Here is a 576,716-nt window from a genome sequence, read left to right as displayed (position 1 = left end):
GCAGAATTTCTACTTCCTTCAAAATTTCACCAACAGCTGCATCACTCACAGGTTATGTTTGTTAATCTGATCTGTAACGTAATCTGGATATAGGTGAAGTAACTGAGTCAGAGCACCCTACAGTTCTACTGTTCAGTTGCAAGAAATAATATTTCAAAGGGGAAAGGAATTTTCCCAACATTATCATTTGCATCTGTGGCTACACTATGCCTATAACATGTTAGTCAATAGGTAGATTAAAACCATGGTGAAGTTCTTTAGCATAGAAACTGTGACCATAATGATTTTAGATTATTTGAGTAATACTGTCAGTAGCACAAGTAAAATTTGTTTTCAAAACACTTGCATAAAAAAAAAAACAGAAGGCCATACTGTTACTTAGGTCTACATGTATAAGGCAACTTAAAAATATTTATGTCTTCTTCATTTAACGTTAGTTTTATTCCACAAGAATATTTCACGAAAGAGAAATAATGGAGAAAATTCTGTCAAGTATGGCAAGGTAGATAGCTGTTACTACTGGCAATATTGACTGCAAGTAAGTCAGATTTATTTGCCCAGACAAAAGCTAAATTTCAGACCATAGAAGCTACAGTATCCTGCAACTGAACTGAGGGAAAATATGTACTCAAACAAAATGTAATTGACATGGATCATTTAGCAACAGAGAGTTACAGCACTTCAATTTGCAGAAAGGAAAAGGACCTTGATTCTCAACACAGCAAGGCACCAAAAGAGCTTTACTTACTTATGGGTCAGGAGGCACAGAGTTCCTTGACCGTTCCAGTGGGGTTTTTTATCCCCACTTCTGCTAGCCAATTCATCTAGAAGATGCTTTTCTTCCCCATCTTCCATAATGGAAAGAAAGCACATTGCTCTCAGAAAAAAAACTACAGCCATGAATATATGAGAGTGACCAGGAGAAGAGGCTTAGTAATTAACTTGAGTATGCTGGTGGTTCATGGAATGAGAATCTACTAGTAAACACAAAATGACAGAAGTTAATAGCACAAGTCAGGTTTTGACAGTATAAAAGAAAATCTGGAACCTCCAGTGTCTTGTATCACTGATAGGACAAGAAAATGGACTAATTACCTGTTCTTTAGAAAGAAAAGAATAACAGCAAAAGTTTGTGGAGCTCATTAAATGCTAGTTGATCCCCAGGAAACCTTGAATGGTTTATAAAACTTTTGAATTCCTGGAATGTGCCTACAGGGAGGAGGAGAAAGCAAACTGAGACTGGAGAGATAAATTCAAGTCTATTTATTTCTCTCTTGGTGATTATTATGGGGGGTAGGGAAGTGGTTTTGGGTAGTGGTTTTTTGGGTTTTTTTCTGTTTATTTGTGTTTTTCCCTATGCCTGCATTTGTGAGGGCAGCCAATGTTTAAGACCACTGCCAATGATCAGTGCTACCTGTTAATAATACTGTAACAGCCTGTTACAAATACAGTATTAGAGAGTTTTCCTTACTTTTGAAGGCATTTGATAGCTCTCTTGTATGTTGTCATCAACCCTGAATGTCTAGAGCCATTTGTGCCTCAGAACATATATCTAGACTTTGTTAAAGTGCTTTCTGGGCCTTAGAGGTTTCTTCTCCCCTTTGAAGCTTCTGCTTTGCTAAAGACAAATGTAAGTTTGAGAAAAGGGTAGCAATCAGAGCCTAAGCCTAAGCCCACAGCCTCGTTTAAATTTGGTCACAGACCTGGTCCCTGACCAGGTCTAACCTTGGGTCTTTCAAGGTTCTGGTGCTCTCTTACATATCAGCTAGTGCACTTTAAGGTATGCTGGTGAGGCACCACTACACAGAGAGCAATGTCACACAGAAGAGAGCTAGGAATAGAGTTGAAGACATAGGACAGACTACAGTGATCATGAACAGAGCTCAGACAAACATACATGGCAACCAGCAAGCAAGTTAAAATGGGACTGTCTAATTTTGTCCTCCTTATTTCCATTTTCCCATGCTTGTTCCTCCTCCAACCCACCTTGGTCTCTCCCTTTCCCTGCCTTTGGCTCTACCCCTAACATCATAGAATAATTTTGTACATTCCCACATTGCCCCTATAACCTCCCACTATAAATTTCACATAATCCCGCAAGCCTTCTCAAATATCTCAGATATAAACTTCCCCCACTTATCATTTGCAAAATATTCATCTCCAAGACTTTGAGTTGCTCCCTCAGTTGTGTTTCCTCAATCCCTCATCTGAGATATGCTCTTTGGTTTCCCTTATGCCTTAATGTTTGTGTCTTTAGGTGAGGTCTATTACTCCTTCTGTCTCTTTTTTTTTTTTATCTTGACTATCTATTAATCATATGTGCCCATAAACCAGATACCCTTATATTCCAAGTATCTACATACCCCTTGTATTCTACATATCCATAGCTTCCTAGTGTCACCTGAAAACTGAACAACACTAAGCAACCTTTGGTAACATCTCTCACTCTGGTGACATCTCAAGTTTGACACATAATCTTTAAATGCCCATTCTAGGTTTGTTGTCAGATGCCATGAAGTTTTCCTAGGCCTTTGTGAACTCAAAGTCTGTGGTTTGGTATGGCACACTGACTTAAAATGCTACAGCATTCTTTTCTACAGGCATCTTCTGCACTAAAACAGTGTTTTATACAAGGATATGAAACAAGACATGGAGATAGTACAAAGCAATAGCATTTGCCTTAGGCAAGGGTGAGTAACTAGTATACATGCCAAAACAGAGAGAAGTAGGTATATCAAGATGTCTCCAGGCTGAATTCTAGAAAAAGCCACGAATTAGGTCTAATTAAAACAGGCCCAGAACAATGCAGTGGGTTACAGGGCTGTACTGTCATCACTGCCATCAAAGACTCTCTGCAGGCCTGTAACCAATCTTGTGTTTTACTGTCTCTGTACCACTTAGTAGAGATTGTTGCTGTAGCGTTTCATTAATCAGAAATAACCTGACTCAGAACACTCTATCTTTCTTAAAAGAAATGTGACTAACTCAATCTCATGTCTAATTTGCAAACAGGTAAAGGAGAGCTTTTGGCAACTAAACATGAAATCACTGATTCTAATCCCATACCCAGAAAACTCTGATTTCTAGAGTATAACCTTACCCATTTTCTACTTCTCAGCTGAGCCCACTAACCAAAACAACTGTGTGCTCCTTTGCTGTCTACAGTTTCCCGGGTATTGATTTCAGTCTCATGCTACTCAGTGCAATACTTCAGCCTCAGCATGAGAAAAGTTGCTTCAGCACTTTAATGTCTTTCATTCCCAATACATTCCTAGCACAATAAAAATACCCTGTGACTGTCAGTATTTCAATCCTGAGGATCCTGCAGCACTCCAAAATGTTATTGTTACAGATCATACCTCGCTGCATTACACAAAAGACAGTGTGCATCTAAACAAAGCCAGAAGCCGCATATATCCATCAACACCAAAGGCAATATTGGCACTCAAACAGAGGACTCATTTTCAGGTAATACTGAGTCCAAATTTTGTCTGACCATTAACTAAAGAGGCATTGGTTCTGGATTTGCCAACGCCTTATTTGAGAGGGCAGTACTGAATAAAGGGTTGAAAAAATGGGCTAATCTGCAGGTGCCTTTAACCCTCTGTGGTCCAGCTACAATTAGGGATCTATTCCTAATCTATTTCACAAAGGCCAGTGTGTAAATTGAATGCTGGTTATCTCCAGGTTATGCCAATTTATTCTTAATCACATGCATGTTTTTCTATGTCTGTTTCAAGGGCACAGTCATCAGCATGCATGATTACCTTAATGATTCTGTGGAGCACTGTAGTCCATCAGGATAATTGGAAGAATATTCATATTCTAGAGTGCATTCCTGCACTATAGAAATATTCTTCAGAACATTTAAGAAAAAAAGAACAGTGCTGTATCCATCTAACACCCTGATTCAAAAACTGGAAGAGGATCAAACACCATACACTTTGACCTTGAATATCAGGGATGGAAGGGATTTATTTTATCATAAAAATTCTTTCATGGAACTGTAAAATACTGAAAAAAAGCCATGCTATAAAAAAATCCTTTATTTTGCAAGACACCCAAATGTGATCACTAACTGGGAATCTTTATGCTAAAAAATATGTTGGCAGCCATCAGAAGCGAGTAGCAGGAGTGGGCTGCTCAGTAAAGGGAGGCAACCTGGCATCTGAGAGTGCCAGCAAGCCTGAAAGGACAGTACCCTCACTGGTATAGGCACAGAAAAATGGTACCACATGATACCCAGAAAAGCTGAGCAGAGTGAGAGGATGGTGACAAAGTTCAGCTGAAGACTAGTGATCTCTAGAGAAGCCCATGGTGATGAGGCAAGTCCAAGGCCAGCCACGAAGCCAAGGTGCAGCAAGACACAAGGCCAGGCAAAGGCACAGCTGCAGCATTGCTCAGACAGATCCCAGTGGGGACAGCTTGAGTTTAAAAGCATCACCCAAGTGGACACATGCCTATCAAAGCTTTGGAAACCTCTTGCTCAGACTTGTAGCTAACTCAAGGCCAGACAGATGACACATCAATTTTTTCCATCGATCTGGCAGTCAGAACAGAAGGATATGGAAGAAGGGTGTTCACTGTCCTGACAGGAACAGTTAAGAGTAACATGGTGCCATTATTTTCTCAGTTGTCTCTCTTTTAAGCGAAACAGCCTACGACAATAGTCTAAAAACTATAGTACATTATCCATTTAAAATATTTTTGTCTCTTATAAACTGTTTTTGCTATAGGGCAGAAGTGACAACAAAGCATTTCCATCACTCTGGTCTTTCTTAAAAAATCCTAGACTAACTGCTGAGAAACACATGCTGGATCTGGCTCAGATTTGGTAGGACACAGTATTTCCTTGTCATTGTAGTGACTGTTTACCTAACAGAAACAAGAAACGTAACAGCTCTGCAGGCTTCACTTGATTAAAATCTTCTGTTCAGCACTTCAAGACACTAGAAAACAAGACCAGCAGCTGTGGTTTCTCAATTGTTCCTCAGACCAGCACTACTAATAGTCAATATTAGCATGCAATTAACATAAGAACAAATAAATTTTAATACAGTAGAAATCACTACCTTAAGCTCATATATACCACAAATTAGCTAGATGACAGAACATTTACTTTGATTCTTCTTCTTCTGCCACTGGAATCAATATGAATGTTGTCCCTTGAGTAGGGATTCTGTCAGCCTAAGTTCCTCACAAGCAGTAGCTTCCACTGTTTTTTATCACCTACACAGTATAAGTTGTCCAGAGTGGTCCAGGTAATCTGTTCACTCATACTGTTTGCAGCTCTTTGACCTTTTCATAGCAACGACTCAGGCTGTTATGCTTAAAAATTTTGGCATCATTGTACTGCAGCCGTAGATTTCCTCCAGCATTCACATGGCACTTAGTGATTTTCATGAATTCAGATTTATACAGCTGAAACCAACTATCAATAATTTGATTTAATTCAGTCTTTAAAGTCTGAATAGACACGATTTTTTCCCCTGAGTTTAAATTTGTGCCACAGTAGAAACCTCGATGCCATGTAAGCTTTATAAGCACTCTCAATGATGAACTGAAATAGGGTGAAAATATTGGCTCTAAATGCACCTAGAAATTAAGCTACTCCATCAAACAATAAATAAGCAAACAAGTAAAACCAGCCAAGAATTAATTTAACATAGAACATGTCATACTGCTAAGTATCAGAATGCTCAGGTACCAGAACAAATTCGCAGGGGAAGAGGCAATACAAAAATACTCCAAAGCTTTTCAGAAGATCATCAATTAATTTATTTAAGCAAACATATAAAACATGATGACTGCATAATAAATACTGGAGTTAACTGTCAGGTAAAGTTTTTGAGTTCTACCTGACTAAAATATCACAAAACACTCTTACAAATTTCTGACAACTGCACTGGAAGATTGAGTCTAAGAAGATCCCAGGTAAGGAGTGAGGGGGCTTGTCCTATAAATATTTCATCTAAGTGGCTAATGCTGACCCTTCCTCTTTCGTGCATTAGATTTCTAATTCTCCCATTTAAAAAATTCTGTAGTTTTAAACAAATGGCTGAAAGTTGTAACTCAATGTGAAAGCAACTGTGAATTACCCTTGACTTTAATATTATCAAAACACACATTATCACAGCACTATTGGCTTTAATGTATGACATGAACTCTGAAAAAATGAAAATTTCAGGCCAGTTTCTAACCCAGATTGTACATAATAACCTCCCTCCAAATCACTCATTGCTCAAATAGGATAACCAATGTGCATGTTCCAGTCTATTTCCATAAGGATGTACATTTTTACAAAACCTATATGAACATTTCCACTTAGATATATCTCCTTTCCTCTATTGAAATTTCTGTTCCTTTTGGCAATAATAGATGATGAAATTTAAAAATTATGCACCTAAACAATGCAGTATTTTCCCCTGTATCTATGCAGGTTGCATGATATTTTATTAAACCTTCAAAGTATTTAGTGTTTGCCTACATCTGTCAACAATTTTAAACATTATCAATTTGTCAAATATTTAGACTATAAATATTGGAAGTTGAAAGCAGAAGAGAAAAAAGTAAGAACAGTTCAAAATTTCACACAAAAGCTATAAAAAATTGTAATAACATAGGGCTAAACCTAAATAAAAAGGTAATTAATTATTATTAAGTCATTGGACCACAAATTCAAAATTTTCATTTGTGATCCTATTCCTCACCAACTGAGATAATAGAAACCAAATCCATGGGTATGTCATGAAGGGACAGCAAAACAATCAAAGCCTACATTTCTAAAAATAATAGTAATATAAAAACAAAGGAAGCCAGAACCTAAGTAGAGTTAAGAGTTAAAACATAATATTTTGCAATTTTAATTAGGGATGGAAAGGTGGAGAGGGTCCTTGTTCACTTTCCAGACATTCCTGTCAAGCTCTTCTGAAGCAGCACTACATCTGCCAGACAGGTTCACCACCACTTAGCTGGCATGAGGCTTAGGGGAGCATTAGACTGTTGGAACTTCATTATGTTGTCCACAGTGAAATGCTAACATCAGACAGCCATATGCTGCCATAAAAAGTTTGAGAGCCAACAAGTGCTGAACAAAGCAGTAGGGACATGAAGTTATATTGCAGCATGCGTGTCACAGGATTCTGAGACATCGTGCGCCTGCAATATTGGCAAACAGTACAGGACGGAATAATTGCATCACTGAGCAAACCATGCAATGCCAGACGGCCATAAAGGAGCATCTCCTCTCCTTCCCCATACCTCTTCTTCCTTCTCTTCCCTTGGGAAAATTTACCATTACCTTTTGCATAAAACTCCAACTGTTTTATGCAATATACAGCAACAAACAAGCTCCTTCTCTCATCAGAATATATGGGCTTCAGCTGGTATCTAAAGAGAAGATGAAAACTCCATTTCTAACTGAAGTATCTGCATTTACTGGAGCAGAACCAGCCACAGGGCAAAGTTTATAACCAATCCACAAGAAGAAAGCCACATTTATAGTAAGCTCAGCTGCCCTCTGTTGCCTCTATCTAGCCCTACTTTAATCACAGGGGTTCACAAAAGTTGCTATTAAAAACAAATCGTTAACATTTGACACAAACTATGTGGCTTATTTTTTCAGAACATTTCCCAGAAGACACCAGGCAAAGCCACATTTATAATCTTTCTTTTAAATTGCAATGTCATATCAGCAAGCAATTAAGCCCAACACTTGATCAAAGTAAAAGAAAATGCAGACTTGCTTTCATTACCTTCGTTATTGAGACAAGATTTAAAGTAAACATTTAAGTAAGGACACACATGTTTTAATTATTTTAAAAACAAAGAGCAAGAGACAAAAATCTCAGTGATTTGTAGTTCATTAGAAGCTGATATTTGAGGGGGATTTTTAAGGTTATTTTTTTCCTTTGGAGTAGCACATAGCATTTTTGCTTGGGTAATTATTGTTCACCAAGAAGTTAGATATCTGGTAAAATAGGGAAGCTGGAATAAGTGCTGAGATTTTTCAATAAAACAAAAATCTACTTTCTTATGTCAAGCTTTAGCAAGTCTTTTTGTATCTAATAAAAAAAATCTTTATGTCTCTCTACTGAGGTTCCGGAAAGTTCTTTTTCTGAGCTGATGTAGAAGCCATTAGATAAAACCAGCATGTGTTCACATATGAAATCTGTGCAGATTCAAGGTCTGGACAACTGCCTATAGTTTTTGTTGTTATGATGTTCCCAGAATCATCATGTTCAACAATAGGACTCTGTGAGATCCAAACATCCAATTCCATACCAAAACCCCTTAAACACTGATTGTTTCCTAGATGTATAAGAATCTCTGCCTTTTAGGTCAAAAGTTATACAAATATAGAAGATAATCACTGCTCTGAGAGCAGAGACAACAAAGTTGACACAGATCATAGAATTATTTACGTTGGAAAGAACCTCTAAGATCAAGCCCAACCACAGACCTAATGCTGCCAAGTATAACACTAAACTATGACTTTAATTTACCTACATATCTTTTAAATACCTCCAGGGATGGTGACTCAAGCACTTCCCTGGGCGGTCACTTCCAAATATACTATAAAAGGAACCTTTGTAGAGCAGCAAACAGAATAATGCACTGTGCTCTAATGTCAGCAGCATAGTACATGGGAATTTAGGTCTATGAACATGGCAGAGAATTTCATTACAATCTCTAAGCCTGTGCATCCTGTTTTTTCCATGTCATCTATTGAGATACTCATTCAAATTCCCCTCTACGATAGACTTCAATGTGAGATCATCAGGTAATTACATTCTCTCTCTAGTGCTATCTTTGTATCTATTATTCTTTTCTGGCAATAAGTAGGAAATGGTTTCTTTTTTAATTTTTAGTCTCCAAATATGGTTTATTAAAATTCACAGTTTTCCATAGTATTATTCTGTAGTTTCATGTGTTTATTGTTTTATTCTGCCAGGATATTAGCTGCATCAGTTTGAATTCCTACAAATGATGCAGATAAGATACATTACCAGTGCTTAAAGGATATTTTTTTTTCATTTCTAAAACAAAACTCAAGTTACATTGATATAGCTAGAGAACAAAATGAAATAGAAATGCTTCTTCTTTTCTTAGTAGTCTGATTATCTTCAGGAGATGTAAATTCTTAAATTTCACTGTTAAAGAAACATCTTCATGTACCAACCCAGATAACTGTGATGATTGATCCATATTAAATTAACAACTTATGAGTACAGAAATAGCAAAACATTGAGAAAAAACCCAAGCATAATTAGTGGATTATTCAAAGGAAATTTATGCTGAAAGTTATTGTCATCAAAAAAGGTCCGGAGAAAGGCTCTACATGGAGGTGTTGTCTCACAGGACAATTAAACCAATCTAGCAGGCAGGTGCTGTGTGAAGTGGTGGTCCTGCCCCTTCACTGTCCTATACTCCCACTAGCAGATCACCCCATTTTCTTCATACTTGCAAAGACATCAAGTTGATTGTGTGGCAAGACTATCCCGGGAGCTAAATGATGCTAGTTAGCTAAAACTAACCTTAAGAGAAAAAAAAATAAAAAAAAAAAAACTAAAACAAAAAGAAACTCTGAGAAGCAATTCTTCAGAAAATAATGTTTAGATTCCACATATTGCCCTTCTAACTACTGGAAAGATTGTTCCAGGTGATCACATGATTTTTCAATGTGCTTAGGAGTATGGACAGGTCTCAGTTGACTGGAAGCTGGCAAATGCCCCATTTTTCAAGAAAAGCAAAAAAGATGACCCTGGAAAATACAAGCCTGGGTCAGACTCAATTCAGTGCCTGATAAGATTGTGGAGAAGATTATTCTGGTGACTCACTGAAAAACACCTGAAGGTAAACACAATAATTGGCCACATTCAGTTTGCCAAAAATACTAATTGGAAGGAGCTCTCAACTCCCTTGTAGGCAGAGAAGCCCTGCAGAGAGACCTCAGCAAATCCGAGTGATGGGCAATCACCAACTGCAAGAAGTTTAACGAGGTGTCGGATTCTGCACCTGGCATGGGCAGCCCTGGATATAAGGACAGATTGGAGAATAAGAAGCTGGAGAGCAATGCTGTGGAAAGGGCCCTGGGGGTCCTGGTCCGTGGCAAGTTGACCATGAGCCAGCAGTGCCCTGGCAGCCAGGAGAGCCAACCCTGTCCTGGGGGTATCAGGCACAGCATCACCAGCCAGGCTAGGGAGGGGATTGTCCTGCTCTGCTCTGAGCTGGGGCAGCCTCACCTCCAGTGCTGGGGACAGCTTTGGGTGCCACAACATAAAAATTGCATTGAGCTCTTAGAGAGCAACTGAAGGAGGACAACAAAGATGATGAAGGACCTTTAGGGGAAGCTCCATGAGGAGTGTCTAAGGACACTCGGTCTGTTGAGACTGAGGGGAGACCTCACTGCAGTCACAGTTTCCTCATGAGGGGAAGAGGAGGGGCAGGCACTGATCTCTGCTCTGTGCTGACCAGGGACAGGACCTGAGGCAATGGCCTGAAGCTGTGTTAGGGGAAATGATTATGAGCATTAGGAAAACAGTCTTCTCCCAGAGGGTGGTTTGGCACTAGAACAGGCTTGCCAGGGAAGTGGTCACAGCACCAAGCCTGACAGAGTTCAAGAAAAATTTGGACAATGCTCTTAGGGACATGATGTGACTCTTGGGGATGTCTTGTGCAGGGCCCCAAGTTGAATTCAACAGTGCTTGTGAGTCCCTTCCAATCCAAGGTACTCTATGAATCTAGTAGAGATTTTCAGCTTGGTGACAGAAACTGAAGCTGACACCCATCGCTCTGACTGATGCTGACGTTCAAGATCTAGGGAAAAATGCTATTAATTTTTCTAAAAAAATTAATAGCAGGCTCCAGATAAACCAAGAATAAATACTTTCATTGTTTTCAGGAAAGAACTGGCACAAAGATTTTCAGAGACTAAGTTTCATGCAGTAGGCTGTTTTTATTAGAGTATGGTGGAGGAGTTCAGTGAAAAGATTTGGAATTACAATGAGGAACATTTTAACTCATAACCTTTTCTTGACATTCTGTTTGCTCTTAATCATCTGTACTTCATTTAATATCAGAACTATGCTTTCTTAAATATCATCCTGCACATTCTGTTGGGGGAAGGGAGAAAGAGAATGTACATTCTGAAGTGAACTCAAACAGACACACTGGCATTTGCACAGAATGTCAGCTGTTGGGAGAAATCAAACACTACATTTCATCTTTAGCTGTCAGCCTGGTACTGGTACTGTTTCTGCTGCAAAGATATTTCTAGGAAGTCTACAATTCAAAAAGAAGAGAAAGGGAAAAATCATCTTAAAATACGGAAAGATTGTGATAATCAGATGTTGGTTAGTCTAAATGGTCTTGCCTCTGATTTTAGCATGGCATTAGAAGTCATACGGCACACATTAACTGCCACAAGCACGATTGTGCTGGTGCAGAGTGCTGGGCAATAGACAAATCAGCTGCTGCTTAAGTCCACATATCCCTGCACAATATCTGCTGCTGGAGATTCACTGGGCAGAAGATGTTTATCTTCATGTTTGTTGTACCTGAGCATTAGTCAGATCACCAAAGTGACCAGCTACATTTAAGCTGCAGTGCTAGAGGAGGTTTCTGTTCAGCCACTGAGACAGAATAGTACATGAGCAAAAGAAGAGGAACAAGGAACTGGCTTGCAGAGATTACCACAGCACACATAGCCTGTCAGACATGGGATGATTTGCCTTATAAAGTATTGATTAAACTATGTGGGGGGACTTGGTGGAAGGAAACTCAGTTGAACAGACAATCTGTACACAAAACCTGAAAAGTAATGCCACCTTAACCCTCCATAGAATAGAGAACTTGGAATAAAAAATTGTTGCTTATATGTAATTTCTTACATTAGTGATCCCAATGCCTGACAGTCCACATTCATTTATACATTTACAGAATGCAAGGTGATATAGCACTTTTTTATGTTATAAATATTTGCATACAAATTAAATCAGTGGAAGATAATGGGGCAATTCAAAGGACATCACTATTTAATTATTTTTGTATTTAATTGCAAGAGTATATACAGAATGTATCTCATGGGTTTGAAGCTGCCAATTAAATTGCTCTAAACTCAAGTAGCTAAAGGATTTCTTTTATTCTTCTTTCAATAATTTGGATGTTAAAAAATGGCTGTTAAGGAAAGCTTTTAAGCCAGTATTTATGGATATATTAATACAAGTTAGTATAATATCTTAACTGCTACTGACACAGATGACCAGAGGCAAGGAAGCCAACTTCTTTCTATTCATCCAATATTGAAATTTGAATATTCAATATTGATACTTGACTACCTTTCACAAGGAACAACTGTTCTTCCCTGAGGCCTCCAGCAGCTTTGCCTCAGTTCTATACTAGACATCTCTGCTCTAGTTCCCAACTCCTTAAGGAATTACAGCTTAAATGATCTAAAAAGCTTAAAAGAAAACTTCAGATATGTTACACCATTTCTCTTGCAGGCCCCTACAGCTATTATTCCATATGCTTGCTTGTTCCCTAATCAGACATGCATGCACTAAAATTACTGTTAAAACTGTTTTCAGTGCCTCAGCAAATTTTTGCAATAAAGTTTGCTGTTCAGTTCTATAAATTGCTAGTTGACCAGATACAAAGGACTAGCATTTCCTAAAGGAATAACTAAGCTAGCAATAACTTAAAGGATTGATTCTAATAAACAAACACTCACACACACCCCAAAATCTTTATCTATCTACACAAACTTAATCTTCAATAATTTAACTGTAAGACTTAGAAGAGTTGCAGAAAGTGATATCCTGCCATAAGAATGTTTAATTGTGTCTTCAAAACAGTTAAGATGCCATCTGTCTCCTACAGAAATGGTTTCTTTATTGTTTCCTCTATTTTTCTCAATATTTAAGTTGGTGAAGAGAGGGAGTAGGAGCTGGAATGGCTTTTTTGATTAATTTTATACCAGCATGTCTTAGGGCATGCCCTGATCTATTGAGTTCCTTTCTTTTATGATTTCAGCTTTGCTCTTGCAAATCATTCCCACACTTTCCACCAGTAGAACACTAACCTTTAGCTTTTATAGAGTAATGCTGTACAGAATCAAAGTACAGGCAGCAGTCAAACACTGCACTGACATTTAGGAAGCAGATGACACCACTGGGGAGCAAAGGGCCTCACAGCAAGAGTAATGCTGCTGAAGTATATCTGGAAAGCTACCTTCCAGCCACTTTAAACTAAATGGATAATCCTGCCCAAGGGCACAGTTGCCTGGACTGTGGTTACAGCAAATCTGTGTTAAACTATTATCACCCTGGCTATCTCTCCACAACACTGGTGGTGGCTGCTCCATCATATCAGTTTCACCATTCTCTTGACAGAGGGCTCTGTTATGGTTTGTTTTTTCATTTCTTAAAATTAGTTTATTTCAGAGAAATGAAACTGACAACAGGTAGACAAAGGTTAAAGACAGAAAAGCCAAAAATATTGAAAGAATATTGTCTCCAGTGCAGTGCAGAGAAAAACAGGAGCACATGGGTAAGGAAAGAACAGAAATTACCTACGTCTGTCTTAGATAGAATAATCCATGTAACCAAAGAATGAAATTTTGTCCATGAAATTCTACTTAATATTCCTCACAATTCAGGGAAACTACTGTGCAATACATAGTCCCTTATATTTTCCTAAAAGAAATTACTTTTAAATGTCAGTGTTTTTGCAATATACTGAGATATAAACATTATAATGTTATTGACTATGGTTCATGTCAGACTCATTAAAGAACTACAGCACTATTACTGAAAAGCAGTTTCCTGTGAAAATACATCCTTCTTCTGCCAATGGAAGGAACATGCCTGTCTCCATATCATAGTCTGTATCTTTACATGCCAAGGGCTTTTACAACAGTAAGAAAAGAAGTCCTTAGTGAGAAGACCAAGATTAAACATTTAGTTATCTCCTAAACTGTCACTAAAAATTTTAAAATAGTATGACACAAGAGCTCAAGTAAAAAAAAAAAAAAATAAAACCCCAGGCCTCTACTCATGTCAAAATATATGCAAAGGGCATCTATGCAATCCCCTGGTATTAGAGTGCCACCTCTGGTATTCACCACTTTGGAATATCAGGACACTTTGCCCAGTTTTGTACTCACTCTAAGCAGAGAGACAAATGTTTTCACACACAAATTTCCTTGGGAACCACTAGAAAAAGATCTGAGTAAGGATTACCAGTCTACCATTTAGTCCTGGGTAATTAAAAAGCTCTTGTTAAAATCTCTTAGTTCAAAAGCTTGGTAGTTATGAAGCCATCTTACAATATTTATATTACTGCAAGGCTGTTAGTCAAGTGGAAAAAAAAAGAGTTAAAAACAGGTCTGGGAGAATAATAAATCATTGCTTGTCAGTAGAGGAACAAAAATTGAGAATTACTATGAGTCTTTAAGAAACACCTTTCCATTATATGCAAGTTTCTGCATGTATGTACATGTGAAAGAAACAGGTTGATTTGCAAATACATTTACAAACCAATTGTCTATCCTTTTCTTTTCTTTTCTTTTCTTTTCGAGACTTTGGTAGAAGGTGACAAAAGAGCAAACACTGAATAAGGAGATTCATCTAACAAGCAGATGTGCGTGAATTTACCTCAAAGATGGAAGAATTTAACAGAAACTTCTCCTGGCAAAACCTTTTTTGACATCAAATATACCAAACGAAGCAATTTCCAGCCAGATACATGCAGAAAGATTTTGAGTTCTGCAGATCGTTAGAATTGTTAGAAACTAGGTATATTTTTGAGAAAAAGATTTTTTCAAGTGAGCCATTCTGGATGCACAGTGATATATGATGGTCCATATGCACTGTATTTTTCTAGTGTTTCTATAAAATTCTCGGGAAATTAAAATCTCAAATGGGACAAGTATCCTTTTACTATTTAAATAATAGACAGTCCTCTCAAATAACATTTGCAGGCTTACCTTAAAGCTTTCACTCACAAAAACAACAGACTCCTACCTGCACATGCAAAATCAGTTTCCTAAAAGTCAAATAGAGAAAGTCACTGACTGCATCCAACTCAAAAGACAGAGTCTTCACCTATCCTCTAAAAACACCTATTGTAAAATTTCTAGTGTTAGTTTCAGATAACTAAATCCGATTAGAATTCATCTGAAAAGTTTTGTTTTAGCATCCTAAAAGGAGCATCCACAGACACAAGCATTGAGTTTTCTGGAGTCAGCAAATGCCTCTTGCTGTAACTTCCAGGTGCAGTTAGTGCATGGAAATAGTGCAGCTCTTTTTTTGCAAAGTTCTTCAAAAGCTGTCTACTTTATCATCTAGCTCTCCTCACTGCCATCCACTGCCTCATCAACCCTTCATAAAGTGCAGGTTTATCCCTCTGAATTAAGAGGATCAGAGTATTGTCTCTAGTTTTTTTGCCTGCCATCTTGCCTTGACTCCTTCCTGCCTTGTGAAAGAAGGCTCCCATATTTCAAGTGGATGAATCATTCATGTAACAGCAAGTTGAAGTTTTTATTCACTGTTTCCCATCCAGAGTCACCAAAGTCAAAGCAATACACATGCATGGCCTACGTCAGGCATGATTTTTCAAGGACAATGATTCCTAAACCTCTGCATGAAAGATATTCAACTGTATTTCAAATTATATCATATTAAAAAGATTTAAGAAAAAAAAAAAAAAGCAAAATGAAAACCACTAAGTTCCTTCCAAGATATTCTGCTCATTTTTCTAAAAAGTAAGGACAGGAGTGTTACTGCTTAAGACATGGCAGCTATGTTGTGCCTTGTGAAATACAAAAAGTGGCATTCAGCCTTCCCTAGATGTTGATAGATTAAAAAGCAGCATTTCACATGAAAATGGTTAATTTCAGTGACCTTTCCACATCTAGAAAGAAAGATGAAAAAGTCTACATGAATTACACTTGTGGGCAACTGACAAAACCAAGGTGCTCATTTTATGAAACTTCAGTAGCTTTCTTAAAATGCAATCCCCTCAGAAGGACATGAAATTCAGGACATTTGCTGCCATTTCAGGAATGAAATGACAGCAGCTGTAGAGAGAATATCTGTTTCTGTACCTTATTAAGGTCCGAATCTAAAGCTGACACAGTGCAGTAAGCTCTTGACAAGAGATGAAATTGCAGGGTTGTACCAGCCAAGGAGTCATGTCTGCTTGCTCCATTTTTCCAGGGATGATGGCTGTCATGAGTAGATCACTTTTTTCTCCTATCAAACTGAGTGGCAGTGGGATGCCTGGTTCCATTTGTGGAAGGTGTTCACATTGGGAGCACCAGCAAGCCAAGGCGAGAAAATATTAGCTGGTACAAAGATTACAAAGAAGTCAAAGGGGGGGAAAAATGTTTTTTTATCATTTTTATACTTTTAATAGCTACCTCATATCAGTCATAGGGAAAAATGCAGATTATTGCTGTATTGCACTATGTAACAAGACAAGTTTGTTACTTAAATACACCATTGGAAAAAAAATGAAATAGAATCCAAACCGATTATGTGTCCCTCTCCTTTACTTAAAAAAAAAAGCACATTTGTGCATCTCAGTCCTGAAACCATCTTAACAATTACCAAGAGTAGTGTAAATGCAGAGCTATCAACAAAGCAAGGAAAAGACTAAGAGTCTTTTGGAGTTTAAATGAGTTTGTCAGACACACACACTCTCACATACAAATGTATGTAAATAAGTTCAGTGTTAATTTTTCCTTGACCAATATAAAAAGTCCCTGTATCATTAATGAAGGACACAGTGTACAACAACTACTATGAATGAGAGATTTGGCACCATTAGTAAATCAACAGGTCATAGACTCTGCATCAGAAAGGCCTTGTCCTGTACAAATTTCAGCAGTAACTGTAGCTAAACTGTACAAGTCCATAGATTCCCCCAGTTCAGGTTCAAATACTATGACTAAGCTCCCTAGGAAAGACAACTATGTCTGTAAAAGCCATGTGCAACCAATATACATAGTAAAAACTCAGAAGTCATTCAGGAAAGAAAAAGAGATATCTCCAATTGCTCAAGAGAAAAATATCAATAGTGAGAGAACAAAAAGAAGTGCATAACTGTTTCTCTTTCCCTGGCACAAAATGATGACTTTTATGAACATGCCCTTAGTGAACCTGTTTTCTAAACTTTTGTTTGAAACTGTAATAAAAAAATCTATCTTCTCCACTCTGCTATACAATGCTTTAGAAAATCAAGCATCTTCCCAATTTTATTTTTTTTAATTTGCCATTTCCAGCAAAACAAGCATTAGCACCACTGCAAAAGCCTGTTTTAAAATAAGAGCAAGCTTGTCCTTCCTTTCTTTCTTCCTTCCTTCCTTCCTTCCTTCCTTCCTTCCTTCCTTCCTTCCTTCCTTCCTTCCTTCCTTCCTTCCTTCCTTCCTTCCTTCCTTCCTTCCTTCCTTCCTTCCTTCCTTCCTTCCTTCCTTCCTTCCTTCCTTCTTCTTTCATCTCAAAAAGGAAGATTTTAGTCATTGCTGCTGCTCTCCTCTCAAGTTAGCATGAACAAGCTGCTATCCGCCTGCTTATTGTGATAGAGCCAAAGATGTTTTTAAAAATGCAGTGTACTTTGACTGTGGAAATATATGGGAAAAGTAGAACTCTTGACATTTACTTTCCCTCCATGGGTCCATTCTACTGATCAGACAAATAATTATTCCAGCTAAATTACTGAAAGCAAGCATAAACTGTTTTACTAGCCATTCAAACCCCCTGTGATTGCTAACATGTTTAATTAGGACATTTTAAACACAGATGTAAAATCTGGTCATTTTGTTGAGACTGCATATAGCTCAGAAAAGTGCTTGTATCCTGCATGTTCTGTGTGTTATGTCTCTGGAAGGAAAGTAACCAGCCTCACCATTAGACTTCTGAATTGAGGAATTCTCAGAAACATTTCAACACAAGGAGGGGGAAAAAAGGTCAAAATGGTTAATATACATAATTTTTAAAAGAAAGGAATGAGGTATATTAAATATTCAAAGATATAATGTGCAGAGTATTTACAATGTAAAACCTTATTAAAGCTGTAACCACTAACTAAACTCATTTTTAAAATATTCTGATAATTTCTATCATGTGTGCCGAGTGTATCAATTCCTCTGGAATTTCCCTTCAAATTATGTGACCTGTAGTTAATGGAATCTACAGATGTTTTAGATTTCCTAGCTATTTTTTTTGCCTCCCCCCCCCCCCCCCAAATAGTCATCCATACAACTGGAACATTGCAGTCCTACAATAGCTCCCTGCCTAACTACACAAATAGTCAATATGTTACTTTTCTCCTATCACTCAAGTCATTTAATAGTCACTCCCATAGCACTCCTCTGCATTTTGCAAAGTCATAGCTTTCCTTTTTTTTGTGGACAATAGTAGCAGTTTCAAAAGAGGAAACAAAAGAGGAACAGGTGGTATATCATTGAAATAAAAGAAAAAAGGTTCTACCTTTGAGACAATCCATCTTTTATCATAGGCTGTATTTAATGGAGTTATATATCGTTTTTAGAGAAGTACTTAGTATGAACAAGATGTAATATATGAGCATATGCGGGAAATGCATTTCTAATTCCCTCACTAAATAAGCATATTCCAAACCAGACAAAGTTGCTATGGAAGAAAATTAATGTAATACAATGCATACTGATTTCAGCAACATGCAAGAAACCCCTACAGCAACAGTATTTCTGGGGTTAGGGTGAGGAAGGAAGACTAGGAAACATCTTCACCATTCAGCAAGGTCTGTTTGTGATGCAAGGAATTGAAAAGCTCCTCTAACAAAGTCATCTAACACAGATACATGTTTATGTGAGTCCCATGTTTTATGAGGGTGCAGATAACAGCACGGTTCTCAGTCTGTTTCAGTCTGTGTGCCTGGTCATAGCACAGTTTAGGCAGGGGAGGGGGTGTTTGCACCTGCTGGGAGCAGGTGCTCAGCCTCACTACAGCCTAGAGAGATAAAACTGCACCAGCCTTGTTGATAGAGGAGGAATTCCCCCAGCCCAGACTCCTGTGGGCATAGTTACCTCTAACAGAATATAAGACACATGAGAAAAAAGGCAGAATATAGAGATGAATGGAGTCATGATTAAATATATTCTGTAGAACAGCCAGAGCCGTTCTACAACAACATTGCTAAAATTTGGAAATGCATATTGCAGCCAAGCAGCTTCATCTTGCACACTACTGGCAGGGAAAAAAACCTTCATTTACCCAAAATTGCTTCATGACAATGTCATTCGCTTCTTCCTTACAGGATATTAGCGACTTGCAGCTTGAAAAAGCTTCTGAAATGTGGTTAGGAGCAGAAGTCAGAGAGAGATTGGGCTGGGTGTGTACACCAGGAGTCATTCTGAGGTACATATTAACATGTAGAAAATCAATGCTGAAATACTTGGGTAAATATGTAGAAAAACACCCTCTGTTTCTAAATATATGTTTTTTTTACAGTCACTTTAAAATGTGTGTATATTTCATTTCATCAAATCCTTTCTATTGTATTCAGAAATATGAATAATTAATACTTTTCCAAAACTTCCAAATATTGATGAGGAATATATTATAAACTGGAATTAAATATTAAGTATGGAGCGCAGACTTGCCGCAGTAAAGCATTTTAACAGTGTGAGAAGTAAATTAACTGCCTGAGTATAGTGTTCTAGAGTGAAAATTTTAGGTCTTTAAAATCTGTTTTGAAAAAACAGATCATTCATAATGACTTAAAGCTTCTTGCCATATAGAAAAGTTGATATTAGCAGAAAAAAGAAGTAAGAGCAGATGGAAACATTTTATGTCTTTTCTTAGGCATGAGTAATATATGAGACAGCTGAAGTAAACATTTTGATGGATTTTCCTTTTGTACTGTTACTGTGTCTGTCACTTTTGATATTAATATAAGTCTGCTACACAAAAAGTGAAGGCAGCCACATGGACTTTTGTGTATCTCTAAAACTTGTGACCACTCTCTGCCTTCAAGCTGAGTTGAAGAGACATTATTTGGTATTAATGCATCTTTTTTGGACTACATTTATAAAGTAAACCAAATGGAACTTAAAAAAACAAAGCAGCTGAAGCTGAGGACTGGAACTTAGACTTATATGCATTAAGGGGACTTACTCTAGACTAACCCTAGTCTGGTCTGCAGTACAAATTTGACTGCATCTTCTGGTTCAGCCCCATGAGGAAGAAATGCTGCTCCACAGTAAAGCACAGAAAGTGCTCCAAGGCACAGAAAGTGAAGACAATCAAAAGATTGTTTCAACTGCACAATTGTGAACTGATATGAAATTATAAAGTAAGCATGATCTGCCTTTGAAATTTTTTGTCTAATGTCAATGTTCTATTATGATTTTTTTCTCTATGCTGTGGACAGCCAGCCTGTTTTCCATTGAAATGATAACATTTCATGTCCCATCCTAAATTCTAATAGCTTCAAGCTGTCATTTAGATGGGATTAATTTTATCTACTTTTAGTTGAGTGAGATTAATTTCCTAATATCAGTCACCCAGACTCCACTGTCTGCCAGAGAGAAAGACACCTCGAGATGGAGATTAATTTTAGGATGGAATGGATCGCTCTGAAAGTGTGAAAGTATCTCCACAGGATAGAGTGAGAGCCTAAACCTGAAGAGTTCTAAATTTAGAAGGGTAGATCATGATGAAAAGTTTTCACAGTAAGTCACCAGAGCCAGTTTCGATATCTTTCCTTATTATAATGGTTTAACATTAACTCGCAAGGTAGTCTTTATTCTTTTCTTAAATTAATTTGAATTAGTTATTAATTAGACTCATAAATTTATGGAATAGCACAAGTTGGAAGGGACACATACAAATCTTTGGGTACAAGTCCCTGCTCCTTGCAGGGCCACTTGACAATAAACCATATGACAAAGAACATCGTCCAAACACTCCTTGAATTCTGGCAACTTTGGTGCCGTGACCACTTCCCTGGCAAGCCTGTTCCAGTGACCAGCCACCCTTTCAGTGAAGAACCTTTTCTTAATGTCCAGTCTGAACTTTCCCTGACACAACTTTGTTTCATTTCTTTGTGTCGTGATGCTTATCACTAGAAAGCAGAGATCATCTCTTCCCCCTTCACTGCTCCCCTTGAGAAAGTCACAGAACACGGAATTAGGATTTAATGAGAATATAGGGCAAACAGCAGTTCAAGCACAAGAGCTGTCACACAAGTTTACCAAGCAGGAATCTGTTCAAATATGACCAGACCTATTTAGCTCTTGCCCCACTCTTTTCCAATGCCAGTTCATCCCAACCCACATGGATCCTTCCTTTTCCAACCCTTTGCTCTTTCTTTTAAGCCTCCCATCATACACTACACACATCAAAATCCCCTTCTATAAATTCCCCGAATTTATGATTGACCCATTGCAAATTTTTCTTTCCCTTGCATCCTGTAGCAGATCCTATTTGTCTCTAAGCTGTCAGTTTAAATGGTTCTTTAGGGAGAGCACTTCTGTCCTTATGCCACCCTGGGGGCTTTCACACCTTTTGCTCTCTTTAGCTGGTTGTAGGAGGAGCCAACTGAGCATTTTTTATTCCCTCTAGTAAGGTGATACTGTGCCCCTGATACTTCCTTTGTGTTTCTGTTTAATTTGCTTAGTAAATGATCAAATAACTTTAAATATCCTACTGCCTCTAAATTGCATAGTTTTTCCACACAATCACCAGCTTTACATACAGTTATGTCAACCTTGCATCTGGTGAACCCTCTTGCTGTGAACTGAGATGCAGCTCTTTGTTCTCACATGCCGGTATTACAGTGGGTGCAAATTACTCAATAGATTTTTTTTTTCTTTTCTAGGCTCCTTAATTCTAATGATCAGATATTGAGCAGCAAAAATCACCACACCAATCCATTGGAAGCCCGTCCAATCTAGCACAGGCTTCTCACCTCTGACATACCTGATAAACCACAGCACTTTATCTTCAAGTTTGGGAGAATCTTACAAAGGCTGTCAGTGCTGGCTGCAGCATTTCAGAATCAGAACATTAAGTCCCATTAAACTTCAGGAGGTCTTCTGAGTGCAACCTTTCTGGTTCAACTGACCATGACTATTTATTTAAGATTAGAAATAAAAGTTGTTCAACAGAAGATAATCTTGGCATTTTTACTTTTAGTATTTTGAGGTTTTTTATAAAAACAAGATCAAACAAGTGAAATACCAACAGCAAATTCACTGTCCTACCCAGCATCTTCCTCTTACATTCTGTCTTTTATTCCTAATTGACTTTATTGATCAGGATAATTATTTCATTGCTGAGGACTCTGACTCATTGACAGAACATATATCACCAAAGCTACACAAGCTTATGGTTTATGATCAGCTAAGGGATTTCATTTAACTTATTCCAAGGTTGAAAAAGACATTGTGAGAAGGTCTTTTACATTTCTTTTCATTAACACATCCTGGAATAAATTACTGCTATATCTATCTAGTGCAGACAGGGATTCTGGCTTGAAAATAGTTTATCAAAATGAATCTGCAAAAGCAAGTTAACTACTTATTTTACATAGTTTTATTTCATGGTGGATTTTTAAAAATTAGTGTTATAAAAAGGAGATTAAGTGCTATAAATTAGGGTTTCAGTATTTATTATCTCAACAAAGAAAATTAAATAACCGTGGTTAAAATTAAATATGAAACTTACGAATCATTCAAATAAAATTCCGTGTGATCACTTGATATAGCATTGTACAGACATTCAGAAAATAATTAAAAAATACAATGGTAGCTTAATAATAATTTTAAGATCATAAAAGTTCTCAATTTGGCCAGGGTGGGGGGAAGGGAAGAAAGAAAAAGAAAAAGGTAATGCCCTAAAAGACACTAATGTCAGGGTCTAGTTTTGTATTGAGATCTGTGTTATAAGCACAGGTAACTCAAAACCTCTTTTTCCAAAAAAACCAGCCACCACATTTTGTTCACAGTTATTTTGCCTATAAAATAGCAACAGTACAAATGGTCATTCTGCATGGGAATAATACTTGAGTTGGCATATATAGTTACACTTTTCAAAAACAGTTGTTTGAATTTGCATGTAATTAAGAATTAAAACTTAATCTTTGTACTTACTCTTTTCAAAATTTTTTGACAGTTTTTTTCCTTCTACATCTGTAGCAGTTGTCCTCACCAAAAATAAAATGCATGTGTATAAAAAGAGAGAGACCTTGCTTTCCAGTATAGATTTCACTAATGCTGTTGAAGACATGCTTGCAAAACAGTAGAGAATTTTATTACTCCCCATAAAAAACAGAAGCAGTACCACAGTTTAAAAATGAACATTCAAAATAAATATTATATTCAACATTTAAGTAATCAGTCAACCAAAAGTTTTTATTATACTTTTTTCAATGTTTTAACTACTACAATTTTTTTAATGTAAAAAGAAAAAAACTTCTGAGATATGATTTGGGGAAATGTCAATCAAATTATTCTGATGGAAGAGACTTCAACAAATTCACCTGTACTCAGATTCATTCTCATGGTATTCAATCTCCCACCAAGGTAATTTGCCTCTCTTCCAAAAACAATGTAAAAATTACTGATAACATTAAAATGTGCATGCAGCCAGAGTGTTTAGCACAGCATTATGCTTCAAGCACCAACAGCCGTACATAGTTCCATCTAGGTTCTGCCAATTATTTTATGATAATCACAATGAAAATGCACTAAGATTTCGAGACCTCCACTAGGAAATTGGTGATACAGCAGGAAGCTGCAAAAATGCTCACACAGGGCAGTTCAGATGCCATATTTGACCAACCTCAAAGATTCCCAAGAATGAGAGAAGCATAGAAGGCAGCTCTGTGTTGGAAGGAAGGCTACAGTCAAGAGGGAATTTTGGAACAAGCAGTCTGTGCTGTCATTATTGCACAGCACACTGTTGGCAACTGCAGTCATGAATTTGCACATGTTAAGATTCCAATGCAGCAAGATACATTTGAGCTTTTACAGCCAGCTAACAGCTGGTGCAGCTGAGAGGTGTGAGTCATTTTTCTGCTATACAAATACGGGGTATAACATGCAAAAATTCACCCGGTTTAGCCTTCTGCAAAAAGCTCCCAGATAAACTGGGTAGTAGAACAAAAACAGAATAAATTACACGTGTGGGCTTCCAGCAGGCCAGTTTAAAATGAAGTGGGTGATACCACCTGAGGATGGTCAGGCCAAGAAGCTGAGTAGAGGTTGTTCCTACAAATCCTCTGAAAAACCATTATAACTTCCCCAGAGGCACAATTTCAAAGTGCTGTTGTTCCTGCAACCAGCCATGGGCAAGAGGTCATTTTACACACCATGTTGCCACTTTGGTGAGTGAAGCAGCCTTAAGGCAAATCCTCCCATAGAAAACATTAAAAATTCATGAAAGCATTAAATATGGGTTAAGACCAGCAGTAACATAATCCAGAAAAGCTTTCATTCATTCATTCATTTCAATCTACTTAATTCCCTAGTAACTGTCCTACATGTTGTATAATATATATGGTTTTGAGATTTTTCTAATTTCCTTATAAGTATGTTTGTTTTTAATGCTTCAGCTCTGTTTTGCTTCTTTCAACATCATAACTTAATTTGTAAAGACTAATAAATAAAAGGAACATAAATATTTCCAGCTTTGATTATAGTTTTTCCTACAAATATGCAGTGGGAAAGAAATCTCCTAGTAACTCTGTGTCTTCCTTTTCATGTTAGTATATTATTGTTTTCAATTTTACTCAGAAATCACTAATAATAACTCACATCTATTATGTCTCATCATTTGAGCCACATATTCATTCAAACAGTCCCTCCTTCTCATGCTCCTACACAATCAACAGTCCATCACAACTTGTACATTTTTTTAATTTTGCACAAATTGTGCAGCTAAAAATCACAGAAGTAACCTACATCTAATTATGGATTTTTCATGGCTAGGATTTGAATAAAACAAACACAAACAACCCTAAACTCAGTGATCTCTGTAAGATATATCTCAAAAGAGCTATTAGTATATGAGAATATGTGTGAGAATAGGCCTTGCTCTGGAGCCATGAATACTGTATATTTCTAGGGCAGTGAACAGCCTCATCTCAGGCTGAGACACACAGGGATAACAATTATGTAACTATACTAATTACAGTCATTTCAACTGCACTGCCACCACTGCCAAGAGTAATAGACAAAATAGCAGCTGCAAAACATCTTCCCTCTAGTAAAGGCACCTTTGTTTTAGCAAGCCTTCTTGTAGACTGATTTCTTAATGTTAGATTATTTTAGCTGGTATTTGGATGGTATTTCACATTTTTGGCAGATACAAGACTTAAATTCATTTATTAGAACACATTTCTGACTTGAATTTTCTCCAGTAATACTGTTATTCGTCTAAGATTCTTGGATGTAACAGTCATCTATAATTCATGAAGTCTTCACTACTTCACTGACTATAACTGCTGCAACAGTAGAAAGTACACATTGAATATTGCACACATAATGCAAAAATAAAATGGAAAAAAAATGTCCAAGACATATAAAGAAGAAAAGGCTCTTAGAAAGAGAAAGGAAGAATGTATTCTTCATTTATTATGGATCTGCCAAATCTATACCAAAGATAAAATAAACAAGCTAACAAACTTTTTTTTAGCTAATAAAAACTAACAAACTTTTTTTTTCTTTCTTTTTTTCTTCTGTGGGTGGGACTGGGTAGAAGTTAAACACATGCAAAACACTTAAATACTTACACTGCTACCCAGCAGTAATTTTGCTGAATGATAGATTCAAAATCTTTTTTATGAGTAAAAGTAAGAATGTCAAGAATGAAGACCAATTATAAAGTAGGGTGAGCTTGTCTCAAAATAAGAGGGAACTGGAGGGTGACCTCTGTTTTTGGATATTTGGCTGCTCCAGTGAGTCCTCAGTTTCTATAAACAGCCTCCCCTGAGATAATGAGTAGAGAGCAAGGTCTTTCTGGTGTGTGACCAAGCTGCTGTGTGCAGGGGAAAGCCCAGCTTAAAATATAAAACTGGACAACTAATAAAACAATCTGAAAAAAACAAAACTGTGCTGATTTCAACCAGATAATCCTTCCTGTGACTGGAGATATCCAGCATCAGGATGCAGAGATTAATAATAGGAATCACATTCCTATCATCACTAAATTATTTATTGCAATTGCTATATTATGCTGTGCATTGCAGTATGCCTCTGCTAAATAAAAACTCCACGTCATGCAAAATACATCACATTAGTAAATTTGACAGTAAACATTAAAAGCTCCTTGTAGAACATGTAAAAGACCTGATTAGAGACAATTGCTGCTGTTTGTCAACAGCTCACCCCTCACCTGGAAAAAACTGTATGAAGAAGAGGCAGGGAGTCCCAGCAAATGAAGAACAAAAGAGTCAATGGAAGAGACACCAGGCCAGCAGCTCCTGCTGGACAGGGCAAAATCCTCCATATGGAGCTGCAGGAATAAGTGAGCAGGATGTGGAGCAGGATGTGGAGGGCTCAGGACCAGCACAGCAGCCCTGTGGAGATGGATGAACACCTCAATCCCCATGAGAAGAGCACAGACAGCCGAGTCTTTGGCCCAGTCCCTGCCGGGCTTCCCCATGGCAGCAAGGGCATCACCAAGCTGCCATGAGAGCCCGGCTGGGTGGGCAGGTGGAGCACAGACCCCATGGGGAGACACTCACAGAGCTGGTGTAGATCTATCTGGAGAAGAAAGACCAAGGAGGCTTTCTCAGCTACCTGCACTCTTCTGCTGCCCTGGGAAGTGCACGGGAGGACACAGTCAGGATCTCCTTGCAGCTACACATCGAAAGCATGGGAGCTCTTCACTGCACTAAGGGCAGGCCTGTGCTTCTCATCATTTCCTCAGGAGAAGAATTGTGTGTTATTTTACAATTTTCTAGAAATTGCTATTAGAGAAGAGGCAGAATAAAATCACGAAGGTGTTTTATTCTCTAAAACATAAAATTTTTAAAAATTTCCTTAATTTGAAAAACTGGACATTAAATAGTCAACAAAAAACATAGATCATTAGCCACTTTGAGGCTCATTTCTAAATTTTTTTCTGTGCTTCATTTAGCTGTGAACTAAGGAAAGGGATTCTGTGTTTCTTAGATCTGAAGTCTCATTCATCAGAAAGCATACATCCCTCTGGAACTGCTTCCCAGATTGCAACATCTAACTTGAAGAATCTTTGCTGGAATTCTACTAAATGTGCATATATCCTTCCACATTTCCTATAAACCAGAACACTCTTGATCAATGTGATCAGGATATCGACTCACGAGTCCCCTGCTAGTGTAATGCCACCTGACAAAATACTGGTGACATGCAGAAACATTTTTGAAGTGCTAACTGCCTCAGTGACTGCCTGGATTCTATTATGAGTTAGCTTGTCGGGGCACTTATGGGGCAGACATATTCCTTCTGGACAATCTGGTGAGAAAAGGAGATATTAATCATCTCTGAGTTTATGAGTCTCAGTACATACATTTTTCATGCCATAAAACTCTAGAAATACTTATACAAGCACATCAGTGATATGAAACTCAGCTAACTGCTAGTTTCATAGTGAGACTAGATATAATGGGGCGCAAGTGATTTATGGGGTGACTGAATGATGGACATAGGACTCTCCAACTCATTAAATAGACATTTCTTTGGGAAACTGAGCAGGCTGAAGAGAAAGCTGTCTAGAAGTCAGGAACTGGATCGCTGTGTAGTTAGGTTCAAACAGAAACAAAGAGCATTGGCAGGACCCTTCTGCTCCCCTGACAGCACAAGGGAGCAGCATGGCATGAAAACTGACAAACAAGCAGGCTGGCCAATATCTCCCGAGAGCAGAGAAAAAATCAATATGCTCCCATCAAAACACTTCCTCCGAATCAGAAAGTGTTTTTCTTATGGAAGGTTTTCAGTGGTTCTTCCTACAGTGTCAGGCCATTAAATTTGTCATATGTCCCCTCACTGTTTTCACCAAAAAAAAAATTCCAAAAAGCCTTTATTGTAGTTATTCCCTTCTCTCCTGTTTTCCCCTCACTTCCTGAGTCTTGAACACCACTCTGTATAAAATTATTCATAAATATTAATCAGAGGAAATACATGGAAAAGGAGAGCACAGTTAATGACTGCTTAGAGAAGGATCTATTCTACGGGAAATTAAATTATTTCATTGCATCATTATTATTATAACTTATTAAAAATAAAATTAATTTTATAAGCATTGTAGCAATAATAAAAGAATGTCAAAATGTGTTGTCTTTGCAGTTTTTAATACAGCATGAAAATTTATACCAGGAAAAATGGTCTCTTAATACCAAGATGTGTTTTTTTGCTAAGAGAACCAAAATTTTTAAATAGATGCTCATGAAAATGCAATGATGTCCAACAGTTAGGAAAATACCGAAAGGGTATTTGGCAGAGACTACCACACATTCAGGTTAAAAAACCTATTAAACAGTGGATTTATACCCCTTTCTATATAGTCAATCAGAAGAAAATCTTTACCAATATTCCGGAAAAGAAAAACAGTATCAGAAAGCCTATAAAACAAAGCAGGGGAAGAAATAAAATATTCTACTTTCATTTACTTTATTAATAGTGCTATTTCATAAATCTTCAGTAGTAAAGGAGAAGAGCTAAACCACAAGAGCTCATTAAACACTATTCTCACTCAAATTCTGATCCATTAAGCCAAGTCACAGCTACAGTTAGCAAATACTCACTCTCCTCATCCTTGGAAAAATACTTCAGTCCTATAGAGGATTCATCTTTTTTGTTACTGTACAGAGAAGATTATGCTCATTTACATTGCCTCTCGCAAAAACCTGTTTGCATTGGGAAATTAATTTGCAGAGAATACATGCTATGAGGCACAGCTAAAGAAAGAAGATTGGCATATCAGAGTCATCCTGAAAGAGGTCTGTTTCTATAGTTTGTCTCAGCAGTGAACAAAGATCAACTTAAGAAATTCTTCTATTTGTACATGGCATGATATTAATTTCTAGACCAGAAAGTAAGAAGTATTTCTGGTAGAAATATCCACCCAAGATTTACAATGCCATTGTTTGCTGACAGAAAATACTGTAAGACAGGTAAGGGTGAAGAAGGTACAATACTAGGATACATGGCAGAAAGGAAAAAAAAAAAATCCAACAAAAAAACCACAGAGGCAAAGAAGAAGAAAGAAATGCATGGATGACTTTAAGGAAAAAAATAACAGAAGGTCAACTGGCAGCTTTTTGTGCTACTGTAAACAGACTACTCTCAAGCATTCAGGCTTAAAAACCAGTTGCTCTGCAGCAGTACTGCTATCTATACTCACAGTTTGCATTTCCACTGAGATCAGACCCTATTTTTTCTTTCCTAAACTGAATTTTCAAAGCTTAAATGTGATTCCTATGGCTTACATCATTTTCCAAAGAGAAGAGGAGATACTAAAGGAAGGGTTCACACTTACATGGTTGGTTTGTTTGCTTGTTAGTTTTCCAAATTTAATAACTAAAAATTATCTTGCAGCAATTTCAACATTGCAAAGTCATCTTATGAAATCCTTTTTCATCTGTTAAAATCCAATACACAGTGAGACTACAAATGCAGTCAGTTCAAACTAGGTTATCTCAACTCAAATCAGTTAATTCAAGTTCACAAGCTGCTAATCTGACCTTAGAATAGGATGATGGAATAAGGATGACCTAAGGATAGAACATTTTTTAATGGTTTCTTCTGACTACAGAAGTTGTATGTATTTGAAAATATAACACCTTGGACATAGCATGCAAGGACTATTTGCATTTTGCATACAGTACTTTTTATTATTCAGAGAATAAATTGGAATTAAGCAGATAAATTTTGGAATAATCAGTCCTCAATGCAAATGTGCTTATGTCAGCAGTTTTAAAGACATTTGCTCTTAGCACTTACCTTCCATGACTTTTATGACCCAAACATATCAAGGATTTTTAATATTTAGCTGAATTCAAGCTGACTCTCAAAACTACCCACTCCAGGACTATGTCAAAATCCCACTGTTCCCAGACAATGCTGATGTTGGGCTTTAAAATGTACATTGGAAAACACCCTGAGATAGAAGTGTAATTTTTCCATCTTATTCCCACAAGATATAATAGAAAACAAATGCACCAACATAATTTTATGATGGCAGTTCTAGTTCCACCACTTCTGGGATACTTAATACCTATCCACCTAATTAATCCAGCAGGTTAAGGGAATAAACAAACACATGGAGAAAAAAAGCCTATTTGCACTGAACATCTTTCTTTATTTAAGCTGACCTATACAAAAGGTAAGCAGGCAAACATTTTTCAGTATTCAGAACATAGAACTGTTAATTTAATTTTCTTAGAATTTGGGATTTGAGAAAATAGAGTTCTATCATATAAAAACAATGATAGTAATTTTGATGCATTTTTTCCTATATTGAATGCAGTGTGAAGATTGAAACTGTCAGGTTACTTAGGCCATCTTAACCTACAAGAATTTCAGGGAGTGAGCTCTTGGTTCCAATTTCATTCTGTCAAGTCTCACTAGAGCTGAATTCTTTTTCCATAAGCTGACCAGTAGAATTGTTAGCTAAGCTCGAAGTATTCTCTTTATTCTTGACAATATGCCAGAAGAATTAGAAATTAATGTTAAAAAAAAAAAAGAAAACTTTACAGAATAAACCACCTCAAGCAGAAAAACTCCCACCATAATTTTAGGTTTAGCTTTAGAATCAGTCTGAACCAATAAAATTTTGGAGGTCTCCATGCATCTTTGAGTTTCACTACTACAAAAACTTTCTATTTCAGTATCTCCATAGTTACCTTTCACTCAAATGTAGCAATGCAAGACAGAAAAAAATCACTATAAAGTGCACATTTACTCTATGATCACAGTACAACTGCAACAAGGCAATATCTTACTCTATTTTCCTTTTTCAATCTATGACCTTACAATGCAATTTCCATAAGGAATGAAGCATTAATAAAAAGAGTCTTTGCATTGCAAAGGGCATTTTCATTATGTCAACATTTTTCGGTCTGACTCAACAGTAAAGCATCGTTCTATATCCCACTGAAATCGGTCTTATAATACCCACTATATCTGTAGCCTTTCCACAGAAGAATATTCTGCAGTGCTAAGAACAACTAATAACTTCTCGTGCTTTTAAATAAGTTTAAAACCTTTATAATCAGAGAGCAAATAGAGCCATATTTTTGCTTCTTATTTACTTCAAGCAATATTTTGATATAAAGCCCTATTTGAAAAGCTTTTTATTTGTATAATCAAATCGAAACCAACATATCTAAGACTGAGTCTGCTAATAATGGCAAACATTGCAACATCTGCTATTGAAACAGCAGAAAATAACAGACCAGAAGTTGGAGTTCTCAGAAACATGACCAGTTTCTCAATAATTTTACACTTAACTGCAGTTATACACAACTGAAGGGAAAGATTGGTGTGATAGTTAATGGTTTTAACCTTTAAGTGGTGATTTAGCACTGGAGCCTACTTGTCCTGCTGAAAGCATGCAGTAGCTTATCTGTCATTAGTTGGAAAGGCAAATAGCCTTGCAGTTACTGAATGATTTAAAAAAATCCACAAGGGCAGTGCTACACTATAGCTAAGGGATAGAACACAATGTTGATACTTCACCTTGTTTCTACTATTCCATTAAAGTAAAGTTTATGACAAACTTGCTCATTGTCCTTTGCACTCTCATTTTCTCTGAAAAAAATATTTTCCTTTCCAAAGTTCATACCCAGGAATTCATTTAAGAATGAATAAGACTCAAAATCCTGTTGAATTCCAGGTGGGAGAATATTGAATTAATGGGGGAACATCTCACTCTGGTAACCAACTCAGATTTCTTCTAATAAAACATGACTTGAGAAGATGACTAAATAGTTGAATAAGCTGAAATAAGTAAGACTTGTTTGCCAAATAATAGAAGTCATAGGAAGTTCTGTCTCAAGAGGCCTCAATGACATAGACCAGTGTACAGTAATTTTCTTACTGCAAGGAGGTAGCTCACTCTAAAATAGTGATGATTTACTTTTAAAAAGTCTCAAACAACAAAAATATCCCTCTAGCCTGAGTCAAAGACACTAAAGAAGCCTGAGGAGATTCACTATTGAATATGGTAGAGTCACTGATATCTATGTTGCCAGCAGCAGGGTGCATATAGGGAATATATTTCATTAAAGCAGAAGAGGTGCTGGACAAACCAAGGGCTGGTCTGTGCAATTCCTCTGCAAGTAAAAAAAGTGTATTTGGGCTAGGAACTAGGTGCACTCACTCAAATTTACAGTGCTGTAAATTTGAAATCTTCAATTTTTTTCTTTTTTTTTAAACTAAATCAGTATTCCCAAAGGCATTTCTCCTTCTTTCTTCTTTCAAGCTCTCATCACTCATCTCTTGTGTAGAATACATGAAGCAGTTCAAGAAAACTTACATGGTGATTGAAAACTATGGCAAATACGTACCTACAAATTGAAGAAAGCTATGACAGATTTTAAGCTGTAAATGCATCATATTCTTTACAGGATGGGACTTGAAATAAATGTTCCCTTGAGTAAAGAGCTTTACTTATCTCAAATAAATTGCATCATGACCACTTTGAAAGTGAGAAAGGGGATGGGGGAAAAGCAGTACAACAATTGATTTGAAAAGATTACTTTCAACAAAGAGCAGCAAATTTATTGGTGCACTACACCTTTTTAAATTGAGGTGTGTTGTAGGGGGACACTATTGAGAAGTGAAAATGAAATTCTGAAAATGAGTCTATAAAAGATGGATAAATATAATGTAAAATTGGAATTTAGGTTTTTTACTTCAAACAGGCCAGATATTCAGGGAGTTAGTCAAGTTGAAATTAAGAAAATTAAGTCTCTTATCTGGACACACAGGCTGCAGCACAGGGCACAAGAGTAGAGAGTGACATGGACTCAACTACTCAACAGTCAAAGTACTGAATATTGCTCAGTATCAACCATTTGTTGCATGAAGATTTTCTTTCCCACTGTTAACTTAGATTATAGAAATATAAATATCCTGGCCTTTCATCAGCACAAGCCACAAGAGCAGGTTTATAATACTGATATATCAGATAGATCAACAGACCTATGTTTGTCTTCTATCAAATCACCTTGTTTATTCCCTTAAAATACGAGCTAAAATATACAATAATGTTTCATTCATCTGTGACACTGCAGAATTTTTCATATGCAGCACAGAGCCAGTATAATGGCACAGATCTGACTCTGTTTGTCAGCAGCTCCTGCACAGAATCTCAGCTGCTGTTCTCAGCTCTTGTGTCAGCCTCTTCACCCATTCAAGTCAATATTCACATAACATAAAGCCTTAAATATGTATTAACACACTTCCCACACTACAGAACTCCTCCATAAACTGTTTCAGTTTCTCAAATGTCTCAAAAGACATTAACACAACATTATAGTAAAATGTACTTGTTTAACTCCTCCAGGGTCACTAACTTGGGCACATGTTGCAAATTCTGAGAACACTATACCAACTAATTCTTTGAACTAATTATTTATATGTTCTGTCAGGTAAAAAAAATAGGAAAGAATCAGATTTATTATGATCTAGCTGTTCATCTCATAATTATTATTCATATAAGTACACATTTTTTTTCAAATAAATAAGTTTACTGGATACTGAGTTCCAAATTCAAATGAACAAATGGCAGGTCCAGATCACTTGGTAAGTGTATAATTCATTCATTTCCTGATGCACAGGTCTACTGATTCACCCATCCAAGGTCTTCCTCTGTGCTAACAGAGCAGTACCACAGTTATATCAGCTCATGCAATACACCTCAACAAGCTCTTGAAAAATAATTAAATTTTGCTTTTTTTTCTCTCTCCATCAAATACCAGGAAACATAAAACATGACTAACGCCACATACATCTCCACATCTCGTTTTCATCCAGACTCAGAACTCCTGCTTTGAATCTCTCATTTGATAATATTTTATTGAAACATTTTGGATTTACTTTACTAATGGAAGAACCAGCTATTAGCAATTTCATCTATTTTGTCACTGATTAATTATAGTCTTTTCAATGTCCTCAGAATTTTATACAAGAGGCTAAAATAACTTGAACTCCAGTTGGCACCCAGGCTGTTAAAACCCTTCAGTTTTCAGTCTTTTATATATACAGGACATAATTTTTAAATTAAATTTACAAACATGGAATACATGTTACATTTTTGCAATACCCATAACAATTACATTCAGTTCAGTAATAGTTTCTCTTGCTGAGCTACATGAACATTATTCAAACTGAGGTGCTCCAAATCTTAGATGTTGCCACTAATTCACATGATGACTATTTTCCTTCCTGCTGGCACCTACGTCAGTTTTGATTCACATTTAAAGAGAATTAATATTCCTGTGGTACTTCTAAAAATGATATTATTTTGCCTAAGCTATTTACTTCATCTGTGTTATTATTGATAGTACATTCTGTTGAGAAATAATTCAGGGCCAAGAAATCTGATGGATCTTCTATACTGTCTGGATTTGACTGGTCATTGTGAGCGTCTGCACAACAGAATCTTCCAGATAGCTTCCTACAAGCTGGCTTTATAGATTAATGCCCAATTATTATGGTTTTCTTAAATTATCAGACCTGAAAAATAATAAACACTAGTGATGATAGGCCTTCACAGAAGATCAAAAAACAAATGTTTCTGTATTTCATTGCCCAGGAGGAAATAATGTGAGATTGCTGATGCTGTGAAGAAAATTAGTTAGAAATAGGTTGCATGCACACCATGTACCAGCACAGGACAGGTGCTTTTGCTGTATTGAACCTGGGGAGCTGCACTGATTCACAAAAGGTGCAGAAGAAAGGCAATGGCAATGCCTCCATGAACAAGCACAAATTTAATACTATGTCACTGTCCATGTACATTTTAGAGATAAGATTTTTAAAATTAATTCAATGATTAAAACAAAAAAATATGTTTGATACTTTTGTCTGGAAAATGGACTTTCTCGCTGTCTGAAATCTAACTTTATGATACTGAGGGGAAAAAAATAGGACATTAGGATGAGTACATTAAAGAAAACTCTAAATGCTAGTCAGAGTAGGTGAATTTAGGAATGCCACCACGATTTTGATTATTATAAAGAAATTGCCAAATTTTCTCACATAAAAGACAGTTCCCTAGATCTAAAAAGTCCCTATCGATGTAGCATGATTAAATAGCCCCCATCCTGCTTTTGTGTCACAAAGTAATCAGAAAAAACATACTATGTTTGAAGTAAAAAAAATATATTTTCTGCTGAAAGAACTTTGTGTTGAGAAGTACCTCTTTAGACATGCAGGCCATAACTAATTGCACTCTAGTAGAGATTGATTTATAAGGGGAGCACAGAAAAGTAGCCAGAAGGATCAAAATATATATTAAGTACTTCCTAGATTTGTCACATATCTCCTAAAATCATACATACTTGGAGACAGAATGTATGACTTATTTTTGTAAATATTATTTAAAAAATCAATGATAACATTTAGTAGACATATATTACTATTTCTCTATCATAGTCTGGTCCCAAGTGCCACAACATGAAATTTAGACAGCTTTGGAAAGGAAGCTATTGTAAACATACACAGACTGAGAATGTAGTTTCCCTGGCAACCAAAAGATCTGAGAACTCATTTCTTCAGGTTGCAATTCTGATTATGAGCTTCCACATCTGCTTGCATAGGAATGAGACACCTGGGATTATGTTCCTAGAGTGATGAGTGAGAAATTAGAGAACAATAGACATTACATAGCTAATTTTGTGAAGTGATGAAAATGAGTCTTCTGTTGTTCATTGTCATGGACCACCCAGAATATCTGAGGACACCAGTATTCATACCCTGATTAAGCATCCAGACTTTTCCCTACTTACCTTGACAGGAGCAACACCTGCAAGAAAACCAGTGCAGATGCTCTCCAGCTTTGTACTAACATGGGTTAATGGACTATTTTGTTAAGAATATTGCAAGCATTCCTTTCTGTTAAAACAGTGTATAAGCCAGGGATAGGAGGAAATATTGCACATTAGATAGTGATCAGGAAAGAGCGGGCACTTCTGCTGGCTATTTCCAAGAACAGGTGCAAAAAAAATTCATTTCTTGTAAAATTTTATTTAACTCTCAACATCTACAAAGCTACAATTCAGCTGGCATGGGTGGAGGGAATTACTGCAGCAGGATGCTTTTATTCCCTCATGTCTTCTCTGCAAATGCTCAGTGTTTGCTCTATGCAAATTACTTTTTATGGATGCTGTCACACCAGCAGGGTTATTTTGTTCAGCCCAACATCTACAGGCAAACTACCTCAGCTAGGCTGTGACTAGTATGCCTGAGGAGCAAGTGAATTTTCAACACTTGTATTCAACATAATTGACTCATTCAGACAGTCTTATATTAGATCAGCTGAAGTTATTGGATTTTTTATCATAATTAATTTTATTATAATTAATTACTTTTCTGAAGAAAACAATTTTTGAAGAAGTTGTGGGTTGGTTGCTTGCTTCCAAGATCATTTAATATTCTTTCATGAGGCAAAATAAATGGAAAAATTATTTCAGTATTACTCCTTTCGCTACTAAATGTGTTCTGCTTCTGTCTGAACACCTTTTTGTTGTAGATTTCTAATGCTGAGAAATGTGCAGTAAGTTTTTGTATATATGACCGGAATTATCCAAAGAAACTGTCTTGTGAAGACTACTACACCTAAAAAGCATCAGGGCTTGCTTTTTAATTTTACTCCTTTTAGTCCAATTTTACTGCATTTTTGAAAACTGAAGCTAAAAAATATTTGTGATAGCACCTGTGCAATTTCAGCAGCAAGTTTTCTAACATACACAGTCTTCAATGCATTCTACCAAAACCAAAAGATGTACACCACTCACCCTACCTCCAAAAATCTCTTAGATTTACAACCTGATTTAACATTACTTTGAATTTGACTCAAATAATAGCATACCCTCAAGTTTTCACCTACTTTCATGCTCAGACTGACTAAAAGTTTCAGACTTTTCAGAGTAAGAAATGCATTCAAACTTTAACCATCAGTACCAGGTAAATTACCACTTACCACTCTACTTGATGGAACACACTGAAACTCAATACTAAGCCTCTTTTCATGCAGCAAATACAAGTGGAGCCTTGCACACAAAGCCTAAAGTTTATCCATCTGAAGGTGAATATGAAGTAGTTTTTCTTTCTGTGGCCATAAATATAAATTAAAGACTTACAACGAGAAATATAGCTTTCCATTATACAGACTACACATCAGTGCAAATAGAACCAAATAAAAATGTCTTTTTTTACAACAGAACAAATATTTTGAAAATTCGAGGGCTTCACATTATGCACCAAAATTTGCTGTACAATCTCAAGACTTGAATCTCCAGAAATTGTTTCATAGAGTGGTGTAACTCATATGAATGTGTGAAGAAAAACATCTAAATCCAAACTTTCTAGGCAAGCCTGACCCAAAAATTTGTAGTCACTCACACTGAGCCCTCTTATCTGCATGTCATTTACATAAAACTTCATAAGCTATGAAAACACAAATTCAATCAACAGCAAAAGTTTAACATCTCTGTTCTTTCTTCTCATCTTTGCAAACCCCAGTTCTCAACTATACTGCCCAAAAGTGTAGGCAAACTTGAAAGGAGGAAAAAAAAGATTCTTAATAGGAATCCCCTTAAGGAATAGGAAGACTGTTATGTTGTCTTAACATATTAAGTAATTTAAAAGGAAGAAAATAGTTCACTGTCCTCATTTCATCTGGGATAAAGTTAATTTTCTTCCTAGAAACTGGTACAGTGCTGTGTTTTGGATGTAGTATGATCATGATGCTGATAACAAACTGATGTTTTAGCTGTTGCTGAGCAGTGCTCACCTTAAAGACTTTTCTGTTTCCCACAGAAACAGCTCTGCCAATCTGCTCTGCCAACCAGGAGGTGCACAAGAAGCAGGGAGGGAGGATGGCCAGGACAGCTGAGCTGAACTGGTCAAAGGAATATTCCACACCATAGAACATCATAACCTGTATATAAACTGGGAAGGCTCAGTCACTGCTCAAGACAGGCTGGGTTTTGGTCAGTAAGTGGTGAACAGTGATTTCATGCATCATGCATCTTTCTAGGGTTTTATTACTCTCTATTTTTGTTATATCGTTTTTCATTACATTGTTATTGTTGTGGTGGTTATTGTTGATTATTATTATTATTATTATTAAATATAATTTTATATTTATAATGTTGGTGGCAGTAATTGTGACCATGCAACTGCACCGCACATGCTTTCTGGCTGGGTTTAAACTACAGAAAGTTCAATCAGCTTGGACTGAGTACATGAATAATTCAAATATTATGTCTAAATCAGGATATGTGTCTCAAGACACGTGTAAAGAAATACTCTTGCAAGACCAAAAAAAATTTTTAAAGATTACTCTTCAATGCACAAGCACTTTAGAAAGTCTCAAATAAAACCAGGGACATCTAACGTTGAATATATTAATAAATATGTTGAATATTATATTTATATATCATTAGATATTTATACTATAAGAAATAAAATTATGTTATTACAACATTTCTATATTAATGTAATGTAATATTTTTATCATATATATAAAAGTATATATCAATATATACATTGCAAATACCTGCTCAGAGCTTAATTTGATTATATTAATTAAGCTGAGAGAAAATATTATTTGTACCAACAGAAAAGAGCAAGAGGATTACTAGTAAGGGAACATATAAGATTCTTGGCTCATTAGACAGATGGGCACACATTTGCCTGGGGAACACTGAAGTTGAAGCTGAAGTTTGGGAAAACAAGGTATTATAAAAAGAATAAGTGTTAAGTGAATAAGGATGGCAAGAAGTACCCTCTAGGTGTTTCCTTGCCAGCACTGGGGAAAGCATCCCAGGCCCCTCCAACCTTGGAAGTAGGTCATAAACGAGTGTGGTTGGACAAAAAATAAAAACAGATGCATTGTTCCAGAATACATTTATCAGATATAGGACTTTCAACAAGGGACCCTTAAACCACCTTAATCAAAAGGTTTGTTTAACTCTATGGTAATTTTCTTCTTAGCTGCCAAATAATTTCACTGTATCACCTCCATCCCTTCCCAAATACAGAATATGCCCATTTCTCCTTTTTCCTAGTTTGGTTGATTTTCTAGCATGATCTGCTATTTATGACACAGATAGCCTATGAATTTCTGTGCTGGATATTAATTCTGCTTAGATAACTGCCCCCCTCCACACACACACACACACACACACACAAACACACACACACACACACACACACACACACACACACACACTCCTTTTGGTTTCTACAGTATCCTGACATTTTTGTGTCACCATCTTGTTAGTGATGCCATAGGCCAAGGTGGGTCATCTGCACAAACATGAATCTGCCTTTATATTCTGTCTGCAGCAACCTGAAACTCCTCATGTTGTTACCTTGTTAGTGGTGCCACAGGTCAGGGTTAACCATCTGCATGCAAACCCTAATCCATAACTCAAACAATTGTCAAAGCAAATAAATTCAAGCTTTATATGTGTCTCCTGAAATTTGGGACTTTAGGGTTAGCAAGGCGTGAAGTGTTAGTGGCAAATGCTTACTTTTTGATGACTTTTCTGATAATTAGTAGCCTTATGCGGGCAATATCAAAAGATTCAACACCCCAGTGTAATCATTCCTACAATTGTTTGTCTTCCAGCAGATTTGTCGTACTTGGTTTTGCAAAAAACTGCTTTCCAGTTTCCTGCTTAAACACAAATTCTTTTAGTTATACCAAGATCCATCTAATGCAAACATCTGTTCATATCATGCTGAGTATGGAACATGCCAAACAAGCAGTGCTGTTTTGCAGCCTTTGGATTTAAATTTAAGGGTGGTTTCTAATGTTTTGGTGACTGCAATCTGCCCACTTTAGAATTTCTTCAACCCATTTCATTGAACTGCTAATAACATTTTTTATTACAAGCTGAGAAAGTCTTCTCATTATTTAGAGAGCAGAGTTTAACTACAGTTTTGATTTTCATAGCTACCTTTTAATCACCATTTTAATCATCTATCTTCACTCTCTGCCAACACGTGGACAAAAACCTCAACCTGGAGTTAGAATTAGCACATCATGCACACATTTCTGCTACCTATGCTCACCTTGATAGACATCTTAAAGTTTGCTAATGTGATAATATGAATTATACAAACATTTGCTTTGTTTTAGTGTACTGTAACACTGTTTATCTGATGTTAGAAGGTTTAGCTTGGCAGCAGGAGGGAAACTGCCTGTTATCTTTGCTCTAACTGCTGTGCTCTGAATAGGGTTTAAACTTCGGTAAAAGGAGAAGATGGTAACTTGCTTGAGATGTCTGAGCACAGGTAATTACAAGGTGTTTTGAGAGAACAGATTGAGATAGCAGGGAGAGAAGAACAGACAGATGGTGTTAGCCCAAGTAAGGAAGGCTACATAGCACTAGCAGAGGTTTAAATACTTTATATAGGCTTATTTGTTCAGTTGCTGTAACTTTCTTTTCAAATCACTTTAGTGTACAAGAACGTAACCATCTCCTTCCAGTTTCCACAGAAAGTGATTCCAAAGATGCTAGAGTGACTGAGTAGGGGACTTCTTTGTTTTTCCAATCTAATGATGTAAAGATGTAACAATGTAATGATCTTTGACTTAGCAATATGCCTAGTCCTTGAGAAAGGCCTAGGTTAATTCTAAATCCTAATTCTAATTCTAATCCTAAAAGGAAGCCTACACTATCATTCCGGGCACTCAGACAATCACCCATAGTGTCTGTAGAGTTTTCTCCTGTGCCTACCTTTTAAAATTTTTATCTTTGAGCTCCAAGTGGAAAGCTTCTCAAGGCTTTTCATTCTGGAAAATTCATCATATTGGGGGAGTTTTGCTTTTTAGCTTCTGAAAGAGGCATGGAGTCATGTCTGGTAACTACCAACTTCTATAAAATCTTGGGGTCTTCTAGTTCAAAATTACATTGCTTATGGTTCAGTGAAGATCCATATCCAGGGTAAGCACTTCTGAGCTAGTACCTCACCACATCATTCACAAAAATACGGCCTATGACATTGCATTCAGCTTTGCATTTCATACTTTGTATGAAATCTTTGCATTGTTTCTTATTCTTATTCTGCCACCACAGAAGTGAATCTGTTAATTCACCTGCTCCGTTGATCAGCATTTCCCAAGTTTTATAGAGACAAATCTTGGAGTATGCATTTTAGATATTGAATATAATTAATAGAATTCCATCCTATAAAGCCTGAAATGTCTTTTTTTTTTTTTAGGAATGCAGATGGTAAATTTAAAAATTATTCCATAATGACTAGATTTTACTATCTGGCCAAATTGTTGCTGTCAAGGCTATTAATCAAGGTAGAAAGAACTGCACTGTACAATTACACAAGGGTCGATAAAGGTGAATTCTTTTTCTCTGCCATTATTTTTGCTTCAAATACTGCAAATGACAAAGCACAATGTGTATCACTGTCTAATTAAGTGATTTTAGGGGCTCAGTAGCATCCCATCCCTAGGGAAGGGAATTAGATGACCAACTGATTTATTTTGTGGTTCATCACTGTGCATGCTGATTTCAGTGCATCCTTATAAAAAAAAAAAGAATGCAAAATCCAAAGATAATGAAACAGTGTGTTTTTTCATTGAAATAAACAGGAGACATTTTTCATAGAACAATGGGCTGTAAGTGCCATCTGATGAGGGAGGAAAGGGACTACAAGCTTCAATCCAGCTGCACACAACTCTGAAAAAAAGGCAGGAACGATATTAGAAAGGCAAGAGTATGCCTTTCTCTTATCATTTTAATGAAGTTCCATCTGTACAATAGCTTCCATAATTGCAGAGATCATTTCTAAAGGGACAAGAATACCACTCACACTGGCAGAAGCAAAACATAAAATAACATCTGGAACCTTAAATCCCTCTCAGGTACCTCGTTTGAAGTAGTCCAAGAGTCATCCTCCCCAAAAAGGAAATAAAACCAGAAGGAAAAAATTAAAATATGCATAGAAACAAAAACAGAAAAGAAGTTTAAAAAATGCAGCTATATTTTATTATTTTCATGATCAAAACTGTGAATTCCTGCATGCTTATGTTCTAAAACATACTTCAGTAATGAAGAATAACTTGGAAGAACCAACACAAAGATCATGGTAAACCAAAAGCAAGAAGTTAATGGAGTAATTAAAAGAATCTTGTTTGTAAAATTCTTTGAAGTTTACTTAAGAAAGTGGTATCTGGTCCCCTATTGACACCCAACTGATCTTTCTTCTCAAAATTAAAAGTCACAAAAAGAGCCTTTTCCTTCTTTTCCTTTCTGAAATGCTAAACCTGCCTATTTACTGATTCTAATATAAATATGGTATTTCCACCTTCTAGACTTGATAAAAAGCAGTCTAAAAAAAGTTTCAGAAATAAAATACAGACCATTTTCCAGATAAACTAGGGGATTTATTTGCATAGATATCCAAAAGTCTATATCAGCTGGACAAAATATTTTTTTGCTGTTAAAGATATTAATGCCTGTATTGTACTCTAGTACACCAAAATGTTTTACTTATTAAACTCTATTTCACTCAGAATTATTTCAATGATAACATAGTACAAAAGTCTGGTACAGAAATAAAATCATTTCTTCCATAAATATTTTATAAATATGTATATATTACATATATACATATACCCCAGAGCTAAATAATTTACCATGTTAACAAACCTCTCTAGGAAGAAAGGGGTTTCATTTAGCAAAAAGATGAGTGGGACCATAAACTCCGACACTTCGACCACTTAAAATAAACTAGACCTTCTCTCCCATGTCGCTTTTACAAGGATTTGCCTATTAATTCTTTCTGACAAAAGAATTTCAACGAGATTTTTTTGTACTAATTTGATTTTTTAGTGTCACTGATATAGTAAGCAAACCTGAAATCTGAATATTCAACTGAATTGGAGTAATGAGTAAATGAATACATGAGTAGTATATACAGCAAAGGTGTTCAAACATTTATTAGTCTTATTCATGGTTTCTCTGTCTTAAACTATGAACCAAAGTTTTTGTCATCCCAGATATTAAAGACTTATTTTTACATCTGTATGAATACCAGTAATTTTTATTCTAATTTAATTTTTTCCTGACAGCATTTTCATAGCATTAAGAACTATTTTATGATTCTATAAATATTTTATATTATTTACAACAGTATTTCCTAATGGCTGATTTCTTATATGCTCTCCATTTTTTCACAAATCTTTTAAGTACATCATGTGTAGCTTACAGTTTATTTGTTTCCTCAGATTGGTAACTAGTTTAGTGGCAGTATTACACTAAATGACAGAGTGGGACATATTGATGTCAAATTATTAGACTGGAAACAAGCCTGAAGATGCCTAGAGAGAATCTGCTGCACTACATCTGGATAATTGCTCTTTTGAGAAGAGTTGTTTGACAACCCTTTGATAGAATGGTTTCTGAAAACAGCTCGAAGATATTAAGCAGAACAAACACTAGCCAACTCTCCACGGGACAAGGATCTTGGTTTGTTGTTTTCCTCTGCTCTGCAGGCATGGCAAAAGAAGCTACAACTACTCAGGTGGGAATACATGGCATGCAGAAAAGATCTACTTGATACAGATTTCGTATATCTGCACAAGTCAGGAGTCTATCTTGGCATGAGCATGGTTAATTTTTACACACAATAAGAATTTGTAGGAAAGAGGGAGAATGGACTCAGACCAGTTTTACACATACCAACAGATATCAGTTTTACAGAAAGTTAGATTTAGATTCAAAAAGCATGCCAATCAGGATTAAGCAGGACTCTCCCTATAGCATACACATCCTTAACTTTCTTGATGGATCTGGATTCATTTTCATTTCACTTCAGTTCTCTAGAAGATAGGTTGGAACTAAAGAAAAAGTCTACTGATTATTTTTTAAATTTTTTTTGAGTTTTCAGCATTAATAAAACAAAAAGGTTTGATTTACATAAAAGCATAGTAGCACAAGGTCATTTTCTCCCTATCAGGAAACTGTTCATCTCATCTTTCTTTTTGGTATGGTTCTATTTTCTATGAGTGTCTAATCAATAAGTAACTGATATCCAAATCTCACACTTCCCTACATGATCCCCTTGACATGAAACTAGATCATACTCATTTTTACTGTTCAGACAGAAGCACTTTGAGAGAGAGGCAGAAATCTAATGGCACAGGCTTAGAGAATTCCACTGCATAACCAACAGATCCAAAGTAAAGAAAAACAGGGATACTCTTTTAGTGTGAGGTACACTACCTAAAGAAAGAGAATGACATTGAAATAAAAACTCCCATATCCTGGAAGTAATGCTAAAAAATCTGAGAATTTAAGTGAGAAGCAGCACAATGTCTCTAAAAACTCAAATTCTTTGGAAAATTCAGTCTTAGCTTACATATAGTTTCAGGCTGACAGAAAACTTTTGTCCTAGTAGCACTATATTTACTTTGTATCACATTACACTATGGTCAGTGTAGTTGGTCATGTCCAATCATGTCACCACTTGAAATAGTGATGACCATATAACAGAGCACTGGGACAGTTGTCATTCAAGCTCTTTAACAGGACATGTTTTAAGCAACATTTCAAACTCACATGACTGTTTCCAGCCACTACCAAGCTGGCTGCCTAAATGGCAGTCAAAGTACTTGAAGGAAAAGCCACTCACTTTCTCTGCTTTATAGCACAAAAACATGCAAAGTTCATAGCTAAAGTCAATCAGAACACAGAAGTAATATACCAAATTCAAAAATTCTTTTTATAGGTTTCATTTCATCTTATGTTGAAGGAAGCTCAACCCATAATTTTTTCAGAGGTTTCAACAGATTTAAGTCAATCAGAAAAATAAGCAAAATAAACCACATTATTCATGAAACACCTACTCCTATTGCAAATTTGTATTTTCACCTCTTTTTCTCATATGAATAACCACCCTGGACACTGCATAACTGAATGGAATTAACATCATGAAGAACAGAAAAAAAAAAAATCAAGACAAGTTATTCTGAAGAAAAAAAAGTATTTGCATTACTGAGATTTTGAAGAAATATATCATCCTTATTCCATACCTCTCACCACGTCCATCTCTGAACAGCAGCGTACAAAACATGACTAGAACAAAGAGAATATTTTATTTCCATCAAAATAGCTAATTCTAGTTTTCTCTCTTTAGTGATGAGAATGGATTTAAAGTGGAAATAATGGTTCTGAAGAAAACTGGATTTTTCGTTTTCGGAAGTGACTGTTAAATAGGGATATTTGGCCATCACTATTTAATGCATTTTTTTCTGCATTCTGCCCATACTCATTCTGAAATGAGATTAAGATATGAACGAACTGTCTCTGTGAATGGAAAAATAAGGATTCCGAAGCTAAAAATTATGTAATAAGAATCATTACTTGAATTGTAGAAGATACTGGGTCTTGAAGAAAACCAAAAAATACAAGTAAATATGATATTTATGGGAAAATTATAACACATTTTACAACTGTTTTGTAATGGAAATTAATTAGCAATCACTGTTTAGACAGCAACATACAATAGTTGTAACGTGTATCTTATATTACTTGACAATTTCCACATGCAAAAAGATACCTTAAGGCCCTCTGAAAATCTCTTCTATATTCTCCAGTGTCTGCCCACACAAAAGCAGTGATAATAGCTCAGAAAGACTTTCAAATGCATTCTGAAACCTGTTTATGATTGATTGTCATTAATATTACATTGAGTGCTTGCCATACATTTTAACATTGTATTGATGGAAATAGTCTGAACTGTTCGATACTGCAGCTCTCTCATACTCATAGGTGTTATGATTGATACAAATAGTAAAGCAGTTGTTTTTTCAGCACATAGTCTTTCCAAGCTATCCAGGAACAAATAGCACTTACTTCCACATGCTCTGCATTTTAGAGTAAGAAAGTAAATATCAGATTCAAAAGGTGTTATTCCATTCTTCTACTGACTGACCGGAAGGAAGTTCATTGGAAAACTTTGATACAGAGAAAATAGAATAGCGGCAATTAAATTTAGCAGCTGTTTATTTGGACAAGCAGAGGCCTCATTCTACTCTCAAGAAATGTCCTAAGAAACAATTGCAGACCAGCTCTAGTCTTATCTCAGTAAACTCTACTGTTGGGGAGCCGGGCAAAGCCTGTGCTATACCCTGACCAGCAGCAGTAGACCTCAATGCAAAAATTTCTACATTGCCCTAGGATCTAACACTGTCACCTAGCTTTCTCCCTCATGCATTGAAACTTCCCTAAAGCAGTCTGCAGGATTTCTTTCTTCTCTTTCTTTTCTGTTAAAAATAAGCATATATAACCTTTTAAACATTTACTTTTAACTTTTTTTTTCATGATATGTTGAGGAGCTTCTGCCAAAATTATGGCATTAGTAAGTGTTTCAGATTTAGTGTGACCTAAAACTGACAGAGGTAGAAGGAGGGAGGGAAAAAAGGTAAAATGGAAGGGATTGCACTGATTTCAGCTGCAGAACTATGTTCTACTAATAGCAACTCTGGTTTTGAAAAGTCTTTAAAAATATAACTGATATAGGAGATCGCAAACCATAACTATGACTGATGTTTCCAGACTTCTTCATTTGTTGAATCAACAGTACATTAATAGACACAGCTTTGCCTAGCAATACTATGGGTAGAATTATTGCTGATCAAAACAATTTAAAACATTTTTTGTCATTGGGTGAATTAGTAGTAATGAGAATAAAATTCCTGTAATCATAAAAGTATAATTTCAAAGGCACCTTTAGTCAGTCCATTCTGCTCAGTTAGTCTGTCAACAATGCAACTGGTGCTTTATCTATCAAAGACTTGAAAAGTCCTAGAATCAAGATACTACTGCCTGTGTCACTGCAGCACTAGTCTGCTATGAAAATATTTTCTCCTGATGTCCAATATGAACCCCCCAAGATGCAACCTAAGAGTATTTTCTCTTATCATTTGCCACTGAAGAGGAGAGTTTATGTCCCCCATCTTTGTCACACTTCTAAGAAGCTACAGGCCACACTTGTAGGTTCCTCTTCAGTAGCATAAACAAGTCCACTTTCCTCAACCTCTTCTTATGGGACATTTGTACCCCAAATTACAGTAGTAGCCCTCCAATGGACCCTCTCCAGCTACTCAACATTGTGCTTCAAGTAGGGAGCAGCATCTAGGCACAGCAGTCCCTGTGTGTCTTCTTCATCAGAGAGTCTGCCAAGCAGAGAGTAACTGCAAAGGCACTAGCCACGCTCACCCTAAGGAGCTGAAGTGCATGACTTGCCTTCTTTAGGATGAGAATACCTTGCTGATATTCAGCTGGACACCTACAAGAATATCCAGTTCCTTTCCAACAGCCCTATTTCTCCAACAGTCACTCATCAGCCTTTAATGCATGGATTATTCTACTGCATGTACAGACCTTTACCTTTCTTTCGCGCTGAAATTAATATCCATCTGTTCTTCCAAGCCTCAAGTTTCCCAAGTTCTTTCTTGATTGAAGTTTTAGAGTTTAATATTTAGTATGTCAGTCATTTCACCCCATTTGCTGTCATCAACAGATCTGATAAAAATGCAGTCTGTGTCATGACACAGGCCAGTGATAAAGATATTCAATTACCTGGGCTTCAGTACTGACCCCAAGAGCACTCTGCTTCTTACCAGGAACCAAATAGATGTTCAACCAATGATTGTTGCATTTCATATATAAAAATCCAGCCAATGTTCAGTCCACTTAATTATCCTTATTTCCAGCACATACTTCATGAGCTTCCAAGTGAGAATACTGTGGCAGATGGTGTAAGAAATTTAACTAAAATTAAGGTATATTGTATGCACCACTCTTTCTGCTTCCTCTTCCTCATTTCAATGTAGAAAGTAATTACGTCAAGCATGATTTAGCCTTCATAAGTCCATGCTGGCTATTCCTTACTATCTGTTTGCCCAGACAGCCAAAATTTGGACAGATATTAGCAGGATGCAAAACTACTTCATGCAGAAACTTACTAAAACTTGGACCAATTTGCCACTCATTACCAAAGAATGGACAAATCCAGACAGGTTCTAAACACTGAGAAGAGATAATTAAACCATGAAATGTGTAATGGACTTGTGGGATGTGACTATTAATACAGGATTGTTAAAATGCATATCACCTGAGAGAATACTTTAATGCTAATTAAGTTTTATGGCACACCATAATTCTAATGACTCATAGCTCAGTTACAAGAAAGAAGAGCATTTGCTAACACAGACACTTACTCATGCTAACTCCATCAGTCAGCTTAGAATCAGAACCATTTACTGCTAGCATTAATTATAAGCTCAAATGATTCCTTTCAACCTAAAACTCTCTTTTAAAATCTAGTTTCACACATATAGATGTATGGAAGGAAATTTTTTCAAATGCCTTAGCTGCCAGTCCCAGATCAAGTTTTGTGATATGATTGCATTCATATTCTTCTTCCATGAAAATATTTTTTCATCTTAAACTAGGTGGTCTACCTGATAAGGCTACCATTTCTCCTACAGCAGTGAAACTTATGAGCAGCAATTAGAAAGCAGGTATTTAAGTACAGCTTTACTAAGCTTCCTGACTATGAAGACAAAACTTGCTCGCTTATGCAGCTTCATAGACCATTCCAGAAATTTTACTCTGATTTCACAGTGAAACATTTCACCTGATTGCACCTGAAGCATCTTCATTTCTGTGCAGTGCTCCACAAGTGAGACTGCATATTGCCAGGTTTATATCCGAGAACAAGGCAATCTCCCTTATAACTGCAGTTATGGGTAATTTTGCCAATAACTTAGCTATTTTTCTGGTTATGCACACACTTCTCTACACACCATTGGTAAAACTCTATGGCACCTCAAAGAGGAGTTAATGTCCTAAGTCATAGGATTGGGCAAAAATTTGCGGTGATCACTTTGAAATAAGAGTGACAGCTTTCAGAACAGAGACATGAAGTGAAAAATAACAGACCAAAGACTGCAGTGCAGGAAAACTACATTAATACAAAACTGATACTCGCCTTTTCTACCGGAAATAAAATATATATTTTTCTCATTACAAAGTAACAAGAGATTCACCACGCTGTGAGTAGATATGGAAGAGAACATTCATACATTAAACCTTTAGCAGAGTTAAAATCTCTAAATCTTCAGGGATAAGCAATATGAATTCAAGTGACTATATGGCAAGGCCAACCAGGTCAAAGCACATATAGCAGTGGAAACAGCAGCGGAACAGCAGCATGCTTAGTATCAGAAGGAGATTTTGTAACACTTAGACAGTGAAGGCCTTATGCAAGATCCTTGGAAATTTTTTGCTGGTATTGTTCCTGAATAATTCTAAGAATTACAGCTTTTTTTCCTTGGTTAGCAAAGGAGAGAAATTCTGAGAATATTTTTGACCGAAGAAATTCCTAGTACTAAAAGAAAACTTTGCAAAATAGATTCTGGGAGTTTAGGGAAGCAGGAAAATATAGTATTTCAGAAGATTTTGTACATTTTACCTTCTAAAATATATGAAAATGTGTCATTGCATAACTTTTCCCTTCCAAGTTTATACTCATTTGAGAGTACGTCAAAATATGATAATTTGGGGTGGAGTTTCTTTAAGAAATCAAGAAGTTAGTTCATATTTCTAATCACTATCTCTAAGTATTTAAACATATAGTTTCACTGAACAAATCTTTGGCATTCCAGTCACAGTGATGCTACAAGATGTTCCTGTGAACAAACTGGAAAGAGAAATAAAAAAAGAGGTGTAAGAGGAGCAGAGGGATGAAGAATGACAATTAAAACAAGCATGGTATGATAAAAAGGCTTGAGGGGAAAAAAAAATTGTCCAGAATAGGAAAACACCTTTCAAATATTTGCTCTTTCTAAAGACAAGGAAGTAAATAAAAGTCTAAGTGAAAGAGTAGAGAGGGAATAGGAAAGTTTTATTGTTTGGTGGTAAAAAGAAGTCTCTGGTAAAGAGCTGTATGCTGCAGCTCCTTCTGGAGAACAGAAATGAAATTATGTACATTCTACCACGTAGATCACTGAAGTAGTGATCACTGATCACTAAAGTAGTGATCAGTCAAGAATAAACCACCTTTTATCAATTGCTAGTCTGACAAGTGTTAGATATTTAAATTTACATTTTTTACCTTTAGCAGAGTCTACAAATTACACTGGGAAATCAGAAATATAACAGAAATTACCATTAAAAATTCAATTGTGAGGAAAAAAATGTTTACAAATTTAAACAATAATAATACAATCAGTGGCTTTACTGATTTTAGCACATATATTTAACGTAATTGCCACCATTTACAGAACTCATCAGCAATAGTCTGCAAAATTTTCTAGCAATCAAATATAAAAATGACACTTCAAATAAGTTCATCTAATTCAACTTTTCAAATGCAGAAGGAAATAGATAGCTAGTCTGAATCAGACTCAAATTTAAAGTGTACTTTTGGGCATTTTTTTCCACCAAATGACTGCAGCAAGATCCCCCTCCACATCTCAATCTCTTCTCTCCTCAAAACCCTCTCAAAAAAAAAAAAAAGAAAAAAAAGAAAAACCCCCAAAAAAGAGGAAAAATACCTACATTTCTTAAAGATATTCCTCTACACTTTTTAATGGGATAAGTACATTGCATTTTAAGAAACTTTGGAAAAAGGGACTTGCTATGAGTTCTCTAGAAAAGAAATGAGCGTTGTTTCCTAGATGCCTGTTCCTTCCACCACCTTTGTTCTACCCACAATTTACACATGACCAGGACACATAAGAAGGTACATCTTTGTATCACCACCCTCTAAATTACATTTTAACAAATTTCTACATTATTCATAGAAGGATTCAAAGAATGTCTTGAGTTGGAAAGAACCTTAAATATTGTCTAGTTCCAAATCCCCTGCTGTGGGGTTGGAACTCAAGTACACTTGTCGGGAGAAATTAATTTACCTGATAGTTCAGAAGAACTATTTCCATACCATAAACACTTTGAACCAACTGAAAGGTGCACCTGCATAGGCCTGTGGCTTCCATCTCAGAAATGTGTTATCTAATCATACTAACCCTTTTTGTACTTCATTGCCTTACAAAGGTCTTGGGCATTCATTCAGAAAAATTACTTTCCAACCACAGGTTAAGGATTTCCTAGGCTTTCAATTTCATGACAAGTATGAATGACATAAGAATCTGGATGGTTTAATCTTCTATTCTTATACTAGGCCATCATGAAAAAACATTACTGTTTAAGCTACCAAAATCTGCATGACTACTCTTATTTAGAGACTACAGTCATCAGATAGACCAGCAAAAGACATTTTTACTACTCAATAATTGGGACTCTTTTAATTGTACATGTAGGTTCCTTATTTTAATTTTTACTTTTTTTCATTTCAACAAGATATTTTTCCCAGTAACTAAAAAAAAACAATTCTTAAAGCACATAGAACAGGAACTTTTGAAAATGGTTTTATTTTTAACACTGAAGTGTCTAATTTTTAAACATAACATTTTCATTAATAACACTTTAAAGATGGCTTTCCCTTAAACCAACATTTGACACTGACATAGAGTACTATACTTACCCTTGAAAGAGAAAAATCTACAGATAAGAGTATGAATGCTTCGATTCTTGCATAATCTTCCATACTGCTTACTACTGATAAGTTTCCAGCTGAAGTACTGTATTCAGCTCTGTGCATTATATGAAAAAAATGGGCATGTAAGAAAAAATTCAGTATTTTTTAACTATCGGAAAAAGCTAAAAATTACTTCAGTATCTTCTTTACTCAAGAAGACAAAGGACAGTCATGATTATATGTTAGTTCTTCAGGATTTTGCATAAAATTATAGATATATATATACTAAAAGCTCTGAAGTATATGATACACTGAAAGATATTCCTAAGTATCAGATAGTAATCTCTCAAAATGCTACGGCTTTTGAACATAATAGATAATTCTGCCGTGAGTGTTGATGTAGCTGACATGTCTTTAATATCCTACTGGGTAGAGGTATTAACCTGCTTGAAATAACAAGTCTTTTATGTGGTTTTCACTTTCATAGAGTCAATTGATCTCTCAGTTCCTCTCAGAGGTTACTTTGTGACTCCAAAACCATCTAAATATAAAACTAAATAAGTTTTAAAAGAAAATAAAATTAAAACCCTATACAATCATTTTATCTGGATTAAAAAAGCTCAGTTCTCCTAAGGTGACCAATTTAAAGTGTTAAGACATAGTAGAAAGACTATCATCAAAATCATCAAATGATCCCTCATTTTTGAAAAAACGGAAAAGTAACACTCTAAGCACTTCTATCTCAGTCTCCTGTGATTCCAGGTGAGCAAATCAAAGAATCACCATCACAAACTAATCAAACACCACCATAGGATTTAATATTACACCTACAGTTCAATTCATTTATCTTATTAAAAATTGATGACCTTTCACACTTGGTAATATGCACCATAAGAGCTCAAACTTTATTTTTTATACTGTTCAGTTCCATTCCTTCTATTATTCCAGTACGTCATAAAATCTACTTCCTTTTCTATGAAATCCTAGTTTGTTAATATAGCCTCCTTTTCTTCCCAGAGAGTAAATCATTCCAAAAGTTTCAGAGCTACCTGTGGGATCCTTTGATTTTATAACACTCATGCCTGAATGTTGAAATGTACATGGATTACCATATTTTACTGCAATGTTGATTTCATGTATGCCACATGGTTTTTCTGTGTTCTATACTAAAAAAATAAATAAAAAGAAACATTATTGGATGGATACATCTCCTTTAAAGAGCTTCACAATGTACTTATGATCAGTTGAGGGAACTGTATTTGTTGTGCTGATGACAGTGGATAAATCCTTTTGAGGGAGCAACAAGTAACACAGAACCTGCCAGCAGCCAGGAAGATAACAAAAGGACAAATCTAAATCTGAAAAATTAGTTTTCAAATATATTTACTACATTCTACATACAATGCACAAAAAAAAAATTAATATATAATTTAAAAATTTTTGAAAATACTTTTGGCAGCTCAAGTTCATAGTAAGCAAAAATCTGTAACACCTTAACATTAGTTGCAAAATGGCATAGAAGTAGCTTATTGATTGCAAAAAAAAATAAAAAGTGGTTTCATTGCTGGAGCAGATGATTCCATTTATTCTCATTCTAAATTTTTGATCCATTCTACAGTCATCTTAATAAGACAATGTACACCTATTCATTTTTTAATACTTGATTATTTCAAATGACCTATCACCATTTTGAAAGAAATAATACTCAAAGTAATTTTAATTTGCAAATATTATTATAAAACATTTCTAAATAAAAAGCCTTACGATTCACCACAGAAAATGCAGGAATTGATAATTGCTTGCTTTTCTATATTTCTATCAGACACACAAAAAACAGGAAATCCAGTATTTTGATAATATTAAAAGAGTGACTCTTTATTCTCTGTTTTTGCTGTTTTCCACACACAATGAAGGAGGAAAATTTATTGTATTCACTTCCTGTCCACTTTGTTCTGATACAAGCAGAAATTTTGAGGCAGGAGAACTGACTATCATAATAAATATTTCAGTATGATGAAACATTTCTATATTTATACAACATTCAACATTTATTTGCCAAATATTTTTTAATTTTAATTCTATGGCTGGATCACTAGATTGATTAGAATAATATTTTTTCATGTCTTTCTGTACAATTTCCTTGTTAAAGTTCAGATAAGTCTTAGTCTGAAGAGACCAATATTATCTCTTATTTTGCTATTCATCCATTTACAATTTTAGTGATTTTACTTTACTTTAAAGAAGCCATACATTGGAAAACAGAGTAAATAAAGCAACTGTCTTACAACCCCCACATTCCACCAAAATAGCTACAAAACTTGATTTCAAAGCATCTCTGTCTCCATCCCTTCCTTTATCGGGAAAGTACTAAAGCTGCCATCCATTCACTTATTTCCATTAAATCTATTAATTCATGCTTCTACTAGATGGTATTTATGACTCTGTATAGTGGTATTTACATCATTTCATTGATTTCCATTAGCTTTAGGAAAGTAAAATTATGTCAATCTTTATATGTTCAATATTTTTAAAATGAAACCTGCCATTTCAGCCAAGGCTTCTTACCTCCACCAAAAGAAGAAAAAAAAAAAAAGTGAAGAAAGAAACTGAAGGAAATTGCACTAACAGAAACAACAGACTAATAATAAAACTGAAAAGGATATTTCAAAGCTTTCTTCAAAGTAACAAGTAGTGGCCTGGCCTGCAGAGAGAGGGAAGAGCAGTTTCTATGGTTTATCCTGACTTCAGTAAGGCATGCAGCAGTCTCTCTTATAACGTGCTCACTGAAAAAATTATGAAATTAGATTAGTGAAGGGTGAGATGGCTTGGAAACTGGCTGAACTGCCAGGCTCAGAAGGTGATGGTCAGTGGCACAAGTTCCAGGTGGAGGCCAGTCATTACTGTGTGCTCCAGGAGTCCTTAACAGGGCCAGCATGGTTTGGTCTCCTCACCAGTGACCCACGCGACGCAGAGCTCACCCGCAGCACCTTTGCAGGGGACACAGAACTGGGAGAAGTTGCCAACACATCAACACATCAGTAGCCATTCACGGGACCTCAAAATGTTAAAGAACCCCTTGAAGTTCAAAAGAAGGAAACAATGCACTGCTCCTGCAGGCTCCCAGTGCTACCGAAACCTTGGCACCTGTCCCTACTACAATGGCAAATGAGCTCCTTGACAGCTGCTACTTCTTTCTCAAAGACCTTGGAAAACAACTCTCCAAGGAGTAACTTGCCACTCAAGACCCAGCATTCCTATGGACTCATTATAACATGGGATAGAGTAAGTTTACAACAAAATATTGTCAAAACCGATCTGCTTTATTGTAAAATAAGTGATTACCTGTCATCTCAGAATACGTGTCATAGAGTCATGTAATCAGCTTTTCTAATTCATGGCACTGAATTGTGAGTGCTTAACTTCTAAGTAGTGCATTACATTTCATAATGGTAGATTAGACTTCCAAGACATTTTGATCTTGGAATAAAGCTTACTCCTTTTCATTCATAAACCTCTGTTAGCTGAACACATACACTTTCACAGATATTCCTATTTAAAGTCCGCATAGAGAGTATTCCTCTTCAAACACCTAAAGTAAATTTATGTTATTTTGATTTCTGCCGTCTTCTCTCAGCAGGTAGTAAAATTTAAATTACCAGAAATATAAAAATAAATGTTATCTAAATGCTATATGGTTTTCACCTAATAGATAAAATTAAATATGTTTCAAATATTTAAGGTGTTAAGAAAAGGATCTAGGCCTGTAATATTTTAAAGGAAAAGCATCAACTGTTATTTATTGTCTAATTTTAAATTCAATAGAAATGTGTAGTCAAATATTTACACATAATTGAAGAGGGATTGCTTCGATGTAATAGTAAAAAGCACTCAAGAAGATGCTATATTTTTCCTAAAGAAGATTAGAAACATGAATAGAGAAATATTTGAAAGTACTAACAATGCTTAATAATATTCACATTGCAGTGCAGCTGTCTTTTATCACCTTTCACTTGGATGCCCTCTCACTTGAGGGCATCATACTTATTTCATTAGCATCAAAACACAGAAAAGCTGTCATGGAAACTCAAACCTACAAATGAGTGACTAGTAAGTGATCTTCAGTGTATTTTATTCGGGTGTTCAAATTTATTATTATCTGAGTCTGACACATGAAGTATGGTTTATTATTACTACTTTATGTTAAACACAAAGAGTAGTATTTATTAACATATTATCTTATATGTACTAGTATGTTCATATCCATATATGCACAAAGAATCTTAAGCAATAAATTTTCTCTGGTTTTCTAGAAAACCAACAGGACTGTACAATCGTATTTCAGAAAAATATGCTATTCAGTACCCTAGTACTGAGGGGATAAGATTCTACATTTTGTTACTCCCAGATAGTTTCAAAACCATATAAAATAATAATATAAAACTGTTTGCAGAGGAAACTTATAAATCAATATATGTCATTGCAAAAAATATTGGCTAGAATTAAATGAGGCTCAAAAGTTGTACTCCTTTTTCTGGCACTTCAATATGCAAATTAAGGGTTGAAATCCATTTCAATTTTTTTGACTCGGTGTTTTGGTAAATGAGGAAATTTTCTTCCACCACTTTCACTTAATCCAATTTCATTTAAAGAGAAAAGTTCTAGGTACATTTTTACTGTTGTCTATATCAAAAAAAAACAAAACAAAAAGCGAAACAAAACTAAAAAATACCCTACATTGGCTTCCTGGACTTCATATTGTGAAACAAGAAATGCAGCAATCAAATTTAATGTAAAGAGAATTACTGAAGTCACAAATATAATGTGCAAAATCGCATAACTTTTAATGGGTATCATAAAGCCTTGTATGTACTCACCTTCTGCCTCACCACATATGCTTAGAAATAGTTAAGTCTATCATGGTGTCCTAACTGTAAAACAGTGACATAAAAGTAATCCACTATTACACTAGTCCCAAATAAGTCAATTTATAACTGCCATTACTTCCAGTAATTGTCCTGGACTTGCTTATTTTATGAGTCTATAAAGCACGTCAACTCCAGCTCTAAATGAAAATAAAAATTTTAAGTATTATAAATCAACTTTTGTTGCTTGAATAAGGTGAAAGAAGCCCAGAAAAGTAAACCTTTGAGAAAAGTCTCTTCAGAAGAATATAGATCAGATTGTTCAGCAGGCTTCTTCACTTCCTCTCTAATAACATATCCCATCTGATAAATAGACTTGCTTTTTATCCCACTGTCCTAGTTATGATTTGCCAATTTAAATATACTCATTTTCTGTTGTGAGACAGAACCAGGAGCAAAAGCAAGGCATTAAAAGGGTATTAAAAGAAATTTATTAACTACACAAAGAAAGAAAAAAAACAAATTCAGAATAAGATCTTTAGACCACTCCCTCCTCCCCTCTCCCAACCTTCATAACAACAAAACAAACATACAAAAAATTACTTCAGTCAGTTCCCAACTTATATAGTCCTTTTCAGTTCACTTTGGAGAGAGAAGTTTCCTCTTGTCAGGCCATAGGGACTTCTCCACAAGGAGGGAAAAAAACAGTTCTCTCGTGGCTTCACGTTCACGATTCACATCCACCCGGGAAAAAACTTGCAAGTCATGAAGCTCCTCCTATCTTCACAGCTTTCCCAAAGCTGTGCTTATGGGCCATGCTAAACTCATGGGGTATTTACTTCTAAGAATGAACGGTTCCAAATCAAAAATTTTCTTCATCTCTCTTTCTCTGTATTCATGCCTCATCTCCAAAAATAGAGATCCTCTTTTCTCCTCGGGGTGAAGGATCCTTAACACAGTTGCTTTTGATCAACAATCTATCAAATGCAACGCTCCAACCCCCCATGTCTTCCTCCACGGTTTATAGGAAAATTTTCAGTTCATCCCTACAGCTTACAAAAGGATTTTCAGCCAACCTTCATAGCACCTTCTCATTCTCCTTCCATCTAAAGAAACTTAGCTCTTCTATTTTTCCCTTCTCACTCAGGGGAGAATTGAAAGTCTGCAAGTCTTATCTGAGCATTGAAGGAGTTAAGATTTCACACAGGGAATGCAAGGCTGCAATGCTGGAGCTGTGCAGGATCTCAGAACACTTTGGCCATGCTGGAAGGGGCTGGCCCAAGCTAGAAACGGCAGCAGCCATGCTGGAAAGGGGGAGGAGGGGGAACATCTGGGACCTCACTCAGCCTCCCTGGCTCTCAGCTACAGCACCCACGGCCAATGGCAGTGTCTGCCAGGCCATGCCAGATTCCCAGACAGGGGCTCGGCCCTGCCCATGGCCACCCCTCGTCCCTGCCGGGCCATGCCAGATTCCCAGACAGGGGCTCGGCCCTGCCCATGGTCACCCCTTGTCCCTTCCAGGCCATGCCAGCTCCCCAGACAGGCCCTGGCCCTGGCCCTGCCCCCTGCCAGGCCCGCAGGCCTGCAGTGCAGCCAGGCAGGCACAGTTACCTGCACTGCTGCCAGAAAAGAGAGAGAGCTTTTTTCCAGGTTACCTCCTTCAAAATATGTTTTCACGGAGCAAACTAAGTTTCTCCAATTGGTTTCTCAGGCTGTCAACAACCAACCCAGCCTCCAATTGGTCCCACCAACTCACAGAGGAAATTCTCATAGAGAAAAACCTCTCTGACTCTGCCCTCCCCCAGGGGTAACGAGCACACCCACCATTAATATTCCAGAATAAAGTCTCAGAAGCAGATGTGGCTTTTCAAGGTAGATGAGGAAGACACAGAGGAAAACTTGTTGTCTTAAAGGTAGAAATCAGGATATCAAGTTCTACATTGATTGGTACCAGTAATCGAGGTAGAAATTTACCATATAGTATTAAAATTAAAATAAACCCTCAACTAAGCAAAAAACAGACAGAAACAATCTAGTAGTGGGTGGTGTTGCTTTTCTTGAAACTCTGATTCCAACTGGCTCTCCAGTAAAAGAATGCTATACATTCCAGAGACAGTGCATATGTGCATGTTACATGGAAAAAAACCCAACAAAATAAAATAATAATAATTTAAAATATCTAATAGCCATTAAGTGCTACTGTCCTTCATTGATTTCAGGATCAAAGAGATGAGTTCATGAATGGAAGAACAAAACTGGAAAACTGAACATTCATTTGAGTCAATCACCTAGGCCCATGACAAAAAAAAGAACTTTGTGAGTCCTAGGTCCAGAATAGAGGTCATTACTACTTATTGAAAGATATTTATTGGGAAACTGAAGGTTCTATCTTGTGAAGACAGCAGAGCACCACAAGATTTTAAGTGCTAGCAGATCCAGAAGACCAAAAAAAGCCAGAGACAAATCCAGCAGTGTCAGATTCAACAGTGAGAACTTGCAATCTGTGGAAAATGTGAAAAACCTTTTCAATTACCACCCAGGAGTCAAAGAAAGATTGCATAGTGAATCAAACCACAGATTCATACATTTTCATTGTTCTTGAACATCAAATTCTCACAGATAGTATGGGTTTTGAGAATGACATCTCATTACCTGAATAAAGAAAAAATAATTCACATTACCTACTCTCAATTTTGAAAAAGATGCTTTTCTGTTAAGTAAAAGTACTTTTGCTTTTCTCACAAGATACGGATTCAATAAGAACATAATATTAATATTCAAAGTCACAATCAGACAGTCATAAAGTAGTGAATTTCTTTTTTAAAAAAAAAGTATTGGAATGATAATATGGTATTAACCAGGAGTAAGCAATAGTACTTCATTTACAGTCTTATTTCTATCACAGTTTAACTGAGCCTGGAACATGTCATCTAATCCAAGGACAACTGATGTATGCCCCCTGAGAAGAGAATTTTCCTGGCCAGGAAGTGATTGTCTAGTCTTAACTAGTTCCAAGCAAAGAGAAAGTGCTGAATATTTGAAATAATTGGTAGAAGCAAATAAAGCAAACAGTTATTATCAGGTACAACTAATAAACAGTGAAAAACATATGTGAACTCAGCCAAAAATAATGCCAAGATTCTTATGTGCTAAATTTTTCTTTTTTTTTTTTTTTTTTTAATAAACATTTTGGTTGAAAAGTACCTTACAAGCAAGAGTTTTGCAAATACACCAGTTCACATAATAATATTTTAAAACCAAAATAAATATTAATGCTTGAAAAAGTAAAAATTTTTAACACAATCACTTAGCAGGTCATGAAAATCAATTGGTAAATGAAGAGGCAAGAACATATACCACATAATAAAATCAATTTTTGTTTCAAATATATTTCCAATATGGTTCTGACATAACATGTAGATCCTGACCAATACTCTCCCAAATAAGTCAAGATTTTATTGCCATAGTGCCAACCAAGGTACAAAGGTATTTGTCTTCTTTTCTCCCCAAAATTAAATGATGTTGTGGATAATGAATTCAAAGGACATTTAATGTATCTAAAGCCTTGATTTCTATTAGACATTCTAAAGATCTCTAATAAAAGTTCAATTTTAAACATGATGGCTAGGACTCAAGAGGAGGAAGCCAGAATCAAATCTAATCTGTTCAAGGCTTTTCTTCTTTCATAAGTGTTGGATAAATTTTAAAAGACAGAAATTAAGTAGTCAACAAATGCCATATATATATAATGACAAAGCATAATTTGTTCTAATATACATTATTCATAGGAGAGAGCCCCTTTTAAATATCTGTTTTCAGTTATTAAAGAAAGAAAACAATTAAGTTAAGGTGAATTGCTATATACATTTTAAGTGTACAGTAAGAACAATTTAGGCTAACTATCCATGCTGAAAACCCTGCATTTTACAGCCACTGTGAAAAAATTCCAGAAAAAATACATCTTTCTGATTGCCATCGTATTAGCTAAGCTAATTCAAAAATAATTCAAAAAGAATTTAGAAATGAAAATGTGTTCTATTCTTTACTACACTTGACTATGCACTACTACTTTCTCTCCCTTCACTCACATTTAAGCACCCCAGCCCCAAAACATGTGGGATGCATTTTAATTTAAAGTTTGCACAGAATCTGTTTTACTGTTCAAAAAAAAGCGGGATCCATTCCCATTCCCTCTCACTGAGCCTATAATTTCATTATCTTTTCTAGGCCAGAAAACTCAAAAATTCTCTGACAATATGACCACAATTATTGACCGATCTGAATTTTTCTCTTGTTATAGCGCATCTAATTTACTTTCAGAAGATTGTGTGTTTTAGTTTTGGCACAAAATTACTCAGTAGGAAAATTTTGAAGCATCATATATTCCATTTCCTTTCTTATGAAGATGCCAAAATAATATGTATGATTAGTTAGCTGGAAAGAAAAGTTAAACTTATGGAAAGTGAACTGCTAATGTGATTTTGTAGCGTAAATATTATATTTAATTGCGCTCACAGAGTTAATCAACACTGTCAAGCTCCCTGTTTCTTAATATAGCAGCTTTCTACAATGACTGCAAGAGTGAGTAGTAATCAAGGGTTTGGTTTTTGTTATGTCTATTTATTTATTTTGTTATTTATTTATACCTTCCTCCTACCATTCTTCATGACAGAGTAAGGAAAAAAAAATTTAAAAAGACATTATTTCACACTGGGTTGCTTGAGTAGAATAAATCAGGTTACTTCATTGCAATCTATATAATTTGTAGGAGTGGTAGAAATTTATCCCAAAAAAAATAATGTCTTTGGTATGCTCTGTTAACTGATAAATACCTAGTTTCTTAAAATAAAAAAATAGGATTTGAAAGTTCAAAACTTAGAAGACAACAGTTACATTCATTGTCAAAACTTATTACTGATGGGCCTAAATAACAATGCTAGTCTAAAGCAGTAAAAGCAAGATAAGACTTACTTCCTGAAAAATGCACTTAAATGCATACATTTTAAGAAAAGACAATATAGGCTTTTGTTTTATTATTGTCATTTTCAAACTGAACAGAATATCCTGGAGACATAGAAAATTATTTTTCCTTGCCTACTCTTACATTCTAATTCAAGAAAAATACACCAGTGCCATTAAGCTTGTTTCAATTAGATTACTAAAGCTATTGACATGAGAACTGAGGAGCATTCTGACTTTTGTATTCTTTCACTAAGAATCTACCTTCCCATTTATCAATATTACTCACCTTGAACATGAGTTGTACACCGAATGTGACTTGCAGACAAACATTCTTCTCAAAAACTAGAAGCACATTTCAGAAATTTTGGAATGGATTTTTATTTTTGCTTTCATAGCTGAAAAAAATGAAGTGCACTCTAGCCTATTGAACTTACATCATATATTATATTTACACAGTAAATCATTTTTACAATCACTTTTCATTTCTTGAAAATGTCAAATTTTAGAAAGAACATTGGTGTCATTTCAAACTAGATATAAGGAAGAAATCTTTTATGTCGAGGGTGGTGAGGTACTGGAAAAATGTTGCCCAGGGAACTGATGAATGTCCAATCCCTGGAAAGATTTAAGGTCAGGTTGGACAGGGCTCTGAACTACCTGATCCAGTTGAAGATGTCCCGGCTCCTTGCAGGGGTGGTTGGTCTAGAGGATCTTTGCAGGTACCTTCCAAAGCAAAATATTCTATGATTCTGTGATTTCTTCTGAGAAATGCTTGCACAGAGATCTCATGTATGTGTAGACTTCTCACTCATTCAAAATTACTTCTGTATTCATAAAAAAAAATTAATCAACATTCTCAATACATAGCTGCTTGATCTTTGACTTGAAGATGAGCAAGGCAGGTCATGTCTATCCCATAATCTTCAATTTATTATACATTATTGTTTGCTGATATATGCTTCTACTGTCTCTGGGAATATAATGCAACAGTCAATTGAAACAGTACTACTGCAACAGTATAAATATCATTTGGAAGTAGGAATGTAATTTTGTGTCCATTTGCAACATGTGAAACTTATGACACAGCCGTACATCTGTGTCTCATCTCTTGGAGAACATGTTTAACAAATATGTATTTACCCTCACAGTATTTTATTGGACCCGATTAGCTTCAGAATTTCCTCACTTGACACATGCTACAATATTCCTTGGAACATAGGTGAAATTTAAATTTTAAAAAATCCATTGTAGATAAAGCTGTCATATGGAAAATAAGAAATTTCATTCCAAGATTTCCCCAGATAGGAGGAGAGCAGACTGGAACAATCCATTGCCTTCCAATCCTGCCTTAATTCACTTACCCCATTGTACCAGGCAGAAACCTTCCCATCCTAAGCTAGTGTAAAAGGAAACTAACAGAATTCTCAAGAAACATGAGATTCAGTGGCATGCTTCCAAGCCCAAGCCTCATGTGCCTCTTTCTGCTGTTTCATTTCATTTTTTGTCATGGTACTGACTAGTTGTCATTTTTACCTTTTCAGATCTATCTCCTCTTCAGTGCTTCTTCTTTCTTTTGCTGCTTTCTCTTATTTTCATACATCTTTTGTCTTCTTAACATTTTCTTTCCTCATTCTCCCTTCTCCTCTGGAGCACCAAGTGTGTCTGGCCCTGTTCCTGAGCACTGCAATCAGCCCTTGTACAGTCAGAGGCCCCTGTTTTGCACCTGGGTAAATTATGTAGTAGACAACACCATGAAGTAACTACTCACATCTTGCTCTGCAAGCCTTGAAAGACTTTTCACATTAAGGAAAATGAAATCTAGCACAGGGTCAAACTCCAAAGCAAGGTTTTTCCAGATATGTTCAGGCCTTTTCTTATTCCTTAGCTTCCCTATTCTTCTTGAGTAGCTGTCCAACCATCACCACCAAAGAACTGTGTCTACAACTACCTGGGGGAAAGGTCTCTTTTCCAATTTTTGTCCTGGACAAGGCCCTGGCCCCCTACTATAAGATTTTACTGCAAAAACCTCTCTACTTCAACACATGGTTGGTGATTAACGTGTGGATGCGGCAGAGCACATGCCTGAAATTCACAAATCTTGAACAAGCCTCTCTATACACACATTTTTGCACTTTCTTCTCTGGGTCTGCCCCTGAAGGCAGATCTTTGCCACAGATAAAGCGAAGGACAAGCAGTACTGGGAAATCTTCCCCTTTTCCACCTGTGAGCCCTCATCCAGATTTGCTTGAAGAAGCTTTTTTTTTTTTACAGTAAGCATTGTAAGAATGGTAAGAATATTTCTAAGTCAGCAGCTGATACATTCCAGGAGTTCACATGCCACCTCCTGAAAAACATAAATGACTCCCTGCATGGGGTATTGTGGTACTGTGATTCACAGAACAGAAGCAGAGAGAGACAAAAGTAACACCAGCACGATTTCCTAAAACTGCCATAAGTAGTAACTGATGGCAGAATGGAACACTCCAGTATCACTCTTCTGGCCCAGCCACTGGTATGATGACCTCATCTTTGTAAGACAGGTAGAGAGAAAACACAGCTTTTGCCCACATCATGCAGCAGCTCATGAGTTCCTTTTCAAACCACTGATATAAAACCACTGATATATGGACAGCCTGCAGACAGCACTGTGAACTAACACCAACCCACTGTAACACTCAGTGGGATATGAGCAGTTAGGCAGTAATTGTTCCCTGCTCAGTGATTCACCTCATAATGATAAAGAAATGTATACAGTAGGTATATCAAAGAGCATTATAGTTGCCACCAAAGTAGTGAGCAGCCTTGAAAAACATCTGCATTTAAGTCCTGAAAGAGTTATTAATTTGTCAGCAGGCAGCACATGTGACAGAGTGAGATATGTCTGTGCTGAGTTACAATTTCTATTTGCATTCTGCTGAATACCAGTCTGACCTTGTCTAAAGAATCTGCTCTACTGCATTGCGGTCACTGCGCCTGGAAATTCATTGAAGGAGTATTGCTAAGAGGCTTCTGGGACTGTCAGCTTCACTACTGGCCTACCTCCAAGAAACATTTTTTTTTTATGATGAGGACAAGTCAGTAGGGGAAAAGGAGAAATTACAATTAGTGGAGCTGCTGTTTCTTAGACTCAGCATGAAACATCAAGAGGGCATCATATCTAAAAATACAGCTCGTCTGCAACAGGAGAAACCATATCAACAAGTAAAAAAATACATGAAGGAAAGAGGACAGGGGTCCAGCTCAAAGCCCCAGTCAGCAGGGAGTCATGCTAGATGACAGTCTCCCCCCAGATTTTAATAGTTTTCAAGTGCACACATTGAAGTTCATACAAAACTTCAGTAGTTCAATGGTAGGAGACAATTTCTAAGCTTTAAATTACATCAATCCTATCACACATTCCCAAAATAGATTGCAGTAGAAATTCAAACTACCAACAGCCTGAGTAAAACAGAATGCAAAGCAGAGTAGTTTGAGGTTGGTTTCAACATCCAGAGGCAGATATCAGCCCAAAAAAGTGCAAAATTTGGGTGTGTGCTGGAGGGTCCCAAAGCTATCAACAGTGACTGCACTTTACTGAAATAGTGAAAAAAGCTGACAGGCTGTACAAATAGAAAAATGGAAGGTGGAAAACATGTATGACATCAAGAGCCTGAAGCATCCAGCTATGCACTTTCTGATGTATCAAGGGAGGAGAAGGAAAAACTATGGGGATATGATAGGCTTGACAGCCTGAGCTTTTGAAACAGTGGATTGGATGGAGTTGTAGGGCTCGCTCTCTCAGTAGGTGGGACTGAGCTATGAAATTTAAATGATTAGTGGTGGAAATGCAGGTCTGGGAGGCCTTGTCACAGAAAATCAGGAACTCAGAGGCACGAATGTGCATGTCTTAGAAACTGCATTTCATCTTATCACACAATCTCTGAGATTCTAAAATTTTTTGGACCAGCTTTAATCTCCATGCTTAACTTCATTTCACCCTAATCAACACTCTCTTCCATAATTCCTCAGTTACTGCACTCTGTGATGTCTGATTACAGGCTCACTTAGGTCAGTAGTTCTGCATCTCACTAATACATTTTTGTTAGTTAAGCCTATGGGATTTATTTAGTCCTCCAATATAGCACTGAATCTGGAATCATCCAAAATACACATCTGGCTGACAGCTCAACCCCTTCACTGAGTGGATAATGTTCATGCACAACAAGGTTTTTTGACCTAGGTAAATAACATTTAAATTTATCATTCATGCAGAATAAGGTTCATGAAAACTATCCATAACCAAAATCAAATATTCGTTATATAAAACTTTAAACGTTGTTTTTTTTTTTCACTTCATATACAGAACAGAATAAAGACAAAAGGAAAGTCACATTAATGTCTATGTTAATTGGTCAAAGAAACCATAACTGGCTAATAATAACTTCATCAGCTGTAGCAATCTCTGATATATTTCCTGAAACAAGATTCTGAACAAGTTCTAAAGAAGGGCTGAAGTACTATGGTGGGAAATATCACACAAATATGCATCCTTTTTTTTTTTTTCATAAAGCACACTGTTCTAATGATTCATACATTACATTGTACAATACCACGGTAGATACCCAGTCCAAAAAAAAAGTAAGAGTAGATATCAAGGAGACTCTATTCCACATTTATGCTAGAGTTTATCTGCTTTATCTAATACGTGGCTTTAGCATATAATCAGATGAGAGCACATGAAAAATTTAAGTGTTTTGAAAAATTATTGTTACTACCTTGCCATAGTTTGAGTGCTTATAACAGCAATGTAAAGCAAAATAAGTATTCTTTTAAAAGCACTGGTTACATATAGAAATTGCTATATTTTAGTTCAAGGACTAAAGACATTTTATTCTCTACTGCACTAGTTACCATTTGTACAAGCAGAGGGCTACAGAGATGTTAATCAGAACTTTAAGGATTAATATAATGCTACTTCTGAATGCTTCTGGCATTTCAGTGGGCGTCTTCTCTTTTGAATAACAAGATTGCTTTTGCCACATTTCAAAGAGCTGCAAATTCCTGTACCTAAATCAATTCCTATACCTAAAACACAACTTTTTCATGTAACAACTTGGAAAAACAATTTGTTAGAAAGTAGACTTTACATCCTGAGCCTAAGAGGCTGTATTCTGAGGCTTTTTCTGCCTCTACTTTCTACACTCATAGGCATAAATAGGAACCTGTGTTAATTTTTTTCCACCCTTATCTTACAATTGCAATAAGAAAGCATTTTTGGGCATTGCACTCTGAACTCCTTACAACTCTGTTAATTTAGTGAGTCCCAGAATCAGGAACAGAGTTAGCTCCAGTACCTGGCATCCATCTGTCCTAGAAGAGAAATTAATTGTGAGTTGATAATACTCTTTCCTGTTTGTGTTGTCAGTTAACTCAGATATCAATACAGTCTGTTCAAGCACATTTTAAATACAAAAGTTAACTTCCTATCTTCTGTGGAAGCCAAATACAGCCTCACTCTCATTTTTTTATGGCCATGAGCCATAAACGTTTATTTTTCCAGTTTTGGGGAAAAAAAATCCAAACAAAAACCACAAGATCCTGTCAGTGTCATTTGACAGAAGTTTATTTCTCCTTGTATATGTGTGATTCCAGGTATGTTAAATAATTTGCTTTTACACCATCACGTTTTACCTACATGTGCTAAATTTCACTGTGGTAAAAAACACACAAACAAACAAACAAAATTTCAAAGGGAACCAGTTCTCCCGAGGAATATGGGAGTGTGGAGAGAAAATAAAAATATAAGTGTTTCATACAGCATCTGAAATACTTGCGACATTTAATGCCTCTGCCATATCACAGCTGTTCTTATATAGGGTAATGTACAATTTTTCTGGAGGTGGATTGTCAAGGCTGACTGAATTAACCTTGAAGTATTGTTCCCTTAGGTTATAAATTTCTGCAAGTCTAAAGCATGAAGCTGTTTGAAAGAAAGGGAAGAATCCCAGAACTGTAAGCTGTGTTGGTAGCCAGGGAGACTGCTGTTTGATACTATCCTTGAACAAACCAGACAGATAGAAATAGGATGGAGACAGACAGAATAGTCTGGAGAACTGGACATAGAGAAACCTAATGAAGTTCAACAGGAGAGTGCAGGGTCCTGCACCTGGGGAGAAATAACCCCAAGCACCAGCACAGGTTGGAGTCTGACCTACTGGAGAGCAGCTCTGTGAAAGACCTGGGGGTCCTGGAGGATGACAAGCTGACTATGAGCTGGCAGTGCCCTTGTGGCCAGTGGTATCCTGGGGTGCATAGGGAAGAGTGTGGCCAGCAGGTGGAGGGAGGTGATCCTGTTCCTCTACACAGCCCTAGTGAGTCCACATCTGGAATACTGTGTCCAGTTCTGGGCTCCTCAGCACAAGAAAGACAAGGAGTTTCTGGAGAGGGTCCAGCAGAGGCCACAAAGATGAGTTGGGGTCTGGAGCATCCCTCCAGGGAAAAAGACAGAGGGAGCTGGGCCAGTTTAGTTAGCTGGGCAGAAGAGAAGACTGAGAGAGGATCCCATTAATGTATATGAATATCCCAAAAGCCGGTGCCAAGAGAATGTTTCCAGACTCTTTTTGGTGATGCCCAGGTACAGAATAAGGAGCAATGGTCGTAAATTAAAACAAGAAGTTCCATCTCAAAATGAGGAAGAACTTCTTTGCATTGAGGGTGACAAAACACTGAAAGTGGCTGCCCAGGGAGGTCACAGAGTCTCCCTCTCTGGAGATAATCAAAACCCACCTGGATACATTCCTGTGTTACCAGCTCTAGGTGGCCTTGCCTTGGCAGGGGGGTTGGGCAAGATGATTCCCAGAAGTCCCTCCCAACCATAGCAATTCTCTGATTCTGTGAAATACAGCCTAGCATTGCACAGCTCCATTAGAGTCTTGACAGTTAAGTCATACACTTTGCATTAATAATCTCCAGGTATCAAAGTCAATGTTGATTAATGCTTCTCTTATGATTCGCAGTCTTAAATGGGAAACAAACCAAGGTAAAAATGAAAGGGCTCTCCAAAAATCAGAAATCAGAGAAGTGCTTTAAAAAAAATCTTTACACAAAAATGAGTTTATAATCACCCAGGATAAGAGGACTCTGAAACAAGAATAGTTCTTATCTGACACCTTCCCAGTTTTTCTGTAACTTCATGAGACATACAGGAGCAGCCCTGGAGAGTATGACATCTCCAGAGTAATTTTGCTCTTTTCAAGCTAAATACAAATGTATCTACTCAATTTCTCTTAAGCTACATAGAGATTCTTTAACCTGCTCATTAGTAGGTTTACTGAGTAAATTGCATGAGAAGTAACCTCTGGGGAACTACAGTAATCCTATAGAGATTTTAGCTGGTCATTTGGTTGGGGTTTGGGGGTGTGAGGGGGGCTGTGGAGTGTGAGAAAATGCTACTGTACAAAAGTTTTTGTCCATCAGAGACTAAAGGAAATCTGCTGTCTGATAAGCCAGATAACTTCTGGAAAATCTTATAAACTGCTCCTTTCTCATTTATTCACCATTACATAGTGTTATTCTTTGCCACCTATCTTTTCTGATCAAAAGAACAAGTCAAAATTACAAACAACAAGCTCATGCTCAGAGTATTCACTCACCTCCTCTCTTTATATCACCACAGGATTTTCCAGTTTGTGTTTCAGAACAGCTAAATCGACCTCTCTGGGAAGAATTCCATATTGAATTGTTTGTGGAGGTTTATTTTCATGTTTCTTCTTCCCTATGTACCAACTGGAAGCACCTATTAACAAAAATTTTAGTCCAGAGCATATTGCAGTTCACCCTAATGCTACTTATAAGCATGCCAGAAGTGAAGCTGGCATTAAATACGTAAAGACGTAAAAATCTGAAAATTGGTATTTGGCTAAGGACTTTAATAAGGATTGTCCTTCAGAGGCAGTTAATTTTGCCTTTAATCAGCTCCCTATGCATAAACTCAATTACAAATGCGTTCATTACACTTCAAGAAATTGATTAACTTAATTCACAAAAAAAAGGAAATGACAAAGAAAGTAACAAGGTAGCAAGTAACAAGGTAGACAGACAATAATCTTGAAAAATGAAGAGAAAGAAAAAGGGAACAGAATTGAGTGTGACCCAAAAGCAAGTTAAAAATAGATCAGAGAAGTTTTTCCACAGAAATGGCAAGAGACGGGTGGAAAAAAATACATGTAAATTGAATAAGGAATATTATTGCTTCAGCAAAGAGTATAAACTCAGTGATTTCCTGGAAAAGTGACTTGATTTGGATAAAGGATTCAGTGCAAAGGAGAGAAACAAGTCACAAGATAGTGACATGAGGGTCATAATGACAGAACTTGCTTCTTGCCAAAAGCCCTGTTTCCTCAGCTGTGGGGGGTTGTGCAGTCACTCTGACAGAGAGGTACATTTAAGGAATAAACAAACTTTTTACAGTAAACAGCAGTCAGGATTTGGCAGTTCTGACTTTTGCCATCAAGACCTTAATCTGGTTTTCCACAGATGACTGGCAGCTGATCTGGGTGCTTGTTAGAGCTGTAGTCTGCACAAGGGCATTTGGGATGTACTTTCAATGTGAAGTGCCACAGAACACTAAATATTTTCCCAAATCAGGTTCCAGACGCTTCTTCTGAGTCTTCCAAGAAACTGCAATAATTTTAACTTCATGTCCAAGTAAATTGGGAAGCATAAAAATTAGATGTCACCTCACGAAGTGAGGTACTTCAAATATAAGTTTGTTGATATTTCTGAATCATTGATTACTAATAGAATTAGTGCAAGAGAAAAGCCAATTAAAATTTCAGTCTTTAAAGCAAAATTTGCAAATATTACACTGCAAACAAACTTAAAAATGAGCAGGAAAATCCTCTATATAACTTACCCAATACAGTGTAACTGTCCACAAAGTCAAGGACGAGTAACTAAAAGTAAAGATTTAAACTTCAATGATGTTTTTCAGCACATTTGGGCTTCACGAGTGGATTCCAGATGCATAGATCATCAATTAAAAGAGATTTCTAATCTCAGTCTGATTTATATAAACTTGTTTAAAAGATGCATTCAGTTATATAATTTTCTCTAATTCCTTGCAAGAAAAAAAGTAATTTTTCATTTCTACCATCCCCTTGACTAATATATAATTTCTTATTCTTTGCTTTTCTTCACCAGAAATTGCATTTAATTTCCTTTCTCTTTTCAACAGTCACAATTGAATATTAAGAGTACAATTATCCCAAAAGCTCATAGGCGGTGGTGCTTGGGGGGAAAAAACAATAATAAAAATATCAAAAAACAAAACAAACAAAAACAAACAAACAAAAATAAAACCCTGAAATTATTTGTAATTTGAAAGACTGAAATAGCTGCAAAACATAAAGGATAAAATCCAGTTGTCATTCTCGTTCCAAGCACATAAAAGATCAATGGCTTGTAGCTGTAGGACAACCCATTAAAGTCACTGAGATAATTTTTTTCTACCAGTAATGATCATTACAATATCATTTCTCAGAGGCAACAAGAATTAAGCCACATCACCAGCAGAGTTCACTTCAGCTGACTTTGCATGGTCACTAGTAATTAAAGAATAATGCCATAACTCCTAGGTATCACTCAGCCACCACATTTCTGCTCCACAGTAAAATTCTGTTTTAGCCACTCGATTATTTAGCAACCTTAGGAAATAAGAGTGCAAAAGGCAGCAATTCAATGAAAAGTATCTCTGTTATTAAGGAAGCATGCTGACTCTTGCCCAATATTAATTGTTAGAGTTCTGCATGTACAGTTCAGTCATGCATTGGTTACATCCTTAAAAATTTTATCTCATCAAGGACTAGATGTAAAAATTCACTCTAAACCAGTAACTTCTTTCCTTGTGCCCTGGTTTCAGCTGGGATAGAGTTAATTTTCTTCCAAGTAGCTGGTAAAGTGTTGTTTTTTGGATTTGATATGAGAATAATGTTGATAGCAAACTGATGTTTCAGTTGTTGCTGAGCAGTGTTCACTGTAAGTCAAAGGTTTTCAGTTTTCCATGCTCTGCCAGTGAACAGGTGCACAAGATGCCAAGAGGGAGCATGGCCAGGACAGCTGACCCAAAGTGGCCAAAGGGATATTCCATACCACAGAACATCATTCTCAGTTTATAAACTGCAATGTTGGCCAAGAGGGATAAATCGCTCCTTAGGGATAAGCTGGGCATCAGTGGGTGATGAGCAATGGTTTTGTGCATCACTCGTCTTTTTGGGGTTTTATTATCCCTCTTTTTGTTATCTCCCTTTTCATTGTAATTACATTGCTGCTGTTGCTCTTGTTAGTAGTAGTATTTATTTTATTGCAATTATTAAACTGTTTTTATCTCAACCCATGGGTGTTACCTGGTTCTGATTTGATTCTACTCCACATGCCACTCTCCAGGAGGCAGAGGAGTGAGCAAATATCTGTATGGTATTTAGTTGCTGACTAAGGTTAAAACATGACATGCTGGCTGTTTATTTGAACCTTAAAAGAAGAAAGTAATTCCTTTATCTTTCTCACTTAAGAGGAGAACCGATTTCCTCATCAACTAGTGATTTGATGGTTTAAACATTTGGCAGATATTGCACAGACACTTAAAATTGGTTTAATGCATTTCTAAATTCATGAAATGAAAATGCCAGAAGTTTAATATTTAATGTTTGAAGAAGAAATCTGATCATGGCAGAGATGAGTAAATGCCCATGGAAAAGTTTAACAAGTATTGTGAAAGGACGGTCCATGTATTAAATTTCCCTTTTAAAAAGAAATAAGCATCTCAGGAAAGCATGAGTATCTTAGAAGATATATCTGTGAGATAAACTTTGGTTTTAAAAAAATTTCACCTCTAAATATTAAGTGTTCAAACCATGTAGAATCTGTTACAAATATATCTTCCTTACTGTAACCTGAACATGCTGAAAACACTGGCTGAGACCCTATTACCCACGTTACATGGAGGATCCACAAACCAGTTCAAAAAGAGTCATAAAAACATCCATAAATTGTTAGGACTGCCAAACCAACACTAGGTTGCCTACATCCCAGCTAGTCTAGTCTGATGTTCACTGGTGACCACCACGGTCACACACCCACACCCACACAATGTCTATGCCCACTTCTCTCTCTTCTGCTGCACAGACCCCTGGGCTCTGCAACCTGTGGAGAATTCACACCAGCACACAGGAGAAAGGTGTCAGAGAAGGAGCAGTAGAGCAAAACCTCTATGCACTGCATGGGACCCCCATCACTGCCTCAGTGAAGAGGCAGAGTGTGACCTGTGGCAAAAACAAGCAATATTTATCCTTAAAAACGCTCTATTATTATTTCAGATTAAATTTATGGAACTTGATAGCTACAGCTATTCAATTTTTGTCATAAAACCCTGAGTCAGCACTACAGGAACAAAGTCCACCTTTCAGGTCTTGGAGGTCACATCACTGAAGTACCCACATCATTGCAAAGGAAGTTTTTAAAATAAATTCTTAGTTAAAAATAGTATATTAAATTGATAATTTCCCTTTTCTAATTATAAACTGACTATTCATTAACTCTTTGCTATCACACAGAAACAAAGAATTAAATAAGCAAATTAAAACAGTGGGTTATACAAAAACATCTTATTGTTCTTCACTGCAACTAAGTACCTACCCACAGGATTTTTTTCCACCAGAGGCCTAAAAACCAGTTGCATCATAAGTAGAAGATGGCTTTTGTGCATTGTATTATACAGACATATTTACAGATTAGATCCATTTTTAATTTTTCTGAATTTATATGATCAATGTTTTTTACCCTGTAAAAAATACTTTTTTTGCATACACTAGGACTGGACTGTGCCTTTATTGAACTTCAAAATATTAAAACTTACAAGGTAGTAATCTATTCCATTCAATAGCAACCCAAAGTTAGACTCATTTTTCAGAAAAGCCTTCTCCTATCTTCAAACAATCATAAAATGCTGTTATTAAGTAAATGTGGAGAATCATAAAGCTCTTCATTCAGGGAGTCTTGTCTTCTTTTTGACCAGGCAAATTAGTTTCTTTTTTACTTTCTGTCCTATTTCTGTATATTGAAGAGAGTTTTAATAAAGCCCTGTTGCTCCTTTGGAAGTTGAAGAGCTGTGTTGATGTACACAGTGCCTGGACATCTTGAAAATGAATGCCTAGAATTTGATCTTATGCAATGCAAAAGCAAAACGACATTTCTACAATGTAAAACCAAGTGAGGCAATTAGCAGATAATAAAGGTTTTCCACACTTTTTATCTCAGCAGGCCCAGTCAGTAATGATCACTAATAAATCCCTTTCACTGTCAATGCTTGTAAAAAGTCTTATTCATCGTTTCTTTTTGTGTAACAGTTACCTATTTCTCCCTACACCCCACTGTTTGAAATGCAGTTGAGGACACCATCCCTAGGAATCTCATTTACAGAGTGCTTAAAGAATCATCTGAGATCAAATACTCCTGGGAATACAATTGAGGTAGCAGCAATTCAGCTTTCTTCCATGCTGGACAAAGCCATTTCAGAGCCAGAAAAATATGTTTCCCATATAGCTTCTCTTTTCTAAATGAGGTTAATATATGAGGGGAAAAAATTAAAAAGAAGAAAAGAGAATTAGTTTTTCAAAGAATGGTTCCAAAAAGGAATGACCACAATTTTTTTTAAAAAATGGTCTTGAAGTTTTAAAATCAGACTAGTTTCAGGAGCCGTAATGTCTTTAATCTTTTTCTATGAAATTACATTAACTTATAATACTGGATGCTTAAGAAAAAGACAAGAAATTCATACCAGATGCTCAAGAAAAATATAATAAATTCACCTAGAATGCACTTCAGCACTCATAACAGAGGCATCATCCATAAATGTATCAATTATAAGAAGAAATTTCTATAAGCATTTGTCACAATTTCTCATATTTTTAAATTTCAAACTACTGCTAGCTATTGCAATTCATTTTATCAGTTCATCTTTTAACTTTTATTAAAATATATCACACATCAGACACAAAGTCAGCTATCATTATAGAATTGTTTAAAACACAAATAACTACAATAATAAAAAGGAAAAGGCTTATGAGATGTTACATTTAGGAAATAGGGAAGCAATATTTTTTTTTCCAGTCAGCAGTAGTGTAACAATAAAGAAAACCCAGATAAAATTGACCAGAGAAACATATGTAGGGCCAGAACCAAAAGTATTTTGCATGAAAATGTGAACGTTTCCTTCAATCTTAACAGAACCTGTGTCTCTAGGTTGCCAGAGCACTGTGGAAAACACTTCCACCTCTGATTTTCAGATAATTGGGTAAAGAATTAAGGCATTCAGGAAGCAACTATTTCAAAGGAACCCGGTAGCTCTGTGCCTCACAGACTTTTCCAGAAAAAAGTTCTAAGTGATGTGTTAATGGTGGACACAGTATTACAAAGCAGTCTTAAGGCTGACGTGATAATAATTCTTAGAAAAGGACAGTAGCTTCTCCCCTAGGAAGCCTCAGGCTACTCTTTCACCTCTCTAAATCCTGCACTGTTAGAATGAAATCAGCTGTAGAAAATTATTAGTATTGTATTTTCTAAAAATATTGGCTTCATCATAAGACGGATTAGCACCTGATTTTTTTTGTCTAAAATTTTATTTGTTTGCAACTATAGTTATGGAGAGAAAAATTGAAAGGTCAAAATGGCTATAACTAAGGAAGGTATTATTTCCAGTCAGCTCCTCACAACAGACTGGGTAACCTTTCCTAGCAAACATGCTGCTAGGTTTATTTCATCGTAGGTTATTGGTTTAATAATTTATAAGTAGCTACTTGGTCATTTACTGTGTCACGGATGAAGAGAAAATGTGCTGCAGACAGTGAAACTAAAGCCAGTAGCAATACCCAGCATCTTCAGTATGACAGAAATGCCCTAACCATGTGTTTGCTCTTTGATCTCTGATGTATGATCACTGATCTCTTTGGCGATAAAGACTGATTTATCTGAGGAAAGTCTCCCTCCCACATCCACAAAAATAGAAGTCTACTTATCAGGTACAATAGTGCATTTAAGGAAGCATTTGGGAATAACTTAGAAGTGCCAGTTGGTGAGCTTGAGCTATATAGTTATCTATATTTTTACATAGACTACAGATGAAACACAGTGCAGAAACTCATAATGTTTTGGTCACAACTGAAATATTATATTATTAAGACAGGTGTCAGTCTTCAGTTGCTTGCAGTTTTGACAAATTTGCACATCCTGATAAACTTTAAAAACACACAGTCCAAAATTTTCGTCTGTATCAGATAAATTCTAGGTTACCTGGCCCTCTCAACAATGCACTGCTGAAGCCAAAATAACACATAAAAGCTTCCATAAGCAAAAGAAAGCACTAAACCTCTGTGAAAAGTTCAGGGGAGCTGGTGAGGATGAACACAGAAGGAACATCCATGAATCTGAAGGTGATGGGGATGAGGGAAAATGGTGTTTCCATTGTGACTTAAGCCAGCTGCAAATTAGTGGGACAAGAAAATAAATAAGACGGGAGACATAACTTACCAGGGCCTCCTGAGCCTCTGCACTTCAATCTCAGCACTTTGCTCGTGCCAACAAACTTCAGTTGTCCTGCTCTGTGGGAACTTAAATACTACTTACATTTATTAAAATGTTTCTGAAGACATTTTAGCTGTATTGGGGGGGGGGGGGGGGGGGGGGGGAAACAGAGAAGAAAAACACTTTTTGATTCTTCTGATTCTTTATACGATATAAGATCCTTGTGTGATGACATCATCAGACTTAAGAATTTGAGTAGTTCTTATACAAAGATTTTGTGTATTTGTAAAAAAATATATTCTGCCACTATATTCTGTATGTTGTGAAGAAGTGATAGATAAGTACTCAAACACTCACTGTGATTTTTTTAAATTACACTGTCATTCCTACAAATCTTTGCAAAGTTCAAACAAAAATACCTTTTTTTTTTTAAATTAACACTTTAGAATTATAGAATTATAATTCCATGATTCAAGGTATCAAGACTAATAAAAATGTCAAGGAGTTGCTACTATACCACTGCCTTCAGCTTAATTGCTCAAATTTTCTTTTATCCTATGTCTTGTTCTTCTTCCAGCATTATATTCTCAAAAGCTGCATTTTGCTGTTACCATGGAAAATAAAACTATTTTCAGCACTTTATTTACCTACCCACTCCTTTTATTAGTCTAAGTCTAACTAAATGTGCCCTCAACCTCACGTATCTTTAATAGTGTAGAATCACTTTGTGAATGTGGCTACTTTAGTTCATTTTGTTGACCGTCTCCTTTCCATCAAAGGAAGGTGAACATGAGAATTTGTTGCTGGTGTTCAAAGTTTTGAAGTTGGCTTACTGAAGATAAAGCTAGCATAAATCACTGCCTAAGTGATAGAGTCTGTATAGATCTTTTTCAGCTGTGACAGGACTGACTGAGAATGAAAACTTTAAAGCTGATAATTACACAGAGTTTTACAACAGTAGCACCTGAAGATGTTCATGATATCTCAAAATAGAGTGCACTCTTCAGCGCATTGCATAACAGCCTTTCTGCCAAATGTAGCCTTATCCTTCTTGCTTTATGCAACAGTATATTCTGTATTTCAGAAGCAGTGGAATAGTATTTGGAGTTTGTTTCTGTTTTAGTAACCTTAGAACGATTATTTTGTAATTCATCATCATTTTTGGTTAAATATTGCAATGATTACAAAATTACTATGAAAAGTATCCTGTTGGAGATTAAATAAGATATTCCATTGCAAGATTTTTAAACTTTGAAATTTCCTTACCAGGTAAAACTGCATTTCTAAAGTGTAGCTGACAAGATTAGCATACTATCTCTGCATTTTGTTTATAGCACAAAAGTTGACTACCCACAGAGATAAATAATACCTTTCATCTCTATCTCTACAAAAATTTGAATGTCTGGCAAAGGCATTTTTAAAATTATTTACTTTCAGAAATTGGCATTTCAATCCTTGAAACTAAAGGTGGGAGGTTTGACCAAAAATCAAAGGAATTAATTTAACTTGTCAAGATTTTTGAGGTAGGAGGCTGTCATTTGTTTTTCCAAGCTAATAAAAATAAATTATCATGAATAAACACTACACCATGCTGCAAATAGCATATGCTAAAAATATTTTAAATGGCTTCATAATTAATGCATATTCTTATTTTTCACATAGGGAATATGAGAAACTACTTCATATGTATTTACCCTGAAGATCAAAATTTGTTTCATGCACTTCATGGCACAATATGCTACTTCGGTACCTTATGCAAAAACCAAGAACAGAAATTTCTAAATCTGCATCACTGAGTACTACATACACTCAGATCATGCAAATAAGTTACTTCATTTCATATTCATATTCATATCATACATTCTATCTTCAGTGATAATAAGGCCTAAAGACAAGCAATAATAAAAAGTTCAGGACTGATGCTTCATGAGGCACATAAGCAAGGCAGGTTAAAAGCATAACAAACTTAACCGTGGTGTAATGGTGTAACTCCTTAGTAATATGCCTCATACTCACTAATCTGAAGATTTCAGTTGCACTTGTGATGAGTTGCTTGCAATTAATCCATGAAGTAATGATGTGGTTAAGAACATGACAAGGCTCCATATTTGAAATGTCTGAGAAATTCATATATAAGAAAGATGTAGGACTCTTCCCATCTTCCCAAGATTTCTGGTAAGTGAAAGCTCTTTGTGAAAGTTCTGTGCCATAGCAGTCCAGACAGCAGTATCATATAAAACCTTGATGTGTTCTGGAAATTGTATGTATGTAGTCATGTAAATTAATTTAAACATGCAATATTTGAGACACACAAACTGGACGACAGCTTGAAGCAAACAAATGTCAGTGTTACTGAACGTGTAATTTTGACTATCAATTGTGAAGATTGATTTATATGCCTCCCCTTTTTTCTCTTCCTTTGTGCCCATTCCTCACTTTAAATGTGAGAAAAAGGCATCAAGCCCTTTTTTTTCACCAAAGCAAAGATACCCCTCTTTGGACACTGGGAAGGAAAACAAATGCTATGAGTCAGTCTGACTCTTTGACACATGGGAAAAAAAAAAAAAAATAAAGGTTTAGAAGCAGTTCACACGACTCCAGGGCTTGTTTCAAGCTTTTCTAACTTTACTCTAACACCAAGGTCAGCATTGTATTTTTCATTCCAGAAATCCCATTCCTAGCCTGAATGAGCACTGAACAGTTTTATATGCTGCAGCATCACCATGATTTATCCACCACAGACTTGTCACTTATCTGGACTCAAGCTGGCAACATGACGAAGCACTGTCTTTATGAATTTGCATAGATATGCAAGGCTTTTTGTCTCTAGGGTTTGTGGTGAGTGTCCATGAAGGCACTGAGGCTCTTGACAGCTGAGGTCTGATGATTTAGTCAGGTTTGAAGTAACCACCCCATCACAGAGACTGAGGACGTACAGCAGAGCTCCAGCTGATGCTATCTTGCCCGCTGCTATTCTGGCTTTCCTGATCAATTTGGGGTCTGTATTGTAAATTAGAGATTGCTTTAGCACAGTATCAATGACTAGTATATTCTGAAAGGCAAAGGTTTGTAGAAATTATACCTGTTGAAATTATGGCATGACCAGAGGCAAAGGTAATTTTATATTGTGTTTATTTTTCACAGGGATTAGAGTCTGAAACCTGCAGATTTTTAATTTACCCTAAAGTGACTAAAACTAGCTTGGTGTACTGTATGAGATTCATGAGCAACTTTTCATTTAGGGTTAACAGAAAATACAAAGAAAGGAGATAATGTTAAGTTTATATATAGGATATAAGAAGAGGAGTTTTGAAAATTGAGTAAAATTATCCAGCTATCAAATTTTGGTTTGATAGTTTGGCTAGAATATTCCCTCTCCTTTGAAAAGGCAGACTGGGATATGAAACAAACGGTGAACCTCTTTGTGGGATGATATAAGTACAAATAAGGTCCTAATGCTGCTGTTGAAAGGAAACACCAAAGCCATGTAAATAGTGATTTGAAACTCCCAAGACTTGAGTCAAAATTGAAACAAAGTTAGATAAAATATTATGCTGGATTCATTTTCCAGAAATCAGCTTGTGGCAAGTATGACATAATTCAACTAAAAATAAAATAAAATAAAATAAAATAAAATAAAATAAAATAAAATAAAATAAAATAAAATAAAATAAAATAAAATAAAATCCCCAAACATCAATTTGACAGGAAGAGAACTACTAGTAGATTAATTTTGCATTATTATCAAAAGACCCACTCTCCCTTTTATAATTATATTTCTAAATTAAAAAGACATTGCTGTCATAGTCACAGAATCACAGAATGGGTCAGGTTGGAAGGGACCACCGTGGGTCATCTGGTCCAGCCTCCCTGCTTGAGCAGGGTCATCTTAGAGCACATAGCACAGGATTGCATCCAGATGGTTCTTTAGTATCTCCAGTGAGGGAGACTCCACAACCTCTCTGGGCAATCTGGTCCAGTGCTCAGTGACTCTCACAGTAAAGGAGTTCTTTCTCAGGGAGTTCAGGTGGAACTTCATGTGAATCGCTTTCTTCCCATTATCTCTTTTCTTATTGTTCGGCACCACTGAGAAGAGCCCAGCTGCATCCTCTTGACATCGTCCCTTCAAATTCTTACATGACTCTCACTCATCTTTTCTTAAGTTTGAACATGCAACAGCTTCCCAGTTTGTCTTCTTAAAAGAGATGCTGCAGTTCCTCAACCATTTTTGTCACCCTCTGCTGAATATTCAACCTTTGCATAGCTAGGAACCAGGAACTAGCAAGGGAGAGCAGAGTGAATCTGCCTCAAAGAGAAACCTGACAGAGTGAATTCTGCCCCAAAACTTCTTAGCCTTGAGAGTGGATGATCAATAATAACCTAATCACACCAGCTGATACCAAATTACTCTTCATTCATTAGAATAATTTACTCACTTTGGTGACCATCAAGAAAATACAACATACAGGGATTTTCACTGGGTGTTCATTAGAGAGAAAAGTGATAGTACAAAAAAATGAGTTTCACAATTTCCAGATGTCTTTTTTTTTTAGGTTGTTTATATACTAATTTCTTATTTCCTGTTCTGGACAGCCTACCTGTCCCAAGAAGTTTCATTAGTGATTTCTTTTAAGTACTATCACTAATGTTGGGCACACATCTTTCATTCCCTGAAGAATTTTATGCCCCACTTCAAATTTATACTTCCAGCCCAGCAGCACTCTTTAGTTATACAGAAATGTATTAACTTATTTTCCGTTAAATGAAAGTCCTGTATAGACAGGTAAAACAAGATGGAGGATCAGGTGAGAGAAATAGAGGAAAAACACTCGAATTGCCAGCAGCTGCTAATTATTAAGAACAGTACCATCCATATTAATTGAATGTGCATACATTTCTTTTCTAAATAACATGGATGCCAGGAAAGACAAAGTTGCTGGAACCTTCATAGCCAGCAGGATACAGGCCAAGCACTTTTTTATGTATCAGCCAGCACATCCATTCCTAGCAAGTTTGACAGTGCACTGTTTGAATAGGCTCTTATGTCACAGATAAATATTCCATGTTTGTAATATGAGGTACCCTATAAAGAGAGACTTATTTCCTCTTTCAGTGAAAAATGGCTAAGTAAAGCCTATTATTCACCACCTAAATGGCCACCAGCCAGTGACTAACAGCTAGCCTATTTGATCATGAAGTTGTAGCTTACTGATATGAAGTCATATTTCATGGCTGCTCTTAACTGAGAAAGAGAAAGAAAATGCAGGGCTCACAGGAGGGCTTTTGACAGTTGCTGCCATGAAATGTTTTCATTTGTCACTATGAAGTGAACAACAAGATACTGACTGAAAGAGAGGGCATGAGGACAAAGCTGTCTTCAGCCAACTTTCACTGAGCCTTGACACACAGACACATAAACACACTTGGGGTTACTTAAATTTTCCTGATTTTTCTCAATAATCTTATTAACCATTTTCATTGGAGGCAAAATTCACAATTGCATGTTACTGATGATGCAGTCATGAATAACAATTGATGCAGTCCAAATGTCCTTAAAATCTGTCTAAGTCAAGCATTGAGTCTTTAATGACAACTTTTATTATGACTTCTGGCTTGTTTCCCATGATCAACAAAGTTTTCCACAATCTTTTCCTTACTATTCTTAGACATCTCAAAAACTGCTGGGTTTTTTGTTTTGTTTTGTTTTTTAACTAAAAAGAAACAATTAATTTTGCATTTCTACAGAAACATCTTTGCCATTCAAGTTTAACAATGCTTGTTTTACTACACCTGTAATAATTCCTAACACAATTTATTGTACAGATAATGCTTAAATCAATGGAATAATCAGGAAAACAGTAACCTTAACCAGATATAAAAATTCCATGAACTTCAACATGACAAAAACAGACCTATTATATCTTGAATATCATTAGCATTGTGCCAACAGCACCACAATATTTAAAAGTTGCCTTACATGTTCCTTCCCCTACATTTTGCATTAGGCAAAATATAAATCTAATGTAACCCTTACATTTCACTAATATTTCCCACTCGAAAAATCAATTAAGGTAACAATACTCAAGTTTTAATTTAGGAAAAAAAATAAAGCACTTGATAAACAATTCTTGTGCTATAAAATTGCGAAGAATTTATTTTATTTCCAAAAGGACAAATGCCAGTGTCTGATGTCATTTTTTTCAACCTTACTTCTAAAATATCTTTTATGTTCATTAACCTACTTCCAAAAGCAATGTCTTGCCTATTTCCTTATTTTTCTTTTTAAACATTTTCCACCTATAGGATATGATCCTGTTCTAAAAATGGTCATCACTAGTCTTCTTGAAAGTCAGAAAAAACCTTATTTGTTTTCCTGAAAAACATTCAAAAATGTTACTTACAAGCCTGTTAACAGAAACCTAGGAGAGAAAAAGAAGTCCTATACAGAGTCACGGGGAAGAAAATCAATTGAGGTGGTCATAATCTCATGAAAGGGAAAGGAATAAGACTAATGAGCAGATCTGAAACATGCAATTAGAGCTTTGTTTACAGAGTTTGGGGGAATTTCAGTTCTAACAACTTAAATTAAAAGGAAATTGTCACTAATTTTTATACTTGTAAAGCTACATGAACATCTGAGCCAATTAAGAATGCCCAAATATGCCAAGGATTAATATTTTCCCTAATCTACAAAGAATGTTGCAGACATGGAAGACAAAAGCTGCCTGTTTAAGAGATATAATTTGGAGGAACTGGGGCTTCTTTCAGGTAGGATTTTCTTTGGTACGGGCATGCCATTTTGATCTTGTGCGTTACAGGAGGTGTCATTAAAACAGGATAACTGAACAGCAGGGCTGTGAAGGCTGTCCAAACAGGTAGCTGGGTTTGGCCACAGCCAGATGGTGACAAACAGAGCTTAAACAGCAAGAAGTAAGATGAGCACGAATGACCAGCTCTCTTTTGGTGCAAGTGATACCGTGGATAAAACGTAGGGCTAGTCAGAGGACATGGGGCATGGCAGACACAAAGGTTGAGTGGGTGCTTGCCTTGCAGATGAGCCATAGAAAAGAAATTTAGATATACTTTGGAAACAGAATATTCACTAGATTCTTTATTTTCCTGCTAAGTGTATTGGGAAGAAAAATAAAAAGGGAAAAAATAGACATCAATCAAGTTATTTGATTTTCCTTTTGGAGGCAGAGGTGAGGGGAGATTATCTCGCTGGTGTCTCAAAATATTTCAGCTTTCCCAGAATGCTGAGTAGTAGTGCAAAATGGTTTTTATTAATAGAGACCTCCAAAATCTGTACCTATCTTTCGTTGCTCCCAGTTAAGGTTTGAAGAAAGGTAATACAAAGAAATCCCCAAGGATTATCATGCTCCTGACCCTACAGTACTAGTACTCCATAAGCAGGAAATTATCCTTTAATTAAGAGGACAAATACTGTGGATAGAAAAAATACTGAGTAGAGCATGGTCTTATGGTACAACCTCCACTGTTATCCTGCACAACAGCAGTTCCAGGAGACCTTCCTCACCTAGTCATAGTCCCAGCTTCAAAGCCAGAAAACTGTAAGCTAATGGAATCTCACATCTGACTATTTTCCTTAATAAAGAAGATATCTGAAAATGTCAGAGATCTTAAAATATACCATTAATATTTTGTTGTTTATAAATTCTCCTGAACTCCCCCAGTAGAATTTAAGTCTTACTCACACCTTTACACTTCTCAAGAAGTGGAGGAACCTGATACTCTTTCCAATAAGTTGACCTACAAAAAGGTCAGCATAAAATCCTAAAGTGTGGCATGGTGCTTGCCCAAATAAGTTTCAAATTGTTGTCATTACTCTGCCAATGAAAAATGTGGTCATCATCATTTCTTCACACACTTGCACTTCATGTTCCCATTTCTTCAAATGATTTTACTGTCTGCTTCCTGAGCCTGTCTCTCCCACACTTTCATCAAAAACTCTTTTGCTCTGCACTCTTCATTTCCTTGGATCATTCACTGTATTAGAGTAGCTTTCCATTCCAAATGGAGAGAATATGGGGGATAATTTCTCCATTTCAATAAACACTTCAGAGAAAGCCATTTTAGAATAGTGAATTGCTCCCAGGAGCACAGACCACTTTTCCTTCAAATAAAATCTGGTTTAGTAAAGGGGCTGGAATTATCTTTAATAACTTTATTTAGAAGCTGATATAGAAGGGGGGAAAGGGAAAGAAAACCTATATGATCAAATAAATATATCTCTACCTTGATTTTCATTTATCTTACCTCCATAAAGAAACTGGGCTTGGTGCCAGCATTACTATGTGAAATGACTTTTCTTCACATTCAGCAAAATCTCTCTTGATACAGAGTCTCAGAGGAATATAATACGGATTCAGTCTTCCTCAGCCTTGTTACTCATAACTTGCAGGCATTTTCTTTTGAATACTGTTATAATTCAACAATGCTAATAAAAGGTGTAAATTCCTGGCACAAGATAATGTGAAATTTAAAACACACATACACAAAACCAGCCCACAACACCTCGAGTCTGTGATTAGCCAATATCTGCATGTGATTATGGTGGTGTCCTCAGTTATGGGTATGCAATCAAAACCACATTTTGAGATTTCTCATGCTTGGATTAAGTGCAGGTCAGTCTCAACAAAGGATTGGGACCTGCCTTACTGAATTATCCATGTTGGGGAAAAAAGTCAAAATTCAAAGTCAAAGGTTTTGATGCTGCTAAAGCTACTGAACAACCCCTTAAATCTACTGAACAGATGATGTCCTGAGGCAGAAGCTGCACTCCTAGTGAGCAGCTTGAATTCAACACCATTGCCTTCCTAGTCAAGGGTTCACCTATGCTAGCAAAGACTTACCCTATGCTTCCCTGTTCCAAGGCACTGCAGAGCCTGTGGTTTCCTGCGACTAGGAATGCCAGGGACTTGCCAAAGTGGCTAATGTCAGGGCCTGGCAGCCAGGACTATAAACCTACTGGGATGCTTTAAATGTTCAAAATTAATTAATGCTACTCCAGTTTCCCAGAAAGAGAAACTTTGTCAAAGTTGAATGAAAAAAATTGTAAGGAAGGCTGCACAGAGCCACCAAAAATACCCTAAATGTTCCACTGATATGCATGATTTCAAAACAGATTTATGGTCTTCTGTCATGCAAAAGCTGGATATCTTAATCACAGTGCCAGTTCATGCTATCTCGGCACAGAACCCTATACGTGGACACTGTGAATGGCAGCTTCTGTTTGAGGCCAGGCAAGAGTCAAGTTACTTGCTGTTAAGACACTATAAGTCAAACTTCTTGAACTTTGCCCTCAGAAAATTAAGCAACAGCCATTGTCCATCTATACCTGCCTGGTTTCAGTTTATACTATTACTTTGCTCGCCATTTTAAATGTTTGCCTCATTATTGGTATCATTATCAGTGGTGTAAAAAAATTCAAGCAAGTTCTTCATCCTCAGAAACTGCCTACATTGGAGTAAGCAATGGTCATTCAGATAACAGCAAATTGGAATTGTTTCACTGGATTTACCTCTCGAACATAACATTTATCCATTCAACATACTCTTTGTGTTGGACTCATGTTCTAGGACACCCATATCTGCATATGAATAAAAGCAACATTTTGGCAAAAGACAGTAAGACTTAAGAGCTAATACAACTGCAAGAAATTATGCAAAGCACAGACCTTTTTCCTCACCTATTTATTGCTAGCTACATAATTTTAAAATATTTATTACTGGCCATTTCTTTTCTGTTTAATTCCAGTGTTTGGGTTTCATTTTAAAATACATATGCCTCATTTTTAGTGTTACATGAGAAGTGAAAAGAGTCAGTATGTCAAATTTTAAAAGGTCTAGATGAACATATACTCTGAGGGAATGAAAGTATTTTGCTTAAGCCTCAGCTAAAGCTGCTTTTCTTCTGCAACAGTGTGTAGAAGCAATACAAGAGCATAATCTCCAACACATTCAAAAGTGTGACACCCTTAATACTGACAGAAGTACTTTTCTTTAGTTTCTACAATACAACCAAATGACAGAGGCAGATTTTCGTTACTTCTGATTGAAAGATAGGCTATTTAAACCAGCCTGGGTATTCTGGATGTGTGAACATGCACCTGTGCTATGAGCATAAATGTTAAATCAGGAACTTAATGCTTATAGAGGGATTTCACCCACTTAGATTAGCTTGTTGAACTAGATATATGTAAGCTCTGAGGTTAATGAATCTTGAAATGGAGCTCCACATGACTCAGCTGACAATACTGTGCCTGTTAAAGCCGCGTAGCAATTCCTTCTATACACAGCATGCTTTTCCTTTTTAGTATGTTCTATTACTACTGAATGAAGATGCTCATTCTTCATTGTTGGTTCCTCTTCCCAAACTTAGAAGACTGTATCACTGTCCATCTGAAGAAATGGTGCAGTTCTCAGAACCACGTGAGCCTCTATACTTTTTCTCTAAATCTAGTAGCCATCAGAACCATCAGAAATTCAGTTCCCTACCCTTTTACTGGGATAACAAAAGGAGCCACTTTTGACACTCAAGCATATATATACACCCTCCATATATAAATGCTCCTTCTTGATGCAGTAAGCTTGCAAAATACACTTGCTTCTCTTCTTCAGAATCTCTATCATGCAACTATGTCTATCTTAGAAAAAAGTATAAACCATCTGTTTTTACCCCAGTCCTGCTGCTTTCTTCATAATCTACTGATGTCAAAGAGCAAAAAGATGCAATCTTGCGAAATACAAATAAATAGAGGCTACCTCTGATGAAATCAAAGCATCAATATTTGAGGAAGAGCATTAGGCTACTGAAGAGTAAAGTCAACTTGCAAGGACTATTTCCTCACATTCTGCCTTTATTTAAAGTGCACACAATTTTTCAGTCTTTCTCCGGCCCTTCACTTGCTTTCTTCTGAAATGTAAGAAATATTAAGCCTTTTTCTTCTTGCTGTGGTTCCAGTAAAGGTTTTTCTGTGATTAGTCTATGAGAAAGATTGCTTGTTTTACCACCTTGTACTTATTTGTTGTAACTATTTCCATTTTTTTTAAATATAACCACTGGCTTAGCCTAACATAAATGGCACTTAGTCAACCACTGCATTTGATACTCAATCACAGCAATAATTTTTTAAAGCCCTCTCTCACTCCTGATTTAATAATTAGTGGTGTTCATGATAACTTAATGCACATGTTATAAAAAGTGTGTAATACCCTTGTTATAAAGAGCAATGTAACTATACCAAACCTTCCCTTCCTCCTCGTGGCAATTGAGGCCTTCATTACAAATAAGCACTCAGCATCAGTGTCAATGTTCAGTGCCACAAACAGAAAGAGTCATTGTCAGCAGCATCTGATTTTTGTTACTGCATGCACCATTACTCACTTAGTTTGTTGCTCTTGCATCTAAGCCCTTAAATTTGCAAACTTGCCTTTTCCACTGTGCATGCATTGCCTTTTGCTGTCACTTCAGCCTTGTTTGTTAACCCCCAGCACTAGATAATTGATTACACTCTTCACTATCTCTTTGTGCAAAGAGTTATACTAAATCGAAACTGCCACCTTTAAATTATTGTGCAGCCTTCACACTTAGGTATTAGTATGTTAAAGTGCTATCTCCAATCTATACTACAAAGTTTATTGTTTTAATTAAAATGCTCCCCATGCTCTCCAAAGGAAATGATCCTTGCTTTCCCCTTGCTGCTCTTTTATGAGTCATAAAATTTTCTAATTATCCCATATGATTTTTTGGAATTAATTCACCTAATTTGACTTTTGTTACAGTGACTTCATGTATGTACAAGTGTACAGATGGTTCTATTTCATCAGTGAAACATTGTCATGGTTTAACCCCAGCCAGCAACCAAGCCCCAGGCAGCTGCCACTGGCCCACTCCCCCACCAGCAGGATCAGGAAGAGAATTGAAAGGGTAAAAGATGGGAAAGCCAGGAGTTGAGATAATGACAAATTTATGGGAAAAGCAAACCCCATGCACACAAGTAATGCAAAACAAGGAATTAATTCACTGCTTCCCATGACCAGACTGGTACTCAGCCATCTCCAGGAGAGCAGAGGTCCATCAGATTTAATGGTGACTTGGGAAAACAAATGCCATCACTCCAAAATGATATCGTATGGTCTGGAATATCCCTTTGGTCACTTGTAATCATCTCTCCCAGCTGTGTCTCCTCCCATGCACCTCCAGTCCCCTCACCTGCAGAGCAGTACAGAAATCATAAAAGGCCCTGCTCAGCAATAAAAAAAAATCTCTATTACCATCAACGCATTCAGCACAAATCCCAAACACAGCCTGACATTAGCCACTCTGCAGAAAATTGACTGTACCCCAGCCAAAATCAGTACAAATTTTATTTAGTGGAATACGCCATAATTTACTTTACCAGATGGGACATTAACAGAATTTGTCACCAGTATGTGCTAGCATTACAGTGACTATGATTTTTCACCTTGCCTTTTGTTTGGTGCTGAGATTTGACTCTTCCTGGAACTCACTGGCTGAACAAGTTAAGTGAAGAAAATAAAATTTTGACTGTAATCTGATACAGACAAGCATTTTTAAAAATAAAATTTAAAAAATTATTATTCCAATCTTCCTTGTGTTTAATAACAACACTAATGTAAACCCTTGAAATTTATGAAGCCTCACAAAAAGTAAGGCTGCTGTTACTGTGCAGATATCAAACTGTTTCCACGGTGTTGAAGTAAGGAGCAGTTAGAAACTGCTGCCTTTTACAAGAGCTTCAAGATATTTTTTCTCCCTTAAGAGCACTTAACAGTGCTGAAAAAGGATTCCAGCCCTCAAGAACAATGAAAGTGAATTTTAGCAGTGATCTTCACAGAGACATTCAAAGGTGGAAGAGCAGTCAGCTACAGCACTGAAAAATTTACAGTAGAAAAGATAGTAGCTCCAAAATTTAGAGCAAAAGGAATTTTTACTCCTATACATAGAAGCCTGCTCAAGCCAAAGCCTTCTTGAGGAATAGACTTGCTTGTTTCTTTCATGCTGGTTTTTCCTCCCAGCAGTTTGCCATACCAAATCAGACTTGTCTGTAATCAGTGTTCCATGCAATGAAATGTAATAGCACACTCTCATAACTTCAGAAATCATTTATTCGAGACAGTTACACACACATACACCTTACAGTTTCCACTCTTCCTAGTGTTATGCTCACACTTCCACTGCTTCTCTGGGTTCTAAATTTGGACAGTTCAGTCTGGTGGAGGTTGGGGACTGTATGGCAAGATGTCAACATCTGGTACACTTCACAGGTAGTAATATCATTTTGATCTCTTAACCAAATATGATTACTTCTTCCTTACCTAGAATCCATTTAGAGTCACTTCTTTGTGTTTATTAAGACTTTTTTTACATCTTTTCCTTTACCGATTTGCAATTCTATATTACAGTCATAATAAATACATTTTACATTTTTTAGGTTCTGTTTCTTTGTTCTCTCTGTCACCCCTCAGAGATGATTTGTCCCACCGTAGGTCTGCATTGTTTCAGCTGAACACTGGTGATTTGGTTGTAGCCAAAAGCAGTTCTAGCCTATGCCTCATGTCTTATCATCACTGAACGTTGTTGCCTCCCTTCTCAAGGTCTCTGCTGTCATGGCAGGTCTGTATATCTCTAAACCATACCATTATTTCAGACATAAATGTCTCATTCTACAGTTATTGCTATTATCGCTATAATATTTTTAAGCGTAACTTGTATTTTTTGTGTTTCTGGTTTGCAATAAATGTCCAAAAGATATGGCCAAAAGATTATTGTCAAGATGGGGAACCCTGTGAAGTGTGTGGATCATGCATATGGTTGATAACAGCGAGATATGGAGACAAGAATAAGGGCCTATACTGGAGAAGCTTTGAAATCCAGCCTTATTAGAGTAACAAGTTAATGCTCAACCTCCTACTTTCTTTCCCCAAGCTTACAGCTGTGAAACCTTTGACTGGGTGAGCTAAAACATCCTGCTTATTATGACTATAAGGAATGGCTCTTGTTGTGCAACATGCAATCATCACAACATACTCCAATTAAACCCTTTCTAGATGTTATCAGCATCACAGTTCTGATTAATACCTTGTGCTTTGAAAGACTGTACTGTTTCAGACAGTATTTATTTACTAAACCAGAAGGAGAAGTTCTCAAGTGAGATGAATTACTTATTTACAGATAGTCTAAACAATGCACCAGTAGGATCCAAAGTTGTTATTACCTAATCAATCTGAAAATACTAGGTGATGAATTAGCACAGCAACTTCATGTTTTTCAAGGACAAGTGGAAATGAAAAAGAATCAGCATCAGCCTGAAATTTATCAGTTTAGAGAACTTTTTGTCAAATTGCTTTCATATTCATCACATTTTAATCTTCTCTACTATTGTTGAAATATATCTCTTTCAAGCACAGTTATGTTTAGCATTTTTTTGATAATGGAAATATTTTCTAAAGAAAAGGATAATAATTAATTCCCTTCCATAGAAAACATTGCTTGAACGGATTTATGAAGCATTGTATCTGTGTTAACTAAATGATAGGACATTTTTCTCCAGATAAGTAAGCACTTTGTTTGAATAAATGAAAAAAGCTATGTTAAGGAAGTAGTACACAAACTTTTCTAACTTTAAGCTTGACATTCTGGTGTATTCTTCTTGAGGATAATTGCTTCTGAATGACTACTTCTGTATCATTGAATTTAGTTAAAAAGAATTCAAAGATTCTTAAACTTCGATTAATATTTCTTAAAAGAAGTCTTTGCTTTATTTGCTCCTTTCCTCGCACTCTCAACAGTCCCTCACTGCAAGAGGAATAGTTTGGGTGAGAAACAGCCCTAAACACTGAAATCTTCTACTTCACAGTCTGTGGATTCTTTATTTGCCTAGCACTCCAAGTTGAATCAAAATTCCTATGTCTCCCACAATGTTCTTTCATAATACAAAATACTTATGCTAGGCCATTTGATAAAACAGAGTTGTTACTAACATCCCAATCATTGGGATAAATCCTGTAATTTCTCACTACTTTCCCTTCCAGAGCCTCAAATATGTCTGATTTCAAATCTGTCAGACTGCCTGTTTCCCCTTGACCACCCACAGTGGGCATTTTGTTGGTTAGATCATTCTACTTGATTAGAATTGGGAATGATTTTTCCTGCAGTACAACTATCTCCAGATATGCAGCAAACATTTAGGGTTTGTATCCAAATCTCTTCCCCTTTACTCCCATTGCTATAATTAATGTGTCTATGCATATTAATAGGGTGCCTCTTCTCTAACTTTCATCCTGGTTTGAAAGAGCTCAAACAATGGAAAAAAAATTGTATATTTGTAATATAAACATGCAGATATATATATATATATATATATATATATATATATATATATATATATAAGACAGACAAGTACAAACATAATTTTTTTAAAATAAGCAGTAGTATAACACTTTACCTTGTAAAACTGTAGCCACCATGACTTTGCTCAGTAATCTAAGTATACTGCATGGCAACTCAGATCTTGGGTCATACACCATCCTAATCATGCTTTCACTGCAGAGACAAAGGTGTGTCACATTTAGAGTTCTTTTGTCTTCCCATATTTTATATTACTGCCTTATTACTTCATATAGGCTTTGGAAGGATAAAGACAGTGAGCAAGAAGACATTTGTGGTGCAGAAAGGAGCAGCTTTTAATATGTAACATGCTTCTTATATATTCTGGCACAGACCTATGGAAGTAACATCTGCTTCCTAAAATATTGACTCTTTTCCTGTTGTCAAACTATTTATGCATGCACGTGACATAACATTACCAAAAACTTACAGGAGAGAGGAACTGTAGCAGCTAAGAAGGCTGAAGGAGTGCTATTTCCAGGCTCTTGTCCTCACACATTATGCCACAACCTGATTATGTCATTTTATATTCTTTTGGCACAGGTTCTGTGCATCTGTCAGCAGAGGATTAAGGCTTGGAAGTCAACAGCACACTGTTGAGGAAGCTGAGAAAATGGGGTGACAGAGCGTTGCATTCTCCTCCTGCTGGGTAGGTTGAACACAAAAGTTGTACAATACCCTTTTTCCAGAAAGCTCCTCAGAAAATGGAGGGCACGTTTAATGTCTGGTTATGAAAAAAGGAATTTCTTGAAGTTGTTAAATACACAGTCCACTGAAGGAGGAATAGAAGCCCTAGAAATTTAAATACATTGAATGACACAATAATTTTCTTTCACTCCAGTGTTAGACTTGGCTGCAGGCCATAAGCAAAGCTTTTTAGTCTGATAACTAACCAGCATATCCCAATTAAAACTGAATTTAGACATCAGTTAACTTTTTAAGAGCACAGATTTACAAATACTACCAGATAACACACTGCCTGCAGCCCTCACACAGAAGGACAACTTCACCAGACACTGGGACCTGATCCTCAATCCCCTTTCCCCGGACAATGCTCAGTGCTGGTTCACTGTTCATGTCAGACTGGACATTGACATTTTGGACACTGCATTTTCCCAGACTAAGCACAAAATATCCACGTACAAGTTTCTGACAGCCCAGCACCTAGAAAGTGAAGGTACTCATCACTATATACACATTGCTAAGACTTCTGCACTTCCCACATAATCCTGGAAAGCCCAACCCAGCAGCTAATATTAAAATGTCATAATCTAAGAAATGTTTCCCTCACTAAGCCACGAACTACCAAAGTCTTACCATAAAGGAGTGTATCTTCTAGCAGACTATAGTGTGTAGAGAGATTAAATATTGCAGTTCACCACAAAATCCCTGTGTACAGATTTTGTCAAAGCAAGCTGGATTTTAAACTTCCATTCATATCTATATTTTGCTCTATACAGTCAGATGCTACCTGAAGAATAACAAAAATTTACCTCAGATATACTGATTGCACTGCATGACTTCCCATGGCCAGATTGTTTATCTTTTAGAACAAAACAAAACAAAAAGTAATCTGGCAAAAGAAATCTCAATCCTACAACTCATATTTTAAGGTACTTATGAAAACTGTATTGGTAAGCATTATTTTCATTATTTTCATTTTATTATAAAGTCTGTATTATTTTTTAATTGATCAGTAAGTTTACATAAATTTTTAATCTATAGCTTCATTAAAAACTTGTCTCTCTTGGATTTTTTAGATAAAACATTCAAGTAGAATAGAAGCTGGCCTTATTGTTTTTCCTTCCTCACCCTGCTTCATCCTATATGTTGTCCAGAAATATTCATTGCTCTATTTTCCATCAGTACTGAAATATCTAAAGAATGAGTGAATCTCTAAACTGTTGAAAACAAACCTACAGCCTGATGAAAAATATGGTTGCTATGGCTTTACAGGATGTAAGCACAGTTCAGGACAATTCCATACTTTCACCTGCCCCTTCAGAAAATAAGGAAAAGTTGTCTACTGTCAAAGCTGTTATGTTACGTCATGATAATGAAATTCACATTTGTGCCTACTGGTGATTCATTAGGGTAACCCGAGGCAGTTCCATTTTCCTATGATAAAATCTGGCTTGGATTCCAAGTAACAGACCAAAGTAATAGATCCAGACATACTTGTTCTCTGTTGATGTTGCATACAGTTTCCTAGTGTTTCAATTCCTGCCACTGTATTCAAGACAGTGGGACATCTTCTAAGAGAGGAACGTATTTGTCTCCAGAGGTTTCAAATGGCTCCACAAATTGTTAGCAAAATAAAACAGAAAAGAACATTGCTCCCTCTCTCTAAGGAAATACACAACAGTGAGATGCTGAAAGCCTTTGCACGGAACATCAACGCTATAAACCTGTAGCCCCTCTGGCTATCAGTGCAACCATCACGCTTTCTCAATCTTCCAGATGGCCAGGGATGAGAAGAATGCTGGGGAGGGATGTATTTCTTAGCTGCAAAGTAATATTACAGATAGGATAAGTGGATAGGGGACCAATAGATATTTTCTTTCATGTTCATTGCTGAAGTTTCAGAAAGTTAAAAATTCCTATATTATCCCTAGTCCTTGCTAAACAACTCTATATTGTCTGCAATGGAAAAGACATGCTAATATTCCTTAAGTACTCTGAATGGGAAAAAAATTATACTAAAAATCATCTGGTGTGCTTTAAGAAAGAATTCATGCTTTTTTCACACTGTTACATTTCCAAAAAATAGTCATGTCCATGGGGAAAAATCTACCAGCTGTACTTTTTGAATATCCTAAAAGAATTGAAGAGAGGTAGGGAGGAATGTTATACACTAATAGTTTCACTATATAAAGTTATGGTGCAGCATCACAACATTAGCTTTCCCCACACACTTCATTCCTTGTGACATTTTAAGGCATAAAGAATAAAATGTACTCACAATGTCTTTATTGTCTTTAAGACTAACTGCATACCTCTTGCCTTCAAATTGCACAAGGGCTTCATAAAGAAAAGTTTTCAGGAACATCAGACAGTGTGCTTCTGATTCCTCAGGCACAGCTTCTGTCTGGTTAGCCTTCCTAATGTAAATAAACGAAAATTTTATGTTACATGAGACTGTAATTTTAGAAGCAGACTCATGTTATGTACCTTTTGCCCTGTCTCTCTTGCTTTCAATTTCAGTGAGACAGGTTAAAAAAGGGAACATCCATAAACTTGCAGGATCAGTTGAGATTAAAACTTCATTTGCTTACAGTCTTGGCTGTCAGGTCTCTTTCTAGTCATTAGGAATACGTGCATCTTAGTTCAGATAAGAGAATGTACTAGTCACACGTCTACCCAAAAACTGAATTCACTGCACAGCTTCCCTCCTTGCTGTCATTTCTTAGTCATAACCCTACTTCTGCCATAGCAGTCTTGTCAAAATATGCCTTCAACTTGTTTCCATTACAAAGAGCTTCACAAGACAATTTATTTGTCTTGTTCTGACCCTGAACAGAGAGTAAAACAATAAGATCATTTAAGTATTTTTAGATTTAAATTTGTACTGTCTTAATCTTCAGCTACTATAATTTCAGTTCTGTAAAACCTAGCTGGATAAGGGAAGACTCAGGTGGTACTTATTTTAACAAACATTTGCTACCAAACATTGTCCCTACCAACAGTTTAGGAATCCTTTGTGTTTCTTAAGGTTAAAGATGGAATTGTTGAACTGATGGTCTGACAGCTCTGAATCTCCAACTCACAGCAGGTCCTTTTCTGTCTCTCCACTCACAGGTCAAAATTGCATTGCTCCAAATAAACCAACTCAATACCTAATTTTAACCTTTCTTTGTCCAGCAGCTTTCTATCATTCATCATCTTACCATGAAACATCATCAGTGATGTCTTTGATCATATTCATAATGTAAGGATACATCACAAAGAAAACTAAATATCTGTGAAAGAGAATTTTGATGCTAATTTTCTTTCCCTTAAAAGCTGCTTCTAATGATCACTCCATGCCAGGTTCTTTCCCTAATTTCTCCTTCTATTTTCCATTCAAAAGATAAATTTTAATGGAGACAAGATTTTCTACCAGTGTTCAGGTGATCTCAGAAATCTGTTTGCATTAGGTGGACGTGAATTATCCATACTTCACAGAGGGGAAGTACGAGTAGTATCCCATCAACGGGCCAGGACACAGTAAGTATGAAATAACATGTAGGAAGTGAAGTCAAGCATTATGATTCCTAGTGACATTTTGGGGGTAAAATAGAGCGAAAAACCCATGTTCAGTACAAAATCAGTGATGGTGATACTGCCAGAAAAATGTATTACAGAAGTAAATTCTGCTAAAGATAATATCATGAACCAGGCTTATGAAGGCTGGCTATCTCCAGCATGAGCAGAGACAGTGTGTAAAGCAAATAATGTTTTTGTCATCAAGAATGGCATGTCAGTGTCCATTTTAATTACCATCACTCAGAATAAAAATACATCAATCTGCCACTTTCACTCTTACCAGGACACTGCTGTTTCCAAAAGGTAACATTACAAGTAACAGTAGGAGGCTTTTGCTGGCCTAACTGTAGCTTTTGTATTGTCAGTTCAGGATTCGTTTTATGGCTTGTGCATTTCTATTCTTTTCAAGTATTTTCTGAAGCCCACTTCATCAAAGAATGATTGAGCCTTGACAATGGTTTCAGTTTTTCTGATTAATGCTGAGATGCCTTCATGGTGAGTGTATATACTTCTTTTCCCAGTGTGCCCAATTATTCCTGTTATAATATATGGTGAGGGTCTCACTTCAAAAAGAATTTCGGTTAAGCTGTATCTTCACAGATTTTTCTAACTTTCTAAACAATTATCTGCTGTCTCTTGGTTAATGGAAGCTAGGAACACTGTGTGTTAACTGGGTCTGTAAAACTATAGCACATTCTTAAACCAGCTTTTGGCAATGCATTTTTTAATATGCATCATAACAAGCTTGTCCATATCACGGTTTCTTCCAAGCATAGAACTCATTTGAGAAAAACTATCAAAATATTGAAGTTATGTAGCAAATTATACCTCTCAAAATTCTAAAGGTCACATTGTAGCTTTTTAATGAGCTTCTAAGCCTAAAGCAAATGGCATATAATAAACAGTGGATATGGGGTATTCACAATTTAATAAGGAACCTCAGATACCCATGATCTTGGTACTATGTGGCCACTGTACTGCCAGAAGTTCATTATACATTTGGCATGGGATGGCACACTGGCAAGGATGGAAGAGAGCATTTGTTTCAACTCCTTTGCTGATACCCCTCAACCCTGCTATTCCTAGTTGATCATGCACAGTCAACTCTATTGTAAAAATCTGACTTCGTGCAAGCAGCTGAGTTTTGGTTCTGCTGTATAGCTAAAACAATCTGGGCTACAAACACTCTTCTCAGACATTATTCCAAAGCTCTATTTCCTGCACTGAGGTACTACATTTTTATTTTATGTCTTCTCTTCAGAGATGGAGATCTCTAGGAATTCAGAGGCAAATCAGTACATGCAGAAGCCTTCATTAAAATGAACATTGGAAGTGTGAATTTTTTATGCTGGCAGGGAATTTTTGTCATCCGAGAGGTTTCATTGGGCTGAAACTGTGCCTATGAAGGGGCCAGAATCCAGCCCCAATGGCACTTGGTGGTGCAAACCAACTCCTCTCACCTCTGAGCTGCTTCATCTCTATACTACATCCTGTCTTGGTTGCATTAAGAATTTTCTGGAAGCATTTTCTCTATCAACATGATATTTGAGATGGCAAAATTCAGTTTCATGTTGAAGCACATTCTAAATTGCAAGGCTGCAGGATCTGACTGACTTGGAAATTCTGCAGCCTGCGAATAAAAACAAAAACAAGCAAAATTTTGTTGTTTGCTAGTTTATAAATTACATTCAGCCCTCCTCAGAAAAATAAAAGGTAACACATGTGGCCAAAATTTATTAGTCAAATATAACACAGAAAGTGGGAAAGAAGGTATAAAATGTCAGGTTTTGCTGGTGGTGCATTCTTAATTTCAATTTCTCTCACATCTTTGAAAAACAGCCCATTAACTGTTAAAATTTTCATTACTCAAAACACTTTCCAAAAGCTTGTTGTCAGGCATGTGCATGCCTTTTAGGTGAAAGTGCATCCATCTGAGTGCACCCATGAGAACACAGACTGAAAGGGGGTTCTTTTCATCAAGTTTAGTGAGCTATGGCAGGTAGCTACTTAACCTGTCTGACTGTATAATATTGATTAAAATAATTAAAGGATCACTGCTCCATGGCGCTAGAGACTTTAAATTGATATGCATAAGTGCACACTTAGCAGCAAAGTTCAGGATACCACTATATCAAATATTGTTTAGATTTGCTTCCATCCATTTTTTCATTGGCCTTTTTTTGCCAGTATAAAGGTTGTTACCTGATCACAATTAACCATGGCTTGTTTAGCTAATTACTCATGATTATGCCATTGCTAGGGAAGTTTAAATATTATGGGGATTTTTCTGTTTCAGAAATCTGTTTCTAAAATACCTCCTCTAATCAAGCAGAAATTATGTTACTCCCCACTAAAACCATGACCATGTTGACCCAGCTAGTCATATTCTGGCAAACACAAAGAGAAAAAATACATAGCAACAGCTACTACTCCATAGAAACAACAGGAACAAAAGGAAATCCACAGAAACATTTTAAATGCCAGCATTTGGTCATTTCACTGCCATGGGCTTTATCACTTCAGCAAAAGAGATTCTAGAAAAAATAAAAAAACAGTTCAGTTCTTACTGAAAGCATAAATACATTATTTGTATAAAAATGTTTAAAACTATTTCTTTTTTTAGAAAGCTTAACACTGATAACTGATTGGGAAACTGGCCAGGGATAGGTTGTCTGAAAGAAACAAAGAGGCACAGAGCTCATTACTGGCTCCCAATTGAGACTACAGAACAGCAGCAAACACTTCAGGGTAATTAACTGCCCAGAAATTTTCCTCAGGGAATTCCGCAGTAATGCCAACATATGGGGGAATACACTTAACTGCTAAGTTTCACTTCCACTCTTCTTCCAATAAATTCATATCAAGATACAGGACTCATTGGAGCAAAGTCATGCCTTGCAAAAGCATCCTGCAGTTGAAAAAGGCTATTCTTGTTTCTAGGCTCCTATGCTGATTTTTTTAGCTCATTTCTCCCCCTGCTTCATCTGTTAGTTTTCTTCCCTGTTTGCAAGTCTTAAACCTCTGTGTTCCCCAATCAGCTTATATTGCTTCCTTCTTCCTCTACTCTCACTTGCTTTTAAACATATCCTGGATTTTCCTTATGTTGTCCCCAACCTCTTCCATATGCCAATCTTAGCTTTATTCCCCAATCTCCAAGGAGTCACAAAAAACTCCTTATACCTTGGATAAACAATCTCCAGTCAGCATAGTGGAAAAGTCAGAGGAAACCTGAAGACTAAATTATCTGCAAATGCTAATAGCCCTGACAACCCTGCATTACATATGTAAACCACAGTTGCATGCCAACAGTAAAAATTTGGCCAAGATAACCCCAATTGCAAAAGTAGTAATCTGCATAAAACATCAAATAAATTTCACTATCAACTATGACTTTTGCTCCTCTTATGAGTGAAACCAGCTGGAAAGAAAAGTGTTTAATTGCTATATTGCTTTCTTGGTCATGGTCGTTGCAAGATCTTCTATCAAGCTTAATGCATTCTGTGTAGTTTGCATACACTCAACACTTTCTCCTCAAACATTCCTCCTGTCTTGTGTGGTCCACTGCATTCAATTTCTGTACTCCCTTACAATGTGCTATCATCTTATGCAGTGCTTGTTAAGGAACCCATACAACTTCCTTAACAAAATACAAATTTCCCGCTGTTAATTGTCATTTTCAGCAGATAATATTCAGCGCACTATGGCTTAAACCATAAAACTTTTAGCTCGTGTCCATTCTGGATATGATCATTTTAAGTACTGCACTAACTGCATTACATTTCTTAACTCTGCTTTTAATTTTCATAAAAAGTAGTAAAATAATTCTGTCTTGAAGGTTTTCTGTAGATAAATTGCAAGTGTCTATAAAATTTCCTATCAGTCAGTACAGTAGCATTAAATGCCTCTCAAAGATAAACTGAACCTAAGCTGTAACAGGCGGATTTGAAAAACATATGTTTTTCATTTATTCAAGTACAAATCGCTTGATTAGAGACTACCCAAGACAGAGGTTGAACTTGTTTTTATGTATCCCCAGAAAATACAAGATGCATGCTTCCATACAGTCTCACTTTAAAAATTATCTTTTTTCAAGCATGTCAAAATTAAGTACTTTCATTTTTATAAACACTTCAGCATGTGCCTTTAAGCACACATTCAAGGGAGGTTATATCAAGGGGGTTGTCCTTTCTCTATTTTTTTTTTACATAGCAGCCATAAAACCATTCAGAATTTTTCTGTTTCTGTTACTATTATTTCTTGTAACACTCTTGCATACACTTGTTACTAAAGAAAGGAAATTTACAGAAACATGGAGCTCTGACACTGTGGTTTAAAACTTAGATTTCATTCTCAAAGGAATATTAACTGTCTGCCAATGATACTAAGCTCGGGGCAGTTATTGACTTCCTCAGAGGCAGAGAGGCCCCACAGAGAAACCTCGACAGCAGAGATGGACAATCATCAGCTGTATGAAGTTCAATAAGGAAAAGTGCCAGATTCTGCACCTGAAAGAGGGAAACCCTGGATGTGTGTATAGACAGGGAATGAGATGCTGGAGAGCAATGCTGTGGAAAGGGACCTGGGGGTCCTGGTCCATGGCAAGTTGACCATGAGCCAGCAGTGCCCTGGCAGCCAGGAGAGCCAACCCTGTCCTGGGGGCATCAGGCACAGCATCACCAGCCAGGCAAGGGAGGGGATTGTCCTGCTCTGCTCTGAGCTGGGGCAGCCTCACCTCCAGTGCTGGGGGCAGCTTTGGGTGCCACAATATTAAAAAAAGACATTAAGTTTTTAAAGACCATCCAAAGGAGGGCTACAAAGATGGTGAAGGGCATTGAGGAGCAGCTGAGGTCACTTGATCAGTTCAGCCTGGAGGAGGCTGAGGGGAGACCTCAGTGAGGGGAAGAAGAGGGACAGGCACTGATCTCTACTCTGTGGTAGCCAGTGACAGGACCTGAGGAATGGCCTGAAGTTGTGTCAGGGGAGGTTTAGGATGGATATCAGGAAAAGCTTCTTCACCCAGAGGGTGGTTGGGCGCTGGAACAGGCTCCCCAGGGAAGTGTTCACCAAGGCTGACAGAGTTCAAGGAATGTTTGGATAACACACTCGGGCACGTGGTGTGACTCTTGGGGTGTTCTGTGTAGGGCCAGGGGTTGGACTTCGATGACCCTCGTGGATCCCTTCCAGCTCAGGATACTAAACAAACTACATGCAAAATAACAGTGTACCCAAAGGTTTCAAAACCCAATAGTTTCAAATTGAAACCTTTCAAGCCAGTATCTTCAGTGCAAAGGAGTTTCGATTTTCTTTTTTCTCCAGAAAGTTCTGCTGTGTTCAAATATATGCATGAGCATGATTTTTCTGGCTTCTTTTCTTTTGTTTTCATTTTCGTCTCAGGGGAGTGTCTATAAAAATTATGTCAATAACTTTTTTTATGCCAAGGAAGCAATCTGCAGTGTTAAGACACTTCTGCCCTTATTATCTAGCTTATTTTAAAAAACTTTTTTCACTCTTTTTTCTTCAGAATTCTTACAAAAAATTTGCAAACATAGCAGCAGAGGCATGAACCATGCTCTTAAAACACCTCAATAAATGCTGTTTTGAGCAGAGGTATCCTTGGATCACAAACCCCAAGATTTTATTCCACTATTGAATTTCTCCATTATTATTAACTATAGCAGCAAAATCAATTTGAAGAGCTCGGGAAGCCAGAATATGCAGCATTTAAGACATATTTTGAATACAAAATTACAGTTGAATCAGTTAAAGAATCAAGGTTATTTAAAACAAGTCAAAGCTTTATGATTATTGCAGTCAGTTTGTCTGCTGTGAGATTTTTCCATCTTTTTTCCAAGCCTACCTGCTACAAAGTTACACTCATGAAACCAAAACAGGGTACCTATGGAAGCACAAAATCCCTGAAAGACGAGGGAAATCTTGTCGCCTCAAAAAACCCACAGAGCACATTTTCTATGGGATGTCCATCTGTTCATCATATTCCTGAAACTAAAGACAGACTGCTTCACAGAATACATGCAGCAATGAATTGAACCTGTGGGTCCCCAGAAGCTTCCCTAGCTTGGAATGCCCGATCTCAGTGACAGCTGCTCCCTTGCTCGGGAACTCCTGCACCTTCTCTATAATTTATGGCATTAACTCTGACACCACAGTGTTTCTATGCATCAGCAGCCAAATAGACATCACGTAGCAATCATGATACACCTGCAATCTGTTGGGTTTTTTTCCATTTGCCAGCAAAATAGATTTCAGACTTCTACAATAAGCCCTAGAACATTTCTTACTATATTAGAAAGTATTTCATACGGCGTTCCGTGTGAACATTTGGTGTTCCAAAGCTAACTATGGAAAGATAAAGCAATTGCACTGTCACTGCTATTATTCAGGGTGCTTGCATCAATGCTAGATTTAAAATAACCCCTTTGTTATAAAATAACCAGTGTTAACATGATTTGAAATCTAATTCATGCAGCCAAATCCTACTGTAGGCCACAAGATACACTGTGCTATATACAGCACTTGAGACATTTACAAACAAAACTGGAAATGTTCTTGATCCCTAGCACAACTTATTAAAATCTCACAGAGAATAATTTGAGGGATTCTGATCGTATTTATTGTACTGATTTATATACTGCACAGGATCCACGCAGAATGCAACATTTTACATGGAGCTACTTGATCTTAGTCATTAGGTTTAAAGCAGGGAGCAGCCATACACTGATGACCAATCTGAGAAAAGAATTAACTTTATCAAAAGATAACATAACATGAAAATATACCTCTTCTTAAAACAAGCCTCTGAACAAAGAAGTAAGCATGCAGTCAGTTATGGTGGCTTTCAGGATATTTAAATATGATTGTTGAAAAATATACAGGTGGAAGATTATTGTTATTGTTGCTATTATTGTTATTATTATTACTGCTATTATTTCTGTACTGTTATGCATATCTAAAGCTATGATTTTATAAGAATTGTGACAGTTCTTTCACATGTACTTATTCAGTCACAGTTTAAGATTCATTCACAGAAGATTCCCTCCCTTGAAATATTGACAGTGATGCTCACACCATTTTTCACATTCTGAAAAATTAGCATCACTAATTTATCATAATGTGTTGGTTATTTTTAGCATGGATTCTTTTTATCATATTAAAAAAATGAAAAAAGTTTAAACCATTATAAACTTATATAAACAGAAAACTCATACTGCTTCTTTACTCAATTACCATTAAAATAATTTTGGGGTCTTGGATTTCTTTTGGTTTTGGACAAATGTTCCAGATATTGCAAAGGCAAAAGACACTTGTTCTCTGTCCTGTGTACCTTAGTCCATTAGCAGAACAGTCTGTGTGATCCATGGCTTTTAAATAGGGCTGGTCCCCCAACACAGATGTTAAATGCTGCAATGGTCTTGTTGAGCACCGTCTTTAAAGTCATAAATTCCAGGAAATATATAAAGGCAAAAAAAAATTATGTTCAGGGCTTTGCTTCTTTAGAGGATGCATCCTTATGCTAAATATTAACTAGCAGTTTCACACATTTAATACTGAATTGACTTAGATTTGGCCAACTCATTTTTATTGATACTCTTCCTCGAGCCTCAGAGGTCATTATTTCTTGCCTTGTAGCATCGCTCATCTCTAACACAACAAATTTCATCAAAAACAGAGCATGAACTTCTCAGCCTCTTCAATAAGCCAATACCAGTGCTTTCCTGCTTAGAGGCTGAATCCGTTCCATAGATTAATACAGAAATAAGCTTCACTTTCTACAGACAGTTCCCTAATTTACTTAGCAATTGCTTCCACTTGGGTGCCAAGATCCAGTGTGAAAAATAAAGAAATAAAAGCTATTCAAGGGTATTTTAAAAACTTATAATGCCATACTTTTCATATCCACATAAATTTATATATATTGAAATGTATGAAATTAGGCACCCTATGTCTGGATCGTATCAGTTACATTTTATTGCATATAATGTAGTAGAAGCTGATTGTTCTCCAGAAGCAAGCTATGGATAGTGTTACAGAAGTTCCAGGTAGAGCTAATTTTTTATTATAAAAAAGCTTTTCTGAGCTGCTTGGTTCCACACTGTTTGAGAGGCAAGGCAAGCCTTTGCAAACCACTGTAAGAGTAAGCCAAAATGTTTAAAAGGCAGTGGGAAAGGAAGGCAAGGTTCTGAGGGAAGCTGATCTATCAGCTAGTGTTTGTCAAAGAATAAAATAAACACCCACTGCTGAGCCCAGCATCAGCCAGAATGGAGTGTGCCAGTGGAAGATGACATCTGAATGGCTGGCAAGCATAACTCCCTTGAGTGTGAAGGCAGATGCTATCTTCTGTGTCAGACCTAGCTGAAAGCCAGAGAAAATACATTAATTTTTATCAATTAGTGGAATAAATAATAAAAAATAATAATTAAAAAAGACAGAATTTCTGCATGTCTTCAGAATAAACAACAGAACAAGGTAACACACAGGAAATGGAAGAGAAAGTTATTCATGAGAGTCTGCAGACCTCATGTCTGAGCAGATTGGGTCTTTTGAAAAGTTCACTGAGCGATAATTTTTCAAGCTTACAGTCTTTCTCATCTACTGCCTGAAATGCAGCACGTAGTCACTATTCCCTAGACACACAACGAGACTTTGTACATATGAAAAGCAGCTTGACAATGAAATAAAAACAGACCTGATGGCATGGGAAGCACACCAACACTGGTTTTCTAAGTTAGATTAACATGAACTAAAACAACCACCTAATATGCTTAAAGATATCTGCTACATATGTGAACTTTTAACTGTTACCTGCAACTTTCTTTATTAATTCTCAGGGTGAAAAAAGCTTCTTTTTCTGGACTACTCTGCTGACACCTAGCGAGCCTCGGCTCCAACAGCTTCTGAAAAAGAGAGGTGGTATCACAGCAGCTGTTTTTTTCATTCCACTCGCAGTAAAACATTTTATATGGCCATGTCTGTGATTCAGAAGAGTGCTGAATCATACATCAACTCAGAGAACACTGTAATACTGATGAGAGGAAAATGTAGAAAGATGGTAAAGAGGAGAAGAGGAAAAGAAGCATAAAGAAAAGAAGTGATAGTCAAAGTCTTTTCCTCACAGAATAAACATCTTTAACGAGGATGAATAAAATTTGCCACTAGTTGTGACTTCCATCTTTTGCTTTTTGTGCTTCACATATTTAACTAAGATATCTCACTGTCTGTAACTTCAAGTTAATGACTACTTTGTTGTTTGGTTTTAATGTAAAACATAAACTACAAGGAATTCCTTATTAGTGTCTTAAAACTAGTTGCAGTATAATCCTACCATTACAATAGTACAAACGTCATTTTATCCTTGGATTTGTTTGGGAGAGTGGCAATTTCACATGAGATTGTCAGCTTCACTAAAGTGAAGCTGACACTTCATTCAAGTGGCTTAATATTGCCTGGGAAACAGGCATCAGTTAGGTGAGATAGCATTTTCTGATGTCAAAAAATTCTGCAACTTACAATGGACACAAAAGCAATTTTAAAAAAAAGTCAAACTTCCTCTTTTCAAAAGAAATTGAAAAAATGAATGTAAATGCTAGCCTCTGATAACAAAGATGAAAAAGATCACATTTTACTTCCCTGAAAAATGGCTCCAAGAGGTCACAGTCATTACTCCTGCATAAAAAATGACAGAACACATACTGCCACCAGCTGTCGTTAAGCTAGTCTCTTGAGAGCTACTGATCAGGAATTTTTAGGTTTCCGTAAGAGAATTTCCTATCTGTCTTTCTCAAATGGTTTACCTAACTAAAATCTTTCAAAATGCAGGTGTTTGGATGCTTAAATAAACCTACACAGAGAGAGTTAGGCTTTTCCAAGCTTGCAGTGTAACAAATTCAGGGTAACTTGACATCACTTCAGCAATATAGAAGACGTCACTGAAACAAATACTGTGTAGTTCTTTGCATCATAAACACAACCAAGATAGTAAAAATTGCATAAGCTGAAAATGACCACAGAACAAGAGAGAATATGGAATTCTGTTAGTGAAAGAAATGAGTTAGTGCCTGCTTGGGTATGCTTTTCTTGCAATGCTGCTCATGACAGTCACTGGGCTTCTCTCAGACTCCTCTCAAGCTCTTCCCTGTGGTACCAAAAGTCACTGCAACTTTCCTTCCTCTTCAACCTGTTTTCTTGGCTTAGACAACTTCAGTCAGTCAGAACTTAATCCTGAATTTAAATGCGAAGTACAGTCACTTTTTTCTTTCTCCACAGCATAAGAATCAAAATTAATATTTCCAGCTAGACCAGAGGATATCTCACTTCAGAATGCTCTGGGATTATCATCTTAAGTCTCACATTCTAGGCACTGAATCTCTTGAGACTAAAAAACTGATTATATCCAAAATACTTAAATGTCTACAATTTTTATTTTATGCATGTAAGATTACCAATTATCAGGGGAAGATAAAATTGTTCAGATGAAACATCAGGGGTTTATATATTTCTGCCTTGCAACTTTATTGAGAGTAATGTAATTAAGCATTCAGACAAAGACCTTAATCAAAGCCTCAGTCTTTAAGAAGCTTTCTGATAACTGCAATTAACTGTCTATAAGTGTAAGAGACATTTTACTATATAACTACATGTGTGATTAACTGAACATTTTGATATATAATTCAGAGACTGCCACTTGATATATTTTAACTCTATGATAAATTTCAGACTCAAAGTATACACAACTTAAAAATTTCACTTTAAAGTTCTTAGGTGTTTTTTTCTGTTGCTAAAGTTCAAATAAATTCTCTGTCATCAAAAAGTAAATTAAAATTTTCGTCTTGTAAAAAGAAAATTCTTATTACTTAAAAGCATATTTTTACCCTATACTCATTTAGTATTTTTCATAACTTTTTTGATTTGGCTGGAGATGCTTACTTAATTTTTTAAAAAGCTAATAATTTACTATGTCTTTTACTAGATCGGTATTCATTGTAATTGATATATCCAAAATTATCACTTCTACATTTATAATATGCAACAATAATTGTAGAGTTTAAATAATAAAGGAAATAAGATATTCCCACTGGAAAAAAAAGAAAGTGAGAAAAAAATAAATCAGACAAGATCATTTTATCCAAAAATCTCACGAGCAGAGCTGCTTTTATTTCTAAAGCTTTCACTCCTTAGTCTTAACCTTGTTTAGATGAATGGCAGAAACTTCTTTGTTCTCATTTCAATTGTCTTGATCCCTCCTCAGATCTCTCTTATCTCCACTTAAGGCAGGGAACAATTTCTTCTTGAGAAAAAGCAGGAAAATGGTTTTATTGTCTGTCTCATTGCCATAGCTTGGCTTGTGAACCCATCAGGTACAAGACATAGTAGCTGCAACAAAGCCCTGAGCTGCTAAAAATAAAGACATTTGTAGTGTTTTGATGCTTTTAACTGTCAGAGCCTTTTACAAATACCAACAATATAATCCTTGGAACACATCTGATTTTAGGATATCCAATGCACTGATACAAGAAAAAGGAAAAACCTAATGTGATTTCATTCGCTGACAACATCCAAACTCAAGACAGGTTCAATCCTGAACACAAACTGCCAAATACTGCTGCTTTCAGTACACATCATGGGCAATGAGAAACTACCACACAATCAAGCTGTTAAGACAATTCGGAATGGTAACAGAATTGTCAAAGGTTTGGCACAATAATTGGAACCACAGTGCAATCCTGAAATTTTCTTATCTAGTGTGTGAAAAACACAAGTACATCATTATACATGTTTAACTTCTCATACCTGCATAACATTGTAAATCTCAGTAATTGTCTTGTAGTTCAATATTCATGTGGCATTACAAACAAATTTTATATCACATTTAATTTTACATCAAAGGAAAGCCTTCAAAAAATTATCAGTTTTCATTATAATGCAGCCAACCAACAGCACATCAACCAGATTAAAGAGGCAGGCACACCACCTCTTTATAGACACTTTATATAGACAAAAAATATATCTTTTTAATTCATTTTAATAAATGCTTCTGGTAAAAGCACAACAGTATGAAACTGAGAATAGGAAAACTAGTTGTCCTGTTGTACTTAAAATACTTGCTCCTGTAATATATGCATTGTTAAGAACCAGACATATGCCATCTCTTGTAAAAAAAAAATCTGCCATAGTATCTACAGTGATACTGGATAGACTCCAGTTAAAGGTCACTGGTATAATAAAGAAGCTGGAGTGTCTCTCCCACAAGGTAAGCCAGAGAGAGTAGGACCATTCAGTCTGGAACAGAGAAGACTCAAGGGGAATCTTATTAATATGTGTAAATAAATGAAGGGATGATGTAAAGAGCACAGAGCCAAGCTCTTTTCAGTGGCACCCAGTGATAGGACAAGAAGCAAAGAGCACAAACTCAAACATAGGAGGTACTGCATGAAGATCAGGAAACACTTATTTTCACTATGAGGGTGACTGAGCACTGACAGAAGTCATCCAGAGCAGCTGTGGAGTTTCCACCCCTTTGAGAAATTAAAAATTTACCTGGACACAATCCTAGGCACCTAGATCTAGGAGACCCTACTTGAGCAGGGGACTGGACAAGATGACCTCTAGAGCTCCCTGCTAACCTCAACAATTCTGTGATACCACAACATCTCTTACAAGTAATAAACCAACAGAGCATTTTCCTTAAAACTATTTCAGTAAGTAGACTGTTTAGTAAAATATTGAAGTGATTCTGATCCATCTCAACTTTTACACATGGTCCTCCCCCTTCTCTTTGGCCCCAGGTTTTTCCTTCTTTTCAAAGTCAAGGACTCATTCAACACATTGCAAAGTGTCCCCTATTCATGAAGTAGTATTCTGAGATCTCTGGCTGTATAAAACTTCATTCACCAAATGGATGGGTTGGATATTTAAAGAGCCTGGTTTTCCATCTGACCAACTTAATAAAATGAAGACCAGAAACTATTGTTCATCCAGTGAATACAGCTAGCTCCTGTAGCATTATTATTGTCTTTTTAATTTTTAAAAGGATAAAACAAGAAAAGATTCACTGAAATCTGCCTAAAAACAAAACCCAACTCAGTATTACATTTCTCAGTTACTATGTTGGGCTCAAGCAGAACTTATATTGTGCTGACATGACACAGATGCCAATTCATCAAATTTTGAGATCTAAAGACCACCAATCAGCATGTCTCTTCACACAGATTTCACTCCCATTATGTTCTGACATACCTCCTCCCATTGTGAAATTTCTTCTGTTTTGCACAGATCATGCATTTCTTAATTGATTTCTCCTTTTATCCAAGTAACAAATTCGTTGTTTATCAACCATAACTCACCTGAAACAACTTACTTTGAAAGAATACAGAAGAGCTTTATTTCAGAAGTAAGGATTACTATTCAGAAGTTAGAGACCAAAATGCAGAAAGGAAATCATCCTACAAGCTTTTTGGAGCTTTACTACACAACAATGCAGTGTCAAGAAGAAACGCAAAGCAACTTATTTCATGTATAAACTGAAGGAAACATTTTTTCTTGGAAGGTACAATCCTTTGAGCTTTGGCTGCAATGATTATTATCTCCTCTCATCTGCACATTTTACACAAAGTATTTTAAATGAAACAATACTGATTTATGCAAGTAATAAAATCATAGAATAACTTGGATTGGAAGGGACCTTTAAAGGTCATTTAGTCCAACCTCCCTGAAATGTTAAACTAGATGAGGTTCCCCAGAGCCCCATCCAACCTGGCCTTGAATGTTTACAGAGATGAAGCATCTACCACCTACCTGAGCAACCTGCTTTAATGTTTCACCACTTTTATTACAAAAAATTCTTTTTCTTGAGCCTAGTCTAAGTCTGCTCTCTCCTAGGTTAAAACTGTTGTTCCTTGTTTTACAACAACAAGCCCTACTAATGTTTTTCCCCATCTTTCTTATAAGCCGATTTTAAGCAAAAGGAATTGATTTGTGAGAATGATGTCCTGCAGAAGTGACTTCTGCTGAGCACATCTTACTTCACAAAGCATTTCTAGGAATTCTTTGTGCACACGCTCTTGTCACAGTCTTCTACAGTGCTTATGAGCTTCATCATCAGTTAACATTTCCTTTCTAAGCATATATTAATCAGATTGGAAAAGACAATGAAAGATAAGATGAGCCACTTACAGGGCTCTTCCCAAACTAAGCTACTACTATTTTGCTGGAATTGCAGTTCACTCAGAGCAAGACAGAGAACTAATTCAGCTTAAAAAGAGAAAAGCATAATGTGATGTTTAATATAGTAACTTAAATAGGTCAGTTAACAAGAGATTCCAGGTTACACTTTTCTGCAAAAATTACACCTTTTATATTCAAAAAATGGAGGGTGGTGGGGGAGACACTTTGCAGGAGGAGCTATATATATTGGCTGCCATTCTTGTGGCAGTGTAACAGGGAAACTGAAAACTTTGTTATTTGCAGGCAACTCATGTAAAAACAGTGTCTTAACAAGTTACTCTGCCTTCTGTTCAATCATGTTAACCTCTTTTCACAGACGGTTCACAGAGTTTCCTAACTCTTCTTTTCCTGTGTGTAGATTTTCTTGTTCTAAGATAACACCTTTGGAAAAAAAAATCGTGTTTTTACATCAGCAAACATCTGTTGTTTTTCTTACCAAAATAGGATAGCTCTTACCCTCTGACAGCAAAAACTAAAATAACTCCTTCGGTTCTCCAAGTGATTGCAATGCAAATAACTCTACTAAAATGTTAAAGGCCAGCATCCATTTTAAAGAACAGCTCTAACTAAAAAGTATTTTAACTATGCCTTTCTCTTCTCTCTTTTTCTTCAGCCAACTTTTCCAGTGTTGGTTCAATAGCTTTCTGTTTTGGGTATTTGTTTAAAAGACTGAATATGCAAGTAAATACCAAGAAATGTCTAATTTTATGTATAGACTTCAAGGGAAAAGTGAGATTGGTAACATATATTTGCTTTTAAGTTTTAAAAGCTCCGATTTTAATTACATTTTCCTATATTAATATATCATATAATATATGATCACTTATAATAAAATTAAAGCATCCAGTGTAAGAACAAAAGCTATAGAGTAATACAGTCCTTGGAAAAGCTGTATAGTGCAAATTAAATGTGAGAAGCTCCAGTAGATGGTACATCTTGGGATCCACAAACATGTCAAGAAATCCTCTTTTATTTAATCTGTTCAATAGACCTTTAGTTTTACACAACTGATAAGCAACTTGTCTCACATGCAACCACCTCTGCAGCATTGATTTTTCAAGTGTTCTACGTGTTCCAAAAGCCTTCAGATATTTGTATACACCTATAACGTCTGTGCAATGTGAATGTGAAAGATAAAAATTAAAATGTGGTAATATGAACACTAGTCAACCTTTATTTCAAGATTCATTAGGAAGCCACTTAGTACATCTAGCTCTGGGTAATTAAAATAGGATAACTGTTCAAGCAAGGAATGAAAAAAAGAACCCCATATAATAAAGAAAAACTGATTTTTTCAATATTGATTTAATTATGAAAATAATTTAATTAAGGATATTTCAGAATAAGAAGCAGTTTCTTATTAATCCAATTTTTGTACATATACCACAGCAATGTACTCTGATTTAAAAAAAAATCCTTTTCAGTTATGACAACCACACTTACTGGTAGTTTAGAATTGCACTGCCTACTGAGCTTGAAACTTGAATTTTTCTTTTTCCTTATAATTTCAAAAGTGTAACAAATCACAACTCTGAGAAAAGTGACCTAGGAGCTAAGAGGTATAAGTGTAGGCACAGAGCTTGAAGAAAAAGCTTTTCTGAAGAGAAGCTCATATAGTAATATACCCTACACAGCACAGTATATATTTGAAGGATGAGGTTGCTTATTTTAAGTACTCTAAAATTTATAGGGACTTCAAAGCACTATGATGAAACTCTAATATCTGAACCTAAGTCAGAACATTATTTTACTATTAATTCCAAGATTAAATTGTATAATATTTATTTTTAAGTATTCTCCAAAATACATGTATTTATCATGCCCAATATGTGAAATTCATATAGAGAAGACCTTCTGTAACCCTGAACTCCTCCAGACCCTCGAATTTATAGTGCTTAATAGCAGCATGATTGAAGTCTGTGAATTTCCATTCAGTACCAATAGCAGAGCCAAAGAGTTCTACACATCCAATTCTACAATACATGAGGTTTGGTTATTTTATTGACATTCCTTTCCATTGAAGGATTTCATTATTCATTTCTGATATGAAGATGAACAAGAAACAGTTAATTTTTCCCCCTGTTTTAAGGCACATGTCAGGGAACAGGCTGCTTGGCAGGGGCGGTGGAGCTGGAAGCCAAGAGCCACATCAGGGTGGGCAGGGCAAAGCTCTCTCTGACAAGGACACTGTCCCATGTCACCTGAACAAAAAAGAGAGCAGCCAGGGCCAGCAAACACATCAATGACTGCCAGATGAGGCTGTAATAACAGGGCAGATCTGAGGTCAAGCCAGAAAGATGTGTCAGCAAGGCAGGGCCTGAAGAGATGAGGATAACCAGGCACTGCCCCTCAGATCAAGGCAAGGCTTTAGCAAATGAGGCAGGTGCAGTTCGAGCTGCACCATGTGTTCTCCCAGCCCAGGCAACAAAATCTCTGGGAGAGCAGTGTATGCACTCTGGCCCCGGACATAATATTACATTTCAAGGGCTCATTGAACTTTCCCCTGCCTCATTTTTCCATCCTTGGTGGTGGTTTTGCAGACACCTAAAGAGTTGATGCCAAACCTTTTGCAAAAAGAAAGCTAAAACAGAAATAACAGTGATGGCCAATATCAATTGATTTACTGACCTAACAGACTTTGGAATAGCTAGAATCACCAATGTGGGAAACTATTCTTTTCCCTACTATTCCCATAGAAAATCACACTCTGAAAAAAATATGCACAGTCCCCTCACTGAGAATTACTCTTGGGTTTGAATATGTCCACTGTATCTATAACAATGATAGTAGAAAAAAATGCCCAATTTGAAGCTTATGTGGTTTTTAAATTCTCAGTATGAGTGACTTGCACAAGGATGAAATATGTTCATCTCCTTCAGAGAGGAAGGTCTTGGTGTAAGACAACAGTCCATGGCAATTTAGAACTCCAGTGAGTATCCAGACAGCTCCTGGAAGTTTGAACATGGTGCTTCAAGGTTCAATAAAGAACACTTCAACCCTTCTAACTTTATTTATTTATTGCCATACCTAAATTAAAATATTTTCTATTAAAGATTTTCACATATTTAATTTGTATCGCTGAGAGTTATTTGGCAGCTGTCAAATGCTTGCTTTCCTCTGTAACATAATGAATTTGTTCCCCAAGTAGTGAAAATAGTGTGATATTTTTCCAGCCTTACCTTCTTTATTTAGACAGCAAGCAAATTATCAGCTAGGAAATAAATCTTGGAATATAATCTTGAGGGATTTTAATTAATATGAATGAGCAACAGAGCTTAGTTTTCCATAGGTGACACACACACAAAAAACCCCCAAAAAAACAGCTTTGCATTAGCCTCTTGAAGGTAAGTTCTGATACAACAATATCTACTACCAAAAAGTAACAATGTTCAAATCAATGAATCTTTATTCAAGGTAAAATTAAGCACACAGAAGGAGTACTTATGCACACATAAGTGATAGGAGCCCTAAATATTTGTCATGATTTTTCAAAGATACCAAAGTTAATGTCACTATAAGATGTAGCATTTATAGGCCTATTGTAGAGGTTTATTGAGGACAAATTTATAAAAATACCATAATGGAGTCTATGATTTAGAAATAATATTTTTAGAAGTGTTCCACTGTGTATCTAACTACATGTTAATGTTTGCAATGTTTGCATTTAAAATCAGAAAATAACTCCTGGAAACCTTTTTTTTTTTTTTAACATTACTTGACATCACACAGAAGTGCTACTCCACGGAGCACCCAGTGCTCTGGAGGCTGACGGGTTTTAAGATCCATAGCAGCAATGTAATTGAGATCTGTTCGACTGCTCTTCTTGTAGACCGGACATGAATACAGACGTGGATCTTTTGCAGCTGAAAAGACAGAAGAGACATAAAGAGTATTTCAACTAAGTTGAAAAAATGGGGCCCTAAGGGACTGATCATAAGGCAAATGGAAAATTGAATTCAAGTTCAATAGCACACTGCTCTCTATTTGCTACTGCAGCTGAAGGACATACATGCTTTGGAAATGCTTGTAGGTTTAAGATTTAACAGGAGCACCTAGGAACTGATGTAAAGCAAGATATAGAAATGGATACTCTAGAGTAATTAGTGTTCTTATTAGTTCAATCTGCCCACTGAACATTACTTCTTATCAATGTATTATGTCAAAATAAAATTTTCCTACTTTGGACAACCTGGTTTTAAATGCATTTAGTATTTTAGAGTATACAAGTCATCAACTACTTCACTGCAGAATTAGAACAGTAGTCTAGTTATTCTCAGTACTTCAGTATTTAGTATCTTAGCTGCTGATCATGCCTTTTATAAAATATTAGCTATTCAAAATAACATGTTAGCAAGCTTTGCTTTTAGAGGTGGAATGCTTTTGAACAGACTTTTCCAATTTTATGTTCTGCAGTGGATTATTCTGTTTTACATCCCTATTCAACAGCATGTCCTATTCTATATGCAAGAACCCACCACAATAAGACAAATTACAAATATACACAGCATTGTCCTTAGCCCCATAAATTTCCTTTCCATTCCTACATTTCTCTTCTGCCTCAAAGAGAAAACATCTCCCATCACCTCACTCCACCTCTTGCTTGCTTCCATGAGCTCAAAATCAGACTTGTCCAGAAAAAAAAAATACATTTTTATAAATATATACATTATATATATATAAATAAAACATGTTATCTATAAACACAATATATATATGTATATATATGTGTATGTGTGTATATATAATCCATGTATATCTCATACATTGTGTACACATATACATATATATATATAAAAATAAAACTTATAAGTAAGTTACATACATTTTTGGCATGAGTGAAAGAGATTATTTAGATTTATGGAGGCTATAGAGATCAGAGAGTTTATGTATAAGAAAGATGGTGTTTTCTGGGATATACATTGTCAATATGTACAGTTTACCTGTAAATGGGTTTCAAAGTTCTTAACACCATTAAGATCATGTGTAGAGACTTAAAAATATTAGGAAAGTGCCTACCATCAATTATGAAGCAAGCCTGAAAATACATTTTCAATGGAAGACTGGGAAGTCTCCCCTATTGAAAGATATTTGCTATGTATACAATGATTAGCAACAGCCTCATGAAATCCCTACAGCCCAAAACATTTCAATGTAGTTAAACAAAAAGTTATATGGAATTCAATGGAAATAACATCCTTTGCAATACTGTTACTTACTGTTATTCTCTGCATATATCCTTATAACTGGCATCAGCTCAAACAGCACCTTGGGTTTAGATTCTGTCAGTCTCATGTTTCTTCTGTCCCAACCAGCTCCTTCCAAATACAGCCCATACACGTAGACACCTTCTGAAGGAGGGCTTGTGATATCATCCTTCATCCATTTAGTGACTTCATTGCACAGCACTACACTGTCAAGGGCCCATCCTTTGTTAGCTCTTGTTATTTCCTGCCCAAGCCAAGACAAAAGTTAAGTGGTTATATTTTCAGATGAGCACAGAACCCTTTTTCCCAGCAGTTATTGGAAATAAATTTGTATGGCCATAACATATCCTCCTCAGTACAAAATAAAAACCCAATTCCTTAAGATGTCCATGTTCACAGAAGGGAACATGGTGTTTTCTCTAAGGGAGTAATGACATGGCACTACAAGAAAGCTTTCAGTACCTTTTCCACTATAATTGGTTTTAATTTCTTTCTATTATATAAAATATCTAAAGACCATACCAAGTAACAAAACCACTGAATGCCAATGGCAGCCAGCTGTTGTGCACACAAAAATTTCACATATTTGATGAGATGAGAAAACCTTACCTGCATGTGGTATGTGAAACATATTTTCTGGGTTTACCTTCCTTTACCTGTACCCCTCCGCTTCAGTAACCATATTCTAACGAGTAAGAACTCACTCAGCTCTAAAGCTATGTAAAGAGACTGCAAAAAACCTGGTAGTTAATGCATTGGACAACACTCAGTTCTCAGTTGCCCAGTTCTTTACCATCCCATGCAAATAAGTTATGGCAAACCAAAGTTTTATCCTGGTCTTCCAATGGCTTCAAAAATCTTTGTTTGAAGTAATTGTAATGAATGCTTGTCTGACGCTGCAGTTACTTTGATGATCTAAAAAAACACAAGGCTTATAGCTCAGTGATCATTCTGGTTCTTCCTCTTTCTCATTTCTATTTGTTTTACCACACAGCAAAGCCCAGAAACTCACTTTGGTATTTAGCTGGGATATTAGGTTGTTACATATCCACAGTTCCTTTTTACAGAATCAGAAAATTCTGTAGTTTCCAACTGCTTTGGATGCGGCTAGTAAACCTTTTCTATGAGCTTGGATGCAAAAGATAGTCCCAGTTTAGGACTGTTCACTCAAAATAAATACTTTGTTACATAATTCCAAGGCTATATGCCTGAAATTTTAAATTACACTACCCAGACCTCAGAGTAAGAGGGGATATTTTTCCAACACTACAAATCATTCTCGTCTTCAAAAGTTTGGGGTTTTTTTCCTGCGGTCCCATTGTATTTTCATGTTAGTATTATTTTTTAATTTTACACATTCCAGACACTTACTGTCTCCAGTATGTCCCTTTTTGCTGACCAACACAGGCATTTATTGCTTCCTTCTAAAGTAAAAAAGTTACTGAGCAGCCAACACAATCACCAAATCTACGTACATACATTAGCAAGCTCATCAAATATCATACTTATATGCACTAATAAAAGAAAGTCTTTCCCACATCCTGAAGAAAGACCTAATCAGCTACTGAACAGCAGAACTGAAATGTAAGACTAATTCTGAACAGTTTTTCTGCCCACTCTCCAGTCAGGTAAGTACTGAACACAGAACAAAAGAGAGGGGGAAAATGGGAAATTCATGGGATCAATGACCATTCTCAGAGTTATCTCAATGGATACGAAACCAAATATTTTTCTAGGCTACTTTAATAATGTTGTGAGGTAGCCTCTACTTATCTGGGCCTTGATTAACACAGAAAACATATTTTAACATATTTTAACGTATTTTAGTGGTTGATATACTGAAAAAGTATGTGTGAAGAAAAAGCAGTTCACTCAGGAAATGTTAGACATTTCCTGACATCTTCCCATGTGTATAAATGTTGGAACCCTGAAGCCTGGGAGTTTTGAACTTTCTTTGCTTTCTGGCACTGACCCTCAAAAGAACACTGCTTTTGACTTGAGGCCTTGGAGAAGGCTTCCAGATTTGAGTGATGGAGTTGGGATCACTGGTGTGTAGTTTGAATAGAGGTGTGTAATATCACGTGGTGAAGGGTTTGGGATTTGGGGTTTTAGAATACAGTAATAGGTACGGGACAAGATGGAGGTTCTTGGGCATTGTCTCTTTCCTTCTGGTTGTTCCTTCTTCTTCATGATTTCATGTAGTAGTTTTTGGCTGGATAGATAATCCTGCAGTGCAGGTCATGGGTGTTTGGTCATGGGGTCAAAAGTATAAAAAAATATAGATGTTAGTGTTTAATTGGAGAGTTAGGCTTTAAAAGACCTTGTAACTAGCTAGATTCACTGAAATTTTCTCACTTTTAGCTTGTTAGCTAGAAGTGCTGCAGAACTCTCTGTACTATAGATAAGAATTAATAAACAACTGAGTCCAAAAACAAAAATCCATCTCTCGTGCTTCAATCCTGACTCCGAGTGAAGGCAGAAGAAAAAAGAAAATAACCACTAATATGTGGAACGGCTAATATATAAACTCATCCTTCATCAGACAATACATTTTATTTTTAAAAGCATGTTAAAAAAATAAGCAGAATAAGACTTCAAACACAATTTACCTGTCTCACTGCAGTTAAAAATCCTTGAGGATTAAAAAATCCTGTCATCCAGAAACAGTTTGGTCGACTTTCAAAAATCCACTTGTAAAACTGGTGATTTCTTTCTAGAAGCTCAGTAAACCAGAAACCAAGTGTACTGGAAGGCCAAGACGCCTAAAAACAGTAAACGTTTAAAAATAGCATGCTGTCAAGAAAATCTGAGTCTTCCCATGGTATTAAATAATATAATATTAGCAAAGCATATTTGAAGATCATCTATCATATCTTGACTTTAATCTGATGCTTAAACTTTGCATCCCACTGAAACCTGAAGCAAATTCTTTCTCTATTCAAATTCCATTTCAAGTTCCATTTAAACTTTTAATGCTCTCTGTGGTAATTGTCCATTTTATCACATTTTTGCAAGGTTAGACAGCTGTATAACCTAAGAAAAATTGCATATACATCTTTATAATTCCAAGATCAATATATCAAGACAACATGATTTCTGTAAAACTGTTCTGCATTTTTATTCTTAATAAAACCTAAGGAAAACTGAACTTGAACTATGTGGAGATATAGCTGTGTTTTGAAGCATCTGTTTAGATCTAGGTTTTGTACACTTTGTCAGTAGAAACAAAAGCAAACAACAAAAAACCTCCCCATTTTTCTTTCCATCAGTTGCTGTTAACAGCTCTAATTATCCCTGAAAACAATTTTTATGGGGAGAGGCTGAGAGCTGGGATTGTTTAGCGTGGAGGAGGCTCAAAGGAGACAATATGTTTATATCTAGTGGAGAATGGAAGAAGTTGGAGCCTGATCCTTGTCAGCAACAGGAGAGAAGGTAATGGGAACAAGATGAAATGTCAGAAAATCTGTTTCAGCTTGAGAGGTTTTTTGTGGTTTTGGCTGTTGGTTGGTTGATTGATTGGTTTTTACTGTGAAGGTGATCAAACAGTGGAATGGGCTGCACCTCTCTGATTCTGGAGACTCCTGGGAAACCTGCTTTAGCTGACCCTTTCAGAAGTGTGATTAAACTAGATTGTCTCCATAGGTCCTTTCCAGCATCTACTATTCTGTAATTATAATGTGACTATTACTCAAACTCAAACTACACTGATTTTGACCAAGATGGATGGGCCACCTCTACTTAACCCTGAAAAGGAATATATATATATGGGTGCTAAAAATCCATCATCACATTTTAAATTTCTCTCCTCTCTCTGGCTTTTTTATCCTGCTTAAAATGACAAATATCTGCATACCTCAATTTCATTTCAATTTTTATAAATGAAAGAAGGCTTGTTTGACTATGTTTATTTCAGCATAAAATCTATTCCAGCAGTAACTCTTCCGAAACATAGTTTAAAAAATGTTTGCTATAATTCTAGCAGTTTAATCTAGTTTCTTCAGAAATTGATTTTTTTTATTTCTTCCCAGAACAAGTGATGTGCACCTACCTTTTTCCAGCTTGCAGGAATCCTTCCATCATACATGCAGTCTAAAGCATCCCTCAGATTTTCACTCATAACTATTGTCCCATCAATGGCAAGTTTGAGATCAGTCAGAGTGTTTCTCACTAAAGAAATAACTCTTTGCATTTGTTCAATCTCCTGTCGTAAAAATATGTGCATAGGTTGAAAAGGTCCCATGTTCATTAGTTTTTCTTTTACCTGTTGGTAGAAAACCAAAGATCCCTCAATAGAGGTGGTAAAACAAAGTTGGCTTTATGTTAATGTTAGGCCCCAATATGATCTTTGAGACATAAGATAATTTATTTATGAGCTTAAATGGTCAGTTTGGCACCTCCCTTGAATTACCTGCAAGAGAGAAATACAGAATTTGTTCCTAGAGAAGTCTATGATGCTGAGACTATGTTTTTAGTCTAAGTCATTATTTAGTCTGTATATCATTCTTTGAACTAATGCCACTTAAAGAGCTTGTAGGCTGTTTACCTTAGTTCAAAGAACTCAGCTTTAGTTCCACAAGCAGTTCCAAGGCTCTCTTTGCATAAACTAATCAAGCATAATTGCCCCAGCTACTTTGCTTCAACAGAGCAGCAATGCCTGGGAACTCTCACAATACCAGGCAGTCTTGTATTCTAACCAAACTCACTGATAGATTTTTAATCAAAAGTGTAAAATTAACAAATAAACAGCTGCAAGAATGTAACTGGAAATTTTATTTTATTTCAACAGCCTCAGTTAACAGATGATGGTCCTACCTCCCCCATAGTGCAAATGACAAGTTAACGGGTTTAATATTTCTGAAAAAGTTCTTACAAAAGCACTTCAGCACACATTTAATGACTTCATTATAAACGTTAATAGTTTGGCCACACTTCTTTAAAATACAAAGTATCGCCTATATGAATTAATTCAAATATGTTTTTAGAAAGTTGTTGGTTGTTTCTGGGGGGTTTTTTTAATCCAAAAGAGGCAAGATGGAGCAAATGTTTTTGCCAGAATTTCATTAACTCACTTCAAATGGTACATAATCAGCAGGAAGTTTTTCCAGCATATCATCAGCCAGTCTGGCTACAACTGCTTCTCGAGTTTCACCTCCTCCACTAGAGCTATCTTTAGGCTGAATACTGAGAATGGTATCCAATACATCTTTGGAAACTTTACTTTGGTAGGTGATATCCGCATTGGGATGCAAACCAAACACCTCTGGTGTATCATAAGCAGGAAGGCTCTACATAGTAAAACATAAAAAGAGTACAACTGGAGATTTAGAAGCAAATCAATTTAAAAGCACACAAAAAAATCCCCAAACAAAAAACCATACAACTGAACACACACAAAAAAACCAAATAAAAACCAGAAAATAACCCTAGATTACTGTTAAGTAAGAAGCCACATTTCTGAAAAGTCTTAAGGCAAATAACTTGCTATGGTCTATTTGTCATGCCACAGCCCAAATCACACCAAACAAATTGTGTTTTAACAATTATGCACTATTTTAATAATAAACGTTTACTCTCATATATCTAGACCTTTTATTTCAAAGAGGCTGTACCCAATGTCTGGACCCCATTCTTTTCCCTCTTTAATAATGTTGCGCCTTTAGGTATGTCCCACAAGCAAACCTCATGAAAAAGAAAATATATATTGCTGTCATGAAGATGATAACATTGTTAGCAATAATTAGTTGTCACTAATAGATGCGTCAGTTGCTAGAAATCAGTTTTAAAATATTTGAATGAAAACAAAATACAAGTACACAGAAAAAAAAAAAAAAGAAAAATTATAGGGAATCAGGAGCTTATGAGAAACAAGTGAATAGCTTTCATTTACCAACCTGTATGTACTGAAGGTATTGATCCACCATAGTACATTTGGGTATGCTGTATCCTTTATAGAAGCTGAATTCCTGACTGAATGTATTTTCACTGAACCAAACCTTCACAAAGGTGTTAATGAGTCTTTTGTCAAAGTCGTCTGTCACACGACCACCATACTGGATCTCACCTATCATGTAAGAAACAGTACTCCAGGAGATCCCCTAAAACCAAGCAGAAAGCACTGATTTTACCTAATCCTCGTCTTATTTACTTAGATCTGCTTTAGGAAAAACAGCTGATGCACCATGTCTGTCCCATTTGGAAGAAAGTTACTTTCTATTAGTCTTTTTTCATTATAGTCTTGTGTTTCCAGAACACCTACAAGGATTTCTCAAAGTATAATTTATTGACAAATTCAAGAGCATCTTGAAGACAGCAAGAAGGTTACAGATATATTTGAATCCTCCTTTCACTTAAAATGCCGAATGCAAATTGCCCTGCCTCTCTGCATGACAACTGACTATATGAAAGTGAGAAACATAGGAGGCACTCTTGTATAATCATTTAAAACCACTTTCAATTTCTTCATGCTGCAAAGATAGGTTGGGGGGGCAAATTCTTATAATTTTTACTTGAAATAGATTTTTTAAAAGAGTATTTTTAATATCCCTTTTTAATTAATTGACTTAATTAGAATTGAAAAGAAGGTCTATGCTTCTAAGGTTTATATTTCTGAGATAGCTGGGAAGCCTTTTTTCTCAATGTAGAAGTTAATATAGAAATTAAACATGCACTGGATTAGAAGCCTAAGTCTGCTGCTGTAGACAGGTATACTTGAAATATTGAATGTTTGTGGAAAAACAATAAGTTAAAATCACTCTTGTAGTTCAGTTATTAGGAAGCATTTACATACGTTCCACTACTAGAAATATCCATCATCTTAATCCATCTGTCCCCCAAAATCATTAATTACCTTCTTGGTATCCATGCGATTCAGGTGGTTTTGAACAAACTGCACAGTAGCATTGAAATCAGCCTGATTAAACTCGTAGGGTATATTCCAACCCAGAGACCCAAACTTGCGTCTTTCCTGAACGGTGGAGTGCAGAAAGGCTACAGCATACAACAGTGGTTTCCATTGCACCATTTTACTGGCATCTAATAAATCCTGGCTGACACCTATTGATTGCAAATGGGACAATCAAAGTAATCGTCTTTTTCAAAACTACTTCAAGTCAGTGATAAAACATCATTCAAGAGATAGTCACTTGGCTCTCTGCCTCTCTCAAGGGTAAATTATTGTCCCACCAAGTGTTCTGTGCTGGAGACAGTTTATAGCATGTTAAGTTGCTCAAATTAAAAGAGTAAACTTCAGGGGGAAAAAAACCCACAATTTACTAATAGCTAAATTCTCATCAAGTTGTTTTCTGCACAGAATCATTTTCTTTTATTTTATGTAAAGAGCAATCAATAGCCAACCATGTAATTTTTCTGCCAAAAGACAGAATATTAAAAATTCAAACACTTTGAATGGAGATAGTAGAAGCCAACACTTGAGAAAAGGCTTTTCCTGTTTTGCTATCCAATTAGTTCTGGCAACAGAATGTCAGCAAATCTTCTCTTTAATTTTCAAAACAAAAACTAAGATGTGTCCTGGTATCATTGTGATCAGTTCCCCATACTAGCTTACACCTAGTAGCAGTTTAGCATGACCACATAAGAGCATCACAGTCCAAAGTTTAATTTTAAATCATTACCATTCTAGCACTCACCACTGTATGTTCTCTTTAGTCCAGCTCTGAGCCCTTGTGGTGGTTCATTGGTAAACTTAATTGACATTTGAAGAAGAGTGATGGGGAACTGTTTGTGAATATCAGTTGTCATCCACAGTCGAAAGCTTTCATGAACAGTCTCTGTCTCTAAGACAGTGTCCATTAACTCATCCAGAAAGTCAAGTCCAAGGTGGCAGTTTTGCAGAAGTGCCCAACCTCCCTAATTTAAAACAATAGAATATCAAAAGTTATCAACATTGTTCACAAACTGAAATCACTCCTTGAGGGGAGCTAAGCTGTGGGCTGTTTCTTCTAAAGATGGTGTTAGCTTATTTGGGTTTTTTTCACCTGAACAAGTGGTCCCTACTTGTCTCATCTGGTCTTTTCAAGTAGTCTCTACCTTTTCCATTTCAATACATTTAAAACATATCTTGTCATGACAACAGTGGTGATAGAAACCGAAAATTTTTGACTAACATAAGGGAGCTCGGGAGCTCCATAGAGCAACCTGCTAAACTTTGTTCCTCACAAGGGTCCCAGGCTTGGAAAACAACCAAATAAACATACATAATTAATCTATCCCCATCAAATCAATAGATGTCAAACTTTCTTATAAGAATTAACCTATTTCATTATAGGCATTTCATGTACTTCTTCATAAAGAGGGCTTGTGAGACAGTGAGGGAAACGGCATTTCTTGTAACTAAACAAAAAAATATTCCTCTCCCCTATTTTTGAATGGGTTTCTTCTCATTTGATCTGCTAATTAGTTCCTTGTGAGAAGTTATCAAACAAGAATCTGGAGCAAAAGTCAGAGTAAAACAGGTTATAAAAAGAAACTCATAATACAGGAGAGTAAGATCAGTATTTTCACATCAGCAGGCATAGCAGTAGTATCACCTGATACATAAAGCATGCCAAATTGGAACACCTCAGTTTTCTCATACAGATAGTTTTGTTCTTTAATTCCTCTTCCTGTAAAATGCCAGTGCTACCAGATTGTCCCTCTCAAGCCCAAATTCAGACTACAGCAATAACTTGCTATACTACCTTCTTTTACTCAAGTTTATGTAACTATCAATAGCATATTTGGAATTCTTTTTCTTCATTTAACGAAATACATCCATAATAATAAAAATAAAAACCTAAAAATATAATCTGAAATGCCTATAGAAGAATATTTACTGGTGATATAACCAGAAACACCAAAAATCAATTCAGCTATGTTCATCAGTCTGCAATCAACTATAAAAACTCCATTTTATATGAAAAGAACTCCATTTTCAATGAAAAGCATCTGCACAATAGCAAGACGCTTGTTATGGTAAATTGAAGGACTTTGAAAAGACAGTTCTCTTGCTTAGGACATTTATATAAATAAATGTTGGGGTTTGCATCAGCATTAACTAGCCACCAAACAATATTTTCTCAAGGCAGGATTTTTATTTCTGAGTGTTTAATACAGAGAGAAAAATGTTCCAATTTTTGTTGCTTACATGAGTCATTGTCTGCTGTAGAAGTTTACGAGCATGGATTCCTTGCCCCTGGCCCATGGAAACACAAAACGTTTCTGTCTTCAGTCTTTTTCCCAAAGCAATAATTGAGTCTGTAGGATCAGAGCCCATGGAAAGAAGGCATATGAGGGGAGTACGTGGATCTGACTCTTCCCATGTTTTCTCCAAGTCCAAGATGACTCCCTCTGCGTATTTCTCTCCCATAGTGTCAGTGATATATTTTCTTGCCTATATTGAAAAGGGTAAATTTAACTTGCAACCCAACCATTTAATACTGTTTTCTTTCCAGTGTAAATACTACCAATAAGTCAACTGAAGACCAAAGGCTGCTAAAAATTTGTATCAAAAATATAAATACACAAGTTTATTTTTACATGTCAACACATCATACTGTCTTTGAAAGTGTTATTTCTTATAGCTTTATATGATCATTTAAAATTTTTAAAATAACTATATATTACTATATATCTGTATGCATCATTGTATATAAGAACTATAACTAGAGTATAATAAAAATAATAACTTCTCTAAAGGTTTAGAAAATTTTTAATTATTTAAAGATATATCCATTAAATAATGTAACTCTAAGCCTCAAAATCTAGAAAAATAGGAGAGAAGGATTAAAGATGGGCTTCAAAGCTCTAAAGTCTTTCTCACCTTCACAGTTAAACAAGCAATGACTTAACAGTAGCAATGAATTAACAGTAGCAATGATTAAAATAACTAAGTAGATGATCCAGAGGAAAAAGTGAAAATAATCTCTTATCCCTTTTTTATTTATCTTTAAAAATACTAGATTATTGTTCTTTTTTGCAAAAAAATAGAAAAAGCTCCTTCAAACAATCTGAGATGATCTTGCTTGTGTTCTTTCCCCCCCCCACAGCTTTTGTCTTAGATAAATCTTCCCCTTAATACCTGTGGGTTACTTCTCAGAGACAGAAAGACATTCAGTGTTAAACATTTGATAAACTATCAGTTTTTATAAAACCATCATAAGATGAAAGTTTTCCTTGCCCCATTAACAGTAAGGAGGAACTAATTTTGCATGGTCTTTCAGACACATAGCAGACATCATAGAGATATTCTTTATACAGTACTGCTTAACCTATTGATTGCAGTTACACCAATAATTGCTGAGATTTTCTCTGAATCCAATCACGATGTCTAAAGATATGCATCAATACAATTAATACCACACTTCAAGTGATTCCAAGATTCCAATTTCAGTAAACTATCATTAATTGCTCTGAATTGTCAGTAATTTTATAATTTTTTGTTCTTGTGTACTGGAGAAGAACGTAAAGGTAAAAAATAGGCTCCTAGAAGATGATTTTTCTTTAAAAAAGATCTATTTAATAAACTTTAATTTTATACTTTTTTAATAAATGGCTTTAAATTGAGAGCTTTGAGCAGATTTTAATAAAGATTTTTTCTAAAGTGGGTCCAATTCTTCCATATAGGAAATAGTTTCTCAATTAAATAATTTAGAACTTTCTCTCAGCCAGTCGAGTTCATTAGAATATTTTACTTCAGGCTAACACGGGAACACTTCTAAAATTCCAGTGGGCAAGCAAAGATAGCCAAAAGTATCCTCTGAACTAATAAAGGAGATCTAGATAAACACATATGATTCCAGCAGAAATCACCACATTGATATCCACCACAGTGGATAATATTTGTTCAATATATTGGAATAATTTTGTTATCACGACCTTTGTAACAAATACATAATTGATCTGAAAAGAATTTCAGAAAATACAACATAAAGGTCCATTACAAAAAGGTGTTCAGCATTATATAAGATACTACAGACCTGCATTCTGGAAACTCGTTCTAGCAATACCTAAATAGGCCAGGTAGGCTGTATGAAGATACCTGAGCTATGGTCCTGTCAGGACACCAGGATCGGATAAGAAGAAGATGTCTGAAGCAGTCCAGAGATTGACCATAGCCACTAGGAACCAATTCTTCTTCGGGATTCTTACTATCAAACCAGATTTTCCACTGTTTCTCTTCTCTGGAAATCTGCAATTATACCAACAAAGAAGCAAATATCACTAAACAGACAAGTCATATTTGCACTGCCGCTAGGTCACCAACTTGTAATGAGTGTCAGAGACACGTAATCCACAACCAGGCATTTGTTTAGAGGTATTCTTCCACAGATTTGATAAGGCTTGAAAATAAGGATAAAGATTAAAAATTATAGGATAAATCTTCAGAAAGTTCAGTATGCTATTGTAGAATGCAACACCCTGGAGCATTCACATTCTGAAAACAGGAGCTACAGTATTTTCACTATAATCAGTATTTTCTATTATGATATAATAGCATAGCTATGTCAGAACATGGATACCTAGGCACAGACACAGGTTTGAGAACATCAAGTACAAAATTGCTCCCCACATGAAAGCACAGAAAAGTTTTCTTCACCCATACCAAAAGCTCTTTACAATTAGCTACAATACATTTAGTGTCCAATAACACTATTCATACAAGTACTGAATTTACTGAATACCTTCTCACTAACTTTTACTCCATGTAACCAGAGAAATATTGGAACAAACATAAAACAGTGTAAGAAAGCACAACAGGGATGTAAGATAATCTAACAACCTGAAAAGAATAAAGTTGCAATGTATGAATTGTATAATGACAAGTTGAATCCCAATCTGAAATTATTATAATTATATAAAGCATGAACACTCTATACTCTTCTTATTTTCCTGTGGGTGGCTGAGTTTTATACCAACATAGGTTGCTAAGCAGTCAGGGCCATAATTTGGCTATCTGCTGTCAGTTTTGTTTCTCTTCTATAAAATAAACCAGTTTCCACCACAGGGCTTGAATACCAGACAATTACTCGTTAAACAAGAGATCAACTTTTAAAAGCTCTTACATACCTGATCAAGAATATCTGAAAACTGTTCAAGCTTACTGAGTTCCACCAAGTTCAACCAAGTCATATCCAGAATCCATTTAGCCGGCTTAGGAGGACAAGCTTTAAGGTCTAGGGAAGCACCACCTGCAAAAAATTGAAATTAGTTATTAGTACTTTTGGAGAGGCAAAGAAAAATAAAGAAAATAAAAGGGAAAAAACAAATACAGTACTCCATTTTAAATCATGGTGTTACAGGAGTTTTCTACCTTGCAAAAACATGCCATATTTGATCAAGATGAGTTTGCAATTTGGTTAGTTTTTTATTTTTTTTATGTACCTTAAACAGAAGTCTTAACCAATTTATATTTGGAGGCTTTACTGTTTTTTTGCAATGTGCCTGGATATAAAAGCTTTTTGGGAAAAGATATTCTGAAGATTCAACATGGAAAAATTAATATATATAATCCTTAAATAAATGCTGCCTGGAAAATTAAGTCCCTTGAAAAGGTAATACAAAATGGATCCAAACTTTCAGGTGAACTCAGTGCTTGTATGCAGTCAAGACCAAAGCCATGACCTTGTCACATGCAGCTGAGACTCCAATGCTCTTTTAAACTGTGAGCATCATTTTCTATTCCTATTTGCTCCCATTACTATGTTTAGTGCAATAATAATTTTTCTAAGATAAACACATAACTGATGGTATTTGAGCAGCAAATATAAAGGATACTTAACAATATTCCTTTTAAAGTCTCATGATTACAAAGATATATTCATCAATATTAAGTGTGCTGCTATAAATTAGAACTACCATAAAATGTTGTCTGTCACCAGATCAGAATGATAAACATGTATTCTTACAATTGACTGGTTTCTCATGGGCAAAAGGAAGGAGCATACTGGCTAGGAGATACAAATGCATAAATTTTCTATAGTAATAATGTGCTCTCCTTAAAATTTATTCATAGTTCCAACCTTTAATAAGTGTCAGAAATTCTTCGTGCTTCACTCTGTTTCTTTGTATATCAATCTTCAAAGTAAGCAGCAATGTGAAAAGAAATTTGTGCTCCTCATAGAGCCCTCGGGCAGTATATTTGAATACTTCATACGTCATATGGTCAATAATATTGGTAACCCTCTTGCTGGTTATAGGGCTCTTGATAGACCTGTTAGAAGAAAGGTCTGAAGTTGAAAGTTGATTTGTTTACGCTTTATAAAAGGGAATACTATGCAAAAACAAAAAAGTTCTATGTTTTCAAAACATGAAAAATAGATCACAAACAGAATATCAGAGAGCAAGCTGGCAACAACTTTCAGATTGAAGCAACAACCAAAAAAAAAATACTTTCTAATTAAACCTTTTTGCCCAGCTGAAAATCAATGCAGTATAATGGGTTTTAATTATCTAATGACAAATTTCGAAGGATTCTACATTAGAAGGTTCTTGTCCTTGCTAACTGACAAAGTTGTATGGGTATTTAAGCTGAAAATTCATGTCAAGATTGTAAGAAGCAACAGTCTTCTTTCTGATATTAGTTTACAATAAACCTTTACTGTACTACAAGCACCTCTAGAACTGGGTAAATACAAATTATACTTATTTTTAGCTAAATTACCTGGATAGGGAGCGGTCAAAAAGCCCCAAAAACTGCCAAAGCGATGTCTGATACATGACATTGACCATGCTCATCTCAGTGATAAGGAAGTACAAGATGCTTCCTCGAGTTGCAACTGAAGAATGAGAAAGAAAAATTTGTTAAAAGTAGAAATGCAGAGCAGAAAACTTTAACACTCCAAAACAAGTACAGGGACTTTAATTATAACTCAAGATCCTTGAGTTCCTCTATCCTTTACTGCCAGAAAAATAATAAAATCATTCATTTAATCCTCATTTATACATCATGGGGAAAAAATCTTTTCTGTAATTAATGCAAACTATGTAAAGCCTCGTTTTCAAATACGAGCGTATGTGGAGAGCAGTTTGATAGTACATTGCGATACTGAGGTCATCAGCAGAACATATAAAAATTATAGCTGTATGAAATACTTTTTAGTGTCCAAATTTATTTTTACAGACTTTTACAGAGTCATAAAAGTCAAACGAACTATATTGATTTAACTTGCCCAGAACTGATTTAACTTCTTTTTAGTAGTCAATTTTAAACGCAGAGGTTTTACAATAACTGCAATGCTTCTGGTACACTAACTGTACCATCTTACACATTTCCTAGAATGCAGGCAATTACAGAGAGCTATTTTTTCCCCGCTTTTCTCACATTATTATCTGTCAGTTAAAAGTCAAAAGACTTTTGTCTTTTGTGTTGATTATATATGTTGACTAAATGTGTTGGCTATAATAACCTAAGGATAAATGATGAAGCACTCATCAGAAAGAGTACTTAATGTTATATAAGCTCTGTAAAAGAATGTCAACATATGGAACCCAAACATATAATTACCTAAACACCCTAATGACTGATACACTTGTTTATAGAGCAATAGAAAGTTTACAAAGAGAACAATTCACTCAATTTTATAAATTCCACATGAAACATAACATTGACTGTTTTCTCCATTACAATTCAATATGACATCTCCTGGATACATTTCACTTTCAGGGAAACACAGATCTCTCCCATCAGTTTTGGTCTTCCTGATCTCATCCTACAATTTCTCCTACACTAAGTATTGATGTTTTAAGTAAATGGTCTAGCTGCTTGTCTTCCATCACTACCTTCACTCACCAGGTCTGTACTCTTCACGGGCTGAATTGATCTGTACTTCAGTTTCAGCAGAAGTTTGCAGTTTCTGTGTTACTTCTTCAGCAGTCTTCTTAGTGGTACTCAATACAATTAGTAGAGTCTCATCATCTGCCAGAGAACTCTTAGTGCTTGTAAGTCGAAATAAAAGGTTATCTTCTAGGTCTTTAATTCTCCTTTTATTCATAGTCACATCTTCAATAAGATCAGTTCTTTCTTTCTCTAATTCCTATCAGATTACATGGTAATATTAGGGAAAAAATATTATTTATGACTTGCTTTACAATAACTGTATTGAAAATTTAGTCTCAATACCATTCTTAGTCATCAAATCAAGCATTAGATATTTCAAGAAGTGCCAATACTCCTCCATCAAATAGGGATAATTTCAGCCTCTCACTAAAATGCTTCATTGATTAAGAAAGTATGTAGAACTTCAGTTACTTTACTACAAGTATTTATTTTATATGTTTAGCAATATAATCTGGGTGGTTTATGTATCTAGTTTATTTTCCGGTGCCCAAATATAGAAGATGGATTACTATTAATCAAGAGTTTTACATAAAAAAAACAGCTATTTGAAATCTCTAGAAAAATACTTTTCAGCTATAATAGTCCTTTCAGTTCATTCTTAATATTAATCTTTAAAAACTTAATATAAATTAGTCCCTCAGAGATAAAAATCCTCAACTGAAATATCGCTAAATGTTTCAATACAGTGAAGTAAAAAGAAGAGAGAGGATGAGCTAAGAGTTTTTCATAAGATAAGGTTCAAATGAATCTTATGAATGAACAGTAAGTGAGCCAGTTGGCAGAAATATTTGCTGTCTAGAAAAATACTTCACAAAGTTTACAAAGGTCTGGCGAATAATTTTAACAATGTCTCTCCAAACTTGGAAGTTCCGTGTTCACTCCATCATTGCCAAGTCCATTTCCACGTTGCTTAGGGGCTGCCAATATTCCAAAGAAACAGAGACAACACTAAGAAATACATGATCTCTCCTGTAGCACTAGAGACACAATTGACCTGAGCCCTTAGCGAGGCTTAAGGAAAGGTTTTACTCCCTCATTTGAGTAGTCTTCAGTTATACAGCTTTGAAAAATTATTACAACTCTTGAAATTATTTTTTTTTAATTTTTCCACGTTCTAAACTTCTGGTCTTCTCAACTTACATTCTCCTCGTACATTCCTAATTCAAGCACTTATTTGTTTTAAAGAATGCCCTTGTATCTTAAAAAGGAATTGAGAAAAATCATCTTATTATTATCAGATTTAGAGTTTTTTCTTGGTATATTGAAACGTCATAACCATCATCAGGTAGAAAATATGTAGTGGGACAAACATTTTAGAATAATGCAAACACAACATAATTTACAAGCTGTGCTTACTTATTCAAAAGATTCTGCCAATAACTGATGACAAGAGACAAGAAAACTACAGTTACCTGCATTTCAATCAACTGTTGCTTCATGGAACTGAAGAAAAACAGGTAAGAGTTTCATGGAGCATTTTTTTCATGCAAGTTTGATGAAGTAGCAACTATTTTTTTAAGAATAGCATTAAAAGAAAGTTATCATCCAATTTAAATAATAATTAACATACTGAGCCAAATTAAACTTGATGTTTTTCTGAGTTCAGTTTAAAAAGTTTAACACACTTTAGAATTCAAAAATAAATACAGAATAATACAAATATTAGAATACAAAAATAAATGCAAAATAAAAACAGAAAGCTATTCTCCTCATAAGAAGAGCTTGACAAACAAGGTGGAAACAGAGTTACCAAGCTAAAGTGAAGTAAGCCTAGATGAAAACCTTAGAGAAAAAAAAAAGATGCATTTATTAAACTCTTAAAATGCTTTTTGTGGATCAGAAAGTGTAAACAGTCTAAAGCTTTCTTCATATCATCAAAATTTTCCATTCATAAGACCAAGGATGCAGAAAAAGTAAGCCAAGTTACCATGTACATAAATTCAAGGAACTTGCACCAAAGAGATTATATTCAGTTTTATGGAATTCCTTTCACAAGGAGATGACATTTTACTGACTGCACCAAAGAATGCTATTTCTTGTTAATATTCATAAAATATGAAAGCTGCTACATAGCTTATATCATCCTCTCACAAAATGATTCACAACTACAAGGATTTGCATCAACTGTTCCTTACAAAACTTAAGCCTTTTCCCAGCAAAAATCTTGATATATGAATGTGAAAATTCAAAAAGCCATAAAGAGTTATTGTGTATTATAACTCCACTGCTAATCTGGCTTACCTATGACACAAAATAAACAAGTTTTTGTCAAATTACATAACAGCCAATGTATCAAAATAATGATATCATTAAAATATCATGTTATACTACCTTCAGACATATTTCTAATCTCTCAAATCCTATTATTCCAAGAAATATAGTAGAATCAAATTTATACAGATATACCATCTGCCCGTTGACCTTATGCTTCACTTGTATCTTACAATTGGTTTAACATTCTGGTAGAAAGTAAGAAATCAGTACCAGTGTTCCTATCAGTAAACAATTTTGTGAGATGTATGTGACAAAGATTCTTCTAATGGGCATACCAGACAACAGAGAGTCAGACTTCGCAGAAACTTTAAATAACATACTGTAAACACTCATTTCCCTTGCTGGAGGTCTAAACCTCATTCACTCTAAGACCAGAACCATATAAGAGATGATAGAATGAGAAGAAGGACAGAAATGTACATAAAAATCTTGATCTCTGCTTTCAAATAAATCATCTCTTTTGTTTCTGAGACAGAGGTTCCACATGTACATTGTAACACTGGATATCACCAAGCAGTCATACTGCTCAAATCATTTGGAAAACTGTCTCACAGTAAAATAATTCCACCACTCTCCTAGCAAAGGCTACAAAAAGTGGTAAGAATCCAGACACTTAAGAGAGAAATCCCCAAATTCCCAAAGATGCATCATTAGACATAATAGAAAAGTATTTGAACGGTGTGATGTGATGTGATCAAACTGACTCAGCAAACCTTGAACCATAAGGTGTATAAACAGAGGCCAAGAAAACCACAGCATGGTAAGTATACTCTGTAGAAGTTCCCCTGCCTGTCAAGTGGTCCACTTGTCATTTATCTAGAGGAAATATTCCCAGGTGGCTTCAAACAAAGCAGTAGTGAGTACAACACTCTGAGAAACAGGTAGAGAGAGCACTGTATGTCCACTTATTACACATTCCCACTTAGTGACAAAGAGGCCACTGAATAGTAGAAAAATTTTAATTTGGAAGGCACCTACAAAAAATAACTAGTTCAACCCCTGCTCAGATCTAAACAGCTCAGTTGCTCAGGGCAATATCCGGGTTAATCTTGAATCCTTCCAAGTATAGAAATTCCACAAAATCCTTGGTCAATCTGCTCCTAGGTTTGACCACTGTTAGTGTAAATATTTTTTCCCTAATATCTAACCAGAACTCCCCAGGTTCCAACTAGAGACTGTTATTTCTCCATCTATTTCTTAGCTCCTCTGAGAAAATTCAAGCTCTTCCCTTTTCTGTGTCCTCCAAGCAAGCACACAGCAACAGCAATGTCTGGAGGAATTTGATAAACTGACTGTCTCCTGGAGGAATGTACTGTATTTCAAGGCCCAAGAAGTGAAGTTTGGCACAAGCCTCTGTGAATATACTCATCACTATGTGTTTTAGATAGACAGTGATAATTTCATTACATAGTGGGATGACAAGCTGTCAGTGGTAGAAGAGAAGCTGATGCTGCAATGAAGCTGTCTGACAAAAAACAGACCTTAACAGATAAGAGTGTGATTTGTTTCACAAGATCCATGCACTGTTTGGGAATGAAATGCAACTACTCAATGTGAACAAGATGACTGAGACTATTAACAAAAAAATCTTACATTGGCGGGGCAGAAGGAGGTGTTGGAAGGACAGGAGAACCTCAACCGATATCACAATAAGGAAACAAAGATATTCCTGTCATTCTTCTCTAGTGAAGGTAAACTGGAACTATTGTCAAAATCTCAGTAAATACACCAGTGAATACACAATCATAGCTGCATAGTGTTTCTTATGACATCAGCATTGCCTGATCTTATAGTTACAGGGATTAGCTGTTCCATAGTTAAAAAGACACCAATCAGCCTCCCTCCAGAACTGCAGGTGGCATGTTGTTGGGGCTGGCATCATGAACCTGGACTTCCTCAACTAATTTATCTGCAATGTCAAAATAAGTAGGTAGCCCATTTTCTGTTGGAGCAAGGAAGTAACTAAGTCTGAATTCTTTGCACTAGGTTATGCTGCCATGAGGTCAGGGTGTGTAGATAGAAGAATATCAGTTTTGACTTCAGGCCCTTTTGCTTTTCACAGGCCATTCTCATGAGGATATAACTCATTAAGGCAGGGAAAATAAGGTCAATACAGTACAGTTGCAACAATAAAGAGACAGAGAAAATTCCACATGAATGAGTCAATTGCTTCTGTGCCACTTTTTAAACCATTACAGATAGATTATACTAAGAATAATCACAATAGAGAGCCAGAAAGCTACCTTGCAATATGGGAGTAGAGAGTAATAGATTAAAATTAAACATTCTACAGGTAAATGTAAGAAGTAAAGTCAGAAAAATAGATACAATCAATTCTTTTACCTGTTTCTCTGTGAGAATGACTCTGCCTAAGAGTTGATTTTCAAGACCTTTCATAGTAACTGTAAAGTCAATGATGGAGGTTTGAGCACTAATTTCAGGAGAGTAACACGGATTTGACAGTTTTGTAGTAATGTAAAGTCTGAAGCCATTCATAACATCTACTTCCTTATCACCAACTTTCACCTTAAGAAAAACGTTAAAAAGAAGTCTTGAAATATCAAGAGGCAATACACACTTTTTCAGATACTGCATATAGGAAAAAAAGTAACATTTTTCTGTGTAAAGGCATAAAAATCCAGTTTTAAATGACACATCTGATGAAAACAATTTGTTGAGAACAGTCAAGGACCACTTTAAATGCCTCATTCAAAAATTATTTCAACTTCTAAAAATTGTCATAAGCAAAGGAATAAGGAACACCATACACTAAATATATTAACAATTTGTGAATTAACCCTACCTTATTTTTTCCTGTATTAGCATTTATCAAGTTTAAATTAGCTCAATTTTTTATACTCCTATATTTATTAGGATTTATTTTGCTAAGGAGAAGGTGTGGGAAGAGGAAGGGAGAAAAGAGGAATTTCCATATGTTTGCTCATTTGTTTTATTTTTACCTTGTTGGCTGAACCTGTTTTGATGATATTTCTTTCCAAAACATTATCAAGTGCTGGGTCAAGCTCTTCTCCAACATCTTCTACTAAAAGAGGTCTTCCCAAAGAAAGGCTGTCTTCTAAGTGGTTTCTAAAATACTTGTGATTCAAAGAAGTTATCTAAAAACATAGATGCAGTATATTATGCCCGTTTACCAAGCTTTTTTGTTACTTTTAAATTTATAAACTATTTCATTTTCTTTAAAGTTTTGCCAAAAAAACGACCCTGTGAGTAGACTAGTATTAAGGCAAAGATTGTGAGCTCAAGGAAAGGTAATATCAGCATACCCTATTGCCAGATCTCATGGATCACAAAGTTCTATTTTTCAGCTGCAAACGTAGAAGCAAATCAGTGCTGAGCACTTGCAGTTTTGATATCCTATGAGTGCAGCTACTCAAAAATTTCACAAGAAAAGTTCACAGGAACCTTTTAGCACCTTCATTTTTATCTTGGAAAACATCTCCAAGTCGAACTGCAGCAGGGTCAATTCCAAGATCAGTATTCTTCTGGGGGTTTTGTCACCCTTGAAAATTAGTGGTTTACATGAAACAAGACCTTAAACAGTCTTTGCTTTAAATAGTCCCCAGTATAACTTGGATTTTCAACATGTTCAAAAAGCACATTCATAATAATCATTTTTATCATAACTAAGTGACCATTAAAGGTTTCCACACCTAGATAACAATCAGCATGAAAGGGGTAGTAATATTCTCAGAGTCACTCTATTACCACACCTCAAATTACTTTTATGGCTTTCAGGGATTTTTTTTAAAGCTGGTTTATCAGTGTAATCATAATTGGAGCCAGTAAGGACATTCTTCCTCATATTTTCTTGTTTGAATTGAATTTGTGTATTCTCAGACTGAACATTGTAGTACTATGTCTTCCCTCTATATTCACAGAGCCCTTAGCAGCTGACATCCATACTAAGACAACAGAAATTAAAAATAATTTCTGATTAAAAGATGAAAAAATATCTTTCTGTGAATCTTCATTTAAAAACACTTACATGTAATCGTATTAATCAACTAGTTGTTGGTTTTTCCTAACACTTATGCTATTCTGAAAACGTGTTTATTACCAGACATTTCCCATCCAGCCTATTTTCTGAAGTTTATATTTCATTAAAATAAATTCATTAAACGAATGGGAGTCACTAGTGTTAAAGGATACACTTCCACTTCTAGCCAAATCTCAAATCCACTAAAATATACCTGAGAATATCTGCCGTATTCTTTATATTAAAACCATATTTTTTAATATAAATGGCATTTCCTAAGCATTAGGTGAATCACTGAATTGCAGTGCTTTGTAAACTAAGTTTTTAGGGATTATGAAAGCACAAGCATTTCTATTACCTGAAGGTCATTTCTGCCTTCCTTATTTTTAATCCAAATTTTACCCTGTGCTTGGGGATCAATTAACAAAGGATAACGAGAAGCTTTAGTGACAATGATTCCGTTCTGTATGGATAAGTCATCATTTGGCAATCCTTGCAGGTTCCATTCACTGATAGTTGGAGCATCAGTCAACATCTCTATGAGGTTCAAGTTGCTACGGAAAGGAATTCTTCGGCTTTTCATTTCCTTTTGCCAGTCATTTAACAGCAGACTGCGAAACTCTTGGTTAAAAGGACCAGAATAGGACAGAAAAGCTGTGGCCAAGAGTACATCACCTCAAAGAGAAAAAGGAGGGAAAAAAAAAAAGAAACAAACCAAAGCATTACAACTTCGCCAATTCTATTAATGAACAAGCTGTTTCCTTCACTAGTTGCTACATGTTTTGGCTGGTAACTGAAAAACACATTTGGACCCATAAAGAAGTCAAATCAATCTTTCTTCCAAGGCTCATTGCATGGCACAATAATGGTATATTTCAGCAGAGGCCACATTTACTTTATTCTTGCTATACAACTGTAGGAATCAAGAGATCAGCATCTGGCAGCTTGTTAAGGTCAACTCAACACACACATAACGCAATTCTAAACACCAGATCCTGCACAAGGAACACATGGCACAAACTTTTAGTTCCAACTTTTCCTTGTGCATTTATAAGAACAGGCAATAAAAACTGTCACAGATATCATTATGGAGGTATTAAGTGTGACAACTTTTAATCTTCTGTTCAATTTCAAAATTTTTCCCCCTAAATTTCATGACACCATAGTTTGAGGGGGCTTTGTACCTCTGAAATAAGAATGCAAGATTTAAACTGAAGAATAAATCATAGTTTCATACTGAGAGCCAATACTTTTCAGACATTTTCAAGTTATCTATAAAATAAATAGGATGAGTCTGTGGGGAATGTATCCCACATTTTATTAAGTTAATGCACATGTATATATTATATCAGCAAATAAAATACAAGCTAGTTACTATAATACAGCCTTTATTACAAGGCTGCTTTTTGCAGCCTTTCAAGGTAAAAGACAGAGAAGAACTTCAGCCCACAGTAAATGATGAGATGAATTTCATTTATTGATCTAACTAATAAACCGATTATTTATTACAAAGTACTTTAGTTTACAAGTGCAAATTTAAAAAATAATAATGACTTTCTAAGAAGCAAATTTTTATGAACATTAGTAACTGCAGTTAAAAATATTGATTTCTACACATAAATGTCAGTGCCTGAGTACCAGTCTCCCTCACCTCTATATAGATTCTCAGTTATACACATTTTATTGGCGCTTGCTAACATATCACTCTCTTTGGAGTGTTACCTACAAACATCAGTCAAGTTAAAACTGTAGTGTCCCAAATATGTGCCACCACATTCACAGCTTCCATTATCTTTTTAAATATGAACTTTAGACTTATATTTATTTTTCACCTAACAGGGCTTTAGCAAGGGGATAAAAACAATTACCCTCATTTTTTGAGACAGGGATCTAAGATACAAAGGAAAAGTTTGACATTTCAAAAGTTTTCAGTTTCACTACCCATTACAACTCAAACAACTTGCTTCCAGGTTCAAAGGTTTGGATAAAAACTTACCAACTAACCTCTTGGTTTGCATGGCAAATTCTTTACTCTGTTCTGTCCACCTCTCTTTTTCACCTGCTAAACCACTTATAAGACTTGAGGCAGTTTGCATTTTATGTCGGCAACGCTCAGCATCTTCCAGCAAAATCTAGAGAAAACCATGCACCAAGAAAAATTGTTTACAGTCATATATCTGATAGGCCAGAAAAAATCTCTACATCTTATTAAACCAGTAGACAAACAACAGGTTAGAAATATAGTTTCAAACATCTCTATCACCATGCAGGGGAGGGAAAGTGAGATGGAAAAAATATACCAGGACAAACTATCAACATCTCCCAGAAACACGATTCAATATTTCTTTTTTATATTTCTGTTCTTAACTTTTACTTTGGTGCAGTTGTTGAATGGTATGTAAAATTATTGATACTTATTCATTCTGGGGAATTCTACTGAGAATTTCAAATACCTTATACATAGAAAGCATACAAGAAACTTGAAGTTACAGTAGTGGGCACTGAATAAAGAATACAAATAAAATAGTTTTTGAGGGGGTGGGAGGAAAAGGGGAAAGGATCAGAGGCAAAGGAGAGAGGCAGAAAGCAAAGAGGCAGTATTGAAACACTATCTATCTCTTATCTGCAGTCCATCAACATCCTTTTCAAGGAATAATAGTGAAATTGAAAGAACACATTAAGTGTTCCTTAAAGCAAGGGTAGAATCTTCTTTTTTGTAAAGGGCAGTTCACCTGTTTTTCTCTCATTGCATTTTCATACTCTGCCTGCACAATATCTAGTTCTTCTTGCTTGGCTCCCAGTTCTTCTTGAGCTTTCTGCAGATCCAGCATGGCACTGGTTAGGCGTTTCTCCTGAATTGCTAAATTAGCCTGCAGAGCATAAAAACACTGAGAATTCCAAAATATTTGCTATATTTCAGAAAATTTTCTTGTACTACATCTCCAAATCAAACTCTTCAGTAGAAATTTCATCACTCAAAAAAAACCTTTCATTTGAATTTTACAAAAAATTAAATTGTTATTTCAGATGGCTGCACTTGAGCAGTTGGTCTAATGTCAATTAGAAAAAAAAAATTACAAATATTTCTGGGAATGTCAGCCATTCTTCATGTGACACAAAATTTAGTCTGCCATGGCTTGCAGAATAGAATGATGCCTCTAGAAGTCTACTTGATTTGTCCAAATCAAATCGACCAATATGCTAGGTCAAAACACAAATCTTGCTCCTCTCTCAATCATTCCTATTATATTACTAGCTATTCTTTGTTAAACGTGTTTGACTATGTTCTTCCTGACTTTCATTCTAGCTACTTAGGCCTGTTTTTTTCCTCCACATAACAATGATGAAAAGTCTCTGTACAATCTTATGAGCTGACACCTGAAATATTAAAAGAACCAAATCTCAAGGCTTTTTTCTACTGAATTCAAAATTAATGTAGAGCAATCCAGTAGTGTATTTAACTATATGACATGTGCTTTAATCCCATTGAGTAGGGGTCCAGAAGCATAAAACCACACCATCTCTTTCATAATTTTGACAGCTTATGAGTGGAAGTACCTTTGAAATATATTTTATTGCAGAACTAAAGTGTTCAAGATAATAAATTTCTGGAGAGGGAAGCACTAGTTCAAGTAAGGCAGACGAAATTTCCCACAGATTAAATCCTCAAGTGCAAACAGTTGAGGATGAGAAGGAGAAAAGGGTGTATTTGACTGATTATCAGATGTACCTTTAAAGGTAATACTTCTTTGTTGATGGAAAAAAATACTGCCATAGCTTTGGTCCATGAGCAAAGGCCAGCAACATTCCCACATACTCTCTTAGCTGTCTCAATGTTGTAGTCCACCATTTCAAAATAAGGGCTCAAAAGCTCTACCACTTCTTCATTAATTGTGTCTTTCTGAAATTGCTGAAAAAAAGTTTTTTAAAAGTTCAAGATGTAAAACATATATAACAACTAAAATATATATACATGTATTTCAGAACACATAGAATACTACAAAGATCATTAGTGTTACATACAAGCAACTAACATGAAGTTATTTGTCACATGCATCTTTGAGACCTTTACAAAGTCATTCCACTGTTACATATACTTACAAAATGGAAAAAAGTTTGTCTTCATTCTTAATCTTTGTTGTCTCACACTCACTATTCCTGTTACACAGCTAATCATTGTTTCAAAATATCACAGGTCCTGATTGAAATCTCCTTTTGCTTAAGACAGAATAAGTTTTAATAATCTTGAAAAAGAAAATGAAGGGCTAAACTTTGGTTCAAATACATTCTATAAGACAGTCCTTTCAAAGGGCAAGCCAGCCATCTTATCCTTAAATTATCTTGTCTAATTAGTGGAATGTATTTAATTTTTAAAGAATTTTTTTTACTCTTTTCTCAAAAAAACCCATATTTTTCCCTTTTCCTCCTGAAAAGCTCTCCATTTTCTCCCTCAAATTTATTTACAAAGTATAATGAAACCCTATCCCAGACAAACTTGAAAAATAGCTGTTCCCTGAAGCCCAAATAGGTTTAATGAAGCACAGGCATAATGAAATGTTGATGTCCTTTAGAAAATTAAAAACCTTTACAAGTAGATGCAATGTGAATACTACATAAATAACATCCATGCCACTACCAACCATACAAAGCTGGTCAAGCCTCCAACTAGACCAGTGACAAATTAAGTAAACTCATAATGCAGATATCAGGAGGGATGATAACACTCAGTGGAGCAGGAAAACACACCATTTATTCCAACTAGATAAATCATCATATTATTAGTTTTAGTTATGAAAAGAGATTTGTTTACCAGTTACATAATCTTTCCATTTCCCTAGACAAATGCTGTGAACCAAAAAATCTCATATGGACTTTTTAAAGGACTTTTTAAAAAGTCCTGGTTGTATTCATCCTAATAACCATCTATGCTTTCCCAAGCTGGTGCACAAGCTGCAGTGTTGAAAAGTAATGAAAAGTTAAATACCATAAAAAAGATGGTTTTTATCAGCTTTAATGAAATAGATAAGTAATGGCTATCCAAACCAAACGCTTAAAGCTTTGAGTCATTTGTCATCTAAAACAATTTCATTGCCATGCTTGGGAAAAATTATAATTGATTTATAACACGACTTTACAAGAAGGATTAAAGCTTATTTCATTCTGGCATATTTATTCTTAAGCCCTTAATATTTCAGATCTACCGTCTGATTTCCCTTGCACATTTGTTCTCCTATGAACACCAGAGAAAACATTGTCCCTTATTTTCTTACATTATTAAAATAGACAAATAAAGGTGGCACAGGCACCTGTAGGCTCTGTAAGAAGTTCCCTGCTGTCATCAGCTTCAGAGATTCTTGCCAGGAGGGGACGGCGCAGCGTTTTTCCTGGTCAATTCTCACGTGGTTGACTTTACGCTGGAAGAGCAGCAGCACGCAGTCCATGATGCGCATGATGAGGTGCGGGGGCCGGCCCAGCGTGCGGACCGTGGCGATGTCTGCAGGTTTTATTGTCTGGGAATTCAAAACAAAGGGCAAGGCAATCACTGCCACTGTTTAGGTAATCTAACATGGAGCATTAGCTCACCAGCTGTATTATTAATCAGTGGGAGAAAAAAATATGTTATCTAAAAAGCATGAAGCTAGAAACACCTCAAATCAGATTTTTACTACTAACTCATAACAACTACTAGGAAATCTCAGTGCAGCAGCACCTTAAAACTCAAAACTACCATGAACTGCTTTGACAATAAAAAAGAGCAAACCAGAAATATATTGAAATTTTACTTGGTTTTTTAAATGCTAACATACTGACCAGAAATTGAGTCTAGAAAGGAAATACTTTTTGTTGACATCCATCAAATGAAGTAAATTAAGGAAACCAGTGAGAAGGCCTGGTGTATATACATATATATACATATATATATATATATTTGCACCTTCTAATACTTCTTACCAGGAATATTCCTGGCATAGGAGCAGGCCTGTGAGAAAAATAAATTATAATAAGGTATGAAAACTTAGGCCCTATTAAGTAAGGCTAAATAAGCCTAGTGTGCAAGTCTAACACTGTAACTCCTAATTCTACATCATGAATCAGAAAAGACTTATCAGAAAAGTCTGCTGAAGATGTCTTCTTAGAGAAGAATTGATTTGAGCAGTAGTGCATACTGCACCACACACCCAGAGCAACAAAACCCTGAACAATGGGAACTGCTGATGGACAGACCTGCTCTTACAGCACACACAACTCTGAGCAGAAGCTTTGCTCATTCACAGGCTGTTTAATCAGTCCAAGTATAAGACAGCCCAAACAGCGAGCAACAGATGACTGTGAGTGTTATGACACCTTGCTTCTAGCCTAGCACACGCCTCACTGGGAATTCGTGAAGGCAGATTTTAATTACTTGTGTCTATAATTCAATAAAGGGACTACAAAGTACTGCAGATTATCCAGATCGCCTTCCCTCTGCCAGCCCTTTGTTTCCGTTCAATATTTTACTGCTTATTTGGTTCAGTGTGCACCAAATGATTCACCAGAGTTTTTCCAGATATCTGTGTGAAAACTTTACCCCAGTGTTTCTTAGTGACTGTTAGGAAATTCAGCTTAGCTTTCTTAAAATGTTAGCTTTTTTTACTAACATACCAATTGTGGCAAAACTGTTACATTTAAACATTATTTATTTATTTACTTAACTATAGTTGTGTATTTAATATGCTATTTTTATTACAGGTCAAAGTGCAACAAAGTTTTACTGAACTTGGACAATTCTTACTCAAACTTTAAAAAGCTATTCTCATTATATGTTTAGAAATGCTTATATTTTGTACATACTTTTCTCTTAATGTAGCACTCATCATTCTTAAAATATGTTAAAAATTGAGTGAAATAGCTAATCACTTTTTTTAATTTGGGTAATGACCTTTCTATTTATCAAATATTTTAATAGGCATTTCTCGACTCTGCAAGCAGAATTCTACTATAGGAATACCTAGATCAAATTTGAAAATCTGTAATGGTTATGAGATTCATTTTTTGAAAGATGCAGACCCAGGAAGGAAGGGAGGGAGGGAAGGGAGGGAAGGAAGGGAAGGAAAGGAAGGAAAGGAAGGAAAGGAAGGAAAGGAAGGAAGGAAAGGAAGGAAAGGAAGGAAAGGAAGGAAAGGAAGGAAAGAATAATATATTTTCCCATTGAGAAGTTTTACAATAATGCCAGCATTGCTTTTTCTTGAAATCACGTTTTCATTTATTAGGACCCTACATTTCAAGAAAAGCAGTATTGTTTTGGTTCAGCTATTTTAGTCAAAAGTAGCAAGTAAGCTTTAATAAGGTACAGGGCCAGACACAGGATACTGATGTCCTCTTTATACTGCAGATGCTAAGTAATTAACATTGCTTATTTTTTCACATGTCAGAATGCTTGCCCACCACAGGGTTTGTTGTTTTGCTGTTGCTAGTTCTTCAACCTTATTCCTGTGACTATATATCAGGATCTTAGAATACATTCTCCCTTATTTCACTATTCCAGCTGTCAGGCCATCAACCTTCATTTAGACTTTTGCACTCTGTCCTTTAAGCATCATGGTAGTCTGATTAACAGAGACTGTTAAACATCTCTCTCAAACTTCTCACTCAAACTTAAGTCTTACATTCAGAAAATCCATAAAAATTTTTCTACACTAGATTTCAAAGCTAATCATGCATTACTTCAAATCAGCCTTAAACCATCACAACTGCTGGCAGCCTCTCAAATGGAAAGGTACAATTTCCAGTAAATCTACATAAAACTCTTTGAGATTTGTCTATCCTTCAGGTTTTTCCTTCCCATTTTTCTGTTTCTTGAGATGTGAGCTCCCTGCTAGCATCTAACAGGTGTATTTCAGATTCCACTACTACTGCTCACAGCAAAATGTCTTGAAGAACATTATTCCTATAAAGTCAAGTGAGAAGATATAAAGATAAATATTATGCAAGATTAACTAATATTAATATTTTTTAATCTTAAATATATGGGCATTCTATTAAAAAAGTTTTACAAGAAAAGTACAGTGAAGGAAATGAAGTCCTGGTAATGCCACAGCTCCTAATCATTGTTGGGTTTTTTTTTTTAAGAAGACAGAAAATAGTGGACCAGAAAACTTATTGAAAATGCAATTTCTTTGTGAAAACTTAAAATAAAAGGTTTGGATTTGGATGGAATTACGATTGATTTTACATGGACAGCACTTCAAGATGTTTAATGATAGTATCAATAATCAGTAACTAGTCTAACATCAACCTGCAGCACATGCTATATCAATTATAGTTTCAAAGAAAGTTAAAACTCACCCTTTTCTGAAAACTGACTATTTGGGGATTGGTACTTATGTGAAAAAAACCAAGTAAACCTGAACCTAAAAAGCCTCAAAATACATATATTTCTTTTTTGTCAAGTGAAGAGTTATGCAATGCACCTGTAATTTTGTATTTCAAAGACAAACAAGTGCTAAAGTTATAGATGGTCCAAGTACTAACCTGTAAGGCTGCTTCTGCCTCTTCCAAAGCAGGCTTGGCAGCTTCCAACTTCTCTTCAGCAATGGCTTTGTCAACTGTGATACTGTCTACGATAGCTTGGGCTTTGTCTTTCACTTTCTGAACATCACCCTTCACATTCTCAGCAGCCTGTGCTTTTACAGTAACTTCTTTCAATACCTAGAATGTGAGAAAACCCACTTGTCATAGTTAAAAGAGCTTTATTGTAAAATCATATCTGTCCAATCCCAGTAAACTCAAATAAGATCATTTACTCCAAGGTCCTTTCTTTCCATCACTTAACTTCATTTTAAATTATTAACCTTTTCAAAATAGAAAGAATGAAAGGAGAAAAAAATAATCAAACAGCAATACACTTTGAAGGCTGTACATACCATGTCAGCTTTCTCATTGGCAATTTGAAGTTCCTTTTCTTTTACCTCCAGTTCTCTGCTTAGAGCAGCCACTGATTCAGAGGCCTCTTTCAATTTTTCCAGACCAGTATTTATTCTGAAGTTAAAAAGAAAAATAAAAATCATCTCATTCACTATGTAATTTACACTCTACTTTCCACCTATAGAACGAAACACATAAATTAAAATTAACAATTGCAAAAGATGCTTTACGCCAAAAAAATAAAACTTGGACAAGAACTTTCACCTTTCTGATATCTTCAGAACCAATAAAGTGGATAATAAAGTACATTAATAAAGTTTGCAGCTTGAAATTTTACCCACTTCTAATCAAACAATATGTCTTTATCACTGAATAAAAATCCTACATGGTTGGTTCTATAAATGTCACTGTCCCTCTTGGGTCAATACTCAAAGAACTGAGTTCTGTACAATAGAGAGCATTTTTCTGATTTCTAAAATTCTAAAAATTATAACCTATCAGTATTTCTTATTTGAAGTGGATGCTGAAAACAAACTAAGACCAAACAAAAGAGAGTAAAAGAAAAATAGCATTGAGACAAAAACTTCTGATTCTACATTAAAATGCCCCTTCAAAAGCACTTTTTTTCTATCAAAACTTCTTCATTCGTGACTTTTCAGACAAGTTTAAAGGGCCTCGACAGAGGCTGCTATTGCAAAAGCTGTGCAGTACTTGGACAGCTGAACAAATATAGGAGAACAGAAATTGTAACTCCCAACAAAGCAATATACTATGAAATTACAAGTAGATGTCTTCTTTTACTCTTTAAAAACACATGGATATCATTTAGATTCCCCTCATTTGCCCTCTACCTCTATTTTTCATGCACCACTACTCTTTCCCCTGCCCCCCTCCAAATGTATATAGTCTTTAGCTTATATTTTTTTTTGCTGTGTGAGGAGACAAGCCATGCATTGAAATGAAGCATATCAGAATATACCTTACCTGGGGGAAAAAACTACAAAAAAACAGAAGTAACCTGAGTAGTTTACCTGTTTGATAATGTCTGCACTTCAGCATGCTTTTCTTTGTATGTTGTTTTATAACCCTGAATAAAGGTCAGGTAGGATTTGGGAGTCACATGTGTAGAACGTCTGTATCTTTGAAAGTAATCGGAACACTTTTCTGCCACTCCATCCTGGAATGAGCCCATACACTGCACAATTTCCCTCTTTGTATCAGCAGTGCAGTCCATATCAAATGAGGACAGGAAGTGTTCAGATACTTAGGAAAGAAAGAAAGCCTAAACGTAAGTAAATATTTAAGAAAACATATTAGCTTATCAAACAAGTCAGCATGTATTATCTTGGCTTTCACTCAGCTTCTGAAAACCCAGTCTTTACTCTTCACCATCAGATTCTGAATATTATTCCACACTTTTCAGTAAAAAGTATAGCCGAGGATCTGGAGTTCTTTCACCTACAAAGTGTGCAACTGTTTTTTCACTCTGAACCCAGCTGCTACCTACCAGGGACTGGGTTATCACAGCCTTCCTCTGTATGCCCTATCACAGACACTTTCACAAATAATCTCTTTAGTAGCATCTTTGCCTTCTTTACAAATGCTTTTAAGACATCTTCACGGGGAATTTTTCTTCAAACTGTGTTCAAAACCATTCCTCTGTTAGAAATATTTCAACAACTTAATATTACAGACTTTAAAGGAGAAAATATCTACATCAAATTTTAGACTCGATTAAGTTTCTTCTGGCAAAACTCAACACAATAAAAACAGCTACATGACCACTGATCAGAAAATGATGTGTCTACAAAGATAAAACCTACACACACCTGCCACCAGAGCATCCTTAGGCCATCGGCTGAACCAATCTATAGTGCATCCAGAAATGAGAGCAGGGAACTTCAGGGCTCTATTTCGGAATTTTTCACCTACTGGTGAAAAGCAAAGAACTACGTGAAGGTTCTGACGGACTCTGGTCATGAAATAGTCATACAGAGCTTCACTGGTTGGAGGTCTTCGTGGATGCTCCTTTTTGAAGGAGGGAATGAGGTCACTAATGATCTCATCTACTTCATCACGTGCAAATAAGTTTGACACCTTTGGGAAGAAGGAAGATTTTTCATGATTTTGAGATGATCAAAAATAGAAGCTATAGCACAAGGTTCTTTTAATACACAGCATTGTAGGAAGAGACATACATCTTGGACACTGAAGTTATTAGTGCCCATCAAGTCCTTTAAACAAGAAGTTTTAATTAAGTGATTCCATTAAATAGAATGAAATATAACTTGCTGGAAAAATTTATACCCCACCCTCCAATGGCTTTGATTCTTTCTCTTTATATTCCAATAACTAGTAGCAATTACTCTACATAAGATAACCCTGAAATAATAAATAAGTAAAACCAATTAAATCCATCCCATCCATTCTGGACACAAATTTACCATGCAAAAACTAACGGTACACTAATAGTTAATTCAACTGACAACTTTTTAACACCTCAGTAATATTTCCCAAGTCTCAATTTTATTTTTTTAAAAGCTGTTCTCATGTCCCTTGAGATAGCTTCTCTTACTCTAACCTAGGATTTTGTAGATTTTTTAGACTGCATTCATTTCTAATAATACTCTAACGACAAAAAGCACTTGAGTCCTAGTTTTTGAAAGTGTACCCTGTGACTTATAGCAAAATATTCAAATAAAATTCTGTTATTTTACTTCAGAATTATACATTTTAAAAAGCATAAAATTGATCATGAGGTGGTATCTTACTTCTCCTGATGACAAAACATTGTTCAAGTATTCCAAGAAAGACTCATCTTTGATATCATTGTCTGTAAAAAGGAAACAAGTGCCTTTGCCTTGCAGTCCTGCTATTCTGTATAAGAGTTTCAGATCTTCCATCAAGTTTAAAGCATTGTATGATCTACAAAAATAAATAAATGAATAAATAAATTTTTAAAATAAATAAAACTTTTTTTAAAAGTTAGTTGAACAAATACTCTTCTCTTTAAAAAAAAAAAAAAAACAAGCAAATTTAATTTAGAAACAATGTCTTGGAACTTAAGGCAGAAAGGTGTTTATTTCAGATAGATTCTCTGACGAGAGCTACACCAAGGGACATTCCCACATGTGAATTGCAATTTCTTCTGCAACCAACACACCTGTAAAAGATTTTAAATCATTTCACTTCTCTAAATTGACATCTTATTTAAGTGCCAAAATTGACCCGTCTTACAGACAGCTGGGGAGCTTTCTGAGGCATTCAGAGAAGAATTTATAATTTTTTTTTTAATCTTTTGTGACTTATTTCAAAAGAAGTCACATTGGGTTTAACAATACAAAATCAGGCAAAAATGTACTTGGAAAAAGTTGTCAAAATACTAATATATACATAATATCTACAAAATTAGAGGGCAGGGATAAAGATTCAACCTCCTCAGATGACAGCATTTCAAATATTACAAGATGAATTCATAAAGGCCTCTTGGATAGATAACCACCTAAAAATATTTTCATTACCATATAAGGTACTGTGCAAAGACTCAAAGATAACTTGACACTGTCAGTATTTTTTCCTCATTCTGTGAAAGACAAAAAATAATTTTCTACTCCAAAGATAGTAAAAATTCACAATTATTGTAGAAAATCAAGCAAATCTAGTAAGTTTCAAAGGGTTTTCATGCCCTTCCACTCTATGTGATGGTGATCAGAGTACCTTAAGCAGAGAACGTGAGCCTGTTTTATTTATAAGAAGAGTTAAAACACAAAGTACTTATTTAGTTTAATTTCAGGTAATGCTCACCTTGTCAGCATTATCTGGAATGTGTCATAGCCAGCTATAAAGGATGCCAGTCTTGTCAAGCTCTGCTTTCCTGAGCCACCAACTCCGACTAAGAGAGCATTTCCACGAGGAGTGCGAATCACACGAGAGATCTGTGTAATACACCAGTCATTTATTGCTACAGTGTGTAAAAATCACACATCCAAAAATTCTAGGCTACCTCATTAATAAAGTTATATTAGAAATTAAGAACAAATGAAAAATTTAAGGTATAATTAAGGGATTCTATATTACAATTCATATATTCTGTGGATATTTGTACTTTTCAATATTTACTGTTGACCTGTCAAATAGTATAGCAAACATTTGATTCCATCACTATGTACGTTCAGTTATCAGTAGAATTACATCTCCCACAAAGTACAAGTAAATCTCAGCTGTGATTTCTTAGTGATGTGCTATCACAGCGTGAGGGATTATCAAAACTGGGAAGGAAATAATAATTTCCCCAGGATCACGACCTCTGGATAACTTTGGCAAGACTCATCTCACCAGACCCTTTCACTGTGACCCAAAAGTCAGGATGTCCCAGGCATGTTAAGTTCAGGACAAAGAGTCTGCAGTATTCTCTGCAGCAGGTATTAATGCTGCCTGTATAATGAAACTTGTTACACTTCTGTTTACTTAACTCTAGAAATACACAGCATCAAGTATGAATATTTGATCACAGTGAAACATCTCCCAATTAGATCTACATTTCTTTCCCACTTCATTATTTATCTTTTAAATCAAAAGGCAGCAGCTTCCTACTGCTCCACATTTCCCTTCAATTCAGGGCCGTGCAATGTAAACAAACAGACCCTTTAGAATTCAGAGAAAAAAAAAAAATCAGCAGTAACTGAATTGCATACAGCACTTTTCCCACTGCCCACAGCCAAAAAACAATGCCATGAAACATGGGTGCAGGTAGATGTCACCTGATGCTGAGAAAACATGTCTTCAAGTACAGAAGACAAACTTTCTTCACAGCCCATCAGCTGCAAGTGACAGACTCTCACTGTACCCAGAAGAGCCTGCATTCATGTCCAGAGCAGCACAGAGCCAATTCCCTCTCAAAGACACAATAATATGAGCCAGCTGGTTAGCAGCTGGTTTCCTCTGGACAAGCAGTGATGCATGGGATTGGCTTCTGTTCTCTTTTTTATCTCGAACAGTTCTTTGATGACTCCAGAATTCCATTGTGTCAGTAAGCAACCTGGGATACTTATTTACTTGCCTTTCCTCTGAGTTAAAATTAGGCATGCCAATTTCCTCTAATTTTAAACCTATTTATTATACATATTGAATGTAATGTATTTGTTATTTTCAATAGGTTAATATTTCATAAAAAAGATAAAATCAAGTATGAAGGCTAAGCTTCTTTACTATTTAACCAGAGAAAGAAAATTTAATTTGCACAACACCCTTGCAATATCACTTATCATTTCAATAATGGCTATTAGAACTTTTCCAAGCAGAGGAACACAAGCTGTTAGTTGGAAATCTTGGTCTCTATTTAAGATTTCCCTCAGCTTTAACTCATTCAAGTCATATTATATCAGATTAGGCATTACCTCAACTGTGCCTATCTCACTTTCTCTTAGAAGCCGTCTCAGGTCTATACAGTTGTTCCTGTCTTCAAGAATTTAGTATCATAGAAAAACTACTTATTCATTTTATCCAAGCAAAGACTAATCAAATATTACAGATATTTACCATCTAGCTACCCAAAGAAGATATTGCTGATGACAGGGGGCTGTTCAGTGAAAAAATAAAAAAAAATTACTATGTCCTGAACTTCTACAGCTTTTTCCTAGGAATAAATGAGAAAACTATTGGTGTGATGATTATTTACAATTGTCCTAAAGAAATCAATAGCAGAACATCACTGATTTTGCAGTGAACCTTAGCAAGAAAGAGACTATTTTGTGAAATAACAAGAATTCACCCAAAAATTTTGAAAACTGCAGATGCAATATGTTTGTCAACTATAATTAAATTTAAATTGTTTTGATATTTAATATTATATTTGGGGGAAAATATGCAATTAAATATTCAGTTCTTAATAATTTATTATAAGAAATACTAAAACCTCAGTATTTCAAACTGAGACAATAGGGGTTCTAGTGTCAAAAAAAATTTTTAAAAGGCTCTCCTTGGTATGAGGCCAATTCTGTGTGAAAAATCATATCAAGCTGTGCAGTGCTAAAAGTTATGGTCAGTTCTAATACATATTCAAAAGAACTTTAAAAGTAGTGAGCATACTGCGGGTCTACAAAAGAATTTTGCACTACATTAATTCCTGCTCTGCTGTGCATACTCCTTCAGAAGCAACCAATTATGTTTTAACCTGAATTTCATTTGACTCATTCCAAAGACAGGAAGGGCTCCCAGAAGAATTAAGAAGAAGGAAGGTTGAAATAGAATTAGAATAGCTAGCGCCATGATCCCATCAAACATAAAATATAGGTATAAAAGAATAGTTCCGTGTGGCGCATTTTCTGGAAAGTTTTTAATAGATTTCAATACCTAGTCACAGAGTGACAAATTAAATATTTGCTAGCAATAAATTAGTTGCTGCAGTTTCAGAAGAAATTTATTTTGCATCATGCATATCTCTACTCAAAGGAGATGTGGGCAAGTGAACAATTACAAATGGCAATCCAGCAAGACCCTACCTTGACTAAATGAATCATAGCATCCTCAAAGAAAACCATGTCCATTCCAGTACCACGAACATTCTCATTGTATGTTTGTAAAAACTTATTTAAACGATTCCGTAGCTGATGAAATGAGGAGATTGGTTCATAGATTTTAGGAATATCTAAATTAGCTTCCTCTGGTTTTTCATCTAGAACAAAAAGCAAGTAATAAAACCTTAGCAGTTTAAATAATTGACAAAGGTGCAATGAGGGGATAAGTAAGTGAAGTTTCACCACCCAGAAACAGGTTTATTATACATAATATTATATATTAAATGTACATATGAGAGTGCTGAGTACACTCTGCTGCAAGAAATGGTAATTTGGCTACTTAATTTTTAAAGACAAAATAAGAAAAAAACTGAATAGCCTTCTTTCTCTATATCTGAAACTTGAACGATAAAAAATAATACTTGTTTAGGTGCTAGAAAAAAAAGGAGCACCAGAGAATGAAGGTAAATAAACACTGCAAATAAAAATTTCAAATAATCCTTTCCTGTAAAAGAAAAACAGTCTAAATTGATTAAATAATCGCACTAGAAAAAAATACTCTTGAAATGAATAACTACTACAACAAAAAAAATATATTCACTGTGAATTAGCATACATTTGTTTGCTTAGGTCATATGAAAGGCACAAGTCAATTCTTAAAGAAATGAGGTAACAGTGCTGCTGCCTCATCTTGCCATTGATAACCTTAACCATGCCGAAAGGTGACATGCCTTCATTCATAAAAATTCTTACAGTAAATAAAATTACAGAAAAGTTGAGATCAGCAGGGAGAGTCATCTGATCCAGTCCCTTGCTCAAGATGAGCCACCTAGAGCTGGCTCCCCAAGACCATGCTCAGGTGGCTTATGAATACCTCCAAAGATTCAGACTCCACAACATCCATGGACAACATGTACCAGACTGTCAAAATTGAAGAAAAAAAAAAAAAAGGGAAAGGACCATCTCCTTTGACCTGCTGGCTACATTTATTCTAATGCAGCTCAGGATGTCACTAGTTTTTTTCTTCCTGCGAGGGTACACTGTTGGTTCATGTTCAGGCTGGTGTCAATCAGAACCTCCAGATCCATTTCTGCAAATTTGACTTGCAAGTGGGTGACCACCAGTATATACTGGTGTGTGGGACCTTTCCTCCCCAGGTCCAGGACTTTTCACTTCCTTTTGTTGAACCTTATGGTCCATCTGGGAGGCAGCCAACAACCTCTGGCCTACCAACCACTCCTCCTAGTTTTGTGTCATCTTGGACCTGGCTTGAGGGTGCACTCTGCCCCATCACCCAGACCACTAATGACAGTGTTGAGGATAACTGGACTCTGTATTGACCCCTGGGATACACCATTAGTCACTGGTCACCAATTAGACTTTGAGCCACTGATCACCTCCGTCTGAGCTTGACAATTCAGCCAATTTTCAATCAGTCTCACTTCTCATCCAGACCATATTTCATCAATAAATAACTGACAGTGGAACAATGCCAGCAGGCAGACATCAGGGGATTTTTGGTTGGTGGTCTGGATTTCCTCAAAAATAATACTGGTGCAATACTAGTACAATTTTTCACTTATTTACATGCATTTAGCTCAATTGGTTTCAGGATTTCATAATCTATATATGCTACAGAATGTATTTTTTCTAGTTATCCTAGATCAATCAATTTTGCTAAGCCTCTTCTAACTTGCCGAAGATATATATAATGCAGAACATTTTCTCTAATTAGTAGAATTAAAATCAATTAAATAAGTCATTCCAGTAAAACACATATTTCCCTAAGACTTAGTAAAACACTAAAAGCCAATATGAAGGTAAGTGACAGAAAGGTGGGGTAAAAAATTCCAACCCCCAACCAAACTCTGTTGTATTTAGAATAGCATCTGTAACTTTTTTCTTGTTTCAAATTTTTAAATCTTTTTCTCCATTTTCTTTCCATTGCACCATTCTAATACTCATGCAGTTTTAAAGGAAAAAAAAAAGGGAAAAAAACCCTAAAACCCAAAAATACATATATAAAAGCATAGTTTAAGAAAATCTCATTTTACCACAGAACCTACTCTCTCAAAAAAACGATTATTAATTCTCTTTCAGCTGTCCTTTATATTGCAGTTTTTGTTTGTTTGAAGTCACCTTAATTTCAGAATTTTTAGCTCAATATTGCTTTTGCATGTGAACATTCTTTTACATTAAAACCTAATTAAATCAATTGACTCCTTATTTTAATCTGTAAAAGCACTGGTTAAACAAAAGGAGAGTTCCAGGTGGAAATAAATTTCTTATGAGTTGAATAAGACATTTGAACAAACTAGCAGGTGATAAGAAACTAGTAAGAAATACATCAAGGAGTTAAATTGTAGTGATATTTTTACAGTTTTGAAACACTTAAAAGAATTATATCACCTTAATTCTATTCTTACAGTTTTATTATTACTGTTCAAGGACAGTATAATCAAATACAAAACCTAAGAATGGGCAGACTTTTCCATTACTTAGAGACGCAGCTAGGAAAATGTATTGTTTTAAAGTCTTGTTCAGTCTCAAGATTCATAATCACGAGTACTAAATAACAATGTCAAAAACAACTGATAAAAACACCTTTGAATAGGTGGGGGGGTCTTGAGATCACTAGCACCACTAACAATTCCTTTGAAGCTTAGATCTTAAGTCATCATGCATTTCTCTCAGGGACAAACGTAATGTGCTTTTACAACTCAGAAACAAAAAGATTATGTAGGACTAGTAAACATATTACTAATCTGGGCATAGGGCTCTTTTAAGTCAATGTCACATCATTTTTTTATATATTTAAGAGCTCAGAAATCAAGGTCCTGCTCTTGCACTTCCACCATAATGGGAAATACTAAATGCCATTATAGAGACAAATAAAACAAAATTACGCTTATTTTTATTTTCATTTAAAGCCAAAAGCAGAAAGAAGGTTGTCAAGGCTCAGGATTTAGGCTAGGTCTTCAAATCTATGGACGACAAAATACAGCATTTCTATATGAGAGAGAGTCTGCTGCTAGGAATTTAGGTGAAGTTCCATGCTAAAAGGCACATTACAGGACAGATACATTTAATCTGTCACCAGGAAGGCAAATAATTTTGAGAAATACATTTATAATGTTACATTTATTTTTCAGTTCAACATAATGGTTTCTAGTGTGGACTTAAATTTTTGCATTAAAGATCACTCTTCATCCTCTCAGTATCCATTCTGACTTACATTTCAGTCTTCTCTACACTGATGGAGTTTAGCGAGTTATTTAGGGATGTAATTATTTCCTTTCTTACATCAGTTTACTTTTAGTTCTATTTGATTCCTTCCAATGAAATTCATCCTATCCTTTATTCTCCTTTTGTCACTGCCTTCTGTCTACTTCAATTATTCAAGGAAAGGTTCAAATAGCATTGGTCATTCATGCCAGTCTCTTATTGCTTCCACTCTCCATCACTGTGTTGGCAGCGATACCAACACAGATAATTGAATCATCCAGTGACCTTCCCCTAAACACAAACAAATGTTTTCTGTTCTTTTGCAACAACTGACAAATATTGCCAGGTCATTTAGTGAGGTCAGTGACACCACATTTTATTTGAAAGATATAAAGGTATTGCTATATGTCATATGGGGTTTTTAAGAGGTTTAACTAGCATTCAGGAAAATTTAAATTAATAGTCAATTGTTACAAAATCATGTAACAGTTATTTCCTAAACAGTATTGGATTAGCCAAGAGACTAATTTTTTTTTTTTTATCAGATTTCCAGGCCACGTTACCTACATAGCTATCCTTTATCTAATACTGCAACCTCACCATTTCAAGTTATTCATAACACACTTCCTTCACCATTTTGAAATAATAAAGACTCATGCTCACTCTGTGGCAGTTCTTTCTGCAACACCAATACAAATGAAAGCAATACAGACAACCTGGATATAAATACAGACTTAGAAATCCCATTAAGATAAAAATATGTCACAGCTGGTAACAACCTTCAAAGCCACTGGACAAAAGTCACTTTTGATGCATAAACTTAGTATGAATTTTGATGACATATTTTTCTTACTATCTATGATTATGATATCCCCTTGCCTAGTCTTATCATTTCCATGATTATTAGAGTCAATCTTTACCAGTTCTTGCAGGTGCATCCCTTAAGAAGTCAACAAAGAATGCGTCTATTTCATGATTCAGCAAAGCTTTTGGACCTTCAAATTCCTCCTCAATGAGTTTTGCCACAGCTGTGTGAAACCAATTAACATCTTCTGAGGTTGTGAAACGATCAGCAATAACACACTTACATTCATGCTTCCACAGTTTTATCAGCACCTACATTAAAAAAAAAAAAAATAAAAAGCGTTTCACAAAATCACAGGAGAATGGGTTAGGTTGGAAGGGACGGCAGTGGGTCATCTGGTCCAAACTCCCTGCTTGAGCACAGGGCACAGAACTGCATCCATCCAGATGGCTCTTGAATATCCCCAGTGAGGTAGACTCCTCAGCCTCTCTGGGCAACCTGCTCCAGGGCTCCATCACCCTCCCAAGTAAAGAAGTCCTTCCTTATGTTCAGGGGGAACTTCCTGTGAATCAGTTTCTACCTCTTGTCCTACTGCTTGGCTTCACCGAGCAGAGCCTGGCTCTGTCCTCCTGATGCTCTCCCTTCAAATACTGGCAGGCATTGATGAGGTCTCCCCTCAGTCTTCTCATTTTGAGGCTGAACAGGCCCAGCTCCCTCAGCCTCTCCCCTTAAAAGAGGTGCTCCAGTCCCTCAACTGTGTTTGTAGCTCTCTGCCAGGCACACCGCAGGAGCTCTGTGTCTCTAGGACTGAGGAGCTCATTTGGCTTGCAAAGAAACTATGCCAACTTAAAAGCTTTGCCTTCATTTCTTTATTTAAAAATAACATTAACATTAGAAAATAAGTAGTATTTGGGGGTTTCTTCAGAAGAGATACCTTGAGTTTCTTATTCTGCCCAATAGCAATTTAAGATTATATTCAGTGAATGTATATGTAAGAAGTCTTAATCTAGCATTCCAAAGTGAAGTGTATTTTATTTCCACAGCCCTAAAACCGTATCCATACCAGTTACCATGTTTATGTATTGATAAACCACTTCTCTAACTGGTCATTAAGATGGGTGAAAACATAAGCATCATGGCACAAATAATTTCATACCAAACACAGATATCACTCCCAATGCTACAGCCAAAGTAGTTAGAGAATAACAACAAAGAAAAATGTGTAAGTGTTTATATTATCCCTTCTCCAAATCCAATATACCTTTAAAGTCCCTCAGTTTGGTCACAGGATGAAGAAGGAGAATCTGTCAGGCTGTTAAAACCAGCAGCACTGGTTTTAATCCTATACTATTACTGTACAGTAGTAGGGAAAAATTCCAGATACTCCTCGAAGACCTTTTGTTCAGCCTACAGCACTTTGTACAAATGACACATACTAAGTCTCATAACTAACACATAAATTTATATAGTAGTATTTTAACTAATTGTTTATTTTATACTTTAAAAGACATTAATTGTGTGTGTATATATATATATATATTATATATGTGTAATAATCTAAGTGCTCCATATTTTTACTGCAGAAATTAAAATCCATTCTGAACTCTAAATTTTAGATGTAATAGAAATCAGGAGCTTATTCAACAAACAGAGATGCACATTGTACATGAAGCAATTATATAACCCAAATATTTAATAAATTTTCTATGTTTACCATAAACATTGCTTTTCCAGCTCTACATGTTTCAGAGTTTAAAGCTATAAATTACTTTTCCTTAAAGTAATAAGAAGATAAATTATGTTTTACTGGAAAAAAGACAATTATGGAAAAAAACATTACTAATATTTGTTACCACTTCTTCCTTTTAAACCATAAGCCAGAAACCATTTGTTAGACAGAAATTAGGTAGCGACTGGAAGTCTCAAGATAGTAATGGAGAGGAGGAACTATTCAATTTATTAATCAATATATGAGAATTTTCATTGATTTAAAGCAAGTTCATTGCTTCTCACTTATTTTCTCACTTCTTTCAAATAAACTAGCATTTGTCAGTAACAGGAAGAGCAGAGAGAAGCAAACTTGCTACAAAAGTAGGTTTTGTTATTGTTTTTAAACAAAGCTGTCATTTCGGTTGGTACTATAAAAGCTGGATTAAAACACCATTGCCTCAAAAAAAACCACTAAAATTGCATTTTTTTTAAATAAATTTATATGCTGATGTAGACTTTTCATCCTTTTTCCTACACTAATGATAACAAGGTCACTGATGTGCTGCACTTACCTGTGGTTCATTGATCACTTCCGATGTAGTGTTCAGCATTCCTTGCCAAATCCTTGAGAGGTCTCGAAGGTTAAAGACATAATGAAACTTGGCTGGCGTGGGCAACATTTTCAGCTTGGTTATCTGCCACAGTCTGCGTGTCAATGGAACCAATTTGGCTACTGTTTTCTTCACATCATCTGAAAATCCCCGCTCACTGCAGTAGTGCCCTTCTCCAATTACACCTGTGGAAAATAAGATTGCCAAATCAAAGACTCATTAGCAAAACACCAAGAGCAATAATTATCTGAAGTTTCTGTTTGTGTTTTTTTTTCCATTCCCCAAAACCTTTTCAAATTTGTTGAAATGGCTTTCCAGTATTTATTCAAATCTTGATTCATCCATTCTTAACACCATTCTGCCACCAGCTCAGTGGTGACTTAGTTTTTAATTAACTGCACATTAAAATGTTCTTTTACAAATAGTTTCCATTGGTCTTGAATAGCTAATCTGCTGCTGAAATCAGTATGAAGCCACCCTTTGTGAAAGTCTAGTCTTTAGTCGCTCGTTCTTAGCAGCAATGGCACCTGAGCAACTGTCCAGCAGAACGATACCTTCATGTCAATCTTATTAAATCTGAGCATACCAAGAGATTCAGAGATGTGACTGGACATGAAAAACTTACAGATTGATGACATTGCAGGTGGGGAGTGACTACTGAAGGAAAATGGGCTGGTAAACAAATCCTAGGGGAATTAAGCCTCAATTTTAACAATAATGTGTATAAATAGAAGGATAAGAAAAAATTCACTACTATTTTTAAAAATGGAATGGTTAAAAAGCTAATTTCCCTTTACCAAAAATTTTGTCAATGGAAGAATTAGAAGGCAGAGTACAGTTGAACACTGAAAATTGTCTCTTCAGCCTCTGTGGAATATCATTGCGACCCCCCCCAGGGTGGATCATGGCAGCTAAAAACTGAATGTCCACGATGTTGGTAAATTCACCAGGTTTTTCCAGGTTATACAGTCCTTTCTGTTCCATCACTTGCCTAACGATTTCATTAGTGACCTGTAAAATAACCAGGTTTTATATAAGACCATATTATACAAACGACTAAATGAAATACAAAACATATGTTTGCAAGACCTAACAAAGAGTATAACACTATTTTGTCACATAACTCACTGTTTATTTGCTTCAGGATAAAAGTGTACTGCAAGGAATAAGCACATTTGGTAAAATCTATGGATAAAAATTGTGGGAGTACCCCTCTGGGTACCCTCTTTTTAAAATAATAATTCATATGACAATTTATTCTCACTTGAATGCTGCATGATTTCCATTGCTCTTGGAAATACTTCTCCCTTTTAACACAAAATTTCCAGTTTGCTCTAATCAAGACCAAATGAATGCATCTTCACATGTTGCAAATGATAAAAAATATTTGTATTAAGTTTCCTATGTAACAATCACAAGCATGAAATAACATTCATACAAAAGAATGAAAGATCCTTTTCTTTAGCCATAAAGGGATACTCTACATTTCTGTTTGATAAGCTAAAAAAACCCCATGGAGATTACATCCTGTAACTATGCTTCTATAGAAATTCTAACATTAGTTCCCAAATAAATATACTTCAGAACAACTTTGGCAATATCCATAAAGATTACTTCCATTTTTTCTGAAGCACAGAAGACACTTCTTACCTCTCATATCTCATGGTATTTTAATTATTGCCCACAATGTCAGTTTGCTATCACAATTTGTGTGCCAAGGACTTCTTATTTTTAATTATAAAATGAGTGTTGTTTAAAAAATATTACTAAAATTATACAGGCACGTTCTTAAGGAGCACTCAAACTACTTCTTGCAGTCAGCATATTTATTTTCAATCAATTCCTGGTAAATTAATGTAGATAGGTTCTTAAGAGAGTGTTTAAAATTAAAGTACTGTATATCAAATTCACCCTATTCTGAAGGGTGTGCATACAGTGTATGTATTACAGTGCAGCATAAAAACAAAGAAAACCTTTTGTCTTCTTCTTTCACAAACTAACCTGATCTCCCCATTCATTGATTATGGGCATGTTCACATCATCAATGAAGACTGTCATCTTTTTGCCTGCAGGTGGACCATAAGTTGTGCCCATGCGTTTATCCACATAACTTTCTATTGTGCGCTGTTAAAAAGCAATTAGCAGCATAGTTACAAAGAGCACTTCATTTCATTCATGATTGAATCACTTAAACATATTGATGGTTCTGTTACATAGAATTTTACTAAGTGATTTTTAGACAAGGTAATTTCACTCGTTCAATTAGAAAGTCTGAAATCTCAAGCTATGCAGAACTAGGCTGTTGTCTACAGTAGACAACCATGCCTAACAGTTTCATAAATCTGAATAGGTTTCAAACTTTTCTTTCATTTTATTCATTTATTAGCAAAATTGATCATTGCTTGCAATAACAATTAAATTGAAGATGTAATTTTGGAACACCTCTCCAGCAGTCAATGTACTTCATAAAAGCATACATTGTTAATTAAACTCACATATATAAATACACTCAATGACATCATTTTGCCTACTGGTAGACCTACCACTACTGTTCTGCTCATAATCTTTCAATTTCTCTGTTCTTCTTAAGGTCCAGTTTTTATTAACTATCCTAAGTGAAAGCTCATTTAACCATATATCATTATTCTTCAGTATAAACCTAAATATCTGCATTTTTATGCTATGCCTAGGCTCCTGCTGCCTTACAGAAACGGCATCAGTTAGACCAAGATTTTAAGAAGCTAGAGCAACTTTAAAGCATGTGTCATAACAATGTTTTGACCTAGATTATTAACAGAGAATTGACTCAGTCTTGTACATCTATTTCAGATGTCCTGATCATCAGACTCTCAGCTATCATCAATTAAATCTACATTTATCTTATAAAAATGTTACTTTTTTGTTTATAACCCAATAAATAGAAGAAAAAATCCTAAGGAAATTTAGACCAAAATTACATGTTTGTATATTCTATAACATGTTAGTAGTTTCTACTATGCTGTATAGGCAAAAGATAGGTGATCCATCAGGCTTATAGACAACACTTATAGCCCAGACAGTACTTTGGCCTGGGATACCAGACTTAAAAATATTATACCATAGCAGCATTAAAAATATTCCCCAGATATATTGCCAGGAGGTTAAAGACACTTGAAATAATTCAAATTAGCTTGGTAGAAATTTGGGCAGGCAGTACAGTTCGGGATTTAAGCATTCATAATTGTATACAGAGCAGCTGTACTGCATGAGTTACTTTTTTAATGAGCAATTGAAATGACTGGAACTTAAATTGCAGACAGCACACTTTTAATGACAGATTGTTGTGGGTAGCACTTATTTTACCCATGGTGTTTAGTGAAATCTAACAGCTCTGCCCAGCTAGTGACAACTGATATATTTGACACAAAAACATAATATGATGAAGAAAATAATAGGCATGGTATTGTAGAAGTCCAAGAACAGCGCAATAGCAACTGAAAAAGTTGAAAGAAACAATTTTTTGCAGAAGTCTTAAATCATGCATTAGAACACTTGGATCATTTGAACAGGTGCTTTTTTTATTGTTCAAAATCACTATCAGAAACATCCTCCTGGCAAATTATCAGAACATTCTCTGAATCCAACCATCTTGTATGAGAAGATTAATCACTACTATACCTGAAACATTAATGGGGTCGTTGCAGATGAAAAATTCAAGCTCTTCGTCGTGTGCCTTTCAGAGTTATATTTTGACATATAACCTTTGATTATAACAGTCTTTGCAGTTCCTTGCTCACCAATTAGTAGGACAGCCTAGACAAAGACAACATCGAAATAAGATGAAACACAAGAGCTGTGTGTCTTGGCAAAGGCTCAACAGTCCCATTTATCCTTTAAACAAAAAAGAAACTAGAGAAGTTATGTTAAGTGAACTCTTTACAAGAGACACGTAGAAATAAAATAATGTCTCATGGATTTTTGCAGGCCTGACAAGTTAAAAATATTTGCAGTTAATGGTCATGTCAGCCAGCACAATCAAGCCAACAAGGAAAGGGAGTTAAGTATTTGAAAAGGGGATTAATCAGCTAGTGACTCAGTATCTGTAAAATTTCAATTGCTTATGTGACACAGTTTTGGTGAAGAATAGAGTTTCATAACCTAAAGCTACCTAAATTCTGTAATTACCCCATGCTGGCAGAGTTCAATCAGAAGGGTCAGAGCCTCCTGACCTATGTGCTTCTCCCTCTCCCATCAGTATGAAAATATTGGTTTAATTTTAACCTGATCTCAGCAATGATTACAGTTATTTCCACTACAGAATGAAGGAGAAGGGGAAGACAACAAAGTCTGGAAGCAGTGACTATTCAAGAGTTCAGGCATATTTGCATGACAGTAGTTTCTGGAAACACCATCTTATATCTAAAAAAACCTATTAAGTTCTTCCTTTTCAATAACGTAATATTTCACTGCTAATCCAAAACTTTTATTATGTATACTATTGGCAGTGCTTTGATATGAAATACAGAATAAGTACCTTGCCCTGTTTTGCTATGGTTTCAATAAGGAAATCCATTCTCACATTGTCAACATTAGGCACAAGGATTGAGCCATACTCTGGTGTACCCCTACAGGGATATACATATTCTTCAACAAGTGTATTCCAGTGCATCCATGTCCCTAATAAGAAAGAAATTATGTTAATGTTTTAGAAATACTAGGTATCATCATTTCCTTTATTTTCCATTCAGTTCACTCATCTGTCTGTGCTTCTGTCTCACATACAGCAATCCCTCACTGTGTATTCAGATACAATTTATAGAATCATAGAATCCCTCAAGTTGTATCTAAGAGGCTTTCTCCTCTTTCCTACATAAATTATGGCAAAGACAAGGATTATCTTTTCATGTTCACTTGACAATTCATCACCACAAAGTCCATGCAGCTTTTGTAGCAATAGATCCACAATCTGACTTCTCACTAAAACAGGAAAAGCTAAACACAACACCATCAGTAAAGTACAGCCATAAAACAAAACTTGCTAAGGCACACAAAAGAAGGTAAACTACAAAATACTTCCAAATTAATTCTCTAAAAAAAGCACAATTTAAAAATAAATTTTACCCCATATCACCCTGCTGAATTACTAACCATCAGATGCCACATAATAATCAAACATTGTATCTTCACTGCCTTCTGGGATACAGGGAAGATCAAGCTTTACTGCTGCATGGTTTCGAAGCCAGTGTTCCATTTTGCATCTGTCCTCCAGTTCTAGCAATGCTCCTACACTCCACATGAGAGAGAAGATGTACAGCCTTTCCAAGAATTTTGGAGTCAGTTCTCCACCTTGCTCCTGAAAGATTGAGTTCGGTTTTAATTTTCAACAGCTTGAAAACTCTACTTGATAATCATTAGTAACATGAGGTTAGAAGTCTTCAGTTGTACATAAATTTAGAGATGTCTTCAATGACCAGACAGAATCAATACAAACCAATAACAAATCACCCAAAAATTAAAAAAGAAAAACTGTCAATGCATGTTCCACATGTTTAACGTAAAACAGGGCTTAACATGAAATCCAAATGTGAGATTGTGAGAGAGGTTACATCCCAGCTATTACTTTCTAAACAAATATAAGATATTCCTTACTAACTTGCATCTCCACTTTGATGACATTCCAAGTTATCAAGAGTCCCTCTCTACAAAACTTCGTTACTTAAAATTATTTCCGTTGTGTTAAGTATATGCAAAAATATTCATACTACCTACCTTAGGTGGGATAAGGCCCTGCAGCATATTAATGCTCTGCATAATCACAAAGGCTTCCAGCATCTCAGTCTTGTAGTGCAGAGACTGAGTGCTGAATTGGTACAAGTCTGGGAATGATGAAGAATACAGCTGACGTAGAATTTCAGCCTCTTGGAAGGAACATTTTTTCAAAAACCCCTGTTGCAAAGCATGTCAATAAAACAAATTTAGTTCCCAATGTGCAAGTCTCAGTAAATTCAAGTACAATAATTCAAGAGGTTCAGGAAGCATGGAATGTTGATTTCTTGAGGGCAAATGGGAGAAAGGGGTGGAGGGGGGAAAGAGTACAGTTAAGTGTCTGCATAATTCCTTCTAGATGTTAAAGATGAAGAGACCTGAAAAGAAAAAACTGTGTTCAACAGCACAAAAATCATACTTTTCAAATATTTTTTAATCACAACAGCTGTGAAAGGTATCCAAACATCTGCAAAGAAACCATACAATACGTACTGAACACAAATTTGATTTATTCTTCACGTTATTTCTAACAGGGATAGAGGATAAACTGAAAGATCTGGCATATGTACAGCAAAAAGAAATCAGGCTATTGGGGGGGGGGGGTCTGCTGGTGCGTGTAGTGCTCTTATTGTGTATCTTGGTATCTGTAATGACATATAAACAAAACCTAAGTAAAACTACCCATTTCTTAAGATGATAGAATAGGATTCATTCTTTGATGCCTTTAATTCAAAGTAATAACATGATTCTTGGAGTTACCTTGAATTTTTCTCTCATCTGCAGGGCAGAATACTTCTCATTTACATCCCATAAATTTATTTCCTACATAAAATACAATTACTAGAACAACCACTTGAAGATTCTTTCCCAAAACTCAAAACAAAATTTGGAACAAATTGAAATCAAATGAATTTGCTTTAAACATTGGATACTTTTTCTCTTGTGAAAATACTTAAAGCTGGAACAGGGTTCTCAGTGAGCTCCTGAAATCTCCATCTCAGAACTCAACAGCATTTTCAGCAGCCTCCTCTAGGTTGACTTGACTAATGTTGTATTCTATATTATCTCTGGAGGTCCTTTTCAAACTCAAAGGACCTTCTATGTCCTTTGAACATAGGACATAGAAGCTTCTATGATTCTTTCTACTGCCTTTGTAATATTTTGAAATTCTACTTTTACTTCCCATAGTAGATAAACTTTGAGACTGATTACAAATGAGGATATATATGAAAAACCTTCTAGAAATGGGTAGGTGGAAAACAAAGTGATAATAATGAAAAGGCAGAAGTACTTAAAATAGATATCCAAAAATTCACTGATAGTTCAAAAAGTATTAGGGGTGAGCAGAAAAGCATATACATATGCAAATATACACATATAGACAACTTCTTGAGTTATCCATATTTATCTTTCATAATGTTTTAAAGTTCTTCTGAAATATCAACGAGTACTTAATTCATACTCAGGTGCTTCATTCAGCACCTGAGAATTAGCAAGGTTAACATCTAACCTAACACCTGTTGGAATATGAAGTATATTGCATTACAAAGTAGATTTAAAGGGCGGTATACTGAAAAAGACATCAAGATATTTCATTTATGATGTAAGACCAAACAAAAAAAAATAAATGCTATTGTATCAAATTATAAATAACAATAGACTGCAATTTTATAGCCACTTCTATAAGGGGGAAAGGAAGAGAAGTTGGAAAGGTTACTTCATGGTGAAATGAATGTAATTTTGTTAATGTAATCCACAATTAAAAAAAAAAAAAAGTTTCTTTTCTTTAATCTGTTTCTATCACCAAAACATACTAAACCCAAAAGGTTATAGATTAAGGAAAACTGGTTTTATACAACACTTCAACACAACTAAATTTAGCCTGCATCTCACTTTAAAGTGAGGAGGTAAATCATGAGTGACAATGCAAAATAAAACAGTTACCTTTCTGTTCTCTTTGCAGCTGAATCTTTAGCACAATTTTAACATCCAAAAAGTGATCGTCTGCAAACTAAGCAACGCAAGGAGGCAGAGCTGTGAGAACCTAACATCAGTAGGTGCTATACAGTGTTGTAAGCACAGAAAGGAACAACACAAGTGGAATCTCAGAGGAGCCACTGTCCTAGATGCATAATTTACACTTACACTTTCCTCAGTGTCCATATCAGTTTAAAAAATAAAAATAAAAGCAAAGTAAAACTTGGCAGTAACATACATAATGCGTTTGTGTTGGCTGCCTGTATTTGCACTGGCAATATTGAAATTTTACCAGCCAATTTTTTAGGAAATTTGTTAAACACCTTTTTCATAATAAAACTACAAATATCTTGGACTTGGCAAAGAAACTCATCAAATGAATTAGCGACGATTCTCAAGTGTTGCAGAGACCTGTGACTGAACAGAAAATTCCATGTAATTTAATATCATTCTAAATGGAAAAAGCTTCAGACACTATTAGAAAAATATAGTATCAGCCCTCTGCAGCAGCCCTTAGCTCTTCACAAGCAGCAAACCTCCGAGTTTGCAACAAGTCAACAGGACACGGGTGTTTCTGACACAGAAAGGATTATCTGATGACACCCCCCCACTCCTTTTCCTCCTACTCCTCAGCTATTTTCACGGCATTATACCTGACCTGCCATTTCAGATCTGCAGGTGGAAAAGAAACCTTTGTGTCTGTGGCCAGAAATCAGAAGTTTACAGCCTTCCTCACCTTGGCAATTTCTGTTCACCAAAACATATCCCCTGGCTTCACTTTTCCCAGAGGGGCTGCACTGTCTCCAGTCCCAAAGAGAGGCACCAGGCACTGCCTGGCACTCAGGGCTTGGAATACAGCATATTGTCTCTTGATTTCTGTCTGGGCTGAAGCCTCCAATCTGCCAAGGTCAGTGGTTCTAGGCAGTGCCACAAGCCAACTTTTATTCCAATGCCAGACAAATCAGGGATTTATGGGAAAGGAATCTGGTTATAAACAGCAAGCTATATAAAACTTACAAGCATGAGAACCTTTATGGGTTAAAGAAATAAGAAATCTAAGAATAACACAGAGTGATTACTACAAAAGGCTGACATCTGAAAGTTTATGTGAGACCAGCTGTATTTGCATAGGACTAGTTAATGAATACTAGTTGAGGATTAGTTGCATTTTCTACTGGTATCCTATTTGATTTGGAAAATGAAATAACTGAATGACACTGTGAAACATCAATCTTAAAAATATTTTTATAAACTTGTTCGTGTGATACATTCCAGAAAGGAGGACAGTAAAATTTAGTCTGTTAGCACATAGTAACCTATAAATTTATGTTCTTTTGAGTCAGAAAAATCAGACAATAAATACACTACAAACTCCTGGATGACATTCCAATTTCATAAACAGGAAATAATTCCTATCTTAAAATTAAAGTTTAAAACCCATACAAAGGAATTTAATTTGGGATTATACTGAAATATACCAAATATAACTTCGGTATCAGGGGAAAGTAATTATCTGTATGATCACAGCAATCAATATCTTAGCCACAAGAGAAAGTTTTCAGTTTTCATATTCAGGACAGAGTCCATGTTTTATGAAAGCAAAAAAATGTCAATCAAACCCTCTCAACAAGATGGTCTAGACAAGAAATGGAGAGATAACAAATTATTATTTATTTTATTTTAAAATTGTTAAAGTGAGTAGTCCACTGATAAATTTTTGAGGTGATATAGGGCTTAAGAAAAAAAATCAGAAACCAATTTTTTTAACGGCTATCGTCTCTATTGTTTTCATAGAAGAGAAGAAAACTGGAATTAAATGCTATAAGTTTTTTTGAAATCTATGACTATGGAACATTAGGTAGATTTTTGGGAACTCTCAATATTTCATCTTTACCAAGATTTTTGCTACATGAAAAAAAATAGGATGTTCAAGTCTCAGAATTTGTCATTCACTATTTTGTTACGGGCATTCTGTCAAGATTAGGATTTATTTTTACTGGGTTTTGGAAGATGAAAGATGACAGATAAAAGAAAAAAATGCTTTAAAGATCACTTTGATATTTCAATATGTTATATGCTGGTTATTCACTCTAAAACACACCTGAAACATGTTTTTCTGAATCATTCATTCCATGCCAGAGAGACAGAAACTATTGCCTATCTTTAGATACTTTGCTTCTAGGAATGTTAACAGACAACCAAGTAACAACAAAATTTTAAAGATTACATGCTTTGATGCTCCACTGACTTTATTTCTGCTTCTAAATCCCAATTGCAATAACTTTTAAGAAATATCAAGAGAATTGATACTTTCTTGAGGATTTCAAGTTCTCTGAATCACCTTTACTCTTTTTTCCTCCTTGATTTGATGCTGTACTACGGGCTGCCAGGTAGTTAGTGTTTGAAAAACTGAGTTGTCCTTCAATTGTATAAAATACTTTTAATTACAAATTTGTCTCAAAGTAAAATAGCCATATATTTAAAAGTGTAATATGTTAACTATTGCCCTGGAAATTTTCACCTTCTGATGTTGAGACATTCATGTTACTTCTCACATACTCTGTCTGATAAACAGTGGATTGTTTGCATTCCTCTTTGGAGGAAGAGAAATTGACTGACATTGCAACAAGCCAATTGGAGTCAGAGGTTCTTTCAGTATTGTCCAATCCACGATCATTGTTAGATTTTTATAAATAGTCTTATCATGTAAATAAAGGTCTCTTTTCCTGTTCACCCAACTTGGAGTCAGGTGCATGATTGCTCTCTCTCTCTGTTGTGTGTGTCACAACAGCCCACCGATAACTATGCTCCTTAAAAAAATTATTCACTCTTGTATAAACTACCAGAACCATTGCTATTTTAAATATTGACCTCGAAGTTTATACAGAGCAAAAGGGATTTCATTGCAAAAGACACAAAAATATGTCCTAAAGTAAGAAGAGTGAAGTGCTGAAGGAGTAACCAGTAAAACTTCCCATACATATACAGACATTTAGCTGTTTTACCTCAAGGATAGGACTCCAGGTGAGAACTGATGAACTCATGAACACCATCCCATTTCTTGAAACTGTTGCTGGAGAAGCATTATCGATATTGTGAGGCTCAAAGACTATTTTGCAATTTGGTGCCATAGGTATCCGATCACCGTTTGCTAGTGTTAGAGTTCTGTTGTCATCCAGGACAGAATTAAGGTTCTCAATCCAAATGGCATCAACTGGACCATCAAGAACTATCCAGATGTGGTCACCTATAATCCAACACAACAGATAAAAAGGCCTGTGGATGAAGTGCTATTTTTTTTTCAAGGACCAGTTTCTTACTGTTTCTCGGGACCTTGTTCCTCTGCAAACAAATTTTTAACCAGTTCTGAATTCATGCACACAACTACAATCTCAGCTTTTAATACAATTACCATTTCCATCACTCAGTTTCAGTTGGGTACTTCATTTTGTCACCTATTGATAATAATTTTCCATTCTTCAGTACATAAAGTGCTATCAGCAAAAGTCAGCAGTTTTTAATACTCCGAGTTTTATGTATCTAGTCTTCAAGACAGTAATAAATTAGGTTTATTTCAAGTTACATGAAACAATATAAAGAAGATAACAACTATAGATATATTTAAATTTAAACACCATTCATTTGTTTCCAAGGGTTTTATAAATGTAGAGAAATTAAATGAAAGGAACAATTGAAAAATCACTCTTTCAAAGAGCATGCACATTATCATGAGCAAAAGAGGTCCATTAGGGGAAGATTCTTGTCATTTTTTCTGTCCCTAAACTTGACCCAGTTTCCTTTTAAGCTTGTTCATTGTTTTCCATTTACTAATGTTTCCTAGGAGTGTCTGGGTCTGTTCTGCTTGCCTCATTTTCCTGCATGGAAAGAGATCCCACCTTGGGAGCTCCCTCAGGGAGCAGACAGCCCCACTGTGCATTGCTAGATGGTCCAGAGATGGTCCAGCTGCCTTCAGAGCCCGTGCTCATTATGGAGGCCAAGGTGGCTTGGAGCTTTGCTAGCATTGAACCAAGGAGATATGAAACAGATGATAAACTTTTGATATGTGGAGGGCTTATAGCTACAGTTCAGGCATCTCAAGCATGAGATGGTCTGGAGTCTGACTCATAAAGAGGTATTACAGAACTCCTACAGAGTAAATCTGAGGAAGTCATATGAGTGTGCTAACATAGATTTTCATCTTGAAGGAAAAGATTTTAAAAAATAGTTAATGCTATGTTAATTCTCAAGGGTGTTACATTTCTAGATTTGAAACAAGCCTACCAAAATTAAATTGAAAAGCATTTTCTATTTTAAAAGTATTTGTATTTCTGAAGACTAAGAATTTTTGTATGAAAATAGTGCAAAAAGTGCTAGGATTTTCTATTTTTTCTTTCAAGGTGTAAGGATAAGATTGCATACTAATTTTCAGACAAAAAAAGGAAGGAACCATCTAGCATCAAACTATCAAGGCCACTCTTTTAAGTAATATAGCATTCTAAGAATTTAGGTAGAAATTGGCTGCCTAAATAGAATTATCTAGTGCCATTTGAGATGGATTATGATATGTGCAGGGCTGGCTGGTATGACACAACGGATGAGATTTATTTCCTTTTAATATGGCAGCTGGAGAACAGACAGCACCCAATTATTTTAATAGGATACCACTTTTGGGGCAACTGACTTTTACTTTCCACTTTCCTTCCATATGATGACCTAACACACAAAACAGAGAACTCAGTAAATGCAGTGAAGTAGTATTTGTTACACTACACTACAGTGTTTGAAGACAAAGCATTTAGAATAGAGACTGTAAAAGGGACAGTCTTCCAGCAATTTCCCAATGCTTCCACATAAGAAAAAAAAACACTTGCTAATGTGCTTTATAAAGATGTCCTGAAGCTTGGGGTTTTATCTTGTTTTATTTTGTATGGAAGTCTTTCTCATTATACCTGTATTGGGTCTGGCTGAGCTGAAGTTCATTTCCCCACAGCTGCCCTCACAGTGCTGTGCTCTGCATTGGTGCCTGGAAAGGTGTTGCTAACACACCAGAGTTTTGGGTACTGCTGAGCAGCACTGGCACAGCATCCATCATCTCAGCATTCCCCACTTCAAGGGGCTTGGGTAAGCAAGATCCTGAGAGTGGACACAACCAGGCCAGTGGACCCAAAAGAACCAAAATGATATTCCATACCATATGACATCAGCTCAGATATAAAAGCTAAGGAAAGGAGGTGGAGGGTGGAGCTTCTGTTATTTTCTTTTACTTAAGTAAACACTTGAAGTGTTTACTTTCCAGAGCAACCTCTATGTGTGCTGAAGCCCTGTTTCCTTGGAAGAGGCTGAGCATCACTTGCTGATGGGAAGTAGAGAACAAACCTTTTTTTTCCTTTTGCTTGTGCTCACGCAAACTTTTCCTTTCACTTTAGTAAACTGCCTTATCTAAACCTATGAGTTGTTTTCCATTTATTTCCTCTCCCCTGTCCAGCTGGGAAAGGGAGTGGTAGAGCAGCTTGGTGGGCACCTGGAGTCCAGACACCCAACCCACCACAATACCTTTCTTTGCTCTTAAAGTTTTTCTCCAAAGAGTTGAAAATATTCCATCTGTCCAATCATTTGTTGCCACATCAAGGCGTCCAAACATTTGTGGAGCAGTTATAGCTTTAGGATTCATTCTCATTTCTCGATGTGGCTGTCCACAGTCTATGAAGGCAAATCAGCAGTTAGTTTTTACATTTCTTTTCAGCAGTAAGAGAACTTTGACAAATTCAAGCTAATTACACCCAAAATGTATGCTTTAATAATTTTTAATTCATGGTTATAAGAATGCGTGCAATTAAATAACTTTTATTGCTATACGAAATTCATTGATTAGAGAAATAAAAAGTAGACTAAAGTTCTGAAACTTTTGAATAGTCAATTCACATTTCATAGCTTCATTGGGAACAGAAAAGCAGCAAGATGAAAGTTACTCTAGGATTAGTTTAATATTTTGAAGGCTTGTCAAACAATAGAGTTTTAAAACATTTGGTTTGGATGCACATTTTTAAAACCCAATGAATAAATACCAGACGGATGACTGATTATTTTGCCCTTCTGTGCCCTTGCATACATCTTAGATCGAAGTATACAATATTGGAATATTCCTGTGAATTCTCTTAGACAGATAAATTCTACCTAGCCATACCGTAATCATATAACCTTTATTTTTATGTCATTAGCAACAGCCTAAAAACTACTATGCCAGACATTTTTTAGAAACCCAAGATTAAAACTTAACCAGGAGCCAGTAGTAAGATGTTGAAAGAAAGAGCTGAAAAAATTACTTATTTTAAAAATATCTTCATTAGAATCAGATTTCACTAACATAGAAGACAGAAGCCTGACAGATCATGTAGTTTAGCATTTCATGAGGGTGTGTGAGAAGATCAGTTTTCTAAAAATGGTGAGGTGGTTTTATCTTTTTAGTAGTTCACATCTCATTGCTGGAAAAAAAGATAGGAAAACAAAGTGCAATGCAACTTTGTTCTTTCTGCTTTTTTTTCCATAATGGAACAGTCATTTCCACTGCAACATAGAGCTTACAGTGTTTCTTAAACATAGCACAGTACTGCATGTATAAGAGACTTGCTGAAATATTTTTTACAGAAATTATTCACTTCTGGAAAATCATATAAGCAACTTATAAGTAACACAACCTTATCTCAAAAGAGATGTTTTTCTCCCCAGGCTATGACCTTTTATTTTAATAAGATCAGACATTCTTCAACTAATATATTTGTTTAGAAATACAGATGACAAAAAACCACACACAGTCTTCAAGCCCCCAGCCAGGACACAAAATTAATACACTTAAAGACTTTGCACTGACTATATAAGGAATTTATTATTATAAAACAGTTATTTTCTATTGCAAAGACCCTGTCTTGTGCACTGTGTTCAAAAACACTTAAATACTTAAGATTAGCAAAAGGTTTCAGCGTTACCTCAGCAAAACCCAGGAGATGTTTTAATCATTTGTCTGAGCTGCCTACCTAGACTGTATTCTTCTTTCTTAATCTATCTGGAATAAGAACTTCTGATAAAAGTATGATAATATGGAAAAAAGGACATGAAGCATCTGCCTTTGAATGACAGACATTTTTAAGCTTTTAGAAGATACTACTAGAATAATTAGTATCTCAACACACAAGCTAATTCTTCCAGAAATATATTCTCACAGTGAAGCAACTGAGGTTTTCTGAGAAGAAAGAATGGGGTTTTAAGTTTACAGTGTAAACTGTTCAGTAACAGTTTATAATATAATTACTAACATACCTGTCATTGCTTTCATTAAGGTGTGGATGCAGGTAGTTTTTCCTGCACCACTAGGTCCAAGTGTCATCAATCCATGCCTTACTCTCTGGGTTTCAAAAAGCTGGATTACTTTCAGTTTCCAAGGAAGATGACAAACAAGGCCAGATTCCTCCACCTAAGAGACAGTGACAAAAAAAACAAATTACTATTATTTTAGAGCACATCTTTAGAGATAGATAGATATATCATCAGCAAATTACTACACTCTTTGGAAAGGCTTTGTGTATATTTTTTAAAAAAGCTGTAGGAAAAAGAAGATATATTTGGTATTCAAATATGTATTTAGAAAAATAAGGTAAACCAGCCTCTATGTACATTATAATCTATCTACTGGATACATCTATAATACATCTACTATATATATATATTATATTCTTAAGTTGGCCCTACTGAAATGTTACAAACATCTAATGGGAAATTAAATAGAAGAAATGTCATTGTAGGTAAATATTTTCTCAAGTTCATATTCCAATTGTTAAGACTTTAGACAAATATTAAATCCTGGCTCGCATTAGACAAGCTCACATACACGTATTTTTTAAATTGGACCCCAGTAACCGTGACTCAATAAAATCACAGAACACTATAATCCCAATTCAGTGACCTCCTGAATAAGCTTAATAATAATATGACAGTGGTAAAGATTTATGGAAAAGCTTACATTTCCTCGAAATAGTTATATATAATATCACCAGCTGGATAGACTCCACAACAAGAATTTTCTTAGATGTCACCTCATGACACTTATGTCAGAGCACCACAGATCACGAGAAACATCACCTGTTTGTCAATGGCTGCTTCAAGTTCAGGATAGCCTGCTTTATCAAGCTGTATATCTGGAAACAGATCTTCAATTAAACTCAGAAATAAGGGTTCATCTTCATCAATCTAGTGAAAATCAGGGAAAACAAAAATCAACACAGATTAAAACCTATTATATGTATTTTATCAAGTTTAAAAAGAACAATGCCTAAGTCCTGAAGACCTAAAGAAATGCTTGAGAACATAAGGAACCATCTATAATAATGCTCTAGGTGTTAAACATTAGAAGGTCACAGGAGAAAGAGATCATGTGATGCTTCTATTAGTCAAAATAAACGACTATCATGCAGACTGAATTTCTTATAGTAGATTTTAGCAATTACATTTAGAAAATTGTCTATTTCATTTGGTGTAAAAGAAAAAGATGTAACACAGCAACCGAAGAGGGTTATCTATTAGACAGGTGAAATGGTACTCATGACTATGAATAAAATATTATTTCAAAAGAGTGACTAAATACTTAAGCACAAAGTTTCTAAAGAAGTTACTGCAAAGACATCGATTTTGTTACTTACACTAAAGGTAGCAGGGAAAACATGTAAAAAAAATTCTGAACAATTGAAGATTAAACCCACGTAGAAAGCCAAGCAAGAGACAGATTACTCCCTCCTCAGCCCCACACAGGATACTACAAGAAATTTTTCTCTATCCCTGCCAAAATGTTCCACTCAGAGAATGAAACATTGCCAAGCTAGCTTCAGTGTAAAGGTCACATACAATCTTCTAGTGGTCATGTAGCTCCAAAGTGCAGTTTAAATTATTTATCAGGCCCTCAGAACTTACTAGTTTAGACAGGTTCATATCTCTCAGAACACGCATGACAATGGTAGATTCAGTATCTGTGGGATTTGCTCTTTTTGCTGCTCCCAGCGTGCGCAGCACAGACAATATATTCCGCAAGCCAAAATCATAATGCACCTAGAAGATATGTGAAAGTTCGTCCCTAAGTTAGTAGGGATGAAATAGTTCTTATTTAGTATTTAAGACATAGATGGATATGTAGGAGAAGTGGTACATATGTTTCAAATGCCTCCAAACATCCATCAACTATTCTTTGACTGTACGATTATGGGCAACATCACTTTCCAAATCTGCTACCACCTAGTAAAATCTAAGGTGTGACAGAAAAAAAATGTAATCATAAAGTCATTGAATCAAGGCAGATATTGAGAAATCCTTTATCAGCATTATTTTGAATTCTCTGTAGCCCTTGGAAACTGAGAAACAGCTGTACAAGCACAAGAAGCACAAACCTAATGCATCTCAACCCACTCTGTAAGACCAACAAAGGCTATAATAAAGCCTTTATTTGTCTCAGCCATCACCATTCATTAAAGCTAAATCTTAATGATAAGCAGTGTTCTAAATGAAATCCTTGCAGTGACAACTGGCAGCAGGAGTTAATCTTCCAGGACAGCAGAGGGCTGCACTACTAAACTGCAAGTGTCTCTTAGCTTACTTAGTGAACATGAACATTTTCTTATTCCTCACATTAATATTTTGTGACTTCATAGATAGTTTTCCCCTAAAACAATCAGGTTGAATCATATGAATATAATCACCTGCTTTGACAGTTGTTCTTCACACAGCTTGTACAGTGTAAAGAATTTTCTTGCCAACACAACATTATCAATGAAACCACAACTAGCCAATTTAACACGGATTATGATCTGACGATCAGGAACCATCATAGCCACTGAACGGAAATTGATCTTCAAGTTTTCAGGAAGTTCTTGCCGTCCAGCATATCCTGGATTCTGAAGAGTAAAAACAGGTATTGAATTTGAGTACACCTTGCACAACCAGAAGAATCAGCAAAGGAGTATGCCATGTTGGCAGGTAAAAATAATTTGTTGGCTTTAAGTTACATGTCAAAATGAATTGCCATGCAGACTTATCCCCATGGCAATCACCATATCTCTATCTATCGTATCACCATATCTCTGAAGAATTTTTGCCTCTTTGATATCCCTGAGATATGAAAAATATTCCGCCTAAGCATTTCAAACCTGAGTTTGTCTTATAGGTCCTATTTTTGCTGGCTACTTCTACCTATAGCTCTATGGCAGTATTTCTGTAATTGCATCAAACAAGCGTACTTTGGAAGCCAGAATTTGGCACGTAGAAGAAATCTGAAATGGAGCTAACTTGTATTTATGGTGCTGCCTGCATTTTTTAGTTGCACGTGCTTGATGTTATTGAAACAAGACCCTGTAAACTGTCTTTGCAGCAATGCTCAATGTTCTCAGACTATTAGTGAGTTAGCTCTAACAACTGAATGACATAAGAGTTAGCAAGTGCACTTAATAGAATTAGACTCATTTATTGTACAATCATCACTGGTATATTAGAAACTTACTGAATACTTACCATAGTAAGAAAGATGCCAAATTCTGGGTTCATTTCTACATTGTCTCCATCAGTAAAAATAAACCTTTTCTTACGTATTTTCTTACATGTCAACACAATTGCTATTTGCTGTGCAGCTACTGATAGTACTGGTAAATCAATGCGATTGAATTCATCAAAGCAACCCCAGGAGCCAGACTGAGCAAGACCTTCAAAGAGAAAAGCAACTAAGCATATGACCATTATATTTTTAACACATTTTTGGTGGAATTCACAAGCCAAAAATTAGGTTAATCTACCTCAAGGGGGAATTTTTTTTGGTTTTTTGTTTGTTTGTTTTGTTTTGTTTTTTAGGGTTGGGAAAGAAACAATTCCTTTTCAAGTTAGAATATATAACTTCCTAAAGTCCTTAAAACTTTCTAGGATACTATGTTTTTTATTTCTTCTCCTTTTTTGTATCTTGAATGTTTTTCTGTTCCTCTTTACCCCCCAAGAAATATTTCTGCAGTAATTCTATGAAAATGTGACAGGTTGCCAATAGCTTGTTGCACATATTAAAATGAACAATACAGTTGGGTTCACTGGTAAAGGAGATAGAGGTGAGTCTACGCCAGAACTGCATTTTCTCTTGGATTTCTTGAGGAAAACAAAACAAAATCATAGCTATAGTTACTTGCAACAATACAGTATTCAAGAACCTCCATTTGATCTCTAATTTGACATCTACTATGACTGACAGGTATCAATTGCAGATGCCTAAAACAATGTCATTGGCACCTAACTTTAGTGAGCTCTGCCAATTGTTTTTAACATGTATAGCACTATCCATTCATTTCCTTCTACTGATAGAATCTTCAATATTTGATTGAGACAAAATACTGAAGTCAAAATTCAGCATGTCCCACCAGTTCAGCAATAAATTTCATAGCATTTTCTCTTCATAGTGGCAGATCTTCTTGTGACTGTAAGTAATTTTAAGTGACTTTATCTATCCTTCCATAAATTGTGTCGTGTTTTCAGACATTTCTATATTCTGAAGACAGTGTTGCAACTGTACTTTATACCCACAACAAGCTATTAATTACTTGCATTTATTAAAAGGCTAAAACCATCGCTGGTTATGTGTCAACCTTGTTTAATAGAGATGTCCTCTTATTATTTGAAACTTTCATGCATTTCATAAAATCATATAATCTCAAAATATAAAGAACTGACTTATAAAGCACTCATGACAATTATCAAGTAGAACTTCTGACTCCACAAAGGTATATCTAAAAGTTATATTAGATATATATAAGATAGTTTTCTAAGCACTATTTGGACACTAACAGTCTCGAGTCCCCAGTGATTTGATGAGTTTGTTCCAGTGCTTAACCACACTCTCAGTGACTACCTACCTTGAATTTCACTTGCAGCTTCAAGCCATTCCCCCATGTCCTATTATCAGACACCAGAGAGATCAGCACATCCATCACCACTCCCCGTCATGGGGAAGTTATAAACAGCAATGAGAATACCCCTTAGCCTCTCTTTCTCAAAGCAAAACAAAGATGGTATATTCAGCTGTTCCCCTTAAGTCATGTCCTTTAGTTCTTTCACCATCTTTTTTTGCTGTCATTTGGATACATTCCAGTATATTTATATGCCATTGTATTGTTGACTCCAAAACTGCAAAGACTACTTGAGATGAGGCCACTCCAAAGCTGAGTACAGTGAAGCAATCACTTTTTCTGCCCAGTTACTTATACTGTGCTTTGTGCACACCAGAAAAAAATTGACTGTTTGGCCAACAGCTTAGCTTTGGTCCACATCTTACCTTTGAAGATCCTCCCAAGTCCTCGGAAATCCATCTGGTCTGAACAGTTGAAGACCACTACGTATTTTCCAAGGCACCGTCCCATATCTTTCACGGTTTCAGTTTTTCCAGTTCCTGCAGGTCCCACGGGTGCTCCACCCATGTTCATGCCCAAAGCTTGAGCCAAAGTGATGTAACATCTAAAAGACAACAATGAATCAGGCTGCAGGAGACGGATTTCTGTAGAGTGCCAGAGGAATTTACACAGAGTCTGATTTAAGGAGAATAGGGAAGTGCTGAAATGATATTCCACTAATTACAATTAGAGCAGTAAGGACAAAACCCCTTCACTCAGTCTCTGATGTAGGGAATATTGAGGTTCATTTCATCATACATAAAGTGAAAGAACAGATAATCCTCAATTATCAGCAACCTGAAAGATCACAAGAAGGGAAGAAAGCAGATACAGAGATGCTGCCTAATCTTAGTCTGGATAGTGAGTTACTTTATCTGGAGTAGTTTTGAAATACATTATACTGTGAAGTACAATAATGAAAGACATCTAACCTTTTCTTTCTCATCCATCTTTAAAATCTGACCACACAGTCCATCCCGTTTTCATAAATTAAATATTTATGCATAGTGCAGCAGAACACCAGCTAATAATTATATATCAAGACTAGCTCTAGAATTTTTTGTATGGAACAGTTAAAAATAAAACAAACAAACAATCCACAATCCCTTGTTTTGCCAATTATATGTTATAAAGCATTCATTGTGCTATTTGAGTTAGACAGGTAAATCTCTCTGTTAATAGGATTGCAATTCTTTCAACATCCTTTTAGATCAAAGATCTTCAAAGTACTGCAGCTGAATTATTTTTTTCCTCTCTGTTCTTCCTTAGCTCTTTTCATTAGCTTGTCTGTAAACACCTACTTTTGTCCCGCACCTCTATATTTTTATCTGTTGATATATCAGATCTTCAGATATGTTGGCTTCACATACACAAGAATGAGAGTCACATATATCATATGCATGTGGGGACTAATGCAAGTCAGTATGTGGCAGAAAATAACTTAGAAACTATTCACATTATAGGGTACAGAAACAAAAATACTGAAGCATTCCACATGAAATTACTGATTTTGACAAGACTGTGAAGGATAAACTCTGCAGAAATCAATGTTGCATCCAACAGGAATGACAAAATTGCTGTTGTAAAAGCTGAGGTTTGGCAGCAAAGAATAAAGAAATAAAATTAGTTTTTCTCACCTGTCTGTAAGAGGTGTTATGACAAGCCTGTCAGTACAGCCCAAGAATTCATTCTGGTATGTGAAGCTCACATCAGTGATCTTAATCACCATTTTATCAGAGTCTTCATAAAAATAAAATCGACATTGTTTCAGCCACTCAAAGTCCGTAGGGCTCTTGATATGCATGCAGCACTAAGAAGAGAGGGAAGACAAGGCTGTGACATTCATGGTTAACATTTACTTTCACATTTATATTATGTCATCTAAGTAGTAGATTCAAAGGAAGCACTGCAAACATAGTGAAAAGCAAAAAAGACAGCTAGTAACAAAAGAATAGTGGAGAATCTATTTGGATTTTTACTGCAAAAACTGCTAATGTATTATTGCTCAATCACATACTTAGGCAAAGGAACTTCAGGCTTTAGATGAGTATGTCAAAATCTAAATACAAATACAGTCCATAAGCCTCAAACAAGAGTCATTTCAGTTTAACCTTAAAATGCCATTCCTTTTAGTCCTCTTTACACTTTAGTTTTACATGAGTCAGAAGTACATAATGTGATATTTGATTTTATAAACTGCTACGAGTATTGTATGAAACCATAGGCATAATGTGAAAAAAGATATTCATGGCAGTGTCGTGGTGCTAAGGAATATCCATATCTAAGGAATTCAACAGAACTGATAAAAAGCCACAGTTTCTGTACTGAATATTAAAACAGGATTTAAAAAAAAAAAATTCCGTTTATATCTAAAAATTACACTCTACATAAAATGATTATAACTAGAAATAAATGATTCTACAATGAAAAGATAAATGCCTGCCTATCAATAATGCACAAAATTCAATAATTCTTTTCTTGGGCTGCTCAATTTCAGAATGAGGTCCAGGACTTCCTATAGGTTAAAAGGTATGCTAGCTTTAAGTTTGATTAAGCTAAATGCTTTTATTTTCCTTATTTTAGCATCCTGTGTCAGCATGAGAAGGTGTAAAGTGAATAAAAAAATAGCTAAGTAATAATTAGGTATGCTACTGAAACTAGAACAGAGAGGATATCAGCTTCAATCAACTTCAAACTTTTTCCTGTACTATAACTCTACATTCATTTTATTTACTTGTAGAAATTCATAATGCAGTCCAGAAAAAGGACAATTATTTGCAACAAAATGTATGAGGACAAAAGAGGTCCCTAACTGATCATGCAACAGGGGCACTATTAAATTTAGTGTACCAACATGAAACATTACAAAATTCGGCTACTGCTTGGGGAGAGGAAAACCTACTCAATTATTTCTGAAATATTCTTATTTGACATTGTTGTATGTGGAAAACCCCTCATAATTTATTGTTAATTTTTTAATACTTACAAGACCATCAAAAATGTCCCTCTGATGCACATGAATAGTGATTAATGTCTCATATTTAACTCGCTCAAATGGACTAAGGTCTTTCGTTGTCATATCTATCAACATGTTCAGAAGATCCAGGAAAAACTGGTTTGTCTTACGCATAACTTTTTTATCCTGCTTGGCAAGAGTCAGAGCTTCTTCTGAGTCTCTTGTCCAAATCATTTGGATCCCCAACAACCCAACCTTAGGAAACACAGAAGTATATGCTTCATAATTTTTTCTCTTTCACCTAAAATGTACATTTACAGACACAGAAAAACTAAAGGAAGGGTTCTCCTGCTCTATGTATAAAATTACTTTCCATGCATTCATACAGAGGTCCTATTTTGTGAGTCCTAAATGCATTCATAAATGCGTAATTAAGCCTGTACTTGTCTTGTAGATACTTCCTATAGTGCATTGCTTGTACAACTGCTGAATATAATTCACAGTATATATAAATATACTTTACATAACAAATGTACATTTTATACATAGTAACTAAACAGTTATTAGTGCTTCAATTTGAAATATTTTTCTAGTAGTAAACAGAGTCTTTATTCCATCTTCAACAACATTCCTGATCACAAATGAAGCTTCTACTAAAAAAATAATTTTCCTTCAACATTACCATCAGTTTCAAACTTTTAGCAATACATAGCATTATCCTGAATATATGAAAAAACAATTTTACTACTTTTCCTCCAGTAGTCAATTATTAAGCTTATAAAGAAATCGCATTAACTTCATTATATTAATTTATTACATTCAGTATAGTTTTTAAACAAGATGCTTAGGGCAAGTTAACTTCTTTTGGTTTCTGCTATGTGAAGTTGAAACTTAGAAGACTGAGATGATTCAAATAAAATTAAATGCAATTTTTGTATTTAACACTGGCTGCAACTTTGAATGAAAAACAAGAAAAAGATCTGGAACATATCTGTGAATAATTCTTCATTCATTTAACAATGATATTACCTGGGCCGGATAAGCAGAAAGAAATTCAGTAATCTGGAAACTCGTTTCTTGGATGTCCATAGCTGCCTGGCGAATAACTTGATGCAGTGATAGCTGGGATTCCTTCAACAAAGAGCTGAGCCAAACTTCCACATTACCTTCAGCCATTACAGGTCTAGTCAGCTCTACAGTCTCACCCTCTCGTGAACTAATTGACAATATACGATCATATATCTAATGAAAGCAAAAATATATTGTGCTTATAGATACATTATTTATCTTTAAAATAATTTGTATTTTCCTGCAATCACTCCATTACACTGATTTAAGTAACTAATAAATTATATCAACTTGTTCAATGAAATTTAAAGACTATTAAATCATTACTTTGCTATGTAGAAAGGCTTTAAACAAAACACTGTCATGAACAAGGAGACAAACCCTAATATATTGACAATTCCTGAATCTCACTAAAGTTTCAATGGCTATCCTGTGCCATGTGCTCTAGGATGACCCTTCTTGAGCAGGGATGTTGGACCAGACGACCCACTGTGGTCCCTTCCAACCTTACCTATTCTGTGATTCTGTGATAACATCCGCTTAATAAAGGAAACCTTCCCCCATTACTGGTGGGATAACAGCCTAACAAAATTTACAGCCTTGGAATAAAAAATAATGGAAACAGAAAAGTTAAGGAACATGTGTACACACTGTTAGAGGTCTAGGAAAATTCCAGCCAGGAAAATCATTCCCAGGCTGAAGCCTGTCCTGGTTCCCTGAGATCCTTTCCCAAGCTGAGAACATGTCCAGCTCCAGTAGGGAGTTTTTCCGAGGATGATAGTTTTGTCAAAATAGAATGGAATTAATAACAAAGATTAACAGCTGGTGGTGACCATGGGACCCATTCTGAAGTGCTGTCCCAGAGGCATTTCTCCAACTATCCAAGGAGCTACTGTCTTGTCTGAGTTCAGCAGAACACCATATAAATATGAATTGCATCCTCAATAAAATACCTTCTTTCCCCAAGAAGGTCCGTGTTGCTATCATTGCTTTCTCTAGCTCAGCAGCAACAAACATGGACAAACAAAGGAATTTCAAAAGCATGGGGAGGTAATTAATTTCTAGGAAAATGCATACATAAGCAAAAAATGTTGCTATCTCTTTTTGTAAAAGGGATAAGAAAAGTGTTCTTCAAACACCGTGTCTGAAGGCATAGTAAGGACAACTCAGAAGCAGGAGAGACAGTAGATACCCTTTTTCTTGCAATCAAAAAATGAATGTAAAAATACAAATATAGACAATGCAAAAATACAAATAAGCTCATAAAGACTTAAAAGCTTATTTGAGAGGAAGCCACAGAAAAAAGTTCCGTACATGGGTGGGTTTTTCTGAAATTTAAGCACTGGTGCAAATTTTTATTTTGCTATTCCACATGAAGTTTTACTACGACATAAATGAGGATATGAAAAAAATCTTAAATGAAGAAAGCTACTCAGCATCAAATAGTTGTGAGTAAACAGTAGAATGCCTTATGCAACCAAGTAGCTCTGTAATCTAGCAAGTATCACACATTTTTAAGGTGAAGGAATGTAACACAGAGGTGTGGGTAGTACATACCCTTTCATGGAATCTGACGGTTTTAATGTTGTCAAACACATTCAGCAGATGTGCCTGTATATTGTGAGAGTTGGATGCCTGGCCAAGAATTTCTAAGAGAGCAGGATCTGACACAAAGAAGAATCGTGGAAATAGCAGGCGTTTTTTCTCCAGATACCTGCATTTTTAAAAAAATTGGTAGAGAAGCCGGGAAGGAGGAGATGGTAAGAGATTTAGGACATCCTTTCCTCTTTAAGAAGTGGTATTTCTCACAATTTATTTTACAATTTTTAGCTGTACCAATGACAATTTTTATCCCTCATACATTCACTTTAAGCATCTGCTTTAAAGCTACTCTCTTAGTATCAGAAATCATTTCACGGAAAACTCTTATTATCTGTTATAATCTAAAGACCATAAAAATGAAATAAAATATTTTTATATTCTCTTTTACTTGCTATTTACATCTCTCAAGCTAAATGTCTCCCACATGTGTGAAAAGTGTGAATAGGACACACAAATCTAGACTTCCTTCTGGATTTAAACTAGACTGAAACCAGCTTTGGTTTCAACAGAGACAGACAGTGAGTGACACCTTAGCCACAAATCAAATATTTATCTATTTCTTAGTTGATAGAAATTTTTTTGGACATGGTTATATTATCCTGCTAACTTGTTTGCTCAGTTTGACTGAATTCATACTAGAGTAAGAACATGATCTTTCCAAATTTCCTGGGACAGTACTTGAGCACTTGCTCTTTCCCTAGTTACACAATGCACAACCATCTGGCCACGAATGTGGTCTCGTAATAATCTTACCCTGTGAGAGATTTCTGACAGATTTCAAGCTGTTCCAGTAAATGTGGCAATAACTGTCCCATTATTTCGTCTCCAACACAGCACTGAATGACATTGGGTGTCTCATGAGCTCGGGTCATGATCCTCACCCAGGATTTATCAATGTTAGAGAAACGCTTTGCTTCCTGTTGAAACAAAACAGTGACTCTGGAAAGGAAGAAATGAAGGAAGGAAGAGAGAAAAAGGAAAAGGCTCCTGCTTCCAGAACCAGCACTCAGTAATCTTAGCAGCAATCTTCTCACTAGTAATCACATGTCTTCTAGAAATTTTTCAGCTTAGACACAATTCTTTCTGCTTACACAATATAGCTTATTTTATACTTGGCTGTCAAGCCTGATATGTACTTTCTCTTGCATTTTTAGAGAAAAAGACAGAAAACTCCTTATACTTGAATTGAAGCTTCAAATCTGAAGATTTTTTCCTAAAACTAGTTCATTTTTAATTTGAAATATCATGCAGGAAAGTTTAAGGATTCCTAGGTACTATTATGCTAGTGGTAGGCACTACTAGGCACAATATTTAAATACATATTAGTTAGCAGCTTTACAATCTAGAAATCAAAAGATCAAAAAGATCACACAATTTTATTATTATTTCTCACACCATGCCTTCCATTGGCACTGCTTACCTAATTTCCTAGCAAAACCAGTTTTGTTAAATACTAAAAGTAATTTAGTTTATATTACTGCATCAATTATGACATCACAGTTAAGTTTTATTCCTAAAATATTGATAAGCAAACTGAAAAAAGGCAAATCTAGAAACCTTTGGAAGCTGCCTTGCTATATCACCACCAATAAACACAGCTTCTAAATAAATCCACAAATTCTGCACAGTCAGCCAGTTCTCAATTATATCCATTGTGTTGGAAAGATAATGCACCCATTTCTGAATCTGTGTCTTGAATGGAGTATTGAATCTACAACAGAAAAAGAAAAAACAAAGAAAAAAGAGGCATTTCTTTATTTCAAGAAGAAAAGAAGACTCTTGAAAAGCAGCATATAAGTCACAGGATGAAGACTAGTTTTTATGCTTAAAATTTTTCAAGTGAAAGTATAAAAACTTAATTCAGCTAGTTGGCAGCTCTAAATCCAATCAGCTCCAACTTGTTGCTGTGTACACAAGGCGTACACAGCACAGCTCTGATCCAACAGAAGTGGGATGGGAGCAATTTCACTCTGAGGTAAAGGGTCTACTCAACATTTTGAAAGCTGTAAATTCACATAGTTCCTGAACTCTCCTAAACTCCTGCTTTTTGAGCACCTGCCTGATGATCAGGTTCTGTGTTCCTTATTTCACCTGTCCTTTGGTATATGAAACCAGACAAACTGGAGCTCACTTTAACTGGGATTTTCATCACCTTTGGCATTAGGAAATCACCTATCAGGGGCAGAGTACAAGTGCCTGTAAGTAGGCCTGACATTGCCCGGCAGTGTTCTCTATTATGCCCCCACTTTTTTTCTTCAATGAAAACTTTTCAGCAGTTTAGTCAGGAAATCCAAGCTGCATCTACATGTTTTCAAAAGAACTTATTGGGGGGATACACTAGATACAATAAGAACCACCCCATGAACAGTTCAAGGACAAGCAAGCCCTCAGATTTTATCTAGATGTTTATTTACCTTCTTTTCTATGATAGATTTGTTCACTAAAACAAAGCCTTTTTGCTAATATTTTTATCTCTCCCCAGATTACCTCCCTCCCTTTCCTGTTACCTGTTACTCATGAGAGAACCAAGAATCATCAAGCTGTCCTCCAGGGTAGCAATTGTTTCTGACACGCTGTCACCTCTTAAAAGAAGTTCCCCACGAGTTTTAAAGTTTGCAAAGACAAATATCTTGTCATCCCATTCAGCTATCACTTGTTTTAACTTCTGCTCAATGTCTCTCTCCTTCACAGCACTTATGCAGATATCCTTTTAAATAAACAGGATGTCAAAACAAGCTATTAATCCTTCAAGTCCCTGTTACATGAATCTAGCTCTTATTTCCTTTAACACTAGGTAACATTAGACTCATGAGCAACTATTTAGTGGAAAGGTCTACAGATATACAAGCACCATACCACATCACAATTCAATCAACTCTGGGGGGAATAAAATAATAAGAGAGTGCTTACTTTTCATATGTTTAATGTCACAAAGCAAGGTACAAATTAGCTCCTGTGCCAAATGGAATTATTTTTTAAAAAAAGAATTTGATACCACAATATATTTGTGTCATTATTTTATACAAAAACCTTTAATGATAGTCCATTTCTCTGTTCTTTCTACAGAAATGTTTTGATTTCCTTCTTGCTCCTGTTACTCATATACTATACAAGTGGATTGTTGGTTTCATGTATCCCTATTTCTTCCTTCACAATACCTCTATTTCCTCTTTATATCTTAGTAGTGGAACTTCCATTATATTCCTCAGTTTGAATGTTTCACACTCCACATCAAATCTGTGTTCAGTGAGATCCATAATCTGCTTCCAGTGCCGAGGCATCATTGCTTTACTTGACATGTGCTCAAGCAATGGGCAGCATTCACTGAAGTCCTCTATGGTCCTCGTCAGGTCAAGAAAAGGCTGCCATTCCTTTACAGCACGAGGCAGCTTATGGCACCTACAGTGAGACAAAACAAGCTTTTTCAAAAAGTTTCAAATATTCTTTCTTTAAAACCACTCTATACGGTTTTGACAGCAGAAGATGCACCTTCCAAATGCAGATTACCTATAATTTGGAGCTTGTGCATATGCTTCTCCATGTGGGAAAATCTGTTTCCAGTTTATTTCAATGACTGATAGCTGGGTAGGCACCTACAGCCTCCCCTTTGGGAGCGTAGCTTCATAATTTTAATAGCTCTGTGCAAGTAATCTTCAAAACCAGTTGAAATGTTCTACATCTTGATTTCATCTTTTGGTGAGACTGATGGTATGCACTGCTCTGAGCTCGACAAAAACCCTGTTCCTCAGGGTTTAATGTTTTAATTTTTTTTATTCCTGGTTTGATGAAAAGTTCAGCTTCTATGCATGCAGTATAATCCATTTTGTAGAAAAACTATTCTGCAATTCACTAACTTGCCTTGACACCTAGCATAAATCTGTCTCTCATGAACAACAATACTACAGCAAAAAACTTTGAATTTTCCTTCATGGACAAAATAAGTAACAATTTTAACATATATTCCAAGCTTCTTAAAAATATATAGCCAAGAATCTGTCTAAGGAACAATAGTGCTCAACATTTAGAATCTAAACTTTTTTTATTTTATGACATTGGTGATGGATATATTTTTCAATTTAAATTCACATTTTTCATGCCTCAATAAATAAACACACGCTCATATATGATTACTGGTGCTAACCAATTATAATCATATACAAGAAGTACTTTAGGCAGCTTTAACACAGCAGTAGTTTCTCACCTGTTCTGAAACTCCATAAGTTCACTGTTAATTTTTTCAATATCTAATTCCGACCAAAGAATATCAGAGTAGCCACTGATTGTGTCAATGACACTGTTATATAGATTATAGAGTTTCTGCAACAGATTCAGTTGCTTCTTTATTCCAAGCAGCTGAGGACACTGAGTAACTGGCAAACCAAAAAGATCTTCTCCTCCTGTACAAGTAATATATTTCCGAAAGAGATTATCACATCGATTCTAAGAAAGAAAAAGAAAAAAAGTTAAATAAAATAAATAAATTTAAAAGTTAATAAAAAGAACTAAATATTTAAGAGCCAAAATTATGATTAAAGCTGAATTAGACTAAGATCTAGGAAACAATAGAAAGATATAGAGAGATAGTAACAGCTTACACTGTCAACAGTTTTGTCAACAATTTTCTTAAGAAAAGTAACTTTTAGCTAGCTTGGAGGCACATTTTTAGAAGTTGACAGGAAAGCCATTTAGTTCATATGGCACAGTGACAGAACAATAAATGCTAAGATTGTACTTGAAAGAGATGAAGCATGACACACAAAGCAAAAAAAGGTAGATACAGCAAATTCTACCTCTCCAAGTATGCTGTGCAAATCCTTTTTTGACTGCTGAAGAAAGAATTACTACCATTAAAGTAGCAAAGAAAAACACAATTAAATTGTCAATTGCAATATAACTTAGGGAACATAGTAGGAAGTCAAATGAATAGCAGTATGGGAAAAGGAAAAGCATTGGAAGTTGTTATTGCAGGAATAGATATTAATAATGATACAAAGACAGATTACAACCAAAAAAACAAACACAATAATGAACTCAAGAATAGCCTATAGCCAAATACACTAAACTTGTGGGAAAGCTCTCATCAGGATATTGTATCTAGCAATCATTACTCATTATCTATGCAGCCTTTCTGTTAACTCCTAAAAATTTTAGATTTAAACAATATTCCTTGCAAATGCATAGAAAAATTCCAACTTAGTTTTCACTAAGACAAATCAGACTTTGCCAAATCAGTAACCCTATCCATTAATGAAAATTCATTCAACTACTGAGATTCCTTCTCAGAACCTTTGTAGTAAGTATTAAGTTGTGTCTTAGAATTAACAGTACCTGGAATATAGTAAGCCTGTCACTGGCTTCCTGAGGTGTTAAACCAACCACCATTGGCCCATTCTAGAAGGAAACAAACAAACGAAACAAAACAAATGAAAAACAAACAAGACCAAACCAACAAAAAATACATTAATTTAGAGGGTGAGAATAACCACAACTCGTTTCTAATCAGCATTTTCTAAATGCTAACCTCAAACACTTTTGCAGCCTCCAGTTCCTTCATCCAGATCAGATAACAACTGAACCAAGAGATGACAGTCAACCTACTAGAACAAACACTTTTTTAAAAGTATTTTTAAAAATTCAAAGGAGGCAACTAATTGCATTTTTAATGCAGAAATTTTTCATTACACTGTAAAATCTAGGAAATCATAGCTCATTTTTTTTGAGCTGACTTTTGAGTAAAAGTCAGCATTACTTAAAAGATGATACAAGATTAGTTCAGCTTCATTCATTTATATTCTAATGAAAAGGAATGTGAGAGCTTAAGTCACTTGTACATATACCCAGCATCAGAAAACTTTTCTTTCTAACATAATTTATCATTAATCCTAGTCTTCACATTTGCTCATGGTAGCTAGATGATTTTCAAAAACCTTAAATATCTCAATCCTTAATTTTTAAGAACTAATTACCAGTATTACTTACTTTAGTCATATACAAAACATTAACCAGCCCAGCCCTGCACTGAAATTCAAACACCATCTTAACAAGAATAAACCTATTTAACAGTAGAGGCCCAACCCATTAATTAGTCAAATCCAAAAACCTTTCCATATTCCCACTGCTGCTTAATTTTTTTTAATACAACAAAATAGAAAAACTTGCCTGATCATAATCCAAATAGAACTGTGCACAGTCTTCACTAAAAGTCTTCACAGCAGTAATAAGATCTCCTCTGAAGTTTGGCTGCAAAGCAACGAGCTCATTCTGCACTTCATTTGCACGGATTAGCAGCTTTTCCCAAGTGTAGTGCAACGTGTCCACCTTCTCTGTCTCTTCCTTGGCAACAAGTAGATGATATTTGTTCAACATAGCATAGGATTCCTGCCAGAAATTTGGATCAAGATACAGAAAATTGTAACTTCAGTTAACTTTGTAAACATATATGTATGCTATCATTTTAAGAAATTCTGTTCTTCTTGCATAGCCATTATTAAAAGCTGGCAAACCAATATAAAACTGGAAGAAATGTCTGATTTTTTTGTTTGTTTGTTTCTCAGAGCATTGATTTCCGCTTGCACCACCAACATATAACAGTCCGCATACTGAAAACTCTCAGTGAATTTCACGAAATTCACTTTCTGTAAATTAACACAGAGTGGGGTAGCAATGAACCTGTGGCATAAACCATTCCATTTGAAAATTTTTGTATAAAGTGGAATTATTTCCATTCATGCTTTCTAGTTTGATCAAATTGTAGCCAAATTGCAAAAATGGAAATGTAACTATCTGCCTCCTACAAGACTATGTGGAAATTATGCCAACTTCCCTTTCAAAAACCTGAAGCTTCACTTCTTGTGCCTAGGGACTTGAGGCTCCTTCTACCAGAATTAGTTTATAAGGAAATTATGGGCAATCAGGAATCATGAACATGTATAGCTGATAAAAGCAATCAATCTCATATAGTCTGCTTAATATTAGCTTTTTACTCCTCTTTAGGCTTAGCTAAAAAAAGAAATAATTAGGAATCTCATTTCTTTTCATATACAGACTTCTTCTATAAAGTATGGAAATATTTCTTGCATTAAATACATGTATTGTCATCTTCCTCTTACCTACATCACTCAGTTTCTGCACTGTTCACTAAACCACCTCTCACCTCAGCAAGTTTACATTTGCCCAAATCAGAATTTCACAGAAAAAGGTTTACAGGAACATAACAGGCCTGTCACTCAGCATTCAACACATATTAAATTATACATTTTCAAAGTTCACTGTTAAGCTTTAACCCAGAAAATAACTGCTCTCTTAAAACAGTACCCATACATGCAACATTCCCACTAGCTACCTCAATGGGGCCAATTTGAGAGTCAATAGAGCTCTGTAGTTCTCTGATCTCTTTTAAAGCTGACATGGCTATTCTGATATCATCCAGGTCCGTGATGGTGCGATTTAACTTCTTGCCTGTTTCCTCTACAAAAGCCAAAATTTCTTCCATCTGTGTTCTGTACTTCTTATTGCAATGACACCCCAGCAAAGTCATCCAGGCTTTGGTTTCTGATCTCAGTGCTAGCTTCAGATCAGCTAAAAATATTGAACAATTAATAGATAGTATACATTGCAGATATTTTTTAAGATAAGCTTTTAATCTTTTTTATTACATGTGTTCTCTTCAGTGCCAGTTCTGATTTTTCAGTCTGACCCTTCACATACAGAGATGATGAAATCACATGGGCACCTTGAACTGGTTCATAAAATTACTTTCAATTCACAATTGCTTTCCTCCTATTCTTCTAAGAATTTATCATCTTTTCTACTGGAAAGATCATCTAAGAACATTGAACAATTAATAGATATTAGATATCATAGATATTTTTAGGATATACCTACTGGAAAGATGAGGCTGGACTCCATACTTTTCATCTTCTTCATTTATAATTCAAATACAAACTTCTGTTTTATACAACGCTAATGAATTGGTTAATATTCTCATCTAAGTGTAAAATCTTTTCAAAAATTAATCATCTTGAAAAAAAATAATGTGGGGAGGAAATTAGGAAGCTAATTACGAAAGCTGAAGAAACAAAGTTTGATCATAGCATCGGTGGAAGTGTTAAATTGAAGGGGGTCCAGCTGTCTCACTGCATGCTGCCAGGCAAGGAGAAAAGTAATATAAACTTATCACCTTACTCCTGTGAAATATGTACCTCTGGGAATCAGTGACAGAAGGATGGGCAAACATCTACCATCCACCCCATAAGTGAGCAGAAGTATCCAGGTGAGTTAATAAACTCCAGCTGAGACTCACAGATATTTTTGTGTTATTGTTTCATTTGCATGCATTTACTGCCAAAACAGCAACCTTTCCATTCTCCTTTCCATTTTAATCTAATTCACCCATCCAAAACTGTCACATCTTCCTACTGGAGTCAGAAAGTACATGTCTCTGGAGAGAAGCTGAACTCTACCAGTGTACAGTGCAATAGCTCCCACGCAGATATATTCAGGCTCAGAATTGATTTTCAGGTCCAGGTCTTGGAAATGCAGAATTTCAGATTCAAATTCAGAGAGTAATGGGTTTCCCACCATTAATTTATGAGTGGTTTCCTCCTTGTCCCTCTGCCATATATGGTGGTAACAACTAAAACTCTCCAAAGCTGTAAGAACTTCCTGAAAGACATTTACAAGTTCAAAGATTCTCAGTGTCATGTATATAGCCTGCACATAATTTCTTAGCAGCTGCTATTAGAGTACACTACAAACTCCATAGTGGAGCAGGTTGAATCACCTCACTAAACAAAAGGTTGCTGGTAAATTTATGCTACAGCAAGTTCCATTACTGATCACACATCGTGCCAGAAACTCTATGTTAATCACAACCAATTTGTCAGATTAGTTTAAACATTTGCCAATTAAGTGAATCTTCAGTCAATATAATCACTGGAATCAGTGGGAAGTAAAGTTTAAAACTAGGATACAGTACAGTTGTCCTTCCCTGCCATTTCTTGGGCTAGAAACTAAAACCCGAGCTCCAGGGCCCAATATAACAAGAAAAATTCATTCTGAAATTATAAAGCTATGAAACAATTTTTTTTAACATTAATTTCTACACTCAATTCAAGTCTCTTTGATTTGAATATCATTAATTGAGTGTGCAAGATAATTTTTTTTTTTGGTTCTCAGGAGTTCAGAAAAATGTGAGAAAGCTAAAGTTAAATCATCACTGCATCTAATTAAACAAGTGAATGAGAGATGACTGCTACAAGAGATAATCCACATCATGACTTATGATAAATATAGCACATGCAGGCATTTAAAGCTGGCTAAATTATAAAAGTTTACAGTATTACAAAATACCAAATATCAAAATACCATGATAACTATCCACCATTATCAACTACTCAGCACCAGCCTGGTAGTTATGCTTTAGTACCACTGAAGTTACAAGGCCTTGAGTCAAAGATTTTCACATGGCAAGACTCTTAAAAGTTTGGACCAAGCCCAGAAGAAACTGATGCAGAGTTCCCTAAAGAAATAGTTTATTAAAGAGTGCATAGAATAAGAACAAGGCATATCCTTTAAGACACATCCTAACCTACACTAGCAAATCCTATGCAGCATTTTAAAAAAGCCAATCTGACAGACAGTTTTTTTCTAAAAACCTTCATAACCTCTCCATAACGTGGCAGAAATCATGCTGGCTGCATTAGCTACAAACAACACAGCTATGCTTAGAGTTTTTTATGATGTTTTAATTTATGCAGATATTCAAAACCTCAGATCTTAGAACAGAGTACACTTAATCCGTGTTACACTTTTAAGGCATATTTGTAAATGTTCAGCCACATGTTTTCCATCCACCATCCAAAATTTTTATTATTACATTTAATCACAGCATTAAATACCTGCCCTAATTACCCAAAGATATTTAATACATTAATATCCCTCGGAAAGTGATATTAAATTAACATCTCAATTGTCTTACCCCTTTTGTGGAATTGATGGCACTGCTGAGTAAAGATGCTAATTTGATAATTTCTTTGTTCTCTGAAACAGTCTTGAAGTAGTTCTGGCTTTGCTCTGGGTCAGATGAACTGAATGATGCTGCATCTGATACACTATCTATAAAAGAAGATTCAAATATAAAAGCAGGCTTAGGACAGACAAACTGGATAGGAGAAGTAAATTCCTGTACACAAAACCGAATGACATTTTTTTTCAATAAGCATGCATTTTAAAGTTAGATGTTCTTAAAGGTGGCCAGAAGTCAAGGGAGCCAACATAAATTCATAAGCATCTCCATTTTCGTAAAATTGCTCCATCTAGGTACTCTGTCAAATTTGGAACGAGTTCCACTCCAATCTTTCAAACAGAAGCTTTCCTCTTCTCTCCCCCCTCCACAAGGTTTATTCTGTATGCTTCACCTAAGTGATTTAAGTGAGCATTTGCTTACTTATATATCAGCACTAAGCATTCTTATTTTCTGAAATAGCCCACAATTGACAATTTGAAATACAACTTAACATTAGCAAATTCTTAAAGACTAACTTAACTTCTTAACCAGTTCAAATTTTACTTTCCTACTTTTTAGGTGCATAAGAAGAGCTAACCTAAAAAGACCCAAATGTATTTTTAAGTATCTCAGGTAAAATGTAGAACAATTAACTTGGTTTAATTTTAAATTATTTAAGAGAAGAAAAACCCCATCAAATATAGCATCTTAAATTTCCTTGAACTAATGACTTCAATAAGTTGATGTCTGGTGACAAAACAGAATAATGAAAATCCGTTTAGAAATTCTTGTCTATTCAATCTCTTACACAATCCTCTCTACACCATTACTGCAATTTACATGGACATTTTTATTCAATACCAGGTATTGTGAAAGTTAAACTTACCCTTCTTAAAGGGTAAACACAAGCTCTAAGATGCTATTTGAACATGCCAAATTATGAACCACACTGACAAATCATGAAAGATTATTCTGTAACAAAAGTGACTATAATTGTAACCAATATATATGCTGTAACCCAAAGCAATAAAATGCTTCAAGGAGCACCGAAAAAAAAAAAAATCCTCTTACTCAAATCCACAGAAGTACAAGTGGCAAACCTGGTTTCTAATGAGAAAGAGATTTCTTCTCTGAGGCAATTTAAAATCTGTGAGGTTGTTTAAAATCTATCAAGTCTACTGTTTTTGATGTATTTTGTAATTAATATCTTCCAATATGTTCTGTATAAATCACATTTACCTAACATTCAAATTTAGCAATGTCAGAATTTATCGTTACCATGGCTGTTTTCCTTTCCAGTCTCTTTTATTCCATCATCAGAGTCGCTGTCTCTGCTCCCACACCACAAAGGAACAACTTTTCTCTCTAACGCTTTCTTCTGAAGAGAGAATAATGTTTATTTTTTATTTGCAGCAGTTTTGCACCATTAGTTCTAAGTAAGACTTTTAAAAACACCAACCTTGGATATTCTCTCCTTACTCCACTGCCGAACTCCCTTCATTACTTTCACAATACTATCTACAGCTTTATTAAGTGTCTGCTGTACCTCATCCAAAGAGGGTATCATGATGATATTAGGGATAGATAGGTTAATATTAGTCCTAATTATAGGATGAGCACCTTTTTTCTGCTTAGACATACTGTGATTTTCTAAATAAAAGACAAAAAACAGAAGAAAAAAACAAAACAAAAAAGCTGTTCATATTTTTTTCAAGACATCAAACTAGGCATTGTTTTGATATAAACCAATAAATATAACTCCTAATGTAGAGTATTGAGTGTAATTTCTGAAGGGAAAAAGAATTCCTGAGTAATTTATAAGATGTACTGCTAAACTCTACAGCAGCAGAAGTGAAAAGTAAGTGCAAAACTATGTTTCTCCATGAAACTTCTCTTCAACTTATTCTGTGCAGCTAAACTCTGTTTAGGAGACAATTTTGTTATCTGGTACTCCTAGTCATCATATTTAATTGGGCACAGAATTGCCTTATAAACTATAGAGATCAAAGACAACTGCCATTATTTTAATTTCTTAAAGGCATGCGACAATAAAACACTTCAAAACAGTGTTCAATCACCAGGTATGGAAACATCTGAAGGCAATTAGTAAGAGAAAAAAGACATCCTTATTTTTTTTTGTACAGTTTCCTGTAAAAGGCAAGGTCAAACAGATCTTGTCAAGTTATCAAGTTCTAAGTTAATAATTGATAACTTTTAACTTCAGTGATAACTTATCCAGTTATCAAGGTCTTATCAGAAACTCATCTACCAAGTCTAGCTCCAATTATAATATTGGCTTCAGAACAGTACAGTGAGTCCTAAGAGAAACAGCATTGTAATGACACTTTCCTACTGTCACAAGAAAAAAATACCTTTGAAAATACACAACTGTAACTTAACAAAATAGCTTAATCATAATCCCTTTGTTTTCCCCTCTTTTACACTTGCAACTCTTGTTTATAGAGTTATGGGGTATTACATTTTTATTTATATGGCCTAAAAGAGCAATGTCTACAATGCAGCCACCTAAGAAGTTGATGGTGGAAGATGCATGAATGCGCTTGCGGATGGTCTCCAGAGCGCTTCGCGTGACTTTCAAAAGGGCATCAATGTTACGATTGTTGAAGTAAGAAAGCAGTTCATTGGCTTCTTCCTCTAACTTTTCCAAATCCATTCTCTTCCTCTTTGCTGTAGGAGACAAGCCAGCCCACATCCCACTGGAATTTTGCGAGGAAGTCAAGATTTTCAATCTTCTTTCCTCTTCTATCGCTAAAACATCATAAATCCAGTTAGTTAAATTTACTTAAGGGACTTGAAAATACCATAAAGTAACACCTCCACAGGTGCCTGAAATAATTTTAAGGAAGTACAGAATTACTCATTTGTAATCTGCTCCTCAATGTAACAGGCCTTTTATTCCTATCTGCCTTCTTATTCAGTACAAACTGTCATAATTATCATCAAAATTTAGATATTATTTCTTATTCTCTTTCTCTAGGAAGTCCAACAATAAACTAAGGTTACTAAGTAACCTAAGTAAGTTCTATGGCACAAACCTTCCAAAGTCCAAGTTAGATAAATAATATTGACCTATTTTGTAGATGATAAACGATTGTTAGATTATTCATTACTGAGGCAAATTCAAAGAAAAGTCTTTAGACATTAGATACTATTCAGTACTTCAGTCACCTAAACTACAATGTCACCCAACACAAATTATCAGCATGAAAAAGAAGCAAACACCAAGCAATACAATATTCTTACCTGTATTTTTGTCCCTTTCTTCACCACTGGGTGCAATTGACTTCTCATCTTTACCGACCTGTTCCTCAGTGTCAAGTAACATGTTAATCAGATCATTAGCAGCAGCTTCCACCAGTGAGCTTTTTAAGTCTAAAGTCCGAGAACCTTTTATACAGAGCTCCTGTTATCAAACCAAAACAATATTCTCTTATTGTCCCAATTCTCCTGTCAATTTCTCAGTCATAGCAGCCTTTATTTACACAAGTGTCAAGGCCTAAGATTTGCAAAAAACCAGATCTATATACAATCTGGGTTTTAAATTGGTTTGTTCCAAAATATTAGGTATCAACAAGACAGCATAAATGTCTTTCAACATTATTTTGGCTTATTTCTCAAATCACATGATTCATTAGTTAATATTATTAATCAATGTTTATAATGCCTAGTTTCTCGAAAAGGGTCCCAAAACCAAGGCCTCTTAATTTTCTTAGTTTTCCAATGTAGACATAGGAGATTCCACACTTCTTGGAATAGGTATTAGCCAATCATATTTCCCATTTGCAGTTAAATAGAAGATAAAATCTATACAAACTGTATTTATTATTAAAATAAACACACAAATTATTAACTAGGGAGTGAAGAAATCAAAGGATGAGATTATATAAAATTCAGAAATTAATTACATATTGTGCATCTTTTTTTCTCCAATATTTATAATAAAATCAATCAAATATGCTTCAACTAACTCATTTTTATCTACAATGGCCTTTTAATATTTTACTTCATTGTTGTCTTATATTGCATTCAGCTTAAACAAACATGACTAGCTTTGTTTAATTAAAAATCAATAATTGGAAATATTCAGCCATTTTCAAATTTCAAGACATAATCTTTGGCCTTCCTAATGGTTCTGTTGAGTTCAGAGAAGGCAGATGTGATTTGTAATATCACAGCAACCATTAAAGTATCCTGGGATTTTTCCACTGGATAATCATTTTTGTTATAGCAATTTCTTTAGAAATTTAAAGACACTTGTTAGGTGACAGAAGTTATTTCTAGTCCCCTCTAATTAAAAGTTACAATAAGCTTACAAACTGTTACTATTTTCATTGCACCCATAACTGGGGTCCTTATACCCTCTTACTCTCCTAACTCAATTCAACTGGCCCTTTGAAATTGCTGTGTGTGTAATTGCTATGTAGCAGTTCAAGGTTTCAAGTTACCATATTGTGCAGAGAAGTTTTTGTGCTCACTCACTCTCACATATTTTTCCCTTAGTGAATATATATTTTAGTACCTGCCCAATCGGGAAGGAGCAGGATCAACAAAAATAACTATGGATTATGAGGTTTACGATACTCATTCCATATAATATTATTTTAAATTTTACTCTATATTTAACAAGGTAAGTTGTTACAATGGCCAAAGGAGAAAAGGTCAAAGAGTTAAATACACTAAGACAATCAAAACTATCATTCGTAATATTTATTGCTACAAGAGAAAAGGAATGGGGATTATCTACTTGATTTTCTAATCTTTATCAGAACAAAGTTTATTTCAGAAGAAAACACATTATAACCTAAAATGCAATATCTTACTATTGCTTCACAAAATTATTCTGATATTCAATTTAATTGTAACCTTAATCAGCTTTCTAACCAACAATTTACATGCTTATAGTTAATTACCGTCAACATAAAAGTATTTTGATGGCACAAAGGAAGGGTGTTTTCCTAGAACACCTTCACCCAGGTACTTCTGCATATATTTTCCACATACCATTACCAACTATAGAGAGTTTCCATAGAATTTACTGTCCTCAGACAACTGCTGGAGAATTCCCTTATTTAAACAGGAATAATGACCAAAAGAAAAGATACTATCATAGAAGAAAAAAATTTGAGCGGTATGAAAGCATAAAAGAAATATCATACATGATCCAGCTTGACATTAATACTGAATAGAAAAGAACATCTCAGCTCAGATCTCTTTTCATTTGGTACTTTTGTTCCTTTTTGAGGTCCCAGACAAGCAAGTGGGGATTTCCATGCGTATCCCCACACAGGCTTCATTAGTTCTGCATTCAGAATTTTTTACCTCATAAAAAAGAAAAATATCTAAACTCAAAGTCATCAATCTCTTCTTCATGAAACTTTTATCTACTAACCTTAGTCTTTTGGAGAAATTCCTCACAGCTCTGTGGTTCATCTTCTGGCAACATACAGAGCGGCACTGTATTCATTTCTTGAAGGACAGCATCAATACGAAATTCAACCAAGTCATTCACTCGATCAAGCAATAACTCCAGCCCAGCTTTTTGAAGAAAATAGAAGATTCAAGACAAGCTGAAAAGTTTGAATCAATAGCCTTTACAGAGTCCCATTTAAATTTTTACCTCAACAAAATATCATATTCTATTGTATATGAATTCTGCACCTTAACCAATTTACTTCAAAAATCTAAACTTTGATGGCAAGCTTCACCACAAGAATCATAATTTTTTCATAACAGATACTTACCTAGCATATGCTATCTACATGCTAAAAGATAACTATAATATTATATAAGCTATTGTACAAATATCATAGAGCTTTCTATATAAAATATAGTATCTATCATAAATATATATAAGATTAACTTAAAGGATACATATTTCAAACATTAAGACATTAACATTTAATTGAGGGCTAACAGTATTTCATCTTCTCCTACAGCTTGAGCTAGTTACAACTTGGAGAACCTACTAGCAACAGAAACTTTCAGCAAATAAAATCTCTATGCTTCAAACAAATGTTAAAGGCCAAACAATATTTAACAGAAAACAATCACTAGAATTTTCAGTTTAATAGCAATCTGCTTTCATTGCTGAAGCTGAAATAGCAGCAAGGTGCCTGATCCACACATTGATTTTTGTATTATTCAAAATTAAATTAAGCATTATATCAGGCTAGCATCCAAAATGTACTTTAATCTGCCATTTCAACTGCAGAAAACTTCCATTATAACTACTTAAGCATTTTCAAGAAACAAAATACGTTTGCTGTATTAATTAAGCTAATGAAAAGGAATTTGGTATCTTCCAGAAAAAAAACGCATCTCAGTGCAACCTTGTGATAATCTTTCGAAAACACTACAGGTTCATCTATTTTCTAAAGCTGTTGTCCAATATGTGTGTGCATTAGTTTTAAAGAGATTGATGTTAAAAAAAAACTAATATGAAATGCTATTGAGCAACGACAATGCCAACTGAGTCAGTGTTTTATTCCCTGAGAAATTGTTTTGCACATTATAGAAACAAAAAAGCAAGACTAGGAAAAGTCTGGAACTTCGGAGCTCTTTTGAAAAGTAGTCATCATTCTTTAAATTCAGAATACATTGGGCTTTTTTCACTGTACTTTATGTTTGGTGTAACCTCAACTGCCTAACACACACATTAGTAAAAATTTGATGAACATACAAGACAAAAAGAAGGTGGTGTTATAAAAAAATATTTCATGAAATACAGGACAGTTGAAAATTCTGATACCTTTTATATATAAATCGATTAAGTGCAAATCATGTAAAGAACTGTAATCTCATAATATAACTTGCATTTGAATAGAACAAACAACCAAAAGTTAATGGAAGGAGGCAAGTAACCTACCTAGCTTAGAAAAAACTGTATTAATATATTTCTCAATATTCAAAGACGTCCAGCTCAGTAAAATTAGACCTGGCTGGATAGCATCATTTACATTTACTAATCGAGGAGCCATCAGTTGTTCAAAAGGGTGTTGTATTTTCAGTTTAATTCTTTTGTATTCTGCCAACATCACCTGAAATAGAAAATGAAAACATTAGTTAATATATACTGATTGAACCTCTTCATAATCATATATTTATGATTACTTAAACTAAGAAAATTCATCTTATTTACATTGCTGAAATTCTTAAGTTATGATTAATTGCTTGGGAAAGGTTTTCATTATTTTTGGCAGAAGTTCACTATTTGTTGCTCTTTATATATTTGTTGCTCTGTGTGAAGTACTCCTTCACAGAGAAATCAATCTTTGATTGCACTGGTGCTGTAATGGAGTTAATTTCATTCTCAATGGCTCACATTATGCCATGTTTTGGATTTGTGACCACAACTGTGTTACTAATACACTGATATTTAAGGTATTGCTAAGCAGTGCTCATACAGCACTGAGTCCTTTTCTGCTTGTCACACTACCTGTGGGTGACTGGGGACACACAAGACACTGGGAAGGAACACAGCCAGGACCCCAAATGATTAATGGGATCTCATACCTAAGACATCATGCTTTAAAATGAAAGCTAGGAGAAGAAGGAAGGAGGGGGACACTCAGAGCTACGGTGTTTGTCTTCCCAAGCAGCTGTGATACTGCCTAGTTTTACCAGAATAATTCCTTCCTTTTTTTCCTTGTGCATGCAGTTTCTGCCTTCCCTATTAAATTGCCTTTATCTCAACTCACAGGTTTCCTATTTTAACCTTCAGATTCTCTCCCCCATTCCAAGGAGGTGAGTAAGGGAGCAACTGTGTGATGCTTGGTTATCTACTGGGCTTAAACCAGAAAATACCAAAAAAATCTTGCAGATTTCAGTCTGTAAGTGAGAGTTACAGATGACAAAAAGCCCAAGGACAAAAATACATCTAAGTGAACTTTCCAGCAATTCTAATAAGATCAGCCTTACCAGAAATTTATTATACTATTTTCTTTCTAATGCCTCTTTAATCCACTGATCTAGTTTCACATGTTTGGCAATAACATTATGATTTAAAGTCGTAAAGAATTTATGACTTATGTTTGTTTGGTTTTTCTCATTTCAGTATCAAGTAGGCCTTTAAAGCTATAGGTTTCTGGACACCTATTTTCAAATCCCCATCTTGAGTCATTGAGAATCTTGTCTGTTCATAAGCAGATTAAAATATCTAAAGGACTTGAAAGACAATAGAAAGAGGAGTTGCAGCTTCTGTTTTTAAACTGTTCTATAGGCATCTGTGTAAAACACCAGTGCCAGAAAAATAAAAGCTGCTATTTGCTGCTTGCTTTACACTTTTTAAAAACAGACCACCTGTTCCTCCCTCCCAGATATCCTCTCAAAACAAATGCTGCCCAACGTTGACTTCATTACTGGATGAGAGATAAATTGCTTACCATTTAGAAAGCAAGCAACTACACAAGGCATTTTGTAAGCCTCCTTTCCTCCCCATTCTCATATCTGTCCCCGACTCTGCAGAGCTTCCCCAAACCCATGCATCTGCAAAGTAACTTCACAGAAAACATAAAGCCAAGAAAAAAATTTAAGTGCCTCAATACAGTCATACAAATAAGAAAATAGATTTGCAAATGTTTTCTTTGTGCATAATTGTTGATCTTCATTTATCTTCTTCCATATGCATAGAACCCAGGCATCTTAATGTACAGTACACATACATAAAATAACTAAAGTAAACCCACGTGCAAATTGTTGACAATCTTCTTGTACCAGTTTCTCTGCTGTTGAATAACACTTGCAAATGGTGGAATTTCAAGGCACATGTGAGCCATGCAATCTGTTTCTCTGATTAAAGTTAATATTTGAGGGTCAAAATTCACAAATAATTCTCCTGTTTCTGGAGCTTTTACCAGGAGAGTTGTTTGAAGTCCTCTTTTAGTTAATTCAACCTGCAGGAAATAAAGCCATCATTCCTTATTAGACAAGCCACTACAACAAAATACTTCGGTTTGCATATAAATATCACTTTGGCAGACACTAAAATCAGGTACTGCTGACAAATATTGATATGGTATATGAATCCAAAACAAAAATTTATTAGCACAATGTGTATGGATCCAAATGCTTAATAATCAGCTGCTATTTATCTAACAGATATTTTTTCTGTTGGGTCTTGAATGTTATAAGCTGCATTTAACAGTCCAAAATCAAATCAGAGCCATAGATTTTCTTGCCTCAACCATCTTAAATCTTAACCCTCATCTCCCTTAGAGCTTACTGAATATTATGCAATAAGGCTGCACACAACCTCCTTAATGAATTAAAGTATTCTTGGATAACCTCTTCACATATCTTTTGAATAAACTTATCCCTATTTCTTCTTTCTCTTCTTTTCCAATAGCTTACAGATACAGCAATCTTAATGGTACTGACAATTATATCCAACATCTGGGCAAACCTTTAAAAGTACTAAAATTAATGTCTATTATAGATTTTTTTTATTATTCTTAAAAGGAAAGCCTAATCACACAATTGGTTTAACTGCCTTATTTAAATATTTGAAGACCATTTGTTCTCTATCTGATTAGAAAGGAAAGCATTCCTTAGATCACCACACACCACTGAAAATTTGGCTGACACCAAAAAGCAATCCCCTTAGGCAGGCAAATTTTTCCGTCATTAAAAACTTTGCCACTATTCCTGTTTTCTGGTGTTCTTTTGTTGACATGAGTTTATTGTTCTTTATTCACTCCTCAGATTTCATGCATCACATTACATTGAGATGGAGTGTATTTCTAGGCTATAGTTTCAGAACCCATTGATACCTTTCAGTGCACTTTTTTCTTTTTTTATGGAACACGGAAAATTTGCATTACCTTTCGAAGCCTAGAATATAGTGGAGTATACTGCTTGCTTCAGCAATATCATGTACTATCAAGACATTTTACACAGCCTTTTTCAAGAAATAATCTAATCAATTTTTGTCTATGAAGATGTCATGCTCTATCCACTATCATTAGTCTTCAAAAAAAAAAGCTCGACTGCCTAAAATTTAAGCTGATTTTTTTTTCCGCAAAGTTCAACAGCAAATCTTACTGTACTCATTTCTGAGCTTCATACTCATTATTCGTGCTCTCAAGTCTTCCTCTCCTGTTTATATTTTCTTCTCATGTAGTTTTCATTGTTATGGTAACAGAAAACAGCAATGGAAATGAGGGGCACATCAAAGGGGCAAATCTTACACTGCCAAATAATTACAGTAACTTTTACGCTTCCAGGTAATTTATTATTTTAACATGTCCAAGTAGAACATTATTTACTATAGCAAAAAAAAAATAGAATTAAATCTTTTGCTTTAAAAAAAAATCTGGATTTATAATATGTTAACCACCTAGTAACAAGTGGGAAAAAGAGGGGCAAAAATGTTCAGAAATCTCAGAAAGTGGCAATAAGCTTAACATTTACATGGTCCAGAAGAAGAAAAAGTAGCAGGAGGTACAGCCCTATCTGTGTTCCGTTTGTATGCCCCACAGGACCCTTGCCCCTCTTGCTTTTCTCTTTTGTTCAGGAGTGGAGCAGGAGCTCCATCTTGTGTTCCGTGACACTCACGCCCACACCCGTGCGCGCTCTTCTCGCCTCGAGAGAAGAGACTCCAGAGCAGTGGTCACATTTTTTTGCCATACCTGGTAGACAAGTGTATGTATGTTAAAGAGAATATACTTTTCATGTATTTACAAGGCATGTGTGTATGTTTCAAACTTGAAATTTTATTCAAATCCACCTCCCTTTGTTCCTGCCTAAGGAGTATGAAGCTGGAGCGGGCTCAGGAAGTTTATATAGCTACCAAGTGTGATTTGACTGCTGTAGGAGAAAACAGACAGGTTGTTTTAATACAGATTAGAAACAGAACACAGATGATTCAGACCTCATAAAGGAAGGCACCACTTCAGGGGAGATGCCTGGGATGTTATAGTTATTTTACAAAAGATGAAAGGAAAACATACTTGACTGCTCCCTCAAGGTATGGTACATGTCAGAATATCTGATCACTAGATCATCTAGCCAAAGGGGCAGATGTAGCCCCACAGGAATCATACATTCTCCTTAGTCTTTATAGATGAGACAAGGCAGTGAAAACTACCATCAGTGTACTTTTAACGATGCAGGTATCCAGCTCAACACTGGAATCAAAAAAGAAACTGTCCAAGATAGAAACACTAAACAAATGCAGAAGGTTTCCTGAAGCATTACAATTCATTCCATAAAATATGAGGCATATGCACCAGCTTCTCTGTGAAGAGAACATGAAAACAAATATGAAATTCCTATGTTAGCAGAATAAGCATTGAAGTTAAAGGCCTTTTAAGTACAATAGTAGTTTTCATTACTGCCTAGAAGCAGGACGAACTAGATTCAGGTTAATGGTGCCAAATTTGGATGTGAGGTACCTGAAACGTAATGAATAATGAAGCAACAATTGAGGGGCACTACTGTTCAGGTTCCTTGATTCCCAACTTGAACTCAACTCCAGATTAATCATCAAATATATATAATCAGCACTAAGTCTCTGTACAGCATATTCTATGTACCCTAATATTGCAACCATTTCTCCTGGCTTCCTGTACCAAATTGGCACAAAAAATTCCCACTTACAGTATCAGACAATCAAATTTGGTGACTATTTAAATTGTATTTCACACCACATATCAAATGCAATTGTGAAAAAGGAAGGATCAGGAAAACCTAATAGACTGGAGAAAAGGCAGCTGGTACCTCTGGTTCCAAATCTGATCTAATACTATATTTGAGAAGACTAATGTTTATCAGTACCAGATATTTCCACAGGGTACAAAAGCTGGGCCTGAGTTCCAAAAACAACAGGCGAATGCATTGACAGGTGTCACATTACCTTCAAAACCACAGTCTGGAGATTCTAATCCTTCTTTTTCAGCTTTGCAAGGCAGAGGCCAATTTCTCTATAAGATGCTCTTTGATAAGGCAACAAAGAAACTGGAAGTGAAAGATATGCCATACCAATGGTAGAAACTTGCAGAGATTTCGAGGCTTTAAACTAACCCCTGCAGAACCCATCTGATAATATAAAGGGAGTCAGAAATTCTATGTACAAAACCCAAGAGGGCAAAACGAGTCAAATGAGATTTAGAATTTAAGGTAAACCATATTCTCCGAAGAATGTTCAGGCTCCAAAGTGTTCTGCCTGTAAGGTCTCGTTCAGCAACACACATAAAAAGGGCTAACTCAGAGTTGGAGGCACGGGAGAAATACCAACCAGATATTCTCAAGAGATCAAAACAAGAAAAAAGACTTTACTGGCAACTTTAGAAAATCACAGAACTTTGGCAAAAGGTTTAGCACAATATTAAGACAACATAAAACACTTCCTGAAGTATTAACTCGGCCCATCTGACTCTGGAAATTCTAAGCCCACTTGATTTTAAGTTACTCAAAAAATTCCAAGAATTAGAAGAAGAAAGATAAAGAGAGAAAGACAGAAAATATATAAAATAGCACACATATAGCTATTAGCTCCTGGGTTCTAGCAGGGTTCAGATAGAAATTGCAAGAGGAGATAGAGTCAAGACAAGACAAGAGGGACAGTGCACTGCCTCGCCAGGGCAAGCCCCAGCCTGCCCCTTCCCGCACTCATGGGCACCCCAAAACTGTCAATAGGAAATGAAATTACTTTGTACTGGTTCTGACTGGGTTAATTTTCTCTGTTGGCATTTAATTTTCTTCACAGCAGCTTATATGGTGTCATCAGATTTGTTATCAAAGCAAACTGGTAACACACTAATGCTTCAGGTGAGCAGTGCTTGCAGACCCATCAAGGTATTCTCTTGTTCTCACTCTATCCACACAGTGAATGGACTGGGGGTTGGGAGTGGGGATGGAGGGCACAAAAAAGGCTGTGAGGGGACAAAACCAGGCAGACGTCATGAAATACCGAAAGAGTGTTACAAAAGAAGCAAAGGGATATTCCTTGCCATATAACATCATGCTCAGCAATGAAAAGGGAAAGGCAGGGGTTGAAGGGGTTAGCCACCATCTGCTCTGGAACTGGTTAGATATTGTTTGACCCATGGGAGATGGTGAGAAATTGCCTCTGTAGCACTTTCTTTTCCCTTTCTTTCTCTTTCTTTCTCCACTTCACTAACTAAACAACTTATCTCAACCCACAAGTTTTCTCGCTTTTCCTTTCCTCTTCCCTGTCTCACTGGCGATGCATGGGGGGAAGTGAATGAGCATTTTTGTGGTGCTTAGCTGCCTATTAGGATTAACCCACAACTGGCTCAAAGCCCACTTGTGAACTGAGTATGCTGTTCTCTGTTCAGACTGGACGCTTTTTACATGTACATTCACAGAGTGTACTCATGGATTATCACTCAAAATAAAATTTGTATTGTCTAGAGCAGAGGAAACCTCTGTGTCTGCTTTCACTTTAAGCCAACCAGTTGAGTAAACTCCTCTCCCCACGTATGATGACCTTGCACCACTCATAAGAATATGGCAGAGACAGAGGGGCAGTTAAGCCTACCACTGGATATTCATTATATGTTTTCTTTCTAACTTCTTAGTTATAGTGAAGGTCTTTCAGCTGTTCCTAAATTCAGCTACAGGAGCTACAGGCCTTATTTTTTTAACAGGAACACTTTCTTATAAAAAATAATTTTTCTTATTCTGTCCCTCACTTGAGAGTCAGCATAAGTCCACAGCTAAACATACTTGACTACTAACCAGGGATTCCATCATTTTTTAATTTTTTTCTTTGAGGAGTATATTCATCAAAATCAGCTGTTTTACCTGCTGAAGCCATTCCCTGTGGTAGATCACCTCAAATTTCATAAGAACTTTTGCTACTTTGTTGTAATTGCGGATTATGCTCTTTCCATCTGGTGTTTGCAGAACTGCTGGGTGTCTCTGGAAAGTCTCCATGGGTTCCTTGATCCTATGGAATAAGTGGCGTGCCCACAAGATCTTGCCAGCTATTGGAGGCAGATTACGAGCCAGTGGAGCGTTCTTCTTGTGCCTAGTGTAGATCTTACAGACAGTTTCTACATCATGGCCATAGTTTTGAAATGTTTTCTGATACTTTTCATCAATGCCAAGATTTGGGATTTGCAATCTGCTTAGAAAAATAATAATCATGAAAAAAATTCCTTCAACATTTCTGAAATCCTTCTAATGCATTCTTGGAAAACACAGTTGTTCCAGATTCCCTTGCATACTTTAGAAAATAACTACTTTAGCCACAGAGTTTTCAGCTTGAACAAATGCTGTCACAACCTGATTCCAAGCAAGAAATATTTAGACCAGATGATAAAAGTTTCCAAGTAAACCTACACATTTTCTGTTTTGTCACTGTTTCCAAACACCGGGCTGAAATTATGTGCAGCAAACTGTAACCAATTCACCACTAACTGTCTATTCTGTTAAACAGATTATAATACAAAACCTGACAGAATAAAGAGTGAGGCTGTTTTGCAATAATGTTAATTTATAAAGACAAATTTCACTGTTTCTTAATAAAAGCATTTTACTCTCTTCTAACTGCATTGTGGTAACAAATTAATGTCATTGTTCAAGTACAAAGCTAAGGCAAATAGGCTAAAAGACGAATTTTTCCTGTACTTAAGCTGATTTTTAGAGATGAAGTTCAAAGTCCGCCTATATTTTGCATTTTCTTATACAAAAAATAAGGCTTTTATTCATTCAAGCTACTAAGACAACTCTTAAGAAGGCTGAACAGCTGAGAGTAAAGAGGTTGAGTCGGTTTTCTTTGTATTTAAGAAAACGCCTCCTACTCTGCTCTCCTCTCTCTCCCCCCTGCCCTTTCCACCATCCTCAATGTTTTATTTCCATTGCCTGGCAGAGTTTTTGCCATCTAAATAGGACATATTACCTTTCAAATTTCTGCAACATACTCAGTGCCCTTTCAGTGTTCTGAATACTTTCAAAGGTGATGTCCATGAAACTCCTTAATTGATCCTGAGGAAGAGTAAATAATTCTACATCAAACAGGCCCATAAGGAACACACATCAAATATACCAGGTGTTATTTGACAGGATTTAACATGCAATATATTAGAAGATAACTTTTTAACGTGAAACTAATCTCAGTGAGTATTATTTTTTCCTTTTCTTCCTTCCCACAATAATTAAACAAAACACAGCCAACTTTCAAGGCATTTTCCTTCCAAGTTCCCTCTGTTGCTGTGCAACCAACAAAAGCTTCTGTACCCTCCAATGTTTCACCATGCTGAGAGATCTCAAAGAATGATTGCTTACCTCTTTAGCAGCCAAAGCAAGACAAGCATTTATTTTAATTTTTTTTTCTTCTGCAGATACCCTTTCCTTTCACTAACTTGTGATTTCAGAACTACTGGAAAGTTAATTATCTGACTTATTTGTACTAAGTTCCTATTCACTCAATGAAATCACCCATTTTTGTTATTCTTGCCAGCATACAGTAATGAAAAATCCTTTTGTTGGAGGCCCTCAATGGTCCATTCCAATAAACTAGTCTGAAAGATAATAAATGGGTGCTTTAAAGTGGAAATAGAATAATTTTTCAATTTAAGTATAAACTTTGAGATTTGCATAATATTTTGGTGGTAACTCAGAGAATAATAAGGATTCATCAGTAAATTAAATTCTTAATTGTATCATAAAACCTACATGAAGATCATTTATGTCTCTACAAAACTCTTCATAGTCTTGGTCAAAATCAGTCTTCCGCTGATCCAAGAAATCATAATGCTTATTCTTCATGTTGTCAACAATGCCCTAAACAGTTTCACAGAAAAAGAGAGCTATTACCAAAAAATGTCTTATGACAAAGACTTACCACACCAAACATCTAGCACAACAGGTTGTGCATGTTCACATTTTACCTTTGCTAAGAGTTCCCAGTTCTTACTGAGCAATATAAGCAAACCCCTTAGAAGAAATATTTGCAGGAATCAAGTTGGTGTAATGTCCATTCAAATTTAATTTATATTATTTATTTCTGTTTTAAGTCAATTAGAACTGACAGAAGATTCAGACTTGCTTTTCGTCAAAGGCATTTGTTACTCATTAAACATTCTGTCATACAGATGTTCATTTCTATGCAGAACTTAAAGTTCAAGTCAAAGAGAAAAATATTTTCACATTATTATTTTCCATGTCCTTTAAACAACTGATTCCATACATAAATAGACAATTGAAAAAGCACAGTAAGATGCAGCACATCACCAGCCCACAGCTCAGTATTCCTGGCTGCACTTACACAGCTGTTTGTCTACACACATGAAAGTATATCTTAAACAACATCTTTCTGGACTCTACACACCGATAAAGGATTTTTAGTGATAAACTACTATTCAACATCCTAGTAGTTTACCACAGAATAACTATGAAACACAGCATATTTTCAGCTCAGCTGACTTCCACCATTTTATAGTAAGTCAACTGAAATTCAATTGCATTGCATTACTGTAAATAAAAATTCCATCTTTTCCTCTAACAAGAAGAAATCCTAGGTAGGGATTAAGTGCTAAAGCATAAAGAACAGCAAAATAGTCAACTCCTATTGTAAAATATTTTTAGGACATATAATCAGTCACATACCAACTATAGCTACAGTCCATGTCAAATACTTCAGTATCTCTGTTTTGTCACTTTAAAAAAAAGTGCAATCACTTTTCTGCCCTTTATACAACCTATCCAGAACCTTCCATGTAGCATTTTTACCTAAGCATTCTTCATCCCAAAACACGGTTGACTTTACAGCAGATGGGTCTCCCACAAAGCTTTTGTTTAAGGATTTACTTTCTGCAATGTATAATGAGGTGTATCTGTATAGAGTTTGCCTCACAGCCTGGGCCAATGGCCACAGGCAGGTTTTTCAAACACAAATGCCCCAAACAAATTAGATCCCTGTGTTCCAGCCTAGCAAAATAATACCTTCATTGCATGATCTGGGTTGCTGAGAAGCCTGGTGACACAGCTTTGGAGAGCAGCTCTTGGAAACAAAATTTAGAGAAGTCCACACCTGTCCTGCCCACATGGAAGAGTCTTGAGCTAAGTTATCATTACAGCTGTGCCCTGGCTAACTTTCAGAAGGCTACAGAACAGAAAAAAGAGGAAAACTACCTACTGGTAGGATGTATTCAAGGAATCAAAACCCCAGACTGCAGAGGGAATAAATCAAACCAGGAAGGACCATGGAATGGTCACATTTTACACTACAGTTATTTCACTAAAGTGACCTGATTGACTCCTAACCATAACAAAAAAGCAAAGGGCAAAGTAAAGCAAACTAGAATTTCATATTTGCCTGTACAGCCGCTGTATCATACGTGATCTCAAAAAGGTTGTCTACAAAGTCCACACATTGAATACTTCTGATTTATTTTAATATTTACAGGTGCCATAATTATGAAACTGCACTAATAAACTTACACTAAAATATAAGCTAACTCAGGCTCAGTAAAAGCAAGAAAGAGTCTATTTGGTAGAAATTTATCTAAGAAAGAAGGAAGGAAAAGAACATAACATTTATATTCTTAGATCTCCTTGTTGCTCAAGTCACACTTCACTTTAAAAAAATCAGGAAAGAAAAATGCATAGTAATACTAATGAGCAAAGGATCACTCACAGCTAGCCCAATATTTGTAGATACAGAAATGTAGCACTTCTCATGCTTTCTCCTGATCACAGTCACCCCACTTCGTTGCTTTTTTCACGTGTCCACTTGCACCTTTTCTTTCATGTTATCTGCTCATTTCTCCAGTAATCACATATTTATATTGCTATTACCAAGTAATTTTTGCACAATTAAAGAGTTAATTTTTCCCTCAATAAAAACTTCCCTAATTTTCATAATTTTCTTTTAAAGATTCAAGTTAGACTGACACAATATACAAAAATCTAACGTATACCTGATATTTTGTGATCATTCCTTCCAATCCCTCTATCTTAGATTCCTGTAGAGCTGAGTATGTTCTCATAGTATCGAAAACATCTATTATCTTTACCAGACGACGATGAAAGGCTTCAAATTTTCCAAATATATACATCTCACTAAAATCAAATTGTCTTTCAGCTGGATTTTGTTCCAAATTCTCTTTTATCTTGTGGAAGCAATTTTGATATTCCTTAAAACAAAGAATTTAAAAGAGTGTCAAGTGTGTAACAAAAGACAGTCTTTAACCAGAGCAAAATTTATGCAGACAGGTATTATCCTAACTTGACAGCAAGCAGAAGTTTCATCAATAAACAATCATGAACACTATAAAGAGTAACATAATTTGCCTCTGAAAACTAACCCATCAATGCCATTACACACTTCATCAAATGACTGTACTGCAAATATATGTATTTGTACATATCCTTAGCTAGTGTGAAATTCTGTTCCCTCCATTTCATAGCAGGGTCTGATGTGTTTACTGAATAACCAAGATGACAAGCCAGTTTCCAGACACTGAAAATATTTGCATGCTGAGTAGTTTTACTGAGTAATCAAGGTTCAAAAATCACGTTCAAGACAAATCACTTCCGAAGTTTTAATGCTGCTTCATAGCAGCTTCCGCTTTTCAGTCTGCATTTGTAAAAAGGCCCAAACCTTACTCCAAACTTGCTAAATTTTTCCCAAAATCAAAGTACACAGTCAATAGATTTGATTGAAGCTTTTTCTTTCAGCAGTGGTTTTCTTTATAATAAAATGTTCATTCTTTTTATCACATTTATGTATGAATAACCCCACTCGGAGATATCAATACAAAGGGTCCAGATATTGCTATGTTGTTACTGATTCAAATAGTAAGTTTTAATCTATTGAATTTCTGAAAGTTTCTGGAACTAATAAGACTCAAATGAATACCTAATTTTTTGACATATTTTGATCCAGCAACTGGACAATTTGATATATCTTTACAGAAAAAGACAAGTTTAGTGCTCATTGCTGATGGTAAGGTGTCATACAAATTCACACTAATTTATGCTAGAACTAGGCAAGATTTGTTGCTTCAGGAGGTATTATTAGGATAAAGTCTTGCAAGACTTTAGTAGGAATGGAAAAAAAAATGCAGAAAGCCTGTATGAAGCTCCCAATATGTACAGGGAGGTTGCCAAAGAGAGAGTCAGGCTCCTCTTCATGGTAACACGTAGACAGAAGCCAAGAAGCAAAGGGCATAAGTTGAAATGGATGAGGTTCTGATTAAAGAGAGAATCTTTCATCCCAAGGATAGTCGAACAGAGAGGAAGCTAGGACAGGTCAAAGTTTTGAGTCTTCATGGCTACCAGTCATATTTCTTTGACTAGCAAGACACATAGAGTCAGTTGCAAAACCAGTTTTAATAAAAGCAATTATTTGCCACCTATTTTAGTGGATAATGGCAGAGGGAAACTCGTCCAATCCTGTACTTTAGGGTGGCTAGTTTTGTTTATTAGAGGTTATGCTTGCATCATCCTATGTATTCTCATACCATAGTAGAAGAAGGTGATTTATAATTATGTCTAAATATTTACATAGTCTTATTTATCTTTTCCCAATCTGAGAAGCTGAAAATTGCCCTATAAGTGTTAGTCTAACCATGACCTGACCACCAACACAAAGACAAAAGATCAAACTTGATCTTTAGCACAGCATTAGGTTTACTTTTCTTTTTTTTTCATCTTAAGGAATTCACTTTCTCCCATAGCACAGAATCCAGTCTCTTCATCAGAACAAAAGCTTTACAGATACTATGGTATGAAAATAAAATGTACTTTATTTTGTAGCCAGAACAGGACTGGATAAAGGATTGGGAAACCATGTTTGATGTCGTACTGTCCCTGTTTGGCTTTGAGCAGAAGGTTGAACTAGATACCTGCTGAGGACCCTTCTAAGCTGAATTATCCAATCATACTATTGCTTTAAGGGGAAAAAGAGAACAAAGAAAAATAAAATTTAAAAACTATCACAGAAGTGTATTCAAAAAAACCAAGGCTATCTTCTGGACGATTCTAGGCCAACTGAACAGCTGAATTTTTCTCAGTTCACTAAATCTTCCTTTCTAAATGTATAGCTTGTTCACACATCTTGGGAATATATTCAGTTCAGTAAATCTCCTTGTTTTAATTTCTATTTCATAACTCTCCATATCAAGTGAGAAGATACTACCTAGAGAAACACATGCATGAAAATCCAAGCAATTCTCTTATAAGCATAGTTAAGGTAAACTAAGCATCAAAATTTTGTTTCCGGAAGATCAACAGACTAAATTCTTTGTTATGTCTAGCATAAACATTCCAGTTCCAGTGGATATTTTTCAGTTAACTCATTTTTCTTCACCATAACAGTGCTTTCTCACATAAACTTTTCCTATTCCCTTCTAAATATATTTTATAACTTGTTTTCTCTATGTTCTTCCCACCTACCTGCTTAAGTCTAATAGCTGCTTGTAGCTTTTCCACAACTCTCTCCTGAGGTTGATTCCAGATGGTGGCTGTGTCGTTTGCAATGTAAGATTTACACGCTGTGATCATCTGATTGGTCACCTAAAAGGAGTTTTGACTTCATTAAATAAACAGCATTTCAAGACAAAGCAGGTCTTGCCATTGTCTCAGTCTCATCCCTTTCCTCTGACTCCACTGACCTAAAGCCTGACAAAGAGCAATACCAAATACCAGCCACATTGATAGAGTGTCCTACTTGCAACTCCCAGCCTCCAGAATGTGACATAACCAAAATGTTGTTGATTAACTGTGCTCGTCCTAAACCTACACACCTTGTACCAACCTTGAAACAGCATTGAGGGCTACAAAGTCGTAAGACTTTGTCTCTTCTGAAGGCAAAGGTGAAACCAAGAGCCCACAAGAATACAAATGGTGAAGAACAGATTGTCCTTCCAATCCATTTCCTTATTTATGAAAACTCGTGGAAGTTTAAGGGCAATGTGAATTTAACATATTTGGTTCTACCAAAAAAACCCCATTCATAACAGGCAAAACTTGTAACCTAAAGTTACTCTGTGTACATCAGAGGGTGAGATTTAAGTCTGAAAATATTCCTACACCTCCAAATAAGTAAAATAAGGCAGTAAAATAATCCTAAATTTGAAGTAGTTTATCATTATTTCTAATTCTTTATATGTTCAAAAAGAAGCATTGAAGAGACTGAAGTGCTGCCTCTCCAATTGCTTGGTTCCTTTGTGTTTTCTCTTGCACTCCAGCAACAACACAGAAAACAATCTGGGAGTATTTCTTTTCCCACTGAGCACCAACCTTCACAAACAGTGAGGAGATCTTTTCAGAAGTGTTGTAATACTGAGAGATACTCTGAATCATTTTAATTGTATTTATGAGTCCTGGAATAGCACCCAGCATGGATACCTGGAAAGAAACACACAGTCCAAACTCTGCTCAGTACCTCTGTTACCACACATTAGCGCAACACCTAATTAATGAATGCAGAATTATGAACATGGTCTGCTGAATGGTTCTGTCATTGTCTACCTGGGCCTCTCCTTCACCGTTTTCCAAGCTCTACGATTTAATTTTGGGGGAAAAATTTCATTAGAGTCATTAGAGGCTAAAAGAATTCAGATCAGTGAGTGAAATTTGGTAGAAGTAAAGGCCTCTTAAAAATAACCCCTTTTTTCACAAAAAAAGTATGTTATGCTCAGTTGCTAAACTGATTTAAGCTTGCATGTCAAGAGAATCCCTTCACCAGCTGGAGAGAGGAGGAAGAGAAAGGGGTTTGAAGGGGTGAAGCTGAGCCTGGTGGTGCAGAGATGTGGTTTTAATTTCTGATTTTGTTTGTCATTACCCAAATGCATTTTCACTCTCAATAAAGACATTTTTCCCCAAGTTGAGTCTGGTCTGCCCATGATTATAAAAATTAAGTGATGTCATGAAACAATACATGGTCCTTTTCATATTATAGTCTCATCCCATCTTGTTGAGGATGGGGATTGAGAGAATGCTTGATACATAGAAAAGGTCACACAGTCACACCCATTTTAATTCTCCCTATCCTCTGTAGTCTTCAGCGAGTTTTGTGTATAAGAGAAATGCCATTTATTAAATACTTTTAAGAAAAGTATCATTTCAAAACTGTAGCAGTCCTGTCTTCAATCCATAAGTGGACCAAAGACTTTGCAGAGACTGCTCTTTGTCACATCTGGATTTCCAAAGCAAGAACAGTTTTACTCTGTTGGCAAACTCATTCTCAAAATTGTACAGGTAAGTTTGAGTAAGGGAAAGGCTTCATGCTCCATGCCCCTCTGGCTTTCATCCCAAGTGCTACACCATCACAAAACTAAACATCTCCAAAGCAGGCACCCCATCTCCTTGGTGAAAATCTGCATTGGAAACACAAAGCGTGCAAGTTCAACTGACCTGCACACTGCCAGTGGCAAGTATAGTCACTTGTACTCTGTTTTCATGGGTATCAAAACACAATAACCTTTCAATAGTGAAACTCAAATAGCAGATTGAAAACACTGAAAGAACACACTGTTCTAATATCATTCAGTAAACACAAAATAACATGGTTGCCCAGAGCACTCTTTGGAAGCAACATGGTTTTGGGAAAAGTTTCAGAGGAGAGAGAGGAAGCTAGGACAAGTCAAAGCTTCATGGCTACCAGTCATATTTCTTTGACTAGCAAGACACATAGAGTCAGTTGCAAAACCAGTTTTAATAAAAGCAATTATTTGCCACCTATTTTAGTGGATAATGGCAGAGGGAGACTCTTCCAATCCTGTACTTTAGGGTGGCTAGTTTTGTTTATTAGAGGTTATGCTTGCATCATCCTATGTATTCTCATACCATAGTAGAAGAAGGTGATTTATAATTATGTCTAAATATTTACATAGTCCTATTTATCTTTTCCCAATCTGAGAAGCTGAAAATTGCCCTATAAGTGTTAGTCTAACCATGACCTGACCACCAACACAAAGACAAAAGATCAAACTTGATCTTTAGCACAGCATTAGGTTTACTTTTCTTTTTTTTTTCATCTTAAGGAATTCACTTTTTCCCATAGCACAGAATCCAGTCTCTTCATCAGAACAAAAGCTTTACAGATACTATGGTATGAAAATAACAAGTACTTTATTTTGTAGCCAGAAATTCCCATTAAGCCTCTTTTACCACAACTGCACAAAACCTCAAACTGGAGTTGCATATGTAAAGTTTTCTGTTTCATTTCCAAACCTATTCTACAGAATATATTCATGTTGCTTGTCTCAAGACATTTATGTTGAGAAGTTAAAAGTTCTGCTTACAGGATCACTATTGTATAATGGATCATAATATTTTTCCAGAGAATACAGATACTTCACATTATCTTTAGCTTCATTTGCTGCGTCTGTAATGCGAATATCCAATGCTCTCCACTTCTAAGAACAGAAAGTTAGAAAAAACAAGTAAAATTATGCATTCCAGAAAAAACAAGGTTTTGAGACCATTTTGGTTTGTCATTAGCTTCTAAACACATTTAAAAGCACAGATCTTTTATTTCAGAATTATACTTGTTTACTCAAGATGAGGTCCTTGTCTTGTTACAGTAACTTGACTGTGAACATACAGTTGGTTTAGACCACTCAGCGGTAGTGTGCAGTCAAGCTAACGTAAAATATATGAATTATGGATCTATGACTGTGTATTTTTTCCACATCTCATTTTGATGAGACAAGATTTGTTTTATTTACTTATTCTCTGTTGGCAATGGGACTTTAAATTTGTTATGTCAATGTAAGAAGTTATGATGCCACAAACAATTTTGACAGGCACTGTAACAACATAAAAACAAGGCTCAAAAAATAGGGGTATTCATTTTTTTGTCATTAAATATCCAGCTCATTAATTCAATATTCTGATTTAATATTCAACTTCTCAAATATTTTTAATCATTTATTTCTGTTGAAACATGTGGATGAAGTACATTATCAAGCATTAGACTGAGGGGATTCCCAGTCTTTTTCAATAAACTGAACTAGATTTAAGCTTTATGTACTCAGGTTAAGGAATAGAGAAGGAAAAAGAAAACAAAAGCCAAAGATGTTTCAGTGTTTTCCCCATCACCATTGTTAAATATATTATCAAAATGAGCTAGGGTATAAAGAGAATTTCTAGTCTTTATTTATCTATCATAATTTGAAATAAAAACCTTCAGCAGTTTGGATTTAGCAGCAGTGAGTACTCCAAGCACTGTCTTCACATCTGGGCTCTTCAGCTGCTCCATAAGGTAGTTGAATTTTGACAATTTCTTTTTCCAATAATCAAGCTCTGCTCGTGGTCCAAGGTCATCTGCTTCTTTTCTCAACTGGTCATTTTCTGCAAGAACCTTTTATCATACAATTATGTGAGTGATGCTCATATTATTTATCTGCAGAGATAGCATGGATTAATTCTACATTTAACACATAGTAATAACCTCGCCTGATAAATTACCTAACCTAGCCTCCACCTCATATAAGAAACTTGATTTGCTTGGTCCTTTTATTTCCAAGTTAAAGAAGAAATTCTGTTCCTTCTGTTCCATGTGCATCATTACACAGAGTTAGATTTTCTGCAAATAACCTGCAAAGCATATTTCGAAGTATAAATATGACCTCTGAGAATAGTGTTCACTCAATTACTGTGTTCTTTTTGTTTTCATTAAATCCACTGTGAATCACTGTTTTGTACTTTAATAATAGATAATTATCAAAGACAGGGGACTAAGCTTCCCAAACTGTTTATCCTATATTAACTAGCAGATAGAAAAAGCTCTCAGTAATATTCCCATTGAGAAGTAAAAGCACAAAAACCAGTATTTGAAAATAAAGAGATTGAACTCATCTAAATTTATAGAAAGGTAGCTGTAACACCAACAGGATGAAACTCATCTGCCAAGATACAGATATATTTCACATTTGTCTCATGCATCACCTGTTCAATTTGTTTGGTCCATTCTTTCATGCAGACTTCTATTTTTTCAAGAGCCTCTATGCTATTAGCAACCATCAAGTAATCTGAAGGTCCTCTTAGAGTTTTCAGGTCATACGTTTCACATTTCTTCAGGCTGACCTAAAACATAAGGTTAAAAAAAAATGAAAGGCTGCATGTTCGTGACAACTAATCTAGGAACTTTAAAACTTGTTGCCCTACTTGGAGTATCTTACTCCCTATTCCCAGCTCAGCCTAGGTTGGTTTGAGCCAGAAGTGGCTCCAGAATCTCGAGAATTCACCAGCCAGCTGTGCTCTCATGTCCTTTCCTTCACAAAAGCTGAGTAGAAACCAACCAGTTAGAGCAATAGTTTGTTATACGTTAATCACTCAACATTTAAGAGTAACCACAGCCATTAGAGTGTCAAGAAGTTAACAGCTTTAAAGCACTGGCCCTAGAATAAACCAGAACAGAAGCACCTACAGAACTATTAAAACCACAGATCAAAGTATAAGGAGTTACTGATAACAATAAACAGAAGTGTTGGGTCATTCTGCAGTTTAACAAAATCATTTTTTATGAGTAATCTACAACAGCAGTTAATTCAAAAGGTCCAGAACAGAAAACATTCCTACAACTAGCTCACTTTCTATTTATCACTTGAACAGACTTACCTTTTCCAACAGACTTTGCTGAGCTCCTGATAGGACACTAACAAATGCTTCAAGGGAACGAAGGAAGTCCTGCTTAATATTGGGAGCTTGTTGAGGCTCAACCCAGCCCCTGTCCATAGTCTGTAAGGCTGGAATGAATATTTCTAATATCAACTGCTCAACACTTTTTAATAAGCCATCTCGACCTATATCCATCATATTAAAATTTACTTCCTGCAAAAGAGACACAATACAAGGAATCTTTCCCCAGTAAAAATTTAGTTATATACAGTTTACATATACACTCTTAAACATTAAATAATTTTTGTTTTTGTAATTTAACACCTTAGTATTTAGGAATTGACTAATTAACTCTGTCATTATGAATTGTCTTAAATTTTCTTCCTTAGCATCCTTTTTTCATATCAATGATTGATATACATCAAGTTGCTGCCACAAGATAATATCTGCGTTTCCATTCCCTTCCCTTTTTGTTCTGTTTCATTTAATCCATCTGTGTCCTTTTACTCATTCATCCATGTCAAGAGCTGTCAAATTACATGCTGAGAGCAAACACCCCATGGTAAAAACAAATTTTAGACAGGATTATGTACAGAGATGAGCAGTCACTGACTTACTTGGTAGATATTCTCAGTTGTGATGGGTTTAGAGAAACTAGATCTAATGAAGAAAATGCATACACCAGTTAAAGCAACTTCTTTTCCGTCTGTCACAAATACTTTAAGTTTCTTCTTCTTGGTCAAATGAGAGTTCGTTCCTATTCCTGGAAGGCCAAAGTACTCTATAGATTCAAATAAAGAAACAATTAAGACCCATTGCTTATTTATTCAAAGAAAAGTTTTCTACACAAACAGTTCAGTCATTATTTGTCCATCTCTGAGTCCCAGTCTCTCCTGGAGGCACCTCACAGATTTATTCACACAAAGTATGCAGCATTCAGAGTCTTCATGGCATAGTAAGAAATATTTCACCTAGTTTTGCCATTCTTGCATCAAAAGCTTTACATTTCTATTCATTTACTTGTTTTTCTATTCCTTCTAAATAATGGTTCAGGCTCAAGGTCCTTTCATAAGCTCTATCATGTGGTTGCAGATAATTCCCACTTGCTTGAAAAAGAAAAATTAAAGAAAAATCAGAAAATGTACTGATGTATTTTACCTTAGAGGAACTATTATCAACTGTTCTTCCCTAAAAAACTGTAAACATTAAAAAAAAAAAAAAAAGAAAAAAAAAGAGTGTTTCTGAAAACAAGCAGAAAGCGGCTCCAGTAGATTCTCTGGGGGAAAAGCAAGCAAACAAGCAAAACCCAAAAAGGGAGCTACAAGGGACTTCCTTGTCTTTTCTTCTTCCCCCAACATGAATATCCTGCTCCCATGTTCAGGCTGCTGGCAGCACTTGTAAAGGGTCACTAAGAAGAAGCAGTGTCTTTAGGGGTAAAAGACATTCATATGTTTTTGGTCACAATACCTCTCTGCTATTAGCTTTTCAGCATTACCTCAGAGTAAAATTGCACACATGCACATCTCAGTGAGACACTACAACAATAAGAAGATGAAAAAGTAAATTGTTGATACCAGTTGTTAAAGGACAACATCCAAAAATTGATAGACCCCTCTGCACATTTTTTTCTTTCAGGGATCTACCTCAGGGATCCTTATTTTGGATCAAGTGGCCACCCTAAGTTCCCTCTCCCCTTTTTCACCACAGCTCTGAAGAAGTGTCCTTTTCATATACCTCAAAATTAAAAGGGCTCTGTCAGCAGCAAGACCTGACTCTGTAAATGTTATTAATTTGATTTATTGCATGCTAATAAACTTGTACTATCTTTATACTGCAGCAACATTTCTCTTTTGCATGGTTCTTGGTAGTGAGGAGGCCACAGAGGTGGCTTCATTGAGAAGATGCTGGAAGCTTCCACCATGTCCAGCAGAGCCAATCCCTGATGGCTCTGAAGATGGACATGCTGCTGGCCAGGGCTGGGCCAATTAGAGATGGTGGTAATGCCTATGTGATAGCATATTTGAGAAGAAAATCAAAACAAAGTTAATGTTTTCAAGGGCTTATTTGACTTCTCATTATCCTGCTTTGATTTAGTTGGTAATAAATTCACTTACTACCTTTAAGTCAATCTTGTTTTGCCCTTGGAATGTTTTCTCCCAGTCCTCATCTCAATTCATGAAACCATGAATAAATTTTCTCTCATATGTGCAGCTGTAGCAGGGGAGGGTGAGTGAGCAGCTTTTGTGGGTACCTGGCATCTGCCCAGGGTCAAAGTGCCACAAGAAATTACAGAGGCAAGACTAGCAAAAGGCATCAGAGTTGTCCCACAATCTGTGAAGGTGAAGTCAGTAGTATAACTTGAAGTCTCTTTAGAAAATATGTACTCTTACTGAAAAGGATGCTAGAAGTTTTTAAAATGCACACGAATAGTGATCTTCAAAACACTGCAAGAAATCAAACTTTTAAATGATGCCTCTGAAGTAGATATTCTGGAACTCAGATACAGTCTCCTCTTCTTGTCTGCTTCTTCATTGGATCATCTTCTACCCTAACAGAAGTATTGGTTGATCCACATCAGGGTCAGAAAACCAGCTTGTTTATGAGGTGGTCATAGTAAGTACCCTTGCCAAGAAGGACATGCAATGCCACAAAAATTCATTTAGCTTTACCAATTAGCAGCCACCACCACAACTGAGATTTTTGCTTTGACAGCCTGTGAACCAGAGACCTAAACAATCAACACAGATAATTCTTTTACATACTCTGCTCCACCTACAAAGGTAAAAGATGGAGCAGTTTTACTGTCTGATAGTGTTACAAATGATGACACTTAGAGCTGTGGGCAAAGTCAGTCTCCAGACCACTCAATACCCATCGTCTTCTGCATCACTACCTTTTTTTTTTACATCTCTTTTTCCTCCTATGTATGATGTGCTAGGGACTTTTGCTTATTCACCCAGTGCACACCTTGCTGTGAATTCATTTATGTGGGATTTTTCCTACTGCTTTCCATCTTGCCTACAGTTAGGCACCATACTCCAAAAGGTCACCAAAATCATCCTATACTGTAATGTGACCTGATTGGTTTGGGGGTGGGCATGAGCAAGTCTCATTAGATTTCTAGGCTTTGACCCTTGCCTCACACTCTATTTGTCATACTTTTTTTGTCGTATTTGCCACCCCTTTATTTCAGGCGTGTTAAAACTTGCTAACCAGATTCCTAAATTAGTGGCTGGATTTGTGTTTTCATTTGACTGTATTTCTATGTGCATTGAAACTTTTATTAAAGTTGCTTAATCATATTAGTCTTTTCATCCCTTTTAGATATATACAGATATACTGAAGAAAATACATATAGTGCAATTGCATGAAATACAAACCTATATTTTTACATTCATCTAAGTATATGTTTACCTAAATATAAACACATTTATACAGCTATATATAGATGTGTTTACAGGGCTGTTCATGTACATCCAGGGTAACCAAGTGGGGTGAACTCACACCAACCAGTCACAGGCTCTCAGAAGTCACAGAGCACCTGGCTAGTCCCAACAGCAGTGTAGCAATGTATTTGAATAGTTTAGGCCATAGTTTATATCAGGTGCACCAGCCTAGTCATTTTAGCTGTTTTATCAATGCTCTGGAATTCATCAAGGCTACTGAAATATAAATTGTGCAAAACAGAGAGAGAAGAAGCTAAAAAACAGAATACCAAGATTAGAAGAACCAAGGTGAAGGCAGGCAGTGAAGGGCTGGACTGTAACCAATCATATTTCCTTCAAGGTGCATGCAGAGCACATGGTCAAGATAGAGGCACCAATCAAAAAAAAATGGGTGATCACATGGACAGCAGTTTTAAAATGTATAAGTAGGATATAAAGTAAACAATAAATCTGCTTCTGCATAATCACATTGATTTGTCGTTCAGAAGGCCTTTGTCCCTGCACATTGGTGATCCTGATGCAATTAGCAGATGAAGACATTGAAGGAGGCTGTTGGAGACAGACAGCCAGGACAGAGCCCAGTGGAACTATCTGCCAGACCCGAGTCTGACACCTGGAGGGTCGGTTATCCAGGTGAGCCACTGGGAACATAAGGGGAGATAAGTTATCAAATTAAGAACAGACTGTTTTATCTACATGGAAAACTCTGTTGAAAAGCAAAGATATTAAGACTGCAGATTATGCCCTTCATAGTATGTTGTTTTGGGCAAAGTCACAATATTTTGAAACTAACGCAAGTACTGATTTTAGTGTTAAAGTGTGGAAAGAGATTGGGGAAAGACTGTGGGACATAGGATCAAAAGGGGACAGAACAGCCACAGACTTGGCTACTACTTGGAGGTTGCTTTATGAGGCTTTAAAAGAATGGAAAACAGAGCAGAACAAGAGAGCAGGTGATAGGAGAACCAGAACAAAAAACTGAAGATAACAGGGAACAACAGACAGCTGAGGTCCCACTTGGTGATAAGCCCCTCCCTGAAGTAGAGCTGACTGGAGCTGTGTTAAGCCTGTGTGCCCTTCACCTGTGCAGCAGTTAGCTGAATTAGGTGCCAAGTCAAAATATATCACTCCAGTGCAGCAGTTAGCTGAAACGACTTTTAAAAAGAAACAAGAGGAGCCATCTGCGCCCCTGTTCCCCTCTGAAATGCATGAGCAAACGAAACTGTCAAAGGCGTATCCCTCCCTTGCCTGATAGCAATAGTGAGGATGATGAAATGTCAGTGATAAGAACGCTTGAACCAGAGCATGAATCTGCTTGTCACAAACCCCACAATAGATCTAAGCCTACTGCCCCATGGACTTTACCTCCCTGCCAAGCAACTGTAACCACTCGACAACCTCTACAGTTTTGGCAGCATGTAAAAAAGAAAGCAGCTGAGGTGGAGGATTGGGATTTGTTAGAAAAAACAGGTCCACCATAAACAACTGATATGCAGAGTGCTGCCATGAATGTTACTTGTGATGATCCTATGGCTTTTCCTGTTTTTAAAGCCATCTCTAATTCAGGGCAAAATGATAGTCATCAGGTTATTGCATGAATGGTTGTGCAAGACTTCCAAGCAAAGGTAGTTAAATTTGGTATTAATTCTTCAGAAGTAATGCAATATTTATTAAAAAAATATATTTTTAGGTAAAGCACCTCAGTTGAATGTACAATGACAAAGCCTAATTGATTCACTAGCTTAGAAGATATGTGTGTGATTTTATCATCAGCAGGTTCAAAGAAGTCAATTGAATTGACCAGACATCAATTGCTTCCAAGAAAACGAGGCCCAGTCGGAAAAGAAATTACCTAACCACCATGCAGCTTTCATGGCCCAAACGGGAACAGAACTGCCAAAACACAGCCTTGTCTGGAAACTTGAAAAAGCAAATTATCAACAAAAAGCCTCATGTCATCATCATGGTATTGTGCTCCTACTAAGTTTCTTCAACTATTCCCTGTTTCAGGCTCTCAAAATGGACATTCAGGGATGTCAAAGATCAACACTTTCAGCTAACTGGCTTCCTTCTACTTCTCTACTAATTGGACTTTAAAACAATGGTAATTTATTTTCATTTCCCTAAAAAAACACTGGATGTAATCTTTTGCTTTCCCATGCAGCGAGACCCTGTGAACAGATGCTCACTGATGTAGATATTAGACACAGCACACTGCAGAATAGAGCTGCTATCGATTTTTTTTATTGTTGATACACGGGCACAGGTGTGAGGATTTCAAAGGGATGTGTTGCATTAACCTCTCTGATCATTCTGCATCCATTCACAAGAAGCTCAGACAACTACAAGATAACATGAAGTTGACTGTGAATGACTGGGGTCTGGATGAATGATTTGAAGGATGGGGAATAACTGGATAGTTGAGAGATAAATATGAAGGGGTCTTTGGTATTACTATTAGTTATTATTGTATTGCCTTGTGTTGTTCCATGCATAGTAAAACTGAATATTTTAGGCCATAGTTTATATCAGGTGCACCAGCCTAGTCATTTTTAGCTGTTTTTCTGCTGTTTTACCAAAACACTCTGGAATTCATCAAGGCTACTGAAAAAAAAGTGCAAAACAGGGAGAGAAGAAGCTAAAAAACAGAATACCAAGATTAGAAGAACCAAAGTGAAGGCAGGCAGTGAAGGGCTGGACTGTAACCAAATCATATTTCCTATTTCCTTCAAGGTACATGCAGAGCATGTGGACAAGATAGAGGCACTAATCAAAAAAATGCATGGTCACATGGACAGTAGTTTTAGAACGTATAAGTAGGGTATAAGGTAAACAATACATGGGCTTGTGCGAAAACACATTGATTTGGAAGTCCTTTGTTCCTGCACAGCAGCACTAGAGGCTCTGGGAGAAAAGCCAAAGGTAAAAGGAGGAGGTCCTGGTCACACAGGTCCAGAGTAAGGGAGAAGGAGGCTTACCCCAGAAGTGTGGGACATGGGGGCACTTGGTAAAGGAGTATGTGCAAAAGGGACTTCTGAGGTAACACCCCTTCTACTCAAAATGTGAGCCTCTTGAAGGCATTTGCCATGTAACAGGACCACCTAAATGGATGGTCATGTGCCAAGAAGTGTGGATGGCTTCTAGGGCCAACAGGTGGTGTGATTGAAGGGGAGGAGGAAGGTCATCTGTCACTGCTCCCTTTGTGTGAAAGTTACTTTTTAGTTATCAAAAACAAATTCCCGCGGGCAAGAGCTGCTGAGCTCACAAGGAAGTTTGCTGCTTCATAGTAGCAATATGTAGAAATGTACTAAAAACCTTCAGTAACTCCATCAATCCTTTGTTCATGAGCAGGGATCAATGTCTTGGTATGACCCAAACTGACTTGCTTTAAGTCCCAGTTTATAAGAATTTGACTATTTTCTTTTCCTTTGCACATTTGCTCAGCACAACTACAACACATTGCAGGAGAGTACAATTTGCTTTACCTGTATCCATTACCTCCACGTCTTGATAGTAGAACATCAGATGACGCAGACCTCCAGGGGCCAGGAATCTGTTAATGCGCTCTATCTGCTCAAAATCATGTTGAGATCATAATATGTCATTGATTTGGTTCATATCACAGTAACAGAGAAAGCTTTTGCTTATTTATAAGCATCAGGACAATTTCATAGTTCATCAATTCAAGGCAGCCATCAAGCATCACTGAAACATGTATTGACAGTGTAGTCCACAAATTTCATATATAGGTCATACAGGCTGAGGAAGAAACCGAGTTCCTTTATGCTAATATGCTGATCCATGTCTCAGCACTTGAGAGTCTGGCCTCGGCCATTATTTTTCTTGATCCGAGTCACTCTCATATGTAGTCCCTAACTACATAGCTATCTTGAGCAGAAAAGACTCATTCAAGTTCATCTTCAGAAACATTAGGTGGTACCATTTGTCCAGAAAAAAAAAGGCTGAAAGATCACCAGAAGCAAGCCACATTATCCTTCTTCCATTATTAACAAGTCTCAGTTACACCAGCATAGCAAACTGCTATTCCAGAAAGCTTTGGCTGAGCCCTCCAAGATGAGGTCAAAACAGCTATTACACTTTTCTCATTCTAAGTATAGAAACTGCCAATATTTTCCTCATCTGACAGCTATTCTCAGGCAGCATAGTATGCCAGGAAATCCATTTAGAGCTCGAATGCGCAAAGACTGAAACATGCTTTGCTTTTTAATGTGCATGATTGTTCTGCACCGCTCATTTTCTATCTCATGAAGTCCCAGAAATGTTGGAAGGGACCTCTGAGAGGTCTTGAGGTCTTCCTGTGTCACCAACAGCTCAGATCATCTAGAGCTTTTCCAAGGCTGAGTTTCAAAAAACCCAATGACAAATTCCACAACTGACCTATTCCCATGCTGCATTACCATTCTGGTGAGGAAGAGTCTCTTGGTGGCCACTTTACAAGATGTGGCTTCATCTTGGGAGTTATCATCTGCACCCACTGAGAATAGTTCAGCTCTGTCATCTTTACAACCACTCTTCAAGCAGCTGCAGGCTACTGTTTGACTGCCACTCAACCTGTTCTTCTCCCTCATCTCATACTTCATGTGCCCTGTGTCCCTCTCTCTCTCTTACTGGTCTTCCACTGCACTTTCTTCAGTTTCTCAACAATATTAGCACTGAAATGGGAATGCATAAATTGAAGGCATGCAGACAAAAAGAACACAAGAGGAAAACCATAAAAACTCAAACAGAACCATGTTTGCTTTAGTGTCAGGAAGTAAAACATCTACTTCTGTCCGCCTAGGTTTTTTAAAAGTGAATTTTTAAATGTCTCAAAGTATGAATTTGTACTAGCCCTCATGCAGTCACAGTCACATCACATAAGTTGTTCCATTTTGTCAAGAAGTTTCTACCTATTTTAACTTTCTAATTTGCTAAATTAGACTGCAGTGTAGTCTCACAAATGTTGCTGGCAGCCTTGCAGGAACAACAACATGCAACCTGCTGTGGACAGGACTCTTGAACTTGTATTCTGTGCACTCAAGGACTGGAAGACTTTACACTGTGGTTTCACTATGAAATGCAATCACGGGTTTTAGCACATTACATAGAATTTATCCTTTCCAACGTCTATAATCAATTGAAAAATCAGTATCATTACAATAGGTCCTGGAGTTAAAGACGCTTTCGTTCAAAATAATTAAAAATGCTGAAAAATATTTTTTTCAAAGAGAAGACTTAGTAATCTCAGGTGGGAAGTCTGAAAATTATCTCACCAAGTGTTTAATGGTAAAATTAGTTCCAAAGTATACTATGAGCTTCACTTTCAAATTCATCAGATTACCTGGTTACCATCAAGAATAGCATCTTCTACTTCTGCTTTGTCCAGATTGACACAAGAGGCAACGATATCCAGTAAGTAATCATGCCTGCCATCCAGATGAGCACGTTTAGCCTCCCTCTCTTCCTTGAGCTTTTGCTGTTATAAAACACAAAGTGGACAATGAAAAATTCACTGTCTAATTTGAAGACAAAAATAAAAAAGCTTTAAAATTTATTTTTACAAGTAAAGGCTATTACATTCTTTCACAGTTGTGATTTATGTTTTTATGGTGCTCAAATGAAAATTTTAGAAGCAGCCTTTGTTATAATTTTACAGTTTTTTTCTGGTGCTCTATTTTCAGATTTATCACAACATTTCTATCATAAATAATGTTGTACAGAAAGCTAATTTGGTGAAAGGCTTCATAGAAAAGTATTTTATATGTAGAGCTCCATTATTCTGCAAGTTACCTTCAATGTCCTAAGTCCTTCATCTCAGCTTTTCAGTCTAGTCACGTATGACCATCAAGTCAAGACAGAATTCTGACTGATCTTTGTTATTTGTGGAAGATATTGTAAGCACTCTCTAATAAAGACAGATGCTGCTGGAGGAAGCTAGGGTTTTATACATTCTCTTTAATATAATGAGAAGTAAAACAAACCACAAGCCTCAAGGTACACAAGTGTTTACAAATGTGCTTAACTATAGCTATTATACCATTCTTCAAGCAGTAAGCCTACTCTACTAATTAAATTGAAATCCCATATGTAACACACCTCATTACATTATAGACAAAATAGCCTTCTGGAATAGTTACTGGTATTATTGTACTTGTGAGTTATAAGATTCAATATAATTTCATTTTCAAAAGAAATTTAGAATTGTTTCATTGGTGGCAAATTCAATCCTTATTTCCCCAGTGATTAGGAGAAAACTAATAATTTTTAAAAGTATGCATAAATGATTTATCCACAAGCTTTTGCAGAGCCAAATGGACCTGCATAATATACTTTATACCCTTCTGTAAATATCTTTCCTACTTTCTGGAGGAATTTTCAAATACCTAGTAAACTTGTAACTACTACCCTGCCTTCATAAACGCTGAATGCATTTGAAATGTTTTTCCATATAAAAGACAAAGTCCTATTCTTTACATGGATATGTCTGAAGAACACAATAGTAGATTAATTTGTACATGTACTTTATGCTATTTTACCTCTTTCATACCCTAACATGGTCTCCATTTTCCTGAAAATGAAGCGTCATCACAGGATTGGCTTTTCCTACATGTTTGTAAACATGAATAGAAGTTTTCCTCCTCATTATACATGCAAAAAAGCAATCATTTTGTCTGAAAGAATTTGATTCACACTGGATGATAACAATAGAATCATCAAAACTATAGTTCCAGTAATTTGAACACAACTGATGGGGTATCTTAAACAAAAAAAAAAAAATGCAACCAATACTCCATCAATTAGTTTCTATTTAATACAGAAAGAAGCCTTTTGTTTACCTAAACTACAGAGAGACTACTTTTGTATACTCTGCTTGTATTTCCAACATAGAGCTCCAGATATATTGCTATACAAGACTACATCTCACACTGGTTTTTAAGTCACCAGCTCCACCTATGCAGATGCTCTTGACATTTTCATAGCCTCCATTTCTTCTACAAGTTGCTGTTGGTATAGACTGAAATCATGAGCACCTTCTTCAAAAACTGAGCAATCATGCCCCAGTGTTTGTTTCTGGTTTTTAAAACTCTGTTAATTGCTGTGTTTCAAGACCTGTAAGAAATACACAAGCTATTGTGCATAGCTGTTCATACAGCACTGGGCAATATTTGATGTTTAAGTCCAGTAATAAGAATATTCATTAAGATGCCACAAAACTTTAAATGTATAATTAAATTATTTAATGAACCATGCCAAGAGGAACAGGAAGCTATTAACTAAATGGTAAAGCTATAGTTTTATGAAGATTAAGACTTTGACTTGTATTTATCCCATGTCACCACTGGAAGGTATTTGCATTGATATGTTGGATATTTCTATTACTAATGCAAATTCCACACATTTTTTCCTGATAGTTGCTGCAATGCAATGCAAGAACACTCAATACAATTCAAGCTATCATGCTTCTGTATTTTAATGAGTTATTTCTACAAACTTCTTGCCCAAAAGAACTGCTACTTCATCATAATCTCACAAATTAATTGTTGCAGTCATTAGAAGAGACTTCTGCCTCATTTTTAGGTTGTATGCAGAAAGTCGAGGAAACCTAACTTCAGTTCTTTCAATAGCAAGTCACTAATTTATGTTTTTAAAAACACCAAGAGGCTACACTGGAAACTGTCTTGCAGTCTAGATTCTGAGCTTCCATTTGCATACTACTAAAAGAATTCATTTTTAAGAAATTCTTTACTTAGGATTAGGACTCTCAGAGAACTAATTACAAGAAAATGCTGAGCTTTCTACCTCTCATTCTTCCCTTTCCCCTTCAGCTACCCTCACATCTCACTTCAAATCAACATTGTGGTAATGGGCTGAGTTTTTGTGATTTTATATCCTGCAGTATTCACTACAGAAGTACATAGGCCTAAACAGAATCTCTACCCAAGAATAGGCAGCTCTATGTAATTCAGAATTTCATAGAACACTGAAAGACTGATTTGAAGCTAGAAGGATGCTGAAACACAAATGCTAACATTGATGTAGGTAAGAGAGAAATTGCTGTTACACACAGTAACACCAACATGCAAATCCTGAGACGCATCAGCAGCAACTCTGAAAAGGTCATACATCAAATCCTCTTCCTAATGTCCCATGATGTAGGAGCATGCAGTACTTAGAAGAGATAAACACTGTCTCGTTTAAATATCTGGAAGGATTGTCCAAGTTTATGGTACAGCTTCAGCTCAGTTTTTAACGTAAGGAACAACACAGGTAATCCAGCCAACTTTAGTTACGGGTTTCTTTTACCACTCTTGTTTGTGAAGGTAAGAAAAGTCAGATGACACAGTCCCACAACAGATGAAGGCCCAAAGCTAAGCTTATTAATTGAAAAGTCCTTTTCTGATGATTAGTCCAGTCATAATGTGTAGCTTTTTTTATGTTACATACAACTTTAAAATTCCTGATACCTAAATACTAACAATTTGGCACAGGAAACTAATTTCAATAGACATCTTCTCCTGAAACAAGAAAAAGGAAAGATTCCTAAATCTGTCTTTCATATACCTAAACCCATAAACATCTCTCACATTATTTCTTCAGACTAATGATGGTGAGTAAATTAATTTTTTTACAAGTTTACTAGCTACCATAAAAGTATATATATATTTAAGCAGCAGTACTAAAAGAGCACAACTCAGATTCCAGAGGTTCTTTTTCTGAAAAAAAATAGGCTCAGAAACCAGCTATTGACCATTGCCAGCTTCTCCAGTTCAGACTGTAGCTGCTGATACAGACATCTGAATAGAGTTAGCAAGAATGTTGTTTAGTATGCAAGTCATATGTACACAAGATAAAACTTGTTCTGAACACCCTTTATTCAGCAAATGACGCATTTTGTTGTCAGGATACTGTGCATCACTGAATTTAAACATACTGAAATCAAAGTCTTATGAATGAGCAAGATTTTACAGGGAGGTTCAATAGTGAAAGAGTCAAAAAGTAAAAATGTTCTCTTGCTAATTTACTGTCATATCCAAAATTTATTTCATCAGCATGGAATTCCTTTCTCTCTCCTTTAACATGCTAAGATGTTTTTTATTAGTAAGTCTTGCTCATGAATTTCCCTTCAAAAGTAAACTGCAAACCATTTTACACATTCTAAAACACCCTGAGTTTTTGGTTTTCAAGTTTCAATGTTTTTATTTCCCCTTTCCAAAAAAATACAAACCCTAGAATTAGGGCGGTTTCCTCAGCTATCTCTTTAACGTCAAAAATGAGAGCTCTGCACATGTGTTATCACATTGCATTAATTCAGGAATAGTTTGCTTAAATAACTGGCTTTTTAAATGAGTCTAAGTATCTTAATGATGTCTATATTCTATTGTGGTTTCTCAATGCTAAGTAATGCCTTCAAAATTCTATCCCCATCTTAGAAGTATGGGGAAAGAGAAGCTACATTTCTATTTTTCTTCATGACAGAGTTAACCCCTGTCTTATTGCCACATCTAACATCAAACTCTTTAGTGTTCTAATATAGCATTTGTGAAATTATACCATTACCAGACTATTGCAACAATCTGGGCAAGATACAAGTACCACTAGCCAAGTGCATAAACACTTCCCAGTGCAAATTTGCCTTTCAAAACAAATTGTGCAACTAACATCATCCACTTACACCTATTTTAAAACACACATTATTCTATGCATCCCCCCAAACACACCTTTATTCAAAGTATATATTTATTAGTCTAAACCTAGTTCAAAATTCAGTTTTCCTTACCTTTATCACTCTGCCAATGCTCCGTTTCCAAAGTTGCTTTCTTCCAGCTCTAAACATTGTCCTATTCAATATAAGCATCAAGCAATGCTTTTCAGGAACAAGCCCTAATCTAATCCATGGGGAAAGTTTCTACATTCATCATTTTGTTTTCCCCCCAACTTTTAGTTTGATCTTGTTTCTTTCCTTTCCGTAGTAATGCCAAAATAACTCTGGAAAATAGAGTAAGGACCTAAAAAAAACCAGCAGTTATTAACCTTATCTCTGTATTTAAAATTCAGTTCTAGTGTGCATACAAATTGTTGGAAAATTAAATTGCACTACCACAGAAACAAGAGGTCTCTAACCATCAGAATTTACTGCCTGTAGATGAGGCCTTGGAAGTTACAGCTCCCAACCACAGCGTTGTTAAGGTGATGCTGTTTACATACAAACACGGCTGGATACAATTCATCATACTCAAGGGCACCATAACTATTTGCAGAAGTCAATTTTGTAACTGCTTCTCAGATTTGTGGTTCTCCTTCTGAAGCAATCCTTGTGTCAACAGGCATCTTTGTTTCCTTGTCACAGGTGGCTGTTTAAATATACAGCAACAGTCAAGCAACTTGCAAATACCTTTTACCTACAGACTTGTAAATTACTGAGTTTTCTATTCATGTTTTTTTACACAAGTACCTTCAGTCACACTTATTTTTCAGTTGTAAAGTGGTTGCTTAATACAGAAGGTTTTCTTCAGCAAGAAATGTTAGGTTTTTTCCTTCCTAAAAGAGCCTTAATTTTTTTCCACTTCAGTGACTGAACATAATCCAATGTCCTCTTGAAAATGCCAAGAAAAACAATCTAATTATCCAGTATTAGTAGCAAGAAAACAGACATTTTGCAGCTATTTCTGGCTTTAAATATCCCTAAATATTTCTGCTTCCACTCATATCAACGTGAGTAATGTCTAAAAGCACTTGACAACCTTAGCATTGACAAAAATCATGAGTAAAAAACACTTTCCCTGCATTATTTACATTTTCCCCACCTACTGTAGCCAAATCCAGTTGTGCACCATGTTTGAAAGCAAAAGACTAAAAAACTGCATTTAGGGTAAAAGTAAGCACCCATAGATTTCTCTGAACCCTTTACAGAATTATGATTTGAAATTAAACATGCTATTAAATATTACATATGAAGTTAATGCCTATGGATATATTCGATCCACTGAGGAATTAATTATTTACATTCTGTTGGAAGGAGTCCAGAGGAGAGCCACTAAGTTGATCACAGGACTGGAACAGCTCTCTTGTGAAGACAGAGGGTCAGAGCTGTTCTGCCTTGACAAGAGCAGACACCAGGAAGATCTTCCAGCATCTACCATTTCCTAAAGGGGGAGTAAAAGAAGGCTGGAGGGACTTTTCACAAGGTAATAGCAGTGATAGGACAAAGGGGAATGGCCTTAAGCTGCAGGACAGCAGGCTCGTCACTGTGAGGGTGGTGAGGCACTGGCACAGGGTGCCCAGGGAAGCTGTGGATGCCCCAATCCTGGATGTGTTCAAGGCTGGCTGGATAGGGCTCTGAACAATCTGGTCTAGTGGAAGGTGTCCCTGCCCATGGCAGAGGGGTTGGAACAAGTTATCTTTGAGGTTCCTTCCAACCAAAACCATTTTATGATTCTATGCTTCTTGGTATGATGTATGTGACAAAGCTCAACCTAACAGGCTAAACCTTGCCATGCAGCAATAGAAGTTCTTTAAAAAAAAAAATGAGGAAAAAACCCTTCTTTAAATCTCTTGGAAAACTAGCTAGAAATCATAGATCTTTTTCCTAAAATGCTATAAATCATAGCAAATAACTTACAGAATCGCAAATTCATGAGAATTTTTTAAAAATCTCCAAAAGTCATCTAGGCCAATCTTTTGCTCTGGGCAAGTTGAATTAGAGTGGGCTGTTCAGAGAGCTTTTCAGATTGAATATCTCTAAGGGTGGAAATTCTACAACCTCTGGGGCTAATATAACTGTGCCCAGCATAACTTGACCATCCAGTACAAAGACTGCTCCCATCTATCTGAAATCTACCACACTCCAATTTGTGCCTGTTGGCTCTTACTATCACACACCTTAATGAAGCATTAATGAAGGGTTCAGCTCTGTTCTCTCTCTACCCTCTCATTAGACAATTATAGGCTGCAATAATATCTCCCCTTAGCCATTTTTTCCTGTGGTTAAACGAGCAGAGTTCTCTCAGTACTCACCACAGCTTCTTCCCACTAGTCTACACAGCCATCCATCTCACCACAGAGGGCAATCAGGCTGATCATGAAGAATGTGATGAATCTATGACAGCTGCTCACAATCAGCTTCCAGTGCTTTCACACACCCTGAAATGCTTCCAGAACAGTTTGCCCCACAGCCTTAACAGGAGCAGCTGATTGGTGTCATTCCCAGGATCCTCGCTTTCCTCCTCTTCAAAGACAAGGCAGTCTTAAGCTGCACCAGGGGAGGATTAGGAATAATTTCTTCACAGAAAGGGTGACTAGATATTGGAAGGGGCTGCCCAGGGAGGTGATGGAGTCACTGTCCCTGGAGGTGTTTAAGAAAGACTAGGCAGGGCACTTAGCTCCATGATGTAGTTGACACAGTGGTGTTCAGTCACAGGTTGGAGTTGACCTCAAAAGTCTTTTCCAACCCAACTAATCCTGTGACAGGTGTAACATTTGTCTTTTTCCATTTATTAGAAACCCCCCCAGATCATAATGGCCTTTCAAAGAGAGAGGGGCCTCAAAATTACATTGGTTTCCTCTCTCAGGACCATCTTATCTGCTCTCATGGACTTCTATAGAACCGCTTGGCTTAAGTGCTCCCTAACACCATCTTTGGCTACCACAGATAATCCCTCATTTCTGTTCCCTATGCAAGGAGGCTTGAAGGTCAAAAAGAGCCAGAGGGCAAAGTCAGCTCATGAAAACTGATTAAAACATCACTGAAAACATCAGCCCTTCAATGTTCTTTGCTCCTTAGTCCCCTGTTCCCTTGAGCAGTGGGCTTAAATTTTCTTGCCCTGTCAGTGTACTTAAAAACAATATCATCATTTCCCTTTGCCCGCCTCACAATTCTGAACTCCAGCTGAGCTTCTTAACTCTATCTCTGAACTCGGGCATTGTGTCCATATGCTTCCTGGGTGGTTCACCTCTGATTCTACTTCATCCCAAACTTCTTTAGAAGTTTACATGTTCGAATTCATAGCCTGTGTGTTCATCCATGCTGGCTTCCTACAAGGTCTCCTCTTCCTTCTGCACGTTGAATGGCCTGTCTGTGTGTTCCAACATCCTCGTCCTTGCAGGTCACAAAGTCTTCTTCAGCCCTGTTTCCCACTAAGGAAATTCTTCATGAGTTCCCACCAAGAACATTCCCTGAAGAAGTCAAAAATCTGATGTTCTAAAGTCTAAGGTTCTTTCAGGGTTTTAAGCTCCACAATCTCATGATCCCTGCCATTAAATCTTCTCTCAATTTCCCCATCTTCAATTAGTTTTCTTGTTTGTAAATGGCAAGTCTAACAGAGCATCTCTGTCAGCTTACTTATCATTTGCCAAAAGAAACGGTCTTCAAATTTCAGAAATCTCAAAGTCTTTAAGTAACTTGGAATGTGACATTTTTAGAATTAAAATGACTGTCAATCATGACAAGGATTAATCTAATCCATGAAGGGAACCCATATATATGTTGATATCAAATAATCACAAATCATTACCTTACACAGGAACTCTGTGCCACTGTAATATATCCTCAGAACTCAGAGGCAGAGTGCATTTACAGTATAGATTATACACTGATACTGGTTAGAGTCATTCAAAGATTGTTAATGTTTACAGAATCCAACTTCCTGTGATCTTCCATTTCATTAAGTTATAAAAAAGAAAATGGAAAACAATGGAGTGGTTGAGACAGTGCTTAACTCCCATAATTCTCAGCCTTAAATACAGTTGAGCTGATTTTGGCTTAAACTGCTATAAAAATACTGCTTTAGGAATTTGCTTTACATCCAACTAGAGCATTAGACTGCATAGTGTATAATGGCTATGTAAATGGGTCAAATCATCCAGATGGATTTTTTCAGATTTTTGACCAGAACAGTTGTTGCTGAGGCAGAGCTTAACAAGGACCCCTTGTTCTATCCCAGTAGCAGATTTTACTCATATAAGCATTTTTATAATTTGGAGGGGAAAAAATTCTTGCAGATTTTAACCAACTTTTAAAAAAAACCTTTTTACCTTTATTTTATTGGTGATCCATCATCAGACCTGTGATTTGCAGAATACATTTCCTCCCCAGATGCTTCAGGAGTGCAAAATCAATAGTGAATAATAATTTATACATTAATGAAGATATGTCATCTTGTATTATAACTGAGACTTCTTAGAAGAATTTTAGTCTGTCATATGTCTCTGGCTAGCCTTGGCTCTGCTCAGCACCCAGCAAAACTGTCAGATTTAAGGTAAATGACCACTGTGCAGATGAGTAAAAGCACACGAACTATGTCAGAGAAACACTTTTCAAACTAAAATATTGAGCTGTCATAGTATTTTGAAAGTTCATTTCACAATGTCAAAAGACTTTGTTCATTTTCCAGTATCAAAATTAGTAAAGGGGGTAACATCAGGCTGGAGAACACTCACTAGTGGGGTTCTGCAGAGCTCCATCCCCACAGCGTGATGGGAAGAGGAGCAGCAGACACTGCTCTCTGCTCTATGGTGACAAGTGACAGGACCCAAGGGAATGGCCTGAAGCTGAGTAAGAGGAAGATTAGGTTGGATACCAGGAAAAGGTTTTTCACCCAGTGGGAGACTAAACACCACAAGAGGCTCCCCAGGGCAGTGGTCACAGCCTGACATGGTTCAAGAAGCATTTGGACAACGCTCTCAGGCACATGGTGTGACGGCTCCTGAGGTGTTCTGAGTAAGGCCAGGAGCTAATTCGATTGTCCTGATGGGTCCCTTCCAACTCAGTATACTCCATGATTTCTTTTTGTTAGTGTTACATTGCAGTTTTGGCAACAATGGTTCTTTCACTGTGGGCAATTAGGACAAGTAGATAGTAGTTAGCTACCATCTAGTGGTTAAAAGCTGAAAGCATACATGATTCTCATGTTTTCTCACAAAATAGTCTAGATAAAATTTGGCAATTGAAATATTCTTTACAGACATGATCACTTACAGATCACAGATGAAAATTTACACTGAGTATAACTTGTTCTCTATGCTTGCCTATTTGATCCATTGCTAATAAAATAAAATTAAGATAAAACAATTATATAGTTGACAGATAAATAATTAGCATTCTGTTTACCAGGACAAACAGGATGTGTGGGTCTTACCAAATGAAGAGACATTATTGTGAGGACAGAAAATTGCCATTCAGATAACCATAGAAGTGCTACATTTTCTATTTTAAGGAACTACAAAACCTCACACTTTCTCTACCCTTTCCTATATCAAATAATGTGGACATTGTGCCCATCAACTTAGCCAGAGTAACGATCAAAGGCAAAAATACCCTACCTCAGGATCTTCAAGCATCCCTAGCACTGCTCAAATATTCCAATAGCCCTCAAAATGCAGACTAAAGAGAATGATAAAGTCTCAGCATGTAACTGGAGACCAGGAAAAAAACAAGGTCCAGATTCACTGGATGATGAGAGCACTCCTGAAATTAAAGGAAGGGTTTTGGAAGAAACAACTTAAGTAAACTTTGTGGCTTTTAGTCTTCAATATTAGAGAGGAAGTTTTAAACATAGCCTGAGGAAAATCAGGCCCTAAAGATCATTTGTTCTCAAAATACATATCCACTTATGTGAAGCATAGTGAGCTAATGACATGATAAAGCAGAGGGTTCCACCTGTCACACTGCAAGCCACAGCAAAAGGCTGGACAGTAAAATGTCCTTTTGAACAGGGTGGGAGAAAACAGAAAACTAAAACAAGTGCATAACTGCTTTTACCTAAGCAGGAAGAGTCCTAGAAACAAAGCTGGGGGATCTGGAATACGATCTTCAAACTTAGAAAGAACTGTAACAATAGTACTAGAAACAACCAGAACAGCACAAAGAGGGTATCCATTGGTACCTTGTGCCATGCATCAAGGTATTTCCTACATAGGAAATGAGGAAAAGTGTCCACTGGTTTAAAAGAGCTCAGCTTTCAAACAAGTTAGCAAGTCAACCAGAGTCAAACAGCATAAATCTTCAGTCACAAACAAGATGGACACAACATATGATATTACTGTCTGCCTAACTAGCCTGGAAGAATCGACTGTGATGTGTTGATAGTGACAAGAGAGGATCCCATGGCAGGGAACAGAATCAGCAAGTAACTTGAGCTGTATTCATATACACCTGGGAAATGCCATTTCAGATTGTGATGTTGATACCGATTTTTTTTAGAAAGTTCATAATTCAAAAATACACGAGGCCTCAGTGCCTAAAAAGGCACAATATCAGGCTCAAAATACTAGTTTTCAAATGAAATACAAAATTTAACAACCTCACAGCTATGGAGGCCCAGAAAACCTGACAGGCAATGGGATGGATTTTGGTGATGCATGTCCACACTCCACCCAGGCCACACAAGAACCTGAGTGGTGCTCATTTACAGTATTAACACATCATGAGAAAGAACAAGACTCTGCTGGAGAAGGAAAGCCAGGATGGAGATAGAGCAGCATTTTTCCCTGAGAAGGAACCACAGTACAGCACAAGTGCAGGAATGAGTGCCAGGAAGCTGGCATGAGCTATAACATGGGATTGAGACCACAATGACCCCCAAAGTCCTCCAATGCCTTTCCAGAAAGGCCTGCACATGATAAATAACTTACATAGATAGAGAGAAACCAGTCTATAGAAAGATACTTTTCCAAGACTGGGCAGTGCCCGCCAGGACCCTGCATGTCTCACTAGCCGGACTGACACAGCTAGATCAATGCTTATCTAGTAGACTGATGCTGGAACCAGAAGTGATGATCACTTTCTCTCTTTTTCTCTGTTCCTTTCTTTAATTCATCTCTTATTCTTTAATTTCTCATGCTTTTCCTCTACTTGCTCATTTTTTTATTTAATCTCTCCCTCTTTAAATTCTTCCTTCCCTTTCACCCCTCTTTTATCCAAACCCCTGTTGGATGTTCATATAGTAGGTCAGACACTTACACACCAACTTCCATGCCAAGTGTGTAATTTACTAATAAAACTTTCTAATTGTTTGCAGACAGTCACACTTCACTTTGTTCCTGTTAACCAAAGAGCATTTACAACTCTTAGGTGCTTCTTTCTCTTTAAGGGGGGGGTCATCACAACAGCACTAACAAAAGCTTTGTAAGAGCCAATGTATCTTCAAACTGGGGAACCACTGAAAGTCAGAAGATAGAAATAACCAGCCAAAAGAATTAAATCTTTGCAGACAACACACAAACTATTTAAGAATGCCATAATGAAAACAGAGTGCAATTGCACAGCTTCTACCATGGAAAAACTTGAGAAAAAGCATAAGCCAGTCAGCATAGCTAAAAAGTAGAGCAAAAGCCAGCAGGAATCCTCCAAGATGCTGGAACAACAATTACATGGAAAAAATCCAGATAAATTAAAACCTGACAGCTTAGACAAAGGTGCAATAAGGCAAGGTGAAGCAGACTGAATAATAGCTAATAAGAAATACACAGTGCTGATAATGAGGTCCCTTCCATGGTGCACCACAATAATAGGAAACTTCCCACTTGTTCAAAAAAAAAACCATCACATTACAAGACTTGTGAGTGCTGGTGGATGAGAGGCTGGACATGACCCAGCAATGTGCACTCAGCTCAGAAAGGCAAACATGTCCTGGGCTGCACCCAAAGCAATGCAGGCAGCAGGGGAGGGAGGGGATTCTGCCCCACTGCTCTGGTGAGACCCCACCCACAGTGCTGCATCCAGCCCAGGAAAGACATGGACCTGTTGGAGTGAGTCCAGAAGAGGGCCAACAAGATTATTAGAGGAATTGAGCACACATCTTAAGGCAAAATGCTGAGAAAACTGTGTTTATTCAGCCTGGAAAAGAAAAGGCTTTGGGGTGACTTTATTGTGGCCTTCCAGTACCCGAAGGGAGCTCACAAAAAAGACAAAGAGGGACTTTTTATAAGAGCTCATAGTGACAGGACAAGGGGAAATAGAGTCAAATTCAAAAAGGGTAGATTTATATGAGATATTAGGAAGAAAAAAAATCTTTATTATTTTCACACATTCCTCAGGTAGACTCAAAGTTACTGCAACCAGCAGACAGTTATCCTATAGCAAAAAACTTCATACCTTTTCTCTGTGAGTTTCCTACAGACAACTTCACACAACACAGACTCCTTTCTTCCTTCTACCTACCATAATGACCAACTAACTCATTCCCGTCCACCCCTCACAGGGCACCTTACCTTTTTTGTCCTTTACACAGTTTCCTAACCCTTCCTCCTCCCAGCACAGCCAAAAAGCTCCAACTCCCCCTTGAGCAGCTAACCCACTCTTTTATGATGCCCATCCTCACTGGACATAGCTGTGACCTATTAAAGGCAAGGCTGTTCCCACTCTTTGCTAATTAGTACATCTGTAATTTATTGGAGGAGATTGCCCTCACTACTGTCTCTGTTCTCTTACAATCCATCTTCCCACACTTTGCTGTGAAGATGGCGAGACAACAGAACAGGTTGCCTAGAAAGGCTGTGCATGCCCCATTCCTGGAGGTGTTCAGTGCCAGGTTGGATGGGATTTTCAGCAACCTAGTCTACTGGATGGTGTCTCTGCCCATGGCAGGGAGGTTGGAACTAGATGTTCTTTAAGATCCCTTCCAATACAAACAATTCTATGTTTTTATAAGAAAGCAATAGAAGAGTACTAAATTTGTCTACAATTTTGCTGCAGAATTCAATATTTTCTGTACAGAAGCCTCCCATTAAGGAGCCATTATATTAGGGCCAGATTATGAGTTTATAAACTAAAAAAGAAAAAAAAAAAATTTACAATGAATGGAAAGTAAAGTCTCAGATGGCTAGATGCCCAAAAATTGCAAAGGAATTCAAAGACAAAAGAATAAAACTTCTTAATGTGACATGTACTCTGCATCAGTATCAGAGGACTGGGCACTGGCTAATAAAACAAATGTACACTTTCAGAGCTGGTTGAATGAGAAACACCTGATGAGGAAGCCTTGGTAGGTAAAGTAGCAGGCATTATAATAAAGCATATAATTAAGAGACAGCTCAAATTATTTAATTTCCAAAGGAGAACTCACAAAGATTTTTGTGAAAGAGAGAAACATTCATCATGAACTGCTGAGGTTCACTAAAGAGGTTAATAAGCCTTAGTGTAAAGAAGATTGAGCTACATTATATAGATTTGCAAATAAAGCTTTCAAAAAGATCAATTGTCAAGTGCTTTTAGGAAAAGCATAAGGGAAATTACCTTCAAAGATAGAGACTTGATTAAATGTTGGAATAGAGAGGATAGAAAAAAATGAATAGTTAGATCTTACAGCAACAGCTTTAAGGTTTAAATGGAACATTCCAGGCATCTGCACAGTCAGGTGAGAAAGGAAAAGCTGCAAGAGTGACATCTGCAGACAAAACTATGTTGTTCAAGGCAATAAGGAGGAGCACAAAGAATTGCAGAAACTTCCAAAATTGAGAAACTGATGCGTTAGAACGGCAAATGAAAATCCAGTGTAAGCAAATGGGAAAATAACAAACCTAAACCTAAATTCACATCAAAATTATGGTCTCTGAACTGATCATTACTACCATGAAGCCTATTTCTACCTTTGTGAGTAACTGCTAACATACAGAAATTAATAGGAAATTAGTAATCATCCAAATTTTAAGGGGTCATAACCACTACTAGTTAAAATTACCCTCTTTCATTAAGCCTAAGACAAATGCACAGTCTAAAATATGTAAAAGATTGCTGGAGACAAGTTTTTAACAACATTTCCATTTTATGCATATTAGATGATGAAATAGAAATTTGTGAAAAATGCAACTTTTTTGAAATTATCCCTATAAAGGTGAAAAAAATTATTTGTAATTTTTCTAGCTAGCATGGAAAGCTGGGCAAACTGATTATTTATGTCATTTATCACTTTTTAAGATAGCAAATAGTTTTGCAGGTATTAACTGCTTTCTACCAGCAGTTTTCTTATCCATTCAAGTGAAGACAGTGATGTTTGTAGTTGTTTGTATTTTCTATTCTACCACCCTTAATTTACTTTAACCAGAAGGGGATTCAGCAGCACAAGCCTTAGAGACACATGCCTGATATTTTTCCGATATGCAAACCACATAAGTAAATCAGTAACTAAAAGCTTGGTTGCACCTGGAATGTTTCTGGGTAGCTTAGCACTAATAGCAACATGTCCATTTGGATAATTTGTTTCCCATGAAATAATCACAAAAAAAAATCAATTAAAAGCTCACATTTTTGTCTGGCTATCAATGTATATGAGACAAGGCCTTTGATTTAGGTCCTGCAAGTTGTTCCGTGTCCCAAAACTATCTTAAGCTGAATTGCCGGCACCAAAAGAACGCCTGGATCCACACAGAAGCAGACAACAGACATGGAATCTTTTTTTCCCTTTTAGTTATATTAACATTTGAGGGGGTTGACTGCTGTGCTGAATTTAGGCTTTTTCAACACTTTTCACTTGTTTACAGTTTTTTAGAGTTGTTCAGACACAACTGAACTGCTCTACAGCTTTTTAACCCTTCATTCACAGGTGCACTGAGCACACGGGAGTAACTCCTCTGACCCACAGGTCACAGGAACAGCACTTCTTATGCTCCAGAGACAGAAGCCAGCTCTGCAGCTGAGACATGATGTTTGACCATATAGCAAACAGGATGTAAATAACTTGTACACTACATACTATAGATTTTGATTAAAAGGTATTTCCATTGTACTGTATCGCTCTGTTATGCACAACATACTCATTAAAACAGTTCAGTAGCTATGCTGAGCTTCTTGGGTTTTTTCCAGTCACTTGGAAGTTATTTAAACCTCCAGCTGCCCTTTGGATCTTTCCTACCAATCTTAGTTTAAGGTGTGCCTACCAGACCATCTTTGAAAAGAGCTAGATGCATTAGATAAAAATAGAAGTTGCATAGCACTTCTTCCACAGTAACTCAGGAAGAGATTTGTTCAGCTGTATTAGTAGCTCGTACAAGAGGTCTTCAGTTTGAAAACACTGAAAGTAAAATGTCTTCCTTGTTTTCTCTCCCTCCTCTGATTTGCTAATACATGCACAACCAAAAGAAATTAAATCCTTCCACACGTGGATTTCAAAATGTAGAAAGTGAGGGGGGAAGTGTTTTTATTTTGTAAGATTATGACTATGACAGTTTAAATTAATATTTACTTTCAAATAGTCTTTAAGAATGCCTTACTCATTTTTCAGTCTATTGAACTTATTTACCACCAAACAAAATTCCATTTAATGCAATTTTTACCCACTCATTTCCTTAAAATTTTAGTTTGATAAAAATTTAATTAAACAGAGATGCAGCAACTAAGTATATTTAATTCATGCTACCCCATTCTTTGACTAATAACAAAAAACACATACTTAGCAATTTTTAATAGTAGCAGCTATGGCATGAAAAACATAGTGCTTGCCAACCAGCAAATGTAGTAGTGTTGGCTTTCATACTGGTTCTTTTTCTCTGGAGAAATAAAAAGGCTATAAGCACACGCCATAGATTTCTATTTCTTTTCCCCACTGTAATTCTTTTTTCTCCTTAGTAAAATTTTAGTCTTCCATTCCTTCTGAAACCAGTCATCCTCTAACAAGGCACTTCTCTATGCTCTAAGCATTTAGAGACTTTTTTTATTTACTCATTAACCTAAGATTTAGATTACTACCTTTACTGGACCTCTTGATGCTCTCCCCTAACAGACCATTGTATTGAGGCGTCTCTTAGTACTTCCACTGCCTTTTTCCCCAACCATGATCCCATCATTGCAATATAGCTGGCTGAGATGGGGGAAGTTAATATCCAAACCCCTTTATTCACATTTCTCTTAAGATTCAAAATTACTTGTAATTGAATACTGTTGTAATAGTGCTCATGAGAAAACAAAATAAGGTTAAAAAAGCTTTTCCCCAAAGTTACTGCATTGCCTGCATGTGGCTAAACCAATGCTCTTGAAAACTCTGCTTCTCAGCTTTTAGCAGGAATTGCCTCTTCACTACAGTTAAATCATTGTCCGGAGCCCTGTTCATGTCATCTGGGAGGGATGTAAAATAACCGAACTAGAGATTAAGGTTAAGCTCACCATTTTGTTGAGACTTTTACCTTCTCTTGATGTATTTCAGTAGATTTGAACTTCAGCTTTTAAATTCCAACAGATCTGAAAACATCTTATGGCATGGAACTTTGAGATGCTTTCACCTTAATAATGCCAAAGGCTTACAGTTCTGTAGTCTTGCACTCAACCTCTTTTCCAGAGCCTCTGTGGGCAGCTTTTTTTTCCTTTTCTGTTCTGATACTAATATTCCTGTGCTGTTATTCCTTATGGCTTGCACCTGCAAACCCCTAAAGTGCTGTTGCCATGCTCATAGGAAGCCATTCCCACTGGCAAAAGGATCACCCTTCCTCGCTTCCTCCTTTCTTTGCCTTTTGTCTTTGAAAATTTTACTTTATGTTAGAAAAAACCAAACATAACCCATAACAAAGTAGGAAATAGTCGTAGAGATGCTTGATAACTATTATTTGATAACTATAACATATGTGCAAAGAGATTGAAAAACCAGCAAGCAACAATTAACATTTGATTGGCATACTCCAATAAGTAATAATAGGGAGTTTGGACAAGTCCCAAGGAAAAGACAGAGCCTAGTATCATTCCTGATCCCTATCACTGCCACATGCTGCACTGGAGGCACAGACAGGCCAGTGTAAGAGGGCACTCAGCAGGCACCCATCGCCTGGCCACGCTGGTGAAGAACACCCTCACTCTCTCCCCCACCATTTTGCTGGTTTTTACTTTTCCCTCAGAAAATAAATCTTCTGTCTTTACAGCCAATGAATGCCATCAGCTAGAAATCCTGCTAATGAATCCTAGCAGAAAGATCTTCTTACTTATACATCCTTTGTGCACACACAAAATTTCATAGAAAATCGAGAATAAAAGAAATTATGCATATAAAGGAGTTCTGTGCTTCTTGGCCTAATTTATATTCATAAACAGCTCCCCACATATAATAAGCATTCTTCTTGAAGAGGTCAAAATCTTTGAAAAGGGAAAATAATTCAGGAAAAAAGGAAGTTTTATTTCTTTATTAAACTAAAGATCATTAGCAATAAATTTGAGAAATCCCAGTTTCCATATCTTAAAACATGCCAAATGAAGTTCATGTGAGGCAGAATGCATGTTATTTCTTCATGCTAGACATTTAAAATTTTTGGTATATAAATTTTTAGGAATAAAATGGTAAAGAAAGAGAAACTACTGACACAAACTTCTGGCACCTGGTCGCACATCCAAGTTACAATCTCATAATTCCTTAGCAGTTGGAGCTTGAATATTCCACCCTCTATTATCTGCTAAACAAAACACTTTTTTTCTATAGTAAAAACTGGATTGTTCTTTAAATTTTTAGTGTTCATGGAACACTATGTGTACCATGCTGTGGAAAAACCTGGCATATTTTCTTTTGTAAACTATTATCTAAAACACAAAGGCTTGAGTCGTACATGCCAGCTTCTTCTGCATTCTGATAATAGCCATGAAGTCATTTAAGTTAGTCTAAAATTTGCAATTTAGACCATTCTTCAATCTGCTGTAACAACAATTGCATTCATAGGTTCTAGTCACAACGACAATATGGGAATCACAGATGGCATAGGAAGATATGATTTGGTACACAGATTAGAAGACACAACTCCGAGTTCACCAACATCAAGGATTTATTGCTCTAAGAATAGCAAGTTTCTAATGCTTTTCATACAATATACTAATTTTTTTTTTTGTCATGATACTTTAGCAGTGTCTTCAGCTTTTCTAGGAGTACTGAAAGCTTCCAACATCCTCACAGAGAGCACCTCCTTTCTGTTTCCTCAGCCAAGCAGGAAAGACATCTGATTTGAGTACAAATAGAATAGATACTCGAGGGCAAACTGAACTCGAAATACTAAGTGAAGAAGGTTGAGCTTTTTGTCTTGCAATAGCCTTCTGTAACTCAGCCTGCCCCTCCTTAATCTAGAAAATACAAGGAATGTCAAGTGCCACTCTCTGCACTTTGCCTTTTTGTTTACTTTTAATCCAGTTCCCCTAATACCCTATGTGCTGGGTTTGGATGAGGTAAATTTCTCCCTAGTAACTGGTACGGGGCCATGTCTTGGATTTGTGCAGGAAACAGTGCTGATAATTGAGGGATGTTTCAGTCATTGCTGAGCAGTGCTTACCCAGCACCAAGGCTTTCTTACCCCACCAACAAAAGGCTGGGAGAGCACAAGAAGCTGGGAGGGAGCACAGCCACAACAGCTGACCTAAGGGGTATTCCAGATTACATGGCATCATCTTCAGTATATAAAGCAGAGGGAGAAGGAGAAAGGGGACACATTCAGAGAAATGGTGTTTTCCTTCCCATGTCACATTACATATATATATACATATAGGAGCCTATAGAAGTGGTGAATGCATTCCTTAACATGCTTTGTTTGCATGCAAGACTTTATTTTCCTTATTAAACTGTTTTCATCTCAACCCACGAGTTTCTTCACTTTTAGTCTAATTCTCTCCCCCACCCCAGTGCAAGGAGAGAAGTAGGTGAACTGTTGTATGGGCCTTATTTGCCAGCTGGGTTAAACCACAACACCCTGCAGTCTACTGGGTATCACAGGAACACAACTACACGTGGGGCACACTCTTATTTCCCAGATCTATTGGTGTTATGTCCCTTTATGTTGTGCAGTTAAACTGGACCAGCTGCAGCCTTTCATCATTAGCAGTTGCACTGCACAGAGACAGAAGGTGTTTAATGTTATCTCTTTCTCTGTGGTTCAACCCCAGGCCCCCACCCCAATATCCCCTTCAGGTACTTTAAATGTTTACTCAGATAAAACTCAAACAAAACCAGTTATTTGCCAATAACCAAACACTTCCCTTTACATAACTGTAGCAATAGAGAAAGTATAGATTACAAATTTCAACATTACATAAACAGATGCCAAAATCTATTCAATTCCACAAAAGTGGAAATAATGCAACGTTATATAGTCATCCTGGGCTTTCTGGGCTATACATGAGCAGCCTATGTCTTCCAACCATGTCAGAGAAGAACTTGTTCCTTGGTGCTAAATCAAACCTTTCTGGAAAAAGCAAAACTGCTGCCGCCTGCTTAACACACACTCACAGTAAAGAGCTGCAACTGTTGCTGAGCAACCAGAGCTGTGCTATTGCTGTGTCCCCAGCTTACCATCTCTCCCTGCACATTCACACTGGAGGGGGTTGGACACCATGCCCTGTAGCTGCTGGCTATTAAGCCTCTTTCTGCTTCTGTGGAACATGATTGTTATTTGTCACGAAGCGTTATCATTGTTGATGTGTTTGGAGTATGACACATTCTCTGATCTAGGCTTCCTTATCTGTAAATCTTCTGAATATTAATTGTACTCATGAAATACTCCTTGATTACCAGTCACAGCTCCTTGGAAATGTTCCTTGTGTCTGTTAAGCAATTTAAAGTACTATTTGACTACTGAAAACTGAACTAGTAAGGATCTGTGGCATTCTTTTAACCAGTCACAGCCTGATTGTGCCTAAGAAAAATCCTTCTTTCCCATTTAAACATATGATGTCATGTTTTATCTAAATATATTTGGCAAATGGAATCCATATCCATTTAGTGCTCATTCATCCCTGTATGCCAAACAAAGCAGCATCATTTGGGCTTCTGTTTTCTTTTGATTAGAAAGGCCTACTAGAAAATTCATTAACTCTACACATAGTTCTCATGCTACTGCATCAATTCCTCTCTCCATTGCATAATCTTTAATTTCTAGTAGTATCCTACTGGTGATGAAAACAAAAGGCATCTTTTTCTGTCTTCCAGCAGGTTAGCCATCAGTCTTTGCTAAGCTTACTTCAGCCACCTTACACTACAGTAACAGCCTGTCTCATGCAATTTGCTGCACGCTGTGACATTCAGATCAGTGTTCAGTGATTCCTGCCACCAGCAAGCAAGTGGATACTTTTAAATCTGATTAAATATGGCCAATCATTGCTTAAGAAATTACAGGCTCAAAAGCCAGAAAATTTATCTTTTCGTGGAACATTGAAGAAGCAGTTCCGTCTTTTCATCCACTTCTTTCCAGTTCCCACACCTTAACCATCTCTCCTCTCAACTTTGCGTGCATCCTCAGAAAAATACACATCATGTATCTTCCTGCCCCTGTTCATTTTTATGTATGTTGCTGAGTGCAGGATTTTTCTTAGCAATGACTTGCTGGGTTATAACTGCTGCAGCACGTGTACATGAATTCAGCAACTTATAACAACCTGCCTTCGGCAGAAACTGAACAAATGGCCTCTTCTGCACATTGCTTCAGAAAAGAAACACTAATAAAATTGAAGAATTGTTTTCCATCAAGACAATACCAAAATCATGGCATAGAGAATTAGGCTGAAATTTTACCTTTTATTGGCAAGGAAAGCATTTTATTTCTTTCAATGAAGTTATTGCCAAACAGCTGTCACAGTCTTAAATCTTTTCACATATTTTCACTGAGAAATCAAATGTTTTTCCCTGTTTCCACTTCTGGCATTGAGCAATTATTAGTGTCCAAATTTTGTTTCCCTGCAAAACTGCCAATACCCGAGAGATGTTTGTTATATACTTCCCATTATTATTTTAAAAATCCACTATATATCCACTGGGGAGGCAGCGGAAAGGGAATCTTCCTTTCCACGTGGGCTACTGCACCTGAACATCCCAAGACTTAAGGTAGAATTTAAAAGGTTAATTATATTGGTCTGTTTGTTAAAAACTTTTAAGGCAAGTTATACTACACAGGAGTAGGGTACTCTCAGCTACTTTTTTGTCCTTAGTGGTTGAACTGTGAATTGCTCAAGCGTGGAACAAATTCTCTTTCATCTCTATCTTCCTCCATTCCCTGCAAAACATAGGCTGCTAAAATGTAGGAGGACACTTGGATATTTTTTGTTATTGAAAAGGTACATCATCAAGCCTCATTCTAGAAAAGAGAAAAAACAAGACACACATTGCTTACTAACATAGATTTCATTCCCAGGTTGCACAAAAGAAAAAGTTTCTGGCACACGAAAGTGTAAAACGATAAACGCAATCAAACTATACAGTTAAAAAAATAGTTCTGCATACATAATCTCATATCCACGAAAGCTAAAGGAAAAAGCAGGAGTCAAATTTTCAACTGAATAATACTATGACTAAAATTCAAATAAATGTTAATAAAAAAGCGTGGCTTCATTTTTATCCCTAGCTTCACATATCAAATGTCTAATTAATTGCATTTTTAATTAACCTTTAATTAATAAACCAAATAATATCTTTTTATGGAAGTTTAGTGTATTCTAAATTATATTACCACAGCATTGAACTGACTCTCTTTGCTTGAAAATTTTAAGTTTTGGTAGGACAGCCCTCATGGTAAACAAGTTACTCTTGTAAGAGATAAGCACAAGTACTTTTTAGGTATGCAGTTGTACAGGAATAGCAGCTCAAATGCATCTGGAACATGTCCTGGTAGTTACTACAAAATTTAAGAATGAGTATTGCTTTAAAATTATGAGAATCTATATGGAATTCAACCATCCCTAGCATCTATGAACTACACACCCCATCCGGGAAAAGGCAATCCAGTTAGCTCCCGTCAATAGTGAAAGACCATACTGGAAACTTGTCTGCTTGTAGATGCATCAAGGACTCAGCCAAAACAAAGAGAAAATAAATAGTTTACAAGAAACAGTTTTATTAACTGTGTTAATCCTTGAAATAATGTTGATGTGTGTTTCGACTCAACAAAGCTAGTAATAAAGTAACTATTAGAGTGGAGCTGAAAGCAGCAGACTTCCAGTGTGATACAAGAAACGGGAATTTGCATGGTTCGTCTTTTTTACTGGAGGACTCAGGAGCACCCTATGAAGCTGGTACTCGTGAAAACACTCCTTTAGTGCTTTCATACGCGAAGTCTAGTCAAAAGGCGAGTAAATGCCATTAGAAACAGCTGCCCTCTTCCCGATACAGCAACGCTTAGTTTGTATATAAGCAGTAAAAGTTTGAATTTCACCACAGATAGAAATGCCTTCTCCGAGGAGACAAACTACTCCTGGCTATGTCCAGTTCTGAGCGCACCCCTCCCCAGAGCAGAGGGAGAAGCGGTGACCGCGGGTCCGCTCCCTCGCTGGCCGCCTTCCCCTGGCACACCTCCGGAGCACAAGTTACGGGCGCAGCCGCTCCATAGCTCCCTGTCCTCGCAGCCTGCGAGCGCGGCACTTTCCGCACACCGGGATCGCCTGTCCCGGGGCTCCCTCCCTGTGCGCTGGCTCCTTCCCTGTCTCCCTGCCTGCGGTGTCCCTCGCTCCCTCCCCGCGCCTTGTTCCCGCAGCCGGGCCGCTCCCCGCTCCGCACCTGCAGCGTGTCCGCGCCGCGCTCCGGCTCGGGGGGCTCTGCCCGGGCCCCCTGCGGCTGCCCCGCCGACGCTTCCATCGCCCGGCGTGGTTGCCACGGCGAGGGGCTGCTGCCACGGCCCCCGGCCCTCCGGTGGGCGCTTTTTGAACTTCGCCTTCCAGCCCCAGGTCCGTCCCGGCTTCCCATGGAAACGGGCTGCGGCTGGCTGGGAGATTCCGCGCACGGCGGGACCGACGCCAAAGCCTGCAGCCGTGCAGAATTCCCCGCTCCCGGCGGCCGCCATCAGGGATCCCCCGGCGACAGCACCCTCCGACTGCCCAGGGCGGCACACCTTGTACCGCCCTAAAAGCTGAAAACTTGCCCCAGGTACAGCATTACTACTTCAGACACAGCGACACGATCTCACCTTTAACATCGCGTTCTCAGGAGCTCCCAGACATTTGCGTTTGTGCAGCCCTCGCACCTGGCGTGTCTAGGGGAGGCAGGAGAGTTACGAGCTTCAAACGCCGCCGTTTTAACTGCATCACAAAAGAGCAATGAAATTTAATGCAACCGGATGCTACAGATGCACATCTTTCTACTTATTGGATAACGCAGTGAGGTTTGCCCTCTTAAATGACAAGAGAAACTCCGCGTTATCAGGTTTCCTGTACTCCTCACTCCCAGCAGGTAGCAGTGCAAATAAAGAGCTTGCTGACACTCTGTTAGACATGCTGATAATTCATGCATAAATCAGATTCCAAAGGTGTTCATAAACGAATCTGTCCCCAAGAAATTATCTTCCTCCTTAACTTCTGACAGAAGATAGATACAAGTCAGAGTGGTAGTTGCACTATAGGCAATGGTCACTATGCATCATGAAAGTACTGAAAGCTGTCTAAGATTAAATATACATGAAGGACAGACTAAATATGTACAACCTGACACTGAAGCATCAGCAGCTTTTGTTCACCCACAATCTATGGCAACACATCCTCAGGAATGTGAAAGCCAAACACTAGGAATAAAACACAGACAATTCAAGAGCAGAAAACCTGAAATTCTTTACAGAATAATGTAAGAAACCCAAAGCCTAGGCTTAAGATAGGTATTTCACCTTGGAATGTGTTTCTCTTCTGGTCCTTTTGATGTAACTTGAACTCTGGATGAAGGAGTCTCCCACTCATCTTTTATGGAAATATACATATATAGACCTGCAAAAAACCTGCAGAAACCCCACGTCTCAGCCCAAGAATTCCTCATCATCCCCTAACAGGATTTTCCACCTATTCTTTAAACTCTCTTGAAGGCAAAGCATATGTTGGGAAGGATGAATTAGGGAAACCTTATAAATACGAGTGTCTAGCAAAAGACTTTGAGAATATGGAAAATATAAGCGAAATAGAAATGGTAGCAATTTTCGACTGCGTGGCTGAAAGCAACTGAATGCCTGAAGGCCCCTTTGTTTAGATAATGTTAGATGCTGCAAATACCAAGAAGCAAACAGACATCCTCCCTAGGCATGGCAGGAAGGGTCCCAGATAAAATTTAGAGATAAGAAAAGCAGTAAAATGTGGTAATACAGTGATTCCTATAAGTTGCATGCAAATGTTAGACAATTTGTATCTTGTGATAGATTGGTTAGTGGAAATTAGAATATTCAACATAGAAGAAGATTTAATGTATTGTAAAGGGGAAAATTTTTCTTTTATGCTTTTACTTTCTTCGTTCTTACTTTCTTAAGCTCTCTTACTCTCTTACGCTCTCTTCTTTTACTCTCGGTCTATCCCTCTCTCTCTGTCCTGCCCTGAGCTGGGCCTTATATACACCCACGCCCTACGAAATAAACTGCAAACTTTAAGACCAGAATATAGGCAGCAATTCCTACAAGCATACACAAACCTCCCAAGGGGCATGGTCCAGTTCTCATTTGCTCATTTCATTATATTTTTACTAATATCATTACTTCATTTTTTCCTCATCTATCGTTCAGAGACTAGACAGAAAAAGTGACCTTTATAATAATAGTTTTTAATGTGTTTATTGTGGATTAACTCTGGTAGACAGCTAAGCCCACACAGCCTCTTGCTCACTGCCCCACAGTGGGAAATGTTTTCTTGGTCAATTTTTTCACTCCTAGAAATAAGCTAATTGTTTCAGATAAAAGTTATTTTTTTTGTCATTCCCTTGGAATTCATAGGTTCTGTTCTTTGTGATTTTCCAGTTTGTCAGTACTGTTGCCAAAATTTGATATGAAAAACTGAACATGAAACTCTTCCAGCAGCCTTAGAAGCCACAGAGCAGAAAAGGAAGTTTTCTACTAATGGTTTCAACAGAATTTTTAAAAATTTTCCACTGCTTAAACACCCTCAAGATAATTCGTTTTTCTGTATGCTTTAGTGGAATTTCCTGTGTTTCAGTTTATGTCCAACCTGTCAAGCTGCTTAAGCACAACTTCCCCTTCTTAAATCCATGCTAAAACATGACAAAGAAACAAAATTTTCAGATTTTCAGAACTGATAGTCACGCCATTAGGTAACCCTCTCTCAGCAATGTAATCAGTGCTTACATTTGGTGTATAGAGGGTTATATAGGTATGTCCCAACATGTCTCAGAAAGCCTCACTCTGCATCACACCTGAGTCACTGTAGTCACCTTGGTCCCTCAATTCTCTTGTGTCACTTTTGACTTCAATCACATCAGTTATTTATTTGGCATTAATTTGACATTACTCACCTCAGTCACTTACCCAGGCCTGCCTGTCACTCCATCAGCTCCTCTCAGCTCATTTTATCAGTCTCTTCACTCCTGGCAACTCCCAAGTTAGTCAGCTCCTTCAGGTGGACCTGCTGGGCAGTCACCTACTGCCCCCAGCATCTCCCTCAGCTCCCCTAATGGCAAATGTATGACAGAACTGTTGTCCAATGTGATTTGTACAAAAAACGTCTTTTGAATTTCAAATTGTTAGAAAATATTGACACTTATAAAAAATAGAAACAATCACAAATACAAGTTTCTGTAACTGAAGATTAATATACATTTTTACAGCTAATAGTTTAATCATAGAAGTGTTTTCTGTTTGCAACTTAAGTTACAGCAAAAACAACATTCCAGCTGTTGCTTGACTAATTCAGCGTGGAATGAAGGGATTATTCACATATCATGCTCTTATTTGTGTGTCTAAATAAATTCAGGAGAATGCTTTTGGGAATATATCCAGAGTTTGATATTCTGGTTCCAAAAGCAGTCATGAGACACCTTGGGAGAGAAGAGAGCAAGCTTACATGATGTTTTTGCATAATATTTTCCCAGACTCTGACCATTTTTAGTTTAGGCAATTTTTAGAGCTTCTTATCATGGTGCCACCATGACACACAGCCAGGGCACCAGGGGCCCTGTGGGTGGGTGGGTGACAGCAGTTCCTGACAGCCAGACCCCATCCTGCTGCTTCAGCCAGGAGCTTGGCAGCCAAGGAGCACTGAGGCAGCCCCAGTCCTGCACTGGGCACCACTCTGGGGACAGGGATAGGCCAAGACCAGGTTTTGTCTGCTGAGGAAATCTCAGTGGAAGCTCTTCCAGATCCTTCTCCAGCCTCCCACTAACCCCATGCAAAGTTGTTGAATCCACACCGTTGTTCAGCAAAGGGATCCACAGGTTTTCTGCCTGTTGCATGAAGAGTATCTTTCAACTATTTGTTTTGAACCTGGATCCCACTATCATCCTCTATTTGCATTTGAAAAACACTGTGAACATTCTATCTCTATCCGTTTTCTCCATGCCACTCACATTTTCGTGGTCTTCTGACTTTTCTTGCCCTGCAGAAACACCTTTTCTCCAGCCAATACAACCATCCTCCTTATGGAAGCCATTCTAGTCCTTTGGTCACCCTGCTGCCCTTCTTTTCCTTTTTCTAGTTCTTACATACCCTTCTTGAGATGGAAGAACTGTAACTGCACAGGATATTCAAGGTGTGGGCAAACAATTTATATAGTGGTGTAATTACATTTTCCATTTTGCTATTTCCTTCCTGAAAATTTGTAGTGTGTTCTTTGTTTTGCCTACTGCTACTGACTACTAAGTGGAGGTTTTTGTGTAGCTCTTTATTATAATTGCAGGGTCAGCGATAATGTTTTAGAACCAGTTTAGTTTAAAATATTTTTAGGAACTGATCTTGGGGAGCAGATAAGATTTCTGACATAACAAATAGCACAGTAACAATACTGCCTCACTTGGCAATATTGAAATCCTTTCAGCTTCTCCCTAGAAATACCACCAGCAGTAATAATTGTTCACCCAGTATGGATAAAGCCCACAACACCTACCATGAAATTGTAAAGCATTGAAGATAAATTTTGAGCAGCCTAAATAAAAACGTGTTAAGATCACAGTGAGACAAAAGACATACACTATTATACACATCCAAACCCAATATTTCATAGTTTTATGGGTTAACCTGTGACATATTTAAAGATTGGACTCAGTGATCTCAGAGGTATTTTTCAACCTAATTGATCCTGTGATTCCGTGATATCCAAATCACTGTCAAGGTTTTAAGAAAATCAAGAATTTCAAATCTTATTCTTGTTTATACTAACACCCTTTCACTCAAATCCAGCACAGTAAAAATAAACAGTCCACTTTGGTCATTTCTATCAGACTTAAAAGTTTCTATGAACCCTCCAGTATATCTTGATAATCCTGGTTTCCGTATTTGTTCATAAAACAGCCACTAGAGGGAGAGATAATCCCAAACACTCGAGTACGTCTAATCCTAGCCGACAGAATTTATACATTTCAATCTACTTGCTATCACCATGACTGCAAAATCTATTTTTTTTTTCAGTACAATCATATTGAATTATTTGTTGTTAGGTTATTATTTTTTATTAGGCCAGCAGATGAAGCAGGAGTACCTTGCCAGAGCAAAGGCCTTTCCTTAGAAGGCTCTATCTATTTATTTAGTAGTTAACAGATCATTTTTTAATTACAGTTTCTCTGTGAGGGTGATTTAATTGTGGGACTCTAGGGTTCAGTAATCTTCCTTTAAGGGACATTAAGTTCATAGTAATTTCAGCAATCTTTGACTCACTAATTCTAACAGATCACAAAACTCTGGCATGTTGTGCCAAATACCCTTATGGAGACAATAGGAATATATGTTACATATTCAAGCAGTTAGGTTATGACACTTAAAGCACCTAATTGACAAACGTCAATTTATTAACTAAATAGAAAATCTATCTGTACTATCTATTGTGAGCAGAAAAACATTCCCAGTGATTTGTTAAGGTCATAGTGACAGTCCTGACTGTTTTACCTCCACTCAGATCAGTGCCTCTATAGCTGTTAGGAGCCCACATAAACTGTGTTTTATGACAAAGTAATCAAGACCTCTGGTTCTCCATAGGAAAGTAACATGGTAATTATCCACATCTATGTGAGTAATTGTCAAACACAATACAACTATGATAAAATCTTCATCTGTGGCAGCCACAGTGACACTTGATTATGGGAGGGATTGCTTTGTATTTTATTGTGACTTTTTTATTGTTAGGCAAATTTATGAGGCTAATGTGAGACAATGTGTTATTATGGTTCTGAAAAGGTAAATTGTCAAGCAAAACCAAGGAAGATGTGTCCCCACACATACCTGTAACAGCTCCAGGTATTCCCTGATCTCACTTGCTTCTCCTGTCAGTCACAGAGGGGAAGCAGAGGGGCAGGCCTGCAGAGACTGATTATCCACCACAACAGCAATTATAACCAACATGAAGAAATAAAAGAATGTTTAGTTTCTTTTAGCATCTCACATGAGTGGTCAGGCCGAGCCACAAACTGAGTCGTAATTGGTTTCCTGTGACTTTTGCCTGGGTGATGTTAGCACCTGAAACAACTCTATGTTCTACCTGGTTATAAATCAGTATTTTACAAAGGGATTAATATTAATAAATAATACATTCATATATATATAAATGTGCATTATAAAAATATATTCACTTGGGTGTACATTTATTTCTCAGATGAGAAAAAATCAATATTGAGAAAAACTATACACCAAGGCAGAAGGTCTAAACAGCAATTCAAAAGAAATATTATAATTGTGATATAGATCAAAAGGTCAAGAATTGGCAACTGGAAATAGAAGATGCAATGGTCAACCACAGAAATAGGAGTTTTTCCATGAAGGAAGTTTGTCTCACAGGGAGATAAGTAACTCATGGAACATACTTTAGAGAAGAGAAAGGAAAACTAAGCTGTTGTTGTAATCAATCTGACCTCTTTTTAAAAAGCAACAAATGAAAACTTTATCCAGATTTCTGAAGGCAGGAGATCAAGTGTCTGGTTTTCCCAGGCCCTTTGATGGTGGTGTGGGCTATGCTGAGTAAATGTGATGTTGTAGGAGTGCAAAGCATTCATAAAAATTTAGAGAAGCAGCAGTGCTGTGAGAACACATTCTCCTGTCCCTCCTCATGGGTTCTCTGCAAAGAAGGTAAAAACAGCTGAGGAGAAGAGATGCAGCAGAACAATGGGAACATCAGAGGAGGACTGGTCCAGAATTGTCCATGCTGAGAAAGATGAGAGGAAGCCCAGAAATTGAACAGTATAGTTCATGAGGGGTGAAGAAATATAACTGGGAAAAATGGTAGCTGGAATAGCTAAGGTTATATAATATAAGCATTTGCATGCAATTGCTTTACAGCTGCTAAAGGAAACTTTTAAAAAATGAAACATATCAAATTTAAACAGAAGAAAAATATTATTTAAGCATTTATATGGCTGTGACCATATAGCCGTGGAAAAGGGTTTTAACCCTTTAAGCGCGGTGGAAATAAGATGCACAGCTACATGGTCATCTTTCATGATAGGAAAGAAAGAGACAAGTTTATTCAGAAACACACTTGGTTTTATAGCATGACTCGAATTCCAAGAGTAGAGAAAAGTTGACTGGTTCAGAGAGAAGACACCCCATTCCCAGGGCCTGGTCACACACCACAACAGGTGTTTTATCTTTGTTATTAATTCCTTTTTATTTTGACCAAGATATCACCCTGGGAGAAATTCTCCCTAGCCTTGAGCTGGCCCAGCTTATCGGCTGGGAACAGAGCTCAGAAGCTCTGGCCTGGAATATTTTTCAGGCTGTCATTTTCTTGCTTTCTCAATATGTGTCCCTACATGGCCATACAACCAAAACCTGAAAACATCATTAAAATCTCAGTTCTTCGTTGCTAAGGAAGGTTATACGAGAACAATGAGAAGAGGACAAAGTACTGGTTAGAGTGAAACTCAAGAAACCCCCAGAAAGTTAGACTTTAAATGGAAATAATTCACAGAGAGTCACAGAAAGGATTTCATCTTTGACAAATAAGACTGCTGAAAAATATAGCTGAGGAACTGTGCTCCTTTTTTGCCTGGTCTTTTAGAGGCCTTTTGCCTTACAATCCCTTCAAAAAGCTTGTTAAAGATCTCTTTACAAAATAGATAATATAATCTTGTAAGGACATACTAGTGGCACAGATAAAGGACTAGCTTGGATAGCAAAGGCAGAGAGCACTAGTGTAAAATAAGCATTTGGGGTAGAGAAACATGAAGAGCTTTGTGCCACAGAGACCAGTAATGGCTGGGAGTGACTTCATTCCTTATATGCAGATCTCTGGCCAGGCTGAGGAAATATGGCTGTAAGGGAGCAGAGGCTGTTCATGACACATAACTGGGCAGAGATTCAGCACAAGGAAAAGAGTCATAAACATCAGAAGGTCTTGGACGCAGCAAGAGCAACAGGATATGAGTTAGTGTGCTTGAACTGGGAAAAATACTGTTATTAGATAGCAGACAAATGAAAATGTTGTAGCACTGCCCTGACACTGTGCTTCTTATTTTTTACTGACTGTGACTTTTTTCACTGTGACTTTTTACTGACCAAGTACAGTGAGACAGGAGGACTACTGCTGCTGAAGCAGGAAGTTTTCAAATGTGTAGCACTAGAGAGAGCTCAGGGCAGATACAGTCATCTTCAGCAGCACTTCCAACTTTTTGAACAATATTACAGATGTAAGCTTGATTTTTTTTTTTCAGTAGCAAAGGCCAATCCAAAAGAGAACGTTATGTAGGAGTAAGTGGATGCTTTGCAATAATATTTATTTTTAATATATGTAATACATTACACGGATGAGGCCACACCAAAACTGAGCAAGATGTTAAACTGAAAACTTAGTATTAAGGATGTTAAATTGAGGCTGAAGATTCTATAGCTTTGGCTATTTAAAACTAATTTTACATAGCAGTTTAACTTCACTACCTAACAACTGAGTGTAGAACATGTGCCGCAGACTTTTCAAGGTACATTGTTTGCCACAGAGGCATCTTTGTTCATATTTTTAGATCTTTCAAAAATTTGTTTACACATTTCCTGGGGAGGACATACCTTCTGTAATACAGCTTGTGCATCAGCCCACTCCCGATTTATTTTAGTATCCCCCAGCTGATGGGGGACAGATGGGTGAGGGCTGGGAGCAGAGGAATGCTGCCCTGCCTCTGATGGCCCTGGAAGGTATGCAGCTTGCCTCCCCCAGACAGCTTTCAAGAGCCTATGGGAAAGGGGCTAATGTGACTTTTGGTCACCACAAACATTAGAAATCAACAAAAGATTCAAGAGGAATCAGCTTTCTGTCTTGTGCAGCAGGATAGAGGTCACCGAGATGCTGTTGCTGAAGATTCCTATCCCAGAGAGGTTCTGTAATATTGAGGGAACCAGGACACTAAACTACAAAGTATGCAGTGTTAATTTGAATAGCGATGTGTAGTTTGTGATCATAAACTTTTCCTACAGTTCCCATCTTCACTTGTCTAGCTATGGAATTGAAATTCAATTCTTGTCTCAGCAGACTGGGAATTACAGTTTGGATTAACATATTTTGGATTAACATATGTACAATTAATAGAGTCTAATCTGCAGCAGTGGCTGCAATGGTTTTTTTGTGTGCAATGCAAGCCAGTTTGTTCTATGCCCCTTTTTTCTGACCATGATGACACAAAATCCCTTCTGCTAAGAAATGCTCCTCTGCACCTGATCCAGAAGCCACATCCTCACTGGTCCCTCAGGAGGCCGTAGTCACCATCAGAGAGTGCCAGCCACAGAGATCATGATGTGCTGATGGCATTGTCTGGACATCAGGTGCCCATCAAAGTCACACTATCACTCCTCTCCTCAGCTGGACATGGGAGGAAAAACAGCAACCAAAGGCTCATTGGTAAAGATAAGGGCAGAGAGAAATCACTCACAAGTTACCATCACAGGCAAAACGAACTTGACTAGAGGGAATTAGTTTGCTGCCAATAAAATAATTAAAAATAAAACGAAATTAAAAGCACCTTGCCTCTTTCTTCCCAGGCTTTACTTTGCTCCTCATTTCTCTGCCTCTTCTCATCCTTGGCACAAGGGGACAGGGAATGGGGCTGAGGTCATTCATCACACATTGTCTCTGCAGTTCCTTTCTCCTCAGGGACTCTTCACATTCACTCACTGCTCCGGAATGGGTCCCTTGCACAGGAGACAGTCTTCCATTAACTTCTCCAATGTGAGTTCTTCCCATGGGCTGCAGTTCTTCAGGAACTGCTCCAGCGTAGGGTCCCTTCCATATGGTGCAATCCCTCAGGAACAGGCTGCTCCAGTGTGGGTCCCCCATGGGATCACAAGTCCTGTTGGCAAACCTGTTCCAGCATGGGCTCCTTTCTCCAGGGATCCACAGGTCCCACTAAGAGCCAGTTCCAGCATGGCCTTCTCATGGGGGCACACCCTGCCTTGGGCATCCACTAACTCTAGTGTAGGATCCTCCATGGCTGCGGGTGGATCTCAGCTCCCCCAGGGACCTCCATGGCTGCAGGGGCACAGCTGTCTCACCATGGGCTGCACCATGGGCTGCAGGGGAATCTCAGCTCCTGTGCCTGGAGCACCTCCTGCCCCTCCTCCTGCGCTGATCTGAATGTCTGCAGGGCTGCTCCCCTCACATATTCTCACTCTTCTATCTGGCTGTGGCAGCACAGCACTTTTTCTCCCTTTTTAGTTGTATTATCCTGGAGGTGCTTCCACCATCACTGATGTGCTCAGCCTTGGCCAGTGGCAGGTCCATCCTGGCACAGGCTCTGTTGGACACGGGGGAAGTCTGTGGCAAATTCTCAAAGAAGCCACCCCTGTAGCCCTCCCTGGCTACCAAAACCCTGGCACACAAACTGAATACAATGCCATAGGCAGGGCAGTGAGCAGAAGAGACACTTCTGAAAGCTTCACTCCATACAGATCATTTAAATGTGAGCCTTTGAATTCCCTCAGTGTAATAGAGTCAACACAAAGAGAAAAGACTCCAACCCCACAGTTTTCTTTGGGAAATGTGGAGGATCTCAAAGAGGAAGTTGTGGGTTTAGAAAAAAACGGTTTAATGTAGAAATTTTTCTAAAACATTGTTTGCAAACTTGTTTTATATTCAGTGATTCATGCACTGTGTTATGCTTACCAGCAAGTTTTTCACCTATAATGAGTATAACACATTACTGTCTTTTTGAATAGAAGGATGGGATAATCCTCTAGGGAAGAATCCTAATATGAATGCAGGCAGCTGTTAGTTCCCAGTATGCAGAATGGGTGCCTGCCTCTGTTGCAGGTATGCTAATTGGTATAAACCCAGGCTACAGTTAGGCCAGGTCCACTGGGAATGTCTCATAAATCTGAACTTTCAGACCCCTTAATAAATCTCTTTAGGGCTTGGACAAACTCCTGGTTGGCACCTTCCTTGTTTCTGCTGTACCCTCTGGAAAGCCAGCCAAAGGCAGATGTTTCTTCTTTTAAGGTGGCTTTGTGCCCCAGCAAATGACTCAAGTTTCTTGCTGTCTTCTCTCCTTGGGTCCAAATTTTTGGGGCTCAAACAGAAACCCCTACCGGCTGGTTATGCAGTTCCACTAGTTGTTCTGCCTCCTTCAGGGCTATGCAGAGAGTGGAAAATCCCAGTTTTCCCTCACAGCTTCTCCCTTTAGTAAGTGTGTAGAGACAGCAGGAATGACCTGGGGAGAGGAGGCTGCGAATTCCAGCAGAAAGGAGAAGCTGATGGCCTAATGACAGCAAATTCTCTGCCATATGTCTAGTGGGAAAGGATATTTATAGAAAATGTTTTGTAGAAACAGGAGAAAGTAATTTGAGAAGGAAATAAAAGACTCAAAACCAGAAACAAAACTGGAGAAAGAAAGATTTCCTTCATCACGTCTTTCATGATTTCCATTGAGAAGAAAACATCATAGATGCTCCATACCACCAAACTAAACACACCGGAAATCAAGCACTTGCTGATATGTAGTTCCCACACTCATAAGGCTTTTTCCTATAACAAGAACATAAAAAGGCTGCCTCAAAAACTAAAATTGTGTATTAATCTCTTTACAGTTTTTATTTCTAAAAAAATTTATACCAGAAAGCTGGGTGAGTGTGAAACCTTACTGTTAATGTGTACATTTCACCAGCCTCTAGTGAAAGTCAGGATTGATGATACAAAGTACATAACCATAACAAAACAAAGCTTACATGAATATGTGATTCTCTCTGCTATTTTGTCTGTTAATTTGTTCCTTCAATTTGTCTTATAGTTGCTGCTATTAACCTCACTTCTGTTTTTCAACTTGAATAATTTTTTATTCCCTAGACTAAGCTTTGAAAATAAAAATTGAGTCTTTGTGAGTTTAATATTAATTCCTTATTATTAACCAACTAAGATCTTCTTTATATGTCTGGAATACAAATGTATATTAATAATGCCAGCATACTTTTAGGAAATTACTATCATCATAATAAAACACTCCACTAAGTATAACAGTATATTTGCAGGGTAGTACCTGGGGAAAAAGTGTAGATGTTTGATTTTATTAACATTTAATATAAAATGTTTAGAGGCCATAATTTATTGTATAAATGTTCTTGAATATTAATGAAGTATTGCAGGATTGACAAACAACTCACATGAAACACTAATGCAGAACTGGAATCCATGAGCAATTCCTTTTCATAATTCTCTTTGATTTTCCACGAGTAGACATATTCACTGAACACCAATATCTCAGACTGACAGAAACACAGGCTTTGAATACAAAAACACTTAGGCTTAATCTGTATGAAAAAACCAATATATAATATATTTATAAAGTTGACAATGCATGAACTGACTATACAGAAGAAGTTAGAAGTCCAGTCTTTGGGTCTGACAGAAATACAGTGTAAGCCAGAAGCCTGTCTTGAAGCCTGATATCTGGCATAAGAATCTGGCTCTGTGTGGTGGTCTGACCAGAAGCATTGTTCTAGAAATCCCATCATTACATGAAGCTCCACCCTGTGATCCAAAGCGTTCTGAGAATATGTAACGTGCAAGATAAGGAAAGCAGGTCAGTGACTAACAATGTTATTTTGACTGAGTCGATATAAGTTATACTATGTTAACAGTTTTGTTTTGCAGCAGCAGAAGGATAGAGCAGTCCAAAATTTGCTAGGTTTCTGTTGAGCTTTCCTTATTGTTCTTGGCTGGGACAGGAAACAAAAACTAGTAAGTTATCGTCTCAAATTGCGCAAGCAATTACATTCTTTAAAAACCATTATCTGCATGAAATCTCTTATGGCAGGAAATCACAAACAGAAAGAAATTCCTTCACAATGAGAGAAAAGTCCAGACTACTTTCAATGCTTGTTTTAAATTACAAAAGTTGCCACAAAAATTGATTCACTAATCACTGTGATTCCAGATACCTGTCTTGACAGTAGACTGATTCCTTTAGAAAGAGCTTAAGGGTACGAGGTGAGGAAAAAGAGAATTGTCTGAAATACTAACAATTAACTTTTCTATCAGATAATCTGTAATTTGTCACAATTGATCACTGAAGAGAAGCACACAGAACACAGAACAGGTGATCATACATGCATTTCAAGTTCATGATTTAAAACAGTGAATAGTGTTGTGATACAGTGAGAAAAAATGCCTGGCCATTCATAACAGCATTAATGACAGAGCAGAAGCACCTGAGAGGAGCAATACACTGAGAGGAGGAAAGAAATCTCTGGCAGCTTACAAGCTGAGCCAGATCATTCACAGCCTGTTTACACTAACTGGCAGGATGATAAGAAGTCACATCTTTTTTCCCTTTTGCTTTTCTTTACAGTATTCACATGTCATCATACCAGTTCTGGAAGCTGCTGAAATCCCTCAATAACTCCTCATTTTATAACAGGATTATATGTATTGTATGTATGTTAGATGTACATAGCGTACTTAGCTCAGTGAATTTACTGAAAGGCAAAAAACCCCCACACATAAAAAAAATCAAAGTAATAGTTCATAAGTGTCTCTAGATGAGCCCTCCCCAAAATATGTCCTTTTTGGCTCTATTCAAAATGAGTAGAGAAAACTGAAGAGAGAGGAGAGGTGAGGAGCTTGGACTGCTGCAGATAGTCAGAGGCTGTCTGAGTTCCCTGAGCTCCAGTTGGATATCCAAAGGAACTCCAAATTCCCGAAGAAAAGAAACTTTGTAATCTTCAGAGCTGGATGGCATCCTCATCTGCCATGCTGCATAGACATACATAAACAATACTTTTAAAATAATAACAACAAACAATATAAATGCCCCACATAAAAATACTTTATATATCAGCTTTATAACATTTTCTCCTTGTTGTATCAAAGAAAACTGCATGTTTTAGGGTTTTTTTTCTTTAATTTGACTCTCTAAAGACGATAAAATGAGGAAAGCACCTCAGTTTGCACTTTTCCTTGGTATGCTGCTTTTACATAGCAGCTACCACCCTTCCTGACTGTAGTAATCTCACCCTGCCTTTTCTAACCCTGCCTGCTACTACCAGCTATTACCTTATTTAATAGCACTGCACATTACTAGTAGTCATAAATTGCAGGTTTTACACTTAATCATGCCTTCTTTGATTCATTTCTTTCAGTGTCATAATTTAGATCACCCTTTTTATCAGCATAAGGGTTGTCTCAATGTCTAAAGGAACAGATACTTTGCCAGTCTTATTTCGTATCCAATTATCAAGCTAGGATAAAAATAAGAAAATGGTGATTTTCTCTGCCACCTTTTCTCTTTTCTGCTGACTTTCAGTAACCTTCACGTCTGTTCTCTTCACAGAAATTCTTCTTGATCATTTATTTTGTTAAAATTCAAAGTGTGTCAACAATTTTTAGGGAAGGTGACAAAACTAATTCTGGAGGAATGCATTCGATCTACTTGGTCAGACTATGCCAGCAAGAAATGCCTCTTTCACACCTGCATTAATGATAGTTTAGGCATGTGTATTCTGCCCTCATATATCAGCAGAAGCTCACCTTTCCATAGATGTAATTAACTTGGCCTTGCCTGTGGCAACGAACAGCAGGTGTGTCAATCTCTGCGTGGCTGAGCTGGCTAATTCTTGTCTTTTCATGATGCTGCTAGACTTGGGAGTCCACACTCAGAAAATATAGTATTTTCAGGTTATGCTTCTGGGTTTTCTTGAAGACAATGACTTATGAATTGACACCATAACAGCATTTAAAGGCTAGGAATACTTATGTTCTAAATGGATAAGTTATGAATTATATTTTTTTCTCATATTAGCTTTCAGTAACATATGGAATTAGAAGTTTGTATTTGTTTTACATTTAGAGCCATTTTGCATAAATACAAAATTACCCTATTACTTGAGAGATAAGGCAATAAATAAAGTCCTGGACTTTGTGATACACAGATATTCATGCTATTAGATTGTCTTCTACAAGTCGTGCCCACAATCTATGTCTATACTGTTCTCCTTGCTTATTCCCAAGGACTACACCAGTGTAGACAAGGAAATGTGAAGCATAAAGATCACCTTTCTTTCCTTCCTTCCTTCCTTCCTTCCTTCCTTCCTTCCTTCCTTCCTTCCTTCCTTCCTTCCTTCCTTCCTTCCTTCCTTCCTTCCTTCCTTCCTTCCTTCCTTCCTTCCTTCCTTCCTTCCTTCCTTCCTTCCTTCCTTCCTTCCTTCCTTCCTTCCTTCCTTCCTTCCCTCCCTCCCTCCCTCCCTCCCTCCCTCCTTTCTTCCTTCCATTGCACTGTGTGGCTCCAGATGGCTTGCACAGCCCAAGGAACTCAAAAGGGAAGAGAATTCAGTGGTTACAGGGCGGGAATTTGAACCATTATCAAGGGGGACAAACCTCCCAAAACAAATACTATCACTACAAAGGCTTAAACCAAATATCACATTCAGCCCAGTAGCAAGTGCATCTGATTGTGAAGAATATCGGTACTCAGTTGATATGGGAAAGCTTTAAAAAAAGTTTTACTTAAAAAAAAAAAAAAGTTTGAATAATTAAAGGTTTTAATTTATTCAGGGCTCAAAAATACAGACGTTTCTCTTAAAGGGAAGACTGAGAGATTTTCAGAAGGACGTAACTCAGTTATCTAGTTCTGTCTTTTGAAGGGCTGCAGAGAAATGCAGATTTTTAAAAGGAACAACCCTGTACTGAGATGCTAACACATCAGTGGAAACATACAGGTACAAAGACACTTCTTTTCCCATCTTTTCTGTACCTTAAGCAAGGCTAAAATGGTTATTTAATTTGCATATTATGCCCTTCTACAGCTACAAATATTTCATTTATATACAAGAAGACCTTTATTTTAACATCCAGAGAAAAATTCCTCTGGGACAGTAATTTCATAGGCTGTGGAATATTGTTAACAAGGTTAAGCACAACTTAAAAATCTTGATTATTTCTTTAAGCTGTTAAATTAGATGGACACATATCAGATAACATATACCATGTAATATAATTTGAAGAAAAAACTGGACAAAGGGCTATACATTTGATACCATTTTTATTTCAGAAAATTTTCCTTGACCAAAGGATAATACGAAAATAAAATAAAAATTTAAGTGCAGCAGTGCTCATATATTTAAACATTCACATCAGTTTGTAACTATACTTCAGGTCATAATTAATGAATTTTATATGATATTTATCATTCAAGGAATCATTAATCAAATATGATCACATATTTTATATGTTATATAGTTAATATCACTCTCATTCTCTACTTGCAAAAATGAAACTACACAAAACTAAAACTCTGAGATAGACAGTAGATAGATAGATAGATGGATAGATAGATAGATAGATACTTACAGAAATAAATACGTAATATTTGAGATCTATTAAACAGATGCTTTCTAAAAGTGGCACACAATTTCATTTGTTAAGATGTTATTTTGTAGATCATGTATTTGGAAAAAAGAAAAAGGAACCCATGTCATTCTGGTGGTTCATGCATGGACTTATGCCAATAAATATAGAGCTGGGCCAATTTGCAATCTCTTTCTTCTGAGTTAAGGACCAGTTGATCACACAACCAGTAAGGGCTTCAGTAATTCTTAATTCCTGGAGAGTAAAGGAATGGTCTAGAGGCATTCTGCATGGTTAGGGGAGCAGGATGAAGATGTTTTGGCATCAGCTCAGCTGAGGATGAACATTTTTGCCCCAGACCTGTAGCAAATGGATGACCACACAGTAAATACATTGCTTAGGATCAAGTTGGAGTTAAGAAGTTTTGTATGGCAATTGTGGCAGCCTGGACCTTGCAAGAACCCCTGTGTCCTCTAGATCACTAAAATTGATCCCAAAGGTGTAAATTGGACTCCAGAGTTTACCTGGGTTTTGACTGTGTGTTGACTTTGTGGTCAAATTTGCACCCTGCCAGATCTATACCATACTGTTTCTGACATTCCTTTGGCTATAGGCACAGTTGATGCTGTTAAATGCAGTACCTACTGAAGTTTTACACTGAATGCTTGTTCTTCCCTGTTTTCTTAATTGTCTGTGTTCATTTCCTTGGATTGATAGCCCTCTCATGGCATGAATCAGCAGAACACTCAAGCACCAGCCCTGACTGAATTCACAGAGATTTAACATTTGTTTAATGTCAGCCCCATCAGAACAGTTGAGTCCAACACCAAACTCTGAACAGAAGCCCACTGTCTATGTCAGAGGACTCAATGCCCCTGTGGTGTGAATCACAGAATTTTATATTTCCACTTTCTGCCACACTAGGCCCACAAAGACCTTCATTGGGCAGTGTTTTTATAACAAAGGACTGTGCCTGTCTTTTCCTAGAACCAGAATTTGTATCAGCCAGGTCTCAGAACTAAATGTGTCTTTTCAAATGTACTTCATTCAAAGAGTTTGTTCATGAATAAAAAAACTTCTGTCTGTTTGGTACTGCATTCCAATACAGATTGTAAGCAAATAGACAAATTAAAGTGAATTGGAGCTTTCAGTCCCTTCTCCTGTGTAGCTCTCCCTGTTGAATTTAACTGAATCAATGAATAAACCTCTTCTTTTAAATGAATGTTGGAAAAGAGAAAAATTTTAAAATAGTACCAGTGACCAACTGCCATTCTCATTTATTCAGAAGTAGCCCTTAATGAACCCTGAAGGTATAAATGGACCTCTATGTGTTTCAAAAAGGACTCTTTAAAACAATAAGGAATTCACACCATTCAATGAGAAAGATATATGGGATGGGCTTTCATTTATTCTGTTGCTCTTTTGCATTTTCCAATATTTAATAGTTCTTGGGGAACTCTGTAGGTCCATGATATGTGGTGGTGTACAGACCCCTTTACCTAATTAGATTGTTACAAAGGGAATCTAGAGTAATAATGAATAATAAAAAAATTTGCCATATGACAGAGGCACGCTGTGTTTTAGGGTTGTAGGTGTTGTGGCAGATCTTCAGTTATGACACTCAGATAATTGCTGATGACAAACTGTATATTCTGAAGCTGCTGCACTCCCACAAGGGGACCTTTGTCTGGCTCCCTGGATGTATGCAAGACCTCCTGCTGCTCTGCTGCCAGCTCACTGCCATCACTGAGCCCACATTTCCAGAGAGCACTAACCCACCCTCCCACAGAGCAAGAAGTCAGAAGACCTCACACTGAGAGTGCACAGAGAGCAGCTGTACACAAAACTCTGAAGAGAAAGTTTGCTGAAGCCTCACAGTCCATTATTTGAAAAAGACAGCGTGAATCAGCCTGTGTGCTCCTGAAGTGATGCTCCAGAAGCAATTCCACAGCAAGTAAATGCCACTCTCTCCATAGGCATTGGTGCATTGCTGAATGCACTCAGGAGACTGAACCTGTTTCTTCAAACTCTCACTTCCATATGGCATCGTCTTACCCAGAGTGGTACCAGAAATAACCAACAAAAGCATGAGGCTAAAGGAGAGCTTCTTGCTAAAAACACCACCCTGCTGGATGTCTCTCAATGTGCATATTTGCAAGTGGTTTAATTTTTAGGAGGTGTGAGTGTGTGTCAGTTTTCATACAGGGGACTGACTGCAAGGTGTTCTGTTCTTTGAAAAACAAGACACACACACATACATGTGTGTATATATATATATCTATCTACACAGAAATACATACATAGGAGTCTAATTTTATGCTTCCAGGTGCAAATATTTTGACTCATGTCTTTTGTATCCACATATCCCATGACACGTATCTACATAACACACGTAGGCTAAATAAACATATGGTGCTGCTAATAGCCCAAAGGTGTTATTTCCCATATAACAGGCATTATTTTCAACTCCATACAGAATGCCTGTCCTAAACCCAGTGCTTGCTTTGTGTCTGTGCTGCAGTGGCTCTATCTCACCAGGCTGAGGATGGGCACCATGCCATCCTGACAGATGGGTCTGACGGCCAGGAGACCAAGTATGTGCATCCAGTGTGGGTGAGACTGAGGAGAGCCTTTGCCAGGGAGATTTAAACAGCTTTCTGTTTTGGCCCTACCTACTGTAAGGAGAAGGATGTAGGCTTCCATTACATGAGGTGTATGCAAGTGGAGAGATTGGAGAGGGAGTATCACATGTGTGAAGAAAATCCGTTCAGATAGCTACAAATCAAAGACATCCACTGAGAAAAAGTGAGGTGGTGCTGTGGAACTCCACACCCCTCTAGCTCCCCTTGGGAAGACCAAGCACAACTCGTCCTGACAAGTTAATTTGTCTGAACATGCCGGCAAGGGTGCAGAAACCTGTTGCACAGCTTTCTTCCTGTCCCAGAGGCACATAATATTTGGTAATGTGAAGGCCTAACTTTCAAGTAACAAGAAGATACTGCTTTTACATATGGTATAAAAATCTGCTCAATAAAAGAACAAGTCCTTTTGGTAAAAAGAATGTGAATTTAGTTTGTATCTTTAAAAAAAACAAACACGAAATGCCCTGTGAACAATCTGGCAATTGCACGAGTAGAAGTTAAAATACTGTTTTCTAAAACTATCCCCTTTATAGAATTTGCATCCTCAGGTCAGGTTCTGTGTGTTTGTACAGACCTGAAGAGAAACATCATACAAGCTGTATTTATTCAGTGCTCTGAAAAGTTCAAGCACAATCAGTGTCATTTTCTTCATAGTCATGCATTTTATTCATACCCATACCCAGAAAAATCTACATAAAAATAAAGTCTGCCACCTAAAAACAATTAAGTGGTACTTCAACTGTTGTCTTGATCTACTTTTCAATTAAAATTAAGGCAATGATCAAAGATTTAGCAGTCTGTGGAGTGACCAGTGAAATAAGCTTATGGGAAAAAACATACTTCAGTATAACACACACATTTTAAAAAAACATTTAGCTGTTTAGCAAACCAAGTGAACAGTACATAGCAAAAATGGCATAAAGAAAAAAAAAAGAGAGAAAGTGTAGCCATATTAAGATGAATAAGATGTGTGAGGAAAGTGAATGAAGTTCTTCCTATACACAAACTTACGTGCCAGGTAGAGCAAGGGAACTGGGAAGCACCAAAAAAATTGCCATAAGGTGCTGTTGACAGTTTTAAAAATATCTACTAGGTTTTCTTTTAAATTAAAAAGTCAGATTCCTGTCCTTACAGACATTAAAAGTAATTTTGTTATCATGTTTCCTAGGATGGGTGTTTTCCTCTACCCTCAATGATCACCCAAAAAGTTGATACTTTCAAAGGAGCATCCTCCCACAATGAGTGGATCAGCAATGAAACTCTTCTGGCCCCCTCCTCCTCCCACTACAAGTGCTCATGCTTTTAGGACTGATGTGCGAAATCTTAATTACTTAGTAATAATAATAATTTTTAAAATAACAAAAGAAAGTTAAATTCTAAGCCAGCTGCAGCCACCATGTTGAAAATGGCAATTTATTACACTGGCAGCATGGGAAACCAAGGAGCAGTAAGTCAGTTTCCTTCCCGCTCCAGACTTTTCAGTAGTTTTATTATGCTTTGTTTATTGAATTAACCCTTGAGAAGAGTGAAAAGAGGGGTGTCTGTGGAATGTACTCAGTATTAAAGAACTCAGCCACAAAGCAAACATGTCGCAGCAACAAATGTGGGCTTGTGCTTAGCCTGAAGGTGTAAGAAAAGGGCAGAGGTGATGTAGAGAAACTTTATGCCTCCCTATTTGGTGTATTGATGTAGCCACGAACACAAGCTACCCTATGCCTCAAGGGCTCTTCTGGTATCTGTGGACAGCTGAGATGTTTACTCATATTTTGCATTGTTGCCTCGTGCATTGTGAGGTATGGAGCTACCATGGGAGTCCTCCAGACCCACTTATGCCTTGTAGAGCAAATTCTGTCAAAAGAGAGTTGATCCTTATGGATGTATTCTGCAGCTTCATCAGGGCACTGCAGTCACAAGTGTGTGCACATATCATCTAATTCTAAGTACACCTTTTAAAATCTAAATGTACCTCATAACTTTTTGATACCTGAAAAACAGAGTCATTTTAATTCTCAGTTTCTGAGGACCTCTAAGTTCAGGAACGTACTGTATTATTATCCAGATGATATCGATACATTAATATCCTGCCTTCTGCCATCCCAGATATTTTTCATTTGGTCTTTGGAGCCATTTTATTATAAACTCAATTCATCAAATAAAAAATGATCCTCTCCATGTACCCTTCCAAATTCTTAGTGTTCTTTTAAAAGAAGGAAAAGCATAATCTAAAAAGTGCTGCATTTTAAAGTATATTAAATCAAGTGTAGTGCCTTATGGGTAGTTAGAGAACCTACTGTCTAATATAGACATTGCAGATATAAAAAAATTATTTGAAATATTACTGTTTACATATTATCACTCAAATTATAAATTAATGGTTACATTGGAAAAAGGAAATGAGAATATATTTCCAATCAAAATCAACCACACAGGCTAAATGGTTGTACCATTTAGAGATTTATGTAAATTGCTTTTCTCTTTACCTGAACATGTTCTACAGATTACAAAGCACACATGTTAAGAACAAGCCAGTGGTGTAATTCTTTGATGTTTAATTTAAGCCTTCATATGTAATTCCTATACATTTCATTATTCAATAAATTCTACTTTAAATTACCGCCTTTTATAATGAACTTTAAGGCAGAAAAAAAAATCCTCAGATTTTTAAAAATTTCAGTGTGAGTCCAGTACATTCTTGCTACCAAGAAGAACATCATTAGTAAAGTGCATTATTGGATTTCACAAGCCTCAAGATACTCTGATTTAAAGCAAATTGGCAACCTATGAAATAAAAAGTTACAAAATTTGCCCGGTAGAATAAAAATCCTTTGCAAGCTATGGAGGGGTCTACAATACTGTCTTTGGTAGTCTTTCTCCCTCCTCCTAAAAAGCAACCTCGCAGTTCCTTGATGTTGTTCTCCAGAACATTTTTTTTAATTCTTATCTTTATCTGTAGGCAAATAAGCCCTTTCTTAAGGAAAGTATTTTTAATAGGCTGCATATTGAACAAGTAATGCTTTCATTGCTAGTTGAATTGCAGTGGAAGCCTCCAAAATGTAACCAGAATTAGACCTTGGTCATGGGTGCATCAGCACCTTTCCCCTCTCCTGTCCCAGAGATGTGCTTGGGGAAACTCTTCAAATCAGATTAGAACAGCTCCGAGGACTGTTTTCTTTGTCTTGAGCAATAAAGTAGACTTCATCTCCTGAATGGATTCTAATAGATTAAAAAATTAATACTTTTTTAAAAGAAATCTTTCATATGTTTGCAAATCTGGATTTTTTTTTTAATCTTTCTCACTGTACTTCCTGAAAACAAAGTTGAACAAAATACTAGAAGATAAGAGAAAAAAAGTGTCAGAAACTGGCAACTGAGTGATGTCATAGTCTAGTATAACTGTATAAATTAAGGAAAATAAGAATAGCAACTGTGTGCATTTCATGCTTAACTGAGTTTCAAAAAACTAAATTTATTTTCTGGACAAAAATTGGTTCTACTTTACATTCAAAACACATCTTTATTTTCCTTCTCTGCCCAACAGTAAAAGAAAAAAAATTTTAGAAGATATTCTGTTATATAAAAGAAAGAGAGGAAGAAATCTGGAGTTAGAATACAAGTTAGCATTATACCTCAGAGGAGAATTTCTAAAAACAGATGTATTTATTTTCATGTTTTGTTTTGTAAATATCCCATATGTTATGTTCATATTAATAAAAGGCAAACTCATCAATTGAACTTGTTCATAATTTTTATTCTGCTACTCATTTAATCATCTCCAGTTGCCATTTCCTGAAAAGATATTGCATGTCAATTAAGAATGGTAGTAATTTCTGATGGAGTGGAGTAATTTGTAACAGGAGCAAAATTTAAAATACCCTACTAAAAGTATCAAAATTCATAAGGTACCAGATGTTCATCAGTAGGCTCCCTGTGTAGTAAAGCAGAATCTCACTATAAAATCAAAAAGTATGTAAATAATCCTGAAATAGTGAAAAATTTAATAAAGACATCTCATCAGCAGACTTATAAGAGTGGGAGTAATGTTATGCAAATTAAGCTCACAGTTCTTCTACATCAAAGGAACTATCAATGCCAAATGAGAGAGGAAGGAACCACTGCCATCTGCAATTCAGATCACCACTTCTGGCCCCATCATTAAACTTAAGAAATATTGGGAGCATCCTACTATTAATTCTTTACATTATTATCTATTTTGGCTGTCATGCTGGAAGTTACTGAGAGCTTCTTAAGACTAGAGTTTACTTTTAAAAATGGCAAGACTATCTCTTTCTGGGACTGTAAAGAAGAATGGATGCTGGCAGCTCACTTTTCTTTCTCCTTTTCCCCTGTCAGGTAAGAACAGATAATTCCTATAGTCTCTTTTAAGTTCATGTCCAAGCATGGCAGCATCTACACAGCTACATCCTCTGCCATTAATTCCAGCTGTCCAGAAGTGCTATCACATAGCAGAGTCTTCCTGCAAACCTTAAACTTGTAGAAAAGAAGAGCTTGGCTCACATCAAGGAAGTAAAGTATCCTACACCTCATAAACCACCTGAAGAAGATCACCTGCAGAAAGATGGGAACCTAGCTGGGAAATTAATACTTGATCAAGTTCACACAAATAAGATGCTTGTAGGGTTTGACACTAGCTTCCAAGTTTTGCCTCCCTGCATTTTGTTTCCATATGGGCAGTGCTGTGCTTCACAGGAATTGGGAAAAGAAGACAGGTTTTATTTCTGGAAGGATCCCTCATGTTAGTGTTCTAGGTAACTGTGTTGAGAAAGCAGTTCTTTGCTACAAGAGGAATAAGGACCTGCTTGTCAGTGTTTCCATTTCAAAATGACGCTCTGTGAGTTTTCCCTGTTGCCATTAATTGCTTCATGATATTGCAACCACACAACACTAATGTAAGGAAGCTTTTATTCTGAATTCCTATGTTAACAGTGGCTCTCCTGTGGCCATGAAAGAAAGTATTGATTTATATGTTCTGCAACAAGGTAACTAAAAGTGCAAGATCCATCTCTGGCATCTTTAGCTATCCAGTAGACATTGCCTCTGCCTGAAATTTTTATGTGCCCATTTGATCTATACCTTATCAGATGTCATCTACCTCTATTATTATTCAGATACTATTAATTAAAAGCTAAGCTAGGAGCATATTCTGACAGCTGCTAACTCAGCAATGTTCAAATATTGATAGTAATCAGTGAACAATATCAGCTCTTGATACGGTGCACTTGTGAACTAAAGAAGAGGCAGCAAAGGGAGATCCTTATGTATATATTGGTACTTAGATTATTTTTGGACCTCTTTAGCCATCCTTTTGCAGCCTGCTTTCAAATATGGCAGCTTATTAGAGAAAGACAAAAGTGTCCATGAAGCCACTATGATAGTTCCCAACACATTGTCCCCTCAGTGCCCCAAAAGCAGACAACCCACAGACCCTTCTTCAGCCTCTCTTCTCTGTAGATGACAGGAGTCTTTGAAGATTAGTGGCTTTCAGATTCTTCAGCATCACAAATCATCAAAAGGTAGTCTGGGGAAAAAAACGTTGAATAATAAAAAATCGGAATATACTATGTCTGGATGCCCAGGCAATCAGACAAGAAAATGGAATAAAAAGTAGAGTATTAAAGTGACATATAAATTTTAAACTAATTTAATTTGGCTGTAAGTGAAGGCAGTATAATATCTTCATAGCCTTGTCTGTGGATTAAAGAAACAAAACAAGACTAAACAAAACATGATCCTTCACTTTACAAGGGTCAAAGAGCAATGGGCCAGAGGACATGGACACCCAACCCACACAGATGGATTTTTGGCTATGAAGTTTATATGTAGCTTGGAAACTTTTTTCCTTTCTAAGATTTAGGCAGAGGGTCTGGTAGCACATATATAGTTGATGGAAGACAGATCGTCCCCAGTTACTCAAGAGTTAAGAAAGAAAAATAAACAGCACAGCTCACTGTGAAACTGATCTAGAAGAACATTAAAATTAGAAATGGACTTTGACAGCACCTAAATGTACTACATCTGAATTTACCGATGGCCAAAGCTTGATGTTTCAAAGCTTGATTTTGATCTCCTGTAAGAGTATAATTGATTCTCATAAGCTATCTAAATACTTAGATACTTTGTTTTTGTTGTTGTCATCGCTGCAGACCCACAAATGTCTACTGAAATATTCATTTATTTAACATTAATGAAAACACACTCAGTCATATACTAGTTCTAAGGTATGACTAGCTTTCTAAAGCTAGTTGATACAAAAAGTTCTGTAACAGAGAAAGGTTCTGTTGAATTTCTATAGGAATAGTTATATCACTGTCTATTTTATAGTAATATTGTTAAATCAATATACAGCCATTAAAATGTCATTAATCTTTCCATAACCATGAGTGTTGCAGATTAAAAGACGTCCTTTTACTGTAGTTAAAACTCCTTAAAAAGCAATGTAGTATAAACTGAAGAAAATTTTCTTCAAAAGGAATCATGCTCATATAAAAATTACTGTATAAATGGACATGTTAGCACGTGCAGTATTATTTCCCATCCAAAAAAATTTCTCAGATAAATACCTTGAAAGGAGAGAAGAAGCAAGTCCCAGAGTAAAGGGCAATTAGAAAAGATAAAATAAGGAAAAAAGAGAAAGAACAAGAGGAGTTATTGCTCTACTTCTGTTGCACTTATATTTGATTAAAAGAAGGAAAGGCTCCATACTAAGATCACTGCTATGAATTCAATTTCTTTGCAATTTGAAAGGGAGAAACTAGTGAATTGTAAATATTCATAAGTTACTTAGACTAATGCATGTGCAGGGAAGTCTAAATATTTTAATGATGCATTTCATTCTGTAAGATTACAGCCTGGAAAGTACCTTCCGAGGTCATCCAATTTAGGACAAACTCCCAAGGAACTAAATCTGTATTACTGCTCAGGCATACTTGTTCAACCTTTTCCAAAACCTTTTATGTTTATATAAGTACAGACTTGTGACCATACTTCTAATTGAATTAGTTCTTTTTATTGTTTTATTTATTTATATGGTTTCTTACTTTGTTGGTGTTATCATATCAGAACTTAAAAAACAAAAAAAAATCACCAAAAACTAAACTTACAAAAATTTAAAACTTAGTTCTTCACCAAGCTGAATGTAATAAATCCCCTTTTTTGTGAAACTGTAAGAGAAAGATATTATAAATGGACAATAATTGTGTTTCTGTTACATGAACTTTTTAGATAGATGGACCCCAAATCACAGTTTAATGCTATACATGTAAAATGCACGTAAAAATTTAAGACCATTTAATATACAGAGAATAATAACTGCAACCATGATCAAAGTTTATTTTGGCAAATGGCACGGGGAGAGTAAGAAGGACTCATACCCCTACAATTTTCTCTAATGCAAAAGGGGAAAATGGTAACCTATTTCATTAAAAGCAGTATGTTCAAACCAATCACAAGAAAGAACTTATGGACTGCATAATAATTTGTAGCCATGATTTTCTGAATACATAAGAGAAAGTCAAATTCAAATGAGAAGTCTTTTTAAGCCAACAACTGCTGCTAGCAAAAAACTACTTCAGCTGGTTTGAGGAATGTGTGTGTCTAAAGCCTTGCCTGGCTTTTCCAGTTGTACCAGCTCATCTGATCAAAGATAGCACCTTTTCCTACTTAGTTTTTCAATTAACTTTTATCACATGCAGACACAATAGTCACAATGCATATATATGTTAAAGGATAGCAATATCTGTGGTATAGGTTTTATGGTAGCAGTATGAGGCCAGAACGAATCTTCCAATATAGGTAAAACTATGATTTTGTTTCTGTGTAGCATTTGGCTTCTCCTGCACTCTGAACCAAGACAGGACTACATTTCAGGTCGGCATTTTCTTTTTAAGGCACGTGCCTTGTGTTTGGTAAACAGAAAATAAACCTTCCATTTTAAATACACCGCTCACAATTTCACATGAAAGTCATTAGTCATGGACAAAGCACAGACAATTCCATCATTTATAACTTCATTCTACAGAAAACATGGATATCAGTTAGTTGCATATTTATCCCAACACTGCAAACTACCCTCTCGCCAAACTTCTTTTCCCACACACTTCTTAAATTTTCTCAGTAAGTGCATTATGATAAACCTTCCAGCAGCCTTCTGAGGCAGCTCTGCATCTTTGCTGATGGTCCTCCACCACAGTCATCCACTGGTAACACTTCTGGGAGTAGTTTTGTTTTGCCTATTCACAGTGCTCTGATTGGCCTTGTTCACAAAGCTTCAGTATTAATAAAACCAAAATGTCCTTCTTTGGGATGTTTGCAATATTCATTTTTATTACAAGATAGTTTATTATGTGGTCTAATATAATGTAAAAAGCTTATAATATGTGAAGATATTAGTCTCAGAAGCACTGAAATACTAATATTGTTAGATACATGAAAATATTAATATTTAGGATATAACTATTTTCAGAACATTGTTTAGAAACAAAAATACTGGTGATGAATCAATGCAAAAAATATGGTTTCTAAATGTATTACAATGAACAGATATGCCTCATGGATGAATGATGAAGGAGTTAATTCATTTCATCACACATGAAAAAAGAGAAAATTAGATTTTAGTCCTGCCAAAGCAATCACAGTTGGAGAGAACTGATGGCTCAAAGCTAGTATTGAAAACTGATATAAAGGGAACAAAACCTTGATTGCTCTTACTTTATTAAAAACTAAGGAATGTGCTTTTTAAAAACTCCTTGTATACAAATCTTCATTAACAGAGATAGGAAATTATTTTGAATGTTTCATTGCTAGTCTTGATATTATAATTAGGGGAAGTGCATAAAAAAGCCTAACAGATATTTTGAAGTGTCACTATAAGAATTTCCATCTTTAGATGTAATATATAACTTCTAAAACAGAACAGTTCTCTAATAGCAGTTACTTTTATCAAATACAGCACAAGATATCACATGAAAAATGCAATCCATGGTGAAGAACAGAAAATGAGAGATGAGAAAAATTATAATAAAAGGTGTTAGTATAGACTGAAATTATTTGACATACTTTCGCCTCAAAAGGATAAAGCCACATGCTTACTTCCTTGCAAGCTATGAAATATGACAAAAGTTAAGCCTTGACTTATAAATAAAGGAATTAATGAGTAATGTATCTAAAGCACTGTGATTTTATCATAAAAGTTCATCTGGGTTCTAGTTAGTATCCAAGTGACACTTTCTGGTCAACGTAGGATCACAGTAGATCTTCTTGTAAAGGTCTTGCAATCCTAGAATCTTACAGCCTAACATGATTTTCATTCATAAGAAAGAATATATTTTTATTGCATGATAGATTTTTCAGACCTGTGCACCATCTTTTGATATTCACCCTACTAAAAGGGGCAGTTAACTCAGAAATTATTAGTTCTCTGTGAACTAAAACTTCAATAAAATTAATTCTACCTACAAAACAGCTGACTGGATTAGCTTCTCTCCTGTAACATAACAATAGCTTTTAATTCCACATTGTTGTTAGGCCTAACATTTAATTATTACAGAAGCTTAGAAATTAGTCCTGGCAAACAGCAGGCAAACAGAAATAGACAATAATTCAAAGTAATCAAATTCCAGCAACAGACACAAATGGAATTCAAGAAAAGTGCCTAAATGCAGTATGTATTTCAGCAAGTTCAAAAAGAATGTTTTTTTCCTAACAGAATGTAAGGGATAGCAGTAGTATTCATTCATGGCTCAGCACAGCCACCAAAGTTTATGAAGAATGTTCCAAATGAGCAGAGAAAGCTTGAAGCAACATGCAGCCGAAATATACCCAGGCAAGGGAAAGATGCTTTTGTAATGAAGTGGTTATTGGTCATGCAATCTCCATAGTGTGATGAAGAAACTAAAACTTCATACTTGGCTAGAGAACAAAATCTGGTCCTAATCTTCACAGTATGCTGCAAAGACAAGGCATCACATGAGCTGTGCTCCCTGCTGTAGTTCCTATGGACTTTCTATAAAGTTTCTATAAACCTATGGGTTTTCTGTAAAACCCCTGCAGCCATTACAAACCAAAACCTTCTTAGAAATTGTGGAAATTTCCAAATCTATTGGGCAATAGTTTAAGTCTAGGGGAACACCTGAGACAATAGAATTGGTGGGTGACATGCAAGAAATATGTCTGTTAGGTGAAAGCAGTAAATAGGAAAGAAAATTAGGGACATCATAAGAAAAGCAAAATTTCAAGTCAGTATTTCCTAAGACCTAATATGAAATCTTTCACTAAGAAGTATTAATGATTGAAATTTTAGCACTTAAATAAAAACTTTAAACATTTGTTTAGCAAATGATCTCAAATAGGTTTCTATGGCATCCCACATGCTTCTGATCTGACTGCAGTACTGCTAGAGATTTACTGTTAAAAAATCATTACCCACGTCTGAGTGACATGAATGAGACCACTGATGAAACTTCAAGTCTACACCCTAATAACAGTGACAGCTGGAATGATTGGATATAGTTTTCTACCTGTAAAAGAATTATTTTTGGGTTATTAATTGGAACAAAAGGGGCAGAATAATTTTAGAAAAATGCAAAAATAACTTGTGTCCTACAATTATGCTAAGACCCAGAAGTTTGTAGGCATTTCCTGGGAGTCGTGCCAACTGAATACAGCTCCTATCCCACATTATCTGCTCCTCCTCTGTGAGGATTGAGAGGTAGGCATACAACATAAGCCATGCTAAGCATGTGATCTGTAAACTCGCTTCATGTACAAACTGAACAGCCCTTTATTCCAGAATGAAAGCGTGCACAGATGATGTGTTCAGTCTTGTGTACAAGTACTGGCAAAGGGCTACGAACTAGGAAGGCTTGCAAGCTGAAGTCCTCCTGCATTTCTGTCTTTAGAAACAGCAGCTGAGACCCTGGAGGGAATGTGGAACACCAAGTGACTCTGTGAGTCCTGAATGGTCTCCCAATGGCTGAACATCTGAGGAAGCAGCTGGCTCCAGCTGGGGTTAACATGCCAATAACAGTATGTGCAGGATACCTTCCAGGGTCAATATTAAAAACTTACCACTGTTGTGCCCAAAGCTTCCACTCCAAGTAGTCTATTCAATTAAATATAGAAAATGGACTGACTGTGAAATCAGCTGCTAAATCGAAAAGAAGAGAAAGCAAGCACATGGAGTGAAATGCAGGCAACAGTTTCTTTTTGCTCGATTAGCTTACCAGTATGATGGGAAAAAGTCGGATGAAGGGAAATAAAAGAGGACTTGTCTTACAACTGAAAAATAGGAGAGGACAGAAAAAAATAAAACCAGTTTATTTACTGCCCTCTATCCATACAGCAATGTTGCAGCTGCTGCTTTTGCTGCTGAAAGCCAAGCAGCTTCCCAGGCGTGGCAAAGAATTTAACTTCCTGATTATGAGCAAAGGAAACACTAGGAAACTTTGTTCCACATTGTTCAGTTCTTTCCCATCGCAGCAACTCCTGGAAAAAGGCAAGGCTGGCAATTCATGACTGTGCACCATCCCAAAATTCATTTTAAGACTGAGCAATGTCAGGAATAACATCCGCTGCTACTGTCTGGCTAATGGCATAACCAACTAGGATGACAATGTTGGACAATTGGTACTAAGGAGTGACAAATGCTCACCTAGAATCTTTACCTCCTAAGCAGAACCTCTGACTCGCTGGTCAGAATAAATCACGTATTATGTATGGAGACCACAGGCAGTAGTGAAATATCTGCAGAAGGACAAGGATATGATTAAAAGACCAAACCGGAGACAATGCCTTGATAAAACCAAGGCAAAGGAGAAATCATTATAAATGTGTATACCTAGAGTTAAATAAACATGTTTGTAAAATGTGGCTTTGATAACTGAGATCATCTCTTGGAGCAGGAGGTGATGATGGGGGAACCATGCCATGGGTTTCAAGAAGTCACCTTAGGAATTTGGAAAGCCTTTTTCTGAGCAAATCTGCTCTTTCCAAGCGAAAAAAATCTGGGGGATCCATTTGGGAACTCATGCAGTCTAGATCCACTGCAGGAGAACAGCATTTACTAGTGCCCTGACTGAAAATCCTGTATCATTTGGAAGAGTCTCTTTAGTGGGCACTCACATGAACATGGAAAACTCAAGGGCCAATATACCTGGCTAAAAAACTTATACGCCTCTTTCAAAGCAAAAAGTCAGCAAAGATTGAACACATTCTTGGGAAGTCAACAACCTATGAAGACTTAAGTCATATAAAAGCAACAAATTTATTAATTACATGGATTGCTATAAAGCTAGCTCCCTAGCACTGGATGCAAAAGTTTTGTAAATATTTTTTAAATTGTCATTTTAAAATTACTCAAACTGCCATTCAGTTCTGTGTATTGAAAAGAAACTATGCATTTTTGGTTTGTTGGTTGCATAAGCAATTACTCAAATTCCTTCAGTCCCTGTTAGAAGATATTGATTGACAGAAGTGATACAGACAAAGGCATCCAAGATGCTTTCCAGACTGGGCAACTCTAAACCAGCATACGGATGAAATTATATGCATGAAATTACACAAGCAGTGGAACTGATTTAAATTCCTTCTTCTGGGAGATAAGTCTTTAAGCAGGGTGCTATTTGTTTTAAACTTCACTTTTGGTTGACTTTTCACTTTGTTTAGGCTCATAAATTAAAACATTCTAATTTGCATACGGCTCTTTGTGCTGTCTTATGCCAATTCTTGAACACTATTTTGACAAATAATTGTAGGCAAGACAGTACAATTAACAGATGATTACTGTTAAGGCAGAAGGACGATTGTCAACTGGACTTAACACTGTTTTGATACTAAGTGAAGAGTTTTTTCATAAATCAAATGCTTGGTAAAAATAAGCAACATAATGTAAGGCTGTCTGTTGATCTATTGGCAATCACTGGTGTAATAGCTTAGCTTAATTGGTGACCTATTTTTCTGAGTTTCCATCATGATGATATAAAACAGTGGTCTTTGTTTAAAGATACATATGGTACATTTTTTCTGTAACTTTTTTTTTCCCGTGGACATGCTAATGCTTTTTTGGCATGAAGGGCAGAGACTGTTCTGGCACAAGCTGTCTGTATATCATGATCAAGTAAGGTACCACTGATGCCTTCAATGCATAAAACATCCTCAAGCTTGAATACTCTCCAGTAGTAATCATACACACACATATTGTTGATAACATAATTGTTGAAACATAAGCGTGATAGGAGCCCATCTTTTATTCTATTACATTCCCTGAACAGGAGCAAAAAGTGGGCAGATCCATGGAAGATGCCAGGCATGATATACAAGCTTTCTTTTGGGGCTTAATGTGGTTTGTACACAGAGGGCTTTGGCAGTACGGTACATTCAGAACAATGGGAGCAACGTGACATGGCACAAGCCACTGAGCAGGTGCTTAATTTAAAGAGCTGAAACCAGGAAAGCAGTAATCTGGAAGCCTAGGAAGAAAATATTTACAACATTAAGCTATTTACACTTTCTAGAGTGTAAGCAAATACTTTGTTACAGCTTTTGCTTTGAAGCTAGTCATGCTAACTCTTCATTGTTTCAGTTATCTGGATTGTTGGAGCCCAGTTTAACTTGAACTGACAAAGACTTCAAACTGGATTAATATGGGAGACAGTAGAAGGTGAAATTCAGCAATAAAAAGAAAATGCTGAACTTTTCTCTTGAGTTTTTTTCCTGAAATGCTCTTAAAGCTAAAGAAAGATGGAGAAGATATACTCAACTGCTCATCAATTAAGATGAAGTCAACTCTTATCACTAGTCTCCTTACCCAGGGAAAATAAAATCACATCCCTCTTTAGTTCTTTAGTTACCTGGTACCATACCCTTATCAAAACCTATTCCTCAAAAATTCAGGGATGACAAAGTAAAATTATCAAGAATATGTAATTTGATCTGTTGTGGATTGACGAGCATGCTGCAGAATGTCTAAAAGGAAGTTTTTTAAAAGCAGAATAAGAGGTCATGCCAGCTGGTGAAAAACTGGTTGAAAAAAAGAGAAATTAATCACCCATAGAGGCTTTAGCATGCATTGTCCTACTGTTAGGACAATGTCCTACTGATTTCTGGATTTGCTCCTTCTAGGCTATGATCTTGTAAGGCATGTGCACCTTGCTTTCAACTAGGCACACCAAGTTCAATTCTTTCAGAAAGCCTCTAAAGCACTACACTCATTTCTGCCTGGAAAATTTTGGACAAAAAGGAAAGTACTCTTTGCAAGTCCAGTATGATTGCCAGTGTTGATGATACTGATAGAAAATCTGAAATTAGAGTGCACATGTGCCTGTACACTTACATGTTTGCCTACTTCCTGATGGAGAGAATGAGCATTTCTGGAGACCTGGGTAGAAGAGGCAATGTGATGACCTGTCTGAGATTCAGTTGAGTGGTTCAGCCACCATCAATTGCACAATAATGTGGAATTATGTGTGCCTAAGCCTAAACAGTAAAACCAACACTTTGTTAGGGTGAAGTTAGTGAACAGATGGTGTATAGACCACCAATAGTCTATAGAATATCAGACGTCTGGTATAATTTTTACATGTAAGTGTCCTTGACATTGACAAGTCAGTACATGCCACGTAGCAGAACTGGGAGCTGGATTTTTATAGAGATAGCACATCATTGAAATGGTGAGAATTAAAAAAAAAAAGTTTGGTTATAAATAAAATCAGGATGGTTAGTATTTTTGGCAAGCAATATGCAAAAGCACACATCTTGGTCTGTAGGCTATTAAAAACCTGCTCAATTCTTTGCTTAAGATTTGACAGTCATGACCACATAAGTAGTAAATCTTTATTCTTAGTTACCATCAAATACTGTCCCTTTACATTTTTTTGACTTAGGTGTACTAAACCTCTCCTTATAGGTGCTCTGAGTGTTTGTGAAATGTTGTCCTACTGAGAAGGCTGGCAGTGCTGCTTTAAGATTATAAGGAAATGTAAGAATCACAGAATCATAGAATGGTTTGAGTTGAAAGGGACCTTAAAGTTCCAATGCCCTGCCATGGGCAGGGACACCTTCCATTAGACCATGTTGCTCAGAGCTCCACCAAGCTGACCATAAACACTTCCAGGGATGGGATGTCCACAACTTACATGTGCAACCTGTTCCAGTGTCTCACCATCCTTACAGTAAAGAATTCCTTCCTCATATCTAATCTAAATCTATTCTTGTTGAAGTTTGAAACCATTCCCCTTTGTCCTGTCACTCTGTGCTCCTGTAAAAGTCTCTCCCCATTTTTCTTGTAGGCTTCTTTCAAGTATTGGAAGGCCCCATTTAGGTTAGCCTTTTCCTTTCCAGGCTAAACAAACACAACTCTCTCAGCCTTTTCTCACAGAAGAGGTGCTCCATCTCTCTAATCCTCGTGTCCCTCCTCTGGACTTGCTGCAACAGTTCCCTGTCCTTCCTGTGCTGGGACCCCAGAGCTGATGCAGCACTGCAGGTGGGGTCTCACCAGAGCAGAGCAGAGCAGAGGGGCAGAATCCCCTCCCTCCCCTGCTGCCCACACTGCTTTGGATGTAGCCCAGGATACATTTGGTTTCTGGGCTGTGAGTGCACATGGCTGGGTCATGTCCAGCCATTCCAGCACTCCCAAGTCCTTCTGGGCAGGGCTGCTCTGATCTGTTCACCCCCCAGCCTGTGTTGATTCTGACCAGCAGTACCTTGTACTTGGTCGTGTTAAAACTCATGAGATTACCATGGGCCACTTCTCAAGCTTGTACGTGTCAGGTTATAACAGGAAAAGTACGGAGAAGATATTTTCAATTAGACTGACAATACTTTACATAGGTGATAGGTACATCATCTGCTAAAAAAAATAGTTTTGCAGAAAAGAAAAAAATATGAATAAACAAAGTTCCAAAAGCTGTCAGAACTTATTCAATGAAATTAGAACTTCATTTGATAGGATAAGGAAGTGGAGCACTTAAGCTTAATACTGTCCAAGACAACTTTTTAAAAAGACTTGGATGCATCTTTGGAAAAGAGGGCAATAATAATGATAACGGTTGGAAAATGCCTCAGTGCCCGTCTACAGATACAAGAGATACACCATGTGCTCTGAGAATAATTTGAAATTGACGAATGTTGCTATAACACAAGCACCATTTAGATCAGAAACCAGATAGCAACTCCAAGGTAGTGCACATTAATAACTCTTGATTGCTTTCCTTAACTGCTGCAAACTTGAAAGAAGCCTTATCATCTTAAAAGCACAGTGGCACCTAATCTGGCCTTCTCTATTACTTATTGTGTTTGTAACTTGTTTTATAGATTCAAGTCCCCCAAAAGCCTGCTGCAGAAAAATAAGGGTTGCAAGAAACAGTTCTTAGAGGCTGGCTGGACTGAAGTCCATGTGCATTTTCCCTTAGTGTTTTCCATGTGGAAGCCTTGACCCCACACCATCCTTTATGTTCTGTGTTTTTTCTTACATGAATAGCGAAGCTTGTGAAACAGCTACAAGAAGAGAACTCCATTGTAAAAATCTAGTTCTTGGGTAGATTATGTAGTTGTGCAATTTTTTTTGTTTGTTTGTTTTTAATAATTGAAGTCTCTTTTCCCATCACTCTTTTTCTAAGCAAGAAGACAACTCTGATTGATGGCCCCGGGTCAATACCATCTCCTGACTCCTAGTTTGTCCAAACTAATTAATTTCTAGTTTACTTCTCCTAAAAGCCTGTAAATATTAGTGATTTTTAATTCAAGCTTGCCCCTCGTTCATTAAGATCTTATAGAAATGGGGTAATCTTCGTTCTTTGTTTTCTTGATCAAGTGGGCAGGGAATACTGCAGGAAAAGAATTCAGGAAATATCAAGTCTGCAAATTCCTTTAGGGATGAAACATGAAGTGACATGTGACACTTCTCAGCCTGGATACACAAGGCTAGGCTCTGGGCAAGCTTCTTCCCTCACAAGACACCTCTTTGACAGAAATAAAGTTTTTTGTGTTTGGCACACTGATTTTGGAGGGACCATTCAACCACAGTAAGACACAACACAGGTAAAAATAGAGGGTATTCAAATGAAACAACACTTCTCTTTAGATATTTATTTTATTGGGGTATAAATATTTTTGAACAATGTGCCTGCATAAAATTAAATGCTTTATATACATGTATATAATACAGAAATCAAGCACAAAACTTGAACATCATTAATATTTAAAACTCCTAGTATACAATCTAAAAATCTAATTTGAGCCTGTGCCTTAACACTATTGATATTTCACAGGTTTACATTACCACTAAAGTATCTTTTACACCATAAATATTTTTTCCATTCCTGCATTGACCATTGCAATTGGTGCAAAAACAGCTGCAGGCGGACAAAAACTGAGATAAGCAACGTAGAAGTTGAGGAGAATATGGCTATTCCCTAAGGACAGGCATTCAAATTCACACAATTTTCCAATGTGGGACATTCTCCATATAGACAATTCACACCTGGCTTGTTTTTGTTTGAAGCCTAAAATGACCAAGAAGAACCAGACTAAGAAATTTAATTTCTTAATGTGAAAATATTAAATCTGGTATTTGATACCTAAGGTGCGTAACTTTGAATTAAATCCTTGTTTTATTAGTGTTAAGTAACTTTGTCATAATGTCATTTTCCTATCATTGTCTCTCTTTTTTAACTTACCCTTCAGTAAATATTGCATCCTGAACATTAGCATGAATCCTATGTATTGCTATTATCCATATGATAAGGATTATTCTTATGCAAAGGATATGACCATTTTTGGCTATTGAAGGATTTTCTGTAAGGGCCATCTTTGTTGCTGATGAGGAACTCAAAATACAACTATTTCTTCTCAATCACTTTTACAGTGATTAAAGGCTGCTGTAGTGGAGGACATGGCCCAGGGCATCCATGTACTAAGAAAAAAGCAAACCCAGCATCTCTTGTACTTCAGCAGATGGAGGGGACAGAGGAAGGGACAAACTTGAGTCATACAGCCTTCAAAAGTGTTTAGATTAACCTTGCCTTTTTAGCACCCACTTACAATTTTTAGTGTGCTGGATGAGCAACTAGCTGGAAATGGAAAGTCAGTGTTTTCAACAACTGATGCTTTTTCCAGAGTTGCACAGTACATTGAAATATTTTTTCAAATTTGGAAAACAAGTAATCTTGAGTACTTCTTGCTCACTAGCCACTGAAAGCTGAAATGATAGATTCCTATTCTTTACTCATTATATTAACACTTTCCATACACTTACCCAATTTTCTCATATTCTTTTGCAGGTTTTTTTTTTTCTGGGTAGATATACAATATCATATTCCTACCCTAGGTCAACTCACTGCTTGCTTGGGAACAGTAGCATGTGTCCCATTAATGTTTTTTGTTAAGTGGATGGTGCCAGTTAGAAAGAAATTCATGTCGCAACCACTTCTGCCAGTGGGATGCTAATTTGGAGCTCTTTCCTATGCCTGCTGTCTGAAATCAAAACATTAAAAAAAAAATCTTCTCAAACAGATCTCTTGTCTGTAAGAGAAATTAGGGCAGGCATGGCTGCACAAAAGCTTTTTCATCAAGCTACACAACTTCAGATCAATACAAACCTTGGGAACCTTGCAGATGACTTCCTCATTATCTGACTGATAAACTAACAGAACCTGTCAGGATTCCCTTAGCACTCGAGGAAAGGACATGAAGCTGTGCCAGGGGAGGTTTAGGTTGGCCATTAGGAAAAGGTTCTTCTCCTGGAAGCTGGCTGGGCAGTGGAACAGGCTCCCCAGGGAAGTGTTCATAGTCCACAGCCTGATGGAGCTTGGGATTCTAGGGGTGATCCTGTGCAGGATCCTAGGATGATCCTTGCAAGTCACTTCCAACTCAGGATATTCTCTGATTCTACGAACCACATTTCTCTTGAACTTACCTTCCTTTTAACATTTACCCAAGGTTCAGGAAGCTGAAAAGCTGAAGCTGTACTTCTGCATTTCAAATGTGCTGACAAATTACTATTTACCACAACTATTTGAGATGCTCAGATTCATCAATCTGTGCAACTGCTATGATTCCTGCTCTGACACCCTCTCCTCAACCTTACCTGGACTCGAACTTCTTACTGCCTCAATATGAGGGGCAGGACGGTGGTGGGACACACCATAACCTCCGCGTCGTGAGCTGTTTGCTTATGTGATATTAATTGAACCGGTCCACAGCATAAAGTCTTTTGAAGCGTCCCCGTGATCGCAGAAGTAAAAATACCCACAATACAAGCAGCAATGTAACCGAAAGCCTTTTGAAGGCACCTTTTTAAGAAATCTGTGCCTTGCAGAGGTAAGGCAGGCTCCTTCCGACCTGGGGCAGGGGTCTCTTCCCGAGCGCGGCCCCTGGGCGGCCCTGGCGCCCCGGGAGCGGCCGGCAGGAGCACGGGGCACGCGCCGCTTCCCACGCTCCGGCCGCTCGCCCCCAACGCACTGGATTTTGTTCGGTTTTTTTGCTTTAGACCTACACTCCGACCTCCGCACACCGGCGAGCTGGCAGTAGGGCGAAGGCCAGCCGGAAGGACCAAAAAAAAAAAAACCCCAATCAAGCAAAAAGAAACCCCAAACCTGAGCACGCAGCTCCCCACAGACCCCCGCGGGCGGCCGCACCTCGGGGAGCCGCCGGGAAGCCCCGGCCCAGCCAGAGGTTGCGGGCTCGGCGGGGCCTGCGCCGCCCGGCCCCGCCCCATCCCGACCGGTGCCGGACGCAGCCGGAGACTCCCGAGCTCCCCCCACTCCCGGCTCCACCGCCCTTGTTCCTCGGGCGGGGACTCGCTTCCTTTCCCGACTCCCCCTTCCCACCCTCCTCTCCTCTCCTCCTCCTCCCAGTCAAGATGGAGGACGGTGGTTGCTGCGGCCACTGGTACCGCGGTGGCTAGGGCAGCTGCTGCTCTTCCGGATCGCTCCTCGCCCCTTCTGAAAAAAAAAAAAAAAAAAAAAATCGGGAAAAAGGGAAAAAAAAAAAAAAAGGCTGGAAACGTTCCTTTTTTCTCCGCCCACCGGCTGCTCGCTGCGCGGACCGCTGGCCCTTCCCATGCCGTCGTCGTCGTCGTCGCCCTCCTCCTCCTCCTTCTCCTCCTCCTGCGATTGTCTGCGCTCCGGCTGCCGCCCGCCCGCCCGCCCGGACTCCCTGCATGCACACGCCGCCTCCTAGGTGGCTGCGGGGGGTGGGCGCTCCCGGAGCTGCCATTCCGCACATACCTTCATGTCCCTGCGCTCGCTGCGGCCGCCCGCCGCCGCCCCGCATCGCTCACCCGCTCCGGCTACCGCCCTGACGGCCGCTCCCGCCCGGAGGTGAAGCCGGGATCTGCGGAGGGGGCGGCGGGGTCGGCGGCGGGTCTCGCCCGGTGGAGCCACCGCCGCCGGCACACGCAGCAGCAGCAGCAGCAGCCATGAGCAGCGCCGCTACCGCCACCTCCGCCGCCACCACGGCCGGCAGCGGCGCGGGGGAAGGGGCCGAGGAGGCGGCCAAGGACTCGGCGGACATCGCGGCGTTCTTCCGATCCGGTGAGTGCGGTTCTGTCCTGGGGAAACAGGGAGGAAGGGACGGCGGCGAGACCGCGGCTGGAGGTAGAGGCGAAAGGTGGCCCTGGGGAAGCGACGTTTTCCCCCTGGAGCCGGGTAACGAGGCGAGGGCAGCCGGCTTTGTCAGGTGGCCTCGGGGAAGTCTCGCCCGCCTCTCGCCGCCGGGGCCGCCTCGGCACTGCCCGTCCGTTCCTCGGGGAGATGGCGGGGAAAAGAGCCGAGCCCCCCCCGTCCCGTGCCGGGGATAGCGGGGCTTGGGCACAGCAACTCGCGGGCGGGACACCACCCTCGCCGGTAGAACCGAGGCGTGAAACCGGGGGCGGCGGCGGCGCGGCCCGGCCGGGAGGGTGCGGGGCTGCTGCCGCCCCGGGGCGGTGGCGCCGGTGACAGGTGCGATTCTGCCTCCCATGCCGGCCCGGTAGCGGGCGCGTTACCCGGGCCGGGCGGCACCACCCAACACCAGGCGGACCCGAGTCCCCCGAAAATGTCCCGCCGGGGCTTGCGGGGCGGGTGGCGGGTGGAGGAGCCGCTCCGATCCGGGAAGCGCAGAGTGTCGGAGGGAGGGAAGGATGAGCGGGGCTGCAGGGCTGCGGGGAGCCGGTTGCCCCGGCCGGGCCCCCCGGGGAGGCCGGCGAGCAGGCAAGGATGACACCGCTATAAAAAGCAGCGCTCCTCCGGTGCTGTGCTGCTGGGTGGCGGCACAGGGCAGGGATGGGAGAAGCTGCATGGAAAGTGGCTGTTCTGAGGAGAAGCGAAAGAGGCAGACAAAAAGCGAACCCGTGTTAAGGAGATGTCGCTGCCTCGGCTGAGGCGGGGCAGCAGCGGCTCTCGGGCGCTGCCGGGCTGGGAAGCCGGGCTCGGCGCGGAGGATCGAGAGGGGAAGGGGAGGGGAGCCTGTTGACAGGCTGCCGGGATGAAAAAACATGGAGGCTGCCTTTTCCTTCGGTGTTTACTCTCGGCACGCAACCGGGCGGGGAGGGCGGCTGCGCCCGCCGCCGAGACGCTGTTCCCCGGGGGATAGCGGCGGGGAAGGCAGGACTGCCCGGGCCGCACGGACCGGCGGGCTCCGTGCCCTGCCGGCAGCCTGGGCGGCGGCGGGCACGGAGCCTCCCCCCGGTGCCGGCTGTCCTCCCCCGAGCGGCGGCGGCTCCTCCCCTCCGTCCGCTCCGCCGGCGGCTCCGAGCCCCCCAGGGCACCCCCCGGCCATCGCTCCGGGCGGGGCGGCCGGGCTGGGCTGGGCACTTGCTCCTTTTGGATGCCTAAAAAGGAGCGGCGAGCAAGGAAAATGCAGACTCACCGCTGGAAAGATGAGGGGGTTGGCCGATTTCGTGTGTAAAAAATAACGATGGCAGTAGTAATAATAGTAGTAAAAGCTGTGTTCATTGGATTTTTAAGGAAAGTCCGCGAGGGAAGTGGGAAACGGCGTAATCAGTGCTACTTGCGGTCGATGGTGCTGCTCAGCGTGTTTGGTTTCACGAGGGTGAAGGAGGAGGTGTGATTTGTAGCAGGCGTCCCTGAAGCAGGGCTGGGAGCTGCGTTTGTATAGATAAGAGGATCCGAGCAGGGGGCTGTGTCCCCTCTGGAGGGCTTGATGCTCCCGAGGTAACCTGCTTCACATGACAGCCATTGAGTGTGAAACTCCTTGTCAAGATACTGGCCTTGGTGGGTTTTATCGTGGAGGAAGGACTGAGCTTTATCGTTCCCCGGAAGAAATCCCGATGAAAGCAAAATGACAGATTAGAACTGTAGGCTTACACTCAGTAGTCTTCCTAGTGTAGTTACAGATGGGTGCTTGTGTAGTAATCTTGCAGTTTTGGAAGACCCTGCCAGCTGTATTAATAATTAGCTTCCACATTTATGTGTGGGTTGAGGGATGCTACAGCTGGTAAGCTCATAAGTGGTGCAGTGATGACTTCTGATGCTGATAACTTCTGATAACAGAGAAGTTGCACTGAGCTCAGCCTTGCAGCAACTGAAAATCTTAAAGCAGTAGAAGGACGTGCTTATCAAAAAACTCTTAGAGCATATTTAACAACTGGCATTCTCATTTCCCTGTTTACATGTGGAGGTTATCTGGTTCAGCCCGGGCTCTAACATTCACTGGAAAATGTTCTGGCATCTCTTGTGGGTGTTTGGCACCGAGAAGAGCTCTTTGAATTCCACCTCTGTACATGATCCACTCATCTATAAGGAGAGGTCTGTTAAGAGATCTCCGGTGCTTCCCTTTGTTTGAACAACAGGCACATTTTTTTTCAGTTAAACACAATGGGCGCAGCGATCAATGAACAAGGAAAAAACTTTGTTTGGTGTGCTCAGGAGCAGACAAAATATTTTTCTCTTTACAGAATTTACAATGACAAATGCTTCCTTTTTCCTGTCACTTGCAGAGAATATTAGCAAAACTGTAGCTGTTACTTAAAAGAGAAAATGAATAAAAATGTTGCAGTGTTTTCCAGGAGGAAAAAAAAACCCAACAACAAAAACCTTGCCCAAACAATCAGTTCTAATCTTAGATTGGTTAAATTGGTCAGTTGAGCTGCCAAGTGGGGTTATTGGCTTTCCTCCTGTCCTTTTGTAAGACTAAGCTTGAAGTAGAATTAAAGTAGCCTGAAGAATGACGTTTCATTATTTGGAAGATTTTGTTAGGATACGAAACAGCAACTAGGTTCACATCATATGCACATTTCCAGTTTTCACTTTGGTTATGTAAACGTAAACTCACTCTTGAGTTGTTGGGGAAATAAAGTTGCAGTTGAAATGTGAGGAAAGCAGCTGAACTGGAAGTGAGGTGCTGGTAGTAGGAACACATAAAGACTGGATTTCTTGAATGTAAATGAGAAATCCTTTTATTAGAATTGGAAGAAATTGAGTCAGCTTACTTTCTGTTACATATTTGGTATCTCCATCTCATTATTTGAAGTTGAAGAGAGTACCTTGTTAGGTCTGTCATCTTTGTGGCAGGACTAATAGTAAAAGAAGCAGAGTTGAGTGCCAGGCAAAGTGATTACATTTTGAAGAAGAAAACACAGTGGTTGTAGGAAGTGCCTTTCTGTTCTATATATAAGTTGGAGATTAGAAACGACTGTGTAAACTGACAGAAGGATATCTTTTGAACTATAAATGTATAGACAAACATCCTTTTTTTTTTAATTAAGAAGTGCAGTGGTGTGACTTGAAAGGACTGGTAAAATATCCTAGAGCTATGAAAAAAAGACTGTTACCATACGAAAACTCAGAAGTGGAGAGTCTAAGTGGCTGTGTAGACTGATGTTAGTACGTGTGTTAAGTATACAAAGTCTATTTCTTATGAAAAGCTATTAAGATAAAACTTTTCAAAATGTATTCTAAGTTTCAACCTAAAATTCAGTGTATCTGAAAGGTCTGAAGATGTCTGACATGAGCAAAGTTGAATTTGAGGGAGTGCTATCAAGTCGTGGCTTACAGACAGTAACCTTAGAGGTTTTGTTTGGTTGTTGGTTTAATCTTCATCTTTGCAGCTGTGAGTCCTCAATACTTTGGGAGGGGAACTCAACTGACATCTTCAGGATGCAAGAATGAGGGCTGTCTGTTAAGTTTGAATCAAATTATTTTAATAGTGTTTTCCAAAACAAAGCTTTTTGCTAGATGAAGTTTGTGAATTTAGTTTTTAGGCATAAATAACTAAACTTTTTAAATCCAAGTAAAAGACATGTTGATCAAACTTTTAGTAATTAAAATTACCCTTCTGGGATGGTAGAGATATCTGTAAATAGAAAAGGTGGCAGAGAAAAAGGCTTGTAAGCACTTTGGTCAACCCTTGGCTAGACAGTGCAGGGAGTGCCTTTATAAATTACTCTGCTAAGTCTTCATGGAAAAAAACAACCAACTGATAAATCTTCACAGTTGTGAGATGAAAGTGGATGTAGTTATTTCCTGCAAGATACATTTTTTATGAGTGGCCTCTACAAACTGCAGTAAATTCATTCATATATGGACAAATTAAACAGTTTTCAAAGCCATTGAGGACATTAGTGTTGTTTATGTGAACACATGTGACCCTCCTAGAAGGAACACAATTTACATACTGAGCAATGGCAAGAGACCCTTTGGAGGAGCAAGTGTTTGAAAAACAAAGGGCCCCAAAAGTCTCATCATTAAGGTGAAGAACTGCCCTTGCCTGGCCTTGCCAGGTCAAATCTGAATATGATTGTTAATTGTACTTCATCCCTTGATGTGGGAAAACAAAAAAGTAGAAAACCTCATCTACACAGGTGGCAGCAGTCCTTTCTCAAGAGGTGAATGTGGGTCTGGAGGAAGTGGGTATTCCAAGTAGGGACTTCAGTGTGCCACCTTTCTCAAGGTGAAATTAGAGAACAGGCCGGTAGCCAGAATAGCTTTAAATAGCACCTGGTTCTAATGTTGTACACTTAGTGTGTCCTGCTTGTGCATGTGTATAATGCATAGTGGATGTAAGCTTAATGATAAGAGAATTTAAAACTTTGGTTTGAGATACGTGTGTTTAGGTGCCAAAATGATCATGTGAGTATTTTAGGAAAACAGAATGGTGAGATTTGTTGTGGTTGTGGACATTTGAAGAGTTCTGCAAGTGCTAGTAACTTCAGACTTGGATCAGTCTGAGTTCGACTAAGTTTGGTGATAGCAACCTACACTGATAATTGCTTGAATAGTTGAGACTTTAGAAGAAGTATTAATGAGTGTCATGAAAACATGATTGATTTTCTTCTTTTTCTCTTAAATAATGATCTTGTTGTTTGCTTAGTTTTCATGAACATCACTTAATACCGCAAAGATAAAAGCCAGCATTTAGAAATGTGTTATTTCAAGTTTACAAGGAGGACTTATGTTTTATTTCTTCCTGGTTATATTGCTTTTATATACTGTTGCCTTGCTTGCTTTATATTAGTGTCCTGTATGATAGTGACTGAGATAGTTGACTGCGTGTAGTAGACAGCAGTGAAAATGCTATCATAGTAGAGAAAGTCTTCTAGGAAGAGGAAGAGAGGGTTGGGAAAGATTACATGGCAAAGAAAAGGCAAGCATTTTATTAAAAGGCAGCAGGCTTTTTCAAGAATACTCCTAATAAAACACACTATCATTTAGATCATGGGCAAAATAGCTTTCAAGGTAAGCATCAAATGTCAAAAACAAGCCAAATTTCCATCTGAAAATCATGAAGCAGAACGCACCATCTATAATGTTAAGATAGGTGAATCTTCTTAGGAAGGCACTATCTCCTGGTGATGTGTAGTAGCTAACTTACAGAGAAGGTAGTCAGAGCTGTGGTTGTTGCTCACTTGGTGTGACAGTTGGAGCAGCTACAGAGTAGTTACAAGTGTCTAACAGACATTATCTAATAGTGAAGCCGCAAGTGAAATTTTGCCAGGCAGCACTGGTGGTAGCTCACATGACAGCTCCCTGCTGTCCTCTGCAAGTACTGGTTCTTGGCCCTGAGGCTGTCAGGAGCTGAGGTGTGTTTTAAGAAGTGGTGAGCATGCAGAGGATGTAAAGTAAACTTTTCAAGAATCTCTTCTTTTGTTCTTTGAGTTGCGTTAGTAAATGAGAAGGTTGCAGCAGTATTGCTGTCATTAGTGCCCGTTGACCTGGGCTGAAGAAGAAGTGGGCTCTTTTGTGAAGGTTTGATCCAGTTCCAGAAGTATCCATTTTAATAAGATGGTTGAAGCAGGATGGTGTGTGTGTGTGTAAATGATGTTTTGAAAAACACCATAGAAAAAAGCCACAGCTTGATAATTTCTGATGAGCATATGCAAAGCAAAAATAACTGCAGAAACAATGAAATTACAACGGAGAAGTTAGGCTGGGAAATAGCATTGTTGAATTGACATTCCCTGGAACAATGAAGATGAGGATAGAGAGCTTCAGTGTGAAATGCAGCAGCTGTTGTGCAATTTGGCTTAGTGTGAAACAGCCAAGCTTCTCTGTGGATAGACAAGGATAGATCAAGTTAGAGGTTAGGGTGTGTTTGAAACAGTTGGAGGCAGAAGTCATGAATATTTCTAAGAGAGGACAGAGAATTACTTGTAACATCTGTGATAGTTGACAGTTGATAAACTAAATGCACATTTGGAGTGGAAGGTAAATGGGAGTTAGAGAAAAGCCAGGTCCATTCTTGGAAGGAGTACATTTGAGCTGGCATGAAATGCTGAAGTACTCAGAAGGGAGCTGACAGAAGTAGGAAGAGACTTGATACAGCTGAGGCTTTTATCAGTTGTGGAGCTCAGTCACTGTGTAGAAGATGGGTAGTAAATGTTTTTTATAAAGTGGTTTGTCTGCAGTTAAGCATATTCCACAGCAACCTAACAGAAACAGGTGTGAATTTCAACCTGAAATATCACATGACTTCCAAAAGCTTTTGCATGTAAAATCACTATCTAAGTAATTAAAATCTGAAGAAAAACCGGAAAGACTTTACTTACCCCAGTATATAGAGAAAATGTTCATGTTTCTCTACTCCTTTTCATTTGAAAATAAAAACTAAAATAATTCTAAAAAATATTAAAAATAATGCTTAGGTGCAAACTGCTAGGTCAGTTTAATAGGGTGAAACTGCATAGTGATTTTTGGTCTGCATCTTGAAGAAGGAGGTAAGATCACTGAAATAGCTGTTCATGGTCAGCAAAAGTGTTAAAATAGTAAAGAGACATTGAAATTTTGGAAATGCAGTGGTGGTTGAAGGAAAATGGGTGATAATTTTAAAGAGAACAGGGGAAGCAATTTTTTTGCTTGATACTGGTAAGAACCAAATTTAATCTTTGAAGAAAAAGGCTACGAGGTAAAAAAAAACCCACGAAGGTCACAGCAGGCTATTTTAATTTAAAGACTAAGATGGTTACATCTATTTGTTGTTCTCATGAAGAAATTTGCCTGATTTGGAGAAGGATCTTTGTTTAACTTAACATTTTTCTTGGTGCAGTAAAATTGAAAAGTAGACTACTGGTGAAGTAATACTGATGATCTGCAAAGCTGAGTCATATTCCTTCAGGAAGGATACTGCTGTTTTGAGAAAACAGATCACTTACCCAGTAGTGAGGAGGAGGAATTGAAATGACAGGGAACAACTCAAGTGCTTTTAGCAGTAGACACTACAGTACATTAAAGCATCTGATTTTCAGCCTCTCGAGTGGGTTGTTGTATGGATACACAAAGAGGAGGGTCATAAATGAGTTGTGTCCACAAAGTTTCACAAAACAGTCTGAGTGACAAGACTGTGCTTTAAAGACACAAAGCCCGTTGCAGTGGTTTCTCTGCCAAAAAGCTGCTCTAAGTCATCTGAAATAGCCTAATTGTGCATTTGTTTAAAAAACAAGGTTGTTTTTCAAGACTGTTGAGTAGAGTCTTCTGAAATAATTTAGTCAAATTGGTTTAATCTCCCGTGTCACTGCCTTGCATAAGTGGCGGTAGCACTGTTTAATATAAACAACTGCAAATATGTAACAGGTTTTCCTACTGAGCAGTGCTGAACTATGTCTTTTCTTGGTATTTCTGAGTATGATGTTTTGTAATCTGGACCTTACTGAACAACTGAAATAGGTGCTAGTGTTTTATAATCATGGTGGGAAGAGAAAGCAGTCTTTACAGGAAAATGAGAATGTTTGGTTTGGTTTTTTTTTTTTTTGTCTCTCAGGGCCCAAGATGTTGAGGAAGCAAGATGGAAAGTATAGGAAGAAAAGACTTCCAGCATCCAAAATATGTCAGGAGTTTGCTTTATGTTTTATGCTGTAGATATAGTATAGTGTGCTTGGATAATTCCCACAAATCTGTGCGAGAGTCAGGATGATGTTATTGGCGTGTGTAATAGTCTGACATGAGTCTGAGATTCAGAAAGGTTTGTTTTGCTCGTATGCATGAGGATACATGTATGCATGTATACACTGTCAAACTAAATATTCCACATGGCTTCAAAAACTTGAGTGTGCATGACAAATCTCTTTGTTAAAAAGTTGGAGAAAGTATGCTGGGTAGCAGGCGCTGAACGGGGCTATTGTGAGTAATCCCAAAGTGTTCTAGTCATCTGTGAAACTACCCGGAGCTTAATTACTCATGTTTTCTTGTCGTCTTAGTGCGTGTATAAGCAGTAATAGTTATTCTTGAGGTGTCTGCAGATGGTGTAAACAACCAGTAGTGATTTTTGTGGTTAGATTTGTACATGACTGCTTAGCAATTAGAGTCTGAGGATCCAAGGTTATTGTGAAGTGAGATTTCCTAAGTGCTAAAAATGAACAGGAAAATATACTACAAGGATAGGACTCACAAGGACCTATCAGGTAAAATATCTGCTTGTTTTTGTCTAGTCTGTGCCTCACTTATTGCATAAAAGAGGGATTCAAAATCCAAAACTTTTAGGCTTTATACAGAATTTCTGTACTTTTTTGGGTAATTTTGTGGAAAACTTCAGCCTTATGAGATACTGTATCAAGGCATTTGGTCAAAGGCTATTCACTAAGGTTTGTGATGGTCACATAGCTGGTTAATAGTTTTGAGGCCATCAAACAACGAAAAATGTTATTGGTGAAATTTAATGAAAGCAGAAGTGTTTGAAGTCTTGTAGGCTGCTTGTTTTCAGAGCATAAACAGACGTTGGGATGAAATCAGGTGACATTTCTTAAAGTGTGTCCTAGGTAATTAAGGGAAGATACATCAGGAGCATCCCAAGAAGTGAATTAGACTAAATGGAGTGTTTAAATACCAAATATTATATGGCTAACGTCCTGCACTACACAGTGGACTTTACCATTATCCATTGTGTAGTGTTGGCTGTACAGTGTCGGATATAATTTTCTACTGGCCTTAAGGTAGTAAGTTCTTTAGTTTCCAAGTGTTTATCATGCCACTGACTTCTGGGCATGTTTTGTTAAGCAGCATTGAGTACAAAAGTGATACCATTTTCTGAGATCATAAAAATACTCTACCGTCTTCTAAAAACTTTAGGTCAAAGTTGAAGTGTCTTTGCCCTTTGTAATTCTCCTATTCCTTGAATTCCAGATATATGCAGCTGAAAGCACAGAAGAAAAATGTAGGAAGCTGTCAGCAAATCAAGGTGTATTAAAATATATATTGCTTGGATTGTCCTGCTCTGTGCAGAAGTTGATAGCACATAGTGTGTTGAACATCAGACTTAAGAAGATGCCAAACCCCATCTTTAGAGACCTCTTTCTGTCTTTTACTACAGAGTAATAAAATAGCATATGATTTCTCTGCTAAAGAAACTGAATAGCCATTGTTGTTGTTTATTTTTTAAAATAAAGCTTTACTGTCAAAGCTTTTATCCCTGTCTTTATTTATTTGCTTTATTAATGTTAGTCAAGGACTTTATTTTGGTTGACACTACGTGTAGGGTTGGTCCTAAAAGAATGGAAATGGAGCAGTTGTAGTAGTAGCTTATGGTCTTTACACATCTTAAGTCACATTTCCTGTGCCTTAAGTATTTGTTTTCTGCACTTGAAGATAGCTGTTAGGCTTGAATTTGCCATAGTTTGCAAAGTTCAAAGAAGAAATCAATGCTGTGCATTGCTTAACTGACAGGGTATCATGTGAGCTGGGCTTCTGCAAGGACAACAGAAGCAAGCCAAACTAAAATTTATTAGGACAGTTGCACCTTTTCAGATGGAAAGATAATAATGACTTATCTAATGACTTGTTGGTTGGCTGACATGGTTTAGGAATGGTGTTCCCCTCACTTCACTTACTCACTCCCCCTCTGTATTCCCTATGGCTGGATGGAGAGGAGAATTGGAGGCAAAAGAGGTAAAGATTATGGATTAAGATAAGAGCAATTTAGTGGGAACAGTAATGAGATAAGAAAACATAACGTATTTATATGAATGACAGAGCATACAAGAAAAGAAATGTTATTGCTCACCCCTTGTGGAAGCCCCCAACATTCCCTGACCGCTCCCTTGGCCACACTGCCCCGACTTGGGAGCCCTTCCCCTGGTTCCTAGAAAATGTCATGGAGTGGTACCTCGGGTCCTCATTGTGTCCCCTCCAGGCCAGAACCATGCTTTATATTAAATAAATAAATAAATAAATATAAACTAAGATACCCATTTCTCCACACGTAGTGGAAAGCTGTCTTTGGAAGAATAACAAGGAGTCGTACTTGACTGAATTTCTTGCCTTGGTGGCTGAGCAGAAAGTTACAAAACTGAACTTAATTTCTGTCCCCATTTTGGGAAAGTTGTGCTGTTTGTCTGTTGAATTGCCAAGGCAGGAGACCCAAGTCAAGCCTGCTTATAGGTGATAAAATATGCTTTGTCTCGTAATCCTTGAAGAGTTTAGCCATGACATGCTTTAACCCGTCAGCACGGAAGGAGCAATATCTTTTCTAGTACAGCGTGGGGATTGGAGTCAAATTTGCCTCTGCTTAACTCAGAACAAGGGTGTAATTCAGCCAACAATAACCACTCGGCGTGTGTGTGTGTGTTAACTTTTTTTTTTTTAAGCTTGGAATCAGATGCATCCTACCCTAGCCAAAGGGAAACATTTTAGAAGCTCTGACGCATTTACACAGATGAAGGAAGGAAATGTCCAAAAGAGTCAAAAGCTAAAAATAGATCAGTTTACTGAGTTGAACTCTGGGTTGGAATTGACGAACTAAATATAAGTCTAAATTTGAACCTTTGTGACTTACATAACTGAGTGGTACATAACTGAGTAACCCCTTTTGGATATTGCTGCTTTTTCTTGCATTCAACTTTATAGTAGACAGCTTCAGAGGAAAACTTGTGTCAGGCTTTGTGAGTTTGCTTTGCAGTGCTTTAAATAGACAGCACTGAGAAGTCTGATTCTCTCTTGATGATTATTGTTACAGCATAGTTTTAACTCCCTGGAAAAGTGGATTGTGGGTTGTGTTGGGTTTTTTTTGTTTGTTTGTTTTGAAGAACTTCTCAGTGGAAATGATATCTCCGGACTCTACTGAACAGCAGTTTTAAACCAGTAGCAATTGGAACCAGTATCTGTGACGTTAAAAAGAGGTGTAATTTTTTCCTCAACTTCTTCAAGAAGCAGTAAATTTGCCTCTGTCGTATCTGTACATAGAAAGGAACGATAACCTGAACATTTAAGAATGGACGTTTGGCTGTCTGAAAGGATTTGCTCTCTGCCTTGCCACAAATCAAAGTTTAGAAGCGATGAGCTTTCCTTTGAGGTAAAGAAAAGTAAGCTTGTTTGACTGTGTAAAATTTGTGTAATGGAAAAAATATAGGAAAAACTGTTAATATGTGAGAGTGTTGTAGATTACTGTTGTTAGGTGATTGTGGTAGTGCCATGAAAATGGAGATAAGCAAACTTTCCTTCTTCCTTGAGTAACAGTGTACATTTTTTGGATAACTGGTGGCAGCCAATGCAGTACTGCTAACTAAAAACTGGCCTTTTCCACTGTGTTAAAGCAGGGACGGTGTAGTTAAATCCCAGTGGTTTAGCATTTGCCAACTGCCAGTGAAGGGTGTTTCTTTCATGATGCTATACCTAATTCTAAAGCTTTGCATTGGAGAGGTGAAATACATATATTAATGCATTGACTTTGTCAGAAAAACAAATGTTACCATTTAAAAATATAGTAAATGTAATAGGATATTGTGGCTAGAAATGGTAGCATTGATTAGATTAATTTTAAGCAGTAACTCTCCACCCATCACTCCCACAAGAACTGAGGGTTAGTTTTTTTTACTCAATACCTTCCCTTTTTTTACTATATTATTTGCTGTGGAATATTTGCATGGCAGATGTATAAATAGTTGTACTCTTATTTGCTTTATGTTTTTGTTTGGTTTTCCACTGGAGCCTGAGAATGTTTGTTTTTGCAAGGTTGTTTTGAAAAAAAATTTGGAGTCTTTGATTACTAAAAATAGTATTTGTTCCAAGCAGCAGTTTATATGTTAAAGCAATGAACAGTTTGTAGTAAAAGGACCTGACTACCTACTGTCATGGTTATATACCAATATTGAATTTAAATTTGGCAATCTAAACTTTTTATTGATGGAAAATCTTGTTGTATAGCAAAAAAACTGTGTTAAAAATCTCGTATTTTTCTAGAATATGCTTTTGAATGGATTTGTCCATGATGCTGTCTCTACTGTTAGAAAGTTGAAACTGTAAAACCCTTTTGCAAGAGCACTTGGTTAACTTGATGGCTGTGCAACCTGTGGTGTTTCTACTTGTAGGCAAGTTCATGAGCAGGATGTGACTTGCAGCTCATGTCCACTGAGGCAACGTGAGTGGGTTCAAAGAGCAAGAAGGTGCTGCTCTCCATAATGCTGTATAGGTCCTCTAGGCACTGAAAAGAAGTGGCAGAACCCTGTGTGGTAAGCAAGGATGGATATGCCTCAATGCTCAGGTGGAACACCTAAAGTGCAGTCCGTAAAATGTCTGGACTGCCAGAGCTCAATTACCTCAGTGCATATGCTGAAGCTTTGTTATGTGTTGATACAGCAGCAAATGAGAGCAGGGTTTTTTGTGGTCTTGAGCAGACAAAATAGTATCTTAGGCCTTAATTTATTTCTTTGTGAACTGTTTTTACTACTTGGGATAGGAATCTCACTCCCACCTGTCTCCTTTGCTAATACTTTGGGCTCTGGCTCCTGTTCTGACTTGAGAAGTGGGATAGAAAATCTTCAGGTTTGAGGATTTCTTCGTAGTTTAATGAAACTTGTTTAACCACGGGAGAGATAAATGTTAGAGGAGGGATAGGCATCTTTTTCCAAGTGGCTTTTCACTGTCTTAATTGTTGTCTCTGCTTCTGTGATCCCTTCTTTTGTTCCTTTTCTTCAATAAATAAGACAGAGGTCCAGCAGACAATAAGCTCAGTCATGAGGCATCAGTGTTCATCTCTACAGGAGGTCCATTATCTGCACAAGGCTAAGTAGAGGGTCCTGTGGAACAGCCCGAGAAATACAGCATGTGTGCTACACTGACAAATAAGGGCTGCACGAGCGGCCTTAATGCTGCATTACCTGGTTTTGGAATCTTCTTTGTGACAATTTCCATCACACCTGGTCCTATCTATATTGAATCATTGTTTAGAGTTTAGGTAAAGTTTTCATTAAATGCCTTAGTGCATGATAGTAGATGGCATTGATTTTATCAGGTGGCACTGGTTACTATGTTATATCAGAGGTATTTTGGGAGTAGAAATGCATTAATTCACGGTGTAATATTTTAAAAAGCCACATGCATAAGCTGCTTTGTTAGATAGATATATTAAGGACAAATTAGTTATTTTACAACTTTTTAAGCAACTTTTTTCTTTTCTAATAGACTCAAATACATTGTGATGTTCAGTTTCTTAGGGATTGATTTTTGTCACTTGAGCATCATGTTAGTTCTGCCATGGTAACAAAAGTTAAATGAAACAAGGTGTAAAAATTATCAATACCAAGGAGGAAAAAGGAACCAAATGTTATATTTTCCTTTCACAAGCAATAGATTATTAAGATTGAAAGGACAAAATAGTTTCTCAGGTGAGGAAAGCTTTCCGCAGCATAATAAACTAGGATTTAAACCCAAAACACCCATGGAAGAATATATGACACTAAAGGACTTAATTGGAAGTTCATAGTGATAAGTGACCTAAATTTTTGCACTCTTTATTTTGCCAGTTATGTGGACTAAAATTGTTGCTTTAATAAGAATTTTTCTGAACTGAACTGTCATGTAACCTCCAAGAAAGGACCCAAAAGGAGATAAAGAGGTGCCTTTTCCCATCGGATCAGAGAGTTATAATGTTGCTATGTACAAGCTGCATTCCTCCTGCTTTGTGGAATAGAAATTGACTGAATATGTCAAATAACTGTTTCCATGTCAAGCTAAATGTCATAATGGAATGAAATGTATTCCTTATTGAAAGGTGACTGGTAAAGAGCTAATTATCAGAAACAAAATAACCCTGTACTTCCCTAGTGGAGTTGGATGTCAAAGGTGACAAACATCTGAAAATGTTGTAGTTATACTTGAAACGTCAGTATTTATTGTTTTCTGATTTCTATGTTAGGGGTTGGTTAGCTTTTGAACAGCACACAGAGTAAGGGCAGTATTACCAGCCACAATTAAACCAAGAATGAATCAAGTATATTTAAGTGGTGCATTTTTCATCCAGGCATAAATTTCTTTTGCAGAAAATTTGAGAATAAAGCCAGGATTCAAGTCAATATCTGTTAATGTTGCACTGTTGATATTGGGGGAAAGGGAGGGAGAAGCGAGTAAAACAGTTGCTTGTTCTGGGGCCAGTGAGGCAGTCTCTAACCAGTGAGGCAGGGATATCTATGTGAATTGCTGAGCTTGTAGTAGTTGAAGTAAAGTTCTGGAGAATAAGCTGTGCTATCCTTGTCTTGGTTCTGCCCAGATATATTCAAGTTTGGCACTTATACAAGATGTAATCTTTGAAAAAGCAGCAATAGTTGGCTGGGGGCAGGCAGGAGTATATCTGAGACAATGAAGGATGAAGGAGAAAATCAGGGAAGAAAGTAACTGCCAGAGTTAAGGGAGAGGATCAGTTTGCTTACAGAAATACTGGAATCACCACACTACCTACCTACTGCAAAAACTGCTGTTTCTGTTGTGGTAAAGGTAGACTGAAACAGAACTAACAGTTCTATTAATGTACACAGGCAGATTCTTAGATGCAAGGGAGCCTGAATTTTCACAGGCCATTTGACAGAAATGTAATGTTTCCCTGAAGCAACCTCCAATGTCAAGACCAAAAGGAAATCTTTCTTGTTTTAAAGCACAGCATAAGAAGGACAAGCCTAGGCAGAATAATGGAAGGGAGATAATGGATATGTGATGCAGAAGACTTGGGATTGGAAGTGCAGTGAGGTCAGGAAGAGAACTGACCCTTGAAAGGAACGTAAAGGTGGGTTGTGTTTTTATGTACCCCGCTGCTCAGATGTTTGCTTTACAGGGATAATGTGCTCAAATCAAAAACACAAGCTGTTAATAGTCCCTGCCCTAGATAGGTCTAATGTTTTTTTATTCCCTGAAGAGAAGAGCAAGAAAGTGGAAAGGAACTTGGATAGAATTCCTTAGTTTTGTAATGCAAAGTACAGCCTTGACACAACTCAAGAAAAAGTCACTGTTAACCATTTTGACCTTAAAATTACTTATTTTCCTACATTCTTCCTCAAATTCCTACCACTCGCAGTAGAAACGTATTACCTGAATTTCTGTGGAAAGAGTAGCATAGTTGTGTGAGAGGGTCACTGGCAATGTTAGGTCCACAGGGACCCCAGCAAATAAACACGTTTGTGGTCACTCCCCTTGCTGTAGCCTCTGATCTGCCAGGTCTGCTGCAGAAGATATGTGTACAAGGGCTGTACTGTCTGAAGAGATTTGCTGAACTTTATCTCTAGGTCTTGTGCTCAGATGAGATTACTAATCACACTTTTTAATTAAAGAAATGTCACAGCTATAGGAAAATTAAGCTATTTGGAAATGGTGGTTATTTTGCTGACAGTTTTCTCTGCTTAAGGAGGCTCAATCAAAACTTCCTGCAGTGGCAAATGTGTGCTATTGAGTGAAAACGAATTGTGACTAATTTCAGACTTTTTCCCAGATACTTTTTCTTCATTATGGTTGAAAGTTGTTCTTGGTGAAGTAGCTAGAGACGTGAAGAAGAAATTTTTTATTAAACTGTTAAAGAGACAGCTGAATCTCCTAAATTTTGACTGTTCCCTCCTTATAAAGTATGTTGAAGGAAAAGCTGACATTATTAATGTAAAGATAAGTTTCCAAAAAGGGCAGTTCATATAGCTGAAAAACTGAAGCAGAGTTAAGAAAGAGCTAACTTGAGTTTACTCCCTTGGCTAACAGTAATTTCAAAGTTAACATATTCTGAAATATTGCTTTGACAGCAATCTTGGATTTAATTCTGCGGTATGCAATTAGAATTGTCATTCCCTGTGATATTTAAAATGCCACCTTGAGTTTAACTCAGAAAGTGAGTATGGTTGAGTGTTTTTTCAAATGACATCTACTTCAGTAGTTGCTATGTGTGCAGTTTATCTAGTGTTAACAGCATTCAAGTGTCTAAAATTAGGAATATATTGCCGTAAGAAATAAGCAAACCACAACCCATACGCTTCGCTCGTTGCCTTTAATTTAAGCATGGTGTTACTACTGGGTGCTTTGCTTTTGTGGTTGGTTTGGTTAGAGTTCTGAGTCCATTGGAAGTATTTTGGCCCATGTCTTAGAGGTTAAATAAAAATTGGTACACTGACATTTCAAATTGGTGGAGGAAATTGTTAGCGAAATGTATGAAACTGGTAACTGGCCAATAGCTTGAAAATAGTTCTGAATTAATGGGATAAGTTTATAAAGATACCTGTGTAATAATGAGGTAATTTTATATTTTCCTTTCAAATTGGCCTTGCCAAAGGAAGGCTTTATAATGACATCTGATAAAGATTGAAGTGGGAAAAATGGTAGTGGAATGGATGGATAAGTAAAAAGAGGCTTGTGTTTATGTACCATTGAAAAAAGTAGACTTAAAAATGATGTAATAGAACAGCCATAGTGACTGGGCAGAAGGAACTGAAGAATGAGGTTAGTAATTTGTTGCAGAATGCAAAGTCCTAAGCAGGACCAAAGACGTCCTTAAGAGTATGCTCTTAGGCTTAGACAGAAAACGTGGAAATAAATACTCTTGCACCCTTGCTGTTCCAGTCCCTTGCTTCTCCCTGTCAACATGTTCTGATCTGACTTCTAAGTTGTAGTTGTTTCTAAGGCTTAGAAATGGTTAGTTAAGTTGCACAGAGGCTTGCTGTCCGATATTACTGCACTTTTTCTGTCTCTGGATATCTGGAGTTATTTTCCTAGTCCCTGACCTTTTAGAGCTGGTGTGAAAGCTTTTTCCTGAAGTAGAGGCTGTGTGTTGGAGTTTACTGTGCTCAGAACAGGGAACCTGTGGTCTGACTGCCTCCTGTATGTTGAAGAGAGTTAAATGTAGGCTATACAACTTGAATTCCTGAGAAAGAGGTCGTACGTGTGTTCTTTAAAACATTTTTAGTTACTACGTCTCTGCCTTACCCTCTAGCTTTCAGAGACATACCTGAATATAGACTCAATTAAATTCCTGTCCTTTAATGAAGTCCTTTGCTTAATGCATTGCTGATATGCTTAGAACATCAGGGCATCTTCAGGATCCAAAATTAATTGCCTCTTGGGGATGGGTAGTGCCATGTGGGCATCTGAAAGAGCAGTGTCTCTTTCAAAAGCCTTCTGGAATGGTCAGCTTTGAAAATGAGGCACATCCTTATTATGTTAAGGAAGGTATTTGGGTCTTGAATCTGCTTAACATTTTCACTTTTTAACAACGAAAGCAAATAAATATTTTGTCTATGGAAGATGGCTCAAGTTGAAAGAGGAGAGCAGTAACTTCCTTACTTGCCGCCTTCTTGTAGTCTCCATCCCCTCCACCAGCCCCTAAATGTAGGAGGCCAAAGCCCAAACCTGGCACAAAGGGAAGAGGGCATCTCGTTCCCAAACCAGTCACTTATACGTCAGTCCACAGTAGAACAGTATTGTTTTAACGTGGCTAAGGCCCTGTTCTTTCCTTTGTATTGAATTCCTTCCTGTTAAAGAACATTGTCTTTAAAGTACACTTATGTCAGCTTGAATGCTAGGAACTTTGTGCTTATTGCTACAGTATCTGTATTAATTAGTTGGTGCAGCTGTTTCAAGTAGGAAAAATTAAAGGGAGTTGAGGAGGCATTGGCTGTGGGACAGCAAGTGTGTTTCTTAGCAGAGCTCCTAAAGCTAGCTGTGTGTGGAAGTGAAAGAAGGCAGAATGAAGGAGGAGTTTGAAACTCAGCTTGCCTTTATATGCTCAACAGGAGAGGAAGATCCACCATTTTGCCATTGGGCAAAATCATGCTAGATGACGTGGATCCAAACGTACAGCTGTCAGTTAAATATCCCAGAATCTCAAATAAATAACTGATGGGTGTTAAGTAGCTTGGTGCACCTTTCATGGCCCCTCACACTGTATCAATTAATAGAGAAGATTGAGCTCTATTTGCTCAATTAAAGGAAACACGTTATTTTCAGTAATGCTTGAGCTAATATCCATACATTTCTGTGACTTGAACTTCAAAAACAAAAGTGGAGGTAGCTATTCTACATGTTCTTTCTGACTAATTCCTGTGACTTGTATTGGACTAGTTGTGGGCAAGCAGGGAAGGGAGAACGCTGCATTTTTTTCAATAATTGTGTAATTAAATTCATTGATGGTAGGCCAAGAATACTGATCACAAGGGTTGGTGCTGAATCAGAAGGAATACTTTAAATGGTGCTCTGTTGAACAGAGACATAATTGCCCTCTCTTTCCCCTTCTTGGCTTATTGGATGGCTGAATTGCTCATTTCATACATGACTTTGAGTGTGTCTGGAGCTGTGAATCAGTGTTTGTTGGAGTTTTGCATCTGGCTTATGTTCTGACTTCCCTTTTATGAGCTGGAGAGGCTGCCTCTGTTATTACTGTGTAGTGAAAATCCTCTTAAACTCTCCTTCTCGTGAGTGGGTGAAAATGTTTGCCAAACACACGAATCAATAATTGCTTATTTGCCTCAGTGCTCCTTTTCAAAAGCTTCACTGTCCTTTTCTGTGTTTGCACAGATAATCGATGTCTGTCCCCACATGATAATTAACAGGGATAGATAACTTAGAGGGCCCTTCCTTTACAAAGTCATCCTACAACTGTGCCTCTCTGAAACCTATTATTCCTTTTTTTGACCTTTTGCCAAGGCTTTCATTGAGATGGCAATAGCTTATATGCAGTGAGAAAGATTTGATGATTATTTTAGTTAGAGGTGTTGCTAGTTTACTATGCTGCTGAAATGCCTGGAGCCATGTATAGGACAAAAAGAATAAGCAAACTGTCAGAAGACTATTGAAAACGAGATAATACGCTTGCCTCAGTATGAGGAAAAACACCTTGACCTGGTAAGTTTTCATAAACAACAAACTGGCTTTTTAATGGCCTTGTCTAACATGTCCATTTTGTTCTGCATTTGCTGACTGAAATTGAAAATTAAAATGAAGGAAAAATAACCTTCATGATTACAGTTTTCCCTTGGGAACTATTTCAATTGTGGCTTTCTCATGAGAGAGATTGTGGCTTCCTTTCTATTTCTGTGGCATGAAAATTCAGATTTGTGTAGCCTGTTTCTAAAGTTGAGAATATTCTAGATGCCAGTTTCGGAAGATACAAACAACTTCCAGGTGCCTGCAATTTGAAGAAGTCTCTAGCTGATTCAGATTGCCATCTTGATGTGACCTTTGTCAAAAATAACCACAGTTAAGTAGTACATGCGGGAACTGTCTATGTAGTAGAGTAAGGAAAAGACAAAACAATCTGTTTTAATGGATGAGATTTGTTTGCAGTTTTAGATTTGCATTCTGTAGTGGGAAGGCAAGCTTTTAAAACTGTCTCTTTTACTTTGTTTGCTATTCAGGTCAGTGGCTTCTTAGTCCACTGGAGGACTGCAAGATAGACTTGAGCTGTTCGCACTGTTCCAAGTGGGGCTCCCTGTCACTGGGTGACTTGTTTTGTTCCAGTACTTGGTTTTGTCATCCAGTGAAAAGCTACTCTTGGTGCCATAGTTCATGCCACTGAAAATCTGCTTTTTGGTACCAGAGTTAACATTAGCTGGGTTATAACACAAAGCTCCAAATGTATTGCTCTATAGCTCAAGTGAACCATAGATGTAATGCCTGTACCTGCCTGAACCTTAAAGTACATTCAGATTGTTTGTATTTCAGTGATATGATCTAATGGCAACAAAATTTCTTCAGTGGACAAAAAGGAGGAGGAGAAGAGCACTCCATCTCTCATTCCATTGGCCTGAAATTACACAGAATCTGTTTGGTTATCTAGAGCCTCCTAATGGCTGTTCCCATTAGCAGTTTAGTTCAGATCAAAGTGTTCTTTTGGAGTGCATCTCTTGATTGTCCCATTTCACAGTTCTTTGTTCGATGTGAAACATCTCAGGCACAAATAGAATTCCTTTCAGGTAAAATTGAAAGGAATTACATATACCAATTACAAATAGCTATTAAGTCCACAGAACAGCCAGTCAAAAGTAAAACTTCGTGTAAAACATCATTCAAAATGCATAGTTTGGCCATTGAGGTTTCTGCAGCAGGAGTTTGCTGTATTGACCCTCTTCTGTTGCAGTGTGCACCAAGCTCAAGTGTAAACTTAACCAAAGAGGGTCAGCACCTAGGTCCTAAAACTCAGCAAATGCTCTAATGAAGTAACGAAGACCCCGTAGTGACAGAGTTAATTTACTGTGTGAAATGAATAATCACTCTAAAAATGTTACTTCATCTAAAAAAATGGATTGCGCTTCAGAAACCTTTCTCAGTATCCAAATAGTCCCAGGACTGCAAGGACTTGGAGAGACTGAAGGAATGGAGGAGATGGCTACTTGCGTTGCAGGTGTGAGATGAAGGGCTGGTGTTACATGTGGCATAGCAGCTGTTGCATTTATGTTTTCTCCAGTGGCAAGGCACTTGGGTTACCCATCAGTGCCACCCTAATGCAGGTCCCAGTTTTGACTGTGTGCATCCACTTGTGAAGAATTCGAGGTTCCTCTCTACTAAATGCAACCAAAGGGATGGTGTTTTCTTCCTCCACACATTCACTCCTAGAAAAAACATGGTTCAGGTGTGAATGGGATGATAACCATACAAGTCCTGCTCCTGTGTTGGAAACTGCAAGATTTCAATGTGGAGCTGCATAAAGCCAAGAAACAAATAAAATGCTATAAGAAGAGGGCAGTCAGAAAGCAGGCACGTGAACTGACTCTGATGCAGATAGGCTGGAGAAATCCTTCTTGTGCAAAAGCTGCTCCAAAGTTATTTATTCAGAAAGAATTTAGGTAACTAAATCATCAATAATTGAGCACTTGTCATATGTTTTGAAAAATTTAAAATGTTGCTGTAGAATTCATCATTAGTTGAAGTATTTTGCAACAGGTTGGAGAAGTATAACTGTCCAGTGGATAATGTTATCCTTTCATTGTGCCTCTTCTGATGAGCATAAATTGTAAACTCTTAATTCTTGGATAAATTTTTGAGTGCTACTAATTGGACTACTGTAAGACCCATCAGTGTAAGGCTTAGAGTTCAAGTAGCCTTGTTGTGATAGCTAGAGCTTTCATATATGCCCATCTGCCAGATTTTTCATCTCTGTAATAGAGTTATCTGGAAGAATATTTGCAGAAGTTCTAACTGCTTGATCGCAGCATCATTGCAGCTGGATCCAAATGTTTCTGGCTTATGGGTTTGAAAGGTTTCACTTTGGTGGAGGTGTCAGCACTCACGTTTGTCTTCTCTGTGAGTCGCATCTGTAGCAGAAATATGTCAGAATAACTCCAGGAAAGAATGTTGCAATCTGAAGCTAATATAAAATTGGAGGCAACATTGATCAATTTTGATTAAAAATGCTGCTGTGGAGCCCTTGTTCTTAATGAAGATGTGCTGAAGGGCTTAGTGAAGGTCACTGCTAGCAGTAAAGATTTCTTGAGATCCTGTCTCTTTAAGGGCTGCTGCCAACTTAAAGAAAATCTCCCAGGCCCTCCATTCTTTTGTTCTTTTGGCAACTGAGAGTGTTTGCATTGCCCAGGAGCAGGGATGGGAGACTGAGGTGAAAATTTGGATTTCTGAAGAACTACTGTGAGTTCATTTGCTTTTGCAGACTTGTCTGGCGAGATGGTGAGCTCTGGCGGATGAGCAAAACACTTTATTTTAAAATCTGTCATGAGTTGTATGTTGATATTACCACATGAAAATAGAAAAACGCTTTTTAAAAAGTTTATTGAATATCTAAGGCTTGAATTGATGACTTTAAACAAATCCTCCAGTCCCTCAAAACTCCAGGTGTAGGCTTCATGTTTAGTTCTGGTGTAAAAAGACTTAGCACTGAATTTGCAAAGTTGTCAGAGTCTCTGGTACTGTCAGTAAGGTTGCCAGTCCACTCAGTATTAAATATCTACTTGGTAATACATTTGCATCTTTCAAATTTGTATGTAATGGGTCTCTTGCTACTTTGTTTTCAGTGCCTTAATGGTGACATACTTTTGCTTGGTCCTGTAGCAACTCTTCAGGTGCTTGTACATTGATGCGTCAACAACCAGCAGCCATCTGTTTTGTACTGGACTTCACCCTAGCCTGCCAGCTGTAAGGAGATCTGGTTATACAGCTTCATTTCTTGAGAGGAAGGATAAAGTAATGGTGTGACTTAGTGGGTATTTGAGAAATACTTGTATTAGTAAATTAGTTTGAATTTTATATAAGTAAGTACCACTAAATAGCATTTGTGAGAAGAATCTTTATTATGTTTAAGATGACAGTATTGCCAGTGATTTTGTGGAATAAAAACTAAGTGGCATACTTTGGTTATCCCAAAATTGGAGATGTTAAGGAACATGTATGAAGGGAGGGAGCAAATCTCTTTTTGTAGGAGGGATTTCAATTTCACTTTGCTTTCCTTAGCTGCATTTGTAGGTTGACCTGCTGCTTTCATAAAACTGTTTGTAGAATTCAATCTGGACTTTGTGTATGTTATATCACAGCAGTTTGAGATGACAGAGAAGTCCAGGCACCTTGGAGGCATCTTTGCCTCTTCCCTTCCCAGGGCAAGGGAAAGGTTGTGACTGGCAGTCAGGCTGTGACCTCCAGGCAAGTGGCTTGTGTGGTCAAACATGCCTGGAGCTCCTTCAGAAGAGAACAAATTCTCACCCAGTCTGTTACTGCACCTCTTCGTTCAGAGAAAGTGAAATGTTATTTCTAAGGTGTGCTTCCAAACGAAAGAAATTTGTGGCCTGAAAAGGGTACCTCAGTGTGCAATATATTCTGGCTTCCTTGTATGGCTCCTGGTGCCCTGAACTTTGGCGCTTTTTTCTCTCCTCTAATGGATACTCGTAAGGAGTTGTAGTCATTTGCGTGACTCTTATAATAGACCACTTGTAAAATCAAAATTGTCAGGCGTGATTGAAAACACTCCCTGCAGAGTCAGAATTGCTATATTTGGAGTTGTTGTGGGGTAATTTTCCTCTCTCCTAATACAGCCTCTTTTCCACACTGCCACTCCATTTTGCAGTCAGTACTATGAGGGCAGAGTCCCTTGGTTACAGAGCTACTGAATTGTGCAGATGTCTGTCAATATCAAGCAGGAGATCTCAGAAGAGGTTTTGCTGGAACATACAGAGCTCCTATGGGAATGTTGACTTAGGCTCAATTCTGCCTCTCCCAGGTCTAATTCCTGTTAGATATTTTCAAGAATTCAGCATTGTCCCTTTCAAAAGTACCCCTTATCCCCAGTTGGGTATTTGACTAGCAAGTTCATATACATAAAAGGCCATACATTGCTTTCATTGCTCTCATCTTAATTGTGAACACTCAAATGAAAGGAGCAGTTGTTCCTCTGACTACAATACTGTAGTACAGTTTCCCAGGTAATAGTAAAATTACTGAAGCAATCTTTTGGTCAACTTTCATTCTAGATGACAAACTAAATATGTGGACGTGAGTTACCACAAAGTACTAGTTCTTTCGTGGTAGGATTTTGACTGATGTTCCAACAGGTGCTGCTAACTATGAAACTTGTTATTAACAGCCAAAATTCCTGTCTGTAAATCTTCTTGAAATGTCTTCAGGCACAGAAACATGAAGAACTATTGTCCCTCCAGGCCAAACCAAATGTTTATCTCTCCTGCTATCCTATCTCTGCCAGTGACCAAACCAAATCCCCAGGAAACACCCCACAAGGATGGGATAAACATCTGTGAAGCTTTTCCACTCCCTTGCCTCAGCATGCAACTGGGTCTTCCATAGCTAAATGATATTTCTGTATTTTCAGTGACGTGTGGAATTTTGCTTCTCTACCAACTTGTTCAGTGTCCCCTTGGGCTTGTGTATTCTTTTATATCTTGAAAATCCAGTGGTACACAATCACTTTAACCACCTCCTAGTGTTGTTTTGGGCTGCTACCTTCTAGTTTTCTTTAAGAGCTCCATCTCTTCTGTTGAAAGAGTTTGCAAGCAATTAATTTGCCCTGACCAAGCCAGTCATGATTTTATAAACCTTTCTCTTGTTCCTACACTTTTCCATGCTGAAGAGTCTTACTCTGGTTAGCCACTTGTCATGCAGATAGATTAGAATCATCCCTCTGATCATCTTCTTGGCCCTCAGCTGGACTTGCTGCAACAGTTCCCTGTCCTTCCTGTGCTGGGACCCCAGAGCTGATGTAGCACTGCAGGTGGGGTCTCACCAGAGTAGAGGGGCAGAATCCCCTCCCTCCCCTGCTGCCCACACTGCTTTGGATGTAGCCCAGGATACATTTGGCTTTGTGGGCTGTTGAGTGCACATGGCTGGGTCATGTCCAGACATTCCAGCACTCCCAAGTCCTTCTGGGCAGGGCAGCTCTGATCTGTTCATCCCCCAGCCTGTGTTGATACCAGGGGTTATCCCAACCCAGGAGCAGTGCCTTGCACTTGGTCGTGTTAAACCTCATGAAGTTCTCATGGGGCCACTTGAACTTGTCCAGGTCCCTCTGGATGGCATCTCATCCCTCAGGTATGTCAACTGCACCACTCAGCTTGGTGTCATCTGCAAATATGCTGAGAGTGCACTCGGTCTCTTAGATTAATTTTATTTATCCCTGTTGCTCTTTGTGGAACTTTCTTAGGATTTTCTACCTTGAGAAGGTGGAATTGGATTGTGTTGAAAAAGAAAGCATATTGAACTTTGCAAGTTGTGTAATGTTTTGAGTGTCATTCTCTCTTACTTTGCTATTAATTCTGAGTATTTGATCTGTTTTTTTGATATCCTTTTCTCCCTATATGGATGCTTTTGTTTTTATCTTTATCCTTGAATATATGGTTACCAGAATACTTAGTTGACTTGTAAATCGTGCTGATGCCACTACCACATTAGAGCCAATGTAGTTTAGGCATTAGATGCAGAGTTAAACAACATCCCCATGTAAAGAAACTTTAGGGTAGTTGTCATGAAAGTAAGTGAAAGTGTTCGTGACCTTGAATTGCCTGATGATGAGCAATGAGCCTCAGGTCTAGGACCATCTTGAAACTTGGTTTTAAATCTTTAGGAGTAAGATGGTTTATTTCTAGTCTCTACAAATTCTCTCATAGTTATTAACTTCAGTTCTAAATTATTGACCTTGAGAAACTTTTGGGAGTCAAGTATGAGATTTTATTTGCAAAGGGGTAGAGTGGCTCCTCATCCCTTTTGCATAATATCTGTTACATAGATGGTCTTGTTTAGCATGCCTTTTATGGGGTGCAAGACGTTGCATCGGTAGGTGCTGATTAACAAGATGATGATGGAGATTGTAGAAATCAAGGGTTATAAGGTGTTGTTTCATTCTAAAATAAGCTTATTCATCCATTGTAATGACTGAAAGAAAATACAAAATCTTCTATACAAAGACAGCTGTTGTTGTTTAATTTGGTGTTGACCAAAGCTGTCATAATTTTCCCTTTGTATCTGAGTGAGCCTGTGCCTGGTGACACATGCATGTGACAGTGCAATTAATATTGACATTCAAATAGGTCTTGGAAGTGGATGTTGTATTTAAGCTCAGATAGTAGTACACAGTTGAAGTTGTTGTGGATGGCCTCAGCCTCCAGAAAGATGTACTGTGAAATCTGTGTCTACTCATGGTATCACAGGTCATTTGATTGCTGAGACTGAATGGAGCCTTTGTGAGTACTGGCATTTATGCATGTAATATATATAATGTGGACATATTTGAGGAATTATTATGCATGGAAGAAAGTCGTAGTTTGGTCCAGTCCATTTCAACTTGCAAGATTTTTTCATTCTATTTTATTTTTCTCCCATTGAGATACCTCCTTGGTGTTTGAATGCCAAGGCTACATTAGGGAAATGTTTTCTCTTTTGGTGAAGCACATGCAGCCGGTAGCCATTAATGGTTAGGATTAGGAATATGCTTCATATGTGTGGGATGGTGCTGAGGAGAGCAGCACATACAGGCTTGGAGCTGTGCTGGCTGTTCTTTGGTAGCTAGAGCCAGTTATAAGAGAGCTTACAGTTTGTTTTGTTGAAATAACCAAGAGCTGATGTTGCACACAAATTCCTCTTGTAGATAGTGCTTTATACTGTAGAGATGTGAAAATAGAGTTCTTTCCAAGGGATAATAAAATGAGACAATCCTATAGTCATATTAGAGCTTATGCTATATGTATTATTTGTCCTAGCCAAATAAAGCTTTCTCTGCAACAGTTGAATTAACTGGTTATTATTTGAGGAACTTGTTATTTACCACAGTAAATAATGATAAATACAGATTATCACTGTTTAATAATTTTATAATTCTTGTAGTAGTTTATGATAGTGTAATTGTACTGATATCATTAAATATAGTTTAATAGAAATTTTCCTCTAAATATCCTTAAAATACAAGTTATAAGTGCAGCTTATATTCAGTTTAGCCCTGCCAAGTTATTTGTGCAGCCCTATGATGACTTAAAATAGCAATGAATTGTTCTTACACAGAAGAGAAGCCAACAGTTCTCTTAAAAGTTCTCATCCAAATCTAAGGTTTTTTTATCTGTAGTACCTGCATTTTGTGATAAAATGACAGTGCTTGATTAGCTGAAGGTATTTAAAATTCAAAGCAAAGTTTTCTATCTCTTTTTTTAGTCGAATATGTCACTAGCTTTAGAAAATGCTGCATCTTTAACTGTAAAATACAAAGTCAGTAAGGAAAGTACACTTGTAAACTAGTAGTAATGTGGATTTAAATTGGTAGGGGAGTGTGGTCTTTTTCACAGTAAATGAAGTGTACTGGTTATATGGAATTCCAGGATTGTAATATTGTAAAATAATTTAGAATGCGTGTGTGAAACATTGGTCATACTTTTATCCTGGATGTAGGATAATGTGACTTACGCTTTATGAGGAAGATGCAAATAAACTATTTCTATTTTTAAATACTTGTTCACAAAGAAGTTTTAAAAATTCCATTCTTATCCTTACTCATACTGTGGCTCTCGTAAAATAAGCTTAATACCAAAACTACTGTTCTGTTTGCAGAAGAGTATTTTTGAATTGAGCTTGAGTGTGAATGCACATAACTACAGAAAGGGAAATGCCATCTCTTTGCTTCTGTGCATGCTAGGAAAACTAGTGGCTCTGTAAATGAGAGTTGTCGTGACATAGTTTAGATTAGCACCAACCAAGTTTGTGGCTTAATTCTTCTGAGGCTGCTTTTGTTAGGAAGAATTTGGTGCTAATACCGGTTGAACTTCCATTTTTCTCCTAGTAATAAATCCTAGAAAAACTTCTATATGCCCCTGCTGAAATGTGTATCTACCCAAACAGAAGATTTTCACTTGAATTAAAAAGCACTTAAAAGCTGAATTTAAAGTAGATTAGGTGTCATTAACTAGCACAGTTACAAAGGGGTCTGTTGTATTTATTCATTGGTTGTAGGTGTTTTTCTTAAATATTTAATTAAAGCTTGTAATAATATCTGTAGCTGAGTTGGATTTAGCAAGGGTAAACACAGTGTTATTTTACTTCAAATCCCCTTTGCTGAAGTTGTTATAAGAAGGAGTTTAGCTAATTAGATACGTCAAATAACTCAAAATAGTGCAGGAAATGTCCAGTTAGAATGAATGGTACCAAGCATTCTGCTGAAGTGCCTTTAAAGTGAATTGTTCCCAGAGCTTCCAGAGTGAAGGTGCTTTTTAAAGCAGTACAGCAATTGCTCATAAAAGTCATAGTTATGCACCAAGATTGGTTTGTTTGGAGGAACCACCCTCATCTTCCAGTTTCCAATATTTAGGGAGGGTGGTGGGTGTGTGTATGTATGATTTTTAAAAAAATAAAAATTATTACAGCAAAACAGAAACAAGTATGTACCTTCTCAGAGGAAGAGTGTTATAAACTACTCAGGCATAAGGTTGAGTAAAAACTTGGTATTTGTGTAGTTCAACATGGACAGTTATTTTGGATGTTATTTCAGTATCAGAACTACTGATTAAGTCTTTATTTTCACAGCACGCTGATATCGTCTCAGTCGGGCTTTAGCTGTTAGTTAAACTTCATTGTTGCCCCTAACTATACTTCGTGAAAATTTAAGCAGCTTTGTTTAAATTCAATATTAAATTTTAAATACCAAATTAAGTTAGTCATTTGTTGACATGCTTGAGTGTTCTCCAGAGGCAATAGGCAGTGTTGTAATGATATATTTGCTAGTTCTAATTGGTGTAAAGAAGTCAAGTAACTAATAGGCTTTATTGATCAAGTGCAATGTATATAGAGCAATTTGAATGCTATTTAATTAGAATAATGCCTATACTTTTTTTAAAGCACGGTCTGTTAGTGGGGAGTGTCTTAAAGGTGACTCTGCCGTGTGCCATGACAGACATTTCTCCATGGCTGGGAGGAAAGACCATCACTTTTGAATTGCTCAGGCAGGGGAGAAGGGGAGCGTAGCAGAGGTCTCAGAACAAGTCCAGAGGTTGGATGGTTTAGTGAAGTGAACTAAATGCTCAGTTTTTAAATGTAGTCAGCCTTAAAATTGAGAACTGAGAGCAAAAATAGCATATTGAAAACGTAGATCCCCAAAGGGAGAGGAGAAAAACTCACTGGCATCAAGATGCAGAACTGTGGACTTGGATGTGTCCTGCTTAGTTACATAACAGGATTTTCAGCTTGAAAATCCCATGGGCATACCAAAAGCTTGTAAAAGTTATGATTAGATAAGAATTTATTTTTACTAACAAGTAAAGGCCTAAACATTCTCTGAATCAAGAAGTAGTATTATTTTTGTGATCTATTACTAAGTGTTCCATGTTACAAGTTGAGACCCCTAATTTGCTTTATGGATTTTCATTTTGCTTTAATAATTTAAAATAAAGCCAGGCACTAATACTTTTTAATCATGTTTATTTTAGTTTACATCTTCTGACACAAGTTCATGGTAGCATTCTCACATTAAAAAAAAACCCAAAACCAAAAAACTAACTAACAAAAAGAAAAAAACAAACGAAAAAACTCCAAAACAAAAAAAAAACCCTCAAAGCTATGTTGTATGTCCTGGAATTATGAACTTAGCTTTTTTCATGTTCCCAGATGTGAAAAAATTAGGACATCTTTAGTATTTGTCGTTGATCTTACTGCTTAGGATGCTAGCAGTGGATGTAACAGTTGTTTGCATTAATTGCACAGTGGCTTAGTGCAGTCTGTCTGGCAATAGCAGTGCTGTAGCCAACATACAAATAACACTGCTGAGTGGATAAGATCTCATTTAATAGAAGTGACTTAATCCCCCAAGTTTGCCCTAGGGTTTTGATTTGTGGCAAAAATGTTAGTTTCTTAGAGTTGTTGTAGTTGGAACAAGAACTGCTCTTACTAAAAACTCAAACTAAAAAAAAAAAAAAAAGGGGGTTGTAATGATTTTTTTAAAGCATTTGATAACTCAAATGTTTCAAACATTACAAATAGTTACTGTTACTTTTAAGATAAAATTATCTTTACATACAACAATAAAATTATTGTCCTAAACATGAAGATCCAAAACAGAAATTACTTAGAAGCACGTGAGAGAAACTGCTTCCCAGTCCAAAAAAGAAATTTACTAATTATTTCCCCTTGTTGGCTTAACTAAAATATGTGTTCTAGTAAGAAGCTTATATATGGTTAACATAAATAAAAGCAAACTGTCCATAACTAAGAACTTTAGTAAATTGAATATAAATGAGTGTGAGTTTCAATTGCTTTTCCAAATATACAATTTTAAGACAGACTCCATGAAGAAATGAAAATTACTTAAACATCCACCTAGATGTTTTGGATTACAGAGTTAATTAATCTTCAGTGATCCCGTATGTAATGGGAAAAGCATTAAACCCCAGCAACTGGTATTTAACTACTGTGTGATTTGACTGACAAGTAGTTAGCAGGTAAAAATTACTATTCACTGTTGTTAGAGAGTTGTTGTTTTGGGGCACTTCAAAGTTGGGGCAAAACCCAGGGTACACTTAGAAGATACTGCTTTCTCTTAAAACATTAAGTACTTTTGAAACAAGTTGAAGGTTATTTACTGCACTAGGAATACCTGTTTGTGATGTTGTATAGTAAATAACTTAGTTAAACTAAAATTAAAAATTATATTTAGGAATCAAAATATTGAAAATAATTCTTTTAAAGCACAGAATGAGGGCTTCTTTGCATCACTGAAATTTCTGCAGATTTTTAATGTCTTACCTGTATACTGACATTCTTCTGGGTCAGGTTTTACAACGTGTTTGCAAGTTGTTGAATCGAACAGCTCTGAAAAAAATAACAAGTGTGCAGAATTTTTGTAAAATATAATCATACTACTAGAGGAGATGAGCACAAAGATTGTGAAGTGGCTTTTGTTCTTGTTTTGACATGGTGTTTTGTTGTGTTTTTTTTTTTTTAGTGGATACAGATTCACAAACGTGAACTGAGATCAGTGCAGCTATGATAGTGAAGTAATGTAACTGAAAGAGAGGATGATGATTACTATTTAAGGAAGAATTCTAGTATGTTAAATGTCAGCTTGAACAGCTGCAGGTGACACAGAGGAAGAAGAGTCCAACTTGTGTGTGAGAGCTTTTGGTCAATCTTTGAGCAAAGAATAAGAAACACATTAGAAGGGTTTTCATTAGGAATTAGTACATGAGATTTTATAGGTAAAATGAGGGCATTTTGATGACTACTTATAAAAACCCCCAACTTTTCTCAATCTGAATCATTTGGACTTCATGGTACTAGAGTGAGGAATGCCTGTCATTGACTTGTCAAACATTGGCAGCTTTTTGGGTAGCTGTTGGAAGGATAAGGAAATAAGTACAAATTTGCAGCAGTCCTTGGTGGTTCATAGGCAGAGAAAAATAATGATATACAAAAAAAAATTAGAACTGCATTACTGCAGTTCGTTAATAATAGCTTTGAATTGCTCAGTCATGGCCTGTAATCACAGTATTAACTATGAAATGAAAGTCCTGGGAATGTCAGAGTTGCCGTGCTGCTCAAGTTGAGCTGAGCCAGTCACTTGCTATTTTATGGGCTATAGAAACTAGTACTACTTTGAAGTACTTAAGAGAGAGTAGTTACTAGTACTTATAGGGATATTTTGGTAGCTCTTATTTCTCTGTCTTAATTCTGTGGTCAGATAAGACAAAATGGTGAAGCAGGAGGTCCCCAATGATACACTGTTTTCAAGCATGCAAGCTCTTTCCCATCTGATATCACCTGGGGAAAGTGCACATCTATGCCCAGGCATTCCTTGCCAAGGTGCTGTTGTCTTCTGCTAGTAAGAGCATGGGATCCATGCTTGGCAGTGGGTTTTTTTCTGCTTTGAAGTCCAGTGATTTCTAGGGAACATAGAAGCTACTCACTTATTCAGAAAGTTATAGGGCAGATGTTGTTGAGCTAGCAAGGACATGGGTAAGGGAAAAATGGGAGAGCAAGAGGGTTAAATTCTACAAGAGAAATTTAGACATACAAATGAATGCGTTCCTTGCTGCTCATGGGTGTAAAGTATACTGCCTTATATTGCCTGGATTTTCAATTTGTAACTTAAATGTACAGTTTTGTGGCAGTGTGAAGCTGAAAATATTGATGAGATTCACTCAGTTCAAATCACCTGTCTTACTTCGTTAGGATTTAAAATCTCATTTTGAGATTGTACAGAGTACAGATTGTGCATAGTAATATACACAGGTGACCTGCTGGTTGCTCAGGCATCTGAGGAAGAGTTTCATGTTAGTGTTAAGAAATACTCTCCATATGCAGGCATGACCTGCAACATTCTCCAATGTTGTGGAGAAGAGAGGTGTTTTGACTGGAACAGTGGAGACACAGCTCCACATTCTCAGGAGTTTAAGAAGAAATGGACCCTTGCAAGCTTTTAAGTGTTTTGGATAATTCTATTATAATTTCAACTGACTTAAACTAATGATGAGTTCTTACTGCTTAATAAGCTCTTCCTTGTCTTTTTGGTTAAATATAAAATAAAGGAGGGAATTTTAAGCACAAATAATTCCGTTTGGCACATGGAATAATGAAAGTGTAGATCTGATAAGAGGATGTTAGAACGATTTTTTAAACAATTTGTTCAACCAGAAAGCAAAGGCCATAATTTAGCTTGGTGGGTGCAACTTAATTTAAACCCTGTGCTTTCTTCCTCACCTTACATGGAAATTCATAATGCTTGGTACAAAATGCGTGAGGTTGCTTCATATGGAGGGAATGAGTTTTGCTAAGGATACTTTTTGGGACTATTTTGAATATTAGTAACACAGAGTGTTTAGTCTCTTGAATGAAACAGTAACTTATTCAAGCTGGATCTGGTAGTGGCTTTTGGAATTGTTACCGTGGGTACCCACTGGTGCCACAGAAGCAACGCAAACACAAGGCTTGTGAGTTGAGGATACAAATGATCCAAATTGTCATTGGCAATATGAATATAATTTGTCAGTATCTAGGTGTTAAGCAGTGGAAAGGAAGTAGCTAGTTTTTTAGAACCAGGAAAAAAGGTAGGAGATTGTTGGTAAGGAGCTATATTTTTATTTTTAGCCAAATCGCTAGCATTTTGGTTTAAAAATTATGGATCCTGCATCCCTTGTTGTGAGACAGTCTTCTGCCCACCTCTGGATTCTGTTGCTTTCGATTGTGTCAGCAGAAGAGTGAAGATTATTGCTGGGAACTGCTAGAGCTCTCTAGAAGTAAACTTGCTTGTAGTTCAAATCTCCTTCTGAAATAATGCAAGTTGCTGGTATTGGTGGTAAACTGCACTCAGGAGCAGTCAGTAGTATAAACAAGGCATTTACAAATGCTTTCCAAGGGGATTTGGTGTGACTGGGAGGGTTCTTACCTTGTGGAGTGTTGTTAAGCATGTGCAAATTGCATTATGGCCCAAGCTACTGAGAGCAGTGATGGTACACCCAGGTTCTGTCTGACAGAAGCACTCTGGTGCTGAAGATGCTGAGTGCTGTAGTCACAGCTAGTGGCTTCATCGGAAGAGAGGAGCAGTGTGTGGATTGTGTTGTGAAATACGTGGTCAGCTCATTGGTTTACTACATTACATAGTGAAATGCTTGTCGAATCAAATGGTATTAGGTAGCCAGTTTTGATTTATGATATTCAGTGTACGCTAACCTTGATTATTATTACTTTTTTTTTAACCTACATCTTCCCATTCTAGCAGTCTGGTCATGAAGTGAAAGTATGTGCCAGAGTAACCTTGGCAAGGGATGAAGTAACTCCTATAAAATTAAGATTTGGGTGGGAGTAATATCATGCTTGCACAACACAGTGGCTATTTTACATTTAGCAGAATTTTATTTGTTCTTGTTTATAAAATTTCTCAGCAACCACCGACTTAGGGGGTACTGTGGCACTTTAAAACTCATTGAGATGTCAAAGGAGTTGAGGCTGAGCCTGTACTAAATAGCACGGTTTGTTTCCATGCATGTGGTGCCTTCACACAAGGTACTCGATCTGAGACCACAGGGTTCACAGCAAAGCTGGGTTTTGAATGGAATCTGCTGTGTCTGTAAGCTGTCATCAGATAGGTGTTTCATAACTTAAAAAGGCTATTTCTAGGTCTAAGCTGACCCTTGAAATAACTGAGCACCATCTCTGTGATGATGTGTTTATTTCATCCATTCTGTACCAGAGCTTGATCATGCTGGTTCAGAGCTGGTTCTCTTACCTGGGACACAGTTAACCTGCAATCCCCAGTAACTCATACACAGTGATGTAAATTACTGTTATTTTGAAACTGCTGGTTGGCAGTTTCTAAATGTGTTTAGTGCAAGAATAAGTAAGGCAGCTGTCTTTCTTTGTCTTTAAGATTGTTTGCTGTTATCAAAACCTGTGAAGGTCTTCTAGAAGGATATTGAAGAGAACTCTGGCCAGGTGACAAGCTGGGAAGCATTTGTAGGTAGAAATTGCATGTGGTTTGGGAGGCAAAAACCAAAAAATACTCAGTGACTTAGTCTGTGGGAGGAAATTTAAATCTTTGTCTTATATCTTAAGGTTATTGTGATTTGTAATGTGAAGATACAGTGCAAATCAGAAGTTACTTGGAAAAAATACTAAATTTAAGTGGCTGAGTAGAGCTGAGGCATATGGCTTGTCGTGGAAGTGTCGCATTGAACTTTGGTTTTTGTGTCAGGTGACACTGCATAGAGATACATCAGGTCTGAGTTACTGGCAAGCAGCACGTTAGAACTGAGTGAAACGTTTTCTAAAATCCAAAGAGAAGGCAGTATTCAGCAACAACAGGTTTGCTGAATTTTGTTAGACAATGGAAACCTATCTTTGGTGTTGGGGGAAGGGGGGAAGCTGTGCATTTCTTAGCTACAGTAGAGTCCTGCGTCTGAGATCATTATGTCAGCAGCAGGCACAGCTGTTGGCGTTCTGGCTGCACATAACATCTCCTGCCTCCTAATGCATTGTATCCTTAAACCTGGAAATCAACCGAGCTCTTTAACAGCTAAAGTGGAGCGTTTGGAGTAAAAAATGCGGCTGGACTGTTATTGGTTTAGAAACGACTGCAGTACCAGTGTGTGGGGAGTAGTTTTCAATGGCTCGGTGACAACTAGTAAGTCAGCTTTTCTAATCTTGCAGTTGAAATTGTAATAGAGCAGAAAAACTGCTAGCAAGTGGATAAAATGGTTTTAAGTTTTAGCATTTATTCTTGTAAAAGTGTAGCAGATCCTTGGGAAAGGGGAAAAAGGTTTCATCTCTTAGTTTTAAAGGTGTGTACAAAGCAGGTGCATTGTCTTCCTGATGTAGATGGTTTGGCTAATTGGAGGTGCTTTAGATTGACTAGCAGCCTTTCTTGTTCAAGTGGAACGCAGGATTTGGCAGTGTGATTGAGAGAACTTTTTATATTTTGGGGCTTTGAGAAACCTTCCTCTCTTAAATGACTCGAATTACAGACAGCTGTCTGAAGTAGTTAGCCATGTATCGGTTCTAGATACAATATAGATACAACTATCATGTATCTATTCATTGCTAGGATAAGGTAACTTTATATCACCCTATAACTATTTGGAGCATACCGCAGAGTGATTAGCTTGTTTTATTTGCTGAGAACCCTTAGAAAAGACTCCTCAAAGCGCACTTCCTTAAATGACTCACCTCAGTTTGTCATTTCAATGCATTGCTGTTCATATTGCTATTCTTATAGGGGAACCTGCAGGATTTTAGCTGAAGGTGTTTGTAGGAGGGCTTCCTTATCCCCTGCTGTTTGGATTTGTTTTAAACTTTCTCTTCTCTGTGTTATCATTGAATCAAGATAGTGATGTGGTGTGGTATTTTTTTATTTTGGTTTGGTTTGTTTTTTGATTATACAGGGTAGGACACTGAAGTTCTTACAAAGAAAGATTTTGTTTCAATCGATACACTTGCAAGGACAAAATGAGAATTGTTGAATTGTAATATAGGGTTGTCTCATTCCATGTAGAATGGTGAAACAGCAGCAGAAATAAGCACAAGATAAGTTTTATATTTCTCATAAATGAAGCCCCAAACAAACAACCATTGTCACTCGAATTTCTGGTTTTACATTATGTTCCTAGAATACACAACTGAAATGGAAATTTGTGAATTAAATTAAGACCAGAACTATAATTTATTGTAATGGAAGGGAAATCTGAATATGTTATACAAAGAATATTTTTAGAATTGGTTGATTCTAAAAAGCTGACAGCTTTTTCTACGTTAAGATTATTTTAGTCTGAAGAAGAAAGTAGTGTATTTTATTAGTAGAAGGAGCGTGGTATACAACTCAGATTATTGCACTTTGAAGTATTTTTTCTGTTGCACCAAGATATGTCCTTTCCTCCACCAGGGAGGTTGTCTCACAGACTTATAAGGTGTGTAAGGAATTTGGGTTTAAATGTAAATAAGTATTCTGAAATGTTTCTACTCAGCCCTTCTGAAATAAGAAATTGTACATGTGCACAGAAGAACACAGGTCTGACGTCAAGCATTATATTGCACAGTAACTTGTAAATACAGGCAAACTGGAGAAATATGGTAGTTCCTGTCAAATACTGAAAATGCTAGTTTGTGAGCCTAAGGCTAGCTGAAAAATGTGGCAGAAACAAACCACAATCAGAAATACCCCAGACCATCACCACTTAATAACCCAGCTCTCTCTGGCATCACACAAGATATTGCTGAGCAGCAAGAGTTCTGTCAAGGCCTGACTCAACATTTGCCATCTGCTCTCACCCCAACCCCAATACCTTCAGTTTTATGTACCCTCTTCACGCTTGACCTGTTCTGCATCTCGTCAGGTCCTTCATCTGCATTGGTCCACACATCCACTGCTTCCGTAGCACTTTCTTCTCTTGTCTGGATGGAGCCTGGCTGTCTTGCCCTGGCTGCTGCTGATTGTCTTCCTGGTGCTGCACAGGACTGCAGCAACAGGAGGTGGCTGCCCGGACCATGGAGTGAACCATCATCCAGTGCTGCATTTTTCTCCCATCACTTACTCCTGGCTCTCTTTCCATCTTGAGGGGAACAGCTTTCTGCTGTGCACCATTTCCTCTCAACGTGACAAAGCATTCTTTGCTGGCTGTCCGCCCTGTGGCACGGGAGATATGTGTGTAGGTAAAAAGACTGTAAGCGTCTGCTAATGACAAGCTGGTGTGAGGGCTCTGAGGCACTCCAGGGGGACTGCCCAGGATGATGTGCAGGCTTGGTGTAATTCTGGAAAGAAATAGGGAAAGCATGTGGCCCTAGATTTTATGCCTTTTCTGCTCTTTCCGTAGGTCTGGAAAGATTCTTCTTAACACTTTGTTGTTTTAAGTTTCTTACAACATGTTGAAAACATTCTCAAATCTTCCCAATACTTCCTGGTATTAATTGTGGTGTCCTAAAGTAGTATGCTGCTCAACTCTTGGGTGGGCTGCACGTAGATACTGTTTCTGTGATCAGTTTCCCTAGCCTCTCGTCATCTACTTTTATCTGTCATAGGACTTTTTTCATGCTTGCAGGAATAAAAAGAATCTTTGCAATTTTTCATTGCTACTTCAGGAATGAATGGCTTAAATAAAAATTATACAGGTTTCTGCTGCCTAGTAATTATTATATCTTTGTACCAGCAATACATAGTTCCAAAAATTAAGCTGTGAATATCATACGTTGAATACTTGCAGTCGTTTGCCAGGGAGAGCTGTAAGTGAATTTTAAGCATTGTTTTTGAATTATTGTTAAGAATCCTAGCTGAAGTCACCTGCAGGGAAAAGCATTCCAAAAGCCTTCTTTTGTGACACAGGTGGGAAAGCTGTTAGAAGGATTTGGTTAGCATAGGAGGCAAGAGTGTGGCCTCAGCTAAGCCAGCTCTCCTAATTTAGGGTGGCAAGAGGTCTTAAAGCTGATTTGGCACTCAGCAGAAAGAGCCTGCTGAGAAAGAGGATAAAAAGGATCTTCACCTTAGGCTGTAATTCAGTTTGCAATTCAGAAACAGTGCCAGATTGAGCTTCCTGGCCACTCCTGCTCGTTCCTATGCATGCTGGATTTGAACAAAACTGAGTCAGTATAAGACCTTCCCCACACCCCCCCATCTTTTCAGCAGATTACTCTTTGGCTGGATCAGTTCCCTGCTGCTTTTCATCATGCAGCTGCACAAATACTTCTGTTGGCACAACAGTGGGAGCAGTGTAGGGGCAGGAATGAGCCGCTGGGAACATGGACCCTTTGGATCAGCTTAGGGATCCACCAGCCACAGTCTGCATCTTCACTCTGTTTAAGCAGAGGAAAAGTCTCATGATGAGGCTTATGTGAAAGCTTGACTTCCAGGTCTGGAGGGCTATGTGAGTAGTCAAGGGTTTTACCTTGTACAGGCTTCTAAGATATCCGTGTATTTCAGTTGAATCTCTTTTTAGGTGGAGGAGGCTGGATATCTGAAATGCCATACTGTGTTGATGACTTTACTGGGACTTGATAATAGTTGAGATGCCCTCTCTAATCATTGCTGCAGCCTTGAATGAAACCATCTGTTGCATGCAGAAGGTATTTCTGGTTTCTTGACTGACTGCTGCAAAATGTCCACACATGCTCTTAGTTCCTCTGTAGATAGAAAAACTGAAGATAGAACATTGGCTTCATTTGGGTGCTTTCATTCTGCTTATGTAGTGTAAACAGAATTGTTTAATTGTGTGGAAAGCTTAGCTTGTCTGAGCATTGAGGGGAGTAGAGACTGTGGGTTTGGAGCACTGTTGAGTGGGGCAGACAGCAGGTATCTGACTTCTTGCTGTAAAAGTCCTTGTAAGCCGTGCTTGTTGGGGTGAGATCCTTCTGAAAAAGTTGAGCTAAACACGCAATCCATTACTCTATCAGATGATGCATTTAGATAAGATTGCTTGATAAACGATGTCTCCAATAACTTTAACAGTGACAACTGGCTTTAATTTGTTTCTGCATGCTTGGTGTTCAAGTGTGTTCCCGTTTTCTTGGTAGGGCATTAGGAATTGTACACTTTCTCTCTTAGCATATTCTGTCTTTTTTCAGTAACTAATGAGTGGAGATACTTAAAGGGATGAAGCGAACATCAAAATACGTGGGTTTGTCAGTGGGCTGAATATGGTGAAAGTAACGTGAGAAGACACGACTGAGGTACGGAAAGTAACACTTGAGCATCTGACAGTTCAGTATCATCAGGACGAGTGGAAGTAATATGTAACATGAAATTGGCAGGGACGTGGCTGGTCAGGTACCCTGTAAAGAGGCATCTTGCAAAAAACTCTTTCCAAAAAGTCACTTGTGATGTTCAAAATGGCGTGTTTAATTGTCTGTTGATGACTGGATTGTTGCACCTCTTTAGCTGATGCTTAGGAGCTCCTTGAAAGTCGGTGGCTGTGACACTTCTACTTGCTTTGCTCTCAAAGGGCATTAACTTTCCGGAAATAGATTTTAGAAAGAATGTTCCATGTAAATTTTAAGTGGACTCTTGAACGGTATCCCTACAGTGATGCAAGATGTATTTTAAGAGACTGACTCACTTTTGAAATTCTGCCAACATTCTGCAAAGGGGAAGATCTGAGTAATATTATCAGTTAGAAAATATGTGTACAGGGACAGGGAATAGCAGAGAAATTTTCCCTATACAATGTATCTCAAATAAATGTGTCGTCTGAGACTGAAGCTGTGTTTCTTCTTAAAGAAGAAAATAAAGGCCTTTTTCTAGGAAGTTTGGTTTTGGTTTTTTGGGGCTTTTTTTTTTTTTTTTTTTTTTGTTCCAAAGACATTTCAGGGTTTTTTGAAATTAGGCTGTTATTCAAACAGTATGGAAAAGTAAGAAAAACAATTTCTCTTTTACTTGAGAAATCCCACTTGTAAATACAGTCTAAGCAGACTAAAGAGTTTCAGATGAAAACTAATATGAAAGCTGTTCTTAGGAAGGTGTGACTAGATCTTCCTGCACACAAGAAGATTGGACTCCTTAGCAGGGCTGGAAGCTACTCAAGCCAGTGCATGAAACAGAAAAGTAGAACAATGTCTGTTAAGCTAAATTGTGAAATTTAGCTCAAATTTTGTATTTTTGCCTGGCTGAAGTGGAAAACAGTTTTATTTTTCGTGTTTTGTATTAAAGCAGAAGCATAACTAATGCTACCACTGCCAGCTGCTCCCAGCATAACTACCATTGTGTGCAGTTTTGGATGTGCATCCTGTCCAAGTACTGGCCTTCTTCATTTTCCTGAGCTCTGGGCTGAAGCAATTTGTAGCTCCCATGTTGTTGAATGCTATGGGAGAGAAATACATGGTTTTGGCTTTGTGACCTATCCAGTGTGTTGTTCATAGACAGTTCTTTTGACTGTGAAGCCTTATTTTCAATTCAGAATTAGAAAAGGAAAATACTTTGATACTTTGTGACCCAGAACTGTACCCTAGTTCTTATTAATAAAAAGGAGAGCTGGGACAGCCTTATTCCCTCTGATAAGGTATTTTCATGTCTTCCTCATTTCATTTTATGTTAAAACCAGTTTAAACATCACTTTAAATGAGTAAGCTTTCTTAGGCTCTATATCAAGGAAAAATTGATAATAGTTTTTTATAATCATCATACTGGTTAGACTGAAGATGATTCCTGCTGATAATTAGGTATATATTACTCAAGACAATGGAAATTGGGGTGTGGGGAGAGGTGAGGAGAGGCTAAGGAGTATTTCTTGTTTTGCCTACCCATTTGTTATACCTCCAGTTCATGGCCTCTTTAAGTTCCTCAAAATGAGAATAGTTTTCATGGAATTGTTGACATTTTGACTTTGAACTTCTTGAACTCTTACACAGTGGTATGGAAAACTGAAAGAATTGTAGTCTGTATATCAAGATTTGCTCTGTGTACACAAAATATGTGGGTAGGCAAGCAAGAAGAAAAGTTGAACCGATGTGTGGATTGTGGTGTATATCTTCTGCACCAAGATATGCTGGGTTGGTAATTTCAGGTGTTCTTTATCAGGTGGCATATGTGTAGCATCCTAAATAAAATTTTCGAGAATTCTGGTTGTGTTTGGAAGTTTATTCAACATTAGGTTTGAGCTTGTTACTGTGAAGGGAACTCTGGGGCCCCGTAGCTATCTGGCTAATGATGGATATTTGTACTAATATACATTAGATACTTATCCTTCTAGGCTTCTACAACTGCCTAGAAGAGACAAAGTTCTACTACTGCCAGACAATTTAAAGCACTTACAACAGTGGTTCCTGTGGCTTTCACCAAGTTCTCACAATGCTCCTAGATCATTTAATGTGTTGAAGAAAGTTAACAGCATCAGAGTTTCCTTCACAGGAGGGATTGTTGAGAAAGAGCAGGATGTAGTTGGAGAAGGGGGCACATGGAGGTAGGGCAGCACTTTTCCAGGACAAAGGTCCTTGTTCTAGCTTCAGGAGATAAACACAACATATATAGTACAGGCCCAGGAATGAGGTTGAGAAGGGAGCATGGACTGTAAGGAGGGATCAAGACTACCCAAAACCATCCCCTTCAATCCCTTTCCAGAAAGATCTAGAGGAATGTACTATGATGATAACTAATTTGCATAGAAAGCAAGAAACTTATCTCCACGGTGGGGAAAACTTAACTGTAAAGAATGAAGTTTATGCACATGTGCTCCTCAGGACCCTAGACATCCCGGCTGGATTAACACTGAAGCCAGGACTGGTGATCCCTCTCCCTTCCTCCCTACCACTCATCTGTCTTCCCTTTCATCCTATCTCTTTATCCAAAACCTACTGCCATGTGCTTATTTAGGAAGTCAGGGACTAACATACCAATTTCCATGCCAAGTGTGTAATTACTAATAACACTTTTAAAGCTTTTGTAGACCTTCTGACTTTTGCCTTCCTTTCAACCACAAACATCTATGAATTTTGGGTGCTCCCATCCCCTTAAGCGTTGGATGTCACAGGGGGTTGACAGTTAATAAGGAAAACAGATATTAATTGTTTGGGTGCTTCCATGATATGCATAGTATGGTAGGGCCTATGTATAGTTTGGTAGGGCAGGCCTTGTTTTGCTTGTTTCAGCCTAGCTTTAGCAGGTTAACTCTCTATACGTCTAGGTAGCTTAGTTTGGCAAACCCTTGTTTGACTGTGTCATGCGAGGAACAATAAAAATAAATTCTTATGATCTTTTAAGTCTAAACAAAAATGTTTTAAACTGATACAGGATGAACTAAACAGCATCTGCTGTTATTATACAGTTTCTGTATAGATAAAGACATGGAAGATGCTAACAGTTCAGAATGTATTCAAGTGTGAAAGACATATAAAGCCATAACAGCAGGGAAGGACTGAAGTCTCTGATTGGGCTTCACTGTGTCCAGTGGGTTTCTGTTTGCATGGTTAACCTTAAGCTTGCTGCTGGTCTTGCTGGCTGAAAGGTGCATGTGTGACAAAGCTGCTCTTGAGTCAAGCTCAGGTCTGAAGGTAAGTGAGATGCTGGAGCTCTCTGCAGTAGTCAGTAGTAACATTGTCAAGTCGGTGAGTGGTCAGTTCTGGAAAAATGAAGTCCTTTCCTATGCTTTTTGACTTGTGTTGTAGACAAACTTTTGAACAAAGAGAAGATAAATATCCAAACCTCATCTCTTTCCCTAGCAGAAATCTAGATGTTTTATATTTATTTCTTTTTAATTTTACTGTTTGTACTGGAATTCTCTGAACTGTCTCACTGCTATGTTTCTGGGCTCTAAGGTCTCTCACACAAACAGAAAAGATATGTACGCTTTTCCTCTGTATTCTATATGTGCCACTACTAGTAAACAGAATTTTCTTAGTGGGGTTTAAATAGAATAGTTTAGAATGAAGTTTGTAAACCAATGCTGTTTACCAATTGAGTGTAAGAATGTGTAAGAAGGAATGATAGGTACAGGCAAGAGGTGCAAAATCCTAAGTTTATAATTGTGCTTTCCACCTGTTCATAATCCATAAATTCAGTCTTAATAGATTTAGGTTTCAAACAGGCTTTGATGTGTCCTGTAACCAGGAGCCTTTTCATTTTTGCATCAGAGAATTTTGTGTGAAATCCATTGTCTTAAAAGGTATTGTTGGTTATTTAGTTCAGCTGGGAGTTTATGTAGGTTTTCTTGATGTCTTACAGCAATGCCTTGAAAGGTACATTCTGGCTATAGGTGAATAAAAATGCAGATTCACTGTTTTGTTTTACAAATCTTCCAGCCTTTATAAATTAATAATCCTGTAGGTCTAGTATAGTATGATTATTTTTTTTCTCAGTGAAATTTCAGAAGTTTTTCAGCTGCAATACAGTGGTTGGTAAGCCAAGGAAAAAAACCTGCTAATAATTCAAATAGAAACTGTGGGGTGGAATATATTTGGATGAAGCTCAAAGGTAAGTATTTGGTTTCTCTTTGTCCTGCTTCTCATGTGAACCCTTTGAAATGAGTTTGTTTTTACTCAGGTGTATCTTTGTGTAAGAATTGGTCATGTTGAAATAGCTTTGTGGATTGCTTTTGGTCAGGTCTGACCCTCTCAGTTGACTGGTGAAAGCTGGGATATGGAGTTGATCTCTTTCTTCCAGGAGTTGAAATACTTTTTTCAAGTCTATTTGCCTTAAGCAGTCTTGGATTCCACAAAGTCAGGGTGTGGGCTAAACAAAAACCAAGTGACAATTATTTTGGAGAACTGTGAAGTCCTTTTTTAACTGGATAACCTTTTCCATTGATGCAGTGGCATGAGTGGTGCTTTAACATATCAGAAAGAAATGAAAGCATCTTTCAGCTCACATCAGTCTGATTGCATCGCTGTTAGCCTGTCTAAAAAGATTTGTTCTCTGTAGGCTTGCTTACAGTACGTGCATAATTTAATAAAGTGGTGCAACTTGCACAGCCGAGAGCTGAGCTGGACATAGAGGCTGAACTGATCTCTTGGCTCTTGATGTACCTGATACCACCACAACTGCATTTATGTTACAGGCTGTACTTTGTGCTTAATTGGTGAGTGTGGAATTAGTCTACATAGTTGTCAAGTCAACCCTGTTCTGGTCGACTTTAAAAGTCCCTTCAAGGAGATAGTTCAGAGAAGAGTCTGTACTTGGAGAAATAGAGATCTCTTTGTAAAAGTTAGGAATAAATTCCAAGAGTACATGAAATTTGAGTATTTTACTGCCGTAAGAACATAGGAAAATACTATAAATTCTGGTTCTTTGCTTGAATCTCACAACTCCCCCCAAGCCAAACAAATAAACAGAAACCCAAAACAAGATCAGATCTTTACTCTGTGAAGATTGTGTATTGAACATGAGCTAGTATTTGATAAGGCAGAAGATACCAAAGGCATTTTATCCTAGAAGTTTTTTTAATTTAACCTGAGATTTGGTTAGGTGTCATGGAAAATTTCTAGGTATGTTTGCAGATAATTTTGCATGTTTGAGACTTTTTTTTTTTTTAAACTGGGAAAGAATTATGTAGAACTTTCTAAGTCTACACAGAATTGTTAAGCATTAGTGATTCCACATTTTCTCTGAGTAGTAGTTTCACACAAAAATTTATGTTTACCTTCATCTCTGTTACAAAGCATACCTTTTGCCAAGAGGGTTTTTTTTTGGATGCAGGGTGGGGAAGAGGAGAACTCATAAATTGTTGTTGTACTACACCTCTGCTCTTGCTACAAGTAGCATTCCTGTTAGTTTATCTCGTTATCTGTTCAAACAAACAAACCTTTGCTAATTTCCCTGAAACACATCCAGAGACAATCTGCCATTGCAATTTGATCTGAAATTTACAATAAAAATAGTTCAAACATTAAACAAAGGAAGCTTTAAAAGTAGAGAGATAGATCATTGAGAGATTCAACTGCAGTGTTACAAAAAGTGCTGCCATTATCACTTGGCATTTTTAATTCTACAGCATTACTTTAAAGCATGTTCTAGTGGCTGATGTTGATTTTCTGTGTTAGATATATACCACCTCAATGGGATAGAAATGAAATGGCTATTTCAGCCCAATTAAAATATTTGTGATGGCTAAATAATGTGTATATTTACAGAATCATATAATATCTAAATGCAATTAACCAAAGCTTAAGCTTCAAGATGCTAAAAACATTTAATGTGAGAAACAAGATCAGCATTTATAGCATTCTTAGAGTTGACAAACCAATTTTAGAAAATGAGTTTTCGTCAACACATGTTTAAGTCAGGTATTGATACTTGAAAAGATTTTAGCTAGACAGAAATTGTATTTTCAGTTATATAACTTCTGCAGAGAGAGATGCATTTCAATGGCAGATGAAATTCATTTTTTTAAAAAATAAATCAAATAAATGTTTGTGACTGACTTGGTGGACTGACCTTCTTAATGTGGATCATTGTAATTTTAATGGAAAGGAAATTAAATGAGGTTAGTTGCAAGTGGATGAGGAGGAATGGTGGAAAATTTTCTGCTGAAATAAAAGATTTAAAGTATACAGAAGTTGGAGGTGCCTAACCTGAAAGTTTGTAATTACAAAAAGATACTGTTTTTTACTGGAAGGATTGTTGTGCAGAGCTGACTCAGTAGTTAACTATCAGTTCTCAAGGAATGCAACTCAACTCCTTCTTGTAGTTCCCCCATCACCTGAGCATTATAGATGAGGATAATGTCATCTATTGGCTGGTCACTGCACTTCTGTAAACTTGAAATGAATCAGTTTGTCAAATCAAGTAAGCAGAATGCAGATACCAGTGGCTACTTCTGTTTAACTGGTAGTTTACAGTGTAAAAACCCCTGCAACAGAGCCACTGGAGTAAGGGAGATGAACTCCCTTCCTTTGCTTTGGGCCAGAGCCTACAGTTACTGCATTGTAGGGATTGCCACATGATGGAAAAGGCTTCCTTTAAAAGACTATACTGCGAATTTTTAAGCTAAGATGATCTCTTGAGAGGGTGCAAAAAGTTGAGTAGTGAAAGGAAACCATTAAAACATAATGCCCAACATTACATTTTTGTAATGGTACTATTACAGTTCTGAAACACTTCACTGACTTCCAAAAACTGAGATAAGTAATTTTTCATGGGTGGTGTTTTGAAGGGTTTTACAACCTACAGTCTGCTACCAAGTGTTCTCCGTGATAGTCAAACCTGCCAGATATAAATTAGTTTGGGTATTTGCTCACCTGCAATACGGAAGGATTTTCCCAACACTGAATTGCAGTATTTGGAAGACTGAAGTTTCTCTCCTGTGTTGGCAAGAGGAATCTGAAGCCATTTGAATCAAGTGCAGCTAAACCTATCACAATCATAATAGCTAAAGATGCTATAATAAGCAGAAGCATTTGTGAAGTTATGTTTTCTGTGATTCCTGTACTGATTAATGCCATGTGATTACTTTGGAATGGCAGTATTAGAACTGATCCCTCTTGGGCTACTATTGCTATTTTACTTACAGGAGTAGTAGAAGTCACTGTGCTCAAAACCTAAGCAAATGCCGAGTTCATCGCCTGACTTCAGTTGTCCTTATTTAAAGAAGAAAGTAGCTTCACCTATTTGGCAAAATCCCTTTTAGAAGCTATTTTACTTTTCTTCCAGTCAGTGAAGATAGTTGTGTTCCTGGAAAGATGATTTATTGTGGGCTCTACTTTGCAAGCATAGCATTTTTCATCTAACCATCCATTACGCTTATTGTATTTCTCAGCCTCCCAAGTAGAATGCCTTATTTGTCTGAAAATTCACTACAATTCATCTAACAGGCTATGACTGTATCTGTTGGATTTTTGGCTTGTTATGCTTAAATATGTAAAAAGGTCACAAACAACATTTCATACATGCATCTCCAGGACTGGCCAGTTTTCTTGGATAGAATGTTTGAAATTACAGAGAGCTGCCATTCTCTCTGTTAACCTTTGACAGAAGATTACTAAAGGGAGGTGGATGCAAGTGGCTGAACTGTTTGGTTTCCATTGACAGGAGTGAATAATTCTAGAGTAATTTATAATGTTCTACTACAAGTTTACAGTTTTGAACTAGATGACTTGTTAGCTCCAAATTTAATTGTTGAAAACATTGCCATGATTTAATGGTCAATAAAAGAATTTTAGATCTTCTTTATATGTTTGCAATGCTAAGTGTTTCCTCTGTCACTTGTTTTCAGAGAACAGTTTATAGGCCTGTGATACCGTTGGCATTTAACTATGCCAGTCTATTGCCAATATTGCCAATCTATTTATGTCTATTTAACAACTTGCTGCAATCACCTGGATTTTTAACAGGAAGGTTAATAGTGTGATAAATACCTGGGGTTTTCTGAGATGATTCACCATTTCCTCTAATTGTTCCCTGCTTTAAGCATAAGCTTGTTATGGGTTAGCAAATAAGAATACAACAATGAGAAATATGGTTAGGAAACGTGGCAAATGTAGAAAGCTGGTCTGTAGAGTTGGACTGTTAGAACAGGTTGTGAAAATTGAACAGCAACAAATAATGTTTCCATGCACAATGAAATGGTCATGTTGTACTTTCCTTTCTAAGTCCAAAGATAAAAGAGACTTTAGGAGCAGTCAGTTCAAGGGGAAAGCTCTTGAGACAGTGAATTAGGGGATGTCCAAGAAAGTTTATTAACAGTTTATCTGCAGAAAAAATGCCAAGTCGCAATGCAAAGGAAAGCAAATATCCAGCTAGACTTGAAATAGGACGTGGACATTGAGAACCACAAGTAGTGCTGCTGCAGCATTAACAAAAGAAGCATAAAGAGGGAAAAAATGCTGCTGCTGAGTGGGGTGGGTGGTTTAGTTTCCATTGATACAGAAGTTGAGTTCCTCAGAGCCTTTTCCACCACAAAGATCTACTAGGTGTTTGTACCTACAAAGAAGATTCAGGGAGGAGAGAATCAACCAAGAGTGGATTGATACAGTGTGGGGACTGGTAGCAGCTCACTATAGAAATTGCTGGTTGTCCTGTTGGACAGTAGGCTAAAGATGAGCCAGCAGTGTGCTCTAGCAGTGAGGAAGGGTAATGGTGTCCTGGACTGTGTCCACAGGAAGTTAGCTAGTAGATTGAGACTATCACTTTTCACACGGTATTCACTATCTGGAATATTGTGTTAGATCCAGCTGGTGAGCCACCAACAGTGCTGGGTTGGGCACATTACCATGTGAGGGGAGGCTGAAGGTCAATTTGGAGACAAGGCAGCTTCAGGGGTACCTAATCGTAACTTTCTAGCCGAGAAAGGGGGAACTGAGAACAGGTTCTTTATACGTGTGGTGGGAAGAACAAGAAACAGTCATGAGCTGATACATGGCAGGTTTTCACTACAAGGGTAATTGAGCTGTGGAAGAAGTCACCCAGAGAGGCTGTAGAATATGGCCCTGGGAGATTTCCAAGACTCAGCTGCATTAAACCCTGGGCAACCTAGTCTGACCTCAGAGCTGATCCTGCTTTGAGGACGAGACCCAGCCGTGAGCCTCTGGACGTTCCTTCCAATCTGAGCCATTCTGTGTTTGGAGCCAGGATCCATGTTACTCAGAGCCAATGGGATCTGCTTTGGCTTTCAGGATCCTAAAGTGTTCCAGGTGCCTTGTTACCTGAGAATTTTTGGATTACTTGTTTCAAGTCACAGGCTTCTATTCACTTCAATGATATAGAAAGAATTTGAATATTCACTGACATTTAATGTTTTTAAGCAAGAATGTACTGAGAATTAAATTAAGATTTAATATTTTAAAAAAAGGTTTGCAGAGTGAGAGTTGTTTCTATCATTTGTAAATGCTTACCTCTTACCTCCAAACCCAGATTTTTCTTCCATGCTCATATAAACTAAAAAGAATGATTTAGAAATCTTATTGGGAAAAAATGGAGTAAATTCTAACTTGATGATTTAATACTGCAATGATGCTTCAAGAAAAAAATAGGAAACTAGCCTGGGAATGAGGTTCTATGAAGGGATACAGAAAATGAGGACAGTGGTCAGTTTATAGCTTCACCACGGGTGCTGCTACTTTCTCTAGGTATGCGGGCTGTTGCAACAGGATGTGGGTTTGTGCCTTGGAGACTTGTCTGTGTGTGCTGAGGGGTGAGTGAGTGGCTGGGGGTGGTCTCTCAGGGTTATAGGCAGACACAGCTGGGCTCCTTCCTCCCTGTCCCCATGGTGCAAGCAGAGCACCCAGGCTGTGCCAGGCAGTTGCTGGGTAGAAGTGAATAGTTGCAGGCCTGGCCCAAATGTGCCTGCCATTGCAAATGAAAGAGTTTGCTATGTGATCCGTGTTTAGCTTGGAGTTAGGTAGCGTGTATTAGACTATCTTTTTTTTTTCCAATTCTTTTGGGGGAAAATAGTTTCTTTGATAGGTTTGCCCACATGATGTTGGCAAGGCCAGCTGTAGTACTCCACAGATACTTACTGCCCTGTCACAGTGAGCTGCATTCATGTTCAGCAGTAAACCCTGGCACCCTGTTCGAAATTGAATTGCTTACATAGTTGGCATAGTCTTACTTCGGTAATTGCTGATGTATGGAGCAGTGTTTCGTGGTAAAACACTCTTTCAAGTGCCTGAGTCATGTCAGAGGCATGTTGTCTGGAAACTGCTGAAAGAGATTCCTTGTTGGTTTCCTTTGTACTCATTTCCTGAAGAAGAATGAGGGGTTTATTAATTTTCTTTTTTGTGTAGACTGACATGGAATTGTGGTGGCCCCCAGTTAGGACAGGCTGTGTCCTAGGTTAGCTGGGAAAGGTATTAGTGCTGCGGATTGACACGCTGACTGTGACACAGGTCAAATGCTTTCCCCTTTGTGTAGCTGACTGCCAGTGACACACTTTCTGATACGTGCATCAGGAAGCATTATGCTGCATGATGAGCACAGGAAAATGGTAGAAGGAGATTCTGTCTTTCTTGATTTGCTTAAAAAGGTTTTTCTTAGTTATATCAATTTTATTTTTTTACTGAGCTAATCTGCTGCGAACTGTTTTTAACAAAATCATGCTGCTTTGTTTGGAAGGCCTGGAAACCAAAGGCAGGATTTGCAAAGTGTTGGCAAATGTATGCAGGAATTATCTGGCTTATTCCTAGTTTTGCTGTATAAGTTGTTAAACAAGTCTGTGGAAGACCAGTGCTGACAGGAGGCTGGAGTCTTTGTCTGCCAAAATACTTCTGCCGTACAGTACAGCAGTAGTATTCCACAGAACAGGGTGAGAGAAGGTACTGTCTTAATTTGAGGTCATCATCTTAAATGTCTTTGAGTTCTTTAAGCGCTGAAGTGGCAGTGCCTAGTTTAAAGCAAAAATGCATCTGACTTTGTTTTCGTGGTGTAATCTGGGTAATTTAGGTAATGCGGAGGCCAAATCAGAATTCTGCTTTTGCTGAAGCATTAAGACAGCAGCCTGTGAGTAGGGTTTAAACTGTAGTCTGATAAGATGTGGCACTTCACAAGAGCTGTCCTGGAGTACATGAGTGGAGTAGAGACATTGAGTCAGTTTGCCCAGAAATGCTTCAGTTATGGCCTGGATTTCCTGTGCAAGCACATGTGTTGCTCTTGGTAAATGACTGAAATTTTTACATTGTTTTGCATTTTTTGTCAACCCACCCAAATGAGCTAGTTTCTTTTGTCTAAGTGCAGTAATCCCTCATTCTCCTAGGTGGCATTAAGAAGTTTAAATCCATAGGTTATGTTAATCAGGTATGTTGAATTTTGATTAGAGATGTTAAAAGAACAAAACATTAAGGTGAAGTCAGATAGAATATTTTCTTCTTCACTGTAATTTATCTTAGGTTTTATCGTCTGGTGCTGTAGGCATGAGTTGTTACTCACCCTAGTAATGCTTAGTTTGTTCTTAATTTAATTGTTGATGGAGAGTGTTATCTAAATCTTAGGTATGTCTTAAGTTGAAATGGTGAATTTATCAGTCAGTTAATAATGGTGCAGGTTATTGATATCTTTATCTATTATATCTTAGAGTAGTAACTAGACAGAATACTGGGGTGTTGGTAGGGTATTTTTGGTTTTGCTTTGGAAAGGACTTGCTTGTGTGTTAGAGATCAGGTTAAACTTAAAATATATCACTTCAGTTTTCATTTTCTAAGGCAGTGTGTATGTTGACTTTAGATTGTGGCAGTATCTTATTCAGGAGGATAAGCAAGTCAGAAACTGGGCTAAGGATGTTCAGAGACAATTGAAGGATTCTATTTCAAGTAAATATAAGCAGAGGTGAAATGATTAGGGAAATGATTTTAGATTTAGTTAAATACTTATGCAGGATCTCCTTGCTAGCAAGTTCTTGTGTACACCTAGGTATTTTGACTAACAAATCCAGATCATATAATTCATAAAAACAGAACGTAAGATTAAATTTACAGTTGATCCAAATAAAAAAAACCCCTACAGATCCTTGAAGTTGACAGCTCTAAAAGTGGCAGTAGTAACTGAGAATTGTTAGTGGACATCCGGCTAGTGTACAGATTCTACAACTGAAATAGTAGGCTTGTGTAGGATGAGTGGGTTGACTGTTGAGTTTGAATTACATGGCATGTTTTGCTGTTAGTGGTGGGTGGCTTAAGTCCAGACACTCAGGTGGTGAACTCTGTTACTCAGGTTTATTAGAGTGTCATTACCTAAAGTTAAAACATTAAAAAGTTCAGTTTATTAAACTGAAATTTTAGATAAGGTGTAAGGAAACGTTTACTATTTTTTCTTGCCACAGATAAATACACAAAAGATTAATAGCTGTTATTTATAATAGTGATCCTTTCAATCACTGAGTTTTGCAGTTACAAGATTTCTAGCACACATCTCCAGGCTTGTATGGAGCCAAGAAGGAGACTGTGTTTTTAAACTGTCCTCTGATCTGGAAACAGTTGCATCTGGGTATTACACAGGATTAAATAGCAATCATTGTCAAAGCCTATTTGGTAGTAAATCCAGGCAGAGCAACTGTTAAGCAAACTGACAGTCAAGCAAACTGTACAGGCAGAAGATACACACTGACAAAGATGACTTGGATTTGGAACATGTACTGTACCTTTTTTCATCTGACTGCTCAAACAAGATTGAAAAATGTTTTGACTTGGAAATAGAAGATAGAAACCTAGCATTTATGGAAACTACATCAAATTTATTGGGGTCTTGAACTCAAATCTGAGTGTTTTGAAATAGGGATTCATTTTTCCTGATAAGGCATAAGGGTTTAAACTGCTATTGTTCCCAAGCACTGTTTAGCTTATCCATTCTGTTGGCCACAGACATATTGAGTCTCTGGGGGTATGAACAATGTGTTCTTATAAATGGGATGCACAACAAAAACTGGTGTACTGATACTTCTGAATGGTAAGTCACTTGAGTATTTCTTGAACTTTGTGTTGTACTAGCATATTATTTTATAATACTCAAAATGAAATTGAGTATGTAGCTATAATGTGGTAAAATCATCTCTACTTCTTAGTTAATGACCTTGTAAGATGGAGAAACAGAAAACATAGCTATGGTGGGTGAATCTTGACAGTGCCTGACAATGTGTCAAAGCAATTCTGTATTCTTTTACTCTCCAAATAGATGTGGGTAACACTTTATGTTTTAGCATGATGTAAGTGATAATGGCAGCTATGATATTAGGTGTCAATCAAAATAGTGTGCTTGTAATATTAGTCATCCACTGAAGGGAGCATAAATGCAGATACTGAACTCATTATGAAGAAGGAATGCTTGTGGTGTGTTCAGGGCAAATACCACTTCCAAGTAAAGGAAGAAGACTCTAGAGATAAAGGATGTACACAGATAAGCAAATGGCTGCCTGTGTCAAAATAGCATTGCTCACCTGACAACTATTTGTTTAAAGATGATCTTTGAGCCAGTTGTTTTCTTGCTCTAAAGCTGCTATTCTAGAGAGTGAAGAATTTGGAGGATGGCATTGTAGCTGACTGGCGTTATGCAGTAATTCTGGCCTTTGTAATTTGATCTGTGGCTTTCCATCAAGTGCTCCTGTCTGCTGTAGGTTAATATTATTGTAATGCAGGGTTTCCATGATGCTTCCCTTAAAAAGAAATGTGAATATCTTCTTGGAAACAAAGAGAGCCACTAAAGATCTTTCCCAGCTGAAGACTCTAGCTGGCATATGACATACAGTTAACTTTATAGGTAAGATACTGGGCATGCCACAGTACCTTAAAATCCAAACTCAATTGAGCTGCTACTGTGTGGTACCCCGAATAGAAATATATGGGTACAGTTGGTTTATGTAACTAATTTCCTGTGTGTATAATGGGCTGGAATTTCAGAACTAGCTGGATTATCTCAATGATCACTTACTGGAACCACCTCTTCACTAACACACTGCTGTCCTACTGTAGTTTATTAGTGTGCAGAGATACCAGGCATGTGTTGAGTAAGTAGATCATATTTGCTTTTGTTTTTTTGATTGTCAGTTTAAGCATAAGGGATTTTTTTTTAAAGTTCACGTTATATGTAACTTTTGCTGTGTGATATATTATGGGCATATGTGTTAATTTTAGGTAGTCACTTTGTTGATATCCCTGTGCCTTCCTGTTGGAGGTGCACATAGCCATGTGGATGGCGTGCCCTGATGTTGACCAGTAACTGTCAGTCTGTCTTTGCTTGAGGAAGACAAAGATGAGAATTTCAGCCTGTATTTTTTTAACAATGTAATATATAAAGTGAGTTACAGATATTTGACTTAACATGGTAATAGTAGACTACTGACATGGTACTGATTAATAAAATCAAAAGAATCCTCAGCCTGCTTTTGGTAATTACCGTAAAATGCTGGCTTAAGCTGGCACTGCCACCAAAAGGCAATGTTCACTGAATTGTGCTTGTGATAGTGCAGTTGCATGGAACTTGACAGAGCCCATTCCTTGGCATTTTGTGTGTGCCAGTGCATATGTGCATATATTTGCCCCCACAACAATTTCATGAGCTATCAATAACTGTTTGCACAGATGTCTGTACCAGAAAAATGAAAATATTTTAGTTTCATAGTGGACTCCTGAGTTGTCACTTTGGTTAAGTCCTAATGCTTAATAATGAATCGCCTCTTTTTTGGAAAACTACAAGTAACTTTCCTTTAAATCTTTGTCCACCAGCTGCCAATATTTACTTCCTGTCTACCCTAACTGTATCATATTGCATGAATATGTTTGATAGCAGAAGTTACAATGCCTAGTATAATGAAGCCTTCAATTCAGTTGTAATCTATTGGCAGGTGCAGATAAACTACCAGGTAACAACACAGGGCTGAACTGGTGAAATCAAAGCAGACGGGAAAGTTTTACTTCATATCTAGAGGCTCTGTAGCAATTCTTTCTTGCTATAACTCTAATCTAAGAGTGATTCAGTTATTTGGATATGGCAAAGCAAATATTCAGTGGAGATAAAGGACTATTGTTCAGAATCATAAGCCATTTCAAACAGTTCAACAGCAACAAAAACCAGGAAATCACAATAAACTTGACTGTCACATTTAATTGGAAGTATTTATGAGAAATCAAATTTTTAAATACCAATGCCTTTTAATGTGGAATAGTATGCTCTAAATTGGAAAGGTAAAAAAAAAAAAGTCTGATAAGGTCAGGGAGCTTATATCCATAGAAAGTCATTGAGCCAAAAGCATTAAGGATGACAGTTCAAAAAAATCTGGATGTAAGAACAGACATTTGAAAAGTGATTTTAATGGCAGTCAATTACCCAAAGAGGTCAAAAGCAGGCCTTGTGTAAGGATGGGATTATCTCACATCTGCCAGCAATCCTCACATTTGGTAGGCAACTTAAGCTTCTAGTGTTGGCCCTGTTTCAGAACTCTTTTGGACTCATTCAAGGTATTTTCTCATAAATCCAAATAAACTAAAGCATTGTTGATTTTTGAAGCCTAAGTCAACTTCCTTTACAAAACAAAGCTATCAAGAAGGCAAGTAGAGATGCTGGATTATGGTGCTGTAATTTAGGTTCTTAATGTTATCATGTGTATCATTATTTCAAGCAAGTGACAGAGTAAGTCCTGTTAGTTCAAAGTTTTGCTTTTTAGAAGTCTCAAGTACTTCATAATTGCTTTTCAAAGATGTTGAGATGATAGTACCACTCTAAGTCTGCTTTGAAACCAGGGCATTTTTGTTTCTGCTGACCCTAGTAGTGTTCTGACTAATATATTCTGCTAGCTTGCTTGCTGCTCCTTCTTTCAAGGGTTAGAAGCCATGGAGTTTGTGCTTGATGCTCAGTTACTGCATTCAGAGCTCAGCTGACACTGGAAATGTACTCAAATGGAAATGATTCAGGCTAATTGCGATAAATTCCTATACAACTGTATTGTGTGTGGTAATGGACTAAGTCTTCTGATTCTTGAGAGAAGGGGAATATGCTGAGTCAGAGCCTCTGCTGGAGCAAGGGGTCTCCAGACAACTCATGCTGCTGTACATATGCTTCAGGTTCTGTTCAGTAACTTCTGGACTGGTCCTCCTGATATGTGTAAATGGATGGTAGATAAAATGCTCCATCTACTTTTATTACCCTTATAGTCAGGTCATCAGCATGAGCAAGGTTGATGCAGTAGTAGTGAGGATAAAGTATATCAGGAGAACTGCATGTAGAAAGGACTTGGGAAGAACGTTTTAAAATATCAAATGTATTATGTGATGCTGTTTTGTATACACTTGTGCTGAGTTAGGGAAGCATGAAAAAGGCTGTTAGATGTATCAGCCATGAAAACTTTTGGGGGAGTCTGTTAGGGAGAAGTTGCAGTCCAGGTCTTGCAGTCTAGCTGTGCTGTGGTACATAATGTCAGACTCAGTACACTTCCCCCTATGTTGAGTCCTGAATACATTCTTTATTTGTCTATACCAAAATGGCTTGTGCTGAAAAATGATGTGATATTACTTCCTGTTCAAGCTTACAATAGCTGCCAGGCAAAAAAAGCCTCAGCAAACCTCTGACATGAGTTAATATCATAGGGTTTTTCTTTTAAATAATAGTAGATAGGAGAGTTGGCAATTTGAATTGCACGTCAGGGTATTGGAGCTCAAAAGCAAGTAAGAATGAGTTGTGTACAACAAAAGTGGCTCTATACCAAAAGCTCTTTAGTAAAGAATACTTCTTATTTAATAATGTGCAAAAATAAAAATATTTGCCAAACTAAACAATATAGCAACTGTTGCTGTACCGATGCCATAAACTTGTGTTTTAATGGGATGAGGAAGGTTGAGTGTGTAAATAATAAAGATGAAAACAGCTTAAGAGAAATCTAATTCTCCTTTTGTTACTGTTCTACTCTACAGAAGTTAATATTTCTAATTAAGCTTGCTAGGTCACTTAGAAGTACATCTATGGACTGCTAATTGGTTTTAGAGTTTAAAATCTTCAGAGACAACTTTGTGAATCTATAACAATGTCAGGAACTGAAGACATGAAGGCAGAGGCATTGTTAAAATCTTACCTAGTGCTTTTAAAATACATTGTAGACTTCTGAAGTAATGGATTAATATACATGCCAAAGTACTTTGCTGCTTTTTAATGCAATTAAAATGTTAGCTCCTATTGTTTCTCAAAGAGCTTTTCCAGGAAATCATATGCATTTAGAATTTTTTGTAGAGTGAGTCAGTGTAGTAGGAGACCAACAAACCCATTTTAATTGAGCTTAAATTAGACGAGTTTTGTGAACTTAATTAAAATACTGTAACTTCCAGTGGTTGAATCATTGTCGTTATTCTGATTTGCAGATGGTATCACATGGTATCTATAGGATACTTGTAACGCCTGGTAAGTCTCAGCATGTTCTTTAAAGGCATGGATCAGAGGTGCTTGAACATGCCCATGTGAGGAATGCCCTCTATTGAAATAAAATAATATGGAAAACATTTGCTAGTGTTGGTATTTAGCAGGTGGTGTTATAGAGGTGAATGGCTGGATAGTTTGGGCATATAGCATCTTTGTATTATCCATGCTCTAGAAGACTGAAGGGTAAAGCTGATGTGTGAATACTTGTCTGTGCTAACAAAAGTAACTATATTTGTTATTTCAATGGGAGCAATCAGATCAGCGTCCATAGTTATGGTGTTCAAAATCTGACCATGCAATAGTGAATGCTTATAACTATTAGGCTGCATTTGTTGTGCTGGCAAGTAGTAGGAAGTAGTAATAAATTGTAGTCAAGTTTAAATAGCTATTTGCTAGTTTGGTCTATAAAATGAGCAATATTTCATACATGGCCTTTTTTTAAGTTGAAGGAGAATCTTGGGAGTACAATACAGTGCCTCTAACTTTCAAATAACTGTTGTTCCCAAAGAAGTATTAATGTAATTAATTGTGAGAAACATTATTGTGATACATACCAATTATTTGACTATGAATATGAATATTAAAACTGTTATCTGAATGTCTTTGGAACATTATATGTATAGATTTCTGTCTTAAATAGCACTAGGAGCCGTTGCTTTGTCTTGTATGTCTTGGTATTGCATATGCTACACATCCTTAATAAAAATGAGATTGAAGCTTATTTACTCATGACTTGAGGATAGGCGAGCTGCTGAGAAATGCTGGATTTGGGAGTGTGCTTCTGACCAGAGTCGTGAAAGTGCACATGCTGCATTTATAGTAACATGTAGCTGTTAGCAGAAATGGAAGAAAGTGAAGGCAAGATGTTAATCTTTTCTCATTGCAGTAACGTAGGCGCTGAGTAAGTTGGAGTTCACGAAGAAAACCCAGCCTTGATTTAGGTTAAATTTGTGTAATTCAGTAGCTGTGTTAAATGTAGCTCTAATGAGATTCAGGCTGTTTGCCTTTGTCATCTGAAGGAGATAATCTGCTAGAACAAATTCGATAAATGAAGAATGAAATCTCCCTTTCTTAGTCGTGACAACCTGCAAAATCCTTTCTGTTTATTCTTGCCTGCAACCCGTTCATAGAGCTAAACGTGCTAAGGGTCTTTTTCTTTCTGATGAAATTTCCCCAAGGGATCAGGTGGGGAGGATTTTCGGCAGTGCGGGGAGAGGAAGGCTGACGTGACTCCAGATCGCTTCTCTCTCTGCCTGCGTGCGGTTATGGGGATGGATGCGGGGCTGCAGCTCTGGCAGCGCTCCCCCGAGCTGCGCGGTGGCTCAGCCCTGCACAAAGGCGGTGATGTAATGCGTGCTGTAATGCGCTGCGCTGCGGCGGGCAGGGGAGCCCCGCGGCCCTCCCGGGGCGCCCATGGCTCCTCCGCCTTCCCTGCCTTCTATTGTCTTCGACACCCCCCTTTCCCCCTCCCCCCCACCTTTTTTTTTTTTTTTTTTTTTTTTTTTTAATTAACGCGGCATGTGTGGTGGGAGCACACACCTGCTCAGAGTAATTCAGGCTAGAATTTCTAAGGTAATCCTTGAGCAAACGAGACGTGTGTTGGACATCCCTTTTGGCGTTCCATGCTAATCTTGCTCTCCCTTAAAGGCAGGGAGGGAGGGAGACAGGTTGCTGTTAGCAACCGCTCACATACTAAAAGTGAATTACCCAAGCTTTAATTCCCCTGCGGACTCCTCATTGCTACTCTTTTTTTTTTTTTTTTTTTTTTAAAGAATTGGTTCATTCTAACGAGTAGCATATGTTAATCAGTTTTTTAAGTAAAATCAGCTCAGTAAAGAGAGACAACAGGGAGATGTTATGATGTAAAAGTTTATTTAACCCCTTGTAAATGTTTCTAACAGCCACACATCTGAAGTTTAAGGGTGGTATAAAACAAGCTGTGGACAATGCCTTTTCTCTGTCGTTTGACTGAACAGGAACTTGACTGTTTTTGCAATGCAGAATGAAGAAAAGCATCTTCCCCTTCCTACTCAGATAGATCTCATGTATGTGCATTGCAGTGTGTTAGAGAAGCTGGGATTCATCCTACATTTCCTGTGTCTCAAGGCTTTTGGAGCTCAAGCTTTTACAGCTGCAAACTAATAAAATGGGAATTTGAAGGAATGAGAGTTGTGCACAAATCAGGTTGTCATACATCTTGTTGCAAATGGCTAGTTTTTCCACAGAAGGAATATGAAATAACCTGCAAAGAAAGGAAGGGCATGGAGGAGGAATATTTAACAACAACAACAACAAAAAAGGTCATTTAAGTACTAATGTCTCAAAGTATGGTTTAACTGAGTCTAATTTTTGCACATGTATTTCCATAAGGTGATGAAAATGTTGTAAAAGTGTGTGCATATTTATGAAGAAAAAAGGATGGAGAACAGGAAAAATACCATAGCCAATAAATGCCTAATCCTGGGATCTATGAATGATAGAAAGCCCAAAAGTAATACTTAATGCTATAAAAAGGTATTTTTACTGAAGAATATGCAATCTGTTTTTTGGTATTTTTGATTGATTTCAGGGCTGATGGAAATAGTTCTTCCTATTGTTGCTCAGGATAAAACAATGCAGGATGATTTTCAAGCTGTTTTAAGTTGCATATTTTTACTGCCCTTGCTGTAGTCTTCATCAATTTCACTGTGTAGAGAGATTTCTCCAGATGGTGGTTTGGAACAAGAGCCAAAGGACATGATCTAAAACGTTATGTTCCAGCTGTTGCTGCACAGAATTTAGAAGCTACTGCCTTCCACTTGATTTGTGTTTTGAACAGAAAAATAAGTAAGATTGCTTACAGATCTTGTTGTTAAAGCAACTGTGTGTTAAACCAGTCTTGTATGGGAGGCTGGGTACCCTCCTGATGGCCCTGAGAGTGTAGACCTCTGAGCCATGAGTGACTGTAGCAACTGTGAACAGGGAAAGCGTCTGACTGCAGTGAGAGCTGTGTGCTGCTGATGGACACCCTGACAAAAAGGTTTGCTACCTCAGCAGGGCAGTGAATTGAAGTATCACAGCACTTAGAGATGGATGAGCAGTTCGCACCAAAACAAATGAACTTCCAACAATGTCGGCAGGACAGCGAGAATGAATTGAACATTGCTAAGGGACAGAAAAATGTAGGAGTGCAGCTCCTCTCATTTAAAAGGGGAAAAACGGTCAGATTTTGATAGTCTTGTCTTAAGTTGCAGTTGAAAAATGGACACTTCTGTCTTGCACATTTCATAGGATCAAAGGGTAATTCAGGTTGGAAAGGACCTCGCTACAAAATATGGATAACTCTAAAGTTCTTTTTACATACTGAAAAGGAAATAGCAGATTTTTAGCAATGATTTAGCATTAGGAATTTTCTTTAACTTAGATTCTTATGACAGCTCTTCAACAGGTTTTGCAGTATACACCTGAGGTGGCTAATTTCTTGGTGATTGCTCCTAACTGAGGAATAGCTGAGTGTGCCAGCTTCCAAGAAGAGCGAGGTTATTCAGTCTGTGAAGTTGATCCTGTCTGAATATTTGCTGTCAACTACACTAGCAGTCTTCTCTTGTCCCACATCTCTCTGCATGACATTGTGCTTCTCCCATAATTTGCAGAGATGGGAGGTGTGTCCTGATGTCAGGACAAAGCAGAGAGCTGTTGAAAATTGCAAGAGAGAACCTCTTAACACTTAGCAAATATGCCAAAACCTGAAAGTGACTTAGAGCTAGTAACCCTCTAATGAACCTTGTTTTCTTATTTCAAGGCAATTTCTCAGCTGTCTGCTTCTGTGAGGTCCTGATTGCCACTACATACCAGCTCAGTACAGATGTAGTGCAGTTCCCCGTAGCATGTATAGAGAGTGCAAAGAATGCAAAACAAAATGGGAATAGAAGGGATATTTCTGTGAGCTGTTGTGATTAAAGGGAGAGTTTGAAGGTATAATGTTTTTTGATGACTGGGTCTTGAGCCTTATGAGAGTTGGAGGGAGTCAAAGGTATGCTCCTGGAGTTTCTTTGAATTCAGGGCTAGAATCTTAACATTAAATTAAATAAATCTTAATTAAATTAATTAAATTAAATAGATCTTTACATTAACATCGAATACTTTGCTTAAGCTCATGACTCAGGCTGCTGGCACAACTCTGAAATCATGCCACTTTGATGGTATGCCCCCAAACTGTATCCTTGTTGAAGTCCCCCAGTGATTTTAGAATCTGGACTGAGAAAAATGATTGAATAAATGATGAATGCCAAGGTTACTAATGTTGCCCAGTGATCTGTATGCCATGAGAAAAACCTGCTGATAGTTCGTTGTTAGCTCTAGGAAGAAAGTCTTAAAGATGCCATAACAGGTATACCTAAAAGTTAGTGTGTCTGAGATGATTTTGAAACTGTTCATCTGCAAGCTCATGGAGCTTGAGAAAAGATAGGAAAATTGCAGTATTCGCCATAATTTTCCTGAATTCTCTTGCTTTGTTGCAATGTGAAAGATGGTGTGAGATTGCTGAGCAGCACTGAATGTAGGCAATGTCTATAACGGGAAGTGGTAACAGTGCAGTTGGTGAATTGACAGCTCTGATTGCACTATGAATCCTTTACTTGCATCCAGAAGTTAAGCCTACCATAAAACTGAATTTGGCACTTCAAATACTTGAGTTAAAATCAAGGAAAGCTATCAGTAATCCCATACATGCCGTAATGTTAGTTACCTTTTGCCTGCCTTTGCACCCCTTTGGGGTATATTCTTGTTTACTGATGAGTTTTTGCCATTTGTTGCTTATAAAAGTTCAGTCTTCTTTCTCACTTTTGCTTCAGTAGTCTGATTTCATTTATAAACCCAAAGACTTACAGAGTTCAGCAATCATTTTTTTCTGAATATGACTGAAAAAGGAATCTAGTGCTTCTGCTGACTTAATTATACTGGTTTCTCTGTAGTAACTTCAGAATAAGAATATAAATGTTTTCACAATGGCTGCTTGTGAATCTTCTCATATTTTGTTTTAAATTATTTTTCATTGAATAATACCTTATTTAGAAATCTACTCACTTAATGATTTTTAAAGCCTCCCCATATTGAAATGGAGAATAGGAACCTGCTTTGTGCTTTCTTTATGGACACTTGAAAAATGTGGGAGATAGTGTGTAACTTAACTTGTAGCTGAGGTTTATCATATGCAGTTGTTAACTGATAAACGAAGTTGAATAAACCTGGAGGGTTCTGGAATTTAAGATCATCTTTAAAATCTTCTGGGACGTCATCATCTTGTGATATGGGGAATGAAAAAGGGCAAATAATGAAACCCTAATCAGCCTGTAATGCACTAATATAATTACATTTGAGCTTCTCTATGCCTCTTTTTTTCTTGCTTGATTAACTAAGAAGCAATTTGTCTTGACATGTAGCTAGGATAGCTGTACAAATAAAGGGAGAATAGCTCAGATTTCAGTGTTATGTCATTCGTGTAAGTTATACTGTGAAATAGAAAAAAAACTAAAGACATCAACATATTATATTCTTTTTGCATAAATGTTGATTAACTACAGTTTTGAGATTCTCTGTTCCAAGATAGGGCTTAACACAAAGAGACTGACCAGTGGATGCAAGGGGTTGTGGAGAATGGTTTGCAGTTGCACCTGCCTTGCCTGGATGAAGGACATTGGTGCTTTGGCTGGGAAACTGTCTTCCCCACCCATGGAAGTTGTTTTATCTCTAGTCTTTTAACAGGTATTTCTTTTCAGGTAGGACTAACCTAGATCAATCCAGCTGTTACCTAGTAATAGGTCACTAGCAGTTCTGAGTGCAATTTCTGTGTGTGTTTTCTTTTTTTCTTCCTGTAGAACTTGGCATAGCATGTGAATTTTTGAGCAGAAGTCTATTGGATTAGGTCCATTGAAGTAAATAGAGTACTCTGTTGAAAGATAACTCACTGAAAGATGTTTCTTCGATTCGGCATGGGACTTCTGTCAAAGAGGAGGTGGGGGTTGAAGTCTGGTGCTAGAGTGCGCAGCCTGGCAGATGGGACATTTGCTTTCTGTTGATGCCACAACACGGAGTCATTCTGAACTCTGAAGAGAGCCTAAAGCATCAAAGTAATCTGGGTTGAGTCTGGCTTTTTTGTTTGTGCATGTTCAAAGGTATTGTTTTTATTTGCAAGGTGAAAAGCAGTTGTGCTAGTAAGAGTGTGAGTTTTTAGGATGAGGACATTCCCTTTTGGCATCTGTGTTTTTCTTCAGCCACGTTTCAGAAAGAATTTCAAGTCAGTTTGTGTGACAGCAATGGATGAGCGCTTGGTCAACATCTTGACTAAGAGATGCTGCTCTTAGCCTCAATTCTAAATCTTTTTGTTGTCCTAATTTCTGTTTCCATATTTTATGTTTGTTACCGTAACTGAACGATGCACATCACTGAAGCTACCTCTGAAATAAACGCTCCAATATTCTTGGGGTAGCAATGCTTCTTGGAGAAGCTGTTTCCAACCTTGTATCACAGTTGTATGAATCAAATTGTTACCTTAAAAGATGTGTTTAAGGTAATTTTATCTGCTCCCCTTAATTGTGTTGCTGGCTAGTTTCGGATCTTTGCAGTGCAAGATGATTAGCACAGTTATCTCGTTTCCTGCCTCCGAAGGAAGCCTCGGCATTAGACTAATCCAGCATTTGTCTGGGTTGTGTGAATTGCCACTCTGAGTACCCATTTCCTGTCACCACTCTAAAAGTGACTTTCTTGATATGTTTCAATAACTCTGAGAAGTTTGAGCAAGCCGGGTGTCTGCTGGTTATCTGGTGAGCAGCAGAGTTCCCTGAACGCTGTGGTTTCTAGGCAAAAGGGAGCCGTGTTACACAGGGTTACTCTCTGTCCTCCAGGGCACACGGACGGGTATCTCTGCAGCCAGGATGTCACCATGGGATTTGGCAACACTTGCAGTACAAATGAGAAACAGGCTGTGCTTCCTATTCGAATAAAAGGTTCTCTGAAACTTTGTAGCGTGATACCTCTATCCCAAAATCCTGTCTTTGAATAGGTCTTTTAACTTGGATAAAATTATATATTGCGGGAAAATATCTTAGCTTCATACAGCATGAGAAAAAGGGTTAATATAGACAAATTTGCTAAATTTGGCTAGTTGATGGTGTCTTCAGGCTCTGAAGTTGAGGGGGCAAAGAGAAAAGGTGTGTTGGTGGGGAAGACTTCTTAATTTTCCAATGAATAAAACATTTAGGTGACTGTTTCTTGATTTAAAGTTTAGTTTAAAGTTTTAAAGATCTTCCATTGTGTGATAAAGCATTTAAATAGCTGTTTTCTGATAAGGCTTTAAATAGATGTTTTCTGATAAGGCTCTGTTTAGTACGAGACTCTATATAACTCAAGCGATTTTGTAATTGTGTAATTCTTAGTGAGGGCTGGGGGGAACTTCCTATATTGCAATGGACTACATAATCGTGCGTTACTTACTCTACTGAATATACTGAAGTTAAATATTAATTAGAATAATTTGAGCTTGTTCCCTCTTTGCTGGTAGTTAGGGAAGAGCACGTGTATTGTGTATATTACAACAGAAGGGCATATACTACCTATTAAAAATGCAAAAGTGTAAAATGAGTATTCTTTTAATAGGTATTGAAAATATGAAGGATGATTTTCCAGTTTAAGACTGAAATGGTCTTTAAAAGATGTAGGATTTAATATTGAAAGCAACACTTAAAATCAGAGTGCCTTTTTATTTAGGCAGAACAGCATAAATACGTTCCATAGGTGCATACTGTGCTTTCGAAGGAGAAACGTGTGCCGTGGGAACGATACCCGCTGGAATCCCGTGCCTGCCCTGGGGAGCGGGGATGGCCCTGGGGAGCGGGGATCACCCTGGGGAATGCTGGGGATGGCCTTTGGGATCGGGGATGGCCATGAGGATCTCTGGGGATGGCCCTGGGGAGCGGGGATGGCCATGAGGATCTCTGGGGATGGCCCTGGGCAGCGGGGATGGCCATGAGGATCGCTGGGGATGGCCCTGGGCAGCGGGGATGGCGGTGGGTGCGCGGGGCGGGAGCTGCGGGCACTGCGGCGGCACCGCGGCGGCGGGAGCTGCAGCCGGCCGGCCCGGCAGGGATGACATCACCCCCAGGAACATGTGATGCAGCCGGCTGGCGCGGAGGATGCTGAGCTGTGGAGGGAGAGATTGGTGCAGATATTTATGGCATTTCATTTGAGCGTGGTAAATGCCTTTTAATTTTTTTTTTAAAATTAAATCCTCAAATCCTCACATCCACAAATGTTTTGTGGAGAAGAGGCTTTAAAAATGGGGAGGGAGGACCCACCCCAAGCCCTTAAGACCTGCTTATATTGCTGGTTTTTGTTTTATTTTTGCTTCGTTGGAGATAAAAATGATGCTTTCCTGCCGTATTCACCCTCTTTGCTCCCCAGCATTCTTTCATCAGTTGTAATCCCCACAGTCTTCTCAGTTAAGCTTTAACACTGCAGAACTGGAATAAAAATAGACTGTTTAGAGCAGCAGGAATATGATAATCCAAGGCAGTCAGCCTTAAGGATATGCAGATGCAGAACGTGAGCCAAGCACTAATGTATTTGCTAGGTGTTTACCTTGAGCGGCCCCTTAATAGTCAGAGAAATGTTAGCTAAATGTTTCTCACTTCTTACATGCCATAGGCAAAGTAAAATGTGTAGCTACTGTGCATCATCATCCGAGGTGAAGTAGTTTAAGGGCTTAGAAATCTGAGCAAGCAATTGCGGTAACATCAGTGTCTTGGGTAATTTTGAGCTAAGAGAGACAGCAAAGTATAGCACTAGTTTCTGCATGCTTTTTAGGTGAGGAGAAAGTGTTTTCTACCTCCGAATTTACTGTAAAGAAAAGGAATTGCCATGGTTGATATGAAAGCTGAGCATGCTAAATTGGCATTAAGCTTACGGTAGGTAGCTCAAAGCACGTTAAAAAAAAATGAACCCTGGAAGCGTGCCCATATGCCTTAGCAGTCAGCTGAAGCCCAAATAATATTTCAAGGTGGAAAAGGGTATCTGTTGTCTTTTTAGGTGATTTATTTAAGCCCAAGCTTTTTCTTAAAGCTGTTTAGAGTTTTAGTCCATAACAAACAGAAATGTAGTAGCAACAAAAACCGTAGGCAGTTTGAGTAAAAGGCTAACCCATAGCCAGTTCTCTGGAGGAGTAATAATGCACAAGATTCCTTTGGCTGTGTCTTAGATTCTTGAGACCCTAAGTGCAAACATGAAAATAAACCCTGCACTGCTTTGCCACTCTGGAGTTGCTGTGTAATTGCAAAATACTGTCCATCATGTAGAAACCCTCCATGCTACATGGTTACCCAAGGAACCAGTTTTCCTGGTCTAGCCTTTCTGAGAATGTGTACTGAATTTGGGTTTGTTTCTGGTCTGTTGTTCATGGAAAAACAAAGAACTAGCCAGGGAACTTCCATCTGGCTAGAAGTTGATTTGTTTTGTTTTCTTTTGTTTGCATTCTGTGAGTGCTGAGACAATGCCCTGGTTGAACCCTTCAGTTATGGTGAACTTGAGGTACCCGTTGCTGACAGACATTTGTCTGAACACGTTTTAAACATCCCCTGTTATGGATAGGCTGTAGTCGTCCACAGTAAATCCTATGTGCTCTTCAGTTCTTTCTTTTACAAAATTTCCTGCCATCTAGTAAACCTCTTGCTGTAATTCTAGCAAGCTTTTGTCACCAGTAGGCTTTATGTGGTCTGAGGACTGCCACCACATCTTCCTGCAGTTCTTCAGGCGAAACAGATGCATAGATGCTTGGGTCTTGTGCTTGGTGAACTCTGGGTCTGTTCTAAAGAGTGGTGCCTCTAACTAGATACTGTAGTGGCACAGAAGTCTTGGTACTGCTGTCTGGAGTAGAAAAGCTGTATGACACTAGTTTGATACCTTCAAGTTTTAGTTTAGAAATACACAGCTTTTCCATTTAAGCTCAGAACCTGAGGCCAAAGGATATGAAACATTTCGATATTGTTGAGGAGGAAGAATCTTAACAGCAATTTGTGCTTCAGTAGTTATAGAGAAGCAATGCGCTTCCCACTTACCCCAGCAGAGGTACTTTGTTGGGATATGGGATTATTTTAAACAACACATGAATCCAAACAGACCAGGAAAGGTTGTCCAGATAAGTTAGGTGAAGATGTCATCTAGTTCCTGTTGTAAGATGAACAAAATTGGCCTAAACATGGCCAATTCTGTATTGTACAGGTGAAATATAAGGTAAAAAATACTTCCTAAGTCTTCCATATCAATGAAGGAAGAACTTTAGAATTTGGCCACAGAATTAGATTAGTAGAAATCAGAAGCAGAGAAGTAGGAGAAAGCTGGTGATGTGCTCCTTTGTAACATTGACTGTAAACACTCACCTGTTTCATACTCCATGTATGTACAGAGTTAGTATGATAACATGTCCTCTCAGTTGCAAAATGCTGCTCCTGCCAGGCAGCAAAAAATTCTGCTTACAGAAGTGATTTAAGAAAAGTTGCATGTAAATAGTGTTGGGGATTTTTGGTGGGTCTTTTTGTGGTTTTTTTGGTGGGGTTTTTTGTTTGGGTGTTTTTGCTTGTTTGTCTTTGTTGTTTGGGGGTTTTAGAGTTGGGATTTATTTTTTTTTACCTTTAATTGTTCTGAGCATACTTATTCCTTATAGCTTGATGCTCTTCCTCCCTGCTGGAAAAAAAAAAAAAAGTGGGATTTGGAATGCATAAAAGCCACGGAATGCATATGATAGTTTTTATTAACTGATGAAAAAGGCTAATTCTGTTATCTTGTTTTCTACTGAGGCTTGCTAACAGGCCGTGCTATTTATGTTAAGCTGGTCAAAGTGATGACTTGTCCATTACTATATTTTAAAAGTTTAGGGGTTTTTTTTGGCAGATTTCTATTGTAAGGTTATCTTAATTCCTGTAACATAACATTAAGAATGTATTCCAAAGGTAAATGTTTTTCAGTGTATTTGGTAAATGTAGAAGCTGGGCTTGTCTGAATTTTCGACTAATCATCTTATCTTTTCCTTTTTTTCAGGGTTTCGTAAAAATGATGAAATGAAGGCTATGGAAGTATTGCCAATTTTAAAGGAAAAAGTTGCATACCTTTCAGGTACAGTTATTTTCTCTTGTAGAATGCCCAACTGTATTGTTAGTAGCATATAAAATGGTATTTTAATTACTTTAAATATCATTAGAAAATTCATGGAGTGCTGGAGCAGCACTGATTCTCATTGGATATCCTAAACATGACATAAGCATTTTGAAAGGCTTAAAAAGGAAATACTTGTTTTCTTGAATGTGGAACATTGCTAGTTGTTGTCTTGGTCATGTTAAATCCTGCATTCCCCCTGGCCTGCACATCATTTTTTACATCAACTTTGAACCTGCTGTACCAAAGACATATTCCTTTCCTTATTTCTGGTTCTTCTGATGGGGAATTTTATAGAGATGCCTTTGTTATTGGCCTATCTGCAGCATATTCTGGATAAATATGTCTGTTGCAGGAGTGAACTTCAGTTGCTTGTCTTTTGAAGCACACTTAGTGTTTTCTTGGTGAACAGACTTAGCATGTAATTTTAGGTAGTTTCAGCATACACATTGAATTTGGTTGGTTACTGAACAAGGAACAGCAAAAAGATTTAAAAGCAGGTTTTATATGAGTTAGTATCATAACATAGTCTATAACTTCATAAGTAACTTTACTTGATGGAATGATGGGTTGAGATGCTTATTTTTGTAAACTGCATTTTGGTGTGACTTTCTGTTGGGATTTAACACCATCATTCTCTCGGCCATAATCTCAGTGTCAAATGATTTAGAGGACAGTCTCACATTTGAAAGCCTTTTTTTTGATAATTTGTCAGGAATATCAAAAGTAAAGCTCTTGTCTGTAAATATTAAACTACAAAATGATTCCTCTAATTGTACTCTTAAAGAGATTTGCTGTGCATGAATGCTGATGCTTGCAAGTATAGCATGTAGTACATAGTACTTTATCCTATCCACTCTGCCAAGTAAAGAAGGGGTGCAAAACAAAAAGATGTGTGGATGAAGTTTTTTGTTTGTTTCTTCTCTTTTTTTTTTTTTTTTTTTTTTGCATGTTTTTGTCTTAAAAGTTCCTAGCAACTATAATGAGTAAGACCAGTTTTCCTGGTAGCATGGTAACTTGGGAATTGTAATGCTAGTGAAGGCTTGCTTAAAACTCTGTTTTTAGAGGGAAAGAAGAGGAGAAAAGGGGGTTAAGCACAATATTTCAATCCCTCATTACTCTTTTTTGGACCTTGTTGTACGGCATTGAACAAAAATGAAGTCAGTTTTCACTCCAAAACCTCTGAATTTTCAAGTTGCTCAGTACTTAGTTTAGACCCTTTATAAGGGACTTGAAAAATGTTGGGTTTTTCTAATGTTAATTTGTGAGCAGCTGGCATTCTGAAAGGCATTAATTCAGTGAAAGTGAAATGGGCCAAATGAAAGATGAAGATAAATTTAAGGGGAGATGATAAATTGTGAACCAGAACAGCGGAAGTGTTGGCAGAAATAAATGGTTGCCAACTTTCCTGCGTGAAGGTAACAACTCCTGATGGAAGAATGAAGCACAGCAACAGGCAACAAGACTGACTAGAACTGATCTGTCAAAATCCATAGTTTCACATTTCCATTGCAAGTGAAACTAATGGGATGAGATCCAGTAGTAGTGCAAACTTAAGAAACACTTAAGTACAACGACTTACAACAAAGCTCTTCATTGTGTTCTTCCCCTTCCCCCAAAAAAGTACGACTATCACTCGGACTTCACCACTGTGCAACTGGAACTGTCAAGCTTTATACCTGGGAACACAAAGATAAGAATGACTATTGGTTTACTGAACAGATTTTCACCTAACTGAGAAGCAAACTGCTTGAATATTAGATGTCTTACTACCTGAAATAGTTACATCTCTAGGCTTTTCTGTGAAGTACAAATAGAGTTTGGATGCATTTTCTGTGTTAAGTTTAAACTGAAACCTGTCAAAGTACAAATACTCTCATATCTCTACACATACTTAAGCAAGTAGAGCATTTTCATACAAGATACAGTTATCTTGGTTTCATATAGGGAAATAGCTCTTGGTAACTTGTCTTGCCATAAAAGCCAACTGTTCAGCTTTCTTTACCAGAGTACTTTGTAACTAGGTAAAAAGGGATTTCTTAAAAAAGCTGCACTACTCAGCTGTTGGATTTTAGTGCCATTTGGAGACTACTGAGAATACTGCTGTTAGTTATGTGCACTGAACAGAAATGATGCATGTTTAGGTGACTCACGTGAGTTGATCAGATAGATGTTTGTGTGACACACTTTGGCATAAACAGAATATCCCAACAGTGGGGTGAGGCAGTGTATCAAAGGCAATGGATTAAAATTGAAGTCTTACTGATGAAAGCAGTAGTAGCCATAATATGTTTTTGTTAAACAAAGATTAATAAGGGGTTGAGTTGGATAGACTATTGCAAGACAGGAAATTCCCATTGATGCCTCATGCATTGTTTCTTTTAACTTTCCCGTTTGTGTATGACACAGGACGATGAGGAACAAAGGAAAGAAAGCTGTCATTAGAGCTGACAAAAAACCCCCACGTTTTAGGGACTTGTTTTGATTATTTGCAATTTTGCTACCTGGTTTAAGACTGGATAGGGAAGTCCTTTTCATCTAAAATTAAGGCTGTAATGACTTATTACTCATCTAGGCCTGGAGTTTGTACAACAGAGTTTGTCTCTGATGTACAAAAGTTTCAGGATATGACTTATCAGAAATTTAAGCACCATTTTTAAAAATATCTTCTTTTGTGACATACACAGAACTGGAGCCAACCGAAGTGGTGTCCAGAATGACATGAAAATGCCATATTGGAAAACTGTATGATACAGGAGTTGCAGTGTGGGAAAGGCCTGGAGGACTGGTCTGAGATGACTGCGTGAAACAAAGCTTTTGCTTAAAATACTTAGAGAGTGTTAAAGAAAATTCAGCTTATGCTTTTGCCTGCTAGCTGCTGCTTTTTAAAGAATATCGACCCTAAACAATTGGGTTACATTTTCTGGGGGACTGGAGTCAGTAGCACTTAGCAGTTGAAACAAATTTTTAAGATCTGAAGGTAGTGGCCTGTGGTGCAATGAGGAGAGAGCATTAAGGGCTGTAGCAGACTAATCAACTATGCTTGGTAGCCTTGGAGCTCAGTGATGGCACTGGAGCTCAGTGAGAGCCTGGGCTGTTAGACTCTGTCTTGTCATTTATCATTTCTTTCTCTAACAGCTTCTGTCTTGTTTTTTTCCTATTCATTTGCCACATAAAAATCCTCAAAACTCTCTGCTTGGCAAGTGAGTCAGGATGGTCAAGACTTGCCTTTCTCCATTATAATAAAACAACTCTATTTTTCATCTTAACTCTCACTTAAGTGGGTCATGGAAATAAGATATTAACTTCTTTTCAAGTTTTGCTTTCTGGCATTGTAGCTTGATGGAGATTCAAAGATGCTTTTGCCTCTTCTAAGTTTCATTTGGTGTCTCACAGGGAGCATATCCAGTGTACACAATTTCTAGAGACTTTGACAGCCAGGCTTTGTATCTCTGGCAAGTAGACACTGACTGTGTTGGCGAGGATAGTGATGAATTTTTGAGTGACTGGTTTTATTTATTGTTTTTATATTTATCTTTATCTTGACCTTCCCTTCTGAGCAATTTTTGAAAAAAAATTTGTTTAGCAACATGGAAGTACAATGAGAAGCTGATTTGAAATGAGAAATTCTGGGCTGAAGATAGTATTTTTCTGCGTTTCCATGGGACAGGAGAAAACAGTCCCCACATCTGTGGTTGAAAACATACATGTGAAACTTAGCTTGCAAGAATCTGTCCGTTCTATTATAGATGTGTTGATAAAGACATCCTACTGGGCTTGAATTTGGTGTTTAGCAATAGTAACATTTTGTTGTCACCAGCAAGGGTTTGGATATAAAATTATATTTTACTATTTGACCACAGCAAATCTGTGCAATTTTATGACTGAGATAAATGCATTTAAGTGGAACGACTTGAGTCAGATTTTTTGCCTTTTATATGCATATGTGGATTTAGAATTTCCTGTGTTGCTAACAAAATTAAAAGCTATAAACTGACAATTTGGAATCTGCAAATCAGAACAGGATAAAAATACAAATTAAATGCTTAAATAGTTTCCATCCACTCAGTCTATTTATTGAGTGTGAAATATTACACACCTGAATTCTCCTAGTAATTAATTTAATCATTGAATTACAAGATTTTTTTAGGTTGGAAAAGACCTTTAAGATCATTGTGTGGCCCTTAACCTGGCCCTGCCAAGTCCACCACTAACCATGTCCCCAAGTGCTGCATCTACACATCTTATAAATGCTGCCAGGGGTGGTGACTCCACCACCTCCCTAGACAACTGGTGTCTAATGCTTAACAACTCTTTTGCTGAAGAAATTTTTCCTAATATTCAATCTAAACATTCCCTGGTGCAACTTAAGGTCATTTCTTCTCATCTTGTCACTTGTTACCTTGTAGAAAAGACCAACACTCACCCCACTGCAGTCTTCTCTCAGAGAGTTGTAGAGAGCAATAAGGTGTCCCCTGAGCCTCCTTTCTCCAGGCTAAACAATCCCAGCTCCATTAGAGGCTCCTCATAAGCCTTGTCCTCCACACCCTTCACCAGCTCTGCCACCTTTCCCTGGACACACTCCAGCACCTCAATGTCCCTGTAGTGACTGTGCCCAGGACTGCATTTGAGGTGTGCCCTCATTAGTGCCAAATACAGGGGGATGATCACTGCCCTGGTCGTGCTGGGCACACTATTGCTGATACAGGCCAGGATGCCATTGGCCTTCTTGGCCACCTGGACACAATTCTGGATCCTGTTCACGTGCTGTCAATAAGCACCTCCAGGTCCTTTTCCACTGGGCAGACTTCCAACCTCTCTTTCCTCAGCCTGTAGTGCTGCCTGGGGTTGTTGTGACCCAAGTGCAGGTCCTGGCACTTGGCCTTGTTCAGCCTCATACTACTGACCTCAGCCCATCAATCCATTCCTGCCCAACCTGGCAACACCTGCAAACTTCTCCTTTATTATTACCCATAAACAGTCAACTTTCTTGGCACGGTTATTAAGTTCTAGACAATCATTACACTCCTGATGTTCAGGGCTACCTTGCCAGCTCTCCTTCCTTGCCTATCTGTTCTGAAAGGTTTACAACCATCCATTGCAGCACCCCAGCAGTGTAAATCATCTCACCATGTTTCCATGATGGCACTATGTCACAGTTTTCCTGTTTCCTAATGGCTTCCAGCTCCTCCTGTTTGTCGTACATGCCACATGCATTGGTGTGGATGCACTTCAGCTGGGCTATTGATTCTACCACCTTTTTTGGGCCAGAAGCCCCAATTGCTAAATGACCATTCTCAGATGCTTCCATGCTTTCTGACACATCAGTATCTCTTATACTTGCTAGTTCACCATGCGTCAGACATTGGTGTGCTGCCCCCATGCTGATTTCTAGTGAGCGTGGCTTTATCAAGTCTAGTTTAAAGCTCTTCCAGTAAGCCCTGATAATTCCTGTGCAAAGATCCTTTTCCTCCTTTGAGACAGGTATGCCTTGTCTGTCACCAGCAGGCTCAATGTCATGTAAACCAACCCATGATCAGTGACACCAGGCTCAGAGCCAGGTATTGATTTGATGGCTCTTCTGATTTCTTCCCTTACCACTCCCTGCATCAGGAAGCACAAAGAAAGCACTACCTGTCCTCCTGATCCCCCAACCAGTCATCCCAAGGCTTTCAGGGAGAAACTTCAATCACAGGTCTCCTTACTGCCATTTCTTGCTATCTTCCTGAATCATGGGTTAGTAATAATGGGTTTTCCCAAAGGCCATACCAGATTAGGAAGCTTTCTCATCACATCTCTAACCTTGGGCCCAGGGAGGCAGCAGGCTTCCTGAAGAAGTTGGCACATTGGGCCTTTGTTCCCTTCAGAAGGGAGTCTCTTATGACAATGATCTTCAACCTACTCACCTCCTCCCCAAGCTCTGTCACTAAGCGGAGGAGCTCCTCTACTTGGGCACACCTCCCACAGCTGTGCACTCTTCTGCCATACCATCTAAATACTTGCCTACCAAGTAGCATAATTCTGTATTTAAATTAAATATGTACAATTGCTGTGTCAAAATTAATACATAACAGAGTGCCATTGCTGGAGATGTCACACTACCAGTTAAACTTGAAAGTGACTGTAATGTGTAAGGGTAGTGTTCTGGTTACTCTTTGTTTCAATTTTTTTGGCATTCACTTTCTCACTGTAGGAACTGTAGCAATATGCTGATCAATACTCCCAAAATCCAGTCTTAAGTTGATCTCAAAATGACAGTGTTGGCATTTAAGTTGAAATCATGTTTTTAAAGTAGATATTGAAGACTAGTTCTGCAAATAAGAATTTTATTTTATGCTGTGGGGCCTTCTAACCTTTTTAATTTTTCAGGTGGCAGAGATAAGCGTGGAGGTCCCATTCTAACATTTCCAGCTCGTAGTAATCACGACAGAATACGGCAAGAAGACCTTAGAAGACTAATTTCGTATCTAGCGTGTATTCCTAGGTAAGCGATTGTCTGTTAACCTCTAAGGCTCTATAACAAAATAAATGGATTATGCTGCAGTACTCCCGCAAGCTAGAAGACTGAATGAGTTAATAACGTGAGCAAATCAATACCAAGTTTTGTCATTTGCTATTTTCAAATGGCTTTTTGGAAGAGAAATAATTACTCTGCCTTGTAAAAGGAAGACTGCTGGCAGAAAGGCTGGTGTGCTTTAGCTGGAAGTAGTTTGTGTCTTGGAAATGGCACTGCCATGCCACATTTGTGTTGCTGTGTTGAAGACTGTTGCTGTGTTGAAGACTGCAAATGCAACTCAAAGGCTTTCAGTACATAAATAATTAGAAACATGCTGGTCATCATTCACCATATGCCTTGTGTGGAGTGCGGTCAGCACAGGACTCCTAACTGTTATTTGTGTTAGATAATTCATAGTGTCCTCATACAGCATGGAAATAACCAGGAGATGGGTATGAGAAATTACTTATAAAGGTCTCAGATAAATCTGTAGAGTGACCTGTGAAAGTACTGATAGCATTGCATTATCAGTAATTTAACCTATGCATTGCAGTGCGCTGTTGAAATAAATTGGCAGAAGTAAAATCCAGTGCTTGTGTGTCTGTGTGTGCATATATATGCTCCCATATATATATGTATATATGAGATACTTCGAACAAAAATTACGTATTTTGTTCCCTCGTATAGAACTTTGCTTTCTGTAGTAACCAAGCTGAGGATAAAAATGATCCTAAGACTCTGACTTTAGGTCCATCTTGGAACCTGCCAGAATTTGTTGCAGGCTGGGGTAATGCTGACTGTGCTTGACTATGTTTGTCTATGACCACAAGCAGCAGTTGTCATTACAGTTGAAAAAAAAATCCTTGGACAACATCCCTGAGTGCAATATCTTCCATGTTTGTGTAGTGTGCTAATTTACTGAGAGTCTTTGCACTTGATGTAATCAAATATCAGTTTCAGACTGAGAAAGGTGGTTTCATGAAAGTACCTTCAAAGCATCTGTCTGAGAGTGTACATGGCCTCCTTTTTGTAAAGTTAAGTGGGAATCAGGGGACTTAGAGAAAGGAGAGCAGGAAGATGGCTTGAAATTTTTACTCTCAGATTCAAATGGTGAGATGTATTCTAGCCATCTAGAGCTTCAGGTTGCTGGACAAGTTAATAGATAAATATGCATGAAAACATGTCCAAGGATTTTTTTAGAGATAATCAGGGCAAGAAACAGTCTTTCTCTGACAAAAGGTGTACGTTAGTTCAGCATCAATAGATCTAAAATAAAAAGAAAGTTAGTGCGTGTTTTATACTCCTTAAGTATGGCAAACTTTTGAGAATAAAGGGAGTTTTATGAAAAGCAAGACTTGTTTTCATACAAGTCATGTTTAAGGGACTGATTATGCAACTGTAGCTAATTAGAAATCCCAGTTGGTACAATTATCCCCAAACTTTTGGGCTATCTGTTATCTGTTGCAGTACTGTTACTTGATGTAGCTGAAGAATCACAGGTATCAGTTGTTTGGCAAGAGATCTAAAAGCTTAAGTCAACGCAATCTCACAATTTTACTGATTTTACAATCTTTTTGATTTTAAAATATGGCTAATCTTACGTCATCACCACAGAGTGGGCCAGATATTTCAGTGTAGTTCAGGCTTACCAACACATGACTGTGGCTCCCTAGAACAAATCTTGTGATCCCTGGCCAAAAGGGATTCAGCTGTGTGAGATGATGTGGCTCCATGATGGAGGACAGAGCCATACTGTGTCTCATAATGAGGGACACACCAATAGATGCATGCCTTGTGAATTAGTGGCTAGCACTCCCTATGCAATCCTCAGTTTGGTAAGATAAGAATGGGCTGAGCAGCACTCCTACTGCCATTTAGCCTTTCAGTAATGGGTCTGTCTTTAAGACAGTAGTTGTTTCTTTCCTTGAATCCTATTAGGATTTTAGAAAACATTTTCACAATGGTCAGAAAATCATGCGTTGTAGCCTACTTGTATGCTAAGCTAGTTACTTTTAATATATTTTGCTTCTGCCATTGCCATTTTTGTCATTCCTATAGGCAGGTGGGAGAGCCAGCATTTACCATGATAAACTCAATTTTTAAAATGCTGTGGGATGTTTATTCTCTTTTCTTTTCCCTAGCTTTAAACTTTTCAAACTTAAAAAAACCCTCCACTTCTGAGGAGCCCATATTGTTACTTCTTCCAGGTCTCCTATATCAGTCATAATCCATCTTTCTGCAGTGTGGCCAATTAGACTGAGTAAAATATGCCAATGAAGCTTCCCTGCCTCTTGGACACTCTGAAAACCTCACCACATGAACTCTAGAATGGCATTTGAATTAGTCATATCCCTGAAAGTGACTCATACTCAAGCAATGGACATTTGGTCTTATTTGATAGTCTTTTGGCTATGACACATTGGTTTTGAAATATTTTTCTTCCTATGGTCGTACTACAAGGTCATGTAGCAAATTCTGCTGGAAGAAAATCAGAGTTTCTGGTGGTGGTGGTGATTGTCACTTTTGATTAGTGGCAAGAACTAAACGTACAGAAGATATTGACAAAAAGAAATTAAATCTTCCAATCTCAGAGGGCTGCCAGAGAATTTGAGTGTAAGGTCTGTCAACTTTTGGACAGCAAAATTGAGCTCAAATTTTGTAGAAACAGATTGATGTGGTTTTCTTCACAACCATAAAGTACTTTGTTGTCCTTTAACTATTTACAAATATTCACAAATCACTCCTGTTACAAAAGAAATTGTCAATAAATGGGTGTCTTTCCTCTACAGTCTCTAACTCTCAGATAAAATGGTTCTAAATCTGAGGCAGTTTGTAAAAGTTGCAAATTGGTAGGTAAGAACAATTTGCCTCCATCTGTCTTTTAGAGGATCCCCTCAATCATTAGAAATACATGAATATTATCATCAGTCAAGTAAGTGTGTGTGTGTGTTCTGAAGAGTCAATTCTAAATGATACTGCTGCTTTAGGAAATGGTAGATTTACTGTGTGTGTAAGGTGAAGGAGAAACAAGACTGGACGATGAATCATGAATATAAACAGTGAAAATGGAAGTGAAGATAAGGCAGAATATCAAATCAGCAACAGTTACAAAGCTATCCCCCACAAGTTGTCTAGCATGGGCGTGAAAGAAGCATCTTGAGAGGTTTGTGAGATCTGTATATGGTCATCTAGCCAGCAGTGAGGCCTTGAGGAGACCATGTTCATTTGGCAGTGTGGTGCAGTAGAGTGCTGTGTTGGAAGTTGAAACACTTGCTTCATAACCTTTCCTTCTGTTTTCTGCAGTGAGGAAGTATGTAAACGAGGATTCACCGTCATTGTAGATATGCGTGGGTCAAAATGGGACTCCATAAAACCTCTGCTGAAGATTTTACAGGAATCCTTTCCATGTTGTATTCATGTTGCACTGATAATCAAGCCAGACAATTTCTGGCAGAAACAGAGGACTAACTTTGGCAGCTCTAAGTTTGAGTTTGAGGTAATTTCCCCTACGGTATACGAATTTATATTTGTTTTGTGGTGTTAAATGTTCTTACTAATGATCAGCACCTTGAAAACTCTCAAATGAATTATATTCTACCTGAAAGGAGGAGAACTTTAGACCAATGGTGCTAGAAGGCATGTGGTTTTCTTAATGTACTTAGGCTAGGAAATGTTGTGTGTTGTTTATATTCTTTTCGTAAGCACAAGAAAGATTGAATTAGGTTTTTCTCCCTAATTATAAAAGCTTAGGTTTTGTCTCTTTGTTGTCTTAGTCTGCATTGTGATATATCCAGAATCCAGAGGAAATCAGCTCAATGAACCTCGCTGTTATCCTCTTGCAGCGTTGCAATACACAAAGTCAAAACTTAATCAAAACAGTAGTTGATGTTTTGTTCTTAAATGTAGTAAGGTAAGAAAGAAGTGTCGGAAAATACCTGCCCTGCCTTCTGCTGATCAGACCTGATACTTGAAATGTGTGAGAAAAGTTGTCATGTAGATTTCATGAGCAGAATGATCAACTCTTACACAGAGAAAAGCAAAAACTTGAAATTCCAAATTCATTTCAGTAACAGTGTTTTTTTCTTTCCATTTTTATTTTTTAGACAAATATGGTGTCTCTGGAAGGCCTTACCAAAGTAGTTGATCCTTCTCAGCTAACCCCAGAATTTGATGGCTGTTTGGAGTACAACCATGAGGAGTGGATAGAAATCAGAGTTGCCTTTGAGGACTATATTAGCAATGCAACCCATATGCTGTCCAGACTGGAGGAACTGCAAGATATATTGTCAAAAAAGGAAATGCCTCAGGACCTGGAAGGTGCTCGCAATATGATAGAGGAGCATTCACAATTAAAAAAGAAAGTCATTAAGGCCCCTATCGAGGACCTTGATGTGGAAGGACAAAAGCTGCTCCAGCGGATACAGAGCAGTGATAGCTTTCCCAAAAAGAACTCTGGGTCAGGGAATGCAGACTTACAGAACCTTTTACCCAAAGTGTCCACCATGCTGGACAGGCTGCACTCAACACGGCAGCATCTGCATCAGATGTGGCATGTGCGGAAATTGAAATTGGACCAATGCTTTCAGCTCAGGCTGTTTGAGCAGGATGCTGAAAAGGTAAGGATTGAGCAAGGAGACTATAAATGGCCAATACTTGACAGACATGAAAGAAGTACCAAGGGTAACTGAAAACAGTAATTTTTGTCTTTGAAGTTAATCACTAGCCTTTTGATGAGAAATAAGGGACTTCTTGATTGAGAGGCACTCAGGGTCTTCTGGAGTAAAGGGGATGGGATAGTAGTTCCAAGCTGTAAGGAACACAGGAAGCTCTTACCAAAGAAAATTTTAACTGCTAGTGACTTCAAAGTGCTTATTTTTTTTAAGCATTTGCTCCAGACAGATGCTTTTGCATGCATCAGGTAAAGAAGAATGCTGGTATACTTTATAAATACAGATGATTACAGACTACATTGGTCTTCTTTTGAGTGATCTTTGGGAAGTGAGTGACAGGCAGTCAACAAAGTCTAAAGAGGCTGACATGGAGAGCTGCTTCATTGATGCAGGGTTTGAAGTCCCAGGCGAAAAACTGATGTATCTCTTCTGACAGTGCATATGTCATTAACAGAGAGCTGAGTGATTTGAGAATGTTTCAGGCTAACCAGTCCCTTCAAATGAGAAATCCCTGGATTGTCATGAAATTTGAAGAGGAAGTATGGCAGGCAGGTCGCTTTTAGATGAGCTCAAATAAGGTCAATTTTCATGTAGAATGGTTTTGCTTATTATTGACTTGTTACCATGAAACAAATAGCTTTAAGGAAGGGTGCAGAATTTTTCTCTGAGAGTAGTAGTAACTAGATTATGTAGTCAAGTAGTAGGTATGTTTTTTGTCAGAGCTTAAAGTACTCAGATTTCTTAAAGTATTTTAGATAAGACGGCCTGAACTGCATGAGACCATCGGTCCATGTTAAACTAGTCTTCTGCTCTCCAGCAGCTGTCACTAGCAGTTACATGGGGAAGAGTAAAAGCTAAACAAATATATAAAACTTAACTTCTTCCTGCTTCTTCATTTGTATTCTTCACCTAGACTTTCCCTTAGCCTCATCATTTCAGCTCAGGGACTTTCTTTACACTACTGTAATGTTTTCTGCTGTGTTTAAAATACAAATTTTTTTTGAAGTACCATTTAAAGCAAATGTTTACTGGATGGATATAGCTGAAAATAGTAGGGACATGTAGAGAGTTGGAAAAAAGATATAAGTATTATCTATTTCTAAAATTATTTAGAAAATAATGCAAGCTGTTTTTCTAGTATTGCTCTTTCAGACCCAAATGCATTTTATCAACCTTGCAGCCACTTCATTACAGTGTTAATTATTTTGCATTATAGCATATCTTTCAGTACCATGTGAGCACCATCAAAATATATTTTGTTAATTTTCTCATATTTTATCAAATTGCTTATATAACTTGGGCTTTAAGAAACTTTGTGTGAAATACTTGAGCCTGTGCGATTGACATCTGTCCTGCCATGTGGTTGCATAAGCTCCTATCAGTATTTTCTGTGATTCCAGGAATAAGTCTATTAAATTAGCATGTCTTTCTTTCAGAAGGGAAATATTAGGCACCCCAAAATGAGGTTGACAGCAGCTACCATACCTAGGACTGTTTTTCTCTCATTAGCCAGTAAAAAAAGATTAAAAAGAAGGTTTGTGTAGTATCCCAACTCACTTTTGGGTTAAGACCTTTGCCTTAATCTGCTTGCAACCTATATTTTTACTGCTTCTGTCAGATTAGATGTCACAGCTCATGACTTTTTTATCAGTGTGTAATCTCTATTTTACTGAAATGTGGGAAAGGATGGGATCTTTTTTGGAAAGCAAAAGGGTATTGCATGGAGAGAAATAAACGTGTTCCCTCCGGAGGATTTGCTCAATTCACCGCAAGAAATTCGGACTGGTTCAGGAGAAAGCAAAAAAGGGACAAGGTGGGAGGGAATCTGATTGGAATTGCCCTTGAAGTGTCTGAGGGCAGCAAATTCAAGTGATCTAGAGAAGGATGGTCACGAGCAGTACCAGTGTCTGTTTTGAATAATGTTCTAACACATTTTCACTGAGTTCTAGATAAGAAGCTTAAAATTTTAGGAGTATGTGATCAGCTGTCTCAGTTATCTAAACCTCAAAAGTTTGGTTTACAGTTCTTACCATGTTGTGGTCTGTTTATAATTTTGTTTGTCATGGACTTGGGACAAATACTGGACTTGAAAATGTTGTTCTGTTAGCCAGCATATATTGAAAGATCTTTAAATGAATACTTACTGCTTATTGCTACCATTTTTTCCTGGAAAATCCATTGCAGCTTATCCAGAGAGTAGGTGTGTCTCTTTTGCTGAAATATAGCAAAGATTTCAAGACCATTGTGAGCAGGTGGGGTGTTAAACAGCTCTTTGCTGTGTTGCTTGGTCTTTGAAAACTTTGTCTTCCAGTGCCACTGTTAACATACCTGTGTGCCTTCACTGATAGCCATTGTCATATAAGGTCTCTCCTAAAATTTGTTGGAATATTAAAATACTATATTTTTTTTTTTTACTAAATTTTAAAGATTATTCTTAAATTTCCTTGGAATAAGGTAACTCTGTGCTCATGTATACTTTTAATAATTAATCTAGAAATATAACACTTGTTTTCAAATCTCCTGCAAACTTATGAACTAAAAATATTAAACTTGCCGCTGAAGCACTTGATCAGCATGAAAGAATTTATATTTAACTTCTATGAGTTGCCATTTCATTCTAGACTGCTAAGCTGCTGACGTCAACAAGCGCTGACACCAGAGAATGTATAAGCTTGGCAACTCAGGGCAGTGCTCCAAGTCTGTTTGTTTACTATGACTCCTTTGTAATAATGAAGTTTGTGATTATGACATTACTGTAGCTTGCTGAGATAAACACCTAAAGTAAAGATAACAGTAACAGCCTCAGCTGTTTGATCCAAAAAGACAAATTTCAGCAACGTTTATGTTAAAATGTACAATAACTTAAAATAGAAAGAGCATCAGTGTTAATTTTCATGGCCTTAGACTCTGTATTCTGTGTTCATAGGTATCTTCATTACTTGTCCGTGATTTCTGCCATAACAAATTATTGAACTTTCTTGTTTCCTTAATATTTTCATGTAGATGTTTGACTGGATCACACACAACAAAGGTCTGTTTCTGAACAACTACACAGAGATTGGAACCAGTCACCCCCACGCGATGGAACTTCAGACACAGCACAATCACTTTGCCATGAACTGTATGGTAAGAACAGGCCTCCCTACACAGACAGCACGGATGTGCTGGCTGTTTGTTCTGTGTTAAGGTAGAATTTGTAAGGACAGACACAGATCATTCCTTCTTTACAAGTAGTGCAAACTCGTGTTTGAGCAGTGAAGTTATAAAACACAGTGGAAGAAAATAAAGTAGTCAGGTACAGATAAAGCAACAAAATTGTTTTGACAAATGGCAGAACAACCTCAGCAGCTCTCAAATATAAGTGTCCAAACTTCTAGAACCTGGGATGTGTTCTTGGAATACTACCTTGGGTCTTGTAGAAAACTTCAGAGAATCATGTGTAATACAGATTTTACCTCTCCATTCTGAAAGAAATAGCTCTCAGGATCTTCTGAATAAATTTCAACTCGGACAAAAAGTTCTGAGGAGTAACTGAGCCTGGTGTAATAATTTTCCATGGTTTTAAGAAGACACTTCTCTTTAATGGAGCACAGCAAAATGGAGCTAAAATAAGTTTTTTTGTCAAATATCATCAGTAGGCTGTAAAACAAAAATTGGATTTTAACTGGCAATGAGTAAAAGCTATTTACTTTCAGTTTCATGAATTGCTGTTTGAACATGGGGACAAAATTCTGAAGTACATTTTAGGTCCATAACACATTGTAGGTGTTTAAATACCCTTGGGAGTCTGGGCCTAAATCCAGTTCCTGTTTGTTGGATCAATGAAGGAAGAACACTAAATTAATATTCTTGTCAGTCTAAGTATGGGAATTGAATTAAAGTATGGTTGAAATAATCAACTCTTCCAAGAGGGTTTTTCTGTAGAATATCAAAGTGGCAAAATAAACTTACCTAGGTTATGTGTCTTGCAGAAGTAATGGTAGGACTAGTGAGGCAGCTCTTGCGTATGGTGTAGCTGGAGGTAAGACAACAGAAGACATGATTAGAGCAGGCATATTTTCTTCTTTTGCAATTCAACTCTGCTTCCAAAAGTTTAAAATTAAAATCAATATGAACTTTCTGAAATGAATAAAGCAAATGCTGGTGAACTTCATAATTAAGTTGTGTAACATCCTAAGTGGTTTTGACCACTAGGTTTGGTTCATGGCATAGGGAATTGCTGCCTTATGGAGCACCTTGTTGTTGTTCTTCACTGTTCTGCATATGAAGTAGAGCAACAAAAAACAAAGGATGACAGTAGGTGTCATTGACATGAGATGACTTTTGTAACTTAGTAATTTTGAGTGGCTTTCCAGGCAGTTCTTGGGGTTGCATTCTAAAGGTTAAATTCTTCTGTAAGCCTGTCCTCAAATTAGTCACTGTTATACTCTTTTCTTCGAATTGGTTGACTTTAATGTTTTCCCTTAATTTAGACTGTTCAGATGCTATCAACAGTAGGAAGCACTTGAGCAATGCAGCATAATCCTTCCTGCTCTGTGTTTGCTATTAGTCTTTTCCTGTTAATCTCTCCTTTGCCTTTAGTTGTCAAATACATTAATTACAGGGGACTTTTTCTCAGCCTGCAAAATGTTTTGTTAAAGCTTTCAAGGAACATCTAAAATTTGGGGCAAATTAAGCTATCTGAACATTTGAAAGGATAAAAACAAAGTAGCGTTTTTTTTATGTAGCATAGCCCCCCCCATAAGGAGTTCTCTGCCATGGAAAATGTAAATTCAGTATGATTGGTCCCTGGTTTTGATTTAAGCAGTATTCAGATTATCTAGGTTTTATTTGGTTAGATGACAAAAGCCTTTCGTACAGATTAGGGGCAAAGATTAAACTGAACGTGACATAATAAAATGAGGTGAACTGATTGAATTTTGGCAGGCCTGATTTTTCATTAGCTTTCAACTAGAAAATTGTCAGGCACTCTTAACTCCTGCAAGCATGTTGGACTTCTCCCTGACCACTCTCCACATATGCTCAACAAGCTGCTGTTTGTTCACTCTTCCTGTCAGTGTAACTCTTCAGTAATCAAAGTGGATTTAAGGTCTCTTGTGTGCATATTCTAACACCAGAAGTGAAATTTAACTTTTAGCCTATCTACAACCACGTGAAATGATTCATTTGGATGGAATAGAGGAAGGGAGAAAGACAACTATGTATCAACTTTATTTATTGCAGGAGATTTTGAAGGCTTTTCATTGTGGCCCTAATTGGACCTTAGTAGATCTTGCCTTCTAGTCAACTTTCTTTAGGCTCAACTTGAGGTAGGGAAGAACTGTTCAAAGGATAAATGCTCCCCAAGCAGCTAAATGCAACCTCTTGCACTTGGCTCATAGCTTAACTCTGATAATTGATGTTGCAGCTGCTTTTCCCAACACATTGTGGTTGTTGCAGGGTACCCGCTCCCCTGCACAGCAGGTGCTAACCTCAGCTGATAGCTGGGTCTCTCATGTCCCCTTCCTTCCCAAGCAGCAGTTTGTTTCCAAGAGGTGGAGGCCAACTTCTGCAGCTGCTTATGCCAGATTTGGCTGAGAAAGAGTGACGGCCTTTGGGTGAGATGCCAAAATTTTGATCCGGTCTTCTAGTCTGAAGCAAGCCACCTGGATGTAAACCATTGTGAAAACTACTTATTTCCTGTCATGAACAAGAGTTAGTTACATCAAGGACAAAGAGGATTTGCTGAACTTTTTTTTATTTTCTTGCAATGGCTTTGTGCCATTTTTAGAATGTTGGTTTTCAGTAAGGACACAAAATAGTTGGAAGTGTAAACCAAATGTTATAAAACAAAGAGATAAAGAATACATCCAGGGAGGAGATATAACTTTACTTTCACCAGTTTCATTGGCAAATAGTATATCTAGAAATCTTGTGTATTCATATGGTTGCACTTCAAGGTAACAGGAATAACTTCATGCAAGTCTTAAGCTTAATACACGGACTGGTTCTCACTGCAATAAATCTGTCCCAGAGAAAAGCTGGATGAGGTGCAGTGCTGTGCATTAAAGAGGGACATGTGTTTGGTTACCGTGGATTAAGACACAGGTTGATGTGGCTAACAGAGCTACTGACTGAAGGATAGTTCACAGGTACAGCCATAGGTATGCGACTTCCTGTCACTGAATTTGAGAGGCTGTGCACTGATAAAAGTCAAGGCTATCTCTTTATAGGGCAAGTAGCTCCCATGTTCCATAACTGTAGGGAAAAACAAAATCTCAGGGATTCTGCTCTCTTAAGATGAGGATGGATTTTCAGTACAATTTCAGAGGCCTGCTTACAGCAACAGTAAATTGCTGTTGTCAAATTCTGAGATTTATTTAAGCAATACTCAGTTTCAGCTTGACGTTCCTATTTGGGTGACTAAACCAGTGCTTCATGTCTCAAAACAAGTTTTTAGGACCTTTTAAGGGAGAAACCTTCAAATAAGGCATCATAGGAGTTACAAGTACAAAAAAAATGCATTGAGTTTTTAAACTGCAAGAATAAAGTCCTCAGTACAATTAGTCTGTCTTGCATGCAAGAGTGGGCAAGACTGATTATGTGTTTGTCCACTCTTTTTCCTGCCATTTCCTATACATCTGCTGAGACACAAAGAAGACAAAAAGTCATGTGAAATACGTGTAAGGAGGAGGATGTTGTTTGCTTGAACATTTTATGCTGTTTTTGCTAGATCAGATGGCCTTGCTTTCATTACAGTTTAACTGTGCCTCTCCTTGCACTGGGGAGGGTTAAAATGCTTGAAGAGTGATGCAGGCAAAATGAAACTTTGTTTGGAGAAAGCTGACACATGCTACTATTAAAGGATGTGCTATGACTGCTTCTTGTCTCAGTGTTGATAGGACCATGAGTAGAAGTTACATTTATTAACGATAATCCAAAAAGTCTCAATTGTAGGCGTGTTGCTAAGTTGATTAATGTTCTCAGAACAGGCTGTTTGCATACACTAAACCATTTTATCAAGGTAGTAATCAAATCCTGAATGCTATCAAAAAAAGAGAGTGTCAGAGATGAGCTCTGAGTGAGAGAGCTTTGAGATGTGAAAATAAAAGTATGAGCACAATCATTGAATATCCCTAGGTTTGCAGAGTTAAAAATTAAAAAGATGTCTTGCTCAAATCCAGCCACAGGGACTGATACAAATGAAAACATTAAGAAAGTCAGGTAAGATAAAAATCACCTTAGCTTAGAGCTAGTGTAATTTTTTCATCCTCCTTTGTACCGCTGATATATTTCACCCCTAAGATTATTTTTACTTTTCAATACGTGTTTTTGTAACTATACAGATTTGTCTCTTGAGATAGACGTAAGCACCACGTGAATTATAGACTGCCCTTGGTTGCCAGGATTTGGGCAAATGAGAGCAAGACCACAGGTGTACATCCCTAAGAGAATCTTTATGGTGCCAGAGCAGTTAATGCTTAGACACAATGTCTGGATGCCACCAGCCTGAGAATAGACTGAAAAGGTAAAATAAGTTCAGGCTATTTTCAGCTTCTGAGGAGCACTCCAAAGTCAGCAAGACTAAATAGAACAGGCTAAATGTGCAGTCCTTAAGAGGGAAGGAGCAAACAGATTTTAAAAAGCAGTCAGTTGCTGAGGTGTTAATTCAGCAACAAGTATGTTCCTGTCAATGAATCACAAACTAAAGGAACAGACAGTGGTGTTACTGAAAAGAAGCAAGTCATCTTTCACTCTTGGTACTTATTGGAGTGGCTGAACTTCAGATTTGTAAAGAAAATTCTCTGATTCAGTTGGTCCTATTAGAGAACTAGGTCCAGTTTAGAGCCTAGTATTTAGTGTTATAATGGGAAACTATACATGAAAGTGATGTGGCTGTAGGGAGAGTTTGCAGGCATGAGCATTTACTATGATTAAGTAAACATGAGTGAAAAGTAAAGGAGGAAAGAAGGTAATGTTGGTGTTGGGTTATATAGCCTTGCAGTAAGATTCCTCAGGTCTCCACCCTGAAAAATGTAGGAAAGAGATCAGATATTTGAAGAAAGTTGGAGTGAAATTATACTGCACATGTTCCAGTGCTGATAGCAGTGGTTAAATGGTTAGCTGAGAATATTTAGAGGGTCCTTGTAGTTGCAGAGCACATTAAACACTTTCCTTAATTGCAGCTTGGATGTTTCCAAGTTTATATTTTTTCAAGGGAATAGATCAGGTTTTACATTTAGTTGTCCTGCAGCCCTCATCGTTGAAGTTTGTATTCCCAAACTTTGTTTTACTGTTGCTTCAGAAATGAGACTAGAAGAAAATGTTAGAGAATGTGTAAATCAATAAAGCAGGTGTTAATTCATACATTAATACTACACCATGTTTTGGTAGTCATTTATGTGTGAGGTGGCAGATGATTTGAAAATTCCATTGCTAAATTGATTCTATCACAGTAACATCGTTCAAGTTCACTACAGTCTATATAGAGGTGCCACTTAAGATGCTTATGGACCATGTCACTGAGTTTGATGGCATTTAAAACTGAATGCATAATAGTCTCTGTCAGATAACTGCTTTTGGAAATCTTGAAGCTAAACAAACATTTTCTAAATGGGTCTGGGAAAATCAGGAAGTAAAATGGAACCTTCTGGTCACCTGCCAGCTTTATTTTGTGAGTGTGATAGAAGTTCAGTTAGCTGGTGAGCTGTCACCTGTATTTTTCCCATATATTTGCCTTTCAGGCACTCACAAAAAAATGACACACTGCAGTTAGGCTATTAATCTGTATTGCTTTCTGAGGAATACCTTTTTAAATTTGTATACTCTCTGTAGAGGAAAAATCTGCAATGAGGAGCTTTCCAGATATCGTAAGGTGTCCTTTCAGCTTCTGGCTAAAGAGCATTTTGAGAGAAAACAATCATGCTAAGTACGTTTAGTATTAGTATCCTTACTAAAAACACTGTAATGCAGTGTTTAATTGTTACCTTTTAAGTCTTATTACAGTAGTCATGTGTGTAACACAATGAATGAAATGCAATATCACATTACCCTTTCACCTTTGAGACAGTTGATACACATTAAGAAGCTGCAGTTGCTTTTTGCAGATTCATGTGGTGTAAATGAGGCCACTAAATAAGACTTTATCAGTTATTGCCTCCTAGATGTTGTTTCCTTAACTAAAACCAGGTTGTAAATCCATACAATGAATAAGAGATCAGTCTCTGGTCAATGAGCGTCTTGTAACAGTGTTTCTTATCTCTCAAGCAGAATGCAAAATATGCAGTTGTCTTATAATAATGACACTGGAATTGCCCGTCCTTGTAGGGAATTGAACAAAATTTGTTGACCTTCAAGGGTCAATTAAAGACAGTCTAATTGTAGTTGCTATTAGAGAGTCTTTTTCTCCTGAATGAAACTCATCTCATTTGGGTCGTTGCATTCTAAAATACTGATACTTCAAACTTTGGTAGTTATATCACATAGTGAGGTAAAAGGTTTAGATTATTGTAAGGTGATTTTTGGTGTTTTTGATTTTTTTTGTTTTTGTTTTGTTTTGTGGGGGATTTTTTTGAGGAAAGGAATGTGGTGTACGTAACTTGGAAATTGTTCAACTGTCAGCATTTTAATTCATATTCATACTGCTACAGGCTATATTCTTCCAGACGTGTGAAGCCTGATTGCCATGGGAAAATGAATACATGTTAACCACAGCTCAGTTTTAATTTCTTTTACTTCATATTTATAGTGCCATGTCCTTCATTTTTAACTGCTGTTCCAGAATTTCCAAAATTGCTTTATTATGTGTCACAGTTTCGGTTCAACTGGGCAGAAACACCAATTTGTGTAGTGGTTTCTGCTTGCCAGTTTGAGATTTTCTGGCCAACACACCAATTTATGTTGCGGGTTTAGCGTTGGCCAAAGCATCAGTGCACCCACTAGAATTATTTATCATTTCCTGCTGTGAGATAGGATTAGGAGGAAAGCAAAACAGGCTCAAACTTAAAAGGGTACAAAGACAAACTTTATTACTAGAAATTATAAGAAAAAAGTATTAAGAATCAGAATAAAACTTTCAGAACACTTCTCCTCCCCCCCAGCTTCTTTTCTTTGGCACTGTCAACGTACAGAAACAAATCAGTCAGTTTCCCATCTCTAAAAATAGTCTTTCACCAATTTACTTGGGAGAGGAGACATCTCTTCAGTGTATGGAGATTTTCTCCACAAGAAACATTTTGTTTGTGGCCTTTATGTCACAGTGCATCAGCTGCCTGGGAGAATGGAAATCTGGTCACTTGTAAAAATCCCTTCCTCAACTAACAGTCTTCCTACAATTGTTATCAAGAACCATGTCAACTTATGGGGCACACTTTAAGGATTATAACAGTTCAAACAAAAGCCCTCTATCTTTGACAACAGAGCTCTTTCTTCTTCTCTTCCCTGGGAACAGCAGGGGTCTTCTCTCCTTTCTATTCAAACTTCTCGTGGGATCACAGCTACTTCACATCTGCTTACTCTAATACCAATGCCTCTGCTCATTTCTACAGTTAGAACATCTCATCCACCCCATAATGCATTTCTATGAGTTATAGGGAAACAAGAGTCTCTTCTCCCCAGCTTAAAAAAGAGACATTTCAGTCCAAGAGTGAGGCATCTCCATCAGTCCCTTCCATCTGGGACCTTGACTTCTTCCTTTTGTCTGACCTTGGTGTTTTTATGCTGTTTCTGTGTGTATCTTTATCTTGGTCCTTTCATTCAGGAGAGAGAACAAAGTGTCTGCCAGTCTCATTCTGGGCAGTGAAAGAGTACCTATCTTGCCTGGGCCTGTACATGGTTATGTGATCTCTTCCAGGTCGTGGCTGGGAGCTGTTTTATGGTAGAGTGTCTTTTCGACAACTGTGCTGGTCTGGACTAGGATCTTAGCAGGGGCCCAGCCAGAAACAGTGGTGTGTTGTTTGGCTGCATTCCATTTGGGATGGGGGGAAGCCTGGCTCAGCCCCTGCCAGGCCAGAGGGGATCAGTGGGGTGGCCCCTGCCTGGACCTGCTGTCCCAGGGTGTCAGTGGCAGCATTTCTGCCATGTTGTGGGAGGGGGGAAGCAGCCAGGGTCTCAGTGGCCCAAGGGCCTCCCCTCCCAGGGGCCATTTACCTTCTGAGAGCCCAGAAATGAAAGAGAGCTTCCCAGGGCTTTTTTTTGTCTTTACATGTGTGTTTCACAAAGGTGCCTAAAATTTCTCATTGGTGGAACAGTGTGTCAATATTAAAAATAAGACACCGATTGGTCCCTATCAGGTCCAAAGGAGCTGCCCAGGTCCTGACACGGAGCTATTTCAGGAGATTTATATAAACCACCACGTTATATTACAGAAAGAGTAGCAGCCTTTAGTCATTTCTCTTTTGGTACTTGTTTCTTCTCACAACTATCAAGACCATCTAAGGGCTTTCTGCATTCATTTAGCAGTCTTGCATTTGTGCTACATATACTTTTAATAGGCCTAAAATCTTTCTGGTCTTAAAATTTGTTGGAAATAGCTGATTTGTACTCTGCCGGTTGTATGGCAGTGCTTGAAAAGCAGAATACAGATATGTGGGATAACCTAAGAAAATAAGAGGTAGTATTGTGCAGAAAGGAAAAACAGCCGACATGACACTGCTGTGCTCACTTTATTGAGTGGACCAGTTGAGCTGTAGGCTGTGTCAGGTATGCTCCTGCTAGCATATGTGCATACAGTCAATAGGGATACGTCCTAATTGCCACTCAGATGAGTCTGGACAGTGAAGCCTGGAGGAGCTGCAACACTTGCTCTAGCCAGTCAGTGTCAAGCTCTGGGCAATGGCTGGATGCCAGCAGATCGTGGTTCCACCTGATTTGCTCAATATCCAGTGGTTGGACTAAGTAATCTCCAATCTCAACAATCCTGTAATTCTAAAAACTTAATTCTAGATGTATAAGAGTCTGTCCAATTGAAGAAAGTATCATCTCTGTATTATACACAGGTAGCTCTGAAAGAATTACTCAGAAAGCTTTTTGTGGCAAAGTTGCTCTTGTTTTACTTCACAGGAATCAGAAACTTTTGATTGAAAATTAGATTGACCAAGAGCCATCAGTAACTAATGCCACTATGCTAGAGAATACTTCTGATCTTTGACTTTGTCTAATTTTCAGTGCTAGCTCTGAGGCAATATAGCAGCAAGAAAATAAAATGTAAGACTGTTAAACTTCTCGCAACTCAGAGTTCTTTATTTTGTTTCTTGAAAAGTTACTTTCAGAAGTTGATGTAAAGTTTGACAGATGTTGCATGCATGCATACTGTGGATAGATCAAGAGCTTAGTAATGATACTTCAATTTTCCTGTATTGTATTGTCTGTGTCTGAATGTCTTGTTGACTTGAATGTCTGTAAACATTTTTATTGAGGTTGTTGGTTATTTCTTCCTCTTTATTGTAATAATGTGTCTTGATGTTATATAAATTGGCTTAAGTCGATTGTTAACATGACTTTTAGACTGATTATTTCAGGTCATCATTCTCACATGTCAATTATGGATAGACTGCTACATTATGCACCTCGATTCCAAAGTTTGGCATGCATAAATTTGCCAATTAAAACCAGACTATTGATCAGTACTGTAATAAAGTAGAATCTTTTAGGAATATACTTCTATATTAAATTGGTCTGCTAACTTGCACTATTTTTTCCCTCCTTCTTCTGCACAGAATGTGTGTGTAAACATAAGCCGCATCATGTCAGTAGCAAACCGCCTGATCGAGTCTGGCCATTACGCTTCACAGCAAATCAAACAGATTGCCAGTCAGTTGGAACAGGAATGGAAGGCATTTGCTGCAGCCTTGGATGAAAGGAGCACGTTACTAGACATGTCCTCCATCTTCCATCAAAAAGTGGAACAGGTTAGTGAATGGGGGAGGGCATCAATGTGCATTATGTGCTGGAACAGGGAGTTGTGCAATTTGCTTCTTCTTTGGACAGAAGTGCAAGGAAGTGATTGAAAAGGTTGACAAGAAAGCCAGAATATTTATTTCTGCCGATTTCAATGCTTTGTCCTCCTCAGCCCACTGGCCTTAAATTCTCCACAAAACACTTTTTCCCCATCAGTGCAAGATAAAACAACCAAATTAGCTACATGAATCAAAATGGACTGAAATGCTTAAGTATATAAAGCTTTTAAGTACTGATATAATGCCTTTCCTACATCTAGAAGCTGCCACTTGTTCTATTGTCCTCACCACCCAACTCCCATCAGTCCTCGGGTGTCAAGTCTTAATTCATAGTAATTGCTTCTAGAAAACATAAGTTGAACTGGCCTGAAAGTTGAGAAGTTAATTAACTGCCTTCTGAATCTGAAATTGTGGTGGGAGATGTTTACTTAGTATTCCATAGGAGATTCCTCCTATGCTAAAAAAACATTTTAGCTTTAGGCCTATACCAATTATTTTAATTAAGTCATTAACCATGTGTAACTGCCAGAGAAGAGGTATATGTAGAGGAAATAGGAATAAATATCCCCACGTTAATAATCTTAATGGCAAAAGCATGTTTTGCCCTCAAGGGACTTCAGTTCTGAAGGAGTTGCTGATCTTGTAGACTGTCTGCTCTCTGCATTCCTGGTGTGTTCGGAGAGCAGAGGTTCTTGGATGGGTATGGCTGATGTGCTGTATGTAGATACTTTTCTTTCATTCTGCCTTGCTAAATTATATCCAAGGAAAGGTCTCATGTCTGATACAACTTTAATTTGGAATGAATGAAGGAGGCATTTGGGAGCTGAAAAGTTCAGAAACAGAGAGAAGTGGTGCAGTTGATTTTAAGTTGATTTCCACTACATGGATATTTAACTTGATAAATATCTAGCCATTAGAAATGAGAATGTATTGAGATGCAAATATACATTGCTTTTCATTGTTAGTAGTGACACTAGTTTTAATGTCCTTAAACAGACTAAGGCAAATCAGATAAAATGATGCCACTATAATAAGTCCTTTTAGCAGGTTTTACAGAAAACCTACATAAAAATGAGATGAAGGAATTGTTTTCTGATAGAAAAGTCAGCAGTCAGCTTGAAGCTTTTGATAGACACAATTTGGTACCTTGTCAATATTGATGCTTTTATAATTACTTGTGTCATTTGGGTTTGCATTTAAACACTTTGAGCCATACATGTAGGAGAGAGATGAGTGAAATGTAGGTGAACAGACAGGTATATCTTGACTCAAATGCTGTCATTTTTCATAACAAAAATAACAAATTATGCTCATCAGAAGTAAAGGGACTAAATTTTGTGTGTGATTGTGTGCTGGGCAACTATAGTAAGGGTCAGTGTTACCTTCTTTACCACTGAATATAAGTGTAAACAGGAGTAAAGATAAAAATGAGAGAAAATAGTGCAGCATCTGCTGGGATTAATTTACTTTTAATTGCTCCTTCTGCACTTTTCATTTTATGATTAGCTGTGATGGATTGCCCTAGTTGATTTTAAGATACCTGCCTGTGATGTATTAGCTGTTCCATTAACAGTGGAGAGCAAGTTCAAGGAAAGAGGGTTTGGAATATGAGTGACCCCTTTAGAGATTGGTGACGGTTGACCTACATAAAAAGATTAAAAAGTAAGCAGCCCAAGAAAAAACACACCCTTCTTGAATGCATGTGTTGTCTTGCAACTGACAGGTAAGTGTCACTGCCTACTGTCAGGCACAGTGAAGACTGCACCAGCTATCAGTGCCTGCTCACTGGTGCACAGAGTGCTTCTGTTAATGCTCAGTGTTTAACATCAGAGATATTTTAAACTGGCCCTTAATGAGAATTAAATAAGTATTTTAGAGCTAAGTATTTCACCACCCTTCTCTCCAACTATCAAACAATAGAAGAGTACCAGAAGTGATCTATTAATTCCTTTTTCCTCAAAAGACTACATGTGCTCCAAGAATTAAGATATGTATGATGAGAAAAATGGCTTGGTTTCATAACTTTTGCATCTTGAACTTGACATGAATAGAGAAAATTTACTTTACACAGCTCACATATGCTTGGCTGTACTAGGTTTAACAGGTATGAAAACTCCTAGAAAAACTGATTTTTTTTTTTTATTTTTTCACTTTCTAGCCTAATAGGGGTATAAAATTCATGCCCCCTAGCTGTGAAAAAGTAAGTTGGCAGAACTTCTGCTGTGTGTATAGCTGTGATGGCAGTTTCTTGTCTGTCAAGACAGCTTAAACTTCAGAGATAATTTAAATTGTTTGCAGAAGAGATTTCTGTTGCAGTATCCTCAATTTCCCCTGAAAGGCTTGACTCGAGCAGCTATGCTGACATAGCTGTGTGCTCAAAGTTCAATTCTAGTCCTAAGAGACCTCCACTTAAGTTGTAAATCCCTTACATGCTTGCTGCTGTGGTAGGTTGCCAAATGGATTTAGTGCTTCTCTGCATGTAGAAGTTAGTTCTTTGGGGACTGAGGTGTGAATTTGCTGTGCCTTGACACTGCTTTGCTTCTTTGATAACCTCTTTCCAGCAAAAGACAACTATGGAGTGTTTCAGTGAATGGTTCACCAGTGATTCTTTGTGTGCATGTGCAAAGTAACATGGTTTTTCTCTGAGCGTTAAAAAGAGGTGAGGTGATAAACCTTATGATACCATGAGTACCAGCACAGGGAGCTGATGGTCTGGACTTGAAAGCTGTAGCATGTTTTACTTTCTTGTGTAAACAAGACCTTAGTTGGCTTTCATGTGTCTGAAATGGTAGGTGCAGGATGAAGAAAACTTTTTCTTAGACGCAAAGTCAAGAAAAGGAGCGAGAGTAAACTTGAAGCATCAATATTGCCAACATACAGCTAAGCCTGCCTGTCTCCAAATAGCTCAAGGAGTTTCAGATACCTAAAAGCACAAGTGTAGTCAAACTTGAATATTTCTTTTTATTCTGATACAAACTTCTGGTTCTTTCAGAGAGAAATACTGTAAAGACTTTTTGCTTAAAAGAAGTCTTTTCAGTGTCTGTCACGCAGATGAATGTCCTTTTGTGTATTACTGTCATGTTTGTACTTAATGGTAGAACCCAAAATCAAAGCTGAATGGTTATTCTCTGTTGCAGTACATGAGCAATGTGGACTCGTGGTGTAAAGCCTGTGGTGAGGTGGAGCTTCCCTCAGAACTGCAAGATTTAGAAGATGCTATCCATCATCATCAAGGGATATATGAGCACATTACCTTGGCTTACTCTGAGGTCAGTGTCTTGTTCATTTCCTTAGATAAAATCGTGTCGTGTTAAGTTTGGATCATGAATCAGTATCACCTGTTGCATTGGGAGTTAGTTAGAAACTCAAGTGCTGGGCTTCTTTTTAAATATTATATACTGGATTTTGCTAGTTGTTCAAAAGTGAAGTGTTAAAGTCTTCCCTGTAACCTTCGGAAAGAAATTGAAAGATAAGATTTAACCATGTGTGGTACAAACAACTCTTGGAGCACTAAAGTATTAAGTATGTTTTAATTTGCATTTGCATATTACTACCTTTTATTGCAATGGGATATTATGGTTTAACCATTTACTTGAAGGGAAGTTAGCTGGGCATTCTTTGGGAAGGTATTCTGTTGGCATGGATTTCTCTAAGTGTGTTTTGAAAATCCATCTCTGAAATTGCCTCACAAAAAAGACTTAACTGTCAAAGGATGTCACTTGAGAAGCCAGAATGTAATGCACTTAGTTTCATCAGCCTCAAAGACACTTAAATGAACTAGGATGCCTATGTAGTCAGCATTTATAAGATTAGCATATCCTATGCTGGTGCTCTAATCTTGGACTCAGCACACACTGGAATCATAATATTTGTCACTATTTGTAGTAGCTGTATTTACAACTTAAGATCAAATGCTTATTTTGAAGGTGGTCTAGAAAGTGATGACTCAACTATCTTTTTTTTTTGTTTTCTTTCAAATTTTGAGTTTTCTGTTGTGTTTTACTTAGCTGAAATCAAATCAGTATTCACTATTACTAGCTAACAGGTATTTTCTGTATTTCCTGCTTTACTTGCCTTTCTTTCTTCTGGCAGGGCTGTTCTCGTTGGGTAAAACTGTTTTTAGTTTTCAATTGGACTGATGTTGTTCTGGATTAAATACAGTAGTTTTTGTACTCACAAATTCCGTGTTTGGCTAAATCATGGTAAAAATGATCAGTGGACACAGGTTAGCTTAGGCCACAGATTGCACCTGTCTTTAAAAGGAGGTCATGAGGAGGTCAAATTCATTTGAATTAAAGGTTGTGATTTATACATTGCATTAAAGTTAAAACTACTTTCTGATGAACCAGCTTTGCTACAGGAAGCTGAATCCTAAATCTGGTCACATTTCATTTAGCAGTAAAGGAGGGTAAGATTAATGTTTATGATCCATCCTATTGTTAGTGTAGCAAAACTGGGTTTTTTGAATACCTGCCACCTTAGGGCCTGCACAAACTTTGTGACCATGAGTCAGATGTCGAGGGTTCACAAATTCTCGTTCTTTTGTGTAAAATACACATTGATATCCCTATTCTTGCTCTATGCCACCCTGCTATGTCAACTGATCTAATGACATATTATCACACCTGATAATACTTGCAATTTTACTTGCACATAAGTGTTTTAACTCATTCTTGAAAGCATGTTTTGTAGTAAGGTTTCTTGTCTTCATTATAAACTTTCATCATTGGAAGGGACAGAGACATAGCATGTTTGTAACAGATTTATGTGGAGAGGCAGTCTGGGGTGCATGCTTCATGAGAGTGCAGCAAGGAGGAGGAAGGTAAGATTTCTCTAGAATAATGATTATAAAGGGCTGGGGTTGAAATAGTGGCATTTTTTCTTGGTTCTATTTGGTTTGAGTTGGTTTTGTATGGGTTCTTTTTTTTTGTCAGGGATGTGACTGGATTAGCCTGCTGTTAAGTGTAAATAAGTACTGTGGATTAGCATGTTAAATAATGTTTGCTTGCTGGTGATGCATAAAGAAAATAAATTAGACCAGCAGATTATAGGATTGCTTTGGGACATACCTTGAAAATTTATTTAGAATTTCAAAGCTTTTGCTTTTGATTTTGGGATAGCTAGATATTTTAACAAAATCTTTATTGGTACTGCTCAAGGGAAAAGAAGAGCACTAAGTGCCTTTCTTCTGATTTCTGGTCATTACTTTTCCCCATCTGGTAAAAAACAGTTTGGTCTTTAGCAACCAGAATTGATGCAGAAATAATAACTGTATGCTTATGTACAAATTGTGTTCCTCCCCTGGGCAGACGGTTTTATTTTGCATTTTTCAAACGTGCATTCCTTTTTGAAGATCGATGGAGGCGTCTTTCTGTGTCAGGATATTACAGCACTATTGCTTATCATTATTAGATGTATGACTTCATTTCTATTACAGTACGGAGCTCCTTTCATTTTGTGATGAATGAACAGTGGGGGAAGAGAGAGCAACACTATGGGAATCACAGTACTGTCACTCATTTTAGATTGCGATGTCTTGACAACACGACTTGGTTGCAAAGTAGAAGACAGTAATTTTAAGAAATTTAATGCTTTTAAGACTAGACAGTCTGATTTTACTGAGGGTAATTACTGTATATTACTAGTAAAGCAACTTACTAGCTTACAATATGAGACAACTGGTGTGCCTGAAAATCTGACAGATGTGCCTTAAATGAAGTTTTATGTATATAAAGTTATACATCCTACTGAAATCTTAAGGCAGTCATGCACTAGGAAGGAAGAAAATTTTAGTGTATTAACTCCAAAGGAAAATCTGTGCACAGTCATTTGTTTATAAAGCTAATAAACTAATTGGATTAAGGAACTATCACAATTAGTTTTTTTCACCTAGATTTTAATGGACTCTGAATGGATAATTGAAGTCCATTATCTTGCATTATTTGAAGGACTTACTATTCTTTTGGATACAGAAATGAAAAAAGATATCAATGTAACTATGCTATGGACTGTGCATTTTTCTGCTGCCTGACTTTACTGGAGCTGCTTTCAGAAGTGAGCATCATTCTCTGTGCTGATACTCATTGCTAAAATGAAAGAGCTTGAACTGGAACTGAGAAATAAACTCCCTTGTAACCTAATTATTAGAAAATAATTTTCATTTTGATCTGTTTGACTACTGAATAACAAATTCAAAATGTGTCTAGACTTAGTAATAAGTTGTTGAAAATAGCCACTGGGGGAAGGCCTTGGCAAATTTGTTGTTTCTGACATGGTGATGATTTGATGGATTCAGGCTGTTGTTTGTACTCGAGTCTTGCGGTTTCAGATAATTTTTGTTCCTGCCTGCTAGATGAGCTGTTAGAAAACTTCTTTACAGGTAGCTGAATGATACTGCATTGTAACAGTTCTCTGAGCTTTATGCTAAAAGTGACAGAGTAAATGCCAATGAAAAGTGCTTTTAACACTAAATCTTGATAGTGTCCAGATATGAGAGGATTATTGCTTTCTATTTAGCATGCAAGGTAAATCTGAATATTTCTGCTGTGGTTAAATCAGAGAAGACAACAGTTAGAGATGACAAATATTTCCTGACAGTGTCAGTAGTTAAACACGTTTTGGAAAACAGTATCTTTTTGTGCTACATGGAAAGGGTTTAAGTGATTTAATCAGAATTACGTTTGCCGTAAGAGCAGTTTTCCCATGGCTTACCAGCAACAGTAATAATTTATAAGTTGTAAATCATGTCAGATTGAATCACATACTAAGTTTTATATCTGTTGGTTTAAATGTATTTGTCAAATTAATATTAACCTACAGAAAGTAACCTCCCTGTTCATCTTTAAAGCAAATGTAGAATGTGATTATTTTGGAAGGATAATTATGGACAAATGCTTAATTTTAGGTGTTTTGTTGACTAGGGAAAGAGTTGAATAATATTTTTTCAAAGTTAGATTTAATTAGTTAAAAAAACAAACCCAACAACAACAACAAAAAACTCAAACCCAACAAAAAATCCCAACCCTTTGAAAGAAAATTGTTCTTAAAATAATGAAAAAATTGAAAGACAGGCTGTTATTTAGAAGAGTGCTACTTGTTAAAATTATTTTAAATAGAAAAAGAATATAATTTTTTTTCTTTCCTATAGTAGCTGCATATAGGTGATCATTCCTGCACTAGAATAGTCTTCATCAGTGCTTCCTGAGTTCTTGAAGACATTTAAAACTGGGAGAAGGGGTGGGGTACAATGTAGTAGCCCAACAAGCTTTTTTGGCAAGACGTGTAATTCTTTGTCCTTTCTGTTGGTCAGGTGAGCCAAGATGGGAAGTCACTCCTTGACAAACTTCAGAGACCTTTGACTCCTGGGAGTTCCGATTCCCTCACCGCATCTGCCAACTACTCAAAAGCAGTTCATCATGTCCTGGATGTCATCCATGAAGTATTGCACCACCAGCGCCAACTGGAAAATATCTGGCAGCATCGAAAGGTTCGCTTGCACCAGCGGCTGCAGCTCTGCGTTTTTCAACAGGATGTTCAACAGGTAGGTTTGACTTCACTTTGGCTAAATGCCTTTGTATTCTGTCAGCCTGGTGGCACTGACAGGTGAGTTTTGACTGTGAAGATCCATTTTCTTTTATATGACAAGTGAATAGTTCCATGGGATTGACTGAATGATACCAAGTTCTGTGTATTATCAGAACTTGGATATTGGCTATTCTTGATAACAATTGTATTTGAAAGTTAGGTCTTCTTCTTTTTTTTTTCTGATTTTAAATAAATTTATTCACTTTAAGTCATAAATGATGAAAAAGATTTTTAATATAGACAGCTATTCTGAGTTTGTGCCAGAAGCTGACATTCACATTCTGGGTAAAATTCTGGATTTGAAGTGTCGAAAAAACTTCTTGTTGTAACATGCAAAAAATTAATAGTGTTACTTTGTAACATTTTTGGTTTTAAATCCTCAGTGATAATTAATTGACTTAATAGTGTTTCTTTAAAACCTGAGAGTAGTATGATAAGGAATTGTAAAATTACAGATGAGATTACTTTCTGATAATAACACTGTTCTTGAATTAATTGTTATTAGCTGCTTTTTTTTATTATTATTATGACAACATCCATAAAAGTTAGTAGTTACATACAGGCATTAGTATCTCTGACATAGCTTTGCCTTTTTAAAGTAAAAGAACATAAAAGTCATTGATTGATGGATTTTTAATAAGCATAGAATGTTGGCTTTGGACTACAATTAAAAGAGACATTAGTAATTTATCCTTTAAGAGCTCATATTCATAAAAAAGTAAAGATAGCCAGTATTTGCTGATCATGTTCTTTTTTTTCAGTGTAAAAGTGTTCACAAATCACAACTTCTGAATGGGGTTTTTAGATAGATAGCCATAGTTCTGATTAATCTTTTTTCTTCAGTATTAGTTGCATTTTAAGCTAAATTTCTTGTACTTTTCTGTTTCAAGAAGATACTGGATGTGAGCAGTTGGGAGTGAAATAACTGATATTCATCATTTACAGTAGCTGAAAAAGGTAATTTAGGCAGATGGTAGGGAGACTGAGCAATCTTGCTAACTGAACTTTCTTTGACATCTGGTGGCTATCTCTTAATGTAATTAAAGACAATAACTTAAATACTTAAGCAGTAAATTATGTAAAATCTTTAAACTTTATTACCTAATTTTTTCTCTGAAAAGAAGCATACATTGAAAGACAGACTGTTATCCAGATTGCCAATACTGAGATGTGACAAAGAATGTAGGAAGGCATGAAGATTATTATCTGACAAGCAAAAGTAAAAGAAAGCAGAGGGAATGTTACGAATGGTCAGCAAGGGCACAGAAAACCAGAGACTCCATTCATTATGCCATTGTATAAATCCTTGAGGCTCTCCAGGAAGATTACAGCATAAGTAGTGGCTAGTAGGGAGGGTTCAGTGCTGGTACTTGCATGGGTGGTCAATGAAGGGCCAACTCAGAATATGCTCTGAATCTATGATGAAGCACAACCCAGAAATGAATCACCTCTTAAATTGAAAAGGCTTTGTAAGGAATCTTCAGAAACTGAAATTAACACAGTAGTTTGATTCTCAGGGAAAAATGTAGGTCCTCTCAGTAGCCTGGTGTTAACAAGTAGGGATTGGATAGTGGAACTTTCTCCTCTAGTTTGAATTCAGTTCAACTAGGACCTACTTAGGCAATCTAGGCCAAGGGGTCTCCTGAGGTAATTTGTCAGGTGCATAATTCAAGTTTCAGGCCTGTAGGCCAGGCTTTAGGCAGTTTATTTCCTGGGGGAAGGTGTTCATTAAATGCTGCAGAGAGTCTTACTGTACTGCTCCGACTCTTTGCCTTTAATATCTTGGGAGTCATAAAATGCTTGTAGGAAATTTTCATTTTCTACTCCGTCCTAAAACATGGTTCTTGGTGTAGAGAAGTTAGCTCTCAGACTGCTTTGTTCTTTGAAGTTGGCAAATAACCCATCATTAGACTCAAGTAAGTCATTGTGCAGTCACCACTAGGTTCTTCAGCAAGATGCTGGGTTTTCCTTGTCTCTATTAGACTATCAGCCTTTGGAACTGCTGCATTTAAGATGAAGTAGTCACAGATTTGAAAACAACAAAGTGGACAGCTTTGCATATTTTTATAACTTCCAGTATCAGAAATGTGCTATCTAAATCATGAATGTGGATTGTGAGTACACCAGAAGCTTTCAGTATGAACCAGTTGCCTCATGAATGTTGATCCATATTGACTTATTATTCAGTACATGCCTTACCTACTGGTTGGAGAAATTTCTTTCATCCTGTTTATGCCTGTGGTTTCTTTATATGCTTTGCAAGACAGACATTGAATTAAGGTAGCAAGAGATCCTCTTGACAGTTTGAAGCTGCAGTTTTTGTGCTGATGCACATCTTTATCAACCACATGAAATTTCAAGCTAGATCAGTACAGATGTGCAGCCTTTGTTTACTGTCTTCCTAAGTCCTTCCCTTAGTTTCCAGTAATTACCCTATCAGAGACTGTCCTTTGGTTTATCTCTGTAATGACTGTTAATTGCTGAAATGTTGCATTTGGAAGTATAGCTCCTTATGTTGCTTGAACTTAACTTTACAGATACTGGGTATTTTTGGAATTGTATTTTGATTCATAGTGTGAATTTTGGTCACTGTTCCCTTTCATAATACAACTTCTCATACTAAGATTTCAGTGCAGGTGAGTCTGTAGGACAGTGACCATCCATACCAGATAGATTAATCTAATAGCCACAGCAGATGTCTTAGAGATTGTAGCTCTCTCAGCTTTGACAATTTTTCTAGGGAAAAATGTGGTCTCTCATAAAAAGATTCTTTTTTTCTTGCAAAACGAAAGCAAAACAACTTTATCAGGTCATCCTAATTTATCTGAGAAATGTTAGTTTTTCATTTGAATAATCACTTAACGCCATTCAGTGCATGAAATTACCCTGGTTTGAGATATTAGTTAAATTTATATCTGAGACATTTCTGGAATGGTTTATGTAGAACTCCAAAGCAACTTTCTTTCTAAAATACTGTAGTTTTTGTCTGCACATTCTCTCTGTGTTCAAATGTTAAAAAATTAAATTAAGATTGATTGAGAAGCTAACATGAAAACATTGTCAGTAAAGTTAAATGTGTTGGGGCTTTTTTTTCATTTCAGAATAAGCTAAGTGTGACTCTCTTCCACTGTTTATAGTTAGTTTGTCCATAATGGCAAGCAACCAAGTGCATTGTAAGTGAATCTATAACTGTCCTTCAGCATGAGTCAGTGATTTCCTCCTCCTCCCTCTGCTGGATTAATGAAATAATTCAGTTAATGGAAGTGTTAAGTGAGTGACAGAGCTGAGTTGGAGGAGACAATTAGCCGTGTTGAGCCAGTGCTTCACTTTGTGTTACTTCCACCTTAGAAAGTTCATTGGGTTTTTTCTTCCATCTTGCCTGTTCTTGTATACTGGGAAGCTGTTTCTAGTGGAGCTTTCCAAATCAACAAAAACATTGTGGTGATATTTGAGTACACCAAAATCATCTGCTGATCTTTTGAAGAAAGTGGTTAGGAAAGTAGTGCATAAAATAATGAAAATAGTAGATAAGAAGTGAATTACAGAAAATTTGAAATGTGAAAACGTATGACAGTCTTAAACTGAATAGAATCCTGAATTTGACTTTAGGTGGCAGAAACATGTAGAGAGATCTACTTCCTGGTTAGTTTGTATATTATCATCTAAGAAAAGGATTTTTATTTTAATTTAAAAGAAAATCTGGGCACTGGCACTCAGTTGTCTATGTAGCCCTTCTAATATAAACCATGGTAGTAAAAGTATGATTTTATGTTTAAGAGCTAATAAGCTTACCAAGTAGATAATAGTCAGCCTTTCACCTGAGGAAAGGAGCTGACTGATTCTGATCTGAAGCAATAAAGCAGACTTGGAACAGCAACATGGACTTCTACTCTTTCTAGGTTGTGAAAGGTCAAAATTGAGCATAAAGATAATGTTTCTGGTAGAGTGATACTGCTGACACTCTTATGATCAGAGTTTTGGTGCCTGAAAAACTCTTCTGGTAGCTTGCAAGCCAGAAATTTTGTAAAACATGCTGGTAGGAGGTGCTTTGATGGGAGTGAGGGGGATTAGTTGTTTTTGTTGTTGTTTGGGGGGGGGGGGGATGTGTTTTGATTTGGTTTGGCTTGGGTTTGTTTTTTCCCCCCAAAATATATTTATTTGATCATAGTGGGTGTCTTCTCTGTCCATGCTGGATAAATGTACTGTTTCTTGCATGATCTGCCTGCCTCAGGACAGGTTAAAGTCACTGGTTCCAGACTTGAGTAATGAAGGGCGGGCCACGAATGCTTGCTACTTGCTAGCATCAACATGATTTCACTGTGTGATTCCCATGTGGCTTTTGAAGGCGGTTCCAGTGTAAAATGGTTCTTTTTTGAGAGAGTATTTCCACATTCTAACTACCCGAAGATCAGAAATGCAAAGATTTCCATCTTCCCCTTCTGAATGCTATGTCAGCAGCAAGTAAGTGGAGATCAGAAGTGAATTTATGCAAAATAGGTAAAGGTGTGGGGGGTGAGGAATGGATAATAGTGTGGGAAAGATTGGTGAAAATGAACATGTTGAATCTGCAAAAGATCAGATTTACTTCTACGAGCAGCATATACCACATATTTTATAGCCATGAGCAATGATTTTGTTAAAATGAAGCTGTCTTTCCATAGTATATTCTTTTGGGAGCTAGAAAAGAAGCATTTTTCTAGATCCAGTGTTGGGCATAAGGATGGTTTTGCGGAGACTGCAGTAGAACTTAATTGCATCGTTAAAGCAACTTGCTTCAGTGGAGGATGATACTGTTCACCCTTTCACTGAGAAGTGTTGAGCCTCTTAGACTCCTGGGTATTACCTAAGTACCAGATTGAATTCTGTTTGTGTTCAGTATTGGTAGAAGAGTCCTTAGTGGCTCAGTATGATCATTTCTGTAACTCTTACTTCTCCCAGGAAGAGGAAGAAAATGTGTAAATATCTAAAAGGCTAATATCAGTGCCAGCTAATGGTATTGTCCTTTGATTGAAGTGGTGTGCAGAGCACTTACTGATGGGAAGAGCCTAACTTGACTCTGACTCTACATGCTGTAAAATTCTCAAGAGTGCTTCCTCAGTTTTGTTAAGATTCAAGGTATGAAGGCTGAACACTAATGAGACTTACATTCACACTGATTTCACTTAGAGGCAGTAATGTTCCTCTAGTTGAGTGGTTTATGTCATGATCTGTGTACTGGATTTCTATGACAATTTCTTCCCTTGAGAAGATACTCAGCAATATTTGGAGCAAAAATCATTCTCCCTGGGCTGCTTTCTGCTTTTCATCCCATGCTTTCTGGGACTGACTTTGCTGTTGATTTCATTTGTTAGCTTGTAACTGTTAGTAGTCTCCAGAGTTCAGTCTAATTATTTCTTCCAAACACATCTCTTTTCAGCTCTTTTTATAATGGGAAAAGTAGTATCCTGAAACTAGTCAAATGTATTGGTAATAATAACAACTGATGCCATGTTTAGCTGCCCACTCTCCTTTCTCTGATCAATACTTTACCTTGAAAGAGGAAAATAAAAACTTGTGTTGACCTAAAACACAATAATATTCTTTTGGCAACACTTACTAGGAAAACAAATATTGCATAAGTTAAGTATGGAGATTTAATGAAGTGTTGGTGATTCGAAGTGGTTGTATTTCATGGTATTAGGGAATTGTTTGTTGTTTTGAAGATGTCCAGTAGGAGAGAGCTTGCAAATGGAAAAATATTTGCATGGTCAAGATAAATGAGAAAACCATGTTTTCATTCTTCTGCTAAAGAAAGCATGGTTGTTTTTCATGGGAATAGTGTGTGGGATTACATGTGTATTGAATGTGGTTGTGAGTGGTGTTGCAGGAATGGTTCTCAAATCTGTGTGGAAGAAAAAGGAATTTTTTCTCTTTAGTTATAGTCAGTTATACTTTCAGTACAAGAAGACCTCACCCAACTTTAGGAATCAGAGTAAAGGACAGTAGTAGATAAGAAGAGGCACAGTACAGGCTTTTGAAAGTTACTTTCAAAACCAACTAAAATATTCATGTTTTAAAGAAAAAGGAACACTGAAGGTGAATATTAGGTAAGCTATTCTGCACCACTACATAAGTGCTGTGTAGATATGGTTAGCTGATATTAGAAACTGAATACCATATGCATACTAAATTAATGGATTAAGTTTTGGCTAGGAAGTATTAGTTTGAAGGGAGGTTAGATTTTTTTTTTTCGTTCACCCATCAGAAATTTCATATGTGTGCAGGAATCTTTTGTGTTAACTGACAGGAACTAATTACATATACAGTTTTTACTATTTATAAAGCTTTCAGCCCAGTCACTGTGGTAGAAGCATTACAATCCTTAAAACGTCTTTTGTTCACCACTTTTTCAGCTATAAAATTTACAATAATGTCTGATGTTTTGAAGAGATAGATGCTTCTTAAGAACTGGAGCATATTCCTTCATATGCTCTGAGTACAGACATTTATCTCATAATGATTTAAACTAATTTTTTTTGGTGTTATTTGAAGTTAGTTACTACTGAATTTTACTTCATGACTTAATAATATGTAGAAGAGAAAGTGAGTTTTCATCTAAAGAAGAACTTCTCTGTGTTACTCACCAGCAATGTGCAAGCTTCATTACTATTACCTTGCAGAAAAATATCGGCTGAAGGTTTAAACAGACTAGAGAGACCCTCACAAGGGGTTTGCAACTTGGATCAAATTACTGTCAAATTGATGAGTGTGGAGAAATGGGGATGTCCTTGGTAGGCTTAGAAATACACATATAATCTTGAATTACACTATTTTGCTAGTTTGAGCTAATTGCTGCCTTGAGAAAAGTTAAATGAGATGTAATTAATGTCCTTCAATGGCAACATCATGTTTTAATCCAACAGTTCAGTTCTTTTTAAGCAGTGCCTTTACAGCTTCTCAATTGCTTGAATAATTGTCTTTTTGTTGTAGCATTCAATACAGCTACTCAGGGTTTCTGTGTGTCTCTGTTCTGTACCACAGGTGTTGGATTGGATTGAAAACCATGGAGAAGCTTTTCTTAGCAAACACACTGGAGTGGGAAAATCCCTGCACCGGGCCAGAGCTTTGCAGAAACGCCATGAAGACTTTGAAGAGGTTGCGCAGGTAAAAGCAATCACATGAAGGACTGTGCACTGGTCATGGAAATAAATGAAAAATTCCTGCTTTTGCACTTAAGGGCTGTGCAGAGGGAGCTCCAGTGCAAAACATTCAGTTCCAGGAAGGGACTATTTTGTTTCTGTTGCAAGTTTTTATTTTTTCTCCTTTATGCTCCATCTTAGAAAAAAAAAAGACAAGCTTCCACAGTCCTAGGGGGCATGGGCCTTAAAGTACAGTAGAACTGCTCTGGCATTATTTTAATTTGGTTTTTTTTTTTTTTTTTTGTTTGTTTTTTTGTTTGGTTTTTTTTTTGTTTGTTTGTTTGTTTGTTTTTGTTATTTCAGAAGCATGCTTTCAAATATTGATTTACAAAAGAGTGCAAGCTTTCCTTTCAAAGAAGCTTAGTTCCATGAGATTCTAGGATTTAAACTTTTCTGCAGCCTGTTAGAGAGGATGGAGAGGAATTGAAAGTCCTGCTTTCTGACTTTAAGCTTGGGGAGCTCTGAGATTGTTACTGGAGTCTCATGGAGAGAAAGGGGGACTCCTAAGAAACTAGGTGAGCCAGCAAACTGGCAACCTGGCTTGAGCTTTTTAGTTTAGATACAATTGAGTTTGTATATACCCTCCTCTTCTGAATCACCCTTAGTTTAGCCTTAAGTGATGATACTACTTCAGAACACATTTTTCTGTGAAAAAAATGAAAACAAATAAAGATACAAGGGAATGCAGGGAAGTTAACAAGGAGCTGATGTAGCTGTTAGCCTCTAAAAGGGGATGTGAGATGAAGAAAATCTCTGTGAAGGAAGCTGAAGGCTAGAATAATCCTCCCCATCAGTAACATGCACTGTCTGCCCAGTCTTTAAATATGGGTAAGAGAAAACATCTCCCAAGATTAATCAAGAAAAATCTCCAAAGGTGAGATTGATATAGGGGTGCTTCAGTCCAACAGAAGGCAGCGTTGTTAGGTAATTGTGACGTTATATGCAGGAGTTCAGCAGTGACACCTACTATGGGGAATGCATCAGAAGTGTTGTTTACAGTTTGCCTGTTTAGTAGAAGATTAAGCTCTTGATAAAATTTTATTGTAAATACAGTCTCAGAGCACTTCAGTGGCTGAGGACTTGAAATAACATCAGAAAACTTCCTCAATATTGATTTCCTATAAAATTTTCAGAAAGAATAGGTGGTGTTACTTCTGTATATATATGTGCTGGATTTTCTATGTGTATGTCTCTTACTTCATTTTTAGTAAAAAGTAATATTTTACATGTGGAAATACTTACTTTTCTAGGTCAGACAAGCAGGAGTCTATTTCTGTAAGATACTTAACGAAGCTTGAATGATCTCATACTTAATACTGTATTATTTGGGTGAAAAAGAAGAAAATGTTTGAGTAGCCAAAAGGAGATGAAGTGCATAAAAATGTTACTGGGATGTTAAAAAAAAATCTTGTTAATTTGCATTATACTTTAAAGCAGAAAATTGTAAAGCAAATGCTTACTAAAAACTTTCTAAAACTGAGTGTTACTGGAGTTTGAAATTATCTCTTCAGGGAATGGGTGGAAGTTCTATTTTTGGAGATACTGAATGCTTAGATTGGTCAAAGAACTTAAATATGCTACAGGGGACTATCTTCCACTGACAGAAGGATGGACAAAATGATCTAATAAGTATTTTTTTTATCTCTAACTCTTGACTGTGTAGTGAGTTATTGCCTTGAGAGGCACACCCTCTGAGCTGTTCCTCTTACTTCCTGTAAAACTGCATATAAGCAGCCCAAAAGGCATTCCTATTGTTGCAGTTACAAGAAAGATTATGTTCAAGTATAAAACAGCGATTTGCAGTCTGTCTTAAAGCATCAGTAACTTTTGGCTGACTTATTTTCTGCCTACATTTCTGGTTGCTCCAGGTCTTTGTTGTATTTTTTATTTTGGACTTTCGTTGTTGTTGCTCTTTTTGTTGTGATTTTGGTTTTGTTTGTTTTTAATAGGACTCTAGACATTATTAGGGGTTTTCAGTCAGTTCCAGTGAGAAGTTGAGAGAAAGTAATGTTAAATGAAGTGTCACTGGCATGGCAATGTTGTGGCAAATCCAGGGAGCCAGCAGTGATGTTGACATGTTCATGGTCAAAGGCTAACTCCTGATTTTGAAGGGAGTAAAAATTACTTTTCTTTCTTCTTCCTTTCTGCTTCTTCCCACATTCTTTTTTTAACGTGAATGAGGTGCCATTTCCTCAACAGCAGTCAAAGAGATGTTAAAATAAGCTATGTGTCAAATAGAATAGATGTTCCAGTCAATGGGCTGTGGTCTCACAAATTAGTTACTTTTAAATTCATGTGAAATGAAGGTTTGTTTCTCTTCATTTAACACTTGTTATTATCACTACAAAAGCTAACTAGTCAAAACGCAGCTAATAATCCTCCCTAAATTCTGATTACAAGTTCATGCTACACATTGCACACTTTGACTTGCACTCACGATTATAAAATTGTGTTCTCTTTTCATGTAAAGCCTGTCCAGTTCAATTTGTACTTACCTATCTTTTTCTTTCTTTCTTGACCTTCTCTCTATGTTCATCTTTGTGTCCACAAGACCATTTAGTTAAAGTATCTAAATTTTGACATAATTGATTCACTTATGAGCATAAATTTTCAGCTTACAAGCGCAGAATACAGGTCAATATTGTAGTTGTACTTCTCCATGCATTTTTATCTGAAATTCCAAGTCAGCTTTTTGTGTTTCGAATGTGATCTGTGTCTGCTTTTTGACAGTAGCCTATGCTCAAAAACCACAAAAGGTGTATGGCAACAATTAATGGAATTTTCTTCCACGGCTAAGTCTTCTTGACGCAAGAGATGCACAAGAGGGATTATTGCAAACCTTGTCTGAATACACCTTTCATTTCCCTACCAACACCTCTTCCCATCTCCTTTAAAGTTATAAAAATGGGTTATGAATTTGGACTGGTTCAGTAAGCTGTTTTACCCATGAAATGGTTGCAATACACCAAATTAAAGGTCTATGTCTTACACTCTTTTGTGGCTATCACCAGATGCATAAAGAAAGGGACTATGTGCTTAAAAAGTTAACTTTTACCCTCCCAGTTATCTGAGCCTTTTAATGTTGGAACTGAAGGATGCTTCTGAACCAGTACTTAATAGTCACTGATAGACTTTTCTTTCTTTAATTAGACTACTTTTTAAATCCCTTTATGATCTTGGAATGTATGCCAGACCCTGTGGCAATGAGTTATGCAATTTAATTGCTGCTTAGATGAAAAGTACTTTGCTTTTTCATTTTAAGTGTATTGTCTGATGCTTAAATGTGGTAGTGTCCACTGTACTTAATGAGTGATCTATCTTATTTTCTATACCTTTAGTGATTTGTATGCCTCTGCTGGTCTCTGGACATCCATGGGTCTCTTACCTTTCCAGACCACAATAAACTCCAGATTGTTTGAAGTGCAGTCCATACCTCCACTCACTTTTGTTTCTGTATTAATTGTCAGTAATAGTAATTTCTGCACTGGTATCTGAAATTTAATCTTTGAGTTTTCTGAGATGTGTCTCTTCACATGCTTTCTAAAATTATGGTGTTTATTCTTTGTGAAGAATATTTAGAAAACATTATTTAACAGAAAGATGGGAAAAACAATGGCATTTGTTGCTGGAGAAGGTGGTAAATTCCATTATGGAGAATTTTTTGTCATTTTGGAGGAGAATGCCTATTAAAGACCTGCTCCTTGGGGCACAGAAGGATGGACTAAGGGTAGTCTTGAAGTTTTTATAGGGCTCCTTCTTTTTCCCTGGGATCTGGAGAGAATGTGCTAGTGAAGATATGCTGAGGAAATTTGTCACCCTGAAGGTTCCTTTCCTTCTATTTAGAAAATTTGCGTAAGCACCATCAAGGAGGAACTCTTGCTCTTTTTGCCTAACTTTCAACTGGAGGCTGCCCCTCAGGACGAGCATTTTCAAAATCTTCATATTACTGCTTTTTTCCCTCCAAGCATTGTTTAGAAGTGAGCAGAAAGCTGGGAAAGGCAGTAGTTAGTACTGAAGACCTAGTTGATGCAATTTCTATCCAAAAGGCAGTTTATATTATAGTCTAGCTCTACTTGGAAGTGATATTTGAGCAATAAGGCATGTGCTGCTGCTAAGTTTGAGAACTGTAACCCCTTTTGAAGCAGCATCCAGGCTGTGATCTTTTCTAAATACAGACAGTTCACCATCCCCTTTACAGAAAGAGAAGTCAGATGTGCCTGGGCCTGCGTAAAGCAGAAGATAGTTCTGGAATTCGTAAACAATGCTTCACATGTGAGATAAAGTTTTCATTAAAATAGGAAACTTCTGTTTCAGCCATCTGCAGCTGGGCGTGGTGCTCTGGACTGATGAAGTAGTTGTTGTTTGAGGAGTGCCTGGAGGCTCTTCGGCCTTGCCCCCTGAACACATGTGAGCTGCAGCCATGGAAGGCAGAACACCCAAGCACAGCCCAGAGTGTGTTCAGGGCCAGCATGGCCTGGGACAGCAGTCTGGGGCGTGCAGTAGCCTGCTCCCCACTGAATAGGATAAGTCGTGTTTGTCTCTGCAGGCTTTCCCAGGGAAACGTGGGAAACTCTGTGCAACTAAAAAGCTGAAAGTTAAGGAAGGGCTGAGAGTTACATAGTCAAAGTCAAGGAACAGCATGGATTTAATTCCTTGCATAAATAGATCATAAGGGGGAACTCCCCCCAAATATGTGAATGCTTCACTGAGTCATGTAATCTGTCCTGGGCTTGTCTGATAATTTACCCGGTACCCTGGGGGAGAGCTCTTATTTCCTACCCTTTAGTTCAGTTTTAGGGCTGGACTTGGATTTAATTTTTGTGGGTATTATAATGTTAAATAGAGATGTGATACTATATTTATGGCAAAGAAAAGCACATTTGCATAAGCTTAATTTATCTTTGCAAGGATTGTTTTTACCTGATGTAATTGAGGTTGGGAGAACATGGAAGGGCAGAAAGGAGAAGAAAAAGGTGTAGTTTATATTGTCAATATTGCTTTTTTCTTTTTTTAGTCTGTGGTGCAAACCTATCAGAAGACCAATGGTGTGACATGAACAAAGCTTCTTTAGTCGAGACTTGGCTTCAGTTGTTTTTTTTTTTCTAACCTTCCTTGATGAGAGTTTTAAGTACCATTCTGAAACCGGAAAACTCAACGTTAAGCTCAAAAAGAGCACCCAAAATACTACAAAAGTTTGGACTCAGTCCTGTTTCGAATTAACCAGAAAGATATTGAGGCAGGCTGCTAAGGCAGAGATTTAAGTTTTTGAACACCTGTCTCTTCTCTGCACTGTAGCACTCCTAATACATCAGAGACCAGACTCCTTCTGTTGTTTTCTGCTTAGATTCAAGTCTCTTGGAGACTTCTGATCTGCGCAGGATTTGTTGATCCTAGCATGTATTGGGACACTATTCCACTAGGACTCTTGGCCATAGCTCACTTGTAAATCTTTCTATGCTACTGCTTTTTCACAGATGATGATAGACTTGATGCATGGATTTTGGATGCCTGACTTCTGTAAGGATGGAGAGAAATGTTCTCCTTCTGTGCTTGGTCACTTTCCACCTTCCTGCTGGATATGTGGACTTGATGTTATGTGTCTCTACCAGCAGTTAGAATTTCTTCAGCTGTCGTAGTACAATTTGAAAAGTCTTCTGTCCCTGACTGCAGTGATTTTTCCAGCGTTGAAGTAGGCCAGTTTGCAAGTGGATTAGGCATTTGGACTGATCTTTATTCTAGATGTGTATATAAAATACTAATTCGAAGTTTTGTGTTTTGTGAGGAGACGTTTGAATAGACATAAGTAAGGAATTAATTTATTCACAGTTAAGTGAGAAATTATATAGAATACAACAAAATCTTTAGTAAAATTATACTGTGCTACCTTTAAGAAAAGAAGAGAGACAAATACGTTCCAAGAGCCTTTTTGTAATTTTATTAGTGGAGTGGCTTTAAAATGTACTGAATGACTTTTCTTTCATTTAATTCTTTGAAACTAACTTATATCTCTCCAGAACACATATACGAATGCAGATAAGCTCCTAGAAGCAGCGGAACAACTTGCTCAGACTGGGGAGTGTGACCCAGAGGAAATTTATCAAGCTGCCCATCAGCTTGAAGACCGGATACAGGATTTTGTCAGGCGTGTGGAGCAGCGCAAGATCCTGCTGGACATGTCTGTGTCCTTTCACACTCACGTTAAAGAGGTAAAACTTCTGCTAATTGTGGTGATAACTTCAAGCCCTAAACCTGCTATTATCCAGTGTTGCTTTCATTGTTAGAACCTTGCCGTAGGACACCATGAAAACCTCTGTTGTGTGATGAGTTTTGGTTTGTACACTGTGGATTGTGGGCTGGGGTAGCGTGGTGATTCTGTTTGAGAATTTTTAAAATTTGATTTGAGTTTGATTTTTTACTTTCAGAAGCAGCTTTTACCTCCTTTGTTGTGCAAGTACACATGCTTGTTCAGTCACAGGGGAGGGAGAAGGGTCAGATCAGGGAACTGGTACAGCTAAAAGTCAGCATTGTGAAAGAGATACTGTGCACTTTTGTTCTTTATCAAACCAACTCTCCTGTTGTCTGACTTACCAGAGCTGTGATTAGACTGACATGGTTCAGGAGACCAAAATGTATGGCGGAAGCACAAGGCTATATAGGGCAACCTTGTTGCCCAGAGAGACTTTGTTTATTTCTCTGTTTTGCACATCACATTTTTGTCTTGTATATTGACAGTTCTTTGCAACCTAAAGATTTTATCTGATAATGACAATGGTTTGCCTCATGTTTGCAATTTTTAGTCTTCTTCCAAGGTCACCAGGAAAAAGAAAAATTCAGCCACACTTCATTTTCAGGAAGATTAGCATTTTGCTCCAATTCAAAATACAGAGTGTGAATTTATAAGCTCATGGGAGAAGATAGAACAGGCTACAGCAAGAACAAGGACTTCAGTGAGGTGGTTTGGGTTTTGACAATCGTAGGTTACTGGGTTTCTGTTTTGAGCTCACGTTAAATCTCCTCACTTCTCAAACTCAGTGAAAGCCTGAAAAGCTTCTGGATCACAGCATGTCCCAGTGTGTCTTCCTTCCCTTCACCGTGCATTGAGAAATGGTCTGTTCAGTGGCAAAGTATCGTATTAAAAGTAGCTTCTTCAGCAAAACCTCCTAGAGGATAAGAGTGGGAGTTTTTTGTAAGTGGAACATCTGCTTTGCACTCGAAACAAAAGCACAAGGCAGTTGATCTTTAAAGGAAGCCAGGACTGAATTACTTTTTAGCTTTAGATATGAGTGCATAGCTCCCCCATCAGTTTTCTGCTAGATGGTTCCTTGCCAATACTCTCACAGGACTCTGCTTGTTCAAACAAAATATAAATGATGTTTCATAAACTGTTCTTAGAGTGCAGGTTTTTTGTTTCACTTTCTCAAGCAAATAGTACTGGTCCTTATCTGTTATGAAGCACAGGAGCAGTCAGCTGCTGAAATGCATTCATTATTTTTTCATATCGATTTCTTCATTACCTGCTTTTTTTAGCATCCAGAGCAACAGCTGGGATGGTATTTAAATAAAATACAATTGGTTGTGGTGGTGAAAGACTAAGTGTGTAAAAGGATTTGCTTTCAAAAATGAAGAAAAGCCTGAAAGGCAGACTGATATGTGAGTCACTGTTGAATAATTCTGGGAGGCTGATCCAGATGTGCTGGCACACTGCCACTGCACCCCTAGATAATAATGTTTTATTGAAAAGAAAAAAAAAAAGTAGATGTTCTGTATTTTGATTTATTTCTTTGGGAAAATGGCTATTATTTTGAGTCTGTAAGCACACATGGCTGTTACTATGGAAGCCTCCTTGCAGTCCAGACTTTGGGGGAAAAGTACTGTAGTGGCTAATTTTTTTTTTTTTTTTTAATATACCTAGCAATGCAAGGAAAAATTTTAAAATTACCTATTTGTGTAAGGAAGTAGGCAGGTGGTTCATATTTAGTAGTCTAGTACTTGGTTCAGGTGCAAAGAAACTGCAAGCTCAAAGCTCTCCTGTGCTTTCTGTATTCTGATCTATTTTCAAGAGTATGTTGTTTGTTATCAAACATGCGTATGGAGTGCTGAGAAGGCATCACAGATGGAAGATAAAAATGCCCTAACCTGAAAGCCATCCATGCTTATTGGCAGGAGAATTGTGTTTCTCCTGCAGGATGTGGGAAGTTGCTGAATAAATTAGTGCATACCTGTAAGCAACATAACCTTTCTGCTGTATTGTGAAGAAATTAATGTGCACACATAGCTAAGAGTTCAAGCAGTAGGATAACAGGTTAGTTGTTGAAGCAGAAAGAGGTGCCTTAGTTGTTGAATTAAAAAATAAATCCATAAAGAAACAACACTAAAAGGCCCAACCTACCAACCAGTCAACCCCCAAAACACAAAAAAACCCCAAACAAAACAAAACACCAACAATACATTCTGGCCTTGAAGTATTCAGGGAAAATACTGTCTCTAGTATCTTTTTTCTGTTTTCCTTGTTAAAAAAAATAAACACGAAGAGTTAAACTTCTGTTTGTGTGTGACAGTTTGGAGGGAGCTGCAGAGCTTAAAAAAGCTGTTTGTCTGGGTTGTTTGCTGTTTGAGACTTTGAAATCTGGCTCCAGTATCCTTCCAATACCTTGATTTCTTTGAAGTAGGATGTTTCAGAATGTTTTATTCTTTTTCCCCAGAAATACTTCATGGTGAATGAATGCTTCTCATTTGATTGAGAATATTCCAATACCTCTTCTCCCCTTGTAGATTTACATAACCTTTATACCTGATGCAAAATTTGCCTGCAACCTTTCTCAGCTTCCCTAGGAAGCAGCAGCCCTTCAGTGACAGCACAGTACTCTCACTCTGTTCATGATGACTAAATCAGCACAGTTTCTGCTTTCAACAGTGTGCTTGCCACAAAAAGCTCTTCCTGAAAATAACAGACAACAAAGCAGCTGTGTGCTATGTGTGCAGCAGCCTGTTATGATGGACGTGGAAATACTGTCTGTTTTTAGCATTTCCAGAAGTCAGTAGTGAGGTAGTTACAAGCTGGTAGAGCTCCCTGTGGCTTACAAATACCAAAAAGCCAACATATAAGTCCTCAGACTCCTCACAGACTAACCTCAATAGACAACATTTTTCACTGGGGAAAAGAAGGATCTATTCAGAAATGACAGAAATACAGTGTTCTGTAATGGTATCACTCATTTTGCTTAGTGGTCATCTGAGAAAATCAGTTGCTTGCTATTTGTTATTTGTGATTAGATGCTTATTACATTATCTTATTACTAGTTTTAAAATTGTAAGGTTGTGAATATTGATTTTTAGCTCCCACTCATACAGTGAGAAATTTCGGTCTATAAGCCAGACTTCAGTGAAGTGATATACTCAAGTTAAGCTGTGCACTGGCAAGCTTTAAAAGTGTTTGTGATCATAAATGTCCCTGTCAGGATCTTTGCATTGGAAGTACTGTCTTGACAGATTCCTGGCCTGAGGATGGGTAAGATACAACTGAACATCTGAAACAGACCATTGCAAGACATTGGAACTCTTATGGCTTTTGTTCATTTGGACATTTAATAATATAGCAAGGGATGAGGTGAGAAAAAAATTGCACAGGTAAAATATAACACTGAAAGATATCAGTAAAAAATAAGCTGTTATCATAAAAGTGTGTGTGGAGAACACTGGGAGCAGGAATCTCAAAAGTCTGCTGTGAAGTGTGTCACAGACTAGAGATGAACAGCATTTTGGTGTGAGTTCAAATTCTTCCATACACAGACATACACATGTGCACACACACTCTCTCCAAAATGGCTTCCTCAGCATCTGTGAGTGGGAAGACTGAAATCCTGTCCAAGCCAGGTGTTTGTTGTAGTGCCAAAGTAGAGCTACAGATACTTTCCTAACTGGAGTCGAGTGTGGGAATGCAGATCAGACTGACTGTATGTGGAAGAGAGTGATCTCTTAAGAGCCTGTTGGTTTTTTGCATATAACCTTTTGTATGTATTCTGATAAGTTGATTATAAAATAGCTCAGAGCACTTTTTATTTTTACACAGTATGCTTAATGGTGTTACTAGAAGACATGACTACTTTTTTCATCTTACTCAAACTAAACTTTGCTCCAGAATAGACTGAGGTTGACACAAAGAGAAGGGAAGTGGAATTGGCTAAGTTTTCAGATACAAAGCCATCATTACCAAAGTAATGAGTCTATGCAAGCTCTGGAATGAAGGTGGCATTATTTTAGGGGTGCCAGTTCATTGGAGGGCAGAGGAGGCCTTGCTTTGGCCATGATACTGCCCATTCATTCACATCTACCTATGAGGCCTGTGCATTTGATTCAAAAAAGCTTGTTTGTAATAGTCTCATTTTGTTTCACAACTCACTGCTGGAAATACACTTTCCTCTGCATTGCCCAATATGGGATGGTGTCCGTAGAACAGCCTTGCATTCATTTTGTCTCAAGGTAGACCCTGAGATGACAGTGCTGCTCCTTTGGTTGCATGTCCCTCGTGGGAATATGATCTTTCTGTGCTGGTGGTCTACAGGTTAAATTTGCATGTCACAAAAAGGCTGCTTTCTCCTCTGTATGCTGTTTCCAGCAGCGGAGCATCTTTTGGATGCCTGCACCTAAGCGTAAAGGCTTCATCCATTTGGCTTGTTCATCTCTAGTATTTTTATTGTGTCATTATAGCACAGCAGTGGTCAGTGTAAGAGGTCTGATAAAAGATATGAAGTACACTCTGGTCAGGATTTGGATACGCTGCTCATCTGGTGAGAGTTGTGGAGGACAGTTGTAAATCTGAAATGAGGAATACTCTCGGTGGCTGGGCTGCACACTCAAGTGTGTAGTGGCTTACAGGTGGTAGGACTGGAATTCAGTTCCCCAGCACAGCCTTTCTTCTCTCTTGAGTTTTTCAGTACTGGTACCCTCTTTCCTTGGAAAAAAGGATGAAATTTAAGTCCCAGTGTTACTGAAATAGCACTGAGTGCTTGACAAAAGTGAGGCAGAAGTAGGCCTTTATGCTCTATTGAGCTATGTATAGACATTTTTCTCTTGTTCAGTTAAGAAATAGGGCAAATGTTAACAGGGTAGTAGTAGTTGATGTAGTTTTATGAACATGTGGGAAACTTGCTTTTGCTGCAAGGATGAATTTATTCTGAATCGGAAATTATTTCCTTTATAACCATAGGATAGATAGGGATATTTGAAGCTTTTAAAGATAATTATATCTAATAAAAAAAAAATGCAGGCGTTTAATGTCTTAAATGCCACTGAAAAGCCCTGGAAGACAAACCCCAGGGTGTTTAACATCTTAAGGTTTTTGTTTTTAAAAAGGTGCATCTTTTGTGCACTGCATATCCTCAAAGCCAAAGCTTACAGGCAGACATACACTTTCCCCTTTCTATGCCTAGACATACTTGCTAGGGAACATTATTGCAACATTTGGCCTTGTACAAATAATAGGCCCTTCAACAACTGTGCCTGTGGTAATGCCCATACTGCAACACTGTGCTGGAGGATGAGGGCAGAAAGAGGAATTTGCTGTTTTTTACACGCAGAAACCACGTGCCTTTCTTTGCCTGAGCCTACTGAACAGGCAGACTGCAGATCCAAAAGCCATTATTATAAAAACAGAAAAATAAATTGTGAAAGAGTGTGATGAATATTTTACCTTAATAAAATAACTCTGTGCTCTTGGGTGAAGTATTTACTCAAAAATAGTTGTTCTGTTAATATTCAGCAAAATACAGTAGGGTCTTATTTAACTGCAGTCTTTCAGGAGATGGCAGAAATGGGACTTAAATGGATAGAGGCCCATGATGGAAACACTGAAACTTCCAGGATGTTGCAGACAATTGAAATAATACTATCTCAGTGACTAATGGCATGCTCCCAAGAACTTAGGAAAGAGGTAGTACAGGATGCAGGCTCATTCAAGCAGATGTTTCTTAGTCTGTGCTATATTTAGATCAAGAAAAAAATCTGCTGAGTGAAACATTTGCCTGTTAGGGATTCAGAATTTTATTTCCCTCTCTAATTTTAATTCTGATAAGATGAAAAGAGAAGAACCTCCTGTGACTGGATTGAGTTATGTATGCAGTTTTTCTCACCGTACGTTAGAGCTGTCTTGCCGCTGGATAAAGTTCTTACTGAGATCAGAGGACTTGATAGTTTGTTTAGGAATCTTCATGCTACTTCTCTTACAAAGAATAGAAAAAAACCATGACTGGAAGTTGCTCAAAAGTTCACACCGAGAGAAAGTTAATAGTTTTTTAATGATGAGTTTGTGATTTTTTTCCCCCACTGGATTTTTGTTGCCAAGCTCTCTTTTATGGAATAATGTGTTACTTCAGAAAGTCATTGCACTGTAAAATCTGTAATTCTGCACTGCTGAACATGTATGGGTAAGCTCTAGTCTCTGTTCACCCCCTGCTATAAACTGTTTGCTTTCTTTTGGCTTTGCTGTGCAGCCTTGTGCAGTCTTCAACCTTAATTTTGTATCTGAAAACAAGGTAATTTATGTAATTTCTAGTATATCCAGGGTTCATTCTGGTTTGAAAGCTGCAGAGGAGCCAACTGGCTACTGCCACCAATTCAGAATTAAGCTTCTCCCAGTACATTGCATGAATTTCTATCCAGTTTTAATAACCTGACAATTTTGTTCATCTGTGGTGGCTTTATCATAACTTTTGTATATAAACACCTAGATTATTTTGAGGGGAAGATTTTTGTGAGAAACTTATTCAGTGGAAAAATGTAAAAAGCTTATTTGGTAATGTATTTAAGTAACTTCTATGGAAGTGTCACAGAGCTGTTTAGTCACTTCAGAAATGGCTTAAATTGTTCCACTTTCAACAGTGTATGAATCACAGCTAGGCAAGTCACGCATACTAATTACTCTCCTTCTGTTTCTGCACTTTTCATAAAATGTTTCTGCTTCCCAAGCAGTGGGCAATTCAGCTCATGGGCTAGGCATATTTTTGAACTCTTTGGTACCTGGGGGGCCATATACTGTGTTTATAGTGATGCCATACTGACCAGGCACTAAGCCAGTCAGCGTAACACTTGGATATGCTGGTGCCCATGTCCTTCTGCTCAAAGCAGGTGGTGTCACCTTCAACTGGCTGTGCAGAGGGAAAGGTCTGCATGTCCTCTGTTGGCTTGGTCTCCAGCATCCAGGGTGAGCTCTGAGGGAATTACTCACATGAACACTCACCAGTCCAGCACTTGTAGGTTTTGTTGCTTCTGACAGATCTCGGTCCAGTTATAGAAGTGGCTGAAGTGTATGTGAAGAATAAGAAATGAAGGGGTGAGATGTATTCCGTGTAGATGTCTGGCACAATGCAGCTGCAGAAGGCATGTTGTTAAAAATTGAAGTGGCTCTCAGACTTGTCTTGAGCTGCAGTACAGGTACTTCTAAGGGACCCAGGGGGCAAACTTGATATAGTCTGAGAGACTCAAAATTATTTAATCTCAGTTCCTCTGTAGTAAATTTGGCCTTTTGTAGGCAGCGCAGTAAGCATGGAGTGTATGTAAACATGTAGAACCGGCCATGTCTTCCAGCCAGCACCAAGCACATTGCAGAAAACAACAGTGTGTGCTCTCAGATGTCTGTATCTGCACTGTTGCAAGCTGTGTTGGTTGTGTACACACCAGCTCATTTGAAAGATCTCTGACTTGATGCCCTATTTTTATGGCTCAGGCGTAAACTTCACAAGCTAAGAGAGGAATAAATACTTGTCCCCTGGGCACTGAGTAAAATTTTCAGATTGTATTTTCAGGCTTCTTGCTCTTAAGGTTCATTCGTTTCCCAGTTAAAGTTGCATTCCGAAGTATGCATTTGGGAAAAAAAAAAATTTGGATCCTGTATTGGGTTATGCTGGAATGAATGTTGACGAGTGCTTCTGACCCACTTGTTAAATTCTATTGATTTGTGGTCCTTTTAATAAGAAAGACTGCTGTGCTGTGGTGTTTACAACTGTGGAATTGCATTCAGGTTTGTGACAAGCATTGTCTTTGAAGCATATGAGTAGTCAGAAAAACAGTGTGTATGAACAGACAGTTCTGGTTTGGGGAGGAGGGGGTAGTAGATTTGTAGAAGAGTCTGGTTAAATCTTAATAGTTCATCCCAGTTGTGAAAACTTGGCCTGTAATTTGGTTTGCTCAAACCCTATAGGAGACATGTAAAGCTATGCCATACTAAAACTGGCATGTGATTTTAAAACCAAGTTTCAAAGCAACTAATTAATCAAGACCTGGAATCTTTCACTGAGTTTTATATTTTAATGTAGTAGTTAGGAAACCTTTATGACCAGAACATACATATACAAACAGCAGCATGAAAGGGCTATTTCTGTAGAAAATGTTTAGCAAAGAAATAAAGAGAACATTCGAGTTTCTCTCTTTTGAATTTAAGCCAATTTTGATTGTTTAGTATGTATTTTAACGATGTTAACCTTTTAATTAGGATCAAAAAATTAAGATTTTCAAAGGCAGAGATTAAAATGTCGTCAAAAGATCTTAATACTTTTGATCGGATCAGAATTACTCTTTTGGGATGAAAAACAAGCTCTTGTTCTTGGAATCGCAGCATTCGGGATGGAATGGTAAAATACACAGGAGGGACCGGGTTTGAATGCTTCCTGTAAGAGCAGCTGTTCCAGTGTGATGTTCGTGCTGCTCATGGGAGTGTTGCAGGACACAGCCGTGCTCTTGCTGCTTTTTTTCAGTTCCACAATAGATGCCTGGTTTGCTGATGAGTGACTTTCACTCAGAGCTTAGGATGCGACAGCTTCCATCATTAAATTGTGGAAAACAACACTGTAAGGTTCTTCACGTGACCAGCCGTGATACCTGTCCAGTGTATACCTAGGGATTTTTGTGTAAGCTGTGGTGCATGGGCATTTTTGAGCAGGGATATGTGCACATGTGAAGCAGGGAGGAAGAACGTTGAATTAACTGGCAGAATTGCTTATGATGATTTTTGTTGTAACAGTGTGAAACTGAAATCAGGAGGGCAAATACCATCATGATAGAACAATAACTTCTCCCATCTGATTTGGCTCTGTATTTTGTTTTCTGAAATGCCCTTTCTTTTTCCTTTTTTTGAAGGCCACTGAAAAGTATTATGTTGCCTGTGTGCAGTGTCAGCCTGGCAGTGCAAATTTGATGGTGGCTACAATACATCTCCCTTCCTTCCTTCCTTCCTTCCTTCCTCCCTTCTCTCGGAGAGTGTTACCATAGCATTTCTCTCCCAGGGACTCCCGCGCAGAGCTGCAGATGGGATTCTCACTATGAACTCTGTGCTGCTCAATCAGATACGCTCAGTTCTGTAGAAGGAAAATGGGGAAGAAAGGGTGACTTAGCAACACGGATATAGCTTTCCTGGTATTTCCAAGGAGCGAAAACCTTTTTTGAAACAAGGCTTGTTTTCATTAATATGAGGATGGGATTTTTCTATGAAGAAAAACAAATCCTCTTTCTTCCTGCCACCTCAGTCTGTTTTCTCTTGTCCAGGGAAATGGCTTCGGAATAGTTGACTGCCTGATCCTCAGGCTTACATTTCTTGCTTTTTCCCTTTTCCTTTAGCTGTGGACGTGGCTTGAAGAGCTACAGAAAGAGCTGCTTGATGATGTCTATGCTGAGTCTGTGGAGGCTGTCCAAGACCTGATTAAACGTTTTGGTCAGCAACAGCAAACCACTCTGCAGGTTACCGTCAATGTCATAAAAGAAGGTGAAGATCTCATACAGCAACTAAGGTAAAACAGATTTTTATTTAAATATCTCCTGGTGTTCATCTGATATTCTGTGAGGTTCTTTCTATTTTGAGGGTAGAGATGATGAGTACAAGATATGACCTATAAATAAAACTTGTAAATATTAGGACTACAGTGATCTCTCATGCTGTACTGATGGCCTCTAAACCTCTGTTTACAGGAAGCTCAGCTTATAAACACTGCTGCCACAAGAAGGAGATTTTGTTGACATAAGCTACCTTTTTGATAGAAGCAATTATGTGTTTTTGTAGTCTGACATGCAGGGCTCCACAGAATTTTGAGTTCTGAGCAGCAGCCTTTTTATCAAGACACACTTGAATTTGTTTTGCAGACTGACAAGTAACTTCATTGTAGTAAAAGCCAAGTTTCCAGTCCATTTCATTAAAAAATGATCTGAATAAATAGATTTGCTTCCCAGCTGCTCTGGTATGTGTCTCCTTTGCTGCAGGAGATGAACAAATCTGAATTTACAGGTTTTATACTCAGCTAAAATATTAAGTAATTTTTTAAAATTAACTAATTCTGATTTTCTTTCCTTGCCAGGAAGATTCAGTAAAGTAAATAGTTATCATATGCTACTTCCTTTCCACAGTGGAAGCATTTGTCTCTGGATTTAAATTTTATCCTCCCTGTAAACAGAATGTCTTTATATGTTGAATTGGAAAAAAAATGAAAGTAATTAATTTCCTAATGATTTTTTCAACTACTAGAACATAATTTGACTTTTTATTTACAAAGATGTACAGACTTAGCTTTCATGCAAAATGGTTTGAACCAACCTTATCTGAAGCAGGCTTATATCTTGTGGTTGTGTATAGGGTCCAAATTGCATGGGTTTTTTTGTCAATAATGCTCTTTTTTCTTCCCCCTCCCCTCTCTCTACTTTGAATAGGGATTCTGCCATTTCTAGTAACAAGACCCCCCATAACAGCTCGATCAACCACATAGAGACAGTCCTGCAGCAGCTGGATGAGGCCCAGTCTCAGATGGAGGAGCTTTTTCAAGAACGCAAGATCAAACTTGAGCTGTTTCTGCAGCTCCGCATATTTGAAAGAGATGCAATAGATGTGAGTGTTTGCTTTCAGACTTGCACTGCACGCACTTCTCCTCTTGTGCAGGAATGCTTATGCTGAGATTGCGTAGTTGCATTGGCATGTGGCACAAATGGCTGATAGACGTAATTCTTACCTTTTGTCCTGTATGTGAAAGTGTCAGAAGAGCTCAGTGCTCAGGAGAGCTGAGCTTTTTGATTGGCTCTCAGTACATCTTTAAGCAGATGTTAGGTAAAATCAAAATGCATCAGTTACTTCATCCACTAAGTTTAGTTTGAATATCAAACTACATTGATGCGACCATAACCATATGCCTGCAGGTAATATGAATAGGACTTGCAGGATGGTTTTGTACAAATCCTGTAAACTGATGCTTTGTAGTAACAACCCTCTTCTCTTCCTTTTCCAAATCAGCAGTCTTTTCTTCAGTTGGCAGCTGCAAATGGTATTTAGAATTCTATCTTAATCACTGGGAATGTTCTATGGGCTGTCATTTTAAAAAAAAAAATTATTTTCCACCTCCGAAAATAACTCAATAGCAGTTGTAGTGCTGCACCCCTGCAAAATTTCAAGAAGTTTTGAGCCTGTCCAAACTTTAAAGGGGAGTTATGGCTTACCAATTGAGAAGTTTCTGTTTGTGTGCAGGAACATGTATGCAAACAGACATGAAATTCCACAGGGAGCTTAGGTTAGCAGAGTTGCGTTAAAAATCTTCAGCTAATTTCATATGACTTCATAAAACTACTAGTGCTGTACACAGTGACTGAAACAAGTTGGTGCCTTATAAGGTTCAGGGTTATTCATTGCTGAATGATCCTGTTTGAGTGTATCACGACTTACCTTGAAATTCTGAAACTAGGAATTAGAGTGATAATTTTACCCCTTTGCTTGTATATAGTAAAAGCTGCAACTGTTGGTTATGAATGTAAGGATAAAAGAGGCAGTTAGCAGAAAGTTTCTCAGCTTTTCAGTGATAGCATCTCAGGTTTTTTGGTTTGGGTGTTTTTTCCCCCTTCTGAAAATCAGGATTTGATGTTATGGCTGAAGACTGGTTTAGCTGAGCACAGTTAGAGGTAGTGCAGAAATAGGCAGACACAGTTCCTTGATCCTTACCCACAGAGGAAGTGAGAGTGTGTGCTCTACAGCAATAACAACTCTGGTGTAAAGGAAGACTGAGAAGGTGGTTTTTTTCCAATTTTGCAATTCACACTGGTCTGCCGAGAGTCTTCTACTCTAATTATGTGAGAGTAGCCTTTCTACTTTGATCATGTAGCTGTCTCACATATGCATACAATCTTTGCAGGTGTGATCTACAGCTCTTGATGTTTGTGAGATGTTCTCAGAACACTTTTTTGAAGGAATGGCAGCTGTGTGGGGCAGTGCATACCAAGAAAATTTATGGAAGAATTAGGATAAAGGTTTGAATGAAGTTCACTATTAAGTTGATTGCTCTCTGTTATAGGTTACATAAGCCAGGGTTCTACAATAGCAAAAGGCTAGTTGCAGGAGCCCTGCTTTACAGATGTGTTCTAGTCCTTCAGTTCAGGACAATATCTATATAGGTAGGAGTACTTCTGGTACTGCTACTTGGTGATGCCCATAGGATTTTGCATCAGAAAGCTGCAAACCCTAATTCCATACAATCATAGAATAGATTATACTGAGTTGGAAGGGACCCACAAGGATCATCAAGTCCTGATCCTGCACAGGACATGCCCAGAGTCAAACCAGGTGCCTGGAGTGTTGCCCAAACACTTCTTGAACTTTGTCAGTCTTAATGCTGTGACCACTTCCCTGGGGAGCCTGTTGCAGTGCCCTACCACTCTCTGGGAGAAGAACCTTTTCCTGATATCCAGCCTAAATCTCCTCTAGCTCTGCTTCTTGTTGTTTCCTTGAGTCTGGTCACTGTTCACAAGAGTGAAGATGTTGGTACCTGTCCTTGCACTTCCCCTCATGAGGAAGTTGTAACTGCAATGAGGTCTCCCCTCAGTCTCCTCTTCTCCAGTCTGAACAGACCAAGTGACCTCAGCTGCTCCTCAGATGGCTTCTTCTCCGAACCCTTCACCCTCTTTGTGGCCCTCCTTAGGATTCTCTCTATTAGATTAATGTATTTTTATAATGTAGTGCCCAAAATTGCACATGCTTGACAGGTGTTGCTGTTTCTAAACCTGACACTTTGCATGCTTTACATTTTGCCACATACAACAATATGGCAAATAAAGCAAAGTGCCAGTTATCTTGTTGAAAGAGTTGGTATAATTTCTCTATACGGCTTGGAAATAGAAATCATGCTTATTTTAGATTGATGGAGAGTCCTTCAGGGAAGAAAATGGCCTAGCTGCAGAGTGACTTCAGCAAAATGTTGGTTGTTTTGCTGTCTCTGTACCATGTCTTCTCTGCTTCCTCAGCAAAGCATGCTTCTCTTTTCCCCCTCTCCCTGAAGGCAGACATCTGTTTGGAAACTTCCAGGAAGATAATGTGGGGACTAGTTCCAGGTCAGTTGTTTGAAAGCAGAAGCTCAGCTGAAGTAACTTGATAATGAGGAGGAGCCAGATGCCAGCTAGGAATTTGCAGACCTCGTTTTGACCTTCTCCTTCCTCTAGGATTGTGTGTGACTGGTCCAGTCAATTAAGACTTGGCTGTAGGGGCAGTTCATTCAGGGGAGCATCCTGTGAGGACAGCTTTTCTCGAAGGCAAGTAGTATTTCTAGCTTCTCTTACTGCTTGCAAAATTACACAGGCTAAACTGGGAGAAGGGGCTCCCCTAGCACTACGGGGTTATAACTATGCAGCTGTTCTTCTGGGGACAGTGGTGAAATTTGCAGGCAGGGTTATTTCCCTTCATCTCCTTACTGTTCCCGTATAATTTGCTAACAAATACTTTTTCCTTTATGCTACAACTTTACTCCTACTCTTCTGAAATTGATGTAACTGCATACTGTCTCTATTTTGCCCCTTGCTCTTGACATATAGACTTGACCTTCTCTATCCTCAGCATGATTTTTAGTGACATTAGTGAGCTGAGTTGGAAGGACTCCTTTGCAAATGCCTGTATTAACTAAAGGCAAGAATGAGCAAAATAATGTAGGTGAAGATTCCCTTGCTAATGTGATTAGGTACATGAGGAAGGTGTGTGCGAACCCAGCCAGTGGGATGGTAACACTGGTGGCAAACTACACAGTCCGAAATGTGTTTGTCTCATCTGTGTCTGAGCATTTTTGCTTGTCTGTAACTTGCCTTTAGGCCTATGCCAGGGCTCTACACAGAGCATACCACACACTTTTCAGCTCACAGCTTTATCTCAACTCTATTTTTGGATTGTACTTACAAGATGCCTGTTAAATCATACTGCTGAAAAGATGAGGATGCAAAATGCTGGGCTATCACAGAGACCTAACTCTCCTCTCTTTCCCATTTTCCCTTTTATTTTTTTTTCCTTCTCAACCCATAATACTTACCGGGTCTTGGTGAGCACTCAGTTGGTACCATGAATAGTAGACACTTCTGAGAAGAGCCCTGTGGTTCTTTAGTTCTTTCCCACTCAGTATGAAAGACTCTGCATCCCTTCTGTATTATACCCTGCCTTGTTAGTGTTACCTTTACATGTAATGGGATGTAGTGATGTCAGGCAGCTCAGAATCTGCACTAGGAACTTCTTGAACACATGCTATGGTAAATTGTTAGCCTGTGTTTATGCTGGGTTGTCCATTGCCTGAGAGCAGTATGAATTCGTGATTCAGTTACTTTAGATTTCTATTAGTCATTTCTTCTGTTTGTTTAATGCTGATTGTCTTGACAAAACAGTACAAGCAAAATGGGAGCCTGCTTGCTTTGAAAGTGTTGTCTGTAAAGCAGAACTTTAGGGGAAGCACTGAAGAGTGTGGGCAGAGAGGGCTTAGTGAATGCTATTTGTGTATTAACTCTGCCTTCAGATTTGCACAGTGGGTACAATGGCTGAAACAGACCACCTTGTACCACCTAATCACTGCTGAGGATTACTGCCCTTGTTAGGAACCTTCTCTGTGATGGTCATTACTTACCTTTTGAATCAGTGTGGAAACACGCTGGCATTATTTATTTGAATTGTGGGCATCCTGATCTTTTGAAAGGGAAAAGAAATGCATTGGTCTTGTTCAGAGTGTTTCAAACTGCTTTAAACAGCATATGTGCCATGATATTAAGCATGGGATTGGTTGTATGAAATAGCATGGGAAAAACTATAATTCTTACTGGTTGTTTATGTTCTTTGGAGGCACTATCAGTGAAACCTCTTGGCTCAGCACATGGTTTTGACCCCTTGAAACTACTTGTTTTTCCTATCAAGTGAAGGGAATCTTAGGAGCTAGTGACTACAAACTATTTCATTATTATCACAATACTGACACAGCCATATCACTGTCACATTGTGAGCTTACTGGGTTTTTTTACTTTATTCCCACTTAAATTCCTAGTAAAAGAGATAAGGTCTGGTATCTGTTCTGACTGCTTTCCTTTTAAAACAGTGTCATAAATGTGCTGCATTGAATCTTAATCCTTTGTATAATGGTGTTTAGAAAGATGGGGAAAGATAGTGTTTTGATGGTGGAGTTTTGCAACCTGTTTTAATGCTCAGATTTCTGTTTGACAAAGTCCAACTACAGATATTTCTTCAGGATGACTTTTGAATGTTAACTGACTTGGAAGAAAATAAGATGGTAAAGCTGTTTTCTTAGAACTTCCCTAGTGCAGTGGATGAAGAAACAAACATTAGATGACCTCCACTGCTTTTAATAATAAATGAACACAGAATTTCAGAGAGAAGCTGGGAAGAGCAGAGCTGAGATGCAGACGACCAGAAAAGGGGGGTAGCTGAAAGTAAGCAATTTCTCTGGCTGGACTGTCAGAAAAACCTGAAGTTTCTTTAAAATTTCAGATCACTTAAAAGAATGCGAAGAGCAGAGGAAGATGATCAGGCATGTTGGGCATGGACCACGTAAAAAGGAAATTAAGGGAGCTTGTTAAGGGTTTTGTGAGAGGTGAAGCCTGTTTGCGAGTTTACAGGGAAAACCACTCATAATGCCTAAATAGACTATGTGATGTTTAGAGCGCATGTGAGATGAAAGGAGCTTCAAGCTATGGCTAAAAGCCTTGTCCTGTCTATCTTCTGAATATTTTGGTCATCAGCGTTTCTGTTTTCAGTGTTACCCCTGACAACTCGAGTTTCTGCCTGTTTTCACTTCAGCAGAGGAAGCTGAGCAGGTTTAGGGATTGCAAATAGCTGCCAAATTAATTGTTTGGTATCTCCCATCACGACGTGGTGTAAAACTTGAATACTTAGTGAATCAAGTAGAATTTTTTGCAGAACATCTTTAAAACAGGAAGTAACTCACTGGTGCCACAATTTAACTATTAATTGCTTGATGTGTCAATTTCTTATGGCATTATGTGAGCAGAATGGAAAAAAACATTCATGAGAGCTTGTAGCAAGCTACACAAGTTTTATACTAATGATTTAACTTTTCTATCTCCCCAATTCTTCTTTTTTTCTAGAAGGCCTTTTTTCCTGGAATTTCTCTTGTCATTTAACTGTTTCACTAACTTCAGAGGTATTACAGCCACTTGAAAAGGAGTGGTGGCATCTTTCTTTTACTGACAACAAATGACTTCGGTTAAATATTTATGCACCTTAGGTACTTGATTGCTAATGCCCATGAAGTCAGATCCTCTTTTTGTTGTGTCTTGCTGCATAAATAGGTACTTTCTTCTCATTTAGCATCATTCACATGAGTTTGTCCTACTCCTGAAATCGTAGAACACTGGAACTAAGCCATACTTGTTTCTTAATATCCATAATTTTGCTTTCCAATGAACTGCAATAATTGGTGCTAAAACTAGGAAAAAAAAACTGGAAAAATTGATTATTGGCTTGAGGGATAAGTGTGTTAGACTTTTTTGAAGTAACTGATGCATCAAATCTGTGCCATATTAACTCAACCCACTTTGATAATGAGGATTGTAAGCACTGTGTGTTAGCTTTAAAACCAGTTTTGTATCCTAATTTAGAGGAATATTTTACATTTCAGGTAGGTTTTGCAGTACAATTTGAAAAATACACTTGTGTGGACAGACAAGGAGAACTTATTGTTGTGATACATGTGTTAAAAAAACAAAACTTTTTAAGCTGCCCTTCTTTGGACATCCTACAGCGAAGAATAAAATCCAGGATTAAAATGTGAAAACTGAAGTGTAGCTGAAAAGTATCAAGAAGCAAATGTAGTTCTGACATTGCAGTAATATTGTAATAAAGTATGCTTTTTGGTTTTGCTGGATTCACTGAGTGCCCAGCCTTTTGTGGTAAGTGCTTCTCAGTTGTCTGGCAGAAGTCAAAGGTGTGCATGGCCTGATCCTTCCTGCCCACAGAAGGGTAGAGGTGGCATTCTTGTAAAAGGGCTCAAGATTGGCATAATTGTAAGATGAGCTGGCTGTTGATGTGTGAATTATTACTTGGTGCACTCTGAAGAATTAAAAAGGTGTTCTAGATCCACATTTTCTTTTAAAAGTGGAGATAAAATAATGTTAACTTCAACTGTTTCACAAGTAAAATGTTGATGGAGTACCTTCAGTAAGGCAGGGGTACCCATAGTGTTGCAAGCACCGACTGAAGAACTGTAGCAGTTCTCAAAGAGGTTCTTTTGGATTGTTTACCAAAACTTAAAATCCATGCCAAGACCGCCTATGTCTGAACCATGTCAGATTTGATCAGCGATGTCAATCAACGATGAGCAACATGAGTTCATCAATATGAGTTCTCTACCTCAATCATCAGTGCAACTTTGGAAATAAACTTTTTTTCTGTCATGTAATGGGCAATTGAACATGGTCTCCTTCCTTTTTCCCCCAGATAATTTCAGACCTTGAGTCTTGGAATGATGAGCTCTCTCAGCAGATGAATGACTTTGACACTGAAGATCTTACAATAGCAGAACAGAGGCTCCAGCATCATGCAGACAAAGCCCTGACCATGAATAACTTGACCTTTGATGTCATCCACCAAGGACAGGATCTGCTGCAGTATGTCAATGAAGTGCAGGCATCTGGTAAGATGGCTCCTTTGTGCTATTCTTGGCAGTGGCTTTCTAAGAATTATCCAGTTGTCTCTCTATGGGATGTGTGAAAAAAACAGGGATGCTAGTTAACTGTAAACTGGGGACATGTGGACTCCTTTGTCATTCAGTGGTGCTCTTAAGGACATACTGGTACCATGGCACATAATGTCACCGGAGTTGGCAACACCTGAAGGTGTTTAGTTTTTAAAGAAAGGGTTTCACTCAGGAAGTCAGTAAAATTGGAGTAAATAAGGGAATGTTAGTTTTATAGGTAGTCATATCAATGCAGTCAAGCAAACATTTTCAGCTTTCAAGTAATGTCTTCCTTTTTTGTTCCTTATGCCCCTTCATTTGATATTTTTCTCTGTATATGGTCGCATGGGGTAAGTATCAGACTTGAAAAAAAACAAACCATATGGCCCTTCTTAAGAGTGCAAACCCCAGTACTCCTGTAAGCAAATGTTCCAAGGATTAGGTTGAACTTGGAACTAGGAAATTAAGTGAAGAACAGTGGAAACGGGCTGTTTGTCTTCGGGAGCTTTGCGAGTCATTCCTAACCGGCCATCCCGACCGCAGGTGTGGAGCTGCTTTGCGACAGAGACGTGGACATGGCCACTCGCGTGCAGGACCTGCTGGAGTTCCTGCACGAGAAGCAGCAGGAGCTGGACGTGGCGGCCGAGCAGCACCGCAAGCACCTGGAGCAGTGCGTGCAGCTGCGCCACCTGCAGGCAGAGGTCAAGCAGGTACGGCCCCTCCGCCCGCGGCACCTGCGCCCTCCCGGGCGGCTCTCCCCCAAAAACGCGCGGGGGAAACACCTCCTACCCCATAAAGCCCTTCCTTGGGAGCAGGGGAGGACTTGGAACACCTGAGAAACTTCATCCTCTGTTAACATTAAGGGCGTTTTTTTAACTTGCATCACCGGTCGGCACTGCTGCGTGCACCTAGAGCACAGTCCCATAGGAGCAGCTGAGAGAGCTGGGGAGGTTTAGCCTGGAGTAAAGGAGTTTCAGGGGAGACCTTATCACTCCCTGCCACTACCTGATAGGCAAGTGTATGAAATAGGAGTTGGATTCTTTACCCAGGAAAAAAGTGATAGGACAAGAAGGAAAGTTCTCAAGTAGTGCCAGAGAAGGTTTAGATTAGATATTAGGAAAAATGTCTTCACTGAATTGGCTTTTAAGCTCTGGAACAGGATTGATGATGGCACCATCCCTGAAGATATTTAAAAGATATGTAGATGAGACACTGAGACATGTGCTTTAGTGGTGGACTTGGCAGTGCTGGGTCAACAGTTAGACTTGATGATCGTAAAGTTTTTTTCCAAGCCAAATTACTGTGATATTCTGTAGATTCAAGTCAAGTATTTGGAGTGTAGAGTGATTTTAGCTAATGGTAAACTCATGCTTTTACCAGCTATATGGTGATGAACAGCAAGGCTCAGTCACAGTCTCTGCACACTGACTTAATACTTCTGGGTCTATTGTTTGAAACATCTAGAAGTAGTGACAACATAATATCAACATAGTTATTTTCCTGGAAATGAAAAATGGTCTTGCTTCTCCTGGCAATAAAGTGGCAAGTTTTGAGGTCTTTGTCTGATAAACACCTAAACCTTTGGTGAATTTGAGATGTGGGGAAAGCCACTGAAGTAAGTGAAAGTTTAAAAAAGAAACAAGAAACTAGAACAGGTAAGAGTTTATCGTGCTCATGCTTGGCTGCATCACAGAAGTTTGCTATAGTCTATTGCATTACTGTGGCCCATAATGAGACTGAATGACAACTCCCAAATTGCAAAGTGATATGAAAGGGATCCAGCTAGGATTAGGAGAGGTGAATAGAAGGTTCCCAAAGTATTTTCAGGGAGTGGTTGGCTGCTCTACAGTAGCAGATGCAAAGTCTCTGTGTGGTTTTGAATTAAAGGACTGCAAAAAACTGATAGTTGTCTGCTGTCAGTGCAATATAGGCATCAATCAAACACCTGATGTTCCATTGCAAGGCTTTGCATACTCTACTGTAACTGTGCTGTAACTTATCTTGGTAAGTGCAAATTGCAAATTCCTCCTTTCACTTAAGTAATGGTTGAGATAAAGTTGTTGCAGATAAGGGTAGTTTCTGTACTCAGTTGCATTTTCTCTTGAGGGTGAAGGAAAAGAGTGCACATCTGCAAAGGAAGGAAAAAAATAAAAGAAATAATGCCAGCTGAGGCATTCCCATCACTTTATAGTACGTCAGTGGATTTGGATGGGATGGGTTAGTAAGAAAAAAAGTTAATTTCCATGATACTGAAATAGTATTCAGGAAAAGAATATACTATAGCATTTTGGTAATATTTCGAAGAGACACTAAGTACTTATTTATATTGCATACTCCCACAATAGAGTGAGTGCTTTGGTCCACTAGCTTTGTTTGTATGCAAATTAAATGTTACAAAAAAGACTCATGTGTTTAAAACCTGCATTTGAAACAAATGTTCTGTACTTTGGCAGGCAGATGATGAACATGATAGATTTTAGGGGAATACCTCTATTGCACTTTTTATGTGATTTGTAGCTCATTCTATAAGAAATAACTAAATTTTTTGAACCACTGCTAGCCCTGACTGAAACTGAAGCTAAAATTTAGATTCTTAAGAAAGTACTATAAAGTTTTTCTTATAATAAAGGTATAGGTAGTACACTAACATAGCCAAATGTCTTTTCTTGGTAGACTGGGATTTGGAAGAAAAAAGCATATTCTGTTTTGTATTTCTAGAACACACCTCTATCAAGTGGGCTTTTATGTTGAATTAAATGCCATAATATGTGTGAACTTTCACACAATCGTACATGAACATGTAGCTGACAGCAGGTTCGTGTATTGCTTTTCTAGATTTTACTGGACAGATTCACCTGCAATACTTGCCCAGTCTGAGGCCTGAATATTGAATGGAACTCTCAATCTGAATGTTAATATGTTGTCTCATAGGATTTCTTTTGGGCCCTTTGGAATGCTTCGAGGCTAGTAACTCTTAGTTTTGTGATTTCAGTTGCCATTTTAGAAAACCACATCTGATTTATTTTGGTTTTTATTAAGCATGATTAAGGAAGCATGATCTTCTCCTGTCTCTTCTGCACTGGGAAAAACTTTATAGTTTAGCAGATCACAGAAGGTGCTTTGAGAGTAAAATGAAGTGGTAAACCTCCTCTTCAGTCTGTTTTGTTTGTATTTTGTTGCCTGATGCAGTGAACACATAGTTTTCCTGTTCAATTACTGTGATTTTCTGTTAGATTTATTGCTGGTGAACTGGGTGTAAGCATGTTTATTATGTAGATGGGATACTGTCTCCATAGCAAGAATTCTAACAGTATTTCCATTTAAATTCTTCCTGCCAAAGAAATACGGCTGCTGTTTTATTTTCACACATGCACACACATACACATATATTTATATAAAATACATAAAATTATGTAGCTTGTAGTCACGTGAAGAGGTCAGACTGGAACACTACAGGAATTTAGACAAATACTTGCAAAGATTCTCTTCCATACTACATAGTGAAACTTGGTGCTTAGTGAATTTTTATCAAATAAGCACATAGAGTAGACAAAAACATTCAGTATTTCTTCTTCCTTAACTACTGTACCAGTTCTGCTTTTTGGTATTGAAATTTTGTATATCAAGCCTCAGGACTAGGAGGAAGCAGAAGAGACAGAAGACAAACAGAGGTTTAAAGAAAACCTGCAAAGAATTTACACGTCAACTTGATATGTAATAGGTGCAGAAAGGGCAAAACCCTTACAGTGTAGAAAAACCATGGAAGATAGGGGGAAGAAAATGTTGACTGAAATAAAAGGGACGGCTGTATGTGGGGAAAACAACATGGAAAGGAAAATGTGACCACTTTTTTACAGGGCAGGGACATATGAGTAGGTGGAGGCAGAGTAATATTTATGAGAATGTCTCATCCAGAATCCCAGCTGCATGTTTGCCAGACAAACCTTCTTTATTAATCACCTAACATACAGCTGTTGGATTACTTACTGTTACAATCACTTCCACATACTCACTTTGTAGAATGAATGCTTTACTGTGCTTAAGGTCAAAATTCATACCAAGCTCCAAACCCAATCCAGTTGGTTTCAGTATGTTCATTGAGACTTTTCAGTGCAATATTGATCATAGTGGGTGTTCTTGGATATATAACTTATGTATTCATATATATACAAAGGTGTACAGATACTTCAGCCCTCAAGAGTACCTGGAGCTGCTTTGTGTTTGCACTAGCAGATCTTTGAGCTTGGTGCTTGAGCTCTGACTATCCCAAAATACTACTCAGGAAGGTTATCCTGGCACTCCATGTAGTGCCATATGGATATGAAAACGTAGCTAAGACAGCAGACTGAAGCAGGTTGTCTTGTGATCATGTTTAGTTACAGTAAAAAATCTGTCCAAGAAACTAATCCTAAATCAAGCATTTATCCACAGATCTGCCTACCTGACCTATTCAAATGTCCCAAGAGATCCAAATTCTCTTTTCCACGCCTTTGCTGATGCTCTACTGATGCTTCTCTAGCCTGGTGAAGGCTGAGAGTGGAAAGATGGGGGAATTGTGATCCACTCACACAGGGAGGTGGTGGGAACATGAACATGCCAACAAACCCTGAAGGCAGCACCCCTGGAAGGAGAACAGGCTCTCTATTTCCTAATGCTTGTATTTTCCCTTGAGTCAGAGCAGAGGGAAGGGGAGAGTACTGCTGGCAGATTTCCTCCTGTGAATTTCACCAGCTTGTGCACTTGCACCCTGACCTGCACCAAGGAGGAGGGCAAGTCTTTGTGTTTGAAATGGCATGTTCTGTTCTAGCTGTTGCTGCTGTAAATAATGGGATGCCAAGTCAAAAGGAGCTTTCAATTGGTGCTGCTTAAGCGTTCTCCTTCATTAAAATTCTCTGAAGATGTGCAAGAACGCTAAAAAGGTGTGTTTTGTTAAACTGTACCTGGGAGAATTACATTTTGAGGTAGAGAAGGAGCCTAGAATAACTTTCATAAGACAAAATAAAAAAGGAATTAAAAAAAAAACCATCTGCCTCCGTGTTTTTGCAGACAATTTATTTGTATAGTTTCTACCTACAGTCTGTTGGACCCATCTGCTTCCCTCAGAGGCTGCCCTTTTTCTCACTCCTGAGGCTTACCTAGGCTTTTCTCCCTTGAGTATTAAAAATCCCCAGGTGCCTTAGCTACTTAGGAACTCCCAGCTTCTTTCATGGTCCCTTTTGTGTGCCCCCAGGCTGTGATCTGCAGGTGTCACCTTTGCAGTAGGAGCAGTTGTTCCAAAGCTGGAACCATCTTCCCCTTGCTTGCAAGGCTCACCTGACCCAGTGCTTTCTCCCCAGAGGACCAGAATGTGCACCCAGTTACACATCTGGAAGGTGCTATCATGCCCTCCCTTCTATACTGTAGACTTACTCTTTTCTACAGACTTCCAGAATTTATATAGGAGAATTCGAATACATGCTATAAGGATGGAAAAAAAAAACTGTTAGCTATTCATTGTGCAGATAGAAATAGCAAAAACTGCATTAATAACACAACAATGTCACAATCTGGATAAGTGTAAGTCAGAGGGTGAGGTTGTGGCACAGATTTGAGGGAATGGATGTTGTGTCAGGATGGCTAGACCTCAGTTGCTTCAAGCAGTCAGACATGTTAGAGTGTACTTTGGATGTAGACCCATGTGCCTTTCAGTTTTTGAGGAATTGTGTTTTAATAGGTCATTTTGTTGGGTTCTGCCCATGTTTCCAGTCTACAAGTGCAGCCATATCATCCTGATTACTTAGTGCATTAATGCTGTGATTGGTAGTGTCATGTGTGGATCACTAGATGAGAATATTTAGTGTTAAGAGCTCACGGATTTGGTAGTTAATATATTTATTAGCAGTGCTTAAAAGTCTAAAATCAATTAGTAGGAAAAAGTTAGAAAAACTGGTGAAGTTAAAATCAACTGGGCCTAGAGAAATTCACTCTGGAATACCTAGAAAACTGCCTGAAATAATGTAATAGGCATTAGTGCTTGTTGTTTCCAAACATCAGGAGACTGGATGAGATTCAGGAGGCCTGAAACTCAACATCTACTTCTCAAAAGTGGAGAAGGACTAGCTAAAGGAGGATTACAGGACAGCTAGTTTAACACAGTTCCCAGGAAAAATATTGAAACAAGTAGATCATTAAAACTGAACAGTGACAAAAGGAGAAAAGGTTAACACAGGTTAATTAATCATTAATCATCAAGTTTCCATTGATAAACCGCCTTTTTTTTTTTCTCTGACAAGATAACATCTCTTCTGGGAGGGGCAGAAAAGCAGTATCAAAGCTTTTAAAATAGTGTAGCTCAGTCTGTCTGGCCCTAACTTACTATGACAATGTAATATGAGACTACATTACCAAGAATGATAACTTGCTGAAAAAACATATTCAGTAACAGAAGTTATTAAGAGACTCAATGGATTGGAACACAGATGTAAAAATGAAAAAAAAAGGTATTTTTCTGTATTTGGATGCTACTAGTTCATGTTCTCAGTCAGCAAATCTACATGTTAGAAATTATGTTATTAAATTTGAAGTTAAAAGCATGAGAAGCTGGAAAAGGGGTTTGAGTTCATCAAAAGACACTGGATTACAGTTCGGAATTATCTTGGTGTATGGGAGACTTGTGCTTTAGGAAGGATATGAGTTTTATTAGTGAAAAATACAGAGCATGGTGTACTGGAAAGAATAATCAGCTGCATAAATACAGGGGTAATTACTGGCTGGGCAGCAGTTCCATAGAAGAGTTGTACAGATGACAGTAAATAACCTGAATTATGTCCCATTTTATTCAGTATTTGAAAAATTATGACCAAGTTATGCTTATCAACTGGAGAGAGAGCTCATAGAAGAGCAATGTTCTAGAAAAATAAGGGGACTAACTTCACATGGGAGAGATTGAAGAGACTGTGGTGAACCAGATGAGAGGAGTCTAAACAAGGGAGTCAGATAATGTTCCTGATGGAGAGAGGAGAGGGGAAAACACAGCTGGTGCAAAGAGGGAGAAAATGTCCTTTTTTTTCTTCTTCTTTTTTTGGGAGAGGTCTAAAGAGTTGCATGTTCCTGCTATTGATAAGGAATGTGTAAGGTAGCCTCCTGAGGCTTCTGCCCAGCCATGGATTCTTCCAATTTCACTGGACACGTCAAAGAAGGCACATTCTGAACAATGAAAACATTTAAGCAGTTAGAAGGACACTCACTGATCACGTTTTCCTCAACATTACTGTTCAAAATTATGTGCTTACTTTTTACTAAGCTATATATTCTCAATTTGCATTACTGACACTGGCTTTTAGGCAGCTGTTGCTTGTAACTTGTTCCATGTTTTCAGGTGACAGAAACAGAAGCACAGCCTTTTTCAAAGTATGAACTGAGGCCACAAGCATATAGTAGTTGACTGCAAGCTGGAGTTGTTAGCTCAGTGAAATTGTAGTGAATGTCATTCACTGTGCTTACTCAATAGAGAATTCACTGTAGTATGTAATTAACAAATTATTTAGTTATTGATTCCAGTGCTGATGTGACCCTATATGTTTTTGCCCCTACAGTAGTGCTTTTTTGTTGGTTGGCAGTGGAATTGTGTATTTCATGATCTTCTCTTTTGTTACAGGTTTTGGGCTGGATCCGAAATGGAGAGTCCATGTTAAATGCTGGGCTTATCACTGCTAGCTCTTTGCAGGAGGCAGAACAGTTACAGAGGGAACATGAGCAGTTTCAACATGCCATAGAGGTAAAAGCATCATTTTACTGACCATAGCTTTGTATTTACAGTTCTCTGTAAATAGCACTCTTGGATTCATGCTGCAGTATTTTCAGTTTAGGAAAAGCTGTTGAACTCATGGCAAAGAGACAAAAACACTTAATGAGAAGGTGGTTTTTGTTCTTATTTATTTTGAAGTTGCAATTCCAGGTGGACATCTTCTCAGTGCCTTTTGCATCTTTGTAAAGTAATAGCTGTTCACAGCAATTTTTCGGAAAATAGTGTTTTCATTTGTTATTCCTTTTGTAGAACATAACCTGTAATGCTAAATGTAAAAAAAAAAAAAAAAGAATAAATGAATCAGGAAGTGGCAGTTTTGTGTATTCTGAGGTCATCCTCTAATGCTTCCATTTTTATTTGAGAGTAGGTTTCACTGAATCTTGTGTATGGTGATGTGTCAATCCCCCTGCCATGGCTTCAAATTAAACTTATCAAGTTGGTCATATTGCTGCAAAAAAAAAATAGGCAGGTTTCTTAAGATTGAATGAAGAGTAATATTATTCAATTATATGCACTAATGAGTAACTTAGTGATAATATTAGCAACATTATGATTGTTTGGGTAGACTATTATCAGAAGTACTCTACCTTGCAGTAACTCTTTAATGTTCGTTTTCTGTTTGGTAGAGTTTTATGCTTCCTCTCTCTTTATTTTATTTTTTTTTTTAATTACAGTTTGCACTGTATGCACCTTCATTTTGAGAGCTTTGGTAATTTTCAAGTATAAAAATCATGAGACTTCTAGGTGTTTGTCAATTTAAGAATAAATTATGAGGAGGCTTAAAAAAAAATCTGTGTTTCCTAGGCCATTCTTTACACAGATATAATAAGACTTAGTATTTTTATATTACTTGTTTTTATGCAAGTATTCCTCTGCACAGAGAAATACAGTTAAAAAAATTTGCTTACAGTCAATAGACAGTTGTCTTTTTTGTTGGTCTGCATGCCTGCACCTTCCTTTGCTCACTACTGATATGCAAAAGACTGAAGTTAAAGCTGTAAAGATTGCCAAAATAAGATACATTTTTGTCATCTTCTTTTTTCTCACTGTGAAGTTAAAGAAAATCAAACTGAAATTCATAATTACAAAAACATGTAATGCAGCGTAGATATGTCACATGTGGCTTAATGCTAGACTGTTACTATTTGACAGTAATTTTTAGTCAATGGGTGTTTGTGCATGTATAGAAGTGTCATTGACACAGTGGAAATGTGAACCACTGAGGTGTCCAAGGAAATGAACTGAAGTGCTCCACTGAACTCCTGACTTTTCACCTCTTGTCAGAAAACACATCAAAGTGCCCTGCAGGTTCAGCAGAAGGCAGAGGCAATGCTGCAGGCTAATCATTATGATATGGATATGATCCGGGAATGTGCAGAGAAGGTCGCTTCCCACTGGCAACAGCTGATGCTGAAGATGGAGGACCGTCTCAAGCTTGTGAATGCCTCTGTTGCCTTCTATAAAACTTCTGAACAGGTACAGAAATGCTACATGATCTGTGATATGCCTTGGTTAATTCCTCAGTGTGGCATAGAACAGCATTACTTGAAAAATGGTTGATGAGGTTTGGTTGTATTTACTCATTTTCTGGTTTTTTTGTGGGAGTCAGATAAAAATCAGCTTAATCTATTTGTCCACAGAAAAGCTTGGGGAGAGGTTGGCAAGGTTACTTCCTCTGCAGTCATAGCTTAAGCCCATCCAGAACTATGCAGTCACAGAGGCAGAGAAAGATGAACAATTTTAGGGACAGCCTCTGAACAATTCCACATAAGCAGACCAGTGCTTGCAAACCTACAGCCAAAGTTTGTTGCCTTAAGTCCCAGTCAAAACATGTCAGAAGCTAGGAGGTATATGTAAGTGTAGATTGGTTTTGAGGCCTGAATTTTGATTTTTTTGTCTTACTGAATGGGTCTCCCTTTTCCTGAAAGGTGTGCAGTGTGCTGGAAAGCCTGGAGCAAGAATATAAGCGAGAGGAAGATTGGTGTGGGGGAGCAGACAAACTGGGTCCCAACTCTGAAACAGATCATGTTACTCCCATGATAAGCAAACACCTGGAGCAGAAGGAAGCCTTTCTAAAGGTAAGGTTGGGGATTTTTTGCCATCTCCTGTATCTTGGGAAGCATGCAGGCAAAGAGTTCTTACAGTGCTGACGTGGCTGTGGAAAGCAGCAGTGCCTGTTCCAAACTACAGGTATGTCCCCAACTGCAAAGATGTGGGAAGTGGTGTGTTAACTGCTTCTGACAGTGATTAAGAGAATACCACCAAGTGCATAAAAAGGTAGCCAGTTTTATAAATACTTTTCCTGTTGAATTTAAGTAGATGTCAGATCTCCCAGTGTGACTGAAGAGGAATTGGAAGGCACTGCTTTGAGCAACTATCACTGTAAAAAATGCTTAAAGGCTGCTGCTTTGGAAGAGAAGTGAAAGTCACACAGTGCCGTTGCTGCCTGTGCATCAGAGCAGTTCTCAGATGTACTGGGACTACAGAGGAATAGGAAGGAGGAAATTGCTAGACAGGCATCTGGGAGTAGTTGAGTTTTGTGTAGTAGTCTTCAGATAAATGAAAGATTTTTCTTCCCAGCTAATGTCCTAGTGAAGAAGGTTATTGATCATACTGAATTAAATGTGTAGCATGTGCTTGCCGAGCAGTGTAACTAACTCTGTTATTAAAGGCATTTTCCAGCATCACCATGAACGGCTACTAACAGAATAAAACTTTTGTTAAAAACCTTTTTGTTCTCATTATGCAGATTACAACATTTAAAAACATAACTCAACATATTAACAGAACTCAAAGTACACAGTCTAATCGATCCTTCTGCAGCTGGCATGAATTATTAATCTGTGTTTTAAAATTGTATGGGAAATTACTTTGTGTCTTTGTTACTGTATCAAACCATTCTACCTTTATCTAACCTTTTAAAGTAGCCTTCCGTAATTTGCATGTTAAAAATGAGGCTGACAGCCCATATATAGTATTTGTTGTATGTTAAGATGAGCACAACAGCTGAGCTGAGTGCTTGCAGTATAGTGGCAAAGACTGAAAGCTCTCAAGGTCTTGCCGTAGTATTTTAAGAGCAGGTATTACTATTTTAGCGCTTTTGGTTTCATTTCAGCAGAGCATTCACTTTTTCTTTAAAGTACTAATGGATGTTTTGGAATGTGCAAGTGGGTACATAAGCATTTGTACTGTTTACACAGTAAGCAACTTCAGGTGACACATGGCACATACACTACACAAACTTCTCTGTGACCTCTGAATCATGCTGAAAGCCCTAGAGCAGGTAATTGCTTTTCAGGTTCTTCAGAAAAGAGGAATAGCATTTTATTTGGGGTTGTCTATCTGCTTTATTTTTTTCTCTCCCAGGTAAGGCGTAACTGCTATTTGGCAAAATACCTGTTTTAATAGTTAGGTTGACATGGCTTACTTGTAGAAAAGATTTAACATGCAGTGTTTTCCAAAACTGAAGAGGCTGGCAAATGTACAAGAAGGGGGTTAGGAAGATCTTTAATCACTTCTGCAAGTGTATTTGTGCATCTTCAAATAAAGCTGTACCTCTGACTCTCTAGGCCTGCACACTGGCTCGGAGGAATGCTGATGTCTTCCTGAAATACTTGCACAGGAACAGTGTCAACATGCCAGGGATGGTGACACACATCAAAGCACCTGAACAACAAGTGAAAAGTAAGGCGATTCTTTTTCTCTTTCTTCTCACAAGAATGTGATTATCATCATGTGCTGTGGTATGTGTGGTGATGGAGTAGTGAAGCCTGCCCAAGTGGAGAGTTCTGTCAGGCTTAACAGGAAACAAATTGCTTGCATACTTTGAAAGAGCTGACAGTCTTCAAAGTCTCTTATACTCAAATGAAGTTACTTGGAATTATTTTATCTGCTACTTATACCTAATCTTCTTTCTATTTGAGTCTAAAATGTGCTACTTTTGTTGAGACAATGAGGTAGTAAACTTCCACATGATAATGTTTGGTCTCAAGCCAAATGGGAACTGATCAGTGTAAGCTTATTTAGTGTGTTGGTGTCATACATTCCACAAGTTCCCTGGGAGTGCCTGAGTGATATGAGATTATTGCTTGTATGATGTCCTTGAACGCTTCAGATAGTTTGAACCAGTGTTGAGGAACTTCATGAAGTATGGGGTAACTTACATCTGGATGTGTAGACAGGTAATAGCTGAGGTGAAGCTGGAAAAAGCTACTACATGAGGCTTGGCTTTTGCTAAAATTAATAATACACAGTACAGCTTTAAGGTGTGATAAGCACTCTAGGGAAGGGAGAGAGACCGACCTGTAGGGCTTTGAGGGACAAAAGTGCAAAAATAGGGTATGCATAACTGATGGGTATGGTAGCAGAACAGAGATCAGAGAGATTCAGAAGTAAATATTGCATTTTAATAATTTAATTGCCAATCATATTCCGCTCTGTGCATTTTGAAGCTGTGACTGAACACTCTGGCCATGCTACAGTGTCAGAATCAGAGAAGTGTAATTTCTAATTAAATGCTGTTTGCACGTACCCAAAGGGGAGGTTTTCATATGATGTAGCCAGACTCAAGGGGAACATGGCAGTAAGTCCAGAGAAAAAGTTGCAGCAAGGAAAATTCTGAATGGGAGAAAGTGTTACAGCAAGATAGATTAGAGCAGGTAGCCCAGAGAGGTAGTAGGATCTGTACCCCTAAGAATTTTTAAAACTTAGGTGAACAAGCTGCTGAAAAACTTTGAAATTAGTCCTGCTTTGAAGAGGGGATTGAAACAGATGGCCTCCAGAGGTCACTTCCGCTCTAATTTACTTGATGACTCTATTAGAAAAGGACATGTTCACTGCTTCACTGTAACTACAATGGGAAAACAGTTCATGTTGAATTTATCCAGGAAATTTACTCAGGTAACTCAAATCAAAGTCTGACAGTACTCAAGTTGAAGATCCTCCTGTATTGAACTTTTTTATGTTGGAAAGAAATAGGATATTGGCCATATTTTCACTCCTAAGGAAATAAATGGACTGTGACAGTTGAAACTTTGAGTGTTTAGAGCTACAACAAAGGGTTTTTTTTCCTCTCTTCTCAACGTTTATAGAACTGTACAAAACAAAATCTCAACACAAATGTCAACAGTATCAATAACTGAACTGACATTTGTCATTTAGCTCTTCTTTCAGTAAGAGACAAAGGAAACAGAGCAGAGGCAAGAAAGAGGTTGTAGCTACCACACTTACTGAGTATTAGACAAAATTTTTTAACATTCACTTTTGAAATCTGTATAGGAACAATCATTCTGAGAAAGGTAAATGTGCTCATACGAAAAAAAGGATAGAAGAATTTCTACTAATAACCTTAAGAATAATAATTCCATGTCAGAACCATAGTGTTATGCATGTTCTGCGTATATATAAAATTCTGGATGAGTGATACATGTTTAAAAAGCAACAAAAAACCAGCAGAAATCCCCAAGCTGAAAAAAATAACCTGGTGCTCTAATACTTTTCCCCCCATAAACCATGTAATATATGCTACTGAAAATTAAACATGAATTAAGATAGAACTAGTGGGGACTCCTTCCTGTTAGGTCTTAGTGGTATGGAGGAAGCTGACCAAATGATAGAAAAGTTCACTCTGTTCTTCATGTTCTCCTTTCACCTCTTTTCTGAATCGACAAAAACATTGAGTGTTTATTTTAATGAAAGAGAGGTTACATATATTCTAATAGAGCATTACAACTCAGAGGTATGCTTGAAACTGGTAGTCTTAAGAACTTCAGTAATCCTTGAGTTTCTGCAGAACTGCTGAATATTTTTCAAAAACTTCATTCAGTGGTGTACTTGATCCTTGTTCCCAGATGCAGATTAAGTTATCTGGAAAAATTATGTTTTAATGTGATGTCTTATTCTAGGCAAAGTTTAGCTAAGTACATGCTTCATGGGGAACAGGAATTACGGTGGTACTGAACTCTGAGAGGTGCCCTTATGTCCCTGCATACCTGCGTATATAATTTCTTTGATATGCAGTTAAGGGTACCCAAATATTGTCTCATTTAGGAAGGAATTGTGGCCTAAAACTGTGCTGTGACTGGTGGATTGAGTTGGTGACAATTGCTGTAAGCTTAGAAATGAGAGCATCTTCATCTTTGTTTTAGCTGCTAAGTCTGTGTGTATCTGTGTTACGTGTCTCTGCTGTACAGACTGCGACTGAGCGTGGTTCAGGAACTTGTCTAATGGTTGCATTATTATATTTTATAGATATTATATATTTTTATATTTTTAGATAGGTTGATAGAAGGGACCAGGATGCATAGAGACGGCTGAGAGCTCTCTGACCCTGGAGAAGAAGCTAAAAGTTTAGGGAACAATCCTAACAAATGTCAGAATCAAAATAAATGACAACAACAGGGATTGTATTTCAGGTGGTTTGAGATACAGAGATGCTTTTCCAAACTTAGTATTAAATATTGATGTTCTATAACTTCCTTAGAATAGTTTATAGAATATTTTTTCTCCTTTTTGTCAGTCCAAGAAATTAATGGCACTAACACTAACAGTGTCCAGCCAAATATCTCTCACTGCCTTGCCATCTGTATCATGTCCTGACAGAACAAATGCTGTTCCAATTTGCTAAATTCACCTCGCTTGCTCTTTGTCAGAGCTACTTTGCTTGCGTCGCTATCAAGATGTCTCTTTCTGTATGGTGTGTCCAGTTGGGTGTGCTGCATTCTGTAATGGTAATTGTGTCCCACCCACTCCACCTCCCTGCCTCCCGAAATCTGGCATTTACTCTGAGCAAGTGTTTTGGAGGTGAGATAAGGCAGAAGTAAAACTGAGAAAGCAGGAGAGGCTCACAGCAGATCAGCTCATAGCTTGGCTAAGGGATGGATCAGCTGAGGCATATTTGAGGGAAGCCTGACCAGCAAAAAATAAAACCTTGGCCACAGTGACCACATTCCAACCAAAAGCAAATTCTGGGCAATCTCAGCACCCTGTGGCAAGTGGGAATATGGTGCTTGTAGGCAGGAGGATGTTGGCAGTGATGCAGACAGGTTTCATAATCCTAAGGGAGTCTGTGACAAGTGGTTGTGTTTGGTCCCAGATCTTTGATGAGGTAGACAAAGATGCATTTTCTCTCAGGCTTCCTGTTATTTGGGCTTCTCTGTCAAACTGTTTCTTGGAGTTGTTAGCTTTTGCCATGTAAAACACAGTGAACCTGCACAGTAGGAGAGAAGAATGCAGAGACCTTAAGATTCCTAGCGCCTGATAGTCTCCACTCATAATTACGGATTATGGAAAATAGCCAGCTCTGGGTAGAAGTAGAAAAGCAAGTAAGTGTTGGTGTAAAGAATAAGCCTTTTTTGTGGTCTCTTCTGCTTCTACTGGACCTCCTTTTTGGCTCTATGCAATCCCAACAGAACCACCTGGAGGAGACATTGAGTGTCTTCAGGGTCTCAGTGTCCCTCTGGGTTTGCAGTAGCTACCAAGTCAAGTAGGGATGCTCTGGAAGCAGCAGTGGGTAAAGTGAGCTTCACAGGAAACTGCTAGAATTTCTTTGTTGGATGGAAAAACCATAAGCATTAAAGAAACATAGTTCAGATAAGGTCTTGTGCATATTGTAAGCACAAGGTCTTTGCTAGGAAGAATTTAAAATGTTGGACATGTGGTATTTGGATGTGAGTTTTCTGATACTCAGGAATAACAAATTGTGGAGTTAATTATTTGATCACCTGGAAGTTCTGTCAAGGTTCAGTGAACATTCATATTTAACAAGTAAGCTTACTCAATTATATACTGTTGGGTTTGATTTTTTTTTCAATAGTGAATTACAAAATTAGTAATTGCCCATTTTTATTACTTGGGTTTCTGTACATATAATGTTTGCTTATGCTGCATTTGATCTTGTGGTGACTTGAGTTTGTAAATTTGTTTATCTTTATTAAAACATTAAAATACTTTTTAGAAGACTGATACATTAAAAATTTGGTTTTTGTACTTCAAGTAATAGAATATGTTAAGCATGTTGTGATTACTTTGGCATGCTCATTCTTTCTGAGGAAACCCTATCAAGTGCCATGCCATCTTTACCAGCCTGCATTTTCAGTCCTGCTATAAGCAGTGGCTGTCCCCACGTGGCAAATATTTGAGAGGAAAAAAGGTGTCAGTGGTAAGTTTTAATTGCATGTCTAGTTTCTTTAACCAGCAGTTCTGTAAATAATGAAAAAGGAACATTCTGTGTTTCATTAATGTCAGGAAAAAAGCAAAGCAAAGACTAACAGAAATAGTAAGTGTATAGTAAATTCTACAATGCAAAGTACTTAATTCTCCTGATTTTAGTGTGATATTTTAAATTTGGTTGTCATAAGCTCTCATTTCATTTCTTCAGATATCTTGAATGAACTCTTCCAGAGGGAGAACCGTGTGCTGCATTATTGGACCATGCGTAAAAGACGTCTTGATCAATGCCAACAGTATGTGGTGTTTGAAAGAAGTGCCAAGCAGGTGAGGGTTTCATATGAAAATCCTATTTGGTGTGACTGAGGGTTGACATACACTGTCTTCTCACAGTAACAAATTTGTCATTGCCTTCAATATTTCAAATGGCTAAAACATCAGAAGGATAAAAGTAGCAAATTAAATTCTTTGCCTTCCCTTTAATACAGAACAATTAAATTCGGTGAGGCAATGTGTCTGTAACTGTTGTAACTTAAAGGTGATGTTTTGCTTCTGCCAGTTTCGTCTGGTGCTGGCAAATCTAATTTCTGCAAGCTTGTGTTTGACAAATTGTTATGCTTGTTAACTTTTACACACACACCTAATTTGTCTGGGGAAATTACAGGCAGCAGTGTTTTTCTCAGATGTTGGAGGAAAAATATCTAATTAAGTTGATTGGCAGTTCTAGAAATCTGACAAGTTGGATAACTCATTAAACAATAATAACTGAATTACTTTGGTTTTTCAATTCTTTATGTAGTTGGTTTCATGGTTTCCTGCGTGATAGATCCACTTCTTGGTATTTTGTTAAGACTAACAGTCTGGAAAGAACTATTAAGTAACTACCACACACACACACACACACAAAAAAATCTCCTTCACTAATCAAAACACATGCCTTAAAAAGTAGGGGGTTCAAGGCAGAAGTGGTAAGTAGCTTGATCTGTGATGGGTTTTGTTTTGCTTTTTTTTTTTTTACACTGGTTATAAGACAAAGAAAGGAAGCTATCTGTTCCTGTTCTGCTGGAAAGGATACAATGTCCACAGTGTAAAATATAGTCAGATCCTCTTAAAAGAGCTCAAAACCCTAATTTTTTATTTCTTTTTGACAGCTAATTCAGACAAAAGTTTAAATACGATTGGTCTGGTTTGCTCTCTTGAAAGAAGTCTCAAGTCAGCCTTTCATACTATCACAAAGAAATTAATGCTAGATGTATCTTAGAGTGAATTTGAAGTCTGATACTTCTTTAAAACAACACCACCATCCATTTCCTGCTCCCCTGCCATCACCTCATCACCCCACTTCTGGATAACTTTAATTTAAACCTCTGACAACCACATGATCTACTTCTCTTTGTATAGAGATTACTAACAGTCAAACACTGGAGATAAAGATCTGTCAGCATTTTCATTGTAAATCCCATTTTTCAGCAATCACCAGTTCAGTCATCAAAAAGCAAAGCAAACCAAACTATATATGGGACTCCACAGTGATTAGCCAAAAATATGGAAATGTTGCTCTCTTCAGTTAGATGTCTTTTTGGAATTTGGAAGAACCTGTTCTTTGTGCTTTCAAAACTTGATGCCTTTGTGATGGAAAAGATATCATAGTAGTTTACAAGCAAAATGGTAGATTCACAAAGTCTTTTGGAGTTAAGGGTTTACCTGATCCCTAAAATGCTTTCTCCAGTTCTTGTAGTGATACTTCAGGTGAAATGTAAGCTGATCTAAACTGTAGGAATTAAGATAAAGTTGAACTTTCTGTCATACTGTGCCTCCAGAGAGCTGCCAGCAAGTTATGAAAAGACAACGTTTCATTCTTATGTCAGGGGAATTGGAACTACATGATTTTTAAGATCTCTTCCAACCCAAACCACTCTGTGATTTGGGGAGGGAAAGCTTTTTGTTCATAATTCATTCCACCATTGTGTAGTAATACCACTGAAAAAAGGCAGAGGTTAAAAAGTTAAAAGTGAGTATTAAATGTTGTTGGTAATATCAGTGGTAGGCATGCTGTGCCTGTCCATATCAGTCTGCACTTGCGAAGATTGACATTAGAATGACAGCACGTGTCATAGAGGTGGTTGGTTGAAATGTTGCTTTTTTGACAGAAGTCCAAGAGTTGTCAGCTTGTTTCTTGTTTCCATCAGCAGCTTTTAAAAGTATAGGCCCATCTCATCAGGCTTGCATCTGCACTAGTATGTGACTCACTTCAGGTTTTGCACCAAGAAGGAAAAGCATTTGAAGTGGAAGTAAGGGAATCAACGTTGTTTCATGACAGCTTTGATGTGCTTAAATCATTGGTGGAATTGATGAATTATAATACAGACAGTGCCTTTCCTGATTCAGTGTAAGGTTATGTGTGTGAAACATACATATCTACTGTCCACCAAGATAAATCTTTTCCTGTTCCTGCTAGTGTGGATAGATAACGCTCATAATTTCAGTTTTTTCCTTTTAAGGGAAGAGTGAGAACCCATTATCTTACTTTTTCTCTTGGGGCATTAAGTTTTTGTCTAGTGTTCGGTGCATTTACTGAAGATATAGAAAATGCACATGCATTCAGTAATAAGGTGGTTCTAAGCAAGCTGCATAAAAGTCTTTGAACATCTGCTATTGGCTTTGTCAGAAATGAGAAGTTTCTAAGCTCCCGTCCCTCTGCCTGCTGCTGTAGGAAGCCTGTATTGAGAGCTGCAGAACAGTTGTCAATTAGATTTTTACTGTTATGCAGCACTTGGAGACGATTCTTGCTTTTTCCAGGAGCCAGAGATTGCTCACAACCACTGAGTTATGCTTAAAAGGGCAGCAGGTAATGTGGGTAAAGCACAGATAATTGCATGTATCAGCATTTTTTCATAATAGCAAGCAAATGAAGTGTCAAGATGTGGAAGAGAAACAATCTTAGTTTCCAGTTCTTCGTTCATATTTTTTCTACTTATACATACATGAATTGGTTTAACTGAGACATCTGAATGTTCCTTGTCTGCTGCAGGTTTAATTTCTAGGAGGACAGACCACACTTTGTGAGGCTGGAATACATGTCAGCAAAAGAGTGAAGTGATAGTTAAATCTTACATGCTTGGAAAGTTTAACCTACAGGCTTGGTGATCTTAATGTACATTTTTACAAGTTGGAATGTGTATATTTCTGAGTATAGCTGTCTCATGTGGCACCAAAAATGTGATTTTTTTTTTTTTTTTCCCTCCTCGGCTGGAGAGTATACTACCAAAACTGTGAACACGGTTAGCTAGAACCTTTCAGTAGTGGACTGCTGTAGTCCTGCAGTAGTGAAGTGTTTGGTTTCATACATAATTTTTAATTCTCTAAGCATTGCTTCACAGACTAAGTGAATTATTTCAGAGTTATGAATCTTTTGATATTGTAGAGGTATTAGATGATTGCCACAAGTGACATAGAGCAAAATTCACCTGTGGTCAAACTGTGTGTTTGTTTGATGTGTACTTATGGTTCCTATTGATAAAAATATATTGCCTTTCTCTTACTTTTCTTCATTATTGCTTTATTTAGGCTCTGGAATGGATTCATGACAATGGAGAGTTTTATTTATCCACACATACTTCCACTGGTTCCAGTATCCAGCACACTCAAGAGTTGTTAAAAGAACATGAAGAATTTCAGATCACAGCAAAGGTAAAATAAATTTTTTAAATTATCACAAAATCACGAAATACTTGGAGTTGGAAGAAGCCTCTGGAGATCAGTTAGTCAAATCGCCCTGCCAAGGCAAGGTCCCCAAAAGCAGATTACACAGGGATGTGTCCAGGTGGGTTTTGAATGTCTTCACAGAGGGAGACTCCATGGCATCCCTGGGCAGCCTGTCAGTGCTCTGCCACCCTCAATGCAAAGATGATCTTGTTCAGTTGAGATAGAACTTGCTGTGTTTTAATTCATGGCCATCAGTCCTTGTCCTGTCACTGGGCATCACTAAAGAGTCTGGCACTATCCTTCTGACTGCAGGCTCATGCTCGTCCACCAAGACTCCCAGCTCCTTCTCCACAAAGCCTAGTAGATCAGCACCCAACCCATGCTGGTACTTGCAGTTATTCTCTCCAGGTTGCAGGACGCTGTATTTACCCTTGTTGAGCTTCATTAGATTTCTCTGCCCAATTCTCCAGCCTATCAATGTCCCACTGAGGTAGCACAGCCAGTCCTCCCCGTTTCGTATCATCAAAAAACTTGCTGAAAGTGCATTCTATTCCTTTGTCCAGGTTGTTGATAAACAAGTTGAATAGAAGTTGAATTACATAAGATTTGAAACAAAATAAAACAACTGAATTCCCCCTGCCCATCAAAAAATCCCCCAAGGATGTGTCCATCAAGATTTGTTTACTTGCAGTGGCTTTCTGTCTGTATTTCTGCTGACAGTAGAATAAACCAGAAGATAACCAGCAGATATTCATAGTTACTGGAACTTCATGAGCCCTGTGTGCTGTTGATTTCTCATGACAAAATCATGGTGCAGTAGCTTAAAAGTATTTTCAATACATTTCAGGGCCTTTGATTTCCACTTCCATATCTTCATGGTTGTGAATTACTGAATGTTCATTTAGGATATAAAATTGAACAAGCTGTATTATTATTCTGCTTATTAATTAGAAGATAGTAAAAATATTAACACTTTATTTGTTAGGTAACTCATTTTATTAAAGTATTCTGTGCTTCTACTGTAGATTTTTTCAGTCAGGCAGCAGAATGTAATTCTGCATCTCTGCACGCCTTTACAGAGATGCAGATGTCATTCCTGAGGCATACGAGTTTTCACATGTGAAAGACAGACAACCATTGCATGACTGAAGTCCCTGAGTTTTTAGCCTTGTCTGTCTCTGTTTTGTTTTACCACCTGTTCAAACTGTCACCTCTTTCTCCCTCTGGCTCATCAACCTTCATTGAGAAATAATAGAGCCCAGGAAAGTAAGCAAGTGTGCTTTTGTCTGAAGGATCACCTCAGAAGAGACTTGGAGATGGAGATGGTCAGGGGACATGGGGAAGGAAGAAAAGAAAATCCAGAAAGAACAGAGATCACTTTAGGTGTTCAAATCTGGATTTTCTTCTGCCTGATCTTTGCTCCAGATTTGATTTGCTGGATTCCTTCCAGTATGCAGAGCAGCACTGTTCCTCCTTATTTCCTTTGTCAGCCTGCAGATGATATTGGTGCCCTTTTTGAAAGGATGTTGTTTGTATCACTCCCTTGGCATTTTGCTACCTCTTGGGAGGATATGCTAGCCCTTGCTGATTCCCATTAGGGAAAAAAAATAATTTAAGAGAGGACAAATTTGATTTTTTCAATAATGTAAGAGGCAAGTTTTTATTGACTATTTTGCTTAACTCCCTGCTAGCAAGGGCCCTGACAGTACACTTCACTCATGACAGAGAGAGATGTATAAACTCATCCATTGTGGATGATTTATGATTTACATGAAAGAAAGTGAATAATCTTAGGCAGCTTGTCATTTGGGAAAAGCACTTACAGATTTGGTGGTAACTACTTCTTTCTGTTAGTTTCTCTCAAACAACTCTGTGCCAACAAAGCATAGTATAGAAAAGATTTAAAGAATTTAGTCTTAACCCATTAAAGAGTAAAGCATATAACAAGACTTACTTTCATCTCAGCATTTCTGTGGTATCTAAAGGAGGTAGATTCTTGAGACTGTGGGCCAGGTCCAATGCCAGTGCTTCAGTGGTAATGAACAAAGTACCCTCTTTGGCATCAAAATGCCTTTATATTGATGCAAGAGTACCTATGCTGAAAGGCTTGCCTAGCAGAAATTAATCTCTGAGTTAGATACGAAGCATATTTTTCAAAGAAAAATAAACCATCTGCTTCTAGTCATGTAATAATAAAGCCCAAGGAAGCCTACCTTACTCTTGTGCTATTTTTATTAGGTAAAAGGTATATTTTTAAAGGAGTTCTGGGAAGAGAGGGGAGGAAGGTAGCTTCTTCAATTCCCTCTCTAATTGCACTTAGTAGCAGAAGCAAAATGACCCCCTGCATGACAGGTAGAGCTTGTAACTGTTCGATATTTTCCTGTTTTCATAGCAAACCAAAGAGAGAGTGAAGTTGTTGATACAGCTGGCTGATGGCTTTTGTGAAAAAGGGCATGCTCATGCAACAGAGATTAAAAAATGTGTCACAGCAGTGGATAAGAGGTACAGAGACTTTTCCCTGCGCATGGAGAAATACAGGACCTCTTTAGAGAAAGCTCTGGGTATTTCCTCTGATTCCAATAAATCGGTAAGAGAAATTTGAGTGTGATGACAGTCAAACAAGCTTTACTTGCATTTGATTTAGCTACCTTTTTCTCCTGTCTCCTTCCTTAATTAATTCTTCCTTTCTTTAATAAAGAGCAAAAGCTTGCAGCTGGATATAATCCCAGCCAGTGTCCCTGGGTCAGAGGTGAAACTGCGCGATGCTGCTCATGAGCTTAACGAAGAAAAACGAAAGTCTGCCCGCAGGAAAGAGTAATACATTTATTTATTTTTAATCAATAAGAATGCATAAATCAATCCTGATAATGCAACAACTGTCATGGCTTGTCTGGCAGCTTAGAAATCATTTAAATGGTAAAAAGAGATGATAGTACTCAGTATCTCTTACTGCCATTAATTCACATGCTTGTTCTCACAGATAATTCTAGCATGACAGAATCTTAAACTTTCAAAACTGTTAGACTTCTTTTAACATACTTTTTTCCTTTTTAGAAATAATGTGAAATAAATGTGTAAGGGGAGGAAGCAAGAGAAATGACTGTAGCAATGAAAAGTGTTAGAGAAAAAATTCTATCTCCTTCCCCATTTCTTTTTGTCCTGGTTAGTAATGGAGGGATGTTACCTCTTAGGTTTCCTTCCTCTGTTGTCTCTCTTCACATTTCAGTTCTCTGATTTTTCTTGCTGCACTGGAAAAGCAAAAGCTGATGAGGAGAAAGATGTATATTCTGGTTATTACACATTCATAGTGATCTAACAGACTGAGATTTGATTATTCTTTCTGTTGTCACCTAAGGTTCATTATGGCTGAGCTAATTCAGACAGAAAAGGCTTACGTAAGAGACCTCCGGGAATGCATGGATGTGAGTTTTCTTTTATTCACTAATCTTTGAAGGCAGGATTCAATCCGTTGCTGGTTTTTTTTTTTGTTTTGGTTTTAACAGCTGAGCATAATTGATTCAGAATCATAGGATCAAACTAAATAATTTTACTGCTGTTAAGAAGAAACTTAGAATTACATCTGTTAACAGCCATTTCAGAATTTACCCTATATGTTTTGCTTTTGCTAGTACTGAGTTTCAGTATTTGTTCCTTTCCCAATTCATAATCGTGTGTGTGGTTTTTGTTTTAGAGAGAGGAGGGAAAAAGGAGGGGTTTACTTTATTTGCTTTGCTAGCAATAGGGGAGAGCTTGTGCTAATTCTCTTATTATCTGTATCACATGTTCTGCTACTAGCTGACTTTTTGAATAGAAATTCAGTGAGATTCCATGGAAAAGTGCCCAGTAATTGTTATGCTGAAGCAACTAATGTTCAGTGGTAGCTGTTGCACAAAGCATGAACTCCTAGACTGCAGACATGACCTTGATAAGGAGTATCCTGAAGCATTAGAGGTTGTCAAGAACACTGTGCATTTTAAATGATGAAGTCGCAGGGACTATGTTAAATTGTCAGTTTTAGAATTTGTATTTCACTGTCAAAATCACAAGCTATATTTGACACAACAGGCACTGTCACAATTGAAGATGATGCTGCTGTGTGATCTTGCCTAGTTTCTCTCCAGGAATGCATACTTAGAGATACCTAGCTGCATCTGTTCAGAGTTTATCATCACTTTTCACACTTTTTTTTGTTCTGGGCAGACATATCTATGGGAAATGACAAGTGGAGTCGAGGAGATCCCGCCTGGTATTGTAAACAAAGAACACATTATCTTTGGAAACATGCAGGAAATTTATGAGTTCCACAATAAGTGAGTGACTTATCTTCCATTTCCATACTACTGCTAAATCCAAATGATGATCTGAGGGATTTCCTAATGAAAATATTGTGTATATCAATAATGAAGGCTTTCCCATGAAAAAAATGGAAAGATTTTCCTCTTGCATTTCTAAATTATTTCAGCTGTTGCTTTTTGCAGAGAGGTAGGTACACCATTAGGAATTGTATTTTTAAGTCTCAGGCATCTTCCAGCATTTAGGAAATTTTTTGTGTACACCAAAATTTTGTTGTAGGTTTATCAGTTGTTCTAAAGAGATGAAGACCACTGAACTCAATAAAACACAAACACAGCACAAACATTAGGCCTCTGTCATTGTTTCAGAACCCTCATTCCTGATATCCAAATGCAGCTGTTAGTGGGAAAGAGTAAAGCTCACAGCTCTTTGTTGGCTCTTCATAGCTTCTGTAGCGATGCCCCAGCATCATTACATTTACTTGAGTACAGAGCATAAAAGAGACTTGTCCAGTCCATTTGTTCTGAATGGAGTGGTTCTTACGGGGATCTGTGTCTTGCTCTGAATCTTCCTTCTTTGTTATTTCCTGGTTATGTATACATTTGTGTTGGGTTATGACTCTTTGAAGTAATAAAATATACCCTAGCATATCCCAGACCCCGATTTTACATTCTTTGTATACTTTGTGTTAACTTGAGAACTTGAGTATCCAAAAAGCGAGGTTTGGGGTTGTTTTTTTAATTGAGATGCAAGCTTTTCTTGAAACTGAAAACAGTAGGAAACCTTCTTGATAGAGAACAACAGCAATTACTGGATTTTTGTCTATTCTTATGTATTAACTGCATGTTCCCTGGTTCAATTTCTGATCTTGTCATCAGAATTTTTACTGAATTATATTTCATATTAGTACTTTTATTGCACATTTTTATCTATTCCGGTTACCTTTATTTCCTTAACTTATATGTTTGGTATTACAGAAAGTTTTCTAGTGGCATTTGTTCACAGACAATAGACCCAAACAGGTTGCTATAATGAACATGTTTCATATGCCTTGAACTATTTGCTTCTTTTCTACCCACAGTATATTTCTCAAGGAGTTGGAAAAATATGAACAATTACCAGAAGATGTTGGACATTGCTTCGTTACTTGGGTAATGAAGTCAGACTTACATTTAGAAGTAGAAAGGAGGATAGGAGGCATGACAGGATGAATTCTTGCTCTCATATCCCTTTTTGATTTGTAAAAGTACCTCTTCCTTCAAGTTTAAGTAAAATGTGTGTATCTGTTACTGAGAAAACAACAATTAGGGCACTCCTGTCAGATGCCAATCCTTAGCTTGAAGTGTATGAAAGTTGCCTAAACCTGTGTGCAGATTTGGTTTGTCTTAGCTTTGAATAACCTATTTTTATATACATATCTGTTGTTTTCAGTCTTACTTGCCTGATACATATTTGTATGCTGTCAGTTTGAATGGAAATATAATTCTTTACAGCTGAGTTGCTTGATAGGGAAGATAAGCCCTCTGATAGTGGTGTAAAAACTTTGAGATAGGAATTATGCTCTCTGATAACGTGTGTAAATTTGCATTTTGTTCTGCAGGCAGACAAATTTCAGATGTATGTTACCTACTGTAAAAATAAGCCAGATTCCACTCAGTTGATATTAGAACATGCGGGAGCATACTTTGATGTAAGTACATTGTGTCCATCTTAAAAGCACGCCTTGGCTGTTTGTATTTGCAGTTCTGCTGAGTGCCTAATTTGTTAGGAAAATGCAAGTTTGCTGTTAATAACGCTGCAATTTACTAAGCTGTCAGCTTAAGAAAATCAATCTTGTATCTCACGTGGTTAACTTCCATTGCTCAGTTGGTGTTACAGTGCTGTCAAATCAGATGTGAAAAGTCACTGTCGAATATCAGAGAGGTTCAGAACTGGAAGCAGGTTCTGGCAACAACAACCAAGACATGAATCTTCAGCTCACACAAGCACATCCTGCAAATCTTAGCATTTTGATGTGCTTAGTTTGCATTGTATGTAATAGAAATAGAAATTTTGGTTAAACTTTTGGAGCACTTTTAAACTGTAGTGGTAATTCATTTTACTGCTGTTATTCAGAAGGGCTCCTTATTCAGTCACACGGTTCAATGGTCTATACATGTAATATTCTGCATAAAAAAGCTACAAAAATATAGGTGTGTTAGAGGGTTTAGGGAGGAATTTTGCCCATGGTGAATGAGTTTTGGTTGGACATGTATTAGCAGATGATTCAATTAGAGTGCTCTCTTTTTCCATTTTTTTTTCCCCAGCTGAGCCACTAGCTGTGTAATGACACCACAATTTTTTTTAGAATTGGTTGTACAAGTAGAGGGAAATAGAGGAAATCCCTGAAGCCCTAGGGGTTAATCACAAAAGTCTAATCACTGAGGAAATGGGGTTTCTAAACATTGTAAGGCAAAGCCTTTCTGTGGAGCCTCCGTTAAGTTTTCAGTGTTTGAAGAGCAGGTAAGTTACAGAAAATCAGGTAGACATGATCAAAATAATTCGAAGAAAAATTTAGTAAATACCATTTTAAAAAATAACACAGGCCTCTGATAAAACTATTAGAAACAAATTCTTGCCACGAACTCCTTTGATCCATATGTTTTACCACTATATCCAGAGCTCTCTATCCCTTAATCCATCTAAAGTATATTAGAAGTGTGAAGACTTAATTCTGTGCACAGAGAACTTGAGCACTTCCACTGATGACACCACTGGTCCATGTGAAAATACCATGTGTATTCATGTGTATGCCACTTTGGGAATTTCTGATGCTGTAACCATCGTTAGATGGCACATGGCTGTGGGGCATAACTTGCTGTTTGAAATAGATCCAGTGCTATGATAAATGGCAGACCCTGTGAGTGGAGTTCAGCCCCAGTTAGTACCTGAAATCTGTAATAATCCATTTATCTATCAGATAGTTCTGTTTTCCACCTTTAGCTTCTTTTTTCTGTTTCTAAGTGGCTGTTTTCTTTTCGACTGCTTGGTGACCTCTTTCCTTCAGTCAGAAACTGCTGCTCGGTGCTCCCTCTGGTGGGGGATGAGGCCGTCTGTGGCTCTTGGCACTGAAAGAGCAAGGGATGCTGAGGAACCTCCACCTCAGCCTTCTCGGTATTCCTGCCTCTTCCCAGGAACACTCGAATGTGCGGATTTTTCCTGTCTTGCAAGTAGCAAAAGAAGTGCAGATCTTAATATTTTTTTAAAAAGGTGTTGCCACACGTTCTGTGTCCCTAATTGTTGCTCTTTGTACTTAGGTTTGTTGAAACATTTTGCAGGTAATTACTCTCCGAGGTAATCATCTTCTGTTTGTACCAAGTGAGCAGGCAGATGCACAGCATAATGATTCATTGTGCCTGTAATATCTGGTTATTCTGTTTTTTGGGGTTTTTTTTTCCTGCTAAAATAGAATTTGTAGTTAATGCATATTATTTCATATCCCTCAAAACAGTTTATATCTGAGTGTTGGTGCTCACAGTCCTCAAATGTTTGCTTTTTCCATGTAGGAGATACAACAACGACATGGACTGGCCAACTCTATCTCCTCTTACCTTATCAAACCTGTCCAAAGGATAACAAAATACCAGCTTCTTTTAAAGGTCAGTATTAATTCAGAGTTCTTCATCTGATTCTGCTGGTCATAAGAAGGCAAAGCTCTTGCTGAGATCAGGAGGGTTTTTCTACTCTGCTCTCCAAGACTCCGGCATTCTGGGCAGCTGCAAATACTGCTGCAAAATTTCAACTGAAAATGAAAGAAGGCATAAACAAGCAACTTTTTGTCCAGATTTCTGTAAACCAAAAAAAGATACTTGTCTGCTGGTGTTTACTTAGAAAATATAATTTGCATTTCCAGGGTAAGAAAGTAATTCATGGGTATGTGGCTATAAAACCATTTTTGTAATGATTTCTACACCACATTTTGGCAAGCCATGCTGATGGTATTAAATACTGTGAAATAGATAATATTATATTTATATAGAAAAACTGTAATATAAAGTATCTTTAAGACAAATAATGTGTGTATGTATCAGTAAATACTTACACATAGTGACTGTACCTGTAGAGCTGTTGCAGAAAGAGTTGTTATTTGTAATGTTGCCTGGAAATGTCAACTAAATGGTAGCTGTTAAAATAAGCACAACTTTTGGAACCCTGTAGCTTTCACTCAGTGGACAGATGTCTTCTCAAGTGAGTAGCAGTTTTCTTGGACTGTGCTGGGTTTCTGTTAGGTGGCAGTGCTTGTTTTGTTGTAGCAGCCTACAAAAGCACTGTAACTGATCTGTGACTCCCCTTTTTACTTGAGAGCAGCTGTGTATGATTGCTTTTGAAATTGCTGAAAAACATTAGAGGCTATTTCAGCTCACATTGGGTGGAAACAATTCTGTCATTTTTGACTGAAGTTTATTGTTTATTTTCCACTTGCAAGGAACTTAGTCAACTTAGTCAAGTTATAATTACAGAAGTACTGTGGGCTCTGCTGTTTCAGAGATTTTGAGGTATTAATTCCAACAATTATTATTATTTTTAATATTAATATGCTTTGGCCTGCTACTTTATGGAAGTGTTAGGATGGATTGGTTTCACCAGTGTTTGCAGAGCCAGATGTCTTTGCTGCATATTAAAATGGATTTTTTGGAAACATTTTACAGTTCTTGAAGTTTTGCTTGTTTTTCCACATGGTATTGGAGCTGCTCTTTTTCTGTGCCTCTGAGAGATATTTAGTTACTGTCGCTGTTCTGTGGAGTTGTCATGCAAAATTTAGGTGTGATCATGCAGTGTTTTGCTGTGATGGTGGTATTGGCAGTTGAATAAAAATAATGTAATGATCATGACCGTAGAAATTGCATAGCTTTCCCTTTAAAAAGGGGAAAAGGAATTTAACCTGAGGGAATGAATTGAGTGGGCCTTTTGAATAACAGAAGGAACATAATATGCCCTTTTGGTTACGTAACCTACATTTCATCTTGATACTGTTCAAATGCTTAAAAGCTGCGAGGAAATTTGAGTATCAGTTCAGGCGCTGTTATGTTAAATCTGTGGGATGTTGAATGGGCCGAGACCTAAATGCCCTAAATTCTAGTACAACACTTCAGCATGTTCAATTCTCTGACTTCTATCCATAAATTAATGTTTGATTGTATTGAAAAGTTTTGTCTGTAGGTTGCTTTTAACTGTGAACACAGTCATTCATGGAATACTTAGAATAAAACAGTGTAAATTCTCTTTATCAGCAGTTGTACAGAACAGGTGTTTGGTGCAGTGGAGCAGTGACTGGCATGGGATGCAGGAGGGGTCCTTTTTTTCTGCCCTGCTTTCCCCCATCTTCCTGACTTGGTAGCTGCATTGTTCTGGGCTTGATGTAGCAGAATATCTGATAACTGTGTCTGTGCTTATCAAAAAAAGTTTAGTTGTTAACATAACTTAAAGATTTCTTATTAAGCAGATAAACCTGTTTAAATTAGAAGTGGTTAACTGATATCTTGGGCTGCTCCTTGAAGAGCAGATCATGAGAGAATACTGTCATGTCATTGGCAGAGCAAGAAATTAAAAAAGATTTTATGTGTCAAAAACTATTTTTGGTTTGTTAGAACTATCTTCGGTTATCTGTCATATTAGTGTAAAAATAAGTGATAGACTGTCGATTTTTCTGCTTGTCTTTTGTAGGAGCTGCTCACATGCTGTGAAGAAGGTAAAGGTGAGATTAAGGATGGTCTGGAGGTGATGCTTAGTGTGCCAAAGCGAGCCAATGATGCCATGCACCTCAGCATGCTGGAAGGTAGGATTCAAGCTGCCTTTCCAATTCACTGTGTGTTGCAGATTAACTTTGTTTTGTGAACATGTTCTTTTCTCTGAGATTGTATTTTTCGTACCATTTTGGCAGGGCTATATAAGATGCAAATTTATTCAGGAAAATTAATTTCTACAGACAGCTGGTACAGTTTTATTAATTTTTTAAATGTTCTGTCACCTTGATCTATAGCTGTGCCACTGCACACATTTGAAAAACAATGGGGGCTAATGAAGTAGTCCACTACTCACACAAAATGCAGTAGGTCAGATATGCTGGCTTTGGCTGCATTCTCTAACCAGTATCCTTAGCTTCTTTGTATGAGGCACGTAAGTGTATTATTGGTGATTTTGCTGATTTATGTATCAAATAATTGTCTCCAAGATGTTTGTCTTTTTCACATCTGTTTGCTGCCCATTCCATAACAGACTTCTGGTTGACATGAAATCTATCTTCTGGCAGTAAAATGTCAGCATAAGCTATTTTAGCCCAAACCTAAGCCAGGATAATCATGTTCATGGCAGACACTGAAGGTTGGATGTAATGCATCTATGTGCTTAGAACAACTTCCTGCCAAAATCTGTTTTGCAATTGGCACGTTATCAAGTTATAATGGTGCAATCATACATTTAGTAATAAAAGTGTTTTTCTTGGGCATTTAAATTTTTTGAGAAAAAAGCAGGGCCTTCTTACCCTACAGCTGCAGAACAAATATTTCTAAATACTTCTAGTCAATATGCCTTTCCTTCCCCTCTGCCTTCTGGTAGTAGCATGCAGCTTGTTGTCGAATTTCTAGTGTTGTGCTAGTTACTGCAAAATTTGCTTTGGTTTGACATGTGATCCTTGATTGTATGAATGCTCCAAATCACCTCTGTTCCTTGATTTTAAACAGTAAAGATGTTGGTCAGTTTACAGGATCAGTTCCAAATGCGTGTTCAGGAGGTGGTCTTAGTATAAAGGCTGAACAACTTTGGTAATAGTCTTTTAACACTGGGAATGTGACTCTGGAGAATATCCTCATCTTTTGCATAAGTTGGTTTTACAACAAATCATGTGTGCATTGTTGAGTCACCCCATGTTGGACAAATATAGTGAATGAGCACATTTCCTCTTTATGTCTCTGGAGGATTTTGAATGAACATCCTGTTGGAACTTGCCTCTGATCCTCTCCATACTGTTGACCTGTTCCAAACATGAGAACTAGCAAGCAGTATGTATTTAAAATACATTTTGATGCCACTTGGAGGAGTATGGTAGGCAATTTTTGTTATCCTCCAACTCTAAAGCTGTGTATTAAACTGGAGAACATGATACCATTAAAATGGAAGTAAAATTGTTGGTATTCTCAATCTTCATCTTTTTTTCATTATGTCTCAATACTAGTGATCCAGCTGGTAATTTCTTTACTGTGGATCAATTCTGGCATGACCAATGGCAGGGTGATTGTATGCCAACAGCTCCAAGCTGCCATGTTTTTCCATCCGCAGTTGGAACACATTTCTGTGCTCATTGCCCACATGGTAGAGAAGGTGTGCCTCCAGAAAAGATGGCATTTGGGAGCATGCCACTCTCAGAAGAACCTGATGTGCTCTGTGTCTTTGCAAGTTGCTTACTTTCTACAGTGGCAGAAAGCTCATAAGAGAAATAATTTTTTTATCACAGAAGAGGTTACCAGAAGCTGACAAAGACAGATTTGTCATTTGTTGGTAAAATACTGTCAGAAGAGTTGATTAAGTTCTTAACAGTTGGATGTCTAAATTTAGAAGTACATTTGAGCTGCAGTTACATTTAGTATATTGCAGTGTTAAAATCAAGTTCTTGGTTTTAGTATTGTTTTCTTGGAATCTCTTATTTTGGAAGTTGTGTCAGGCAGAAAAAAATCATATAGTTTAATGAACAGAAGCTGTGCTTGTTACGTTATTTGTATCACCAACTTTTCATGGTGAATCTTTCACTCCATTTTTAGGCTTTGATGAAAATATAGAATCTCAGGGAGAGCTCATCCTCCAAGAATCCTTCCAAGTGTGGGACCCAAAAACTCTGATTCGAAAGGGAAGAGAGAGGCACCTTTTCCTTTTTGAGATGTCTTTGGTTTTCAGTAAAGAAGTAAAGGACTCGAGTGGAAGGAGCAAGTACATTTACAAGAGCAAACTGTTTGTAAGTATGGAAGAACAACTGATCATATTTACAAAACTGTCTAGATGAGGCTTCAGCTAAGCTCAGGTGATTTAAGTGTGCCCAAAACACTTGAACAACTATTACAGAGCACTGAAAGAACAGCCTTGGAATGTACAGACTGAATCTTGCAACTTTGGTGCTTTATCTTGCTTTTGAGGTGAAAGAATAGGCTCAAAGCAACTACTGTAGGGTACATGTCAGGTTTGGTGTGTCAGATCAAATGAAAATCAATATTGGGCTGGACTAGTTTTGTCTTAATTGTGTGTTGATTGCAAGTTCTTTAATGGTTATTTGTATAAAGCAGAAGAATGGCAGGAGTTGATGAGCTGCCTTCATGTTTCTTGTTTACTATTGCAGTTAAGGATTTGTTTTAGTTGTTGTTCTACACCTACTGATTGGGGAAGGCAAGAACTTTGTTTTGGAAAAGTTCATTCCTGAATGTTTCCTGAGACCAATAGTCTTACAATAAAGTTCTGCAAATAGAATTGTAGTACTTATGGTCTACTGTAAGGATGTAAAGGTGGAAATGTTTTTCTGCCCACTGGAAAAAAAAACCAAAACAAGAAAACCCCAAACCCTCCACTCTTGCTTTCCTTATCTCTAGCATCTATGCTTTACATAATGTGACTCTGGAATTCACATCCTTGCCTTCCTATCTTGTTGGATGACTTGGGTGAGAGCAGTATTTCATACTCTGTAAATTTACATAGCCACGTGGCAAGACAGTCTCCCATGGCTTGCTCTGTATCTATTGAAGGCAAGATTAGCTTTTATACCAAATAGTTCAGAGCAAGTACTTGAAATTACTTCCCTTCTCAGAATTGCACTCTAGAAAACATTATTCTTGTATTGATCCTATTGGGATATATAACTAAGTCTAGATGGTATAAATACTGATTAATACTGATCTCCCTGCTTGTTTCTTTTCCTTTATTCATTCCCTCTCCCCACTTCTTTGTCCAAACTGATAAAACAGGTTGGTGGAAAAAAAAAACCACCTTTTTTTCCATTTTTTTTTTTGCATATTCTGTCACTTCATTTCCAACACTTGCTTTCTTTCCTGATACTAAATAGCTTGCAGGTAACACAGCTGCAGCTGTTTGCTGATCACACTGCTCTTTGGTGCTCTTACTGACATGACAATTTTACAGGACTGAAAAATCAGTCCTGTAAAATTGTCATGTCAGTTCCTCCAGCAGGAATTTAGCAGTAGCCTTAGGTCTTAGAGAAGTTGCTGGAAATCTTGAAGACTTTCATTGTACCTAATTTCTAAAATACAAGGATTCTTTTTGTTGTCATATTCTATCTGGCAAAATATCCTGTATTGCAGCTTATTATTATAGGAGCTCTTATAGTTTGATCTTTAGAAAAGGCATGTGTTGAAAGCATGCATGTTGATTTGAGCTAAAGATCTTTTTTTGTATGCTAGCCTGTGACTTCTGGAAGAAGGGTCTACAAAAATGAGGTCCTTCTCTTTGCTTTGGGCATGATGGCCATCAGTGTTTCCCCAGCACAGGATACTCAGTGGTATTATATATATATATATATATGTGGCAGAATGTGTTAATGGAGTCCTTTGGCAAGAGTTTAAGTGTCCAAGAGGCAAATGCCTAAGGAGGACTGTGGGGAAAAAAAGCAAGTGGGTGTTACTTTGACAGAGTTTTCTCCCAGTCACCAGTAACTGGCTGTTTGGGAGCTTCCTCACCTCAGTGTGGTTTCCATGCATCCAGTAACCCAGAATGTGGGACTGTCCTGGAGAGCCACATGCAGACTTTTAGCATCACCAGTGTCCTTTGCAGAGACCAGTGTTGCTCAACTGCCTATTGGGCAAAGACAGTTGTGTGTGGAAGGGTAGATGTGGGGATGGGATTATTTTAGAAGAAAAAAACCCGAAAAAGCTTTCACCCACCAAAACAAAAAAAAAAACCAAAACAAAAAACAAGTTGGCATCCAAGTGAGACAAGAAAAAAGTGCCTTTAATTAGGTATTGGATATCCAGCATCTCTGTGTTGAAGTGTGTATGTGCTAATGATGATGTGTATGAGGGGAAAAATACAGCTTCTAATCATGTGAGAATACTTAGCAGCTGTTGGTGAGTGAGGGTTCTTTTAGTTTGAGTTGTATTTCTTAGTTTTAAAATTTTTTTTGGAACAGAGCCTGTATGAATTGTTTAAAGTGGAAGCCAATTCACATAAGTGAGCTGTTGTTCCAGTCAGAAAGTGGAAACATTTTGGATGATAATTAACTATTAAGGTCTGACATTAGACCATTCCCAAAGACTGATTGTTCATGTAGTTGTCTCTCAAAATTCTCCAGAACTGCATTTCTGAATTATTTCATCTGTTTCAGAGGGAAGGAAACATACTAGGAAAGGTTCATTTGACAGAAATTAAACCAGAGTTTTAGAAGATACCAAGAGAATTCTTAAACATATCTTATCTGAGAGAAAGCATAAAAATCAGTAAATAGTGAGTGTTCTCCAATGGAAATGAACAGGGAGAGAAGCCAAAACTGTCTTTTTGCCAAGCATCTTCTTTAGAGTGATAAGGCTTTTACTGTCGAGTCCAAAAACTAAAATAAGCAATTCGGTATTCAGATTATAAGTGTTATTGTTTATTGTCACTTTATAGAAAAGACTGTTAAGCTTGCAGTTCTTCCTTTTTTTTTGAAAGGAGCTCACCACTGCCACCAGAATAAAGGATTCTCTCTAGCATATGAGTTAGCCTTAAGCTTCTGAAAATCTCTTTAAATAGCAGTGCTCCATTTTCTATATTATTAGCATGCCTTTTTGGCTTCTGAGAAAAAAATGCTGTATGGTCCTAACAAATTTTTCTTAATTCCAGACTTCTGAACTGGGTGTCACGGAACATGTAGAAGGAGACCCCTGCAAATTTGCTCTGTGGGTTGGAAGGACACCAACTTCAGACAACAAAATTGTTCTCAAGGTAATTTTAGCAGATGTGCTTTTAGTCTATAGCAAACCTTGTTGTTGTTGATATTTGTTGGGAAAGCAAGGAGTGATTTCCTGCTTTTAGAGGGATAGCTGGTCACAGATAATTTCCTTCGTGTTTGCAGAGGTGGTGGTGTATACATATCTAGCTGATGTGGCCTGACAGCAGAGGGGAGTCTTTGTAGCCTACTGAGGGATTAGACAAACCTGCTTTCACAAATCATAGTAGAGAGAAATTTGATCCCATGGACTTCCATAAGCTTGAAGACTTCAGCAACTAGCTGACAGGGAGCTGGTGCCACAAAGAAATGATGGCATCAGTGTTACCTTTCACACTCAAGTCATTGCTGCTTGTTGGTGACGCTATTTTTCATGACCCGTATTTTTATGCAGAAAACAAACACTGCAAAAGATTTTTATGTCTTTCTGTGGGCTACAAGGTTTTCTGAAGCTACGTGCCTTTGGATGACAGTGCATGTAATGCCTATAAATTTTGTGTCTGAGCAAGTTACAGGTGCCAGTAGTGCTTTTTGCCTACCTAGAAGAATGGCTAAATCAATGTTTTCTGTGATTATGGCTTGTAACCTGGGACTCCTTCTCAAATGAAGAAACTGTTTTGTAATACCATAAACAGCTAATGGGTAATTTGGCATATTTTGAGGAACTCTGTTGAGCTGAAACAAAGTTCTTCTTCCCATTTATAGGTTAATACACCTACTGTTGAACTTGTTTGTGATTTCATATATATTCATAGTGATTACTCAGTAATGTCACTTAAAAATGGCCTCTCCAATTTACATGTCAATACTCAAATTTGTATCTTTTCCTTGTGAATTGCAGTATAACAAAAGTTTGCATCAGCTTTTTGGTAGCACTTAATGAAAGCAAGGAAATTAAATGTAACATTAATACATACTAGATTTTCTTTCACTTTTAGTGTTCCTGTAATTTCACAGACAATGCTTTACAGCCTGAAATGATCCTCCCAGGTCAGAGCAGAATAAGAGGTTTTAATTATGGGCTCTTTACATAAGATCACTTTAAGGCGTTTCTGTTCTGTGCTTTATTTAGTGCATAGGATATTTAGAAAACTTCTCTGATACATCCAGCTCTTCAACAATTTTGTGGACTTTGCTTGGTTGGTTTTGAAGGCTGGAAACAAGCAGTTCCTTACCTCATTAATATTAGAAGTAAATTCCATGAAAAACTAAATAAAAGATTTTTTTAAAAGGTCGTGTTTAGCTTATTTTCCTTAATGTTTTTGTTTGTAAAAGAAAGCAAAATCCTTTTTCCTACCTATCCATCTGGTCCTACAATTTTCTTTATCCTTTTAGAATTTCTGCTTATTATACATTTATAATATATTAAATATTTATAATATATTTGAAGCCAGTTATTTCAGGAGACAACAATTAAGAGAAGTAGTATATAATTAGGAAATTATATATAATAATTTCTTTAGATCTGCAATAATATTCATTTCAGATGCAGGATTAAATTGGACTAAGCAATCAGATTACAAGTCGAGCAGGTGGATATCAAGTAGTTTCTGGAGTATTTAAAAAATAGATATGTTGCAGGCAGTAATTAAGATACAATCCCTAAATTAGCTTTCTCCCTCGAGATATGCATCAAAAAGTAGGAAGAGTAATACATGAAATGTGTTGACAAAATGTATGTGTTGCCGTAAAAGCTAATTTTTTTGCCAGTAATAGTGGACTATTATTATTATTATTACTATTATTATTTCAAGTTAGAATTGATCTAAAATGTAAGGTGAATTTAAAATACCAGTATTCAAGGGGATATTACTGGAATTCTCCAAGTAAGTCAATCCACCCTGCCTCATATTAGATGCATACAGGGCTTTAGTCATCAAGTTACAAAAGTAAACTCTGAATTAAGGTTAAAATGTTTTTTAAATTACCAATATTAATAATGTTGAGAGGTGCAAAGTAGTGTTGGCCATTCAAAATTAAGACAGTCAGCTAGAATTTCCTTTTCTCTGTTTGGGTTTTCAGAAACTTTTCACAAAGTCATTCTTCATGCATTCCTCTTTGTGTTTATTAGCTGACTGTATGTGTAGATCTACTCAGCCATAATGGTCCATTGTGGGGGTTTTGTTTCTTTTGCATATCAAAGGCATCCAGTATAGAGAATAAACAGGACTGGATCAAACACATCCGGGAAGTGATACAAGAAAGGACTATTCATCTGAAAGGAGCATTGAAAGAGCCCATCCACATTCCCAAAACTGCACCAACAACAAAACAGAAAGGAAGAAGGTGAGTAGTATTTCAAATAGTCATAGATCTCTAAATACACAACAGTGCTCTTTCCTCTGTAGTGTTGAATTTTGAATGACTTTCAGTGAATTGGACAAAAGCAAGAGTCATTTTGTCCAGCTTTATCTTATCACTAATTTACAGTTTCCTGCAGTGCTGAATTTGTTGCGATCTCTGCTCTGAACAGTCCCTGACTTGTGTAAATGAGCCATTACAGAAGGGATTTGGACCTGCAGGACAGGATAGCCGTACATTTTAGATTTTTGCAGTTCTGCATGTGTTACTCAGGTCCTTGGTTTTCGTTTTATGAAACTTGAAATTTGTGACCAAGTGTCCTCCTTGCTAGCTTTGGCTAAGCGACTGTGCAAGCTTGTTGCCATATTTCTGGCTCACTGGTTGTTGCCTTAATTGTACATGATGTATACCTTGCAAATGAGTCTTCTCTTACAGCAGAGAACAGAGTATTAAGTACTGAGTATTTGATTCTTGCATCAAATTAATTTGGTGCATCAGTTAACTTGGTGTCTGTTGCCACACTAGGAGTGTCTCACTTCTTTAACTGACATATTACAAACACAGTACTATTCTTGTAATGAAAACTGATTTCTTTGCAGAGATGGTGAGGACCTGGACAGTCAGGGAGATGGCAGCAGCCAGCCTGATACCATTTCAATTGCCTCACGAACCTCCCAGAACACACTAGACAGTGATAAGGTAAGTTTCTTCTGAGCTGACAGCAGATGATTTGTCCCCTAGTGTGAATTAGCATCCAAGATTAGTCCTTAGTACCTTCAGAGAAGAGGCGTGGAAATACTCAATCTCTTTCAAACAATGTCTGCAATAGAGAAAACGCCTTGATACCATGGGAGAGCAGGAGTGATTATGTCATTAAGAGATTGTTTATGCCAATTTGAAACCATTTTGGTCCCCTCTGTTCTGCAGTTCGCTCAAAGATTTGACCCAGTTTAAAATGAAAGTTTTATTTTCCATAAAATTTGATAGTGATGCATAGAATATTTCTTGATGTTAATCTCAGCCTTCCTGAAAGCACACCATCTGCTTTTCATGTTGGCTTGAGGCTGGTGATTGCCACAGAGTTACTGCTGTAAAGGAAAATACTCTCCAATGTTTATGGGTTAGAGAGTAGGTGTTCAATTTCTGCACGAAAGCTGATGGAATCATCCAGAAGTAACCCACAAAACTGTCATTTCCTACTAGTGCTGGTGTTTCCTCCATCTCTGCCTGTAGATTCTGGCTGAGTTATACCATAAGGACACAGCCAGAGTTTTCCCTGGGTAGAAGAAAGATAAGTGTCACAAGAATAAAAATTTCTCTGAAATGTGTATGTTACTTGGAATTGAAACAAGACTTTTGGCAAGTAGGAAGTGTTAGGACCCTGGAGGAAGGTAGAGATGGATAATAAAAGTTGTCTGAAGATGTCTAGCAAATTACTATAAAGTTTGGTTAGGGATTTCTGGTCTATTATCTCCTTGTGTAAAATTTTTCTGATGAGCCATTCAAACTATGCAGATAAATAACCAGTATTCTTCAGGATAGCTAAGTGAATAGGTTCTCAGGATAATATTTAGACCATTCTCATCATCACCTGAACTCAGTGAGTTTCCTCTGTTTTCACATGTCACTCAAACTCTGTAGTTTGATTTCTCCGTGTAGAGAAGCAGACAGGTGGAGGGAAATATTAGGTGCTTAGTTTGCCCTTGTATTTGTCAGAAACAGCCTATGTTTTGACTTTGTGAGTTTGTACTGAGGTTGGTCTGTAGTTTTGGTAGTGTCTTCTTCTAAAGATACCTGTGAGAAAAACAGCTGGCTAGAGGAAGAAGAACTCTTTTGATGACTTTTGTTTTGCTGTTTTGTTTTGGTTTGGTTTTTGTCTTATTCTTAGCATTTTTAACTATTTAGGGATTTTAAAACATTGAGTTTTGTATGCTAGCAAAACCTCTTCCTAAGAGAAGAGTTAGGTAACCTCAGAAGGCTTTAGGTGACACTCAGAAGCAGGACATGCTGTCTGTGATTTCCCTGGCTGAGACATCAGGCTATGTGCATGCAGGTTGGAGATGATGCAGTCCATCCCCGCTGTGCAGAGCCATCGCCCCTCTGCACTTGTTTGTGATGCAATGTTCACTAGGGTGACTAGCATGGTTGTCACCTGGCGCCCTTCACAGTAATATTTCATGCATCATGTGAGAATTGCTGAGAAAGGTGGCCAGGTAGAATGCCCTCAGGATTGTTTTCCAGTCTGACATGAGGAGTCTTACCAACAACCTGTTCAACAGGAGTTATAAGTTAAAAGAAGGAGAAATGGAGAACACTTCAGTATTTTTCCTGACAAATTTTAAGTGTGTTCAGTGATTGTAGTGTTGTTTTTAAAGTATTTTTGAGATCTTGCATTTGTGTATAAAATTTTTGTTGGACTTCTCTTTGCCAAGGAAAACAAACTGATGACTCCCTGGAAGTTACTTGTCCTGTATGTTGCATGTCTAGGGAAGGAATTTACTATTGTGCATTCCTAAGAAGTGTGTGAATTAGCAGTGTAGCTTTGTTTAATGTTTCTATTGTATGCTTTGGTTTGCTAAATACATTGAGAAAATCTTTAATCTGTTTAAAAATACAAAATAAAAATTACTAAGGAACAGTAACAGGCAGATGGCCAGTGAAATCTACAGGGTGTCTTAAAGCCATTGCCGAGTCTGAAGTAATCTCTCACTTTGGATGTTGAAAACTCATTAGCTGCAGTCGACATGGGGTTTAAAATCTTAGCCTAGAAGCTTGAAGTGTTGTGAATGTCTTACAGAAACGGAGTAAAACAGTTGTACAGATTTAAAGTGCTGTTGATGTGGTCTGCCAGAGGAAGCAGTGGAATTCCTTGGTCAAATTTGGAGCATATATCTAACTGAGACTGGATTCCAAATCAAGAAACATAAAAATATCAAACAATTAAAAACAGTAATAATTAAGTAGAAGTGTTTAGTACTATATTACTTATTAAGCTCTTGCTGAACATTTTTCTGTTCACATATATCTGTTATTGAGTTTATGAAAAGACAAAAAATATCAAACATGTTATATTAATCAACAGCCAAGTAAAACCATTCTTTTTCTTCCTCCAATTATATGTTCAGACAGTTGATTCTTTTAAAATAAATGTTTTGGTTAGAAGTGCTAAACTGCTACACAAGGGAGTGTATCAAGAATGAAGTCCTTTATCCAAATGTCAATATTCTTTCTCACCTTCTCAGAGATATACTTTGAAAGAGCTGAAAATCCTTAACCTTGATAGCAAGTGGTTGTATCCAGATGAATTACTTTCCTTGCATCCTGTTTTCTGACATAATTGGAATTCCCATAACAACAGAAAATAACTTCATGATTAGCTCTTTTTTTCTCCACCCTTGCTTTTTAGGCTAGAATTTTCACTTTTGATTGTTGATTCCACTGTTGCAATGCTGCTTTCCAGTAATGACTGGGATGATGCAATAGACCATATGTTTATAAAGCTGACATTGACATCCTTCCCAGCTTCATGTCATCTGAAAACAGTGTTGGAAGGCAGAATTAGAATTCAGAATCTAATCTTGGCAATGGGAAAAATTAACTGGCAAAATACTGTGCAATTTAATAGGAACACATTTGAGCCTATATGAATAGGTGGAAATAGTTAAATACTAATGAAAACAGTGAGAATCTTGAACAGTTTTTGAGAGGATGATTGAGAAGCTGCAGAGACACACAAATGGTTTAGCTGTGTAATGCATCTGGGGGGGCAAGGAAAGTAGCCATATATTGGCTTGTAGAAATGGGATGTTGAAGACACAAAGTCCTCATTCTTTACTCAGAACTCGTAAGGCTTACATTAGATAATGCATTGAGTTTTGAGTACAGAATTTTGGAAAATCAGTGGCCTGTTGGAAGAAATACTAAACCTAACTTATAGGGCAAGGTCAAGAATTGAGGCTAATAAGTCTAAAGGGGGGGAAAAAGGCAGGAGGAAGAACTTGAGACCTTCAAGTGAGAACTTAAGACCTTCAAGTGAGACCTTCAAGTAAAAGGCTACCATAGTCTTTTACCTGTATTTTAAGTGGATGGGATGGAATCAAAGGACTTATTTTTAAAAAAAGATTGCAATAATACTTTTTATGGGTATGAAAATATGAAACCCTAGAGCAGAGTAATTGTGAAGGCTGGGCCATCTCCATAACTGGAGTTCTTTGAGGATTGTTTAGGTAAATATTAAGGATTCACAGAGATGTGGTTGATCATACTCTAGAGGAAGGGAATGAAGTGGACTAGGCAATTTAAGATCCCTTTCTGGCCTTTTTTTATTATCATGGGGTATATCTTCACATTGCAAGACATGCTAAATATTTACATCAATATCACTGGCCCATCCTGAAGCACTGGAAAGTGTAATGGAATCCAGAGTGAAATACTGAATTTTTGGGAGAGAGATTTCTAGTCCATCAGAGCATCTCCGTTTTCTGCATAAGTGCTCCTATTGTACCCTTCTCAGTGAATATTTTGCCCTTCACTTTTCACAGCATTCCTTCCATTCACATTCTGTAGATGTGTAGCCAGCATTGTAGGTGGCTAATGGATTAAAGAGATTCTTGGACCATTCATTTAGCCTTTCATCAGCCTCATCTGATTTTTAACATTGTCTTTTGAACTTGATCCACTGCATAGGAAATTAAATAGGGAGGCTGACGGAAAAAGTGTAGGTCTGATAGGTTTTTTTACCTGCTTCTATTCAGTGACCTGATAGAAACATGAAATAATCCAAACTAGTATTTTAGTGTCTGAGAACATGAGAGGCTTTTAGAAGAAGAGCTGTCATAGATTGCTATCCTAAATAGTAGGAATAATGCTAGCTGCTGTGGGTGGTCAGTAGAGCAATATTTTATTTTTAAGAAATTGTCTTTTGTGCCCAGCTGGTAACACTTTGTATTACTGTCTATGTGAAGTTGTATTTCATTTTCATGCTCCTTTAAGCTTCTGTGTAGTTCTTTGAAAAGCAGAAAAAGGACTGAAGCAGCAGGAGACAACTAAGTATTTAGTTCTGCCAGCTGAGTGTCCAGAAGAGAAAAGGCTCCAATCAGTAGGAAAAAATGTTAGTAAAAAAGCAGACATGGCTCTGAGCACACACCTCTTTTCAGAGTTGGAAACAGTCTGGACAGCTACCTGGTCAAGCCAAAATGCTCTTTGAGGCAGAACTTTTGTGCTGTCCCATTTCTTTTCTCCCAAAGTGCACTTGTTTCCATTTTAAAAGGGGATTAAAGATTTTCATGCTTGAAATAATTGAGAAATCTTGTTAGCTTCTCTTTGCTTTCCTTTCTTCTTAATGTAAAATTACCATGGAAAATTAAATTTCATTTGAAGTCCCAAGAGGATGTTTTATGGCCTGATGTAAAGGCTCTTGAATATCTGGTCAGTCATGTTTGCAGGTAGTGGTGGCAGATGGACTGAGTGTGGTGTCTCGAACTTCAGCAAACCTATGCTAAGAATGTTTTCAGCCAGTGAGTGTTCACGTGTTTGTGTCGTTTGGTTTTTTCTCTCTACAAGCAACAGTGACTAAAAGGCCCTAGAGAGGTGAATGTAGATGGTTAACTTTAATTTCAGCAACTGCAAGACACTGTGTCCCATGATAAGCTGTTTAATTAAACCTTATGCCTTTTTAAATCTGCAGTTCTTTTTCTGTCTGGCTTTTGTTTCTCATCTCATCTCTGTCTCTCCAGTTTCCATGTTTCAGACATAGCATCATTTATTTTTATCATGCATGATTAATTCAGTTTACATAAACGGTTTCTTGAGACGGATGGATAAAGTATATAAAGCCTTTGTTCAGCCTAAATTTGGATTTTGATGGTTTGTAACTCTTTTCCCTTCAATGCAAGTCAGTCTCCCAGTTTCTGCTGTGCCTCTCACTCTTCCCTCCAGCTAGCCTGGAGAGCCTTGCCAAAGCTGTCCAACAACAGCTGTTGAGCAACACCCTTAATCACAGACACTCCCTGCTGTCCAACTGCATTTAATCAGTGTGAAAGATGAAACTGCTTTCCGAAAGTGTGTTACGGAGAGAAATCGAGCAACGAAACAGAGGAAAGAAGTGTTTCCTAACCACTACTGTAGTAGGCAGAAAGAAGGGAAGTTAACCCAAAGGAAGGGGAAATTGGTAAATGCTTTTTTGCTCAGCTCTCCAAAGAGCCATATGTGTGTGCTCAGTACAGAAATCATTGGTTTTGGTGTCTTAGCAGTACTGGAAAAGTTCTGCACTAAGTTGCATGTAACAGCATAAGTGCATGTTTGAGGATGCTGTGGATCTAACAATCCTGAGCAAGAAGTGCCTTACATACGGTACTGAAGTGTGAATGAGTATTGAATTTCAGTGGAATACTGGCCAGCTAGGATATCTGATTACCACATTGCCTGAAAAACTAGGAATTTTGTCTACTTTGGCCATCTGACATGGCCACTGTCAGCTTTCATTTGCTTTTTCCTTTTGCTTAATATTATATAAAGTACTTGGAAATAGAATCTGAGATCCTAAATTTTTGTTTTATTAGGGGAAGGAGAAGAAATAACAACTATTTGTTGTATTTAGGAGGAAATATAAGGACAAGGTGCAGTTTCTGGAAAGTGTCAGCTTGTTACTGTGCTTGCACTGGATAGGATATGGACTCCTGAGAAAAATTTAGTCTGCCCTGGACACCTTGTGAAGTCATACTTCATCAGTTTTTTGCTAGTCCCCATCAGGCATACAGATGGTTTCAATTGTTTCTGAGTTGGTCTGACAATGGCTGGAACATAAATCTATACCAGAAAACAAGGGAAAGCTCTTTACTTTTTCCCCTTTGCATAGCTTTGCATGGACTAAAAAAGGGAGGATGAGGGAGCAGGAAACATTTCGATGAGGGAGAAGGTAACATGTTTTGAAGATGTACCCCCTGTAATTTGTGTATTTGGGCTGTCTGAAGAGACAGAGTAGAAGCAATGTGATTAATTTTTAGCCTATATCTAGACGGGTACAACCTGATTTATCTTCCTTAAACACTAGATATATGAGGCTGTTCTGCCCTTTTTGGCCCCAGCATTCCCTGAAGAAAACTTCTGCTCCTTCTTAAGCACACACAAGCCATGCTAGCCAGTGAGATTAGCAGGCACATACCATGGGAAAGTTCTGGAGTTACTGCAGCCCATCTGCTAGGAGTTATGTTCTTTCATTTGTTGCAGACTTGAGGAAGAGAAGGTTGGAGTTGTCCTTTGATTCATACCGGGATTTTGCTGGTTTGTTCATTTGCTCTGAAATTCTTGCTTGATAACAAATAGCATTTTCCTAGAAAAGTTTCTGTCCAGTGTTTCCATTCCAGGCTTGTAACAAAAACAAATAAATAAGAAACAATTCAGTCTCTTATCTCCTATTTCTGAAGCTCATGGGATGTAGCTGGCAGCCATGAAACAGTCAAAAGCAACGTGGCAGGATCTGTGCAGTGTGTTGGTGTGGCACTTGCTTCTAGACTTGATGCAGCTGGAACTCTCACAGGGTATTGATCCTCCTTTGTCAGTGTAGAGCATTGCCTCGCTGAACTGAAGGAGTTTACTGGTTTGGTTCAAAGTGCTGAATACACAGAAGTTGAATACCAGCTGAGATCTGGTATGAATGTTGCATTGAAGCAGCCAGGGCCATAGAGATGTTCACACATGAAAAACAGAAGTAGCCTGGAATGCTGTTGCCATAAGGAAGAAGGAATTCTAGGACAGCTGCTTAAGTTAGATGGGTGCTTTGGCACTGAGCAATCTTGGGAACTTTGCAGAGTTCTGATAATAATTTTCATTTCACATCAAAGCAAATGAAACAATCAAAGAGAGGAAACTAAAGCTTAGGCAAAGTTATTCTAATGAAGTGTTTTGAAGAGGGGGAGGAAAACCCTAAGCTTGCATACTTTTAATTCTAGTTTGTGCAGTTTTATTTGGGGAAACCAACAAAAATGTGAAAGTTGTAAGCCCGTGTGAATTTTCTATTATACAGTTAAGTATTTGGGAATGTTTTGTGAAGAACTTCACTCTGACTTTTACAATTGTGTATGATATGTCCTGGATGTTTTTGTGACCTGCGTGTGTAAACCTGTGAGTAGGGTGGGAATAAGGCAATAAGTTCATTTGAAAAAACTACCTCTTTCTCTCTTGAATTTGAAAAATAACAAAGCTCATGAGTGACTGTATTTAGTAATATCTGAGGTTTCTATTGCTAATTATCACATATAAAATATATTCAGAAGCGACTGCTACTTCAGCTTTTGGGATAAGGAGCAGTCTAGCAAGAAAAGCTGCTTAAATCCTCCGCCCAGCACTGTCACAACCAGTGCGCTTTGAACAATAGGCAGAGACAAGCAGAGTTAGAAATCTGTTCTAAAACGCCAGAACTGCCTGATTTTGAAATGCTCTCTTCTTGATGTGGAAAGTCCCAGAAGCCTGCTATCTCAACCAAAATACAAATCCTGCCAGGAGTCCTAAATAGGTAACGGTGCGTGACGGATGGTTTGATAACGAGCATTCATCTGGCTTCTCCTTCTTTTCTTCCCCCCACAGCTGTCTGGTGGGTGCGAGCTGACGGTGGTGATCCACGACTTCACTGCCTGCAACAGCAACGAGCTGACAATCCGCCGTGGGCAGACGGTGGAGGTGCTGGAGAGGCCCCATGACAAGCCCGACTGGTGCCTGGTGCGAACCACGGACCGGTCCCCAGCTGCGGAAGGCCTGGTCCCCTGCGGCTCCCTCTGCATCGCCCACTCTCGCAGCAGCATGGAGATGGAGGGCATTTTTAACCACAAAGGTAAGGAATGATGGGCACAGAGTCTAGACAGCAGCAGCGTGAGTTTTGGGTAATGGGGAGTACTGTGCATATGGCAGCTTCGGTGTTCCTGCACTGCCGTGTTCTCAGCAAGCACACTGCCTTTTCCAAGAGTAAGCAGTTGGCAGTTGTCAGTATTAAGGGAAAATGTGGCTGAAGATAGGGAAGAGGTTTAAGCAAATTAGATCTTGGTGAAGAGTTATATTAGATCAAGCTGCAGTGATAGGAAAATCTGTACCTGAGAATGCTGTAAGTGGGGAGGGAAGAAAATTTCCAGCATGGATTATGAATGTTTCCTGAGAAACCCTGCAGTAAGAAGTCATGAAGGTTCAGCGATGGAAAAGGTAAATACACTCATGCATATGCCCTGGCATAAGAATTGTTCAAGTGGATTTCTGTATTTTGCTTAACTGAGCTTTTCAGAGTAGCACTGGCACACTTTTTCCCAGAGCATCTCTGAAATCTTACTTTGATTTTTTTTTCAGATGCATGAAAGAATATTCCCTTGAAGGGTGAAAGAAAAATCTGGTGATTTTTTGAAAGGTTTTAGGGGTTTACTGTGCTGCAATCTTTTGACTCTGTAAACTATTCAGGCTCAAAGAGTAGATTGTTGTTAGGGAAAATGCTTGCTTGCCTCATTTGCAACTACTTGAATTTGCAGGCTGTGAACAGAAAGAAATGTGAACTTATTTTAAAAAAGGAGGGGAAAAACAGAAAAATGGTTCGTTAGAAGGCATGTCATCACATGCTGTGGGAAAAGATGCATTTCAAAGAGTTTGTTATTGCAGGTAATAAGATTAGCAGACAAGTGATGTTGGGAAAAATTTGTCTTCCAAAACACAGAATTCTGTTTTTGGAAAGTTTTTCATAAATGTAACCACAATTTTTGGAATTACTCAGTCCATTTCTGCTATTACAATTTTTCTCCTTTTTTTTAAGACACTGTATAAATATGCGTGACTAAAACAGGGGTGAGTCTGTGTTTCTTACATTAGGGGCAGGCACAGCAGGAACTTCCTGAATGCAGAGTGATTAGGGGCTGGGGAGGAGGGGTGGAGTTTGAAGGATTAAGCTGTATAGTTCTTTGTCGTTTTGTGTCCTACAAAATTTGGATAGGGAAAGCTTGCAGATGTTCTGATGATAAAATTGTAAAATCTAGTTGAGTAGCACTAAAACTTTTCGTCTTGTACTAGGGAGTGAAATCTGGATTTTTTTTTTTTTTAACGACACTCACAAAACTGATAAATCCAATTTCCTTTGAAACTTAGGGACTTCATCTTTGAATGCAGAGAATTATACTAGGAGAGGCAAATTGTACTGGTATATGTATATATATTATACATAATATGAAATATCTTGAGCCTGTCAGAATCCCAAGGGACAGACAGAGCTGGTTTTGTGTTTGACCTGTATTGCTTTTTTTTGTTTTCTTTAGAATTTGCTTGGGGAAAATGGGGCAGAGCATTTCAAGGATACTTTACTTTGTTTAATATGGTGCTTTGAAGTAAAGAGCATTAATTAATTATATTAATCACGGACACTGAAGAAGAAGAGAAAGCCATTGCTAGAATGAATGTAATTTGCAGGGTTGAATGCAGCCTCAGAAGTGCCTTCTGTCCCTGCCACAGGCTTCCTGCTGGATGTTATGGTATGCCATCCTAACCCCAACTGATAAGAAGCAGCTGCTAATTGTTTATTCCCACATTGCTGGGTGTCAAGCTTTAGGAGATGGATGTTTAATTTGTAAAGTTTCCCCTGCTGAAGTGAGTGTGAACTGTCTTGAACATGCAAGCTGTTACGTAATGTTATATAGTCAGGAGAGGGAGAAAAAAAGGGTAGACAAGGCACTTGAAACTCTTGGATTTGTTTCACTTTAGTCCCTACCTCATCTTTCTATTGAAAGAAGGTAGTAGTGTTCCTTTTACTGAGGCATTATAAAAATTAATCAAAACAAGTGGAGTGCTTTGATTTTATTTTTCTCCCCATAGCGAAAAGTAGCTCAGACAATCCCACAAACTAATTATTCATTCTCAAGTGCTGCATTTGATTAAATAAAGCATTGGGGATTATGCTAATGAGAAGAATGGAAAAACAATTAGATTATCTTCTCAGAATTCTTCATTGTTGGTATTGATTGAGGTATGAATTCCTAAAAAACAAAACAAATCCTCTAACAAAGAACAAGTGAGTGACTTACATAATTTTAAGTCAGCCCATGTTCTTGGGTGTATAACTTTTCATGTAATTCCTAGATTTCTAGTATTTAATTATGTACCTTCAGTCTTTACAATACAGATTTTCTTTTCCTTTTTTGACAATAATTCAGTAAAACTTTAAAGAGTTTTTGAGAGATTCAACAAATTAGGATTTTGAGGTCTGAAAACACACGTCCTATGTGAGGCTCACAGTGTGAGCATCAAGTCTGAGTAATGCTGTACAGTTTATGGAATAAGACATGAGTCTCAAATTTTTGCATGTCTGACATGACAAGCTCTTGAGAGAGGGTGAGGGAAAGAGAGGGTTTATGTATTGCAGAGGAAAGAAGGAGGTGATCATCAGAAGTGGTAGGGTTGGCTACTTGGATGTAGAGTGCTTAGCCTATGCGAATGGCTTGCTGAACAGTTTTGCACTCCTTTCAGTATCTACGGACCCTACAGTTTTGATCTTTTCAACAGGGTTCATCAGTAGAACCACTTGCCAACAGGAAAAGGGAAAAAAAATTCCACAGCATACCAGAGGTGAAATAGGTGAAATGAGCTTCAAAGTTTTGAAATGGCAAACCTCTTATCATTGACATCTGATTCTTATGGTGTGTCAAACCACATTTCATCACTGAGTACAGAAATGTTGGGTGCTACTTAATGCCTTAAATAATCTCAAATATTTATCCAAAGCAGGAAAACATGCACAATTATTAAAACTGAAAATACATTCAGTAAAGCCAAGTTCTAACAATTGATCTTGGTCATTCCTTGTCTGTCCACACATTATCTGTCAATAATGAAAGGTAATATTTTATTAATTAATTAATGTTTTATTCTCATGTTAAAAGCCTCAAAATTGACCCTCATCAATTGCCTACAAGTGTAGGTACTACTCCTCCTTTAAGAATGTGTATTATCTAAAGCATCTAATCAGTATGAATGGATTGAAAAAATAGACATTTACAATATCTTCGATCTCTAACATTTTATGGTAGTTAAAGTAATAAACATTTTGTTAAGAATGTGAGGAAAGCATTGCACAGAAATAGACGTTCACTAGATGAATGGTAACTTAGGGGGAGAGTTGATTGTGGATTCCTGACCTCTTGCTTGCTCTGCTGGATATCAAATCTATTTTTGCAAGTTATTTGAGTCTTTTAATCAATTTGATGTGCAGTTCACAGATGAATACATTTTTTAAAAAATCGAAATCCCTTTTATAATAGGGGGAAAAGAAAAACAAGTGAGTAGTGAAGAGGCTGAATAACAGTTGGTGCACTCTACAAAAAATACATCACTAGCTCTGGAAGAACATGTTTCTCACAAGTAATGCATAAGGCAGCATTTTTTTTGCAATGATTTCCCACGTGTTTTTGGGTGTGGGGGAGAAAGATTGTTCCTGTTGTTTTATTTGGTGCTTCTCTCTTTTTAACAGGGGTTACTTTTCATTCTAGGTACATCCTGTTTTATAAGTGCAGTCCCCTTTCTTTTCTTTGCAGGGCATTTACACTGCCACAGAGCTTTGGGTAAAGGGCAGGGGGCATGATTCAGTGTAATGAAAATGGACATGCAAGCTCAGAAAAATTGGCAGCTATTTAAAATTATTTGTGAATGTCTTGTCTGTTTTGATCACAAGTTTACTGTTCTTTTCCAAATCCGTGAGTACTTTTGAAGAATTTGTGATAGTCCATCTTATCTGTTCTGTAGGAGCTACTGTTTGGAAAGATAGAAAGGCTGCAACAAGCCTTTGCTAATGAGGCTTACATTTATGTCTTCTTCAAGTTACAAGATTTTGGGGGGGATCATGTCTAATTGCCAGTTCATGTTACTATTGTTTCAAAACTTGGCCACAGAAGTCTTTTGTTTACCTGAAGGTACAGTGTTTGCCTGTTTTATACCATCACATAATCCAGGGATCTGTATAGGTTTGTTCAAATCTCAGAGGTAGGTGATGTCTTGGTAACATTGTACCGAACCACACCCCACTCACATACTGAATTCTGGCTTTTGGTTTTACTCTGAGGATACTCAGTCATAAACTGACTGCAGCCATAAGCACAGAAATGTGGTCTCAAAGAATCTTAACATAATAAGGCAAATCAAATGCTTTGCAAGACAAAATTTGACAAATTTGTTCAAATAGCTGTGTTGTAAGCTGCTTTCTACACCTGCAAGGTGGGAAGAACTGATGTAGGGCAGGTATCAGAGCTCTTTTTGAATTGCTATAGGGACCCTCTGTTCAAGAATTAAGGAAGACAAAAATTGTGTGGATGACCTAGAGATATTTCCCAAGATGAGAGATTTTATAGCTGAGGCCACAGAACGGGCTAAAACAGTCTTGAATTTGTTAAATTAAGTAAGCTTGCTGTAACACAACTGGATCCTATTCAGAATACCAGTTTTCAATGAAAGGAGAAGGAGAAAGAGTAAAGGTGAAAGTCTCATGTGTGATTGAAAGCTTTGAAAGTTATGCCTGACAAGGGAGTGTTTCATGTTGAGTCTAAATATTGTTCAATACAGGAAGAGGAAGCTCTGTATCAGCAGAAGAATTTGATCCAGCAAAATGGGCACCCAGTTTGAATAATTGAAGAAGGGCTCTCTGTTTGTAGTGGAAGAAAAGAAGGATGACTTGGGCAGCAGCAATTGTTTGCTTAGGAGGAGAGGGAGGCTGAAGAAGGGGAGGATTTACTGTTTTGAGACTGCAAGCAAGTGAAGCATAGACCATGTGTAAGGAAAAAGGATCCCCACCCGTGGCTCCCAGCCAAAGCACTGCCTGTGAGACTGCCTGACAGCGTTTGCAGCTGCAGGAAATGAGTTACAGCCCAGGCCAGAGGGGAAAGTAACTCCTGACAATGAGCTGGTGGGGTACGTGCTTTGCTGTGCTGCCTTGGGGCCAGGTGGCAGAAGGTGGGGACTGTGGTTTCCAGGGCACCAAACCAAGAGGGATCTGCTGCTGCTGCTAGACAGACGGATGTGACTGCATGCAGAAAATGATACAGAGGAATATGTTGGAGTTGTGCAGGACACCAAACCTCAATCTACAAATTCTATTTCTTGATGAATCAATTACCTCCTCATTAAACTTCCAAACAACAATCTGCCCATCCAGATAGCCAGCTGATAGAAAGCCTTTCGAGGAGCCCATGAGAGGCAAAGCTGAGCAGTCAGCCGAATTTAACACTGCACATATTTTAATTAAGAAAAAAATTGTAAACGTTGTGCTGCAGTGTCAGTTCAACTTACTTATCAGCCAGACTTGAGCTTGAACAGAGATGCATGCATTTTAATAGCTGAAGTTCAACTTCACAATTACCGTTTGTTTTGAAAGTGTAATAAATCATAAATTTTCATTTAGTCAGGAATATTTTTCCCAAAAGCACTGCTAGTCTAATAGTGGGAAGAATGGTTTGAATTTAGGTTGTATGTGTGTGATTTTTCAAACATGTTCTCATGTCTTAGTCCAGGTAAATAAAGTAGCTGTAGGATAGAGTAAAACAAGAATTCTCTGTCCTGACTTTCCCACCTTGTGGTTTTAGTTAAGTTTGCAGTAAAAAACATCATCTGAGCATAAGTAAACTTAAGTAAAATGTCAGCAATGGTCTGTGGTCCATTAGATAATAATCTTTGCATTGAGTTTTGTAGCCAAACTGTACCAGATAGAGTTAATAGCCAAATGCTAATTGAGTCTTGATAAATAGTAAAGTCTCTATGAATTGCTTCCTTGGCGTTGTGCAATCTTAAACTAGACAAGGAGGTTCAGTGAATCTCACAATTTGAATTTCTAGAAGATTTCTCTCTAAGTCAAGTTCACATGTGCTCTGAAACATCATAGGATTGATTTCTGCATAAACCTGCCTTTAATTCCTGCATTATTCTTTTATCATAATGCAGCCCAGGAAGACTTGTGAGATATGTCAGTATTTCCCATGCTGACTCTATTTGTGAGCATAAGTATGTGGTTAATTTTTCCCTGGAGTTTTTGTACACAGCTAATGAAAGGATTTTGCCCTGTTTGGGAGCTCAGTATTACTGAGTATCAGCTGAGAAAAAGAAATTTTTATAATACTGGCTTGAACCTGCTTTTGGTCCCAGAGAGCTGCCAAATATATTTCTCTTATATATTGTAGTTGGAAAGGAAATCGGTGCATAAAAAGTATCTGCTTAGAACAGATGTATTTGCACAGCTGATCTTTGGGAGGTAGAGGGTGGATATAAACCAGCAGTTCTGATGGCTTTAGGTTTCCCAGGAGAGTTGTTACTTTGCTTGCAATTAGCCTTTCTTTGACAGCAGTTTCTTTTTCTAACCAAGGTTAGAACAGAGTACAAACTCAAATCATATCCTGCAAATGTTTCTATCTTGCAACTGAAAAAAACTATCCTGAAGTGTTGTTTGCTTTCCTTAACTTGTGCCTTTTCAGTTGTAACAAACTTTTTTAAAGTGCTGAAGTGTTGAGAATTACTTTGTGAGGATGCCTTTGTTACCCATATCTTGCTTGCTGCTTCTTTTTTTTAAGGAGCAGGCTAGAGCTGATGAGCTTGTGTACCTTTTGGGACATCTTCACATTACATTACATCATATCACATCATCTGTCATCATCCCTGCCTGCAGGTGGAACCAGCAGAATTTAGGGTTCCACTGACTTCCTCCAATTCTTTTTTGTGAGGAGGCTGCTGAATGTGTTCCATTGACTTCATTTCACTTTTCCTGCAAATAGTAAAATAGCATGCTAAGCTAGAAATGTTGCATCACTTTTAACATAACTATCAGAAGCTTTTTTACAGAGGCCCTTGACATCTCTTAAATTGATGTCATTATTACGCAATGTTTTTTTCACTTCTATTTTGAGTGCATATTCACTGTATAATTACAATTCAGGACATGCTTGTGTTTTCTCCTAGTTTTGAGTTGAGTACAAATAGTAAGACATTTTCCTCTACCTGAAATACATTTACCTGAACGTAAATTCGTTATTGTCCAACATGGAAGCAAAAAAGCGATGGAATTCTTAGAGCAAACTGTGTAAAAGAGGCTGTTGTGATAAGTTAAAAACATTTAATGATACCAGGAAAACATACTGATAATGCTTTTCAGATATTTGCAGTCTCTATTTTCTAGGATGCATATATAATGGCTAACCTCTATAACAACAGAAGACATTTGCATAACTGACAGGCAGTAAATAGTAAAAGTCGTGCTAAGTAAACCTGATATCAAATTATCCTTGATTACCAAAATCTTGTAATTTTTCCCTGTGATTGTAAGCCAGCTGTGGCCAACCTCTACTGTTTGTTAACCATTTACAGTGCAGCAGAAATAGTCCTTGTTACAAGAAGAGCTTAAAAGTATGTCAAGTTTTCAAGAGCAGATTGGACAACACACCAAGTGAGCTGGTCTGATCTCATAACTGACCCATCCTTTTGAGCACAGAAGGTTGGAATACAGGGTTTTTATGGCCACTTGGAACTTGAGTTATTCTGTGATCTTATGCTAAAAGTTAGAATTGCTAGCAGGGTCTTGGTTCTAAGTATGTCCTGGAGTCCTTTTAGTGCCTTTGAGGCTATCAGAAATGCTGAAGATTTTTGCCCCCAAATATGTTTAGTCCATATAAGAAATGAGAAGGATTCAAAAAGTTTTCTCCTTGTGAAAAACTCCAGTTGTGCTTGTGCTGGGTGTGGTCATAACCTGGTTATAGTTATATGTTCATTTTTTAATACAAGCTTCAAAGTGTCAGTGATACCGAGATGCTTTAAACACAGAGTCCAGGGAAATCTAGCTGCATGTAAGAACCTATAGATTTGCTGAAGGAAGGAAAGCTGCTAGGGTTTAAGATCATCAAGCCTACTTGTTAACCCAGCACTGCCAAGTGCACCATGAACCATGTCCCTTGAAGGAAGAATCACCTCCCCATTGGTGAACTGAACCCTGGTTTCCAGCATGACAGGTGGGGATTGGTTGACTAGATTGAAGTATTCTTTAGGCAGTATTAAAAAGGAAAAACTTGACTAATGAAAACCACCAAATTGTTTACCACATATCTTAACATTTTTATATAAGTAGCCATTCTATTTTAGACAGTTTATTTTTCATGGTCTGACTTAATTGTTGGCCGGTTCTAGCGGATCTTACGCTGACTTCTCTCATTGTCTCAGGAGTAACAAAATACATGTACTTTAAGTGCTGGTTGATAGAGTAGAACAGGCTTAGGTGTGTTTATCCTTTCATCCTAAAGATGTGTCAGGACTACATATAGTCATGCCAGAATCAGTTTTGGAAGGCACTGGCTCGGAGCTCTGTTTACAGTCTCAGAGTAGCATCTAAAGAGCCGGTGTTTACAGCAGGTGGGACCCTGGAGCTGTGGGATGTGTTGTGTTCTCTTTGTGTCCTGGTTGCTTGCTTAAGTAAAAGCCCAGACAGTGGGATCCAGTGCCCATTCACATCACCTTCGTAAGACTATGTGAAGTTACAGTCCTCAGAACTGGAATAAATTAAAAGTAGCAGCATTTAACTGTCTTTTGCTGTTTGTGGAATAACAAAGCTTTACTCTGTTTTTGTTAACATTATTAGCAATCTAAAACTTCTACCATGATGGCATGCTTTGTTCAAGAGGAACTAACTGGGAAAAGAGAATGTGGAAAAATTTTGTGTCAATTAAAACAATTTTCAGGCACCTGAATTTTAGTTGCTGTCCTAAAGAAGCATTGTTGTCTTAACTGAGTGTAGTAACTTACTGAAATATCCAAAATATAGAGTGGCTATTTCATAACTGCATTTTTCACAATTCTGTTAAGAGGTGATGATGTAATTTTTAGGAAGTTTACCCTTTCCAATTTTATCGATGGTGTGATCACATTAGTTTCTTTGGTTCAGAGCTAATTTTCTTTCAAATGGGTGTTAAACACATTCTGCATAACCCAAAGAGAAACGTCTTACCTTTTTCAGGATTGAATTGTGCTGCATTTATAATTCAGAGTAGATATAAAAAAACCTGTTAATTGCAATGCAGAAACTCTCACATTTGTGGAATTTGACAGTATACAGTTTGACAGTATACAATTTCAAGTGTTTCTGATTTTATCATCTGATAGGCAAAGTGTAATAATAATAATAAGCCCCAGTCCTGTGGATTTTTTTTGCTCCACCTTTTTATTGTGCCTATGGTAAAGCTAGCCTCCAAATGTATTTAAGTATACTCAGTAACAAATCTGTGTTTATAGTTTACAAAAACAGGGTGTCTGAAATCCAGATTTAGAGCAAGAGAGAAAATGCCCATTTCTGGTTTTGCTCCCCTGTTAGACACAGTGCAGAGGAATTGAGGAGGTTGCTTCATTTTGCTCAAGTATCCTTTAATATAATAGAAGAAGCTGTGAAAGGATGTAAGGGTTTTTTGTGTTAAATGCTTCTATTTGAAATCCACTCAGGTGCTTTCAGAGCCCATGTGCCTTTCCTGCTTTCTGGAGCAGCAGGGTGTTGGACTGTGGCTGGGCTCCATCTGCCACACCTAGGAGGGTCATGCAGCATAACCCGCTCTGTTACAGGGACCTGTGGTAAGCAGTACTGAGCAGAGGCAAAAGGAGGAGAGATAGCAGTGAAGTAAACCTTTGTAACTAACCAAATAACACTTTTGCAATTTGAACTTAGCAGAAGTAGAATAAGAAAAGCACTTTGGTCAATAATACCAAGCATCAGGAAGAAGTAATTTGTCCAGATGGATTTGTATGGAACTTAAGCATCAGAACTTCTTACAGGGAGTACGTGTCCCATTTTAAAAGCTTTGCTTTTGTTGTTTTGGGTTTTTAATGACCTGGTTTGACCTGTTCATTCTCCTTTTAAGTGACTTAAAAGAAATTAATTTGAAGTCAAAAGTAATTCAGTGTTCTGAGCACTTCTGATGAATGTATTCTTTTGTCTTTGACTGCATGCATTTTTGGTTAAGATAATTACCCAAGAAATTTATGCTAAAAAGAATCCAAACCTCCTGTATGTGCAGCTAAAACTGGTTTGGAAAATTAAACCTTGTTTTGACCAGATTTTTTTTTCACACCAAAAGGCTGCTTCCTCTGTGGAAATAAAAAAATGAACGATGAAGGGTGACTTGTACAATAAAATTAATATTAAAAACTGGATGTTTCTTCAATACGTCTCATTAGGACAGCAAATATTTCTTGCTTGGAACACTTTTTGTGTTTTCTCCAAAGTATGGTCGACACATGGCCTATTCCTTCTCCCCTCCCACCCCTTGCTAAGTACTGAATGTATGTGAAACAAAATTCCTTACACTCATCCAAAAGATTTTGTTTGAATTATCTAAAGCTGGTTTGTTGTGGTTTTGCTGACAGTGGCTGGGATCCTTCAAGCTGGTTTGGCATGCTGCAGTGGTGACTGCATTGAGGAGTCAGAATTTTCCCAAAGCTTTTCCAGATAAACAGAAGATCAGGGACACTGAACTTCTCACCATTTCTTTGAAAGGCTTCTTCATTCTTGGGAGTGGTATATAGGCTCCCTTGGCTACAACATAGAGCAGAGTTAAAAATTCAAGCAAATAATAGCCAAATGATTCAGATGAGAGAGAATTTACTGTGTCATGTGCTTTTTGATATTCTTTCTTACTGTAGGCATGAGCAACAGCTAGGGCATGTTCTGCAAAGCTGGAGACAGGAAGGACTTGTTTAGATCCTAGCCTGGGTGACTGAATAGTTGGATGCATGATTCATTTCCCAATATTTTTAATTAAAGCTGGAGTACTTCAGTGTCTTGATATCAGTTGCTCTTGACAAAGCCTTTACCCAAGATGTAGAATGGAAGGCTATAAATCACCCAGACAAAAATATCTCTTTACTCTCAATCAGAAAATACTTCCAGATTTGCCAGCTGGTGAGATAGCCAGTGTGTTTTGTTGGAGGTGGCTATTGGTTGTAGGTTTTTTGGTTTGAGTTTTTTTGTTGTTGAAAAATACCAGTATTTTGAAGGGAACTCTTGGAAATCTCAGATTAAGGATGTTCACACAATTCATTGCACAATACAATTTCTGACTGATTGAATTTGAAGTATCTCTGGCAGCTGGCAGCAGGGGTAGTAAAGAACAGGAAACAACATTCTGAATTTTAAGTCCAAAGAGCCGCTGTTGTAATGATTCCGCTCCTTGCAGACTGGCAGTGTTATTTATCTGAGAGACTGAGGAGCAGCGAGGCTGTTTTTTGGGAACAGGATGATCTTTGTGTGTGGGACTAAAGAAACCAGATCCTACTGGTGCAGCTGTACCCCAAGCAGTTAAACTGTGCACACATTGTACACTGAGGAAGAGGCAAAATTAGGCTCCTTTCAGAATTTTCATGGTAGTGTAGGAGCTCGCCTTTGAAGATTCAACCTCAGATTTATTTATTGATGTGGTTTTGCTGTCTACAATTTCTTGATCATGTTAGAGTATTCTGGTATAGGGCAGAGTGCCTAAGCTGCCAAAAGTAGGATTTGTATGGAAAGTCTACCTGATTTTTTTTTTTTTAATGCAAAATGCATATTGTAAATAAAATTCCTGTTGATTTGTGTGATGTTATTTAGTTCAAGAATTTTAATAGGTATGGATTTATGTCTAACTTTGTCTCCTAGGTCTGGGTGGTCTTTGGTCTAGCACAGTTTTAGAAGTCTGAATCTTTTCTTTCCCATATGCAGAAATGTGATTCAAAATTGTAAGAATTGTGCAATACTAAATTATGGAAGTATTTGTCTCGTAGATCACTTCAAAAATTGTTTTGAAATTGTGACATTTAGATGCTAGCAGAACTGAATAAAGAATTCTTTCTATTATCCTGTATAAGCTTCTCCCCTCTTAAGATGAGCAAGAATTTTTAAAATAACTTTGTAGTACTGATTCCAAAATCTATTCTTTACTTTTTTAAATGGAATGTCAGGAATATGAGGGGCAAGATTCCGGAGAAGACAGATTTAGTTTTGCTTGAGAACAATATTGAAGCTGTGTTTTCTCATGCTATAATCTTTCAAACACAGACACCTCCTCATCCTGCCAAGACATATATTAAGGAAGAAAGGTTGGCTTCTTGCTCTTATGCAACTCAGAATAGGTATTTAAATTTGAAATTTCTGCATTTTATTAGCTTCTCTCTCTTGTTCTGCTTGTTTTCACCAAGATGATGCAAAATGTAGTGTGGCCTTACAAAAATTAAGTTGGAATGCTTAAATTTATCTTTGTTTTAATATAATTCTATTATATATTTCTATTACCATGCAAATATTTTAGGAGTATGAGAAATGCAGTCAGCTTAACTCCAGTTGTTCTGTTAAATGAAAGAAGGGATGAATGCTTCCATTCTTACATGCAAGACTATTAATAGAAGCCTCACACGAGGTAGCACTTCCATAAGGAAGTTAATACAGTGGCAAATGGTGGGTGCAGATGCTGCAGTTAAGAGCTGGTACTTGTGAGAAGCTGAAGCTGTAATGGACTAATTTGTTGACTGTCAATGGCAGAGACTGGTGAGCTGTTACATCTGTGCTGGGGTGAACTGGCAAAATGTTAATACCTTAAAATGGTTCTGGGGGCCTGACACTGTCCACCAGTGATCACTGAGATTAATTGCAGGAAGTTGATCCCGTTCCTTTACTGTAGTAATAGATATGGGCATCTGATGCTTCATTTGCGTCTATCATACAAAGTATGTGCTACCTGATCTACTTGGGATGTGCAGTGAGTGCTTTTCTAGCTGGGGTTTTTTCCTTTTAGTTTCTTTGTTTAATCACTGGGATACAGTCTTTCTTACAAAATGCTGTCTTAAAAATGAGTGGGCTCTTTTGCTGGGAATTTTAAAATCTTCATGAAATAGACAAAATTTTCACCTGGACATGTATTTTGTCCCTATTCTAAGTAACTGAGAAATAATCTTAAATTGCTAAGGGTCTACTTTTCTTTCAGAAATGAAGATAACTATTTGCTTTTTTTAAAGGATATTGTATCAAGTATATAATCAAGAAAATTCATTTCAGCTTTACACAGGTAAGGTAAAAAAATGAAACAGTTAATTTTACTTAAAAAAAGAGTCACAACTATTTCAGCTTTTGTCAAATGGCACACATCAATATACGAGCTTTTTCCATTAGTAATTTCATCAAATAATGTTTTCCTGATGGCGTGTGGTCTCAAATACTGAGCAGCAGATGAAGCAGGGGCAGCTCATTGCTGCTATGCAACACCCTGTGCAGTCCAAACTCTTCTGCACTGAGCTTGTGCTCTCTACCCAGCTGGGTTTTTTCCTAAAGATGTTTTCTATGTAGACATATTCCTGCCTGCAGAATTAAGGTTACCTGACTGGTTTGTTATTATCAAGGATGGGTTCCTACAAAAAACTGCTGATGCAAGGAGATGCAGGAAGAGCTGTCTAGCAGACAGGGATAGTTAATGCAGGATATGGCACTGGAATACAGAAAACCGGATGGAGCTAAAGGACAAAGAGAGCTTTGTGGTAGAGCTTGAAGTAAACCATGGAGAGACATTAATAGGCTGCCTGTTTGGGCATAAAATTACATGTATTGATACAGGTCCCTGTCTCAGAAACTGAGACTTGTGATACATCGTGAGGTGTTTTAAGTGTGATCTGAAGTGACAGTGGTACTGCATAATGGTCCCTCTCTATTAAATTAAGAAATGTTGGGTTTGTGATATAGAAGTCATCTGCCTTTTGCTTACACTCAGGAGAATTTACAAGTCTGAGCTCTCTGCCTTGGGCCATAAGGAAGTTGTAGCTATTGTTTCAGTATATGCATTGAGATGTTTTTCAACCAAATTCTTACCTAATGTGCCCAGTGGCTCTGCACCACATTCATGTGGGGTCTGTCTCTGTGCCAGTGTTGCTGTGAAGCAATTGCATTTAAAAATAACAAGGTCATCCAAGACAACTGTATATCTATGATGCTTTCTTCTTAAGCATGTAACCTATAAAATACGACTCTGAGACAGTCTATGCAAGTCATTCTCTGTCCTTCACTACCTTAATTTGCTTGTCAGATTTTTCTCTTGAGAAGGGGTCAAAGCAAAACCTAAAAATAACAGTGTTTGCTTTCAGTAGGAACGGAAGAACTTTTTGCAATAGCAAGCTGCAAATGATGCGGTTCCCAGAGCATTTATAATATCTTCCTGCATATATTACTGGTTTTATAAGGGCAGTATTCATGCAGTTAAAAAGCAAAATAAAATCAACCTAAAAACAGTTTTATGTATAAATTTTGCTTTCTTCTGGTTAGAAGTTTTCTTACATATGGAAATCACTACTTCAAAGCTGTATTGATAACCTATCTAGATAGATGTTGGTTAAAAGTGTGAGACTTTTACTGCAACAAGACCGGCTGAATATTCTTGAGTGTAGTCAATGTGCGTAGGAACAGTTGCAGAGTAAAAGAAAGGGATTGTTTAATTTATTTTTTTTTTCTGCTCAAGTAGAAACTAGAATAATTTTCAGATGTTCTACAATTTCATGACGAGTAAACTAGCCCTAGTGGAAGACTCACTGTAGGTGGTAAACTAAAAAGATCGCTTATTCTGGAGAAAGAGAGGATTTTTTTTTTTCCTCTTCCTTGCCTGCCCCTCTCTCAACACCCCCACCCTTAGGAATTCAGTGTCATTTGAAAGCTGTTTTGAGTCAAAAGAAAATTGATCAAGAAATGAGAAATAGTGGCTTCAGTGCAGGAGGCTATGAAGGAAAAACTGATTCAGAATTTAGGTTAGCTGTTGTTAGAAAGCAAAAGATTATTCTCAGGTGGAGGGTGACCATGACTCTTCGACACTGCAGACAGAATGAGATGTGTGTACCCAGTTTGTGTTGCATGCTAGTGATTCGCTTGCTTTGACTCTGGGACCCTACAGACTCTCAGTTCCACATAAAATTCCTTTTTATCCTTGCATTACATGCATTTGTTTGTGCTAGTGTCATTGGCAATCACTTCATTGCTTTATTGTCTTCTTACCCTCTCTCCATGTTTGTGTACTATTTAGTATTGTTTGTTCAATCTCATTTTGGGGCTTTTTTTTTCCAATTATCATAAAATATTAGAAATCATTTCCTTTCTGTTTTTAAAGAAGCTAAATTCTTGCTTTGGCTGTTCATTTATCTAGTCAATGTAGCTTTATGTAGCTCCTTTAAAATTAGCTGATAATGTGTTCAGGGGAAGAAACCAAACATATTCTCAAGACTAGGTTTGCACAGCAAAAAAAAAAAAAATTAAAACCTTAAATTAATATTTATAGACAAATGCTTTTGTGGCATGCTAGGTGAAAAATGCATGTACAAAACCTAAAATACATGCAGTCGCAGTTTACTGAACAGGAAGACAGATTAATGAACTAGAAATATATTTTGCAAAGTATGAGCTCAGAGGTAAAACAGATCTGCAGTGTAGTTTAAACAGGGCAAGATCTTAAATTAATTTATCAAATGGTATGTATTTCCTAGTATTGTGGTGTTTGGTTGATTGGTTGGTTGGTTGATTGATTGATTGATTGATTGATTGATTGTCATAAACAAGGCTCAAGAGAAGGTGAAGCTGAGGACAGAATCTGTTGTTTTTCAAGGAAAATTGGAAGTTCCAGGGAACGCAGTGCATGGTTTAGCTGACCGGAAAATGTCCATCTTTTTTTATATTTATGCCTTTAGCTAAAGCATTATAAACTAACTATGCAGTGTAAAATAAAAAGAGATGTTAAAGGTTCATTTTGTGCATTCTGGTTACTACAGAGCTTTGTAGGGGTACCAGACTGCATCTTTTCTGAAGGCTGAGAGGAAAAATTGCTGGTTTGCTGTATTTTTTAAGATCACCCTGAGCCTCAATTAGGGTAGTTACGGTAGAGTGTAATCTGCTGCATCTGGCTATTCCCACATGTGAATTTAAAGGCTGGAACTGTGTTCAGTGAGTCAGAGGAGAGCATCCCTAGGAGAGAGGAGCTGCTCTGACGGCAGGCAGGGATCGAAACCAGCCTGAGAAGATAAGAGCGACTTCCTCATTCTGATGGCATTGCCTGTAACGTTATCTGGGTGAACACCTTCAGCAGAAGCTGTAACCCATCCCGGGCTGCGGGCGAGCGCGTTATTTGGAAGCTGCGGGTAGCGGAACAGCTGACTCCTCACCATGCCGAACAGGATTAAACAGATTGACACCCTGGGATCTCTTCACTCAGTAAATCCTGCCTGCTGTGGCAACGGGCAGCCGAGTGGCTGTAAATACTGGATCCTGGATTTAGGTACAAATATGCACAGTACAGATACAATGGGAAGGGGGAGGCAGGTTAGTTGGTTGGTTGGGGGATGTTTTCAAATCATGGCAGTTTAGTAGGATGCTTTTTTTTTTTTCCTTCTTCTATCTTTTGCTCTACTCTCCCCTCCTTCTGATCTGACTCCAGGCAGAAAACGGAGAGTATTACAGTAAGGACCTATATGGGAAAGGGACCAGTTATGGAATTAATATTCTCTGTAAGCTACTGAGATGCTGTACAGTAAGCTCTTTCAGAAAAAGCTTGTAAGAGGCATGTGCTACTTTATGGAGGTTTTTTAGTTGAACTAGGGAAATGAGAAATGGTAACTTTTACTCTGTGAAATGTTACTAATGATGGTATTTTAAGAGATTAGCAGAAATTTTCTTAGAATGTTGCTGCTAAACCAAAAAAATCGTAGATCATTCAGAATGTGTCACTTCTGTTAAATTGATGTTGAGAAGTAATGCTTTTTGGGGAAATAGAGCTTGAAAAGAAAGGGCAGTTGAGAAATAAATCGGTCTGTGAAATTTATTTAGAGGCAGCATTGATTCTGAAATGTAATATGGAGGTAAGCCATGCTTTTTCAGTCTCAACTGGAGGAGCACAGAGGCAAGGGTAAGGATGTTCATGTTAAACTCATTCTTGTTGGGTTTTCTCCCATTCCTCCTTTGTAATTTTTAACAGGGAACAATATTTGTGCTTGGCATTTGCTCTATTGCTGCTGTACAAGTTCGTATGATACACATTAAAATATTGGAAATATCTCCAGGGCAAAACAGTGCTAATCTTTAGTGTCCCAACAGGAGTTGATGCACCTGTTGGGATGTCTTCTTACATACCTGTTGCTGTGTGCATAGAGTAAAAAAAAGCAGCAAAAGGCAAGTTGTAATCAGTGTTATTTGATAATATCCAAACTGCACTTATGGATGGATGAGGAGAAGGAGGATGGTAGAAGGCTTGCAAACATGAAATCAAGGATGTAATGGGAATTAATCTAATCAGAGACCTCTGAAGATAGGGTTGCGTGTCAGCGGATGGTTGCACCTCTCAGTAGCTCCTCAAAAGGTAATGGGGTGTTGGAGTTCCAGCCAGTGGGAGTTAATGTTAGCAGGCTGTCATCTCTGATCCAGCAATAGAGCTGTGTTCTCAGCAGGCTGCTCTGTAGCCCCCAAGTGCTGCACAATCGCTTCCTTAAACAGCAACTATTCCAGGTTTTATAAGTAAACAAGTACAGGTTTACAGTACTTCTTGCAGGAAAGTGGGAGTGAAAGGAGTCAATTATAAATAGTAGTTGATAGGCAGAATGTTCTGCAGCAAAATATTTTAGAGCAAGTGCTCACCCAGAGCTGTGACTACCTAGTCTGCTGGAGGTCTGCTCATGGCACGGCAGCAGTCTTCTCCCCTTCATTGTGCTTTGCATTCTCCTGTCTTTGCTGTAGCTCCTTTGCTTCGCTTTTAAACTCTTGGTGTTGCAGTGGTTAGTTTACTTCCAGATAATTTTTACAAAACACGTTTTGTAAAGTGCTGGGTGTAGTCAGTTCCTATCAGTGAGATGCTTTCCCATTATGACCATAAATTAAGATCATAGACACATATGAAGTCTTGCTTGGCAAGCATACATGGTTTCACAAACACTCTTCATTGTTCCCTTTCTGTGTCTTAAAAACAGATGTCCGTGCACACAGACCATGCCGTAAGGAGGCTCAATAGCCTTTCATAATAGGGGAATAGCTTTCTTGCATACCCCAGCATAACTTCAGCTATGCCATCTCTTGAACTGGAACAAGTAAAAATTGTATCTGTAGTATCACTGGCCACTGAAACTTAAAACTGGTAATCTGGGACTCAGGCTTAATATTCAGAATGTACTCTAGTGCATGATTTTATTTGTAGATGTTGACATTGCTTGAAGATTTTTTTTTAAGAAATTACAAAGTTTGGTACATTTCTCATTAAAATGTTAGAATTAATATGCAACATGTATTTGTACAATTAATAATTATTAATTCCTGCTTAATTAAATTATGTGAGTTTTTGCCCACTTATGCATCAAGCCTGAAGGAAGAAAAACTCGTTCAGATATAGGGAGAAAGAAAAGAGGGCTTTGAGTAATGAATTGGCAAGAAACTACTAAAACTAATATGTAAGTATTGTATTTTTGCCTTTATCTGACATCAGTTGGAGAAAGCAGTGCTGTTGGTAGGAGGAAACCAATTCTCATGGTAATTCCACCCATTTCTGTGACTTAAAAATACTTTGCATATGAGACAAGAGAGACAAGATAAATACTAAAGTTGTTTATGGTTATCTAGCTGGAGAGAGCATTTCAATCTGGAACTGGATATTGAAAATAACATATTTTTTCAGTTACCTTATGAGCTGGAAGAAACAATAGAGTGTATGTGTTTTAGTCCCTAAGTGGATCATGTGAGTCTATATTTCACTTGGGAAATTTGAGAGGCAAATCTCATGGATAAAATCCAGGGAATGAATGTACGGCCCCTAAATTTATCCTGAAGTTATTAACCATCTGGGAGCTGAGTTTTGAAGGAGGAAAGGTGGTTGTAGGAATAGAGAAAGATTAGAGAATTAGCTTTGAAGAAATACATTTATTATATGTACAGTAGATTGCTTAAAAGAATATACGTGAGTCTTAACTATCTTTTTTCCTCTTTCATAACATTTTATGATATATCAAGCCTCAGAAACAATTCATCCATAAAACAGGATGCTTTTACTGTAAAATAATTGTTAGCAAATGGTGTCCAAGAGAGGATAAGAATCTCTGAGGACTGAACTCAGAGGATGAAGTGGAAGAGTCCAGTTATTTCTAAAGGGTTGGTGTAATTCTTGGCATAGATTCACATATACACTTTGAAAGTCTATTCTTTTAGAATACAGATGGAAACTGTTAAGTATGTGCTGTGTGTGCCTTTCTATCTCCACAAAGAGCATGCAACAAAAATCCTCCTTAAACTGAGCTCATGTAGCAGCTATAAAGTTACACATGCAAAGGTGCTGCTTTCCTGACCTCTGTGTCCTTGCTCACTTGTTCTTGGCTTTTCCGAACCATTAGGCTGCAGGACATGCCAGAGAGTTAGCTGGAGGTGCTGTTTCATGGTTAGTAAAAAATGAGCTGCATGTCAGGTACTGCTAGTTTATTTACCCAGCGCTTGCACATACAGTCCAGCTGTTTCTTGTGCATCAACACCAGCAGTCACACAGCCAGACCTGGGAGTAGATCCTGTAGAAAATGCTACACCATTCCCTCCTCCCACACCCCAAGATCCCCCTTAAAAAAACACAAACAACAAAAACAACAACAGCAAAATGTTACAAGGTATAGGAGTTTATGCAAGAAAAATACTGATGTCCTTTCATAATTGCCATCCCTACTTTTGAACCTAAAGATTTGAAACTCAGGTTTTTTGCTCTGAGTTAGCAGATAAGATCCACAACTATCCACATTTTGGTCTGAACTACTCCTGACTTTTTTGTCCTTCAATTTGGATATATTGGACTGGACTTTTCAATTGGACTGGACTTTTCATTCTGTTGAAAAGGCCATTTCTGTAGCTCTCAGGGGGGTTTCCTGCTCTGTGAAATAAGCCAAGACTGAGCACCAGTGTGGATCAGAGGTGTATATGGAGTTAACCCCAGGCAGCCTTTTGCCTCTAATCCTTAAAAGTCTGCTGTCTCCACTGCGGCACTTTCCACTCAGGCTTTCTGTAAGTAGTACATGAAAACAAAGTAATTTAAAATGGTTATTTTAGCCCCAGCTCGTTCTCGAACCAGCTACTCAGGTCTGAGTTTTAACTTTTTTTAAAATATATAAAAGGGAAATTTTTACTTTCCTGAAGGAGCTGTAGTTAGGTTTAAAATACAATGTTCATGCAATAAGGACTTGTAACTCCATTTTTGTATTAAGAAGAAAGTGTTTATATATAAGCATTTTTTGATTTTGCTGAGATGTCTGTATTCCTGTGTATTGCTAATGGAGCATATTCAATTTACTTAGTGAAGAATTTCTAGATTTTTCTTCAAAAGTATGATGGAAAAACAAGCATTCAATACCAAGAGATTTCAAATTTCCTAGCGAGAGAGCAGAAGGAATCTTAATAAAACTTTGGAAAGAAGGGTGGAGTTTGATTTCATACCAGAAATTTGTGTCTTTACCTCCTTGTCAGCTGTCTCAGAGTATACCTGTATCTAAGCATCTGATGCATGTGGTTTTGTATCATGGTCAAAAGTCTGTATTGAATTGATGGGCTTAAACTGAGCAAAGCAGAAATGTTCCAACTTATATTTCAACTTAATTTCCCTCTTGCTGTGTTACAGCTGTTTTTCAAACAAATTACTTCAGTGAAGCAGCAGCTAAGAATGGCTATCGCCTTAAACAATCAAAGTTCCCTCTAGGTGCTCATTGCAAGACTAGTAATGAGCAATATGTTCATAATCTGCTTTTTAGCAGAGCTACAAGCAGCTGTAACAGTCCATTGAATTTCTTCATATCGGCTTGTGCTGACTCTACTTTAGGGGAGGTAATGGCAGGAACAGAATTTAGGTGATACAAATATATTCTATCCTGCTTTGAAAAAACAACATCAGTAACATTAACAATCCTCCCCTGTGAAGGCTGGTTTTCTTCACACAGTACAGTTAAGTAAGCTTGCTAAACCACTTACCCTATTTTTTTGTTTCCTTGCATTTGAGCATTGGACTAGACACCTCCAGTCAATCTTGTTGAGTGAGTGGTGACCCAGCTTACAGATCATGTGGAGTAGTTTGCCCTAAGAAGACTTTCATAGACACAAGCTATCTAGAGGCACTGTAGGAAATGCTGGGGACTCGATGAAAAGAAGAAATGTTTTTTTCAATAGGAAAATGAACAGAAGCAAATTAAATTTCGTTGTTCCCACCAGATAACTTATTTGCCCCTAAATTTAGGCTTACAGTTGAGTCTATAAGGTTAAAAAGTAGTAATTATTGTTTTGTAGAAATTGACAGCTTTCCTTCCCTTCCTCTGCTTTGTGTCTAAATAAAGCAGGTAAGAACTCTGGTTTATTGCCTTTTAATTGCCTTTTTTTCCTTTTTGTTTCCTACATCCAAACCAGTTTTGGACAGCTGTCCCATGATCTTGCCACATCATTTTCCTGTGGCCACTTAGGTAATATTAGATGGATGGGAGCTGGGGAATGATATGAGGAATTGGAATTTAGATAACTTGGTGAAGAAGACAGTTCACAGCATCACCTTCCTGCTGAGGCTTTATTGGGAAAGTTCAAGGAAACAAAAACAATGGAAAAGTTGCATGATAAAATGTAGCTTTTTGTGTGTGCATGGTATGGTCTTGATCATGCCAAAGAAAATTCAGCAGTACATATGTTACTCCTGAAGAGACATGGCAATGATTCTGTTTTTAGTATTCAGTGTATTTGAATTGCACACTGAGATAAAATGCCACATCTTCCATTAATTAATAGTTTTTAAATACTTGTTTTAAAATACTCTATACCAAGGAGTTACCTTTCCCCTTTTAATTCAGTCTATATTCAAAACTGATGAATTTGTGGAGCAGTCTCTTCCCCCGACTAATCTCTTAAAATACTTCATCCTGAAAAGGCATCTCTGCAGCAGATAGGCGTTGCAACTTTGAATAGCTCTCTGCTAGTCAACCTTGATGGTGAGTCTGTTTAAAAAAACTCTTGTATTTCCACTGTGACTGACCTTTATTAAAATCACATGCACTCTCATTGGATTGCTCAGGTTACATTCCCACCTGAAGACAAAAACCATAAAACCAGTTCAGTTTCTAATCACTGTAATCTAAGTCTGCTCTTGGTAATGCAGTTATTGAGGTGGGATTGCACTGGGAGGAAGTAGTCTGTCATCACCTACAGTCATCTTGTTACGCAGTGGGGAGGCTGAAAGCAGTGGCATGGCCACAAGGGTTCCAGACAGTGTGTGCACCAAAAAGGTCAACATTTTACAATGCAAAGTAATGCTTGTACAATGAATTTCTATCACTAATACCAGTTAATAGGGTAAGGAGCAAATGTCATTGTATAATTAATCTCTATCACTAATATAATTAATTGGATAAGGAGGAAACATAATTTTTTTATCTGTAGGAATTTTATAGGACCCATTTTTATCACTATTTTAGCCATTCCATCCCAATTCCCTAAGTTACTTTCTCAATGTATTTTTTGAGGGCTACAACAGTATAACATTTGGAAAGAGAAAATGACCAAAGTTGCTGTAATAGCCCCAAAGCTAAACAGTATGAGTATATTATTATTATTGAGTTTATGGCAGAGTTCCTAACTTGAGATTGATGTGTTTGTACAGCTGTTGCTAAAGCTGTGGCTCCAAACAATTGCTAGTTGTTCTAATGAGCTCTTCTGCTTTGAATCAAGAGGATGGGGGGAAAGAAAAAAGAGACTGTTAAAATTGCTGTTGGATTATTATGTGTATTTAGGTTAATGTGTAACTGCAGTAGGTGAACAGGAAACAAGTATTTTTTTAGTACAAGTAGTCTAATAACTTAAGGGTTTAAAACAAATGAAATTTGATAAAGACATTATTTCTTTAGGTTCATTTATTTTTGTAACTTAATCCTAACACTATGTACTGTCTCTTTATAAACTTTACTAGTACACTTGAAGGTATGCTTAGCAATTGTTAATAGTATCTACTCTACCCTTTGTGTTTTAAAGTGTTTATTGACTCATCATATATTCTGTCAGTTTTACGAGAGAATTTTTGGAGATTTTCTCATGTGTTGGAAATTTTTAAGGCATTTCGAGAGAGAATAAAATGCATCTAGTTTCATTTTCTAGAGATCATGCATTTGTAAATACGTGACAGAGGTTATACTTGCTCCAATTTTTTCAAACTTCTGGACAAAAGGAAAAAATACTTTTGGCCCAGCATTTATGCAAATTTTGTGTGGAATTAGTTTTAGCCTTTGTAATTGTGGGACTTGTTTATATTGGTTACATAAAGTGGTGGAAGCTAATTTCCTTCCTATCTGTGTGTACATTCTCAATTTCAGTAGTACAGCAAAATTGTGTCTCTCTATTTCCTTTGGAGATCAGACTTGCTGAAACTTGCTTTTGCAATATCTTAGCAGTATACGACCTTTTCCTTGATGTACTGGGGGCTGTTTTAAAATCTGCATAGGATAAATTCCTTCCATTGGGATGCCCTGCATTGATGAGCTTTTGCACAGGGAAGCATGGCATGTGTTGCTTTAAATAACATCTGAGATCATGATTCTTCCTCATGCAGTTTCTGCAGACTTGCTTCTCTCCCTCCCTTCCTCCACAGCTTTCTCTGCTTTCAGCAGAGCTGAGGGCTTGCTGAATGCATCCCTTTTCCACCCCCTTTTGGTTGGCTGTTCTGTTATCTGTATCGATATGGACATTTTTGTTTCATGCCTGTTCATAATCTTCCTCTTCTGGACTGATGCACAAAGCATATCAGATGAGCTGCTGTGCTCCTTCAGAGCTGTATTTCTAGGACTGGAGTTTATTTTTATCCATTTCTGAGCAAAAATTTACTTTACAGCAAAAATTAGAGTAGCAGATGATAAAACCCCTACAGCTCAGTAGCAGATGAGCAGAATTAATTGTGCAGTTGCTCCAATTAAAGTCTGATCTGCTCATCACGAATCTTGTCAGGAGTGGTTCCCATTCACAGTGTGGCATAGAGCTCTCTGCCATGAGCAGAGCTGCATCTTTGCTGCTGGCATCCCTTAGCGTGGCTCTTGGGAGCCAGGCTGCACGTGGCAAGCACGATGGATGGATGGATGGATGGATGGATGGATGGATGGATGGATGGATGGATGGATGGATGGATTGTCAGCAGTCAGCTAAACTCCATCTAGTGTCTTAAGCACCAGTGCTGCTTACGAGGCTAAGGACTGAAGTTTCTCCTTCCTTCTTTTCCATTCTTTGCCTCAGATGTCATTTCTGTGCAGTGGGTGGCTGCTTGGTTTTGTCAAAGGCAGGGAGTGCTGTGCCATGGTGCAGTTGGAAGGGAGCGAGTGCTGCCAGCTCCCACGGCTTCCTTCAGGAGCTGTCTTGTGCCCTCCAGAGCTTCCTGAGCTGAGATCTTCAGCTCTCCAGCAGCAGCAGTGCTGGGGAGCAGCGAGAGCAGCTGTACACAGCCCCTCTGCGCTCAGGGAACTGAGGAGGCAGCAGCCCTGCGCCTGGAGCAGCCATTCCTGCTGCATCCCTTCTTCTGGAGGGAGGAGTGCTTGGGCCTGGCCTTCATCAGATCTACTCCTTTGGTCCTCCTGGAATAGTTGGATATATAATTGATACTAGGTATCTAGCTCAAATAGCATATACAGACTGTTTAAAATATTCGTGTCTCTGTAGTAAAGCTCAAAAATGCCTATGCTTTGAAAAAGTAATGTAGTAGTCTTTATGAAACTTCGATAAATTTGACCTTACAAGCTATTGTGTTTAAAGCAAAATAGGGAAAATACATTGGTACTGTGGGAAAACCTGCTTGCTATTATAGAAAAGCAGTATTTCTCTAGTTTTCTTTCACTATTTAGTCTGAAGAACTTTCTCAACTATTTAATGAAAGAAGGGTGTCACCTTAATTTTCTTACATTACATGGTATCTATCAGCCCCTATGAGGGAGTTGTTAGTATGTAACTTAAATCTGTTGCTGATAATCTTGCCCATTGCAGGTCTGCAGAGCAAATAATCTGTACCCCTTCACACTGATGTAAAATGATGTCCTGTGAGGGGAGGCATGGGTGAAGTGCAGGAGATAAGTAACTGGACGAGGGCCCCAGCTGGCCTGAGCGAACTTGCTGGAGGTTGTGTACGAAAAAGAGAGCCTATGCCTGAAAATCAGAACATGTTTCTGTTCGTTAGCTCTTACATAAAAGCATGCAAGTGCCTGTGCAGTGAGTGGTTAGGGGAAATGCACCCTCCTTTCCATTGGGACACAATCATATTAATCAGGCTTCTTGCTTTGAGCTGTTAAGAGGATGGCTCAGTACACTGACATGGAGTGAGAACTTGACTGAGAAATAATGCTAAATTGCATAAATCTGTCCTTGGTGAGTCCTGCCAGGCACATGGATGAAGCTGTCTTTAAATCTGAACAAACAGGTGGCCAAAAGAATACAGATGAAATCCAGACACTGCCTATTAAAATATAAGCTGCATAGAGGGAAGCTGAGATTTAATCTATTAAAAGCTTGTGGCTTTCACAAACTGTGGAACTAAACTTCGACGGTCAAAGTCTGAATACTTCCTACTTGTGACACAAAATGTATTTTTCTCCAGAAACAGGAGAGAATAACAACTTACTGCAAAGAATGAAATGCTCCACTAAGTCCACTCTCCATTTCTGTAGTGCAGCCTTGTGCTTGTAGCAGTATACAAGATTTAGATTTGAGGTTTTATTTCCCTGTCGTCTGAATTCCAGGGAGCACAAACAGAACTACTTTTGTTGACCTGGCACACTATCATGCCTTCTTCCTGCTTAAAAACCCCAAAAACCAACAACACAGGTGTGGATGCAAAGTTGTCCAGCAGTTCTAAGAGGAGGCTTTTTTCCCATCTGAATTTTGATGATGTTTAGCTCACAGATAGCGGTTGTATTTGCAGCTCTCTCTGTGTACACTCTGTAATGCATGTGAAACTAGTTAAAAGCTTAAATGGAAAACCTTGGTTTACAAAAACTTGATTTGAAATTTATGGGGTAGGAAGGCAGGAGAAGATATTAAGAAAAAATTAATGATAGCAATAAGTGTGTTAAGCCTTTCAGGCATATGCCACTAATTTTTTAATTCAAATGAACAGTGTATTCTTTTTGTTCTTACTCAGAGGTTTTCTTAATTCCTTTCTCTAGTGCAGGGGCAAATATGTCTGTTGAATGACTTTTCTCAATATTAGAAAACCTTTGGAAGTCATTAAGATGACAGTCTTAGGGGCAGGGTTGGGGTTTTTTTAATTGCTTGTTGGGCAGTTTAGTATCTCATTAAGAGAAGCTGAAGACTGTCTAGCCTCAAGCTTAGAATTCCAGTCTGTCTGATGTTAAGATAATCAGCTTTTGATGACGTGGAAGACTTAATTATTGCATACATGTAAATCTAAGTGCTCTGAACTAGTGACTGTATGGGTCAAAATTAATATAGGTAATTTATTAATCAGGGAAGATGTGGTAAGGAGTTGAACTCTTTGTCTATTCACATACTGAAAAGATTACAAACTGGCATTTCAGCATAGTGCATAACTTGAAATAAATAAAAAGAAATGTTTGCTGACCAGAGATGAAAACTCTGTTTGTTTCACTCCGGACACAAATATGATTGAGGGATTTTCTTCCATGTATTGAGTACTAGCTTTCTGCATTTTCTAATTTTTTAAACTTTTCTTTTTGAGAAACTAGTTTTATGCAAGTTATATTACTGTACCTCACAAATTAAATTCGTGCTTCCCAAAGGGCATGGTGCCCCATTTGCAAGCCTGATAATGCTTAAGCTGCATTGTCTTTAAATGGTAACTGCTGTTATGAGGGCTTTTTAAAAGCTGAAACACATCTAATGCCTTTTGATGTACATTCCAGTACTGGTTTGCAAAAAATAGGCAGCAAGGATATTTTTAAGAGGATACCCAGAAGGAGAGAAATAGAATTCCTGACGCATACAAAAGTATCTGAATGGTCTTGTACATGGCAGACTGGTAACCTCTTATATCACAATCAGTTCCCAGGCACAAAGTGCATGTGTATCCAATGACTAAAATGATCCTTGCACTCTTTTTTTTCACACCTTCCTCATCTCATCTAATACCAAGTGTATGCAGGCAGGCTTTTATGAACTTTTGTCATTAGATGCTTGTCAACTCCACTTTGCATATTGAACCTTTAAGTACATCACAGTAGATTTGTGCTCACTGTGTTTTGTACTAACAAACAGCCCTTTTCCCCAAACATTCATAATGTACCTGCAGCAGATCTTATTGATCAGCTGGTTGATTTCTCCTGGTGAGTTTTCTGGGCTTTGGTTGGCTGGTTGGTTGGTTGAGTTTTTATTCCCTAAAGTCCATGGTGGATGGCAGATCTGCAGTGGCAGAATGACATGCCAGTCAGGGTTACTAAATTTGCTTTGCTCCATTTTTCAGTCTTTGCCCCATTGCTGTTTCACAATCCAGAGACTGTGAAATGTTCTTATTTTTTATTATGGAGCATTTTATGTTTAGTGGTGCAGAGCATCAAGCAGATTTAGTTTGATTCCCTAGGTAAGGGAGTCCAGGGTTCTGTAGCCCCTTGCAGTAAAACTCAAAAAACAGCAATATGGAAATAGTTAATATGGAGCAGAGTCTTTCAAGTCATCAACTAGCTTAACATGGCTGATTTATTTTTTAGGGAAAAAAGCAGTTTATTAATCACAGATGTGCATGTTTCTAGTGTTAAGAAAGCTGGGACTAGAATGAGAATTCCCATTTCCCTTCCCATTTCAAAAATTTGCCTGTTTGTTGGAGGTAACTTTATCTTCTAGTTTGAAGGGGTCAGAACCCATGCTGCCTGCCCTTTAGCTTCAAAAATATATTTATGGACTCTGAGTGAACCCTCTGACCTCACTACCAGAGCAACATATGTGGTTTTTACTTTCAGGGAGATGGCAGTTAAATGCCTTCTTTTCTTATTGTGGCTATGAATTACAAAACAAAGCCCATCCGTTAGGTTTTTTAAAGTACTTTATTGAATTGCAAAACTTTTCTCTATTTGAACAAGTAGTGATTTTATTAAATTAGGTGGTTTCTTATTGGATTGGTGTTGCTGTGTGTGACTGCTCTATGTAGGTTGGGGTTTTTTTCTCTCCAAGATGTCCATCTGTTTCATTTATCTTTTTCTACAAGGGAGTCTGATTCTCACTAGAAAGTTTACTGTACTTGAAACACATTTGGGGTTAGCATACCCCAAATTTATTCCATCTGTTTTGGTTTTTAAATCCCATGTTGTTCTCAGTTCAATTTTGAATACTCCTTTTTTCCTCTTAGCGTATCTTGGTAATAAAATATTCTTGAGCAACACTAGAAAAACAATTTTCTATGTAGTCATAAAGGAAACAAAGCCAATTTAGTGTAAACAATCCCAAGCATGGTAATCAATCAAACCAAGTCTGTATCCCTGATTGTATAGATAGAAGTTGTGTATAGTGATGGAACAGGGAGAAATGAGACACTCCCATGGGGCTCTTCTTGCAGTGAAGGTGAAAGGTCTTTCTGTGCTCTTGAAAATGCTTGGATATTGATAATTGGATATTGATATTCCCTAATGCTTCGATCTGGCAATGTCTCTACATAAATACATGAACACAGGCACCCAGGTTTTGTACATGACTGTGCTTTAGTATTGTTACTGGGGTCCTGAGGAAACAGATGGGAGTAAGTAAGTGCAAAATCTGGATGCCTGTTGGCTGGGGTGGGAAAATAGATGTAAAGGGTCTCACTGGGAAAACACCGACATGGAATATTTCTAGTGAGTGTTAACTCAGCTATGAGGCTTTAGAGATGTTTTCTGCAAATTGAAGGAGGGGCAAAAAATCAGATCTGATCTCTGAAGAGGCCTAGTGGGCTGGTATTCTTTTCAGGTTAACAGTGATTATTTTAAATCTGTATTTTTTAATGTCCTGTTTAATAAAATCTGATCTTTAGGCTGATGCTTTTATAGCAATGAAGTATTTTTATGTATTTTAAAAAGAGGTGTTATGAGTGCATACAAGTATCTTAAGGATGGGTTTCAGGAAGATGAGGCCAGGCTCCTTTTGGTGTCCAGTGACAGGGGACAACAGGCACAAACTGAAACATAGAAAGGTCCATCTGAGTATGGGGAAGAGCTGCTTTACTGTGAGGCTGGCAGAGCCCTGCAACAGTCTGCCCTGAATGTTTGTGGAGTCTCCTCCTTAGGAGATACTTGAAACCTGCCTGGATGCAACCCTGTACACCCTGCAGTGGCCATGGTCTAGCTGATCTCCAAAGGTCCCCAATCTTACTGATTTTCCTTCTCTCTGAGTGATTTCAAGCTTTAAAGTGCAAAGTGGAACAGTGCTATCATTTCAGTGTACTTCTTACACGATGTCCACTTTGTGATTCCCTGAAGCCCTAATAATACTTCAGTAAGGGTTTCATATTAAGTCATGCAGAAGGGAAGATAAGAAGCAGTTACATGCTGCACGCCAAATGAAAACTAATGTTGTGTGGGAGGATATGGCTGAAGTATGTGCTGTGGAACATGTCTGGCTTATATTGTTTTGTCTCTTAGATCCTCTCTGCTTGAGCTGAGTGTATTTCTCTGTGCTCTTGTTCCTCCTCCTGCCCACAAACTCTTGGGTTAAGAGTTAGGAGTGGTACAACAGAAATACAGTCAGACAAAAATACTTGTCTTCCACAGTTCAGGGCCTCTGTCCTGTACTGCTTGGTTTTACAAGAAATTCGGTAGTTGCTAGCTGTAGCTTAACAAAAGGATGTGTGAAAATCTGAGGAGATGGAACACACTTTATACAAAGAAGGGGTTTGTTAACTGGAGGCATGCTATATTCTTAGGAATAGGCATGTTTATGTAAAAGTCAATTGTATGCAGTTACTGCACCACCATGCTGCCTTTTTATTAGAAAGGAGTAATTGCAAAGGAAAGAAATGCAACAGATATAAAAATATAAAACAGTACATGGTGAACTTCTGTGAAGGCTTAACTTTTTCTTCTTATGTAAACGAGTGAATGTTCTCTATTTTATTTGCGTGGAAGGAACCTTGTATGAACTGCTGTTGAGAGGAAAACTATATACAAATGAAAGAAAAGTTTGGCTAAGTAGTTATAACATCTTCAGACTTGGGAGTTTTGGAAACAAGGCATTTAGTTTTTGCTTTAAGAAACTTACTTACAAGAACACCATCACTGTTTTCTCATATTCTGTAGTCTGCTAGCAGAGTAGCAGAAGGTTAATTATTGAAATACTCATCAGCTGATGTTTGCCGTGATTTCTGAAACAAGGCATCTGATAATAATTAAAATACATGATGCAGTAAAGGTAAAGATAAGTTTAGTGAAAGAGCAGTCAAACTAAATTCTTACAGAGGTTTAATAGGAGATTGTTTGGATTCCTGTGGAGAGCTTGCAGATGGTTGCAAGTTTTGTTTGGAATTTTTTTAATAAGCAGATCAGGGTTTTTTTAATAAAGTCAAAAATCTGTCATGATGTGGATACTGATGGCTGGTAGGCTTGCTTTTCTTGCATATATGCTGAAAACCCTTAAGCAGTAATCCCAGTGCCTTGAGGGATACTCAGATTGCAAGTTTAAAACCATTGTTATAGATAATTAATTTCTTCCTTATGCTTTCCACTTCAGCAAGAAAATAATGTAGCAGTTCTTAGCATTGCTCTCCCAAAATTTGGAGACAAAGACAACTAGTGCTGCTCTGTATCTGCTTTTTTGCTTATACCCATTACTTAAAGCCTTGAAGCCAGGTTAATGGCACCATGTGAATTCACCTATGTGCACAACAGCTACAGCTATTTCTGGAAGATAATTCTGCAGATGTGACTTGATTTAAAGAGTTAGCAGCTGGCTTGTTAGACAAACTTTATAAAGCATACTTTCAGTCTATCTTCAGCTTCATGGAAACATGATGAAAGTGGTGGTTAACAGCAATTATTATGTATGTGTTCATAAAGTATAAGCTACAAAGGTTCTTGGCATCAGAGCTGGTGTATCTTAATGGTGACATGCCATGGGTTTTATTGGAACAGAGAAACATTTTCATAAACAGCATGATAGATCACATTTTGGATTCCAAGGAAAGGGTGCCCTTTGTGAAACAGCTTGAACATAAAGAAAAAATGACAACTCCTAACTTTTCATATCTACATTTTATGTCTCTTTCCCCATGTCCATCCAAAACCATAATTTCCACTTAGTCCTCTGTGGAAATGGAACAGCCTCACATTTTTGTGTGTGGATCCAAGCATTTGGATGTTTATGATGAAGTGTACGCCTACATCAATGTGACCACATTATTCCACAAAATTCAAACTATCTCTGGTCAGACTGGCAGTACACCTCTTTGGGAAAAGCTGCCAGAAGAGGTGACCTGAACATCTGTGTCAAGCTTCAAGGGACACAAACACTGCATTTAACTCCCAGCAGTAGAAACATTCAACAAAACATTATTTATGTCATCCTTATGTAAACTATCTGTCTACAAAAGTGCATACACAGGGGGAAAAAAAAAACATATTTAACAACCTAGGATAGTGCTAGGATAGTGTTGCTAATAAACTAGTGGTAGACAATGTTTTTAAGAGTGGTGTTACAAGTTTCCAGGCCCCCACTTCACACCCCCACCTCCCCCCACCCCCCCAAAAAAGTGTATTTTTAGGAAAAGAGAGTTGCTGGGGGAAACAGCATTTTGCTGCATGGGGGAAAAAAAAGAAATCTAGCCTCACAATAGCTAACCAGTGGGTGTTCTTCATAAGCATACAGTTCTGGTCAAGTGACAGGAACCTTGGTGGGAAAGTGTTTTTGACCTCATGCACATTTAACTATGTCTTGAGAAAAGTGTATCCTTTGTTTGATTACAGAACTTCAAGTGTGTCATGCTGAGAACTACTGCTGATCCTGAGATTTCAGCAAGTGGGCCTTTAAACATTGCTTTGTGCCTTTTTAAGAAACAAACAAAACAAAGCCAAAACTCAGAGAAAATTTAAGCAAAAGACAGGCATTTAACTGTCTTCTGGTTTCTTCTTCCCTCTATCCCAAGGGTAGGGGAAATGTATATATAACAAAAGTAATTGGAGCATTTGTAATTAAATTTGGTGTGTTTGAAAAACGATTTGCTTATCTCATTGAGGCAATTATTGTTACCCTTCATGTCTTTGCTCAAAGCAGTAAACATTAAAAGATAAAACAAGCATATGCTTCCATAAAGTTATATGACATATGGAAAGTATAATTCACTATGAAATAAGTATCAGCAGTGGGAAGTAGGAATTATAGTTGAGGCAGGAACCACTTAATGAAGCTTGACTGTTCCAAACACATCAATGGTGCTTATCCGTGGATGGCCATGTGCAGCATGGACACTGATGGTTGTGCTGTCATTAAAGGCCAGGTTGCCTCAAAAAAATCTCATTGATTTGTCCATAAATTCAGTTCCATATCCATTATTACATTGCCCTGTTTCTCACTTTCCAGTGCTTCAGCTTTAAAAAGTGCTCCCCTTGTTCTTTTTTGCAGACTCCCTTTCGGTCTCCAGCAATGATGCCAGCCCTCCCGCCTCTGTAACATCACTTCAGCCCCACATGATCGGTGCCCAAAGCTCCCCGGGCCCCAAGCGCCCTGGCAACACCTTGAGGAAATGGCTCACCAGTCCTGTGAGGCGCCTTAGCAGCGGCAAAGCCGACGGGCACGTCAAAAAACTGGCCCACAAGCATAAGAAAAGCAGAGAGGTCCGTAAAAGTGCGGATGCAGGCTCTCAGAAGGACTCCGATGACAGCGCGGCGACCCCTCAAGATGAAACTGTTGAAGAGGTAAGTGCTTAAGGCAGCTTCCCGAGACCTGTGTGTATGTTTTTCAAGGAACTAAATGTTGTCAAGTGAAGGTTGTCTCCCCACCTGACTGTCCAGCAGTGGAGCAAAGTGTTACGTGCCCTGTGCTCACCCTTGACCGCTGTACTCTGTGTCAGTCCTGCGCCAGGCACAGTCTGTGCCCTCTGAGAGTGTTAGTGAAGCACCTGTAATTTAAAAAGAGAAATGGGAGAATAAAAAGTTATCCTTTGGTTTTAGTCTCTTATGCTTTAGTCTCTTAGGCTTTGTGAGTAAAGGTGCTTCAAGGTCTGGGAATAATCAGGTAATTTTGTATTTCCTTTGCTTTTCTTGTTGATGGATCAGGGAAAGTATAGAGAGAGCTGCTTAACTGCTTAAAGCTCTAATTGCACCTTGCCTAAGAGTCAGAGCACAGAAAAGTTACTGGCTCTTCAACGTAGGCCAGTTATCACTACTTAAATAATATGCATAGTTTTCATTGGAGATAAGGAAATCGTGAGCTGTTCCAAATTTTACCACCAAGGACATCTACTGGGGGCTTCACTTCTTCCCACAAACATGTGCCTCTCCTTCGAAGTCTGGAACTGATGTATGAACAAAGCTGGCCTCCAGATAGGTGCAGACAACAGCCAAAATCTCTGTTACAAACCTGTGGTTCAGGCTGAAATGAATGTCATATTACTGCTTCCAAGGGCACAGCTGGGTGCATGTTATACCCTTTTACTAGATTGACTCTGACTATTGATTTTGGTGCTTACCATACAGAAAAGCGGTCTCAGTTGCCCAATTTTCTATTTATTGATTTTTTTTTCTTCCTCCCAACGTATTTTTCTACACGCTTGGAACACTAGTGAAGTTCCACAGTAAGTGTAGGAAAGGAAAGACCAAAGACTTGGCAGCATGATTAATTGAGAGATGTTGGTTAGGAATGAATACTGGCCTCTGACCTTGAATGTCAGGCTGTAGAAAAAGACCCTCTTGTGCTGCAGTTGTAAAATCATTTTGGCAGTATCTGTTATTTTGCAGTTCTTTGAGTGGAGGGAAAAATTTAAGGCCAGTGCCTTAAGTCAGATAAAAACAATAGCCATCTATGCTGTCTTCCTGTAAAGGTCAATAAATTATCCTGTGACATTAGTACATTAATCTTTGGGTACTTGAAATCAGAGTTCCTTGTGGGATACAGAAAGGATAATTGACTAAATACGTCATGTTGTAATAAGGGTTTTTTATGTCCTTTAGAAGTCTTGCTGTGATACAGAGCAAGATACATATTTCAGAGAGATACAGATTTCTCTTTACAGAACTGAACTTGAAAAGCAAGCATGGCTTTGATAACACTTTTCTGTAGTAAGTTTCAGCTGAACATCTTTTTCTTAGTATTTCAGTTCATTTTTACCAGACATTGAAAACTGTCTTTGGCATCTTGACTTGTTCTGAAACTGCTGGACTTAGAACGAGCTTGTGATAACAAGCTTCATGCTGTTGAGATAACAGCTTGAACATCTTGATGTTATTTACAGAGAGGTCGGAACGAGGGGCTGAGCAGTGGCACTCTCTCCAAGTCGTCCTCTTCAGGCATGCAGAGCTGCGGGGAGGAGGAAGGCGAAGAGGGAGCAGATGCTGTGCCACTTCCTCCTCCCATGGCAATTCAGCAACACAGCCTTCTCCAGCCCGACTCGCAGGATGACAAGGTAGGAGCAGGACCTGGGGGATGCTTCACACCATGACATAACCTCTGTTTGCACAGATTTTTCTTCTGCTTCCAAAGGTCTTGAAAATGTACATAATACAGCTTCGTGGTAGACAGAAGTAATCACTTCTGCCCTCTAGACAACTTTAAATGGGTGTTCTATGAACAGAGTATGAATTAAATCCTTCTCTATTTTAAAAGCACAAGTGTAGAAATTTTTGTGCTAGCACTTCAGATGTGGAAATGGGCTGCTTTGTGTGCTCACAGGATGATTTACATCAGTTTAGCTGATGCCATATTTAGTGACTAGAGTCTAATTGTTTTATAATCATACCTTTTCTTATTCTTGGGTTTTGTTGGGTGATTTTTTGGGGGGTGGGGGGGGAGGAAAGGGGGGATGCCTAAGAGAAAGGAATTACCAAATAGGGGTAATAATTGTCATGGTTTAATTCCAGCCAGCAGCTAAGCCCCACATAGTCACTGTTCCACTCTCCCCATGAGAATCAGAAGGGAAAGAGTGAAAAACTCCTGGGTTGAAATAAAGACAGTTTAATAGGTAAAGCAAGAGCCATGCAGACAAGCAAGGCAAAACAAGGAGTTCATTCACCACTTCTCACAGGCAGGCAGGTGTTCAGCCATCCCCAGGAGAGCAGGACTCCATCAGGTGTAGCGATGACTTGGGCAGATAAATGCCATTGTTCCAAATGTCCCCCCCTTCCTTTTTCGTCCCCCCAGCTTTATATGCTGAGGATGATGCCATGTGGTCTGGAATATCCCTGTGGTCAGTTGGGGTCAGCTGGTCCTGATTGTGCCCCCTCCATTTTCATTGCTGGTGGGGTGGGGTGAGAAACAAAAAAGGCATTGGTGCTGTGTGAGCTCTGCTCAGCCGCAGCTACAACACCCCTGATTATCAACACTGCTTCCAGCACAAATCCAAAACATGGCCCCATACCAGCTACTGTGAAGAAATTTAACTCTGTCCCAGCCAAAACCAGCACATAATCCATCTGTTTTTCACAAAGGCACATTAAAATTGGTGGTAAAAATTTTGCACTGGTAATAACACCTTGGATGTAGGTAGTAACTCCATGAAGAAAATCTTATTTGCGTAGGATCTGTTTTTATTTAATGTTACAATGTTGATACATTGAGAGAGTTTATTTCAATTTTTTATCTGGATCCGACATTTAAGGGACAAGTATGAAGTCTGGAAATAGAGGGGTTTAAAATGGAAATAATCTGGACTTGTGCAGCAAAAATGCACATTATTGCTTTCTTGCCATTTTGCTCCTTAACATTTTTAACCTTTGTAATCTACAGCAGTGAATATTGTTAGTGAATTTTGTGATTGCTTGCTCTCTGTTCTCAGTGGTGCAGATGTTATTCATAACTTTGGTGGATTTTATTTATTTTTTCTTTTTTTTCTTTTAAAAACACTGCCTTTCAGTGGGAATCTCACTCATCCCTGAAGCTGTCATTTGTAGGATCAAAATGGCTGGTTGTTATACTCTGTGTGTATTCAATTCCTACATGTCTTCTGAATTGAAGAAGTGTAACATATGAGTTGAAGAGTTAATGTATTGGGAAATATTCCTGAAACAAAACAAGCAAAAACAGGCCAGCCTTCAGAGCTGAGAGAATGTTTTTTTGCTAGAGTAAGATGAAAATGATGTTGGTGAAAATATGTTTAAGCTCTTGCTGATGACCTGCCATATTTGCGTGTTCCTTCAGTGACAGAAAACAGTTGATATACAGATATTATAAAAAGGTCTCAACAGAAAAATGAATTTCATTACAGACTTCTTTACATAGAAAGAACACTTATGTGAAGGGATATGCTTGAAAACTAGTGTCTGCTTACTTGTGTATTTCTGGTGCAAAGTCAGACCCCTACCACAGTAGAGAAAGACTCCTTAAGTAGCTTTCCATCTCCAGTAAATTTCATTTTCACTGCTGTTGTGGTTTAAACCCAGCCAGCCACCAAGTATCACCCAGCTGCTTGCTTACTCCCCCATCAGTGAGATCAGGGAGGGAATGGGTCACGTAAAAGACAGAAAACATGTGTATTGAGATTAAGCAAAAACCATGCACACAAGCTAAGCAAAACAAGGAATTAATTCACTGCTTCCAGTGGGCAGGTGTTCAGCTATCTCCAGGAGAGCAGGGCCCCCCATTAAGTTTAACAGTGACTTGGGAGGACAGATTCCATCACTCCAAATGTCTCCCCCTTCCTCCTCCTTCCCTCCACTTTATATTCTGCAGATGATGTCACATGGTCTGGAATATCCCTTTAGTCAGTTGGGGTCACCTGTCCTGGATGTGTCTCCTCACAGCCTCCCAAGCACCCCAAACTTCCTCACCAGCAGGGCAGCACAATAAAGCAAAAAAGGCCTTGGCTCTGCGTAAGCCCTGCTCAGCAATGACAAAAACATCTCTGCATTAATGACACTTTTTTTAGCACAAATCCAAAATGCTGCCCCATACCAGCCACTGTGAAGAAAACTAACTCTACCCCAACCAAAGTCAGCACAACTTCTTAAAAGGTTAACATGCACCCACTTCAGTAAAAACATGTTGGGACCATTTTTAGAGTAGCTGAAACTACATTTAGACAAGACTTCAGAGAAGTTAAAACTTGGTAAAGTTAATATTATACCATCATCTTTCAAAGCATGTAAATGGTGATTCTCCTGCAATGTGCTGTTATTATGCAATGTTGATCCTTCATGGTGGGAGGCAAAAGGTCCCCTCATGGGGCATCCTGGGAGGTTGTGTGTGCCTCCCTGAAGTCCACGCACCACCAACTTCTAGCACTTAAAGTGAATGCTTTATTGGAGCACAGAAGTGAGAAGCCAAAGCAGTTTTACCAGGAGAAGGTAGTTGGCTCTATTGATAGAATTACTGATTAATAAAAGGCTTGCAAACAAGTTCCCAGTTGTCTGCGTTCTGGGTGGAGTCCTTCACATTCCTGCCATGCTGGGTGGTTTCTTGGGATGCTCAGCTACTCCGGATCCCAAGGAATGTCTCCTCCTTTCTGTGACCTCAGAGACTTGGCATTCATCTCTGCCTCCCTGCAAGCATTTCTTCCTCTCCAGAGCTCCTGCTCAGTGCTGGAAACTCCCTGTTTGCTGGGTTTCTCCTTCCCTTCCCAGCCTGCTGTGGGGCCCTAGCAGCATCTCGTACCTGCGTGAGGTCGGTTGCTCCCTCCAGCTTTCCCTTCTTTTCTGAGCAATGGATGTATTCTGCTCCCAGATTATATCATCAGGAAAGTCAGCAAGGAGTTTTATCTATGCAGCTCCTTCTTTTTCAGATTATATGTGATATAACCACAGGCACTGGAAATCACAGTTCTGAAATTTTACCTCACATCCTACATACCCCAACAGAGTACTGACAGTGTATTTTAAGACTAACCTGAGCTTTGCATCCAAAGTGAAAACCCACATACAGGCACAGCTGTGGAAAACCTGGTCAACAGTCAGATGTCAGGAGCATATAAATTGCCTAAAAGACAGGCTAGCTTGTGGGATTGCTCAGTTTTTGGTGTGCATGCAAACATCATGTTCTAGGTCATGCTGATTTGTCTAATAGCACTAAATAGCACAGCTATTTTCTCCCCAAAGAGCTCATCTGCACACTATATGCCTTCTCTCTTTCAGCAGAATCGTTGCACACGTCACAGATTTGCATTTGGTGGCAGTTTACAAGTTGTTTGCATTTAATTTTTGGATAAGCAGTATTAAAAGTTTCAAGATCAGTTGTGTTAATATGAAACTAATTATTTTCGCTTTTTGTTTTCTCTTTTTGTAAACTCTGATGCAGCATTATGTTGACTTGTGTTCTGTCTCTGCTTTGGCTCAGTTCCCATATCTTTCCGTTTAAAGTTATCTGTATTTCCTTTGCTTACCCAACCCCTGTTTTCCTTTCCAAATAAGGCAAATACAAGGCAAACTACCTAAAATCTGTATATTCTTTTTGTGTTTACTTATGGGGAGTCCTGTTACACCCGTGCCTGATTTGAGCTGAACCTCTTGTGTTGAGTCATTATTTGTGCTGTTTCTTTGTCTGCTTTGTTGGAAACATTTGCAGGACAGCTTGCCCTGTGCTGCATGATGTTCACTCTGCTGTTCGTAATATGAAGTACAGTTCATATTGCACCCTGTTTCCACTTTCCAGTTACTAAATGATAAATGTAATATGCAAACAACTCTGTTTGCAAATTACTGAGGCTGAATTTAATGGCCTTCTCCCAGAATCCTTTACTGTGAACACCTTTTACCTTCAGTTGTATCTATAAACTGGCATTTTATAGCTTATGAGGCCAGAGATCTTCTGTGCTCTACACATACCATTGGGAAAAATGGATGGCACAAGGAATGGTGAGCTCAATTTCCCATCTGAATCTGGGCAATATACTCCAGCTCTTTTAGAAAATTAAATGCCCCTGAGTTACTGGTGTATTTTTTCTTAACATAATAATGCTCCCTCCTTTATTTCAAGTCTTCTTGATTTCTCTTAGTGTTCTGCAGTTGTTGCTTTGTTTGAGCAGCAATAAAATAGGTTAACAAACTGTTGTCCATTGGGTCAGCTCAGGCAATTTTCATAGCTCTTTGCCAGGAATTATCAGCAATTATATTTCCTCGACTTCTATTGTATGTAGGAACAGGAATTTTTGTCCTAGCATTTAACTTCTATGGGGTTTATTTGAAACTTGCAACTCCAGCTGCTCAAGTTGGAAGGGATGAGCTTAGTGTTACATGACGCTGTACCTGTCAGGTACTGTTGTCTGAAAGAGAAATGGAGGAAGTCTCTTGATCCTTGAGCAAGTACTGGGCTAACTCTGGGATTCTCCTTGCTTTGTGTCGTTGCACAGACATCTTCTCGACTGCTGGTGCGGCCGACAAGCTCCGAGACGCCCAGTGCTGCAGAACTCGTCAGTGCAATTGAAGAGCTCGTCAAAAGCAAAATGGTGAGACTGACCAGCAGGTGTACATGTGTCTAAAGAAGTTGTGTCTTCAAATCCCAGCTTGCTGTTCAAAGAAAACCTGCACATTTTGCACTGACTTCTAAAATTTACTGTCTTATTTCAAAAGTCTCTTTCGGGGTTGATGTCATTTTGTACATACTCTTTTGTAAAAGCATTTACTAAATAGGTAAATGGCAGTTTAGAGGACCAAAAAACAATAAATAAAAGGAAGAGAGGAGATGGTATAAAATTTGTTAAGTATGCCCTGTTAGTCCAAAGAAAATGTCCAATTAGTAGAATGCATGCAAGGATCCGGGGGTCTTAGACTAATAGACCTTTATGAGAACAATCCCTGAAACTAAATTTATTGCACATCTTACAAGGTTAGTAAAGCAGGTAACCCTAATAACAGAAATATTTATGTTATCTAGTTGCTCTTTAGGCAACATGATAATGAAGAAATAAATAAGAATCGAGATAGTTTTGCAAGTTAATGCCTCCATCCTTGCAAACAAATTAAGTAGGAGGAATTTGTGTCAGTTTTTTAGGTTTCTATGTTTTAAATTTTCCATGTTTCTGAAGATTGTCTTTGACATGTTTGAAAGTTTAAATGTTTCTGAAGATTCTCATTATATGCCTAATTCCAGGAAGGCCCTTTGTAATCAAAATCCAGCTTCACCCAGTCTGGGAAAAGCTTCCGGGGCTGACTCCATTTGAGATTGGACTACATGGTCTCAAGAGGTCCCTCAGCAATTCTGGATTTCCTCAAAACCTTTAGATACAGCTTTTGCAGCGTAGCTCATCTTGGGCTCAATAGGAAGTGCCTTTGTGAAAACTGAGAAGAATTGCTGCATGGCAGCCCCATGTTATCAGAACTTGATATTTTCCAGGTTCATTCTAAATTAAAGCAGCTTTGACTTTCAGAACTAGAAATTTTATTTTCTGATCTCTCATTCAGAGAAAATTACATTATTGCATAAAATAATTACTGTACTCTCTTGGGTATTAACTTTGATTTTTACTTCTCTTACACCAGAAGGGTGAATATAAAATAATCCATGAGAAAATTCAACAGTCTTTTGTAAATGGAAAGTTCAGTAGTCCATGTGTCTTTCAGGCTGCCTGGCAGTGGATATAACTTAATGATCCATGCATTAGCCCTTGGGGAAGATGTTCTCATTTCACAGTTTTAGCCAAGGTTCGGCTTCCCCTGGGTTTTGGGCTAGTCATATCATTATTGGTTTTTACTTTTTGCAGGGAGAGAAAAAAGATTATAGCTGAACTCCACCCTGGTGAAGTAAATGTGTCTTGCAATAAGGCTGTATCACATGCAAGGAAAATGTGATACATAGCTGTAGCTTGATCCAAGATTATGGGCTTGAATTAAAGAAAGCCAATTAATACTTCATAGAAGGTATTCATATTACTTCCTCCTATTGCTTTTTCATCTTTTATACAAACAGAAGCTTGTGGAATCCATGCAAGGAAGATAGTGTAGGAAGGAAGGAAAAGGATACAGAGGCTCTTTTCTAGGATCTGAACAAGCTCAAAAACACCATTGGCAGTATAGAAGTCATTCTTTTCTTCAGTGAGATGCTATTTTTGGCTAGATATTAAGATAACCAAAACATCTCACTTCTCTTGAGTTAAAAATGTAACATCATAAAAATCTCCTTTAAAGATTTATTGTTGAAAGTAATTTGTTTATGCCAGAAGTCAAATATGACAAATATAATTTAATCCCTAGTCATGAAGACACATTTGTGTCGCTTCCACCATAGATGTATTTGCATCCTGAGCAGGTGAGTCTGACTTTTAGCCATTGCTGCTCAAACCAGTTCAGCTCCTTTATTTTCCTATGAAGGGAACTCTGATCTCAAATGTGCTTCTCAAGTGTGCTTCAAAGGCTCAGTTATCACGGAAAGTCATGTTGTTGCCTGGTTTCCTGGAGGCTTGTGACTTGCTTTGCCAAGATACATTAAAGGAATTGATCTCCCATAGATTGCCATATACAGCAGCTTGTAATGTGTCTTGTGAATAAAGAAGAAATAAATCATTGTTGCTGACTGTCTTGAATACCTTCTCAGGCTCTGGAGGACCGTCCAAGTTCCCTGTTGGTAGATCAAGGAGACAGCAGCAGTCCATCCTTCAACCCTTCAGATAACTCCCTTCTATCCTCCTCATCACCCATAGATGAGATGGAGGAGAGGAAATCCAGCTCCTTAAAGAGACGACAGTAAGACCGTTTTTTTACAAGTTTTCTTTTTATTTTTTTTAACAATACTTATTTTGAACTGGCAGCAGAAGCTGTTAGTCTGAAAGGGAGGACTTGTATTAGATGTCAAGCACGTGGTCACATTTCTCTGTGACATTCAATCTGTGATTTTAATTCTAGTCATACCTGTGTTTGACTTCTGCTGCATGTCACTCTCATTTATTTGGGAAGATGCTGATCTTTAAATGTCCAAAGGTCTATTAGGCTTGAAAAAAATGGTCATTCCCCTCATTCTATTCCAACCCATGCTTAATTTCTCTATGTAGCAGTAAACTGTTACCATGGTAGAATAAAAACATGCCTGGTTTCAAATTTTTTAAACTTGTGTGTAGAAATAACCGTCAGTATAGCTAAGAGTCTCCAGACCAGAGACATAATAGCATTTTATTTTAAACAATAGTTAAATGTTTAATGTCACGTTTAAGAAAACATCTGACTTTAGATAAACAGAAGCAAGCCTTGTCCAGTTTCAAAGTCAAAGCAGTATCTTGCTAAGAACCAATGTACATTAATTTTTCCATTTCAGCTGTATCAAACATATGTGACTGCAAATGTCGAAAAAGCTGTATTCTATTAATCCTCTTGAAAAATCTATTTCATTTTTTAATATTTGTTCACCTTTTTCCTTCCACTGTAGCTATGTCTTACAGGAATTAGTGGAGACAGAGCGAGATTATGTGCGAGATCTGGGCTATGTAGTTGAGGTACGATGTTTTTAATTCTCTTGATTTCTTCGTTTTTAAAAAATGTGTTACTAACCAGCTATGCAGCTTGAACCTATGTTTTTCAAAACGAAACACAGGAAGAGACTAAAAATGTCAGAGTTTACATCCTGAGTTTTCCCTCCTGTAAGCTTATAATGTATTAAGATACTACATCAGATTTTACTTCTTTTTTCCTGTTACTGTGTTCATCTTGTTGCTCTTTTGAGGAGTGTAATTCTTTGCCTTTTTTTTTTTTTTTTAATCACTACCTCTGGCCTGATACTATCCTAGTATATAGTGGGTTTATTTAGCAGGTCTAAATTGAAAAAAAAAACAAAACATTGTACCTCAGCATACAGAACAACTATCCAAGATTTGAAAGTCCTCCTTCCTCTCCTACTGCTAGGCTTCTCTTAGACTTCCTAGCCTCCTTTGCTGTAAAATGAGATAACATCACACATCTCCACTCAGTCTTCAGCTACCAACAAAATGCATTTGGAATAGTAGAAAGAATGAGCATGACGGTGAATTTTAGCCTAATAAAGTTTAATTCTTAATCTCTGTTTTGGAGGCTGGCAGGAAAAGAATGATCAGCATTGTGGTAGTGTTTTTACAGTATTTAAAGGGTCCATTAGGAGTCTGTGAATAGATATATTTTTGTTAATAACAACATAATTTCTGGTGAAAATGATGGACATCAAAACATGCTCGGTAAACCAAAACCAGGCCTGGTTATTTAGGAATAGAGCTATTGGGGGAAAAAAAGAAGGAATAGAGTTGCATGAATATTACAAAATTTAAAAACACTCCCAGGCTAATATATGGTAGTATTGCTCAGTGAAGCAGCTGTGTAGACACCAAAGCTAAGATGGGACTATGGGAAAATGTAAGAGGAATTTTATTGCAGTGGGAATGCCTGCTAACAGAATTAATTTTTAATTTTTTTGTGTTTGATTTGCTGATACTGCAAGCAGTAGTCCATGGAGTGCAGTCCCATGGGCAATTTCCTCTTCAGTGCACTTTGGTGTTGGGTTGGTGTGAGTGAAATAAGAGACACAGAACAAAGCAGCACAGAAACCACTTCAGTGGCTCTGACATTTACTCAGGAACAGCTGAGCAAGGCATTGCAGCTCCTTCAGGCAGTAAGGAGAAGCCTGTGGAAGTTTCCTTCATGCTTTGAGTCTATTCACGCAGGCTAAATTGGCAGAGTGAATTCATTTTTCCAGCAGTGTTGTGTAGACAGCCTCACCTGTGTCCATGCTTTATGTTATGCTGTGTTACAGAATAGTTTTCTGGTTTGGCTTTGTGTCCCAAGCAAGTTGTTGCCATTGGATATCTTGTGGGAAAAAGGGGGATTAAAAGAAAATTTGCTTTTCTTTTTTAAAGTAAGAATGCTCACAGTGAATTCACCTGGACTGTTGCAGGGTTATATGGCACTTATGAAGGAAGATGGCGTACCTGATGACATGAAAGGCAAAGACAAGATTGTATTTGGAAACATTCACCAGATTTATGACTGGCACAGAGAGTATGTATCGTACCTAAAAAAATTAGACTGACTTTAGGAATTATTTCCTCAGATATTCAGATACAAGGCAAATACAGTTGGTTTAGTGCTTTGAGTTGTAGAAAATGTAACTACAGCTTACAAATGTTGGTGTGAAGATTTGCTTTCAAGAAGGATGTATATATGTATGTATGTATATATATAGCAAGAACTTCAGCTGAGGTTCTCTGATATTGACAGAACTTTGTACATTGCTTTCTCTCTAACAATACAATCTAATGAATTTTTTAGGGGTGGTTAGCATGGCAATATTAGCATCTCAAGCATTCAGAATAGGAAGGGGAAAGCTTTCAATCAATATATATGAAATTTAATAATTTTATTAGTGAATTCCAGGGGATTTTTTTCATCTTGGCATGGATTCAGCATGTCCTTTTAAAAAGCTATATTGGCCATTGCCAGTTTGGACATACATTAATATCCAGTGCTGCTGATAGGGGACACAAAACTCTCTTGCCTTGCAGTAAGACCCCTTTGCCTTGCAATTACTTGTTGCTATAGTGTGTGCTTTCATGAAAAAATAAGTGTTTATTCTGTTTATGTTCAGCTTCTTTTTAGGAGAGTTGGAAAAGTGCCTTGAAGATCCAGAAAAGCTGGGATCCCTGTTTGTTAAACATGTAAGTGCAAATGTCTTTTTTGGCAAACTCCATTGCTGCTACTGACCAACATGTTTGACTATTAAGTACAATACAGTTGAGAAAGTGCTGTACAATGTTATTCACCTGTAAGATGTGGAGAGATAGCTATTAAAAGCTTATAAAAAGGAGAAGTAAATGCTCTAGTCTTTGTCCTCAATACCTTTCTGTGGAGAGGGAACATGAATATGAGCCGCATTTCTCAATTCACACTTCAGTGCAAGGGAATCGTTATTTCATATGACACCCGCCTTCTAATCTCAGGTATCCATGCAATAGCATGGAATATAAGAAATAAAAATAGGAAAGAGGCTCATTCGTCCAGTTTGAGCATGTTCTAGTTCTGTATCCTTTCCCTTTCTGAGAATTTATTGCTGGCATAGTGGGAAACCTGAAGGAAGTAGCTATCCCCATTTCTGATTGCTGTTTTACTTTCTCCTGATATTTGTAATTGAATTGTCTTTGAGAGGCACCTTTACCACTCCAGATGGAAAAGCAAGCTGTGATGCTATTACAGCATCCTCTAACAAAACCCTATCAGCTAGAACACAATGATTCAGTTCCTGTTCTTATCTGTGTCCTCTGTCCTTTCCAATCTCCATTTTATTTTTTCATTTCTTTCTTACCATTTATCTTCACTGGTCAGTACTCTGTAAGTCTCTGGGAAGCAAAGCCTCTAACAGCAAGCAAATCCTAGCAAAGTGATAGGAAAGATTTTGGAGTAAGTATGTCTGTACTTCTTAACCAGAAATGTCAGTATTCAAGAATCAATCTTAAAGACAGAAGTTATTCCCTCTCTCTTTTTCTGTTGCTTTGGTGTTAAAAGCACATGCAAAAGATAAAGAATCAGAGTTAAAAAATGCTAGTGCCTCCATTTCCAGGCTTCATCACCTATACCCCACCCAAACTCCAGTAGGAGGACAGCAAATAGTAAATAAAAGACTATTTTATTTAAAAAGCAAATAGTAAATGAAACTTTTCTCGTAACTGTTCTGTACATGTAATCAGGAGGAGGTATATAAATTATTCTAATAAATTTCAATAATAATCAGATTATTAAAATAGAATAAAAAATACTATATTTCAAAGTCTCCATTACAGAATCACAGAATGGTTAAGGTTGGAAGGGATCACTGTGGGGTCATCTTGTTGAACCTTCCATGGCTCTTGGTAAAAGAAAAATATAACCATTTTCATGCTTAACTTTATTGTGGGACATGCTGAGCTATAATCTCTGAACACCTGTCATTCAGGAGGATTTATAGCTGTGGGATTTTTTTTCACTACTGTTGCCTTTCTAAAATCATAATGATGTTCCCAAATAAATGTGTTTTCAGATCTGTTATTTCTGCATCTATAACTGCTTCTTTTCCTTGAAGGGGTCTTTTTAAGTTCATACACTGGAACTGCTGTACATCTTCAAATAATTCTCCATTTCAATCTGGCATATGTTTTTCTTGATAATGATGTATCACTTTGTGTCTTTGTTCCTCTAGGAGAGAAGGTTGCACATGTACATAGTTTACTGCCAAAACAAACCAAAGTCTGAGCACATTGTCTCAGAATACATTGATACGTTTTTTGAGGTAAGTCCCTGAGAGAGGATATGTGAGGTGAAGGATTATCAAATCTGTTGCTCAAACTAGAAAAAAAAAACAAAAAAACAACAACAAAAGAAAATTCGGCAAATAGTGTTGTTAATGTTTTAAATTACAATTTCTTGTCATTTCTATTCTGATTTCTCAAATCTGATACAGACTCCTAGGGATGAAAACTAAAGGTTAGGTATAAGATATTAATTATTCAGTAGAGTCTTATCCTTAGTAGCCTTAGCCCAGACCAGTTACCAGTGTATTTTATATAGAATGGCAATTCTGGATAAGCAGAGATCACTGTTGAAAATAAGCAGAATACAACCTGTGACTGAAAAATTACATTTTACTCTGAAACCTTGTCCAAAAAGAGATGAAAGATGCTTGCAGAAGGGAATACCTTGGGAGCCAGGGAGATAAGGGAAAGGACTCCAGCTTCTGCTAACTGAAGATATTATTTTCTGACTTTTGACAGTTTCTGGTGTGATAACAATTTATATTGATATATCCTTGTTTAAATATATATATATATATATCCATATACTGATATGTATGCTCTGTTTCTAACTCAGCAAAACAAAGGTCTTTCTAACTGAACAAACAAATTTTTTTTTACAACTCTCAGGATCTAAAGCAACGTCTGGGCCACAGACTTCAGCTCACGGACTTGCTAATAAAACCTGTGCAGAGAATTATGAAATACCAGCTGTTACTAAAGGTAAAGTGGTGTTGAGATGAATGAGTTGTGTTATTAGAAATGTTATAGATGTGTTAGCAGATAGGTTTTCTTTTTTAATTAATGCTGATGTTTTTGCACCCCTTTCCCTAACAGAACCCAGATTTGTAATCAGTGCTATATGATTATTTTCTGAGCACATCCAGATAGTTATAAAAATTGCAGTAGACGGCTTGGGCAGAAATTTGTTTTTTCTTTTAACAGTTAAAGACCAAGTGTTTAGGCCATGGAAATGTTTAAAATTTGTACCAGTGTCACAGGAATGGGAGAAGGGACTCCCAACTGTTTTCAAACGTGATACAAGTTGTTGGGATTCATCACAGCTTCAGCTACACCTGCCTTCATTTTAATATGACATAAGTGTTTACTGAAGAACAACCCTGTGTAGTACAGAGGTCATTGCCTTAGCATATGTTTTTCTATGAGCTAAATCCAAATGGTGGTCTTCTGCATTCTGTCATATTGTGACAGAGGATATCAAATTCAGATTTTCTAAGATTTCTTGTTGATGATTAATGAGAAAAGAAATATTACTTGATTTTTTTCTTTTTCAGGACTTCCTCAAGTATTCTAAAAAAGCTAATCTTGACACAACAGAACTAGAGGTACTTGAGACATTTTCTCTTAGTGATATGAATTCTTTAACTCTGAACTTCTCTTGTTTTGGCAGTCACTTTTTCTGATCTTCCTGAGAAAGTGATTATAACTGTTTTCTTCTTGCATTTCTGTTCTAAAACAACCATATCAAATGAAACAAAATTTTATGCTGCTAACTCATTTGGAAAATAAAGCTTTGACTTTTTATTTGTCTTGAACAGAAAGCTGTAGAGGTCATGTGTATAGTACCAAAACGGTGTAATGACATGATGAATGTTGGCCGCCTGCAAGGATTTGATGTAAGTTGGCTGGAATTTTGCTTAGAGATTTTGTCAGGTTCTCTAGAAATTAACCATTAATATTGTAGGGAGAAATGTGCACAGTGCTTCTTCACTATCTGGTTAGCTGGTGCAAAAAGCAGTAAATGAAAAATCAAGTCTTAGCCCTGCCAAGGACGTTTTCCTGGGAAACATTACCTGCTGTATCAGTCACACTAGGTAAACCCTTCTGCAAAATCAAGAAAGGACCAGTCTTACTACAGTTCCCTTGTTGGCTAAAGGCTTGAAAAGTAGTGAAATAATCAGTTATCAGCATTACTATCATGTACTTAACGGCAGCTGCAGCACTCCTTGTTGTGCTAAGTCTAGGAGAGATGGAAATCGGCTACTCAAGCAGGATGCATGAGCCAGGCCACAGTCACATGTTCTACTTGCAGAGCTCTTTATATTCTGTGATGCAGACATGAACTTGAATTCTGCCCTTATTCAGCACCCTGGAAGAATATATGAGTAACTGTTGGAGTTATTCAGAATAGAGAAATGAAAGCCTTAGTGTTCCAAGCCTCAAACTGCAGTATGAATTGAAAAGGGTAGAGTGGATTTTTGGGGTTCGGTCTGGCTTTTTGTTTTGGTTTTGGGGTTGGATTTTTTTTGTTGGTGGTTTTTTTTTTCTTTTTGATGTTTGGATTTTTTTGAGAAAGAGCACAAGAATATCTTGTATATAGGAGGAGAAGTGAATATATAATGGCCAATGACAGTTGGAAGGTGGGAAATCACAAAGCTATTTGTCATGAACAGGTGCTCAAAAAGTTTGACTGGGGATAGAAGCAAAGAACTTCACTAAATGGGTTTTTTCTTGCCTCTGTGTTTAGGGTAAAATTGTAGCCCAGGGTAAGCTCCTGCTCCAGGACACATTCTTGGTTACAGACCAGGATGCAGGACTTCTGCCACGCTGCAAGGAGAGACGGGTCTTCCTGTTTGAGCAGATTGTCATTTTCAGTGAGCTGCTAGATAAAAAGAAAGGTTTCTCCATGCCCGGATTCTTGTTTAAAAACAGTATCAAGGTAACTGTTGTGTGTGTGTCTTTTGTGTCCCCTGCACAAACTCTGCTAAGGTAACAGTTTTTCATTCTGTGGGCAGTCACTAGTGACATCTAGATCTGCAATCGTGGAGTAGAATGAGGTGTCAATCATTTCCTGAAATTACTTCCTAGCAAATTTGTTCTCATTCCGATGTTAAGTGGAGATCTTTGGATCTGATGCTTCCTGCATGAAGCATATCAAAACAGACGTTCTGGCACAAAGTTCTGGACAAGTATTCACAAAGTTAGTTTTCAGCTCTGTGCTATAGGTACACCACATTACAAAGTCATTCCAAGTAGAGATAATAACACTTTTTGTATCCTTTCTGATACCCAAATATGTAGATAACATTTGTAAGTAGTGCAGCCTTCATAGATATGTCAGCTCTTCCTCAAACAAAAAAAGTTTCCCCACTTCAAGTTTTTCCTGAAAAAAACTGATAATATTAGGGCTCAGCAGCCCTCATGAAGTGTTTTGGGTGGACCTTGCTTCCCCTAATTCACCTTGGTGCTCTGCCTGCCACTGCTGTTAATAGCTCTGGCTGAGCAGCCAGGTCCAAGGCATTGCTGTACCTGCAGCTGAAGCCTTTCTTGGGGCCAGTGGAAGAGAGAGCTCCATAGCAGGCTCAGCATTTTAACTAACCTGAAAGGAAAGTGAGGGATGGAGAATATTGGGCCATGCTGACCTGCTGGAGATTGTTTAGGCACAGTGTGTCAGTAAACTGTACATTAATTCGTAGTTTACTCGAATTAAGCAACTTCATTTCATGGTATTGTTTTACTAAAGGAACAAGTGGTTATCATTTGAAGATCTGACTCTAAACTCCTAAGAAAGGGATTTTAAAGGTGTGTTCCCATAAAATACATGTTGGTTTTTTTTTTCATGAAGGTGAGTTGCCTTTCCCTGGAGGAAAATGTGGACAGCGATCCATGTAAATTTGCACTAACATCAAGAACGGGCGATGTCACGGAGACCTTTATTTTGCATTCTGCCAGCCCAGGAGTCCGCCAGTTATGGATCCATGAAATTAACCAAATTTTGGAAAACCAGCGCAACTTTTTAAATGGTATATTATTTTCTTTTACTGAAAGTTTGTAATTGGATGACTTTTCTCTCATCTCTCTTTTCTTGGCTTTGAAATGTTTTGCAAGTTGCCTTTTTCCTGAGCTAATACAGAACAGTTGGGGGATATGTGCCACATTTCTGCTTCAGAACAGATGCTTGCATTTATTATAAGAGTGGTAGTCTGAATTTACATGGTGTTCTCTTGGTGAAATTTTCCAAATGTTTTGTAGGAGTGAATCAAGATAGGTGCCATCCGTTGAGAGCTTGTGTACCCCTTTTAAGCAACTGCAAACCTTTAAAGGCTAAACTCAAGTGGAATTTTAAGCATCTATTCGGAATATATTTTGCTTCTATTATGTTGGTGGCCGTTGTTGTTGCATCTTACTGTGACAACAACATTCAGATTCACCAGGAGAAAAGCAGAAGATGGTGTTATCTGCTGTGACACTAGAAGGTTCCTGTTCTATTTTTATATGTTGGTTATTGTCCCAACCTAGATTTTTTTAAACAGTTGTAATGAGTAACAAAACACAGAGAATGTGGAGTTACACCTGTTTTTTTCCAACTTGGCTGCTGACTGATAAGTGTGGTTCTAGAGGAGAACATTTCTTCTTAGTTTCAGATGTTTAATCTTTAATATAGGTAGATACAGCAGGTCATGAAGGTTAGATACAGAAAAGTGACTTGAAGTCCTTCCACTGCTAAGGAAATGTATTTGAACAGCACTCCCCTTTTTGCCAGTAGGCATGTCTGTTTTAAACTGTTCCTGTTCCCTTTCCTGCCCCCTTTCCCCTGACTGCCCCCCTCACCCCCACTGCAGCCTTGACGTCCCCGATCGAGTACCAGAGGAACCACAGCAGTGGTGGAGGCGGCGGCGGGAGCAGCAGCGGTAACAGCGGCGGCCCCAGCAGCTGTAGTGGCATCCCCAGCTCCAGCCGTAGCCGGCCATCCCGGATCCCCCAGCCTGTCAGACACCATTCCCCAGTCCTGGTCTCCTCTGCAGCCTCGGCCCAAGCAGAGGCAGACAAGATGTCAGGTATGTCCATTCACAATCACTCCCTGCCACACTACAACACCTCCTTAGAAACTAACCTGAGCCAGCCAGACAGGCACCCTCCCAGTGCAGAGCCGGATGGTCCTCAGAGAGAAGCTGAACAAATTCCCAAGATGAAAGTTATTGAAAGTCCCAGGAAGACAGCAGGAAACATTTCTGGCTCAGCTGATGGAGCCCAGAAAGACTCACGTGGAATCTCAGAGGACAGCCGAACAAGAAACAGCATAGGATCGCTGACACTTGAGAAGCCAAGGCCAGGAGCCATCTCTCCAATGAACTCTCCTCTGTCCACGACTTTCCCTTCTCCTTTTGGCAAGGAAACCTTTCCACCCAGCAGCCCCCTGCAGAAGGGCTCCTTTTGGAGCTCCATCCCAGCATCCCCTGCCAGCCGCCCTGGCTCCTTCACTTTCCCTGGGGACAATGACTCCCTCCAGCGGCAGGTCCACCGCCACTCTTCACACAGCAAGGACACAGACCGCATGAGCACATGCTCCTCGACCAGCGAGCAGTCAGTTCACTCCACCCAGAGTAATGGGGTAAGAGCGGAGCACCTCTGTCCTGCGAGCTCTTCTAAAACCTTCCATGCTCCCTTTCTGTGCGTTGCCGTCATTCTCCGTACTAACTTCCGGCTCTCCGGTGCTCTACTGCTCTGAAATAATCAACTGTTCCGGTACCTTCTGCGCATTAAAAAACCAAGAGTGTGCATTAAAAATCCTGTGTGTGTGTATACATGCGAACATGGCTATGTATACAGACGCAAAAGCAACTGCTAACATTAGATGCAATTTCTGCCTCTGCTGAAAATACAGATCACTAGGCTGATACCTACTAACTTGCTGTCCTTGCTTTTTTGTCTCTAATTTGAAGGCACGTAATTAACATGCTGAAGCGTGGCAGCCAGAGCACCTTGGGGTATGCATTGCGCCAGCACTTAAATCTGACTTCAGGATTTTGGCAGACTGCCTTGGGGCTTTTTTCCCTTTCACGCACAAATTTGCCACCATTGTCCTGTTGAGTTTTAACTTCGTGGAGACATCTACGTTCCCTGGGCTGCTTGATTTTTATTTTTTTATTAATTTATTTTTCCCCCCCTCTCCTTTCAGCCTTAGTTGTTGTACATCAATCTCTTTTTAAATCCTGTGTTTGATCAAGGAAGCTTTCTTCAATCCACTCAAAATGGGCCAACAAAACCTAGCAACAATAATCCTACTTTCTACTACAACCAAAATGATTACCCGCTCCACTTGTCTTTTCTCCTTTGTAAGAAGAACTGGTTTCAGTTTTCTGGAGATTCAGCCTCTTAGTGTGCACTTGGTGTGTTTGTGCAGAAATCCGGGCTATCAACAGAATCTACGTTATCTCTAATAACATCCACCAGGAAAACAACACAGGAATCAAGGGGGCATGTGCAAATATAAAGCAAAAATGTTGAGGCATTTGCCATGGATGTGGTAGGCAGGTTATGGTGCCTTTCTTTTTAAACTCACATTTGATTTTTCTCTCACTAAGCATTGTGTTCATGAATGTTTGTTTTTCTTCTCTCTCACAAATGATATGCAATACCAGTTTTGCAAATCACCTAACTTGCTGGACCTTTTTTAAATGCATGTGTTTCTTTATAGAACTGTTTAACACACAAAGCTTTCTTGACTTCTTAGTTCCTACACTTACTTTTATAATAGCTTCAGAGGAAAAAAATTTATGCTTTGCATGTTTTTGTATTTTTGTCCTGATCTTCCTTCAGCTTTTTATTTGATTTAGCTCTGTCTTGTGTTTATCTTCAGTCTAGCAAAATGTGATGTGATGTAATGTAATGCAAAATATGGGGTAATTTGAGTATTTTGCGTTTACTGGATAGTATGTGAATCAAGGTGGCAGTACTTGCATAATACTAGCTCAGGTTGTTGCATTAAAAAAAGAGAAAGGGAATGATCGGATGGCACTGAGTTTTCAAAACATTTGGATTTTGATACTATCTCAGCAAAGACACCATTGCTTGTTTTTATCTCACTGTAAAACGTAGTGTTGGAATGCATGCCTTCTGCTTCACAGCTTTATGTTCACAGCTATATAACTCTTTTATTTGGTAATTGAGATGGGCCATAAGTCCTCATTTCCAACCTCATTTCTAGGCCAATCAGCAGGACTTCACATCACACTGAACAAGTTGGAGAAAATGGATTGTGAAGGTTTATTTTAATTTAACCATTTGTGTATGTATATTCACATGCACATATGGCTATGGTTGATTACTTACAGTAAAAATTACTTCTAAGAAAAAAAATGAGCTAGTTAAAGAATATGGGAGGAATTTTTTATATTTTGTTTGTAGATCCTCCTCTAATCCCATAGTTGAGGTCAGTGACGACCAGAAGTACTTTCAGTAAGAAAACATTGCTGTGCAAGAATAATTACTTCCTTGGAAGGCAAAAGGAAAGGCTATCTTTCTGTGGTGAGAATGAATTCTGGTATAAACACATTCTCGAGAACATTTGTCACTTAGTAGTTACCAGACAGTTGTTTATTTAACAGATTTAACTGTCCCTGTTGAACGTAAGAAATATTCAAAGTTTATTATGATCCTTCAAGACTTAAATGTCAGAAAGAAATGTTATATTATAGAAAGGTCAGTCTTGCCATTACACAATTCTGCTGCATGCTAAGAAACACTATGTTCAGGAATATGTGTGAGGCAAGGTTTGAGGCTTAGGTTGATACTGCAACTTCCCTTCATCTTCTCTTCTAAGTCTTAAAAGGAGGAATCAACAAAAGCTGCTGTTTCTAAATAGAGTTGGTTTTCATCTAGGTAAAAGAATGTAGCAAGTTGTCTTCCTAATTTAAATAATTACTGAAAATGAGACTTAATTTCTTTGGTTCAGCTGTTCCCAGTTTGCCTGAATCATAGAAAGGACTTACTAATACAAAAGGCCATGCAGGCCATCCTCTCAACTAGAAAATTAGTTCTCCCAGTAGAAATACAGCATCTGAAATGAATGTAAATATCCTTAGTAGAATTACAGTCCACAATGAGAGCTTTCTCACTGAGGTAGCATATGCTTCATCATTCTAATATGGCAAAAAGATTTGAGTCACTGAATATAATTTGAATATAACAGTCCAGCTAGAATAAAATGTACAGAGTCACTGGCACTCCAAGCATCAGGGTGTTAAACATGCTATGAATTAGTAATCTGAGACAGTTCCATTCCAAATGTCTTAGTTTCTCAGCCAGAGTCCTCAGGGAAGCACAGGCACAGAGGGATGGAGTGACTTGTTCATGGCTTTTAGCAGATTGCAAGAGAACACAGTGTTCAGGGCTCCCAGTGCACCATGCTGTCCACTGACCCCTGCTGCATCTCCTCAATATTTGAGAAATATTTGACAGTTCTGAGAAAAAAAAAAAGATATTGTTTTAATCCTGTGTGCCAAGCTTTCCACTGGCTGCTAGCACATAAGTGGTACTAATATGGTTCTGCTCTATAAGCAATAGGAGTATCCAGGACATGGGTGCTCATTTCCTCCTTCAGCTCAGCTTCTGCTGAGCCATAGTGAGCCCTCACTTGTACTGAGTGACCTGAAACAGTTTGAAGTAAGAACAGAGACAAAAGACAGGCACACACACTTCATGCCACACCATTAATAGGCCAGTCACCTTGGTTTTAACTTGTTTTAAGAAAGAAATTACTAAAGGAGTACGTTGTGTAATCTGATAATAGTTTTCACACTTCCATTTATTAAACCTCATATAAGGAATAGATGCAAATGGACAAAGTAAGTCTTACTTCTAAAAAAATAATAATTTCCAATAAGTTCATGGTCAGAAGAATGCTTTTTGTTCTGAAAATAATATGATTTTGAATGTACACCTTCTCAGCCACAATTAGCTTTCCTCAAATGCTTGCTGAGGAAATGAACAAAATCATGAACAGTAGTTAAAAGTGTACGTTAAACAGGTAACAACACTCAGGTATCTTAGTCACTAATTAATTAGAAGGGATTCTTACAGTTTAGTGGGTCTATTTTGACCATCAAATTAATAGTTTCTTATTTCAGTAATTTGCTTCATCCTCTGCATTTAGAGGAATAAACCTGATCATACAGATGCAACCAGAGATAAGTCTCGTTGTTTTAAGAGATGCTGTCAAAGCCCTGTTTTGTTCTTCTGTAGCTTGTCAAGTTTTGTGTGCAGAAGGCCGGTGTCTGAGATCTGACAGGTAGTGCTAGGAAAGACTACATATATATATTTTATTGTTGAAGTTTCCAGTGATTATGAGCTATATGAGCTAATGACTATGATTTTGAAACTGAACTTGCAAAACTGTGAAAAAATGTCTTAGATGCTTGTACTGTAGTTTTGATGCCTGATGAAGATGCAATGTTCAGTGTCAGCTTGAAAGGAAGATGAGTTGAGATTTATGAATAAACTGACTCCTAGTTAAAGGAAATTATATTGAGTAACTGTATTAGGAATAAATTTGTGCAGCAGGAAGACATTAAGATGTTCAAATATCAGATTAATGCACAAGAGAAACACACAGGCAGCTTTAAAAGAGAAAACATTGCTCTTTTCTTTGTCTACAGTTTAAACCAAATGGATTCGGTAGGTAATGTAGCAGGCCAAGAACAGCCTGTCTTCTTCATGAGTTTTAAACTTGATTCTCTTTTTTCCCCCCTGCTCTCTGTGCTTCTGATTGATGCTTGCAGAGTGAAAGTAGCAGCAGTAGCAATATCTCCACCATGCTGGTGACACACGATTACACGGCAGTGAAGGAGGATGAGATAAATGTCTACCAAGGAGAGGTCGTGCAGATTCTAGCCAGCAACCAACAGAACATGTTTTTGGTGTTCAGAGCCGCCACCGATCAGTGCCCCGCAGCCGAGGGCTGGATTCCCGGCTATGTCTTGGGGCATACCAGTGCAATCATCATTGACAACCCTGATGGAACCATCAAGTGAGTGCCTGAGTGTGCATGGAAGGGGAGGAAGGAAGAAAGCTTCCAATTTAGAGAAGGCTTTGACCCTTTAAGGCCAAAAGTTGATGTGATCGTGGAGAAATAAACAAACAGAACAAGTACTGGAGAGGTCCCTTAGTAAGAAAGATCCCAGAAGCACATATTCTTTATTAAAAAGTTGCGATAGCTTAATCTTCTGGGAAAAGAATGCTTTATCTAAGAGCAGAAATAATTTGTTTTAACTTGTTTATTTAATATAATGAGTTACCAGTCTAGACACTTTTGTCTAGGAAAACAGAGAGTGTTTGTTCAATATTTCAGAGCTCCTAGATATCTCCTTTAAGCCACAAACCTATTGAAAATGACTATATGCTATGAACAATTCTCTAATATCTGCAGTGGAAGAAATTGTATCAAAGTTTGAATTTTGTGTAAAGCTTTTGTAAGGCTGCATTTGGTATGGGTTTCATACTGGTTGTTGCTCAGTTTGCATTTTCATATAGAAACTTCATCATTCAAGCAGTGATTTCAAGGAATACTGAGCTTCTGACAACATTACAAGCTGGTTCATAGTTTTAGCCAAGGGTGTCATCCCTTATGGATGGAATACTTAACGTATTACATAGAAATAACATTTTGGCATACTTTTCCAATGCCACATGAAAGTAGATGACATAGGACATAACAGGGAGTTGAAAAGAACTGATCAGAGTTTCATGTTCTGTGTTCAGGAAGTCAACGTCTTGGCACACAGCACTCCGATTAAGGAAGAAATCTGAGAAAAAAGATAAAGACGGCAAAAGGGAAGGCAAGCTAGAAAATGGTTATCGCAAATCCCGAGAAGGACTTGCCAACAAGGTTTCTGTAAAAGTAAGTGTTCAAAGATGTAGTTTCCAAAAGAAGTTGGGTTGGGATTTCTTTAAAAGTAGCTTCTGTCAGAACTTCACAGGAAGGAATCAAAGACAGAAGTGACTTTAGTGGGCAGTTTTTTCCAAATGTGGAAACAGGAAGTTATAACCTTAGAACCTGAAAGCATCATACAAAAAAAGAGGTACTGCAAAAAGAATAGAGTGTTGCAGAAATTGTAGTATTCAGCCGTTTCTTGGATTTTGTGGGTACAGTTAACTTTGGTCCATCTCTGTGCTTGGTTTTCTACCATTCTTTAAGTTATTATAAGATTATCAGGACATTAATTCTTTAAATTCTCTTTTCCAGCTTCTCAACCCCAATTACATTTATGATGGTAAGTTGCTTTAATATTTAGATGTTTCAGTAAATAAATTCGATCAAAACATTATTTGCTTGATATTAATTATGTCAGGAACTGAGTGCTTTCTACAGAAAAATAGATAGGCTCTTTTTAGATAAGGTAGAATGAAATACGTTCTGTTTCTTTTTTAAGATGCAAGAAATGCTTTTTTGTTCACAAATCCAAAACAACATAAAACACAAGGACCATATGATGTGTTCTGTATGGAAGTGGGGCCTTGCTGAATTTGCAAAGTAACAAGGCGAGGAATTGGAGCTGCTTTATTTTTAATGTTGCATCCTAGGTAACATTCAGCACCTCTCCAGTGCAGAGGCAGATCAGGACAAAGATAGTGGTGCATTAGGGTCAAAGCCAAAGTGGGGTTTTAGCTTGATAGATGGAAGCAAAGTTTCTGAGTTTCACCTGTGGAAAAGGGAAAGCACTATGGTGCTTCAGTGGATGAAGTGTTTTGTGCTCTCTTTTGCAAACTTGGCTGGATATAAAGATAGCCTAGCTGAGCACATCCTTAAATAGTTTTCAGTGTAGATTTTGCTCACTTACCATAAACTAGGTGTTTGGTCCACCATGGTAGGCTTCAGGGTTACCTGTGGCACAGCAGTAGTGTTGTGTCCAAGTTCACATCGTGAAAAATTCACTAGCTCTGTAGAGCACCAGCAAGGGGCCTAACCATGGATGTGCTCCAAGGGCAGGGGATATATATACACACCTTGGGAATCTAAAGTACTACTTCATCTAATAGAAAACAGTGCAAGGAATAGCAATTAAATGTGTTTGCTTCAGTTTACCTAATGCCATTAATTCTCTTTCTCCAGTTCCCCCAGAGTTTATAATTCCATTGAGTGAGGTAACATGTGAGACAGGAGAGACCATCGTGCTTAGGTGTAAAGTCTGTGGTCGCCCCAAGGCTTCAGTTACTTGGAAAGGTCCTGATCATAATACACTGAGCAATGACGGTCATCACAGCATTTCATACAGGTAATTGGTGTCATGTGCAACAGGAACTGCTGAAACTGTTATATTTCTAATTTGCACCCCTGGTGCAGGACAGCATTTGGCTTTGATGCATGAGAATAGGGTTGCTCTCAGACAGAAATATGTCACTGAGATTTTCTAGAGATGTTGTGTAACTTCTGTATGTGGTTAGGGTAACAAAATGTTATAATCAGTGGATTTTTTTAAAACAAAATAAAATTAAGCTTCTCTTTCTGATTAGCTATTGCAGAAGGCATTGTGGTTCTGTCACACTGGCCTGGTCCTTGAAACAGACCAGTGTGTCATGACATTCCAGTACAGTGACAGATCCTGTCAGTCATTTATTTCCATTAGTGGCTTTCAGATCACACTGAAGTGTTTTGCAAAGAAGCCTCTGCTTCCTTCTGGCGTGACATCACTCTTCATTATTGAAGCATGGATATTAACACTTTTGTCTGGTTTTAGCTTTGCTATGTTAGAACATAACAGAATAACTGCTAACTCAAACAGCAGGAGAAATTTTTCAGGAGAAATTGTTATTTTGAAATGAGAAGCTGCAGGTTAAAAAAGATTTTTTTTTTCTGAACAAGCATCTTTTATATACAGAAAACGTATTTTAATGAGTAACTTCAGTGTGAGGAAATGCCTTATTTATGAATTACACTCTTAATTCAGAATGAAGGGCTCCTTTGTGAAAATTGATGGCATGTTATACTGTTCTTTACTGCCTGCTGCCCCTGCTTTTTCTTTTCATTGGGTTTTTTGTTTGTTTTTAATGGGAAGACAAAGGCAGTGTGGCAGCTTTGCTACTGCATCCAGGTCTGTTGTGAGATGTATAAGAGCTAAATTTGCTAGGTTTAATTCACTGTTACTCATTACAGAATTTTGTCCACTAAATTATGTTGGCTGTGGCTGACAGATTTTCAGAAATAATCCTGAAATGTTCTTTGAGCTAGGGAAGGCTGTCATCTTCCTATATTCCTAAACTTTGCCTTCTTTTTTTCCCCCTGAAATTGTGTGGTGAAGACCATTGCAAATAGGTTTGGGGTCAGTCAGTAAAATTACTTGTAGCAGCTGAGATGAATCCAAAAGGAAAGCAATAAGTATGATAGAAGATCTTGAAAGTATGCATTATTGTGAAAAAAAAAATACAATGTTAGGATTGGTTTGAGCCTAGAGGTGAAAAGTGTAGAGAGGACTTGCCAAGTATTCACATTTGTAAGAGACTTGCAAATTAAATTACCTGTTGTTCATGTCCATGGCAGATAGTCAAAAGAGTACTAGAAGTTTATTGCACAGAGGAAAATTTAAGCAGACATTTAAAGACAAACCATCAAACAAAAAGGGTGGTTGAACAGTGAGAAAGATTAAGGAAGAGCCTGCAGAGTCTTTCTGCTCTTGTATTACCTAGCTTAATGCTGTCACTACCCTGGAGCATAGAGTAAACTTAAGTCCTTTCTGGTTTCCTTCCATCCTCATTATCCCAGGTTCTGAGGTCTCCAGAGTTGTGGTGAAGTGTTACTTTTTTATTGAAGGGCAAGCCCTCTCTTACGGGGTTGAATGCTCTGAAAGCACAAATGATTGATCAGCTGACACTTCCTGGGAGTCATGGATGGAAACGAACCTTTCAGAAAGAACAAGGATGGATATCTGTCTTGATATGGCTTCCAAAACTTAAAGTAGGTAAAGGAAGCAGGAAGGAACAGGAGAAGCACTTGATTTTTCCAAGAATAGAGCCTAAGACATGGTGAGACAGAGTGTCAGTCAGGATGTTTTTCTAGTAATCTGTAGTACTTTCCAAGATACTGATGAACACAAAGCGCTTGGGTTCTGGTGGATCCTTCTGGTAGGGCAGGGCAGGGTCGGTAATGATCATCCAGAGAGAGATAAGGGCTGGAGAATAAGAAGCATAAACAATATCAGCCTGACTTTGTGTGATTTTCATAGCTTAAGGTCAGTGAAGTTAGTGTAAAGTTAAGGGGTGCCGTTGTGTCCCGCAGTGACCTGGGCGAGGCGTCGCTGAAGATCGTTGGCGTCACTGCGGAAGACGATGGTGTCTACACGTGCATAGCTGCAAACGACATGGGTTCGGTTTCATCCTCCGCCAGTCTACGAGTTTTAGGTAGGCCTGTCTCTGCCTTCTTCTAAAGCCTGCTTACAGTTGAAGTGCCTGGTACCTATAGACCAGTAAAAAAAAATCAGTGCTCAGCTCCTGTACACCCCTTTGTTAAAGAAGTATTGATAACGAGCCTTTTTACCTGTAATACATTGCCTGTTTAATCAGGAATAGATGTGGGTTTAGGATGTAACTGATTAGAGGTCCATACACACATTCCACAGTACTGTCAACATGCATTCAATTTGCCTGTGCTAGTTACAACACACTGATAAAATCATATTTTATCATCAGCATTCTTAGTTTAGTCTCAATGAATGGTACAATGCTAACATAATTTCTAAAGCGTACTGATAAGAGTAGCATTACTTTGTAATTTATATTTTTTACTTTCTCCTTTGCTTGAATTGTAAAGCTACAATGTTTAGGAGAATGTACAACTAGTTCTTGTCTCTGCATCATTGATATACAGTTAAACTATTTCAGTACCTGAAGCAAGGCAATGTGAATGTGAGGAATAAAAAGGAAATGTGCAAAGATGAAAAAAATGCCTGTGTTCTGCGGGCAGACAGCAAAGGGGAAAAAAGATTTTGACTTGATGTGTGTGATGACATAGTGATAAGTTTTGGTGTGTGTTCATAATTCTTCATTTTTAGAAACAGGGAAAATATAGACAGCAGGATCACAGATTTTCTTACAAAGCAGTTCATAACAATTGATGCCATCTGGGTCCTTTAGTCTATTGTGAAGCCCATATATTTTTCCATAGGTGAGAATTTATTCAAAGATTTTAGCACAATGGCTCTGTCTCAAATTGACTCACATAAAAAAACCCAAGACATGAAGTGTCTCAGCTGATATGGGGATTTCTACAGTTGTCCCAAACCTCTTTAAAATAGAGTCTTTTTTGCCTTTTTTTCAAAGAGCTTTGCTGTTTTCCTGGAATTCTAAACCAGACTGTGAAAGATGTGTCCCTTCCAAATCTCATCTGAAATTTTTGGAGGTTTATATTCAGTAGTGCCACTTTGAGCTCCATCTATTGGTAGCCACAGTAAGTGCCTGACAACATATCGACGTGGTGATTATTTCAGGCACTTCCTGCTCACTGACACAAGACAGACAGTAGCTAAGCCCTCGGATGAGTGTGTGGCAATATATAAGAGACTAGAAGGGAAATATTGGTCTTTATACAGGTGTTTCCTGAAAAATAAGAGTTGCTCTCTAAGGTAGCTGCTACACTGCCTCACCACGTTTGGTTTTCAATGGCAGGTGTATTATGGATTATGAGATATAATGTAATAATGTACGATCTTTTCTTTTTACTGTTTCCCTCAGCTTGCTAAGGTAACTCATTCCTGTACAGACATTTCCCTCTATAGAATCTGTTCTACTGCATTGGCTGGGCTGCCTTGGTGTATAATCCAGTTTGTCCTGCTGCTGCCGTGTCACATGGGGATTAATAAAATGGGGTGATTCCCCTCATAGCCAAGGGATCTGAGTATATTAAATCTTGGACATACTACCCTTTTCTTTTTTGTTTGTTTAGGTCCTGGAAGTGATGGGATCATGGTAATCTGGAAAGACAACTTTGATTCCCACTATAGTGAAGTGGCTGAGCTTGGCAGGTGCGTACTGTATGCTAATCTCCAAAGCTGTCTGTGTCAAAATACTGACTTCACTTTGAAAAATTAAATTCTCCTTGATGAATACTTAATGTATGAGCCTAAAAGGCCAGAATTTTTTTGGATTTAATAGAAGTGAAGAAGCGAAAATTTTACCAGCACTAGATGGCACTGCATAAAACAGAATGCAATTAGGCTGAAGTGGTATCACAGATGAAGGGATATTTTTTAATATAAAAAATAAATTGCCTTACAGTGACTGACACTGCTTCTGTAGCGAAGTTTTCCTAAACCTTCTTATTTAGGGAATGAAAACTACAGACAGAAGTCTGAAAATGGGCAAAATAAGTAATGTAGAATATAGAGTTGTCCAACCTAATGATGACCTTTGAAAGCTGGTTATTACTCTTGACAGGTTGTCTGCAAGTGAGATATAACAGATCTCTGTCAAGTTTCTACAGACACAATTTGTAGTTGATGCATGCTCTGAAAATTCTCATGCCCAGAACCTTTTCTGTAAGGATAACTTACTAGAGATCTAAAATTAGATCTCTTGGAGTATATATCTCAAGTAAAAGTATGTCCTTATTGCATCTCTTGGTTGATTCTTTCCTTTCATTGTTGTGTTCCAGGGGCAGATTTTCTGTCGTTAAGAAGTGTGACCAGAAGGGAACCAAGCGAGCAGTAGCCACTAAGTTTGTGAATAAGAAGTTGATGAAGCGAGACCAGGTTACCCATGAACTTGGAGTCATGCAGAATCTCCAGCATCCCCAGCTCATTGGCCTTCTTGATACCTTTGAGACCTCCACCAACTACATACTAGTGTTAGAAATGTGTGTGGATTCTAAATTATTTGTAAAATGCATTTTACAGCTGACTTTCTGGGGCATTTATGGTAGTTTATGAATAAGGAGCTCTAAAATTTCATAGCAGGTTGAAAGCACCTAAGTAAAATACTGCAATTGTCTAATGCTGTTACTAAAATGTTGAGTTTAATACTTAGAAGGGAACAACTAGAGATATTAAATTGACATGTGGATGATTGTCTTAGTCTTAAGATTCAGCAGTATTTTTGTATCAAATGGCCGCAAAAGTGAATTAGGAATGTTGTGATCTGGTAGCTTGATGTGAAATCTCCTCATCATACCCTAGTCCTCTGTCTTGTAAGCTCTGCAGGCTACAGTTACTGCTGGAGTCTGTAGCCTCTTAAGTTTTTTCTCAGTTCTGATGTATGGCTTAATCCAAAATACAATCCTTGTAATTCTAACAGGGCTGACCAGGGTCGCCTTCTAGACTACGTCGTGCGATGGGGAAACCTCACAGAAGGGAAGATCAGACACTACCTGGGAGAGATTCTGGAAGCTGTGCAGTATCTTCATAACTGCAGAATAGCACATTTGGACCTAAAGGTGAGGTGTTAATGAGACTGGGCAGTGTGCATCATTCCAGGCATAAAAATCTCCCTCTTCTAGAAAACTTGCAGCTAGGAACATAGAACTGTGAAATGCTTTGAGAGTCATGAAGGATATGGCCTGGGGCTCCATTCCCAAATGCCTTGGATCACTCACAGCCAGCAAAGCAGAAACTCTCAATTCCCTATGCTTTCTCCTTATAGCTAGCTTGCCCTATATGGCTCTTTGTGCTGGAAATATTTTCTGACAGGAAGTTTTGCTTGATTATTCATTTATTTATTTACTTTCTGATAAACTTGCAGCAGAAATCCATTTCTTTCACAAGAAGCATAGAGTGAAAGAGACTGCTTTTCCTCTTCTGCTGCAAAAATGTTTCTCTTCTTTACACTTTGAGGGCTGTGATATCTACATGAATGGTGCCTCTTTGGGTCTTTGTTCTTCCCTTTGGGTGTTACTTGAGCCACAAGGGTTTGATGCATTCTAGTAAAAAAAAACTATGTGAGAAGGTCTTAATGTAAACCTTAATTAAAAACTTATTCTTTACACCTTTTTTTTCACTTGTATATGAATAATAATTTTAGCATTGACAAGTCATCTTTGTAGGCAGGGTCTCTTCAGCCAAATAGGGTCATGGTGAGAAAAAGCAAAAAGCTTGAGTCTTTTCCCTCCATGTACTTTTGTCTTCCAAGCAGAAGCTGTTTTGCATCTTGCTACCATTAAATTTTTTCTAGTGTGCTATACAGAGTTCACCAGTACTTTTTCTGGTCTCACACAGAGATGAACTAATTAAAAACTAGTTGTAGGTAAGTTGCTCTTACTTTGCAGGGATTACAGCTACAGCAGCAGTAGCTTAAGAAATAAAACCGTAGAAATAATTCTACTTTCAGCTCACCAATAATGGGGTAGTTCTCTTGAAGTCATGTGCATCCAACAGGATCTTCTGCTGCCATAGTCTCCTAACAGGGCTTGTCTTCCATCTGTACAGCTGCATTTCATGAAAGAATTGCCAAATAAAACTGGATTCTGTTGAAAGCATCATGCAAATATCTACAAAGTATTTCAGTCTTTAAATGCAAGGGTTTTGTTGTCTCTGTTGTAAAACAAATGGAGCAGTTGATTTATTCACCCTCTATTTGTAATCGCTGTTCCTTAAGCTTAAGTTTTGAAACACATTTCCTGTGAAGTTTTGCAAAGCTGCTGTCACAAACAACTGAAGTATTAACTGGCAGAACTATATTTCCTGCAAAAAATATAGTGCCAGAAGCTAAAGCACATTCACTGTATGTTGCAATAGACAAGAACCCACCTGCTGGTTGGTCTAGGGAAGCCTTGTTAAGACTGCCCCAGAGCTTTGTAGAGCTGGCCTTCTGCAGTGATCCTTATAGAGTGCAGCTATTTATGTTCTAGAGCTGACCATACTGGCTGGGAAGCAGTTAAGTTGGAGCATTAAATGTGTGTTAGAGTGACTTGAAAAAAGATATTTTAATTTTTGCTTTTATGTTTTCTAGCCTGAAAATATTTTGGTGGACCAGAGTTCCACTAAGCCAACAATAAAACTGGCTGACTTTGGAGATGCAGTCCAGCTCAATACCACGTATTATATCCACCAGTTACTTGGAAACCCAGAGTTTGCAGCTCCTGAAATTATTCTTGGAAATCCTGTTTCACTCACTTCAGATGTTTGGAGCATTGGAGTGCTCACTTATGTCCTTCTTAGTGGAGTCTCTCCTTTCCTGGATGAAAGTGTAGAGGAAACTTGCCTGAATATTTGCCGCTTAGACTTTAGTTTCCCAGATGACTACTTCAAAGGAGTTAGCCAGAAGGCCAAAGATTTTGTATGCTTCCTACTTCAGGATGACCCAGCTAAGCGTCCCTCGGCTGCACTGGCCCTCCAGGAGCAATGGCTGCAGCTGGGAAATAGCAAAAGTGCTGACAGCATTGATATATCCAGACTGACTTCGTTCATTGAGCGGCGAAAACACCAGAATGATGTTCGACCCATCCGTAGCATTAAAAACTTCTTACAGAGCAGGCTCTTGCCAAGAGTTTGACCTTGCTTGAAGTTCTCTCTCATTCTCTTTCACCTGCCAACCAATCAGACTGGAGATGGACTCCTCCTGCCAATCAATCAGACTGGAGATAGACTCCTTCTGCCAATCAGCTGTTGACTTGAATTTTGAGGAAAGCAAACCCCAAGCCAACCAGCTGCTAGTGAATGTTCGTGTGCAAATGCATTCCACAGGGACCCGCGCGGGGCGGCGCGGGGGACTGGAGATGCAGACTTCACGGGGGTGGAGGACAATAGCACTGTACTCTGCAAAAAGCAGTCACGAGCGATACAGCAACAGTATTTTATTCAGGTTTCTGCAAAAAAATAGTTTTTTTAATAAACAAGAGTTGAATTTTGCAAGTGAACTTAGCTACCGTTTTCAAGATTTATTCAAGGAAGAAATGCCTATGTTTAAAGCACTGGTGTTAAACAAAAATCAGATCATGCCTGGAGAAGACTCACCAAAATGGCTGCCCATTGGTACGGCCTCCATTTATAACATCTGGTTTTCACTTGGTCCTAGAGCTTTCCAGTTGCCTCGCCTGTATGTATCTCACGTAGCAGTGCACTGAGATCAGACTCTGCTTTTAAGTGCATCCAACCTCAAAAGATTTTGCATACAAATAGAATGAATTGTTTTGCTCTGATAAAATGTAGGCCTTACTTGTACATAGACTGTTACCTGCCTTCAGTCTGTAATTTTTTTCCCCCTCCTCTTATCCTTTTTTCCCCCCTCCTTCCTAAATGGTGGTATACCACTGTGCGGGTCTTCAGTTTGGGTCAGTACTCACTGTCCCCCTAGAAAAGAACTTTGGGTTGGTGCCCAGCTTGCTGACCCAATTGTCAAGCAGTATACAGCAGGATGAAATACTGTAAATGCACTCATTTGGGATTTTGTTTTCTTTCATATCATGTGCAATGTTGTGGCTTTAACATTTTATGCAACTATTTATGAGGACCTCTGTTGTAACTGTAATAAATATATAGAAAAAGCACATACTTAGTACGGCGAGCTTTATGGTTTTGTTTGTGTGATTGGGGGTTCTGGGTGGGCTTGGGCGGATGTGTTGTACCACACTGTCATTATTAGTTTAAGATGAAGGTTAGCATAGAATTTAGTCAAGACTAGTCAATTTTAAGGATTGCTAAAAAGAAAAAAATGGAAGAGAGAGAGAGAGAGAGCTATTCGTATCCCAAATGTCAAACTGGTTAAGAAGTAGAGTGACAGTTTTTAAAATTTATTATTATATTTAAAATGCCAAAGTCTGACTTTCCCCAAATCAGTCTCAACACTTAATTACTTTTTAGAATTTTCAAATCTGTTTTTTACTTCTTTCTGTGAAATGAATAAATTAATCTCGTGGTCTTTGGTGAAGAATACATTTGGAAAGTAGCAGTCAGATGAGGAGAATTGGACATGTAATGTAATTGTCTTAGTAATTGTTTTTAAGGTTGAAGTAATATTAGCGTGAGATATTTAAAAAGACAGAGATGGTTTTCTGTGCATCACTGAGTTCACGTGGGTGTGTTGTCATCTATGTTTGTGTGAAATGCCATGTTTAAGGAAACCAAGCTGACATCCCACAAGAGTTAGATATATGGGTGTTAAGCCATAACCTAGCTTGGGTTAGTTTTGAGCTTTGTGGCTTCCACTGTATCCTATTTATTCTTTTTTTTTTTATTTTTTTTTTTTATTATTTTTTGGGTTTTTTTGTAAAGTTGTACAGAAACTTTTTAAAAGAAAACAACTGACTTCGAAACTGGATGTGTATTCGTACCAATCTCATATCATTATGTTTGTGTATTATTTTCTTTTATTGTTTCAGTTAAATTTTTTGCTTTATTTTGCATGTATATTTCTTTGTACAGTGATGTTACGTGTTTACACGGTATGACATGATGTAAATATTTTATTTTGCCATCAGTTATTTTGAAAAAAATTAAACATATTTGACATAATTGTCTGATCTCTTGCTTTTAAGGAGTTGACAGTTTAGGTTTGGCTACATTTTAATTTGGCTCTGTATTTTTTAAAGAAGTATGTTACTTTATTGCCATAAAATTCATTTTAAATTGCAATGATGTATCTTTCCTTCATGCCTTACAAAATAATATTTGCCTTTGCTCTAAGTGTTGAGTGCTTTGTAGTGTCATGAATGCTTTTATATAAAACATGCATAACTGTCTAACTGTGGAAATGTATTATGGTCTTTATTAGCTAGTAAATTTTTACCAGTAGAATTTTCTACCAGATGTTCCCAGTTAAAGACCAAAGGATAATATTTCAGTTTAGTATTAAGCCAAGGAACAGATTTCCCACAACTTTTAGGCATTCCAGATTCATTATGAAGAAAAGGTACTTTCAAGCATCAAGATTTGGGATTTGCAACTAAACTCATAAAGCAAAAAAGTTTTTCATTGTGTGTATTTATCTTCCTCCCTTTTCTGCTATCAGTAGCTGTTTATAATTCAAATTTAAGTGAAAGGTCAGGGAACAATACAGAGTGTTTGTTTGTTGCTGCACTGTAAACAGGAATTTTTCCCTGCTCTTTTCTGCTATTCCCTGTCAGATTATTAAACAGTCTCTTTATTACTTACTGGGAGAGACAACTGAGAGACGTTTTACATATAGAAAGACAGAGGATATTCAGGAAGTGGCTGTTCACAAGGATGAATCACTGGAAGCTTTTTCCATGACAGGGAAGTAGATGGCCTCATGCTTTGTGGAATGATTCTTTCCTGAAGATGTACTAAGTTAGAGACAAGTTACCAAAGTGCTTTACAGACAAATAATGCACTTGTAGGGGTTTCAAGTAGCAGAGATGGATTCTTGACTCACATGTAAACAGGAGTGTGTTCTTTCTGGTCTTCTCCATGAGCCCCTTAATTGGGACAGCCAACATATTTCAACAGAGTGGAGTTTTGCACAAAAACCTGCAGTTTGGTGCAAGAGCTTCCAGCTGCACAAAGCTTGAATGATGATCTTGAGCGTCGCATCTTCTGCCTGTAAGTCTGTTGAAATGCTTTGAAGAGATAATATAAGGTCCTTTTGTTTCACCAGATTGTGTAGTTGAGGCTGCAAATGCCATTTGGATTCGGTTGGGCACAGTTGTTGACTGTCCTGCACCCCACAAAGCAGCACTGCAGGCTGATAGAGAGTGGAGACCAAAAACATGGTCAGAGCAGCTGATGTCAGGCCCTGATGAGGGAATGTTGTAGAGTATAGGCAATGGCAGTCAATGGCACAGCTGAAAGGGGGGAAGAATAGCCAGGGAGATTTAAGAGAAGGCTCTTAAGTGTTTCTTCTTGATAACATACCCCAATCACTTCTTACTGATAGTTTGGGAAGAGGTTGCCAGACTTTAAAGTCGGTGCATGAGATAGTACTTTTGAACTTGAATTTGGGAGCCCCGTTATTCCTTGCATGTGTAATGAACACTGATTAACCTGAAGGCCATTGTGCAACTGCTAAATATAAAACCTGATTAGATAACACAATTTCCATGATCAGGGAAGCAACCTACATTGTCTTCCTAATGGGCAGAGGCCTAACAGATACCTGCCTATATTCCTGTTGACTGTAAGTCATTCTCAGATGGGACTATTAATGTGTTGATAAATAGAAGAAAAAAATAATTGATTTTTTCTTGCTCCAAATCCAAAAGTATGATCAGGCCAGGGCACAACAGAGATCCTCCAGAATGACACAGCAAAAGCATCTGGCTTCTTGAAAATATTTCAGTAACCATGCAAACCTGACTGGTAGTAGAAGATGCCTGAAAACATAATGGGATGTTCTTTGCATGTAACTTCCTGCATGACATTGTCAGGAAGCATTAAAACCCCACCACAGAGGGTGTCAGTGTAGGACGCCATTTGAAAGGTGGGCTGGTGAGTAAGAAATGAATATTACCAAGGATGGCTGACTTGAGGTTAAGCTCCATGGTTCCCAAAGATGTTGCGAGAAATGAAGACAGGAATATACTGAACTGCCAGCTGTGAGCAGTGAAATCTCTGAGTAGTTGGTATTTGGTGAAGATCTTTGCTGCATACAGCAGTGTATCCATGTGCTAGGGATTAGTGTAGGGAGTGTTACCACGTCAGCTCCAGTCCAGAAAATGATATACCTTTTCCATGTGTAAATAGACTCAGTGTGGAGGTGTTACTAATGTCTCTGCTATGGGCATTCAGGTGCATGTGGAGGTAGGTAGAACCAAGGAAGACCAAGTTTCTATATTTGTTAAAATGAGCTCCAGGTATTGTGGCGCTTTTGTCAGAACCACTGCTTTATCCCTCAGGCAAACAACTTCTGAATTTCTTTCTTTGCTAAAATTAAATCTTGATGAAGGTTATATTGGAGAGTAACAGACAGGTTTTCCATCTGCAGAGTTTCTGCTTCCAGTATTTTTTGCACATTCATATCACCTCATGCTGTCAAAAGACAAAAGGCTCTTTCTGTGTGCATTATAATGCAGGAGCATGATGATCTCTCTGTTCTCTCTCCTTCCTGGCAAGTTGATACACAACACCCTGCTTCACATGCCTGGTGGTAACCTCAGCATTTCCCAGGTAACTGCACTCAGTGGTCCTCAGGGCCATGCTGTAGCATTGAGCATCAGCACAGGAATGGCATCTCTCATTTCACTGACCTGCCACAGGGACTAGGAGCCCAAAGTGTAGGAGAGGAGAATATACTTCTCTTGTTATGTTGTCCTCAAAACAGGAACGTTTCTCATCTCCTCTAAGTCACTGCCCTTAGCCCTATCCCGAAGTCTTTGGGAGAATGGGACTGGAGGGGCAGTTGGAGACATTGAGTAGAGCAGTCTGCTCTGCCCCTCAGTAATGTAAGGAGAGCCAGCACCCTGCCTGCTAATCATAAACTCCCATCAGCCAATCTGTGCTTTCCAATAAAAGAAAAAGCCTTTATCAACCAACCCTAGTATAAGAGGAGAGCACAAGCTTCCAGTTTTCTCCACTAGTTGTAGGTTAAAATGATGAAACAGGCTAGAGATATATTGAGGTTTAATACATAGATTCTTTGAGCTCTGTACTGAAAAGATCCTTTCATTGTGTGATTTCATGACCAGTAATCTGAATGCTGCTTTTTAAATTAGTTTTTATCTTAATGTGCATTTTCTTGACTGCTGGAGGGAATTTTTTACTTTGTTGTTCAAGGAAATGTGAAGATGAGGTACTTGAGACTGCATCAGTTGCTGCTGCTGAAGCTTCAGATTACATCATTATGCCTGTGGTAATATATTGGTTCTCAAGGTTCACATTTTCTGAAGGAAAATGTCTTCTATCCAAAGAGGAGAAATAGCTATAGAAAGGATGAAATCTCAACACCAGAGCAACACTTCAGGCTGAATTTTCAGCTCCCAAAAACATTTTCTCCATTACCACCCCAGTGTATTCTCATCTGTCATACTCAATGGTCTTCCTACAAAACTATGACTTTGTATCTTGTGGGAAAAAAGTCCATTGATATTTACTTAACATGTAATTGTTAGTTTAGAATAGCAGTGAAGCTCTGGTAGCCACCATTTTGTGTAGCAACAGGTTATGAAGTTGAGTTATAGACTGTGCCAAGAACCCACTGATACCTTCCTTTGCTATCTCTGAAGCTTTTAATGGACAGTTCATGCCCCCAACTTTTGTGTCTTACCTTTGCTTTTATGATCTGCTACTTATTTTTCATTTGGTCATCTGTTTGCCAAGCTGAAGAGTACCAGTCTGTTTATTCCTCATGGGGATGCTGTTTCTCATCTTAATTGCCCTTCTCTGAACCTTCCCTAGTTCAAAGTTGTGTATTTTCTATGATGGGAGGAGGCAAACCTCGTACAGTATTTATGATACAGGTGCATCTTAACTTACACATCTGGAAAATGGCATTTTGTTCTCTATTCCTTTTCTAAAAATTACAAGTGTTTGACTTCTTTTGAGCTGATACTTTGTAGAATAATAAATCCTGAGATCACGTTGCCAAGTTGAGCTTCAATGGTTCATTTACAGTCCATGACCATACATGCAAATCTTGAATTCCCCCTTCAGTACATCCCACATGAATAATAATTTTCTTTTGTTGAGCCACTTTATTTCCTAGACAAAGCTGAGGTATTACAATTGCCTTAGGGAGCAGTTGTTCTGATGGAACTGAGTATAGAAATCTCTTATATTAAACAAATAGAAGCTGACTACTGCTGGCTTTCTTTTTACCACTCAGATAGCCAGCCTAGCTTCCCTGACTTTTTCCAAGTACTCCTTTTGCAGGACTTTTCTTGCCAGCTCCTGGAGCCATTTTTTCTTGTCCTGAGAGAGGGAAATGTAACCTGCCCTGAACTTGATTAATCTGAAACTCTGCCCCTTTCACATTAAATGTCAAACACTGATTTTAGGGACAGTAGCGCCTCAATTCAACAAAAATATTCATTTGGAGGAATGCAGGAGGCTTGTTTCTCTAGTGAATTCACACATCAGGAGTATCTACAAATATTACTTGCAGGAATTTCACATTAAGCTTCTTGAAGACTCCACTGGCAGTAGTCAGCACCAGCAATTCACTTAGCACACCCTGAACTCAATCTCTGTGAGGGCTTGCAATCCCTAGGGTTACTCTCAAGGCTGAGGAAGAGCTGGCAGCAGCTGAAAGCTTGCCTTGTTTTACCACTGGGAATCTGTCTAATCACTTCTGGTCAATTTACATCACGTATCTTGTCTGTTTTTACATGTCTTGCCTGTGTGTTGCTGAAGACCATGTGATCCCTTGAGATGGATGGTTCTTCAAGCTCTCAGACTTTCCCTTCAGTGATGCCAAGATCCACTGAGTATTTGCAGAATGATGTAATTTAATTTGCCATCTCTCAAGACTGATGGTGAAAGAGTGCTTCCTTCTTTGGTGATGGAGTGTTCTCCTGGGCTTTGCAGGGTTCCGGACTCTTTGCTTGCCAGGAAAACTCAAATCTGGGAATCTGTGCTAGTCCCAGTTAGTGCAGTGTGTTCTGATTTTGTTGCTGTTGTTGGGAGGTTCAGATGCTACTAGACAGTGCTGGCTGATTCACACATGGAAAAAGAATGTCATGATATATCATGAAAGATTAAGGGGAAGCTTTTAGGAAGGGGCATCCTGAAGGTAACTTGATCGCCACCAAAAAGTGTCTGAATTACAAAATTTCTCATTGCTCATGGAATTTCATGGAGGCCTAAACTCATTTTTCCCAAGGATCCTTCACAAAGAAAGGTAGGGTGTAAATGTGGTGATGATGCTGCCTTTACCCTGGCTGCTGATTGTGAGTGACAGCTTGGAATTGTACATTTCAGACCTGCTTGCAATGAACATGAAACCTTGTTACTGTACTTCATCCCATAGCTCAGGTGGGTAATGGTTCTCCAGTATAAAGTGAGTCTAGTAATTTGTCTTTTTGGATTAAGTGCTGATTTTTGTAAGGGGACCTGATTTTTCACTTAATATCGAGCCATCCATTTTCTTTTCAAGATCTCTACCTGTTTAATAGTCTATTGTTTTTTAAAAAGTAAATATGATATTCTCTATTTAATGAAGTCTAGGTATAATATAAGTAATTTGATATGTGATACAGTACAAGGTACTGCAATGTAGGGGTCAGCATCTCTACTGGGGAATTAATCTGATTGTGGTAAGAGGATCTGTTTTCTCTCATCCCACTCTCTAGGGAATTTTAAAGTGCGAAAATCCTACCTGAATTCCTGTTACACTGGTAGTCATATTGATGAGGCCATCATCTGTAACAGCTTCACTTTTTCTCAAACATTTTTTTTCCGGGAGGATGAGAGAGATTCCAGTCTATTAAACGTTCCTTCTAATGTTTTCTTCTTCCAGCTAACTTATCAAGGGGATTTTAAGTGCTTATGTTGGGACAATGCTGTGTATTCTGTCTGCCAGGACTCTAGAAATTACTGTAATTGTTTTCCATCTAGCACATTTTGTGGCTGAGGGCTTGCTACATAACTCACAGAAAATGTTATGCTGAAAATCAAACCTTTCAGGGCAGTCTTCATATGTGGTGATTGCCAAAACTAAATGATCTGGTGGTGTGACCCTGGAGAAGTAGTCTCAGTGGTTATCTGGTGGTTCCATGGCTTGCAGCAAGACTGTCAAGGTAGATCCCCAACCTTTGTAGAGAGCATTCTTTGCTGCAGCTCAGGCAACAGCAGTGAAACATGTCCTTGTGCTTGTGATTTGCAAAGTCACTACTGGGGAGCTGCATTTTCACAAAAGCATTACTGTGTTCCTTGGTTTCCATGTCTGATGGGTCTGTTGCTGCTCAGTAAAAATCTGTTATGCATTCAGTCACTCTGTGAATGTGTGTGGTGTTGCCTGGATTCATCATGCAGCATGGGGCAGCTGTGGGAGCACCCAGAGGAGAAAAGAAAACTGGCTGCTCTTCACTACCACACTTTGAGACGTGTTCTCCTGTTCTCTGGCTGTTTCTCCAGCTCTCCTCCTTCTGACAGATCATCGTACGTGAGATAAGAAAGGATATAATGGCCACAGTGCCAAAATACTTCAGCACACATGGATAATGATGTGCTTTAAGAAACGGTGGCAGCTGCAGTGGAGTGCATGCATGCTGCAAAGATTTTAAAAATGTGTATACGTGTGGAAAAGTGTATGAATTTCTTCAATATATGTAGACTGCCCATATAATCCTTGGTGTTTTTCTGAATTTGAGGGGTTGAAAACTAATGTCATGCATAAAATGCTATTTTCCCTTCCTTTACTTTCTCTGTAAGTAGATATATAGCAGTGATGAAAAGAGGCATAGGTGGTTATTTATAAGCACAAAGAAATCCTCATTTCTTAGGATGTGCCTATGAGTTTAATTATGTGGTGTTTCATGGGAAAGAAATTAAAAGCTTTTCCACAATCTGAGTTAGTCATGATAACAGCAAGACATGGGAACAGCATGACCTTCTTCTGCAAGATCTCTTGGAGAAGCCAAGAGTGCTACCTCCGATTCACAACATTTGGCAATTCTGAAAGTGCTCAAGAAGGACAAGACAGATCGAGACTGGGGAGAAATAAGTGAAAGACAGCAGGCAAGCACAGAAAGGAGGTGAGTGCACGTCTTTCTAGGATGACACTAGGAGTAGGAGTAGGCATGGACAACACTGGACATTAACTGTGCATCTGATGACTGCCACTGCCTCAGAATCTGACCAATGGAAGAACGGTGCACCTACAGAAACCATGGCATAGTTGCCTGCACATTGTCTCCTTTTGATATGGAACTTGGCAGCAAATATTTAATTTACTTACTCTCTTTTCCTCTGCATTGCTGTTTGCTACCTCATTGTACTGGCTGTAAGTTATTTGTTACTAGGTCACCACTGGCTTTAGAGAGTGCACTACCATCCAGCAGTTCAGCCTCGAGCAATACATTGCAGACAACTTTCAACATCTTTGGAGCAAGATGGGAGAAATGCTGAAGAGGATGGTAAGCCCTGGAGAAAGGAAAGAGGAGAATTGGCTTGGAAAACTATCCAAATATGCAAAATAGTTATCAATATTTTTACTCTAAAAAGTATTTCCAGTCATTTCTGATAAGCTAATAGGTCTAGTGGAGGAGAGATAAGAGTTTACTGAAAGTCGATGGCATCCCTTCAAAACATCTCCCTGTGCAAGTTAAAAGCATTTCCCTAGAAGTATCTGCTGCTTGGCTTGGAAGATACTATCCCAAAGAGACTGCAGAGATAAAGTTCAGAGGGAGGAAAATATCTTTATTTGGCATTTAATAGAGATACTATATTTGAGTAAGAATGCTTTGGGATAGGCAGTACATGGCTGATAAGCCTATGATTCCTTTTCATCCTCCATATGCCTGGGTAAGGATGGCATTTGTTTGTGAAAGCCAACATCTGTTTCTGTTTGCATGTTGTCACTATTCCAGTCCTGCATGGTTAGGTGAGTAGTGCAAGTACTTGATCAAAGTTGAATCTTGAGTTGGTAATGTTTGGCTTGACTTTTTTATGTTAGTCAGTTGCAAGGGTTGAGGGGGATAACATTTTACAAAGCCTAAACTCAATCTGCTAGTTTGAAAAAAAAAATTATGAGGCAATGGTAATGCTCTTTTCCATTAGTTCAGATGTCAGCTGTTCTCAAGTGCTTCGCACAAGCTTTACAAATCTATTCCCAAATAATCTGAGTATTTTTTTCTAATAATCTCACTTGTCTAGTTTATCATTTCTATCCCACATCAGTCCCTATATTAGCAAGTAACCATTGTGATTTTAAAAAAAGTATTGAAATTACATGTATATGCTGTGGAGTCTAACGGTGTGGAAGCTGCAGCCAAAGTTGTAAAGTTTTTCAGATCCTTGGTATTACTGCCCTGTGTAAGGCAGAGTTTTATTTTCCATAGTTAAATTTGCTTGATGTCAAGCCCTGACTTTTTGTCCAAGTCAGAGAAACACCAGCTTCTACCATGTTACTTGAGCCTCCCCCTCTGTTGTATTTTAGAGGTGCAAGAAAAAGCTTTCCCATCGGATAAAAGGGCATTAGATGAAGAATACATCTCTGTGTAAATACTGGAGGTCTTCTGCAACAAAGTAGTAAAAGGGTGGATTGTCATAAATATCAACAACTATTGTACTTCTCTTTTATGCTATCATGGGGCATCTGCCATCCTGCCTTATTGCAGCTATTTCTTGTCAACAAGGTGGTTTGGGGTTTTTTCTCCTGTACATTTCTGCATTTTTCCAGCTACTGGAAGTGAAAATTATGTTATTCCGTTGTAGAGAAGTGTTACTCTGAAAGATGCTACAGGAGCTGCTGTTCTAGTCTTTCTGCAGGAGAGCACAATTCCCAGAACTTTGTACCACTCTAGGGAGCTCTGCTGAAGCTACTCTCCAAAGCTGTCTTGTATTTCTCCAGCTTCATCCCTTCTGTCCATATTTACAGATTTCCTAAATCCAGCACTCTGTGAGAGGGAAGGTGAAAGGGCTCTTTGCCAATTATGGAACATAAAAATGTTTTTCTGAGATGCTTTTGGCAGAGAGGGTGTAGAAATGCTTGTGTCGGGGGGGAAAAATGAAGAGGTACAAATGGCAAATCATGAGAGCTGGGTGAGAATTCCTGTTCTTCTGCTGACTTGTTATCCACAGTTATGGTGGTGAACATCCAGCAGACAGGAGGGGTGTATGGCCCAGAGGGACAGAGGGAAACACATGCCAGGGGGACACAGCTTTATGCCCAAAGTACCCTGTCTTAGAAACGAAGAGCTCAGATGTAAAACAGTTTTGTTGGGAAAAAAATTTATGCAGATATATATAAGAGATCAAGCACTTAAGTTATCTATAAAAATTTCTATGTACCAACGTTATTGCCTTGCAGTGTTTTGATGCACGCAGCATGTCCTGGGCTCCCTTTGAGGAGCAGGAATAACATCCTAAATCTGTCACTGTGACGAGCTCACCTCAGCTTCCTGTTCCCAGCAAGACAGCTGACCCACAACTCCTACGTAAAAAGTCAAAACTGCTTTAGCTGTTTGTGACAGTGGTGCTTGGCAGAGCAAACCTATCACAGCAGTCAGGCAATGGAGGGAGGGTGGTAGCAGAGATCTTTGTTTGCACTGCACTGTGAAGTCCCATCTTTGGTTCTGATGAGAAAAATACAAGGTATGGCATCTGTGTAGTATGTACTTGCCATTCCCTCAGCCACACTTAAGCTGCTTTTAAAAAATATTTTGGTTTATTCCCTAAATAGGACAAATCTAATGTTATATTTAGGCATGGAGAGGGGGAGGGGAAAGAGGGGGGAAAGCTCTCAAAAGCTATAGGTCCATGCCTGGAGACCCAGTGTATTCAGTTTAAAAACCTACTACCATCTGCAGCCTTAACTTTGGCATTTTAGGCTCCTACTAGTTTGGCTATACAAATGTCTCGGCTTCTCTCATATTGCTCATTTGCAGCTGACATATTGCCACTTAAAAGCAGTGGCTCAGCTCTGGCTGAGCTCCATGTTGGACTTTAGAACATCTCTCAGTATTTGTTTATTCAGCATAAATTATTTTACTACTGGGTGTAGCTCTTTATGAAGCCTGTCTCTTGGAGATACTGCCAGAGGAAGGAAGCATAACTATATGGTATTTACCTTACCATGATGCTGTTGTAGTCACACTATTTGACTCATGCTAATACGTTCTGCGTTAGACTAATACTTGAAGGTCAGTGGAAGAAGGACTGTTCCTACACTCACTTGGAAAAAAAAAGGAGCAAAACACAAAGAATCATCTGCTTGGGGGGGTTGTTTTTCACTTTAAGTACACAATTGGTGGCAGAATGCAGCCATTTCAGAATTCTGTTAGACCTTGTAAAACAGACTTTAAAAAAAAAAAAGATGAAGAAAGAAAAAAAAAGAAAGAGACAAAGAAGTCAGCAACATTATGCTTGTATCACCTGTAGAAATGTGCTCCAGCACCTTCTGGAACTACTCATAGAAGATAAAGAAAATGGCAGAATACCCTCATCTGATTCAATTTTTGTCCTGAATATGAGGTGTTTTGAGGACATGGGACACCTGCTAGCTGAAGAGACCCCAAGAGCAAGGCTCTGCACTGCCTCAGAACTGAGGATCTATATTTAACAGCAGCGATGGCTGTACATTCTGTTCCTCATTGGTTTCCTGCTGTGCCCCCAACATGTCAGATTCCTTCCCTCACATAAATGAAAGTTTAGTTGGTCTCCCTTTCATTTCTCCTCCAAGGCAATTTGTCACACATTTGTGCTCTCAGTGCTAAAATAAGTTTATTAACATACGTAGACACCATTTGAGCTTTCAAACAAAACCTGTAACATAAGGATCCAATTATGGGATTGTATAGTTAATGATCCTTTTAAATGTAAAACTCCCTATAAAAATTTGCTGGCAGCTTCAGGAGTCTTCAAACTGTCATCCTGAATTGCCACAGAAAGTAGCATTTTTCTGCCGTAATGTAAATCCAGATTGTTCATAGGAGATGATTAAATCTAGAAGTAATTTTGAGGAAATAAAAGCAGAATCCAAGACACAGTTCTCCTAATCATAGGAGAAAGACCTCTGCTTTGTTCTCCTGGAACTACCCAAAATCCCCACCTTCTTTGGTAAATGGATGCAAGAAGCTGAAATGAACCACCAACCCCCTGTATGGATCAGCTTGGAGCCCAACATCCCAAGCATGGATCAGACCTCCTGAACTATGCTGTGCTGTCTGCTTAGTGCACACCCAGGGGTGGCATCTGGGATGTCTGCATGCCTGACATGATGAGGGAGCAATTCCTGCAGGGCCCTGGGGTCTACAGAAATCCTATAAACATCTCAGGGCAAACTTCACTCAGACAAAATTTTCGTGGTGGAAGATGGGTCCAGGAAAATTTGCACGTTCATATGTATTTGAGAAGAAGCCATATGAGAACAGCCAGGAAATTTCATTCTTACATTCTCAACACAGGGAGTTTTTTAAAGAAAATATAGATCATTTATTTGCCAGAAAATTAGAAATTCTAATACTTGCTGTCTAAATAGCAAATTGTCAAAAAGGGTAAGATCCATAAAAAAATTACAGCAAGAGAAATCATTGAATCCTTTGTCAGGGAGGTACTGACATCCCTTGCAAGTAGAATTCTATCTTCATTGTCACTGACTGCAGAGGGAGATGAGAGCGCTGCTTGTTATCACAGCGGGGGCCGTATATTCAGCTGAAGAGTCTCCATCACCATGGTATTTTCAGCAGCTCTCAATTTTAATCATCAAACTTCACTTTACAGATGGAGAAAGCTTTTTAGTTCCCTTCCCCCTTTTTAACAGGTGTTAAAGGATTTGCTGAAGATACGTAAAATTCTGGCAACTGCAAAAATAGATGTTCATCCTCTGAATTCCTGTCCCGTATCCTAATTAAAAGAAATTGATGTCATACTTCCTTCTGTGTTGTGAAATACATACTTAAGTATAGCCTGTATTAGTTTAGCAGCAGGTTGTTTTTCTGATAAATGAAGTACATATATTAATTTCAGCTGTCAGCATGGATAGGGATTGTTGGGGGATAGGGGAAACGAAATGGCAAATAGAACCAGGATGTTTATCTTTGCAATTCTGAATAAGCAACCAGCTGCACAAAGTGTCTTTCAGAAAGGAACATCTTCTGTTGCTGTTTCTGTTAATCTAAAAGACGTGTAGATCAATAAGCTGCATTATGAAGGGAGACGTGTGTATGCTCAAGCCCTCATCTCTCCATTACTTTTCCATTGTTGTTCTGATGTGTATAGGCTACTGCTTTCCTTTAGTTTTTACACGGTTTTTATGTGTATTTTATTTTCCTGCTTGTTACTTAGCCTCCATCTGAAGAAAGTTTGCTCTTTTCACTGTTGGCATTTGAATGACTCCTTCCTCTGAAGAGAATGAGCTCCTTTCTTCCCCTCAGTGACCCTGTTTTGCTGTTCCAGTACACAACAAGCCATTGCTGGTGACTGCTGTGGTTCTTAGGGGGTGGCAGAAAGCAGCTGCTCCTCCTGCTTCAGAGAAGAGCCCCAGGGAAGGGGGTGCTCACATCTTTAGTCCCAGTGAGTCACTCATAGCACACAGGTCTTAAAACGCTAGCTTTGGTTTGCTGCTATGCACTTTTGGCAATGAAACATAAATATTTAGTCACTGTTGCAAAGCCAGGGATTGACACTTGACAGAAAAAAAGGAAAAAAAAGAAAAAAAAAAAAGAAAAAAGAAAAAAGTGCCTACAAATAGGCTGTATGTTGTTTCTTGTGGCAGTAACATCTTTCAGCATGAAGGAGAAACAGCTGAGCCTTTGCATGTTGAATAAGTAATAATATGGAGTAAAATGTACTTATTTCAAGTACAAAGTATTTGATTTTAAAAGAATTGTTAAAAAGCAATGTCCATCACAGATTTTGTAATATGGATTTTTCTTCTCCAGGAAGTTGATATTCTGTGCCCAAACCCAGGCACTAGGAGGCAATTCTGCACTCACAATGCATTTCATGCTTCTAAAATCCAGAAAGTAGACTGTATTGATGCCGTTACTAGTGTTCAGAAAGAAAAGGCTACCTGTTGAACCACTAAGTAACCAACTGAGCACCTGCCTAGGACAGCATCTCTCCTTGCCCCCACCTATCCAGCTGCAGCAGAAAGTTGTCAGCAATAAGAATAATTGTTCTGAAAAGGCTCATTTTTCTTCCAGGTAGCAGATGAGATGTTTTGTTCTGTTACAGCAGACCAAAAGTGACTACATGCAACTGGAGGTTGGGGATATTTGTCTCTGTAACCTTAATCTGTTCCATAGAAGGAGAGAAAGCGGGAAGAAAGTAAGTAGTTTGCTCTAGGGCTCAGCAATGGAGATGGAAGTGCCTGCAACTCCAGGACAAACTCAGGTGGCCATCTTGTGTTCACAGCTTTCAGAGAGCTGGGTGACGTTGTGCCATGTCATGTTTGGGTTTCCCAGCTGCTGCTGAAAACCAAGAGCTCTCCTATCACTGGTGAGCAGGGAAACAACCACATTGAGCTGTGGTGAAGCCAAGTGTAGAGCTCATTTTCTGCATCTCACAGAAACACAAGGGAATGGCAGGGGTAGGAGAGGCCATCTGATAACACCCGCCACACAAGTGTGGGGGTGGACAAAGGAAATTTCCTTGTCAGCTTGTGAATGTGATAAAGAGTGCAAATAGGCAGGCATGCAAACAAACACTAACTATTTAGTAAAACACAGCTATTCTTAGTTTGTGGATTCTGTCAGCCCAGGTGCCTCCAGCATACCAAACTCATCATCTCTCTAAGGTTTGTCTTTCTCTTTTCACCATAACCTTGCATAGACCCCATAGCTGTTTCTAATCTAAAAATAAGATTCATGGTGTATATGGGGAATTAATTCTGCATGTCTCGTAACTTAGTCCAGTTCCAAAGCTCAGCTGGGGTTTTCCTGCAAGGAAGGAGTGTAGAAGGTCCTGGTTTTTCTTCTTCTCCTTCCTGGAGCCTTTCTTTGTCTGTCACCTAATCCTGTTGTAGCAAAGACAACATCACTTTCCAGAACTCTCTCAAGTTCCCTGCCACATAGAGAGTTCAGATGTCCCAGCATTCTCACCATGCCCTAAAGATGTTCTCTGTAGTACAGAAGAAATTCAGACCTTGGGCAAATATTATGCCCCAGCACAGCAGGAAAGTGAGGTAATCCATGCTTTTCCTACTTGTATAAAGCCTAAGGAGAAATTAAAGAGTTATCCAGGTTGAAACAGCTATGCTCGTTTGGGAATTATGGTATATGGGTAAAAGAATGTGGAAACTGCAAGAAGAGACGAAGAGTAGGAAGTGCTAAATATCCAGAACTGTTTATGGCCAGAGCAAACTAAACTACCAAAGTAAAGTAAGAAGTATAACAGATGAATTTAAGGTGGCTAAAGGGAATTGAGTGCAGAAAAGAGAGTCAATTTTCACTGTAAAATTTAAACTAGGCAGCTTCCTTTATTTGCTTTATTAAAAAGAAAAAAACACTCAAAAAAACCCTCCAATGTGCCAAACACCCAGTGCTGAACAAGGAAGGCAAAAGAGGACACATGCAGTGTTTCTTTCTTCCATCCTACTAATTTTCTTTCCAGATGCACTGGTCCTGTAGCCAGTCCACAGATTTTCTGCTCTCAGAACTATCTTGATCTGCTAATGGGAACAGAACACAGACAAAAAAAATACACCTATATACATATATATAACGTGTGTGTGTGTGTGTGTGTATATACACACATTTAAACACTGTTTTTTTAGTTCACTTGCTGCCTTTGGATGCTCACTGGCATGTAGCATGAATAGCACGAGAGCACTCAAAGCTAGCAAGTGAACACTTTAGGAAAGAAAATTCTCTTTTGTTTCTCTCCTCTCCTCCTTCCTCCACAGTAAATGGTGAAATAAGAAGTGTTAGCAGGCCTGAAGTCACGGGACCCAAGGCTTGGATTGGAGCAGGGAGAGCAGATTTCACCTTCACCTCCTGAGGTGCCAACAAATAAAAAGAATAATGTAATATAGGTAACAGTTATATCCCCAACATCACTTTTCAATTTTTTTTTTAAATAAACGTTCCTGATGCTAGGCGATTATTGAAAAATAGCATTTTAGAACTAAATTGACAAAAATACTGTAATAAAAGGGGTAGAAAGGGAAGCTGACACTCTAGGGAAAGTAAAATGTGAGTCAGTAATTGTACTGTTTTTTTTAAAATGCATGTGAAATGTGAAACAATTGTTAACAGAGTAGGAATCTCTGGGAGGCAAGGGCAAGTGGCTGCTTCACCCTCTGAAACAAGAACTTGTGGGTATTTTCAGAGTGGGAGACTAGATTTAGTAAACTTGTAAGCTGTGGTATTGTCATATATCTTCCAACAGCATAATTAAGAAGGAATTAATAGTCTTAGACTGCAAGAAACCACTTTTCTCATTTAACTTAAAACCATGAGTGAGGAGGGATAAGGAAAGACTGTCTCGAAGAACTCTTTGCTTACTCCAGTTTAAAACCCCATATCTATGAAGTGATTTAACCATATCTGTGCAAAGTTTGCTTTTACATAGCATGGTCCATAACCATGGGAAGGGATGTTTGTGTAGACCACCTGTTTCCTCTTCATGGTCTGACTGTTTCTACGGTAGGCACATTAATTGCATGATAAGTAATGTTAAGAGCTTAGCAATCAAATGTGACATTGGAGCTGAAAAGGAGAAGCTGTGACTCTGTGGACTACCACTGAGACCATGCATGGGTACTGCATCACAGTCTGAAAAACAAAGCCTCCATCCCTCCAACAACTTGGGAGACGCAGAGAGAGACAGCAATGTGACCTTTCTAAATAGCTGAGTTATGCTTAATTTTTTTCTTGTGGCTTGGATATGGAGAAGCATAGACAGCCTGTGGGACTCTGTAAACTTCAACGGAAATGAAACAGGAAGCCAGATCCTTTCATAGCTTGTTGATCTGTGAAGACGAGCTGAGTCTGTAGAGACTCATTTTCTAACCTCAGAAAAAAAGCAGTCAGGGGAGAGAAATCCAACGGGGGGTGATACTCTGGAGAGGAGATGCAGAGGAAACACGACAGAAGGGCCAGAAAGAACAGAGACCACCACTTCACTGAACAAGGAAAGCAAAGCAGAATTAGCTCAGAAAGAAGTGTTGGTAAGTTCATACTATTATGCTATAAATTTTGGCGTGTCAACAAGCTGGTGATCAGCTAGAGAAAAATCCTGTGCTGCTGATTACAGCTGCATGGGTGCTACTTTTACCTATGTGTCAAACTACCTGACCTTGACAGTAGTAATAAGTTATGATAAACAAGGAAATGGTTCTTCACTGTTAAAAATGAGCTTGAAAAACTGAAGGAGGAAGCTGTCACCAGTTCTGCACCTAGGCTTCCTACTTTTACTGGGTTGGATGCTGTTGCCTTTGTCTCAGCATTTGTTTGGAATTGTTTACATTCTTTGTGCCATGATTATGATCCTGCTGCTGACCTGCAGATGAGCACAGCAGTTGCCTTGGCTGCTGATTTGTGGGTTTAAACAGACACGGTTTAAATGTCTTCACACTTGCTTAGCAATGGCTTTCAGTATAAGCTTTTGCTATAATTGCTGTGCACTCTCACATGGGTGCAAGCAGAGGGAGGTAGTCACAGTCATGGCTGCAGCTTGGAAATGCCATAACCTGCAGAAGAACCTGGAGGTTCATGTTGTGGGAAAGTTCATAATACTCCCCTAATGAAAGAAAATGTCATAAATATCCCTAAGCAGTAGAACTTTGCCATCAGCACATAGCCTTGTTTGAGTATCAGAAACATATGCAAAATGCTGTGACCAGGAAGTCTGGAGGGAGAGAATCCTATTTAGGCTGCCTCCAGTCTGAGCTCCCCGGAGCTGTCCCCTTGTCCCTGCAGAGCTGCTGCCTACTCAGAGTCAAAGCAGAGAATGCATTATTTCTGCTGAAACCTGTTGAATGCATGGGATGTGTAAGGCGTTCTCTGTCTCCCTACATTGTTCTTTTGGAGCACATCCAGAGAAGGACCATGAAGTTGATAAGAGCACTGGAGCACCTCCAGGAAGACAGATTGAGAAAGTTGGGGTTGTTCAGCCTGGAGAAGGGGAGATTGTGTGCAGACCTCACAGCAACCTTCCAGAATCTGAAGGGAGCTTACAGGGAAGCTGGAGAGGGACTCTTTGTCAGGAACTACAGTGATAGGCAAGGAGTTGAAATTGATAGAGGAGAAATTTAAGTTAGACATTAGGAAGAAATTCTTTACTGTGAGGGTGGTGAGACACTGGAACAGGTTGCCCAGGATGGCTGTGGATGCCCCATCCCTGGCAGGGGGAGTGGGACTAGATGATTTTCAAGGTCCCTTCCAGCCCTTAACATTCTATGATTCTCTGAACTATTTTGGAGAAGTTGACATTTTCTGAAGCTTTCTGAACTTTTGTAACAGTGTGTTTCCAATTTTGCAGAGTCTATGAAAAAAACTGCCTTCCACTTAGCCGCTATTTCAATTTCTGCTGTTGAGCCCAGCTCAGACCTGAATCTTGCTTGCTCTCTCCAGGATTATCCTAACCCCCATTCAGCTAACAGGAACAGCACACACAGAGCAGTCCAATGGTGTAGGAGGGATGTGTGTTACCTGGCTCAGTCTTACAGTGGTGTGTGCATCCAACGTCAAGGAGGGAGGCAGGTAGAGGCTGTCCCACCTCACTCACAAAGAGTTTCCTGCCAAAGCCTGCAAATGGAAAAAGGTCCTAGAGAGCTCTTAGTGACTCAGGGAAGAGGTCCAGAAAGAGCTTAAGGAGAAAGAAAGGCACTATGGACAGCAGTAGTTTTAAAAAGTTTCTCAAGCAGTTTCAGGTACGTGATCTCCGATTGATTGATTGATTGATTGATTGACTGATTGATTGACCCAGGCTTATTCCCACACATAGAGGGTCAAGATCACACTTCAGATTGCACTGAAGGGCTCAATAAATGCACAGTGGAGAGAGCAGAGAGCCATGAAGTGGGAAGGACTCTGATACAGGGGTTGATCTGCAGCATTTGTACTATACATTTCATCTCTCTCCTCTGATGAGTCAGCAGCCAGGTAAACATTCACTTTCAAACCTGCCTGCACAAAGAAATTACCAATTAAATCTTAAGATCTTAACACAAGTTAAGAGAAGGCAGAAAGATGCAAACCTGGATTTAGCTGCAATGCTAAACCATCTGCTGCCACCAACACTGGCCTGGCCAAGGCAAGAAAAAGGCTGGAAAGGGAAGCTGAAGTATGTGATAACTGCAGACAAGATGTGGAAATAAAATAATTAAATTCCAGCCACCTTTGAGCCTTTGGAAGTGGATGCCATGTGAGCCATATCCTGACAGCATCTCTCTCAGCTGCAGCTCCTGAGACACAGCTACATTAAACACAACCTGTGAGTCCAGATGGAAAGCACCAGGTAACCGATGCTGTGGAGAGGCACAGAGGTGGCACTTAGGAATTTATTTTTTTTTTCAAATGGATTTTTTGATGGAGCAGCACACAGTACTGCTTACACAACCGACAGCTTTAGGCCTCTTAAGTCAACTATTTACTCTTGCTATTTTTAGCTGTGTTTTAAGCCTAGATTTTCTTTTACTTGGATATATATGTCTATGGGTTTCTGTGAGTGCACCTAAGTGAATGCTTGACACACCAATATTTAGCAGATTTTTCCTATTTTGTTCCTAGCTCAGATTAACTGAGATGGAGGGACAAACAATCTGATATTCATGCCAGGCAACACAAATCTCTTCACTGTTTCATGAAAGGTCTTGATCTTCAATGATTTTAATATCTTGTGATATTTTAAGGGGAAAAAAACCAAACAATCAAACCCAAACAAAATCCAATAACAGAAGACTGTGTAAGTTTGTCTTGGCTCTGTACTGGTGCAAACTGTTTGCAAGTCTGTAAAAGATTTAAGTCTTTGTTAGGATCATCACAATTCCCTTCTGTTTTTCCTGCAAAGTCCTTAACAAGATGGAAGAAAACTGTTCTTTAATGTGTAACCAGAAAAGAAAGTACACCAGTCTATGCAAATGCTCTACATACCTCTGGGAGAAATGACACATACAAGTCTATTATAAGGGAAGGTACTTGGCAAAGGGCAATTTCTTTTTGGATGAATGCACACCATCTTGTTAGAGAGCGAATTGGTGAGGAAATCAACATTAATGATAGGGAAAAAACAAAAACCAGCCAATAGCTTCAAAGTTACTGTGTTTACATTTAATGGCTATATTTCAAACAGACGATGATGGTGTTGGTCTCCACTCATGGAACAGGAATCCCTAGAAGTGTTCCAGGCATCCCCGTCCCTGGAAGAGTTCAGTGCCAGGCTGGATGGGGCTTTCAGCAAACCTGGTCTGGGGGAAGATGTCTCTGCCCATGGCACAGGGTTGGAGCTAGATGATCTTTAAGGCCCCTTCCAGGCCAAACCATTGCACGATTCACGCTGCCATAAAATGTAAAGCAGAGCAGTGTGACAGCCAGGCACACACTGTTATCTCCCTGGCGGAGGAGCGGCTAGGGTTGCCGGGGCAATGGAGAACTCCTCTGGGAGACAGGCGGGCCGGGAGCCGGCGGCAGGGGTTATCCCTCCTCCCCGGCTCCCGGGAGCGGGGCGGCCCCGCGGGATCCCCGCCCCGGGCGGTGCCTTTGTAGCCGGGCTGGATCCTGGCGGGGCGCAGCAGGAGAGCGGCGGGAGGAGCGGGTGAGGCTGCGGGCGCTTCGCAGGGTCCCCCAAGTCGCGGCGAGGGTTTGCCTTTACTTGCTGTTTCTTTCTTTTTCTCCATTTTATTTTCCACTTGACTCTTTGGGAGCCGTTTTCCAGAAGTGGCGATTCCCGGAGAGCTGCTCCTGAGGCCATCCCGGCGGGCCGGCCCGGGGGTGTCCCCGGCCGTGAGGGGCAGAGCCGGGAGCGGCGCCGGGGGAGCTGCTGTGCCCTGGGCGCGGGATTAGCGCCCACCTGCCTGGGGATCGCGGCTGTAACACAGCTCGGGGCTTCGGCCGGGCTTTGCTCTTTGTTTCGGGGACGGTAGTTTTTTTGTTTTGTTTTGTTTTGTTTTTCCTTACTGTGTGCAGTATGAATGTACGTGTTGCAGACTGGCTTGTATTCCCGTCAGAAAGGTGAAGGTTCGGGAAAAAGGGGCTCACAAATGCAGGTGCGGCTCAGGAGGACCCAGGAAGGGCCAGCTGCAGGTGTCCTCGGTGTCAGGCATGGCTGAACAGGAGCCAGCAGGTGCCCAGGTGGCCAAGAAGGCCAAGGGCATCCTGGCTTGGCTCATCCTGGCGTGGCCAGCAGGAGCAGAGCAGTGACTGTCCCTGTGTGCCCCGCACTGCTGAGGCCACCCCTCAAATCCTGTGTGCAGCTCTGGGTACGCTGAGGCGCTGGAGCGTGTCCAGGGAAGAGCAGCAGAGCTGATGAAGGGTCTGGAGCACAAGTCCCATGGGGAGCAGCAGAGGGAACTGGAATTATTTAGCCTGGAGAAAAGGAGGGTTAGGGGTGACATTTTTGCTCTCTACAACTCCCTAAAGGAAGTTGTAGCCAGGTAGGAGTCAGTCTGCTCTCCCAGGTACCAAGTCATACCGGGAGAGATTTGGATTAGATACCAGGAAAACTTTCTTCTCTGAAATGGTGTTCAGGCATCAGAACAGGCTGCCCAGGGAAGTGGTTGAGTCACCGTCTCTGGAGATATTTATTAGACATGTAGATGTAGCACTTGGGAAAATGGTTAGTGCTGGGCTTGGTAGTGCTGGGTTGACACTTAGGCTTGATTCTAAAGGCCTTTTTCAACCTAAATGATCGTGTGATCTCTTATGTCACTGAGAAGTGGTCTTTTAGGCTGAGGATGTGTGCCTCAACAGCTTCCTTTTCTGCTGTACATTCTGCGATACATTTCTGCTTTGATGGTTACTCACTGAGCTCTCACTTTGCACTGCCTTTCTTACTAAACCAGTTTGTTTTCTCTTTGGGGGAGCTGTACAAATTGTATGCAGCTTAAACTTTCATTTTTGCAGTGGAGAAAGACCCAGATTTCTGTGGTATTTAGCAAGTGAGTTTAAGCTAGCACGGTGCTACCTGCTCCATTGCTAATATGTGCAAGTACCGTTATTCCCACTTCCGTCCTCTGGCCCGCTCCAGTTTCAGCAAGTGGTGAAACAAAGAGGCAAAATATGTGCAACAGGAAGAAATTATAGGCTAAGAAAGCTTCTTTGTAGTCACTGAAGTGTGCTTCTTTAAGAATTTCATTTCTTTGCTAGCAGACAAATAATTTGATTAGAAACTGAGGGGGTCTCCTTATGGTAGGAGGAAAAGATGCCATTTTTCTTTCACTATAAAACACTACCAGGTGAAGGGTGTTAGAATTTATTTTGAAGGGAAGAAACAGCATGAAAATACTGGTCAACATTTAAATCTAAGTGTTTTTATAGGTAAGTATCTGTATTTGGATTTTAAAAAAGTTAAACATTTGTAGTTCTGAGATTTTTTTTCCAGTTTTGGATGTAAGGGTTTTTTTTTCTCTCTGTTTAGCTGTTTGGAACATGTTGCCTGCCTAGGTGGTATTTGTTTCCCATTCAGCATCAAGACTTTCTGTTCACCTTGTTTCTTAGGTACAGTTTCCAGTTGAATCTTCACATCTTATCTATCAAGGATCAGACAACAAACATTAAAGGGTTTTTCAGAAATGTATGCAGTTTTTCTTGAGCTCAGTGTTTGAAAATGTTTGATCTTGCATGACTATCCAGGCAAATGAGTTTGAGATTTCGGAAATACCTCTGCTGAACCTCCTGACCCCACACAGCTGAACTGTGGGAGTCACTGTGCCAAACTGTCATAGGGAGATGATTATGGTTATAATTTACTTGTTTTGAAAACACAGGGAATAACCAGTGCTCAGGAATCAAAAGGTAATATAATTATACTGCTCTCATTACACATGCATAACTAAATTTGGGTGTGATTAGAATGGCATAAGGTTTACCTTAAGGAGCTTCTTAATCTCCTCTTGTTTTAGGCTGTGAAATTATTATTTTTTTAAATTACCTTTGGGCTGCCTAAGTCATATTCTAATGTCATTTTTATGGCAGTCTGACTTCTAAAAGAGTTATAATACTCTTTAAAGTGAAACACTACTCTTGAGTTGCTGTCTGACGTCTGGCCCTGAATCACTTCAGGATCTGTTTTCTGCTTTGATGGAATTTGGGAAGGCCCGGTGAACACAGGGCATCCTTTCCACACTCCTGGGGTGATGCAGGTGGCTTGGTGCCAGCATGTCACAGCAGCAGCAGGGAACTTTGCCCATGTGCTCCATTGCTGGGATTCCCAGCATAGCAGATGCCAGTTACTCAGTGCATGGCTGCAGTGCTCTGGATCAGACAACGATGCTGTACCTTTCAGAAAGACAGAGAAACAGCTACTTATTAGTGAAAAAGTCAGAGTTTCGTGATAGAAAACACAAGTTCCACTTCTTCAGCTGCAGCAATGTAAAAGCAGTCACTGGCAGTTTTAAGAGAGGACTTTGTTGCTAGGCATCTTGTACCAATTCTGAGGTGTTAGAGTTTAGTTTGTATATTACAAAATTTGGCTTGATGAAAAGTTTGATTTTTTTTTTCCAATGAGCAGTATAATTAATGGTTGGACTATCTGTTGCCTGGTAACATAAAAGCATTAAAAAAAACCATAAAAGCTGTGTTCCAGCATAAATGAGGACAAAAAGGAAATAAAGAGAATACTGTCCACTTCTTGAGAGGGCTCCAGTGAAGGCAAACATTGTAAAATACTTGAAACCTTCTGCAGCTTTCTTGATTAACTTTCTGAGAAATTTTCAAGTCAGCATCTTTTGGTTTATTTTCAGCCTTATGCTGTGCTTGTAGCCTCTTCCCATTTTTTCACTGCTCTACACACTATACATTTTTGGCATCTTCCAGATCCAGTCCCAAATGTTTGGGATTTCTCTGTAGCCTATGGGGACATGCTGGAAGCTTCTGCCAGAGAGAGGAAGTGTGTCTCCAGCTCCTGTTCCCATATCATCAGTGAGGACAGATGCCACAGGTACCTGTGCAGGGGGATGTGTCAAGCAAGGAAACTTGTACTGCCCACGCTTTTCTTTCAACAAACATTTTTCTGAGGAGAATGTAGCTGAGCAGAAGACGTGTATTGTCTTGCTTGAGCCATATTCTGTGATGGTGGAGGGTTAAAGGTGTGGCAGGATGAGGCTGTATGTGCTCAGTCTCTAGTCCTTTTGCCAGTTCTGCTCGTTGTCTTCAGCAGAACCACGTCTCAGGTGCCTTGTCCATACATGATATGTTGCTGAGGCTTTCCACATATTTGAAGTGTTTAGCGTTTATGCTTCCAGGGCAGGGTAGTCATTTGGGTAAATAAATCTATGAAAGTGAGAAATGTGTACCTTAGCATCAAACTAGTGCCTTGATGTGACGTGGTGTCTGTGAGGCTTTGACCATCATCAAGTCTGCCCTTGTACCTGTGCAGCAAAGCAGCATCAAGGCAAGCTGCTTGGCACTGCCCAAAGCTCAGCTGCCACCAGGGAAACCACAGAATGGTTTGGGTTGGAAGGGACCTTACAGACCATCTGGTTCCAACCCCCTGCCGTGCACAGGGACATCTTTCACTAGACCAGGTTGCTCAGAACTCCCTCCAACCTGGCCTTCAACACTTTCAGGGATCAGTCCATAGCTTCTTGGGGCAGCCTGTCCCAGTGCCTCACCAGCCTCACAGTGAAGAATTTCTACCTAATATCTTACCCAAGCCTACTCTCTTTCAATCTAAAGCCATCATCCCTTGTTATGTCACTAAATTCCTTTGTAAAACGTTTCGCTCCATCTTTTTTGTTGACCCCTTTAGGTACTGCAAGGTGCTATAAGGTCTTCTAGGAGCCTTCCAGGCTGAACAGCCTCAGCTCTTTTAGTCTGTTCTCGTAAGAGAGGGCATCCTCCTGATCATCTTCATGGCCTCCTCCATGAACCTTGCACTGTTGGGTCCACATCCTTCTTATGCTGGGGCTCCCAGAGCTGGATGCAGTACTGCAGGTGAGGTCTCATGACAGTGAGGGCAGAATCTCCTCCCTCAAATGGTCAGTAAGGTCTTAATTGCCAAGTTCGTGCAAAATCAGTCTTTTGCAAACTTAAATACTCGGTTCAGGTCTACCTGTACAACAAAGATAAGCCTTACCCATTTTCCCCAGTTTTGCTCTGAGCACAGCACCACACCAGGAGCTTGTTTGTGAGCAGCTTGGAGATATATTTATTGTCCTTCAATTCTGGTTTCATTTTGGGTCATTTCCTGCCTATGAAATTTCAGCTGTCATGTTCTTGCCAAAGGCCAAGGCCTTAAAAATAGGGGGTTTTATATAAATGAGGAATTTTAAAAATTGTACTGCTGGGTTCCATGTCAGAAACTATCCAGTAACCTGTATTTCATTTTCTCACTTTACAAGTGAAAGTAAGTTGTGCCTCTGTCAAGTGCCAACCCCTCAAAAAGAGCTCAATATGCAAGGTCACACTTAACTATATTTTTCAGGGGTGCATGATTTGTATGTTATTTAGTCCTTGCATCATAACTGTCCGGTTTTGAGGCAGTTTGTGCAAATGCAGAAGTGTCAGGGAGCTGTGGTCTCTTGATTCCTGCAACTGATGTCTGGAGTGCTTTGCTTGAAACTTCTCTTACCATCCAAATGTCTGTAAAAATACCAACTGTGCATTAGCAATGACAGTAATGACAGTGATATTATTATGAATAATACTACTACTAATAATAATAATGTGCTTTTAGAAGTAGAAAGCTCTCGCAGAGAATATTCTGACTTATTGGATCACATTTTTATGAAGTGTGTCTGTTAGCTATGAATTTGGTATTACACTGAGAAATAACTTAAATTTCAGTTGCTATCTTGATGCAGTCAGTTTTACCTTTCAGGGGTTTTTTTCTGGCTTTTTTTTTTGGTGTAATATTTTAGGCCAGAAGTGTCTAGTAATGCACTCTCACTAAAAGGCAGAGGACTCCTGTGTGCTTGAGCTAATTAAAATATGCCAGTTTGAAAGTGCTGCCCTTGGAATAATGAAGAGAGAGCGGGGTTCAAACACCCCAGCTGCTTCCATACAAATACCATGAGCTTTGCAGAATAAAGCTGAAGTTTTGTCTTTCTTCGGACTGACACTGAGAGGCAGAGGGGAAGACATGCAAGACCAATTTCTGCCATTTGCATTCAGAGTGATGGCTTTGATATTTTGCTTCCTTTGGCCTTGTTTTGTGCTTCTAATCTGTCTTGAAAAGAGAACAAGACACAAGTAAAACTCCCTAGCAAACAGATAACATTGCTGAATAAACCTCTGCATATACCTGCTGAGGAAGCACAGGCTTTGTGTTTTGGTGCTCCACCAGGAGGTATGAATCATTTGTGATTATTAATCATAAATGATATGTAATTACTAATCCACGTGAAAAATGCACAGCTCTGCACTGTCTGCACACAAAGTCAGGTACACTCAGGAGCGGCCATGCTCTGAAGACAGACACAAAATCGGTGTGGGTGCAGCGTTCAGACCCTGTACAGAGATAGGAATGATGAGCAACATGGATGTAGTTTGGTGAGACAGGGCTGACTTTCTCCTTGGACAGTAAACAGGCTCAGAAGAGTTGATTTTTTTGTTTGTCATAGGTTACCTGATCCTGCTGTTGTCCTGGATATCAGTTGGGATAACTTTTTATCAACAGGTAGCTTAAAATTCCTTGGACTGTCCTGTGTTGTGCGCTTAGAAAGCATCCAGGCGGAGCCAGGGGCACTTTCTGCACCAGGGAACCCCAGGAGTGGGGCAGCTGCCACTGGACGGACCAGGGGGATGCTGCCTGTGGTATCCCCAGCTTCCTGAGCACCTAATGACTGTGCATCCTTGGAGGGTGGGTTGGTTGGTGCAAACAAGATTAAAAGCCAGGAGGAGGACAGTTACTGTTATTGCTAAGTACGACTTCTTTTTTCCTCCTAACCAGGTTTCAGTTATCTATCAGCTACAGTTAAGATGTTCAGGAGGAAAGGATTTCCTTTATTCTATCAGTTTGGATTCAGTGTGGCGAAAGAAAAAAAAAGAAAAGCATTTTGAGAATTGTGAACCAATGTGAGTGGTATTAGGGATGACTCAACATTGCAACTCTGCAGCAGGCAGAATAAGAATTCTTAGAGTGGGCTTCTTTCAAATAATACATTTAGTGCATTTACGTAAGTTCTGCTTGAAGTGTACAGGCATTAAATAGCACATCTGAATGGGAACAGATTTTTTTTCCACATTAAGAAAAAAAACAGTAGCAGAGATTTCAGAGGCTCCTTCTTTAAAAGGAGGTTATTTTATGTTTTCATTTTTTTAAATTAGGAGTAAGACTTTTAGAGAGATTAATGTTTTTTTAATGGCATGAAATGTTTTTCATGTGTTTCTCATCCAATATTCTGGACTGTAAATTCTCAGAAGGCTTCTGTCATGTTTTTTCTTACTTAAATGGAAGTGGGGCTAAGCATTATTCATCTAAAGGTCTTGGATGAAGTACCCTGTGCCTTAAAAAGGAAGCTGAATTGTACAGGAAATGAAGAACTGAACTTTCCTTTTGTTCTCGTAGGCGTTTGTAGAGAGAAAATGGTATGTGCGGGCTAAGGCGCTCATTAATATCTTGATTATATAGCTGAAATTGGTTTTGTAAAGGTAATTCTAGTAGGGTATATTTTAGATAATCACCCGGTAGGTAAGAACACATTCTGGTTGTTGCTGCACAGTAGGAATAAGTATGTGTCACAACTGCATAGATACATTAACACCAGCAGTTCCAGCTGATGATCAGGGAGTCTGAAGAAGGCTGCCAGCTCTATATTCTCTATATTTTTCTGAAGAAAACCCTGAGGGAGCTAAGAGGGCACTTGGGACAGCCCTATGCAGAAGAGTTGTGTAAGTAAACCCTTTGTTGCAACCTTTGTTGCAACTGACGGGCCTCAGTGTTACCAAAACTATTCTGTTTTCTAGGTAATTGTGTGATTTTACTTATGGTTTGGGGCTGGGATTCTCATTTGTTTTTGGGTTTGTTTGTTTTTTTTTTATTAGAAGATATCAGCAGACATGGTTGAACTTTTGATAAGTCACTGACGATTACCATCTTTGTAAATTATTTTCTTACTATACCAAGAAGAGATCCTCATCTCTCCTGTTTGATAGAACAGGTGAATGTTGCTTAACAAGTTGTCATTGCGTTACTCTGTAAAGGCAGAGGTTTGTAATGAAATAGTTATTGAATTAAGCAGTGCTTCTCACATATCTTGGTATGTGTTTGATCTGTTTTCAGTATTTTTTTTTTTTGGTGCAGTGATGATAATAAACTGGGAAATCAAAGAATTTGTGATCTCATGACACCACTTAAAACCGCATATTTCTCTCTTCTAAACTTTGATGGGATGTAATGTTTTGTAGGTGTTGAATTTGTGTAATTAATCATTTTTGTGTGTCTCCCTCTTGGCTTATTCAGTTGAGGTCTGTGTACACATGTGCATCATGCTTGTGCCTGCTCTATGGGTAAGTTTGTTTTCCCTTAAAACAGGGACTTAGCCTTTTCTGTAACATACCTTTGGTGCTGATGGTGTGTTATCTGGAAAACAGCAATGTGCAGCACCGTGAAGAGAACTCTGTGTGCACACCTTGAACACAGGCAGACTTGGATCTCCGTGCCAAGCTTTGTGTGTCTCAGTTGAGGGTCTCCCTTCCTAGCTCTGCATCCAACAGAGGAGGGAGAAGGAGTGGTACAGGTGGGACAGCATAAGGGTTGTAACAGAGGAGTCCCACATTTTGCCTCCCTCTTTGAATGAAGGGGGTATACCTGCTTTTTGGGAACTAGGAACATAATTTTGTGTGATGCGAGTATGAAACCTGGCCACTTTATGGTGACAAGTGCTATGTCTTGCTTTCAGTACCAAAAAGATGGTGAGGAGGAATTTCCCAAAAAGAAATCATTCTGTCAGGTTTTAATTTGGGAAGATGCTGTGTTATCTTTCTGATGGCCTTGTTAATGGTATGGAGAAAAACAGTAAAGGGTGATTGCGCCATCAGGCATGCTGGAATATTCAGTAATGCATGCAGTGCTGTCTGCTAGTTCCCTAGCTGAGCTCTGACATTTTGCATTTCATCAATTATGCATATTTAAAGGTGGCAGCCTCCAAAAAAGTTGTGAGGGACTCAAATGTGAAGCAAATCATTTAGAGATTCTTCATGAGTTACTTGGGAATGAAACAGATGTTGCAGACCTCTCTTACTTACTTTTTTTCTGGCCTTTTTTGTTGTTTTTTTTCTTCTGTGTGTCTCTCCTGCTGACTTTGCAGAGGGTAAAAGCTTAAGGCTTGGCACTAGCAGGAAGCTGATGTGGCATGAAAAGAAAATACAGTGTACTACTTGCTCTGTAAGATAAACACTGCTATCAGCTCCTACTCCAGCATTGTTCAGCCTCTATTTTTCCAAATTTCTGCATGGCAGAAGAGTCAGGCCTCCCAGTCATGCTGATGCTCGCAGTCAGTCTTCAAGAAGATGGGAGCCCAGCAGCTGGTCACAGCACCAACTGCTCCTGCCACTGCCTCCTGAGGAACCGGATGAATTGAGCCAATATCCCAGGGAATGGATTTGGTTTAAAATTCTGTGGGTTTATTTTACTCCCCCCACTTATGTGTTATTAATTTAATTGCTCGTTGGTTTCTGAAGACTTTTGGAAGGTGCAGGGAGGGGGGTGGCGGGATCTATTTTAAGCTGCTGCCTTCTTTAATTTACACTCATGATGTATTTTTACCAGCAGCACTTTGCAATCCAACTGCTACTTCTAAATGTCATTTACTTAAAAAAAAAAAGGTAATTAATTTCCGAGTGTGACATAAGCACTGAAAGTATTATCTGAATCACAAAGTGCTGTTTGAACAGCAGCTTTCCCATGACAGGAGAGAAAGTTCATGAAGTCTAAGGTATGCTGCAAATACAAGTATATAAAAAGTAATCAAAATCACTGGTTTGCAGGTTTTTCCATCACCCATCTGGCTTTCTACCATGGAAATACCCATTTATAAATCCCCCATATTAAATAAAAATGAGTGAGCACTCTTTGGTTATCTTGTATTCTGTGACACTGATTTGTGTTTCTGATGGAAATCAATAAACCTGTGCTTCCCAGCACTCCTTGAGGAGCAGTTGCTCAAGCACCTGGGCATTGAAAGAGTTTGTTGAACTCCAGTAGCCTGAGGGTTTTTTCGTGATTATTACCATCAAAAACTTTTTCAAAAGATTGCTTGATTCAGTTTAAAAACTGATGTGGAGCTCTCATCTTTCTGCCAGTAAAAGGGGTAAGGGAAGAAATTTTGCATTCACATGTATTTCTTGGTACTCCATAATGCAAAGTATGTCATTTTAACAGATGGACCAGCTCTCGATTTTTTTATAGAGCCAGTTTGTTCAAAATCAAATGTGGGAGTGGACCATACGGTCCTTTTAAGTAATGAAATGAAAGTCTGCTGCAACTTACCTTTGATACTGTATATTTAAATTGGTGTTAATTTTAATCATCATTGGTTTGCATGCAACAGTATAAATCCCACTGATCCATGGGCTGAACATCTGTGAGCCATCAGGTTCCGTTCTAGTGGACAGAAGGTTCAGTTATTCACAGTCCGTTGAGGTTTTTTTCAATGCTGATGCCTTTATCCTAAAGAAGAGAAAAAAAAATGCAATTGCTTGATTCTGCTGGGATTGTCATTTCTCTAGATAGAAGTTTGTGTGCTTATTGAGAATGTGCCTACCAGTGTCCCTCAGGAGGAAGTGGGAGTGTGTTTTTATGTGCGTGTGAGCTGTACGTGGGAGTGTCTGGTTTTTCTATGAAGTTTTCCATTTCCAAACCTTACAGCTGATGTTTACTTGTCTGTTTCTTGGCATCAGTAATAAACGTTTTCTGAAGCTTCAGAGCTAGCAGCCCGACCCCACCTCTGATTACTTAAAATTTACTGACACCTTTTCACATACAGCTCTTAACCTGCCTTTAGTTCACAGGAGAGGCAAAGTCTCACCACCAGATGACTTGCATACAACATCTTGTAATAAAACTTCTTCAAACAACAGAATATTGGGAAAGGCCAAGTATCAGCAGTGCTCTGTATATATGCAACAGTGCTCGTAAAAATGAGTGCATCACTGTTGATCTTGTTGCTAAGGTTGGAATTGATATGTAATTCTTTGACTGGATTGTCGTCCACAGTGCATGGGCTTAACTTATTTGGAAAAATTAAGTCCCTCTTAAACTTCCTGTTAAAGCCAGGAGGGGCAGAAGTTCAGCTGACATAAAACTATGTGGAATGAGTAATCCCCTCTGTAGAGTCCCTGGAGAAGGATCTTTTCAGCTTTCTCTGTAGATGTGTTCATAAAAAGTTTAGTTCTTTTAAGGTTTTGTACTAAATCAGTAAGTTAATAACAGAACAGCTGTTCATCATAAACTCTGGGAATTTCCTATATTCAAATTTCTTCAAGAGGGCGAATTTCTCACTTAGGGAGCAGATACTGCCTTTGTCAGCTGTTCAGTCTCCAGGCCTTCTCTCTCTTGAAGGTCTTCTTATCAATGATAGACAACCATAACCTCCCCTGTAATGCCAGGGGAATGACAGAATTTTGTCCTTGTTTATGCCTATGAAGAACAGTGAGTGTGTACCCCCTCTGTGATGATCTCCTGAGCTTTCTACCAAATACCTGGAGGGGATCTTTCTCTGGAGTTTTAAATTGACCCTAAACTTACCCAGATTGAGGCAGGAACATTCCTTTAATTCCCCAGGCAGTCATATGATGCTTAGTCAGCTAATATTGCCTTATATGGCCCATTTGTTGACTACAACTAAGTCCTACAAACTGCTGGTCTTTAAAACCAGTACTTAGAGACAAAATAATGACAGTATAGGTCTCTAGATCAGCACATCCTGAAGTTTAAAAAAAAATAATTTTGGTTTTGTTTTTTTTTGTTACTGAGCAGTGTGTTTGATACCAGTCTTCTCTTGACTCCATTGTAACTGTATATGTAGCCTTCACTGTGTGCAGGAAAGTGTGGAAATGTGAACTATGTGCACCCAAGCCCCTAGAAACCTGAAAAACTAAGTATATAAACAATGTGTATTAAGTAAAATATATTAACCTTTTGCATGTCATGTTTTGTCTTTCATTTGAAGTGGTATCATGTTCGGATGATCTTTCTTTTTGCAAGAAAACAAGCAGGAAAAGTACTTCAAAATAGTGATTTTTCCCTCTCTCTTTTGATCCCTATTTTAGGAAGGCATGAGGTGTGGTCCTGGAAAACAGCCAGTAAGGAATCCCTGTGTCTCATGTGGCAAAAAGTGAAAGTGCAGCTAATGTTAAGCATGTCCTTCCTCACTGCTCTGTTTTGGTATTGTAGAAGGCTATACAGCTTTTTAGCACAGCTGCTGAAACGGTAGGTTTTTATTAAGCAGACTTGAATCTTCCACACTGTTGCTTATTTCAGTAAATACTGACCTTCAACACCTCCTCGTTGACACCTGTTCTATCATTTATATTTCAGGTGGAACAACTACCTTCAGAGGCAACTCATAAGTAAGGTTTTTGTTGTCACTCCACATTCATTAATCACCCTTGCAAGTTCCCTTTAGATGCAGAACAGCAGAACATAACTAATCTGTGAATCAATCTCAATTTAGGGAATCTCAGTGTGCTGCCAGAAGTTGATCTGCTTGGTTATAGTGCAAGAGAATGGAAAGGAGAAACAAAGCAGGCCAAACAGATGAGGGAGGTAAGAGTTAAATTTTAATCTCTGCATGAGGACAGGGGAGAACCAGCACCTGGGAAAGGAATAGCACTCAGTGCACACAGCTGCAGCAGCTATCAAAGCCTGCTACACTAGCTAGTCAAATGAAAACCAAAAGGGATAGCATGAACATGGGTCTAAATTAAGAGTGCAGCAGTGCAGGTCAAAATGTAGATCAAGTTTTAGTCTTGTATATATATTCTGAATTCCCTCTTCTAGTATCAGTGACCCACATAGTGACCTTAATAGGAAAAATCATCCCCAGTGCTAAAGCAAAATAATTTGGTCTTAGGTGCTGTCACTTGGCCAGCCTTTGATTTAAGGTAAAAATTCTTATTCTAGGGAGGAAGGAAGCACTGCATCCATCTCTCTTCCAGGCTCTGAAGGTCCATGCTTGGCAGCCTTTCCTTCTCCAGCATCATCAGCTGCAGCTGGCAGCAGGCAGGGCAGGAGCTGGCATCTAACTTTTGCCAGCTTGGGTGCTGCCCAGCAGGCAGGGAGCTGGGGTGCTGGATGGTGGCCATCCCATGCCTTTGGGCACAGTGCTCCTGCTCCAGCTCTGCACCCCAGCCCAGGTGCTTCTCTGCTTCTGTCTTACCCTGCACTGGGCACTGTTGGCAAGAGAGGCAGTTTATCTGCATCAGTGTATTTGATATGTATTGGCTTTAGGTCATGGTATTGGAATCTCAGAGCAAATGCACACCAAGAAGGACTTAAAGGGTAGAAATAAGCTAGTAACAATAAACAGTAGCATAGGGGGGTTATAGAAAAAAGAAGATGGTTTTCAAAAAGCTGGAGTTGCATTCAATTGATGAACAAAGAAAAGATCCAGTTTTGCCACGTTAAATGCAAGAACGCAGCAGTGTCAGAAGTTCACAGAACAACACACAAGGCCAAAAATTACTCGGAGGAGCAAGTAACAAAAGATAGCAAAACTTACAATAAATTTGTAAGCTCATACTGGGCAAAATACCTTCCAGAAAATATTTCTGGATTTACAGACCTGAAAAAGAGACTCCTGTATATGCAGCAGTCAGTAGATACCTGCCATGTAGATATCTGCCAGGTAGAAGTTGCCATGGTAAGGAGGACATTTTAGGATGACGTCTTGTGAGATCCAGCATAACATGCTTGCTGTCCCCAAAAGGAACAATCCCTTGTTTGTCTTTTCTCTCCATCTTTCTCGCCTTGTCCTGGCTAAGCAGTCCCTCTCCCTCTTCTGTGCTGGCTCTCCTTCTCTTTTTGATGTGGTCCACCTAGATGGTGAGCTGATACAGCAGGACATCCACAAAGAGCTTCTCTGAAGCCCTGAAGCAGCAGAAAACTCCCTCAGCAGAAAGAGTTTAATAGGCTTACTATCTCAGCTGATAGAGTAAGGGGAGAAGAGTGCAGCTGAGAAGTGGTGTGATGGGGTGAGGGAATAACCAAGATAAACGGGGCATGAGGAATTGAGACCGTCCTGCTGCCCCCTTCAGGAAGCAAATTGGAAGTGATGGGGCAGCCTGTGCGACTCTAGAGTTCTCTCCCTAATTCTCTGCCAGTTTATTGCTCAGAATTGTCTCAACAAGGGCTCAGATGGCAGCCAGTGGTAATGCAGAGTGTGTAGCTGGACCAAGGGCTCTCTGCTGCAGCACAGAGCTACCAGATCTGCCTCAGGTCAGTGCTGGACGATGCATTCAGGTCAATGTAAGGAGATGTTTTTGCCAAAAACGTTTTCTCCAGATACTCGTTCCTGCCCTTTTGCTGCTGCATCTCATATATCAATGCAAATTGTAAAGCGGTTGAGGTTAATGCTGTTACAGCACAGAAATCTGTGCTGATGTGCACTAATTTGGTTGACCAAGTGAATGTTTACAGTAGCAACAGTGCAGAGACTTGAACGAGTTGCTGGGTTTGGAAGGAATGCAGAATCACTGTTAAGGGGCAGCACCAGTCGAAGGTGTTTACAAAAACATGGTGTTTAACATTTCTGTGTATATAAATCTTAAAAATATATTCTCTTGTTCCCCTAGCTCCCTCTTACGAGTAATTTGGAATTGGACTTCAAACAACATGGTTTTTTTCTCAAGATTTAATATTTCTCATTGCTAATTTTTCTTGATCTCTTTCTAGGCATATGAAGAATTGTTTAGGAGCTGTCATATCAAATACCTGAGACAAGTCAGGAGGGACAACTATAGTGTAGTAAGAGCGGTGCTTTTTCAGATATTCAGCCAAGGCATTCATTTTCCTTCGTGGATGAAGGAAAGAGATATATTGAAGGTAAAATTCATTTCCTAAATGAACACATTTTAGCTATCCATGCACAGCAGAAGAAAGCCTTGTTCAGTATGAAAAGTGGTATGTTGGCTGTTGAAGCGGAGAATAATTATCAGAATTCAAAGAGAAGTTTTTCAAACCCATTGGACTACATTTAATTGAAAAACTGTCCCTGATCTAAATATACCAATGTGAACATGAGTCTAAATGATGTAAAAAAGAAACAAAAAACCCAAAAAAGTGGATGAATGACTGTTATTGCCATCCTTCTAGATGTCACTCCCTTAACACAACAGGTTATTTGAATCCTCCACATCCATGCAAAGTTCAGTGGCTTACTTGGGAGCTGCTGTGTTGCTGGAGCAGCAGGAATCCTGCCCTGGGCTCCAGGGGTTATGGCAGGAGATAGTGGCAGGAAGGTGGGATCTATAGCTTCTGCCTGTAGAGAAGCATGTGCAGACTGCAAGGTGTCTGTAATCCTAAATACCCCACAGAATTTGGAAGTATCCAGCTTTTCCAGAATGTGGGTTATATATTTTGCTGAAAGCATATTTTCATCTTTTTTTTGGCTGGCCCTGTTTTAAAAGTTTCTTAAGGACTTGGCAGTTAAGTGGATCCTCCTTCATAGCATTTGAATTGTGAGGTCCATTTACTTTGTTGTTTGAACTGTACAAACAGTTGATAGAATCACATCATAAATTGTATGTAGACAAGTTTATATAACCTTATACTCTGCTTCTTGTTATGGTTATGATTAGCTTGCCTTTTGTTTTTTTCCCAGCTCCCTGAAAAGCTTTTGTATTCTCAAGGTTGTAACTGGATTCAGCAATACAGTTTTGGGCCAGAAAGATACACGGGTCCCAATACCTTTGGGAAGTTGCGCAAATGTATGGAGGCGTTAAAGACAAATGTGAGTATCTGGGAAACGGTTGGAAGGAATAAAAGCCTGGAGAAATGGGCTCAGACTGAACTAAGGAACTGCTCCTTGTTACATATTTGTGGGGCAGTCAGCCTCCCTCCCAGGTTCAAACTGCTGAGTTGCTGGGAAGGCCATCGCCTCTCCTGCAGGGGAATCCAGCTTTTGGTGATCCACTAGGCCAAGTACTCAGGAGTCCCCTGCAAATTAGGGAGGCCACCGTCCCCACAGCTAGTCTGTGCCATCAAGTGGCTCGTGCAGTATCTCATCATTTCGGCTAAAAATAAACATGCTGTATGAGAGGCTTCTGGATTCCCTCCCCAGCTGGAAAGGAGCAAGCAAACAGTGCACTTTCTTCTAAAACTATGATATTTTCTTTGCTTCTATCCCCAATAAATGTTTTAATTATCCATTTTTGCTATAATTTCTTTCGGTAAGCTTGCACTTGATTGCAAAGACCTGTCAGCCTCACCGCCTCCTCTGCTCAGCATTGCCAGATTGCCATCATTCCCAACCCAAGACTATAATTCTTACTTTCATACTTAAAACTTGGGGAGATTTAGTAGCCCCAAAGCCATCTGAAAGAGAGATAAAGAGTTGGCTTGTCAAGACCTTGCACCTTTCTTGAGTTCCTCTGGGGTTTCTGTGCACCTGCAGTGTTAGTAATTGTTAATTAAAAAAAAACCCAAACAACCCAAACAGAATAATCTAAGCTCTAGAAACAAAGCATTAGAAAGAAAAAGAGGGAATTAAAATAGATGATTTGGTCCTTCACCTGCACCCTTGATGTCCCAAAGTGACAGCTGCATCTTTTTGAGATGGGTCTGGTAGTTATGTGCAGTTTTCATTTTGTTCTGGTTGCTCCTTGCATTTCCTAGTGTTGGCTTATTTGGCTTCCATTTTTAGTTTGCAGTTCTTTTAGCTGATGTTAGTGCACAAAGCATTTAATCTGCATTTAATCTTTTTGTTAAGAGAAAAAGTTTCAAGTCGAATGAATAAATCCTTACAATTAACACATTTTTTCAAAGCAACTCTGTGATGCATTATACGATTATTGGGCATGAGGTGTAGCTGCCAACTTCAGTATTTTTTAAAATTAAGATGGTGTTCAGCTAATGAGATGGATTTTTGCCTATTTATACTAACAGGATTCTTTACTGCCTTTCCCAGCTCCATTGTCATAGAATCATTTAGTTTGGAAAAGACTTTCAAGATCATCAAGTCCAGCCCAGAACTAAACCGTGTCCACAAGGGCTACATTTACACTTTTAAATATCTCCAGGGACAGTGACTCAAACACTTCCGTGGACTGCCTGTTCCCATACTTGACAACACTTTTGATGAAGAATTTTCTCCTGGTATCCAATCTATATCCCCCCTGGCAAAACTTCAGACCTTTTCCTCTTGTCCTATGACATGTTAGTTGGGAGAAAAGACCAACCCCCCACCCGGTTACACCCTCCTTTTAGGTAGTTGTAGAGTGTGTTCCCCTTCAGCCTTGTTTTCTCCAGGATAAACAATCTCAGCTCCTTCTACTGCTTCTCAACAGACTTGTGCTCCAGACCCTTCACCAGCCCCACTGCCCTTCTCTGGACACACTCCAGCCCCTCAAGGTCCTTCTCATAGCGAGGGACAAAAACTGAACACAGGATTTGAGGTGTGACCTCCCCAGTGCTGAGTACAGAGGGACAATCACTGCCCAGGTCCTGCTGGCCACACTATTTCTGGTACAGTCCAGGATGCCATTGGCCTTCTTGGCCATCTGGGCACAAGCTGGCTCATGTTCAACTGCTGTTGACCAGCACCCCCACTTTCCCACTCTTTTCCACCAAGCCACTTTCCAGCCACTCTGCTCCCAGCCTGGGGTTGTTGTCACTCAAGTGCAGGACCCGGCACTTGGCCTTGTTGTAGCTCAAACCATTGGCCTTGATCAGATTGGGGGCTGCTGCCTCCACATGCTATTGTGCCTGGGCTGTTTCAGTTAATAGCTGCTTTATACTTAGACCAGGCTTCTGTTCCTGTTATGCAATCTTTCATGTTAAATAGAATTCTTAATAATTCTAATAATATTCTTTTTCTGTGTGCTTTCCAGTGGGCTGAAATAAGTGCTACAAGAGATCATGAAGAAAGAGGAAGCATGTGTAATACGCTGTTTTCTGATGAAAGTAAGGAATACAAACTGTATGAGGCCATAAAATTCATCATGCTCTATGAAGTTGTCGAAGCCTATGAGCAGATAAAGAGCAGGGACAAACCCGTACACAACCTTTTTAGCCTTCTCTTTGCTCGTGACTCTTCATCTGACCCTCTGAGTTTCATGATGAATCATCTGAACTCCATAGGTGACTCTGTTTGCCTAGATCAGGTAAGGATTCAGACGAAAAACTAATCACAAAACTTACTCCATCTTTGTAGTGATTAGGTGATTGTATCATCCATCATCCATGATAGCTGGCCCTTTTTTTTTTTTTTTTGAGATGTGGGGAAGTGGACTGAGGACAGCCATTTATCTTCCAGGAAAAAAAAAAACTGTAGTAAGAGTGAACCAAAAATAAATGCTGCAGGCTATCAGCAAGACATAGTTTAGAACAATAATAACTTTGATACGCAAAATAGTTATAGATGACGCTGTTTTGACCAGTTGTTTTGCTTTTCCTATCTGTTCCACTATGCTAAGCCCTGTAGCATCACTCTTTTCTTCCCACCCTTGCTTCTCATGAGCTCTAATGTCTATTGGGAGTAGGTAATGAGAACTCTACTAATCACCTTTATATGTTAAGGTTTTTGTTTCTGCTTTTATAATTAGTGAGAAGTTCAGTCCTGACATCTAAAGTTCACACTGCCACTCTGCAAATCGTTTCACTCTCCAATGGCTGAAATTATTTTTATAATCAATTTCAGTTATCAAGTCAATTGTTACGTGATGCAGTCAGATTTAGGAGCAGTTTGATTATAACTGGACAAGTTCTGCTCTGTCTGGCTATGCCCAAGGATATGAACTTTTCCAAAACCTTTTTTTCCTGATTAAGTAGTCATTCCATTGCAAGAAATATCAATGAAGATGCCAGTTCTCCAGTTTCGTTTATGTGAAGTACCAAGAAACTTTTTCCTTTCGCTGTTACGTTTTCCATATGTAGCAAGTGATCACAAGGTGGCAGGCTTCCCATTTTTTCTAGGTGTACCCATCTTGGTAACAGCAATTCCTTTCTTGCTCCCCAGTCAGCTTTGTGAGCTGGCTTGAGAACAGGTTATGTATGGTGTCAGGTGCAGGAATGTTTCTCTTTACATGCAAAAGAGAAGTGGAAGGGCTATTGGAAATGCCCTCAAGCTTTTAATGTTCTTACTCCACTAGCAAAAGGGTCCCTTTTATTCCTTGTCTACTGTTTTGGAGCTAAATTATTTGCCTTAACTTGGATTATCTTCAGTTTAGTTTTCGAAGTCTAGAAATAAATATCTTACAGATTTCTTTAATTTTTAGGTTGAACTGTTTCTTCTTGGATACTTACTTGAAGTAAAGATACGAGTTTACAGACTGCATAGGTTTAATACTGAGGAATTTCAAGTAACCTATCCGAATGAATACCGAAGGGAATGGAATGAGATTTCTCTCCTGACTGAAGATGACCGCTACTATCACATCCCCCTTTTCAGAACGTGAAGGACCAGTGACTTTTTTTTTCCCTTTGTATAGTACAATGAGTGACCAATTCCAGTGAATTAGGTTTCTAATCAGCAGCAGTAAAACCTCGAGAACACTCATTAATTATTACAAAATGATTTATGGGTTTATTGTGTAAACATTTTGCTTTCCCACTGCAGCTCAGTTCACCATCAGTCAGCCATAAAAACCATTTAATATATTGCTGTAATGTCTGGGGGGAAAAAATGTGACATTTTAGGGTTTTCAGACAAAAATAATTGGACTGCATGACAAGGAAGACAAAGGTTATACTGGGGTTTCCATTGCTAGCCTAAGGGTTTAACTCTGACATCCATGGATGGGTTAAACTCAAGTGCCTAAAGCAATGACTGCCTTTCCCTACTCCTGTCTGTCTTTAGCTAGGGAGGATGAATCACAGAGGATGGAAATCCTGAGGTCCCACAGTTTATATTCCATGCTATTTAACTTGCATTGACTTGGGATGGGAGGGTATAAACTGAGGCCTCTGCATGGCTGCTTCAAATCCACTTGGCTTCCCTTGTTGCTGGAACACCTCTCTCCAGGGATGGGCAGAGCAAGCAGCTGCAGGCTGTACTTAACTTTACACATGAGAAATTGAGCTGTCTGCACACAGCAGTGATCCCTGAAGGTGAAGAACTGTTACACAGGAGGAAAAAATCAACACACAAGAATACTGTGCCAGATGAATGGAAGATCTCCTGTGTAAGTGAGGAAAGCACATAGCTTTCTCCAAGGTAAGAAGGGCAGCATTAATAAGTCACACCACCAGAGTCACCCCCTGTAGCTACATACGGCTTTGGTCAACTTGTAAATCCTTTAAGGGCTGATTTCAACATTACGTGCCAAGATTTCCTTTGCAATTCATCTGAGAAAGCTATGCATGGAATACTGGCTGAAACACTGCATCTTTTAGAAAATACTAATTTTCTGTGCATTATGTGAATTCAGCAGTGTTGTATACATATTTTATCTTCTGGTTATGTATCAATCTCCTTGCCTAAGATTGCTGTCTTTAATTTAGATCTCTGTGTTTGAAGAAGTCTGTCCAGGAGAAGTAAATTAGATTTGCCTTCCTACATGGAACATTTTGCTCAGTTCTGTTTTCTAAAAGAATCAATGTGTTTTGGTTATTTCAAAATAAGGAAGCTTAACTACTGAAGAAGTATTAGATCTCACAAAATATTTACGAAAAGCTTACAATGCCACAGGCTAATGGTTGTACTGAAGAGGGTGGGATTTATTAAGAAACGAAGCCTCTCCTTATCGTAGAGGTATGGGGACAGGCAGGTTTGTTTTTTTAAACCTGCAGAATAAATTGCAAGCCAGTAGCAAAAATGGGAACAGGGCCTGTAGGAGCTAAAGCAGTTGCATGAGGTATCTTCATGGTAATGCTTGGAGTTGGTGGAGAGAGCTCAGTTCCTTTGTGTAAAGGAAAGCTATTTTATCCCATACGTCCCTTTTATTTGTGTGTATATGTGTATATATATATATTTATAAATACAAACACCTGAGTTCTGTATTGTAGCTAGTTTGTTTCCTGAAAGTTTGAGTTCAGTTTTATTGAATGATTTGTAGATTTTAATTAAGAAGACTTGATAACTGTAATAATTTCATCTCATCAAAACCTGCATAGCAAGTAGTTTTATTTATTAAAAGAAGTATTCTCACGGAATGAAATAATTCTTATTTTAGATTTGGTTCTGCTCTGCATGGAGAAAAGTTATAATACCTAAGTGAAGAGTATTGTTACCTATCTTGCATCAACAGTAACATTTACAATTATCAATAAACTCGTCTACATTTTATTCTTGTTTTGGTACAAACAGACATAACATAAAAAGTATGTAATTTTCTAGTGGGTTTTTTAATGATTTGCATATTATTTGTGTTAAGGAATACAAAAGCATTACAGCTGAAAGTGATAAATTGTGAAAACGTATGTTTTTGTGATCTTGAGCATATTAATAGCGGGGAATGAATAAAAGTTTGAAAAAGACAGTGGAATTTACCTCGCCAATTTGAATGTTTGCATCTGAACCAGGTCACCTGAGCTAGGGCTCTCTGCCTTGTCAGTGGAAGGCAATGGCACATGGATAGCCAGAGGGGTAGGTCTCCAGAAGGGACTGGTTCTCTTCATTGACTGTAGAGGGATCTGGCAGTGATCAACATAAATCTCTCTGCCCTAGGTATTTGAAGTTAGGTGAGATTAATGTTATCCCAAGAATCTGGAAAGGACGTACAGAAAGAGATCTGATGGCTTATCAGGTGTCAGAGCCAGCCAAATCATACCAGGAACAGAAATGGGAGGTGAAAACAGAGGAGCTTCAGGTGAAGATAATCACAAGTCTTAGAGATAAATGCAGAAAGGATCGTAAGAAACACTGAGACAGGTTTGGGGCTGCACCGAGTTTCAACCAGGTTCTCTGATAATATGTTTTACTTATGTATAAAGCAAAAAAATAAATACCTGTTTACGTACAAATAAATACATGTATATACATATATGTGTGGAGATGTGTGTATAGAAGAAAAATCCATAGAAAAGAAAATAATCCTCAATAAAGTGCATCTGAAACAAACTGGTAGCTATGTGACAGGTGCTGCAGAATATTTTCCAGTCAGTGGCAGAGACAAATTTTCTGTTCAAATCCAGAACCACACAGTCATTACGAATATTTATGAAACCAGTGTTGTAGGTGGCTAAAGTAAAGATGTGTTTATTATTTACTATTTTTAGTTCAGCAAGAAGAAACCATACTGCAGCCTCAGTGCTGGGTTTGGATTTTCCCCCAAACTTGAAAATGTCTGTTAAGAATTTAACAGAGCAGCTGAAGCGAAGTGTATCTTTTATTGTAATGGAGTAAAAAGTCTTGCGATTTGAATGTCATCTATTTTAAAAATTGCATTGCAAAAAATGTATGAACCACATTCAATATTTCATTTTAAATCCAAAATAAATACTGTCAGTCTTCATTCTTCAGTTCTAACGCTGAAATTGCTTCTTGTCTAGTTGGTGGCTACTAAGTTGAAGCTAATTAAAAATTGTTTAATGTAGTTTTTTTGTTGCTGGTAACTTAACCTGCTTAGGCTCAGGGTGTTGAGTTCAATGTCAAGGACATAGTTTCCAAATGCAATTTTAAACTTGTGTAAAGCACAGATTTAAGGCATGTGTATGATTTCAAAATAGTTCAGTTGTCCAGAATAAAGATTTATCCAGTCAAAGCATAGGAAAGACCTACCTTTTGGTGGGGTTTTTTTTGTTTTGTTTTTTTGTTGTTGTTGTTTATTTTTTGGTTTTTTGTTGGGTTTTTGTGGGCTTGTTTTGTTTTGTTTTGTTTTTATTTTTTCTGGGGTTTTTGTTTTGTTTGTTTTGTTTGGGTTCTTTGTTTTGGTTTTTTTTTTGTTGTTGTTGGGGGGGGGGTTGGTTTTTTGTGGGGTTTTGTTTGTTTGTTTGTTTGTTTGGGGTTTATTTGTATTTTTTTTGTTTTTCTTTTTTCCTGGGATTTGAATTGCACTGTTTCTTTGCATTTCGTCAGTATTACAGCAGTCCCACTTCTGACCCTTTTATGTTAGTCCCATTACAGCACAAATGTATTTTGGAGGCTTCATTTTTATGAAAACCTCCTGATTTTGAAGAAAAGGTAAAGCTGGAATTTTAGTGCCACAGAAGACCTGGTCTCTCCCTGTTCTTTTGTGAGGATTTCAGGGTGCTTGAAAGCTTCCTTGGCACGAGAAAAACTTTTATTTTGGGCC

The 576,716-nt window shown here is 37.8% G+C and overlaps 3 protein-coding genes across 7 annotated transcripts; 2 read left to right on the top strand and 1 right to left on the bottom strand.

Annotated features, from left to right (window-relative positions):
• Positions 1-111,224: 111,224 nt before the first annotated feature.
• DNAH5 (dynein axonemal heavy chain 5) lies at positions 111,225-232,346 on the bottom strand. The gene is made up of 79 exons (XM_088170925.1): positions 232,241-232,346; positions 227,804-227,938; positions 225,948-226,032; positions 219,634-219,797; positions 219,017-219,229; positions 218,345-218,482; positions 217,581-217,757; positions 216,697-216,810; positions 214,691-214,798; positions 213,845-213,964; positions 211,366-211,581; positions 209,120-209,227; positions 208,344-208,429; positions 207,245-207,566; positions 202,165-202,371; positions 200,346-200,517; positions 198,870-199,015; positions 196,724-196,883; positions 195,986-196,228; positions 194,919-195,109; positions 194,738-194,837; positions 193,433-193,569; positions 191,916-192,117; positions 190,796-191,031; positions 189,613-189,831; positions 188,782-188,844; positions 187,655-187,893; positions 186,612-186,852; positions 185,961-186,160; positions 185,011-185,164; positions 184,207-184,370; positions 183,409-183,565; positions 181,813-182,025; positions 180,814-181,038; positions 179,465-179,637; positions 178,214-178,392; positions 176,419-176,606; positions 175,611-175,805; positions 174,832-174,966; positions 174,007-174,114; positions 173,188-173,341; positions 171,427-171,573; positions 168,879-169,120; positions 163,900-164,076; positions 163,279-163,483; positions 162,665-162,807; positions 161,809-161,943; positions 160,153-160,275; positions 158,949-159,162; positions 158,113-158,336; positions 155,946-156,141; positions 151,786-151,958; positions 149,090-149,220; positions 148,057-148,210; positions 147,115-147,382; positions 146,317-146,548; positions 145,285-145,399; positions 144,893-145,069; positions 141,688-141,891; positions 140,112-140,291; positions 139,114-139,251; positions 138,378-138,513; positions 136,740-137,056; positions 135,345-135,500; positions 134,728-134,910; positions 130,063-130,306; positions 128,935-129,049; positions 128,294-128,484; positions 127,341-127,462; positions 126,313-126,462; positions 124,420-124,665; positions 122,924-123,143; positions 122,125-122,330; positions 121,169-121,372; positions 120,347-120,562; positions 119,326-119,538; positions 117,887-118,039; positions 115,290-115,521; positions 111,225-113,936 (listed from the first exon to the last, which is right to left on the bottom strand). Exons 1-79 carry the CDS (start codon positions 232,316-232,318, stop codon positions 113,785-113,787), a joined length of 13,899 nt encoding a protein of 4,632 aa, XP_088027051.1. The 5' UTR covers positions 232,319-232,346; the 3' UTR covers positions 111,225-113,784.
• Positions 232,347-290,096: 57,750 nt separating this feature from the next.
• Positions 290,097-533,219, top strand: TRIO (trio Rho guanine nucleotide exchange factor). Its single transcript, XM_014872340.2, has 57 exons — positions 290,097-290,234; positions 357,565-357,639; positions 364,048-364,162; positions 367,478-367,670; positions 368,278-368,790; positions 371,848-371,970; positions 381,540-381,731; positions 384,917-385,048; positions 389,089-389,319; positions 396,384-396,506; positions 402,556-402,747; positions 412,148-412,317; positions 413,228-413,402; positions 420,267-420,462; positions 421,048-421,214; positions 428,141-428,260; positions 429,575-429,766; positions 430,219-430,368; positions 431,860-431,974; positions 436,668-436,783; positions 440,024-440,146; positions 442,554-442,748; positions 442,860-442,975; positions 443,517-443,583; positions 444,362-444,471; positions 445,536-445,605; positions 446,055-446,144; positions 448,000-448,092; positions 450,158-450,269; positions 452,248-452,438; positions 455,303-455,404; positions 457,552-457,694; positions 458,309-458,408; positions 466,293-466,536; positions 499,282-499,574; positions 501,110-501,280; positions 506,153-506,248; positions 508,333-508,481; positions 509,158-509,224; positions 510,649-510,752; positions 511,339-511,408; positions 512,923-513,012; positions 513,644-513,736; positions 514,309-514,359; positions 514,573-514,650; positions 515,502-515,693; positions 516,600-516,777; positions 517,597-518,366; positions 522,535-522,782; positions 523,514-523,652; positions 523,998-524,025; positions 524,865-525,027; positions 527,025-527,146; positions 528,687-528,765; positions 529,395-529,595; positions 530,033-530,171; positions 531,683-533,219. The coding sequence occupies exons 1-57, from the start codon at positions 290,120-290,122 to the stop codon at positions 532,223-532,225; spliced, it is 9,225 nt and encodes a 3,074-aa protein (XP_014727826.1). The 5' UTR covers positions 290,097-290,119; the 3' UTR covers positions 532,226-533,219.
• Positions 533,220-550,281: 17,062 nt separating this feature from the next.
• OTULINL (OTU deubiquitinase with linear linkage specificity like) lies at positions 550,282-575,943 on the top strand. 5 transcript variants are annotated; one of them, XM_014872344.2, is made up of 8 exons: positions 550,282-550,393; positions 565,596-565,755; positions 565,864-565,895; positions 566,000-566,091; positions 568,219-568,368; positions 569,147-569,275; positions 571,374-571,646; positions 572,760-575,943. In XM_014872344.2, exons 1-8 carry the CDS (start codon positions 550,297-550,299, stop codon positions 572,937-572,939), a joined length of 1,113 nt encoding a protein of 370 aa, XP_014727830.1. In that variant the 5' UTR covers positions 550,282-550,296; the 3' UTR covers positions 572,940-575,943. The 5 variants fall into 5 exon arrangements, with proteins under 5 accessions (XP_014727830.1, XP_014727831.1, XP_088027033.1 ...); XM_014872345.2 differs by lacking the exon at positions 550,282-550,393 and adding an exon at positions 553,856-553,980; XM_088170907.1 differs by lacking the exon at positions 550,282-550,393 and adding an exon at positions 553,975-554,025.
• Positions 575,944-576,716: the final 773 nt, after the last annotated feature.

Source organism: Sturnus vulgaris, chromosome 1 (assembly GCF_052056855.1).
Source record: "Sturnus vulgaris isolate bStuVul1 chromosome 1, bStuVul1.hap1, whole genome shotgun sequence".
NCBI lineage: Eukaryota > Metazoa > Chordata > Aves > Passeriformes > Sturnidae > Sturnus > Sturnus vulgaris.
Note: the sequence above shows the minus strand (reverse complement) of the source record. Positions and strands in the feature narration are given on the sequence as shown.

Excerpts from the sequence above, each read along its gene's own strand:
- DNAH5 (XM_088170925.1), bottom strand. The coding sequence starts at position 232,318 with ATGCTTATATTGAATAGGACAATGTTTAGAGCTGGAAGAAAGCAACTT. Across the intron at positions 226,033-227,803 it reads CTATTCTTGATGGTAACCAG|ATAGAGCGCATTAACAGATT; the intron begins GTAATCTGATGA and ends GATTTTGAGCAG. Across the intron at positions 178,393-179,464 it reads ATAACACCTCTTACAGACAG|ATGTTACATCACTTTGGCTC; the intron begins GTGAGAAAAACT and ends GTTGTCTTTTAG.
- TRIO (XM_014872340.2), top strand. The coding sequence starts at position 290,120 with ATGAGCAGCGCCGCTACCGCCACCTCCGCCGCCACCACGGCCGGCAGC. Across the intron at positions 412,318-413,227 it reads GATCTCATACAGCAACTAAG|GGATTCTGCCATTTCTAGTA; the intron begins GTAAAACAGATT and ends TACTTTGAATAG. Across the intron at positions 443,584-444,361 it reads ACCTCCGGGAATGCATGGAT|ACATATCTATGGGAAATGAC; the intron begins GTGAGTTTTCTT and ends TGTTCTGGGCAG.
- OTULINL (XM_014872344.2), top strand. The coding sequence starts at position 550,297 with ATGCAGAGGAAACACGACAGAAGGGCCAGAAAGAACAGAGACCACCAC. Across the intron at positions 565,756-565,863 it reads TTAGCACAGCTGCTGAAACG|GTGGAACAACTACCTTCAGA; the intron begins GTAGGTTTTTAT and ends TTTATATTTCAG. Across the intron at positions 566,092-568,218 it reads AGGCCAAACAGATGAGGGAG|GCATATGAAGAATTGTTTAG; the intron begins GTAAGAGTTAAA and ends ATCTCTTTCTAG.